At 46.5% G+C, this 576,716-nt stretch overlaps 1 protein-coding gene across 3 annotated transcripts; it reads right to left on the bottom strand.

Moving 5' to 3' along the window:
* Positions 1-2,788: 2,788 nt before the first annotated feature.
* Positions 2,789-291,196, bottom strand: CAPN8 (calpain 8). 3 transcript variants are annotated; one of them, XM_069608633.1, is made up of 21 exons: positions 291,125-291,196; positions 227,668-227,737; positions 199,092-199,210; positions 196,478-196,611; positions 176,160-176,328; positions 166,073-166,156; positions 147,710-147,886; positions 136,867-136,952; positions 134,021-134,095; positions 133,147-133,307; positions 132,519-132,694; positions 101,155-101,366; positions 97,817-97,853; positions 69,638-69,703; positions 46,252-46,309; positions 35,727-35,791; positions 28,792-28,860; positions 20,672-20,750; positions 19,165-19,281; positions 6,816-6,874; positions 2,789-4,098 (listed from the first exon to the last, which is right to left on the bottom strand). In XM_069608633.1, the coding sequence occupies exons 1-21, from the start codon at positions 291,179-291,181 to the stop codon at positions 4,075-4,077; spliced, it is 2,094 nt and encodes a 697-aa protein (XP_069464734.1). In that variant the 5' UTR covers positions 291,182-291,196; the 3' UTR covers positions 2,789-4,074. The 3 variants fall into 3 exon arrangements, with proteins under 3 accessions (XP_069464734.1, XP_069464732.1, XP_069464733.1); XM_069608631.1 differs by lacking the exon at positions 291,125-291,196 and adding an exon at positions 288,810-289,092; XM_069608632.1 differs by lacking the exons at positions 147,710-147,886; positions 291,125-291,196 and adding an exon at positions 288,810-289,091.
* Positions 291,197-576,716: the final 285,520 nt, after the last annotated feature.

Genomic DNA, 576,716 nt, shown 5'->3' on the forward strand with positions numbered 1-576,716 from the left:
ATGCAGCTTGTTGTGAATTATTCAATGGGTTTGGTTTCCCTGACAGTACTATTGCACTTATGAGTGTATTACGAGCACACTGGACCATGTGACCTTAAGTGTTTTGACTGTATCTGTGCTTAAATAAAACGTGGTTCTGTGTGATTTGTGGCTTTCCTGCAGCTTTCCTTTTTTGGGGTGTGTCTGGCATGATCTACAGGGTATTACCAATGTTGCACTGGACAATTTGATAGTACGGCACTATTTTTCATATTGGTTGCGGAGGCAGATGGTGTAATCCGTTTTTCTATCTTCTCCTGAGTAAATGACATGTGGGTGTTCATTGTAAGACAGAGCATTTGGCATTGAACACCGTTACTGTAGCTAGTAGCGCTGGGTTTAGGCCAGTCGAAGATGGCGCCCGCGATTTGGTATTCTACTCACCCTTGCCGGAGTAGTCGTTCCTTGGTGTTGTTTCCTTGGAAGTGTTCACCCCTCATAGAAGGACACGGAGCGTGGCGTGCTTTGTTATCTGTATACCCGCCGGCAGCATGTTGCTTTCCGTGAGCGTTTTTCTGACTTCTGAAGGTAAGATCTGAGCATTTGAAAATGTGGTTTTGTTCCTAACTTAAGGGGCTTTGATTTGTAAAGTTAAGACACATGTAGGAGGTGGTGAACGGTGTCTTGCACACATGGTGGCATGTTTTGTATCTGGCAATGTTTGCATTCCCCAACTGGTGTGGTGTCATAAGGTCTTGTCAAGGTGTACTGGGCACCCAGCATGTTTTTTAGCTCAGCACCTGCACTGGATGGTGCCCATTGTGGTGGAGATGTAAACCGCCTATGGACTAATTGTGCTACTTGGAGTCTATGCTTGGTTGTGTCCCCTTTGTAGGGTTATTTTGGACTTTGAACCTTTGAAGCTAAAAGCAAGACTCTTGGAATAACTTTGATGCTTGCATGGGAATAATATGGATGCTAGGTTTGTTTTTTTCTATTGCAGCTTCAGTGTGGTGGAGAATACATATGTCATGTTGTGCCTATGAATGGTGATCTAAGATAAGATCCCTGTAGTGTAGGTCCTAGTGTGGTGTGTTTCTTTATGTTGCAGTGTTGGTGGTGGGCAGTTTAGGCCATGATATCCATTCAAAAGTTCTACTAAGGAGGACTAGAAATAGATTTTCATCATGTTGGGAGATACCATGCACAGTGAGCAGGTACCCCTTATCAGGTGTGTGTGCTTGTCTTGGAACAAGCATTGACCAGATTTAATGCCATTTGTGGTTTCATCTTGGTTTATTTAGATTTATCAACTTGGTGGTTTTGAAATTGGTGACTTTTTCTTCAGTTTTTTTAGTATTAGGAATAATGCGACTTGGTTTTAGCGCTGTGGAGATCAACATACCCACCTATCAAAAGTCTTGCAAGTGTGCAGTGGATAGCCTCTGATGAATGTCCTGCTATTTGTGTTATATGGACAGAAACATGTTGGGCTGATTATTGGTGTACACAAATTGGGTCATTTACGAATTTACTTTGTTTCCAATTGTGGGTGAATATAAATTTGTAATGTGTTTGCATTTGTGCCATGTATTGTTTATTGTGATTTCTGTGAGTCTTTATTAGATTTTTACATTTTTGTATTGTATTTTAAATTGTAATTAATGTGTAATAAAGTCAAATGCTCATTTTATGAATATGCTTTTACATCACTTTTTTCAGGATTTAGCAGTTTAGAATAATCAGTCACCAACATTTAATTTTGAATCTCTTCTTTATACACACAGCCACATCTAGGGCCACTCTCAATCGTTCACCCATCCACGGGCAACAGAATTCACTAGCGTAGGAGCTCCCTGTGGTCTCAGCTCCCTAACCACAGTGTCCCATGTGATGACCCCCTCACCTTACTTCCCACCTTGTTTTCCTATTTAGCCTTTGGAATGGGACTTCCCCTTTCCTTCAGTTTTCCCTGGTGTGGTTTGGAGCGAGGTGGAATAGGCTTTAGTGATATAAGAGCCATATTATGGAAACTAGGCAATCAAAGCTGTGCAGGTCCTCTACCTGCGATCCCTGCTGTTGGGTTTGGCTAGTTACCCACCCATAGGGCCCGGTGCTGGATCACAGATTCTTATTACATGTACACCCTGGGAGCACCTGGGCTCAACAAACATGCTGATGAAAGGCAAACTCTTTAATGGTCCAGCATTGCTTCTCACCTGAGATCCTATGTGTACTGTTCCACTTGTCAATTTTGTCCCTTAGGAGGTCAACGCTTGCCTTTCTGGTGTTGGTTTTCACACTCTGCCATACCCTGAAATTAGCCCTTTTCCTTTTTATGCCATCCAGGGGTTCAGGAAGAACCCAGTGACACTGCCTCTGCCTTTCAAGAAACCGAACAACAATTGGAGGAACCACAGTAGGTATCCAACAGGCAACACTAACACTGGGAAGTCCACCTTGACTGTGTTCCTCCACACAGACACAAAACACTGAATTGTCAACTCTTGCTTGCCGTTCAAGCCACAGACTCCCTTGCTTGCTCACTGCTATCGATGTGACCCACAGCAGACTTCAGGCATTAATTCTTGCTCTCAGCCCTGTTGCTAGGGGGACAAATCGCACTCATGACACCACCGGCAAACGGCATCATGTGGCATTTATGGAAGACTCACCTTTGAGCTAATCCTGACCTTTACCGTCTACTGAAAAGCACACATCATGTGTTGTACATGTCTGGGATGAATGCAAGAAACTGATGCAAAAATCACGTGACCTCAGACAAAACCAACCAAACAGCCTGCAGGAGTAAATTAATAGGATTCGTTTATTTTTGAAAGATTTTAGCAGTGCAACTGGATGACAGTAGGATAGAAAATGAATTACCATCGGCCTCACTACGAGTGTGCTGGTGCGGAAATAAAGTGCTGGTCATTCCGTTTACCTGCACGTCTCTTCACCAGCACACCGAATGTTTGCGGGTGGGGTTGCCGGAATTACCGGCAGCTCTGAGCTGCCAGTAGTTCCGGTATCCCACCAGCAGGTATTACCGGTAGCAGTAATCCAGGCATTCCCCCCCATGGCGTCCTATGGACACCATGGAATGCGGAATTCCAGAACTTACCGCCACTTGCAATCATCCGGTAATTCCGGCAGACCAAGTGGCGGAAACAGTATTACCCCACTGGATTTACCAGCGGGATACAACCAAACCTGTAATGTCATTGGGCCTCATTACGAGTTTGACACTAACCCGCCAGTGCTACCGGTGTGTTGCTGCTGAACCTGTAACACCATTTCCGCCGCCTGATATCCTAGTGCCACCAGGACATTACAAGCCCCGGTGGTTTAGGGATATCAGGCGGAGGAAAGTCTAAGTCCCCATTCCCATGGAAATGGGGACACAGAAGCACCGGCATCATTTCTAACGGTGCATGTGTCTCAGTGACAACTCTGCCTACCTGGACCGTTGCGCCCGGCAGATCAGACCTGCCAGGCGCAGTGGCCCAGGAAGGCAGAGTTGGAGTGTGGTGGTCAGGAAAGGGTGCCATTACGGTGCGGCCAGCACCCTTATTTCCAGAACGCAACACTCGGAATGAGGCCCATTGTCTCTTAACTAGTGAGCGACTTTCCACCACTGGTAGCCGTTCAAACAAAGTGCAACAAGAAGGTCAGCAAAAAGAGACTTAATGCCTGAATTATAATGCAAATGACAAGTCACTTTTTTGCTTGCAATGACTTATTCATGTCAAGCACCAAATTTGAAGAAGCACCTCATAAATGTCTGCAAAATATAGAAATATGACTTTATGAAAACCGTGAAGACATTATTTATAAGGATCCACGAAACAAAACCCCCTTTTAGCGAAGGAAGTCTTCAGGGCGAATAATTTACCTTTAAATAATTAGATAATTAGATAGATAGCAAAGTACCTGATGCTCTTAAATCTGAACACTTTGAACACAATTCCGCATACAAATCCAGAGAGGAGAGTTCCAAATAAAAACATGAAACATGAGAATGCATTTTACAAATGTGAGCCAAGAATGTGCATGTTTATGCCAGTTCCTTTTGTTGTCGGCCATGGAAACGGTTCAGACCAAAGTGCAGCACATCCACTAGGGGGAGAAAGAGAGGGAAAGTGGTTAGGCGTGTGTTTGTGAAATTAAGGTGTACATTTCCCCCAAATCCCCCTTTTCCATATGTTCATGTCCATTTGCCATGGGGTGTGTTGCGGGGTAAAGCACAGGGTGCATTTCAGATCATTATATTCAATATGTCACTATGGATGTTTATTTTGATATGAGAAAAGTTGTCTTTAAGCTCCAAAACAAAGTATTAATCCTATATTCTTTTTTTTCCTACCAAAACTGCATGCTTCTATCTTATATAATATCAGTTGGTTGATTATAGGTTCATTAATTATACGTTGATAATATGAGGGCCATGGCTACTGCCTTACCCTCTAAGGGTGTGATGTGTATTTGGGGGTGGCCAGGGGCATCAGCCGATACCCTGGCGACTGCCGTGCTACTCTCTGGTGCTGGAGTTGCAACCCATTGGTAAGTGATAGGAGGAACAACACCAAACCACCCTCATGAAGTCAGTACCCCGTAAACACTGCCGTATTCTGGAGGATGAGGGAAAAAGCAGCGCTTCTCAGCAATCTCCTCCAATGCGCAAAGTTATTTTCATATTAATCTCCATACCATTGTCACATGATGCGTTGCGCAAGCCATAGTTCATGGTAACAGCCACAACAGAGGCATCTGCTTTGATCACTCCGGACGTGGTAGGTATGTGCAACCTGTGCTAACTCACAGGTGCTGAGGCTAGCCGGTCCGGTAGCACAGCGAGTAGAGCGCTCGCTTTGACCTCTGTGCAAAGCCTGCTGACGCAGCCAAACTCAGCCTTTCATCCTTCCGAGGTTGATAAATGAGCACCACACACTGTGGGTAATAATAAGCAGCGCTCAGATACCTGAGGGTTTGTAGCGCTATACAAATGCTAAATTATTAGTATGCGCTGCAGCACTGTGTTCTTTCACCACAGTCCGTGGACAAGCTGAACGTGCCAGATCATGTGTGTTATCACACACAAAAAGCAGAAGCCTCTATTCAAAACCTCAACACAGTGGCCTGCAGCTCACTAAATCTCCCTATTGGAAAGTCTAAATATCCCTCATTAGGGTTGCTTATCTATCCCTAGTGGGCGCTGCCTATCTAGGAAAGGGGATAGAAGAAGGGCTGGGCCTAGACTTGCTCACTACTTTCCTATCTTGACTATTAGTTAAAACCCAAACACTCGGGTGAGTGTTGTATACTTTACCCTCGCCCTCTTGAGCGTATGAAATGTATGCAGATACATTGGCCAGCCCTCCTTCTATCCCCTTTCCTAGATAGGCAGCACATTAGCGCCCACTAGGGATAGATAGCCAACCTTAAGAGGGAATAGTGATTTTGGGGGTGGGGGAAAAGTATTAAAACAAATGTGATGGGGGTTGGGGAGAACCGCCCACAAACAACAAAAAATAAATTAGTTTCTTTGGAATTAGTTGTTTTGTATTTGTTATTTGTTCATTAGTTATTATTTCATTAGTTATAATTACATGTAACCCTCTGCATGTGTTCTGCCGGATCGCAATTTACCAAGGTAGAACCACTGATCTTTTTGAGAAATGCAGGTACAGTCTAAACACTTCTAAAGGGCAACGCCCACAGATGCCCAAACCTTGGAATTCCACTGCAACGTCTGCCGAAGGCTTTGCTCACTGACACTGTTCCTGTGCATTCTTTAATAAACGCAACATTCATCTCATTTCTGTTTTGTCTATGGTTAAACTATTCTATAACATGGGCAAAAACAAACACATTCAGCAGGGCGCGTGTCTCTAAAGGTCCTGCTGTGTTCACTCTCTGGACGTCTCTCAGTGGCTCGAGCTTGTCATCCCTAAGTTTGTATAACTCTTAAGTGTTTGTTTAAAGCATCTTGATATCATATTTGCATAACTGGATCACTCTGAAGTCACAGAAGGCAGAAATATCCTCACAAGACTGGTTTTTATTTGCACTTATTATTTTTCTTTGTTTTTTGACCAATTAACGGTGACTTTATGACTACCCGGATTGATTGAGCGACACTCCTAGGTAAGACATTTTACCCCGTTGCCCCCCGTACTGTACTGTGGCCATGAGAAGCATAAAAGCTTTATAATAGTTACTTGTCCATTCCTAATCTTACGTAATGCAATGGGAAAAGGGCTCCTAGTGGAGACCTTCCTAATTGTACCTGGGCATCATACCAGTGGCGGTGCCAGGGAGGGAGTAGGGGTGGCCACCAGCCCCCCTGGATCCTCTGTATTGCCCAGTGCACCCACAGCCTCCAGCTGGTGCTCTATTAGCTGCCCCCCTGCACCAAAAGCTGCCTCCGCTACTGACGTGACACAAAACTACAGCGCGCCCCTGAAAAATGTGGCGAGAATTCCCCAAGGTTGCAGCCACCCACAAACACGCATATGCCTTTTGCCCGCCGATCCACAGGGCCTGCAACTGTCTCTTAAAGCCCTGGGATTCAGACGCCTCGACCCCAGGCAACACCTCCAAAGTGCCACCAGACCAAAAGCATACTCAGATCATTGAAAGAAGGACTCCCCTATTTTCATGCTGACATTAGTCTTTTGGCCCACACCAGCCACCATGCGCAGAGAATCCCCCCAGAGTCACGTGGCTCAATCTTGTGGCACCTGATGACAGTGACATTTTGTGTCATTCAATTGCCCTGTGTCGAAATGAATTGAAGAGTGACTTAATAACTTCTAATCACCAGGCGCATTTACCTCCGGCAAAGAGAGATTGATGACTCCGCTCTTCTCCTTGTCCATCATCTGGAACATTTCTAAAATAAATGAAAGAAATGCAAATAGTAAAAATATATCCATGAAATTGATTTGGCAGGTGATGAGCAAATTACCAATAAAGTTAATACTCCCTACTCAAATAAGTGTATGTATACATTGCTAAGCAATATCGTCCACTAATACTAGACAACTTTCTCATACGAGTTGGGCTGTAATCCGACGGTAAATCCACCGTAATACCACTCAATGGAATTACTGTTACGCCCATTTGGTCTGGCGGAATTACCGCTGGTTTACAAGTAGCTGAGTTAATCCCCATTTTTTGAGAGTCTATTGGGCATTTTTGGCAGAATTGCTGCTGCTGTAATTCTGCCGATTTTGCAGATTTTGAGCGGAATGTGGGAGCATTTACCTCCAGCATGATGCTGGCGATAAATCCCAGACTCCAGGGCCATACTCATAGTATGCGGCGCGGGAAAATTGTGGTAATTCCGTTACTTCCAGTTTTTCCCAGCACCGCCATACTTGGAAGGAGCCCCATGTTTTCATGGCCACAGAACATGTGAATTGGAAGCCTATCGTTATACGGTGGCGAAACCACCATTGAACCGTTGCTGGAAACCCACAGAGCCAGAAGTATGCTGGATTCCCAATGGCGCAGGTAAGCACAGATAGTTTGAGCCAGACTATTACATTTTCACGACCTCAGATTTCCCCAGGTGGGGAGCAGCTGTGCCACATCCGCAATACCCTAAAGTATTAAGTGAGTCTATCTATGGCTCTGGAATTTGTGGGTGTGAGGGCTCCCTGAGTTGGCTGCATGCCGCATGGATGTGTTGAGGCGACAGGAGAGTAAATTCCCCTCTTCACACTCCCTGGGCCCCAAAGAGTTATTCTGGCAGGAAAGCCGGGGCGGAATTGCAGAAACTTAAATAAGGGTTTGTTTTGAACTATGGTCCTTGTGGTAGTGGTGCCTCGGACTGTGCTTCCTGGAGGCATTTGAGGCCTGATAGGAGCTTAATGGGGATGGCGAGAGGGGCTCGATACCTCTGGTGCAGAGTCTGGCTCTTCTAGGTGTTATCTCCATAATTGCGCCTTTTTTACCATTAAATTACCTTATCCTGTTATGAAGACAGCAGGTTTATTTGGGCTCCAACAGGGTGTACAGTTAGTTTACCACTTTACATGCATTTCTGTTTTGGGCACTAAGGCCCTTTTGAGAAATTGAGAGCTGCTTTATGTGTAATATTGATTATTTCGGTGTTTTGTGGAGAACTACATGGCAACTTTCAGCTGTTTCAAAGCACTTGTAGGCCTTGTGGATGGTGTGAAGTTGGCCCGTTCGGGTGATTGCTAAGTCACCCTGGTCCTTTCACCAGCCGATGGCCTAATTCAGCTGTGCTAGAGATGGAGCGACCAAGTGTTTCCCGACCGGGAGAGCCAGATCGGCAGTGGGGTTGAGTCAGTGGACTCTGTTCTTTTCATGAATGTGCTTGTTCTTTATGCTTATGCCATTATAAATGCATAACTACAGGTACTAGATTGCAATGCAAAAGAAAACCTGGACTGCGTGGCTTTCCTCAGATTGGACAACTTGAGCTCTCTGTAGTATTTGTGATCAATGGTGCAGACCAATTTAAAATTGATGGTTTAGGGGAAGCAATTTAATAATCCAAAACAACTAATTAGGCATTGGGTGAGGAGCAAAGAGCACTCTCGCTACAGCTTCCTTCTTTGCATTGCAGTACTTGGAGTTCAGCTGCAGGTGGCAGAATGCATTGAAAGTAGGGCACAGTCACGTGCCATTCTTGAAAATTAACCTTCCTCCCAGTTTTAAGTGACATTCCACACTAGACGGGAACACTCTGCGATTTTACACAAGCCAAAATCAGAAGAAACATTGACTCCTGTGAAACAAGACAATGAAGAACCAGCTAAAAGTCTGACGGACATTCAGAGAAAGGGCAAGCAGTTGTTTTTCGACATAGAGATAAATGAGGGGAAGGACCCAGTGCCAAAGTATGCCTGAATAATGGAAGAAGCTTCATCAGCGAAGGATAATTCAGGAAACTCCCAAAAGATCAGACCATTCCCACATTTAAATTGATTGACAAATGGGAAGTAGGTCTGGAAACCCCAAATTACAAACATGTACTGCCTAGCATGCGAATGCTAAAACATTCCATTCGTGTCAAAAGCATAGGACATCATTTTTGGGTTGTGAGAGATGTCCCTTCTGCCTTTTATTTAGGCAGTGACATTCTCAACCGATTTGCAATCAATTTGGACGAAATTAATAATAAAGCCTCGTCACTACTGGGGGGTAACCCCACGGGTTTTGAAAACACTGAAAAAGCATTCCATTCAGTTTAATTGCTGCCTTATGAGGTTGAAGTTCAAGTGCGAGAAGATGTTTCCATCCCAGGACAAGTACAACAATTCACTACTCCCCTCCGAATTAAGCAAGGACAGAACCTCAAACATAAGGATGCCTATATAAATATGAATTCCCATCTCCAACCGCAAGGTTTGTCTTTAAATCAGACAACTCTAGTAGATCTAGAACACACACCATTTGCATACTGGTGGAAAACAGTGACCCTCAAAGTATAACTAAGGGCGCAGACACCTTTAGTGGAATGGCGGTTGATGCTCAACATTATTCTACTGATTTAGGTAAAGAAATCATTAGACCAATCCCAAATGGCTGTTTCAACATCAGCAACAGTATTTGACCAGAAACAATTATTACCAGGCATGGGGCAATTTTTGGTATACTCTTCCTGCCCTTATGGGGTGGAAGTGGTGACCTGTGGTATCAGGGGGGATGAGGTAGTACTCAGAGTCAAGGACCACTACTTCGAATCCATTGAACCTCCTGTCCAGGTTGACACCATAAAAAGAGATCTCTCGACCCAAATGGAGGATACTGCTGAAATTGCCAAGCCTGAGGTCTTTCCAGGTTTTTGCATGGTCGAAGAACAGATCAATCTTGCTAATGCCTATGAGACCGAGGAGCAGAAACAAGTGCTGAAACAGGTCTTCCTGGAATTCAGTGGACTCATAATTGTGGAGACACAGTCATTCATTCAACCACCATTCCCACGGACCCCAAGATGGCTCCAGTATTTGTTAAACAATACCAGTTACCTCTCGCACCCAGGGAGTCACTCACAGAGAGGATTTAAAACCTAGAATCCTGTGGGATAATTTTTCCAATCCATAGTACCTTTAACAAAGCACTGGGGATACTAAAACCAAATGGCCAATGGAGACTCTGTCGGAGTTGAACAAACGTGTCCACATGTCAAGACGGCCACTTCCCTACATCAATCAAGGGCTGGCACAGATCAAGGGTCAATGTACACCACCATTGATTTGACCAATGGCTGCTGGACAGTACCCATGAGCAGGGAAGACAAATATAAGCTGGCCTTTACCTTCAGGGCAGCAATACACGTGGACCCGAACACCCTTTGGATACATAAACTATGGCAATGAGTTCAACATCTTTCTACATAAGGCCATGCCCGACTTGGGCAAAATGGTAAACCTGGCCTATATAGATGTTGTTCTGATCAAGAGCTCAACTGTGGAGGAACATGTAGCAGAAATCTGCTATGTTCTGACCCAGTTGTAAAAGGTTGGATCAAAACTGACCTTTCAGGAGGCACAATGGTGTAAGACCCAAGTGAACTTCTTTGGGCACGGGATGACCCCTGAGGGTCTGAATCCCCAGGTGAAGAAGGTGGAAGAATTATTTAAATGAAAAGACCCCACTACTCTGCGAGAATTGAGAAGCCTTCCTGGACTCACTAATCATAGTCAAAGTTCATTGAAGGCTATGAGGGGGCACTCGACCCTTGGTCCATTTATTAAAGGACAGAGTCAAGTGGGAGTGCACGACAAAGTCAACAAAGGTATCTAGTATGCGAGCAAAACATTGTTGTCTGTTCAGGAAAAAATCAATGACTGGAAGAAGGCACTCCTGGCAATGGTGTGGGCATTGAAAAACTACTGCCCATTCATCCAGGGGGAGCACATCATTGTCAAGACCCCTCACCAACTCATGCAATATTTACAAAGTGACAGAATCTGTGCGGGGAGCATTAGTTATTCCAGAATTACTTCTTTGATCCCGTCCATTCAAGGCTTTCCTCTGGAGGTCAGATATGGCCAAATCAAGAAGAGTCCCCTAGCGCAAGTGTTGGTGGACTTGCATGATTGTGTTCAAGAAAACTGTCTCGAGGATGAAAGTCTAATGACCAAAAACAACATGGTCGCGTATTTAACTTCCCTGCACAAAGTCTATGAAGAAGACATGTGACTGGGAATACCCACAGTTTATGTCGATAGGTGCTACTACCATGTTGGTAACAACAGAGAAACACATCTAGTGGCTGGCATTGGGAATTCCTGAGTGAATGTATCCCAGAAACCTTTGCTGTTTACAAAATAGGATCCCAAAGTAGTCAGGTGGCAGAGCTGATGGCTGTTAATCAAGTCATCCTCACTGCGGTGCACCGCCAACTCCAAGAACTGGTCCTAATCACTGATTCTGATTATGTCAAGAATGGGTTTGTGGAATGACTGATTAACTGGAAGAACTGAGGCATGCTTTGTGCCAACAAAAAACCATTAAAGCATGGAAAATTGATCCAGTCAATTGATAATCTGGTGACCTCTAATGAGATGCCCATTTATTGGAAGAAGATAAGAGGCCATTCTAAAATAGAGGGGCCAGATAAGACTGCAAATGACCTGGCTGACCAGCTGGCTAAAACCGGAGCTCTCCAGGGGGATTTCATAGAAACAGAATCCATGCTCGGTGAAACCCAAGTTGATGCTGTCACCAGGTCAGAAACAGGTGCCACCAGTGAACTCTAACTGCCCAGTGGAGTAAAGATACCCCAGATGCAGATTTGATCACTGCACAGATAGAGGACCATATCATCGGAAAATTCTATCAACACATTGAAGATCCTATGAGTTTCCCTCTAACAGAATTGGATTATGCCGGTGAAGAGGCTCTCCGGGTGTTGATAACGTTTTTCAAGATGTTCTGGATCCACAACAGTTTCTTGGTATGGAGAGCCTTATCTGGATGTGACCTGTGGGTGGTAGCTACCTCATTCTGAAGCCTGATGTTGAACCATGCCCATGACACGGCCAATGCCGGTTTTAGGGGGTTTCATACAACATTAGAAATCTTGTGCAAGGTTGACTACTGGCCACATGTGGGCCAGGACCTCGATATTTACCTAAAGGGGGGCCTTGTATGTGATCAATTCCAACCCAGTTCACTCACACGCAGAGCTCCACTACAAAAAAGGGGAATGACATTGCCTTGTTCAGATTTGCAAGTCAATTTCATCGGGCCAGTGATTCGCTCCTCTAGAGGAAACAAATACATGTTGACTGTAACATGCTTGTTCACATAGTGGGTAGAATTTCTTCCAGCCCCAAATCGTAAGGCGGAGACATCTGCCACACTAATGATCAATCACATCTTCTTTCGGTTCGGCCTCCCGCAAAGGATTGTGTTGGATTGAGGAAGTCATTTTACCAGTAAGGTGATGACAAAGATGTGGGAGATACTAGGGGTCAATAGAAAACTCCACAATGCCTACCGCCTAGCCTCGAGTGGGGTAGCAGAAAGATACAACAATTGTGAGCATCTTAAAGAGGTTTGTGGCAGACTCTGGACCCATTTGGGACATTTGATTACCACTTGTCCTGATGACCATTAGGTCTACACCATCTTCTGCAAGTAAAATGTCTCCATTGGAGCTCATGACCAGACGAAAAGAACTGTGTTACCTGAGCATCTGCTCTACAGTACTCAGGAGCAGACACTGATCAATAAGTCCACCACTCATGAGTACATTGAAAATATATGGAAGCACTGCAAACTAGCGTTTGCTCATGCTCAGCGCAATTTGGAAAAGTCAGCTGAAGGGATGAAAACATATTATGATCTAAAGACCACAAAGAAGGAGTATGAGGTAGGTAACCAGGTTTATCTGGTTATTTTCAAAGGAATCAGACCGAGGAGTGGAAATTCTGTCTGTCTTGGTGGGGCACCTTTGAAATTGTAGATAAAATATCACTGTTAACTACAAGATCTGCATCCCAAAAGGCGAACAAACAGAAGAAAAATGGGTCCACATCAATCAGTTGAAAAGTTGTCATCCTAGACAAGATTTACCACTGATTGAGGAGTCCAATGAAGGTCAAGATCAGGAACCATCTGAGGAATTAAAGGAAAAGATGAAAACCCTGGATGGAGACTTTTAACAGATGAATAGTTCAATTAATCTCCTTTGGAAATGTTAAGGAAAAGAAATGTGTTAAGTCGATGTTCTGAAGTGTGATATCTCTTTGTAATGTTTTGTTTTCTCGAATGCTATGTCCTATTCTCCGGGGAAATATGTTGTGTAAAAAGTACTGAACCTCTCTTTTCTTCCTATTTCTAGAAGACTAACTTCCATCACTTCCAGCCTAGGGGCAGGAGGGGAGTCCGAGGAGGACCGCAGGGACCCCGGATAGGAGAAGACGGGGGTTCCATTCCACACCCCCAACTAAAATGATGGAAGTGTAGGTCGGAGCAGCCACTCCCTAAGGAAAGAAAATGAGCCGAACAGGCTCCAACAAAACAAAGACTTCGGAGGAAACCCCCATTCTCCCCTGTTCTTTCCCATGACTCCCCAGGCAAAAGAGCCAGGGGTGGGGGACTTGTGGGTTTTAATCACAACCCTAAGAATTATAACTGAAAAGCCCAATGGTGAATGAAAAGCCTGCCTTAAAAACTTCAATACTGCTAAATGTGCCTAGTAAATATAAATACAGGTATTTCTGCAGTTGACACATGGAACATTGAAACGCGGAAGAGACACTGAAATATACATGCCAGCCCAACCCTTAACAGAGTGAAAGGGCCTGATGTATTATGAAAATATGTGTCTTGATGAAAACGACACAAAGAAATATGTAAAGATGGGAAAGGCACATTACAGTGTTGATTGAGAGACAAAAGCAGCATTTTTCATTGAGACTGACACACATCAAAATGTTGTGCACTCTGGAAATGGAGGGTACAAAGTGGGCCTTGCAGGCAAAAGTCAAAGCCATGTGAATATCTTTCCTTTCAGGTGAATAAGACCCACTTTTCAGTACAAGAACGGACATCATGTAAATGCATTTGCGAGTGAACAAAATGAATAGCAGCCTTTTTACTTTCAGTCTACCACATTGATAAAAAAGGACTGCAGGAGAGAAGCAATAAACATATTAGTAAAAATGGCATGGAACCATAATGGAAAGATGCAAACTGCTTAAAAAAGTAAGATGCAGCATTGAGAAAAGACAGACAAAATTGGCTATTTTGTTTCAGATACAATATGTGAATCTCCTTAAACACATACACCACAGACAAATGTACTTCTTGTTGTTGGGCAGATGATTCTTAAGTGCCTGCCTGGCTCCTTATCTGGAAGCGCCCCTGATGTACGCCAAGTTTAGGACAGGGCCAGATCAACACAGACCCAGCCCTGGATGGGTGAAAATGCTTAGAAATACAGAAAATTAGATCAAACAACGTAAGATTGTAGGGACAAAATGGGAGATGCCAGTGGGCCTCCTAATGTCAGAGGCCATCTGGTGCATGCTAAAAATCTCCTCAGCCCATCAACACTCAAGAGAAGAAAGGCTGATGGGTTTATTGCAGGCCGAACCCACAATAAGGCTGCAGAGGCTCTGGACCATGTGTCTTCAGAGAAATTAAACCTACATGTCGAAATGGGGGTTTGGATTTGCATAACATGTTTGAACTTTTCCATTAGTTTAAGTGGACTATCATAATTGTCCATTCATATGTCATTTGAAAGCTGATCCCGAGTCCGTTGCAATGCCAATAATCTCATAAATATGAAAGATTCTGAAAATCTATAGCAATCTAAAATGTGTTTCTAGCTGCCCCAAAAATTTTAACAATCTGAAAGTTGGGGAACGGGCTTGTGAAATTAGTTGGGTAATTATGAAGGGTTCATATTTCCAACTATGTTTGTTTTTGAAGAAATGGTGAAAAACCATAGCACGCTTGTGCTGTAGCATGCCGAAATAAAAATAACTTCTACTGATACTTCATGAGGAGGTGAAGATTAATTTCTATATATCATGGCGGTTATCTGTAAAATGTAAAGTTTTGCCATGTTGGACTTTTTGGAGGGTAAAACTAGACATGAAAATAAATGTGAATCTCAAAGGGGAGTTGCAATATTTATGTTCTGGACTCCTGAACTAATCCTTCGAGAGGGGTTGGACTTTGGAAGTGGAGAGAAATGTAACTGCCCAATCCTGGTTGGGAGATCATAAATTAGCACCTCCTAATATTAGGTTTCCATGGGAGGGACTTGGAGAGTAAAAAGGGCTAACACTATGGGAAGGGGAAATCTGGACAGAACTGGGAAGACCAGGAAAGATAGAGAAGGAGAAAAAGGAGAGCTGCCTAAAACCATCCTGAATGGGGAGGCCTTAACATTGAGAGGCCTTAAACTTTGCCTGGGAGAGAGAAACTGGGGGAACCCAACAGCTGACTAGGACTTGATTCTTAAGGAGAAGCCTGATCAGGGAGGAAAGCTAGTGACAATCTATTACGGAAGTGACCAAACTCTGAGCTGTCCAAAGAGGAGCCTGGCTGTCTACCCCGAGTGTACCAAACCCAGAGAAATCCTATGTAAGTAATTTGCCCAAAACTAAATTAAGTGTGGGGGCTCTGCTTGCCTTAACCTTTTTCCCTAAATAATGCGTGGGGGGCAAAGTGTATTTGCTGACTATTAATTTAACTCCCAAATAGATTGATGTAGGGGGGGCTTGGAAGAATTTGAAACTTTCACCCTCTCTCCTAGCAGGAATAATGTTATAGTCACAAAGTAATTGGGGTGTCCTGGCCACAAAAAAAAAGAAATGTGTAATTGACAAAATTCCCAAACCTTGCCTTTAAAACAAAAAGGTCCATGTCCTTAAACCAAAATTCCCAACTGATACCACTTCCCAAAAACCCTGACTTTCAATGTAAGGTGTCCTAGCCACAAAAATGAAATTGATAATAGTCACTATTCCCAAACATCGCTTTTAAATAAAAGGTGTACTCATCCTAAAACGAAAATCCCAATTGTCACCACTCCTTAAACATTTCATTAAACAAAAGGGATGAAGAACATGCGCTCTTCCCTGAGAGTGTGTAAGTGGCCCTGCTAGCAGAACGATTTTAGTTGGTTGTTGGGAGAAGAGGAACCAGGGTGCGATTTGCCACATGCATTTGTCAAAGTCTGTGTTTCCAAAACTGCAAGCATTTTAAAGTGTGCAGGAAATTAAACAAAGGACTACAGGTACAACGTCTAAAGTGTTTTCATGTCAAAACTGTGCTTTGCGTTTACTTTAAACTTCAGCAAGTACTATCTGCCTGTTTTATGAATAGAGCTTTGTTGTCTGCCACAGAGAAGGTGGCATGTGTAATTAAGTAAAATTATTATTCATGGACCTTATGATTTAAATAAATATATATTATTTCTATACCCCGGCCTGATTCTTGGCTCACTGTTGGTACAGGGGGGAGATTTACATGGCTCTATATGAGTCATCAATAGGTCCAGCGCTAAAAAGACGTATGCATATCATTGTGGGGCTCTTCGATTGGGGAGGGGAGGAACTCCTCAGGTTAAGGGTGGTCTCTCAATATATCGCTACACTCTGACCTTTCCCTCTCCCTTTCTCAATCCATTTAAGAGGGCATGCTTGCCTGGCACAAATGGATGGCCAATCACATTGCTCAGACCGTACAGTGCCAGCAGGCAGTTTACACATTACTTTTCCATTCATCGTTTTCCTGCTCCTAATAACAAACACAACCGGATGCACAACCACAACATTGTATATGGCCATCTGTGTATGGGGTTTCTGCCCCATCAATTCATCTTTCGTCTTGATGGACAGGGCCATTTTACCAAGTAGAAATGCCAATGCATCCTTCATTTTAACCTTATGATCCACACCTGCCAAGCTGGTTTGCAGATGTTTTGGCATATTTACAAATCATTCATACTATTTACACGGACTGGCAACGGGTTGCTTCCAGTCTACCAGGTGGTGGAATATGCCTTTCACACCCAGAGTTGGAGTCTGTCTGCTACCTGCACTAAAGCCACAACTTCCTGTTGAAACTAACTAACTACACTGAAAGTGTTCAACATGTGTTACTTTATTGTATGTTTTTTGACAAATAATGCTCTAGATTAGGTTAGGGGTTGCAACCTGTGGTTCTCCAGATGCTTTGAACTACGACTCCCATGATCGCTCACCATTGACTAAACCAGCTAGGACTGATAGGAGATGTAGTGCAAAACATAAGGAGAGCCAAAGGTTGCAGATCCCTGCCTAGATACTAGACAGAGTGAACAAATCGAAGCATGTTTGGAGAGTGCTAACGCTGGTATGTGATGGAGGGGGTTCTGAGCAAAACAGGGGGCTGAGGGTAATATGGGCCACAACTGTTCACTTACTATATGACATTATCAGCCTTCATTTTTGTTAAGAAAATTGTAATAATATTGTATTTTATTGATGTATCTCCTCTTGTTTTATTATGTGCATAACAGAATATGGATGGCTGTAATTAGTTAATGATAAAAAAGGACATAATATTTTAACAAAAATAACATATGTTGTTCGTTAATATTCATCTTTTACCTTCTGCTGATTTCCTTACCAACACCTCCCTCCATCTTATTTTTAACATTTATATAAGCATTTCTTCTATGTAGGGTGACCTCACTTCAATCCCTGAAATAGGAAGTGACGTCAGTGCAGATGAGTAAATGCACTCTGCAGAACGCGTCAGTTCCTTCAGGTCGTGTAAATGGCAAAAGGTGTGCCTTACAAATTGCAAGTAACATAACATAATATAACATCATAACATTATAGCAGGAAAGAAGCTAGGAAAGGGGGTATGCTTTCCCTTAACACTGAAAATGCTGCACATCTAGTAACCACCTCTTTAGCATTAGTAGCAATACCAATAGTATCAGCGTCAGCAGTGGTACTTTCACTATTAGTACCCGGCGAGGGCGCAATCAGAATGAAAGAGCCATTCTGATTGGCCATCGCCGAGTCGTTACCAGGCCGGGAATCCCTCCATCGGGATTCCACGGCTTTTGTTCCCGGCGAGGGGTGTGGCAGCCCCTCAGCCAATGAGGAGGCTCGAAGCGGTGCCATCCCCGCTCCGAGCCTCCCCAAGGCTGAGAGGCTACCTTCGCCCCCCGCCGGGGACTCGGGTAAGTCTTTTTTTTTTTAATTCCATTCCCTCCCTCCCACCCGCCCCCCAACAACTTACCTTCTTGTTCCTGCATCCCCGGCGGGGGACGAGGGAAGCCCCCAGCCGCGTGGAGACTCGGAGCGGGCCATCCCCGCTCTGCACCTCCACACAGCTGGGGGCTTGCCTCGTCCCCTGCCGGGGACGCAGGTACATTTTTTTTTCTTCCCTCTTCCCCCTATCCACTCCCGCCCTCCCAACCCCACTTACCTTATTTTTGATCCTTTTTCAGGAGCGGACGCCCAGCGCGTCCGGTACTGATGGCCGCCATAGAAAGGCCATCCATGGCGGCCATTTACTTGGTCGTTTCTTTTTTTTTCTGTCCCGAAACGCCGCAGCGTTTCGGGACAGAAAATAATGCTTTTAGTGCCCCGGTCACACACATAATGCGGGCCGGGGTACTAATAGCAATATGACCCTTGCGGCGGGGGCATTACCGACTTAGGTAATGCCCCGGGGCCTTCGGTAAGGCCCTCTCTTAACTCGGGGCCTATACCAATGGGCCCGGGGCATTACCTGAGTCGGTAATGCCCCTGCCGCTCGGGTCATATTGCTTAAGTAATACATCTAGTACTGCCAATAGTAGCATCACCAGTACTACCAGCAGTAGGTGCAGTACTAGTACTGCTAAGAGTAGTAATGCTAGTCATATTAGTTGTAGTGCCAGTAGTAGTAGTACAAGTGTTATTAGTGATACTATTAGGAATAGCAATACCACTACTTCTACTAAAGCTGGTATTTGTATTGGGATTTGTAGTAGTAGCAATATTGCTACTATTAATATTACTACTAGCAATGTTATAACAAGAATGTAGTCTCTAGCAGCAGCTCATTAACTGAATATCTAACAGAGCTGGGATATTACATATCAAATATTCTGTTCCCTTCCACTCTTTAGATTGCTGACAAATACTTTCAGTCAGCTTTGCTTCGAAAGAAAGCAATAAACCAAGCACTTACTGAACAAAGTCTCCAGGCGAAGCATGCAGGCGACAAACCCGTCAAAGTCGATTTGCAAGTCATCGGTGGCGTAGCGCTGCGTGATGATCTGCTGCACTCTGTTGTTGAGCTGGAAACCTGGGGACAGGGGAGTTGAAGCATTGTGAACTAAGGGTATTCTGGCAACTTTGCAAAGGATGGCCATGAAACAAGGGAAATGCGCTGCGTTCAGGAAGGTGTGGCTTGCCGACATGCGCCCTTGCTACAGTGCTGCGCCAGTTGATTTCTGTGCAGCATGATTGTGGCCTGGGTGCGGAGAAGGTAGATTTTCTATAGTGATGGATGTCTTGTCTAAGTATTGAGAATTCAAACGGGAGTGTCGCCATTTTCGCCAATGATCTATTCCCGGCGGGCCACCTCTCCCGAACGGCGGACTGTCGGGAACAACACATTTCTGGATTAGTGCATGATTGTGCAAACCCCACAGGGATGACATAGCGTCTCAATAGGAGTGGTGTGGGGGATGAGGAGATAAGTGGGGTGGTTGGCGGGGTGAGAACAGGAGTGAGAGGAGGGGAGGAGGAATAGAGGCTGGCGGGAGACTGGGGTTTTTAGAGGTATCCCCCACATGAGACAGGACCTTTGGGTCAAGAAGTGGGGCGGGGCACATCCAGAGCTTGCATGGGCGCCCCCGCATGAGAGAGCGTGGCAGGTGAGCAGGGGTGTTGCTAGGTCTGGAAACACTCTGGGCTACGCTGATGTCGGGAGTGTCGGGACTCTGGGCAAGCTAGCCTTTCAGTTGTAGCCCCTGAGCTTCTATCTGGGACTACTACCAAAAGACACAGGACCATAAGCCTCTGCAGCTTCCCCTAGCGATGCCTCAGAAACGGTTTCCCTGTAGTGGGAAAAAGGGCTATGCATAAAATGGCCTGTGTAGAACCTTTGCACCCACGTTTGATATATGATAACAATACTCTAGGTGTTTCTTAAACAGTGCTTCATGCCAGCTTTCTCCCGCTAGCACTGGAATTCTAGCTGCTATCATTACCCAAATAAATGGTGCTCAATGTATCCACCTTGAAAGAAAGAAGGATGGAGTCATGAGGGGTTTGGGCTGGGATTGAAGAGTAGTGGATGGGACTGGCCAAAAGGACTAGCATGGCCATGAAACATCAATGAGTGGGTGAATAACCAAGCAAAACCCACAGGCTGGCTGTCTCCCTCCTTGCATCTCATCTCATCCTTCTCCTGTCTTCACTTCCCATGACAATAGTTTCAGCTTATAGGCAGCCCTTCCAGCGCCTCCTAATGCCAAACTAAAAAAGAAGCAAAGAATCTACACGCAGTGCCTTCGGGAAACCCATGACGCGGTCATGCTTCTCTCCCCCATATGTACCAGATGCTGGGAGTGGAGTAAAATAGGGGTGCAAGTTCGACCGAAGCGTAGCACACTTTGGTTTCTGGAGGAGGGTGAAAGAGCGTAGTAACATGAAAGAAATCCCTTAGATGTTCCAGGGTGTTTACTAACCTGCATCAATGAGCGCCGTCCTCATTTCATGGGCGTCTATCGTTCCTGAACGATCGGTGTCTGCCTTCTTATATATGTGCTGAGGGAAAAAGAGGTTATGTATTAAATTAATTGGCTTAATATAGCGCATACAGGCCACCTTGTGGCCACTTTAGAACACTTCACAACAAACGAAAATGAAGTAGCTGAGAGGAGACAGGGAAGATGGTGCGTTGCATCGAGCAGCGCGCATGTACACGTTAGGGAGCGGGAGGGGCCAATCCCTATGGGTCCACACGTTATGTTATGTGTTTGGTACCGTGCACTGCTACCATTTGCATGGTCTCCAGGCACCCTGGCGGATCTGAAAAGGAAGGGGTTGGGATGGGTTAGTTAGTGGGATTGAGAGTCTTGCACCTACCCTCACTTCATTTCGCACTTCCCTTAAATCCCTCCTTCTCCATTCCCCACCTTGAAGGTCCCCTCCCCCCTACCCTCTCTACTCCAGCCCCCTGTTTCTCCCCTCTTTTAATTCCTCTCTCCCCTCTCCCATTACATTCTTTCTCCCTTCCTTCTACGCTTATTCTATCCTTCTCCTGCCCCCTCAACACTCCTATTCCCACTCCTTTTCCCCCTCTCAGTTAATTGCTCTTTGCTCTGTTTTGTAGAATGATTCACGTTGTAATCTTGCTCACAATGTTAATTGTTATTATTTCTCTGTATTTGTTGTTCCATTGCACAGCGCCTTGGTGTAAGGCGCTCAATAAATAAATCAATCAATCAATTTGGTGTTCTATATCGATAACATTGCTGGAAAGCAACAAGTAATTTGGGGTTAACAGAGGTCGGTGGAAGGAGAGGTTACAGTAGCTTGGATATGCCATAGTACCAGTGTGGTATATTCCTAGGCGTAGCAGGTCCTAAGTGACCCTGGATAATCCTTGCAGAGCAGGGTCTTGAGTTCCATCCTGAACTGCAGGAGTGTTGGAGTGGTCCTGACTGTGTCCAGGACGGTGTCATACTTGATGAGATGTGATAACCATCAGAGTTCAGGAGGCGCAGTGTCAAACTTATGGAAAGCCTTTAAACTGTGCTTGATGTAATGTCCTTCTTCTCTGTTGCTGTCGAGGACCCGGCACAGAATGTGCTTAAAGCTGCCACACGAGGGCAGGAAAGCCATCTTCTTGGGGATATAGACTGTATTTTGCATTTGTGTTCTCTGTGTAAGTGTCTTAGTAGGCATGTTATGGCGCAACTTACCTGGTTTCTTTCTTAACGGTGATCATCACGCGCAGGCCAGCGCTGCCACTTGGGATTTATCCCTTTTATTTTCAGCAACACTGCCAAAGAGGCATGGTATTTTGATCGCTCCCTGATAGATACAGTGGACTACTTACCTCGTTTGGGATTACCCCCACTCCTATTGTTGACAAACTTAATTTGATACCATTTTAGATACAACGTTGTTGTGTGATGTAATGACTGTTCTCGAGACATTAATGTCTTATATACCTTGAGGTGATTCTCTCGTGGCAACATTACCACACAGTGGTGTATGCAGCTTTCAAGGATCTATCCCTTGCATAACTGCCGATCCGCGCTACACGCAGTTTCCAATGGGTATCGATTTCCTTGCTGATGCCTTAACTTCATGGCTCCTATACCCATTATGATACGGTGTGCAATTCCTAATTTTCCTATGACAGCATACCAATGTACGCCTTTGACATGATCTAGTCACGTTTTTGGCCTTGAGAATGACCAGCTTGGTCGAAACACGTGTCGGCTGTACAATCATTGATTAAAAACACATCCAATGTGCACTTTCTATTTTTGACCTGAGGATAATTATTTTGATTGGAGCTACATATGTCTTTGGCACTGCGCCAGGGACATCATTTCACCAAAATGCCAGGGGTAGCGGAAGTGACATAACACGACCTTTGACCTCCAATGACATCACCGGAAGTGATGTCATTTGACCACCACCCTGAAGTGGCATCACGGGTAGCGATGGAACACGACATTTCACTCCTTGAAAAAACAGGAAGTAGCATCACATAGCATTGTTCCTAGGTACATTATGAAAAATATGGTTACGATATCACTATAATGTGATATACATTTCATAAAGGAATGGATCACCATATGTGTTGTTAATATCAGTGTGTATAGGCCCATATTGCCAAATTACTGTCAATGCAAGCAGAAGTCCAAGGCCAAAAGATAATGATGTGTTATTGAAAAGCACTTACGCTTAAGCGCTTTATATAGAAAAAATATATATTCAATATTATCCAACCTGTGTCGGTACTCATTTATCGACCTCAGAAGCATGAAAGGCTGGGTTTAGGTGTTTAAGAACAGACTAAATCAGTGACTCACCCCCTGTAGTGTGCCTGAAATAAACCTTTAATGAGTCTAGCAATTATTGTATATAATTTCAGAAAGACACCTTATTTGTTATTACTATTCTTTCTTGTTTAGGATCACTGCTCAAAGTGTTACATTTGTGGAACCCCCTATATTTTTATATTTTTAAGGGGGCTGAACAAGAAAGCCAGCCACTCCAAAAATAAAGAGCCACAGGGCTCTGGCCACAGCCCAGGAGCTTACATTTAAAAAAAATATATTTTTAGTTTTTCCTTCTTTTTTTTTAGGGGTAGCAAGGCAGCCCTCTGGGGTAGCAGGGTAGAGCCCAGGGGTCTCAATTTTTACCCCTGGGACCCCCAAATGACCTCCATGCACTTTGCGTTTGACAACACTCCCAAATCAAATTTTGCACGTTATGGTATGATCTTATACAGTGCAGACCTAGCTCAGAAGGAGCGGAGTGCGGCACAGAGGGAAGGTGCATGGTAATCAAGGGGAGGGGCTGGAGCGAGGTTGTCCCTGCTAGATGATCATTCCGATGTTGTTTGAAGACCAGGATCTCCACGAGATTCATGGGAAATGTAGTTTGGATTGCTTTCTTATTGCTGCTGCTGATTGGCCATCTTAAAGTGAAACTCCCACCATTCTGTGTCTCTGCAATGTTTATATACACACTTTCCATGAAGTGCCTTTCGAATAGATCTACATTTTTGATACTACATGACAAGATGTCTTTGGCACTGTGGCAAACGGGCACATGCGAGCGCGCTAGTTGGAAGGAATTGCTGTATTCCTATGTGCCATTGTGCACACTTCCTTTGCTGTCGGAGCTGTGCCACTTGGAGACGTTCATGAAGGTGTACAATTGACACAGATACCGCTGGGCTCGTCTTTGAGTCCTTGCTCGTGCGGCTGGGAGCGAGGACCCACTCATCCTTAAATCCTAATAAGGATTTTCAGGACATCCACAATAAATAAATACAAGGAAAATACCATTCAATTTGGATCTCATGCATACTTTTCGGTTACTCCAAACACTTCTACGTCCTGTCCCCTTTCCTCCATACTCGTGTAATGTCGTCCCCAATGCCACAGGAGCAGAGCCTCCTTTCCGCAGCAAACCCTTTATTTAGGAAAGTTAAGCTGGCGTGCATGCATGTCAATGGATATATCCGGCTCTGCCGCTGCCCTTCAGCTTCACACGCCAGTTTCTAGTGGTAACCGGTGGGATCGGATGCTTCCATCACAGCGGGTGGACTTTCACTTGCGTCTAGTCCATTTTTCTCTTTCCGTTTCCAGGATTTGGCCTCCCCTTCTCGCACAGTGTATGGCACATAATGCCTTTCCCCTTCATAGTTCAGATTCCCACCACTTTACATATCACACATTTCAATGGAGATTACATGCATGCGTTCTGGATCACTCGACTGCGATTTAACAGTTTGGCTGAAGTGCTGTGTTTGGGGAGGGCTCACCATAGCTTTACATGTCACTGTCCCCCCTCTCTGTAGTGGCCCAAGAATGCTAAGAAGATGGAATTGAGGAGTCCCCAGTGGCTGAGAAGTAGTGGCCCATGTATTTATTTTGTATTTTGTATTTTTATTGTTTTATATAGCGCCTTAATCCAAGGCACTTTACAGATAACAACCAGTAATACATAAAACATGGAACAGTAGAAGCAAAACAGTAAACATGAATCAAACCATACAATCAGCATTTAGAACAATTTGCAAGTAAGAAGGGAGAGGAGGGGGGTAGGGAAGGATCAAGAGGGAGAGAGTAATAAGTGAAGTGAGCAACAAAACCTTCTGGGTTTCATCTTTGTGTTTCAAGGTGCAACCATTTGGCAGGGACTGGTGGACCACTCGTTTGGTGGTGCATCGACAGCAATGCTCGTGCCACAGCTAAGCTCTTCCACATTTCATGCAATCGGACGTTCCTGACTTCAGATTCATCCTCGCTGTGCCCCTGCAATTCCTCTCCTTTGCCTTCTCCTTCTTATAGAACAGAGGTCCACAACCCCCTTCCCCTAAAGACCCCCAATTTGGCAAGCCACTAAGCAACTGCTCCCACAATGCTCATGCCTTTTCCATGCGAAGCCCCCAGAGAGCCCAGGGTTCTGTCTGTTGACTATAATGTGATTGGTGGGAATAGACAGCCCACATCGCAATAGCAATAGCTAGATCAGGTGCAACACGAAGGGAGGCAACTGGAGAGATGGCACTGAAAAGGTTACCCTGATTTTCAGGATTTAGTTTGTACCGAACTTCCTTATATTTATCTTGGTTCTACTTGCATGGATACTCACTTGAATGGATGTGAGTCTCTGCTTGTAAGGCCCATTACATGTCTGAAAAAGGACATTTCAAGCAAAGTGAAGGAGAGGCGCATATGCCACCTATTGACACATGCTGGTGCCATGTAGTAAACTTAGAGGGGACGTCCTACGCTCTCGAAAACAACTCGATGACATTTGAGAAGCTTTGTTCCAAGTTCCTTGACTTTGGGGATCATCTAAAGCAGTCTGATGATGAAAGGTGCCTGCATTACTGTATCGTCTCACCTTTGCCTTTCCGCGGTCTACGTTCTTTCTCATTGCATCTCTTTTCTGTATCGTTCCCCACAATAGACTCAAAGGGCTATTTGCTTCTCGAGTTTTCCATGTACGTCTTGAATCCTATGTAACAGGCCGGTTTGCTTCCGTCGTATGTTTTAGGTTTGAATAGTATGTTCTGTGTGTGAAAGAAATGGCGGTAAAACCTCTCTAATGGATTTACTGCCACTTTACCACCTGTTTCCTGCACTGCCAAATTCCTCCCTCAGAAGTGAAGTGTAGGGTTCACGTTGCGCTTATAGCTGGATTTAAATCTTCCACTCTACCTCCAAAAATCATCGCCTTTATCATGAGGAATTTCTGATGGCAGAAAATCTTATGAAATCCCCATGGAGTACTATGGACCCCAAACATGGGGGTAAAAAACGCTTTCTACCACTTGCAATGCCACAGTAAATCTGCCTAAGCTAGAGGCAGTGACGGTAAAGGCCCATCGTTTGCCATATGCATTGCTGAGTTTTTATATATCTATTATTTTCTTCAAAAAACTAAAGCATGCTGGTGCCCCTTCTGCATAGATCCCACCCCACGCCAGTTTGATGTCTTTTACTAAAAATAGTCACACGGAAAACCACACAGACATCTGAAAAAGTTGAAGCATTCCATACTGGTTATTTATTATTCAATTTTCTTAAAAGCTCAATTGTGTTTAAAGCACTCTAAAAATAAAACACATTCGGTGATCGTTAATATTTGCTCTGCATGTACTTGAGAAACGCATTCCGTGATCATTAATATTTGCTCTACCTGTACTTGAGAAACACATTCCATGATCGTTAATATTTGCTCTACCTGTACTCGAGAAACACATTATTTGCTCTGCCTGAACTTGAGAAACACATTCCGTGATCATTAATATTTGCACTACCTGTACTTCAGAAACACATTCCGTGATGGTTAATATTTGCTCTTCCTGTACTTGAGAAACACATTCATGACGGTTAATATTTGCTCTACCAGCACTTGAGAAACAGATTCCGTGATGGTTAATATTTACTCTGCATGTACTTGAGAAACACATTCCTTGATCATTAATATTTGCTCTACCTGTACTTGAGAAACACATTCCTTGGTCATTAATATTTGCTCCACCAGTACTTGAGAAACCCATTTGGTGATCATTAATATTTGCTCCACCAGTACTTGAGAAACCCATTTGGTGATGGTTAATATTTGCTCTACCAGCACTTGAGAAACACATTCCGTGATGGTTAATATTTGCTCCACCAGTACTTGAGAAACACATTCCGTGATGGTTAATATTTGCTCCACCAGTGCTTGAGAAATACAATCTGTGATGGTTAATATTTGCTCCACCTGTACTTGAGAAACCCATTCCATGATGGTTAATATTTGCTCTTCCTGTACTTGAGAAACACATTCCTTCGTCATTAATATTTGCTCCACCAGTACTTGAGAAACCCGTTTGGTGATGGTTAATATTTGTCTACCTGTACTTGAGAAACACATTCCTTGATCATTAATATTTGCTCTACCTATACTTGAGAAACACATTCCTTGGTCATTAATATTTGCTCCACCAGTACTTGAGAAACCCATTTGGTGATGGTTAATATTTGCTCTAACAGCACTTGAGAAACACATTTGGTGATGGTTAATATTTGCTCTACCTGTACTTGAGAAACACATTCCGTGATCATTAATATTTGCTCCACCAGTACTTGAGAAACCCATTTGGTGATGGTTAATATTTGCTCTACCAGCACTTGAGAAACACATTCCATGATGGTTAATATTTGCTCCACCAGTACTTGAGAAACACATTCCGTGATGGTTAATATTTGCTCCACCAGTACTTGAGAAACACAATCCGTGATGGTTAATATTTGCTCCACCTGTACTTGAGAAACCCATTCCATGATGGTTAATATTTGCTCTTCCTGTACTTGTGAAACACATTTAGTGATAGTTAATATTTGCTCTACCAGCACTTGAGAAACGCATTTGGTGATGGTTAATATTTTCTCTACCAGCACTTGAGAAACACATTCCGTGATGGTTAATATTTGCTCCACCAGTACTTGAGAAACACATTCCGTGATGGTTAATATTTGCTCCACCTGTACTTGAGAAACCCATTTCATGATGGTTAATGTTTGCTCTTCTTGTACTTGAGAAACACATTTAGTGATGGTTAATATTTGCTCTACCAGCACTTGAGAAACCCATTTGGTGATGGTTAATATTTGCTCTTCCTGTACTTGAGAAACACATTCTCTGACGGTTAATATTTGCTCTACCAGCACTTGAGAAACACATTCGGTGATGGTTAATATTTGCTCCACCTGTACTTGAGAAACCCATTCCATGATGGTTAATGTTTGCTCTTCCTGTACTTGAGAAACACATTTAGTGATGGTTAATATTTGCTCTACCAGCACTTGAGAAACCCATTTGGTGATGGTTAATATTTGCTCTTCCTGTACTTGAGTAGTCACAGTAGCAGTGGCTCACAGTGGACCTCCAGATGTCCTTATTTTTCTCTATCCTGCCCTTTCGTTTTGAAAGTCCAAAGTGCAGTGTTTTTGGCCAGATCTGCAAGTGCATTGCATTGACCCTGATCTTCCTCCCATCGCTCACCCACCTCCAGGTGAGGAAATTCATACATTCAGACCAAAGGACATATCATTATTATACAGCATATAGCCATTTTTTGCTATACAATTTGACCACTTCAGAGCAATGTAAAATATGTAAACATAAGAATGAGCAGATTTGTGATGGTCGTAATGGCCATTGAGATGTAGAGAACCACTGGCGAGGGCCTTATGTAGCCAGAGACACACCTAGCTCCAAACTGAGCCTTGAGAACTGGCAGAGTTATAGAGGGGGTGTCATGATTTCCCCTTCTCTCTAAAGCCAAATGTAGGCCAGCAAGGGGAGTTATGGGAAAGTTCAGTATTTCATAGGGTCGCAGTATGGGGCATTGCCACTCATTATGCGCCTTCCAGATGCTTGGGACTTTAACTCTCATGATCCCGAGCCAGTGTAGTCAATGCTGAAGGGATAAAAAGGACCATCGGAGTTATAGTCCAAAAACATCGGGAGGGCCACATAATGAGTCACTATGGCGGGAGACGCAGGCAGGGGTGTGCTCAGAGGATACAGGAGAAAGGGCAGGGAGGGTACTTACAATGTACTTCTGAATCTTCAACCAGAGGATCTTGAATTCGGCAACATCCAGCGTTCCTGTGCCACGATCCTTTGTTTGGTTCACGTTAAGGTGGAAATAGAGCGAATATTTAAGGCACGTGTTCGAGCAGAGCATCAGTCCTGGATGTATGCTACCCTAATGCCGTTAGCGCCAATAACGGGTTCGCAGCATCATTCAGTTGCCCAGTTAATAACCCATGCGCACCTATACCACGAACATACATGAAACTACACATCAACTGCACAAACACAAGGAAGCATTACCTGCCTATAGTTCTCCACCCATACTCTGCGCGTCCGTCATCGGAAATCCTGGTCCTGAAATCTAGAATTTACGCCGCCAGAGTGATGTGGTGGACTTCACAGTGCCTTTGTGGTGCCCGCCAGGTGCCCCTTGACACCCCCTTCCAGAACCTTGTTGTTAAATTTGTGGACAGAGTATTACTAGCTAAGGCAGTGCCAGGCAACCCGTGGCTCTCTGGATGTTTTGGCCTCCGACTGTCATGATCCTCCACCATTAGGTATATACTGATTAGGACTGAGGGGAGTTACAGACCGAAACATCTGGAGAGCCGCAGGTCGCCTACCCGGTAATGTAGGACCGACTAATTTCAAAGGTTCGGTATCAAGTCCCATGCTACCTACACACAATGTGCTACTAGTAGCTCAATGCATGACTAATATTGTTTGCTATGGACTATCATTACCATAAAGCATTGCTTCACAAGGAATCATGACCACAGGGAAACACCCTGGGAAGTGTGCACATATAATCTGAGCACCATGTTCCAATCAACTCACACAATGGACTGGATTCTGATCTTTCGTTTTCAATTGTTGCTGCAAGGGGCCTTTGATGAGCACGTCCAGGATTAAAATCAAGCCTTGCATGTGCGGCCATGTCCCAGTGTTTATTATCAATACTGCAGATCTGGTGGTTCTATGTGATAATGTCGCCTGGGGAAAAGTCACCAGGTAGGTAATTATTTGTTTTTACTGCACCCCTTAAAGTATTCCCCCCACATATTCTAGTATGTGTATTAGTTACTATTATATACTCCAGTCCTAGAATATTTGGGAAAGTGCTTGATTTTCTTGGGAGTGCACATTTTGTGAAATGTTGCCCTCTGGCGACCTTTTCACAGGTGACTTTATCACTGGATATCGATCTGGTGAATAGCAGCCACAGCACACAACTGGTTACAACAGTTGTGAAAGTGCACTATAGAAGGTTAACATCCAGGAATAGCCTGAGCGTCTGCTTTCTAGTAACTTAGCAGACAGATCCTAGACCCCCCTTTAACATCTGCAAGGAAGGGTGCGGACAGCTACAACTATAGAAATAGAAGTCCCCTCGCGGTTGGGGTACTTGAATATGAGGAAGAGGGATGACTGGAATTCCCACAAATAGGAAGCTCTGACACTCATATTGCGCTCTGAAACACTTGTGTATGAGCGCGATAGAAATAAAATATCATATCATAGGAAAGGAAAAAGCCACATGGCTGCTGATGAGGGGGGCGCATGATGAAGCGATCCAGAAATACGCAGCAGGAAAGGTTACTTCAAATGAGGTTCTTTCCTGCACTGCTGCAGTCTGCTTCCAGTTGAGTGTTCTACGGAGCTAAGCAGCAGCTCTGGCATTTGGGGCAGCAGCTGTGCAGTGGTGGACTGGGTAGCAAAAATTGTCCTGGACAATGTTTTTCAAAGTGGCCCCATAATACACTGTGAAGCAATGGTAACCCCTCTAGTAGGGTTTGGGGGGGAGGGAGTTAAACCGCTAGAATATTTGGAACACATTGGTACAAATAGTGAATTGTGACGCATATTTGTCCCCACGTTGGGATGCTGACGTATAACCTTTGTTAAGAGTGAGGAATAACGTACTGGAAGCTTTATAACCAATGTTTTGCTTTCAAGGGATGTGGGGGAAAAGCAGAGATTTAAGGAAGAGGAAAGGGTGAGAGGAGCAGAAAACAGGGGTAGCCACACACAAGAGGCTGGTGGTGCAGAGGCCCACAGGGGAATCTCCAGAGCTCCCTCCAGATCAGTCCAGCAATGAGCGCCCGCAATAGCCTCTGAAGTTTGGAGCAGGTGGAGTGCCAAAATAAATGGGATGAAGGTGAATGAGGCAGGTTTTTTGAACTGAGGGAACAGAGATGTAAAACCTGATGTCTTGTTAGGGAGCTCCTTAGGTAGATGTTTTTGTATCAAAAGCATTTGATAAGTGGAGAGAGTAAAGATAAGAAGAAGCTGTGCTATGATGTGCTTCTGGCCTTCCAACCCTGTCACAATCCCATGGTGGCATGAGGGTTGGAAGCAGGCATTAACACTTGGACATGAGCAGTGGAGATGTAAACATCTGCTGTGGCAAAGGATCACTGAGAGGGGGGAGGCGGAGAAAGAGAAGGGTACGAGGAGGGGAAGAGCACTAGGAAGTAGTGCAAGGAGCACTGTGAGGAAAGGAGCACTGGGAGCTGGAGGAGCATTGGGAGGTGATGCGTCACGGGGGGAGCATAGAGAACTCGCAGTGTGAGGAGCACTGGGGGGGCACAGGGCCACTGTGGGAAGGAACACTGGGAGGAAAGGAGCACTGGGAGCTGGAGGAGCATTAGGAGGTGATACGTCACAGGGGCGGGGGTTCGAGCACTTGCAGGGGGAGGAACACAATGTGGCATAGGGGGAACAGGACCACTGTGGGTAGGAGCACTGTGAGGAAAGGAACACTAAGGATTATTGGGGGGTGATGCATCACTGGGGGAGGATAGAGCACTGGCAGCATGAGGATCACTGTGCAGTGCAGTGCAGGGGGCACAGGACCACTGTGGGAAGAATCATGTGGGAGAAAGCAGTGAAGGTGAAGGTGCACAGAAGGGAGAAGCAGCACTGGGGAAGGAGCAGTGAGGGTAAAGCGCATTGGCGGGAAGGAGTACTGGGGCGTATGGGTGGAAGGAGCATGCTTGAAGTGCTCACTATTTCCATCAGCAGGTTGGTCCTGGGTGAATGGATTGGGTTCTTGGCACAGGGTCCCAGTTTCTGTTTGGTGCTCATGTTCGAACTGACCATCCTTTGGCTGACAACCAGCTTCCCAAAAGTTCTGACGGGTTAATGCCTGAGAGATGCACGCCCCTGCGCCCCAGGCTGCAGCAGGAGCCAGCCAAAGCAGTGCAGCACCGAGGGGAGGACTGGCAACATTTGGACTGGGGGGCAAGTTTACTTTTCTGGCCCATAGTGCAATGGCCCAAAGCCTGCAGTGCAGCGGCCCCAACTTCCAGAACAAGTAAACTCAACACCAACCACGGTATCAAGTATATATATTGGCATTGTTGACATTACTTTCCTTTTATACAACATATTGTTTCAGTTATGTTTGTGGTTTCTTAGCGATCCGGACCCCTGAAAAGGTTTCCATTTACCAAACATAGTACAATTATTTCACCAGGATAATATAATTGGTGAAATGGGAAATCTGGGTTTTGAGGCCCGTTGGCAATGCGTTACAGTTTGTAATTTGACAGCAGGCTACATCTCCTCTCAACCCATCTCCTCTTTAGTTTTAGAACAATGTAAGGAGGTGGCAAAGCAAGAGAATTTGTTGGTAGAGCAGAGCCATTGCTGAACCAGGGTGTCTGGGTTTACTCTCAGGGTCAGACATGAGCTGCCATGGCAAAGGAACCATACTGGCTTCCTGCCTCCCCAGCCCATAACATAAAGCCCATAAATGGACCCTTTGTATCCACCCCCACAGCATAAGACCCTCACTTGTCATCCTGCCTCCTAACCAGTATGCTTAACATAAATTGTTATCATTATTTATAAAGTAACACTACAGAGTATAAACCCATATGGGTTTGGCTTTCTCTACAGATAGTTGCGGAAAGGCATAGTGATGAAAAGTGATTTGCTCAGGATCACATAATGTATGAAGTTTACAAGGTGGGGATTTCAGCCCTGTCCTTCTAGTTCCAGAGTTTCCAATTCAGAAAGTTGGAGAAACCTCAACTCCTATTCCATCTTGACTATTAGAAATAGAAAATGCTTAGCTTTCATTCAAGGGCTAAACTGGTATACTGTTCAATACATCTGGTTTTCAAAGCACCAATATATCTACAAGGGTGAAGCCTATTAATCTTCTTTATCCTGAAGCAAATACATTTGTGAAAGAGACTTGGATTATAATTATAATGAAAGCTTGCTATAATTATAATCTGTACACTTGTGTATACTTTCACAGCACCAAGTCGCATGATAAAGCAACCTAAAAAAATATAAGAGAAGTAGTAATTGAAACATATGTTCAGAAAGCAAGTATGTATCACTTAGTCAGAAAAATGAAAGATGGTCAAGCTAGCCCCACAATCAGGTACAGTGGCGTGCAGGGCAGACATAGATCTTAGCAACGGTCAACCTGCTGACCTGCCATTCAAGATGTGTACCTCTGTGTCATTTACCCTATTTCCCTATCCATCATCCTCCGGTATCTTTCCCTTGTACCACATTCTCAATTACCCCGTTTCAGACCTCCTTTTTCCCTTTTGCTCCATCCTTTAACTATTAATTATATCCCCTCTCTCTACCTTGCACACACCTCCTGCACTTGCCCACATTGCTCAGTCACCAATTGCTTGCCAGTCACACTCTTTCATTTCCCTTGCACCTCATCATCTTCCATTGCCCTGGCTTACAGTTAGACAACCTTGATTTGCCAGTCAGCCACTGCCAGACATGACAAGAAGCCATGGTCGGGGGTCTTGCTGGTAATTGTGGCTATGGGGCCTGTACCTGGATAATGCAACGTGAAAGGCAGCAAGGGGACATGGCTTTTTTGGGCTCCCAAGTTGCACTTTCTTGGAAAGTCAGATCAATATTTCAACTCATGGGTGCAGAGAGAACTGCAAAGGGAATACGCCTTTGACCTGGTGATGAAGAGGGACCAAGAGCTTCCTATCATATTAATTCGTTTTTTTCAAAAAAGAGTGTGTGTGTGTGTGTTTCAGTTTCTGTGACTCAGGCAATGTGTTTGAGTGTATTTGTGACAGTGTAAAGTATAGGTGGAAGGATGTATCTATATATCTGAATCTGGTGTTGATTTGCATGTGTGTCTATTGTTGGTCACACAAGGGAAGATTGTTCTGGACAATACCATGAAAAACGATCACAGATTTAAGGAGTCTTTCAGGTTTGGGTGGTAACAGTAACATCGTCAATATTTGGCAAATACTGTTGATTTTACCAGCCACCCAATTCAGGGTTTGATCAAATACCATTGGTGGTATTCTATGGGAATACTGGTGGTGTTATTTTAGAAAGACCTTTTCAAGAAAATCCACCTATTTCTACCTCCACCGTTGGAAGGAAGAGGCCAAAGATCCAAACTGGCCCCAAATTATTTCAATCTTACTTTTTACTGTACAGAACGGATGCACAGGTGCTTCCCTTCAATAGTGGGAAAGATGTGTTTACGAATGGCCATGTTGAGGGGGTAAACAGGTGGGCATCTTCGATTGCCTCCTCTCACCACTGTACCTATATAATGCATACAAGGGGAAGAATTGACCCTTTTGTGCATAATGAAAATCAACAGTAGTGATATGAGCCACTTCTGTACATAATCGATTTCTCCCTTCACATTGATGCTGAAAATGGCATAACAAAAAGTTTAAAAAAATGTTTTACATTACCACTATTGGAGGTGGTATTTCTGATATAGCAGTGGAGGTATTCCAAAAATACCACCTCTGTTCATGGTAAACTTTGAGTAGAGCGGATTTCCAGAAATACCACAGACATAGCTGATAACTTTCTCCAGCGGTATTAAACAATCTGCCCAGCTCTGAATGACCCCCATAGTTTGTAGTTTTCTAATAATGAGAACATCTTTCTATGTGTGTTTTTCAACTCTGTCCAAAAGTAAGAACCACAAACAGTCCAAAAGTCATTTCGATAGCCACTATATACGTAACATCCATGGGTGCTATCAGGGTGCCATTGAACTTTTTTTGTACGAGCACGCTGGTGATCAAAAAATTCACCAGAACATAGGGGAAGCATTCATACAGAATCAAATCGAGGAGAAACTCTAAAAACATATGGACCCTTACTTCCTTGGCAAGTAGGGGTCATGATAAACTGCTGTGGATTGTAACCGACCAATGGTACATGGGGAGCAGTGGTTCCAACATTACAATCCATGGTCACAGAATCTGTTATTTAAATGCATACATTGCCACTGAGCGGTATGAACAAGCCTCTGCAGCCTAGACTCTGCTCCCTCTCACTCACTGTGGAGGCCCATGTGTGGTGGACATCCAGGCACATCTGCAACATTGATAAAAAACAAGACAAATGCCTCGCCCAATTTACACGGAATCTGGGCAGGCTTTGCAGCACACGGTTCCTTTGTGGAAAGCTAGATTCTGAAGGTTTTCATCTTTTTCGATTATTCTTTTTACATTTTAGAGCTCTGGCCAACCAGGAAACAGCCCAGTCAGCCTGGGGGGCAATTGCCCCTTTTCTTCCCTTGCCAGTCCACCCCTGGCAGCACCCATAATTAGGGGTTTTGTCCTAGCCTGTGTTTGTTAACCAGCAGGCTCAGGGAACAGGTGGAGACAACAACACTCCAGCACTGCCGACATGCACTCAAACCACATCCCAGCCACTACCATCACATGTCAGAGATGCGCACATGCAGGCCAAGTGTCAGTGTCTCCTGCCAGTCAGAGGACTGAAGACTCACAGGAATAAAACTCAAAAGCAATGTGAGCACACTTGGCTTATCAAATGCACAGACATTTAAAAGATAGTGTTCCTTCCAGTATTTTCAGCTCCCTCACTTCCAGGGCACTCCCTGATCAACATGTTCCCAGTTAACCCCTTCTGGGAGAAAGTCCAAGAAAGCAGAAATATAAAGGATACATCCAACAGGCTGATCATCTCTCTGCAGCAAGCCTTGGTGAATCCCTCTGTTTTTATGTCAGGCCCTAGAAAGAAATATTAAAAAACCAATGCTATCAAATCAAGGCAGCGGGAGCAAGGCAAACAGCATAACATTGGTGAAAGTTCTCCTGTAGAGGGGTACCACTCTAGTTTTAGTCCTTTTTCTGTTTGATGTTTTATAGCGTGACAAAATACAATATACATTGTTTAAAAGCACAGGAAGAGCACAAGGGAAACAAGCACAATTGGAGTAGATTGTATATAGGTGCATTCCTATTTCAGCAGCATCGGTAAAACATAGCAGCAAACTGATACGTTCAAGGGGAAAATGAACAAAATCAGCAAAGAGAGAAGAGAGGGCAAAGTGCTCATGGGAGGGGATGGGTCATTGAAGGAGGGCTGGGGTCCCGGGAGTTCCTGCAGAGGGGTTCTAAGCATCAGTGAACCTCAGTCTGAAAGGGGTCTTTTTCAGTCTCTGTTTGAACTTAATAAAGCTTGCTTCAGTTTTCAGAGGGGTGTGATTACATTCTCAATTTTGCAGCAATGACATCATGCCAGAGGGCTGGCTATATATTGACCAAACAAATAATTTGCAGGGATGTCAGAAAACAGTTCCGGGATGGAATCTCTCCGTGAAAATGACCTCATAGAGTGGTGATGTCCATACAGACGCACTACAGCATGAAAGGAACTCTTCTACTGAATGCACTGAAAGAATGTGGGGAAATCCAGTGGCAAGAAATGATCCATTGAACTCTGATGCCATGAAAAAGCCTTCCGCCAAGGCACAAAAGCAGAGCCCTCTTCAAAGCGGTCAAGCACTGCATCAACCTGCTACCTGACCCTGCCAAACCACACCATCAAAAATCCACTGCCATCAAGACTTTCTTCATCGACAAAATCAGCAAGATTCACCAGCACATAGACACCAGCTCTGCATCCACAGACCCACCTCATGTCCCTCCTCGCGAAATCTCCACACCCTGTACAACATTCAAGACACTCTCTACATAGGAACTGGTAGAAACCCTGGCCACCCTCAAAGCCACATTGTATACAGACAACATCTTCCCACCATTCAACCTCAAGACCCTCCCCGTGCAAGCTCTTCTTCCTTACCCAGAGATCATCAACAGCTCCCGAACTCAAGTCACCTTCCCATCGACACTAAGGACTGGACAAATTCTCCCTCTACTAAAGAAACCTACTCTTTATTCCAACAACCTAGGTAACTATCGCCCCATCACCCATCTTCCCTTCCTAGGTAAGATCATCAAGAAAGTGGTAGCCACACAACTGCAGCAACAAATCGACTCCAACAATCTCCTCGAAACCGACCAATTCGGTTTCAGACCTAGATGCAGCATGGAAATGGCAACCATACAGGTGGTCAACAACACACTGAACATCCTTGACGACAGCCACCCCGGTCTCCTGGTTCTACTCGGCTTCACGGCTGCTTTCGACACATTAGACCACCAAGTGCTCATGGAATCCCTACATTGATGCATGGGGGATCAGCAACCTTGTTCTACACTGGTTCAAGTCCTACCTTGCCAACCGCCAGCAGTTTGTTCAGATGGCCACATCTAGATCGCTAATGCTACCGGTCACCTGTGGAGTCCTGCACAGTTCCATCCTAGCCACACACAACATCCACATCCACCAATACGCCGTTGACCCACAGCTATCCCTCAAGATCGACTCCATCAAGGACATCCAAAGACTCAAACCCTGCCTCTCCCTGATCCAGTCTTGGATGCTCAATGCATACTTGAAGCACAACCCCCCCCCCCACCCCCAAGACCGAATTCCAACTCCTCACCAAAAACCAGACATAGAGACCTGGCTATCAACCTGGCATCAACCAGGAACGACCTCCCACCCTGCTTGAGGGCAGAGAATTCCTACTGGATATTCTGCAAAGCCTTAAAAACTCTGCGTTTCACCTAAACCTGAATTCCCCACCCCAGGCCAGTCAATCATGTTTCTTTATGTTTGTTCGATAAGTGCCATCAGGCTACACCTATCTTACCTGTATCTGTATGTAACTATGCCTGTTCAACTCTAGCCTAAGATTGTATGCTGTAGGAGGACTGCCAGTGGTCATGATTTTGTATGTTTACATTATGACTGCCAGTGGGTCATACCTACCGTACCTTTATCTGTATGTGACAATGCCTGATCCACACTAGCTTGTCTAGTTCTTTGTATCTGCAACAGCGCCTCAATGCCTACGGGTTGTATGTGCGGTTTACAAATTAAATAAATAAATAAATAAACCCTGAGGGCTTCACAGCCGAGCTCAACTCCTTCACCAAGTCCCTCGTGGTCCACTTCGACAAACACCTCTCCTTCAAGACTTGAGGAGAACCATCTTCCGGTTCCGGAAGGACCTCAAGACCTTCCTCTTTGCTTCTGCCTTCACCCATCCTCTCCCCTACTGATCTGCTCTTTCTCGGCACGTGCACCTGGCCTACCCTCTGTCTTCTGTGCCCAGGTACCTGCTCACCCTGCCACCCACCTGCACTGTCCCTGGGCTATCCCTTGCACTGGGGTCTAGATCTGTAACCATACAGCCCTCCCATTTATTTTTCCACGCACTTATCAGACATACCCTCTCTGCTGCCTTAAACCCAACACTTGCCACATGCTGGCTGCACTATCACTGTTTTGTTGCCTTTTATTTATTTATTTTTAATTAGTTATCTGTTTTTTTCTTTGCTCCGCACTCTCCACTTCTCCCTCTCCCATGCACTTGCGCGTTCTCAATGTCACTGGGCCTAGTAAGATCATTGTTTTTGTTCTGCCCTGTTCCCCTCCCTTGCTCTCTGAAAACACTTGTGTACGAGCGCGATATAAATAAAATATCATATCATATAAAGACGCACATAGCTAAGAAAACTCAGACAACTTGGTATCAGTTCTCTCTCCTGTGGAAAGTTATGCCCTTCCTCCCTCCACACAGCTTTAGATCCACCGTTCAAGCACTGGCCCTACCCCACCAGGATGGGGTCAATGCACTCCTCAAAGGCCTCCCGTTGTCCTCCCTTGTGCCTCTGAGAAGAGTCCTACATGCGGCCACACACCTCATCAAGGGTCTACGCAGATATGACTACATCACCTCAGCCTTCACCGACCTTTACTGGCTCCCATTGCATGCACAAATCACCTTCAAGTCTTGCTGCACCATCTATAAGGCAGTCACCCTCAAGGCACCCAGCTACCACGTGGAGAAACTCAGCATCTCTGGCAGACAGCTCACCACCAGAAGCCAGGACTCTTGCAGACTTGAAATCTGCCACTGCAAAAAGGAAAGAACCAGAAAAAGAGCCTTCTCTGCCTACACCCCAAGACTATGGAACCTCCTCCCTGCCAGCATCAGACCCTCCCCCCAGGCACCTACAAGTCAAGACCCACCACTTCAAGAAGCCTCTCCTCCTCAACACCTAGGCCATCACGTTGCCCCCTGTGCCACCTGACTCACTAGACGCCGTCAGCCACTCTCTTCCCCTCCACCGGGTACAGCTGTACCCCTCCTCTGTGCCCTTCGGTATCCTACCCCCCGCAGTATATCTGTTCTGTTACCTCTGAAAAGCGCTCCGTTCTACATCTGTGCTGTTGTATATCTCTGTAAAGCGCTCCGTTGTTTATCTGTATTGTTGTATACCTCTGTAAAGCGCTCCATTGTGTATCTGTATTGTTGTATACCACTGTAAAGTGCTCCTTTGCTTCTCGAAGCTAGGTCCGGACTCAAGAAATACCATAATAATCATTTAACCAGAATCTATGGGTTGTGGAAGGGGCTTCCCTCCCCAATAACATCTTCACAGGAAGTAACATCACACAACATGTGTCTGTACGAGGGGGGCATTGTACTTTATTTTTAAATGGTAATTACTGAAACGTGATGCTGCAGCATTATTGTTATTAGCTGCCTTTATAGAGCGCACTTCCACCCAAGGGAATCTTGGCACTAGGAGGCCCACAGAGAGGCTACCAGGTACCCAGACCTAGACGAGAAATGTTTTCAGTGAACGTGTGAATTCCAAATGATATTGGATGTGCCTAAGGGCCGGAGGTACAGCATTCCATAATTTACCGGCGGCCACCGAAAAAGCACGCTCCCTACCCTGGACAGCCGGAATTCCAGAACTAGACAGGCAGAGCCAGAGCGGATTGAACGACCAGGGAGATACGGAACAAATTTCTCCTGGAGGTAGTGGCTCCCTGTACATGGTAAGCCCGGTGAACCAGACAAAGATTTAAATTTAATTTGCCTGGCCGCCACGAGCCAGTGCAGGGATTGTAAAACGGGGGTAATATGCTCCGTATAGGGAGAGTTAGTAGCCATTCAAGCAATGAGATTTTGCAACAGTTGTAGCCAATAGACTAGGTCCTTGGGTTGGGCCAAGAATAAGGGCGTTACAATAGTCTATTCGGCTTAAAACCAGTAAGGCCACTTCCAAAGGTCATAAGTGGTGTGGCAGAAAGGGTAGGACCTTTCGCAGTATCCTCATGTGGAAGTGTCCAGCTTTACAGACTGTGCTGACCTGGGAAGCCATGGAAAGGGATGAAGAGAGAAACACCCCTAGATGTTTTACCACCATCACTGGTAAGGGAAAGTCACCCAGTGCAGTCAATGAACAGTGACTGACTATTCATTAAAAAATTACAAAAGTACAAAAATCTACCAAAGTAGCATAAGCTAAAGTCAGATCTGAATGTTTAAACATGGATAGCTGATTTGGGTAAATCACGTTGTTTGCAAAAGAGTCCACATGGGCTGTAGATTGCAGCATAGGGGGGGTCTCAATTGAAAATCATGACTAAGTCCAAATGGTTTCCCACAGAGATCAATCAACATTGTGGTCAGAGCACGAGCGTTGAAAAAAGCCACAGGAGACAGTCAGGAATTACGACTTCTTCTTTGTTAGTCCTCTTCCAACTGCCATTTTCTGGGTAGTGTTATGTCCCATCCCAATCCCTTGCTCTTCCCTTGCAATGCCCACTCAGTCCCCTCTGAAATACGGTGTTCTTGCAAGGAGAGAACATCTTCCCCCTCCTGTGTGTCCATGTCTACATTTCTTCTATCCAGTGACAGGGTCTTCTTCTCGCTCCTCCTGATCGGTCTAGGTGTACTTCATCTTCTTGTTCAATGCTTGCAGAGACTTCTCCATCTCCTTTTACATGGGGTTCAAACTCTTCTTCTTGTTTAGGCTGTGTTATGGGCCCTCATCTGCCGATGGCTTCTGGTCCCTTTAAGTATCTGAACTGTGAGGAATCTTTTGTTGTCTCAGTGTGCTCTGATGTAGCTGTCACCGTTGTTTCTTTCTGAGATACTACCCTGAAACGTTCTGACATATATCTTGAATACATCTTCCCTGCTTGTCGCTGCTGTACTATAACCCCCTCTCCAGTCCCAAAGTCTTTGTTCTCTGGTGGCCTCCATTTATCTGAATAATCTTTGGCTGCCACTTCCATTTTGGTATCTCTCTTTCTGATCTCTTCTTCCTTATTATGTTTCACAAGAACTTGACCAGGTAGTCTGGTTATTGACGGCCGTGCCATGAGGCCTTCATCTGGGATCATGTCCGTGGCATCATGTCGCATTGTACAATAGTGGCGCAATACTTTGCACAATGCTTGTTGTAGAGACATGTCGTCAGCTCCTCTCTCTGTAACAGTCTCTTGATCCTGGACAATTATCTTTCTCCCATTCTATTGGCTTGTGGCCATAAAGGCTCTATCTTCTGATGTATGAAACCAAGTAATCAGCCAATCGTTTGAAGGCATGACGATTGAAAGGTGGTCCAATGTCTCATTTCACTATCCTTGGAATGCCCCATTCACTAAAAACCATTGTCAATCATCAGAGCAATAGTTTTGAAATAAGTGGATGACACAATCCGAGTAATGAGGAATCTGGAATGTTCATCTTTCAGGACAAATACATATAACTCTCCTCGTGTCTACATCTACTGTGCGCCATATGGTTTCCGGAGGGTCTGTGATCTTCAAAGGCAGTGAAGGACTGCTTTTGCAGTCATTTGACACTTTCTCACAGTGTTCAATCAATGTTTGTACCATGGCATGGATGTTGGGAAACCATACTTGGTCTTGAAGAAGTCTTTTGGTATTCGCAAGACCTCGTTGGGCCTCATAGGCAATGTCAGCAATAGTTTTCCTTAGCGCTGCAGGTATGATGAGTCGTGTTCCCGATAGGTGTAGCGAGTCAGCAAATACAGTCAGCTCTGCATGCATGGCAGCGGGGCATTTAGTTCTGGAATCTTGATGCAGACATGTCGAGCAACATGTTGTCTGCAATCTTTCCCCTTTCAGTCTTTGCTGAGGCCTATGGCTACTTGTATGGTCAGCCCATTACGCTGTAAAGTGGATATGCCCCACAGGAATAGAGTGGGGGTAACGCATTTTCTGCTATAAAGTCAATGTATGCATCACCTCAGTTGGTCACTGCTATGAAGAAGGGCATGCATGTGCGGAGATTCCCAAACTGTGACAATAGTGCCTGGTTATCAGTGACCAGTGTGAATTGCCAATTAAGAAGTGGGAACCAAAGAGACTGGGAACATTTCTGCTGGTTGAAGGCACAAAGAACCATTTTTACTTTGGGAAGAGATAATCCTTGCACAGTTACTTAAGATTATTAGTGTTAGGGACAGAGGTAGGTTTTGAGACACGACAGTGTCAGACGTTCTAGTTTCGGACGTCCTGGCAATTTCACTAGTTTTCCTTGATGTAGGTAAACCCTTCTTAGCTTTAGGGGGAGAGAGGTATTTTTCCAACCTTTTTCTTAATTAAGGTGTATACCCAAAAACATGCCACCATTGTGTCTGAGCCATACTTCTGCACCCTTACAGAAGCGACTGAGAGGTTAATGGGTGATTGCACAGTCATGGATATATCCTGCACAATATCCAGCCATGCCAAGGAATGATCCACGTTTGGCCCCGTAGGATGGTAGCTGGAGCAAGTAGGATGGTAGCTGGAGCCGGTGGATGATGTGGACTACCAGTGGGTCGGGGTCATGCCATCTTTGGAGGTGATGTGACCCTAAAATCTAAGAAGCCCTTGATTTATTTCACATTTGTCAATGTTGAGTGCTAACCCTACCTCACTTAGGGCCTTGCATACCTGTAGGAGAGTGTGATCATGCTCTGCGTGTGTATGAACAAATATTGAGATGTCATCACTGTCATTGAACGAATGGGTGGAACGGAAGCAACAAGCGCCAAATCGATTAATGGAAAATGTCTGCAACAGATGATACGCCAAAATATGGCCTCTTGTTAGGGAATAGGTCATTATGAGTCACAAGTGTGCTAATGGGTCGCAATGTAGTAGACAAATGGCATGTGACTTCGATGAGGCCAAGGCGTTTTGCGTTTTTGAAACAATAGAGTCATCAGCTGATCATACATGGAAAATGGCAGGCATGGATGAGTGTTGGGAATGTAATGCATAGTAAAACTGGACAATGCAGTGAAGCTTGTCTAAAGTTTTATGCCACATACCCAAACACGCCAAAATGACGGTCTTGAGCACCCGCTGTGCACTACTCAGACAAAAAGATCCAGGACTAGATATTCTCAAACAAACATCAGCAAATCCTTTGTGTGCGCCTATTCTTGGCCATGTGTTTCGGCTCCCTCCCTTTGCCCACTCTCTCCTGTGATATGTCTGACCACCGCAAACCTACCAGAGTAAGATTATGTTTACATAAACCTAACCATGTTGGGAACAAGGATACCCCCACCGCCAGCAATAGACGCTCAGTGCAGCCAATCATGCCGAAAGCTCATTCTTGTTTGAAAGCCAATTGTATGGCTATGCAGGTGAATCTAATATGAGTCTCAAGACTACTCTACCTCTAGTGATCCGTTTTTGTTGTTCACGCCTTGTTTTCATGACGCTCACCTGCAGCGCTCCTTCTGTGGGGTAGATCTCTCTCCTCTGCAGGTTCCGGCCTCTGGAATGGCCTCCTTGCCCCTCTCAAACTTGAGCCGGAACACCTGAAGTTCCGGAAGCAGCTGAAAACGTTCCTCTTGTCCTCTTCTTTCTCTCTCTCTCTCCCTCCCCTGCTGACCTACCTGTCTGATGTACCGACTGATTGCTTGGCTACACTCAGAGTCTCACTGAGTCCAGACTATTTCTTGATCAGTCACCCTTGAACTGCCTCTGGGCCTACGACGCACTTAGGGGCTGGTACTGTAACCCTACAGTCCCTTGTTCTCCTTGCACTACCCCGAGCCACGCTGCCATGGCTGCACTAACTCAGAGCATTGCTACCCTGTTTTCCTCTGCCTTGCACTCCCCCTCCTCCCTTTCTCCTTGCACTTCTCCTTCTCGCGCTTGCACGATCTGAATGACACAATGCCTAGTAAGATTGGTTGTCTTGTTCTCCCTCTGTCTTCCCTCCTTGTCTTGCTGCGCCTAGAAACACTTGTGTACAGGTGCGTTATACATGACATATCAAGTCAGATGCCCCTACCACTATATATGCACCTATAGACTGCTCTCATAAATGCACACAATATTCCTCTTGTTTGTGTCTCCAAAACGGTTTTATTCCTCTGAGTAGAGCAATCAGATCGTTAACTGTATATGTTCAGTTTTTAGACATCCATCAGACATCCATCAGGGATTAGCCCACGCTACTTCACATCTTAAATAAATAAACACCTCCTCGCCATCCAAACTCTGCCCGTCATCCTAGATTAGCCAATCCGCCCTCGCCAAACTAAAACACTAGGCCGCCATCTTCCCAAACCTTTGATGACTGTAATAGTGTGTGTTGGGGCACTAGCCTCTCCCACCCCTCATTAAGCACAGTCATCCCTCATTCTGTCATGCACAGAGGTCCATTCCCGGAGCGCTGTGCAGGGCAACATTACTTCTTCCTGTATGCAGCGACAGAACCGTAAGACACCTTTATTTTCACATGATTTATGTCATTCTGACAACAACAACAAAACGGAGAAATCAAACGCCATGAACAAGGTGTGCTACAATGCTATCATGTAAGGAAGAGGTGCAGTTCCACTAGTGGCCAGCAGAGGAAAGGAAACCCATAGCCAATTAAATATAAAACGGAGAAAATAATAAATAATCTATAAAAGGCAGAAAGTCTGTTAATTTGTTCCTTATTCAATTCTATACCGTTCCACCAATCTGCACCAAATTTTGCATAGTTACCTGTTAGGACCCCCCAGACATTACTGGCTACATGACGTTTGCACACCCCAACCCCTTCCCCAGATTTCACAGTTGCCCAAAATCGGCGAAACATAAATGTGGTCGTAGAAGGACCAGACAGAGCTAATTTTAAGCATCGCGACGCGAGCAACAAAACTCTAAAACCACGTTTCAAGTCCCTAGGATTCACGGTTTCCAAGATATTTGCACCGCAACGCACAGCACCCCGCCAGGGCGAGGTGACAGGTGGCGAGAGCGCACAGTAGGTCCCAGTATGCTGCAGCACACCAACTCTCTCCTCCCAACATATGCTCCAGGGTAGGTCAGCCGGTTCCATGTGATAATACCGCCGCAAAAATATCGCCATACAAAAATTTCGCCATATTTTTGCGGCGATATTACCCCATGGAACCTGCGGGGGACACCCCCGCAATCCCCATATATTTTAAAAGGGAGCAGGGGACACCCCCGCAACCCCCCCATCCATTTACCCCATAAATTATCCCCACCAAAAATATCGCCTATGGCCGTTCCCGACGACCATATGTACGGCGATATTTTTGGTGGGGATAATATTACTTGATACCGGTCAGCCAGTCACACATGCCCATTCTCTGTGCAGTTTACTTCAGGGTGGGATTGGGAAGCCCATGCAGTGATAAGGGACTCGGAACAGCGACCTACCTACAAGATCATTGGTTTCCAAAAATTGAAGAGAGTTCCTATGTCTGTCTACTGAACCCATGCCGAGTACGGGTACTTTTTCCTAGTAACAAACACAATTAGATTAAATGTATTGAAATACAATGAAAAGGGGTAAGAAAATGAGAAAAATACAAAAGTAGCCGCAAAACGTACGTACAAAAAAAAGGGGTATAGTGTAAATTGTATGCGATTTATCATAAGAAAAACAATGAGGCCCAGCGGGAGGTGGTTCCTCAGAGAGGAAAAATAAATACATATATTACGAGGAAAAATTATAGAATTCCAAGGCCCAGTGGGCGTTTCCCCTGTTAGAGGAAACATACATGCATATATTATGACAGATTTTCAATTCGAAATACGTGGAGTGGGATTCCTAAAAAAAACACATAGTCAGAAAGTAATTCTTTGAATACACATAGACTTATCGGTGCAGCGTGCCAGCCATGTACCATGTAAACTAAGGATAGCCACTGGCAGTCATATGCCAAACAAACCCTGTGGAAGTTTCTAGCGAAGGCGCGGGCATACGCTTAATATCCTGCGTCACAGCTTCTCTGCTGTGAGAACTGGACGCACAACTTACGTTTGGATACAATCCTGTTGAGGACAGTTTGAAGCTCAGTTGCTGTCATTTCATTGTCCTGCAAAAGACAAACCGCACAACATTACGTGTTATTCTGTCTGAAAATGAACTGTGCAAAAAGAAAGCGGGCTAGCACTGTGTTACTGTGGGTACATGTCTTCATGAATGACTATTGCAAAGGCAGCGAGTGTGAGATTAACGGCTTTAGGGATTAAACCCTTTAGCTGCGTGAGTGTTTCAGCAGACACACACCTTCACCGGTGCTCTTAACTATATGGAATAAGACTCACTACATCAACCACAAGAAGACGTGCCACATTATCAGATTGCCACTACCTCCAACCTTCACATCTCCTGGCTTTTGAGAAGTGAGCTTCATGTTTTAATTACCCATCAAACCCACTCTAGTCCTGCAGAGTTATAACATTAAAATACATTGTATTTGTATATCTTTTTTTTTTAAAACTTTTATTTATTCAGCTTGGTAACACAGGTACAGGTGAGTAACAATAAGGCATATGGAATCAAAGCAGTTAAATCGGTACAAATACACATAGTTCGTATAAACGAAGCACATAAAGGAAAAAAGAATCAACATATGCACATGGGGGGACACATGGGAAGTCGGAATATAAACAGATGGGGAAAAAAACAAAAAAAAAGGGAGAGAAAAGGGAGAGAAAAAAAAAACAAAAAAAAAAATAAATTTCAAGGACCGGCTAGGGATGAACTAGGTGAGGGGGCTGGGGATACAGGATCCGAGTCGGAGTCAGTGGGAGACATAAATGAGCGAAACTTCAGCCAGATATCTCTAGGTCTGGAATGGGCGGGTTGCTGTATCGCCCAGGACTCTTCTGTGTCGGAGGCCCACGTCACTGCCCTGAGCCACTGTGCATGAGTAGGGGTGGTAGGCCTAAGCCAGCAAAGCAGAATTGTGCGCACAGCAAGTAACATACAGAGGCCAGCAAGTTTTCTGGAGTCACGGTGGAGCTCGGGGAAATCATGAAACAGGCATTTCATCGGGGATAGGGGAATGGGGGATTCAAGGATAGACGACATAGTAGAGCATACTGAGGTCCAGAATTGAGCAAGTCGGGGACAAGACCACATCATGTGGATGTAATCAGCATCGTCATATCCACACCTAGGGCACCTAGGGGAGGAGTCGCCCGAGATGCGATGTAGCCTGGTCGGGGTGTAGTGGTACCTGTGAAGCACCTTAAATTGAATTAATTTGAATCGGGAGTTGAAGGAGACACCCTGGATACGTGAACAAATATGGGCCCAGCGCTCATCGGTCACCTCGAGGTCAAGATCAGTCTCCCAGGAGCGCCGTAGTTTGGGGAATGTAGGGGGCAATCTGGTTTGAAGCAGAGTGTATAGTCTCGAGATTTTGCCCCTCAAGGGGATGGGTGAGGTTAGTTCGGTGATTGCAGGTTCATCGGGAGGCAGTGCTGGGAAGCATGTGTACTTGTGCTTGAGTACTCTACGGAGGGACGAATATTGGAGCCAAACGGAGGGTCTCCGTCTGAGGGAAGCCGGGAGGTCAGGCCACTCAATGAAGTTACCCTGTTCGAATATGTCAAGCAGCAATTCATAACCCGCCTCGGCCCAAGAACGAACTACAGAGGGTGGGACTCGTGGGACTTCCGGGAGGAAATTCCAAATTGGGAGGTTACCGTAGAAGGGATGGGTGGTGCCCAGTATTTGCCAAGATTTGGATAAGGCCAGGGATGTGCATGCCGCTGGGTCCAGTGAGTCTGATATCACTGGCATAGGTGTGATCACGAGAGATCGAATGTCACGGTCACTGACTGATAGTCTCTCTAGCCTGACGTGGGGAGGGGGGTCCAGAGTATTGAACCAGTGTGCAGTATGTTGGAGTTGTGCCGCCAGCCAGTACCTAAGGAATTCTGGTGCCCCAAAGCCGCCAGCTTCCATGGGGGCGGAGAGGGTCTTGAGTTTAAGGCGGACTGCGCCCGAGTGCCAGAGGAAGGTGTTTAGGGTGCGTGTCAGCGCCTGAAAAAAGTCAGCTCCCGGCCATTGCGGAATATTGGCAAATCTATACAGTAGTTGGGGAAGTACCACCATCTTCAGTACCCCTATCCTGCCCGCCAGTGAGATCGGAAGTTTGTTCCAGCCCTGTATTTTTATTGTAAGATTTGCAAGGTATGACTGATAGTTTTCCTCCAGGACCCGTTCGGTGTGCCTGGACACCACTACGCCTAAATAAGTAAATTTAGATTGGGCCCATGCGAATCCCATGGTATCGGGAGGTGGGAGTGTACTGGGAGTGAGCGGAAAGAGGGTTGATTTGGAACAGTTCACCGTGAGACCAGAGATACGTCCAAATAGAGCAATATCTTCCAGTATTGGGGCCAGGTTAACTTCAGGGGAACGAATATAAAGGAGAGCATCGTCAGCATATAGAGAGGCTATATCTGGGGAGCCAGCTGTATGCAGACCCCTATGCGAATGGTTCTGGCGAAGCATGTCAGCAAACGGCTCCATTGCCACCGCGAAGATTAGGGGTGAGAAGGGGCAACCCTGTCTAGTGCCCCTGGCAATGTGAAAAAGGGGGGAACAACGGCCCTCGGTACGGACTCTGGCCACGGGGTTGGAGTACAGTAGCCTGACCCAGGAGACAAAGGTGGGGCCAAATTTGCATTTGTCAAGTACCCGCCAGAGATAGCTCCACAAGACCGAATCAAAGGCCTTTTGCATATCAAGAGTCGCGGCCACCACATGTACACCTGGGCTTACTCTACTTATAATGTTGAAAAGGCGTCTCAAATTCAAGGAGGTGGAGCGGCTCGGGATGAATCCCGACTGGTCCAGATGAATGATATGTGGCATGAAGGGGATAAGCCGTAGAGCGAGTGACTTGGCATAAATCTTGACATCACAGTTGATCAATGAAAGCGGACGGTAAGAGCCGCATTGAGTGGAGGATTTATTAGGTTTTAGCAGGTGTAATGGTGGCTTCGCGGAGTGAGGGGGGGAACCGACCTGCCTCCACCGACTCCTCCCAGAGTACTACGAGACGAGGGAGTAGGAGTGATTTGAAGTGCTTATAAAACTCGATTGGTATACCATCCGAGCCTGGGGATTTGCCCGAAGATAGGGAGTCTATGGCCTCCGAGAACTCCTCAGGGGTGAGTGGGTTCTCAAGGGACCCGATGGTATCGGGAGAGAGGGCCGAGAGGGGGAGTTGTCTGAGTGTGCATATAGGGATTGATAGAAGGAAAGGAATTCGGTATTGACATCACCAGGGGAGGTGGCCAGGGACCCGTCAGGTCTCTCAATTCCGGGAATAGGTGGGGCACCTAACTCACGGCGGAGAAGTCTAGCTAGGAGATGGCTAGGACGTTCACCCTCACCATATCTCCTTGCCCGACCGGGGTTATCAAGAAACCTCAGCTCGCGGTCTGCGAGTGAGCGAAAGGTGTCCAATTCCGTGCCAATTAACGCAAGGATTTCCGGGGTTGGGTCTAGAGCGTACTGGGCCTCCAGCGCAGATAATGTGGCCTCGCTTCCAGCGATTTCCCTACGGATAGTTTTGAGGATACCATTTTCCTTGGAAAGGGCCATGCCTCTGATATATTTGTATATCTTAAAAGACATAGATGTGGTAGGCAGAATTATATGCAGTACCCTTTTGGAACACCACACACTACAAGTGACAGTACAAATTCACCTTTGGTACAAGCCTGTACTACACAGTTAAAGTGGTAGCTGTGGCTGAGCAGCCAGACTTATCTCAAGAGTAAGTGAGCAGTATCAAATAGTTACACAAAGGACAGCAATTACTATGGTTCAGGCAAACACTGACTCAAGGTTTTCAAGTAAAAGAATATATATTTATTTCACTCTTCAGTTATATAACAGTTCACTATTCTAAGCAAGTCAAATAAATCACAATCTTAATACACCACACCACTTCCCTTAAATTCCAGACAAGTTAAGCTCACAAAACGAAGTGGGAGCAAAATGGCACTCCAGCAATGTAAAAAGGAGGGAAAAACAAAGTTAGCAGAAAATGAACCACACCAACAGGTAAGAATTCAGGGCAGTAGAACAAGAGGAACTTTGATGATAGAATCAGGTTAAAAAGGCTTACGGCCAAAGTCACTAGGTCAAACGTCTTTTGCACAAGATCACACAGTTCAGGGGAGTTTGTGGTAAAGTTCGTGCCACGGATGTTGGACGAGGTTGGTTGGTAGAAAAGTTAGTTCAAAGTGAAGAGAAGGACACCCTCGGTTTGGAGAAAGATTTCAAACACTTTCACCGCGGCTGAATGAAACGCACAACCAGATTTGCACAGTACCTTAAAACGGAGAGGGAGCTGTAGCTGCGGCAGACGTTGCTGGTAATTCCTGCAGGCTCACGGTTCCTGAAATGACTGTCTGACTGATCAGAAGTAGGAAGACTGGAGGGTCCTGCGCTACCCAGGGAAGAAACCAGCAGCAGAGCAAAGCAACAAATAAAAGGTGCACTCCTTAAAACCCAAGTAGAGTCCGACCTTCCTAGCTATCCGGCCACTGTAGCTCTGTACAGCGAATTTGACCAGAGAAGGGGTCATGGCCTGAAGTTTGGGTGAACTGGTTGGTCCCACCAGCTCAAGGGAAGATGTTTCCTGGAGGATCTTCTCTGTCGGCGGATTCTGGCGATTCGGTTCTGCAGCAGGGCTTCACCGGGCGGTTCAGTCATGGTAGGGGTCCTCTTCTTCCAGCTCTTCGTTGGTTCTTTCGTTAAAGTGGCGACTCTGCCTTTCCAGTCCCAGAGACCTGCTTTTTATGCAGTTTTCCCCCATTCATACAGCCTGGCTGTCAATCAAACAGCAGGGTGGCTGTCCTGGCAAGGACAATCACCCAGCCAATCAAACAGGAGTGTGACTTGGGTTACCAAGGGAACCCAAGGCAGGGGTCCTAAAACCCCTCCCTCACATCCTGCCTACCCAGACTTTCAGGTGCCTAAAGGAGGGCTTCTGCGTGGAAGCCCACGAAAAGGCGATGAACAAAGGGACCAAACCTGGTTTGGCGCACAGAGCGAAACACGAGAAAGACATTTACAAAACGAAATGGCGAATAAACCCAGCTGGAACCGTAATAAAATATATGTGGTCAAGCGGATTTATGTTCGAGGCTACTACGATAGCCTAAAACAATACCATGGTTAAGATAACTGCGGTATAAAAAATAGGGTAGATACCACTGCCACCAGCCAAGTCTTAGTGTAAAGGGAGCAAAACAAGGCTCCAAGAGACACAGATAAAAAGGGGTAAGAGTTAACCCTTCCCAATACTCCATGTAAGATGGGGTGTACTGGATCTGTGGTAAAAGTGACTAATAATAAAGTTAATGGCAACTTTATCTTTTCTGGGGGACAGTAGTCAGCCCCAGAAAATGGAGTCGGTGGGAAGTCTAAAAGAAAACCCTGTGTCACTGCACTGAAGGTGCTGTGTAACACACATGGAACAAATGGGGTTATGGAGTATGTGAGGCTCCAATGCCCAAGATCACACAAAAAGTAGAAATACACTTAGCAAAAACACATGTAAGAGTGGGAAAAAAGGCTCACACTCTTACCAGGTGAAAAAATAAATCCTAGAAATCCAGCAAAGCTGCTGAGGGACTCAGTAGGTAAGGGAAATTAGCCATTTATGAGAATTCTCCCTAACAAGCTGTCTTCCACCTGGCTTGGCTTCTTGTCTCACAGCATATATATGCAGTAGTTACATATAACAATAAACATATTCACTGACACCGACCAGTTCGCTCGGGTCTGCCTAGCCTCTGGCCGGCGGGCCGTTACCGGCCTGCCAGCTCTGCTCGGGTCTGCCTATGCTCTGGCCAGCAGGCCATTACCGCCCATGTACACCCCCTGCTGGAGCGGGATTGCTACAGTATTAGGCATCGTCATATGATATGACACCAGGAAAATATCATATCCTCTTTCCAGTGAACTTCCTGTTTAACCGGCCGATCCTTCCATTGAAGCCAACACACTGGAAAACGGAAGACTGTCCGAATTTCTAGCCTTGCCATAGTTTTGGCCACACTGTAATCCTCCATCAGCCGGCCCACCATTGTTCACCTACTGTCTACACAGCGCCACACTCCCACGCATTCTCCTTCATAGTCGCGCACCCACCCTGACGCGCACCACCCTACGAGGGATCCCAGCCTCTCACCCCCTTTTGTCTTCGTCTGTCCACGTGGCTCTACCTCAGCCCAAAAAATAAAAATGTGATCACATTGTGTCCACATACATTACTATTGTACTTGGTGTATACACTACTCAAGTAGTTCTTCGGCATGGGCAGCTGGTCTGTGCCATTATGCCCACTTTGCACATACTTTCTAGGGTCCATTAGGCCCCGCACCATGGCTGCTTTTTTGCTTAGACTATAAAGACTGGCCTTAGCTTCACTTTCTGAGACCATTTCCCTTCTTGCTGGAAAGAGCTGCGAGCCATGGGTGCTCTGGTAGTAAGGGGGGTGGGCTGAACTGATGGGTCCAGTGCACCCCAGCCAGCAAGCAGCGAGGTCTGGGGCAGGGAGGGGGCTGAATCGCTAGGCGCAGCGCATCACACTGCATCCGGCCTGCATGCAGCGATGTCTGGCCCGGGAGGGGGTCTTGGGGGCTGAACCGCTAGGTGCAGCACAGCACACTGCAGCCGGCCTGCAAGCAGCGAGGTCTGGGGCGCGGAGGGGGGCTGTACCGCTAGGCACAGCGCAGCACACTGCAGCCGGCCTGCAAGCATTTCCCTTCTTGCTGGAAAGAGCTGCGAGCCATGGGTGATATGGTAGTAAGGGGGTGGGCTGAACTGCTAGGTGCAGCAAACCCCAGCCGGCCTGCAAGCGGTGAGGTCTGGGGCAGGGGGAGCTGAACCGCTAGGTGCGGCGCAGCACACCCCAGCCGGCCTGCAAGCAGCAAGGTCAGGGGTGGGGGGGCTGAACCGCTAGGTGCGGCACAGCACACCCCAGCAAGCCTGCAAGCGGCGTGGTCTGGGGTTGTAGGGGGAGCTGAACCGCTAGGCGCAATGCACAACCGTCGGCCTGCAAGCAGCAAGATCTGAGTGGGGGGCTGAACCACTAGGTGCAGCACAGCACACCCCAGCCGGCCTGCAAGCAGCAAGGTCTAGGGCGGGGGGAGGGGGCCTGAACCTATAGGTGCGGCACAGCGCACCCCAGCCAGCCTGCAAGCAGCAAGGTCAGGGGTGGGGGGAGGGGGGCTGAACCTATAGGTGCGGCACAGCAAACCCCAGCTGGCCTGCAAGCGGTGAGGTCTGGGGCAGGGGGGGCTGCACCGCTAGGTGCGGCGCAGCACACCCCAGCCGGCCTGCAAGCAGCAAGGTCAGGGGTGGGGGGATGAACCGCTAGGTGCGGCACAGCGCACCCCAGCAAGCCTGCAAGCGGCGAGGTCTGGGGTTGTAGGGGGAGCTGAACCGCTAGGCGCAATGCACAACCATCGGCCTGCAAGCAGCAAGATCTGAGTGGGGGGCTGAACCGCTAGGTGCAGCGCAGCACACCTCAGCTGGCCTTTAAGCAGCGAGGTCTGAGTGGGAGGCTGAACCGCTAGGCGCAGCGCACCCCAGCTGGCCTGCAAGCAGCGAGGTCTGGGTGGGAGGCGGCTGAACCGCTAGGTACAGCACAGCACACCTCAGCTGGCCTGCAAGCAGCAAGGTCGGAGTGGGGGGCTGAACTGCTAGGCACAGCACACTCTGAGCCGGATGGGGGGGCTGAACCACTAGGTGCGGCAAAGCGCACCACAGCAGGCCTGCAAGCAGTGAGGTCTGAGTGGGGGGCTGAACCGCTAGGTGCAGTGCAGCACACCCCAGCCGGCCTGCAAGCAGCAAGGTCTGGGTGTGGGGGGGCTGAACCACAAGGTACAGCGCAGCACACCTCAGCTGGCCTGCAAGCAGCAAGGTCGGAGTGAGGGGCTGAACTGATAGGCGCAGCACCCCCCAGCCGGATGGGGGGGGCTGAACCACTAGGTGTGGCACAGCGCACCACAGCCAGCCTGCAAGTAGTGAGGTTTGGGTAGGAGGCTGAACCGTCAGGTGTGGCACAGAACACCACAGCTGGCCTGTAAACAGCGAGGTCTGGGTCGGGGGGGGGCTGAACCGCTAGGTACAGTGCAGCACACCACAGCTGGCCTGCAAGCAGCAAGGTCGGAGTGGGGGGCTGAACTGCTAGGCACAGCACACCCCAGCCGGGTGGGGAGGCTGAACCACTGGGTGCGGCACAGCGCACCACAGCTGGCCTGCAAGCAGCAAGGTCTGAGTGGGGGGGGGGGGTGAACTGCTAGGTACAGCGAAGCACACCTCAGCTGGCCTGCAAGCAGCAAGGTCGCAGTTGGGGACTGAACTGCTAGGCGCAGCACATGCCAGCCGGGTGAGGGAGCTGAATCACTAGGTGCGGCACAGCGCACCACAGCCGCCTGCAAGCAGTGTGGTCTGGGTGTGGGGCTGAACCGCTAGGTGTGGCGTAGAACACCACAGCTGGCCTGCAAGCAGCAAGGTCTGAGTGGGGGGCTGAACCGCTAGGTGCAGCGCAGCAAGCCCCAGCCAGACGGCAAGCAGCGAGGTCTGGGTGGGGGGGGCCTGAACCAATAGGTGCAGCGAAGCACACCCCAGCCGGCCTGCAAGCAGCGAGGTCTGGGTGGGGGAAGCTGAACCGCTAGGCACAGCGCACCCCAGCGGGCCTGCAAGCAGAGAGATCTGAGTGGGGTGTTGAACCACTAGGCGCAGCGCACCCCAGCCGGGTTGGAGGCTAACCCGATAGGTGGGGCGCAGCACACCACAGCCGGCCTGCAAGCAGTGAAGTCTGGGTGGGGGGCTGAACTGATAGGTGCGGCGCAGTGCACCACAGCTGGCCTGCAAGCAGCGATGTCTGGGTGGTGGAGCTGAACCACTAGGTGCAGGGCAGTACACCTCAGCTGGCCTGCAAGCAGCGAGGTCTGGGTGGGGAGGCTTAACTGCTAGGTGCAGCGCACCCCAGCTGGATTTCAAGCAGAGAGGTCTGAGTGGGGGGCTGAATCGCTAGGTGCAGCGCCGCCCAGCCAGGTGGGGGACTGAACCGCTAGGAGCGGCGCAGCGTACCACAGCCGGCATGCAAGCAGTGAGGTCTGGGTGGGGCCACTGATAGCTATGCGACCTTCACACCCGGCACACGCACATCACTCATCGTGTCACATGGCCATGGAGCTGTATCAGTGAACAGATCTGCAATGGTTGGAGTGTCAGTGAATTTACTAAATATGGATGGGTTTTGCACGCGTTCAAATCCAGGATTTGATTGTTGGAAGCATAGGCCCAATTCCAGTTTTTGTGATAGTGCCAAGATAGCAAAGGTGTGTTATTGCACCTGCATTGCTATTTATAGACACATCACAATGAACAAAGAAAAATGCTGCCAAAAGCCCTGGTGAAATATCATTTGAACAAGTGTTAGCACTGGAACAACAACAGCTGCAATGTGGTCATTGCCCTATCCCTAATGCTCACATGTGGTCATTACTCTAGTCCTAATACTCACATGCGGTCATTGCTCCAGCCCTAATGCTCACATTAGGTCATTGCCTCAGCCCTAATGCTCACATGTGGTCATTGTCCCATCCCTAATGCTCACATGTGGTCATTACTCTAGTCCTAATACTCACATGCGGTCATTGCTCCAGCCCTAATGCTCACATTAGGTCATTGCCTCAGCCCTAATGCTCACATGTGGTCATTTCCCCATCCCTAATGCTCACATGTGGTCATTGCCACAGACCTAATGCTCACATGTGGTCATTGCTCCGGCCCTAATGCTCACATGCGGTCATTGCCACAGCCCTAATGCTCACATGTGGTCATTGCCTCAGCCCTAATGCTCACATGTGGTCATTGCCCCAGCCCTCATACTCACATGTGGTCATTGCCACAGACCTAATGCTCACATGTGGTCATTGCTCCGGCCCTAATGCTCACATGCGGTCATTGCTACAGCCCTAATGCTCACATGTGGTCATTGCCTCAGCCCTAATGCTCACATGTGGTCACTGCCCCATCCCTGATACTAACATGTCATGTGGTCATTGCTCCAGCCCTAAGGCTCACATGTGGTCATTGCCCCAGACCTAATGCTCACATGTGGTCATTGCCCGAGCCCTAATGCTCACATGTGGTCATTGCTCCAGCCCTATAGCCCACATGTGATCATTGTGCCAGCCCTACTGCTCACATGTGGTCATTGCTACAGCCCTAAGGCTCACATGTGGTCATTGCTCCAGCCCTAATGCTGACATGTGGTCATTGCTCCAGCCCTATTGCTCACATGTGGTGATTGCTCCAGCCCAAATACTCACATGTCATGTGGTCATTGCTCCAGCCTTAATGCTCACATGTAGTCATTGCTGCAGCCGTCATACTCACATGTCATGTGGTCATTGCTCCAGCCCTAAGGCTCACATGTGGTCATTGCCCCAGACCTAATGCTCACATGTAGTCATTGCTCCAGCCCTATTGCTCACATGTGGTCATTGTGCCAGCCCTATTGCTCACATGTGGTCATTGCTCCAGCCCAAATACTCACATGTGGTCATTGCCCCAACCCTAATGCTCACATGTCGTCATTGCCCCAACCTTAATGCTCAAATGTGGTCATTACCCCAGCCCTAATGGTCACATGTGGTCATTTCCCCAGCCCTAATGCTCACACATGGTCATTGCCCCAGCCCTAATGCTCACATGTGGTCATTGCTCCAGCCTTAATGCTCACATGTGGTCATTGCTCCAGTCCTCCTGCTCACATGTGGTCATTGCCCCAGCCCTATTGTTCACATGTGGTCATTGCGCCAGCCCTACTGCTCACATGTGGTCATTGCTCCAACCCTAATGCTCACATGTGGTCATTGCAGGTGGTCATTGCCCCAGCCCTAATGCTCATATGTGGTCATTGCCCCAACCCTAATGCTCACATGTGGTCATTGCCCCAGCCCTAATACTCACATGTGGTCTTTGCGCCAGCCCTACTGCTCACTTGGGGTCATTGCTCCAGCCCTAATGCTCACATGTGGTCATTGCGCCAGCCCTACTGCTCACATGTGGTCATTGTTCCAACCCTAATGTACACATGTGGTCATTGCCCCAGCCCTAATGCTCACATGTGGTCATTGCCCGAGCCCTAATGCTCACATGTGGTCATTGTCCCAGCCCTAATGCTCACATGTGGTCATTGCGCCAGCCCTAATGCTCACATGTGGTCATTGCGCCAGCCCTACTGCTCACATGTGGTCATTGCTCCAGCCCTATTTCTCACATGTGGTCATTGCGCCAGCCCTACTGCTCACATGTGGTCATTGCTCCAACCCAAATGCTCACATGTGGTCATTGCATGTAGTCATTGACCCAGCCTTAATGCTCACATGTGGTCATTGCTCCAGCCCTAATGCTCACATGGGGTCATTGCGCCAGCCCTAATGCTCACATGTAGTCATTGCTCCAGCTTTAATGCTCACATTTGGTCATTGCTCCAGCCCTAATACTCACATGTGGTCATTGCTCCAGCCCTAATGCTCACATGTGGTCATTGCTCCAGCCCTAATGCTCACATGTGGTCATTGCTCCAGCCCTAATGCTCACATGTGGTTATTGCTCCAGCCCTAATGCTCACATGTGGTCATTGCCCCAGCCCTAATGGTCACGTGTGGTCATTGCTCCAGCCCTATTGCTCACATGTGGTCATTGCATGTGGTCATTGCCCCAGCCCTAATGCTCACATGTGGTCATTGCTCCAGCCCAATTGTTTACATGTGGTCATTGCGCCAGCCCTAATGCTCACATGCGGCCATTGCCCCAGCCCTAATGCTCACATGTGGTCATTGCCCCAGACCTAATGCTCACATGTGGTCATTGCCCCAGCCCTAATGCTCACATGTTGTCATTGCTCCAGTCCTATTGCTCACATGTGGTCATTGCTCCAGCCCTAATGCTCACATGTGGTCATTGCCCCAGCCCTAATGGTCACATGTGGTCATTGCTCCAGCCCTATTGCTCACATGTGGTCATTGCATGTGGTCATTGCCCCAGCCCTAATGCTCACATGTGGTCATTGCCCCATCCCTAATGGTCACACGTGGTCATTGCTCCAGCCCTATTGCTCACATGTGGTCATTGCATGTGGTCATTGCCCCAGCCCTAACACTCACATGTGGTCATTGCGCCAGCCCTATTGCTCACATGTGGTCATTGCCCTAGCCCTAATGGTCACATGTGGTCATTCCTCCAGCCTTAATACTTACATGTGGTCATTGCTCCAGCCCTACTGCTCACATGTGGTCATTGCCCCAGCCCTACTGCTCACATGTGGTCATTGCTCCAGCCCTACTACTCACAGGTGGTCATTGCCACAGCCCTACTGCTCACATGTGGTCATTGGGCCAGCCCTAGTGCTCACATGTGATCATTGCTCCAACCCTAATGCTCACATGTGGTCATTGCCCCAGCCCCAATGCTCACATGTGCTCATTGCCCCAGCCCTAATGGTCACATGTGGTCATTGCCCCAGCCCTAATACTCACATGTGGTCATTGCCCCAGCCCTAATACTCACGTGTGGTTATTGCGCCAGCCCTACTGCTCACTTGGGTCATTGCTCCAGCCATAATGCTCACATGTGGTCATTGGGCCAGCCCTAATGCTCACATGTGGTCATTGCCCCAGCCCTAATGCTCACATGTGGTCATTGACCCAGCCCTAATACTCACATGTGGTCATTGTGCCAGCCCTACTGCTCACATGGGGTCATTGCTCCAGCCCTAATGCTCACATGTGGTCATTGCGTCAGCCTTAATGCTCACATGTTGTCATTGCGCCAGCCCTAATACTCACATGTGGTCATTGCTCCAGCCCTAATGCTCATATGTGGTCATTGCCCCAGCCCTAATGGTCACATGTGGTCATTGCTCCAGCCCTATTGCTCACATGTGGTCATTGCCCCAGCCCCAATGGTCACATGTGGTCATAGCTCCAGCCCTATTGCTCACATGTGGTCATTGCGTGTGGCCATTGCCCCAGCCCTAATGCTCACATGTGGTCATTGCTCCAGCCCTAATGCTCACATGTGGTCATTGCTCCAGCCCTAATGCTCACATGTGGTCATTGCCCCAGCGCTAATGGTCACATGTGGTCATTGCTCCAGCCCTATTGCGCACATGTTGTCATTGCCCCAGCCCTAATGGTCACATGTGGTCATTGCTCCAGCCCTAATGCTCACATGTGGTCATTGCTCCAGCCCTATTGCTCACATGTGGTTATTGCTCCAGCCCTAATGCTCACATGTGGTCATTGCCCCAGCCCTAATGGTCACGTGTGGTCATTGCTCCAGCCCTATTGCTCACATGTGGTCATTGCATGTGGTCATTGCCCCAGCCCTAATGCTCACATGTGGTCATTGCTCCAGCCCAATTGTTCACATGGGGTCATTGCGCCAGCCCTAATGCTCACATGCGGCCATTGCCCCAGCCCTAATGCTCACATGTGGTCATTGCCCCAGACCTAATGCTCACATGTGGTCATTGCCCCAGCCCTAATGCTCACATGTTGTCATTGCTCCAGTCCTATTGCTCACATGTGGTCATTGCTCCAGCCCTAATGCTCACATGTGGTCATTGCCCCAGCCCTAATGGTCACATGTGGTCATTGCTCCAGCCCTATTGCTCACATGTGGTCATTGCATGTGGTCATTGCCCCAGCCCTAATGCTCACATGTGGTCATTGCCCCATCCCTAATGGTCACACGTGGTCATTGCTCCAGCCCTATTGCTCACATGTGGTCATTGCATGTGGTCATTGCCCCAGCCCTAACACTCACATGTGGTCATTGCGCCAGCCCTATTGCTCACATGTGGTCATTGCCCTAGCCCTAATGGTCACATGTGGTCATTCCTCCAGCCTTAATACTTACATGTGGTCATTGCTCCAGCCCTACTGCTCACATGTGGTCATTGCCCCAGCCCTACTGCTCACATGTGGTCATTGCTCCAGCCCTACTACTCACATGTGGTCATTGCCCCAGCCCTACTGCTCACATGTGGTCATTGGGCCAGCCCTAGTGCTCACATGTGATCATTGCTCCAACCCTAATGCTCACATGTGGTCATTGCCCCAGCCCCAATGCTCACATGTGCTCATTGCCCCAGCCCTAATGGTCACATGTGGTCATTGCCCCAGCCCTAATACTCACATGTGCTCATTGCCCCAGCCCTAATACTCACGTGTGGTTATTGCGCCAGCCCTACTGCTCACTTGGGTCATGGCTCCAGCCATAATGCTCACATGTGGTCATTGGGCCAACCCTAATGCTCACATGTGGTCATTGCCCCAGCCCTAATGCTCACATGTGGTCATTGACCCAGCCCTAATACTCACATGTGGTCATTGTGCCAGCCCTACTGCTCACATGGGGTCATTGCTCCAGCCCTAATGCTCACATGTGGTCATTCCGTCAGCCTTAATGCTCACATGTTGTCATTGCGCCAGCCCTAATACTCACATGTGGTCATGGCTCCAGCCCTAATGCTCATATGTGGTCATTGCCCCAGCCCTAATGGTCACATGTGGTCATTGCTCCAGCCCTATGGCTCACATGTGGTCATTGCCCCAGCCCCAATGGTCACATGTGGTCATAGCTCCAGCCCTATTGCTCACATGTGGTCATTGCGTGTGGCCATTGCCCCAGCCCTAATGCTCACATGTGGTCATTGCTCCAGCCCTAATGCTCACATGTGGTCATTGCCCCAGCCCTAATGGTCACATGTGGTCATTGCTCCGGCCCTATTGCTCACATGTGGTCATTGCATGTGGCCATTGCCCCAGCACTAATGCTCACATGTGGTCATTGCATGTGGCCATTGCCCCAGCCCTAATGCTCACATGTGGCCATTGCCCCAGCCCTAATGCTCACATGTGGTCATTGCCCCAGCCCTAATGCTCACATGTGGTCATTGCCCCAGCCCTAATGCTCACATGTTGTCATTGCTCCAGCCCTAATGCTCACATGTGGTCATTGCCCCAGCCCTAATGGTCTCACGTGGTCATTGCTCCAGCCCTATTGCTCACATGTGGTCATTGCATGTGGTCATTGCCCCAGCCCTAACACTCACATGTGGTCATTGCGCCAGCCCTATTGCTCACATGTGGTCATTGCCCTAGCCCTAATGGTCACATGTGGTCATTCCTCCAGCCTTAATACTTACATGTGGTCATTGCTCCAGCCCTACTGCTCACATGTGGTCATTGCCCCAGCCCTACTGCTCACATGTGGTCATTGCTCCAGCCCTACTACTCACAGGTGGTCATTGCCACAGCCCTACTGCTCACATGTGGTCATTGGGCCAGCCCTAGTGCTCACATGTGATCATTGCTCCAACCCTAATGCTCACATGTGGTCATTGCCCCAGCCCCAATGCTCACATGTGCTCATTGCCCCAGCCCTAATGGTCACATGTGGTCATTGCCCCAGCCCTAATACTCACATGTGGTCATTGCCCCAGCCCTAATACTCACGTGTGGTTATTGCGCCAGCCCTACTGCTCACTTGGGTCATTGCTCCAGCCATAATGCTCACATGTGGTCATTGGGCCAGCCCTAATGCTCACATGTGGTCATTGCCCCAGCCCTAATGCTCACATGTGGTCATTGACCCAGCCCTAATACTCACATGTGGTCATTGTGCCAGCCCTACTGCTCACATGGGGTCATTGCTCCAGCCCTAATGCTCACATGTGGTCATTGCGTCAGCCTTAATGCTCACATGTTGTCATTGCGCCAGCCCTAATACTCACATGTGGTCATTGCTCCAGCCCTAATGCTCATATGTGGTCATTGCCCCAGCCCTAATGGTCACATGTGGTCATTGCTCCAGCCCTATTGCTCACATGTGGTCATTGCCCCAGCCCCAATGGTCACATGTGGTCATAGCTCCAGCCCTATTGCTCACATGTGGTCATTGCGTGTGGCCATTGCCCCAGCCCTAATGCTCACATGTGGTCATTGCTCCAGCCCTAATGCTCACATGTGGTCATTGCTCCAGCCCTAATGCTCACATGTGGTCATTGCCCCAGCGCTAATGGTCACATGTGGTCATTGCTCCAGCCCTATTGCGCACATGTTGTCATTGCCCCAGCCCTAATGGTCACATGTGGTCATTGCTCCAGCCCTAATGCTCACATGTGGTCATTGCTCCAGCCCTATTGCTCACATGTGGTTATTGCTCCAGCCCTAATGCTCACATGTGGTCATTGCCCCAGCCCTAATGGTCACGTGTGGTCATTGCTCCAGCCCTATTGCTCACATGTGGTCATTGCATGTGGTCATTGCCCCAGCCCTAATGCTCACATGTGGTCATTGCTCCAGCCCAATTGTTCACATGGGGTCATTGCGCCAGCCCTAATGCTCACATGCGGCCATTGCCCCAGCCCTAATGCTCACATGTGGTCATTGCCCCAGACCTAATGCTCACATGTGGTCATTGCCCCAGCCCTAATGCTCACATGTTGTCATTGCTCCAGTCCTATTGCTCACATGTGGTCATTGCTCCAGCCCTAATGCTCACATGTGGTCATTGCCCCAGCCCTAATGGTCACATGTGGTCATTGCTCCAGCCCTATTGCTCACATGTGGTCATTGCATGTGGTCATTGCCCCAGCCCTAATGCTCACATGTGGTCATTGCCCCATCCCTAATGGTCACACGTGGTCATTGCTCCAGCCCTATTGCTCACATGTGGTCATTGCATGTGGTCATTGCCCCAGCCCTAACACTCACATGTGGTCATTGCGCCAGCCCTATTGCTCACATGTGGTCATTGCCCTAGCCCTAATGGTCACATGTGGTCATTCCTCCAGCCTTAATACTTACATGTGGTCATTGCTCCAGCCCTACTGCTCACATGTGGTCATTGCCCCAGCCCTACTGCTCACATGTGGTCATTGCTCCAGCCCTACTACTCACATGTGGTCATTGCCCCAGCCCTACTGCTCACATGTGGTCATTGGGCCAGCCCTAGTGCTCACATGTGATCATTGCTCCAACCCTAATGCTCACATGTGGTCATTGCCCCAGCCCCAATGCTCACATGTGCTCATTGCCCCAGCCCTAATGGTCACATGTGGTCATTGCCCCAGCCCTAATACTCACATGTGCTCATTGCCCCAGCCCTAATACTCACGTGTGGTTATTGCGCCAGCCCTACTGCTCACTTGGGTCATGGCTCCAGCCATAATGCTCACATGTGGTCATTGGGCCAACCCTAATGCTCACATGTGGTCATTGCCCCAGCCCTAATGCTCACATGCGGTCATTGACCCAGCCCTAATACTCACATGTGGTCATTGTGCCAGCCCTACTGCTCACATGGGGTCATTGCTCCAGCCCTAATGCTCACATGTGGTCATTCCGTCAGCCTTAATGCTCACATGTTGTCATTGCGCCAGCCCTAATACTCACATGTGGTCATGGCTCCAGCCCTAATGCTCATATGTGGTCATTGCCCCAGCCCTAATGGTCACATGTGGTCATTGCTCCAGCCCTATTGCTCACATGTGGTCATTGCCCCAGCCCCAATGGTCACATGTGGTCATAGCTCCAGCCCTATTGCTCACATGTGGTCATTGCGTGTGGCCATTGCCCCAGCCCTAATGCTCACATGTGGTCATTGCTCCAGCCCTAATGCTCACATGTGGTCATTGCCCCAGCCCTAATGGTCACATGTGGTCATTGCTCCGGCCCTATTGCTCACATGTGGTCATTGCATGTGGCCATTGCCCCAGCACTAATGCTCACATGTGGTCATTGCATGTGGCCATTGCCCCAGCCCTAATGCTCACATGTGGCCATTGCCCCAGCCCTAATGCTCACATGTGGTCATTGCCCCAGCCCTAATGCTCACATGTTGTCATTGCTCCAGCCCTAATGCTCACATGTGGTCATTGCCCCAGCCCTAATGCTCACATGTGGTCATTGCCCCAGCCCTAATGCTCACATGTGGTCATTGCCCCAGCCCTAATGCTCACATGTGGTCATTGCCCCTGCCCTAATGCTCACATGTGGTCACTGCTCCAATGCAGGCACCAGAGTAAAGCTGGATGTTGCATTGGTTCTTCATCCTGTAATCCAGGCCCGCCATGAAAGTATCCCCAGGCGCCAATTTATGACAATCCCTTTATACCCACAGCTTGCATATGACATTTTGTGACATTAGACACCATGCCCTAACAGTTCGGGATTTCATGACCTTTCATGGTAAGGTCGGGGCATGTCATGATATCGGGACACACGATATGTCTTGTTGTGCTGTGGCAATTCATGATATATCATGTCACGATGTCATGGTAGATGCCCTGATATATCAAGCCATGATTTGTCATGGCATGATAACTAATGCATGAAACGTCATGCTATATGTCACGACAACTAACCTCATGGTATGTCATAATATTTCATGATATTTTCTGGCATGATATTGATGTCGTATCATACATGCCTGTCATGTTATGACACTCCCAGTAATCTTTGCTTGGCCTGCGTCAGTAAGCTTCTAATGTGTCATTCCCAGTAAGGCCCCAGCTTACACAACTCGTACACTGCATTGAAAGTTTCCAAATCAAGCCCGCAGGCTGTGGCGAGCAGGCGGCCCCCCGCCCCTGAACTCCAGGTTTATGTCTACGCCCCACAGAACACTGGCAGGCAGTGTGACGAGGCTCAGGACCACCACACTGACACCAGGCTATCCAAACACTGCACAAGCCAATCCAATGCACGATCCAATGAGGTGGCCCCAGAGGTCCCTGTTGCCAACGTGTGTACGCATGCGCCTGGCACAACCCTGCACACTGCAGTGGCCCTTTGCAATGTTAATATTCTCACGTCTGAGAAGAGATGGAGAAAGGGATTTTGAATAAGGCAAAGGAGTGTCTCCTGCTGCAGTGTACACTTGACTTCTTGACTCGGGTGACAGCGATCTAGGTGTTCATCTTGCGCTGTGCTGAAACCAGGACTCCATTGGGAGAGCGGCCTCGCACTGCCTTGACAGCAGCCTGGAGCTATCCGAAGTCACTGCGCACTGGTGTGACGTCCAATCGGCGCTGAGTCTGGGCCTGCACTGACTGCGCCCCGACGCTTATTGCAGGACTCAGCACCTTCACAGCAGATTGGACACTGACACCCCTCATTGAGCAGCCGCCCTCGTTAAAAAGGGCAGCTGTCACTGTTCTACGCAAGCAGGCCCTTCAAGTGACAGCAGAGCCGCCCTTGATGTCTGTGCTGTCACGTAAAACGTCTGCATCGCTGATCGCTGCCCATCTACATGCATGTCAGCATGCCCCATTCCAGCTGGGAGATGGTAAGCCAGTCCTGGTTTTACCTTTGCACTCTTGGATGTGTAGTCCCTGGATTGGAATGGGGAAAATCCGGGACTACAAGTTTTAGCATGCAAACCTAAATCTAGGACTGGACTAGCATCTCCCGACGGGAATAGGGCATGCTGGCATGTATGCATCTACACTGATGTACATAGCTCGCTGCGAAGAAGCACGGCAAGAGCTTTGTTTTGAAAAGTTGCCCCTCCCTCGTGAAGACCAGCAGAAAGACCCCCTTGTACGGAAGCCCAAGCAGCTCGTGGCGGCCCCCGCCAGCAGGAAGCCGGGGGAGCCTCTTGCACTGTACACTGAAGGGCGCGAGACTGACAGGCCGTTTGGCCGCTGAGTTTAGGGTGGCCACATATAGAGTTGGCCGTAAATGTATTTATGAAACATGCCAGTGGTCAGGGGGGCTCAGCAGAAGGAAGAGAGGTATGAAAAGTTCCTGTGGCTTGGCAACCTGCGACATATCGTGTCTCCACGGGTTTGTCAGCGATATATTTATTAAACACCACTTCATGTTCATTTTCTACATGTCCATCATTGGGCCAATGCGAAAAATTGTCAGGCAACTTCATTTATTTTTTGTCAAAAGCCCGTCTCGAGAACATACCATTTTTCCACAAGTTTTACCACAGACGCCCTCACATCTATTTCTGTTCCAAGCAGTGCTGAGCCCGGGAACCTATTTTCTAGCACTATCACTTATTTGGCCTGATTTACAAACATGTCTTCAAATGGGAAAGTCCCACTGAAAACATGGCTGTGAATCCGGCCCATGACCTCAGGTCAGGTGCCATGAGCAGATCTGCTTGGTGGTTTTTCTGGTCTAACTGTGCCAAGATTTAGACTCTCTACGATCGGGAGCAGTAGTTGCCCAGTTAAAGCAGCACAGCTTTGGAACTCCCTGCCTCCCCTACTGAGAGTTGACCAAACATACGCCATCTTTAGACAGAATTGCATCAACTGGCTTAAAGTCAATGGGCCTCATTACGAGTATGGTGGAAAGGCAACAACGGCGCCGGTATCGCTACCAGCACCGTTGATACCGTACCACCATACTATGAGTTCTGCTCGCGGGTGCCCTTGTAGCCACCAGGTTTTACCGGGTGGCCGTACCGGCACCCGCGAGCAGAGCTTGATGGTAGCAACGGTACCGTTGACGGTACCGTTGCTACCACCCTCCGCATTCCCATTGAGCCCCATGAGGCCGAATGGGGATGGGGAGTCCCTTATTACCGGCACCCGAGAACGGGCAATTCCTGGGTCTGCCACCCTCGGAATGACCCGGTAATTGCCCATTCGCAGGTGCCAGATTTTTTCGCAAGTTTGGAGGTAGCATACCACAATCTTGAAGTTTACATTACGGATGAAGATTGAAAGATATGAACTGCATAAGGATGGATATGTTTCTGCATATTTTTCTGTATTTGCCAGAAGATTTATGAAATATTGTTAAGGTACTTTCCACAGTACAAGTGCCTTAATTATGGCATCTATAAGATGTGTGCGAGATGTGCATGGACAACCTGATCTAATGCTGCAACAATCACACATCGATCCACGGACGTCACTACATTAGGGGATTAAATGCGGCTTTAGCTCCCTGTATATCTAGCAATAGTACATTTGGATGTAACACTTCATGCTGTATTACCCCTGCTTCTAAGCACTGTCATAATACATTTTACTAGCTGATCCCGACGTAACATACGCCATTCTAACATATCTTAAAGGTCAATATCGGGTGATAATTCATAGGGTCACTTCTGTCTTAAATATCAGAATTACCACTGATCGCTTCCAGGAAGGCGGCGTAGGTGCCTGTGACTTATTAGTGGCCATTCAAAAGGCTAAACGTACACAAACTGTCTTCTTTTGAATTTGAAAGACATATTATTATCAGGTGGAATGAGAGGTATGGTCGGTATAAGAACATTATCTAAATTTAATCCATCGATTACACGGGCCTCTCTGATCTGTCTTTGTAGACATGTAGTGTGAACCTTGTTCCATTGCAGAGTCCCAGTGATGGCATAAGATTTCATAGTAGCATAATTACAGCACATACTTTCAGTTGTAGCTCGTGAGGAGGCATTCATCGTACAGTGTAGTAGCATAATTAAAGCACCTACTTTCAGTTTTAGCTCGTGAGGAGGCATTCATCATACAGTGTAGTAGCATAATTACAGCACCTATTTTCAGTTTTAGCTCGTGAGGAGGCATTCGTCCTACAGTATTTTGCTCTTTAGAGACTGAAAAATGGAGTCGGTAATGAACTGTTCATTGACACTGGAACCGCCATGCCCTGTGTGAAGAAAAGTGGGGTTGGAAAGAAGTAACTTGAAATTATTTGGAATGTTTGGTATAGTGGAAGGTGAAGGTGACTGCGTAGGACCGTGCTCATTCTGTTTGTTGAAATTATAGCTGTTGTTGAAGTGGAAGGGCACACAGCTGTGCACTTTGCCATTTGGACAGCAGAGGGCAACGTAACACTGATACATTACATCATCTGTTTGTTCAAATGATAGCTGTTGTTGAGGTAGAAGGGCACACAGAGGAGCACCTTGCCATTTGGATAGCAGAGGGCAACCTAACACAGATAAATTGCATCAGCCGAGTACGGAAACATAGTTAAGCATTTTATATATAGATAGATTATCCCCCAATGTTATGATACTCGATTTATCCACAGTGGAAGAATGAAGTCCCTGCTGGGATTTGAACCTGTTACTGGGAGTTGCACATATATTTGTGAAGCTAGCGCCTACCTCAATGAGATAGCTCTGCTCTATTGGGATTGAATGACTGGTCAGACGATAGCACTGTACCAGTAATGCAGCTTGCTGCCCGATAAACCCTACCCATTTTGGAATAATGGTTCACAGTGACTATATTAAATTTGGATATTGTCTGGATTAATGGAACTGAATGTTTCCAAAGCCTATGAAAGATTGGACTTCCATTCACGTTCAATTTGGTGGCACCAAGCTGCGGATGTGTCCATGGCTGGAGCCTTAAAACAATCCACTTCATAAATAAAGGAATAGAAGAGCAGGGCAACAGCTGACTGTTTGAGACTTTGCAGAAAAACACACATACTCAGAAACAGTTCTTATTGGAACTGGGACCGACTACTTACTTTTAGTAGCCATGAAGGACCCAGGTTTTATGATTTCAGTGATGTAAATCACAGCCTTTTATAACAGTGTTAGAAGAAGGTGGTTGTTAGTTCATCATCGAAATGCTGTACACTGACATATTTTTAAAGGAATTGTTATGGTGACCATAACGTTTTGCAAACTCATCCAGGCCCAATGGAAATCTATAGTGAAAGTGAAGAGCAATGGGTGGAAGGTTTTGAATATATCTTGACCAATGACATTGCTCTGGGCAACTCTCCAGGCCATCTTTTATCAGCCTGCCATGCCATTGCAGAATAGGAAAGACTATATACAAACTAGGCCAGACCCACGAGAGAAGGGGAAGTCCAGCCCAAAAAGCTAGGTCACATGCCTTCTGCACAAGACCACAAGCAATCTTAGACATATTTCTACATGAACATTAGACTAGGGGTCGATCAGAGCAATGCCAGTGGCTATTATTCATTCAAACCTTGTAGACAAAACTTCAGTTAAAAAAAATATATATCATGACTGAGACTCAAGGTTCATGTCACTGATGACACCAAGAAAGTGAAATTTCCCACCACTACCAATTCCAATGCACCACATGCCTTTCATAACTTGAAGTGTAGAGGCCGTACCAATGTCATATGTCGCATTGTATAAGGCTCAATGACAGCACATATCATAACATATTCCTGGAACATGGGTATGTTTATTACATTGGTCCAATCAAAGATGCCATCACTTGCATGCCATCTAATTTCATGCAGAAAAAATCCTTGTAACTTGTCCACCAATGAAGCTCCTTTTTGCACCACTGTTTTTCTTTGATTGTTTTATCTGTGGAACCTCTTACCTGTCCGGCCAGTTTCTGGAAGAGACTCTTGAACTCCTTGTCATCGATCTGGTCAGATTCATGAGGCTGCAGAGAGAAAAAACAGATGCTAGTATGGCTTAAGAGGGCACTACACCAATGCCAACCAGCAGCATATTCAGATATTAGTCCAACCACCACCAGAATATCTTCATAGTGCAAGTAGAGTCAATCAAACATCCAATCAACAGTCCCTCTAAAGCAACGTCCAGGTAAGAGAATGATGGGCATGAGAGCAGGATTGGTCTAGAGGATCGGTGCCTTGGAGGTGGCCTAAGCCTTCTCGGATCTTTAGGCAGAGACTACCTGCAGATGTTGGGGGAAAAGATAGTGTGGGTTCTAAAGGCAGACCCAGGATCAAATGAAATGAAAGGCAATGTTAGGCCCAACATGTGCAGAAATATCTTCTTGTCATGGGAAGGCACACTGGCAGACTGAAAATCCAGCATCAAAAATGTCAACACTGCTAATGTGCCTTGTGAATTCAAATGTATGTACTTCTGCAGTTGAAGCAAGGAATGTGTGAAAAATGCAACCAGGCTGCAGAAGGGAATTGGAAAGGCACATTGTGAATGCTAAACTGAAAAGGAAGTAGTTCATTTGCATCTGCCACACATCATAATGCTGCTTCAAATAAAGAGAAATCCATGTACTGAATGGGCCTTGCACGTGATTGATAAAGCCAAGAAGAATTAAAGGCTTATTCTACATGGAAAGCATCACATTTTCAAACACAGAATAACCTTCACAAATATAAGTGTCTGTTTCTGAGTCATGACTTTAATTTTCTATTTCCTGAGAAGGGCTAATTTTCTAGTCAGAACACTAAAGTGACCAGGAAAAGTTTTATTGGGGTTCTGAGATCAGCACCAGATCATCTAGTAGCCTTGGGAGAATAAAGGCTGATGACTTTACACCCGGCTAAAATCAACAATGGAGCAGGAGAGACTGGAGCAGGTGCACAGAGGGGAAATGAAACCTCAAATAAGAAATTAAACGCATGGGGCTGTTTTATTGTCAGAATAATATGTATGTAGTTATGTTGCTATAGATTTACAGGGAAAAGCATATTTTGTCAATTTTTTGGGGATCTGTACATCGCAGAAAAACAGTGTAACTATCATTTTGAAGCTTATCCAAAGGTCATTTTCCATCAAATTCCGGTCTTGGGAAATCAAGCTACCCTAAAAATGTATTTCTAGCTCCGCAGAAAATGTCACAAGACCGAACGTTGGGAAGTGGTAGCATCAGGAATCATGTAACTGGGTTTAAAATTTGGTGATACAGACTTTTATTATTTGTGAGCAAAGTGTGAAAAACCATCAGTCGGACCTGCAACCTCCTGCCGTGGCAGGAGTTAGTTCATTACAAGCGCAATGATTAGAGGAACCAAAAAATATATATGTTATGTTTATTTGTAAAATAAATGTTTTTGTCATGTAGTGACTATTTAGGTGAAAAATGAGAAAGTGTAAAATGAAAACTCTAGTGTGTGGAGACCTGGTCTTAAAGCAGAGGTGTGCTGAATGTAACTGAAGGTCTGGATTTCTTGGTGCTGGGTAGAGAAGTGCTTTGCTAAAAGAAGCAAAGTGTAGTTCCTAATTGAAAAATGCACCCTCTCTCCTGAGAGTGAGAAAGTAACCCTGATAGAAGAGAGATTTTGTATTGCTTCAAGGCAAAAAAGGAAGAAGGGTTTGATCAGTCCACGATATTATCAAAAGTCTGTGATTCTTTCAAAACTGCTAGCATTTTAAAATGGGCAGGGGAATTAAACATACAAAGTGATGCATGTGTGAAATTGCTTTTGAAAATAAGAAAAGTTTTGCAATTGGTTTAAATCTAAACGTTATCAAGGAATGCTAATGCGCACGATCTTGCAATGTTCCAAGGTATTGTTTAATTATGACATACAGGGTATCTTGTGGGATAAGAGGGCTGAACTGTTTATTTGGCCTGTGTTCCAGGTACATGAGCCCCAAAAGTTAAATTCCCAAAAGTGAGTTTTGTATAGATGCTTTGTTTTGTGCCACAGAGAAGGTGGCGTGTGTAATCATTTGATGCAAATATTTGTGGCACCGATTATTAAATAAATATATGTTCTTATGTACCCCAGCCTGGTTCTTGGCTCATTGGTGGCACAGGGGGAGGTATGTATGTGGCTCTATATGAGTCGTAGCCAGGGCTAGACTTAATCAGGCAAATTATATATTGTGTGGCGATTTAACTGGGGGGATGAACTCCCCATGTTAAGGGGAGTCTCTAAATATATAGTTACAATAGGTGGGGGATTCTCAGACAGTTGAGAAACCTTGTGATCCTCTGTGGCTCAAAGAGTTTCTTTGGGGTGCAGTTATGGTCTTTGGTCCTGGTGACTGAGTCAAGACGCCTTTGCCTTATCATTTTCACTTTTGGGATTGCTCTGAGGGATCAAGTATTGGCCGATGCAGGAGAGTTAACGTTGTCAAACATGGCCACAATGCAATGGATGAGTTAGTGTGGGGGGTGAAGGGAGTATTGATGGAAGGATTTCATTTGGCTTCCTCAGTTGCACCAAGGTTAATCCCGATGCCTGAGAGTGGGGGATTGATTGCCACCATGTTTGGGGGCACAGGCCACCTTGGTGGGAAAGGGGAATGATTCTCTGGCAGTCTACCTGGCTTCAGGACAAACACATACTCCTTCTTACAATCCTTACACTCTATTCTTAGGATGGGAGCTTTGCTGTTATGCTCCATTGGGCTGCAATGTGTCACCGTTCCCCCATCAGCATGGTGCCTGTGCTTAGTGAGTGCTTTTAAATTTGTTGAGGGATACCAATGGGGAGTGTATGTTTTGAATCTGCCTGGTAAATCTTTATGGGCCTAGCGCAGGGGTTTGCAACCTGCAGCTTTTCAGATGTTTTGGACTATGATTCCCTCACCATTGACTGAGCTGGTATTGGCTGATGGGAGTTGCAGTCCAAAACATCTAGAGAAGCAAAGGTTGCATATCCCTGGCCTAGAGCTTGAGGGTTTCTATTGGGAAAGGGAAGGGGGGCTGTGATGAATCAACTTACGGGGCACCAGTGGTACAGGAATGAATATCAGTTTCTAAACGAATCAACCCCACACCTTTAGTACACCACCTTTTGTACATGGGAAGGGATCCAAACAAATTGGAATAGGAATACAAGTGAATTATAAAGTCTGCCTTGTCCAATTTTGGTAACGTGGACGAAACGGCAGGCTTATCTCTGCAAGGCTGTGGATTGTTGGTTAGTTGCAACACAGCAAAAATACAATTATTACCCAATGATAAAAGGGACTGCCCAGTCAAGGTTGTATAAAGATAGCTGCTTTATTATTATTACAACAGAGAGTTCTAACACACTATAAATACGACCCACCCTGTAAAGGAACACAGAGGACAGATAGTTTCATGAAGGAAAGGGATGCACCCTGGATACTGACAGGAGGGTAGTTGGTAAAGTAATCAGTCTTACTGTTCAAGGTTATTTGTTTTCAGCAACAAGGGGCAAAGGGTCGTAATTGTCTCTAGGGACCCTCAGAGAAGGACCAGGGGGGCAGAACCACAATGTACCGTGCTTAAAAAGTTATTGATGCTCGACAGCATCGAGGTGGTTCCACAGCACTCGGCAGCTCCTAAAACAGAGTTTGTGACGGGAGACAGCTGTGAGTATCAGGCAGCAGGCAGTTCGGCAAACGAGGCTGGACGGGCGGCTTCAGGCTGGAGGGCGCAGTGGCTCAGGCCAAGAATCGTCGTCTCTATGGTGGTTGGCGGAACTGGCGTGCTAGTCGAGGCAGCTCGTATGGCTCTAGTAACTGCGACTTGACAACAGTCTGCTGTGCAGCCGGATGCGGTTCGAGGACTTCACTGTCTCGAATGGATGCTGGTTGATGCTTGTGCGGCACTCCTCCTAGCTTCTTCACAGGGCTTGTGTCGTCCCATCAAGACGGATGACCCAAAGCTCAGGAGAGTGGTTGCAGGCAACGGCCTTGTCCTTTGTCCAAAGACTCTCCAGCACTTCCCACCTAGGAAGCTTTCTGGCAGAACATAGCAGGGCACGCTGTGTGCTGGCTGGGTACCGGTTCTGAAGCTGCTGGACGGGTCCTCTGAGTATGGTATCTCCCTCTGTTCCCTGGGAGATGTTTAGGGGAGGGATCTTGCTTCCCTCTTGGAACTCCTGGCCTACCTTCACTGGCGGAAGATGTAAGGTAGACTGTACCTTCAGCTCAGGTCCAAATGAGTCCTTCTTCTTACTCCATTCAAAGTCGCCAGATGATCTGCTAAGTGAGGGGTTCAGCCCTCTTTTAAAGCTAAATGGGACCCAGTGATTGGTGCTGGCTAAGCCCACCTTAATGAACTAATCCTGGGTTCCCACCAACAATCTTCTGTTATGCATGAGGTCAGGACCAGAGTGCTTTGCAACAGGACAGACAAGGGGTGACAACAGATAACTAAGTCCCTCCCATCTTCCTGTCTGTTGGAGATCAGAGTGTCTCTCTGGTTAACTGAGTGCTCTGTGATCCTTGATTAAAGTGCAAGTTTCCCTTGAAGTATGTGGCGAGAGCAGACTTCTTGTCTCCCCCAAATCACATACTTCTCCCCTTGAAAGGGGTCTGCCCTGCAGGGACACCTGCGGTAACTGCTGGACCCAGACAGGCCATTCACTGCCTTTTATACAGAGAGGTGGGAACTAGCTACAAGTTGACGCATTGCATATCAACGGGCCGTTAGCCCTGTTAGTATGCACTGACACCAGCCGGATAAGACAAAAAGAAAGCAGATCCATGGAGCCTTTGATATTTAAATTAGGCTGCACATGGCTGGGGGAGGTGTGCATTCTCCCTACTTGAGATGCTTTGATGTACCCATGGCTGTCACATTCCAGCTGAATATGACAGGGGACAACAGCGCCTGTAGGCTGTGTCTTCCCCGAGTACATGTGACTGTGCGTTTTGTGTGGGAAGCAGATGAAATGGGTGTGGAAAAGCCGCACACATTTCTCAGAGGCTGATCTCCCATCATTCATTTTCATTATTAAAAAATCAAAAAAGCCCAGGCGAGCGCACGCTCCCTGTGCAGATGGTCGAATTCCAGGGGCCATGTTATTGCTTGGTTCTTTCCTCTTCATACGGTGGACCGTGAACCCAGGCTACTGTCATCTATGAGGTTTGTTAGCTCCGGGAGCAACAGTGAAGAGAAGCATCCACCGAATGGGGAGCCTGATGAGCGTGTGCTTCAAAGAGTTTCAACAACCAGTCCACGTTTTCTGCAAGATTGGCAGGCTAGAAAAGAGCACTTAAGACCATCCCAATGGAAGGTAAGCCCAAACCTTTATTATCACAAGAGTCCCGTTTCTTACATTGTTTATAATAATGTGATTGTTGTCCTGACCAACTCTTAATGTAATATTCATTATTTAATGTATTGCTATTTAATTTTTACAGAGGGTGTGTAAAATGTTATTAATGCTAGTCAGATATATTACAACACATTTTAAAACTCCTATGACCATTAACTTGAGTGCACATAGACACTTACTCTACCTTCCATAAACACTTAAGGGGGACAATTTAGCATGTCATTAGGGTCTCACATTTGTCTTGTTGCTGCTCTGTGAGCCGAGTTCGAGGCAGGAATGAAAGCACATCCAAATCACGAGAGCTGCTGGCAGGGTCGGACTAGGGCATACAATTGTCTCGGGCACCAATAGAAAAGTGGCCCACAGTTGCAAATGACTATTCATTCCTTTTGTGACACTGTTTGATTGGTACCCAATGGGGAGTTTTCTGATAAAATGTGATGCAAATTGTTCATTTTAAAGAATATTTATTCAGCAACACTGGTCAAAACTATCATCCGCACAGTGAAGTAACTCAAACTGGCCCACTTTGGCCAAAAAATTGGCCCACTCTGACCAAACAAACCAGCCCACACCAGCATTTCACGTTTTTGGTTCGGCCATGGGCCTATTGACCTAAAGGCCAGTCTGAGCCTGGCTGCTAGATATTGTCAATCGATCCATTGCAGCTCATCTGTCCCTTTTCTTTTTCAAATAAATTCACCTTTCACTCAGTCTGTTCTTGACTGAGCCACACGTGGAGTCTAGTCTTGGCAGTTCCTTGATTACTTTACAGTGTTTGCCCCATGGGAAATATCTAAAGGTAATCCCAGGTTAAAAAGCCACCATTATTTCATTGGGTTGCTTGAGCACACCTTGAGCCCCCTCACACAGCCAGCTAATACATGTTATTGAATATCTATTGCTCTTTCAAAGTGTCTCACATAGTCTGATGGACTGCAAACATGTAAGAAATATTGGTGTATTGTACGTCACTGATTTAACTGGATGCCCAGTACAAAATGCATCTATCATAGATGCCCTGTATAAATGCTATGCTTGTCCCCTGCGCCCCCAGCGCCTTGCACGCACACATTAATAATAAATGTGATTATATTTGCATTCCTATCAATCATGAAGCAAATATGAACGTGCTATTGCGTGGCTAGACTAGCAATTTTGTACAGCTTGTCTAGGTATTTCTTGCTGTGTCATGACATTTTGTACTCCGCATCCGTGATAAAGCAAGCATGCTAAGTGTTATTATATGGCTAGGCTGGTATTTTGGTGCAGCCAGTCTAGCCATTTCTTATGTGTACCATGACATATTGTAATTCTGTTTAGGTTTAAAGTAGTTTGTTTATTTTTCTCTGTCACTGACTTGGGCTCCTGCACAGCTGTTACACGTTCCAGATCCTAGGCTTGCTATTGTGTATAGTCAACAGATGTCCATGGTTCCAGGTAAGAAGCATCCTGGGTCCTGATTGGAGGTCTTGTAATAATGGACTGTGATAAAGGAGTGAACTATGACTTATGGTCTTCTGGTACCTACAGATCTAACACATGATGATGAGCTGGTTGAGGCTCACGTGGGCGTTGTGGCATGATGCTGACACTCCCGGTGAAGACGGAGGGTGGACGCACATCCCCAATGATTCCACAAACAGGCTGCAACAGCAAGTGAGGTGGCCCAGGAACGGCTGCGACAGCTGCTGCCATGGAGTACCTCATCCAGTGATACTCATTGGGGCAGCGTGGAGTGGTCCCGCTGCACAGAGTGCCCAATGTACTTGGGAGTACGCTCTACTTGGATGCCGTTGAACGTGATGGCTAGAGTAAAATACCTGGCGCTGTCCTCAATGTGCTGATTTTAAAGCAGCAGAGGGCTCCAACAGGAGAGACAGGGGATGATAAAGGACTGCAATCGAGTTGAGGAGCATTTGAAGTGGTCCACAATGTACCGTGGAATGCTAATGTGAGGGACTAGTGTACGTTTGCTACAGAGGTTGCAACAGATACCAAAAAAAGGAAAGAGGGAGAAGAAGTATGAGCAATTTAATATTTACTCATCTGATAAGCAGGGACAGAAAGTTTAAATAAAGAAGGAATGATGAGTACACTGCTCCCACCATTTCTGGCCACCTCAGGAGAGCACGCAGTTAAGTGGGAAACCTGGAAGGAGGATTACCAAGATTACGTCTTGGCATTCCATGGTCCAGGATTCAGCATAGAACATCGGAGAGCCCTACTCATGTATAGTTCAGGGTATGAGGGAAGGCACATTTTGAAAAGTCTGCCTGACCTAGCAGGACCTGACATGGGTGCTGGAGAGGGAGTCAGTGAGAAACTACTGAATGCATATGAAACCATCTTTAAGAAACTGGACAAACATTTGGAAAAATAAATCAATATAATTCTGCAAAGGACTTAATTACTGCACTGAGGAAACTTGCCATGAGTGTGACTTTGATTGGTCATATAATGAGTAAATATTAAAGGTTAGAGAGAACAAAATACGGGAAGAGATTTGGACGAAAGGTGACCCAAGCCTTGACGAAGTACTTGATGTTGCCAAACACATGGAACACATGGTGGAGTGCGTTAAGGAATTAGAAATAAAAGAGGAAAATTAGCCCTCTGGGGGTGTAATTCAGGCTATTGAGGGAAATTACAAATACATGAAGAAAAATGTTGCACCACCCCACAACAAAGTGTCTCCCACAACTATGTTCTTCAATAAGAAGTGCGAAACAGAGGCTAGCGACTACAGATCAATGGAAAAGTGGGAGGGCAAGAAATCAGGGTCAAAAGGTGTTTCCATTGTGGTGGCACTTTTCATTTTGCAAACTCAGGGACATGTCCTGGGCTCGAGGCAGAATGTCTCGAGCAGGGCAGGTCACTTTGCACAATGTAGTGAACATTTCTCCAACAAGGGCATATGGGAGATATCCGGGGAACACAAGTTGGAGGATAGACAAGATGGGCTGATATTTGAGTTTTAGGGAGTCAGCTGGTCAGTGAGCCAGGTGGGATCCTTGACAAGGATGAATGAAAAGCCGCCTCATGCTGTAGTGCTAGTGGATGGAGTAGGTGTGCGCACGCTCATTGACTCAGGTTCGGTCTACCGCATGATAGATCATTAGGTATGGTGTGAGAAATTCAAGGGGATGCAGCGGAAAGCTCCCAATATGAGAGCAAGTGTGTATGGAGGAGTACATATTGACATGGAAGGCAATTTCTAAGCAATTCTGGAATATAAGAGAAAGAAAACAATAAGAAAGATATATGTGTCGAGGAAAAGAGGACTCCTACTAGACTGGTATGAGCAAAGAAACATGGGGATCATAATCGACCCAGGTGTACCTGGCACATTGCAACAGTTTCTAAGGTGGGTGTGAAACCAGAGGACAGTTTCAAGGACTTTTTTAGTGATGTGTTGGGATGCTATATGCTCTCCAAACTAGTTCCCCATGTTTGCTCTCCACTCTAGATGCACCGCGGCCAGAGTAATATCGGCTCTGCACCTTTTGGACAGATTTCCACTTAGGAGCGTGGACCTTTTTCCATTCTTTCTGAGTCCTGCCTACCATGAAACTTGTCCATTTTAGAAGCGACGAAGGCACGAGCCTCACGCAACCATAAACAGCTACAAGCAACCTTTCTCTACAAATATAGGTACTTTGTAACTTACATACATTATGTACGGGACCTATTTAGAATAGGACTCCACAGGTTATTTGTACTTTTACTTCAAGGCATTCTTTATTGATCATGGATGCCAGTTATTAATGGTCTTTCGAAACCACAGTACTTACTGACACCGATTGCACCATGAGCGATCAGTCCAGTACCACGTGTTGAGACTTGGATGTTTTTGAGGTGAGACACCATTCTCCCTGTTGCTTCTCCATGCCGCCTCTTTTTGGAACGAATAATACGGTTACTATAAACATGGGAGTACTTCTCAGGTCATGCAACTTGGAATCCATGTGGATTTGACAGAAGGGGGATCGATAGCTAGTATTTTCCTTCCCGTGGTGATATTTCTTCTCTGTAGTTAGAATACCACTTCCAACAGGAACTAACACATGGTTTTTAGTTGTCTAAGAAATTATGATGCAGATAGATACATATCTTTTTAACTTGAATACTTCTACATTCCATACACGTGCAAGACTTCATCTTATGTAAGTGGTCACCTGTACCCGCTTTCAATATTTTCTTACGACTCCTCCCTCTTTCTCCCTCTTTTCTTCTGTAATCACAGGGTCCTGTTAGCTACTGCCCTGACGAAGGTGGATCTTTTTGTTTGAGAAATTGAATTCATATGTTCACACCGCCGAAACGCATGGTTATGAGAGGGGATTGAAGGTCTTCTACAGACCAAACCGCAAGCTTGGACCACGAGTCACAACAGGTCCAACAACCGAAGGAACTCCCTTCGGGTCTCGGCTGGTTTTCCCCCTTTTTGCGTTGGCAGACCCGATCCCATATTAAGAATTATCTTGACGCTGGAATACCAAGGAGAATTTAATTTTTTCCTTTATCTTAAACCGATCTTTTTGAACTTAAAACAGTGTCTGGGTTTAAGACAGCTTTCTGATTGAAAAGGAAGCGAATAGATTTCACGTGCATATACCAAAGGCTATGTGTATCTTTTGCAAATAGCGGCCAACTGAAGCCGGTGACTTCACTGTGTCTGATGTTAATTATGTTTAAATATCGTGTATGATTATGCTCTTTTTTCAATCAATGACTTTGTTACTCGTTTTATTAATTATTTTCTTGTTCAATGTATACATTTCCATATACATGATCTCTCAAAGCAATGCATATGTTGATGTGCCCTTATGAGTCAGCTTCACCTGTTGTATTTATTTGTTGTTTCTTTGATTGTTACATTGAATTATCTTATATTATATGTTGTCCTAAATAAGATGTTATATATATTATTTAACATTTACGGCTGATATGGTGTCTTTTTTGTGAGGGATGCAAATGTGATCTCTTTGAAAACAGGTTGGACTAGGAAACTGTGTTTGAATTATTTAACCTAGTAACCAATCCTCTACGTAGCAGTCCCCCTCTTTTCTGTTTGGATATATTATAGGATTTTGTCATAAAATAAGGGTAAAGGAAAGGCCAAACCCAATAGCAGTTAAAGGCAGGAGTGTTCCCATTGCATTTAGAGAGGAAGTATCAGAGGAAATTAAAAGATTGGAGAGGGAGGATATTATTGAACATGTGGAATCATCAGAATGGGTATCTCCCATTGTAGTAGTCAGGAAGGGCAATGGTAGTGTGAGGCTCTGTGTTGACCTTTAGAGGCTTAATAAATGTGCTGTTGTGGACAGTTTTCCGCTGCCCAATGTAGGTGACATAGTGAGTATGACAGTGGGTGCTAAGGTGTTTAGAACCCTGGATTTAGCATCAGCATATCACCAGGTAAAACTGCATCCTGAGTGAAAGGACCTTACAACGTTTATCTTATCACTCTTGGTGGCACTTTTAAGTTTAAGTGAATGCCATTCAGCTTAGTGTCTGCATTCTTTCAGCGTGATATGCATACCATCCTGGGGAAACCTTCTAGAGTTCTGTATTTTCAGGATGATGTTTTGGTGACAGGTAGTACAGTAGAGAACTATGGTTGTAGGCTAGGGCAGGTACTTGCTGAGCAAGGTGGGGATCACACTTCAGAGGAAAGAATTGAATTTCTGAGTTGCAGAAATTGACTATTTAGGCAAAAGGATAAGTGAGCAAGGTGTATCACCAAAGAGAGTTTGGACACAGCATTAGTAGGTTTAGAACCACCAAAGGATAGGCAATGGATCATGTCTTTCTTGGGCATAGTAGAAAAGTATGCCAAAAATGTTAGGCATTTTTCTGACCATTGTAGGAACACAAGGAGGCTGTGAAAGAAAGATGTTACCTTTAGTTGGTCAGTTGAGTGCCAAGAAGAATTTGAAGTAATAAAAAAAGAGCTGTATCATATGCCCCGGCATTAGGAGGTTTTGACACTGGGTGTGAGACTTATATTATGTCTGATGCCAGCAATACAGGTTTCGGAGCTGTATTGTTACAAAAATGAAATGAAAAGGAAGGTGTGATAGCATTTGCATCAAGCACGCTTATGTGAGCATAAGTCTGTTACAGGATGCATTGTGCAAGATATGGGCTATAAAGAAGTTTAGCGCATTTCGGGGGGGAAAGGAGTTCAAAGTGTTGAGTGACCATAAACCACTGGTGGGTATTTTTACATCTAAAGGTTTGGACAATGTGTCTTGCAGGATTGTGAGATGGGTCACCTCTCCTCAAGGACATCAAAATAGGTTAACACATGTTCTGGTAAAGAAAATGCGTTGGTTGATTTCCTGTCTAGAGCACAGAGCAATCTTATGAAGGAAGAGTGTTAAAGTGAAGGAAAAAATTATCTGGATGATAGTCAGGTCTTTGAGGTTTGTGAAGGCGCTATCTTGGAACAAGATTGTAAAGATTCTGTATGAGGAGCTGCTGAGTTTGCCAAGGTAAAAAGAAATGGTGCAAAAGCAATGGAGTGGCAAGTCTAGTGAAGATCGATTAGGAGTTTTCCACAGGGTAAAAGATTAATTGAGTGTGGCGGGCAATCAAGCTTACATGTCTGGACATCTAATACTTCCACAAGGAGTAAAGCACAAAGTGTGTGAAGCAGAGAATGAAGGACATGCAGGGATGACTAAAACTAAGGGTCATCTTAGAGTGGATTGTTGGTGGCCCTGGCTGCACAGTGAAGTTGAAGAGCTTGTGAAGAATTGTAGCACCTGCTTTGATTCCGATAAGAATCGGAAACAAACTGTTTAACCAATAAGACCATTAGAGGTGCCATATATGCCTTGGTATTTTGTGGCTCTTGATGTTTTAGGACCTATTGTAGGAAGTAGAGGGTTGAAAAAATATAGACTTGTGCTTGTCAGTTTATACTCCGAGTGGGTTGAAGTAAAGGTTATACAGGAGGCGGACCCTAAGATGTTTGTGGTGTTTCTAGATCAAGTGTATCAAAGGGATGGGTGTCCAAGGAAAGTTCTTATGGATAATGGAGTTCAGTTCACGCAAGTGTTATGAAGGAATTTCTAGCAGGGCTAGGAGGGGTCTATTATAGGTCAGAGGTTTTCCACCTAGAAACTAATGGAACCACAGAACAATTTAATCGCACGCTCATGCAAGGGAACTGCATGGCTAGAAAGGAGGGGAGCAAATGGGAAGAGAGTGTGGAAACAAGGGTGTATGCTTATAGGTTTGCCCCCATACCCTAACAGGGTTTCTCCCTTTTGAGGTTTTGAGGTGAAGGAAGGCATATACTTCATTATGTCCACCGTGGTTAGGAAGGACACAATTTGTGGAATGGAATGAACAAGCCTTGAGAGATCTAGTAAATTTTAAGAATAAAGAAATGAAGAGGTATGGCAGAGTTAAAGGAGCAAGTCTCACAAGAGTGACCGAAGGTGAAGGTATTTGGATGCGCAAGCCAGGATTTGTTCCCCAAAGACAAAGCAAATTTGAAGGTCCACTCATATTAAGATGGATTTTGAGTGATATGGTAGTATTAGAAGATGGTATAGTATGGAGCAAAGGGAGGATTGCTGTAAAAGGGAGTGAGAAGTGAGTGTATTTGTACATGTATTTTGTTGGGTTATGTCAAATGGAGGGAGGTGTGTTATATTGTTTTGGTTTAAAGTTGTTTGTTTATTTCTCTCTGTCAATGACCTGTGCTTCTGCACAGCTGTTTCACGTTCCAGATTCTATCTGATTATTGTCCATAGTCAACAGATGCCCATGGTTCCAGGTTAAAAAAGGTTCCTCCTGGGTTTTATATATATATATATATATATATATATATATATATACACACAGGAGGGAGTTATAAGTGAACGGGGCCTCGTAATAACTGACTGTGAAATAAAGGAGTGAACTATGACTTTTGGTCTTTTGGTATTTACAGATCTAACACATATTTTTACTGAGCATGCATGATAAAGCAAGCATCATAAGTGTTCATATGTGGGAATACTGACATTTTGTAGCAACCAGTCTAGCTATTTCTTACTGTGTTTTGACATTTCTTACTTGGAATCTATGAAAAAGCAAGCATGATAAGTGTTAATACGTGTCTAGACTGGCCTACCATGATACAATGAGTTTGGACATGTTCTCTTATTGTGGCATGGCATTTTTAATGGTAAAGCCAACAGGAGTATGTTCTTACATGGAGGTAATGCAATATTTTGTCAGAGCCTCCTTTGATATGATTTATCATAGCATCATTACTGGTATTATGCACAAAACAAACATGAGTATGTTCTTTTATGGGAATACTGCCATATATTGGTGAAGCCAGCATGGATGTGTATGGGCACAGCCAGTGTGAACATGTTTTTTATACTGGCATATATTCTGGGAAAAGGCATCATGAAAGTGCATTGGGAAATACTCATGCTTCTGTGCGCAACTTGCATTTATTGTATTTTTCATGGGTTACCCTTCAAAACTGATTGCAAACTGTCCGGCTTTTAACAACATTTTCACAGAAAGTGTGCTGTACAACGCACTCTATTAATTCATTAGTCAAAAAACATTCTCAGTGGGAAAACACCGCTAGACACACTGTGGTTGGTTCAGTCTCCATGGCCGGGCTCATATTTGTGGCACATATTTATGCCCCTCCAATTAAAAAGAACACCAGTCGCCAAATGTGGCTGCTTCATTTGGATGCCATGGGCCGTGTAGGCTGGTGAAAGATGTAAGCTTTGATTAAAAAACATACTTGCATCTTTCACTTAGTGCAATGTGCGGCATGCCCCTGCAGCAGCATGATCATCATAGCCATTGCGCAGGCATGGGGCTCCAGACGGGGTCGTAGAGTGACAAGGCCCATGCTATGTTGAGGAGCTTGGCGGAGGGCTTCAGCATGACTTGCAGGGGGGCTCCAAATGTTGTGCTAAGCTGCTGGCTTGAACATACCTTCCTTACTAGAGCTTAACGGATCTACACGCACCAAACATTCCTTTCTCCGTATGTGTCATTCCTTCCCCAAGTCTGTGGCATTCGCAACATCTTTCCCATCTTCTTAGCTACTCATTTCTCCCTTTCCACCACATACCACTCCAGTTTTCAGACAAGTCTAGGCATTCTGAGACCTCTAGGGTGGTGATTTGGCACAGTATAATGTGCTTGTAACATAACATACTGTGTGCATAGAAAGGAAGCCAGGTGTAGCCCTCAGACCTTTAGAACACGCTGAAAGCATGTTCCTGAGCGTGTCTAACCACCCAACAATATATTGGTGCATCTACAGAGATGCTCTATTAGATACATTGGTAAATACACCACAGATACATCTCTGCACAGTCCCTTTCAACAAGTGGAAGGTTGATAGCATTACATGGAATACGTGTTTTCCCAACAATCAGGAAATCATAAACAACCCGCCTGCCTGGTCAAACTATCTTGGAGCTTAAGTATTGGTTTGCAAAAGTGGACTATTTATTTATTTTTTCATTTGTAAAGCGCACTAAGCCTTTTGAGAGAGGTATCTTGGAGCTGTGTCCGACAGGCATTTGTGAGTAATGGCCATAGTTTTGAAGATGATTCTTTCTCGAATGGGTAGCCCATGAGCCTTCTTTCTGGCAGCAGAAATGTGGTCTCTCTTGGGAATGATTAGTGCTGCTCTAAAGGCATTGTTTTGGATGACCTGACGTCTCTTGATGATTAGTGAAGGGGAGCCTGCAAAATGTACAATATAATAATCCATCCTGGAGCATATCAATGCCTTGGCTAGTGTCATAGAGATGTCCGTGGAGAGGAAGGGTCTGCAACCGTTGATCAGCATAGATGTGTGAGCTGCAGAAGAGGCGATGGCATTCACTTGTCTGGAAAGGGATAAGGTGGTGTCTAAATGGGCTCCTGGAGTCTTGACAGATTTGGAGACTTGGATAGTATTGCCTTCGATGTGAAAGGATGGTAGGCTAGGTCAAGTTTGTTATAGCCATGCTGTGTCCTAATGAGGATCTCTGTTTTATCATCATTTGGGCACAGAAGATGCAAGGCCATCCAAGCTTGTATCTTCAGGAAGACAGATTGTAAAGAGCTTAGGCACTTAGAGTAGGTTCCCGTAACAGGGAGAAGGATCTGCGTGCCATCCATATAGTTTGTGTACAGTATACCCGAAGAGTCCAATAGATCAAATAAGGGCTTTGTAAAGATATTATACAGAGTGGGGGAGATGAAAGAGCCTTGGGGAACGCCACAAAGGACTTGGTTGTTGGGTGCTGAGGCAGTGGCTGAGAACACTCATCAATCTGCCCGAGAGGAAGGAGGATATACAAGAGATATCCAGCCTCTCGGGAGAAATGGGTTGCTGAGTCGAGGTGCTGACAGAGAACTTGGTGATCCAGCAGGTCGAAGGTGGCAGAAAGATCAAGAAATAGGAAAAGGGCTACTTTTTCAGAGTCTTTGACTTCTTCCATTTGGTTTGTTAGGTCCAGTAGGGATGTTTCAGTGCCATGGCCTGGCCTAAAGCTTGATTAATGTAGTCCTAGCAAATTATTGGTTTCCAAGAATGACTGGATCTATACATATGCTACACGTTCCAGGATTTTGTACAGAAAGGGGACCGCTGTGATACGCCTATAGTTGGTGAGTGTGTCTGGCTCTACTGAAGGTTTTTTTTTTAGTGGGAGGACCCACACCTCTTTGAGGCTGGGGGGCACTAGTTTGGTGGAGAAGGAGGCATTGATAAGGGATGTGATGAAGGGAATGAGGAGATCAGCATATTCTTTAATGGCTGAGGCTGGACAGATGTCACTGTAACATCAGGAGAGTTTAAGGCTTTTAATCATCTCAAGGACCTACCTCATTTTCAGAGATGGGGTCAAAATAGAAGAGGGGTGAGATTTGGCTTGTTGTGTTTACGCTGGAAGGTGAGGCTGATGGGCTATCAGTGTTCGATGAGTGAAGTTTAACTAGAATCTTCTTTTAGAGCATGTCTATTTTTCCTGATAATGCCTCTTGTATGTGGCTTGTGAGTCTGCATTCTTGTCTATGTTGTTGTGTAAGCCCAGGTTCATGTCCCCTAAGAGAATAATCTTAGAGGAGGGCGGTGAGGATAGGGCCTGGGGCACAGTAGGTGAGATGTAAGGTGATGGTCGATATGTGGGATATGTGGAGCTTGACACTGAATATTTCGCTGTGGTGTCGGAATTGTTAGCGAGGACTCTCCTGGACATACATTCTTTGACTAAAAAAGTGACACCTCTACCTCTAGCAAGAGGCCTGTCCTTGCAGTACATTGCGTACTTTGGGGGATTGCTAGTGAGAGGTTGGGGCCAGAGGTGGATGTAGCCAGGCTTTTGTCACTGCGAGGCGTTCCAGGTCATTGGAGGTTATTAGGTCTGCTATATCCAGGGAGTGAGCGGTGATTGATCAAGCGTTCACTAAGCCTCCTATTAGTGGAGTTTGCGCAGGGTTGTTGACAGTGGGCCTCATTAGGAGTCCGCCGGTAACCCTGCCTGTGCTACCGGCGGGTTGCTGGCAGACTGCGGCCCGGGAAGTCAGGCACCAGCAAAATGTAAGACCCCTTTCCCATAGAGTCCAATAGGACTCTTTGGGGGTGGGGGCACGGAAGCACCGGCACCGTTGCTAACGGTGCCAGCGCTTCCATGAGCAGTCTGCCTACTGTGGCCGCTGCAAACTTATAATGAGGCCCAGTAACTTTGGTTTGCAGCTGTGGAGTGGTTGTGCCTTTTTCTAGAGGATTCTTTCTGTGGTACATCTTCATTGGGTGGTACTATGCGTGGGTGCAAAGGCAAGGCTGTAATTGTACTGTTTGAGGTGGATGGGCAGGTGGTCTTAGGCTTAGTAGAGAATTGTGGTGCATGTAGGACTGTTTGCATGGCAGGGTCAGGAGTCAGGTTGAAGGCAGTAGGCTGTCTGAAGTAGAACGGTGTGTGGTTCTTGGAAAGGCAGGGTGGGGCAAATACGTTTTTCTATACTGCTCAGGGTGGTCATATTGCAGGCAATGGCAGATGGAGGCGGGGTGAGGTGCAGTTTTTGCCCAGACTGCATTGTACAGCAGGTATGGCTGTCTTTGATACCGCTATGAACGGTGTCATGGGGGGCATTGCGTCCATGAGTCGGGGCACTGTTCCCGTTTTTATACAGAGGCAATGTTGAGCCAGTATGGCTTTTATTGTTGCCACTAGGGGACGGCATGACATGACCAATGGTGGATTGGGCGGGAAGCACTGTAGGCGTGAAAGGGACATGGTGCAATTCATGCAGTGGCCCATTCAACCTGATTGCAAATGCAGGGGGGGGGGGCATAGTGCGTACGTTAGTGCATACAGGTAATTGAACATGGACTCGCAATGTCGACAGATGGCAGGCTGCCTCTAAAGGTAATGGTTTTGCAGCTATGATTGCGGTACATAAGGGACGCAGTAGGGTGCCTAGAGGTGTGGTTACCTGCATAGGAAGCTCTGTGAGAGGCGTTAGGTCCTTATTGGTATCCCCATAGACATGGGCCGTTGGCCTGTGCCGTCGGAGTAAGTTCAGGCGTGTTAGTGTATAACGCGACTTACTTTGGGTAAGGTGTTGTATTCTGGGGGATACAGACTTGTTTGAGGGATTGCAGAAGCTAGGTTGGGTAGTATGGGTGCCACGGGTATATTTCTTGATTGGGCCCGTACGGGACGAAAGGCGGGCTAATCTCGTTAAACCCAGACACGTGAATCCATGGGAGATAGCTGTGCCTTGAGTGCCAGCAGACAACTGTCCGGGCAGTACATGAATGGGAGGGTCTGCAATGGGTATAGTACACGGTGGTAGGAACCAGGATGGGGGATCGATTGCTGATGTGGGAGCATATTCTGTGGACATACAAAAAGGGAGATGATGGTGCATAAGGGCCAGGCGTACCTTGGTGCTGGTGAAGTCATCCAGGACCAGACAGGGATCATCACCCTTGGCCTTAGAAGAGAGCCTTGGAAGGGGGTCGGCATCGCCTGCTGGCTCCCAGGGCCTGGGTGATGCATTTCAGGTATCATCCAATCGGGAAGAGCAGGAGGTGGCCAGACCTCCTTAGCAGATGCAATGTAGTCAGAAGGTGAAAGCGTGGCAGCCATTTTAAAACGGCCTGGTTTCTCTTTGTCTGCAATCTCGAACTGGCATTTCTCACCAATAGGCATCTTATCTGGATATGTTTATTTCGAATTCAGTAAAAGCCATATTAATTGGAAGGTACTACTGTGGCTGGCTGGATTTTGTGGGATCCATAGGTTGCAGACCCCTGATCTACAGTGACTGACACAAGGCTTACTACAAAGACATGCCCCCCCTCCTTTAAAGGGAGAGCCTGTACCCTTGTGGATCTTGTGGGGTAACAGTAGAAATGAATTCCTTGTTTATACTTAAGCAATAATAAACCGTTCCATGGGCTGGAACAGGTGGTAATGACCCGGGGCCTGAGTTAATAGTCCCGAACACAGCAAGTATAATGGGATTCGGCATATTCGGTCGTGCTGAATGCACAGTAAATGCGCATTCAGCATTATATTCTCGATCTTTCCGGATAATTCCTTTGGTTTCAATGAGGAAGCCTGACGGCGTCCCGTTCATTGAAACTAAATAAACAGTAAAGATGGCCTCCATGCATCAGGAAGTATGGAGCCCATCTTCCATTTTCATGGCAACTAGCAGCGACAACGGAGCGCAAGTAGTGACGACAGTCGCCGCTGCTGCAGTAATCAGGTAAGTGGGATTGGGGGAACTGAAAATGAGTAGGGAAGGGTGTGGGGAAGATTTTTTTAAAGCGCTCACACAGCCCGCGAGGATCGAGGCGCTGTTACAGGAATTGTTGTTTTTTAGTTGCGGAATTGTTTTTTTGCCTTAATTGCATATTTTTAACGCGCTTAAACACCCAGAGGTTTCTAAGCGCGGACCCGGAAATCGAACCTGTGTTGCTTCGTATCGTCTTGCTTCCAAGGCGCACACGTTACCGCTGAGCTATCCTCCCGGGAAGCCTGGGCGCGTTGGCCACTCTGGAGCACCGACGTGTGAACAGCACAGCGGCACCCCACCCAGTAGCTTGCTGGGGGGGGGCTCTTGCGATGGTCTCATAAGACACAGGCTACTGGGCTAAATCTCAGGGTGGTTAGTAGAGCCGGGTCCCCCTCCACGCTGCTCGTGATTTCTCTATGAACTATGTTCTTGTGCTCTGCCCTAAGTTTTGGGTGGGGCGGGCCTCACTCACAGGGGCGCATTGGAGCTCCGCACTAAATAGTAAATAACAGTGGCATCAATGAACAATCAATAATGAAGTAACCAATTAAGAATATATAAAGTGGTGCAACCAGGATGGATAGAAACAAAAGGAACCACACATTAAACAGCATAAAAACGATCAATGACCAATGTAATGACATCACAGGCCTCTGAAGAGTCTTGCAAATGGTCACCAAGCTGAGCCATTGCCACTATGACAAGAAAGGCCTTCAGTTAACAGCTTGGGTCATAAAGCGCTATGAAGCAGGGGTCCGTTTTTTAGCACCAGGCAACATTTTGACTCTATTTGGTCGAGGAATATCAAAGGTTTGAACACCATTGTTACACGTCCTTTGCACACCTCCGGATATTCGTATTCTGCCAGGTAAGCGTGCTTGGCCCGTTTTAGTGCCGTATATGACCCTGTTCTTAAAAGCTATGAGGCCAGATTTGCAATACTTTTTTTGGGGCATGTCAAGAGACGCGCCAAAACAGACTGCATCTTGCTATCACCTTAGCACAAAGAAAGGGGCATTTCAGCGCCCTTCAATGGGCATCCCGAATTCACAAACAGGATGCGCCTTGAAATGGGCCCAACTGTGACAAATTCCCCAGCGCCTGTTCCTAGCATGTGCAGGGGCACAGGTGCAGGGTCAGAGGTGCAGGGGCATGCGCAATGCATAGCAGGGTATTTTCAGCCCCTGTTATGGATTTTTCTTTAAGTGTGACAGCTGCGGTTTGAACAGCTGCTGTCACGTGTGCATTTCAATGCCTCAAGCAGGTTATTTTATGTTAACATATCACAATGGTCACCAAGTAATGTACAGGTCACCTTTGTGAATAAGATGACCTTTGCATTCCTTAAAGTGGCCTGAATAAAAAACGTGCCTCCCCTTTGCTTGCTTTCCCTTCATTTATGCGACTTTTTGAGAATCTGCCCCAATGTGTTCTTATAATGGACCGATGTCACTACTTGCTGTTTAGTTAAATGGAATATATTTGAAAGGGCGTCTTGCATGCCGTAGTAATCAAGTGAGCCCACTCACGTCCTGAAAAACATTAAGAACTCAACAGCATCATTCCGCTTTACCTTCCCATGCTGTCAGGCCCATCCTCCGGTGAAAGTGGTCCGTCCTTCTTGCCCACAAATCTCATCTCCTAGCCAGGGTGACGTCTCCCAGATAGGACCATATCATTCTGGTGGCTAACGAGCTCACCTGGAAGAGTTGCTTTCTTCCCCTACATCTTTACCCCTCCAATAGACCGCATATCTAATTCAACCGACATGATGGCTCCCAGCTAGGACCAGCAGAGAATAGCGGGTAGGTCTCTCTCCTCCCTTTGGAACAGCCTCCCTGCTCCTCTCAGATTTGAGCCAGACCTCCTCAAGTTCCGGAAATTGCTCAAAACTCTGCTCGTCTCTACCTCTTTCCCTTCCGTGCTAATCACCCCACTGCCGCTGTGATTGGTGGCCTGATCCTCATGAACCTCACAGGATTCCAGGCCCTCGTCCCAGTCGACAGCAGCAGCCCCCACCCCAACTGCTCTGCCCTGCGGGCCCTGCTGGGCAGCTCTGCATCCCACCATTGGGAGTCGCCTGCACAAGCACTTAGCCGAGGTTCTCCCCCTTAGCACTTCCCTCCCAGGCCCTCCACCAACAATTGCCCATTCGTCTGCTCCCCCTCCCTATCTCCTGCACTTCTCCTCACTGCACTTGCACGGCCAGATGCCACATGGGCTAGTAGGACCATGACTGTATTTTACCATTTTTGCTATTGTTATTTTTCCCATTTCGCCTTGTGGCACTTTGAAATACTATTCAGTTGTATAAGCACCTAACGAATGCTCAATAAAATAAATAAAATATCACTCTGGCGCTAGCTAGCTCGAGGGAAAGTACTTTCTCTCCTTCCCCTACACCTTTACTCCTCCAATAGATCACTAATCTATTCTTACAGCCAAAGTGATGGCTCCCAGCTAGGATCGTATTACTCTGGCGGCTAGCTAGCTCACCTGGAAGCATTTGCACTCTTCCCCACAAATTTACTCCTCCAATAGACTGATTATCTAATCTTATAGCCAGCGTGATGGGTCCCAGTTTGGACCATATCACTCTGGTGCTAGCTAGCTCGAGGGAAAGTACTTTCTCTCCTTCCCCTACACCTTTACTCCTCCAATAGATCACTAATCTAATTTTATAGCCAGCGTGATGGCTCCCAGCTAGGCCCATATTACTATGGGGGCTAGCTAGGTCACCTGGAAGTGTTTGCTCTCTTTCCCCACACCTTTACTCCTCAAATAGACTGCTTATCTAATCTTATAGCCAGCACGACGGGTCCCAGCTAGGACCATATCAATCTTGCGGCTTGTTAGCTCACTTGGAAGCGCTTAGTCTCTTCTTCTACACCTTTACTCCTCCAATAGACTGTGTATCTAATCTTATAGCCAGCGTGACGGGTTTTAGCTAGGACCATATCACTCTGGCGACTAGCTAGCTTAACTGGAAGTGTTTGCTCTCTTCCAATGCACCTTTACTCCTCCAATAGACAACTTATCTAATCATATTGCCAAGGTGATGGCTCCCAGCTAGGATTTTATCACTCTAGCAGCTAGCTAGCTCACCTGAAAGAATTTGCTCTCTTCCTCTACACCTTTACCCCTCCAATAGACTGCTTATCTAATCTTATAGCCAGCATGACGGATCCAAGCTAGGATCATATCACTTTGACCACTAGGTAACTCACATGGAAGTGTTTGCTCTCTCCCCCTACACCTTTACCCCTCCAATAGACTGCTTATCTAATCTTATAGACCACGTGACGGCTCTTAGGTAAGACCAAATCACTCTAGTGGCTATCTAGCTCACCTGGAGGTGTTTGCTTTCTTCCCCTACACCTTTGCTCCTCCAATAGACTGCTTATCTAATCTTATAGCCAGTGTGACGGGTCCCAGCAAGGACCATATCACTCTTGCGACTAGCAAGCTTACCTGGAATCGTTTGCTCTCTTCCCCTAAACCTTTACTCCTCCAATAGACTGCTTATCTAATCTTATAGCCAGCATGACGAGTCCCAGCTAAGACCATATCACTCTGGCGACTAGCAAGCTTACGTGGAAGTGTTTGCCCTTTTCCCATACACCTTTACTACTCCAATGGACCGCTTATCTATTCTTACAGCCAGAGTGATGGCTCCCAGCTAAGATCTTATCACTCTGGCGGCTAGCTGGCTCATCTGGAAGCATTTGCACTCTTCCCCACACCATTACTCCTACAATAGACTGCTTATCTAATCTTATAGCCAGCGTGATGGGTCCCAGCTCCGACCATATCACTCTGGTGACTAGCTAGATCACCTGGAAGTGCTTGCTCTCTTCCCATCACTTTTTTTTAATTAAAGTTTTTATTAGTTTTTATAACATACAAACAACAAAACAAGCCTGACAGTGCAGGTTACAATCTTCCAAGCATCTTATACTTTTATGCATTGCCACTGCCCTTTACTAACCCTCCCCCCTTAACTTGAGCATACTCCCCTATCCCTCCAATGTTCATTCCTCCGGGGGCGCTTCTCTGTCCCTGCTTCAGGAGGTATCGTGCTCGCTTGGGTTGACCACAAGTTGTCTCCAGGCTACCAGTGATCCCACTTCATCTTCCTCCCCCCTGTGGCCACTTCATACCATACTGCTGTTTATGCCTCAGCCCATTTTTGAAGATCATGTCACCACACCTCTATCCTGGGTCTGTGGCAGGCTTTCCAGCCCATGGCTATTCTGCGTTTGGCCAGAATGCAGGCCAAATCCTTACGTTTGCTCACATATTTCAGGTTACATGGTCTGGTGAACCCTCCTATCATGCATGCCCATACAGATTCCACATTCAGCTTAATTCCTTTCTCGGTTAAGCAATGATTAATCTCACCCCAGAATTTCCCAACCTTCGGGCATGCCCAGAACATGCGTTCACTTCCCCACATTTTGGGCATGTTTGTGTCCGTGTGCTTTTGAATCGGGTAATCTTTTGGGGGGCGGGGGTCATATACGCCCTATGGGTTACATTCAGCTGGATCTGTTGTAGTCTTGCATTCCTAGATACCTTTTTGTAATATCTCTGTGCTCTTTCCCATTGCCCGTCTTGCATGGGTTCCCCAGTGTCCTCCTCCCACTCCCATCTCAATTGGGTCACTTCCTTTACTACCCAGGCCATTACCAGTTCTTATATCTGGGATATCTCATGCCCCCCTTTCAAGATAGCATACATAGTTTCTATGGCTGTATCCGGTTGATCATCTATTTCTGTTTCAGACCATGTCTCTCTTACCTGCCTTATCAATCTAGTGTAGGTGATGTATTGCCCCGGGTGCACTCCGGTTTCTTCAACTAGCGTTTGAAATTCTATTATTTTCCAATCCAGCCATACATCCCACAGTGTTGCTATACCCACCGGTTCCCAGTGTTTACGTATCGTCCTCCTTAGTTGCTCATCCACTCCTCGCAGCGCCACTAGCGGCACTTGCGGGGAGCCCGGACTCGGGTTCTCCATAGCCCGACATGCCATACGCCACATCTCCCAACTCAGTTCAAGCAGCTTCGATCGCCTTTTTATCTCTGATTTAGGCAGCCATATCAGTTCTTTCAGGAAAAATGGGGCACATTCATCTCTTAGCAGTCTGGATTCCGCTGTCGTGTCTTCTATTAGCCACTTAGCCTCATACTGTAGCTGCCCGGCCAAATGGTTTATCTCGAAGTTAGGCAATCTTATGCCCCCCCCCTCTATCATACGTGTTTTGTAGTTTCCACAGGGCAATCCTATTTCTGGTGTTGTGCTAAATAAAGCCTCTTAATAAGCTCTGTAGTTTACCAAAAAAGCATCTGGGCAGCATATTTGGGATATTCACAAAAAAATGCAGCAGCCTAGGCAATACAACCATCTTCAACAATACCACCCTTCCCACCATGGCTAGGGGGAGTTTGGCCCAAAACCTCATGCTGTTTTCGATGTTTGCTACTGCCTTCTCTGTGTTATGTTTGTGTTCCTCTTCTACTTCATGATATATATCAATCCCCAAGTATCTAAACGTTCTGATCTCCCAGGGTATCTGTAAAACAGGTAGGTGTTCTTGTGGGATTTCTTTATATCTCCCTAGGGGAAATATACACGACTTCTTGGGGTTGACCGCTATGCCAGAGAGTGACGCGAACCGCTTCATTACTTCTAGGATGTAGTGCAGGTTTTCCTTTGGGTACCCTAGGTACAGCAGCACATTGTCTGCATATAATGATATTAGATGCAGTCCTCCCTTGGTGTAGACCCCTACCTCTTCCTACTGTTGTCTTAGATATCGCTCAGGGTTCTAGCACGAGGATGTACAGCATCAGAGACCATGGGCAGCCTTGTCTCGTTCCTCTGCTGAGTTGCCATTTATCCGATATAATCGCCCCCGTCTTAACTCTAGCTACTGGCGAGCTATATAACAGTTTCACCCACCTCAGGTACCCAGGCCCCATTCTATATTCTTTCAAAGTCGCCATCAACCAGGGCCATCTTACGGAGTCAAAGGCTTTCACTGCGTCTAACTAAAAAATTACTATTTCACCTGCATCGCCATTTGCATGTTCTATGACGCGGTGGAGCCTTCTGTGGTTGTTGGTTATATTTCGGCTCGAAACATATCCGGCCTGGTCAGGGTGTATAAGTTTGCTTATGACCAGTTTAAGTCTGTTTGCCAGTACTGCTGTGAGTATTTTGCTATCCTGGTTTAGCATGGATAGCGGTCTATAAGACCCGCAATCCGTGCTTGGCTTGTTGGGTTTGAGAAGCGAGGATAATGATTGCCTCCCTCAGGGATTCTAGTAATTTTCCTATCTTGAATGCCTCATTTAGCATTGCCAGTAGCGGGAGGAGCACCTCCAACCTGTATGTTTTGTAGAACTCATTAGGGAGCCCATCTGCCCCTGGGGTTTTTCTAGTGGGTAAGTGTTTGACCACTGTTTCTAGTTCTTCTAGTGTGATTGGGGCATCCAGGTTCTCTTTCTCCTCTGCACTCAGTTTAGGTAACCCAATATCCTCTAATGTCTCTTTATCTCTTGCACTTCTGCCATCCCAGTGTCTTGGTATAAGTGTTAAGAAATCCCCCGTGTACGCTCCCTTGAGTATCCCATATCTGGCTATTTTCTCCCCTCGTCTCTCTTATCGCTGGTCTGGGCGTCTCGTTTTTGTATAACAATGCCAGCAGTCTCCCCAGTTTATCCCCTCCTGCATGTTGTTGTTCTATGTATGTCTTATAATTTAAGTTACATAACCTCTCCCAGTGCCCATTACATTCTTGTTGTAGTTGGCTCATGGTATCAGCGTCCTCCTGTGAGGAGTCTCCTTTGCACATGATTGCCTCTAGTTTCCCTTCTGCCTCTTGTAGTTCGCGTATTATGCCCCCTTGGAGCCCCTTGGATCTGGATATCGCTGCCCCTCTCACCACCACTTTAAATGCCTTCCACAGTGTACCCTCTGATGCTACGCTGCCAGTGTTATTCTCAAAGTACTCTATTATTTCCTCCCTCAGGTCCTCTCTGAACTCTGCATCTTTTAGTGCTTAGGGTCTGAGCCTCCACGTTGGAATCTTGCCTCTGGGGGGCTGATGCTGCCATGTTAGAACTAAGGGTGAATGGTCCGACTGTACCCTCACTTTGTATTCCGACCTCACTGTCTCCCTGGTGAGTTCTGGATTAACAAACATGTAATCTAGTAGTGTGTACAAGTTTTGTGGAGCTGAGTAGTGGGAGTAGTGTCTATCATTCGGGTGGTGTTGCCTCCATACGTCTTCCAGCTGGAAGTCGCCCAGCAGTGTCTTCGGGGTTCTGGCTGCGGGGGTGGGTTTATCTAGTTTTGTATCCGATCTATCCACCCTGGGGTCCAGCGCACAATTAAAATCTCCTCCAGATATGACCGCGCCTCCCAGGTATGAGCTGGCTTTGCCATATAGGGCCTTGAAATAGGCCACTGTATCTTGATATGGGGCGTATGTGTTAATGATGCATATCTCTCTATTTTCCAGCATTCCTCGTATCACCATCCTCCCATATGGCTCCACTGTAGACTGCAATAACTGAAAGGGTATATGTGGCGCGACCCAAGTAATTACCCCCCTGGCATATGCTGAGTATGTTGCTCCGATAGTAGTCCCCTTCCATTTTCTTCCTATAACCTCCTGTTTTTCTTTCATGCGGTGAGTTTCCTGTAATAAGGCTATGTCTATTTTTTTGCCTCCTCAGGTACAGTATGATCTTGTTCCTCTTCAGGTAGCTATTGAGTCCCCTGATGTTCCAGGTTGCTATCCTAAATTCTCCCATCTTCATCCATATTCCGCCCCGGCTCTGTCCTCCCTTATCCTCTACCTAATGCGCGGCGGCGCTTGGGTGGAGGCTCGTTCACCAATAATTACCACTGCAAACTCCCCAACTCCCCCCAGCCTCCCTCTTCCCATACACCTTTATAACTCCAATGGACCGTTTATCTGTTCTTACAGCCAGAGTGATGGCTCCTAGCTAGGATCTTATCACTCTGGCGGCTAGCTAGCTCACCTGGAAGCATTTACACTCTTCCCCACACATTTACACCTCCAATAGCCCGCTTACCTAATCTCACCCTCCTGATCCTGTGTAATAAATATTGTGGGAGATCCATGATTTAGAACTCTGACCCATTTTGGGGCGTGGCCCCACTATAGAAAAATATAAAATATATAACGGAATAAATTAACTACAGTGAGATCATGACGGACAACTTGAGGCAGATTACACACTTACCCACACATTCGAAACATGCTCATGTTACTTGTGACATTAGAACGTTCTTTATTTCCTATCATGCTTGGATGTGCAGAGTCTAAGTGTGTCTACTTGAGCTGCCCCCTCTCTTAGGCACAGTCTCTGGGCATCAAATTATTTAGCGCTACCAGGGTGGGCCTTAGTGGCGGCAGCGCCTCAGGCTGTATAAAACAAAGTGGCAGCTTCCCCTCCCTGCATGCCCCTGGGCAATGGGGGGGGCGCCAATTTTGAGTCAATCACTGGAATAGGGCGCTCCTGCTAATGCATGAGTGCCCTATTCCAATGAAAACCGCCACGCTCCCGTGTCAGAGCGGGGAGGTAATCATCTGACTAGGGTACTGATCCAAAGCCGCGGGTGCATTTAATAACAAAAGGGCGCCTGCCGCGCCTTCTCTCACTACGCCAGCTCAGGGGAACCCTTGAAAGTCTCCCCTGAGCTGTCGTAGCAGGGGGCTAATGGCGCACCGGGCGGTCGCCCTTCCCGCCCGCCCCTAAGGCCGGGCATGAGCGCTACCAAGGATGGGCAGGTATCGGGGAACTTGCCCACGGCTTTCCAGACTAGAGCGTTGCGCGAAAGGAGGTTCTACTGTCACCAAGGATGAGGGTCAGTGTCAGCTAATGTCCCTATACAGCCAACCCCTCCAGTCAGTGGGTATGTTGTGGGGATCGCATCTAAAGTCAACTGTTTAGGAATGAGGTGCTTACCTCGTAGGGCTTTGCTTTCACGACATCACCAATTTCTCTGAAAGGCAAAAGAAAAGGAAAAGGGCTATTGTCTTCTGTTAGCAAAATACTTCACTCATCGCAACTAAACAAAAAACTCCAGATATATTGCAAAACTTCAACACTCATGCTGCTCCAACCCAGTGACTCTAACAAGTCTCAGATGATCTGCTATCCAGCTCCACAGACCCCTATAATTCCGCTGCTGTATCTTGGATGTGGTCCGGTGCCTGTTGGTGGTGCCAACCCACTCTATATTTTGGCAGCCAGGAAGGCCTGTATAGCCATCCACATCAATGAGCACCTCATCACGCCTAGGTCCACCATTAGCCGAGGGCTCGCCTTGGTGATGATATGATATGGCATTTATAACGCGCCTATACACAAGTGTTTCAAGGCACAGTTTGGCTCCTCTTGGGTGCCAGTGATTGGCCAGTTTAATGGCATTTTCCCACAACTTTACCACTAGCCACAGAGGTGAGAGCAGGACCCCAATATCCTGGCATTTATTCCACTAATTGGGTATATTACTTCCCAATAGTACTACCCCAGTACATCTTACTTTGCCGCCCCTGGTCTCACTGCATGTCATCGTCTACAGATAACATGTGACCCCACTTAGGGAAACAAACTACAACCAAAAGGTGATGGGTGGCTTTGAATTTATCATAACCACTAGCATTGCTCGAATCAGCCCTACATGCCATTGTTTTGAGCCCTTCTGTGTCTTTATAGAAGGGGGAAAAAAAGAAGGTGGATGTTCCCAGCTTGGGGAACTCCCGCCCCCTGCACACTATCCAAGATCTGTATAAACAGAAAAATAATTTGACAATGAGGTGTACTCTCATGAGACAATGTAATGTAACACTGTCATCTAGAGTCACCAAAAGGACTTCATATGTCTTTAGGAAAGTTATAATGTAAATAAGTACAGTAACAAGATTTTCACACAATGGTGAAAATCTTGTTACTGTACTTATTTACATTATGTTTTGATTGAAAATTGTTGTTCAATCTGACCCACAACAAATTAAGAATTTATGAACTTTCCTAAAAACATATGAAGTCCTTTTGGTGACTCTAGATGACAGTGTTACATTACATTGTCTCATGAGAGTACACCTCATTGTCAAATTATTTTTCTGTTTATACAGATCTTGGATAGTGTGCAGGGGACGGGAGTTCCCCAAGCTGGGAACATCCACCTTCTTTTTTTGTTCAGTACCGACCCAGGTGCCAAGGTTGAGATATTCTCCCCTGCACCTCAAGTTTTCTTAAAATCAAATAACTTTAAATACCTAGAATTCTAGTAAGTTACCTTGATACAATTACCATCCTAAATAGAGGTGTGCATAGTGTTGAAAACACAGTTCTTGTCTTTATAGAAGGGGACCAGTCTATGCAAACCAACCTTGGTCTGCCACCACTGGGAGAAGTCCAGTGTGAACTGCGCAACTTGAACCTCAAGGCCGCTCCTTCCCGGGACAGGATTCAATTAGCCCAAGAGGCTTTAGAGCCCTGCTGGGCCTTATCCCTGAGATACAGCTGGGCACCTATCGTGCCCCTTGCAGGGACCCTTCTCTGGTCATATTTCTCTCAGGGGGACAGACTTTTAACAAAAACATCTTGGATGGAAGGTTTCGAATAAATCATAACCACTGGCATTGGTCTGGCAGCCTGCCATACCATTATATTAGGGCTCTTGCATCATTACAGAATAGGACCAGCCATATGTATTTATTTATTTGTCATTTGTATAGCGCACATAGCCCGGAGGCATCTAGGCACTTATGCAAAGAAGCTTTGGTTCCTAAACCAATGGGAGCAGTGATCCCTTCCACAATCACCACTCTATTCTGCTAATGTTGTGGAGTGCTACATGAGCCCCTGCTCTTTACTCCCACAGTTAGAGGGTGACGGCCTGCTATAGCGCACTCGTTGTATGCATTTATCCACTTATGCGTGGTCAGCAGGTGCAGCTTCCCTCCACTAAGATGGAAGACTGGTGCTATGGCCTACGGCACAACAGACAGCACAAAAAGCAATGAACTCAGAATTCATCATTTGGTAATGAAATTGTCTACTCAGATTATGATGTCACCATTACCAGCCTGGCACCTCCCACTCATTAAGGGCCTGCTATGGTCTGTCTGTGCCCCCTCCCTGCAAAAACAAAGAGGTGATGGCTGGAAGGTTTAGAATGAATCTTAACCACTGGCATTGCTCTGGGCAACCCTCCAGACCATCGTTCTTCGCCTGCCAAGCCATTACAGAAGGGGAAAGACCATATGCAAATCAGGCTTGGCCCCACCCCAAAAGGGGCAGTCCAGCCGAAACTGCTAGGTCACATCCCTTCTGCACGAGACCACAAGCATCCCCAAACATGTTTCACCCTTGTTGGGGCTCATCAGTGAGGAGTAGCTTAGGTCTCTAGGCCCAGCAGGCACGGGACCCACGTCTGGGCGTACTCGTCCCACTCGGGGTGACAAAGCAAAAACAAAGAGGTGATGGCTGAAAGATGTTTCTCATTTGGCCATATCAAGGGGGCTAATTGCCCCAGGCATGCCCCATGGTTTTCTATGGCAGCCATCTTGAAGAGGTTATTGTGAGTGGACAGAGGGCTCTCGGTTTCAGGTTTTTCAAACCCAGTGCCTTAGAAACGACCATTAGCACTACGTTTAGGTACCAATAGCATTATTGGCCCCTGAAGCCGGGCCATACCAGCTCCTTAACTGCTCTTAACCCTGGATAACGGACTGCACTTCCCTTGTGACCTCTAAAACCTTCGATGTGGGTTCACGGCAGTTCAGAGCTTGTATTACTTGCGACTGCAGGCAACAAGACTAACATAAAATAATAACCAATGACATTGTCATTCAGAACCAAAACATGTATGTTCGTATTCACACGCCATTTATAACTCCTCCTTCCCACACTGCCACCTACCTGTGTGTCTGACCACCGAAACACAAACTTCACATCATGCCACTAAAGTCCAGTGTACCGTTCTTCTGTATTAGTCATCATTAAAACTCAGCTCGAGCCCCACCCTCCAGGCCCCACCCTCCTGTTCCGGTCCCCTCAAACGCAATATTGAACTCTCCCGCCCAGAAGCTACGTCGAGGTATCCAGCCCCGGTGATGACGTAAACATTAACAAAAATGCATAAGCGCCTTCAAAATGCAAGATGTGACTTCATTGAAATCTAACCAGGCGGGCCGGACACATGAACACGTCCCGTGGTGAGTGATGGGTGACGGAAGGGGCGCGCGCGTCTATGTGCATATCGCCCCGCCCCCCAGCATGGCTGTCAGGCTTACATGGCTTTGGCCTGCTTCTCGGTGAAGACGCGCAGGCAGAAGTCCCCCTCCTTAAAGGGCTCGAAGGTGGACGGCACGATGAGGTACTCCCCGACGGGCAGCTTCAGGCGCCCGGACACCTCTCGCAGGTTGATGAAGGTATCCGAGCGGGCCACCGTCTTATTCCGCAAGAAGAAATCTCGGTTTAGATGGACTTCCGTGTGATTTTCAAGCTATATGTGGAAACAATGAACACGGGTGCACCTGTCATTAGGTAACAAAGTAGGTATTAACACAGAATCAAGGCACAGGAGTTTCTATCAATCGTAAGAACCTTGGTCGCAATGCGATGAGCTGTTTTTCAGCCATATAGTGACTGTCCACACTCCACACGCTCCCTTCTAGTTTAATTATTAGTCCCCCCGATATCTTATCGATCAGAAAGTGTTTGTTGTTAGGCAAATAATGCGGCCATCGTAACATTTGAGTTAATCTGATATTGCAATGCTCTGGCTAGTGCAAGATGTTAGTTACAGCAGGAAACTACTGTGGCTATCTTCCATCCTTAAGTTTAGATCCAATTTCTGAAAGATGGATGTAATATTAATGTCCTCTTGCCTCACTTTAAGTATGGTACATACAACTTTAAAATATACCTACAATATTTCCCAAATATACTAAGCGGCCTGAGAAAAGGTGTCAGCTGCGTTGGGCCTACCCTGATTCACAAAATATTAATTAACGACACACCAGTGTCTGTATTGTACATTTTAAGAAGCAGTGTGCAGTATACTCACCTATTTGGCCATGTACGTGGCCATATGCACGGGAGAGCCCAAGTCAGTGGCTATCGGCTGAGGGAATGTGTGGAAATGAGTCCAAGGCCTTGATATCATAATCCAGCCATGCCTTTGTAGACACAATGTGTACTGTTTCATGTCAATATTCGAGACTCCTACTACAGTCAACAGTGACTTCAATGAAACACGCGTTTGTTATACAGGCTATCGCTTGAGGCACCTGAATCATCAAAATGGCGGCATTCAGAAAGTGTGCGTGTCATGCTGGGCGTCCAGTACATTCACTGCTGCGAAGTGGGTTATGGGTCAATGGGGCGAGGCTGCTCTGTGTGATTGGTTGCTTTATCGCTTAACCATAGAGGGTGTCACCGCGAGCACAAATAAGGAGTGTGAGTCAAGCGGTGTGCCCATTCTGACAAAGTGGTTGTGGGGGCAGGGAGAGGTGCGGCATGCAGGAAGGCAAATAATACCATACCTCTCAACTCACACGCTTTTGGCGGGTGTCACCCGCCTTGTAAAGGGCTGACTCACCCGCCAAGCCTCCTGCACGCCCATTAATTCCAATGGGCGTCTCACCCGCCAAAAACAAAATCGGGTGATTTCACCCGCCTTTGCAACACAAATGGTTGAGAGCTATGATAATACTATCACTCAGATGCTACAGTACCAATTATACTCAATGCTCTAAGACACTCCTCTTTGAAAGAGCTGCTCTTGTCTCTCTCAACATTTCATACATCGCTCTCTGACCCACGCCCTTAATGGCTCAATACTAATGTGTATTGACAGCTGTGTTTAATGATTTCTACAAATTCCGAGTGCATTGGTTAATGACAGCATTATTTAATTGGTGGCCTTTAATACAGCATGCTGGTTGAGGCCAGCCCATAAACGGTGTAATTATTGGTAATGTTACTGCAGGAGTCAGTGAGGTGTTACTAGAACCACATCTCTCCACACTTCACTTAACTCCTAAATTCGTTATTCCAACTTCCGCCGTAAGCCAATATTACTCCCAATTAATATTAATATAGCTTTATAGACCTCGCATGAGGGCCGAAGGTATGCGGGAGGACCTTTAACGAGGTATGAGAGCCCATAACGTTTTACATTATTATATATTTCTTCAGAACTTAAATATTCCAGGTGGAATATTTAAGTTTAGAAAAAACGTGAAAAATAACATGATAGATACGTCATGCTTATTTATAGTAAATTATTCTTTTCATTCATTTTCACTAATAAACGAAAAAGGGACTGTATATGTAAGAAGATGTCATTTTAAACAAGGCCACTAGAGGGAAGTAAATCACTGTAAGTGCTCGACTTTCTGAGCTAAAACAAAAAATAGCAAAGGCCATATTTGCACGCTATATGATAACTCCCGGGCTATAGAAAAACTCTGAGCCCATACCGGCTCGTATAGCCCGCAAATTGACCAATGGGAAAGGGCTATTCACCCGTCCAGGGTTCTAATTACTCAAATAATTATTTCCACTTGCTCGAGGCTCCCTTATTGTCTCATGGTTTTCCATTTCGTTTTGGCTTCTCCCTTTAAATCATGATTCCCAGTGTTAGCTCTGGAATCTTTGCATAGTTCAGTATCAATTGCATTAGCTCAAGACTCCTTGCCCCGTGTTTAATTTTTCCATGACACGACACTATAAAATACAACATAAAGATAGGTGTTTGGGGCATGGAGTGCTGCCCCCATTAAACAGATGTGCATATCACACTGTGTGCCTTACCTGTCTACCGGCACGGCTAAAGCAGCCGTGTCTCGTTTACTTGTACCTTACCTGTGTACTGCAACGAATGGGGGATGTTTTTTGTAAAGTTGCTTGTTGCAAAGTTATTGTACTGCAGTGAAGGCCTCAATATTACCCATTGGTCAGTTCTGTGGACCCCTCTTCCATATTATTATGAGTGCTCCTCAATACACAAGGGTTGATTCTGAAAGCGGTTTGCTGACCGGCATGTGGGATGAGGCACAAAGGTGGATAGGCCAGTGTAAATCCTTTTGCACTAGCAGACCTGTGCCGCCTGCAGGCAGGGGGAGTGGCTGAGGATTGACTCCTGCTGGAAAAGTATCTCTGATGCATGCAGGGGCGTGGCCGTCCATGCGGCGGTTTCCCTTGCACTTGCTCTTAGCCCTAAATAGCAGCACTCATGCTTGTTATTCGAATTTCTATTATTTCACATTTTCACCTCACAAACAGAATTGCAAATGCAAAAATAGCATTTTCCGCGATGGGCCTACTGCACCTGAAACACTGGCATCCAGGACCATACTCACTGGAGGTGACAGAACCCTGTAAGTGCTCTCTACAAAGCTTCCTGATTGGGAAGGGCAGAGGAAAGGATTTACCTAGACCGTCTCCCAGCAAGCAACCCTTGGCTCTGCCTTCACTTCTGAACCACCTTAATGCTGGTTTGGGCACCTTCAATGCCGTCCAAACGGTTGCAAGTGAACTGCAGGAGTCATTTTCGATTTTGAAGCACGACCGCCTCACTCATTTATGTGTTTTGCTCAACGCTGATGGTCGCTACATCCGAGACCCGCAGAGTCTTATAGCATCCCCAATTTAACACCACCTGCCAAGCGGTGTTGGTGCCGAACCCCAGTGACGCGCTGAGCCGGTCTAGCTCTCTCGACGCCAAAGGCAAGTCTCTCCTTCTCTCCACCCAAGCGCACTGATGCTCTGAGCCCCTCTAGCCCCACACTACTTGCCGCTTCCCAGCGTCTTCGATCTGCAAGTCATCACCGCTCCCGAACAGCACTGATTCATTGGAACCCGTGGCCAACGCTGCCCAATTAGACCACAGATCTGCGGCAGAAGAACCAAGGCTCCTGGTTTGATGCTGAAAAGCCTAGCTCAATGCTGTTGATCCAGAAACAAAAGATTGTAAAGGTATTTGATGAAGCGCTGTCACCCTGGTCTGCCTTACAGGGTCCTAGTGACTTTTAAGCACCTTTCTGTAATAACTTTGCCATTTTCGTGCTAGAATATTTACCTGAGTACCTCTGTCTTCAAACGCAGAGTGCCTCTTTACTGTTCATTTTAAAGTCTCCTTTCTCTGTGTTTTCCCTTACAGTGGCGGGTCATCAGTGTTTTTATTATTTGTGTGCGTTTTTGTTGGTATAAGTAAAGATTCTTTTTTTTTATAGAAGCTTGTTTGGACATTCTTTTACGTTGGTAGCAGAGTACTATTGTTGTTTGGATGGCTTCTGTACCAGCTCACACTCCTGAAGAATAAACCATCCCTTGGCCTGCACTACCCTAAATGGCAAAGGAGGGCCATGACTTTTCACCTCTATGATTTGGGTAATTGCTGGTTTATTAAGGGTCAGCGCTAGACGTGTGCAGCTGCACTTGGCCCGCGCCTGCTAGGGCCCCACGCAGAGCGAGCCGTTGGCTCCCTCTTGCAGGCTGCAGCGTGGGCCGTGTGCTCAGAGTCCCTAAGCTTGCTGCAGTCCACTGTGAGCACACAAGTGGCACACGCTGCAGCCTGCATCATGACGGGGAAGCTTGCAGGAATATAAAAGGGGCTGCTGTCCCTCGAGGTTTGGCTCCCGTTTGTTTCTTCTGGGCAGGCAACGTGTCACCTGTCAACCTCCTTCTGTGACTCTGGAGCAACAACCCCCCAACCCCTATCCCAGCAGCCCAATAGGCGCTAAGGACCTCATACGCACTGCTGATCACTTTCTTTCTTAAAGCAGAGCGTTTAAAGTGGGTGCAATTTACTGTAGATGGCCTATTTAAGAGACCATTGTTGTGTTAAGAACTGCAAAGGGGCATTTTTATCTTGAAAGCACATGCAAAGCAGCAGTTAGCCGCCTAAAATCTGTGCCTTCCTCCAGCACAATTAAACATATTGCAAAAAACCGTTTTAGCTATTTGCCTTATTTCCACATGTTTAGAGTTACCAAGCCAAAGAGTGTTTAAGTAGAATGTAACATTTTCCTCACATTATATATGAAGCCTGCAAGTGAGCCATGAATATTTACCCAGGATGTGACAAGAGAGGTTGTCATCCTGGAGACTGGAGGGGATATTTTCTCTGGTTCTGGCCCTGTACTGATTTTCAGGGCACAAGTCGATACGTGTGGGTGGACAGTGTCCGCCCACTTTTTTCAACGGGTAGACGAAACCCTGGTTCTGTGTTTTTTGAGGCCAGCATTAAAAAATGTGCTTGCTCAAGTGTTCAGCTACTAGGATTTCACACCAGGTTGTCATGTTTTCAATGCAGACGCTTGACCACAAGAACACATGAAAGTGACATTAAATCTCACGTCTCTTGTTTGGATTTTGTTTTCTTTGGAATATTTCATTATAAATTGTTGGGCTTAAAAGGTGGGCACCTTTTATACTTTGCTAGTGTAGTTATTGGAAATTCTCCTCTCGGATTATCATTATTTCGCTGCTACCTACATACATAGTGGTGATTATCTTGAGATGCCACTTCCTGTGATGTCACTTCCTGTGAATTTATCACATGCAAATTAATGGGCCCACACTTATTTTGCTGCACTTGGCCGCAGTAAATTCTAGAGCCGGCCCTGGGTTTAGTATTAGTGTCGTGCTGAGTGGGTGCTTTAGCCACTATTCATCCCAGACAGCTGCAGAGCAGTAGTAATTTTTTCACTTTTATATTTTACTCTTTGAAGGCATGGGGTACCTGCTTTGTGCTCAGATATTTTGTAATACTCGGCGTCAATGCCTTTTATACATAGTTATAGCCATTCAGTGTAACGAACATTTTGTGTACATGGCCGGCATTGGACACCCGCGTGCTATGAAATGATCCACATTTCTAGTGAGCTGGGTTAGCACCCTTGGAATTCTGCTCAGCCAATCCCTGAGCAGGGATGGCAGGCTCTTGCTGTCAGTATGCTGCCTTGCGTTCCCTGCTCCCTGACCGCTGCGCGGGCCGCCACTTCTCCACTCATTTTGGGGGCCTCTCTCTACCCCTCCCCAAGCAGGTAGTGTGCCTGTGCATGTCCTCGTCTTGTGCTCTTGTGCCTGCCTTGCCTCCTCTCTCCCGCCGGGTCTCTCTGCCACCACTTTCAAAGAGTTTCGGCAACAGCGTCCGCGCCACACGTTTCTCTGGCTTTCTCTCATACCTTGCTTTCTGCTTTGGCAAACACTTGCTTGCAGTCATGACGCAGACCTGGCTTCTGCCGGGTGTTCATGGACTTAATGGGGGCTGTAGGGGTCTTCACCGGCTGGTAAAAACCCTCGGCCCTTGGTGACATCCCTTGTGTTGCTCTGGCCTACCACTTCAGAGCAACAGGCCAAACACATGGGCCTCATCATGAGTCCAGCGGCAGCCGTGTCGGTAAAAATGGCACGGCTGCCGCCATAGTAATTTTTTTTCTGGCGCCCGGCAATGGAGCCGTACCGGGGCATTACGGTCCTGGCGGTCCCGGTAATTCCTCATTGCCGGGCACTGACATTTTTTCTCCCCATTCCCATTTGAGTCCCATTGGATTCAATGGGAATGGGGAGGACTGATGCACCGGCACCATTCATGAATGCATCCGTCATGGTCTGCTCGTGGGTGCCGTTCCGCGCGCCAAGTGCGACCTGGCAGGCGCAAAGACACCCGCGAGCAGAACTCGTAGTTTGACGGTCCGGAAACAACTGTTGTTTCTGGACCGGCAACCTTTGTCACAAATAGAAAAAAATACAAGTAAAGATTGAGATAATCAAACGCAAGTCTTCCTTAACTTTTCCTTAACTTTGGGTTCACCTTTTAGATTAGATTTCCCTTTCTTATATTAGAATCCTATCATTAGAGCATAATTACACTGTTTGAGTTCTAGCATAGGATTCCTCACTCTGATTAAGAGTCCACACTTTAGTTTGGGGTCCTTCCAGCATAATGGCGCACAGATCTCCCCCTTTAGCGTGGCTCCCCTCCCCCCATGCACCCTTTGCAGGTTAGTTTATGGTTTTCCCCTCAGTACCTGATCCACTCCATGCTGCATTGCTTTCTACCTAGGTTTGCATGTGGTAATCTCTTCGATTAGTACATTTTCTTTGCCCATGTCTTGGATGTGTCACACAGTTGTCTAACTATAGGCTAAGTCCCCCCTCCCCACAGTAGTATAACGCTATTGGATATTGATTCGCCCCCCTCCCGCCCCCGGATTGAGATCTCAGATTATCAGCCCCTCCAGGGGGTCTTCATTTGTGCTGTGACTTGTCACTTAGATTCGTTTCTCGCCCCTTCTTCGTTCTCGGGCTAGGCGCTAGGAAATAGGAGAGAGATCCCAGGCCTCATTTGGGGGTATTCATGTTCCCCCTCCTGTGCATCTGCTCGCAACCATTGTGGAGACCCTTGAAACCCCCATGATTTAACTGGCTGCAGTACTAAGAAAAGTAAATACTCTTTGTGCTGAATCTGCTAGCTGTTTTTTTTGTGTTAAAGGCGCTGTTAAGATTCAGAAGCATTTCGTTTTCAAAACATTTTGTTTAAAAGTTTAAAATTAAATCTTAACGTTGGTTAAACGTGTACCCTTCCCCATCTTTCAGGTGAAAGATCATGTGATATGACTTCCCATTAAATCCTTAATGGGTCACGACTTGTGTGATGACCCTCCATCTACCTCAATCATTTTGGTGAAATGACAACTTGGAAACATGTTTTGGGGGTCAAATGTTAAGCAGTACTTGGTCATCTCTTATAATGCTGAGTTTACAATAGGCGTTGACACCCGCCAAGTCACCTGGCCACCCTTTCCCACGGTGTGCAATTGGGAAGCCGCAAGTGCCAAAGGAAGTTCATTTTGCAACATAAAAAAACAAAAAAGCCCAACACTTGATCAAGATGTCCCCCTTTTCAAGAGTCTTGTGGTTCAGAATTCCCCCACCCTCCGTGTCACGTGATCCACCTTTTGTGTTATGAACTTTGATGGGAAGGGTGTAGCTATTTATCATATGATGTGAGCCCTCTGGTCACATCCGAGACACATGTAACGTAGAGCCGCAGACCACTGTTTGGAAGAATGGACAAGTTGGCTTGGGTCTGGAACATTAAGCTAATACAGGACACGTGGGAGAGGCTGTTGTTTTTTTAAAGCTGTTTTGGTACAGCTCTGTCGAGCACCAAAGACCCTCACGACTCCTCGGCCACTGACTCCTCCGACATCAGCAAGACATACCTCTTTTGGAATCTGTAAGAGAACAGGGGAGAGGGCATGCGGTTAGTCTTGTACAGAGTGTTAGTTGTGTAATACCATTCTGCACTAGTCTGCCATGTTCCACATCTCGCTAACCTGTCTTTTAAATCTACAAACTATTATTTCAATCCTATCAGGAGTACCCAAAACACAAACCTAGAGACCATGGCATACAAAATCTGTCACACAGGTCCTTTTCCGCCTTTAGCTTTTAATAATTGCGACATGGCAATGTATTTCCTTTGCCATCCATTATAATCTCATTGAAAAAGCAGTAACACCTGTTATGAAATTTGTGAAGGCTGTCCAATTAAATCAAGATAATTCAAACCTGCTGTACAGGTTTGCTTTTAGGTCAATTACGAGTTAGATCTAAGAAAACGGTGTTATAGGCAATCATTTGGTGTTTGTTCTCACAATGATCTTTAGACATCTTGTTTGTTTGTAAGGGCTGTTAATTTCCGTTTAAGACAGGGAATAAGAACTTTGATTGTCTGATTTATAAGAAATGAACATATTTTTGGGATATTAAACAATCGATTGAAGGAGCAAAATAGTATTGGAACAGGAGGGCGAAGACTTCACGGTCACATCAAAATCAGAGGCAGATAAATAAAGACACAGTGAAAGAAAGTAAGAAGAAAGAACTACATACATAGAGAATGGAAGCAGGGAAGAAATAACCTTTGCTTATGATGGATTAAGATTGAAAGACATCTTTGAATTAACAGCAGACAGGCAGAGATGCCAAGAGATTGAGGAAAAGAAGGACAGCAGGTCTGTAAGGTGTACATGCATCAACAATTGCAAGATAGACCAAAAGAGGAGACAGGTGCAGGTATGTAAGTGGCATAAACAGAACACTGTCTGTAACCTTGGGTGACATACTAAGGGGTAGAGGTTTCCCTCACTAAAACCTCAATGCAGGATTGGTTGGAAAGCTTAGAGTGAAATGAAGAAAGAACAATGTTGAGTACGCTAAGTCCAGGAAGCCTATTGGGAAAAAATTAAGTGATCAACAGTACGGAAATAGTACACAGACCAAGTGAGACAACATTGAATAAAGTTGTGAGCAATGAGAACTTAATGATATAATTGAGGAAAGGACGGAACAGAAATACTATAACCTGAAATGTGAGTATTTTGAGAAAGGTGAGAAGTGTGATAAATGGTTAGCATATAGGTTGAAGATGAGGGATTCTGAACGGTCAATTGCATCTATTCAAGATAAAGATGGCCGGATCAGATTTCTGCCAGATGAAATTAACTCTTTTTCAGGATTATCACGCGCATTTATATAAGAGTGAAATTGATGAGCCAATAGGGAATGTTGACTTTCTTGAGAGAGCAAATCTTTCTAGAGTTTCTGATTATGACTCGCAGATACTAGAGGAGGATCTGACACTGGATGAGATTAAGAAGGCCATCAGCAAATAAAATTTTGGGAAATCACCTGGTCCGGACGGTTTTCCGGGAGAATTCTACAAGATATTGCCAGATTCGGCCCTGAATCTACTTAAGGATATGTATGTGTCCTGTTTGGCTAATGGCCTACTACTGACTTCGACTAGACACGCTATGATATCTGTCTTTCCGAAGAAGGGAAAGGATGAGACGCTCCCTGGGAGCAATAGACCGATTAGTCCCATTAACACGGACAACAACATTTTGGCTAAGATCTTGGCTGTTAGATTGGAGGATCTTCTGCCGAAGTTGATAAATGAAAATCATTCGGGTTTTGTAAAAGGGAGAAAAACATCCAGTAACATCAGGCGTTTATTCCATACAATTAATAAGGTGACGGACGAGTCAGAAGATGCAGCCATTTTTTAATTGGACGCGGAGAAGGCTTTCAATCGGGTGGAATGGGATTTCTTGTTCTTAGTCCTCGAGAAATTGGGATTTGGAGTGAATTTTAGATCGTGGATTAGGCTCTTATATTCAGAACCGACAGCAGATGTTAACACCAATGGGATTCACTCTGTTCCTTTTAGACTGGAAAGGGGGATGAGACAGGGATGCCCCCTTTCTCCTTTGTTGTTTGTTCTGGCATTTGAACCTTTGGCGGCTGTTATTAGAAATGAACTGGATATAGACAGTGTTTCGTGTTGGGGTTTACAACAGAAAGTATGGTTGTTTGCAGATGACATACTTTTGATCCTGCGGGACTTGCATCAATCTTTACCAACATTAATGGATGTCTTAGCTTCTTTCCAGGAGATTTCTGGTTATAGAGTAAATTGGAGCAAATCAGAAGTGATGCCGCTGGTTCCTGGGTGTAGCAAAAAATATGTCACTGATCTGAGGTTTCATTGGTGTCCGGATAAGATGTTGTATTTGGGGATTTGGATCACTCTGAAGATCTGTGACCTGGTAAGTGTGAACATGAATGTGCTTACTGTGACTTTTAAAAATGATGTGGAACGATGGAGTTTACTGAATCTTTCGCTTTGGGGGAAGGTTAATGCTTTAAAGATGGTGTCCGCCCCTAAATCAACTATATCTTGGGTATGACCTCATTGGAAAGAATTGGACAGGCTTATACAAGGATTCTTATGGAACAGGAAACCGCCAAGATTGTGTTTGTGGAAGCTACAGTGACCATTGGAGCAAGGCGGATTAGGAGTACCAAATTTCAGGGCCTATCATCTAGCCTTTAATTGTGCTTTCATGGTTGATTTCATGGAGACAAATCCTAGTGTGTGGGCTGCGGCCGAGGCGAGTGCTAATGGTCCTTTGTCACCTAGGGCATTGTTAACCACAGCATCGAAAGGTGTGAAAGATATATTGACTACATCATTGAGAAATTAGAATTTGAATGTCTTGTTGGGTGTGAATGCATGCAGAGATCTGAATGCGTCAATTTGGATGAATCCCTCTATCAAACTGAATGGCAAAACATTATTCTGGCCTGAATGGGTTTTAGGTGGTGTCAGCTGGGTTGGTGACCTCTTCACTGAGGGTGAGTGGAAAAGCGCTAGAGATTTACAAAGAGAATATCACATTGAAGGTTTCAAGTCTTCAGACTACAGAAAACTGAAGTTGGCTATTGGTGTGATTGATTTTCAAAATAGTCTGAACCTAGAATTTCTTATGAGGAAATTTTTGGTGAATGAGGGCGGCATAGCCAGCCGGGTATACAGGCAGATTCTGCTTGAATATAAAGGCAATGATTTGCTAAGAATTGAATGAAGTCGGAGAATTGGCACGGACAAGGATGTGTGAGAATGTCAAACTGTGTTCCTTAGGTTTGACTGAACGGACAAGACAAATTATGATCCTGAATAGGGTCTATTGGACCCCGGAAAACTTATGGAGGAGAGGTTTAAAGGATGGTCCGGAATGTTGGGCATGTGTTCAGGTGAATGGTACGATGGAACATATGATGTGGGATTGTGTGAAGGTTCGTGGGTTTTGGAGCGATGTCGGTGAAATTTGTGAAGAAATCCTGAATGTGACAATTGATTTTAATTTTGAGACAATAATTCTGGGGAATGATTCCATCTTGGATGATCTCTCTCAATGCCAAAAAAAAGGTTATTTAGAGGGGCTGCAGTGGGTAAGAAAATTGTCCTTAGAAATTGGAAATCTGCTGCTACATTAGAGAAAGAAACGTGGCTAAGTGAAATGCGGGATTTGGCAGCTATGGAGGAACGTTTATATAGGAAACAGGACAAGATTGGTTTGTTTGCAAAGATATGGGGACATTTTTGGAACTGTATTGAATTTGATTTTGTAGGTAATGAGATGTGAACTGCGGGTTAGGGTGGGTTTTGTTTCTAAAGCTGTTGTTTTTGATGTTTCTGTGAATTTGTATATAATTTTTTTGTAAATATGTTATTGCCTTTTACATTGATGTCTTCTTTTTCTACATTGAAAATAAAGTTTTTAAAAAAAGAGAGAAGCAAGTAGATCAATTGTGTAGGAAAGGAGAGTTGATTCTGTAGACAGAAAGACTTGAAATCAGACTCAAGTCTAGTAGAGGGAAGAAAAGCGAGTGCCTACTCAATGTGGTTGGGGAGAAAAATCAAAGGTTTGATTGGATGAACATACGAAGCAATATATGTATTGCAAAAATGGCATTGCTCTAAAAGAGGGTCATTGACAACATGAGAGCAACGGAGAGAGAATGCTAGAGAGAGAGAGAATGAGAAAAAGAGAGATTGATGAATTGTGGCAGAAGTAAATGATAGTGGGTATAGAGTTCTGAGAATTGGGTAAGAGAGCAGATGGAGATAAGTTTCAGGAATATATAGGAATATAAGGAAGAAGGCAGAAGCGACAGGTGGAAGCAGTTGAAGGCTGAGAAGAAGAATGTTGATTGTGAATTTCTGAAGTAAAATGTTTAGCAAAGTTCAGAGCTCTAAGAGTAGAGTGAGTTGAAGGATCAGCAGGTGAAGCTGATTTCAACTCGAGAGCAGGCGCCGGGTGAAGGGCGGGCCTTAGGATACACCAGTGGATTTGATGGCGTTTGCCCTCCTACGGGGCCTCATCACAAGGGTCATGAAGAGTTGAATGAACATGCAGATCTCAGTTGCACAGAGCTGCATTGCTTTCTATATACATCACCTATATGAAGGGAAAAATGTCATCGTACTTTAAGGAAACAAGTGAAAACCCTCCTGTTTGAGTAGTATATAGTCAGTCAGTCTTTTTGTCTGATGTCTTATTGCTGCCTTTGGGCTTTGGTGCTCTATAAATACATATAACATAACAATATACACATACATCTGTAGTACAATGGGACCTATCCCCTCCTCCCTCTTCTTTGACACCATCCTTACTAATTGAAAGGGTTCCATGTAATAATGTCCCCTCAAAAATATCGCCATGCAAACATTTCACCGAAAAATGGCCCCCAATTTTTTTTTTGGGGTTTTTTTTTGTTGCTGCCCCTGTCCCCATATATATGGTCACCCATATAATATCGCCACAGCCTTTTCCCGGCGATATTATATACAGCGACCATTATATGGGGATAATATTACCTGATACCATTGAAAGGGTGTCTGCATCCTTCCAGAGACACTACATAATATAGCCGCTGAGTACTTCATTTTTTAAACTGCTTTAGAGCCTTTTGGCTCCTACCCTTAACCTCCACTTAGCCATCCAAAAGCAGCCACAAGGCCATACCTGCATGCTAATCTTTTCTACCTTACGGGACAAGCTAGAGTGGCGTCCAGGGCCCGCAGCGTACAACTTTCCCTCACCAGCAGGGCAGCAGGGTTTGCCAGCTCACACTCTGCTAGAACGGTCCCATGACTATTACGGAGCAGAGCTGCTCCACCATGGACTGAGTGCTTCTTCAGGTAACACTCCACACCCCACAAGCAGCGGGTCGTGGCGGGGCTTCTTCCCTTTGCGGTTGCAGTATGTGGGCGAGGAGAATTTAGTAGATTTAGGCCAGTGGGTTAATGTTGTTGTTTGTGAATGCCCAGTCAGCCAAAAATAAAAATACACAATCACTGCAAAAAGGATGGGACAAGATACCATAAGAGCAGGGCTCATAGGTACTTTGGGATTGATGTTTCACAGAAGCACATCCTGGCCAAAGTTGTCAAAAGGCAGAGGAAGTCCAGCAGGAGCCATGCTCCCTCCTCATCTTGATCTTCCTCCATAACTTCATCTAGTTCCTGGGGGAAGAAAGCTAAGAGGCTGAAATGTGGGGGCGCTGTGTCTCAAAGGATATTGTTTTGGATATTATTGCCCATCTCAGGGAAAATCTGGATCCCTCCCCCAGCTGCCCCTTCCTCTTCCCGATTCAGGAATCATTAAAGGAGGTGGAAGCCAGCTTGTCCGTCCCTCAGTAACAATATCAGATGTCATTTAGTGGGAATGGGTGCAAGTGGATAAGGCTTCAATCCCAAAGTCCTTGATGAGAGAGTATGCTTTGGAAGGTGACAACCCTGTCTTGGCCACTGCAGTCCAGCGAGACCTAGGACAAATGCATTGTGTATTGGTCATGGGGTGGATTCTTCTGAAGATGATACTCCCAATTACACAGTTGACCAAAAGGTGGTGACTGCTCTGAAGAAGCCATTTACAGTGTGCATACAGTGAATTTAATCTTCAAAGACTTTGACAGGTGCTGTGTGGGGTGAAGGGGGTGGGGGTTCAAGTCTCATTGTGATGATCCAGAGACAGGTGGAATGAATCTTGGCTCTGATGTTTGACAATGTAAGGGTCACAGCACTTGCTGCAGGAGTTCTTTCCTCAGTCGCAGAAACCTGTGGACAAGGGGCGGGAAGTCATCTCGGAGATTAAGGGGGCCTATGAGGGCTGACAGAGCACTACAACCTTCCTTCCATACAAAACCTAAACCTCCAGCATCCAAGATCTAGTCCTCCTGGAGAAGGTTCAGTCGCCCTTTTCAGCAGGTCAACCAAAGACAGCTAAGCCAAGTTCCTCAACTGCAACCACAACAGCAGTCTCCTCCACATCTCATTCCAGACTATGCATCAGGGCTGGGCGACCCGGTGGGTCGACGTCTTTGTTCCCTTCCCTTATGTGAGTCAGAAATCACAGGTGCATGGGCAGTCTCATTCAACAGAGATGGCTACCATATCGAGTTCACTTTTACAGTGTCATCATCGAGAGATGCCACAACCCAGACCTTCAAAGAAACCTGAGGCCCTGTTGGCTAGACAACAGGCTCTTTTTCATTAATAAGCTGTGGAGGAAGCCACGCCAGCAATAAGGACAGAATGTTTCTTCTCATTCTCCTTTTAGTCCGGGAACACATGGGAGAGTGGTGTCCTGTTCAAACTCAAAGACTGCACAAGTTCATTGAGACCATCTGATTCGAGATCTCTACCTTACAACAGATCATCCCCATGTTAAGCAGAGGGGACTTTTGTCCTTGCTCCATAAATATTTAGGATTAATATCTTCACATTCTGATCTGGACAAAGCATTGCCAAAATCTTCCTGTTTTAAGTCCTTTCCTTTTGGCCTGATATCCACCCTGTAGGTATTTATGCAAGAGGCATTTCCTGTCATCTTTTCCTGGATGACTGGATAGTACGCACACAGACCAGCAAAGAAACATTCAGCAACTTTCAGGAAGTGGTGCCCATAGTACAGAAGTTTGGGAACCGGTTTAACTGGAAAATCCTCCCTCATTCCATCACAGGATCTCAAATGTAAAGGCCAGGTTCTGAGTATAGTTTGCTTACAAGAAGATAGGGTCCATAAGCTCTGCCGACATCTCCTCAAGTTGTTAAGTCACCGCCAAGCAACAGCAAGGACTGACGTTAATGAGCCAATAGGCCTGGCATCTTCCATCTTTCTGGTCCCTTGGCTTGTGACCGACTATCTCAGACCAGTAGGTGAAACCAGAAGGTGTCTTATCCACTAGTCCCAGAGGATCTGTCATCCAGGTGGCCAGGACATCGCTTTTGAATCCAGTTCCTGGGGGGTGGACCAGTGTGGGAGGATCACCTTGGTGAGGGGTCTTCAGGGGGTGGGAGTGGGATGCTGGATGGTTAGAAGCGGTATCCCCTTCCCTGTGGCATCTTTAACCCATCCTACCAGTAAGGATACTTAGGAACTCTACTCCCCACTCCTTTACAACACAACCACTTTCTCACGGACAGCCCGCTATGGGAGAAAGCAGACTGACACCTGACCCATGTATCTGACATGTCCCAATGCATTGGTCAGGCGAGGTCAGGCAATTACTGACAACTATTCACACCTGACTTCCATTAAACTTCCCCACATGGGTAAAAAGCAGAGCACGAGAGCAGACTCTGAGCGAGGCAAAGCAGTTTTGAGACGGCAGCTCAACGAGAGAAAAAAGATTGCAAAACAGGAGGGGATCAAAAGGAGGGACATTTCCTTGACCTTTCCAACCAGGAACCGTTTCTTTCAAGAACCCTCGAAAGTAGAAAGCGTAAGACTAGGAAACCAGGCTGAAGAATCCTGCATTGTGTGTCAGAGATACGCGGGGCCCTCCCGCATCATTAATCAAGGCAGGGAGAAGCAGCAGCCTCCATGGTACCAACCTTGGCTCCAAGAACAAAGCAGCATCAGTGAAATCAACACGGTCGGTGAGTTGGGGAGACCGATACAAGACCGCTCTGTGTTGAAGCCAAGGTTGCAAGCAGCAACATTGCATGGCGAGCACTGGAACGAACATTGTTAAAACGCATGTGATGAAAGACGCAAGTAAAGCTGAACTGCTAATGAGTGTTTGAACTTTGAAAGGAAAAGATACAATACTTTGACAGAGTGGTCCAGCACCACGTAGGTGGTCAGTCGAAGGTACCAAGTTGAGAAGTGGCAAAAGTGAAAGGATTTGTCTTGCGACGGGACAAACAAAATCCTGCGCAAAGTCGAAAGTCTAAGGAAAGTTTGGAAAGCCAAGATGAATTGGTCTGAGCCCAGCAGAGGGAGTCTAAATGAGGGGTTTGTGTTAAAGTGGGTCTGAACCCGGCAGAGGGGAACCCAGGGTGAAAAGTGAATAAGAGAAGTTATGTATAAGAGAATCCTGAGGATAAGCGAACTTTGAATGTTTGTCGCATCAGGCCCTCTGAAGTAAGAGACTTTGAATGGCAAATAGATTTTGGCACAGAAAGCACCGATACTGAGATTTTGAACTGCATCCTCGTGCTTGAAAATCCAGAGTAAGTGTAAGCTCGAGTGTGCCACCTTGTCCCGTGCTGAAAACGTGGGGAAGGTGAGCTAACGGCTTAAATATCTCGACATATCATTTCTTGAACACTTTTCTTTTGTATAACATTGTTTCCCACACCATTTGTAGTTCGAAGTAAGGATTGGCAATAGGGTTATTAGCATAGGCCCTTTTATTTTGACATTTTGATTTAGGATTAGCTAGGCATTTTTCAAACCCAATTTAAGTTCAATAAACACCCTTGAACTGTGATCACTTGTGTCTGTCTTACTGTCTGATACCATGCCTTCCTTACACCAGTCATCACTCACCTTCTTAGGCACTGGACTACCTCGAGAGACCATCTGGAGACATGCTTGCCCTTCTCACCAGTGGCCAAATAAGCTCTACTTTGGTGGTGTCCTACTATGCCTGCCTCAAGCCTAGGTGGTGACAATGAATGCCAGTGTGAAGGGCTGAGGGTAGACCCTGAAAAATCAGATTGCCCAGGGCATGTGGAAGCAATGGGAAACCTGCTGGACTGCAACTTAGAAGGAGTTGGCAGGATCTTTCATGCCCTCCAAACATTCCAGACCTGGTGAAGGTACAAACAGACAGAGTGGCCATGGTGTATATGAACTGGGGTGGGGGGGGATAGCTTCTCTGAGCAGGATGGTAATTAAATTGGGAAAATGGGCCAAAGTCCACCCACTGTCACTAGTCTCAGTACACATATGGTGAGGTAGACAACCAGGAAGTGTGCCACCTGCATAACCTCTTCCCAGCCTCTCACTCCCTGGCCCCTCAAACCTTTCACAATATTTGTCTCCGGTTCGACCAGCCCAACATGGATCTTTTTGCATCCTTCGTCAATGTGAACATTCCTTGGCATTTCTTGAGATACAGAGTCCTCCAGGATGGGCCCCGGATATTGCAGTGGTAGCCAGCCAAGTGCCTCATATGCCTTCCCACCAGTCTCCTTATTCGGGGGGGATTCAAGCCGTTATTGAGGGAGGGACTCAGGTGATTACAGTGGTCCTCTTTTGTGGATGAATGAATTGGTTCCAATAATTAAGGAAACTGGCCCGGGTACCAGGATAGATTTCCCTGCTGGATACCTGCTAATTGGACTTTCCGGCTCTAGACCAGGAGTCTCTCATCAAATGAGCCTCTCGGTGACGCCTCTCGGTGTGCCGGCAGAAAGGGAAGGGCTACAGCAGAAGTGTTTATCAGGAGAACTAGCAGTAGCCATTCAGAATTTCCACTGCCCTTCTACACCGACATAAGTTTCTGGAAACCATTTCACATGTGATGTGAACAGAGTTCTATTTGACTTTTGAAATGTGATCCATTCCCAATCCCGGCATTTCTGCATGAGGAGTTCCTCTTGGGGATATCAGTGTCTACGGGTTCAGTGTGTGGCCATTCATACATTTCGTGAACCATGGGACCTTTTGACTGTCTTCTCCTATATCTCCCGGCTGCTCCACAGTTTTGCACTTTTCAGGCCTCCAGTAAGAACCATTATTCATTCCCAGGGTCTTCTGCTCATTCTGACGGCCCTTCAGGCTGAGCCCTTTGAAATGCTAGAAGAGGTTCCTTTAAATATCCTCTCCTGGAAAGTCACATTCCTGATAGCCATAATTCCGGGGCACTGTCTAAGTGAGCTTAAGTCTCTTTTTTCCTCTCAGTCTTGTCTACAGTTCTTCAAAGACAGATTTGTCCTGTGCACAAACCATCCATTTTGGTCAACCTTCCAGATCAGTCAGGAATTTGTTTTCCCTAGTCCATCACCAGAGGAGAAGGCATGCTTGCAAACACTTGATGGGCACAGGGAGTCACTTCTAATAGCATGTTTGTGGCAGCAGGCCAGGATGCAGGCCCTTTCTCAGGTGTTGTGAGCAAATGGCTGAGACCTATCATAGCAGAAGCAGAAGCTACAGCTCAGGCTACCTTGCCCCCTCTAGTACAGGGAAGATCCACTATGGGCATGGTGGCCTCTTTGGCCAATGCTAGGGGTGCTCCTTTACCTGAGGTTGCAGAGCTGCCACCTGGGCTTCTGCTCATAAGTTTATTTAGCATTATTCAGAAATGATATGAGCGCACTGTGATCCACCCTTTGGGTAAGGGTTGTTGTCAGCAGTGGCAGGAATTGGTAATTTATGCTTTGGATATTCACACCTGCTATTTCTGTCAAAATAAATTGTTGTACTTGTGGCAGCAATTGTTGCATTGGTCTTCGGTTCTTACTGCAATCAGCAGCTCGTTTGGAGTTGCTTGGGTGTACTTTCAATTAGTAAGGAAAGTGACAAGGAAGATGAACAGGGTCATTCGTCAATTACTCCTTCGCCAACTCTTCCTCACCGCCATCATGCCACACCTCCCCCTCGCTGGCGAAGTACCAAATGAGCTTGGGCACTTACAGGCAGGGCTGGGCTCGCAATGACCCTAGGGTACGTGGAGGAGCTAGGTTGCTCTCCAGCAGTTTGTAAAGTATATTAATAAAGTGGGGGGCGTGGCTATGAGGGCCATGTAGGAGGACGTGATCTGGAGGAGCTCCCGAGATCCTGAAATGATCCTGGTGGAATAGTGCACAACGATGTACCTACAACTGCTGAAAACACACATGTCGGTGTGTGAATGGTCTGACCGTGCTTGGTGAACTTTTGGAAGGCGTGGGAGGAACGGCGGTGGAGTTTTGTGCGAAAAAGATAAGGAGCGCCGGAGACGAAAGACGACACAAAATGGCCGACCAACGACCGGAACAAAGGAAGGAGCAGGCCGCACGATGATCGAGCGATAGAGGCGTACTCTGTGCGCATTTGTAACTTGTGCAGAACACAGGTCCTCTGGGTCATGTCTAGCAGAACGGTGAGGCCGAAGGCGAAGCAGCCCACCTTGGACGACTTTGCTAAGACGTCCCCTGGTCCGGAAAATCCCAAGAGTAAGGACAAGACGCTTACAAGCAGCATGACGGCGACGGGTACCAACCAAGAGGTCCTAGCTGCGATTGCGGACTTAAAAGCGGCCTGGGAAGCTAAACTTGAACTGGCCGTAACTGAGCTGAAAAAAGCATTGGACCTTAAGGTCGGTGAGGTCCAGGAAGAAGTGAATCTACTCCGGCAGGACGTCAGGGCCTTGGCGGAGCGCACGGAAACCCTCGAGAGAGAGGTGAGCCCGAACACCGCGGATTGTGCCTCCCATAAAGCCGAATTACATGCTCTGGTACAGAGAATGGGCAACTTGGAGAACAGAGCGGAGGAGGCGGAAGGACGCGCCCGACGAAACAACATTCGCATCATGGGCCTGCCAGAGGGATCGGAGGGCCACAATCCTACGGAGTTCATTGAGTCTATGCTGCTGCAGGAGACACCCGGAGGAGCCTTATATGAAGGTTTTGCGGTGGAACGAGCGCATAGAGCTCTAACAAGGAGGCCGCCGCCAGGAAACCCGCCTAGTCCTGTAATAGCCAAAATCCTTAATTACCGGGACCGGGAGAGGATATTGGAACACTTCCGTAAGGGAGGAACGATTACACGAGGAGCGGCAAACATCACGGCCTACCCGGACTATACCCTGGCTGTGCAGCGTAGCCGCATGAACTTTGGGACGGTAAAGCGAAGATTGAGAGAGGCGGGCCACAAATACATGTTGCTGTATCCAGCAAAATTGAAAGTTTTTCATAAACACAAAACTTTGTTTTTTGAGACTCCAGAGGACGCCATGGGATGGCTCGACGCACAGGGATGTCCCCAGGAGCCTGACGTTCGGACGGGAAGAGGAAATGGAGGAGATAAGTAGTGCACGAGGAGGGTGCCACAAGATGGCGCAGTATAGATCCATGGGACTTGATTATAGTCATTTGCGCAGCCTTCGGGAGAGAAGGTCAGACTGTTGCACAAGATATTATGAGCACTGTTACTATTATTGTATTTAGGGGAGCCTTGCAGAGTGGATCTCTTTACCCCACTTAGTAACTTTAGCTAAGTGGCCATTAGGGCGACATCAGCCTACTGAGCTCTGGGCATTGTTTGGTGCTTGCAGGGCTAGATGTGGGGGTGCCTGAGTTCCGAGGATGGAGCTAGGCAGCAGTTGGGGTGTGTGGTGTTGGGGAAGGGATGGGTAGAGGGTGGGGTTGGAAGCAGGGAATTTGTGGTGTATATAGTTATGGGGAGTTTGAGTTTGCACAAGAAGCTACAAGTGAAAGTTAGAGGACTGCATCTGTATCGCGTGGGCAAGTGGGATTCGCCACACGGAAGGGGGGAGGACACTCATGAGCTATGGGGGACCTTAAGATCGTAACATGGAATGTCAGGGGACTCAATAGTTACTTAAAGAGGAACAAAGTCCTGATGTATTTGAAAAGACAGAAGATTGATATTGCACTGTTGCAAGAAACGCATCTGACCCGGCAAAAGCTGGAACTGGCGGGGAAGAAGTGGAGAGGTACTGTAGTAGGCTCTCCGTACTCTGCCTACGCTAGGGGAGTGTTGGTCTGGGTGGCACCGCACGTTCCGCTCCAACTTACACAAGAGGTGGTGGATACGGAGGTGAGGTTGGTCATATTGAAGGCACTGATGGAGAATAGGGAGGTGTGCATTATAAACACGTATGCCCCAAATCAAAATATGGCGGCATATTTTAGGACTCTGTGTACCAATCTGGGTGCGTGTATGGGGGGAGCGGTTATTTGGGGAGGGGATTTTACCTGCGCGCTCAACCCCCAAAGCAGATAGATCCGATGGTAAGATAGATGGGCCCACCCCAGCGGCCAGGGCATTGCAGACACTGCTCGACGACTTCGGGCTGGCATATGTTTGGAGGCTGAATCATCCTAATGAAGCACAGTACTCGCATTACTCAGCTCTGCAACAACTGCATACGAGACTTGATTATTTCTTTGCCACGCCAGATGTGGTGATAGAGACCACCCAAATAGACTACAAAGTGAGGGTCCTGTCGGACCACTCGCCTCTGGTTCTGGGCTGACAGTACTGCCGCCCCAGAGCGCGAATACCGACCTGGCGCCTCCGGGCTGAGGCGCTCAGGGACCCGTTCTTCAGAGAAGACATCAGGGATGAGATCACACATTATTTTGAAGAAAACACTGGCAGCGTGGATTCAGCGGGCACGCTCTGGGAAGCCTTTAAGGTGGTATTGCGGGGTATTGCTATTGCTAAATCAAAGGGCCTACAGGGTGGGGTCCTAATGGAGTTAGAGGAAGCGGAGGGTGAACTGGAACGGGAAATCAATAGGGCAGGAGGGGATGCAGAACTTGTACTCAAACTGCAGCAGTGGTGTGCAGAGCTTTGGGAAAGGCTCTGCAACCTTAACTATAAGAAGTATGTTGAGAGACAACATGCAGGTGGGGATAAAACCGGCCGTCTTCTGGCGTGGTTATATAAGAGCGAAATCCCTAGGCCCCCGATTAGGACGATAACCAGAGAGGATGGGGAGGTAGCGGACACCCAAGAGGGAGTCAATGAGGCATTCTCAGAATACTACAGGGCATTATATGAGGACAAAGGGAGGAGCAATCGAGAGGAGATAAGAGAAACTTTAAGAGACATGGAATTACCTAAGATTAGTGCCGAAGACAGGGAGGAGCTGGATGCACCGATTACTCTAGAGGAACTGGAGGAGGTGGTGAAGCAGTTGCCCACCTGTAAGACCCCGGGTGCGGACGGACTCCCTAGCGAGTTTTATAAAGCATATAGAGAGGAGGTACTCCCACCCCCCCATGCTAGAAATGCTCAATGAGTCTTTTGAGGTGGGCCGGCTGCCGGAATCGCTTAGAGAAGCGATAATTATACCGCTTCCTAAGCCCAACAAGCCAGGGCACAGCTGCGGCTCCTATAGGCCTTTGTCAATGTTGAACCAGGACGGCAAGATATTGATGGCGGTCCTGGCCAATAGGCTACATAGAGTTATTAGTAAACTGATACACCCGGACCAGACAGGTTATGTCCCCAACAGAAATATAACCCACAACCATAGACGACTCCACCGGGTGATTGAAGAGGGGAACAGAAGCGAGGGTGAAATGGCGGTTGTGTCCTTAGATGCAGTCAAGGCTTTCGATTCAGTGAGGTGGCCATGGTTGCTGGAGGCCCTGAGGGAATACGGGATGGGGCCGGGCTATGTTAGGTGGGCGAAATTGCTGTACAGTGAACCGCTGGCTAGGGTACGCACAGGATCGGTGATATCCGAGAGATGGCAACTTAGCAGAGGCACCAGACAAGGTTGCCCCTGGTCCCCGATGTTATATATTCTGGCTCTGGAGCCCCTAGCAGTGTACCTTAGACAACAGTATGACATGATAGTTATTGAGGTGGGGGGAGAGAAACACCTAATATCCTTATATGCTGACGATTTGCTACCATATCTGAAATATCCGGAGGAAAATCTTCAATTTATTCCAGAGGTAATGGAAAGGTATGCAGAACTGTCCGGCATAGCGGTGAACCCCCACAAATCGAGCATGTTCCCATTGGGTAGCTACAGAGGAACCCCTCTGGAGCGGTTGCCAGTGTTGTCGGTGCCATGGGCGGTTGGCTCCTTCCGCTACCTCGGAATAGATGTGTACCACACGGTAGAGGAGGAACATTTGCATAATACTGAGATGGCTGTAGGAAAAATCCATATAAGTATGAAGTTTTGGGAGAAGTTGCCGTTGGCAATGATGGGACGGGGGGCGATGCTCAAAATGGTGGTCTTGCCCAGGCTCTTACATTTTTTCAGCAATATCCCGTACGTGATGCCCAAAAAGTTTTTTGCCAAGCTAAATGGTATGTGCAGAGACTTCCTATGGCATGGCACTCGGAATAGAGTGGCGCTATGGAAGTTGCAGAACTTCTATGACAGAGGGGATATTAAGCTGCCAAATTTTGAGGCCTATTATGTAGCTGGCCAGTTGCAATATGTGGCCAAGTGGCTCTCTGATGAGGTGACTCCGGAGTTGAGGCTGTTTGGAGAGGACTGCACTCCGTTTTACCTAAAGGAAATTATTTGGTTGCCTAGACTTGTAATGAAGGAGCGCCCGGGTATGATGATGCTTGGGTGGAAGATGTGGCGTAGAGTATGCCGACTGATGGAGAACCCGTACCCGTGTTCCCCGCAGGTACCGCTGGTGGCCTTGGCAGGGGAAGATACACAACTAAGAATTATAATCAGGACCTACTGGGAGTCGGTCGGGCTGGTTACATTGGGAGATGTCTGGCAAGAGGGGGTCATTAAGGATTTTGAAGAATTAGGGGAAGAGGCAGGCTTGCATAGAGGCCAATATGTCACGTAACTGAGGCTTGTGCAGATTATTCGTAAAACCTGGCCTGAGACTGCATTGGCGGAGGAGCCAGACGCCACCATGGGGACAATATATGACATGTCAGAGGGAGGGCATGAGATCTCTAGACTATATGAGATGATGATGACCCGGGTAGGGAAGGATTTGAGGCTGGATTGGGAAGCAGAGGTGGGAGCACAGATGACCGATGGGATGTGGGAGCGTGCTATGGGATACCACAAGAAGGTGTCCAGAAATGCCAGATTACAACAAATACAGTTGTACATAACACACAGAGCCTATATGACCCCGATGAGAATATCTAAGTTTGTAAATGCGGGACGACAAGCGTGCCCAAAATGCGATAAGGAAGATGCTGATATGACACACATGTTTTGGTCTTGCCCAGTGATTGAGAGTTTTTGGGGGGAGGTGGTACAAAAACTAGCTGACAAAGGGATCACGCTCAATATAGATACGGCCTGGGCCTGCCTGTTGGGAGGGTTTCCCAGACCACGGAATACTAAACATGTTGGGAAATGGAAGGACTTTGCATATGTGCTTGCAAAACGAAGGATTGTCATGGGCTGGAAGCAGTGCCATAAGCCACTGGTCGAGGTATGATGGCGGGATCTGCAGAAATGGGCGGAGGCTGAAACGGTGGTATGGCAGAAGGCATGTAGCAAGTGTGGGGAAGAAGAAGTGAGTACCTTGCTAGCATGGAGAGTATTAATAACTGGACTGTTTGGCACAATAACGGATTCTGCAGTCTCAGAAGAAAGTGATACCCTGCCACACGCAGCAGATACGGAATGAGGAAGAACAAGCTCTTAAGGGGGGAGGGATTGGGGGTTCAGTGGCGTTCATTTATTGATGTTCATGTGTATTGTTGCAAATAACGCTGCTAGTTTGGTTTGTATTGTTTGTTTGGTTTAAAAAATAATAAAAACCGTTTAAAAAAAAAGTATATTAATAAAGTATCTGCGGAATACTGGGCAGTCGCTGCGAAAGGATGCCGACATCGATTCAATTATTAACAAGGGCGATGTGGAAGAGTTTGACTCGGAGCAATGAAGATTACTCCCTGTACTCAGAGCATTTTCCATGCATTCTTCACATTTCCAAGCAGACTATGGATGGGGAACACTGACGGAGGAAGCCATTTCTGGCGATTCCATGACTAGGGCAAAATAAACAGATGCCAAGAGAGTCAAAAGTGGATAGTAGCCAATTAGGATCGGACAGTGCAAGACCATCAAGAGCCAGAGGTATTTAAAGATAAAACAAAGAATTCAGGATTTCTAGACCGAAGGGCAAGACAATAGAGATTTACAGGTGGAGGGGAAGGAGCGGTAAGGAGGGAAAAGGAATGTGGAACAGGAAGGAGTATGTGTCAAAGAGCCAAAAAGAGGAGCCACGAAATGCGAGACAGACTCAGGATAGAAAATGAGGCCGAGAGGGGAATTATGGGTGGCAGAGATAATAGCTAAAACAGATGATGGAAGTGCTAAACAGAGAGAATAAAGAGTGGGTGGGTAGTGTGAATATATACCATCGGGCCACAAAGAAGAGCCATCGTTATGTAGACAAAGAAAGAAGAGAAACAAGAGAATCCATTACCAATTATAATTTGTTATTTTGCCGATGTCAATGTCACTTGGCCTAGTAAGATTGTTGTCTCTGTCCTCCCTCTGTTCCCCTCCATTGCCTCGTCACGCCTTGAAACACTTGTGTATTAGCGCGTTATAAATGCCATATCATATAATTTATAACGCACTTAATACTCAGAGGTTTCTAAGCAAAGACCCAGGGATCGTATCTGTGTTGCTCCGCGTCGTCCTGTTTCCAAGACGAGCACGTTGCCACTAAGCTCTCCTCCTGAGAAGCAAGAGTTTTACAAAAAGATCAAAGAAAACCAGGCACAATAGAAGAGTAGAAATTCAATAGGAGAGGTGTCAGAAAAAGGGGTGTCATGAAACCCAAAAAGAGTTTGCCAAAAGAAGAGAAGGAGAGAGAAGAAGGAATCCAAGATGAGTGATTGAGTCAACTAGTGTCACCCCCGGCTGCAACCAAACAAGTGGTGAGAGTTAGACGTCAGAGCAGGCAGGACAGACAGAACGGGAAGGTGGAGTCTAAGTTGCAGTGAAGCAAAGAAGTGGAACATTGAAACGGAGGAAACATCTACAGAGCTTTACTCTGCAGAGAATGTACACACTCAGCAACCCAAATGACACAGCAGGAAGAGTAGAAGACGAGAGAAGGAAGTACAGCAGGAATTCCCGCAAGCAGGAGGGTGCAGACAGGATATAAGCACAGGACACAGCAGAGCAGCTGCGGAGCAGGAGGACGAGCCTGATCCCGTCCTCTGGGCCAGGAGAGCTTCCATTCATGTTGATCTTGAGGCTGTCTGGAGGCACCCAGGTGAAGCGCCCCATTCACAGATCACAGCGCTGCGCATCCCTGCATTGCAACCGGGGTCCAGCATGGGAGAGCGGCCTTGAGACGGTGTTAATGCCTGCGGACGACCACCTTGAGTTGCACCTGGAAGCCCAGGAAGGGTGGGCGCCATCAAAGCAAGAGCAGGGGTTGGGGACTGGAGGGCAGCAGTAGCGATGGTCGGCAAACCACATTTCTTCCCTTTCGGGAAGTGCTTTAGTTTTCATTTTCTGGTTCCACATTGAAGTCCTCCTGAGCCGCTTCCTGGTCTTTCATTCCTAGACTTTCAGGTGTTCCTGCTCCTGTGGTAGTGGCCTGCATACTGTGCTGGGTATATACAGAAACCGTACAAGGGAGCGTGGACCTGATACCTGCCCATCTATAGTGGCCCAATATCTAGCAAAGCTTATCCGGACCTTGGCCCTACTCTGGAACCAATCAGGATGGAAACTCCACAAGTGATTCGGTGGTATTGGCCGGCAATGGGAGCCTATGCAATGGGTTGACGTAACCTGTTACCCTGAGGGTTGTTGAAAAAGTGCGCTTCTGCTGGATGTCTCAGAAGACACTAAAGAGGAAAAGCTTACTTCCGGAGTGGGTTTCCGCGGTGGGGAAAAAAAGGGCAAAAATCTTGCCAAATTTTCCACACATCGATCGACTGCGTCCTGAAAAGTTGACTCTAGCCTCCATCCCGCCGCAGCTGGGCTTCGCTCAATGGAGCGAGTGTGCACTGTGGAGGCCTCTGTGCAGTCTGCAGGTCACACATTGGAATCACGGCTGGAACACAGCAGGCCAAGAGCCGAGTCGCCTCTGCATGGATGCCACCGGTGATGTGCAGACCAGCTGGAACACAGCAGGCCAAGTGCTGAGTCGCCTCTGCATGGATGCCACCGGTGATGTGCAGACCAGCTGGAACACAGCAGGCCATGGGCTGAGTCGCCTCTGCATGGATGCCACCGGTGATGTGCAGACCAGCTGGAACACAGCAGGCCATGGGCTGAGTCGCCTCTGCATGGATGCCACCGGTGATGTGCAGACCAGCTGGAACACAGCAGGCCATGGGCTGAGTCGCCTCTGCATGGATGCCACCGGTGATGTGCAGACCAGCTGGAACACAGCAGGCCAAGAGCCGAGTCGCCTCTGCATGGATGCCACCGGTGATGTGCAGACCAGCTGGAACACAGCAGGCCAAGTGCTGAGTCGCCTCTGCATGGATGCCACCGGTGATGTGCAGACCAGCTGGAACACAGCAGGCCATGGGCTGAGTCGCCTCTGCATGGATGCCACCGGTGATGTGCAGACCAGCTGGAACACAGCAGGCCATGGGCTGAGTCGCCTCTGCATGGATGCCACCGGTGATGTGCAGACCAGCTGGAACACAGCAGGCCATGGGCTGAGTCGCCTCTGCATGGATGCCACCGGTGATGTGCAGACCAGCTGGAACACAGCAGGCCAAGAGCCGAGTCGCCTCTGCATGGATGCCACCGGTGATGTGCAGACCAGCTGGAACACAGCAGGCAAAGTGCTGAGTCGCCTCTGCATGGATGCCACCGGTGATGTGCAGACCAGCTGGAACACAGCAGGCCATGGGCTGAGTCGCCTCTGCATGGATGCCACCGGTGATGTGCAGACCAGCTGGAACACAGCAGGCCATGGGCTGAGTCGCCTCTGCATGGATGCCACCGGTGATGTGCAGACCAGCTGGAACACAGCAGGCCAAGGGCTGAGTCGCCTCTGCATGGATGCCACCGGTGATGTGCAGATCAGCTGGAACACAGCAGGCCATGGACTGACTCGCCTCTGCATGGATGCCAACGGTGATGTGCAGACCAGCTGGAACACAGCAGGCCGAGGGTTGAGTCGCCTCTGCATGGATGCCAACGGTGATGTGCAGACCAGCTGGAACACAGCAGGCCAAGGGCTGAGTCGCCTCTGCATGGATGCCACAGGTGATGTGCAGACCAGCTGGAACACAGCAGGCCAAGGGCTGAGTCGCCACTGCATGGATGCCACCGGTGATGTGCAGACCAGCTGGAACACAGCAGGCCAGTTGCCACTGCATGGATGCCAACGGTGATGTGCAGACCAGCTGGGACACAGCAGGCCAAGGGCTGAGTCGCCTCTGCATGGATGCCAACGGTGATATGCAGACCAGCTGGGACACAGCAGGCCAAGGGCTGAGTCGCCTCTGCATGGATGCAACCGGTGATATGCAGACCAGCTGGGACACAGCAGGCCAAGGGCTGAGTTGCCACTGCATGGATGCAACCAGTGATATGGATGCAACCAGTGATATGCAGACCAGCTGGAACAGAGCAGGCCAAGGGCTGAGTTGCCACTGCATGGATGCAACCAGTGATATGCAGACCAGCTGGAACACAGCAGGCCAAGGGCTGAGTTGCCTCTGCATGGATTCAACCGGTGATGTGCAGACCAGCTGGAACACAGCAGGCCAAGGGCTTAGTCGCCTCTGCATGGATGCCACCGGTGATGTGCAGACCAGCTGGAACAGAGAAGGCCAAGGGCTGAGTTGCCACTGCATGAATGCAACCAGTGATATGCAGACCAGCTGGAACACAGCAGGCCAAGGGCTGAGTTGCCACTGCATGGATGCAACCAGTGATGTGCAGACCAGCTGGAACACAGCAGGCCAAGGGGCATGGATGCCACCGGTGCTGTGCAGACCAGCTGGAACACAGCAGGCCAAGGGCTTAGTTGCCACTGCATGGATGCCACCGGAGATATGCAGACCGGCTGGAACACAGCAGGCCAAGGGCTTAGTCGCCTCTGCATGGATGCCACCGGTGATGTGCAGACCAGCTGGAACACAGCAGGCCAAGTGCTGAGTTGCCTCTGCATGGATGCCACCGGTGATGTGCAGACCAGCTGGAACACAGCAGGCCAAGGGCTGAGTCGCCTCTGCATGGATGCCACACGTGATGTGAAGACCAGCTGGAACACAGAAGGCCAAGTGCTGAGTTGCCTCTGCATGGATGCCACCGGTGATGTGCAGACCAGCTGGAACACAGCAGGCCAAGGGCTGAGTTGCCTCTGCATGGATGCCACCGGTGATATGCAGATTGCTCACAGATCTTTGACGTAGGCGGATTCACCGAAAACCAAGTTGGGAAAAGTTGGTAATGAGTTCCAAATAATATTCAGAATGTTTCACCTGTTGCTCCCAAATTGTAACCTTCTTAAAGAAATGTGAATCATGCATGTTCAGAGCGTGTGCTCAGGCTACTGTGCGAGGCCACATGATATTGGTGAGAAAGGGTTGAATTCTGTGACCTGGTGGATCATCTTGCTACTAGGCCTGCTGCAAATATTCAAGTGTTCCTTTTCTTTCTAAGCATCTGAAACTCTGCTAAGGACCAGTCCCACTCCTGGGGAAGCACACTTCCCAATGTAAATCACACTGTATTCGAAATGGTGCATAAAATTCATCTTTTCCACTCGGAGCAGGGGCATTCCGCCCTCATCTTCTTCCATCTACTGGCCGGCCTCGCTACAAATAAGCACTGCGGATACTGGGCATCTCCCATTAGGCCCATTGTTGTGGTACTGCCAAGGAAAGGTCAGCGTCTGCCACGGTGTACCCGTGCATGGCCTACCCCGTGGGGTTTTTCGACTATTCTGGTCGGGTTGTAAAAATCACATTGGAAGCCGAATCGTCGTGGGTTTCAATGCGTTTTAACACCTTCTCCAGAAACAAAGTGGTATGCCGGATGCCATGCACGTGCATGGTGGCCGGCATTGCTATTGGCCTCATTAGGAGTGTGCAGGTCTGGTAAAAATGGCGGAATAAATGCTGGTAATACCGGCTGTGGCATTTTCTACTGGACCGGCACACACTGAGTTTGCCGGTAGGGGCTCTGATCCGCTGGCAGTAGTTCAGGCCCCTACCGGCAAATCATTGCCACAATCACAGGCCCGGTTAGTACTGGTGCCTGTTATTGCGGAAAACCCATTCCATGGACTCCCTGTAATGGGAACTTACCGCAGTTGCCGGAACCCATACTATCCCAGTAATACCGGGATATCGCGCACCGGAAACAGTAAGGCAGGTTTGCCGGCAATCCGCCAGAATTACCAACAGGTTACTGGCAACCCCTTAATGAGCCTCAATGACTCGTTACTGTCCAATAATGCCATTGCTTTGACCTAACGTTATGACATATCTTATCTCCTTCATATTCTATGTATACACCTGACTTGTATTTATATCCTAACTGTATATTTCGCATTTATCCTGTATAAAAATGTTTACGCTTATGTACATGTGCCATGTAACCATTAATGTACATGTGCCATGTAACCATTACCTTTCACACAAGCGCCCAGTTACCCTTGGGTCAGGTGCGCGTTATAAATAAAATAAACAAACCAACAAACGAGTCCCTATGGATTCCGCCGGCTTTTTACTGACTTAAAGGGAAGGCAGAATCCGTAAGGACTCCTACCCTTTCACCCGCATTATTTTAGCTCTGAATGAATGCTGGTGGAAATGCTGGCGGTTTGCCTGCATGTAGCAGGCAGAACAGGGGTCGAGGCACAGAAAGTAATAAACAGGCAAAGTGATTGTCGCCACCTGTTTATCCAGGTTTGTGTCATTAGCCGCTGCAATGGAAATGAGCTCTTATAAGGTGCCTACCCTTATATACAAGTCTGTATTGCATAGTCTGTAAAAGAAAATATGCTCACACATAATGCATAGTGCAGCACAAGCCATCTTTAAAATAACATAACTCTATTTATAAAAATATACATAATTAGGGTCGTTGCATAAAAGATTCCGACACGACCTGGCTAAGACTGAATACAATTGCAAAGATAAATGCCAAGGCTTATATCGGCCTAAGATGAGCTTTATGGTGCAGTATTAGGAAGGATTGCCCGGCGAGGCGAGCCAGCCCCTGATATTGACAGACATAAAAGAGGGCCCATTAAAGGGCGAGCACTTGGTTGTCTTATGGAGCATCACAAGGGGGTGGGGCTAAAAGTCCAAAGGAGTCAATATAACCTATGGGTATGACTAAAGTGCAAAGAGAAGCAAGTGCTCACCCGGTACAGCGCGTAGCCGATGGTGAGCATGTCTTCACCGATCTTCTTCTGCTTCCGGCGGTTCTTCTGCATCAGGCCCACCAGGACAGTGCAGCACGGCTCATGGCAGCCCCCTTCGTGGTCGTCGTCGGCCTCGACCAGCTTAATCTTAAATTGAGGGTTGGTCCAGTAGGTGGCTGAAAATCACAGAAGATATTCAAGGGAAAACATTAATAAAGCATTGTTACTACCCCCAGCAGGAACTGCACTCCTCGCGGAAAGACCACAGCGTGAGGATGGGTCGGAGAAAGAGGCCTGCACGCCTTGGCTAGTATGGAAAGAGAGATAATGGCGGCCGTACCCTCACTCTTCTTATTGGCCACGGTTCCAGTGTCGTGATCAGACTCTTTGACTGGGGTGGCCCAAGTGGGGCACTGACTTATGCAGGTGTGGCATGAAGTACGAGTGCGCGCGCGCGCACACACACACACACACAACTATAACGGGGTGGCACCTGGGGTGGCCAATCAGATTACAGGAATAGCACATACCACCCCAGGCCACTCCCTGGACATGCCCCTGCACGGTTCTTAGATGTCATTGCATTAAGTTCAGTGTGTTGTGACTTTCTGCACGCCCGGGCCTTTACCTGGATAGTTTTGACAGCCGCCGGCCGTGGTGCCCCGCCTCCAGCTGCCGGTGAATAGGGTGATGCTCCACTTGTGGCGCTCCTCGCTAGTCAGGGTGTCTGGCGTCAGGTTACAGATCTCCAGTCGGCTATACTGCTTCATGAAGTCTGCAAAGGACATCCTAAGAGAAAAAAAGCAGAAAATTAGGCTCTCATCTCAAGAAGGAGCAGTGCTCCAGAGCTCATGCCTCGGAGATGGGCCTTAAAAGTCCTATCTTCATGGCAGAGCACCCATTTGATGCCGTGCCATAGTAGGACAGCTGCCATGGGACCGAACTACTGGGACTCCATTTGGAACATCTTAGTTAATGCACTCTGACTCCCCAAACAGGACCATTTGTGTGTCTTCACTTCATTAAATTCCCTAAAAGTTTGATAAATACAACTTAAAAGGCACTCAATTTGCCATTTATTTTAATCAGCAAAAAGTACCAATCAATGACTATTTTGGAAAAATAAAAACCCCATATTATTATTATTATTTTTCGTGGTTAATTCATTTTTTGTTGTATTTCTCAAATGACTGGGTGGCATTGATATTTTGAAAATCACTATTGGGTCCAATCAAAAAGGGTTCAGAGGTTCCCTCGTCCAATGTGTGATATTGGCATTGGACAGAGCTTCTCCAATCCAATAGCGACCTCCTGACATTTAGCTGAGAGCAGAACTACATAATACAGAACATGTAACACCTTACTAGACATTCATAACAGACAATGGTCCAATGAGAAATCATTATCAAGATGCAGATCAATGATTAAAACAAACTCCATTCAAAGCACTTGCTCATCCCAACCCCACTACCACCAGCAGTGGAAGTGCGAGCCCGCCTCACCAGAACTCGCCATCGTTTGACTGCTGGTCCAGTTCTTGCTTGACTTTTGGATCCACGAAATTCCATTCGGGAGCCCTGGAAGTGAAGGCAAATGTTACTGTTCTTGCTGATTGAAAGACTTGAAAGACTTGAAGAGAAGCCAGAGACCATCTGATTACATGTAGTATTTTCAGGGTACTCGGCGTGTGCAATCCCATGGGGAAGGGGGGACCCTTTGTGTAGCTGAGACCCTACTCTGATCCCAGTCCCCTTTCCCTCCACAGTAGTTTAGTCGTCTGACTTCAATGCTCCTGGATAAACATCTTGCCACACGATCCTTGGTGATTTGCGGGTCATGCAACAAGCCGATCAGACCACGTGAATTTTCCCATGAGATCCAGACGCCCAATTTGAAAACTCTGAAAGCCAAATGAGGTTGCCCAATTTTCACTGGAAATTGGGGGCTCCGAGAAGAATCGGAGTACGCAAAAGTCCTGAGGAGGGTTGGACACGATCAGCAACTAATCTAAAAGCTTGGGTTAAGGACAAGGGTCCATCCCATATTAAAATTCCTGAATCTCTTGTTAGCGATTTGGGGTGAAATGGCGGCTGAAATAAAAAGCACTATTGCATACACTTCCCTTTGTGGGGTTGTTTCGCATCAAGGTGGGTGACGTAAATCAGCCGAAACTTAAGGAGGAGAAGAGAGCAGTTTTTGAGGGAAAACGAACAAGTAATCAGAATGAGGGGAATTTAATATTTGTACTTGTACCTGTAGGGACCATTTTGTTGGTTTGCTTGGTGGATATATAGTTTGAAGGGTCTCCTTAAAGTTTAGATATGTCAATTTCCTTTCTTCAATTGAGGTCCGATTTATGTTTGAGATTATACATCTTCTTTAGATGTTGATGCGGTCTCAAGAGAGCGAGCTGTGAAAATTTGGAGCCTGATTCCACAACATGCTACGGCTTGCAGTTTATATTATTATTGTTTCAGACGTTGACACTTCTTGTAAGCTAACTGTTAAGGAATGGTGGCTAATTTCTTTTGCAAATATATTAGACGTTAACTCCTTTCACGCGACAGATGTTGAAATTCGGAGTCTGACGATGCTTGCTGAGAGTACCTCTAATATATTGTAGTCTTGTAAAAATTGCTAATCCGATTAAATCAAGTAATTAAAACAAAAATATATTTTTCAAATGCCACAGATGATGATGCCCGTTTATGAGACCGCTTCTGGGAACTGGCGTCTGGGCATGCTCCATCACGGAGCCTGTATATGTTACTCTGAATATACCCTCGATGCCAGCATGTTTTCAAGGGGGGTTCCAAAAATGGAGTTTGACCTTCTAATTTCCATTAGAAATGCTCACTAGATGTCACAACTATTTACAAAAGCTAGATCTAAAATATGGTTGTCTCCCAGAAAAGGTTTGTAAATTCAAAAGTAAATGTTCTGGATGCTGACACTTGAGAACATATGTGCTGCCAGCGCACACGGCAAGCTTACATTTTAGATACATAAGCAAATTGATTTTCAGCATTTAAAAAAAAGTGTTGTAAAATTAGTATGAAACTTTATATATAAATCAACAGTGGTTAAACAATATGAAGCAAAGGTAATATGAAGCAAAGGTAGATATATATAAGAATAATATATAATTAATAATAATGTTGAAGTTAGTGATAAATTGTCAATTCTTACTATAAAGGGTAATCCCGGTCAAATCAAAAAGGGTCTGTTTTCAATATAGAGTTTCAGGTAAAGTTTGGTGTCAAGCATAGTGCCTGCAGCAAATAAAATTGTCCAAATTCAGCCAAATTATTGGGCTCCAACTGCTGAAACAGATTGACCTTACACCTGTAAGGGATCGAGACATACAACAAATCCACAGGTGGCTGATGGCCTACATATACTATCAGTCATCTGATTAACACCAGGCCCATGTCTTTCGCACTCCGGAGCTGCATATGCAGTAACATGTTTTAAGATGCATAAAACATAACAACATTACATACCCTCAGAGAAAGGAATATTTCAACTGCAATTTTTTTAAATCAACTGATCCCTCAAGCATATTTTGGAAATCCTTCAGAAATATTGTAAACCTTTATGCAAAGCACTTAAAAAATGAAGTCAGCACCATCAAATAAACATGTTTAATGCACATATGTGTACATAGCTATAGATATGGTGTATAGACAATGGATATCATAATCTCTTTTAGCGATTCGCATCCGCGGTAACAGCCACATTCACTAGTCAAAGATGGCCGCTTATTTAATTGAGCAATGTAGTTATGATGATCTAAGCAGATTATCAAAATAGTCCAGCAAGGAATAATTCAATCAGAGAGAAGGCAGGGGGCAGTAGCAAAGGCAGTTAGCAAGGGGCTTGTATCAAGGAAATCAACATGCGGGTTACAGCCAAGTTCCTTAGTGGCGATGTCAGCTGAAGCTGAAAGCAAATCGTACGTCAAGAGTGATGAGACAGATGTGAAAGAGAGACAGGCATGAAAGAGACGGACACGAAAGACAATCCGAAGTGAAATATACGAAAGAGAGACAAATAATAAATCGAGAGATATTTGAAAGAGGGACAGGTATGGAACAGAGAACAACATCAAAGAGACGCCAAAATGAAAGAGGCAGATATGAATAAGAGAGATATGAACGAGAGACTCATATAAAGCAGAGATGTATGGAAAAGAGTCAGCTATGAAAAGGATACAGATATGAAAGAGAGGGAATATGGAGTAAGAGGAACGCAAGACAGATTGGGAGCGATACGCTACAGGGATAGAAGAAACAAGTGACTGTAATTATCACATTTTCGAGAAAGTGACGTAATGCAAGGAACTTACTCATCGCTCCAGGGTCCAGTCCACTCCACTTCACCCCATGGATTCCGGACGCGGACGATCTGCACCGGCCTGCCTCGGAAATTGACCTGTTAAAAGAACCCAGAGTGTCAGAGCCTGGCTAGGCCGTGATTGCAGAAACACATTTCGATGAACCATCTCTCTGCTGCTACACCGTGGCCTAGTCACCTTATGTATATGTCAGTGATGGTGTACGACATCACCTTTCAAGAACGCACAGGTGCCTATCACTAGTTGTAAGAAGTTGCACGCTTTGATCGAGCCAGCACTACACTGACCAGCAAGATGTAATAGGGGATCAGCAGTTCTCAAAGGGAAGCTCCTTTCCAGTCCCAGTGGTCGGAAATGCGGATCAGAAGACTGCAAGTGAACAGGGAGGCAGCTGGGCAGTGCCATGAAGTGACTGGCAATGCATGAAAATGCATGGTGGATGTTCACAGAGTAACACATTAGGAATTTCCAGGGGAAATATTTTCATAGGAAATCACACATTCTCCATCATCTACCCTAGCGCAGCTGGCTTTTTGACTGCAAGCTCTTAAAATGGAGTAACTTTAATTATCTATGTACAAATGAACTGATCCAATCAACATTTTCTAATTGATTTACATTAGGACAGCCAGGTAGCCAGATTTTATTCATCTGTGAGCTTCATTTAGGTTAGAAAGGTTTGCAAAAGTCCTTGCAGCACCTTCCCTGCGTGTCTGCCTCATCCACCCGGCACGACCAGGGCCACCCTCAGACCCTTGGGCCCCCATACCCACAATGCACCTTTGAGAGGTTGAAGGATGCAAAGCTAGGATGTTATTTCCCAACTCTACTTATGGCATATCAATAATGATATCAAGGATACAACTATATTTGTATATAGCATTTCATGCTGGATTCCTGCACCTTTTCAAGTGATGTCAAATGAGGTATTACTTGTACCCAAGTCAATACCACTCAATTAACTGCACCTGAAGGATGTAGGGCTCACTCAGCCCTGCTAGGAATCCAACCGTTCTCCTGCAGGCTGTGCACAGGTGTCTGGGAAGAGCGCTTAACTCACGGAACTATCAATACGATGGACACAAATCTAAAAAATAGGTTTTTAGGTTATATTCATAAATCGCCTTATGCAAAATGATAAAAAGTCTCTGAAAGGACCAGAGAGCAGTTGGACCATAGCAGTAAAGTATGCTACAGAGGAGCCGTACATCAAAGGCCCATTTGGACAGAGTTGGTGTTTTCGCATACCTAGAGGCGGAGTTATAAGAAAACGGCAACGCTTTCTGTATGGTGCCGGCAAAGCGTCAGTGAGTTTGAGGTCTAGGCATGATTGAAAGGCTTCAGTTGGGATCTCCTTACCTGCCAGGGAGAAATGTTGTGTGCAATCTTCATAATTATTGTGGGGGGTGTGGCGGATCTACAAGGCTTACAATTAGACAACCGGCACTACCTCTAGCCCATAGAAGCACGATTGAAGTCTTTAGGATGCACCGAGAGAGAGAGAGAGTGATCATACTCCCATAGTTATGTCATAATATTATATAGTTGGCTCACATATTAACATCAATGGGTTGTTTCGAAAAATGGCTTCTTTTGAACTTCTTCACAACACTATCAAAAATGTGCATAGAACTTTGCCAGTGGATACCTCAAAATATCAACTCGCTCCGCTCTGGCCTTTAGCTTAGGCCCCGGGCCGATAACACATGATCTGGCACAGCGGATAACACCAGATCCAGCATGACGGATCGGGTGTTAACGCCACATTGGGCTTCATTACGAGTTTGGAAGTAGCTATGCCGTTTTTACCGGCATGGCTACCCCCAAACTTGGGTCCGGGTCCCGCAAAACGGAAATTACCGGGCCATTCCGACCTTTGCGGGCCCGGTAATTCCCATTTGCGGTAGCGGACCCGGTACGTTCCCATTCACATTTGAGCCCCCCTAGGGCTCAATAGGAATAGGGCGGATGGTAACAACGGCCCCGTTAATAACAGGCCGTTGCAACCATCCGGTACTGCTCGCGGGTGCCGCTCTGCACGTCTGGTCTGACCAGGCATGCAGAGCGGCCCCCGCGAGCAGAACTCTTATTGTTCCAGCGAGGTAACAACGGCGCCAGGAGCACCACCGGCGCCCTTGTTGCCTTACCACAACACATATAATGAGGCCCATTGTGCTGCGTGGTAAAAAGGGGATGCTATTGGGTTATGTTGATCTGACCCATTACTGTGGGAAAAGACGCCACATTTATCTACAGGAGAAGGCGAAGAGAAAAACTTCACAAGAAACCAAAAGGAAGGTGCATTGTAAGAAGGGAGTGCACTCTACCTCACCCTTCCCCCATAATAATGGTGAAATTCATCCTGGGTTTATTGTAAATGGGGAAGGCACACCGGTAGGGCATTTATTCCTTGTGGGGGAAGCCCTCGGGGTAAGGAATTCTCGGTTACACTGCGCATGTGATTGCAAATTCCAGCTACTATGGAAGGAGCGTGAGGGAGGATGGCAAGCGGCAACTGCTCGTAAGTGTACACGCCTGTTTCTAAAAGTAACGGTGAGAAAGGCTTACTGATTACATAATATCTGCAGAGCCGCGTGACTTCCTGTTCTCTTTGTACACATGTTATGCTTAGACGACAACGTAATTAAGGAAAAGTAGTGTAACGTAACCGGTTTTATCTAGGCCTGGATCCAAGGTATTGTCTGTATTACAAAATCTAGCAGGGCCAAACCCATTCGATGTACAGATTCTGAAAAAAGGGGGGCAGAGTGTAACCCCCGAGTTATTGTAGAGGCTCAGAATGCTGTCTTCCACCTGGCCAGTACACTAGCCCGCACTCCCCCCCGCCCCGCAACTCCCCCACCGCCTCCCGCCTCCCACTACATGATCCCGCCCGGCTCCCGAAGATAGCAGTGGGACCCGCGGATATGGTGCCTGCGGTATCACAGCCATGAAGTGATGATCCTCTCCCATCCTGGAGCCTCCAGACGATGGAAGCCTGAAGACAGATGTGTTCACTCCATCCAGCTCGTCCCAATACAGGACGGTGCCCCTGGTGATGCCAAGAATAGCTGAGGCTGTTTAGCTGATAAAGCACCTTCAAATGCTGCGCAATGCAGCAGTCCCGCTGATTGCTGCCATAGACCGCCGACACTGAACCCCAGAGGCCCTTGCACATCTACGTTGGTGGTTAATCCCAAAACGTAGAACTTTTAAGGCCCCGTGTGTTACACAAATGGCTTAATGTGACACAGGTCAAGCTCTGTACCTTCTATAGCCCATTACATTGAACAAAACAGAATGGGTGGCTGTGGATTTGCAGTGCACGGTACACAGCGCTTGAATAACTCCTCGGCAGGATAGCTCAGGGGTAACGTGCTCGCCTTGGAAGCAAAACGACACAGGTTCGCGCCCCGGTCCGCGCTTAAAAACCTCTGGGTATTAATCACGTTATAAATACCTCATCATACCATAACTTGGAGAAAAAGATTGGACCAAAATAACGAAAAGATCAATATACATACAACCAGAAGCGCAAGGAGATCTATTGATCGTTTTATTTTCGGTCAGATCTTTTTTTATTGAATTTGGCTGGCTGAATTTCCCCCAACAAACGTTCATGATGAGTGGGGGTTAGGCAATATTGATGGCGGTAGATGAAGGGGTTCCATGTGATTTTACCAAAGTTATTTTTAACAAATCAACTTTTACCGAATAAAAAGAAACATTACTTTTTTATTGTGGAGTGTCACCCAAACTTCCTGTTTCCCTACATTTGTAACCCCACTGAATCCCCATCGCGTTTAACCCCTTACCATATATATATATATATATATATATATATATATATATATATATATATATATATATATATAAAAAATGGTATTTTTTCGGTAAAAGTTAATTCAGTATTTTTTTTCCGGTAACATCACTGGATACCGGTGGAGGGCAATTAGGGGAGTGAAGGGATGGGGACATCGCCCCCCCCACTTTCTATAAAAAAATGGAATAAAAAAATTCCAGGAAGTATAGAGAAGCCACCCAGGAGTTGCTGTGCTTGCTATATACACGACCATTAACTCTACGAAAAAAACTTCAAATACACTTGTTCAACTAACGGTCTATCACCCACTCTTCAACAAACTTGTCCGTAACTCCCTGCCACTCTCTGTGTGTAACAGCTCCTTGATGCCCATGGGCTTTGCAAGCTACTATACATGCTAAATCCCTGAAGGTAAGCTGAAGCCTCACATGCCCAGGTGCAGCCATTGAATGCAAGGTTCACGTGCCCCAGTACTTCCATATTCTTCCAGTCAATAGCTCACATGCCTTGTATTGTCCCTGCATGCCAATGCCTCATATGCCTTGTATTGCCCCTGATATTGATATTAATAGTTTATTTGTATAGTGCCTATACACAACGTGTTTCAAAGCACTTCAAGGCATGGGAGCGAGCAAGGGAAAAATGCAATAACATTCTTACAAGGCCATGAGACATTAAGAATGGGAAATTAACCATCGTACTAGGCCTGAGGACATTTCAGATAGTGCAAGAGCATTGACAATAAGTGAGGGAAGGGAGGAGGAGACAAGGGAGGAAGGAGAGGAACCGACAAGCGACTATTGTACTAGGCCTGATGACATTTCTAATAGTGCAAAGGGGGTGACAGTAGGTAAGGGGGAGGGAGGGGGGGAGAGGAACAGACAAGCGACTACTGTACTAGGCCTGACGACATTTCTAATAGTGCAAGGGGGGTGACAGTAGGTAAGGGGGAGGGAGGGGGGAGAGGAACAGACAAGCGACTATTGTACTAGGTCTGATGACATTTCTAATAGTGCAAGGGGGATGACAGTAGGTAAGGGGGAGGGAGGGGGGAGAGGAACAGACAAGCGACTATTTTACTAGGCCTGATGACATTTCTAATAGTGCAAGGGGGGTGACAGTAGGTAAGGGGGAGGGAGGGGGGGAGAGGAACAGACAAGCGACTATTGTACTAGGCCTGATGACATTTCTAATAGTGCAAAGGGGGTGACGGTAGGTAAGGGGGATGGAGGGGGGAGGGAGAAGCCTGCATGTTAGGCAAAAGCCTCACATATCCAGGTGCTGCCATCACAAGACCCATGTGCATGGTATAGTGACCATATGTATGGGTCAGCCTCATGTAGCTAGCTGAAGATCACAAGTGCCAAATGCCCCAGAAATGCCCTTTATTGACAGCTAAAGCCTAATGTGCCTGGTATTATTGTGTGTAAGGCTAGCCTCATCTTCCCAGGTGCCATCCATCATGCCCGCTGGGCACTCTCTGGCCTCACCTCGCTGCCTCTCTAACATGAAAGGGCTGCAGTTAATTGCCTTCCATATGCTTAATGTACAGGCTACACCAGACCCCAGAGCCAGGGTGGACACCCATTTGTATGATGAGGCCCAGGATTGGCAATCTGGGTGCAGCACTGACTCCGCCTCCTGCCTTTGGCGACATGCAGCTCCTCCCTCTGCCACCCTTTCCTCAACCTCTTTCGGCTGACGTTAGAGTGAGAGGAGGAGGTCCCGCCCCCTTTTCCTTCACTAGCCTATCAAATGCTAATAGGCTGCAAACATGATGTGCACAGGTGCACGGATGCTTGCAGATTTGTCTTACGCCTTTAGGAGCCATACATCTCCTGGGATCGTTGGGGTGTGGGAGAGGCTTCGGCTGTTTTGGGAAGAGTCTTGGAAAGGATAGGTTCCAAGACGGCCAGAAGGAAGGGAAAGGTAGGAGAAAGGAAGGGGCCTGGTGAGCAGAGGCATTGCAAGGAAGGGTTTGGGGAAGGGGGGCCGGATATAGCCCTGGGTCTTTTAGTTGTAGCAAATGGCTATCTAGCCCCGAGTCCCGACAGTCACGACATTGGCATAGCCCCAGTTCTTTTCCAGACCTAGCAACACCCCTGCTGGTGAGGCTTAATGAACGGGTGAGCTTAAAGAAATACTCTTGTCAGGTGTGGATAGTAGCCAGATAAGCCAGCACATTCAACTCTGTAGTAAGATATCTCAGTAGGTTAATGCACCTACTGCAATGATCTGTCTAACCAGCAGGTCAAAACTTTGAAGCTGGGCAAGATTTACTCAGCCTTTTACCTTTGCAAAGTTAAAAAATAAGAATAATTGGAATGGGTAACTATTAGATTACTCAGAAGGCAAGTGTTTGCTTTGTAGGGATTCTTCTGTTTAGCTAAAGGCCTTTAGTTCTTACTGCTTTCTACTTTAAACAAGCAGCTATTTGCAAGCCATTACTTTTACAAAAAGCGAAGAAAGCACGCATGGCTCTTGTATATTAATGTTTGTTTTCTGTAATTGACACCAGGGCGCCAATATCAACAGCAAGGGCACTAACGACGTAGTCAGGGTGACCAGCTGTACTCACTGGTGACGCCTAAAGGATGTCTAGGGAAAGATTGACTTTACAATTATCAAAGATGTATGCTTCTTAGGCCTTTCCGGTTAGTAAAATGTCTAAATAATTAATGAATGATAGGTTTCATGGTTTCTTTCCTCGAAAATTGTTACATGCAGAACATGTCATCAACAGTACCCCTTGCCTGGCATTTTGTAATCTTTTTTTCTGCCCTGTTTTTTCTCTTTTATAAGAACGTGTTTTTCTCACCCATGAAGCTATGGCATACACAATACATTGAAATGAACATTGAAGCACCAATGCCATGGTCTTGACTACTCCTATTCTGGTTCACTGTCATGGGTGAACCAATAAACCTTTGCATTTCCCCGCTTAAGATTTGATATATTACATTAAAGGCGCTCGCCTGATGCTCCCTGCGTATTCAGAATCTTAGCTTAGTCAAATATTCATGCGCCCTCAAGACCTATGAAGATTTACTATCCCCTCAATGTTTCTCTCCTCACCACCAATGGAAACCCCCATGATCCAGGCCCTGTTCCATTTCCTAAATCTCTTAATATCTAACTTTGCAACTTGACCATCAATGCTGCTTTCTGTTCCATTTCACCGTGATTTTCTTTCCCTTTGATTCTTTTATTTCAGGAATATTGGTATATTGCTTCCTTGGCGGTTCGGGTTTATGTTTTTATGATCGCATTCTACCCTTTGAGACCCATGTGTGCTTAAATAAATAATGTATTGGTAACGCAGCACATCATGTAGAAATAAAAGTGAATACATTGACGAAGGGACACTTGGTAGACATGTCCATGATAGGCATGCTAACTACATATAGAGCATTCTAATGTTTTCCAATGGAGCACCCTGCATAGGCGTGGTACAGATTTTGGAGTTCAGGTTGCTAATTTATTTTAACAAAATAAAATGTATGATGCTGTTATAAAATCATAGATTGAACAGAAGGAATTCAACTAGTACAGCCTGTCCTGGCTGCAATTACTACGCATGGAAGTACCAGTATGTGAGCACCTGCTGGTGTAGCAAACCTGGTTGTATTGCTGACAGTCTGAGATTAGGTTAACTGCTATATTTTTCAAGACACCAGTTTCGCAACATAAGCCGAAGAGCACATCAAACAGAGTAGGCATTTCACGGGGTGCAGCTATGGGAAGTGTGCCGGGTTTCAGAACCAAGATTATTGGTGATAGTGCTGTTGAAAGTCCACCCACTCAAAAGAATTGCACCCCTACTTCTTTCCTTTATGGTTGAGGCTGCCGGAATAAATTACCATTTGCAATGGGGTATGGCGGTCTCCAGTACTAAGAGATGGCCCTCAACCTATTGAGTGCAGGAGCAGGAATGTGTACTGGGAGACCCCTGCTGCATTTATTCAAGCCTCCTTGCTGTTATATGGTTTTATGGTCCAACAAAAAATCCTGATCACGCAAGAGTTCTCGGCTTCTAGCAGTCGTTGAGAGTGGAAGGTTATATCAAGGCAACAATAGACAGCAGGGTGGCCCATCCCAGCCTGTATATGGCACGCCAACCTGACTTAAGGGCTCAACTGCACTAGGGCCTTTACCTAGGGTATTGTGGCACTGTTATAGGGTGGGGTGTATCGCCCTGTAGGGTATTATCAAAGTTACCACTTGCAATGAACTGACAGGAGTTTTCCATGGGGTAAAAAGAAAGATTCACCTGCGAGACAAGCAGCATTGCGAGAAGCAGTCCCTTTTCAGTTTCCACTACACATGTTCAGTGGATCCTGAAAAACGACTTATAAAAAGCAGTCCTTCAGCAAAGACTGTAAGACAAAGAAGCACAGATTCAATAAATCACATTAGCAGTACGCTGCTTGACACCACAGCATGGTATTGTATTTTTTAAAAAAATTTCAAACATATCAGAGGAAAGGGGAGCAGGTGAACAGTGAGCTGAGCTGGGCAAGAAATAAAGAGGGAACGGCTGGTGTCCAGCTTGGAGCACAGGTTTGTACTTCACGCCGAGATCCCTGATTGGCTGATGCCACGCCCATGGAGATCATATCTTATGAGAGCGTTAGGTTGGTCACCTCACAGATAACAGTCCTAGTTACAGCCAGCAAAGGAGAAAAGAAGACTCGGCCTTTCGTGAGTGCCTGATGGTCAGGAGCTACTGAAACAACGGAAGGAAAGAAAGTTTAAAGGCAAATGACCTCCAATGCAGGTCAGATAGCACAGCGAGCTACGCGCTCACCCCTGATATCTGTACGCAGCCTGCTGTGGCTGGTTTTAATCCGGCAGGGTCAACTCAGCCTTTCATCCTTCCGAGGTAGATACATTGAGTACCACTCTGTGGGATAATAACGTCTTCTGTTATTTCAGCGCTCTGAGACCCATGGATGTGTAGTGCTATATAAGAAATACATTATTATTAATGGTGAATACATCTCTTCTGCAAAAGGAACATGTGGCAGGTTTTTCCTGTTCGAGCATTTTGATCTCCTAGTGCATACAGCCCATTGGCACCAAGGATTCTTTATGTATGCAATTATGCATTCAACAAACCACTTTCAAGGTTGTTGATGCTTGAACAGGGAGTCATGGCACTTTCTTAGGCTGGGCTGGCAGATTCCCAGGGTTTCATGATTGCCTGCTATGCCGTTTCGAGAGACTCGCGAATAACCTGCCAACGTAGCATGAGCGCGTAAAGGTGGACCAGGTTATGGTGCCTGGTTGGATCACATTCAGAAAAAAGGAAGTTAGTCATTGGATGAATGCAAATGTTGCTTTTGGGCTATGGAGACATTTGAGTGTGTGTGCCGGAAGAGGGGTTGAAGGGGGGGGTTGGAGCCTTTACACTTCTTCTGATGTCTCCCTACACAATTATACAGAAGTCTGTTCACTAATCCTGGCTCTCACAGGGAATCCCTAAAAGGCAAAAGGCATATCGAAATCTTTGAAATTAACTTAAATATGTGTCTGTTTTTCAGAGCCCACAGCTGCAATCAGCTGCACTGGGAGAACTCAATAAAATATGAACTGAGCATGCATGCATCGTTCTTATGCACAGCGCCGTGAGATTGAGTGAATGGGTCATGCTCACCTGGGATTCCTTACCCAAATTAGGCAATGTTCTGCTTGATTCTGTAACGCAATGTGGTCCCAGACTGCCCAGGGGGTTTGAGACCACAGCAGGACCCTTAAAGCACTTTGCTGGTGTCCGTCTTGAAACAGTCTGATGCATTTCACAGGTTTAAATGCAATTCCACCTAACTTGCTGAAGGGTTTGTGAATGGTTTTCAAATCTAGCTACTCCCCAAATCAGAATCCCTCCTGCTACTGACCACATACCTAGTCTGGTGGTCTGCTTTGAAGCACATTCATTTGTGTTTTCAAAGGTTTTCATGCAATTCCGCCTATTTTTTAAGTGTTTATGGAGGATTTCCAGGTAGACCTGCTTCCCTAAGCAGCATTAGTTGATATATTCGTTTTATATATCTCATGAGCTCTACCCTATAGTTCTGATCTCGGCGTGATGCTATTGTCACAGCGATACATGCAACGTTGACTCCAGACAATGAATTGGTTAAAGAGAAGAGTATGTGTCCAACATTGACATTCATCTGGCAGACGCCCACTGCTCTGTACATGCACTGATGATCGATTGTCTCAATTCATTGAGTAGCCCCCACCAGGAGCCCCAATTCCAGCACCCTATGGTTTTTCCAGATATCCCTGAGCATCTCGGGGAGATGCAGCATTTTTGTGTACCAGCACCCTACCAGCAGGCCTCCGGCGGCACAGCAAGGGGTTTCATTTAAGGAGGAAGTGGAGTTTCAACTCTGACCTCTTTTCTGACCTTGTCATTTTTCTACATGCCATTTATCGGTACGACGGTTCATTCATCAACAGGGTTTTTTGTTGTGGTTTTTTTTGTTCCTGATTTTATTTTGCGAAAAAAAATCCCCAAAAAATATAGGGGGTTGTGGGTAATGGTATATAAGGGGTTGGGGTCAGGAATAGTGTTAAATTAAGAGGGGGCTTGGGGAAACCTCCCAAAAATAAAAAAAACATTTGAAGAATTTTTTACGAAATACAATTTCAGCAAAAAACTCATCGGAAAAACACTTATGAACATAGAACCTTTTTATCTGCATCTGTGAGTTTTACAAGTTATACATTTTATGCTGATTGCTAGATCGTTGTATTCCCTTCCTGTGATTTCATTGGTTCTAAAGACTATGTGATGTCTCTTCTTGTGACTTATTAGTGAGCCACATGCCATGTGACGTCACATCCTGTGATGCCATTTTGTGAATTAGAGGGAATAAGACGCCACTTCCGTTATCCACGCTGGTGAATTGCCACTGGTCGATTTGCTTGGTTTATGGCCTACCCAGTAAACCAGGACATGAGCCGTGCCCCCTTCCCATCACAGGAGTTAGAGATCCCGCTTACCACTGAGCGAGGCGCTGTATCCTGGTTCCCTGTCCTGCCTCCAGAAGCCGAGGCCTTGCCGCGTCTAATATCAAGTCCCGGCAAGCAGCAGCATAGGAAGGAGCGGGCGCCTGGCTCAGGCGGGGACTGGGAAGTGAGCGGTTTGCAGGACCAGTTGATAGAGGAAAAGAAGAGTGTCTAGAGAGAGAAGGAAAGACAAAAGGAAGACAAAGAAGAAGAAAGAGCAAGCAAGGGTGTGTTGTCCTGAACTAGCTTCCTTGGATCTGAAGGAAATATTGATAGCACAGGGGAAAGATGTCAAGTTCTGATCTAGGGATTCAGGGCAAGGCAAAGAAGATATTTTCAGAATGCAGGCACAGCTCCCCAATGCATACATGAATGATGAACACTGGTCAACATAGCTGAAGGCCTTTGCAACTCATACTCTAATTTCTTTTAATCCTTTCGGTCATCAATTTAAAAGGACAAAGCACATATATGCGGTTTTCTACATATTTTGCTACATTTAACCACTGGAAAACTAGGGCAAAACAAACCTATGGAGAGCTGCCGGTCTACAATTGAGACTCTCTCCAGATCTAAACTCCAAAGTGGCATTTCAAAGGGAAAATGTTATTGGGGCATGGATTTGCATTTTTGTCTTGATCCACTTTTAAAACTAACAGAAAACCATATGTAGGCAAACAATAGATTTATTAAAAAAAAAAAACTAATAACAAACATTAACAAAATAGTAATATGTGTGAAAAATAAATTTGGAAAACTGCAGACTCTCATCCTGGAGATTATTAGAATTCTGTGACTTGCCATATCAATCAAAACAGATCCACAGATATCAGTGCATAGAGTGGGGTGGCCTGTGTGCTTGAGGGTGCCTGGTGACCATGCAAATGCCAGCAGCGTGTGGTATTCATCCCAGTAACATAACATAATGTAACATTACATACCATCAAGTGTCATCCCACTTTCTGACCCAAGAGCTCTTGGTTCCATATTTGGGCTTGAGCACGGAAACGCTTTCAGAAGCGATTACAATCACAGACTAATGTTTCCACAACTTTGGATCGAGTGTGCAAGTTGGCAAAATGCCTGAAGCTCTAGGATTTGTGTGGGTCGTATGTAATTAAGGGGCCTAGCACTGGGGCACACCATTTGCACTTTAGAGGTACGCGCAACCTGGAAAATGGTGGCTGCTAGCTCTGCTACAGTTGTGTGTAGTAGCACCTGGAGCGCTCCACGTGCCAAATGGGATTATCAAATAAATGATCTCAGGCCCAAATAACCAGACCGACTCAAAGAATATGGCAAAATACTACTTTATCAGTTCAATAAAGCAGGGAAATCTGACGAACAAACAGATTGTAGCTCACACACACTCTCAACGCATTTCCATTACGCAAAAGGCTTTATACCTTGATGTACGTTAGCTATTACATCCTACGTGGCAAACAGTAAAAACCTATTGGGCGCAGGGATGGGTTAAGGGAACATAAATACCTATACTAGTGAAACCGACCGGCGTTGCGCGGGTCTGCAGCTGACATGCACGTGGGGGTTTGCTATAGCCTTTTGTATGTTTTACTGTGTCATAACTTCCTATTTTTGAAAAATCGCGGAATCGTCAATCTCCTGAAATCCCCTATACTGATAGGACAGTGCCTAACCCCGCTCCACCCCGGTGAAGGGTGAATGGGTGGGGTTGGTGAAATGTCACTATCGCTAGTACACCCCAGACTGATATGCCTACCTTGGGTCCTATCTTCCTATCTTCCTATTTTTGGAAAGGTTGCCAAAACCGGTAATCTCCTGAAATTGCCTATACTGATAGCACAGGGCCGGACTGATATGCCGACCTCGGGCCAAAATTTCAGCCCATCAGCTGTTGTGGGGCTGGAGCCAACAATGGCACAATCTGCAATCCCCGGAAATCGCCTATACTGATAGCACAGGGCCGGACACCGCCCTGTGCAGGGAGAATGGGTTGGGTTGGTCAAATTTCACTATCACCAGTACACCCTAGATTGGAATGCCAACCTTGGGCCAAAATGCAGCCCACCAACTGTAATTTGGCTGGAGCCAACCCTGAACATACAAACACACTTTCACAAATATATATATATAGATTTCATATAAGTGTTAGTATCATCATTGGCTGCCCATATCTGGTAGGCACGCCTTGACCAACCTCTAACTACGTAAAATACTGATCATAACATATAAACAGAAGTGGATAAGCTTCTGCAACAATGTATGGTGCACAATTACACAGGCCCTCATGATTGGTTGGCACTCTTCTCCAACCTTGGACATTCGGTTTGTTAGCAGCACGTAAGCAACGAAACCCAGGTGCAGGGGAACTAAGTCAGCTAATTAGCTAATTAGCCTACCATCTCTCATCAGTTAGGCTTCTTCTCTGTAGTTGCCCTTGCTGACTGTTCTCTTCCTCAGAACTGTAAAAGGGAGTGAAGATCCATTGCTATCTTCATCTGGAGCGTTATGAATAGGCCTGGTCTTCTGGTCTTACACCACATATGAGGAGACCATGATTTTGTCCATTCTGTCCTTTTATTTAGTGCTATTTGTTTCAATTATATTAGGTGCTATTCCTCTCCTCGGCCTCAGGAGACTTGGTTGCTTCCTCTTGCATGTGCTTTCTGCATCGTTGATTTTACAATACTTGGCACTCGCAAATGTTCACTCCTTTGCTTAATGTAAGAATAATAGGTCTTAGGCACATGGATTATCCTCTTTGACTCCTTTTGTGCCTTGCAGTTGCTTCTTGCTGCGGCATCCTTGATCCTGAGCCAAACTAATATCCTTTGTTCTTGCACACATTTGTGTTCCAGGGCCTGTCAGCCCTGCAGCCTTGGTCTTTCTCCTTGAGGTCTCTCGCTTACTATTATACAATGCTGACATCCATCTTCTCAACATGGCTGCTTTACTCATGATATATTTCCTACGTTAGCAAGCTTCTACATCATCTTATCTGCCTTGCGTTTCTGCGTACATACATCTGCTGCAACTCTTGCTACTTATCTTCTAAGTATATATGGTTTTCTTCATATTTGCATATGTTACCTTCGTCACATTAGTCACATCTTCATTCTTTCTATACCCAAATCTGTATATCGTTTCAGTGTGTCCACGTGTCTTCTCTTCATGAGGTCACTTTGTATTTGTTAGACTTCACTTATAGTTCTTCTATGTCTAGTGCTGTTTGCAAACTTCCTTCTACCACATCAGTTCGATTATACGGTTGTCTCAGTGATATGATATGGCATTTATAACGCACCTGTACACAAGTGTTTCTAGGCGCGACAAGACAAGGGGGGGAGAGGGAGGACAAAACAACTATCTTACTAGGCTTTGTGTCATTCAGATTGCGCAAGTGCGGGGAAGGGAATGCGGAGAAGTGCCAAAAGGGGGGGGGGGGGGGTGGAGAAGTGTAGGTAATCAAAAGTGCAACCAGATAGTGGCTCAGTGCAGGTGAAGGAAATTGCAGCCAATGGGTGGCTCTTAAGCACAGAGAGAGGGGACTGTTGAGTTACAGATACAGACCACAAGTGCTGGGGGAGCCAAGAGGCAGTGCTAGGTGCAACTGGACATGCAGGGACCTGGGCCCAAGTTCAGAGGGTGGGCAGGTGACCAGTGTGCAGACCAGATGGGTCATCAGCATGGGAGAGGAAGAGAGAAAGTGGAAGCGAAGAGGAAGGTCTTGAGTTGCTTGCAGAACCGGAGGCGGCTCTGCTCTTGTTTGAAAGAGGCAGAGAGGTTGTTCCAGAGGGAGGCCCCAGCCGAAGCAAAAGATCTGCCCCCCACTCTCTGCTTGGAAAAGCGGCTTACCTGAGGGAGTTGGAGGTAGACGAGCGGAGAGCTCGAGAAGGGAGATGCTTAGAAAGAGAGTGTTGGTGGTATTGCGGTCCCAGGCCCCAGAAAGCCCTGTGGACAATGCAGAGGGTCTTGAACTTGATACCTGCTGCCACTGGGAGCCAGTGAAGAGATTTCAGTGCTGCAGAGATACGATTCTTGGGCTTGAGGCCAAGGACAAGTCTTGCAGTCCTGTTCTGGATAGGTTATAGAGGACGGAGAGTAGAAGCAGGCATATTTAGAAAGAGGCTGTTGCAATAGCCCAGCCTAGCGAGGACCAGATCTCTAGATACAGTGAGATTCTGGGGGAAGGTGAGCAAAGGCAGAATACCTCTGAGGAGGTTCAGCTGCTAGTTTGACTTCTTAGAGACATCAGATATGTGAGGAGAGAAGGAGAGGGTGGAGTCGAAGATGACCCCTAGGTTCCTAGCCTCACAGGTAGGAGTAGGAAGAGGGCCCAGAGTGGGCAGCCAGAGAGCGAGAGGAAAGGAGGAGCTGGTGTTCCGATGAGGAGGATCTCACACTTACTGGAATTTAGACAGAGATCATTGGAGGCACAACACTCCTGGATTGCGGACACACAGTCTGGAATGAGAGAGGGATTAGAAGCAGCTGAGGGGAGCCTGAAAGAGAGCATTACATCTCTCATATCTTCGATGAGGTATTTGAATAGTACCAGGTGTCATGCATAGTGCTTTCTTGCTATTCTTCCAATATGCCGGAGGTGAGGGGATGGGCTCCATGAGTGGCATGTACATCTACTCCTCTACAGTTACTATTCTAGTTATAATCGTGCCGGAAAAGGATCCATGGGTGAAGCAGTTTATGGAGAGTACAGGCCCTATAGGCAATGTAACTGATATGATATGGCATTTCATACTGCTCGATAATTTATTGAGTTGGTGGCACGGTATAGCTCCTTGTGGAGCACAACAAGTTAGAGTGAGATCACATGCACTTTAGCATAGCTTGGGTTTTAGAAAGAAACCTACCACTAGGTAAATCCTGTTTGACCTCTAATTTGGCTTGTTTCCCCACTTTCCAAGTGGTATAATGTACCATGTGGTCTGTGAAATACCGTTGACAAAGGATCATAGAATAACATCACGGTATGCACAGAGTTACGCATATCGGGACACACCTGGAGGTGTGCTGCTTTGAGTGGAGAACCTACCCAAGGATGCCTGCGTTGAAGGAGACCCCTCAGAGTTGCATTGATTTTGCTGTTTGGGTTCATGTCTCAAAGGTAGTGTGTGCTATTGGCAGAAACCAATTTGGCTCTGGTGACTCTTGCAACTCCACATTCTAATTGTGTGACTCCCAGATAGGCTTATCCTGTAATGTTCTTGGCTGGACCCATCCATACACCTGCTGGACACCACTAAGTCTCAATCTGCTTAAGCCCATAATCACTTCTAAAATGGAGGCACTGACAACACACCCATGCCACTCTAAACTGTTGTAGCCCTTTCTCATGCAGAAGTCGCAGTTTAAAAACTGAGTGAAACAATTGTGATTAATAGTTAATGAGTCTTGCACTGTTACCACTTGTGTGGCGTTCTGCCTTGGAAGGGGAATAGGGGGGTTTGTTAGTAGTGTTGAGAAAGAAAAGAGAAAGAGAGCTGTTGGAATCTTCAGTTTGTAGAAACTGGTCTCTGAGCGTAGGCGTGTTTTCAGATTGGTAGCCGTCGTGTGGTGTTGAGGTGTGATTGTGCATGGTCTGGTTGGGTGTTGTGAAGTGTGTGTGGTTTGTGGTGCGGTAGATTTATGGTTGTGTTTAGTTCAGAGTTTGAGGCTGAGTATGTAGAATGGAGTGTTTTTAGTATGGTTAGTCAGGAGCAACAAAGTCCCAACCTTCAACAATCCTTCTAAGTGTGATACATTTCCTACACCCATATGGCTAATTTATACAAGCAGACTGAATACATGATATGGCTAACTCAGACAATTAGGCTAAATGTAGGTTGTAGTGTGATATGAGGTTATAAGAGTGGTGGGTTTTACTGGAGTACAGTAATGGCTGTACCGGCCACCCACACCACCCCTACACAATTCTGTGCTTTATGGATCGCAATGCATGATGTGTGAGATTGGCTCGGTTGCACGGGTGTAACGTGTGATTATGGTAGAGTTGGTGAGTCTGCAGGGTTCTTTCCTGTCCAGCAGAAGTATCAAAGTGAGTTTCAGAGGCTATTTTCCTCTTCCGGCTTTGTTCAAGTTCTCCAAGAGGAGAAAGTGAATCATTCCTGCTAGAGGGAATTCACCCCCACACATGAGCAGGAGCAGGAAATGGCTCTTAAAGGGGGAATCCCTTGTGATGCCTTGGCATAGAGTCCCAGGCAATGGAATAGTTAATCCATGTGCTTAGCCTTAGGTTGTATAAATAATCTCTGAATACATTGGGGGTCATTATGAGTACGGCCGTAGGGGGTTAATGGCACCGGTAAGGATGCCGGTGATGTTAACCCCCTATCGCTGCATTGCGAGGTCCCTTAGCGGGTCCCACTAGAGCCGGCTGGTTTTACCAGCCGCCCTTAGCGGGACCCGTTACGGGACCAGGGAGATAATAACGGGGCTGCAATTTGCTGGCCTGTTATTAGCTCCTTCCCCATTCCCATTGAGCCCTATGGGGGCTCGAATGGGAATGGGGAATGGTTTTCGAAAGGGGGACTTACCGGGTCCGCAAGGGTCGGAATGTCCCGGTAAGTCCCCATTCCGACACCACGGACCCGGACACGGGTTTGGGGGCAGCCATGGTGCTACCTCCAAACTCGTAATGACCCCCATTGTCTCATTTTGCCTGAATGCCCTTATATACTAGTGGTGTGCAAAGTGTTAATGCCTCTGCCAGAATTGTGCAAAATTCCCGACTTCACAGGTTTCTGGAGTTACAAAGCTCTTTACATGTCATATATTGTCATTATATTTATTACTTGTATTCTATGGGGGTCATTACGAGTTTGGAGGTCGCCATGGTGATATTAGCGCCATGGCTGCCTCCAAACCCGGGTCCGTGTCCCGTCTGGCTGAATGGGGATTTACCGGGACATTCCAACCTATGCGGACCCGGTAAGTCCCCATTCAGTTTACCATTCCCCATTCCCATTTGAGCCCCCATAGGGCTCAATGACAATGGGGAAGGCGCTAATAACAGACCCGCAAATTGCGGACCCGTTATTAGCTCCAGGGTCCCTTGACGGGACCCGCAGAGAACGGCTGGTCAGACCAGCCGTTCCTGCTGGGACCCGCTAAGGGACCTCGGAATAGGGCGGTAAGGTTTTACCGGCACCGGCATCATTACCGGTGACTGTTAACCCTTACCGCCCAACTCATAATGACCCCCTATGCATTTACTGTAGTTATTTTATACTTATAGTAAAATAATACATGATTATAATACATATAATACATAAAATACAGCTAATTTTCAAGCCCCCTTCAGCCACCTCTTCTCCTTCTCTCATCTCTGACTGTCTGTCTGCCATCCAGGAGTGGTGTGCCGCCAATGATCTCTGCCTTAACGCCAGTAAGACAGAGATTCTCCTCATCGGCACACCTGGTCTCTCCTTTCCTGTTACTTTCTGGCCGGCCTCTCTTGGCCCTCTCCCTACTCCCTCCTGTGAGGCTAAAAACATCAGGGTCATCTTCGACTCCACACTTTCCTTCTCTCCTCACATCTCTGAAGCCTCTAAGAAGTCACACTACCAGCTGCACCTCCTCAGGTGTATTCTTCCTTTCCTCTCCTTCCCCCAGAAGCTCAATGTCTCCAGAGCTCCGGTTCGCTATAGGCTTGACTATTGCAACAGTCTCTTGCTAAATCTGCCTGCTTCTACCCTCCGCTCTGTGCAACTCATCCAGAACAGGACTGCAAGACTTGTCCTTGGCCTCAAGCTCAGGAATCTTATCTCTACGGAACTGAAATCTCTGCACTGGCTCCCAGTGGCTGTGAGGATTAAGTTCAAAACCCTCTGCATTGTCCAAAAGGCCTTCTGGGGTCTGGGGCCTCTATATCTTCAACTCTCTCTGCCTAAATATCTTCCTTCTCGAGCTCTTCGCTCATCCGCCTTCAAATCCCTCAGGGTTAGTCACTTCTCCAAGCAGCGAGCTGGTGGTAGATCTCTTCTGCTGGGTCCTCCCTCTGGAACAGACTCCCGGCCTCTCTGAAACTTGAGGAGAACCATCTCCGGTTCTGGAAGCACCTCAAGACCTTCCTCTTTGCTTCTGCGTTCTCTCCTCCTCTCCCCTGCTGACCTCCTGGCTGAATCTGAAACTGCACTGGTTACCTGGCAACCCTCTGATCCAGGGCCCAGGTCGCCTCCCCGCGAGTTGCACACCTGCACTGCCACCCTGGCAGCCCTTGCACTCGGGGATTGTTTCTGTATCCCTACAGCCCCTGCTAGCACTTGATACCTGATGTCTGCACTTACCCTTGCACTTGCCACCAGTTGGCCGCACTTTTATTTATTGTCTTTATTTATTTTTCTGTTATCCTATGTACTCATTGCCCCCTCCCCTCTGCACTTTCCCCTTGCCCCTTCCCCTGCACTTGCGCAATCTCCATGTCACTTGGCCTAGTAGGATCGTTGTCTCTGTCTTCCCTCTGTTTCCCCTCCCTTGCCTAGTCACACCTTGAAACACTTGTGTATAGGTGCTTTATAAATGCCACAACACATCATATACCATATCATATGATATATATATATATAATAATTAATACAAATTATATTATACGTATTGATACTATATATATTATACTTATTTATTGTATGGATATTTTTAATTTGTGTACGTATCTAAACACATGTATAAGGCATGTAGTATATATGAACATATGTTCATACATCATTATGAAATCTAATGTGCATGCAATGCTGCATTTCTGCAGAACTTTGCAACTTCACACAACTTTGCAGCAAAGTTTTACAGTACACTTCAAGAAGTGTGTGAAGGTGAACCCTGCAGCCTTCTTCAGCGCACAGTTGGCACCAATGTATTAAGCCGGTCAAGTGCGAGTTGAGCGCTCGCTTTGACATCCATGCAGAGCCTGCTAACGCAGGTTCGAATCTCGGTGGGGCCAAACTCAGCCAAACTCAGCCTTCCATCCTTCTGAGATCAATAATTGAGCACCACACACCGTGGGTAATAATAAGCAGCGCTCAGATACCTGAGGGTTCATAGCACTATATAAGTGCCAAATTATTACATGCTGAAATCTCTTGACGAGCCTGCCACTGCACATGACCGGGTCAGGATTGACCATGTCATGCAATGCATAACCCTTGTGCGTCTGGTCCAAACAGGCACGGGGGAATTCCCTTCTTTTCTGTTCATTTTAAAACACACTCCATTTTTAAATGCGCTTTAGAATTCGCAGAAATGCCTGCTGATTTGCACAAACGTGCAAGGGGAATAAAAAGAGAGGAAGAGGGCATTTGACACTCAAATGCCTTTTAAGAATAGGGCATATCTGTTTTTGGTGCAAATGCTGAGATGTGCTAATGTGGCCCTACATTATGCCGACTATTAGAGGGGCGGTGGAGGTAAGATTCATGTTTGTTGCTATTTTATGACTAAGCCCATTTGCCTGATGCAAGGCGATAGCCTTCCAGGTCAGAGAAGGAATTTAAAGATGCAGAATGCATTTATAAATATGGGTTCTTAGGTAGCAGAAGGCAACGGTGTGAGTCTGCAGAGCGACCCCATATCTGTATCAGAAGCAGACCCTGCTATATTAGTGCTCTGCTCTGCTCTTTCTAGGACTCCTCTCTGCTGAAGTTCCCATGCGATTCTGCTGAAGAAGCCCTCCTGTGAGAGGTTTAATGAGGTCTAAATGCATGAAAACCTGGCATGCTAAGCGTCATGCTGCTGTCCTTTGACAGATGCTGCTGATGACTTCGCAGCCTCAGGTTCTACGCGCTTTCATAGCCTTCTTCTTCAAAGCCTGCACTTTGTTCATGCACTTTTGGTCGTCATGAATTGAAACATTATTTTTTTTCATGACGTGTCCCCGTCTGCATTCCCCCATAGCCCAACCCTCAGACCCACCCCACCCTCTAGCTCAATGGCGTTGCAAGCCTGGTACGTGGGGCCCAAACCCTGAAATGTGAGCTTAGGGGCGGGGAACCCGCATATACACTAGGAGTCCACCCTATCTCTTAAACAAGTCAATGCCATCTCCTCCTCAGCAGCGCACACCATTAAACTCCAACGCCTGCAAACTCTTTTTCTCAGATGACTGTCGCCTCACCAACGCCTGTGCCGTCATAGGCTCGAGGTTAGACTACTGTGTTATTCGCTGTTACAACGAGACGCAATATTCACAAACTGCAAGTAATCCAAAACAATGATCTCCGCTCAGCTCTGAACATTCCTGAGAGTGAAGACATCCCTATGAGAAAGGCACCCTGGCTCCCCGTTCAGGAACGGATCATCTTCAAGGCCTTGTCGATCACACACAAATGCCTCTCCAACATGACCCGACCTTACCTCGCTCTGAAATATATGAGGGCATAATCCTGTCTCACTCAGCCAAAAGGTTGACTCAATAGCGCGGGACGGTCCAGTTTTCCAGTCATCTCAGTCATCTCAGTCAAACCTTGGAACACACAGAGCAGAACAATCAAATTGGACCTTACAGAAACAACTGAAAACTTGGATCTTCAAGTAATTCTCTCACAACTGTCTACTGCCATGTCTGTAACCTTGAATGCAAATAGTGCATTGATGCCCCTGGGCTTAATGTGCAATACAAATGTAATAACAAATAAATGAAGCTTGTTGCTTTGTTAGAGAAGGCAGAGAAGCATTTCCTGAAGCTGTCGGCTTTCAACTGTTACTGTTTTTGTGCAGAAAAATGTATTTGCACAAATGCAGAAAATCTTTAAAGCTGCTAGTTTGAAGAAAGGCTTCCTGCCTTACAAAAATGAAAAGCACACATCAGCCACAATATTTTGTGTTCTTTCCCATTCATGGGCAGGTGGCCGATAGGCACACTTGCTTTTTGTTAGGCATAGAGGCGAGGAAGCCTTTTCTGAAACTGGCAGTGTTAAAGGGTGTTGCTTGTTAGCTCATTATGTATGTATGCATGTGTGCAAGGAGTGTGTATGTTATGTATGTGTGAATGAGTGTATGATGTATGGGGGCTGGATACGCATGTGAATGAGCGAGTGTGTGGTGAATGGGATGTTTAAATGAGTGAGTGAATGTGTAATTGTGCGTGGTGTGTGTGTGGGTGTGTGCGCTTATGTGTAATGCTGGACCGAGGAGCTGATTCTAGCGGGTAGAGGGTGGGAGGTTGGAGGTCATGGTGGTTGGTGGGAGAGGGATGGGTGGGGAAAGGGGGATTTCACTAAACATAACATTTTAGTGGACATCTATAATAAAGTAAACATGATGGTTGTTACGTGACTAGAATGCCATTTTTATTAGTGTGGCATGACTACTTTTTTTTACTGGACATCTATAACAAAGTAGGAATGCCATGCTACTATGTGGCTAGACTGGCTTTTTGGTATACCCAGTATAGACATTTCTTCCTGCAGCTTGACATCTTTTACTGGGATGGACATGTTTTGTATTCATATCATTACTGACATTATGGGTAAATCAAACATGAATATGTTAATTATGGAAATATTGGCATATTTTGGTGTAGCCAGAGTGGACATTTATGGGCACAGCCAGCGTGAATATGTTTGTACTGCCATATATGGTTTAATGAAACGAAATGTATGGTTTGCATATTATTTGGAATTTGGATCAGTGACAGACTATTCTCCGCCTGGTCCCATGGTGGTCGATTTTGCTTTAAGGGCTGGGCTTTAGATATACAAATTATCAAAGCTATTAAATGTGTATGTTATTAAATCCAATCACTTTGTCATTCTCACTGGCATATTACGCTTTAAAATGTACCATTTGATACTTGGGCCCCATGCCAGACAACCTTTGAGGTAGAGCAGAGTGGGGGGGGGGACCTCTATGTTTGCCCTGCCAAGTTTCTGAATGGGCCCCTCCCATCCCCAGTTACCCCCCTCCCCCCCAAAATGTAGGTTTCATTGCGTCCCTGCCACATACACATATCCATGTTCATGTGATTGGTCCAAAATGATGAAAACTGCACGAACAAAGGGCAGACTGCAAATTAAGTCTTTTAAAACATGTATTAGGAGCTGCTGCTATACATTGGTATTGGCGAGGGTTCAATAAATCACGCATCGCGAGGGTTCAATAAATCACGCATCTGGTTCACCGTGATCCGCGCCGGCACTGTGTATCCTAGTTCAGGGTGCTGGCCAGGGGTGTTGCTATGTCTGGAAAAGATCTGGGGCTGCACTAATGTCGGCACTGTCAGGGCTCGGGGCTAGCTATAGCCTTTTGGTTGTAGCCCCTGAGTTTCTATCCGGGGCTACAACCCCCCTGAGCCCTCCCCTAGCAACGCCTCTGCTGCTGGCAATACATTGCTTGGACCTCTACCAGGAATGAAGCAGCCCAGATTTCTCTGGCAGCTTTTGCTGCCCTGCCACATTCTTGGACTAATAGAGGAGGATACAGTATCGTGGAACTTTATTATAATGGTAACTTCATTTATCGAGAGCGCAATTTTCCTTCAGCGGGGCGCACAGACGCGATTTTCTCTGCCTAAAGTTTAATCACTCCGTTTAACAAATAATGGAATGAGTTCTGAAAGGTAACATATTTTGTGACCAGGAAACTCTGATAGTCACAACAATCAGTATATATTACAGTCATGTTCGCTATAAGCCACCTTTGGGATGGTCCAAGGGCCATCATTTCGGGATGCACCACAACACAGAAAGGCTACCTTAAAACATGAACTAAATTGAAATCCCAAAACAAACCCAATAGTACTCAGTGCGGGGGGGGCTTGGCATGTGTAGTAGTCACAAAATAAGTCTGAAATCAAAGGCCTCTATTCTTGAATAATGTGCTTTCCCCCCAAATGAAAGCGCACCTTCGCCTAGCAGAATCAATTTGTTAGTAAGAGGATATAGCGCAGGAGTCTTATGTTTCAGACTATTTAGTATTTGCCATGCACCTGCAAGCACAAAACCAGCAAAGCTCGAGATAACCAATAACAAGGAACCTGAGCTTGGCTTGCTCCAAATTGGCGATGTCTCTTTCAATGACCAAATTAGCAAAGCTCAAGATAACCAGTGACAAGGAACCTGAGCTTGGCTTGCTCCAAATTGGCGATGTCTCTTTCAATGACCAAATTAGCAAAGCTCAAGATAACCAGTGATAAGGAACCTGAGCTTGGCTTGCTCCAAATTGGCGATGTCTCTTTCAATGACCAAATTAGCAAAGCTCAAGATAACCAGTGACAAGGAACCAGCGCTTGGCTTGCTCCAAATTGGCGATGTCTCTTTCAATGACCAAATTAGCAAAGCTCAAGATAACCAGTGATAAGGAACCTGAGCTTGGCTTGCTCCAAATTGGCGATGTCTCTTTCAATGACCAAATTAGCAAAGCTCAAGATAACCAGTGACCAGGAACCGGAGTTTAGCTTGCTCCAAATTGGCGATGTCTCTTACAATGACCAAATTAAGCAGAATAATCTAGGAGGTAACATTTCTTTTAACAGTCAAAAAACGATTTCTGTATTGTATCATAGAGCTTACATTTGTAAGATTGTAGATTATAACATATCAGTTATCACAAAGAATTCGGAAATAAATGTGCGATCTTGTTTTGTTGACCACTCTACTCTTACTGACAAGTTCACGTTTCTCTGAAATGCAACCGGCTGTTGGGTGCCCTCGTGACAGTCCTTCATCCCTCAGCGACGTCCCAACCCTAACCACTGAAATGAGTGAATTGGAAATAAGCCCAGCTGCACCCGCTCACTCTCCCACACCATGCCCTCAGAGATGGCAATGCTCCGTCTTAGCTTGAGGATAACAGACCCCATGTACAAGAACACATATTAAGACAAGATTTTTAGCCCGTCATTTCTACAATCCGCTTAATTGATCCTGACTGCAAGACTTGCACCAAAATTATAACCAATGGTACCAACTAAAGCATTTGTGGCGCATCAGTAATCATTATTATCCTTTCGTCACTTACACAACTGCTTGTGAGGCCCAATAACCAAACGTCCTTTTGTTTTTAATGAGAACCATCTAAGCTCAAATCTCAGCAAAATGAAATTTCGTGGCATACACAGAGCTGAGACTCTAGGCATTTTAGTCACAAACAGAGCAACCCTTCCATGGAATAAACAATGAGCTCCCATCTTAGAGGCTGCAAGAAGTCACTATGTCGGGGCTCGAATGCCGCCGTTTCTGGCGGCATTTTCTTTTTTCCTCCAGTACTTTGTGGCAAAGTGGCTACCTGAGGCATTCATTCCTGGTTTCATTCGAAGCCATCATTCTCACATACAACTCCCAGTCACAGCTAAACATTGTTTTACAAGACTTTAGATGGAGGTAAAAGAAGACTCTCACGTTTCATCTAAACATTTGCTGCGAGAACTGGACATGTTGATCTCTCAGCCCTGCCTGGTATCAGCCCACACTGATATCAATTCACTGCACCACATTTGAAATTCTTGGATAGTTTGTTGCGCTGATCCATCTAATTTTCCGCAGAACTCACACATTCGAGAGGAAAGCAGTTGGAATCTTGCCCAAGGTTCTTCCTATCTTTCTGACTTAGGCTCTCTCCTTCCACAGACAACAGAGTTAAGCAAAGACTCTAGGCTGCAATGGTAGCGCATAACCTGAAGAAACCCGGCGCGCAACCCGTGCAATATTGCTAAATACGGGGAATTGTGGTCGCATCTCAATAATCAGAAAATGGGCCTATCTTGCATCATAGGAAAAGATATGACAACCCGTGGTCCAGAAGAAGACACCATGAAATCAAGTCATCCTCATATGGCTGATGTGAGAGGTAATAGTCACATGCAAATAATTATCCAAGGTAAGACGATGACTCAAAAACAGAGGACAACAATGTATTTACACTTACAATTAATGTAAAACGCAAAGATACATAAAAAATAAGTCAAGTAAAACAAATTAACAATTTTAAGCTATGACAGCACATTTTCAAATATGGGAGTGAATGGAGGAGTGTAGAAGCGCGGCTGATATGGAACCATAGAACGGTCAGGCATGGGCTCAATAAAGGGCATGAGATGGGGGGCCTTTTTGTAGACTACGCGATAATCTGCCAGAAGCATGGGGACCATCTGGTTTACGAGTCGACACATTTAAATAGTAGAGTAGTGGACTTTTTTAATGAGTGCATGTTTGATCACCGCAAGGAGCCCAGAACGTGCGAGCAGGTAGGAGTGGATAGTTTCTGCAAATGGGGTACCGTATTTGATCTAAGTTGAGAATGGTGGTTGGAGCGCTTGCATGAGTGTTTCAACCATGTGACAGTTTGGGCTGGTGAACTAAGTAACTGTGGAGAAAGAGAGGATCAGTCTTGGCCCTTTGGGCATGAGGTAGAATTTGCAGGGTCCCTATGCCGGTGCCTTTTGCAAAGTTATGATTAGATACTTTGTGGCTATATTATGAAGAGTGGCATAATTAATCTGGTGGTGTTGGAAATTTCTGTGGGGCTATGGAGGGAAGTAATATATGGTTGATTGTTTGTGTATTTATAGGAATCGGATAGAGCCCAATGTAGTGGGCCGGGTGAGTGAGGGCAAGCGGCACAGGGACTAGTATGAGTGGGAGCAGTGCCCGATAGGTTGAAAAGTCCTTAGTGCAGGGACGTCATGGCGTGTGCGTCATGGTCATCAGGGCAACAATGCGATACTCTGCAGTGATTGGTTTCAGTTCGCACAACGCGAGAACGTCATGACGCGAGCGTCATGTTTGTCATGACAACGTGGGATATTAAGTAGGTTCATTGAGAGGAACGCGGTGCTGGCTAAGTGAGGTAGTTTCGTTTTGTGGATCGTCACAACAGTGACCAAAGGGATCTCGTGATCGCGACCGCGCACGAGTAGAGCTAATGGCATGGGTTTTAATAGCTAATGTTGCGGAGTAACATAGACTGCTATAACCAGAGGTATGATCGTATGATTTGCTTTGTAGAATTGGGATCGCGTTTGAAGAGATAAAAGATTCATTGAGATGAATCGTCTCGGGAGGATAGCTCAGGGGCAACATGCTTGCCTTGGAAGCAAGATGACACGGAGCACCACAGGTTCGATCCCTGGGTCCACGCTTAGAAACCTGTGGGTATTAGTGTGTTATAAATAATATATCGTATCAGTCCCTACTTGGCATGTATGTCGAATGTTACCACGCAAATAATGGTTGCAGTAAGGTAAATGGGCATGATTAAGAATGGTAGCTCTGTGTGGCGAAGGCATATAATGATAATTGGGTACACTGGAATTTTGGAAACATGGCACGTTTGCCATTTTTCTTTTCGTTTTTCTAGCATGAGATGCTAACGTGGCAGCTTGCGTGCTATATATATATATATATATATATATATATATATCAGTTCAGCAACAGTAAGAACCTGTGAACCTGTGCTCTGCGAGCTGTTTTGTTTTTGAGATAGGGCACAACGATGGGCTTGCTAGTGTGGAGGCACAGGGTGGTGAGAGTCTTAGGCAGCACATGCAATATTTGGATTGTCTGTGGATATCAGACCTGCAACTTGGTGGCCTAAGGGAGTTGGAATTCTTTAAGGAGATAACCAACAGTGGGAGTGACGTAAAAGTAAGGTAGGCGATTTGGCCACATGGCCATTGTCATCCGTATTGGGGGTCACGTAAATATGTTAGACTATGGGTACTAAGTTTCCTCCTTGTTTTTGTTTCTCTCCCCCATAACTTGTGGAAATGAAAATGATGATGTCCGTATGTGCGGGTGGCACATGTTTACAAATGTTGGTAACATATTCGTTTGATTTGGTCATTTCTGTGATGGGTTGTGTATTAATATGGGTATCTAAATGCATACCACCTGTAATTGTTGTGTTATATTTGTAACAAATATCTCTGCTGTATAACTATGGGGATTAATGTATACTGATGGCAATTGTTGATATGTAATTGTAACAAAAATGGTTGGGTACGGTAGCCCTGAAGAAGGCCCAGTAGCAGGGTCGAAACACATGTTGGCACACTACTGTTGGATTGCAATTAAAGAATCAAAGAATGACAAATTGACAATTTATGGACCTTTATTTACTATTGTCTATTGAGATATAAGGACATTGTTAATCTATGGACCTCTGTTTGCTATTGCCTTTTGAGGCGATATTTTTGAACATATAGTGTGGGGCTTATGCGCAAGCGGCTAAGGACACCAATGTGCTTCTACATTTTCAAATATAACAGCAACACAAATTTAAAATTAATTCTAGTATATTGTGATTAGATATGATGGGACCCTGACAATGCCCTAGGCCGTGTTGCCTAGCACTCTACTCAATGGGTTAAATATGCTTTAAGATGACATGTCATAACTATTCATATAGGCCCTGCAACTTGAAAGTGCTGAGGTAATGTGCTTCACCTGTTACTGCAGCCGGGCTCCCTTTTTTAAAAATAAATGTTCTTGTTCAGAGGTTTTAGTGTCACATTTGAAGTATAGTGCTTTATAGTAATTATGATGAGCAAATTGCATTCTTTTTGAATAAATGTGTTGCCTCTGTAAAAATGCACCTTTTTAAAATATAATTTCTTCTAGCGTAACAGTTATTTCAGAAAACAATACAGTTACTTCCTTATTTGTAGCTTATTTTTTTTTCGGGGACATTTTTATTGTGAGACTCTTTAAAAAGTAAATCGCCCCCACCAAGAACAAGATGTGCAAAATATAAGATAAGTTGCCCTGATGAATTTAGCAGTAAACAAAAAAAAAATCATATGGACGTGTTCCTTGTAGTGTATTCCCTTTGTGTGCCATGGTAAGGAAGCACTGGGTTTCATCATTAATGCTCACTTAAATTATCAATTAAAATAACAAGACCTCAGCTCTAAAGATTCATTGCTCCATTGTGTCATTTGCTTTCACCACAAGTATTCCCACTGCAGAATCAGATCGAATAGTTGCATGGAACATGTGCGTCGCCTTCCCTGCTCCGCCCCTTCATTCTGATAGCAGGGGAGTTGCTAGGTCTGGAAAAGACCTGGGGCTAAACTGATGTCGGAACTGTTTGGACTGGGGGCTAGCTAGTCTTTTGGCTGTAGCTCCTGAGATTCTATCCGGGGCTACAACCAAAAGATCAGGGGCAATGGCCCCCTAACCCCCCCTAGCAACGCCCCTGTCTGATAGGTTTAGATAACGTTCTTTATCATTTATCCCAGCTCCACGGCCCCAGTGTTGTTGTGGTGTGGTCTTCAGTCAACGGTTTGTTCCAGGGTATTTATAATGTACACTTTCTATGCCTATGTTTTGTCATGTGACATGAAGATATTGCCTGATTGGCTGACTCGACATGTATTGACAGAGACTGGGAAAAGAGTCCATGTTTTGAGGACACTTGCAGACTTACCTCTTCAGCTCCTGTGAGAGAGTACGCGTGCCCCTTCACCAGCTTCTGGCTTGTGACGGCTTCCGTCTCGTAGGCATTTGTTATCTGCGAACAAAGGGCAAATGCAGAAGCACTTTACTGATCACAGCTGTTGACATGAACATGTTAACGTTTAATAGTGATTGAAACAGTTGTAATCACTGGTCTGCAACTTTATGGTCCAGAGAAAGGAGAGGTCTGGGAATTGGAGCAGGCTCCTCAGTCCGCCGAATAGTCTAATTCCGCCACGTTTTCCCAATATCCACGATGACATTTCAATGATCATGTTATGGATTTCATCTGGATTATGATCGTATTTTTTCAGATGGCAATTTTGACTGCATTTTTCACTTGGGTTTGTGGTAACCAAGCACTTTAAGAACACATTTCGAAACATCCTAATTCACACACATGGTTTGGGGTTGAATGACCGAATTAGACATTTTCGAGGGAGAAAAGATTGAAGATTATTTTTTCGAAATAATCTTCGTTCTTTTCTCCCCTGAACATTACTGATGTGCACAAACCCTTACGCACACCCCAAACACACCCCCACCCCCCTACTTACCTCGCATTCCGGCTCGCAGGTTCCGTGATTGGGAGCGGGTGCCGCAGGGTCCTTTCCTTTTATTTCGGGACACCTCTGCAGCCGCCTCAGCCCTAGACCGAAAAGAAATGACCTACCCAACTAAAAGTCGAACTTTGTAGAAGGTAGAGCATTTGCTCGTACCTTATTTAGGACTTTTGGTTCGTACCTTATTTAGGACTTTTGGTTGGTTAGGTCATTTCTATTCGGTCTTTTTGGATGAAACTGACTAACAGAGAAGGTCCTTGACACAGCCCAAATGTTATAAATCCGCTTGCGTGCCTCTTTTTTACATTGGATGTTCCAGTCAGCATACACATTTCAACTGTTTTGCAGCTGCAGCCAATCAGTATTGAAACGACAGTGTCATCACTTAGAAGAAGTGTTTGTTGTAATCAGAAACACATTGTTACATTTGTCTGTGGATCCTATTATTTGTATTGGTTCGGGTAGAGGCTCGGAGCAGTGTTGGACTACAGAGCAGTGGGCTTTGCTCGTGGTAGCTGCTGCGATGACTGCGTAGTAATGCCTTGTTTGTGTCTTTATACCAGTGGTTATTTTGTGTTCCGATGATATCGTTATTGCTAGTTAGTTCCTGAGTATACCACAGGGCAGAGGGTTTAGTGCTGGTGCGACTTTGCTTCATGTGGGCATGCATGTCTAGGAGTTATGTCGTGGTGTGGTGAACTGTTGATAGATAGTAGGGTGTCAGCGTCATTGGTCTAAAGGAGTCCAGTATTGCGAGACTTGTCTGGTATCCCTCGTTTACTGCTAGTGCAAAATACCAAATGCAAAAATGCCTCTTTTTTTTCGGATATCACCACAATTACATGTGGCGGGTGGGTGAGGGTAATAAATTCGGTTTGGGGAGTATGGGGATCTGTGGGGTTCTGCATATAATTACACAAAACAAAAAAAAGAAATTCTGCATTTTTGCCTTTAGTATTTTTTCGCCGCCATATTCACACAGATCCCTTAGTCCCAGAGCTCCATGGGGAAGTTCTTTAAAATGCTGCCTAGGGACATTCTGGGGGGTTACCCTGTCCCTTTTTTTGCAGGAAGAGTGTGGGTCATTTAGTTGGAGATGGCAGCGTGGTCTGTTCAGTCAAGTGGGATACTTTTGAGACATTCAACTAGTGGTTAGGCGGAGAAGGCTAGGAGTGTGTTGCCGCTAACTTGAGTAGGGTTCAATACAGGCTGTTCTATGCCCATTTATTCTGTGAAGTTAAGGAGCAGGTCCCAAGTGCTCTGAGTGGCGTGGGTTCCATCAAGTTAGGAGTTTATGGAGTGTGCGACTGATGCTGATAGGATGAGGTTGGTTATCTTATCAAGGAACTCCCACACTTGGAATGAGGTTGGCTATGTCAGCGACATGAAGGATGGTTGAATGAGCATTAATATGAATCAAGCGGCGAGCGAGGAGTGAAGATGTTATGGGGATGATTGGGATGTGGATGGCGTTATGGGTATTCACGGTGTAGTGGTCTTAGTGCTGTCCAGACAAGTGGTCGACTGTACATTGGTCGAAAGACAAATGGTCGACGTAATTTGGTCGAAAACCAAATTGTCAAATTTTTTATTTATTTATATATGTATTTTTTTGGTTTTCGTTTAGGGAATAAAAGGGTTTTTTTTAGAAAAAAAGGGGGTAGGGGGGACACCCCCAAACATTTTTTAAAAAAGGGGTGAAAATAAAAAATTCGACCATTTGGCTTTCGACCAAATTGGTTCGACCATTTGTCCAGTCAACCACATTTTTTCGACCAAATGTCTGGTAACCGGTCTTAGTGTGAGCTTCGGTCCATGTGCATGTGGACATGGTGGAAATGCCCGTTTTTGACAAACATTTTCCCAGCAGGCCGTCTTTCCCAAACCATGGCCTGTCGAAAAATAGTGTGCGCGTTATTCGCACATGGTTCTAGGAAGGTGGGCGCAGAAGGACTGGTGGTGCGGCGAGAGAGGTGGAGGGGTCTCATTTGATATGCAGAGGGGGTGGTTAGGCATGTCTGTGGAAGGGGGAAGAATCAGGGGAGGGAATCGAGCAGGGCTTTCAGGGAGACTGAGGATTGACTTCTTCTTTCTCTCTGCCAGAGATGGAGGATTGCCTGTGTGTGCCCTTTATGTATCTGCTGAAAGGTGGGTAATCTAGCTGATGGTGGTGGGCGGGGTAGGCAGAAGTCAGGGCTGTTCATATAACCAAGGCGCACACAGCACTACTGAATGCTGGCTATCCTCTAAGTATCTGCTATAAAGCAAACGAGCTGATCATGTGACCAAGGCACTCCCAGTACTGCCGACTGCTGTTGCCCAGAATGGGCACGTTTCAATAAAGGACGTGACAACCGGAGGAACAACCAATACATATTCTTTATTCAACTATCTCTACATAACAGAGGACTTCCCATCCTAACTCCTCCCTTTCCTCCCGCCGGCTTCTCTCCTCCCAAACCCCTCACTGTCTTATCCTTAAAGGGACAGAGACATGTTACATCACCCCCGGACAAATGTTTATACGTCTGGTTTAGCACTCTTCAACCAGGCGAGTGTGCCTTCTGATCAGGCGACAGGATTGTGAATTTCTTTCGCATAGACCTTCCGGGCCAGGTGCCTTGATTGGCACTGGCGCTCACTGGCTTGCCTCCTCTGGAGGGACCCATAGGTCATGTCGCTGTTCCTTTGGTTCCGGGACCAGCTCCGGAGGGGGGTTCGCTATCCTCTCTCTTGACGAGATGTTTAAACTGCAAACTATTCCTTGTGATTTCGCAGTCACCGATCTGGGCGGTCACCATAGTTCCTTTGATAGCGACCACATTCAGAAGTTGCTGTGCGTGGCAGGAGTCTGTCTTCCTTGTCATGGCCTGCTGGGCAAGGACTTCATCTCCCACCTGAAAGTCCTTTGGCACGGCTCGTCGTCTCGTGTCGGTGTCCACCTTGGCCTGGTTTTTCCTCTCGGTGTCTCTCCTTACGATTTCTGCGTCCCTTTCTGTAGGACCACTCGGATGTCTCACGATGCGGGTGTGCACTTCAAATCTTATCATGAGCTCCGCCGGTGATTTGTTGGTGGCTTCATGTGGTGTGTTGCGATAGTCTTGCAGAAGTCTTCACAGCACTTTTGGTGCCTTCTATTCAAGCTCTTTGGATCATCTTCTTGAGTGACGCCATGAAGCGTTCAGCCATTCCGTTTGCCTGTGGCCACCCCGGGTTATCTTCTGGTGGGTGAACCCCATGTGTTTTGCAAAGTTAGCAAGCTCGTGGCTGTTGAATGGGTGACCGTTGTCTGACTTGGTAGACCTTGGGATGCGCCATTCACTGAGAACTTCGTCAAATGTAGCTGCTACTTGGGGATACGCATTACATGGCATCACAGCTGCCTTATTGTGTTGTCGGCCCCTCAATGCCCTTCATGTGCTGTCTTAATGACCTCCGCCCTAAGTGTCACAGGGATGACTAGCTGACACCCTCTCAGTAGAATCACATTGTCTTTGACTGCCAGTTCAGTGTGTATCCTTGCCAACCTCTCCAGTACTTCTTTGCACACCCCCGGGAGTTTAGTACTGTTCGCTGATAGTCATTCTACCTGTTGTTGTTCATCAAGCTAATCGCCAGAGCCATGGACAGGTCGGCCGCGACTGCCTCGAGTGACAGTGCTGGGGGAAGTGCATTTGCAGCCACGTAGTTGATGTGCTATGTGTCGCCTGCTCTGGTGGTTGGCATGCCCACTGGATGGGGGGGACAGGTGGTCAGCCAGATTTTGGTTCCCCCTGGCCTATGGATGATGTCAAAGTCATATTCCTGGATTCGGATGCCCCATCTCTCTATCCTGGGTGGCATCTTCATGCATGTATTTCCAAAAAGGGACAACAGAGCTTGGTGGTCCGTGATCAGTGTGAATTTCGTCCCGATGATGAAGTTGTGGAAGTGTTTTCCTTCTCAGCCTGCGAGTATGTGGATTCCAGGGCCGACAAAGCCCTTCTCGCGTAGGCGACAATGTGCCTGGGATGAGTGCCGGTGCCGATTGTCTGCACCAGGATGGCCCCAAGGCCTACAGGGCTGGCATCAACAAAGATCTCTGTGTGCCAGTTTGGGTCAAAATAGGCCAGGCGGCGTGCCTCTGCTAGGGTTTTTTTGATCGACTCAAAAGCTTCTTGGCATGCAGGGGCCCCGAGAAACGTCGACTCCTTTTGCAGCAGCTTTTGGCTCAGTAATGGATGCAAAGTGGGGGATGTATGCGCACAGTATCCGGCCATGCCCAGGAAGGAACGGACATCCGCTACTTGTAGTGGTGCTTGTAGGAAGGTAATGGTACTGACTTTGTCTGGGCCAGGTGTCATGCCGTCGGCAGAGAAGATGTGACCAAAGAACTTCCGTGTTTTCTTGCTGAAACGACATTTCTCGATGTTGAGCGGCAGGCCGGCATTCTGGCACACCATGCTTGTCTTGTCACTTGCGCTTGCAGCTGAGTGAATCACATCTCCTTCATGGACATGAATGTCTATAAGTACTAGACAAAACACTGTATGGTAGCTGAGGAGGCGCCGGTCTTTCGTCAGGCTCCTGATGACGTGGATGGTGGCGTCCATAGTTAGAACCCTGTGCATGGGTTGGTGTTTTAAATGCCTGATGGCGTGAAGAGTGGCCGTTGCGCCCCATTGAAAGATTCTTGAGTATGTCTTTTCTAGCATCGGCCTCTCAGGCATTTGCAGGAATTCTTGCTCTGCCATGATAGCGACTGTGGCACCAGAATCAGCCAGGAAACAGAACTGTCTGTTCCAAATCTTAACTGATATTCTCGGCGCTTCCCTCGCTTCTCTGTCATCCTGAATGAGGTTGACATATTCATCCTGGTAGGATTGATCATAGTTGACACTCCCCTGATATGGTTTGGGTTCTTGTAGGTCTTCATAGTCCTAGTAGGTGTATGGGGCCTCAGACTCATCCTCCACTCGGGGTGATTGACCATAGTATCAATAGTCCTGTGCATAGTCAGCTGGGTGGTAATGCTCCACCGCTCTGACATAACGTTGTTGTCCTGGGTGATAGAACCTGTTCTGGTACGCCAGGGCTGGCGGTGGCCACCCATACATCCAATTCTGTGGCTGTGGGTTCATTCTTGGAGTGGGGAGCAGTCTTCCTTCGCGACAGACGGATTGGAAGTGGCCCTCTCTTCTGCAGTTCGCCCATCTTTGCGAGAGGGCAGGGCAAGCCCCCGGGTATGGGAAAGCCATACCACATCGGTAGCACTGGGTCCAGGCTGATTTGACACCCTGTTCATCGGGGTCCCTCTGTCTTCTGGACGCTGGGCTGCCAGCTGGATTTTAGAGATGAGTTCGGTGTTGTCCTTCTTTGTGACGGGGGTACCCGTCATGGAGGCTGCTTGCGCATGGACTCTCTCAAAAATCCTCGCCAGCTTGCTCACTTCATCGATCAACAGGGGCTTCTTTAGCAGTTGTTTCTTCAGGGCTGGTGACAGGCAGCCTTCTATCATTCGTAGCCTTATTTCTTCATCCAAGGAGAATGCGTGGAACTGGCAGTGAGTGCCCTTGATCTGCAGACAGGTGATGAATTTGTCAACTGTCTCTTCCACCCTCTGCGGGCATTGATTGAACATATACCTTTCGTAGTTTCGGTTCGGTTCAATTACAAGTTTTCTGTTCAGGGCAGTGATTAGCACGGGGAAATCAGGCTGGTGCCCCTGTGGAATTGTTTTGACTATGGTCTTTATCTCACTGCCAACTAGGTTGCTAAACATATCGTACAAGTTGGCAAATTCACCTCCCCCGCCGCCTTCACAAAATGGTTAATGCCCTCCATCCACTCGACCCACCTCAGGCCTTTGTCCACCTGAGGGGTCATAGGGAATGGGAGCGGCATGCGTAGCAGAACAGTCTTGGACCTGGGCGTAGGAGGCGGAGTCCCCTGGTTGCTCATTGTGGCTGATGTGGCAGTTGAGGTATAGGGCGCTGGTGCGGTAGCAGCTCCACTATATTCAGAGAGGGACTTATGGTGGTGGGTGTTTTGGTGGACATTGCACGTACCAGTCAATTATAGTCAGTGCACGCAAGCATTGACTGCGTTGTGTCCAAATAAGTGGTTCATCAGTGGCTGAGTGCGCCACCTCCACAGAGTTTCCAAACTGCTTTTGTGGTTTCATTAATTGTAATTATTATTATTGATTTCCTTTTTTTTTCTTATTCTGTCTGTGAGCACCCTCTCAGGTAGAGGACATGATCCCCAGTTGGTGTGCTGTCTGTTTGGGCCCGCTGACACGTGGGGCTGGATGAGGAGGAGGAGCGTAGAGAACGCTGTGAGGTCACTGACCTGGAGAGTGCTGTGCCTCGGCACCTGTTTTCCCTCCATGTGGGCCTCCCGTTGGACGAGAGCCGCTGGCGGATTGCCGCACGGATGGCACGAGACTCGTTCGTGCCACCCTCTCCTTGTGGAGCGTCGTCGTAATGGGGAATGTCCTCGCGAATGATTTCACCCGCCCGGGATCGGGCGTGGACTGATGTGTCACAGGACCGCCTGGAGATATGTGGGAAATGATGCGCAGAGTGCGTATCAACTGCAGGATGCCTCAGCGGTTGGATGGCTCGCTGGAAGCAGGAAGGAATGGCGCAGTGGGATCACCCGCCAATGGTGGAGCCTCCGGTCAGCTGGAGACACAGCATCGTCGCCAGTTGTTGCCTGGAATGGGCATATTTCAATAAAGGACACAGTAGCAGGAGGAACAATCAATATGCTTCTTTATTCAACTATCTCTACATAACTGAGGACTTCCTGTCCTAACTCCTCTCTTTCCTCCCACCGACTTCTCTCCTCCCAAACCCCTCACAGTCTCATTCTTAAAGGGACAGAGACATGTAACAGCGGCCATTGTCTCTGAGCTGTAAAGTGGGAGAGGTAGTTGGTGGAGGTGGGCGGGGCTTTCAGAAGTCGGAGCTTGCCATGTGCCAAGGAATTTCTAGCACTAACGAAAGCATTCCGAACTCTGCCGAATGCTGTCTGTGTGTGTTTCCTTACGTTTCTGCTGCAAGGCAGGAAAAACTGTCGTGGGAGGTGGGCAACGCAGACCGGAGAAAGAGCTTGTCATGTGATCAAGGAACTCCCCTCAAAGCTGAGCCATGGCTGCCTGTGTCCCCTACGTTTCTGCTGTAAGGTAGGAAAAGCAGCTGGTGAAATTGGATAAGTTAGATGGGAGGTGGTCAGGTGACACTCCTACTACTGTAGAATCCTGGCTGTTTGTGTCCCCTACTTATGTACTGTACATCGGGCAAATAATTGATTCATGTGGGAGGAGCAGGTGGTCGGGGAGCCGGTCAAGTGGCCAAGGCACTTCCTGTCATTTCAAATCTCAGCAGAGAGAACACCCTCCTCCCCGGTGCTCAGCCAAACGCCTAGTCCCGTTACGAGGCAGTGCAACATCCCTGCGCCAGTACCACATAAAAGGCAACTACCATCCGAGCGGCCCACCTACATTACCAGACAACTCCCAGGCTCAGGTGGCATGCACTCCTTTGCGTATCATACCGTTGCAAAGCCTGAATCAAAAATGCCCCCCAATGAAAGCAAGCATTTTCTGGCTGTGTACCAGAAGGGAATACCATCCTGTTCACATTTAGGGTGGCTCTAGTGCTCGTTAGCCCTGCTCTTCAGGGAGTACCTTGGGTAAAGCTTGGACCCACACCTATTCCTCCCACGAGACAAGAACTCCTGAGCGACAGGATCCCTAGACCGCAGCTGGAACTGGTCCCTTCTGGGGCGGCTGCACTTGGTTGACATCTTCAACCAACACTGCACGGCGCCCCATTGCACCCTAGGTAGGCTGGCGCTTCCTACGCCCAAATACAGCAGAAACAACAACTACCTCCCCCATTGCCATCCCCACCCATCCCATATGTCCCCCAATTTACAGTACATTTAAAGGCACCAGATTGCTGACATATTTCCATTAGCCCAGCTGTGCCTATCCAATTGTTTCCACGTGCCACTATTAAAACATGAAAAGGAACCTGGCAGAGGTAAGTCAGCGAGTGAGCGCTAAGATACATAGAGGGCACGTTGCGGGGATATCGTCTGTATGGGGAGTCCAGATTTCTATCAGAGCAGAGTCAAGCTAGACTTGAAGAGTTTCATGAACCCTGACAAACCGTTAGCATTCTGAATATCCTTTAGGCGGTCTCCCCTGATCTGGTGGCTTGGTAGAAGAAGTTTCTGTGGTTGGTCAAAGAGGAATGGCCTAACAGAGGAGGCCGAATACAACCTTTGATTGAGGGGACTTGGCAAACATTTTTGTGACATGTTCCTTTTTCCACCTGAATCTCAGAGGGTTCTCTTCACTGGCACTGAATGTATCAAAAATGCAGGGGTGCTACCTAGCCTATTCTATAACTCTTCCTTTGGCAATTTTTCCCGAAATGATGGCGCGAGGAACGATGTCCTCTGCGATGGAGCTGCACTTCAACATACATGAAGCGTTAGGGCACGAAAGATGAAATTGTTCTGGCAAAGGTTTTTAGTAATTGTATCCGGAATCTTAAGCCCAGCATTTTCCACAAGCATCATTGTTAATGTAGCAACACAATACCAATCTCAACAAATGATTTGTCTTTAGTCCTACAGCGCCTGGTTTTGCATTAGAATGGAAAGACCACAAGCATTGGCAAAGCCAATAGATTTTGGCTAGTATATGTCAAGTACAACCTCAAATACCTCAATAAACATTATGCCATGACTAAAAGAGAAAAATAAATTTCACACCATTACAATTGATAACAACCACTGCAAACACTGTTCTGTCAAGCCTTGAGCATCCAAGACTTTTTCTATTAAATTGTTAGCAAAATGAGTGAATAATGACACGCCACTTTCGCAGATATGCATTCACACATTTTACAACAGCTGCTATCCATACCAATAACTTTTGTTCAGGAAGATGAGTCAAACTCTTAAAATGTCTTTGAGGGAGGTTTGGGATCTGACTAAGCCCAACTTCGGTTAAGAGTTATTTAAAAAATGGAAAGCAGAAATGATGAATAGTCTTATGCTTTTAAAACATTAAGGGCCTCATTACGACCCAGGCGGTAAGGGGTTTACGGCGCCGTAAACAGCGCCGACCCTTACCGCCTGAGTACGAGGTCCCTTAGCGCCATGGCGAATTTAACACCTGCTTTTAGCAGGTGTTAAAATCCATGGCGCTAAGGGACCATGGAGTTAATTAAGCCACCGTAATTTACGGTGGCGTAATTAACGCCTTCCCCACTCCCATTATGCCCTATGGGGCAAAAATGGGAATGGGGAAGGGTAAATGGGGATTGGGGACTTTCCGCCCCGCCAAGGTCGGAATGGGGCGGTAAGTCCGCCAACCACCATGGCGTAAACGTAGTTTACGCCATGGTGGTAAAGTCACGGCCCAGGCGGTAACTTACCACCTGGGTCGTGATGAGGCCCCTAATGTGAGAATGTATTGATGGTCCAAGTACTTACGTCAATAGAACAGCCAATTAAAGATTCCGCTTTCAGGGCTTTCTGTAGGATCTGAAACAGATTACTCGGAGCCTTCTTCAAATCGTAGAACTCAGAGATTCCGCCTGTCATATCCTCAAACCCTTCAATGGTGGATCCTCCAGTCAGTGCTTCGTAGGATCCATTCAACCTGTGGGAAAGGAGAGATGGAATGAGGGACTGGATGCTCAACGCCCTTTCATGTAGTTTATCACATAGATTTATCATCCAGTAATTCCTTTGCTCGTGAGTATTTCTTCTCTTCTGAGGCATTAATTAACCCCAGTGAAGAACACACTGCTCCTTTCTAACCGCGACTCTCCAAATTCCACGTCCAGTGCAAGATTAGGTCTTGCAGGACGTGATTTTGATGAGAGTGGGTTCAGGACACCCTGCAACAGTTTTATGCATGCTTCTCAGTTGCACCGCCTGATCCACTTTGACAGGAGCAGGCAAATGGTCAGACGGCCCATGCATGGAAAGGTCTTCCCTTCTGGCTAATAACCACCAGTTGCATCTGCCCATAGAGTGTCGATTTATGCATTTGGTGAAATTGAGGTAATCGACGCAAAAACCAGCTGAAGTAAACCATGCGATATCGTGGGCTTTACAAAGGCAAAGCTCAACAGCTTGATTCATACCTCTGAAAACAATTCAGCCAGAGTCAGATCATTCTAACATTAACGTCATATTCCCCAGAGTTTGAGTATATTTACTGGCCTGGTATTGAGAAGAAAAGTTTATTTACACATTTCCATACATGTGTTATAGCGATGATCCTACTTCTGCTATATCCAGACAGACAGTTTAACCAGAAATATTCATAAAAAGAATTTTTACAAATTTAAAATAGTAATGAGGGTAGATAGGTTTTATCATTGGACAGTTTGTAAGCACATGTTTAGCTGTCTCTATTTCTAGCTTATTACAGCAAAGTCTGCAAGTTCTTTCGTGAGCTGGAGTTCAAGACCATGCCCCTTTAACTCCTAGAACATCAAGACGGTTTAAACGTATGTTCATAAACAGCTGCCGCGTTGTCAAGGAAGGGAGGAGTTTTAAATATTCTTGTGGTTCTTTATAACTAAAATGCATCCGAGAGAAGTGACGTAGGGATTTTATGCTAGCAACTTTTTCATGGTTGTTTACCCAATCTAACTTCTCGGCTGCATTTTTCTCGGCGCCCATACACAAGTATTTTCAGGCAATAACAAGACACATTTATGGGGTTTGGGGGAAGGACATAGGTTAAAAATAACTACAAAAAGACCAATCATTAAATGTGAAATGTACTCTTACCACTTGAGCTTCAATTAGAACATAAACATCAAGGTCTTTGTAAAAATCTGGATAATGAATAAACTAATAACATTTTGTGTGCCATGAAGGTTCATGATTTTTAAATAAATGTAGTCACCTTTCATTCTACATGCCCACAATCAATTAGAATACAGTAATTAATGTTGTTAATTTTGTTTGTTATGTGTACAGAAAATATGTTGCTTGGTCAATAACGACAGAGCAATCGTGAGCGGAGAGGATGGGCCTGGGGGTTGAGGGGACGACAGGGGCCAGGAGAGGCACATCTGTTAAGAATGGGTAGACAGCCAAGTGGGTGGGATGAGCAAAATTGCTTTTAATTTTGTTTTTTTCTATTAAAAAAACATATTTAATGTTGGAAGTAATTACTATGAGTGCGTAGGGAGGTTTCGCCCTGCAAATTCAAGAAAAGGCTCTGGGGAGATGACCATTCGAATTTGCACCTCCCCAGTTCAATCCTGATCCAATATTTTATATAGGTGTACAACTGTTCCATACTCTTTAAATTCATAATAATTGACATGTAATGAAAAATACTGGCTCAGAGATCTATAGGTTTTCAAAAAAACTAACTTTAAGGGGAGGAGGGATATTTCAACCTTGAACGTAGCACATTCACTTGTCAAGTCTGCCCCCCTTCCTCTATCCAGGCCCTGGAATTGATATTGGAGAGGCTGATACTGTTTATGAGAACAATAAATACAAAAACCTTTGCGTCAGCAACATTTTAAAGGGCATCAAACATGAATCCCAAGAGGATACATAGGATTAACATGTTGGCCATCCACATTCTCCATGACTTTTAAGTAGATCAGAATATAATTGATTATGTGATGAATAAGTGCTTCTGCGTGTGCAGAGGGTGTCAAACATTAATAGCTGATATGTATGCACAAGGCACAGTAAGTGTCGCACAGCAGACATTGCTGGCCTCATCTCCAAACATGACTTGAACATCATCGACATCACCAAGACCTGGATGACATTCACTTTGTAGAGGAGCAGGTAGACGCTATCCTGCCAGTTACCACCCCCTCACCACCGTCATATTGGAACAGTCGGAAAAGAGCCATAAACAGGACCCCATGCATCGTTCCTATACCCCATTGAGTGTATGAGAGACATTATGCACTCGGAAAGCCATACAGAATGTCCCCTTGCACTGAAAGTGTGGAAGGATGTCGGATGCCAGGGTGTCCGAACGCACTTATAAACATCATGGATGGCCGTTAACGTGAAATCTGACAAGGACAAAGTGATGTCACAAGGAAGATAAATTAACCTTTGCTGAAACTATAAGAAAATACTAAGTAACGATGTAACTAAAGCACTAAGAGTAATATGAACGTAAAGCTAAAGTAATCATGGATGTAAAAAGAAGATGAAGTAACTGACTGTTATATAGTTATGTTGAGCTGTGTACAGATGGAATATAGAATGGCAATGATGTCAGCTGGAGTGATGAACAATCAGCTCAATGGAATGGGAGTATGTGTAGCTTAGAAAAAAAAAAAGAATTCTAACGGTTAGTCATTGCTGCCAGCCTTGCAAGTTGGATGTGCTGGGGGTCTGTTGCAACATTTCTTTTTAATAGAAGCTTTAAGAAGAACGAGTGTCCAGGCTCATTCTTAGACTGACCAATAACTGTAAATACGCAGTAACGCAAGGTAGAAAGACAACGTATAGAAGCTTGCTATCAAGCAGAAGTTTTCAAACCAGGGTGGCGCGGCCGCATCTCAGGGGGGCCGCCAGAGCCAGCATGAAATGTAAAAAAAAATAAAATAAAAAAAAAAACACATTTTATTTTTTTATTTTATAGATTGGAGGAAATGGGAAGGGGCAGCTCACATGGTCAGACCGGACCATAAAACGATCTTGGGCACCAATGAAAAAATGGCCAGCAGTTGCAAATGGATATTCAGTCCTTTAGTCACAGACTGTTTGAATAGTACCCAAGGGGTTGTTTTTTGTTCAAATCATTCAAATGTAAACAAATTGTGATATTTAAAGAATATTTATTCAGCAACAATGGTCAAAACTACTAGCTGCATAATGAAGTAACTCCTCAAACTGGCCCACATTGGCCAAAAAAGGGGCCATTTTGACTGGCCTACACTAGGATTTTGTATTTTTTTTACGGTCATCATCCTATTGCCCTATATGCCAGTCCAAGCCTGCCGGCTCATCCATAATGGGTGAGGGGGCGTCCACCCCTTGGCCACCTCACCCATTATGGAGGAGCCGAGGAGCCAGCCCAGTGTAACACTGAGCACTCCCTCAGCTGCTTTTTCCAGCTGAGGGAGTGCTCCTGGGCTGGCTGAACTGTCAAAGGGAAACACTGTTTTCCTTTGACAGTTCATTTCCCCAGCCGTACATGATCACTGAGCCATGCAACGCTGGGGGTATTTTGCTTTGCATAGCTCATTGGAAATGCTGGCTGGGGCACTGCATGTATGTATGTGCGAGGGGGTGCTCCTGCGCCTCCTCGTACATACGGGCAGAGCAACCTGGAGCGGGGCATTTTAGGAACCACGCGCAGGACCCTGCAGAAGGTACATTTATGACGATTTATTTTTTATTTAAATGTGTATGGATGTGTGTATGCTTGTGTTATGGGACTGAGGTGGGAGCAGGATGGGCGGCAGCACTAGGATAATGGTGGGAGTAGGGTGGGGAGAGCCCAGGGTCTGTACTCGGAGTAGGGTGCGGTGACGGCACGCAAAAGTTAATAGCTATTTCTACATACTGTCCATCTGGCACTTTTAGGGGGGCCTGGCCTGCCCAAACTTTGCTTAGGGGGGGCCCAGGCCAAAAAAGTTTGAAGACCACTGCTAGAGAGGAATACACATCGTGGCAAGGACGGCCATGTTAGGAAAAGGGACGACGGCTCATGTTGAATTTAACTAAGCTACCCCAGAAATAGGCCAAGGCTCTAAGAATCAGGAGATGCAGAAAAACAGCCCTGTGAGCATACCCGACGATGAGTCAAGGTTGGCCCAGATCAAAGATGCTATTTTGAGGGATAAGCGCAAAGCACAAAGGGAGTACATGGATAAGCTCTGAATGGGGGACATTCTTTATAAAAGAAGGAAGATGAAAACATCTGCGAGAGCCAAACTGTTTGTCAATTAAAAGTGTACAACGTTTGTGTGAATGAGAGTGACCAAGTCTCTAGAGGCCAAGAGGAGCAACAGCACCCTGCATATTTTAATCAAATAGCAATAAATGGAACATTGAAATGGACAAATTCATGGTCTTTTCACATGTGACTCAGAAGTCGAAAACAAATTCTATTCATTAGAGCCTCAAGCTAAGATAGTGGTGTTCTCACACTCCCTTGAATGTTCCAGCACAGTGAGCAGCAACAAGGTCAACTACAAATGGAAGATTTTGGCTGATAGCCTACCGATGAGAGATGATGGACTATTTGGGAAAATGGGGAGTAGTCTGGTGGGATTCACACATCTAAGTTTCGTTGCACATATGTGCTGCTAAGGAGCCGAAAGTCCAAGGTTGGTCTAGTATGCCAACCAATCAGTGAGTTTGGAGGGCAACCTAACACACAATGTTGCAGGAGCCAATCTACTGTCGCTTTGTCCACTATAATCAGTAATGTATGCATTTAGAGGTAGTTCAAGGCATGCCCTACAGAAAAGGGAAGCCAATGAAGCACTAATCCTTATATGTTCTATAAGTAGATATGTTCCTGTGGTAATCAGAACAGTAGTCGAGGTTGATTCTGAATGTACTTTATTTAAACACGGGTTAATGTTCTGTGTTTAACCACTAAGGTTGGCTCCAGGTAGTCCCACAGTTACTTCACGGTGGGAAAAAGAACCAGGGTTTGCTCTCCTTGGGTAATGCTTTCTATTCGCTCTGACCCAGATAGGCCCAACAGTTGCCTCCACTCTCCTCTCCTTCTCCCTGCAAAATGCAACAACACTGTCATCAGGCAAGTTCCCTTTATACCCGTGCCTAGGAGGGAAAAAGGACCAATCAGGGCCACTTTGCATCCCCCCTCCTGATTGGTAGAGCTTCAAGGAGCCCTCCCTCTATAAATGGAGCTGCTGCCTCCCCTCCTTCTCCCTTCCCCCTAATGATTGGATCCAGCTCTCCCTCCATGGTTCCAGCCCTCCCCCTGCTGTCCCTGCATATGAGAGGATCTTGCCGTGCTGTTTCCCCATAGGTCCCACCCCCCCACCATGGTGCTTCGCAATCTGCCTGTCCTGTGAGAGGTCCCGCGTCGACTGCCTCTTCACGTAAGGAGGGGGCTCTACTGGAGGTAACCTCGCTCTTCCCCGTGTCATGTTTATGATTTCGTTCGGCATTGAGCGGTCGGTTTGAGCCTGGTACCTTGTACCCTAAGCTCTGCCGTCGCTCAACGCCGAAGGCGTCAGGCCGTGTCCCGCTGAAGGGGCGCATCTCCGTGCTGCTCTGCCGCAGTGCCGGTGTTCCGGGCTTCTGTGAGAGGGGCCGGCACTGCGGCAGTGTAGCATGCGGCCCCTGTCGCGGAACGCCGGTGCGGCCTCCCCATCGTCAGAGGGTTCTCTCCGGCGCTCCCCTCCCACACCGGCCCCGCCTCAATGTTCCGCGGCTGTGCTGGCCGCAGTGGAGCAGGTGTTGCCTGCCCCGCGTTAGGCCCGGTCCGTCTCCCCTGGGGATGGGGTTCCCCCTCCCATCCTCACAGTTCCCTTCACCAATCCCTACCCTTCATAAGTTTTGCATTTTGCCATGTAAAATGACGTCATAGATGACGCACATTGAGGTATAGGAACTCCATGCAATCAGACCTGTGTGTGTGTGTATGCATCAGTCCGATGTTTGTCAGTTCTCCCTGCTTTATTAAATTGACAATAAGGTAGTCCTTGAGTCTGTCCAGTTATTTGGTTTGTGACTTTTATGGTAATTATGGTAATTACATCTAACAGAAAAGACACTTCAATGTGCTACAGCACAATTTCCATCCAAATCCAGGGTGAGACTGTGGCATAACATCCATACAAGCGCCAATGAAAAGGTGGCCCACAATCCCAGATTACAATCCATTGCCACCCAGAATAGACTGTTAGAGTACTTTTCAATGTGGAGTGTTGGTGAAATATGTTGCAAATAACGTATTTGAAAACATATTTGCTCAGCAAATTTGGTTTAAACTAATGTAGCAACTTAGGAAACTGACCCACTCTGGACACAAAAGTGGCCCATTCTGTAAAAGAAATATGGCCTATCCTAGAATCATGTTGTGGAACTTCAGGCATTGCTCTATAGGCCAGCCCAAGCCTTCCCACATCCCAGACATCCTCATCCCCAACAGCTACAACATTCCAAAAAGATACTGTCTGAACAAGATGGGCAAGGCCTCGCCATCATTTGGAAGGCATCATGACCATGGCCCCAATGGGATGCCACCACCATCGGCTCTTTTGAAAACCTCTTCTGCCGCTCTCCCCAATGGACACAGTGACCTAGCACCTCATCTACACAGTACCCAGCCCAACACATTCTTCACAGACTTAGTCACCGCCAAGCCTCTCATGCACGTCAATAACATCTTCCTCCGCAACTTCAGCTTCCCTGGCAGCCCAGTAACCAAATCGATGAAGGAAGATCTCCACTGCCTACTCGACACTCAGAACTTCACACTGCACAAGTATGAACCAATGCACAGGAAAGGTAATATTCTTGGTCTCACCATTGCCGCCCTGCCCACCCTCCATAACAGCTCCCTAATACCACTTGACTGGTCGGACCATGTGGCAATCCCATTTGACAGTAGCCACAACACCCTAATAAAGCACACCCATCGTAAAACCGAAAACAAACCTTAAGCTTATTCAAGAACTTCCCAGTTGAAGCTTTCATGGATGGCCTTACCAACCCCCACCTCACATGCACTGATCTATCACAGACGATTCAAGACTGCAAATTGCTTCTCCAAGAACTCAACACAACCCTTGCAACCAACATCAAACACCATGTCCTGCTGAAACAGACCATCACCTCCCACACCCTGTTACACTCAAGAGCTCTACCTTAACAAAAGACCCATTGGAAAACAACATAAGACTGGGCAGCAATCCTGCAGCGCATCCAACCTCGCCCTGCTAAAAGAACTCTGTGGTACATGCAAAAATGTATCACCATTGCCAAGGCCAACTACTGCAAGAACACCATAGCCAAGGACAACAACAAAAGCAGAGCCCTCTTCAAAGCCATTAAGCATTGCATCAACACTCTTCCTGACCAGCCCATACAGCATTGTATCAAAATCTCCATCACCATCAACTCTCTTCATCAACAAGATCAGCATGATCTGCCTGCACACAGACACCAGCACTACAACTGACAGCATACCACACATCCCATCTTGTAAAACCACCACTACTTGCACAATTGACAAGGCACTTCCCATGGAAAACCTGACTGCCACCGTAGCATCCCTCAAGACCACATTGGATGCAGACAACATCCTTCCTACCTCCGTATTCAAGACCCTTCCGACTGAAGCAGTCATTCCTTACATGGCAATTATAAACAAATGCTTCACTCAAGGCACCTTCCCCTCGATCCTCAAAACCTGGCATATCCTTCAGCCTCTCAAGAAACCAGCACTGGACCTGATGGTCTCAGCAACTACCATGCCATCTAGGTAAGATCCTTGATAAGCAGTAGCCATGCATCTCTTCAAACACATCGATGCTAACAACCACGTTCAGTCCTACCAATCGGGCTTAAGATGCAGTTGCAACACACAACCTGCTATTATCAAGGTGTTTCACAATGCACTTAATTTCCTCAAGGTGGCCGCCCTCGACTTCTGGTTCTTCTCAACCTCTCAGCTGTGTTTTACACAGGAAACCACCAGACACTCATGGACATTCTACATCACCATATGGGGATTAGAGAGGTTGTCCTCAGCTTATTAATCCAAATGGACTCCTCCAGATCACACATTTTACCCATTAACTGTGGAGGCCCGCAAGAATTTCCCTTGATCTTCAACCTTTACATGGAAATGCTCAGAACCTTTCTGGCTCCACACAACATCCACATTCACCAATACCCAGATGAGACGCAGCTCTACCAGAAGATCTCCTTCGAAGTCATCCATAGGCTCAATCCTCCCACACTTTGGTTCATAACTGATGCCCATTGCTTGCCTGAATCTCAACCCCTCCAAGATCGAATTCCTATTGCTGACCAATAACATCAAGCACCCGGACATCCAGACCTGGCCCTCTGCTATTAACCAAAAGGGCTTCACACCTCGGCTGACCACGGAGTCCCTTGGGTTCTACATCGAAACATACTTTTCCTTCAAGAAGCACATAGCAAAGAAGACGGAGACAGCTTGGTATCAAATTTCACTCCTGGGGAAAATCAAAGTATTCCTCCCACCTAAGAACTTCAGATCTGCTGACCACACAGCAGATCTCCCGCCTGGACAGTAGCAATGCCCTTCTGGAAGACTTCCAGCAGCCACCCAGCTCAGCGCTCTATAAATTAATCATAACAATAACAATATTAATAATACAGCAAACGTAACAAGATATTGGATTGTATTGTTTATTTATAAAGTGCTTATACACAAAAGGAGTGCTTCAAAGCGCTCCAAGACAGGAGGGGAACATGGGATATAATCATTCATAAGGCCTTGGAAATTTCAGAATGATATACAGTAATAATAGGCATACTAGGCCTGATGACATTTCTGCTAATTCAAGTGCGTTACCTGGTAGTAGGGGGGGGGCATGGCGGGAGGGAAGGAGACAAACTAACAATGATGAAGTGCATGACCAGCAGTTAGGAAAGGAGGCGATATGAGCAGGTTATTGTACCTTTTTAATTTGCTCCTAGCACAGTGTTTCATGTGCACAATGCAAAGGGGGGGAGGGGACAAGGGTAGACAGGAACAGACAGACAACAAACAAACTGGGTAAGGTGCATTCAGATCGTTTAGGTGCCAGACAGGAAGTGCTGGTGATGGGCGAATGGAGTTGCGTCTGGTCCAGGTGTGCTGGGATAGTGCAGAAGGTAGTCTCTTAGTGAAGTGCGTAGAGCGGGCCCGGAGGCAAGTGCAGGGACTGGTGTGGGTCCTGGGACCTGTAAGGTTCTGAGGTGAGCCAGGTGACCAGTCAGCAAGCCGAGTAGAAGGAGGTGGTGGCAGGTAGAAGGTGGAGGTTAGCAGGGGAGAGGTAGAGAGAAGGCAGAGGAGAAGAGGAAGGTCTTGAGCAGTTTCCGGAATTTAAGGATATCCGGCTCGATTCTCACACAGAAGCTCACTTCATAAGCAGTGCAGAAGAGGTTGGTCTTGAATGCTTTTCACAGATTGATGAAGTTGGTCTCGGCTTTGAGCTGGAAGGATAGATGATGCAGAGAGCCAAGCCTTGAATATACAGCAGTTTGCAGTCAAAAAGTTTGTATCTGACCAGTCAGATGTTGATTTTCCAACCTCACATGTCTACATCGTTGAAGGGTCTGGTACATTCTGTGCTGTGCCCAGGGGGGGGGGCAAGCAGGGATGTATAAACAAGGCACAGCATCTTCTTCAGAGAGATTTCCTTTATCACAATGCAGTCCAAGGAATTTGGAGTAAACTTGATGTGGTCTGGACACCTTTAGCCAGAAGGAAAATGAGGCGCGGTTTTGGACTCTTTGGCTTTGATTGAGACTTTTGTAGGCCTGCTGTTTACATGCTATTACAAGATTATATTCCGGAAAGGACCCCATCAAAGATGATAGCAATTGTGTGGGTGAGATGTTGAAGGGGACCGTTGCTTGGATTCCTTTGAGCAAGCGATGATGGCAGAATCCATTCTGGATGACCCCTAGTGGTGTTGTTCGCAGTGGGTCTGGTTTCTGTCCTTGTACACTGGTATCTCCATGGACTGCACATTAGATAGATTCTGTCACCATGCTCTTGACCCTTCATATTTAAAGCCAAACAACAAACTTAGACACTGGCTTTTAGGGTATATCAGCTCCTGCCGTGCTGCTTGCTCATCCAACATAATGGCTACAGTTCCACACAGAGATATTGATGAATGGGGGAGATCATTAGGTGTGCCATGGAGTCACAGCCTGCTGATCCATTGCCTGCCTGGTGCATAAACCCTGAAGAGAAAACCCTCCCTGAAACATGCATAATCCCTTGAGAGCGCTGCTCCGATGTGTACAACTAGCCTGCAATGCATTTATGAACCTGAAAAACACAAGGCTAAGAATGGCTTGATCCTCCTGAAACCAGCACAGCCATGGAGAACCTGCTTTGCCTGCAAAACATACATTAGCTTTGCAGCCTTCCACCAAATCAATCTTGCACAAGACGTGGGGTGGGGGGCTTACAATTCCTATCTCCTGGCTAATCAGTATTGCTTTCACTTTTCCATCTACCGGTAAGGACCCTGCATTTCATATCTCTTGCATACATCTTGAATGGTTAGCATTGACCATGTCTGCATTGCTACGGGTTGGCTAGTGTGGGCACCGAAGGGCTCCGGTTTCCTATCGCCTGCATTAAAGGAATAGTGTGCTCAAAAATATTATTGTCTTAAAAGATTGTCAATAATCAAAAACATATATTAAACAGCTTTTTAAAGAAAGTTCCTATGTAAACGTTTGAGCAAACGAGGCTCAAAGTCTTTACATGGGGGCATCAATTTTTTGATTTCAAGCAGCCTTCTCTGTGCATGTTAAGGTCTGCTCTTGCAGCACTAATCAAGCAGCAAAAGCCCCCTACTGGGAGCTTTTGCTTATGGCAGCCGGAGCAGAGCTTAACATAAAGAGGAGGCTGCCTTCATTTTCATTTTACGTTTTAACTGCTCCTCAAACCAAGGGAAGCACAGAAAACGTAAAATGAAAGGCAGAGCGATTATGAATACTTTGCCAGCTGCGGGCAGAGTTTTCACAATTGCTGCCACTTTCTTTTCTAGTTTCCTGTGCGCGGGAAACTTGAAAAGAAAGTTGCAGAAATTATGAAAACTCTGCAGGATGCCGGTGAAGTATTCATAATTGCCATGACTTGCCTACAAGCAAAGGTGTGGCAATTATAAATACAACGTTGTTGTATTTATGATTGCAGTGGTTAGAAAACCACGGAAATCATAAATACAACAAAGTTGTATTTATGAGTCAGTGGCTTCAGCTTGGAGTCTCCCGGGCTCCCCCAGGCCGGGAGAGCCTGGGAGACTCAAAGCGAAAGCCGCTGCAGTCATAAATATAAAGCAGCTGTATTTATAATTGCTGTGGTTTTCTCTCTAAGTTTACCGGCCCCCCTGGCTCGGAGGCTCAATGTGTTTACACGGGGGCCAGCAAACGGAGAAGGAGACTCGAAGCAAAAGCTGCTGCAGTCATAAATACAACATGGTTGTATTTATAATTGCTGTGGTTTTCTTTCTAAGTTTTCCGGGCGGGTGAGCCCGGGAAACTTAGAAAACCACGGCAATCATAAATACAACGCGGTTGTATTTATTATTGCTGTGGTGTTGAAAGAAAATAAAAATAAAAGCATTTACCGCCAGCAGCCTTCCTGCCTGCATTCTCTGCTCTCCAGCAATAATGAAGCAAAAGCCACCTACTGGTAGCTTTTGTTTATTACAGCTGCTTGTCTTTTGCTTCATTAGTGCTGAAAGGGCAGAGCTTAACACAAGCACGGGAGGCTCATCCATTTCACAAAATGGATGCCTCCTAGTGCTTGAAATGTTTGACTTTGATCCTCATTTGCTCACAACTTTACATAGGAACTTTCTTTCAAAATATTTTTTATATATATTTTTGATCATGGCCCATCTTTTGAGCCAATAACATTTTTGAATGAAGTATCCCTTTAAGCCCTGATGAGGTATTAGCATTTCCAGCACCTCCCATCAGTCAAGGGGAACGTATGCAATGTGTGTCTTCATGACTCCATGTTTGCATTTACTGGTGCTCTCTTTGGCCAAGCAACCAAATTCTGATTACAGTCCTAGACGGCCCCAGTCGCCGTTCATAGAGTATGACCATGTGACCCATAGCCCGAGATCGAGAATGCCTGGAAACATTGGCGACAACAGTTACAGGGACCTTTGTCGAAACCCCTTTTCCCGAGTTACTTTAAGGCTGTTGAAGAATTCCACTTTTCCACCAATGCCTGGATGCTGCTTCTACAGATATGAACAGTTATACGAAGTCTAAGGAAAGTTGTGTTCTTATCCTGTGGGAAAGGGGCACTGGGAAGCAATTGAGCCAAATTGAATATTTCCCCATTTGTTCTCCTAGATCAGGGTTCTGCAACCTTTTGCTTTCCAGATGTTTCGAACTACAATTCCCATGATATCTGGCTATTGACTATACTGGTTAGTGATGATGGGAGTTGTAGTCTGAAACATCTGGCGAGCCAAAGGTTGGAGACCCTTGTCCTAGATTCTTAGGGTAAACCCTCTGCTTAAAACAACAGTCCCATGAGACAGATTGCTGAGTCTATATTATGTAACCAGGCACAGAGCTCAGTGTAGTTGGCTAAATAAAATGTGTCCCTGATCAGTTTTAGGTCCTGACACACAAGTCCTCCAAGTATTGCGCCACAGCTATAGGCAGGCATAAGGATGTTTGCTGCCTCGGCTATTTTGCCTCGCCTCTCCCTGACCCAGGGCCAGCTTCTCAAAACAATTTGCATCTGCATGGGATGTGCCATCACGCAAAGGTGTGCTTTCCCAATTGTGCATCTCAGTGCGAGGTGTGCATTCACAAAGCTGGGGTCGTGTTTGCGCCATGCCCATCACGCATATGCTGCGGAAGACACATGTGCAGTGTCCCAAGATTAACCCATGTCCCGTGTATTGCCCGCACACGAGCAAATAAAGTGCGCATGCGCACAAATAATGAATACAAAGGGCCTGATTAATGGAATTATTTGCGTGAAAAACGCAGATTTGTGCACCCTTCTGCCCAAAAATCCCTGTTTCAAGTATGGGGATTTTTGGCCAGAAAGGTGTGCAAATCTGCTTTTTTCACGCAAATAATTCCAGAAATTAGGCCCAAAGTATGCATAAAACAAGAAGTGTCAATGAGCAAAGTCCATGAGAAAGTTGCACGGTATTGTAAACAGTGGCAGGGGAAGGCAGGAAAAAGGGTAATATGGAACAGGAGAAGCCCAGGAGGAGGAACTGCAGAGAGAGAGAAGCGGTGTCACTCACGAAGGAGCATAATGAGGAATGCTTCAACCTCAAGGGGAAAAGGATCTCCTCTACAGGGAGGACTGTCCTCTGGCAAGAGGTCGAAGAGCATAAACGCTCTGGGTGGGTTCACGTGAACACCGAAAGAAGATACAAAAAGGTGAGATGGCACAAAACGTGCATTGAGAAAGATTACAGTGGTGCAGGAAGAAGGATTACTTAGGGGAGGCCTAAGAGGAGGCTGGCCCAGTAGTCGAGATGGGTAAAAGCAGTATCAGTGCATGGGTTTGGGTAGGGGTGTAAGCGAGGGGAGGGCAGATGTTCCTCATGTAGAGCAGGTTAATCGTGGGCGCAGTAGAGGTGGTAGTAGTAATAAAGAGGTGCAGTTTGAGATCATTAACAAAAAGAGCCCCAATGTTGTCTGCCTTGAAAAAAGGAGATAGCAAGCCCGGTGGAAAAGAGATGGGTGAAAGGAAAAGTGGATGCCGGAGGCAGGAAAGTAGAATACTTAGGTCTTGGAGGAGTTGAAGTGCCATCCAGTTGCAGAACGCTGAGAGTCGGGCAGATATAGCGCCACAGAGGTCAGGAGCAACAGTAGGGAAAGAAGAGAAAATGTGCATGTCATGCACAACAAGGTGATTGTAGAACCCTAAGAAGAATGGCATTTCACTAAGGAGGCTGGGTTTAGGATGAATAGTAAGGGGGCGCGGACACCTGGGGCGATGCATAACGAGAAGGAGTTTGGGTCAGAGGTATCTGTGTTCCATGGGATGGAGAATTACCTACAAGAACAGTAAGAGGCAACACATTCAACAAAGGTACCCTGCAGTCAAAGGTCAGCAACAGGCTGAATAAGAGAGGAGTGGTCCACTGAATTAAGGGGGTCGAGAGATCCATGTGGATAAGAATATCAGTTAGTTGACAATGGTGTGCAGAGGTTTGAAGGTTGGAGACATGCTGAGGACTGTTTCAGTCGAATGACGGCTGTGGAATCCAGCGTGGAGAAGCCACAGAGGTCATCTGCATCCAGGTAGGTGGAGAGCCTGCGAAAGAGAGCTGTTCACGGATCTTGGAATAATGAGAGAGAAACGAAACAGGTCAATCATTGGTAGGATTATTGGAGTGAGCCGAGGGCTTCTTAAAGATTGGAACGACAGTGGCCACCTGGAAGAAGGTGGGAAAGACACCAAGGGAAAGGGAGAAGTTGGAGAGGGTGGATAGATAGGAGCAGGTGAGATGTTCAAGTTTCTTGACTAGCGGTGGGCCAAACAGGTCGACAGGAACATGGCAGAGGCTGGCAGACCTCAGAACGGATGTCAATTCAGAGGAAAAAGTTGGGAAGAAGAGTGCTGAGTGGTGTCATAGAAAGAAAAAGGGGAGAAGGAAGAGGATGGTGTCAATTTTGTCTTTTTTTAAATCTTAGATGAGAACTAGTTGGCAAATCTGCCAGCAGATGGGGAAGGACCAGCACGGCTGTTAGAGTGGATGGGATTTTATGGGGCGAGAACGAAGAGTAGTAATTAGATTGGTATAGTAAGATGATTTGGTAGAATCAAGGGCCATAGTGTTCAGGAGGAGGGTCTTCCTGCAGGCATAGAGAAGAGGTGCATTACAGTCTTCGCACTTCTTATGAAGGTGGTGTTGCATGTCTGTCTTGAGGAGGCAAATCTGAGGGGTTATCAAGGGTTGGGGGTGAAGGAGAGAAAATTAGAAAGTTAGGTATGAGGGAAGTTGAAGAGAAGAGCTAGGTCAAGGTCAGTGAAGGCCTCTTCTATGGAGAAGCCGCAGGGTCGGAGGGGGCAAGAAATACCTAGTATTGGCCAGGGAGGAGGCAATGGAGTAATGTTTTCATTTCTGCTTGGAGATTAAGATGGGAGCAGGAGAGACTGGGGTGGTGACTAACACTGAAGCGAAGGATACAGTGGTCAGCAGGGGAGGCTTCAATTGAGAGATTAGATGTGGATAGTAAGGCGGGGAGGAAGATAAGGTCAAGAGAGTTCCCCTTGGAGTGAGTAGGAAGATTGAGATAAAAGCTAGGATAGCGGTCAGTGAGGAAGGGGTCAGGTCCTAATTGGTGGGTAGGAGATATTTAGGGAAAGTTCAACCCCCTCATTAGCACTACTCTGGGGCTTTGTTGGAAATGGGGTGAAAGAGGAGGCACATATCTGAGGTGAAGGAGTTGATGGGCCCCGAATGACGATAGTTCAGAAGGATGGTGAAAGGAGTGGGTGGGAGGAGATGGGTGGCAGTAAATTCAGATGCGAGTGCTAGAGAGTCTGACGATGATGGGGAGACAGAGCGTTGTGCCTTTCTGATCATTACCGCTCCACCTCTTTTGGAAAAGCCGGAGTGAACAAAGGTAGTGAAGTCAATATGCAAGGCAGCAGTGGTGGCAGAGGCATGATGGGTGAACTCTGTCTTTTTATAATTTGAAGTGATCAGTGAGCAAGATGTTTTCTTACATATTGATTGGGCATTCCAGAGCCCAAGTATAAGAGCAGTGGGAGAGGGTGGGGGAAGGAGAGAATGCTGGTGTGGAGGCAAGAAGGATAGATGATACCAGGGGAGGTAGGTTGGCTTGGAGGCTTCTTGCAGGGGGGGAGGGACAAAGTGCAGTGACACAATAAGGGGTTGGGGATGAGTGTAGGCCCATGGCGTGTGTGTGTGTATGTGTCTGTGGGCACGCATGTGTGAATGCGCGTGAGGGCTAAAGGAGTATGTGTTGGGGTAGTGGTGTGACTGGGGCATGGAGGATGTGACTGGGGCATGGAGGAGTATTATCTGGGTGCAGAGTGGAGTGGTAACAGTTAGAACGTACTACTCAGGTGGATTTGGCACAGGTTATATAGAGCCATAGGTGACTAAATAAGCTAGTTATCAGGTTAACCAGGGCCATTGGCAACCAAACAGCTGTCCATCAAGCAGGACATTTCTCTGATGCCCCAGGACCTAATTGTCTCTCCGCCTGGCTCCTTTCTCTTGATGCATTAGCACCAAGGATGCCAATAAAGGTTGCAATGCGAGTATCAAACGCCATGATTCATCGGTTTCAATATAACGCTTACTGCCACAGTGTTTGCCATTTTGTAGGGCTGTCAATAACAGGCGTAACAATTGTCCGTTTCAATGGTGCCCAATTGCCTGTGCTGCGTGGTTCTGATATGCTGGCTGAATCCACATGACAGAAGCGAGCACTTACCTCGCAGAGTTGTCTGACTGGTAATGCCACAAGGCCATGCCAAAAGCATCCCTGAGGACGGGGGATAGAAATGCTTCCGAGAGAGACTGTACAGAAAGGTCTCATTCAAAGTGTCTCTCTTTAGAAGAACAACCAACAGATAACCACAAATCCCTGCAGGAGCTTCTAGAACATCACCACAAAACCCTGCAGGAGATGCCAGTATATCACCACAAATCCCTGCAGGAGATGACAGTATATCACCACAAATACTTGCAAGAGATGCCATGACATCACTAGATATCCCTGCAGGATACCAGCATGCCACCACAAATCCCTGCAGGAGATGCCATCACATCACCACAAATCCCTGCAGGAGATGCCATCACATCACCACAAATCCCTGCAGGAGACACCAGTACATCACCACAGATCCCTACAGGAGACACCAGTACATCACCACAAATCGCTGCAGGAGATGCCAGTACATCACCACAAATCCCTGCAGGAGATGACAGTATATCACCACAAATACTTGCAAGAGATGCCATGACATCACTAGATATCCCTGCAGGATACCAGCATGCCACCACAAATCCCTGCAGGAGATGCCATCACATCACCACAAATCCCTGCAGGTGACACCAGTACATCACCACAGATCCCTGCAGGAGATGCCAGTACATCACCACAAATCCCTGCAGGAGATGACAGTATATCACCACAAATCCCTGCAGGAGATGACAGTATATCACCACAAATACTTGCAAGAGATGCCATGACATCACTAGATATCCCTGCAGGATACCAGCATGCCACCACAAATCCCTGCAGGAGATGCCATCACATCACCACAAATCCCTGCAGGTGACACCAGTACATCACCACAGATCCCTGCAGGAGATGCCAGTACATCACCACAAATCGCTGCAGGAGATGCCAGTACATCACCACAAATCCCTGCAGGATGCCAGTACGCCACCACAAATCCCTGCAGGATGCCAACATGCCACCACAAATCCCTGCTTCAGATGGAGATTCCGGTATATCACACAAGTCCCTGCATGATGCCAGTACGCCACCACAAATCCCATCAGCATATGCCATCATATCACCACAAATCTCCCAGGAGATGCCAGAATATCACCACAGGTCTGTGCAGTAGGCTAGTACGCTACCACAAATCCCTGCAGGAGATGCCATCACATCATTACATATTCCAGCAGGAGACAGCAGTATATCACCACACATCTCGGAAGGAGATGCCAGTATATCATCACAAATCCCTGCAGCAGACAGCAGTACATCACCACAAATCCCTGCAGGAGATGCCAGTACATCACCACAGATCCCTGCAGGAGATGCCAGTACATCACCACAAATCACTGCAGGAGACAGCAGTACATCACCACAAATCCCTGCAGGAGATGCCAGTATATCACCACAAATCCCTACAGGAGACAGCAGTACATCACCACAAATCACTGCAGGAGACACCAGTACGCCACCACAAATCCCATCAGCATATGTCATCATATCACCACAAATCCCCCAGGAGATGCCAGAATATCACTGCAAGTCCGTGCAGTAGGCTAGTACACCACCACAAATCCCTGCAGGAGATGCCATCCCATCACTACATATTCCAGCAGGAGACAGCAGTATATCACCACAAATCCCTGCAGGAGATGCCAGTACATCACCACAAATCCCTGCAGGAGATGCCAGTACATCACCACAAATCCCTGCAGGAGACAGCAGTACATCACCACAAATCCCTGCAGGAGATGCCGGCACATCACCACAAATCTCTGCAGGAAACCATCATGCCACCACAAATCCCTGCAGGAGATGCCATCACATCACCACAAATCCCTGCAGCAGACAGCAGTACATCACCACAAATCCCTGCAGGAGATGCCAGTATAACCCACAAATCCCTGCAGGAGAAGCCATTACACTATATAGCAGCAAAACGGTTTGAACTGGCTTCTTAAGATATTGCCCAAAACCTTTAAAAAAACCTGAACCATTTTTTTACATTTTGGTCACTTCTAACCCCTAGCCCACTACCTTCACAGGTGTATGCATCAGTGGCTACAGGCAGCCATTATTGTGTTCAGAGCATGTGTGTGCGGCGGCTGGATACTCAGTGGGCATGGACAGTACTGTGTACTTATGTGCACACCCAGGACATATTCCACTTGGCACATTGCCCTCACCTGTTGCAAGCTGCGCTGCTCCGATGGCAGCGGCTACCGAAGTCTTGCCCTGGGTTTAATAACTGTGGGAACTGTTCAGTGCCTAAAAAGCAGCACAAAACAACTTTCAAAAACCCTTAGATATAATAAAAGGTTCTATGATGGGGACATGTTATAGTCAGTCCCCCGGATCGTAAAAGCACAGTGTAAAGTAAACGTACGTTTTGCTTTTAGTGCCATTTGAAGGAGCAGTGGGGGCATGGGATGGGATATGCATTTTCGTTTCGCTCCCCCTCACCGCCTTCTAATAGCACCATGATTTTCTGCCACTAGAGAACTGAAGGATTCCTGAGGAATCCGCCTGACTTTTGCACCTGGTAAATGCAGGCGGATTCCACAGGAATCCATTGAAAATGCCGCCTGAGAAGCCTAATTTGGCGTTGGCATGTACACTTTTTCCAAAACGGATCAGAAAAGTGAGGGGTAAAGGCTATGTTGCCTGTGTTTTGCACGCCACTTTTACACTCCATTTTGGGAAGTGCCCAAAATTTAACGCAGGCGACCTTTTGCACCCAAGTGCTTTCGGCGCAGTACCGTCAAGTGCAGTTAAGAAGGTCTGTAAAAGGACCCCTGTATTTATTCTGCATATGGTAATAATTGCATTTCAAGAAGAACCCCATTGAAAGCCTAGTGGAAGTGAGGAATCCCCATGGTGCTCTCCGGCGCCTACACTCTCCAAATGATTCCATAGTGGCCGAGGCTGTCGATCAGGTGTCTAAAGAGTCTTCCCTCCATTTAAAGTTCTATGACTCATCCGAATCCTATGCACTGTATTCTCTGAGGGCACCAATGGATTCGAGGTAAGGGATTTCCTGGCTGACCTGGCGTGGGGGACGTCTCAGCACTTTCAAAGGCCCTTGCACCCCCTGCCTGGACAGTTTATACTGAGCGAACATGACAGAGCCAAACCCAGTGGTCGAAGTGATCGGGAACAGTCGGGAGCGGAGTTCCCCTGTTAACAGTTCCACTACTTTTTGCAACCATTTTCACCATTATGTAACTGTTCTTTGTGTAGTTAAAGCACATTTCTCCACTTTACCAGTGATAGCAGCTACAGCGGAAACGAAATCTGTTTCAACTCAATTGGCTGTCAAGCAGCATGGCTGCAACCCTTGAAATATGTATTTCACGTTGCTCATCGCCGGGGTCACGGTTCCACTACTTTTTTTAGTACACTTCTACCACTGGACCTGAATCGATGATGCCGTATTGTATGCCATGCACCTTCCAAGCCATGCTACTGTCCATGTATTGCATTCCAAGCATTACAACTCTGACTTCCAGTAAGTAGATGGGTCTGAGAGAAAATGAACTCTCTGAAATGGATTACAAACTCCTCGGGCATGTTATCGTCATTAATTTGTTTCTTGTACTCATGTTTCATTTACTTACTTGGCGTAGGCTTTCTCCAACAGAGCACTCCAGAACTCGTTTCCTTCTGCCGAGTGAACGAAGAGGAGGTCTCCATTTTTGGTGGGAAGCCGGTCATCGATGACAACGTCGACCCACTCTCCATACTGCCAGAACTGGAAGAGGAAACAAATATCTGATCGTATATGAGGGATCCGTGTACAGGAAAGCATCTAACATATGATATGATATGCTAAGTCATTTATAACGCGCCTGTACAACAAGTGTTTCTAGGGGCGACAAGACAAAGAGGGGGAGACAGAAGCAGGACAAAACACCGATCTTACTAGGCCTTGTGTCATTCTGATCGCGAAAGTGCGGGAAGAGGGAGGGGAGAGGAGGGAGAAGTGCAGGTAACTCAGTAAGTGCTGCCGGAGGGAAGCTCATAAGTGCAGAGAGAAAAGGGATTGTAGGTTTGCAGATACAGACCCTTAAATTCTGGGGGAGCCTGGAGGCAGTGCAAGGGCAACTGGACATTGAGGAGCCTGGGCCCGAGTTCAGTGGGTGGCCAGGGGACCAGTGCGCGGAGCAGTCAGGGACATCAGCAGGGGAGAGGAAGAGAGAAAGCGGAAGCGAAAAGGAAGGTCTTGAGTTGCTTACGGAACCAGAGGCGGTTCGGCTCAAGTTTGAGAGAGGCAGAGAGGCTGTTCCAGAGGGAGGCCTGAGCCGAGGAAAGAGATCTGCCCCCCACTCTCTGCTTGGAGAAGTGTCTGACCCTCAGAGAGTTGGAGGTGGATGAGCTGAGATCACCAAAACATAGATCACCTTTGAATCCTGGAACCTACTCCTGATCCAACAGCGAGTGCCTCAAGGTAGAGGACCTGTTAAAACAGAGTTTTATCTTAAAAGCATCTATTAAAATGTGTTGTACTTAACAAAAGAACCAGTTGTGTTCCAAGCATATGTACCTGCTCAAGAGTTGGCGGCCCTGACCATAGTCACCAACCAATAGTCCCAACTGAGTTGAGCAGCGATTTCATGGAAGAGTAGAGAGAGATTAGAAAGAATATGTCACTTGACTTGGCATGAAATATGTCAAATGTGTGAATGCTCTTGATGTTTACATGATCGTGGTGGTAGGGTGAATAGATTCATAGATTCTGCATATCGATGAGTTTACCAGAAGAACGTAACTGACACCTCTTGCATTAGCAACATGGATGAGATAGAACGTTTTAGCCAATGTGCAATGTGAATGGAAGGGATCGTTTTATCTGCTTCTAAGTAAGACTGGCAGCATTGGCGGGCAGAGAAAACAAACATGTTAGGAGCAGGGGCCTAATCTTGATATCCATGGATGTGCGTCGGTGTAATACGTTTGGAGCACCCCTCCTTCCCCACATGACCCTGTTTTTTTTATTTCCTATTTGACCCACCCCTGACTTCTGGTCCCCCTCTTGCTACACAGACAAGTAGATGGGACGCCTGGGCCCGCTGTGCTGCTCTCATGTAAATAGTAGTAATTGCTGGTTCATGTACCACGGCCATTTAAAGATGTTTGGTTCATGTAGGTGAACTCCATTAACAACTTCAAGAAGGGTCGATGTTGAGCACCGCCTGCGTTTGGATAGATTGTTTTCCAATTAAATATTGTTCAATTTTCTATTTTCCTAATAAAGCTCTGAAAGGAAGAGGATGCTGCCCCCCGCACTTTGGATGGTCCATTAGTCACCAACATCTATAACAATGCCACCTTACCCCCCCCCCCATCTGCTTACATTCCACGCATGTGGGTGGCATGCATGTTCATGGGTCCCTGGATTAGAGTGACAGAGAGGCCATCTCTACAGACACATGAATTGAGGCAAGCCATGCTGACCCTGGTTGACATCGGTGAAGGTAGCATTTTTAAATAAACATTTAATTTCTTTGAGGGCACCCCCCAGCCCCCTCCGGACTTCACGATATATATTGAAGAAGCTGGGAAGTTTAAAATCTATTTGGATTATGAGCTAGTGAATAGGGGGGTGGTCGAAATTACTGCTGGTGAAGCAAAATTGCCGAAATTCACCACCACTTTCATTTCGTAAGAGGAACCGATTTGTTTTCACAATTTACCCCTTTTTGGTGAATTTTGTTTTCAAGCGCCAATTTTTTTTCTTCTAAAATCACATTTTCCTCGAATTTCAGACAATTAACTAGAGAAATATTTCCTGACCTAATTAACAAAAGTACATGTAAAATCGCTCAATAATGAAATTTCGAGCATGAAAATACCCAAAATGGGCAATTTTGTTCCAAGAGAGAAATTGATGAAATGGGTGGATTTTTCCCAGAGTTTGCCAATTTCTCAGCTGAGGGAATTTCAATCCTTTCCTCCACCCCCACTAATAAAACAATTATTCGGACAAGCAAAGTTGATTTCTCATCAAGCCAGGAAGCACTTCAATTTTCCATCGGGATCCCGCTGCCTATTCCAGGGAAGTGGTTGGGATTATGACAGACATTTTCTTCTTAGCCTTGTGACTCTGCACTATGTTTGGGGACGACGTGGCCTTCTGTCAGATGGACCTTTTTGAATTTCAAGTGCCAAGGAGAACAAAGGTGGTGTGCAGGTCTTCCTAAAATGATGACCACTGAAGTGTTTCTCGATTACCTGGAAGTGGAATATCCCGGCATACTTTCTCTGGAAGCTCTGGTCTTCGGGCACAACGCGTGCAAGGATGTCCTGGTCCAAGGTTAGAGAGGCGATGGCTGCCATCAGCCAGCAATCACCTGGGGAGAAGAAGTACATGGAGGGTGAAGACTTGAAGGTTACGAGGAATGTGATATGATATTTTATTTATAGCGTGCCCATACACAAGTGTTTCAAAGCTCAAAGAGGCAGTGGGAACAAGGGGGACAAGACAATGATCTTACTAGGCCCAGTGACATTGAGATCGCGCAAGTGCAGGGGAGAGGAGGGAGGAAAGGTGCCGGGGGAAGGGGAAGTGGAGAAGAGCAGCACATAGGATCATAACACAAGAAACAAGAATTGCGGCCAACAGGTGGTAGTGCAAGTTTAAGTGCAGAGTTCAGGTGGGGGGACAGTAGGGTTACAGATATAGCCCCAAGGGCAGAGTTGCCAGGATGCAGTGCAGGTGTGCAGCTGGGAGGACAGGGACATGGACCCATGGTTCAGAGGGTAGCCAGGTAACCAATGCAGTAACAGATAGGCGATCAGCAGGGAAGAGGAAGAGAGAAGGTAGAACCAAGGAGGAAAGTGAGCTGCTTCTGGAACTGAAGGTGGTTTTGCCCAAGTTTCAGAGAGGTAGGGAGGCGCCTGCAGAAGCGAGAGATCTGCCTCCAGCTTGTTTCTTGGAAAAACACCTGACCCTTAAGCAGTTGGAGGTGGAGGAGCAAAGGGCTCTAGCAGGAAGATACTTCAAGGGAGAAAGCTGGAGATATTTTTGTCCCAGGCCCCAGAAGGCCTTGTGGATGATGTAGAGGGTGGTTCTATTATATCGCACCCATGTGTCAACCTGCAGAGAAGTCAAGAAATAGTTTACTCAAGATGGATAGAACATAAGTCTTAACTTGTTTCCATTATTTCATTTGGCCCTTTAATGCTCATTCAGTGGACGCCAATCCAAACAAGAGAAATGTGCAATTTGTGGCAAATCTAACCACCATTATCAAGCAGAGGGCTTTGATGCACCTGCACCCTCTAGAAGTCCCCACAGAAATGTTGTATGTTTCAACTGAAGATATGACTTCATTACAAAAATGACAATTGTTCATTTATCTATTTATTGTTGATTAGCGTGAAAGGCTGTGTACCCGGGCCAAAGTGCAGGTTTTCATTAACACAGTAGGACCACTATATATCCTAAGGCAACAGCTCCCTCTAGCAGTGACAACAGGCGAAGCTACTGCATCGGACAAACATACATCTGGCCTTTTATTATATTGTTGGATTAGATTTCCAATTTATTTTTCTATTTAGTTTAAAACTGAATAAAGCATAGCCCTAACCTCATAGGTGGCGTGTGCACCCTGCCTCAATTATTAAAAGCAGTGCACAAGATGGCTAGAACAGTCAAGGCACCCAGTGTGGAGTCACAGTGACAAGTGGGCAAACTCCTGTCACCAAATCAAAACCAAATCAAGAGACAAACGTAACAGGAAGATGAGGGGAAAAGCAAAATCATATATCAGTCAAAAGCAAAGTGAGAGAAAAACATATTCAGGTCTTTAGGAAATAAAATTAAATCCACCCACTCTCCTTGCGTTCCCACATCACATACCACCCCCGCCCCCCGACCCACATAGCTGTCACCTTGCCCACTCCCATGCGTGACCCCTCGAGACAGTACCGTTTCTTTCCCACTGCCTGCTGGGATTTGTACATCCATCCTTACGATGGGAAAAACCAAACTACAAGCTCCAGCATGCAACTGAAAAATCAGGACTGGCTCGTGGTGTCACGCATGGAACTGAGAAACTTGGCAGGGGAGCCCCCATGGCTGAAACCTCCCCTGCCACATGTTGCAAACCCCCCCTCCCTACCTCGCATGTTACCCTGAATGACATGCACTTTTACCCTCATATGTTACCATCAATGACATGCACAGAGCACTATCGCTTCCTAGCTTGGTTTGTGCCATATAAACCCCAAATGCAAATAAATCAGGCAGAAGACAAATGTGAGGGAGTGGGAAATTCCACAAATGAGACGTGGCTGTGGAAAAGTGCTGACGGTAAAAAGCCACCCGCTTGAATTTGGGTTTTTTTCAGACTGAAGATATCTCTGCAAACCTCAAATTGCGGTGAGCCAATGATCACACGGACTGCAGTGTGAAGGATTGATTGCATAGTAGAGTGATACTAGGGTCCAGTCTGGAACGCGGGGTAAAATCAGCACGCGATGGATGCACGGCTTTGAATGAATCATTACCACCACCATTGCTCTTTGCAGCCTTCCATGTCATCATTGTTTAGCTCTTCACTCATCATTACAGAAGGGGAGCAGCCATATGCAAACGATGCTTGGGTTTGCTACCACAGAGGTGGAGCCCTGTCTAGACTGCTGGGCCATGCCTTCTATACCTATCAACGCAAGCAACCCCATCTACCCCAGCAGTGTTTCAGCCTTACTGTCCAGCAGTTCAGACCGGGGTGCCCAAATGAATGGCAGGACTAAGACAGACTTGGAGACAATAGAATGCGGAGGGTCAGCAGAGCAATGCTCTGGTTACGATGTAGTCAAAGTCTTACATCTATCACTTTTTGATGTTCGTTTGTCTCCCGGAGAGAGTGCTTGCCCTGACGCTCTTGCCTTGCTTGCCATACCTGTGAGATCAACATAGATAATGTGCAACAGACTGGTGTCACATGAGGACTGATGGACATACCCCAATTTGCAAGCATTACAGCGGGTAAGCCACCAGTTAGATTCCTAACCCACTAACGTGCCCTCTCAAAGATCACGTGTTCGATCAACACATGTGGAGTGAGACATTGGCCACATGCTTTGATCAATTTATGTGGGTTAAATTAGCAAGCCACATACTGCCTTAATCTCTGTTTGATGTAATTTTGCATTTTTTTTCTCATCATTATACCATAGCACTAGCACTTTTTTAGGAGTGATTATTTGTATGAATGAATTCGGGTGAATGATTGAGATGTTATATGTGAACATGTGAGTGGTGTGAATGTTATTGTGATGTTATCAGCAGGCATGCAATTTATATCTATAAATTGTGTTATGAACTTAGTACATACAAAATAAAACAATATTTAATGAGTGGGTTGGAAGTTTGTGTTTTCAGACTCAATGATCTTTGAGAGGGCACATTAGTGGGGTAAGAATGGAACTGGTGGCTTACCCGCTGTGATGCTTGTAAAGTGGGGTATGTCCATCAGTCCTCATGTGACACCAGTCTGTTGTACATCATCTATGTGGAGTTACCCAGGTGTTGGTGAGTAATGGGGTACACTGTCCTTTGCGTTTAGAATACCTATGAATTCAAGCTGCACCTCAAGTATTAGGTTTAACAAGGGCAAAGCATGTCTGTGGTTGTTGTGCTCGCATGCAGCAGGGACATGGCTTAAGGGTCCTAGTTGAACAGCTCCCATTGGTGGCGGGACCAAGAAAGGTTTGCAAACGGTGATCCCTGCCTGTAATGGCACAGGCGGTCTACAATAAATACCTATGCCTGGATGAATGCGAATACTTAGGATTCTTTTGAAACCCTCCATTCATCACTTTAAGTTTTGGCGAAAAGCTGATTGTCATGTAAGGCCTAACGAGTGTGTGTTGCCCTTTTATTTCCTGTGATGTGACTCCCTTTGATGTTGCTTTCCATTACCTGAGTCGAAGGCTGCACCATAGGGCGCATCCCCTCCATGGGAGGTTGGCACCACTGGGTCTGTGTGATAGGAGATGCCACAGTGGCAGACTTTGTGTGAGCTGCTAGCAGTATGAGTGTACTGAGGCTGGGCTCCGAGAGCTGGACGGAAGCGATATCCAAGCCAAAGGTTTGGAGATGGTGCAGCAAAGCACTATCAGTGGAGAGGAGTCATATTAAACTTGTGATAGCTTGAGCGGCATGACCAGAATACCCCTTTCTACTCTAGGCAGCACTATGGGACTTCAGCTGCATACAGCAGCCGGCCAATTGTCATCATATGGAAAGTGTGACACCGGCAAAGGCAGTTCTGCTAACATGAGGAAGGAAGCTAGCCGCTGCTGGGAGCTATTTTGTTAATATCTCATCTGCTGGCTAGACTGCTCAGCGAGTGAGGCACTCATGTCGGTCATACTTGTAACATACGTTTGAAATCTAGCCCGGAAAACGGTCAGTGCTGGAAATTAAATAAAATGACTCTGGGATTCCAACGCTGGAGGTAGCTGGCTGTAGCTTTTGGGGCAGGGCTAGGGATGCTTTCATGGAAGGCAAGTGACAGACTTGTAAAAAGCGTAAAATTCATGGCTAAAATGAGTCTGTTTCATATATTACTTGAAACATGCACAAATCACATAATAAACCCACATGACAGCCTATAAAGCATTATGGTAACATATTGAACAAATACAAAATGATTGTAGCTTAATTTTCCTGATTATTAAATGGAAGCATACATTTATCAGCATACAAAGTAATTAAACTCAACCGTACTATCAACTCTAAAAGACAGTGTATATGATCACCTGCGTGTAGTCATTGTTTCAAACAAGCATCTTTATGCCCATTCTCTTTCTTTTTACCCATCATTCATACCTCTTAAGTGACATGCCACAGACCATAGCCAACCCGCAAACCGTTGGATCTGCAGTAATCGAACATGAATCATGCTTAAATGCAAACCATGCTGAGATAACATGCAGCAGAGATCTTCCATACCCACAAGAGGAGCCAGAGTTCAACGCCCATCCTGATTTAGGAGCTCCTATAGTGCCACCCAGCATCCCTGCTTATAGAACTTGGCTTTTCGAAGCTGTGTGGGTGCTAATGGGTCGGTAGAAGGGAAATACGTCCTGTGTCTCATGCATTGCTTCAACTCCCCCATGCACACACTGGCACCGCGGAAGGCCTCAAGGACTGTCCACCCCTGTGCCAAAGACGTAATCACATCATGCTCTAGTGTTTCGGGGATACCGCATCACAGCGGCTTCTTTCCCTGAGGGCAACCCATCTCTGGCGAAACAGCCCCTCCCGTCTGTGGCAACCGTCAACGCCAAGTTTCATGGACATGGCAGAACCGAACAAAAGACGAACATAAATGAAGAAACCCACACGCTTTCTTGAATAGTCAAGTGTCTGAAGACAACTGTACTCCTATAGCTTCCACTTCCCTGTACAGCAGCATTCTTATATCACACACCCAATGACACAGACACACAATACTGTGCAGTACAATCACTATACTGTGCAGTTGCACTCCTATGACACATTCTCGTATAGCAGGGACCTGTACAACTCCACCTTTGTCTCTTAGGCTTAATACATTATACAATGCATGCATAAATAAATAAATAGGGGGCGGGTTCAGTGTTCCGCATACTGCCACCTTTAGTGCAAGGGGCTAACTACAACACGGTTCGGAGAGGGGTTAACAGAACAAGGGACTCCTCTGGGAACGTGTCAATCAAATCCCATTCTCACTTTAGTACGTGGATCGGCAGACATGGGCCTGCATGTGCACGGCACCCCGCTGGGACTGGTCACGTCCTTCTCCCCCCCCCCCCCCCCCCCGCCTGCCTCGTTCTGAAACAGTCACTTTGGACTTAGATGCATGGACGGCATATGCCTTGGAATTCCCAGGACCGTTCTCTGGTGGGTGGGTGGGGGAAGCTTAAGCACATCCGATTCCGCCGAGCCCCAGGCTGCATTGCGCATATCTCAATTTATCACGCAGGTAATTACACTCCCTCTGAGCACGCATAACTCGTACTTCCGGCTAGATCACCCATGCAACATTATCTGCTTCTCAGGCCTGTGAGGCACATGTTTTCCACTTCCTCGAACTATAGAAACGGAGTCTGCACGCTCTCAAGTCTCAACCACAAACAAACGCACACCCGCCCCACCGCTTCCTCTGACGGTGTGCCGCCACCTGCTCCTGATTTCTCCAGATACCTGTCACCCCACTCCCTCATCCTCCCACCACAGACAAAGGTCTGGACGCTCAGGTGTGAGCGCCACACTCACTATTCGCTCAGACACACCTCAGTGCCTGGAGCCCTCGACGGTGGTAAGAGGCGCAGTTTCAAAGCAGCCATTCATATAGTAGATTACAATACACGGAAAAGGTGAAAACCCCTTATTGACTCTTATGTTATCTGGTATACACTACAGCCCTGGGAACGCCTAACACTGCCCCAAAAACCCTACAAGGACTTGCAACGGGGCCTGCTCCTCAAAAGTCTGTGCTTTGGTAAATCCTTCATTCAGGCTCGACCATTTACTCCGTAAAAAAGTGAGCAGTGACCTGGTCTGCTCCCAAGATCAATGAAGAGCCCTGATTTGCTGATCCCTAAACTAAAGCAGCCCTACTCCCCTAGTGGATATCTTTGAAACCTGCCGAGGCGCTGGACATTTGTAACTGTGCTCCTCCACTCTCTGGAGGTGTTTTGGGCACTCGGGCCAGGAGGATAGCTTAGAGGCAACGCGTTTGTCTGGGAAGCAAGAAAACACACAACAACACTGGTTCGAATCCCGGTCCCGTGTTGGAGACCGGTTCACGGTATTAAGTGAGTTATAAAATATTAATATTGATTCTGCTTTACACCTTCATTCACCGAGGCTTTTACCACCAGCCTGCCTTGTCTGCACGCCTGATGTACCTCCCGTAACATGAGGAGACGCTTGTACCAACCTGTATATCTGTACCTGCCTTGTCCTATGTATAGATGCCTGATGTAGAGCCCCATAACATGAGGAGAGGCTTCACCAGTCTGTATATCCTGCATATGCCTTGCATCAAGCATTTACTGTAACTAGCGCCTAGATACCTCAGTGCCTCAGGGTTTTGTGCACTGTAACTAAATGCAAAAATAAATAAATAAAGATGTCCTTAAAACAAATCAGTGTTATTGTTTTTTGTGGACCTAGTTTTCTGTTAAATTCCGCCTCTGCTGGGAGTGCAGAGGGGTCGAATTTCTCATCCCAACCATAGGAATCAGAGATTAATAATTAGGTAGCTCAAATTAAACATCTCGCGGTTGTGCCCAAGCATGCGTTTATCCGGTCACAGTTTCTTCTGCCGCTCTCACCATCTCAAGATCTTTTTAGGCCCCTTTTCTCTTCTTTTTTGAATGTCTTATCAATATTGTTTCGAAAACTGTGATTGCACTATAAAATAAAATTAAGGGCAGAGTCGTATTACTAAATCTATAAACTCAATTAACAGGGACGGGATGCGCAAGCAAAAGATTAAGGTTTTGTATGGTTGTTTGTTTGGTTCATTGGTTGCCCAACCTAGATAGTGCACTTTCTCCCAAAAGCCGATAAGCACTACAATATGCAACTACCTACCAGAACGGTACCCAGTCATTTTACCGAAAATAAAACAGAGTGGTGCATTTCACCGAAGACCATAATACCGAAAAACACTGAAAATATTAAATAAATATATATAGGGTAGTGGGGTAAGGGGTTAAAATGGGTCGGGATGGGGCAGGGGTGGCGTCATAAGGATAAAATACCAGAGGAGTAGGGGGAGACTGCCCCCCTCACAAAATGTATTTTCTTTTAAAAAAGTCAGTGTTTTTCGGTATTTGGGATGCAATGAAATGTACCACTGAAATTTGTTCGGGAAAATCACATATAAACTACGAGAACTATATATAAAAGAGCAAATGTTGGCCCCAAAAGTTAGGTCTGCTCTCCTGGTGCTATGGAGAGGAGTTCCCATGATCTCTCACCATCCACTACACTGGCTAAGGCTGATGGGAGCTGTAGTCCAAAACATTGAGAGGGTCAAAGGTTGCAGATCACTGGTCCATGCAGATTGATAAATCAATCCCAACGTCTACTTAATCCTGAATTGTGAAAGTTATCCTCTCACAGTTTTTAGACCCTGTGATTGATCATATTGCCACTCAGATGTATATCATTGGAAAGTCACACCCACCATTCCTCAACTTTCACATGCATTAGTCTAGGATTGCATCCACTGGGCGCCTTTCACACCTGTTAAGAAAAGTGAAATTGACACTTAAGTGGTTAGGGTCAATGGGCACTGCGATGCTGAGATCAAACTAGCACTGAGTCAGATGTGATGGTGAAATGGGCCCTACATTATTATGGTGCAAGGACATATTTTTACAGTGGTCTGGTGAAATGAGCGCGTTGTGCAATGTCATGGTTTAAAAGAAAGGCTTTCTGGCCAATCTATGTTTCACGCCTATGACAGCTGTAGCCAAAACTGTCTTGAGCACCAAGGTCTCATTGGTGTCAAAAGCTGTACCGAGCCTGCTGCATCATGGGTCGTGATAAACATCTTTGGTCCATCAGCGTCCTGTAGCCAGGTGTTGATCCACCCCTCAACCCAATGCTAAGGCCAAGGACAAGCTATCTCGTCCTTGGGATTAACTCCCTGTTGCCAAGGACGAGATATCTCGTCCTTGTCACTTAAGGGGTTAATAAAAGAGAATATGTTAGAAGGCATTGTATGGCGATATACCAAAATCACCAAAAAAGGCCTTGGCACTGGGGGGAAAACCCATGCCGGTTAAGTTAAGACAACAAATACAGATATTGACAAACTGACCAGCTAACATCCTATCACTAATCTCCCAATCGAGGATGATGGTTAATTCCAATAGTACTATCAAGGGCAGGATCTCTTATATGGTTGGCAATCGAGGTCCAGGTTGGCAGGGAGGAGACAGGCTGCCTCATGGACATCTGGGAGGAGCTATTGAGAGCCTTAGATGAAGACCAAGGAGCTGCTCTGGCCATACTTGACTCATCAGTGATGATTCTTCCTCAAGCTTTCATGGGCATCATTGAGTTGTCTCCAGTGGACATCATTTCCTTCCTCGAAGGCCACATTGCTCTGATAATCCTTGTGTGTGGAAGAGGGCCCTTCACGCCCCTCATGACACACTGCGTCTATTTAACCATCTCTTGCTCCCCTTAGAAGTTGTCATTGATAATCACAAACGATCCTCGTTTGGATAAGGGACGAGACACATCCTCCTGATCGCTCAACCTGCCTCGCCCAAGTACACCAAGAGATGAGGGCATCTTATGCCTCAGGGGTCTGAGGTCATCCCTTTCCAATGGCCAATGTTGTTGTGCATTCGCTCAGATATACCAATGAAACTTTGGAGCTGCCCTCAACTATACCTACTCATATACCTACTCAGCCAAGTCCATCCAAGTCCATCCTCACTTCTACCACAAGTCTTGCTAGGATCAGGCCTAGACTACTGTGCTGTCATGCACACGGACTTCCTCACCAAGTCAGTTAAGTAACTCCAGCTTCTTCAATAAAGAGTCGTCAAAGACCTGCGCAAGTAACCCTCACCCGTGTAATTCTTGGACTGACTGCCAAGCCATCTTCAAGACTTCATGCAAGACCCACATAGTGTACCACGCTTGCATGCCAAGGTGCCAGACCATATCACCACGAGGAATTGACTTGCAGCCTGAGATCAACAGACAATAGGATCATGACCACACCAATCAACATACACATGTAGGAATCCCTGTGAACACGGGGACCAGAAGCGTACTCCCAGCTATGTGCATCACAAACACAACAACTAGACCGTTACAGGTTTCAGAGGGAACAGAAGACCACCCGCTAGCATCCGACCTTCTCAGCACAGGGAAGAAGATCAACCTGAGATCCTGGCAAGCTCCCGGCCGCCGCAGATTGAGGATCGGGACTTGACATTTCACCCACGGGCGAGAAGTCTGACTTCCCGTCGCTCAGGCCTTGGCGTGATAGACCAGAACTGAAATCTGAGCGACACAGGTGTGACTTCCTATTGTTCAACATATTATTCCTTCCTCTGTGCACTTTTCTTTCTTCCTGTCTGGTGCCTGGAAGCAGCACATTTGCTGCACGTGGCATCTGCAAAATGGCTAATAATATAAACAAATAAATATGGTGGAATGAAGACTGTGCAATGTGCGGGTGATATAGGCAATACAGTAGCATGGTTAAAAGGATAATGCATGCAACGTTATTATAATCACACATCTGGAGGGGGTCGTTCATATAAACAGCACCAGAGTCGGTCCATTGTGCACTGGTGATAAGTACTTATGCACCGACATTTGCACTTACCCACCTTAACAAAACAACATTTGCACCCGTTAGTTTGCGTCAATATCCACGCACTATTGCCCGGCATCAACACCAAATTACCGGGGACAGGTGCCATTTTTGTGCATAATGCTGTGGCCGCATGGAGACTCTTTGCGGTGGAAGGGTGAAGTAAACTCTTCTCTATATCACAGGGAGTGAACCCTCTGACAGTCCTAAGGGAGGCTGCTCCTAGTTAGAACCTGCAGCTCTTTCCAATGCCGTCCCCCCGCTTTAGCCTGCTTCAGAACTTCGTGTCCACAAAATGTCATTCGGACATGGCCTACAATAGTGCATTGAGGTTTAATGAGAAAACCATGACTGATCCATCAGGTGTTTGGGAAGGGTGTCCAATGCTGGGAAGCGATTGGGCCTTCTGTTATGTTATGTTATTTTGCACTTATATAGCGCCTTATATACCATTGGTATAGTCTGAAGGCGCTGGTAGGTTGAACGCCCTTGGGAACCGAAGTTCAGGTCAGTAGAGAGAGTAGGGAGAGTCAACGGCGCGTGTGCGCACCGGGTACGTGTGCAGCTCGTGCAGTATTCGTTAAATAGCTGCTTCTTAGCGGTAGGTGTGGTGGTTGAGATCAGGGGTATGTGTTTGTTCTGGCAGGATTTATCCAGACCGACTGTGGCTGCGTTAGGCCTGAGGAGAACGCCTGGCTGGGGGGTGTGTAACCAGCAGTGTTTACTTAGAGTGATGGGGAGTGAGCAGGAGGTGTTGGTATGAGAACAGTTATACCGAATGGTGTCATAGTATCTCTGTGTTCTAGTTGAGTGGTGGTGTAAAGAAGAGAGTAAGCGTGGGGTGTGATGTGATGGGTTGCATGCTTTTTTATACGTTCTCTGCATTCCAGACCATACTATGTACGTTGCGCAGTTATATGCGCTCCAGTCCGTTCTGTGGACTTTTATTCATTCCATGCGTCTTCATCAGTGCTACACACTCCGGTCTGCTCGACGCACTCATGCATTCCAGTCCGCCCCGCGCGCTCCTGACAACCCCACGCAAGCACCCCTGTCTGCCCCTCGCAAGCACCCTGTCTGCGCATTCACCCAATGTGCGCAGTCACCCGCTCCCCGCATTCACCCACTCCCGGCACTCACCAGCTCCCTGCACTCACCAGCTCCGCACACTCATCCGCTCTATGCACTCATGCATTCCCCGCATTCAACATTAGTATGCACTCAACAGCCCCTTAGAGTCATTCGTTAGTACGCAGTAATCCTGTTCAATAAATTCATTCCCACTCTAACCTCATCCCCCACTCAAACCTCATCCCCCCACTCAAACCTCATCCCCCCACTCTACATGCTCCCCCACTCTACACGCTCCCCCACTCTACACGCTCATACGTTCTGTGCAATCATCAGTTCTACATTCGCTTCTCTGTATTTATGCCCTCGTCCGCCATGTGCGCTCGTCTGATCTACGTACCCAACCAGTCTACATGCTCATCCGACTTATGTTCATCCATTCTATACCTTCATCCGATCTAGATACTCATTTCGATTTACACACTCATTCGATCTATGTAGTCATCTGTTCCACACTCATGCATTCTTCCACTTAGTGCATTCAACTGTTTACACTCAACCACTCGACACACTCGGCCGTTTAACATGTTCATCCATTCTATACACTTATCCGATGTACTTACTCATTCGATTTACACACTTATTCAATCTATATAGTCATCTGTTCTTCCACTCATGCATTCTTTCATTCAGTGCATTCATCTTTTCACACGCTTCATCCATTTTAACTATTTCATCGATGCTATTCACTTCGTTCCCTCCTCATGCACTTCACTGTTTTGATCTACTTTACTCGTTTAATTCTGTTTGTCTTTCTAGTTTATATTTGGGGTTATCAGCTGTCCATTTCTCGCCTCAGGTAGTTTGATGGGTTGGTGTCGTTGAGCTGCTGTTTGTCTGTTTGGGTTAGTTTGGTTCCCAGTTGGTTTTAGGGGAAGAGCCAGGTTTTCAGCAGTTTGCGGAAAGATGTTAAATCCTCAGTTTGGCAGATGTGGGGTGGGAGTGAGTTCCACAGGGTGGGGGCCAAGGCTGAGAAGGATGATCCGCCTAATCTGACTGAGTTTGTCTTAGGTATGACTAGGAGGCCGGCTGAGCTTGATTTTAGGGTGCGAGGGGGTGATAGGGTTTTAGTTTGTTTTGAAGATATTGAAGTCCGGTTTTATGCAGTGCTCGATGGGAGATGCATAAGGTTTTGAAAGTCACCCTTCGGGCTACTGGAAGCCAGTGCAGCATCTTAAGGGCAGGGGAGATGTGGTCTCTTGGGCCTAGCGCAAGCAGCAATTTGGCTGCCGCGTTTTGTGCCCTTTGGAGTTTATTCAGTTGGTACGCGTGGAGTCCGAGGTATATGGGGTTTGCATAGTCCAGTCTTGACATAACAATTGATTGGACCACGGAGAGTCTGTTAGGAAAGGAGAGATATGGAAAGATGCACCTAAGGGTTTTAAGGTGGTAGTGGCAGGATTTTGAGACATTGTTGACTTGGCGCCAGAGTGTTAGGTCAGAGTCAAGGATGCATCCAAGATTTTTCACGATTTGCAGGGGGTCGGTGAGCTGCCCATGGCGGGTGGCCAGGGTAGTGGTTGCGGAAGAAGCTCGGAGTTGCCACATACCATGATTTCAGTTTTGGAGGGGTTTAACAAGAGGTGGCTTTGGGTCATCCAGAGTTCTATGTTGAGGAGGCAGGAGGCCATGTCAGGTCGGGAGTTGGGATTTGAGTTCATTAGTTTTAAAATTAGTTGAGTGTCGTCGGCGTAGTTGTAACACAGGATGTTGTGTGAACGAACTATTGGAAGGAGGGTGATCAAGTAGAGATTGAACATGAGTGCAGATAGGCATGCTCCTTGTGGGACTCCCGTGTCGACTGGTCGGGCTTGGGAGGTATAGGTGGAGAGTATCGTTATTTGGTACCTATCTTTGAGGAATGAAGCTATCCATTTAAGAGCGGTTCCACGAATTCCTTGGGAGTGGAGGCGGTCTAGGAGGGTTGAGTGATTGATTGTGTCAAAGGCGGCGGATAGGTCAAGAAGGATTAGTGCTGTGCATCCCGCGGATTCTGCCGTCATTTTAAGGTCATCCCAGATTGAGGTTAGGGTGGTTTCGGTTCCGTGACGGGCTCTGAAACCTGATTGTGCAGGGTCTAGGAGATTGTTGGCTTCGACAAAGGCATTTAGTTGGGAGTAGGCGGTTCGGTCAATGAGTTTTGCAAGGAATCTGGTGTTTGAGATGGGGTGTTAGTTTTTGGGCTGGAGAGGGTCGAGAGAAGGTTTTTAATTAGTGGTTTGACATGAACCATTTTGAATGCGTCTGGAAAGATACCAGGGGAAAGGGAGGCATTCATTATGGATCTTGCGTGTTTTCCTGCGGAGATGGAAGCGAAAAGTTCTTTGAGGGTTGTGGCCGGGCAAGGGTCCAGCGGGGAGCCAGATGGTTTGCGACAAGATAGAAAATTGAGAAATTGCTCTGGTGATATTGGACTAAAGTATTCAAACGTTGGTTGCGTAGTGGTCGCAGCTGGGGGGGTTGGCCGCTAAGGGGGGGTATTGCCTGGTGGATGCGAGAGAGCCAGTTTGGTGGCTAGAGTATTTGTTCTTTCGAGAGCCGTGGTGTAAAAGTGGAGGGAGAGTGAGTCACACAGTGATTGTGAGGGGGTCGGGACGGTCGTGGTGCAAGCCGGTTTGGTGAACTCAGATGATTTTGTGGAGTTCCTTGCTTGGGTTTTCGCAGTTTATGATTCGGGAGTTGTAGTGGGCTTTTTTTGCTTTCCGGATTTCAGCCTTGTACTGATAGAGGTGTCGGGGCAAGATGGCCCTGTTGTCCTTGGTTTTGTCTTTCTGCCATTTGCGTTCTAGGTATTTATATAGTTGTTTAGTGGTCTTCAACTCAGGAGTGAACCAACTGGGGAAAAGGCCATGGCGGGATGATGGTTTACAAGGGGGTGTGAGCAGCATCAGAGATGCATTGAGCCATGAGTGAAAGGCATCGGGGGTTAGTTGTTTAGTCAGCTGGCAGGTAGGTGGTGGAGATTAGAGGAGTGCGTCGGCTAGGTCAGGGACGATTATTAGTTTTTTCCAGCATTTGCGTAGATTTGGCGGTTCAGATCCGAGTACGGGAGTGGGGTCGGGTGAGTGAATGGCGAAAGAGAGAATGAAGTGATCGGACCAGATGATGGGGGTGGGTTTAAATGAATCAGGGTGTTGGAGCTAAAGATAGCATCAAGAGTGTGTCCTTTATAGTGAGTCGGGCCATTTATGTGGGGTTGGAGGTTAATTGCGTCTAAACCGTCAACCAGAGAGTGTGTCATAGGGTTGGTGGGGATGTCAAGCCAAATGTTGAAGTCTCCAAGAAGGGTGAGGTTGGGATGGTTTAGTTGAAGGGTGGCGATTGAGTCGCAGAGGTTGTTTGCGAATTGTCTATCGTAGCCTGGGGGCCTGTAGATTATTAGGAAGCTGTGCGAGAGCGACGGGGAGAAGGATAGTTTAACGAGGAGTGATTCGCAGGAAGGAATGGAAGGTTGGTTGTCGATGATTGAGGCGTGGAAGAAAGACTTGTAGACGAATGCGACTCCCCCTCCTCTAGAGTGACAGTTCAGTGGGATGAGGGAGTAGTCAGGGGGGAAGGCTTCACTGGCGATTGGTGCGAAGTCGTCAGAGAACTAAGTTTCGGTGATGAAAACCAGGTCTGGATTGTCAGAGGTGAGGAGGTCAAAGATGGAGAATCTGTTTTTTGCTACGGATCGGGCATTAAATAGGATGCAGTTCACATCGGCAGGCGAGGTTGGTCTCGGGGCTGGTGCGGAAGGGGGTAGTGGTGGAGAGAGAGGAAGCTGGAGAGGGAGGGGATGGGTGATGATAGGTGGGAAGAGTGGGCGGGCAGAAGGATTGGCGGGCTTCGGGCGGGATTGGGTGGCTGCGTGTGTTCTGATGAACGGGTTTGGCTCGGGGGATTTGAAAGTGGGGTGTGGGCGGTTAGGAGTTTCCATTACAGTTGATGAGAAGTCGAGGGAGAGGGGTTTCTGGAAAGGCGAAGCTACGGGGGACGGAGGTGATTGGGGGAAAGTGGAGGAGGGTCGGGACAGGGGAGACGAGGAGTGCTGAGAGATTGAGGGGGACCAGGTGTGATTCCTCTTTAGTTTCCTTGTTGCGATTGGAGTGTGAGAGAGGGAAGGGGGGCTAGAGGGGGAGAGGGATGCGGCTTCGGTTCTTGCTAGGGCTAGGCGTGCAGTTTTTAGGGACGGGAAAGGGTGTGTTCAGGGGGGGAAAGGTGGTGGGGGTTTGTGGGCAAGGCGGGAGGTGGATGCTTGCAGAGCAAGGTGTGCCCGCTAAAATAGTGAGGGGAGAGGGCGTGGTTAACGTGGACTGGCCGGTGGTGGAGTTCGGGGGAGGAGTGGTCTTAGGGTGGTTGGCTCGCCATCGTGCCCCTCTGGCTTGGTGTTTGGAGAGTGGAATGGTAGGGAGTGCAAAGGAGGGTGGGGTGATTTGGGAAGGGGGGTATGGGGCAGAAGGCACACCGGGAAGTGAGGGCAGTCCACGGTGGTCATTTCCGACAGACTCTGTTGGAGTGGGTGCACTCATGCTTAGTACGAGCTGTTAGGAGTGGTCTCAATTGAAACTTAAGTTTATTGGGCTTTATATGTTTTTCTATATCACTGGCTGTGAGTAGTCTTGATTTCAGGGTTGTATTAGTTTATAGATATTAGGCCGTTTTGAGCTGTAGCTAGACCCTAGGCTATGCTAGTTAGGCAGTCTATTTAGTTGTAGCTACAGCACAGTAACGCAGTTGGTAGAGTTTCTTTTAGTAGGCTGGCATTCTTCTAATAAACTGGAATATGGGTAAGCTATTCAAGGAGAAGTTGAATGTAGCAACGCTCCAGGTATGGTTTTAGTTGGACTTTTAGGTGGAGTTTAGGAGGGCTTTCTGATTGTAGTTCTAAATTTGGTGGGAGCACGCTATTAGGTACACTTCCATGTTCAATTTGCACAGAGATGATATTAACTATTGGGTGCACTTCTGGCTTCAACTGTCTCCGGAGATGATGTTAGGGTATTAGGTACTATTAAGTACACTTCTAGATTTGACTGCACATCGGAGGTGGTATTAGGTCTACCTCTAGATTAAGTTTAGTATAAAAGGGATTTTAGACTATTAGGCACAGTACTAGATTCTACATTACACAGATGATATTAGACTATTAGGATATTGGGCACACTTCTAAGTGCAATTTTCTCAGAGAGGCTATTGTGCACAACTTCTGAATATAAACGTAGGCTATTGGGTACACTTCTAAAAGCAACTTTCCCAAAGAGGCTATTCGGCCTAACCTCTAAATACACACATAGGCTATTGGGAACACTTCTAAATTCAACTTTTCTCAGAGAGGCTATTGGGCCTAACTGCTAACTACACACATAGGCTGTTGGGCACACTTCTAAATGCAACTTTTCTCAGAGAGGCTATTGGACATAACTTCTAAATACACACATAGGCTATTGGGCACACTTCTAAATTGGACTTTTCTCAGAGAGGCTATTGGGTACGCTTCTAAATGCAACTTTTCTCAGAGAGGCTATTGGGCACAACTTCTAGATGCAATTATTCTCAGAGAGGCTATTGGGCACAACTTCTAAATGCAACTTTTCTCAGAGAGGCTATTGGGCGCAACTTCTAAATACACACACAGGCTATTGGGTACACTTGTAAATGCAACTTTTCTCAGAGAGGCTATTGGGCACAACTTCTAGATGCAATTATTCTCAGAGAGGCTATTGGGCACAACTTCTAAATACACACATAGGCTTTTGGGTACACTTGTAGATGCAACTTTCCTCAGAGAGGCTATTGGGCACACTTCTAGATGCAACTTTCTCAGAGAGGCTACTGGGCGCAACTTCTAAATACACACATAGGCTATTGGGTACACTTCTAAATGCAATTCTTCTCAGAGAGGCTATTGGGCACAACTTCTAGATGCAACTTTCTCAGAGAGGCTATTGGGTGCAACTTCTAAATACACACATAGGCAATTGGGTACACTTCTAAATACACACATAGGCTATTGGGTACACTTGTAGATGCAACTTTCTCAGAGAGGCTATTGGGCACAACTTCTAAGTGCAACTTTTCTCAGAGAGGCTATTGGGCACAACTTCTAAATACACACATAGGCTATTGGGTAAACTTGTAGATGCAACTTTTCTCAGAGAGGCTATTGGGTACAACTTCTAAATGCACACAGAGTCACCAAGAGCTATACCAGACTTAGTTACCAAGGATAAGATTTGGTGCGCAGATATCCAAAATGCGCTAGCAAACAAAATCAATACACTCCAAACCAAAATACAGCAAAAAAAGATATGCTCAATTTACAGCATATCCCCCAATACCTCACCACCAAGTGACTCACTTGAGGCACACACCACATTTCATATTTCCAAAACCTCTCCATTAGAAGTAGAAAAAAATCACTCTTGTTCAAACTGTCCAACTGTAAAGGTGATATCTGCCCAGCACAGTTAATAAAAGATGCCACCAGAGACCTCTCACCATTCATTTGAAAATTAATGAATGCTTCCTTCACATCAGGTACTATCCCAGCTAATTTAAAACACTCTTGGGTCTCCCACTCCTCAAAAAACAGACCTTAGATCCGCTTATACCAACCAACTATCGACCCATTACCACAGTGCCATTCCTCCTCAAAATACTGGACAAAGCCGCCTATATCCAGATACAACAAACCTTGATCTGCACAAACTCCTAGGAGCTAGATAATCTGGCTTCCGCCCATTACACGGAACGGAAACCGCCCTAATCGATTTAAAGACTCAAATTGATGAGCGGAGAGATGGAGGGAGAACAGCACTCCTGCTTTTACTCGATCTTTCAGCTGCATTTGATTTGGTCGACCATAAGGTCCTTTGCAGACACCTGGACTCTGCTGCCCACTTCTCTCCTGAGCCCATCAAATGGTTAGAATCATTCCTCAGTAAGTGAACAATTAGAGTATTTCCCCCTCATCGGCTGCAGCTGACCCTACCCCTATCTTATGTGGCGTTCCTCAGGGCTCTTGTGTCTCGCCAACCTTATACAACATCTTCACCAAACCCGTTTGACGATCTGGACCTTCTGGGTATCACCTACACTAACTATGCAGATGATAAACAGATTCTCTTCCCACTTTCTGGGGATCATAGTAAGGACTCAGAGTTGGTGAACAGAGTATATCTCATCGGTCAGGCATGGATGGCCACTCATGGCTTGTGCTTGAACGACGACAAGACAGAGATGTTAATCTTGGGTTCACACAACCAAAAAACTAGGCCAGGAATTCTCCTCCTTCAACATTGACGGAAATATTAGGGTCTCCAAGGAACTAAAAACCCTTGGCTTCTACCTGGATTCCCCTCTATCATTTGATAAACAGTTAAAAACCCTGGCCTCCACCACCGCCTATACTTGCAAACTGATAAGAGCCGGCAAGTCTTTCCTTTCTAACAGTTGCATGATCCTGGCCATTGCGCTAATTCTCTCCACGATCGATTACTGCAATGCCCTCTACAGTGGTGCTAATAAATCAACCATCCAGAAACTACAAAATAATGCCTTGCGAGCAGCGCTTGGCATAAATAAAAGAGCACACATCCGCCAACAGACGTCAACATAAATGGCTATCCACAGACAACAAAATACAATTAAAAATGATCTCTTTGACACACAAAGCTCTTAACAATGCCGCCCCTAGCTACCTCATGAACAAAATACATAAAAAAACCTCTATTAGACAAACCAGAGTTACCAACACGAACTGCCTAGTAGTACCTAGATTTAAGATAACCACGATTGTTGGTAATAGTTTCCCTGTGAAGGCTGCTAAAACCTGGAACCTACTACCAAACAACCCAAGAGCAGATCAACCCTACCTACTATTGAGAAGGAACGCCATCCAACATTTCATCTCTAATGACCACCAGTAACCCATCTGTACCTGCCCACCCTACTTCTAGGTCTGACACCCGATACTGGTCCCATTTTCCTTGTTGAATTATGATATGTTATCTGTACCATTTTCATGCAATTCACTGCTTTTTATTATTCCTGTATATTATTGTATCTTGTATAATTTGTAACTTTGTAAGCTTTGCATTATCCTACTTGCTGCGCCCTGCTACCCACAGGTCTGGAGCACATTAGAAATTAATAATACAAACAAACCTGTGTAGTACAGACTTCTATCAAAGGTTGGGTTCCTGTTGCCGTAGTCTTCCAAAGGATACTGCACACAATCTTGCCTAACACGGACGCCCTGGCGACCATGGCATGGAACACCCCACCTCGTCTGGAGGAGACCGCTGTGGCCATGTCGTGTGTCCCCTGTGTCTTTGGGGGAGGAGGGCACGTGTGAAGGTTGATGCGGCCGCATAGGGGGGGTTCGCTTCCTCTTTCCCCGAAGGATGTCCAGCGATACATCTTCAGAGTGGTAGGGGAGGTAGGCCCTCCTGGAACATTTGTAGAGACCCCATGTTCTCCTGGTACTGGTCGCCCGAGGAAGAAATAGACGTGCACTGGAGTATGGTTGAGGCCTCCCATGGAACCCCCTTTTTTGCATCCCGTGGTCGGGTTCGGGCTCAGGGATAGCATCCTCTTCTCTGGTGTCCTCTACACCAGCTTGGTTGACCCCTCCCGTCTCGGGGGTAGGGATACTCTGGGTACGCCGGGGCTACGTTTAGTGGGTCAGCCCCCTTGACCTTCAAGAGTGCGGCTGCCACCAACTCAATCGTCGGCAACTACTTCACCTGGGCCTTCTGGGATAGGTTGTCACCTTCTCCTGCTAATTGGTCTTCTCTGGCTTTTCCCGCAGCTTCGCCGGGCTAGCCCATTTCCACTTCGAAGAGGAGCTGGAGCGATGGAGGCAGATGGTGAGGATGAGCGCAGAAAACAGACTTGCAGTGCTTGGCCTCGTCCTGGGCCACCACGGATGGATTGCTATCAAAGGACTTAAAAGCCTGCTCTTCAGAGCGGCTGGTCCAGGGTGAGGCATGCCCCTGCTTGTCACACTGGGCAGAGGCCTTGGCACTGAGCCACACCCCCAGCCTACTGTGACGATCCTTCACGGTCATTTAGAGAAGAGGCAGATTTCACAATCTGCTTCCCGGTGATCTGGATGGAGACAGAGGAACCGAGGGGTTTGTCCTCTACAAAAATTCAGTAATCTGCAGCTGGAGCACAGCTTGAAAAGGAAACTTTCGCTTTCTTCTCCTCCAACATGGTCCGAAGTGCGGAGTAGGCCCAATGGCCTTCTGGAATCTTTGATGAAACTTCAACGATTCTGGCCGTGAACGGCGTAATTCACATACAAATGGATCCCCGCATGTCGGTCAAAGGAGCGAAAGAACACTGGCTCTGTGGTAAAACCAGCCGTTAAGGTCGGGTCCCGCAAAGGGAACTCGTGGTAAGGGTTTACCAGTACCGGTACCGGTAAACCCTTACCGCCTACCAAGTAATGAGGCCCATCCTGAGCAGGCATATTGTCACTTTGGTCCGGTGATGGGGTCAGCACCTGCAATGTTAGGTGGTGCCAGTGAACAATGCCACTTAATTAATAGACATCAGATTGGATAAAGCAAAGCAGGGCTGTTTGTATGGACAAAACACATCAAATTATTGTTTAGTAGGAATGTGACTGTCTGAACTGGACTATTTCCACAGCATATTCTTCCAGAAAGAACGTTACCAGTTGTTAAGCACTACTGCATTGACACACATTCCAAGACAGATGCACAGGTGGGACAATCAGTTCTAAAATTATTTGCTGCTACTCCTTATGACCCTCCACCTTTGAACACTGCTCGCTAATCTATCCATAGCCAGTGATCTAAGCAGATTGCACAAGCCTCAGAAGAGATACATTACTCACCATAATCATATTTCTTATGTTTGCATCCTTTTAGATTCACATGCGCCCACCCTTCCTCCCCCGAGAGAAGGTGCATAGATGTTTTATGAGCTTTCTGACTATATCTGCTTGGATACAACTGTACTCACACTACACTTCATGCAACCTCATGTCCTCCTGTCAGAACAAAACAATCTGAGGGACCTCGACGAATGAAGGACCGTGGGGACAGTGGACGTCACACTAGGGATAGTATTACTGGCATGCCCTGTTGACGTCTGTACGTACAACGGGAACTCATGCAGCCGACTTCATGCTCCCTCTGACTCTGGACATGCCTCAAAGAAACGTTTTGAAATGTTGAATTCGCGAACTGAAGTACATTTCTTTTGGGGATAATTTTCATTCCTCTGCCAATTCCCTTTAACCTTGGAGTCACCCAGCTCTTTTGCTGGACTCTGGGCTTTTTCATGTTTACTCCTGAGTGGAACCTTTTTCTCACTCCTGTGTTTTTCTGACTGACTTTCTATGTTAAAATATAAGGCGCCCACTAAATTACTAATACGTGAAACGAAATCCATGGCTGTTGGGTGGAGAAACATTGCATATAAATGAGTCCCCTGGAGTATCTCACAAAATAAAAAGAGAACACAATATAACAAAAATTGATAATGTTTCAGCCATGTACGTATAAGGACTGTTTGAGAACATTACGTTGCATGGTCAGAGAGGATTTCTATATACTCTCCTTAAAAATGTCTTTTATTAACTCACAGACTGAAACATGTTGAGACATCCTAAATACTTGTGTTGCTCTCCTTTATTATAAAGTTATTCAGTACCCAATTATTGCTAAATAAAAATGAATTTCAGGAACTGAATAACTTCCTAAACCTCATGCTTCTCTCTCTTCGGCTTGCATTGTCAGCTATGCCCTCAGCCTTTACGCCTCACATTCATTTCTGATTAGGTCTTTCATGTCTAAAGTGCTTATATGATTTGATAGCTAGTAGATAGGCAGCAGAGACGTCACTCTCCGGTCTAGGGGTTTACGTTTGCTGAGATAGTAACCACAGTTCAGTTAACCAAATATTGAACCCGTTCCTGGGGAGTGCTTGCTCCCAAAAGGCACATGCAGAGCATTTAGACAAGAGCAATACGGTAGTTCGTGGTAGGTTTCCCTGGAGCTCCCCCTTGTGGTCAGACCAATTCTGCCCGGCATCTGAGTAACCCTGCACGAGTTGTGCGCAATTTGTTACATTTATTTCATTTTGGTAATTTATAAAGTGCTGCAAAATGAATGACAGCAGTTTACACTTTGATGGTCGGTGAACTGATATAAACACAAATTGGATATCAGTTATGTTGCCCTTAAAACTTAAATCCCAGTTGCATGTAATGGGAGGCTGGATGCCTCCATAACTGACTTAAACGTGGCGCCTGGAGACCATGGAAATGGTAGCGGTGTGCGGTATAAATCCACTTCTCATAACGTAAATGTTGCAGAGGTGTGGGAACTTGCCTTAAAGTAGAACGCGTGGGATTATCAGTGCCGCTCCCTAATTCAACAGCAGGTGAATGGCACCTCCTAGCACCGCTGTGTTTGGACAGCGATAGCTTTTGCATGAGGCTCGCAGGCACTCCAGGCCTCGTTCCTATTTCCATAGATTCAAAGGGACTCCAGTCCTCCTCCCCACAGCAGCAGTTTACAAATCACCTGAAAATTGGCAACGCTGAAGCCACCACATTGCGTAACACCCCTCATATCATATAGCATAAGAAGCACCTGACCCGTGCCACCATGTTGCGTATCACCCCTCATATCATATAGCATAAGAACCACCTGGCCCGTGCCACTATGTTGCGTATCACGCCTCATTTCATATAGCATAAGAACCACCTGGCCCGTGCCACCACGTTGCGTATCACGCCTCATATCATATAACATAAGGACCACCTGACCCATAAAGTATTTTCTGCAGTCATCTATCATCACCACCACCAGAAATATAGTGTAATATGGTGAACCTATTGGTGAGTGCAATTTTCTCCTACAAGCAGCTTTAGGTCAAGCTGTATTAAGCAAAATACAAAGTAATGTCAGCAAGAGAGGCCAGACCCACGTCTGGTGTGATATGATATGATATGGCATTTGTAACGCGCCTAAGTCTTTCAAGGCACGACGAGACAAGGGAGGGGGAACAGAGGGCGGACAGAGACAATGATTTTAGTAGGCCAAGTGACTTTGAGATAGTGCAAGTGCAGGGGAGGGGAGAGGGGAAAAATGCCAGGGGAAAAGGGAGGGGGCAGTGCTGTACATGGTATCAAAACAATAACAAGAAGTGCGGCCAGCAGGTGGCTGGTGCAAGGGTATGTGCAGACAGCAGGTGTCCAAAAGCGCAGGTAGGGGGACTGTAGTGTTACAGACCCAGACCCAAATGCAAGGGTTGCCGGGAGACAGTGCGGGTGTACAACTGGGCGGGCAGTGACCTGGGCCCTAAACCAGAGGGTGGCCAGGTGACCAGTGCAGCATCAGACAGGAAATCAGCAGAGGAGAGAAAGGTAGAAGGCAGGAGCATAGAGGAAGGTCTTGAGGTGCTTCCGGAAGCAGAGATGGGTCTCCTTAAGTTTGATACTGGCAGGGAGGCTGTTCCAGAGGGAGGCCCCAGCCGAAGACAGAGATCTACCCCTGGCGTGTTTCTTTAAAAAACAACTGACCCTGAGGGAGTTAGAGGTAGAGGAGCGAAGAGCTCAAGAGGGGAGGTATTTGCAGAGGGATAGTTGAAGGTATTTTGGACCCAGGCCCCAGAAAGCCTTGTAGACATTGCAGAGGGTTTTGAATTTAATCCTTGCATCCACTGGGAGCCAATGGAGGGATTTTAGAGCTGGAGAGATACGATCGCAGGGCTTGAGGCCAAGGACAAGTCTTGCAGTCCTGTTCTGGATTAGTTGCAATGGGCGGAGAGTAGAGGCAGGTAGATTTAGAAAGAGGCTGTTACAATAGTCTAACCTAGAGAGCACCAGAGCTTGGGAGACCATGAGCTTCTGGGGGAAGTAGAGGAAAGGCAGAGAACCTCTGAGGAGGTGCTGTAGGAAGTTTGACTTTTTAGAGACATCAGAGATGTGGGCGGAGAAGAAAAGTGTGGAATCAAAGATGACCCTAAGGTTCTTAGCCTCGCAGGTGGGTGTAGGAGGAGGGCCAAGGGAAGCCGGCCAGAGAGTGAGGGAAAGGAAGGAGAAGGTATGCAGATGAGGAGGCTCTCAGTCTTGCTGGCATTCAGGCAAAGATCATTGGCAGAACACCAATCTTGGATAGCAGTAAGGCAATCAGAGATGAGAGAGGGAGAGGAGGTGGCAGAGGGCAGCCTAAAAATGAGTTGAGTGTCGTCAGCGTAGCACTGGAAATTTGAGCAGAACAGGGCAATGCAGTGGGCAAGATTTGCCAGGTATTGCTTGAAAAGCCAGGGCGAGAGGTTAGACCCCTGGGCAACACCACAGGTAGAGAGGGATATAGATGATAGGAAGGACCCCAGGATGACCTGGGAGAGTCGATCAGAAAGGAAAGAGTTCAGCCAGGCCAGAGTTTGATCTGTGATACCCAGGTTATCATGAAGATGTTTGAGCAGGATGGTATGGTTGACTGTGTCAAAGTCAGAGGAGAGATTGAGTAGGATGAGGACATAGGTAATTTTTAGAGTCAAGGTTGGGGAGCAGATCTTCATGGATTTTTTTTATGGAGAGCAGTTTCCGTGCTTCTGGCAGCTCTGAAGCGAGACTGGTAGTCATGGAGACAGCCAACAGAATCAGAATGAAATAGAAGAGTAGAGAAGGGACAGGCCGCTGTGTCTGGGTGTGAGACAGCCAGAGGAGGAGGGGGGGGGGTGGCAGCGAAAGCCTCAACTGATACATGCTTCATGGGATGGATGCCGGAGAAGGTAGGTGGCAGTGTTGGGGTACGCTTGGCTTGAGGGGAAGAGAGTGAGAGATGAGAGGAGGCAGTGGTCACTCCAAGAGAGTAGAGTAGTCAGAGGGATAGAGAGAGGGAGGCCTGAGGAGATCAAGACAACAAGTGTGTGACCTGCAGAATGAGTCGGACAGAGGGGAGTATAGAGAGAGGGAGGGAATCACATAGGTCATGAAAGAGCAAAGAAGAGGGACAGGGAGAATCGAGGTGGATGTTGGGGTCACCAAGGAAAAGGAGTTGAGTTGTTGAGGCCAGGAGGGAGGAGGAGAGGTCATGCCAGTCACAGAGAAAAGAGGTGATTTGACCAGGTGGCAGATAGAGAGTAGCAACAGTAAGAGAGTGGCTAGGAGAGATAGAGAGCCTGCAGACAAGGCATTCGAAAGAGGAGTAAGTCTGAGTGGGAATGCTAGAGGCAGGAATCCACGGAGGAAAGATCATGGCTACACCACCTCTGGGCCGGGTGGACCTGGGTTCGGAGAGGATCTTGTAACCAACATGGAGGAGAGTGTCAAAGCTTGTGACAGAGCTGGCCATGAACCATGTCTCAGTAAGACCAAGGACATCAAGGTCAAGTTCTTCAAGGAGGTGGCAGATGTCAGAGGAGTGTTTGACAGCAGAGCGAGAGTTGCAAGATGCAGACGGTTGCCAGCCTTAAAGACCTTCTGCGAAAGGGCACAAATCAGAGGTACGCCCTGCAGAGGAGTGGAAGTAGCTTGAAGAGGGGCAGAGGAGGAGGGAGGAGTGGGCAGGGCAAGGTAGCCAAGGAATGAAAGGAAGGGACAGCCGGAAATGAAAGGAAGTTGATGAGGTGACGGAAACGCCTATCGAAGAGGAGGAAATTGGCCTGAGGACCTTGGACCATGACAGTGCCATTAAGATAGACATTGAGGATGACTCTGGAGGAGTCGAAGACATCCATGAGGACTTCCCAGTGAGTGCCACCGTTAATGGGAGAGGAGGAGACAGGACAGAGCACAGAGATCATATGAGGGGTACATAGATCTGGCGAAGGAACGACAAAGAGGATGTCGGTGAGGGTCTGTCTGGAAGAGGCGCTGGAGTAGGTATCTGCGATAGGGAGACCAGGGTTAGAGGCCAAGATATCCTTTTTAAACTTCTACTTTCCAGACTTTAATGAGAAGGGAAGGATAGTTGATAAAGAAGCAGTTGGAGCAGATGGGAGAAACAGAAAGCGCCATGGGTGGGAGGAGAGAGGAGGCAGAGGGAGGAGTATGCAAGTACAGTGGTATGGAAAAAGTCACTAGGCTAGTAGGTTACAATCAATGAGTTAAATGCAGAATCCACCCAATTTTGACTTTCAAGTTAAATGCAAAATACAGCCAAGTTTGACTTTCAAGTTACATGTATGGCCTTGTTATGGAAATGAGGTGGGAGTAAGCAGGTAAGAGTGAGTACTGAAACTGATTAATTTAGTACATTAGAGGGAGAGATGAGAGTACAGGTAGAGGTGAGGGTACAGTGAAGTCATGAGGAAGTAACTAACCAATTCTGGGTGAGATAAAAGAGTCATGGTAGTCCAGTAGTCCAGGGATAGCAACCTCAAGGAAGGTTGGGCTGTGGTAAAAAGTCTCATGTAGCAGCCTGTCAGCGGACAAGGAGCAGACAGGGGCCTTAGAAGTGGGCCTTTGGAGAGTGTGCCGGCTCCCGCCTCCCGGTCAAGTCGATTGGTGGAAGAAGCCAGAAGCAGCTAATGGGCAGGGGCCCAGGACAAGCTGCAGAGGTTGCTGCTCTAGAACATCATACAACCATCTTGGAAGGGATAGAGCCAACCGCAATGGTGGGCAAAAGGCTCATAAAACCAGAAAATTGGTGTAGTCACAGCTGAATGCTGGCCAGAAAAAAAAAAACTCAAAACACAAAACCCATCTCATGGGAAGAAGACAGGACAAGGGACTACTGAAGAAGTGAGAGGCCATACCTCCTAGAGAACTGGTGGAGCCATTTTGTATGCAGGCAGGAATTAATTACCCAGGAGACATATGGTGAACTGTAGACAACTTTTGTTGCGGGGATTGTGAATTGACTGGTCACTCTCACAGCATGCAAATAACAGATGAAACAGTGGGCATGTGCCCCTGAGGGATGTACCCAAGGCCACTGGCGGCGGGCCAGGAAAACAAGGCTTTGAGAGAAAGAAATCTGTGTGGCCACTGATAGGGCAGTGGTAGCAGTAGCATTAATATGCCTGACGACAATTGTTGCAGTGCAAGAGTGACAAGAGGAGGAGCAGGGAGGGTGGGGGAGAGGGAAGGGAGAGGTAACAAAACAATGACTATCTTAAGGGTCAGTGACTGAACCAAGTTAGTGCTGGAAAGGGCGAGGGAGGAGAAAACAAAGGGAAAAACAGGGGGGGACAGACAAGCTATTATCAGAGGTGAGGGACCATGATAAGATTAAGTGCTAAGAATAAGGGAGAGGAGAAGGGGGGCCGGGGAGCTGAGAGGCGGTATTCACAGGCACATGGGGGGCAGGGGAGATGAGGGGGCATTCACAGCACACGGGGGGGAGGTTGGGAGAGTTGAGGGGGGCATTCACAGACACACGGGGGGGCCGGAGAGGTGAGAGGGGACCTAACACCAACCCTGTAAGTAAAATGATGGTTAACTAATAAAAGATGCAGCATATATTCTCAGGAGGAGGTTAGGAGTAGGAGGCCATTAGAGGGCCATTGGCTATAGGGTAGGTCACATGGCCTAATTAGCTGAAAGGTCAATAGGCAAGGAAACAGAACAGATGCAGGGTTTTGATCGTCTTGGAAAGCATAAGCGAAGCAGGAGGCACCCCATCACTTGACCAGCTCTTGGAATTCCATGCCCACCGGTTTTGGGCGGTTCAAGGGTTTATTGTAGCCCTCGCCCTCTGTAAAAGCAGTGCGCAGGGCAGAGCTGAAGGCAGATTAACGAGTGTTTGCTTGAGCAGGGATTGATAACAGCTGTTCCTGACACTCCCCTGTGACACCACGGGGTGGAACGAGCTGCTGCTCAAACAAGCACCTTGGGCACACAGGTCCATGCAGCCCGGCAACGGACAGAGCCTGTATCAATGACCTCTATGCAGTGTAATCTCATATGATTCTCCCACAACATATCACCAGATGTCTGTATTCACTTGGAGTGCCAAGTGTCACTGCTTTAACACATAACATCTGCAAGATATATGCAATAAACATACACAAACAAGCCTGATTTCAGGAGGATAACATTTCACACATAATAACATTATCCATTCCATTCGAGAGCCATTAGTCCAGTCCTGGTCTTAATTCTGCAATCTGGGACTGGTAGTCGAGGGTTTATAATGGTAAATCCAGGACATCAAGTCCCGGAGTGCAAAGTGAAAAGCAGGACTGGACTAGTCTCTCCTGGATGGACATGATAATGTTGGCATGTGTGAGATTCAATTCTCAGCCATGTTAATTGGTGTGACCCTCCGCTGGGGTTTCCTAACAAGTGTCAGCAGGGCCTGCAAGCTGCTCTCAGGGGTGCATGAATAAAGAGGGGTCATACTTACCGAGGGCGCCCTGGCGAATGTCGGTGCGAGTGGCTCCTCCCACAATAAACTGAGGATTGGCACAAATCTCCTGCAAAAACAATTAGAGAAGAAAGAGCATGTAAGGGCTGTACAGAGAGAGGGCGAGATCAAGACACATAACACAGTTCATAGGGCCATGCTTCACATGTAGACGCTACTCATGGCCCGCTGCTGCCATTGGGTGAGTGTAATGCGTCCATGGTGTACACAGGGGAGGTCTGTTTAGACATGTGGATGGTTTACAGTGTGCGGCCCCGTGCTATGTTGGCAGAGCTCGGCCATTTGCAAAGATGCTCATGTCACATCCTAGACACAGCCTTTCTTAGCCTGGGCGATCTCAGAAGCAATCAATGCACCGGCTCTCTAGCTGGCCTTGCGGCAAGGTGGCACATCCGCTCCTGCCCACTTGCCTTGGGGTCCCATTACCCAATGTTTGCACCGGTGCTAAACATTGAGCAAATGCATTTTTGCTGCTTGCATAAGTAGCAGAGGACTGAACCTATCTGGCTTCAGTCCACATCAAGGGAAGATCTTTGCAACGCATGTTCCCATATCTTAGCATTACAGGGAATGGGGCAGGTAGGAGCAAGGACTCTATAACATGTGAACTAATGCAGGAGAGTGGATCTCATCAGCTGATTTATTATTTATTTATGTGTATACAATAAAGAAGACAAATAGGCGCTGTCCCGCCTTCCCCGGCAGAAAGATGGGCCTTTCTCTGAGGCCAAATGGGTTTCTTTTCATGTCATGTCGGAAACAAGGTACAACAATCAGACTGATTCATGTTTATAAATGTCTTTCCCTGAAATATATTAGAGCTTCAGATGTTGGCTGCATTCCCTGTTGCAACAACAGAAACACTGGTGCAAAAATCAATGGTCGCCATTTTGAGTACAAACTCCGGGTTGGGTGATAATTGTATGTTAATATATTCTATATAAAAGCGAATTAGCGAAAGCGTTATATAAATAACACATCGTTGTCATTACACCAGTTTAGAGTTTCTGTGATCTTCTCCCGGTGTCATGCGCTTAACCTGGATGCATAGCAGGCAAGCATTATACAGACTTGGGATCGTTTGACCTTTATGATCCATTGGAAGAATGCCTAGAAGCTCATAGTTTCACTTGTATGGCCATTAAACCAACTGCTTTATGCTGAGCTGGTTTGGCGACATAGAAGCTGTACCTCAGCACAGTTATCCTACTGAAAAGTGTACCTCCCCAGGCGGCCATTGGTATGGTCTCCAGGCGCTCTCGTGGAAATGAAGGAGGTACCCCACGGCGCGGTGGGGTGGGGAGGTTTGGGGTCTGCATTGAGCCCAAGCGATCAGAACCCCAGAAGACACTTCCTCATCACATCCTGTTTAGACTATCCACTGAGTGGAAGCCTAACTTCGGGGAGTAACAGAGCACTGCACATCAGTAGGGCTTACAGGCTAGGTGGCCACAGGGCGAGGATATTACAAACATACCACTTAGGGTAGCAAGCAATGTGTTAACAAATTGGGGACATGTAACAGTGCTAAATGAGGGGGTGAGGGGGGGGACAGGGGCTGGGCTGTAGAGCGGGGTCTGCTGGAGGGAAAAGGGGCTGGGTAGGTTCAGTGTGTATCTTACAGGCTGGGAAGGAAGTGTTCCTAGAAGAGGGCGGTCTTTATTTATTTTCTGAATTGCTCAAGGGTGAGGCAAGACTGAGGTTGAGCGGTACGAGGACCCTACCTTTTAATACTGGAAGCCAATATCTTCCTGGGTTTATTATCATGTAATTTTGGGGATGGGAGAGTACGCCCAGGCAATATTTAATACAGGCCAGACCCTGTTCTACAACTCACCTCTCCCCCCTTTGTTACAAAAAGGAGTTTGTCCAGTGGGGGGTTAGGCACTGTTTTGTAGCAGGCGGTCTTCCAGAAGATGGCTGATCCCTGTCCCATAAACACTGTGTGGGACAAGGCTAGACTGCTGCTGGGAACTACCGCCAGGACGCAAGACTGCTGCTGCTGAACTGCTTAGTCTGACCACTACTGCTGGGGTGGCTGCTTAACTCTGCAGCTGCTATCGCCTGGCCGAGTTCAGGGTCCATCTGGAAACAGAGGATCCCTTGGCGCCATTCCTGAAGGCAAGTGAAATCCCCTTGAAAAAAGGTCTTCTTGTGAAGGTTCTCTGATCTCAGATGCTCCTCTTTAGAACACAGACTCAAATGCTTTTAAACCTCATACTATAACCAGCGTTTGACACACTGATAAAATCCCCTCCACCTATGGTGGATTTGCATGGCCAGAGTCGGTCAGTGTCACGGTCAGTCAGCTGACCCGGACCGTGACACTGCAGTGTGAAGGAAAAGCCTGTGGCATGCAAGAAGGAGGAGTTTGAGGATGATGGAACGCTGGATAATGGCAAGGTCCGTGGCGAAGCAGTTCGATGAGGCTGTGTGTTGGGTTACCGCCAGTGGCGGCTGGTGAATTTTGTAACTGGAGGGGCATAAATATATGTCCCAGATATGCCACAGCGACCGAGCGCAGCGAGGGAGAACACACAAATTAAAGGGGGTCGGGGGCGTTCTCCCCCTTAGAATCCTTTTAAAATAATGGGTTAAAATGGTGCATAAAATATTGGGTAAAAAACCAAACGTTTTGCAGTTGGTTTTTTGGGTAACTAATACAAAATCCAATAGACGCAAGCCACCAACAGTGCACAGGAGCATTTCTCCAACACATTTTTAGGATGCTTTTTTGCACAATATGAACCAGTTTAAAACATTTTCACACTGGCTCTGCCCATACATGTCCATGCTGACTGCACCATTATACCCTAGTATTCACATATAAGAACATATTCATGTTTGCTCTGCGCATAAGGGCAGTAATGATACTATAAGAAAACATGACCATGTTTGTTCTGCCATTATATGGAAGTATCCCCACATAAGAAGATACTCTAGTTAGCTTTTACCATTGTGACAATGCTTCTATGCATATATGTATGTTTATAAAACAATAGAAAGAGAATTTGGAAAAATAAATGCATGCCAAAGTATGAAAACATAATAACACTTATCATGCTTGCTTTATCAAAGATGCCCAACACAAAATGCCATGCCACAGAAAGAATACTACCATGTACATGCAAGGCGCTGGGGGGCTTAGGGGTCAGGCTTGACATTGCATGTGAGGCACTAGGCATGTCCCCAGGGCCCCACAGCGTCAAACACACACACATAATCAACATCATTATGTGTGTATGCAAAGTGCTGGGGTGCCCAGTGGGAAGGCATGGTATTCTTGACTACACATCTATGATAGAATTCCAGTAAACAACTGCCATTCCTGTACACTGGGCCCTCCAGCGCCTAACACACACACACACAATCAAAAAGATTGTGTGTATGCAAGGGCTGGGGGATCCAGAGGGGCAAGTATGGTATGTTGTACTAGACATCTATCATAAATGTGCTGTAATAAAATGCCATGCCTGCCCCCAAAACCCCCACAGCACTGCAGAAGGAGAGCTGATTTTGGACGGTGGGGAGGGAGATTGGGCAAAAAAATGCAGTTTTAAAATGCCATAGTTTTACAAACCTCCTACCCCCACTAGACAAAATCAGATTGGACCAGCACAAACAAACACACACACATGCGCACACACACACACACACACACTTGCACAACATACACACAGCAAGCATTAGCTGTCTCATACACACGAGCACCCATCATGCACTCACTCATAACACATGCATCCATACACATTTAAATAACAAATACATATACAAACACACACATTTACACAGCAAGCACACCCTCATCCACACCAGCATCGATCATCATACATTCATTCACCTAACATCATAAGCATGCACGCATTCATGCACATAATTTACATTATAAAGAAACATGAACAAATGTACGTTCTGCCGCAGGTCTCTTCTCCAGCACTCTGGCCCCTGCTAGCATGAACAGGAATCAGGAAGCTTCCTGGTTTCTGCTCATGCATAGAGGAGCCTGAGCGCGGGTGACAAGAAGCTCCACTCCAGCCTGCTCTGTCTCCATGTGTGAGGAGGAGCAGGAGCGCCCCAGTACACATACAGACATGCAGTTCCCCAGCCAGCCCACTCACCCATTATGGATGAGCCGCCACTGGTTATCGCTGAATGTTTGACACCAAGTTGCTCAGCGGTAGTAGCGAGAGCAGGTCTGGGGCATTTCAGCGATTTGGCGTGGTGGGACTTGCAGGACAGAAGAAAAGCTGGAGGCAATAGAAGACTTTGGCAGGAGTCCTGACAAGGTGACCCAGCATTTAAAATTAAATTGGGCATTTATATTGTGGTTCATACTGGACTCCAGCAGCTAAACGCGGGACTGGTTATGAAACCCCTGCTGCTTGGCATGGTCTTGTTCTCAAGATGACCACATTGCCCCTGAGCTATCCTCCCAGCGCACTTAGAGAACATAGGGAGTTGAGGAGAGAAATAAGGCGGAGGGGATGCCTGGGACTGGGTCCGAAGGAAAGACCAATGAGTGCGTGCCGGAGACAAGAGGGAGGAGACGGAGTGAAGGCCGAGATACCGTGGAGAAGAAAACGAGGCTAAACCCTGAACATACAAGTGATCTTGAGTAGACAAGCTACATGCTGGAACTCTGAGTGTCCATTCCAAGGGTGCAATGAGAAAGTCACAGTCAAATCCCCAATGCATGTGGAAATAGAGTAAATTTCCTAGAGCACTGCTTGCTGGAACCTGGGTGTGAGTTCCTAAATGCATTGAGCAAGCACCATTAAGCACAGCGGACGTAAGAGTGCATACACCCGACACTCATTGAGAAAACCACAGAAAAACACATGCTTCCGGCTAGAACTTAGGTGCGAGTTACGAGCTGCATGGAACAGACACGCTGTATGTTGGAATGGGAGGTTAGACTTTAAATGACTACAATGACTGATAAAACCAGGAATCAAAACTCCTGGGGATTCTTGAGAAAGATGCACTTTAAATGAACATAATGCAAACTGGGTCTTGGAGTTAAAACTCCTTAAACAGAGAATCACATTGGCAATTTTCTATTAAGTGTTGATTAGTCAATCGACAATCCTAGCAATCTTGCAGAAAACTGGTGAAAATAAAGTTTAACTTTTAGATTTCTATCCGACTCTTCACTTCTTGGGTCAGTCACACCACAAAGGCTCAGGTTTAATGGCATTCATGCACCCCAAAGGCTTCTACTGGATGGGCTCCCCTGAAGCCTTGGGCCAATAAGGGGAAAAGGAGTGCAGAGGAGGGTTTCTTGCGTGGAGCAGTTGTGGTCGTTATCCTTTTGCAATGCACATCTCAGCCACACCTCCTGTCAATCACTGTCTTCCCCAGAGAGACAGGCGTGCACACATAGGACAAGGAGGCAGTGTTATCTCCCTCAGAACCCAGCCACAGATTATTAATATTATTATTATGGTATTTATTGAGCGTGGATCTAGCTTCGAGAAGTAACGGAGCGCTTTACAGAGGTATACAACAGTACAGATGTATAACAGAGCGCTTTTCAGAGGTAACAACAGAACGGATATATAGCGGGGGCAGGATACAGCTGGGCACAGAGGAGGGGTGCAGATGTACCAAATAGCGGGGAGGAAATGGGCGGGCGGCATCTAGTGAGTCAGGTGGCGCGAGGGGGATGAACATAGGCACCGGGTAAAAGTAGACGAGTACGTTCCCCAAATCACAGGAAAGCAATGGTAAAACTTAGCTGCTGCCACCTCCGAACCAATGACATGAAGCACTACAATGTGGCAAAAGTAGTGGCAAGAAAGGGAGCTCGGATTGCAACAGGGATGCCCTGCATGGACCACAATGCAGAAAAACAGGGCTGGTGCTCGGGGGCAGCTGGGTTTCCCATAGTGCCTGCGCGGCTGAGCCAGTGATAAACTGAGGCTTAATGCCAGGGGGGAGTGAGGGTTCCGAAGGAGCAACCACGGGACCTGGGCATAGACGGTTTTGATGCATACATGCGGCCCAACCACCTAATTGGTTAAACGTTTTCAGCTCTTTGATCAATGGTATTATGTTATGTTATTTTATCGAGTGCGGACCTAGCTTCGAGAAGCAGCAGAGCGCTTTACAGAGTTATACAACAGAACGGATATACAGCGGGGGTAAGATGCAGAGGGGCACAGAGGAGGGGTACAGCTGTCCCGGGTGGCTGGAAGGAGAGGGGCAAATGGCGTCTAGCGATTCAAGTGCTGTGAGGGTGACGTGATGGCTTACGCCTCTTTTATTCTGTGACTAAACCATCAGAAAAGCCAAATTACCATTAGCTATTTGTTTGGTTAATTATCCCTATATGTTGCCATTTTGTGGGAATGGTCTTAGTGTTTTTAGATGTCCCCTTGTCCCAACAAAACTCTGCAGTTCTGTGATAGTTAAGTCATGGACTACGAGTGCAAAACTCCTTTTTCAATGCCTTACCTGCTGCCCCAAGTCTTGCATTGATATATTTCATCGGCTTTTAGGTTTTTTTGGTTGTATCTTTGATGCCTGCACAATTAAATGTTCGGTTTTTCATAAAATGGTTTGAAGGCAAATTCTTTTCAGAGCTGTTTTCTAAGAAAGGGGGCGCGTGGCTGCCAGGTAACAGTGGCAGAGAAAGCCAGGTGTGCGGGGTAGACTGCTAGACGGAAGCAACTCTTATTGCTACAAGGAGAACACAAGAAAGGCGATGAAGGACAGGGTGGAGAAGTGATTGGATAAAAAGCAGGAAACTGCATGATGGAGAGAAAAAGGATAGGTTCAAGTAGAGCAGTTATGCTCAACATCCATATGGGCCTCATTAGGAGTCTGCCGGTCCGGTAAAAAAGATGGTAAAACGGCCGGTAACACTCAGAGTTTGCCGGTAGGGGCAGTGAACTACCAGCAGGCTGCACCTGTCGGACGTTCAGGCCCCTACCGTTAAAGAATTGCCCCAATCACTGTCACCAGTACTACCAGTGCCTGTCATTTGGGCAATCCTATGGGAACTTATCACCATTGCCAGCACCCGTAATAGCCTGCTAACACCGGGATATCGGGTGCTGGTAACGGTAAGCCGAGTTTGCTGGTAACCCGTCGGCACTAACAGCAGGTTACCAGTAAACTCGTAATGAGGCCCTGAGTTGCTCGCCAGTATGGAGTGTCCTCCTCTCGACCCCCTAGTGAGTCAGCCAAGAACGTGGTGGTGCTACAGGATGATACTGAGTACAAACAGGTGATTGATTGTTGTTATATGGGTTGCTCGTAGGTACCTGTACCTGCTATATTAAGTTTCTTGTGAAGAGTGACTTATGAGAAGAAAAAGGTTTGGACTCATACATTAAGTTGCCACCAGTAGTGGACTGTGGAAACTGACACGTAAAGATATGCAATGCAACAGAAAACCAACCAGCATGTATTGGAGTAAATATCAAACGATTGAATTGTGATAGTTCACCAGCTTGAAATGAAAAGCTCTCGCCATTACTCCCGTCTGCGATTATACTGTTCCCTGATGAAGGTCTGGTGATTATTCACTACATCCCCCAGAACGAAACATGTAGGGCGTGTGTTGACCTTATCAATAGTGTGAGGAGGATGTTTTAATGAAAATCTAAATAACTGTTGGTTTGTAGTACTGTGGAGCACGATTGCACTGTATAGATTTTGCAGATATAAGCACTGTAGGTATGGATGTGTTGTGTGATTGAATTTGCTAGTGGGCACTTTTAGGATGCATTGTCCAATGTTTCAACATGTTGTTTGAGCATGAACGCAGAGTACAGAAGTAAAACATGTTTCTAGGGCAATGCTGAGTTACATATGACGAGCAACTATATGATAAAATTCTACATACAATGTTGCTATTTATTGGATAATAATTACTTCGAGTGGTTTGTTTGTTTTATGGCTGCAAGGATGAGGCAGCAACGGCAGGGTGGCACAAAGGCCAGTTCATCAGCCTGACTTGGCAGGAAGAAGGGAGATTATTTGTGATGAAGCCATGGGCACAGGGGGTTGACGGGCCGAGGTCTCCTGCCGTGCACAGAGCCTGGGAAGCGGTGCCGTGGGAATAGACCGCGCCCGCTTAGGCCATGCTATTGCAGTTGCCACCCAGCCTGGGCCATGTGGGGGCACAACGTGTATAGAGGAAGTGAGGGAGGCGATCCTGAGCAGCAACGAGTGAACCTTAAGTCCTTACTAATTCTGCTATCATTATCACTGACCAGCACTGCCTGGAGTTAACCGCATCCCGCACCACCCTATAACCTGTTACTGACACTGCCAGGATTTGCACTACTAGAGAAAACTGCCTGAAGCAGGTGCTTAAACCGCAGAGTAGGGTGCGGTGCAAAGGGACAAGGCTAGAATTGGTTAAAATGAGGCGTGCCCGTCCAATTGTACATTACAATTGTCAATAATTAAATGTGCTGCCCTTGGCTGTTATAGTGCAAGCTCGCTTTGCATGTGTTCCCACCAATGCAGATTAGATTGCATACTCTCCTTTTGAATAACTCATCATTTTCATCACGGGCGCTCTTGAAATTACTTAATTTAACCAAATAAAAAATGCTTTATTTGTAACAGTTCTCCTGCGTGCTGCTATCCTTCTGCCAATACCTCATTGGTAATATGTTCTATCAAGGGTCAGATTTTCTCACAAATTATTTTGATACACAGATGTTGGATAGTATCATTGAGCTTCCAGGACACTTATTTCCATGTGCCAATCTTGCCAGCTCGGACGATATGTCGGTGCTTTGTTCAAGGTGCTGCTTTTTGTCCAAGCATCGACTCCAAGGGTATTCATCAAAGCAAGGCCAGTCATGGGGGCCCACATGCGTGTGGCCGGTGTGGAGGTGTTACCTTGGCTCAGTAATCTGCAACCTGTGGCTCTCCAGATGTTATGGACTACAACTCCCATGTTCACTCACCATTGACTATAATGGTTATGAGTGATGGAGTTGTAGTCCAAAACATCTGGAGAGCCAACATTTGCAGACCCCTGCCTTAGCGCAATGATTGCTTGGTGAAGTCGTCCAGTGGAAGATGTTTTTTGTCTGGATGTTAACAGACCAGGAAACTGTTGCATGGTTCGTGCTTCTCCTTAACTAGGAGTCAAATTTGCTCCTGACAATGAAATCCTAGCTTTGATCGTCAGTGCTGGGCAATCGATTAAGGCCCTTCTGCCTCCTCAAAGCTTTCATGCCATCAACACTGCTCTGATCAGCTGCAATTATTACGTGGGGCATTAATTGCAGCCTGGCTGCTCTTGGTGATGCTGGGGTTGATGCCCCTCTATCATGCTTGGCTCCTCTTGTGAGGCATCGCACGAGGAGTCTACAGTGGAGTTGTGGCTCAAGCGGCAGCAATTAAATGCGTCGTTTCCACTGAATGCTTCTTTACAGCAGAGGACGTAACCTGGGTAGATAGACACGTGTATGTGATAGGACCTGCTCTGTTCAGAACCTGGGGTGGGGGGAGGGGATTCTCCTGGCCCACTTTGTGGGTTCCCTAAAATGTTTGCTGGCTTCCTTGGATTGCTTACTTTTCTTTTGCACACAGCTGGGTGTTTACTGAGGTCCCCCTGACTGCAATCATATTTACTGAGGTCCTCTGCCTCTGCAACATTTTCTAGCTTTAGCGATTAGGTGGCATTAAAGTGCCACCTACAAGCCAAACCTATTGCATCGGAGTACAGCTACGGGGGAGATGGGATGTGAGCAGGGACACACAGCTTGTAGATGCTGTTTGGCTATCTACCCACCCATTGACTACCCATGACCATGCTGATCACTCTGGTCATCCCCACCCATTACTGACCCTTCCATGCCTTAAACAAATCCTCCTGCGATTTCTCTGAGTTGGCTTTATCAAGCAGTTACATCAAATTCTGGGCTGCCCGAATTCTTTCTAAACAGTTTTCTGAGAGTTCATGGCTTATTTACAGTTCTAAATGTGCAATAAACTTGTCTTACCCAAGTGTGGCTTCAGCCACTTGATTTGTAAGCAGTACGCATGCCCTTGCACTGAAGGGATGTTGAAATCAAGCATTGCCAAAGCCAACAGATTTGGCTTGTGTATAGGTATCAGAGAGGCATTTTCCAGGCACTGCTATAATATGCCCAGATACACTCAACATTTTCCAGCTGTTACCATTTCATGGCTAGGTGGTACCATTATGGCAGTGCCTGGCAAATGTCTGATACCTACATAAAATCCCAAATTGTTGGCTTTGCCATGCTTGTTCTGATGTGCTGTCCAATATAGCCCATATGGCTACCAGAGTTTAGGTGCTTTTTGAGATCCCCATTTTGGGCTAAGGTTATGCTATCACTCTACCCTACAAGTATCTGCCAGTGCTGGTGTTGTATGATATGGTGGCTGGAAAGGGGCAAGGTGTATAGAGCTTAATGCTGTGGGGAACAATGACTCTAAAATGCTGATTGTAAGATGCATTTTCTTTCACTGAGTTTCTTTCAACCTTGATAGCAAAGGTGTTAAACAGTGTTTTGTCGTGGGAAAGAGGCAAGACGCCAGGTCCGGGTGACTTTGTACTGGGGAGAGTAGGTAGGAAGGGTATCTTGGGGATAGGTGTACCTCATGAGGTTGGGGAAAGTGGGTGCAGTTGCACTACTTTCTTGGTACACTTTGATCCCCTGTCCTGAATAATGAGGTCTCACGCGCACCACAGGGGGGGCTCAGGTGTCTTTTCCATCCCTGCGGAAAGGAGATGGGATGGATAATGTGCCATTGTGAACATTCTCAACTACAATCTCCATCACACCTTTTCTTGGCAAACTCCTTGAAAAGATCGCCATCTCACAGCTTAACCTCAACTCCTATTCTTTTGGTTGTCTCCATGATCATCAGTCTGGCTTTAGAGCCACCAGAAGCATGGAAACTGCTCTCCTGAACATTCGTGAAGACTTACTCTCCAGCCTTGACTCTAACATCCCCTCTGTCCTCATCCTACTCAATCTTTCTTCTGCCTTTGATACGGTCATCCATGCCATCCTGCCCAACCATCTTCATGACAACCTGCGTATCATCGATCAGGCTTTGGCCTGGCTGACTTCTTTCCTCTTTGATCGACCCTCCCAGGTCCAACTTGGTTCCTTCCTTTATCTCCCTCTCCACCTGCGGTGTTCCCCAGGGGTCTAACCTCTCCCCCTGGCTTTTCAACCATTACCTGGCAATTCTCGCCCATTGCATTGCCTCTTTCTGCTCCAATTTTCAGTGCTATGCAGGTGACACTCAATTCATATTCAGGCTTCCCTCGGCCACCTCTTCTCCTTCTCTCATCTCTGATTGCCTGTCTGCCATTCAGGAGTGGTCTACCACCAACGATCTCTGCCTTAATGCCAGTAAGATGGAGATGCCCCCATCGGCACACCTTCACCATCCTTTCCTGTCACTCTCTGGCCGGGCTCCCTTGGCCCTCCTCCTACCCCCCACTTGCGAGGCTAAGAACCTCAGGGTCATCTTCGACTCCACACTTTCCTTCTCGGCCCACATCTGTGATGTCTTTAAAAAGTCAAACTTCCTACTGCACCTCCTCTGAGATATTCTGTCTTTCCTCTCCTTCTCCCAGAAGATCACTGTATCTCGAGCCCCGCTTCTCTCTAGGCTGGATTACCGCAACAGTCTCTTTGTAAATCTACCTGCTTCTACTCTCCGCATTTTGCAACTTAACCAGAACAGGACTGCGAGACTTGTCCTGGGCCTCAAGCCCTGGGATCGTATCTCTCCATCCCTGAAATCTCTTCATTGGCTCCATGTGGCTGCAAGGATTACATTCAACACCCTTTGCATTGTCCACAAGGCTTTCTGATGCCTGACTCTAAAATACCTTAAACTCTCCATGCACAAATACATTCCCTCATGAGCACTTCGCTCCTCCGCCTCAAACTCCCTCAAGGTCAGTAGTTTCTCTCAAAGAAACGTGCTGGGGAATATATCAGCCTTTGGCTGGGGCCTCCCTCTGGATCATCCTCCCTGCCTCTCTGACACTTAAGGAGAACCATCTCCGGTTCCGGAAGCACCTCAATACCTTCCTCTTTGCTTATGCCTTCTCTCCTACTGTCCCCTGTTGATCTTTCCTACTTAGGCATTGTGCACCTGGTTACCCTCTGATTTCAGGCTCAGGTACTGGCCCGCCCTGCCCCGCATCCGCACTGCCTCCGGGCAACACTTGTACTTTGGGTTCTGCATCTGTAACCCTACAGTCCCCCCCCCCCCGTTTTCCCTGCACTTATCACACACCCCTGGTTTGTACCTTTTTAACCAAGCACTTGCCATTTGCTGGCTGCACTACCATTTGTTGTTGTTTTTCATTCTTATGCCCAGCACTTTCCACTTCCGCCTTGCCCCCCTGAACTTTCCCCTTTCCCTCTCCCATGCACTTGCACGTTCTCAATGTCACTGGGACTAGTAAGATTGTTTTTTGTTCTCCCTCGTTCCCCTCCTATGCGTCATCGCGCTATGAAACACAAGTGTATGAGCGCGATACAAATAAAATATCAATACTAATATCGCATATGCCTGTTTGTAAGGCACAGGCTGGTATGGCAAGCTAAAAGTAGCACCTTGTGGCTGTTGGTTTCAAGTTAACCAGGCTCTCCTAGACAGGAATCAGGAGCTGCCTAGCTCCCAGCAATTTCAAACCTGGTGTCTGTTGGGGGAGGCTGTGCGCTGACTGGCAGAGTGTAGTGTGCAAATAAATCAGTTTATTGGTAAGGTCAATCTGGTAGGCCTATCATACCTTTTTTTATTGTACTTTTTCAATTGAAGGAACACAAATTGGCTCTACCATCCCATCTAGGACAGCAAAGTCCCAAGCAACAGTGGCACCATCAAAAATCCTGTCATCAGTAGTAGGACTTGCCGAAGGTAAGGATGCCTTTTTATTTTTTTAAAACAATTTGCCGTGGGTGAGCAATGTGGGGCAATTTTAAAGGTATAGTCAGAAGTCACAATCAGGGATTTCAAACCTATTTCTGAGGCTGCTCCTTTCACTGATGCCTATCACCCAAGAGCTGGTTTTAGCTCCTGCTCATCTAATCTTATTTTTGAAGTCTCAGGTAGACCCACGTATCCTTGAGTAACTTATTGTTTTCATCGCAGCAGCATCGCTCCACCTGTGACCCAGCAAGAAAAATACAGTGAAGCACTTGACCCAGTCACGCAGGCAGGGAATGATTTATTTTCCCCATCTACCATTGGTTGAGTAGAAGTGCTGAAGGTTTATATCGGCCCTGTGCAATGTGCATCCAGGTGTGGTTTTTGCCGCCAATCTGTGGCCTAGCCCAGGAGCACACTTCAAAAAGAATTCGAGCTAGGACTTCACAATCTGAACAGGGAGTTTTCTAAGACTTGTATCAATGTGGTGTATTTTTTTTTTAATCCAACCAGTGTCTGACTCATTTTTGCATGGGACTCCCCCCCCCCAACCTTTTCAAATGGTTCCTTTTGAATCTTTGCAGGTGGTGTTTGCCATTTTTTAAATCTCTTGGGGACATTTTTTGTTTTTCAACCCAGAATTTCAGACCCATTTTTGTGTGGGGTGTTTTTCCCCTCAACCTTTTCAAATGGTTAATTTTAAATCTTTACATGCAGTGTTTGCCATTTTAATTATTTTTGGAGACATTTTTTATTTTTTGAAAACTTGAAATGTTTTTTTAAAAACTAACATGAGATACACTAAAGTGAGGGGTTTGCAATGTTTTTACAGATTCGGGCTCCTTTTTGAGATGGATCTTTTCCTACTTCCCAAAGATGGCAGGGATCTCAATCGAAATGCAAAAGGAGAGGTGGAAACAGACAAAAGAAATACAAATCTACGAAAATATGATGACTCTTATTTGGACTTTGGGTTCACATGGATAGCAGTTGCTGGGGAAGTTTAGCCGCAGTGTGTGGTTTGTGGCGTTACATTAGCAAATGACAGCCTGAAGCCAACACAATTAAGGTGCCATTTGGAAACACTTGCCAATTTAGCAAAAAAGACCAGGGATTTCTTTGTAAGGCAGTTGCAAGGCATACAAAAGCAAAAAGACACTGGACCTCATTACAATAGTGCCGGTCCTGTAACAACGGTGCCGGCAGGCTCACCGGCACCATTGTTACCGTACCGGCAGAGTCCAAGTCTGAAAGCCAGATGCCTTTCTGCCTGGCGGACGGGATGGCAACCGCTCGCAGACTTTGACGGAAGCACCGTCACTGGCACAAAGTGACGGTGCTTCCATCCTCCCCATTCCCATTGAGTCCTATGGGGCTCGAATGGTAAGGGGGGGGTTACTTTTACCGGCACCTAGCTTCCCCTGACTGTCAGGGCTGTAATGCCCCAGTAATTCCCCAAAGCCAGGGGCTGGAAAAAAAGGCTGGAAATTATTTTTACATCCGGTGCCAGCTGTGCTGTTTTTTCCAGCACAGCAACTGCTGGGGTCGTAAACTGTTCAAAATGTGGCCTCAGTACCTGCAAATGCTTTGAAAGCTTCCTACCACATTGTGTACTATCTGGGCAAAAACAAAAAGCCTTTTACAGATGATGAGAAAGTGATTCTCCCAACAATTCTCGCTGTCAACCGGGTAATGCTTGGTGACAGTGCAGCAGAGAAATGCAAATGTATCGCTATGGCAGACACCACAATTTGCCCCTGCATCGCCGACCTTTCCTCTGATATCAGTACAGAATTGATATCGCGCTTGAAACTCAGCCAGTTTGCCCTACAGTTGGATGAGGCCACTGAAATTTCAAATGTAGCTCATTTGATTGCCTATGTGAGGTACTGCCATGGAAAAGAAATCTTAGAGGATTTCTTATTTTGTAAACCAATTCAGGGCAGAGCAACTGCACCTGAACTCTTTGAAATTGTTAACAACTTCCTAAGTTCCCACTGCCTAAAGTGGGAACTTAGGGAGGCGTGTGCTGGTATTTGCACGGATGGTGCTCCTTCAATGTATGGTGCTGAGCTGGGCTAAAAGCAAAAGTCTTGGCAGTAGCTACACATTTTTTGTGGACACACTGCATGATACACCGGGATAAAGAGAGCTGACCATCATGCTTTGTTGTTTCACACGGAGGTCAGGTGGCTATCCTGGGGAAAGGTTTTAAAATGCATTTATGAACTCAGGAACTAAGTGAGACACTTTCTCCTGGGTTTAGACAAGATGAAAGCAGAGCCTCTGTGTGATTGACGCTGGCTTTTACTGTTAGATTACCATGGCGACATCTTCGAAAACAAGTGACATTTTCGAAACTTCTCCCTGCAAGGCATAGAAACCACATAATTTGCTAAAATCGCAAACATCAGCATTCAAGAAGAAGCTGGAGCTTTAGAGGAGGAGGGTTGATGTTGGCATTACCGATGCGTTTCCATTATTACCAGATGCTCTTGAGGAGAGTACTTTCCAGAGGACAATTGTAACCTCAATGACTGGGTGGTTCAGCCTTTCCTAGCAGACGTAGGGGCCCATCTCCCAATACAACTGCAGAAGGAACTGATGGAGCTCCAAAGTGACCGAATACTGGAGAGCCAATTCCAGCAATTGTCTTTGGGTGGATTTTAGCAAAATGTGTCTGAAGTGCTTCCAACTTTATCCAAATGTAGACAGTCAATGTACTGTTACCTTTCAGCACCTCGTGTCTTTGTGAGATTGGATGCTCAGGCCTAAAGTCTATATATCGGTCAAAGCTGGAGGTGGAATAAGACTTGCGGTTGGCTATTGCAAAAATTGAACCCAATATTGACTGGCTGGCTGCTGAAAGTCAGGCCCACCCTTCAGACTAGTTCTCCACTGTCCAACTTGCAAGTGACAGCATTGATAGTAATCTCAAAGTTGTTGTACTAAAGAAACAAATTGTTACATCACTTGCATGTCAAAAGTTACTGTAGGACAGCAAAATTGGCTGTTTTCTTTTGCGGGAATTACATATCCAACACTATTTTTAGTCAAGTCCTCTATATTCTAGAAAACAATTCTGAATGCTATGTTCACAAATATGTGTCCTCTAACCTAATTTGAGTTATTGCAAACAATGATTTTGAAAGAATTTAGTGTTTGACACCCACACCTCCATTTGGGGCAACCGATTAACATTTTGGAGTCCATGTGTATCAGGGAGGCCCAAGCTGGGTACATTTTTCTTAGGGGGGGCTTGGTGTCAGAAAGTTTGAAGACCACTGCGTTAGAGGAACATTGCTGCAAAGAGGTTGGTGAAAATATTTGCAATCTAAGACGTTGTATGCTGGCTGCAGGTCGCCCCGTTCACAGAGGCACCCACCGGGCTATTCCAAAAGATCTGCATTCCCTTCACTGTGCAGCTTCTGTCCCCTCCAGGCCCCCTGGCCTAGTGAGGGGACACTGAGGCCAGACACCGGACGCCATCCCTGCCTAGGGCCCTACTGCTTTTTGTGCAATGTCCTCTATAGCGCCCTTTTCCACAGTGCTTCTATTTATTAAATGTCCGCAAAAGAAAAAGACAAAATGTAAATACCAGAAGAAAAATAGTGAGAACTGTCTAATACTGGCTGTGCACATGATTGTAGTTTGTTAAAAAAAAAGCAAGAAATATTCAGGATTTCTTTGGTGATTATATTTTTTAATAGTAGGTGACCCCCTTTTTAGCTATCAAGACCCCATGGGCCTCTTCCTCAGGAAGTGAATGTGTGCTGCAGGTGTTGTGAGAGCCATTTTGATTACCCTTCCCAGTGGCTTCTAAATCCACTGGACACAGAAGGCAGCAGTGTGTGAAATGTGGCCATCACATGAGGCCGCTCTCATTTATTTGTTTATTTCTATATTTATAATGGATTTTGTAATCTGCTGTTTTTCTGCGGTAGTTAAGTCATGGCCTATGAATCTTAGCCCCCTTTTCACTACCTTACCTGCTGCCCTGAGGGTTTCCTGGATGTATTTGATTAATTTATGGTATCTTTGGCACCTGTGCACTTTTGCACAGTAAGTCACGGCCTCTTTTCTCTCTCACTTTCTGTTGTTGTAAACTCGAATGAAGAAATACAAACACGCAGGCTCAGTCGGGCCTATCGGGCAATAGGGCAATGCCCGAACCCAAAACACAAAATGCTGGTGTAAGCCCGTTTCTTGGGGTTAAAGTGGGCCACTTATTTGGCCAATGTGGGCCACTTTGAGTTACTTCACTATGTGGTTAGTAGTTTTGACAAGTGTTGCTGAAGAAATATACTTTAAAATGCACAATTTGCATCACATTTTATCAAAAAAATCCCCCCGGAGTCTGTCACAAAAGGAATGAATTTCCATTTGCAACTGTGCGCCACTTTTGCATTGGTGTCAGAGACAATTGTATGCCCCAGTCCGACCCTGCAAACACGCAAATGGCGGAACTGGAGGCCGGCTCTCTCAGTATGGAGCATCTCACGTGACCTTTCTTCATATATGACAAAGAGCAGGAGAAGAGAGAAGGCATCTTGCCGCCAAAGCATCTAGAACTGGCGGGGTGTGGGCCCCAGTTGACGCTTTAAGATGTAATAAGCGGTGGGAACATACAATTGCGACAATACTGTGGTGTTGCCCTCTTAAGAAGATGTATCGCCCGTTTAAGGATATGTGTCATGACCTCGGCATGACTAGGAGTTAATAAAAGGGGCCTTTGCCACACGTGGAACAGTGCAGGAGTAGCCTCCATGAGCGTTAAGCTGGTGCCTGTGCATTATTGTGGTGGGCCTGCCATGTGATCAAGGCCTCTGTATTTGCCCTGGGCCGTGTGCCCACGGTGCCAGGCACTGTCCCCTGGGTGATCTCAGCCCTGACAATGGCAAGGGTCAGCTCGGTCACCGCAGGTGGCCCCAGCAACTATGGGTCTGACCTGGGTGCCCCGGAGTCACCCACCCATACCTGCCTAACCTCCGGAATTTGTCCTGAGACTCCGGAATTTTAAGCATTTCTCCGGTTCTCTGGAAAAGTCCCTTGAATCTCAGGAATGTTGAGATTCTTTCCGGGTCCCGTCATATTCTCCACCTGTTTGCAATCCAATGACATGGATTGAAAGCACTATTATTTCGGCGGCGCCTTAATTTTGCTTACTATAGCATTGAATTAATTATTTACAATGCTATATTAAGCAAACTGAAGGCTACAACAACTGAGTTTGCCTTTTTGACAGGTGGGCGGGGCGTGTGGGCGTAGCCGTGTGTGGCTGTGGGTGGGGCTTAAATCTCAGGAAATTTGATTTTCAAATGTAGGCAGGTAGGTATGCACCCACCACAAACGCTAGACAGCACAAGGCACAATAGTTTTTTAATTTTTTTTTTTAACACAGTGCTTTAAGTTGGGCGAAGTTTTGAGGGGGGGGGCTCTAGTGAAGGGGTGTGGCCTAACTGTGGGGGGTTTCGAGAGAGAGGCGTGGGGGGGGCATAGTCCGAGCCAAGCAGGAGGGGCGGGGTGTATTGGTGCACTCTCTTTGTTTTGTTAATCACCAGCTCAGACAGAGTTTGAGCCGGTGATTAAGAAAGAAAAACAACAGGGTGTACCCAAAGACTTGCAGTCCCTCTCCTTTTGTTTCTTTGTGAGAGGCTCCAAACCTCTCAGGCAGCCCTTAACTCAACATAGCCATGTGGTTAAAGGGCTACCTTTGAGGTCGGGGCTTCGCTCGTGTGCAAGAGCTTCAGGCTTCAGAAAAAAATGCCTTTCAGCCATAATGGTGGCGCCGCACCTGGGAGGCATCCCTTTAATCAAATGATACCCGTGGGCCAGCGCCACCATTAAGGAGATAACGTGAGGCCGCTGGAAGCAGAGGCCTTGCTTTCTAAATACTGAAGCTCCCGCAGATTTGCGGGAGTTTCAGTCTTTAGGAAAAAGGCCTCAGCTCTCAGAGGCCTCACCCTTTCAGTCTTAATGGTGACGCTGCCCCTTCCCAGCTCGCGAGGGGCAGCGCCACCATTAAGGCTGAATAGGCGAGGCGCTGTCCCCTGCCAGTCAAGCATATAAAAAATAAATACAGAGATCAGCACCCTCTCCCTAATGTGGAGAGGGTGCTGATCTCTACAAAAGGCTGCCTGGCAGGAGTGCCAGTAGCCCATTGAGCCGAGGCTCGTCAAGGGGGCATGGCCTCACGGGCCAGCAGGACCCCCGCTGTTAAGCCACGCCCCCTCGATGAGCCCCGGCTCGATTTGTAGTGCCACTTAAGGCACTGGCAGCTTTCCTTTTCGAGGCAGAAAAGGTACTGCATTCTCTGGGTGGCGTAATTCCGGAAAGTGACTCTGGCAGCGCAAATGTCTTTGAGCTGGCAGATGTGCTGCACTCCCAGAACCTGCAGAGAGCAGCGTGTTGGGGAATAGCATCCGCGCATGAAATGGTATCCCGGATTCACAAAGGAGCGCGCTTTGACGTGCGGCTGTCCGTCCCGGTTACTGCTTTTCCTGCGCCTGATCTCCCCTGTCACTGCCAAGTGCAAGGTAACGTGATCCTGATGACCTGGATCTTTTTGGAATCCTGGTAGCATAGATCTGCACCAGAAGAAAATGCAGTTCATGCAAAGCATGAGTGCTTCTATTCTTTTTTGACATTGCCACGTCTGCAACAAAGGTGGCAATCTCAAAGCTACACTTGAATTGGCGGGCTTTTTAAGGGCGATCAATGGAATCCCTCGCAGTCTGCAGAGTGCACCCGAAAGCCCAGGTCACAAAAGGTTGTGCACAAAAGCGAGCTGTGTTGTACCCCGGGCTACCGGATACGCGCTCTGCAGAGCCCCGAAGAAACCGGGAACTCGGCAGCTGGAGGGCGGAGCTGCGAGGAGTTAAGTGGGGGGGAAGGGAGCAGAGGGAGCCACGTGACAGTTGGAGCCTTGGGGGGTGACAAGGAAGGGGAGAGGGCCGCACTCAAAAGGTTACACCCCACAGGATTGTGCCTTTTTGTGCTGCAATCGCGGGGTGCAACCTTTTGTGCGTGGCCTGTAGACACTGAACCAATGTAACACTGCCTAGATACCTCAGGGTTTTGTGCGCTATATAAATGTCAAATAAATAAATAAGATACCCACATGGCTCATACACTAACTCCTGCATCCAATGCTTAGTCTTGCACAATGGTGCTGAATGTGGGATGCTTGCACTCAGAGGCAGTCCCTCTCCCTGCACACTAGTCTCTAGTCAGGGAATGGTATGCAGGGGACGGGGCTGACAGAAGGCAAAGCTTGCCAAGAGGTCTGTGTCACAGAGGCGTTGTGAATTGGCACCATAGTGATTTTTCAAGAATACCACAACTTTGCTCAAGTGCCAGACTCAAGATTAGAAAGGATGTCTCCAGTTTTAGAGTTCTTCTTGCCACTAGACGGCGTTTCACTTTTGCTAATCACATAGTATTTGCACAAAAAATGGAAATGTATTGTGTTTTATTTAAAATATTTACAGAGGAACCAATCACCCAGTGGAGTGGCGATGTTCTATACAAAAGAATTCTTAACAATTGCAACCACACTCAAACAGTATGGTAAGAACCTTAGCACAAACAAAAATGAATATAAATACAGGTTTAACATAAAGAAAGCAGAAATGGTATTGTGTTGTTACATCGACAGGAGTTTTTGCAATTGATTTTTTTCAGAAACAATTCCATCAAAAAAACCATCAAAATATAAATGGGGTAAAGGGATAAAAGGGTTGGCAGGGTGTTGGGCCAGGTGTACAAATATAGAGAAGTGGGGGAGGGGGTTGAAAGGAACCCCCCCACAAATAAAAATATATATTTCGGTGAATTTCTTTGATGCAATTTCTTTCAGTAAAAAGTCCATCGAAAAAACTCCTGTCACCAAAACGACATAGAACCGCAGAAAGACTCAATTGAAAAACAAAAAGCAAAATCAATGTAATCCAAATAAAGCTAGATTAATCTACCCATTGCAGCAAAACTTGAATGGGAGAAGAAAAAGATGCATTGAAAAGCATTTTCTCATCGTTTTCTTCAAAGAAAGCAAAGCTGGCGCGAGAGGGACAGCCACTGAAAGAGTGCAGGTGAAGGGAGGAGGGGATGCCCCATACAAGGGTTTTGATAGCTGTGAATACATACATTTAGAAATTGGCTGCTTCTAAAATTATTTTTTAAAATGATATTTTTATCCTGTGGAATTTTCCTTGACACGTTGTGTAGTTTTTCATTATTTATATTGGCTGGCGAAAATTGGATTCCTTTGAAATAATAATAATAGAAACGTGATGATAGAGTGATAGATATGTTTTCTAAAACATTGAAATAAAAATATTTTAAAAACTGAAACTATAGTTTGTTTTAATTTTTTTAATAAAAATAATTTGATAGCGTTGGTGATTTTTTGGTCTGGCTAGACAGAACATTAGCTCTTTGACAGGGAGTGTGCAGTAGTAAATATGGGGACCCTGGCATCAACCAGCTGCTCCATGATGCATAACTAGAGCATCATGGTAAATGATACGTCATAGTCACTGAATCTCTGCAATGCAGCAAAGGAGAACATTTTCAATTGCCAATTTGTGTTTTCCAAGATAGTATCATTGTTTCAAGCATTGCTAAAACACTGGAGGAATGACGGGTCGGATAGTTCTGTGTTGTGCAATAAGTATGTTAGAGCAGTTTGCGAGATTTTGTGTAAGTGTATTGTTCTAAACAATCTTTTCCAAAATAGAAGACACTGGCATCTATGTCTGAAATTGTCAAAGTGGGTGTGAGCATGTTCATTCCATCCACTCAACTCTCTCCACTCAAGCATTGGCAATCTGTATTGTATGAACAAACTTCAGAATTTACAGGGGAAACAACATCAGTGTTTAATCCGAACCATGGGACTTTATTGTTAGGCAACCCCTTCCTGAGTGATCTCTGGCCCACGCCTGGTGATAGGTGCTAGTCAGAGAAATTAAAACACAAATAAGACTGATGATCAAATTCACAGCTTGTCAGAAACTGGGCATGCTCTGCAATGGCAAATTCTAAAAAATCATTGGCAAATGTAATAGGGTTGGCTTTTCAATGAAAGGATACGTTGTTTTCTTTTCTCTGGGGCTTTACAAACAAATCGTTACATAGTATTGGCTTTACCAATGTTTGCTTAACCCATCTCTAAATTTGAATCCCGGCTAAGAACTGAAAAGATTTATTTAAAAAAAGAGCTATGCATTTACAACAGTTCTTAGAATTGGTGGGTTAGATTTTCTAAATATATGTAAAATGCTTAAAAAAGGATTCAATGGAGATGTTTGCACACTAGTTACAATGAATGCTGTTTACTGAAGGAGTCGCTGTTGAATTCAGGAGCAGGGCTGCAGCCTGTTGCAATGGGAGCACAGATAGCTGAGGAAAGTAGGGTACACTAGTGGGAATGGATGCTACAGATGTGGGTAAGGGGAGGAAAAAGGGGAGAACGAAAGTATGGATGGGCGGAGATGGATAACGGTGGGAGCAAGACGTTCAGTGGCTCAAAGAGGGGATGAAAGTAGAGTTGAATTAGTGAGTTCCCCAGTTTAAAGATGTTTGGATTTTTTGACATTTCCTTGTGCAATAATTGTTTTGGGTATCAATATTGATAATGATTACATAATTCATTAGCCTTCTCCAATAATGTTTTTTCGTCATAAACCCTTCGTGCCACTTGTAAAATCCCAGCCCATCAAGATGGTGGAGCCAGGATAAGGGCCCAGAAGGTCAGTGGGCATCACTAAAATGGGATATGAAAGTGGACTGGGGGCCAACAAAGGCGAAACAGAAAGGGTCCGATATGCTCAAACCTTCAAGCGCCTCCCGCCGGCGCGCGCTGAGTCAAAAATAGAGGGGTGCCAGGATACCTTTACCACCATGTAAGGCCTGGATCTCACCAGGGCCTGAATGGCAGATCTTACGTCAAGGGGCAAGAGGCAGGGGGGGGGGGGGTCTCATTCTCCTCAGTAATGAGGTGTGTGATATGCAGTGCTTACCATGCCCAGCCTGCAATGCTCTTAGCAGTAGGCTCAACATGTATGAGACTGTTAACTGGGGTCTAGTATTACTTTCCAGAAGCAGATGGAATGAATGCTACGATGGGTACAACGTTCATTTATCGACAGTCATTTTTTGTCGATTTTTTTTTGCCGAATGTATTTTTATTTGAAAAAACAAATGATAGTGAAGTAATGTAAATTCGGAGTCTGATTCAGTGATTCAGTTACAGTGTCTGATTTTCTGCGTATTACAGCTGACCGCCCAGCGGCAGTGGACTCCGCCTCGCCATAGCCTAAGCACCAGTGGGTGTATCTGTATAGGTCAATAGCCCCCTGGGCGTGGCAAGCACTGCACCCAGAGTTCAGATTAATCATGCATGCCTCGCCTGCTGGCTGCTGACTTGCCTCCTACTCTCGCAGATAAGGTATCGCACTTCTTTCTTCCCAGCCCTGACACGTGAGGGAGCCGCCCAGCATGGGCAATGCGTGCCGTGCAAATAGAACAGGTTCCAATGACGAGACACCTCATGGGTTACTTTCTGTATGTGCTGAACGCTTGAATGCAGGAGTTTACCTCCTGGCCAGATTACACCCAAACAGTTCAGATGGGGCTCATCTGCTCAGCAGTGGCATAGAGGGGCTGCCCCCAGTGCCCAATCTGCCACATTGCAAGCAGAGGAGGGAAGTGTGGAGAAGACAGCTGCTGCTGATTGCTCGCGATTTACTGGGATACTGCTCACAGAGCAATGAACACACGGCACAGGGGAAACAACCAGACATGAAACAGCCGATGGTTCAGGAGCTAAAAACAGCCAAAGCCCCATCAGATCCAGGGCTCAGAGAAGAATGAACACAATGTAAAGTGGCAGAAACAATCAGCCATGAAACAGCCGGCGGCACAGGGGGGGAAAACAGCAAAAGCCCCAACAGATACAGGGCTCAGAGAAGAATGAACACAATGCAAAGTGGCAGAAACAATCAGCCATGAAACAGCCGACGGCACAGGGGGGAAAAACAGCAAAAGCCCCAGCAGATCCAGGGCTCAGAGAAGAATGAACACAATGCAAAGTGGCAGAAACAATCAGCCATGAAACAGCCGATGGCACAGGTGGGAAAACAGCAAAAGCCCCAACAGATACAGGGCTCAGAGAAGAATGAAAACAATGCAAAGTGGAAGAAACAATCAGCCATGAAACAGCCGACGGCACAGGGGGGGGAAACAGCAAAAGCCCCAACAGATGCAGGGCTCAAAGAAGAATGAACACAATGCAAAGTGGCAGAAACAATCAGCCATGAAACAGCCGACGGCACAGGGGGGATAAACAGCCAAAGCCCCAGCAGATGCAGGGCTCAGAGAAGAATGAACACAATGCAAAGTGGCAGAAACAATCAGCCATGAAACAGCCGACGGCACAGGGGGGGAAAACAGCAAAAGCCCCAACATATACAGGGCTCAGAGAAGAATGAACACAATGCAAAGTGGCAGAAACAATCAGCCATGAAACATCCGACGACACAGGGGGGAAAACAGCAAAAGCCCCAACAGATGCAGGGCTCAGAGAAGAATGAACACAATGCAAAGTGGCAGAAACAATCAGCCATGAAACAGCCGACGGCACAGGGGGGGGAAGAACAGTCAAAGCCCCATCAGATCCAGGGCTCACGGAACAATGAACACACTGCAAAGGGTAGAAACATTCGGACATGAAACAGCCGACGACATAGGATGGAAACACAGCCAAAGCCGCAACAGATGCAGGGCTCACAGAACAATGAACACACTGAAAAGGGACAGAAACAATCAGACATGAAACATCCAATGGTACAGGAGGGAAAAACAGCCAAAGCCCCATCAGATCCAGGGCTCACAGAACAATGAACACACTGCAAAGGGACAGAAACAATCAGACATGAAACATCCAATGGTACAGGAGGGAAAAACAGCCAAAGCCCCATCAGATCCAGGGCTCACAGAACAATGAACACACTGCAAAGGGTAGAAACATTCGGACAAGAAACGGCAGAAGGTACAGGAGGGGAAAACAGTCAAAGCCCCGTTAGATCAAGGGCACACAGAAGAATTAACACACTGCAAAGGGGTAGGAACAAATCAGACATGAAACAGCAGACAGTACAGGAGGGAAACACAGTCAAAGCCCCATCAGATCCAGGGCTCACAGAACAATGAACACACTGCAAAGGGACAGAATCAATCAGACACAAAACATCTAACGGTACAGGAGGGAAAAACGGCTAAATCCCCATCAGATCCAGGGCTCAGTCTGTAGCTCAATTTCCTTCATTAGATGAAATAAAATAATCTCACCTACTCCTTTGCCTTCTGTAGAAGGAAACAGAGTCGACAATCGGATTAAATACACATCTTGTTGGCCAGTAGTTCCCGTCCCTGTCTGCAGGATGTTAGAAGTGCATTCTATAATGCAGATGGGTGCACAGGAGCTGCACTGCAGTATTAAGAGCTCTTTCAGGCATGCATCACACTGCTGTAAAGGAAAACACTGAGCACTTCTGTAGAAGGACACTGCTGCTAACAAACAAGCACATATAAAGGCCACTACATGAGAACCCCGCAAGAGGAGCCCACCATCTAGGAAACCACACAACACATGCAAGCCTACATTACAACAGCGGGCAGTGCAGAGATCAGAAGATGAAGAGCCCCCAAGCCCTCCACCCCCACAGAACGGTTCAGGAATGGCAGGTACCAGGGGCTACCTCACCCCCCCCCCTCTTCAGCAGCATTTTGATCCATTCTAGAATGCAGCTGCCATCAGTGGCCTGCACCGACCTGCTCCTGATTGGTCACCTCCTGCCACATTGATCCCCCCCCCCCTCCTTGTCACCCTTGGCGTCTCTGCGCCGAGCGTCCCATGGGGCTCCCGGGATAAGGACTGGATCTCTTTGGCCCTGTTAGATCCTTGGGTCTGCACCCTGCTCCATCTTACCCAGTTACTCACTGTGCATAGGTTTCCTCATCCATCTACTACAAAGGACCGCCCTCCCGCCGCCACATTTCTAACCATCACCTGCATAGCACATTGATTTGCTTGCATTTTGGTTGACCATGGCCCTGCCCATCTAGATTGAATTGTAATACCTGCATCTTGTTTGCTAATGGGCCTGCACATCTTGATTGATTGGTCAATTTGATTTATCATCCGTAACAATCAGCAAGGCACCAAGCAGTAAAGCCGATCCTCAAACAACATAGCAAACAGGAGAAATGTGTGCTTTGCATACCATGGCCCCCGAAGGCCATAACACATGTTCCAGTGTTCCAATCCGATGTATAGACCCCCAACAATCATTCAAGACTGAAATACCCCTTTTGTGCAAAGGCTCCGGAGTCCAGTAGAATCTATTTAGAATCTTTATTGGACATGATTGTTTGATCAAGTTAATCAAGCACAAATGAACATTCTTACACATGTTTAACCCTGTTGTGAAGAGATTTCACATTAGAGCCTGTTGCTCCATTCCTCCTTCAATGGTTCATTCATCTCATGCCTTGAAACAATTAGTTTATAGATGCAACTTGCCAACCCTCCTTCCCCTTCTTTGTTACTACTTGCATAAAAATGGAGAAATCGAACTCATTCCCTACATCAGTCATTCCAATAGCTTTTTTTAATAGTCTGTAATCCAATGGGGAAAAAAATGGTCTATTTCCTATCAAATCTTTACTTTATTCATCATAAGCGATTTTCCCCTTTTTTGTAGATCCCCAATCCACTTAATCCCTCCTAGAAACCACTCCGGCCAAAACAATGTTTTCCCGCTTTCTTTAATGCTTGAGTTTGACCAAATGGAAGCATCTGGGCTCTTAAAGGCATCAACACCCAATAAACCTAAAAGTTATTTCCAAGAACAGTGCAAAAACTCGGTGGTAGGATTCACCTTTCTTCTCCGTCTTGATGTGGTCGAAAAAATTGCCCTTGGCATCAAAGGCCCTACAGAGCTAGCCTCGGCTATCGCCCAAACATCCGGTTCCTCCTCTAAGAACGGTATAAAAACGGAGTCATGAATGCCAAACGGTAAGCATAACCCTCTCTGAGATTATCTTCCATCCCTTATTGGTCTCTGCCAATAGGAGGGATTGGAGGGGAAAATGCAAGCAAGAGGCATCTAGATTACCTCAGAGAAACTCGCTCCCACTTGGGTGACATACAGCCCAATGTCAGAGACTGACTGAAATGACTGACCAAGGAGAATGATGCCTGTCTGTTCCCGGTGTGTGTCCTTTACAGCCGTAGTCTTTCCTCCCTACCTGTCCAGTACACAGACTAGCCAAAGACCAAGCACTAGGTTGGACAAAGACCCTACTCAGGTGTTTACTTTGACATGCGGAAGTGTTGGGGAACGCATGAAGGAGCTATTGGGCAACCCTTCGTGTCCTGGGTATGGGAAGAAAGATTCAAGGAAGGGAGCATGGGGGGAGAGCGGAGACGAGTTACATTATGTGTTAGGGCTCAGTTGAGATCGGATTGGGCACCCAGGTCTTCTCTAGATACCCCTTTGCCCTGCCCTTTGCTAGGGAAGCACTATGAATGACCCCAGAACGCCCAGTGCTGTGGATATAGCAATACGAGCTCAGCAAAACCATAGCACTTCACCTGCCCAGGACTGAGGGAATATGACATGGGCCCCCCCAGAATTGCCTAGGGCTCGTGCTATCTGCAGCATATGAAAAACCTACTCTGCGGCCCAAAGAAGGCTCAGAGCAGTGCACGCCACTCAGGCCTGCTCTTGCCCGCTGCAACTAGGAGTTGGCACATGCATGTGCATTCATTGAGCTGCTCTGTCCTTGCAATTGGGGCCTACACGTAGTTGTGGGCATCCCTGGAGCTGTGTGCTTGCTCTGGCACATGCTGGCAGGAGAAAAAGAAAATGTAGCACACGCTTCAGGAACCAGAAAAGAAAAAAAAATCAAGCATTGACAATACCAACTGTTAGGGCTTTTGTGTAAGCATGGCAAAGGCAATTGCCAGGCACTGTCGTACTGGTATCAACTGCCCATTGATGATAGCAAAATGGTGCGAGCACCTGGGCATCTAATAGCAGTGCTGTGCAAATGCAAACCTATACACAATCCTAAACTGTTGGATTTGCCAATGCTTGTTTTTAACAGGAATTCAGTGACGGACAGGCATAGTGCTCATAAATTGAATGGCTGAAAGGCCGAACTGGTTAAGACGTTTGTATTACACCAGTTGCTGGTTTACAGCTCCAATTAAGTCATTAACTCTCAGAAAACTGCTTTGAAAAATCACTAGTGCAAAGTTTGATGGTAAGGCTTGAGTAAAGAGTTCAAAGAATTCCCATGAGGAGGTGCTTTGGGTCGGAAGGGGCAGGAAGTGTGTGGGAATGGCCATAGGGATTAGCGTGGGCAGTCTATGGGTGGTCAAATAACCAAACAATACCTACAGAGTGTGTGTTCCTTCGCAAATGCCATTTCTCCCCATCTGTACTCCAATCCAATAGTGTTGGCTTATAGGTGACGCAAGCGGCACCTAATAGCACAAACTAAAAAGTAGTCCGGGCTGCAGCACGGAATGAGGAGCAAGCTGGCAGTGGAGAGTCTGCACCCGGGCCCCCTGCTACATTATGGACATATGTACACAGTGATTTGTGTGCTGCAAAGGGCCGGACAGCTTTTCATGAAGTCATTTAGAAGTGAGCCAAAGATGACATCCTGCTGAAGCTTCCCAAGTAGCATTTCAGGGTAGTTACCACACGTCAGCTCTTTCATTCCTGAGACTCTCAGCCTCAGAAAAGTTGAGGCCTGAGTCCCTAGTCCACGCTGGGAGCTGATAACCAGGCACCCTGAGGCAGAGGAAATGATGGCACCAGTGTGTCGCTCAGGGGTCAGTGTGTGCTTCCAGCTCTGCACGCAATGTATTCGTATTAATGTGCAGGATTATTGATTCTCTCCCCGGGCTTTAATCCGTGTAAAGTCTGTTTGATGGTATGCCTGGGGATGTCATTGTGGCCAAAGGTCATGTGATGTAGCTTCCTGTGATGTCATTATAGGGATGGGGGGGCAAAGGGAGTGTGTGGGGACATCACATGATCGCGGGAGCGTGTTCTCGCGAGATCTCGCGAGACGGGATCTCGCGAGCCCACGCTCCGCGGGAAAACGTTCCCGCTTCAGAGTTGGCGCCCTGCCAGCTGAAGCGGCCACAGAGGAGCTCTGCTCCTGATTACATGACAAGGAGAAGTGAGTTACAGAACTCACACCACAGCTTCTAGGGCGTAACACCACAGCCACTGGAGGCTTCATGGGGGCCCTAGAAGTTTACAGCGTGCCACCGGTGAGCACAACCTTTCCACAGTGAATCAACTGGGGAAGCACAGGACTTGGTCGCATTGAACTGTGAGTAAGCGCCCCGCGCCACCAGGCCGCCTTAGAGCCTCTCTACCTGTTCTCAGTCAATAAAGACTGTTAGAAACCCTACAGCGTCCTGTCATCTATTTAGGCCACAACATATTATTATTATTATTATTATTATTATTATTATAACTGGCGACGAGGATACCAGAAGTCCCACGGACCCACCATGCAAGGCGCCACACCACCCCCTGCGTTTCTCCCCTTGCCAGGGACACCGGCGATTCCTTGGATGCAATGGGAACCCCTTTTTTCCACCTACTTGGAAGCGGTGGGCGGCACGCGATATGCCCCCATCAGGAAGAGGGCGATGCTGTTGAATGCGCTAGGGGTTGAAGGTCAGCGCATCTTTGCCGGCCTTAAAGAAATACCTGCGGCCGACGATGACGTCGAAGACGACGATGTTTACAAAGAAGCGACTCGTCGCATCATGAAGAGGTTCACCAATAAGGAGAACATTGTACTGCACAGGCTGAGATTCTACACTCGCAAACAGGAAGGGAGCGAACCCGTGGATGACTACATCACCAGGATGAGGGAACTCGCTTCTCTTTGCGCCTTTGGAGAAAATGCAGAACAGGTCATCTGCGACATGCTCGTTGTCCACACCAACTCTAGGAAAGTACAGGACAAACTCATCCAAGAAAAGGAGGTCACCCTCGATAAAGCCATCCAGATTGCCAGGGCGGAGGAAGAAACCTCCAGCAGACGCAAGGAGGCGGGAAGTCACCTGCCCGTGCTCGAAATGGCGGCGCTACAATGGAGAGGTCGCAGAGACAAGCATTCCCGCGACGGCCCCAAAGACAAAAGTCCCAGGAAAAAGGAGGCACCGAAATGCTGCAGATGCGCCAGCCACAAGCACATGGCGAACGACCGCGACTGTCCCGCCAGGAATAAGGAGTGCACCAAGTGCGGACGCATTGGCCACGTGGCTCCAGCATGCATGTGGCGGGAGAAAACTGTGTCCCGTGTTGACGGTGACTGCCCCTCAACTGATGATGATGAACTGCAGGACAGACCCATGGTTGTCATGGTCAATGCCCCCCATGCCAGAAGAGAAAAGTCCCACTGCACCATTAAAGTGGACGGAATGGAAACGCGCGTCATGGCTGATTCGGGATACGACCTCACCGTTCTGCCCATCAACACGTACAAGGAGATGATGGGACAAGAAAAAGTGGAGATTAGATCAACCAGGCAAAAACCCACCATGTTTGGAGGGGCAACGGTCGACCTGTTGGGCTACATCAAGGCCCGGATCAATTTCAAAGGGAGGTCTACCACCACCAAAGTGTATTTTTCACCCAAAGGTCCAGCCGTGCTGGGGTGGGATGACCAACACAAACTCAGCATGAAACTAGATCCCAGCACTCCGGAACAGGTGCTCATGATCTCGTCAGGAGCAGCGCAAAACTACAAGGAGATCTTTCCAAACCTGTTTTCCGAGAAACCGGGAAAAGTGAAAAACTTCGTCCACAAAATTCGGCTGAAACCCAACGCCACCCCAGTCAAGCACAAAGTAAGGGCAGTACCTGCCACCGCAAGACCAGCTTTGGACGCCCACCTGAGGAAGATGGTCGAAGAAGGAACCATTGAAACCGTAGAATCCTCAGAGTGGCTGAGTCCGGTAGTACTAGTAAAGAAAAAGTCCAGCAACAACCTCAGGATCTGCATCGACCTGAGAAGCCTGAACTTGGAGGTGATCACGGATAGCTTCCCACTCCCCAGCATCAATGAGATTGTCCTCATGATGAAGGAGGCGGCCATTTTCTTGAAGCTGGACATGCGTGATGCCTATCACCAGATTCCTGTACACAAGTCCTCCCGCCCCCTGACGGCGTTCATCACTCCTTTTGGCACCTTCCAATACACCCGCATGCCTTTCGGGCTATCGTCCGCAGCATCCGCATTCCAGAGGATGATGAACTCCCTACTGAAAGGCCTCACCAATGTCTCATTCTTCCAAGACGACATTCTGGTATACGCCAAGGACAACGAGACCCATGACAAGGCACTCAAGTCAGTCCTGAGCAGACTTCAGGAGGAAGGCATTCACCTACGCCATGAAAAGTGTGTCTTCGGGGTGAACAAGGTAGAATATCTTGGGTACTGCATCTCGAGTGATGGGGTAAGCCCCAAGAAGAACCTCATGGAGGCCATTACAGAAGCACCGGCGCCGATGTCCAAAGAGGAACTACGCTCATTCTTAGGCCTAGCCGAGTACTATGCCAAATTCGTCCCCAGGTTCTCTGAGACCACGTCTCCCATGAGGGAGCTTCTGAAGAAGGGGGCATCGTACTCTTGGGGCCCAGAACAAGATGAGGCTTTCGGCGAAATCAAGAAAAGGATTCTACATGCGCCGTGTCTTAAACCATACAACCCTGAATGGGACACCTACATCACCACTGACGCCAGCGCATACGGCCTAGGTGCCACCTTGACCCAGAAGAAGGGCGACACTGAGAACATTGTGGAGTTTGCATCCAAGGCATTATCCTCATCCGAGAAGAATTATTCTACGGTAGAGAAAGAGATGTTGGCATGCGCTTGGGCCGTCGACTATTTCAGATCATACGTATGGGGGACAAGATTCAAGTTGTTCACCGATCACAAACCCCTAATTCACATGCTGAGCCTGGGCGGCACCAAGACGGCCACCCCCAGACTGGCCAGGATCGCCGCAAAGCTCCAAGAGTATACCTATGAGATACAACACATTGCGGGCTGGAAAAACGCACAAGCGGACTGCATGTCCAGGCTCCTCAACCAAAGCGCCCCCGGCACCACATTCCTGGAAGACGAATGTGTTGTTGCGTCCATTGGCGACTTGAGGAACGTCGAGTACATGGAAATGAGCGAGCGCCACTGGCAGGAAGAGTTCGAGCAGGACTACGCCCTAAGGCACGTAAGCACCTGGATTCGAAATGGATGGCCCAACGAGAGAGCGATCCCCGAAGGCCTTCGTCCCTACTGGAAGGTGAACGAGGAAATCGCCGCCATGAACGGTCTCATTCTCAGAGGTGATCAAATCATCCCACCCAGCGGAATCTGCAAAGTCATACTGTGCAGAGCACACTCGGGCCATTTAGGGTGCAACATGACCAGACGAAGGATACGCGACGCATACTGGTGGCCAGGTATGGACCAGGACGTTCGGCAGATGGTCGATAGGTGCCACGAATGCTCCAACAGCGACAAGCGCCTAGCCGTGCGGCAAGCCCCCATGCTGCCCACCGAAGTCCCCAAAGGGGTGTGGCGAAAACTGGGGCTGGATTTCATAGGGCCGCTGGACAACATGCCCCCAGAGCACAGGTACGGGATAGTCTTGGTCGACTATTTTTCCAAATGGGTGGAAGCTGACTTCACCCCGGACATTACCACAGGAACAGTCATTGAAACACTCACCGCCATATTCCAGCGGGAGGGCCTGCCCGAAGAACTCGTCACGGACAACGGAGTCCAGCTAGTCTCCAGAGAAATGGAAACATTTATCAAGCTCAACATCAAACCGCGAAAAGCAAGTCTATATCACCCACAGGCAAATGGCCTAGTCAAGCGGGCCAACCGCTTCATCAAAGGGGCGCTACAACTCACGCCTCGGGCCTAGACCCATACAAGACGGTCAAAGAAGCCGTAGCGGCCCACCGTCTCACCCCCAACGCCGTCACAGGTGTTTCACTGTTCCATCTGCTGAGGGGGAGAAGGGCAGCATCCTCACTGGTACCACCATGGCTCCAGCAAGTGAGGGCCGACGAAGACGTTGACATGGATGACGTAACGTGCCGCATGCAGCGCAACAAAGAAGCAATGAAAGCACAGGGGGATTTGCGCCGAGCCGCTCGACACACACAAGTCAACAAAGGGGAACTGGTGAAGATACAACTTCCCCACAAGGACACCTCCACTGGTTCCAGATACAGCAGTCCCCTAGAAGTCATGGAGAGAGGGACAAACCACATCTGCACCAGCGATGGCAGGAGATGGAATCTAGAGAGGGTAGCCATGTACCGCAGGAAAGAAGACACTGTACACTCGCAAGGAGACACTGGAGGAGATCAAGTCTGCCAAGAGTCATACGAGAACCATCACCTCCCAAGTGGAGACACCATAGAGCCGCACCATCACAACGACTTCGCAAGCTCCATTCCCCCAACAACACCCAGGGAATCACAGCAAGGAGCTGGACAAAGAGAACCCGAATCACCAGCACCCTCCCAAGGACACTTCATCGATCCCGCTCCATACCCTGATCCTGGCAGGCCCCAGAGAGAGAGAAGGAAACCCAGGAAATATGCGGACTTCATCATGGAGTGATCACCCATTCTTTTTCCCAGCAAAGGAGGTGTGTGGGGATATCACATGATCGCGGGAGCGTGTTTTTGCGAGACGGGATCTCGCGAGCCCACGCTCCGTGGGAAACGTTCCCGCTTCAGAGTTGGCGCCCTGCCAGCTGAAGCTGTCACAGAGGAGCGCTGCTCCTGATTACATGACAAGGAGAAGTGAGCTACAGAACTCACACCACAGCTTCTAGGGCGTAACACCACAGCCACTGGAGGCTTCATGGGGGCCCTAGAAGTTTACAGCGTGCCACCGGTGAGCACAACCTTTCCACAGTGAATCAACTGGGGAAGCACAGGACTTGGTCGCATTGAACTGTGAGTAAGCGCCCCGCGCCACCAGGCCGCCTTAGAGCCTCTCTACCTGTTGTCACTCAATAAAGACTGTTAGAAACCCTACAGCGTCCTGTCATCTATTTAGGCCACAACAGAGTCTGAAGTCATTTCTTCTTCCCTAATGGTTTTGGCTAAATGCCACCAGGGATTAAGGGAACGTGCCTACTAGAGACACATGCGGGGAAGCTGTGGGAGAGGAAGCTCCTTCATTTCAAAAGTAATAACATGACAGGCATTTTGATAGTCCTCAGCCAAGGATCAAAGGTGTTCAACCGGATTTGAGCAACGACTAAGGCATGGTGTGCAAAGTAGCGTATGCTCTGCAGGGTTAGCAAATGGTAGCAATGCTGCCTTATGCATAACTTGCAGTGATGCAGCCTGCCTGCTGGGGTGTCACACCGTTTACCGGAAGAAGGCAACATAGTCAGGCATAGCATTTCCAACATGCAGCTGAGTTGAGGCACCAAGTTCGGAGCAGTGGCATAGAATGTACCCTTTGTACTAGAGTTTGGGCTTGATTGTATCTGACACAGTGATCGAAGTGAGCTGGAACGGTCGGGAGCAGTGTTCCACGACGTAGATTTTTATCTGTTGACCATTCCTCTCCCTTTTACGAGCATATTCACAATTCCCTATAGATGATGTGTCCATTCATGGCCCTTTGCAAGTGTCAAGTTGTAATAGGGGCCTTAGATACTAGGCACATGCTGCACTATGCTTCCACCTACCCGAGGCCACAGTTCCACTACTTTGTTCGGTACACTCCTACCACTGGATATCTTGCTGCGTGGCTGTTGTACTGTAGGGGTGACTTGTCAGCTTGATCTTGTGATTGCCTCACACACTACAAAGACTTTCTAGGCGCTAGGGAGCGACTCCACCGAGCTTCAGATTTCCTGGATTTGGGACTGCCATGCCTACAAAATGTTGCACATTTGTGACTCAATCATGTACCCTTGCCTGCAGTGAGTTTTCCGAGTTCTGCTACCCCTCTGTTTGACAGATGTGTGACTTTAGTGATATCAAACCGCAGGCACATGTTGCAGAAATATGCAGGTCCTTCACCAGGGAAGGCAGTCATTCCGTGGTGAGACTGTCCCGCATGGCGCAGTGGGGTGCCTTGGGTGGTGTGGTTTTGAGATGATTACCAAATCAATAACACCCACCAGACACCCAGGCTTTCCATTGTCTTTAATGTGGGGGATTGGCTGAATTCATAGAGATCTCTGGTGCGTGGTTGGGAGAGGGGGAGTTTACAGATGTGAGGTGGGCAAAATTCTAATGTGTCTGTGTAGATTACTGCTGACTGCTACCAGGGCCAGTTCCACCCTGTACTAAATGATGATAATGATGTGTTATTTATATAGCGCCTTAATCCAAAGCGCTTTACAGAGCACATACTTACATACAATATCACCCAACTGAAATTGGTACTCATTTATCAACCTCGGAAGGATGAAAGGCTGAGTTGGCCTTGCCAGGATTCGAACCTGCGACCTGCAGGTCACGCTCAGATCGCAGCAGCGAGCGCTCAACCCCTGAGGTATTTTACCGGTAAATGCTGCAGTGTAGTGCTATCATAGAATATAAAGAATTGCCCTTTTCACATCACCCAGCATTGGCAGGCTAACACAAGCATGTTGGCAGCACACCAACACACTGCATGCATTAGAAGCTCACTTTTTATATTTCTTATAGCGGGCCACTCCCCTCAGGCATATATGTGCGCACACAAAAACTAGACGAGACAAAAACAGTTAAAAAGCACCGGTAGCAGGAAAGGATTTCAGCTCTGGGGCACCCAAGAAGAACAAGGAGGTGTCACTAATCGTTTGCGTTGAAGAGGTAGGTCTTTATAGGTTTCTTAAAGGCCCCAACATTCATAGCAACCAGCAGGTTCGTTGGAAGTTGATTCCAAGACTGGGGCACAATAATCAAAACTAGTCCCACCAAAGTTATTTCATTTAATCCGTGCCTGCCGTTGTCTATTTCTTCCATTGGATCTAAGTACTCTAGTGGCCCAAACTTCATGTACACTCCTCTCAAGAGAACCAGGGGCGTTACCTGTAGGCATTTGTGTGTCAAGGACAAGATTTATGTGTCATTCTGTGGCACACCCGAAGCTAGTGGAGCTCTCTCCTGGCCTCGGTAACGAGTGCCGTCCTGTTGAGACCCTTTACAGCTCTGACAGCTCCATTCTGAATGGTCTGCAATGATTTTAAATTAGTTTTGTAGGTACCAGCCAACATGCCAGTACAGTAATCGATGTTGGTGTTAATCAGAGTACCGGCAAGGTAGGCCTAATTGTTAGAAGAGGGATAAGGCCTTATCTGCTGGATTAGCTTGGTCGTATATGCACAAGTAGATCTGAGGTGTGCAATGTGTTTCTTCAGAGAGTGGAGTCCAAAACGACACCCACGTCTTGACAGATGATACCACGGGAATGTTACAGTCTGCGATTACAAACTGGCTATACTTTCCCCCAGTTTCTTCAATATCTGAGCGGAGCCCACCATGAGCAAAGCTGTTTTGCTGTCATTTAAGGCCAAGGAGTTGCCAGCCACCCAGGTCTGTACTAGGTAATAGATACGGCGCTTTGAAACCCTATTCAGTTGTATAAGCGCTTAACAAATGCTCAATACAAATATACATATATATTGTTTGATCTCTAAAGAGTGAGCGTCATAATCACCAGTGTGTTAAAAAAATCAACTGGCTATCGTCCGTGTAGTTGGCGTATTTTACACCTGCCACATCCAGAAGATCAAACAATGGACCGGTATAAATACGGAAAAGCGCAGGGGACAAACATGATCCCTGTGAAACCCCCTGCATAAAATGGAGCCAGGTGGTGCCTTAAAATCCGCAGCCGACACCCAGGAGGATCTTGGCCCAAGAAAGCAGCTACACCATGCTATCGCTGCGTCAGAACAGTTGCCAAGTTCAAGAAGTCTTTTCAGCAATAGTGGGTGGTCAACAAGATTGAAAGCTGCAGCAAGATCAAGTAACATGAGTAAGGACGTACGGCCCCTTTCTCCAATCTCAGTGAGATTTGCCTTGAAGTCAATGAATGTAGTCTCAGTTCCATGAGATTTCCTGAAGCCTGATTGCTGTAATCCAAGGAGGCAGAGGCTTTCCATGGGTTCCTGGAGCTGCAGGCAAGCTGTCCTGTCCATAACATCTAGGAGAAAAGGGAAATTGGTTATGGGATGGGAATTCCCTGCAGCCCCAGGATCAAGCGCTGCCTTCTTATGTGAGGGAGACACCCAGACGTCTTTACGACCCATGGGCACACTAGAAGTAGAAAAAGAGGAGTTGACTATGCAAGGATTAATGGGGCAAGACAACGAGCGGACCCCTTAATAATACTTGCAGGGCACGTGCCACCTTTCCAAGAGGTGGACTTGAGGCTTAATACGAGCTTACAGATATCATCCTCAGTGACCTGACAAAGTTTGAACTGAGGGTTGGCAGTATCCATACAACACGAGCCACTGGTCCCCATATATGCCAACAGCGGATGGGCCAGAAGACAAGCTTGCCGGGTTCTGAAGTTATGAAGATGGGACTCATGAGATCACTGATCTCCATTTGTTTATAACCCTCAAGCTCTCTGAGAATGGACAACAATTCCTTGGGACCGGATTTAGTGCTTGCAATTCTACCATTGAAGTCCTCCTTGGCTAGTGGTATCTCTTTTTTGTAGGCATCAGCTGCCAACTGGTAAGCAAGTTTAATCTCTACACAGGGATCCCTACGCCATGATTGTACACAGGACATTTTTTCTTTCCTGAGCAATACATTATTGCTATTTAACCAGGTTTTGTACTTGAGCTCCGTTTTTACAGTTTTTATTTTTTCTGGGGCAAGGTTGTCAATTATTGTAGATATGACCTTCTGAAGCAGTATCACTAAAGTCTCAGTATCCAAAGAAGGAGACCTGCCCAAAAGTAATGGTATGTCAAGGTTAGCAAAAGCTTCAGGAGTAACCTTACTAAAATTACGCACCTTCTGGGTAGACCTGGGATCGCAACTAACTCGACAAGGTGCAGTGGGCTGCAAAAATGGTACAAGGAAATAAGAAAATGGTCTGTCCAGGAACACGTAGTACACATGGGAGTTGCCATACAGAGTTTGTGACTAAGCACCCAATCCAAAGTGTTGCCATCCCTGTGTGTGGGAACTTCCGTGTGCTGGGTAAGGCCCATGGCAGAGAGAGCTGGCAATACAGCACTAGCTTCGAAGTCAGAATTGTTAAGTGGCCAGTGATTAAAGGCATCAATAAGCAGCATATATGAAGAGGTCTTCAATAGGCCACTATGGGGAGGCTCTGAGTTTTTCGAATGGGAAGATGACAGAGGGAAGTTTAGTTCGGGATGACTGGGCTCTGAGGACAGAAGTGCCTGGTCACTCAGCGCTGGCTGGAGAACCCCTCGTTCTCGCCGTGCATTCCAAGCATCCAAGATTACAGGAGCAGTTTGTTGGCTGAGACTGCTTTTCTGAGGGGAGCAAGGACAAGGTTGTGTGGGAGAGATTCAAACAAATACCTCTAGTAAGCAGACACAGTTTAAGTGAGGTCACTGTGTGCTGTTGGATGAATGACCAATCTAAAAATGTCAACTAGGCAGAGTAGCAAAGGCAATCCCCTGCATTTTAATTCGTCATGTTTATAATGTTAAAAAGTAATTAATATTTTTAGAAAAAGGCTTGTTTGCTCTGTTTCTGTGTTTTGTTTTTTCTTCTTTTGTTACAGATAATGCTGAAATGTACAGGGTAAGCATTGAATTGTGAATTGTACTCTTCTGCAATATACCCAGTATATTAAAACGAATTGTTTAGAGTCTTTTATTGCATTTGGGATTTTATATGTCGACACAGGGGAGATTCATTCTCTTTGGTAATACATTTGTCAATGTGCCCATGCAGATACAATAACAAACAGAATAAGCAGTGATAAAATAGGTGTGTGTGTGTGTGTGTGTGTGTGTGTGTGTGTGTGTGTGTGTGTGTGTGTGTGTGTGTGTGTGTGTGTGTGTGTGTGTGTGTGTGTGTGTGTGTGTGTGTGTGTGTGTGTGTGTGTGTGTGTGTGTGTGTGTGTGTGTGTGTGTGTGTGTGTGTGTGTGTGTGTGTGTGTGTGTGTGTGTGTGTGTGTGTGTGTGTGTGTGTGTGTGTGTGTGTGTGTGTGTGTGTGTGTGTGTGTGTGTGTGTGTGTGTGTGTGTGTGTGTGTGTGTGTGTGTGTGTGTTCCTTGCATGTTGTTGGAGATTACTGGAGGTCTATGAGCCAGTAATGATGCCTACGGGCACATAGATCACTGGTGTAGATAAGCCCGTGATACCGACCACAGACTGTAGGTGGCACTCTATATAAAGGTGTTGGGTTTTCTTGTGTGTATAGGTTCAAGGCTCTCTATAGATAACTAGGAGGTATTCTCATAGAAAGGAAGGTTTTGTTTATGATGGGGTTATAATATAGGGAAGGAAACTATGCTCACCACTAAATAACGCAAACCATATACTACTGCAAAATACAGCAAGTAATACACATTACTAGGTTCTCCAATATAATATAACAAAGTATGGTCACTAGAATGATATGAGGCCAAACCCAATCTAAATGCAAGGGTAAGTTATCACCAACTACCACTCATATTTTGGCAGTAAGAAAAATACCGCCAAACCCCAAATTTACACAAAATATCCTACATACATGGTGCGTTGGCCGGGACAGTGGCTATAGCGCTCCTACTGGGCGTGGCAAGTGTGTCTCACACTACCATACGTGCATTAGAGGGAACCCATTTCATGATAGCAGTTTGACACTAAAAGTGAATTTTAGAATGTCTCAGATGGAGGCTACATTCTCAGAGCTAGTGCAATATCTGAAGGCAAAGCTATATGCACATGGGACATGGTCATTGAATAATGCTACAGAATGGCATGACCGCATCTATGGTGAAGTACAGAAAGAACCATTAGACAACATTTTTGCAGAAGGCAGCATAATTCAGGTCTGCCTTTTGAGACTACTAAATGCAGTTGATAAACATGCAGAGAAATATTTTCTGATACAGCTATGTGCCAAGACATGGTTTATCCTAAATAAATCCCTGCGAATGCAAGAAAATTATACCAAGCTGATTAACGGGTTAAAAGCTGATCTGGATAGAGCAAGTGAAAAAGAGGAAATGTTAAGAGCAGAATTGGAGGTATGTCAAAAGGACATGCAGTCAAAATTTAGAGATCTCGAAACTCAATTGTCTCAAAGCAAGAAGCAGTTTGAGGATAGTGAACAAGAATTGAAACACCTGAAAGCGTTGGTAGACGATATTAGACAAGATGAAGATGAAGTTGTTTTGGAAATGCAGGTTTTGCAAAAAGAACATTTTGAGAAAGAAAGTGATCTCCAAAATGCTGAACAGGTAATGGTTAAAATGTTTCAAGAAAGAGACAAGAGAAACAAGGAATTCAATGAATGCCAAATGCAAATGGGCGATATGCAAGAGGTAATTAATAAGATGGATGATGAGAACAATTATTTGCGTAAGGAGGCAGAGAGGCTCCTTAAAAAGTGCAAGGATTTGGAACAGCAAATATACATTTCCAGGTCCCAGGATAGACGGCAGGGCACCACATTCAATGGAGTTGAGGTGAATCCTATTTCTACACAGAGAGCTAGTGCCACAGTGACTGGGCCGGTGACTGAACTTGGTTGCAGCGCCCTTGGGGGATTTGATACACCCATTGGGGGCCGTAACCAATCCCATACACCTGATAACAGGGTTGAATCACAAAGTAGTGCAATTCCATGCATAGCAACGAGTAGCCCCATAAAAATAATGAAATCAATCAAAGCTCTGATTAAACCATTTAAAAAAGGAGGGGAGCGCTGTATAGAGGACCACTTAGAAGGGGTGTGTGATATAATCAAAGCCTTCCAAATACCTAAGGAACAATACAGGCAATACTTTCACTTGACTCTAGATGCTCCCACAGCCAGTATCATTAGAGGGTTAAATGAACAGCAGAACAGACCTGGGCAAAGTTTGAAAAAGAGATTAGATGTCATTTTTCTCCTTTCCAATCATTGCAAGAGGCAAAAAGGTTGCATACACGATTACGGCTGGGCCTAATATGTCACCTTGCCAATTTTTGCAAGACTTAAGAAGAGATTTTTCTCGCTTTGATGTATCTTTTGACCCCAATTACAATGAGTTTAAAACTGCCTACTTCTATGGGCTACAGAAAGACATCATATCACAGTTAGTCAGTGAATTTGACTGTGACAAGTCCCTTGAATGGATTGTACACCAAAGTACAAAACTATATGAATTACTCTATTGTCCGGGTAGAGAAAATGATAAAATGAAAGACACTAGACCAAAATCTAAGGAACCCTCAGCAACAGTGATGGAGATCAGGTCAGCCAAAATGTCCCTTGAGTCTGCTCAAAGTTCAGGTAAAAATAATGTGGCACCTGAACAAAGGGGTAATCAACAAACGTTGTCACTCCCTGCACCAATGTTTCAATCACACGATCCTAGTAATAGGGAGAGCTACATTAGCCCTAGGTACTTAGGAGACAGGCCCCGGGCAGGATATCGGCCTGATATGTCAGGTATGAATAATAATCAGAGACAAAGTCAGGACCAAACAAATAATGGTCTCTACCAGACATTGGGGACACAAAGCAGATTTGACCCTAACACCATAATATATGGTAATCAGGATAGACCCCGATATGTGGATCGATTTACTGAAAATGGAAATCAGCATAGGGAACAATACTCACAAAATGAGAGACAGGACATGAGGCAGAATATGAATTATGCTCCACGTCAATACAATGAATCACCACCACCAGGGGACTTCAACCAAAGGATGGGTGCACCCCACTCCCCTCCACATATGAATCAAGAGTTCAGAAACAACCCCAATAGAAATCATTCTCCTGAGAGATATCAGAATAGATTCAATCAGGGGGAAAACTACCAATATCGAACTAGGCCACAGAGAGAAGATTCTAGAGATGGAAAGATTCCAGTGTCTCGAGGCCCAAGTGAAAATGTTGGCTGAGAAAATAGGAAAGCTCTGCACAGCACAAAAATAGTCATCAAAGGTGGGGGCAGAAGGCCATAGCAATGACCAGGTGGTTTCCGACAATAAGTGACTAAATGTTAATGATACCTGCAATGCTAAGAAAACAGATTGTCCTGATTTGATTTTGCATAATGATTCTGGGATGCTTAATGATTTAAAAAGGAAAATACCGACACATGAACATGTGACAGAAATTGCAAATACATCTAAAAAAGAAGTTTGATTTAACCTAGAGCTAAATCAAACATTGGAGAATTGCACGAATGAAAATGGAAAGCATGAGATTCCAAAAGAACAAAGGCACAGATTTAAGAAAGACAACTCATGCATAGGTAATACAATTCAACAGGGAGTAGGTGAGGATGCTAGAACCCCTTCCCTGGACAATCAAAACACTAACCAAACACAGGCAGATAGAATAAATACTCCAAAAGCGGGTACAGATCAATCACCTGAAGAGTTCTTTGAGCCACAGATTTTTGAAGAAGTTAAAAAGACTGGTACCATACCAAATAACCACAAATGCACAGAATTAGAAAATGGCAAATTACCAAGTAATGTTTCTACGCATATTCAGTTGGAGGATTGTAGTGTGACCTCTGATGATCCCCGGATGGAAGGGTGAACAGTGGCCACACTCCAAAAGACCTCTGAATATGGGGAAATGAATAAAGTCTCTCACACAGAAATGGACAGAAGGAGGGAAAAATGTATTTCCATTTACCAATGTGCTTAGCCAAAAGTGAAAAAGGTCTGAGAAAAGTGAGTCCTGAAATCAGTAAGAATTTGCACTTTTTGTGTGTATTAGAGGAAGTTGAAGGCAGGTATTATGCTCCCATCACTGTGGAAGAGAAATGCAATACATTTGCGATGATTGACACCGGCGCACAGGCCACAATTATGTCCAAAGAATTGGTAAAAAGTATCAATGAAGGGAGATCCCCATAGAATCAGATCACAGTGAGGCAAAGTGAAGGTCCAGTGCATATTTTTAACGAGGAGCCTATTAAAGGTATTGCCGAAGTAGACATAAAGATGGGAAAACACAGAATGAAACAAGAAGTATTTATCACATCTATTTGTGAAATTCCATTTTTGATGGGGACAGATTGCCTCAAAAGATTGTCTCCTCTCATAGATGGGATGAATGGAGTACTGTGGTCCGTAACCTAAAAACCATTGAGACCTAAGAAAATAAAATCACAAAACAGCAGTATAAATGAATGTCACACAGTTGCCAAAACAAATGATGCAGTGGAGGTATATCTACAGAATAGCTGTGTACCAAGCGTTACTGTCATTTTGATGTGTCAAGATAAAATGCAAAGTGAAAAAGAAAAACAATCTGTGCAGATTTATTTAGATCCTAGGAAAAAATGGCAAACTGAAATAGATGAGCACAAATTGCACTTCTATTTAAAAGAGAAGAAATGCAAACAGAATACTACTCCTGAAACAGACACAGAAAAACACATTGCCACTCTTGCTGAAATACACAAGGAAGATGAGCAACCATGGGTTCACATTGGTATAAATGACCATTCTAAAGTGATAAAAGCTACCTTAGCGCTTGAACAGGAACGGAGCTTTATTAATGAGAAATCACTGCAGAAAATAATGGAGAGGGAGGAGATCCCAAAATTTAGAATTAAAAACCAATATGTCTCTGGTTTGGACAATCCAGACTTTGAAAACCGAATTGCAGGCAGATGCATGATGAAGATTAATATTGGGCAGAAAACAATTTACCATAATGTGTGGAGCACAAAATGATTTTTACATGGGCAATGATATCATGCATAGAATGTGTATGGTGTTAGATTTCCTTAATCAAAAATAGGGTCACGGCTAGGTGGGCCTGCACCTTAATTTGAAGACAAAAAAAGGCTTATCATTGCGCACACTGGTCCCATATGCAATTGAATTACTGGTAAAGAAGGATACTAATATTCCTGCATTAACCAAGCAGGTTGCAATAAGGCTAAAGTGCAAGAATGGACAGCAAATGAAAGATTCAGATGCATTTGTGTGTTTAAATGAGTCCATGAAGCAACAAGGCCTGGATTATGAATACACCCCATTGATAGATATTGGAGAAGGATCTGTCAAAATTATGGTGAATAATAAAGGACATCAGGATATTCATTTAGAGGAAAATTCTTCATTAGGTATGGCCATACAACAATCACATTATACTGCAGATTTCAATAACATGGTAATTGGAAATATCCCTGAAGGTATGTAGTTGCAGGGGGTGTATTGCCAGAATATCTGGATTCTCAACCCAAAGGGATCTTGAAAATTCAATCTGTGTACCCTTATGATTCAAATGAGACAGTGTGCTGTCACCAAGAGGATTGTATAGTATTTGACTTAAATGAAAATGAAACAGAAAATCAGCACATTGAAGTGGAGCCTAATATGCCAAAATATTTAAGAGTGGCAGCTTTACAGAGAGACACAGCCACACAGTTAGAAGAAGGCACTGAGGTTCCTCCACTGGAGGATTTCCCAGAATTTTTAAAAATGGTAGAGGAGCAGATTTTGTTAGCAGATGCATGTGATAGTGATGAGGATAAAAATGAATTGAGGAAAATATTTATGGAATTTAAAGATGTCTTTGCTAAAGATGCATATGATTGCCGTCTAACTAATTTACATGTTGCCACATTGCCAGATGGATGTAGTAGAAATCCAGTATTTGTGCGCCAATATAGATTACCACTGGCATGTTTAGAGTCACTGGCAGAAATAATTAAAAACTTGGAATCTCGGGGGATTATCAGGCCCATTCATAGCACATGCAAAACTCCTATTTTGGGTGTGTTAAAGCCAAATGGTCAATGGCCTCTGAGTGCTGATTTGAGAGAATTAAATAAAAGAGTGCCAGTGTCCAGATGGCCTCTGCCATTCATTGATCAAGGCCTTGCTCAGGTGCATAGCTCAAAGGTGTTTACTACATTAGATCTCACATCTGGATATTGGTGTGTGCCATTGGCAGAGGATATTCAGAATTTGTTTTCATTTTCATTTGATAAAATGCAATACACATGGGTTAGAACACCATTCGGGTACGTCAATAGTGGGAGTGAATTTGGCATATTTTTTAAAAAGGCTATGCCTGATGCAGCGGAAAGAGGAACTATAGTTTATGTGGATGATGTCCTGATAAAAAATTAAAGCGTAAAAAGTCATTTTGATGAAATTAGACATGTTCTTGGTCAATTGCAAAAAGTGGGTGCCAAAGTATCTTTACAGAAAGCACAATGGTGCAAAGAAAAGGTACGTTTTCTAGGCCATGAAGTGACTGAACATGGACTAAACCCACAAAAGAAAAAGGTAGAGGCCATACAGAAATTAAAAGACCCTAGAAATGTGAAAGGTTTAAAACGTTTATTAGGAATGACAGGATATAACCATTGACTAAACTATTGAAGCTGAATACAGCCTGGAAATGGGAAAAGGAGCAATTTGAGGCAGTGGCTAAATTAAAGGAATGTCTTATAAAGGCACCATGTTTAACATAACCCATAAATAACAGGGATTTCTTTATAGAAATAGGTTTCTCTGAACATTGTATGTCAGCAGTGTTCTCTCAAAAACATGATTTGAATCACAAAACCATTGCTTATGCAAGTAAGGCATTTTCTCAAATTGAAATTAAATTCAGTGAATGTGAAAAGGCCCTTTTGACCGCTGTGTGGGCGTTGCAGCATTTCCGCCCCATCGTTCAGGGTGAAAAGGTAATCATTGAGACAAATCATCAACCATTGCAGTTTTTAGAGAGTAAAAGGATTAGGTCAGGCAACCTAGCACAGTCCAGAATCACTTCTTGGACATTGGCATTGCAAGGTTTTCCTGTAGAAGTGAGGTATGGCCAAAATAAGAAGAGCCCAGTTGCTCAAGGATTGGCAGATTTACATGACTGTGCAGCTGACCATGTATCAAATGAAGTAGAGGTGGAATCTAGTTTACAGGAGTTTGAACAATCACCACACAAAGCTTTTGATGAAAAGATATGCAAGGATCTGCCAACTGTATATGTTGACGGTTGTGCCTTTCACATTGAAAATGACAGTAATAAACAATTGGTATCAGGAATAAGAAATGCCTGGTTGAAATGTGGAGACATTCCTAGTATAGGGATGAGAATTGGGGCTAGGAGTAGTCAGGTAGCGGAATTAGCCGCCATTTATAAAGCAATTACTACTGCAGTTGATAATAAATTTAGTGAAATTGTCCTGGTGACTGATTCTGATTATGCACGAAATAGCTTTGTGGAATATGTGCCTGGTTGGAAAGCAAGAGGCATGATTATGTACAATAAAAAGCCCCTCAAACACGGAAAAATGATACAGGCCATAGACAAATTAGTGTCAGAGAATGATTTAACAATATACTGGAGGAAAAATCGTGGACATTTAAAAACTCCAGGAGAAGATAAGGAGGGAAATGATAAAGCAGATCATTTAGCCAAAATTGGGGCTGTGATGGGAGAGTTGCTACCTATTGTACACTTGCTTGGTGAAATACAGATTGGTGCAGTTACACGCTCTAAGGCTCCAAAAGAGGTAGAACATCCAGTAGTGCAATGGAGTTATGATATACCAGATCAAGACCTGATTAAGGCACAAAAAGATGATCCATTTTCGGGAATCTATTATAATCATTTGATAGACCCTGAACAAAATCCTTTAACTGAAAATGATTGTGCAGGAAAAGAAGAGTTGAGGGTGCTATTAAAGAATAAAAAACAAATAAGACTACAGGATGGACTCATGATTAGGGAATCCATAACAGGACAAATACAGTGGGTGGTACCCCTTTCATTCAGAGGGCTAATGCTACACCATGCACATGATGCAATAACTGGAGGACACAGAGGTTCACAAAAAATATTAGAGATACTAAAAGATTATGCTTACTGGCCACATATGTCCCAAGATGTAGAATTATATACTAGGGCGTGTCTAGTACGTGCCCAACTCAAACCCGCTTCACCAATGCATAGGGCCCCACTGATGAAAAGAGGCTTAACCCTTCCATGGCCAGATTTGCAAATAGACTATGTAGGGACTGTACAATGGTCGAGCAGGGGGAACCGTTATATTTTGAGCGTGGTTTGTTTGATGTCAAAATGGATAGAGTGTATTCCTGCAGATTGTAGTGCGCAAACAGCAGCCACATTACTGGTAAATCATATATTTTCAAGATTTGGGTTACCACAAAGAATAGAATCAGCTAGAGGAAGTCATTTTACAAGCGCTTTAATAAGTAAAGTGTGGCAGATACTGGGGGTGAAAAGAAAACTGCACATTGCATACAGACCCGCTTCTTCTGAGGGTATTGAGCGTTGCAACAAGTCTGTTGTGGATAAATTAAAGAAATTTGTAGCAGAGTCAGGTTCCAGTTGGGATTTACGTTTACCTCTGGTTATGATGGCAATCAGATCACCTCCTGCCAAAGCAACAGGTATCAGCCCTCATGAAGTATTGACAGGTAGGAAAATGGTATTACCACAACATTTGTTATACAGGACACATGAACAGACACTTGTAAGCGCATCTACAGTTCACGACTATATGGAAGAACTGAGGAAGCATTTACAACATGCATTTGCTTTTGTGCAGCGGAATTTGGAAAGGGCTGCTGACAGTGCAAAGTCATATTATGATAAAAAGACATCTGTGAAAGAGTATAATGTAGGGGATCAGGTATATAAATTTCATTTTGGAAAAGGTAAACAGAAACATTCTAAATTTCTAGCAGCCTGGCAGGGGCCGTTTCAAATTATAGATAAGGTGTCTCCAGTGGTGTATAAGACATTGAAGAAAGAGGATGAAACAGTAACAGAGCAGTTTGTTGATGTTAATCAAATTAAGCCCTCTCATCCCAAACATGAAGTCAGGAGACTTGAGCAAGTAGAAACAGCTTAAGTATCCCTGAATACATTAAAAAAAACACATGGTTCTATTCATAGTGCACAATACCAGAGAAAAAAATAAATGTGATTCGTAGTGTGAAATAGATGTAAATAAAATACCATAGGTGATAAACACTGACAAAAGGGGCTAAAGCAGATTGATTTGTTATGTTATTTTCCTTCTTGCCAAAATCCCACGTTATGTACCCATTTAATCTGATAAATAAGTTCAGGAGATATATATGGGATGCACAACAAAAACCCAATTTCTAATCTTTCCAAATTCACATATAGGGGCATTGCATTGCCCATCTGAAATGCAATTTTCACTTGGATTTGTTATGATATAGCGTTGAAATGTTTTAATGTATAATGGTGTTTTGTGTATATGTTGTTTTCTCTCTAACATGTGCTTAATTTCAGAAACAAAAAGAAAAAGGATGAAATGTTTTCAACTATATATTTCATTTTTGGTAAAAAGGGTGAAATTGGTATTGTGCTATGTACTTAATATGTCTCTTTTCTAATTGATTTAGAACAATTAACCTATGTTTTGAGGTCGGAGGTCACATGACCGGAGGACATGTGAGATGATGGAGTCTTGGAGTCCACGGGGAGATATTCCGAAAAAGCCCCGGGCGGGGGGGGAAGACCAAGCCTGTAAAACGGATGTCATTGATGATGGCGCCAGCGACGTGGATGACACTATTGATGATTGTAGGGAATCTCAAAACTATGGAAGCACAGCTTATCATTGAGCCCGGACCACCATATATATGTACCCATGAATCCTGATAGTTTGTTGGAAAAACACTTTAACACTGGGATCATGGTTGATCAGACTAAAGAATGGCCACAATTGAGAAAACAGGATGCTAAGCAGACAATAAGAGATATGTTAATGCAATTAGAAAAGACATTTGTGAATTCAGCAAATATAAAGAAAAGGAGGGGAAAAAAAAAAAGAGGAGCAGTAATGCTTGTAGTCTCCTTGGTAATGTCTATTATTGGAACTGTAATAAACAGGAACTACAATGTCAACAGCCAATGCCGTTTCAGTAGGGACACTGAGTACTAAAGCACAACAATTGAACAATGATCTAGAAATGATCCAAAAGAACTTGGATGGAATTAGAGGTGGATTGGATGAACGAGAGAAATTTATTAATGAAACTGTGTTGTTACTAAATGAACAGGCTGAAAATATACAACATAGTACCAAAGTAATAATTAAGCATGACCGAATATTGATTGAAATTATGAATGTGATAAATCCTACTGACAGATTGTTGACATATTACATGAGGGAAGTCCAAACTGCGATTTCCCAATTAATTCAAGGACATATACCATTATATATTGTTTCACAAGATATTGTTCATCAAATGATAGAACGGTTAACCAGAAGGGAGATTGATATGGTACAAGTGAAAATTGCATTTCAGATGGTCAATGCAATGCCCCTATATGTGAATTTGGAAAGATTAGAAATTGGGTTTTTGTTGTGCATCCCATACATATCTCCTGAACTTATTTATCAGACTTAATGGGTACATAACGTGGGATTTTGGCAAGAAGGAAAATATATAAAAATTAAAACTCCAGAGGTGGTGGCATTTCAGTCATGGGAGCCTGAGGTTTACTTGATCCCGAACCTGGAAACATGTATAAAATTTAAAGAACAAAATTACATGTGCCCAGGTAAACCATTTGTTCCTGATGCTACAGATGCTATTTGTGGTTTGAAATCTGATCCAGGTATATCCGGAGGATGTGAAGTAGTCATTAACAATTTGGGTGGTGAGGAATTAGCACAAGCTAAAATGGTCAAAAATAAATGGTTGGTCAGCACCTGTATGAAGAACATAACGATCACGCACTTAAATCATGGAACATTTGTTGTCAAGCAATTGAAATATAATGTATTTTACTTGCAGGGTCCAAAGGATACAGTTGTTTCAATTGGGGGTTTAACGTTGTTCCATATTACAAATGATATTTGGGAAAGCCAAGTGGAAAATATTGAGTTTTTTCAAAGGGATACATTCCCAATAGACCCGGATGTAGAGTTCTTATTGAATCATAAAGAAAAGCACACTATTAAAATGAATCTGAGAAAGAACAATATTACAGTTAGTAGCCTGGGTATAATGGAAGTGGAAATGTTTAATTGGGGAACCTGGGTGGAACGCACTATGGTGGGTTTGGCTATTGTAGTGTTAGTGATGGGAGGATGGTTAATCATTTTGTCCATAATGATGAAGATGTTGCTTATGATATTAGCAACGATAGGGAATTAAAGATATCCCAATGCGCATACATTTTAGAAAAGAGAAGCACAAGTTGGGTTTCGTCCAATTGTGGATTTGAGTACTGCCAAATTGTCCGAAAAGGAGGGGTATGTAGTAATATATAGTGCTTTATAAAAATTTATAGCGCTTCACTAAATGTGATGGCAATATTTTTGTTGCCAGGAATGATGTGACACACACATATAGTTATTTTATGTTGCCAGAATGACATGTGAATATGTTGCTGGTGGCATGCAAGGTATAGAATTCATAATGCAACAAAAGCCCAATGTGAAGCTGCAGAGAGTAAAGTGCACACATTTTTTTTCTCTTGAATACCTCATGCATAGAAGACTACATTATTTATATAACTGACTGACTTAATTAACAATTACTAATCACTAATATGAACTTCTTAACATTATAATGTAGTCCCATGTACAAAATGAGGTAAAAATACATATTTTGGAATTCGATTTTAAACGTGCACTGGAATTTTTTTTCTCTTCTTTTCTCTTGCTGTGTTGAATGCAGAAAGCAGAAAGGAAGGCAGCAGGAAACAGAAAAAGATACAGTTATTATAATCTGAAGCTCCCATTGTTTGGGACATGAGGGTGGTAACAGAATACATTTTCTGCTAATATGATGGGAAGAAAGTGTCTGCAGACGTGTAACGTCACATGTGGGGAGGCTCTGAGTTTTTCTAATGGGAAGATGACAGAGGGAAGTTTAGTTCGGGATGACTGGGATCTGAGGACAGAAGTGCCTGGTCATTGAGCGCTGGCTGGAGAACCCCTCGTTCTCGCCGCGCATTCCAAGCATCCAAAATTACAGGAGCAGTTTGTTGGCTGGGACTGCTTTTCTGAGGGGAGCAAGGACAAGGTCGTGTGGGAGAGATTCAAACAAATACCTCTAGTAAGCAGACACAGTTTAAGTGAGGTCACTGTGTGCTGTTGGATGAATGACCGATCTAAAAATGTAATATAGGCAGAGTAGCAAAGGAAATCCCCTGCATTTTAATTCGTCATGTTTATAATGTTAAAAAGTCATTCATATTTTTAAAGAAAAGGCTTGCTTGCTCTGTTTCTGTTTTTTTTTCTCTTCTTCTTTTGTTAAAGATAATGGTGAAATGTACAGGGTAAGCATTGAATTGTGAATGGTACTTGTCTTCAATATAACCAGTATATAAAAACAAATTGTTTAGAGTCTATTATTGCATTTGGGACTTTATAGGTAGACACAGGGGAGATTCATTCTCTTTGGTAATACATTTGTCAATGTGCCCATGCAGATAGAATAACAAACAGAATAAGCAGTGATAAAATAGGTGTGTGTGTGTGTGTGTGTGTGTGTCCTCCTTGCATGTTGTTTGGAGGGAATCTAAAATAACATATAGATTACTGGAGGTCTATGAGCCAGTAATGATGCCTACGGGCGCATAGATTACTGGTGTAGATAAGCCTGTGATACCGGCCACAGACTGTAGGTGGCACTCTATATAAAAGTGCTGGGTTCTCTTGTGTGTATAGGTCCAAGGCTCCCTATAGATCACTAGGAGGTATTCTCATAGGTTTTGTTTATGATGGGGTTATAATATAGGGAAAGAAACTATGCTCACCACTAAATAACGCAAACCATATACTACTGCAAAATACTGCAAGTAATACATATTACTAGGTTCTCCAATATAATATAACAAAGTATGGTCACTAGAATTATATGAGACCAAACCCAATCTAAATGCAAGGATAAGTTATCACCAACTACGGCTTATATTTTTGATTAATGATTTTTTTGTAGTAGGATTGTTTTCACTGTAAACTACAGTATGACATTGCCTGAAGAATGTTTGGCTGTGTTTTGTTGTTTGCAGTAAGAAAAATACCACCAAACCCCAAATTTATACAAAATATCCTACATTCCTCGACACAGGGTGTGCTTTGCGGTGGTCCATAGAGGACAATGACCGACACGGTGGTATTAGAGCTGACACTGAGCTTAAGATGTAGGCAATCGCAGCTCCCCAGCTCATTTATGATGAATAAATGCCATTTCCATGAATTGCAGGCAATGCCTCCTCCTATAGCACCACTGTGATCAGCTCTAAAGATCTCGAAGCATGGAGGGGTGGCAAATAGACATGCATGCATGGCAGTTTCATGCAGCCATGTCTCAGTCAGAAGATTTCAGGAGCATGTCGCACCAGGGATCTAATATTAAGGAGGGCGCATTTAAGAAAGGACGGCCCGATAACACAAGAATTGGGACCAGAGATTCCCATACTATTCCCAGTCAGAGGGGAAATGACGTGCATGGTCTGTGCTTCCAGAGAATTAGGAGCCAGTACTTTACTCAATGGAGCAATCATTGGGGCAATGTTGAGATTAATACTTACAATATTAGAAGACACATCTTCCAACAAAGCACCCGAGAAGGGAATAAGAATTTCAGAAGTCAAGTTGGTAGATAGCCCAGGAACCACTGGTTATTGCTTTCAGTGAACACAATATTAAGCTTAGGTTGACCTATAGAGGAATTTCCAATTTAACATGAGTAGACTTGCTGGTGCCACAATCCCTAAGGTACCGGGTATGGTAAAGTTCCCGGTGCTTGGCCAAGAAGTCAGCAAATTGGCGATGCTTAGTGTGATCTGTGGCAGTAGCGCAAGTCGTGGCAGAACTATCAACAATAATGATGCCAGTCAGGACTCCAGGGTTAAGAGGGTGCACGGTGACACTAGCAATATAGAGCAAGGATGCAAAAGAACTACAACTAAAGAGCTTACTTGAAACACATATTCAGTGCACAGCAAGAAGAGCTAATGGCGTTCCGACACTCGACGTGGCTAACGTTCCCCCGGCTAGTCCCTGAAGCGCCGGCACTGAAGCGCCTGATGTTAGATAATGAAGCCCAGGAAAGCTGGGAACTGTAGATGTCAGTTATTAAGTGCGTAGAGTGGTGCAATATCAAAAGCAAACAACGCTGCTCAAAATGCTTTTCCCTCTCCAATCTAAAAAGCCCCCCCACAAATCTCCTTTCACAATATAGCAGTGATAACTTTCTTTCAAATCAATGCGCCTCACTAACAAGCAGCAAACAGTGTAATTGGAGATACAAGGGAAAACACATTGGAAATCCACCAGAGGTCAAACATATGCAAAGGAATCCACCAATGATTAGCCCATCCCACTCTCACCTCCACTGATAAACTAATGAAAACTGATATCACATTTAAACTCAAGTATTTAACTAACAACCTAGATCTTTGAAAGCTACTTAGAGAAAACATTAATAAAAGACTATGAAATCCCAGTAATTATCAATAACCACCGAATGGCACTTGACACTACAGCCAGCATAGCTTCCACCAATCAGAGATATTGACAAATGTTTATGGACATCAGAGAAGGCTGCCTATCCACCTTGGAGAAGAGCAGAGCAGCACCATGGCCCAGAAGGACCTGCCAGCAGCCTAGGAGAAGACTGACTCTGTGAGCAGCCAGGAAACATTAAACAAAGCTATGTGTGCAGCAGATCCCTTAGTAACTGACATCGGATTGTTTCTCTTGGCCAGAATCCAGATAGTCCAAACAGGGGAATTACAATCACACCATGTGTGCATGGCTTGTGCAGGACCCCAGGGGTCTGCACAGTTCACATATTCTTCAAAGCTTTCAAATTTCACCCGGCTGTTACTATACTCGTCTATGGTATGACATGTTAATCATATATGGATGACACCAGGTCCCACCTCATTGTAGAAAAATGATGTTTTGGCAACCACTCTACCAAAGACCATTCACAGAATGCTTGCGCAAAGCTTCTGAAAAGAATTAGCTGTGCTTGGTATGAGCCTCTCCATATTGGGGAACTACCCACGCCCCTAATCCGATCCTATGAGTCCCCATTCCTCGGACTGGAACACTCAGTAGCGAAGTCTAAAATCTTCACATTATTTTAATTTGCCCAATCTCTTCCATCCAAAATGAAATATTCACTCTGTGTGTACAATTCCGGCTCATCAATTCAAGGGAAGGCCTCCATTTCATCACACGGTCTTGCATAGAACATAGCTAGACTCCTAGTCCTGAGAAAACTGCAGCATTGTAATCCCACCTATTTGGTTCTTCTGTAAAAAAAATAATAATAATTTAAAAAAGGAAATGCCACTGGGAAAAGGGGCAGTAATTAATCCTGTTTCTGTTAAAATACGTCCCCACAATACTTGCCTTTTAGGCATTACATTGATACCAGCTGGATCAGAGAGTATAGGTGGTACGGGGGTTTGATTGCATCCTCAACTATATCACCAACCTAACCCTCCCTCTTCTCACATCGGATGCGGAACCAGTCAGATGGGTCAAGCCTGGAAAACACTCAGCCCTAACATGTTTGAATTGTAATATGTGTTAAAAAAAACTCATATGCAGGGGCCCTAGAACAAAAGGCATAGTGGTGTAGTTTCATAACAAGTTACTTAATCACAGTAGGTTCTCTCAACCCCTACATGCCAACAAGACCAAACTGATTCCACTGCACGCGTCTAGGTGGTAGGTGTCCTGGAGGTTGTTTCTTCCCACTTTTCTCGTACCTGCATTTCATGCAGCCTGAGGAACTAAGAATAAAGACAGCATTATCTCAGCCACAGCTGAGAGCTTCATTGGCCTTCGCTGAGGAAGAATGTAAGGAAGCCACCGGCGACGCAGACTGAGCCCCGCCCCCATTCGAATCCTTGAAACTGGACCCTTAATGACTATCCTTCCAGTTTGCACATTATTGCATCCGATTACTGCATCGACTTGTTGTGCAGCGCTCCTTTGCTTGAGTACTAGGGTTGCACTGTACATGCATTGGCACTCGGGACAGGGCTCTCAGCCATTCAGGTGATTGGAACACACTATGTACCTCCCGCTGTTTCCAGCCACCCAAGGCCCTTCCCCGGGTGGCCCCATCTTGATCAGGGAGACACCCCCTGTTGCCTCCGCTGATCCCCACTCTCCCTCCCACCCCCAAACAGATATCACACCCTTTTCCCACCCCTATCTCCCTCCCCACTTACCTGCTGGACCGGAGCCCATCTGACATAAAATAAAAAATGTCATTTGCACAACGGATGAACCATGGGGTGCAAATGGCAATCACTCCCTTATTGCGTGGCAGACATGGCCACTAACGGTCCACAGCTCCCACCTGAATAGGCTGGGGACTGCAGGCTATCACCAGCCATATTACCAGCCATGTCCGTCCCTCAATGCCGGGCTGAATGCCATATTGGAAGCCACCATTAGTAATGTATATGCATTGCAAGCCATCAGTAGTGATGTGCATGCATTGGAAGATACCGTACTAAAGTATATACTTTGGAAGCCACCAGTAGTAATCCATATGCATTAGAAGCTCCCAGTAGTAATGTATAGGGTACTGGAAGCTACGAGTAGTTATGCGTATGCATTGGAAGCCACAAGTAGTAATGTATATGTATTGGATGCTACCAGTGGTAATTAATGTACTTTGGAAGCCGCCATCAGTAAATCATGTGCATTGGAAGCCACCAGTAGTAATGTGTATGCAATGGAAGATACCTTTAGTAGTGTGTATGCATTGAAAGCTACCAGTAGTAATGAATGTACTTTGGAAGTAGCCATCAATAAAGTATATGCATTGGAAGTCACTAGAGGTAATGTATATGCATTGAAAGGTACCAGTAGTAAACGTATATACATTGGAAACCTCCACTAGTAAGTTATATTTATTGGAAGCTACCAGTAACAGTGTTTATGCATTGGAAGCCACCAGTAGTTATGCATATGCATTAGAGATCACTGGTTGTAATGTATATGCATTGGAAACTATCGGTAGTAATGTACATGCACTGGAAGCTAGCAGTAATAATGTGTACACATTGGAAGCTACCAGCAGTAAAGTATATGCATTGGGACACACCAGAAGTCATGTATATGCATTGGAAGCCACTAGTGATCATATATATGCATTGGGAGCTACCAGTAGTAATCCACATGCACTGGAAACTACCAGTAGTAATGTGTATGCACCAGAATCTACCAGAAGTCATGTATATGCATTGGAAGCCACTAGTGATAATGTATATGCATTGGAAGCTACCAGCAGTAAAGTATATGCATTGGAAGCTACCAGTAGTAAGGTATATGCATTGGAAGACACCAGAAGTCATGTATATGCATTGGAAGTTACCAGTAATACTGTATATGCATTGGAAGCAACCAGCAGTAAAGTATATGCATTGGGACACACCAGAAGTCATGTATATGCATTGGAAGCCACTAGTGATAATGTATATGCATTGGAAGCTACCAGCAGTAAAGTATATGCATTGGAAGCTACCAGTAGTAAGGTATATGCATTGGAAGACACCAGAAGTCATGTATATGCATTGGAAGTTACCAGTAATACTGTATACGCATTGGAAGCAACCAGCAGTAAAGTATATGCATTGGGACACACCAGAAGTCATGTATATGCATTGGAAGCCACTAGTGAGAATGTATATGCATTGGAAGCTACCAGCAGTAAAGTATATGCATTGGAAGCTACCAGTAGTAAGGTATATGCATTGGAAGACACCAGAAGTCATGTATATGCATTGGAAGTTACCAGTAATACTGTATACGCATTGGAAGCAACCAGCAGTAAAGTATATGCATTGGGACACACCAGAAGTCATGTATATGCATTGGAAGCCACTAGTGAGAATGTATATGCATTGGAAGCTACCAGCAGTACAGTGTATGCACTAGAAACTACCAGAAGTAATGTGCATGCATTGGAAGCCACCAGCAGTAAAGTAAATGCATTGGAAGACACCAGAAGTCATGTATATGCATTGGAAGCCACTAGTGATCATGTATATGCATTGGGAGCTACCAGTAGTAATCCACATGCACTGGAAACTACCAGTAGTAATGTGTATGCAGCAGAATCTACCAGAAGTCATGTATATGCATTGGAAGCTACCAGTGATAATGTATATGCATTGAAAGCTACCAGCAGTAAAGTATATGCACTGGAAGACACCAGAAGTCATATAAATGCATTGGAAGCTACCAGCAGTAAAGTATATGCATTGGAAGACACCAGAAGTCATGTATATGCATTGGAAGCCACCAGCAGTAAGGTATATGTATTGGAAGACACCAGAAGTCATGTATATGCATTGGAAGCCACTAGTGATAATGTATATGCATTGGAAGCTACCAGTAGTAATCCAAATGCATTGGAAGCTACCAGTAGTAATGTATACACATTGGAAGCTACCAGTAGTAAAGTGTATGCATTGGAAGCCACCATTGATTATGTCTATGCATTGGAAGCTATAAGTAGTATTGTAGTAGTAGCCGTCATTTGTATAGCGCATTTATCCTATTAATATGGCCTCAACATGCTTGTGGTGGGAACGCCCTCTGTGGACCGAAGGCTTGAATGAGTGTGCGTATTTTGGCCAGGATAAGGGGTTATGAGGGCTGGCCGGCCTCCAAAGAAGCTAGCCATGAAGTCAGGCACATGGATGGGTGCTGAGTGGTGGGGTATGCGTGATAGCAAGAAAATACTTTAAGTGTCCAGCAAAACTGAATATTATCATAGGGCGTTGCTGCATTTTGATGGAAAATAAGTGTTTTAGGTTGTGTTTAAGCCTGGGGGAGTGTTATGTGACCAGCAAGACCGAATTTATCGTAGTCCACGCTGCATTGTCGCTGCATTCTAATATGGCGGGTGGGAAGCCATGCATGTGGCCGATTGTCACTGAAGAAGTGCATGCATATGTACCTTGGGGCTCGAACAGAGCCTAGTCTTTGAATTAGTTGGGTGGTAAGGTCGACTGTAGCAGGCTATATTATCTTGAGGTGGAGTAGAGCATTCTGGCCTAATATGTCTAAGCATAATAGACAGGCTGACATCCTGGACCTTATAATTCCAATACCAAGTATCTTCTGAGTGCATGTAACATCAGTCCGCATACATCTCTGACAGTAGATGGGCTACTAGCATGGATCCTCTAGGTGTGCAGTGAAGGTGGGGTGCAGCAGATGGGGGACCCCAGAACTTATTTCATGCCTTGGGCAGGTAATCCTATTATATTCTTGAGTAATATACCGCCTACCCTCAAACTGTCCCTCAAACTGTCAGGAGCTATATACAGGATGTGTGCGTGCACCAGGCAAATAGGAGGATAGCTGGGCTGTTGTGTGTTAGTGTACACTAGGTGGTCTGTGGATTGAGTGAGCAGGGCGGGCCACCGCGAAAACAGCCGCATCCCCCTGTAGGTGTGTGTATGTGTTGCGATGTGGTGTGTGGATTGCATTTGCAAGGTGGGCCACTGTGACAACAGCTGGCAACTGCCTGTAGGTGCATACAGACGTGACCTGGTGTTTTGATCTGGGTGAGACAGATGCATGTAATGATGTCGTGGTGATAGATATAGGGGCGGGGGAGGGGTATTTCAGGTTACCATGGGGAATAGCCAAGTTTTGAGGGCCTTTCTGAAGGAGAGATAGTTGTCAATGCAGCCGATACAGAGTGGAAGGGAGTTCCAGATGGAGGGGGCTTGGAAGGAGAAAAATGATCCTCCCAATCTGGTGAAGTCGTAATGGGGGCTAACAAGGAGAAAGGTTAGCTACAGAAAGAGACAGTCTGTAGCCAACAAGTAATTTCTCTAATAGAGTATTCTTAAATGCCGAACATTAACACATACTCCTACCAACTATGCCTGAGAAGATATGCAGTGGAGTGCTTAGGTTGCAGACTGGTCTCAAATCCCTCCTTTACCACTTCATTAAAGCGTGTGATTCTGTGTAAATAATTGTGTCTCAATGTTATGTTCTGTTAAATTGACTTACACTCTACACCGTTGCCATTTTCATGGTCTCCATGTGCTCTGTGCCTAATCCACAGATTTGTATGTGTAAACCCTGCTTTTGCTCTGGACTATGATGATCTAATAATTAAACAGAACACATCTGTTCAGATCTTTTTAATTATTAACAAAACAGCATTATTAACATTTCCCCAGATAGAATTAAATTAAAGAGGCTGATAGTAATTTGAAATTGAGCTGTTCTTTTTTTCTGATACCTATTATCAAATGTTAACTTGGCGTGTGTGCGTGTGTGCGCGCGCGCGCGCGCGCCCAAATGCCCCCTTCTTTTTTTTTATTTAACCTAGGGTGTAGCAAGGCCAGCTTTATTGGCGTTTCAAGGTACCAGGCTAGAGGGATGGGGAGAGCATAGTCATATCTCATCCTGAATGCCCCATCTGTCCTCTGTGGAACCCTGGCTTGCATTGCACGATGCAATGCAAGCCCCACACTACACATCCCCCTTCCTTTTAAGACCATATGAGGGGATCAACACACACCAAACCGGACAGGATCCCATGCACAGCAATACACAACAATCTTTCAGTAGCTTAACCACATTCGTAACCCTCAGAGCGCATAACACAATTGCGAAACATTGCAAACCATCACAGAAACACACACCCATTTAGGGGTGAAGCTGCCACCTTCAAGCACAAACCACACTGTACAACATTCAGAACCATCACTGTGTAAACTCCTCTTTCCACGTCTGCCACATGGGTTCTCATTTGTCTACCACACCCGTGCCCAATCACAAGGCACGCTCGCAACCCACACATAATCACATACCATTACTCGAAAACCGAGACATTTGCAACCTTCTGCAGAAAAACCAAACACACCACCGGATCCTGTCACCAACCAGGTCAAAATCGAATCAGCCACGCCAGACTCTCACCACCAGAATGCTTCTCCAAAGAGAGAATAGGACAGCAAGGTGACAAAACAAAGGTCACAAAGAAACGGATGTATGCTAAAGAAACAGAACACAGAGAGATACACATGCACAGGTTAACTACCATTGTGGAGCCATGTAAGTAAGATGGAATATTTTGCATGCATGCACTTTTTCTTTTACGTGCACAGAAAGCACTTTCAAGTAATCATTCATTCTGCACACTGGCATTTAAAAATACACCTTCTCACCGGGCTCAAAGCATATATCGTAGGCTTAAAACATTCCCTACTACGCAAAGTAATGGCAAAAGAAAATGGATAACAATAGATATCCAATTTAACTGGGGTCACTTTTTATTTTATTTATTTGCATTTTTAAAGGGGAATTAGAGGAATTGTTTGTTTTAGTTGCGTAGTTGTTTTGTCTTAGTTGCGTTTAACGCACTTAAATACCCAGAGGTTTCTAAACGCGGACCCGGGGATCGAACCTGTGTTGCTTCGTGTCGTCTTGTTTCCACTGAGCCATCCTCTCGGGACATTAAGATATACATGTGTGCTGAGACCCGTTAAATGAATACAACCTTCTGCAAGTGGTGGTGATCAGGCACCACACCCAGAAAAGAGACGCTGTGGTGCACTTGGGCATACTTCAAGATGCACAATACTCTAGACAGTTTCCAGCACCACACCACAACCCTGTGCCACACTTCACTTGCATTTCAAATTGTCATACAGTTATACCATCGCCATGTACATATAATACATTGATATTACATCATACTGTGCCATTCCTGTATAACTCTGGCCCCACACTACAAGTTTGGCTCACACAGGAATTGGTGTACTCAAAAGGTGTTTATTCCGTGTTTTACTCCCATTAATATATATATCCCACGCAAGAAAAGCTCAGGGACCCCCTCGGGCGTCCAGGCGCCAGTGTCAGCTGCAGTATAAGGGCCCCCAACATACGCCCAGCGGGAATGTCTAGGCCACCCCAGGAAGGGCCGTCTCTTACCGGTGGCCGCTTCCAGGCGATGCCCTGGGTTTTCGGGGAGCGCAGTCCGAGATCCTGATAGCCCACCGCCGAGGGGCATGCCGGGAATTCTTCATCCTTGAACAGCACTCCGGCCTGCAGGCACTGGTTCCTCAGCGCCTCGAAGTCCTGGTTTAAGTACTTGACGGCGTTCTCGTTGGTGCCCAGGCCCTCGTTCACGGCCCTCTGCTTGGCCACTGCGGCGGCTGCTCCGGCCATGGCTGCCTGTCAGGGGGGAGAGTGCTCTGGGTTGGCCGTGGGAGAGTCGAAGAGGATTTTATATGGCGCCAGGTGGAGCCGGCCCGCCTCCCGAGGTATCACTTTCTAGGATTGCCGGAGGTGGGACCGAATCACGGACGTGTTCAAATATGTACACAAGACAATAGCCCGGCCTCTGACTGGCCCTGGGAACAGGTAGTGGCTTTCAGCGACTTGAATGGTGCTGCGACCGAACTAAGAATCCTGAAGAGTCGAAAAACGAACCGCAGGTTTATCTCAAAGGGAAATCTATTTCTCTATATATATTTCTCTCCCCCAAAACACAGACCCACCCAGAGAGAACATGTTTATCCCCTTACACACACATAGTCTGATATGAGTACAATCTATTACCCAGACACACACAGACACACAGACACACACACTTGCTGGCAGCAGGGGGTGCGTTTCGTTCCACTGAAAGAAGCTTCCAGCCAGAATATACAACCTTCCCTGGAATCCGGGCTGCTCTGCCCCAGCTGCCTTTCTCGCCCTGTGTCTCTGTGTCATGAGATCACACGCTGGGCCAGAGAGACAGACAGACAGTACGGTTTGTATTTCCCGTGCCCTTAGAGTTTACTGAGCACTTGGTAGAGGGAATTAAACCCCAGCACAGGGTGAGCGCACCCGCTAGCTGATGAGTTTTCATTCGTGATTTCGTATGTGTCCATTCCTCTTCAAAATACAAGGCGAGGCATGTCTGTGATTGTTGAACATCTTTGAGCGGTGTTACCTTTATTTTCTTAATGTATTAACAATATTTCTACAGCCCAGCCCTAGCCACCAGTGGCGTAGCACGATATGTAGGTGCCCCCCTGCAAGCAAAGCGTAAACAAAGCGCGGGCCACACCACACTTCGGGCCAGCCTGGACCACCCCGCATGAGCAATGCCTACTGCAGGGGCACGCCGCGCACTGCACTAGGTAAAAAAAACATATGTGTTTTAATCGAAACTTACATTTTTCAACTAGCATAGAAACAGGGCACATCCCCCCCTGGCACCCAAATGTACCAGCCACCTCCCTGCATGGCCAGTAATATTATGTGCAGTAATGATACCATAACTAAACATGCCAATATATGCCAGTAGCCCATGCAAGAACATAATCCAGTCCTCTTTGCCTTTAATACCAGTAAAACATCTAATGCCACAGGGGGAAAACATATTATTACAGGCTCCATAAATGCCCTCACCCACCCATCACCATGTAAGTACTCTCTTCATGTTGACTTTGCCCTTATCTCTAGTGAAAAACGCTGTGCCTCCATAAAAAAAAAACATCTCCTTGCTGGCTGCACAAATATTCCCCCGCCAACATGTAAGAACACTGATCATGTTTACCTTGGCCTTAACGTTAGCAAAAACATACAATGCCACAGTAAGGAAACATTTCCTTGCTGGCTGCCTAAATTCCTCCCCTACCAAGTAAAAATACACATCATGTTGGCTGTGCTCTTAACGCCAGTAAACAGTGCAATGCTACAATAAGGAAACAATTGCTTTCTGACTGCACACATACCCCTCCCCCACCTGTAAGAACGCACATCATATTGGCCTTGCCCATATTGCAAGTAAAAAATGCAATGCCACAGAAAGAAAATGTCCAAGTTGCCTGCCGTCCACCCAAACCCTCCTCCGTATAATAACACACATCAAGTTTGATTTGCCTGTAAATGCCAGTAAAACATAGCACAACTCTGTAAGAAAATGTCCATGCTACAATGCCCTCTACCTTGCCCGAGTCTCGCTGGGACACATTCATACCCATTGACCCACCAGCCAACCATACAGTTTCTCTCTCAATAGTTAACACACACACTCAGAACATTCACTTTGCTTTCTCCTTCACGTGTGTTCTCACACCATTCACACTGAACTCTCATTCATACTCACACATACACCGGCACACCCTTGCTTGCATGCATCCACACACACACACCCACACATGCACACACACACACACACACACACACACACCCACGCATGCGCACACACACACAAACACACACACACACACACACATGCTTTTTTTCCTTACCTGTTGCTGACCAGCTCTGAGGGATACAATGCTCCTTTCCAGGCCTCTGTCTCCCATACTTCACACAAACAGGAACCAGGGAGAGCTTCCTGGCCCCGTCCCACACAGCTGGAGCTGCGTGCCCTTCGCTAAACTAGTGTGGAGGAGCAGCTGAATGCCTCTGCAGGAAGTTCCGCCCCCATTCTGCTTATATATTGGAAACCGGAAATAGCGACGTGCAACGCCAGTGATGGTGCTGATTACACGAAAAGCCTTTGAGACAAAGTATCCACTGAGAAAACCCTATACAATGTATCCCCGAAGAGATGGCGGTCTCCTGAGGGAGATCCTAGAAGAAGAGTGAAGATGTGAAAAGGAGAGGCTGATGACGTCTCAAGAAATAAGTGACGCACTGAGAAGCATGACTGAAAGAAGAGAAGCAAAGACCTTATGGGATCTGATGGCGAAGTAAAGAATCAAGTAAACTTTCATATGCGGAATGAAGAGTGCACGTGTGATGAGCACTGCAGAAAATTTAAGCTGTTTTATAACTGTACAGATGCCGTAATGCAAGTAGACTAAGTAATCGTAAAGGCTGCCTATACGTAGTGAGTAGACTGCAGGTGGTGCCGCCATTATATGTATATATAGAATTGGATATTTGATGTCCAATCTTAGTAAGCTCAACCCGTGGAGAAAGGAGGATTGATAGCTATGTGTGTGTCGCAGCAAAGATATAAGCTAAAGCTCGAAGATGGACCAAAGGAACGCTGTTTGGCCTGGTGTCAAAGGCTAAGGCAGCCAAAACTGGTTATCAGTCCTTGAAAAACATTGAATCTGAGACAACAAGGCATCCCTTGTTAAGTTGCAAAGAGAGAACACCATGAGTGCCAAGTTTCTTTATTCAAGACAATTAATTGTTACAATATGGGCCGATTCACAGTCTCCTGTCACGGGAGTCCAGCCTGGAAATAGAAGTGGGCATACAAGCCTGAACCTTGATAAGAACATGCTCACACTCCCTTATATTCTCAGAGAAGGAAAGCGACTACAAGGCCAAGTTCAAAGACAATCTGAATGGCAGACAGCATGAGCGATGAGAGAGATGGGGCCAATTGGGTGGGAAGGTATGGTCAAGTTCGCCAACCAGCACCTGGGGTACCAATCTATGCACTGCTAGTGAATCAAATGTTCCAGAAGAGTACAAGCATGCCAACCAATTGTAGGAGGCCATATAACTAAGGGCCTTATAGTTTGAGAGCCAATGATGTACCGTGTATCTAGTAACTGATGAGGATAACTTGCACTAGAGGAGGGCATAAGTTGTCCACCTGACTGTAGAGACCCAATCACAATCCAATCCCTTATGGAAAGTATACTTAGATGTTCCCCTTGAACCAACCACAGCCACGTAAGGTTTCTTAGTTTGCCACGTAGTATGACATCACGTAAGATGAATTTTTGCTATATAAGTATGATTTTTTATGAAGTGCTTTGAGACTATGCTGTGCGACGTCCGTTGATGTCAGTACTATGCTGTGCGACGTCCGTTGATGTCAGTTGTAATTCCCTGTTTTAGATAATTGAGAATAAAACAGAGACATTTTGCTAACTTCCTGAGTTGGTCTTATTAATTGGTGTAAGAACGTCCGTTGATGTCAGTTGTAATTCCCTGTGTTAAATAATTGAGAATAAAACAGAGACATTTTGCTAACTTCCTGAGACGGCCTTATTAATTGGTGTAAGAGTTATTCTGAATCCCATCCATTGTACAATATGTTACCTAATTAAAAGGACCAAAAGGGTTCATCAGTACTAGCTACATGACCAGAAAATTGTTTACAATAAAGAGCTGCTAGCGCATTGGAAGAGGAGAGAGGTGTGAGGAATTTGGTTAACAAATGGCGCATATTGGACCTGCACTTAAAAATGTCCATTGTTGGTTGTCCTTAATCTATGTATGTCTATTTATGTACTGGTCCCGGTGACGGCTCCAATTACTCCCCTCCACAACTTGCTCAGAATGTCCCTCAAACTCACACCATTGTAAGAAGCTCACTGCTTCGCGTCAAATCGATTTTTTATCCAGTGTGCGTTCTTTTGTGATCAAAAGAGCATTGTTCCTACTTTAGGGAAGAGGATGTAGGAGAATAGACGGGAATGTAGTCAGAGGATCAGGAGCCTCGTTTATTTTTCTAGTAGATGAATGGACAGCTGTGGATTTTACAACCTTGAAGAATGCCATCAAGGTGCGTACCCTGCACCCTTCTTGGGGGAACACGTTCCACATTACAAGTGAGAAGCAGGGGAAAGTATATTTGACTGGCAACACTGCAAATCATAGGATTTCTGCTTTGAGTCTGGCCTTTTCCTGAATTTTGGAATTCCTGTAGCGGGAGCAACCGTCAGAAGACCCCTTTACTACAAACTTCAGTTCCAACTTGCGCAGTGCCTCCACCGCACCTTGGCACCACCGCACCTTGCAGTGCTGGGAAGTATAGGTGTGCGTGCATTAAGATGCTCTGGGAGGCACGCATGGTTCGGAGACTTGCAGTTTTTCTCAATATGCCTTTCCTATTTCCTTCCTGTAGGAATCTACTGCTTCAATTGCAGTCACTGAGGTCAGTGGTCCTGCCAGGGGTCATATACTTATAGGCCACCCCATCTCATATTTGTCAGGGTATGTTGAAGTCCTATATGGGTGATTGTGTGACCCCTGTTCTGTGCTTCCAGGCAAGGGCATCCTGCCTGTAGGAATGCCATTTGTTAGGTAACATTTCACTTACTGCTATTTTACCTGTATAATTTTGGACCTCCCTCCAACCTTTTTGCTTTTGTTTCAGCCTCCTGTCCTGACTTTCTGCAAAAACGGCATTACTGTGCGACAGTGGCGTCACTGCGGGCGACTTTCCCAACTTTCTTCAAGCGTCCTGAGACCAGCTGCATCAGTGCTTTCTTTGTTCTGCATTCGTGGCAAGACATTCAGCTCCAGTTGTAAACCGGACCCGCAATTGCACCTGCAGTGCCTGTGCACTTTTAAGCTTAACCTAAGAGGGGATTTCGTACTCCAGGCGACCATCCCCAAGCCTGCCAAGTTTAGACCAGGAGTGAGCTAAGGGCGGTGAGTAATCATACCACATACCGGTGACCACTAGTTCATGGAATCTGTTTTTACACACAAAGGATCCCTTGCAGTTCTTGCCTTGGCTTGGGTGGCTCTTGCTACCTAAAGTCGTCCGATAGTTGGGGAAAAGCTTTGTTCTCTGTAGTAGATCCTTCTCCGACTCTTGGAACCGAATTTGCACACTCCAGAATCTCTTACTAACTTTTCCTTCCTATTGAATATTGTCCTTTGTAAGCTTTACGCATCACCAAGCGCTTTTACGCACAGACTTGACACTGAGCACAAGGTTCCAATCTTCATCGGGCTGGACTTTCTAAGTTAGGGAAACTGATCTCTGGAGTTGGCCAATGTATTAAAGTTTGTCTCCTTTCCCTCCCGACATGTTGTGGCGGTAAACTGCACTTTACTGCATTGACCGAAGAGTGACTGTATAAATAGTTACCTAGTGTGTGTTTAAGTAGTGGTATTACTGTGTTTGCCACTATTCACCTGTATTTGTGATATACTACTGTCTAAGGATAATTCTTGTTGTTCTACAGTCTGTGCTCATCCAAGACCTCAGATCACCCCCACTACTCCTGAGACTTAGCCTCACCTGCTCTCAAGGCTACCATGAATTGTCCTGGCTAACTTCGCGGAAGTGTCCCCTGTTTCACTAACAATGGTGGCCTCCTGAACACCTGTTTACCAGAGCAGAGTTTAGAAATCCATTCTAACTCCATGGCAGAGATGATTGGCGTCAGAGAGGTCAGTGGTCCGGGCAAGGGATGTCATACACTTACAGCTATCCACATCGCCTGCCGGGTGTGGTTTGTTGAGGTGCTATGCAAGCATTTGTGTGACTCCAGTTCAGCACGGCCAGGAGGTATTCTCCCTGTAGGAATGCCATGGCGTGTGTCTGTGGGGTCATTGAGGTCAGTGGTCCTGGCAGAGAGGTCATGTACCTATGGGACTCCATATCGCCTACCTGTTGATGCTTGTTGCGGTGCTTTATGATTGGCTCGTGTGGTGCTGCCAGGCAGGAAGATCCTACCTGTAGGACTGCCATGGCATCGGTCGGTGGGGTCAGTGATGTCACTGGTCCGGGCAGGGGGGTTGTGTACTTATAGGCATAGCGGTCTCTTGCTTGTTGGGGTTTTTTGAGGGGCTATGCGAGCATTCTTATGTCTCCTCTTCAGTACAGCCCTGCTGTGGGATCCTGCGTGTAGGACTGCCATGGCATCGGTCGGTGGGGTCAGTGATGTCACTGGTCCGGGCAGGGGGGGTTGTGTACTTATAGGCATAGCGGTCTCTTGCTTGTTGGGGTTTTTTGAGGGGCTATGCGAGCATTCTTATGTCTCCTCTTCAGTACAGCCCTGCTGTGGGATCCTGCGTGTAGGACTGCCATGGCATCGGTCGGTGGGGTCAGTGATGTCACTGGTCCGGGCAGGGGGGTTGTGTACTTATAGGCATAGCGGTCTCTTGCTTGTTGGGGTTTTTTGAGGGGCTATGCGAGCATTCTTATGTCTCCTCTTCAGTACAGCCCTGCTGTGGGATCCTGCGTGTAGGACTGCCATGGCATCGGTCGGTGGGGTCAGTGATGTCACTGGTCCGGGCAGGGGGGTTGTGTACTTATAGGCATAGCGGTCTCTTGCTTGTTGGGGTTTTTTGAGGGGCTATGCGAGCATTCTTGTGTCTCCTCTTCAGTACAGCCCTGCTGTGGGATCCTGCTTGTAGGACTGCCATGGCGTTGGTCTGCGGCATTAATGCGGCGGGCAGTTTGACTCGGTGAAGAGTGATGTTTCTTGGTTGGTTTTTGGCTCTGGAAAGCCATGCACAGTTTAGCCTGCGGACTGCATGCATAATGTTATGTAATAAGTGTTCCTCTCTCGTGGAGCAGGTGCCAGACTCCTTGGAAAATGTACTGTGGCGAGCAGGGGAGTCGGGTTTTATTACCTCTCAAGGGTGGTCACTAGAGCCAGACCCCGCAGCAGCAGGCCGTTAACAGGGCCTGCACGAGAGCTACATCCTGACCGCTCAAAGAAAACTGCAGCAGACGGGCAACTCTCTGACGTAATACAGCCTTATAGACTGAGTGAGGGGCCATTATCGTGGGATAATGACCCACTCCTGCTGTGGCCGGAGGCGAAGCTGAGGGTCATATGATGGGCAATATTATTCCAAGCAATAATTACCATTTCTAACAGCCCATTAGACCATAGTGCTAATAACAATATAGGTTTTGTAGTTGTGGTGTTTAAGTACACATTTGAAGACTAATAGTGAGCTATATATGTAACTAGACAAAATGTCTAGTGAATTAAATTGTGTCTCATTTTGTAGTATTTAAATAAAAAAGTTGTGCTCAGCTGGTGAGCATTTCAACTGTGAACTGGTTTGAAAGGTAAAACGAGCATGTATTTGCTGTAATGTACAAATGACATTTTAGGAAAGTTTAGGACAGTAGAGGAAACGGAAAGCATGTTTCCTCGAAAAGGGGGAGCGTTGAAGCAATTGCGGGCAGGTTTGCATTATGTCTTTGTTGGTTCTGGCTGAGGAGAACATGAATAGACATTCGTTTGGTTATTTCCCTGCCTGCTTCTGATGTCAGAGTACTGGGAATACAGTCACTGCCACTACTCTTGCCGACTGTCCAGCTTGGATGTGAGGAAGGCAATAATGTCCTCCAGGTGGCAATCTCACAACATTCAGGGGAGTTGCAGAAGATGGAAATGTCGGCCTCCCTTCCCCCTCGCCCCTGATGAAATCACAGAAAGAGACTTCACAGCTAAATCCGGGAGTTCTGTGCATAACCTGCAGGTTTGAATCCCAGCATGGCCTACCCAACCTTTTATTCTTTCGAGCTCAATACATTAAGTACAGTTACATTGGCTAACAGTAACATCTATTAGCACATGAAGATGGTTATTGAATTCCGCTCAGCCAGTCAGAATGTTCAGAGTGCAGTCAATAACTGCTAGGTTTTGACTGCATTCTGAACATTCTGAGGCCGATTCATGGAATAATTAGCGCGGCGCAAGTGGGCAAAAACGTGCGAATCGCAGTGGAATAGCGAAAATCGCAGTGAACGTGCGAAAATCGCACGAAAAGCAGCGCACGTCGATTTATGGAAGGCCGTGCGCGAGAAAACCAGCGGATGTGCGAAAAAAAAGTGCGCGGCGCACGTTGGCGCACGTTGGCGCACAGGCCATCTAACAGCGTGCGCCAGGTCACAGCGAAAATCGCACAGGCCACAGCGAAATTCGCACATAGCGCGGCGCACGCAATAAAAGTAGGCGGAACACGGGCGTAACACTCGGAATGGGGAACAACTTGCCAAAACGTGGGCGTCACGGGGGAAGTACAGGGCACAAGTGCGCGGAACGCCCACACGCTCGCCTACAACACGTATTCATGGAATAGAATAGGGGAAAAAAGCGCACGCTCAAACCAGCGCACAGGCACAAACACGACCGCCACAAGAAAGGAGGCGGTAGCGTCTCTGCGGCTGTAAGAAATGTGCGCCAAAAGGTGCGCCAATAAATAGCACCTATATACTGCCATGATGAATGTCCCATACTGTGGCCCTCCAGGAAAAATGACGTGCAAAGGGGTACCCACAAACACGGACACCCGCTGACAAAAAATACGTGTGCATGTATACCGGGGTGCGCGGGAAGTGTCACACGCGATTTGCAGGGTACGTGCATCACAGGGGTTCGCGTGAAGTTATTCACACGATCGGGCCTGGGGGAGCGGGCTACGTGTATTACAGGGGTTCGCGTGAAGTTCCTCACGCGATCGGGCCTGGGGGAGCGGGCTACGTGTATTACAGGGGTTCGCGTGAAGTTCCTCACGCGATCGGGCCTGGGGGAGCGGGCTACGTGTATTACAGGGGTTCGCGTGAAGTTCCTCACGCGATCGGGCCTGGGGGAGCGTGCTACGTGTATTTCAGGGGTTCGCGTGAAGTTTCACACGCGAATAGCCTGGGCGCGTGAATTTGAGGGGTGCGCGGGAAGTTCCACACGCGATCGGGCCTGGGGGAGCGGGCTACGTGTATTACAGGGGTTCGCGTGAAGTTCCTCACGCGATAGGGCCTGGGGGAGCGGGCTACGTGTATTTCAGGGGTTCGCGTGAAGTTACACACGCGAATAGCCTGGGCGCGTGAATTTGAGGGGTACGCGGGAAGTTCCACACGCGATCGGGCCTGGGGGAGCGGGCTACGTGTATTACAGGGGTTCGCGTGAAGTTCCTCACGCGATCGGGCCTGGGGGAGCGTGCTACGTGTATTTCAGGGGTTCGCGTGAAGTTTCACACGCGAATAGCCTGGGCGCGTGAATTTGAGGGGTGCGCGGGAAGTTCCACACGCGATTGGGCCTGGGGGAGCGGGCTACGTGTATTACAGGGGTTCGCGTGAAGTTCCTCACGCGATCGGGCCTGGGGGAGCGGGCTACGTGTATTTCAGGGGTTCGCGTGAAGTTTCACACGCGAATAGCCTGGGCGCGTGAATTTGAGGGGTGCGCGGGAAGTTCCACACGCGATCGGGCCTGGGGGAGCGGGCTACGTGTATTACAGGGGTTCGCGTGAAGTTCCTCACGCGATCGGGCCTGGGGGAGCGGGCTACGTGTATTTCAGGGGTTCGCGTGAAGTTTCACACGCGAATAGCCTGGGCGCGTGAATTTGAGGGGTGCGCGGGAAGTTCCTCACGCGATCGGCCCTGGGGGAGCGGGCTACGTGTATTACAGGGGTTCGCGGGAAGTTCCACACGCGAATAGCCTGGGCGCGTGTATTTCAGGGGTTCGCGGGAAGTTCCACACGCGAATAGCCTGGGCGCGTGTATTTCAGGGGTGCGCGGGAAGTTCCACACGCGAATAGGCTGGGCGCGTGTATTACAGGGGTGCGCAGGAAGTTCCACACGCGAATAGGCTGGGCGCGTGTATTTCAGGGGTTCGCGGGAAGTTCCACACGCGAATAGCCTGGGCGCGTGAATTTGAGGGGTGCGCGGGAAGTTCCACACGCGAATAGCCTGGGCGCGTGTATTTCAGGGGTGCGCGGGGAGTTCCACACGCGAATAGCCTGGGCCCGTGTATTTCAGGGGTGCGCGGGAAGTTCCACACGCGAATAGGCTGGGCGCGTGTATTACAGGGGTGCGCGGGAAGTTCCACACGCGAATAGGCTGGGCGCGTGTATTTCAGGGGTTCGCGGGAAGTTCCACACGCGAATAGCCTGGGCGCGTGAATTTGAGGGGTGCGCGGGAAGTTCCACACGCGAATAGCCTGGGCGCGTGTATTTCAGGGGTGCGCGGGAAGTTTTACACGCGAATAGCCTGGGCGCGTGAATTTGAGGGGTGCGCGGGAAGTTCCTCACGCGATCGGGCCTGGGGGAGCGGGCTACGTGTATTACAGGGGTTCGCGGGAAGTTCCACACGCGAATAGCCTGGGCGCGTGTATTTCAGGGGTTCGCGGGAAGTTCCACACGCGAATAGCCTGGGCGCGTGTATTTCAGGGGTGCGCGGGGAGTTCCACACGCGAATAGCCTGGGCCCGTGTATTTCAGGGGTGCGCGGGAAGTTCCACACGCGAATAGCCTGGGCGCGTGTATTTCAGGGGTGCGCGGGAAGTTTTACACACGAATAGCCTGGGCGCGTGTATTTCAGGGGTGCGCGGGAAGTTTTACACGCGAATAGCCTGGGCGCGTGTATTTCAGGGGTGCGCGGGAAGTTTTACACGCGATTTCTGCACGGTACGTGTATTTCAGGGGTGCCGGGGAGTCCCACATGTGATTTGACAGTGTGGGTCCTCCCAGGTGTACCCTGTACACCCTCCACGGCCCCTGCAGGCAGCCCACACCACAGGGGACTACCCTGCATCCCTGGTCATGTCCCGCAGGCAGCCCACCCAACATGGGCATGCCCCCCAGCAAAGGCACATGTCTCCTTGAACACCAACACATGTCCCCTTGCACCCCCACCCCCCAGCACTGTGGGGCACCTGCCAGTAGGCCCCCACCCATGTCCAACTCATGTCTCCCACCACCCCCACCCCCCAGCACTGTGGGGCACCTGCCAGCAGGCCCCCACCCATGTCCAACTCATGTCTCCCACCACCCCCACCCCCCAGCACTGTGGGGCACCTGCCAGCAGGCCCCCACCCATGTCCAACTCATGTCTCCCACCACCCCCACACCCCAGCACTGTGGGGCACCTGCCAGCAGGCCCCCACCCATGTCCAATTCATGTCTCCCACCACCCCCACCCCCCAGCCACCAGGGTCACCCTCCACCAGGGCCCCACTCATGTCTCCCACCACCCCCACCCCCCAGCAGTGCAGGGTCACCCTCCACCAGGGCCCCACTCATGTCTCCCACCACCCCCACCCCGCAGCACTGTGGGGCACCTGCCAGCAGGCCCCCACCCATGTCCAACTCATGTCTCCCACCACCCCCACCCCCCAGCCACCAGGGTCACCCTCCACCAGGGCCCCACTCATGTCTCCCACCACCCCCACCCCCCAGCACTGTGGGGCACCTGCCAGCAGGCCCCCACCCATGTCCAACTCATGTCTCCCACCACCCCCACCCCCCAGCACTGTGGGGCACCTGCCAGCAGGCCCCCACCCATGTCCAACTCATGTCTCCCACCACCCCCACACCCCAGCACTGTGGGGCACCTGCCAGCAGGCCCCCACCCATGTCCAACTCATGTCTCCCACCACCCCCACCCCCCAGCCACCAGGGTCACCCTCCACCAGGGCCCCACTCATGTCTCCCACCACCCCCACCCCCCAGCAGTGCAGGGTCACCCTCCACCAGGGCCCCACTCATGTCTCCCACCACCCCCACCCCGCAGCACTGTGGGGCACCTGCCAGCAGGCCCCCACCCATGTCCAACTCATGTCTCCCACCACCCCCACCCCCCAGCCACCAGGGTCACCCTCCACCAGGGCCCCACTCATGTCTCCCACCACCCCCACCCCCCAGCACTGTGGGGCACCTGCCAGCAGGCCCCCACCCATGTCCAACTCATGTCTCCCACCACCCCCACCCCCCAGCACTGTGGGGCACCTGCCAGCAGTCCCCCACCCATGTACAACTCATGTCTCCCACCACCCCCACCCCCCAGCCACCAGGGTCACCCTCCACCAGGGCCCCACTCATGTCTCCCACCACCCCCACCCCCCAGCACTGTGGGGCACCTGCCAGCAGGCCCCCACCCATGTCCAACTCATGTCTCCCACCACCCCCACCCCCCAGCACTGTGGGGCACCTGCCAGCAGGCCCCCACCCATGTCCAACTCATGTCTCCCACCACCCCCACCCCCCAGCACTGTGGGGCACCTGCCAGCAGTCCCCCACCCATGTACAACTCATGTCTCCCACCACCCCCACCCCCCAGCACTGTGGGGCACCTGCCAGCAGGCCCCCACCCATGTCCAACTCATGTCTCCCACCACCCCCACACCCCAGCAGTGCAGGGTCACCCTCCACCAGGCCCCCACTCATGTCTACCACCACCCCCACCCCCCAGCCACCAGGGTCACCCTCCACCAGGCCCCCACTCATGTCTCCCACCACCCCCACCCCCCAGCAGTGCAGGCTCAACCTCCACCAGGCCCCCACTCATGTCCCCCTGCACCCCCACCCCCCTGCCACCATGTGCAGCCCCCACCAGGTCCTCACAATCCCCAATCATGTGCGTAATGGTCATCCTCCACAGCCAAAAAGACCTACCAAGTAACCCATTCACACATATTTTCAAATAGAATGGGAAAACACACAACATGACATGCATGAAACCAATGAGATGAAACCACACAGTGAACAATGGAAAAAAAAATGTATTGAAAAAAATACAAATGCCAAAGAAAGAAAACTAACTACAATGTAAATGTGAAAAAAGAAGCTGCATGTCCGCATAAAAACACAAAACTAGAAAATCAAATCCAAAAAATTATGTCCAAAGTGAAATGTAAAAACTCTCCATGCAACAAAGAACTATGTACAAAAATAACAAGGGTCCATCATCACAACTGAACTAAGGAAACCTCCTAAAAAACCTACCTAAATATCAACTATATACAAAAAGTGGAGCAGTGTCCGTCGACTCCAAATAATAATAAGAACGAAAGGAAACCTAAAACTAAAGAACTATATACAAAGGCGGCGGGCAAGTCCAGCGGCTCACTCTGTGGTGTTCCGGGCCAGGGCATCATCGAACTCCTGTTCGATGTCCCGGAGGCGGTCCAGTTCCATGGCCCCGAGGGTCCGCAGGGACGACGCCGTGTCCTCCTCCAACCCCCTGCGGATTGCCTCGAGGCACTCGGCCCGCCTCAGGGCCCTCCGCATGGAGTTCTCCGCCCTGACCATTGTGAGCCGCGCCTCTTCCGCCCGCCGCCGCTCCGCACCTATGGCGTGGCCCAACCGCTGCCACACGGAAGACACTCTCTGTCCTGGGTCCTCCTGCCCTCCGGCCGATGCCTGCCCCTCCGATGTCGAAGGCCCCGAGCCTTCATGGCTCCCACCATCTTGCTGCTGCTGCTGCTCTGCCTCTGCCCGTGCACTGCCTCCTGCTGCCTGCACATCCTCCGCCGGCTGGGGTGCACCTGTTGATGTGGCCACCCCTGCTGGACGTCCGACTCCCGACTGTGGCAGGGATGCCTCCTCCACCAGCCTGGCCGCACTGTCAGAGGCAGCTCCACAGGGCACCCAGGTGACTGATGGGTGGGAAGATGGCACAGAGGACGACTGGCGCGTAGGGGGTCCAGTTGAGGAGGGGGTCGGAGCAAGCCCCATCAGACAGCGGAATCCGGCCTGGGTGACCTGTCCCAGCAGGCTGACCTCGCATGGCCCGTTGACGCAACGCCACGCCAGCCAGGACAGGCTCAACCCGATCCTGGATGGCCACGTCCGCAGGCAGAGGAAGGCCAGTTGACGTCAGCTCATCCCCTGCCTGAAAACGGGTCTGGACGTAGGCATCCCTGCTGGTGCAAGATGATGCAGGGACAGGATCGGGGACAGGATTGCACACAGGCACCTCCGCGGCCGCAATGAGACTCTGACGTGCAGTCTTTCCACGTGTGCTCTGTCATCACGTGCTGTGTGGGAAACACCCGTGCGGGTCACGTCACAGACGCGCTTACGCGCTGAGGGCCTTTGGTCCAATGGAATCGCGTATGCGTGCTGACGCGCTTACGCGCTAAGGGCCTTTCCTCGGTTTTCACGCTGACGTGCAGGATTTTCACGTGCCAATTCACTCCGTACCAAGCTGGCCACGCGTGAGCACACGGGAGACCACGCTCCTGCCCAGAAGGCCGAATTACTGCCCCCCAGAGCCCCGAGCACGCTCCCACCTGCTATCTGCTGCTGCCTGACTGCCTGCTGCCCACGTGCACTGCCATTTGCTGCCTGCACATCAGCCAGGGGTGCTGTTGCTGTGACCACCCCTGCTGGAACAGAAGACTCCCGACTGGAATTCCATCGCTCCACAGCCCAGCCCCAGGACCCAGTTGCCCACCCACTCCTGCCTCTGGGGTTGTCATGTCGGGGCTAACACCATCTGTGACCACTGACAACCCCCGGCCAGAGAGGCAGAGGGGCACCAGCTTCAGTGCCACCGAAGTTGGTGTCCTGGTGGAGCAAGTCCTGGGGCAGTATGATGCCCTCTTTGGAAGTTCCCGCGCCGACAAGGAAGGACGGACTCGGATCTGGACAGACATCGTGACTGCCATCAACGCGGAGGGGGTGGCAGTCCGGGACTTACAACATGTCAGGAAGCGCTGGGAGGACTTCAGGTCCAGGACCCTGAACAAGGCCCGGCGCCTCTTGAAGGCAGCGGATGCCAAGGGGCGCCGGGGCCACTTGTCGGAAGAACAGATGGGGGTCCTGGAACGCATATCCCCAGCGCTCCACGTCCAGGTCCTAGAGAAGCAGAGCCGTCTGGAGTCGAGCGGTGAGTGTACATGCATCCTGGTTGTGAGCAGGGCGTGTGGTGATCATTCCCCATTGTGCCGGTTGCACATCTGTTTGTATGGGGTGGAGTATGGGTGGGGGTGTACAGGGCCGTGGGGCTGACACATGCGAGGGCTGTAATGTGTGAGACATGGATGGTGCTTGTGTGTGTGGGCTTGCATGGAAAATGCAGTTGTGCGTGCACACATGTTTGGATGAATGTGTATGTAAGTAGACATGTCCGTGATGTCAGGCATGTATGTTGTTTTCGGCTGCATGTATGAGCACTGTGTACATGTGCATGTGTGTGTATTTGTCAAAGGTGCAACAGTGATGCTACATGGATGCATGTGACAGCGGTATGTGGAAGCCTGATTGGCAGATGTGACATGGATGCCCGTCTGAACAGTGCGACACTTGGCAGAGGTGTAGACATGCATGCAAGTGTGGTGGTGTGTGTACATGTGTGGTGCACTTCCTGTGTTGCATGTGATGTATGGCTCCCCTTTGGCTGCTGATGCTGTTGTATGTGTAGGGATGGTGGTGGCAGTTGCGATATGGCTGTGGTATGGCTCATGTGTGCCAGTTGCAATGACATGTGTGTTGGGGATTGTGATGACATGTCTGAGGTTTGACAATGCCACTCATGTGCAACTGTCATGCGTGTATGTGTCCATTGTACAGTGCCCTGATGCCTGTGTTTTGTTTCTCCCTGTCTGCAGCGTCAACTGATGAAGAGGGCGGAGAAGGTGCTGTGGAGCACAGCGGCGGGGATCCGACCGCCAGCCGGAGACGCAAGGCCCGGCTCCCCTCCCGTGTTGTCATCTCGTCGGGGAGTGAGGAGTCCGGTGCCGCGTCCCAGGCCGCAGCTGCCGGGGGGAGGTCCAAGAGGCGGAGGTTGCAGTTGGACTCCTCGGCAGCAGAAGGGGCAGCTGGGACCCCACAGGGCCCAACAGGGGAAGATGGCACAGAGTCATCCAGGTTGGTGGGGGGTTTGGTGGAGGAGGGGGCCGCGCAAGCACCAGAGACGGGGTCTGGAGGTGGGGATCCCACTGGTGCTAGTGGTGCAGTCCAGGACCAGGGACAGGAGGCAGCACAGGCGGCCGCGGAGGTGCCTGTGTGCAATCCTGTCCCCGATCCTGTCCCTGCATCATCTTGCACCAGCAGGGATGCCTACGTCCAGACCCGTTTTCAGGCAGGGGATGAGCTGACGTCAACTGGCCTTCCTCTGCCTGCGGACGTGGCTATCCAGGTCCGGGTTGAGCCTGTCCTGGCTGGCGTGGCGTTGCGTCAACGGGCCATGCGAGGTGACCTGCAGTCTTTTCATGGAGAGACTGCACGTCATCTCGAATGGCTCGTTGACCACGTCAGCCTGCTGGGACAGGTCACCCAGACCGGATTCCTCCGTCTGATGGGGCTTGTTCCGACCCCCTCCTCAACTGGACCCCCTACGCGCCAGTCGTCCTCTGTGCCATCTTCCCACCCATCAGTCACCTGGGTGCCCTGTGGAGCTGCCTCTGACAGTGCGGCCAGGCTGGTGGAGGAGGCATCCCTGCCACAGTCGGGAGTCGGACGTCCAGCAGGGGTGGCCACATCAACAACTGCACCCCAGCCGGCGGAGGATGTGCAGGCAGCAGGAGGCAGTGCACGGGCAGAGGCAGAGCAGCAGCAGCAGCAAGATGGTGGGAGCCATGAAGGCTCGGGGCCTTCGACATCGGAGGGGCAGGCATCGGCCGGAGGGCAGGAGGACCCAGGACAGAGAGTGTCTTCCGTGTGGCAGCGGTTGGGCCACGCCATAGGTGCGGAGCGGCGGCGGGCGGAAGAGGCGCGGCTCACAATGGTCAGGGCGGAGAACTCCATGCGGAGGGCCCTGAGGCGGGCCGAGTGCCTCGAGGCAATCCGCAGGGGGTTGGAGGAGGACACGGCGTCGTCCCTGCGGACCCTCGGGGCCATGGAACTGGACCGCCTCCGGGACATCGAACAGGAGTTCGATGATGCCCTGGCCCGGAACACCACAGAGTGAGCCGCTGGACTTGCCCGCCGCCTTTGTATATAGTTCTTTAGTTTTAGGTTTCCTTTCGTTCTTATTATTATTTGGAGTCGACGGACACTGCTCCACTTTTTGTATATAGTTGATATTTAGGTAGGTTTTTTAGGAGGTTTCCTTAGTTCAGTTGTGATGATGGACCCTTGTTATTTTTGTACATAGTTCTTTGTTGCATGGAGAGTTTTTACATTTCACTTTGGACATAATTTTTTGGATTTGATTTTCTAGTTTTGTGTTTTTATGCGGACATGCAGCTTCTTTTTTCACATTTACATTGTAGTTAGTTTTCTTTCTTTGGCATTTGTATTTTTTTCAATACATTTTTTTTTCCATTGTTCACTGTGTGGTTTCATCTCATTGGTTTCATGCATGTCATGTTGTGTGTTTTCCCATTCTATTTGAAAATATGTGTGTGACGGACATGGGTTCATTTGCTTCATGTACATTGGGGGTGTAACATGTGATTTCCATTTCCATGTGGGTGAATGGGTTACTTGGTAGGTCTTTTTGGCTGTGGAGGATGACCATTACGCACATGATTGGGGATTGTGAGGACCTGGTGGGGGCTGCACATGGTGGCAGGGGGGTGGGGGTGCAGGGGGACATGAGTGGGGGCCTGGTGGAGGTTAAGCCTGCACTGCTGGGGGGTGGGGGTGGTGGGAGACATGAGTGGGGGCCTGGTGGAGGGTGCCCCTGCGCTGCTGGGGGGTGGGGGTGGTGGGAGACATGAGTGGGGGCCTGGTGGAGGGTGACCCTGCACTGCTGGGGGGTGGGGGTGGTGGGAGACATGAGTGGGGGCCTGGTGGAGGGTGCCCCTGCACTGCTGGGGGGTGGGGGTGGTGGGAGACATGAGTGGGGGCCTGGTGGAGGGTGCCCCTGGTGGCTGGGGGGTGGGGGTGGTGGGAGACATGAGTGGGGGCCTGGTGGAGGGTGCCCCTGCACTGCTGGGGGGTGGGGGTGGTGGGAGACATGAGTGGGGCCCTGGTGGAGGGTGCCCCTGGTGGCGGGGGGTGGGGGTGATAGGGGACATGAGTGGGGCCCTGGTGGAGGGTGACCCTGGTGGCTGGGGGGTGGGGGTGGTGGGAGACATGAGTGGGGCCCTGGTGGAGGGTGACCCTGGTGGCTGGGGGGTGGGGGTGGTGGGAGACATGAGTTGGACATGGGTGTGGGCCTACTGGCAGGTGCCCCACAGTGCTGGGGGGTGGGGGTGGTAGGGGACATGAGTTGGACATGGGTGGGGGACTGCTGGCAGGTGCCCCACAGTGCTGGGGGGTGGGGGTGGTGGGAGACATGAGTTGGACATGGGTGGGGGCCTGCTGGCAGGTGCCCCACAGTGCTGGGGGGTGGGGGTGGTGGGAGACATGAGTGGGGCCCTGGTGGAGGGTGACCCTGGTGGCTGGGGGGTGGGGGTGGTGGGAGACATGAGTTGGACATGAGTGGGGGCCTGGTGGAGGGTGCCCCTGGTGGCGGGGGGGTGGGGGTGATAGGGGACATGAGTGGGGGCCTGGTGGAGGCTGCCCCTGCACTGCTGGGGGGTGGGGGTGGTGGGAGACATGAGTGGGGGCCTGGTGGAGGCTGCCCCTGCACTGCTGGGGGGTGGGGGTGGTGGGAGACATGAGTGGGGGTCTGGTGGAGGCTGTCCCTACACTGCTGTGGGGTGGGGGTGGTGGGAGACATGAGTGGGGGCCTGGTGGAGGGTGACCCTGGTGGCAGGGGGGTGGGGGTGATAGGGGACATGAGTGGGGGCCTGGTGGAGGCTGCCCCTGCACTGCTGGGGGGTGGGGGTGGTGGGAGACATGAGTGGGGGCCTGGTGGAGGGTGACCCTGGTGGCTGGGGGGTGGGGGTGGTGGGAGACATGAGTGGGGGCCTGGTGGAGGGTGCCCCTGCACCGCTGGGGGTTGGGGGTGCAGGGGGACATGAGCAGGTGTGCAGGGTAGTCCCCTGTTTTGTGGGCTGCCTGCAGGGGCTGTGGAGGGTGTACAGGGAACACCTGTGAGGACCCACCCAGCCTAATTGCGTGTGATAATTCCCGCACACCCCTGTAATACACGTACCAAGCCAAATCGCGTGTGATGATTCCCACGCACCCCTGTAATACACGTACCTGGCCAAATCGCATGTGAAACTTCCCGCGTACCCCTGTAATACACGTACCCTGGCCAATCGCGTGTTAAACTTCCCGCGTACCCCTGTAATACACGTACCCTGGCTAATCGCGTGTATAACTTCACGCGTACCCCTGTAATACACGTACCCTGGCCAATCGCGTGTTAAACTTCCCGCGTACCCCTGTAATACATGTACCCTGGCCAATCGCGTGTTAAACTTCCCGCGTACCCCTGTAATACACGTACCCTGGCTAATCGCGTGTTAAACTTCCCGCGTACCCCTGTAATACACTTACCCTGGCTAATCGCGTGTTAAACTTCCCGCGTACCCCTGTAATACACGTACCCTGGCCAATCGCGTGTTAAACTTCCCGCGTACCCCTGTAATACACTTACCCTGGCTAATCGCGTGTATGACTTCACGTGTACCCCTGTAATACACTTACACTGGCTAATCGCGTGTTGAACTTCCCGCGTACCCCTGTGATACACGTACCCTGGCCAATCGCGTGTTAAACTTCCCGCGTACCCCTGTAATACACGTACCCTGGCCAATCGCGTGTTAAACTTCCCGCGTACCCCTGTAATACACGTACCCTGGCTAATCGCGTGTATGACTTCACGTGTACCCCTGTAATACACTTACACTGGCTAATCGCGTGTTAAACTTCCCGCGTACCCCTGTGATACACGTACCCTGGCCAATCGCGTGTTAAACTTCCCGCGTACCCCTGTAATACACGTACCCTGGCCAATCGCGTGTTAAACTTCCCGCGTACCCCTGTAATACACGTACCCTGGCTAATCGCGTGTATGACTTCACGTGTACCCCTGTAATACACTTACCCTGGCTAATCGCGTGTTAAACTTCCCGCGTACCCCTGTAATACACGTACCCTGGCCAATCGCGTGTTAAACTTCCCGCGTACCCCTGTAATACACATACCCTGGCCAATCGCGTGTTAAACTTCCCGCGTACCCCTGTAATACACGTACCCTGGCTAATCGCGTGTATGACTTCACGTGTACCCCTGTAATACACTTACCCTGGCTAATCGCGTGTATGACTTCACGTGTACCCCTGATATGCACGTTACCCGCTTTGCGTTCCTTGTTTGGCTGCCCTGTAAACTGGTCCAGGGTTAGCGCAGCCCTTTGCGATGATTTAGCGATTTTGCTGGCTTTTCCTTGCGCGAGGGCGTTCTTGGGGGCGTTACTGGCGCTGCTGCAGGGTCGCTGCGATACTCTGCGCCACGGCTGGTTTGGGAGCATGAAATCCATGAATACGCTGTGCGCGGAAATCGGTTTTAGCGCACGTGCCTGGCGCAGTCAATCGCACGCGGACACTCTGCGCCAGCCGCTTGCGACACTTTTCTGCGAAATTCTATGAATTACCCTGTCTGTCTTCAGAAGCAGACAGGGAAACAACAATGCCATTTCCAGGGAAGATGTTTTTCAGCAAGGCACTACCTCTCTGGGAGGACCTTTTTTTCCACAACGTGCTATTTAACTTGCAAAAGAGAACGCTAAAACCCATTTAATTTACTAACATAGCTTTTCAATTTGCTTTACTCACTCTAAAAGTACATGTTTTTACTTTGCCATCAAAACTCCAAAGCATGCATTTCTACTAGCACCATGTACTAATATCCTTCTAGACCTTGCGAGGGTTCATTATCACTTGGGATAATGATCTTCCTCCAACCTTTGGACCTCTGCTTTGCCTCGTGCCATAACTTGGTGGCGGGTCATTATCCCCTAATAATGACCCCTTCCTCTGTCTATAGGCTATATTATAGATCGTCCTATGAACCGGAAAGACCTATCTAAAAAATACAAGTGATCATTGTGTGAAATCATAATAACACTCACCCCGAAACACTCACATAACTTGTATTAAAAATCCTACAATTGTAAAACAAAACGAATTGCAACCCAACACACACAGATGCCAGTTTCCGGACCTATCCTATCCCTCTACCCTCACTAACCAACACTGTCCTCTTTCTTGCAGAGTCACGTGAGCGCCTGGAGGCTGCCCCTCGGTGGTAGCATTGCGTGGTGTAAGTCAACATCACATAACATCAATACCTCAAAGAAAGAAATAAAGAGGCAGGCTATGAGTTCCCTGTATAGCCCTGACATCAGTTATTGTGACACAGATTTGAAGGTCATTCAAGGTTACTGTGAACCCATGGGTCACCTTAAAGGATGCCCAATAACTGGATTGCCTGTTGGAGGGGGTGGGGGGTCAGAGAGAGAGTAAGGATAAATGGAAGCCCCCTGGGGTCACCATCTTGGGCTGCAGGGACAATTCATAATAAACGGCCTAAGGGCACGAGTCCCTTTTTCCAACAAGACCCTTACAGTCCTGCCCATGTGGAGATGAGATGTCGAGTCTGGCCACTCTGGTAAGGCCAGTGCGTGAGACTGCGGAGCGATTACTGTGTTCAAGGCCGCGACGTACCGGCCTGCACCTCCCCTGCCTGGATAATAAAAATAATAATAATATCTAGTTTTATATAGCGCTACAAACCCACAAGTACCCACTCACATGTAGGGCGGGTTAGGGGAAGAAAGAGACAGACAGACCACTAACGCCACGGTCCTCTCAGACATACTATGCATGCCTACTCCGAGGACACCAGCGAACCCAAATATAACATTATATGGAAGAAGGAACAAGTAAACGGGTTTCACACCATCACAGATTAAAAACATGGCGGATTAAATAGTATTGAAAACACATGGGAGACATGTGGTAGGTTGCAATGGGAGTGTAAGAAACCTTCCTGCACATCTCCTGGAAGCGGCGTATCCAAGGAGTGGCCTGTGCTTCCCTGGAATCTAATTGGCCACCCAGGGGCACCCCATTATCCTAAACTATGATCATTATGCACGTGTGTGCGCTCGTACTTCATGCTACCCCTGCACAGAGGCGTTGCTGGGGCGTAGAGGGGGCTACAGCCCCAGGTCTTTTGGTTGTAGCCCCGGATAGAAGCGCAGGGGCTACAACCAAAAGGCTAGCTAGCCCCAAGTCCAGACAGTCCAGTCATTAGCGTCGCCCCGGATCTTTTCCAGACCTAGCAACACCCCTGCCCCTGCATAAATCAGTGCCCCACTTGGATCACCCCATTATAAAGAGTCTGGGCACGCCATTGCTGGGGTGGAGAAACCCACACCCCAAGCTCTGCGTTTTCTGAACTGCCAGCTTTGTTTGCTTTGGAAACAAAAACTGCATGTCTTGTGTCAATATTGTACTGAAGAGGAACCATGTGAGGCAGCAGCAGAATGGGCACAAAAACACGTGTAAGAGTTAACGAATCAGGGTACAGGAGTAGCAAGAAAAGACAACACGAGCAATTCGAACAGAAGCAAAGCAAGCTATACCGGAAGTAAAAATGGATATGGAAATCCTAGCTCAAGAAGGCCGCTGCGCATGCGTGGCCTGTGTGGTTTCTATAAGCAGTGCTGAGAGATGAGGAGCTGAACCATAACACCTCCTTGAGTCTCACCATCCCACCCCCGGACTTCTCTAACCACAAAAACAGAATGTGGCAACCCGAAGGAGCGTGCAGGGATCACAGAGGTGCAGCCGGGATTGTCTAACAAGTAGGGGCGGGGCATGAAGTCGTTGGCCCTACAGCAGTGACATTAACATCTGTAAATGCCCACACAGCGCTGATGAGTGGGCATTTACAGATGTTGGATGGGCCCTGCCCGCTCAGGCCCTACCGTCTGTACGACTCTGGCGGGGAACCACAGTAGGGTCGGCATTTTGTGAGTGCGCCAGGTACGCCAGAATCGTGGGGTTGTGGGGGGAATGGACAACTCGACGCATTGGAGTTATGAGGCAAGGCTCGGGGTATTGGGTACCGACACAGTTTTCTTGGGGCCCTTCACATTTCCTGCTAACAAGGGGTAAATTCGTTCTACATGCAACTAGCCTGCCATGCACTGTTTTCCATCCTCCCAGTTTTCCTGGACATTCCCTTTGTATGTACTAATTCCTCCTCTCTCATCTCTCCATTCCTGTGCCTTACCAGTGCTTTGAAGAGGCCCCAGGGCAACATAAGCGCTATACAACATCTACCAACATCTACCACGGCATAGCCACATGTTCCATTCTGGCTTCTCCCACACACTTTCCTTCCCTCTTTCCTGTTCGCTCCTTCGCACTCATGCACCCACGTGTATGCTCTTTGTTTCCGTGCCTTGAAGCAGTGTAAGGGTGTCAAAAGCACTATACAAGCGACTAACACATTACACAAGAAAGACCAAATAAATGGTTACATTTCTGTGTGCCTACTCTTAGTAGCTATGGCGCTGCTGCTGTATGTTTCACAGGGATTACAGATATATATGTGGATATCACAGTAGTGACACCACAGTTATGTTTATGTGACGCTCTAAAATGTGAACATGTGAACATGTGAAAACGTTATCCTCTTCTGAACTCATGAAAGCTCCATGAAAGAAAAACACTTTTGCAGAAAAGCAGACAGGTAGGTTTAAGTATCAGAAGAGGGTTTATTCTGGTCACCACAACAGCCAAGAATAATGAATAAGGTATTTGCCATGCACCCTAAAGAAACTATCATACACCAGGCTCTACCCACCACTGCTTTACTATCTGAGAGACAAGCCTGGGCTGTTGGTTTGCAGGGTTCCGAAACCCTTGTCAATGGAGTACTACGATGGGCCCTACACGACCAGAAAGCTCCGGGCTTGGACAAGGCAGCATGTGTCTTCCAGCAGATCGGGGCAAGTGAGTCCTTCCAGGACCGACCCGCTTTCACAGGCTGGTGGGTTGGGGGCCAGAGATCCTCTTTGTTGCTTTCTCACCTCCCTGCACTAGGATCCTGGTCTTTTAGGCACTTGCCTACTGATCCTCCAATCTCATATCTCCTGTCACCTCCTAAAGTTTCTACCCTGGGCTGACCTGGCACGCTAAAACCTCCGCCCTCTTTTTCTCTTCTTCTCTCATAAAGGGGTGCCCCTTCTATGCCCACCTCCTCCGCCATGACTCTCCTCCTTCTGATGACACCCTCTCTTGCTCATACTACCCCCACTGCCAGACTGAATAGGCTGTTTTTAAGGCAGGGTCTTCCCTTCTCTTGGGTGGTGCTTAGTGATACAGAGGAAGCCTATGCTGGACTGGACTGTGCTGTTTTGAGATTGAGCAGTGAGTTGGTGGCCTGTGGCTTGGAAGGGGGCTTGCCTGAGTTTACTTGAAGGACTGCCACCATCTTGGATTCCAAAAGGCCCATGGACAGGTGTGGGAGCTCCACCCCTCTCCCTGGAAGTATTCGTCTGAGTCCCTCTCGGCCCTGGAAGCCAAAAGAGGCCCTGGAAATAATTTGAAAGTGGCTCCATATAACTCATTTTCAGCAAACCTAAGAGTTTTCCTGTGGGAAATCACGCAAAAGAGGCACAGGGTGCAGAGGCCTACCCGGAAATCTCCAGAGTCCCCTATAGGCCAGTCCAGCCCTGGTCCCTCCGCTCTAACCTTTGAATTGGGAGTTAGATAATCTTCTGGAAAGCATACGAAACTGTTACCAACAAACATCCTTTGCCACTGGGAATTTGCACGTGTTCTAATCCCCACGAGACTGGGAGAATGAGGTTTGTTGTTTAGTTTGCACGTTCCATGCCAATCACATCCTCATTTTTTTTAGTGTGAATTTGTAACTACTTGGCTCCTGGTAGCTGCACAAGAGTGACTCACAATGTGAAATTTTTCTGCTATCATTAGTGCTTAAAGAAATGTGTTTCCTTGCTCATTGGGGAAATTGAAACGTTGTTCCCTTAAAGGGAGAGGCTTCCTTTCCTATGCTAATGTTTGGGTCTTGTTAGGGTATAGGTAGGGGCGATGGGCTCCTGTTACTACCCCTTTGTGGACCTGCATATTAGCATAAGCAGTGGAGGTCTGAATGCACCTGTGACTACCCCGTTGGGGGTTTTGCATATGGGTAGGGGCTGTGAGGCAGGCATGTCCCAGTGACTATCCCCTTGGGGTTGTGGAATATCTTTAGGGATGTAGGGGGTGAGGATTCCAGTGACTGTCCCCTACCTTAGAGTGGAGACGCAGTGAGGGTGGTCTGGGGATCTCCCTTATGCCTCTCCCAGGCCCAGAATCAGTAGCTCAGGGTGGCACCTGGCCCCATTGACCACCCCACTGTGGGTTCCCAAGGATGTACAGGGGACCTCCTCCCAGTTATTAAACATAACATGGCTGGGAGTAAATGTTTCTGTCATCATTCATTCTTTTACAGACGTACCCCATTAGTAATGGATTATGGGTCAAAACAAATGTGGATCCATGTATATAGTTAGGGCACTTTCAGGTTTAATGTTGCCTGGAGCTGGGTACTTGAAATAAAGAGTTTTGGTTCATAAACCTTGTCAAGTGACTGTGCACGAGTCTTTATATGTACAAAGCAACGAATGAGTAAAGAACATTAATGTGAACTCGAGTGGCAAGTCAAAGACATATCATGACATGGCTTAGCATTCGCTGCACACCTTTGAACTCAGGTATTTATGTGTGCCCCGCTCCTTTTCTACCGCAGGTTAGCGCCTCGAGTCCATCTCCATTAAATATGGTGCCCTATTTTTTTGTTGCCCATGAGATAAAAATAAATTTAAATGAAGAAAACAATTTGGATTTCAAAGGTCTCCAGCAAATACAGTCAAAGGAAAAAAACCTTTCAACTGAACAAGTGCAGCTTATTCCGAATGTATGTTTGCTTTGGCGTTATAGGTGGAGTCAGCCCTACACCTAAGGGGAGTATTGGCCAGTTTGTACTCCCTAGAAATAGGCAAATGCTCCCCAAAAATAGAAATAAGGAATATAAATACTCCTAACAAAAAAAACAGGAAAGACACACACAGGGGTTTGTGCCCTTGCTTTCACCCACACAACTAGCCCATGGATATGTTTGGAGCAGTAGTGCACAGGATACCAGAGGAAGAAACTGCTATTGTTATTGCCTGATCTGAGGACACATTTATTTTTTAATGTGCAGCAACATCTAGGTGTAAAGAAATGTTTAGTGCAAAAACCTCTGTTTTACAATTAAAAAATGTTTACTCGCTTATAAAATACTTCCATAAGGAATGGGCCTTACTTTTTTACTGCCCAAAAAAATCAATTTTCTCCCAACTTTAAAAAATAGGCACTAAAATACTCCCTCTTCAAAATCTTATCTGGAGCACTGGGTGGAGTGACAGGCATGTTCCACCTTCCCCAGATTCGACAAGATTGGAATTGTGAGGAACCAGGAATGGATGCGGACACAGAGGACTCATGGTGAATAGCATCCACTTAAGGATAGCTCAGGGGCAATGCATTTGTCTTAGAAGCAAGAGAATGTTGCGCAACACAGGTTTGAATCCCGATACCGCGCTTAGAAACCGCTCACTGGTATTAAGTGAGTTATACATGAACAATAACATAAATAAAATAAAGGGGTTGGAAAAGGCCCCACTATCCCAAATCTAGGCTGTATTTTCCTACCTCAACCAACACTAAGGGTCTGTCAGGTCTCAAGAAGTCCAAAGCAAAAACGTCATGTGTCCAAAATCCTATCCTAGCCCTCGCATTCTAAAACAAACTCGAAGGTGTGCCAATGTTCAAGTTCAACAAAAGGTATATCTCCGACAAAAGTTCCAAATACATAATGTTCACATTTCTAGGGGAATGACTCCCTTCCCCAGGTTTATCTCCAGCAAAAATAAAAGTTCAAAAGAACAACCAAGTTCTTTATAACACAAGAGGATCACATAGCCTTCCCCTAATGCTGCTGGTACCTTTGCCATATAGTGGGAAACGGGCGAGAAATTCTACATTGCCCTGATCTCTTCCTTTGCAGAGTTCTATCGTGAAGCAATAGGACTGCATGTCTAGGAACCAGCGCATGACGCACGCATTTGTGTCTTTACTAAGATTAATCCATGTTAAAGGAGAATGATCGGTGACTAGCCTAAACCTTCTGGCAGTGAGAGAGTATTTCAAGTAAGAAAATGCCAATTTTATTGCTGGGGCCTCAAGCTCAATTGTGGGATAGTTCTTTTCCCCGGGATATAATTTCCAACTAATATAAAGAATCAGATGTTTGATATCATCACGATCTTGGGAAAGAACAGCCCCTAACCCAATATGTGAAGCACCTGTTTGTAAAATAAATTCTTTCTTAAAATTGGCCACTTTTAACACTCGCTCACTGCACAGAATGTGTTCAAGGCTATGAAAACAGTTTTGGTCTTCCTGGCTCCATTTTATCTTTTGGGGTTTGGTGTTTTTAAGCTTAACACTGAGGCAAGAGGTAATAGAGGAATAATTGGGAATGAACCATCTTTAATATCCACCCAACCCTAAAAAAAGTTTGCAGATCTTATTTCTTTCCTAGGCACTGGGGTTTCTTGCACTGCTTTCACCTTTTCACTTTGGGCTTGAGTACATCCATTCCCCACAATGAAACCGAGGTACTTGACTGCTGACTGTGCCAAGTGACATTATTTTGTGTTTGCAGTAAGGCTGGCTTTCCTTAATGACCTGGTGACTAAATATAGATGGCGCATACGTTCTTTCCATGTCCTACTATGGATAATATCATTGATGTAAGCTCCACAGAAAGAGGAGTATGGCTGAAGGACTTGGTCCATTAGTCTTTGAAATGTAGCTGGTTCCCTGTAATGGCCAAAAGGAAACACCTTGAACTGGAATAGTCTAATCGTGGTGGAGAAGTCCGTTTTCTCCTTGTCCTCTGGATTAACGTGTACTTACCAGGAACTTTGCGTCAGATCAATCATGGAGAGGAAAACAGCGGCACCCAATTGATCAATAAGATCGTCCATCCATCTCATAGGGTAAATGTTCAATTGGGATACAGCGTTTACCTTCTTGAAATCGATACAAACCTCCACAATTGATCTGGATTTGCAACAAGTACTATTGGAGAGGACCAAGGACTCTGGAATGGTTCAATAATATCATAGTTAAACATCTTCTCCACTACTTGTATGACTATTCCTTTTCTTGCTTCGGGGATTCAGTATGGATTTAAATGGACAGCCTTCCTCGGGGATGTGCAGATGTAGTGAAAACCCCTATTTACTTTCCCGGCTCACATCTAAAGACATCTAGAAACCGTACTAGTAAGTCTTGTAAATCCTGTTTTATAGGTCTGTGGCAGGTGGGAAGGAATCAACATATTTTTACCTGACTCTTCTGTTAAGAAACAAGTCAGCACCACTGTTGTGGTTTCTAACGGATCATTTCTCAATTCCTTAAGGAGGTTTATATGATAGGTATGGGTCTTGATTGACTTACCTGGTTGTGAGACTCCATAGTTGTATGACCCTGTTTGTTCAATCACATCAGAAGGTCCATGCCATTTAGACAACATCTTATTCTCAGATGTTGGTAGGAGAGCAAGAACTTTCTGTCTAATAGAAAAGGATCTGACTGGAGCCTTTTTAATTGTGAGAGGTATTATGGTTTTCTTGGGATTTGGCCAGGTGTAGTTAAACTATTTCTCTCACAGTAGCTATATGTTCCTTGCAACGTTGGGCAGTCTGAGAAAGTGGCAACAGAGCTTCCTCCCTCTCTTCCCAGGTCTCTCTTAGCATGCCAAGGACATCTGGTGGCTCCCTACCATGCAGGAGCTTAAATGGTGAAAACCCTATTGAGGATTGTGGTGCTTTTTTCGGACAGCAAAAATGGCCCAGGGTATCATAATGTCCTAATTGTTGCCATCTGCCTCAACTCATTTTTCGAAATACACTTTTTAAGGGTTTTGTTGAAACATTCCAATCTGTTGGTTTGAGGGTGGTAGACAGAGGTTTAAGGGTTTTAATATGTAAGATATATTTTACCTCTGCCATTAACCTACTCATGAAGGTAGTCCCTTGATCCGTTAGGATCTCCTTCGAGAAACCAACTCACAAAGAAAATGGGATTAGATGTTTCAAAATATGTTGTGACATATTATTGCATAACGGGAAGGCCTCTGGGTATCGGGTGGCATACTGTAACGATTGCCCAACCTAGATGGCTCAAGGGGTCTGACTATGTCCATACCTATACGGTGAAATGGTACATCAATGATAGGTATGGGTTGAAGTGGAGCTGGGGGAGGTATTTGAGAGCTAGTATTTTGACACAATACACAGGTGAGTATGATGTTTTTCACATCAGCATAGATTCCAGGCCAATATAGTCTGCTTATCCACTGCTCCTGTGTTCTAGCTGTTCCTACGTGACCACCCGTTAAGTGGGAGTGGGCAATCTCCAGCACCATCCTCTTTTGACTTTTAGGCACCATAATCTGGGATCTAGGAGACCATTGGGGCTAAAATCTCCTCTATGAAGTAGCCCATGCCTTAAAAAGAATAATGGTCTCCCTTTTAATATCCCTTCTTCTTCCGATAACACGTGGAGAAAGGCCGCTGCTAGCAAGGGGTCATTGCATTGAGCAAATGCTAAATCAGGAATGATCTCAGCTTCCTCGCCAATGGGTTTCGGTTTGGCTGCCTCAGATGTAATTGAAGATTCTTTATATGCCTCCCCAACACATTTTCCCCCTCTCTCAGTCTTATCTGCTTCCTTGATTTCCTCTGTTTTGAGAAACAAAGCTCTCTCTAGGATCCCCTGAGCTATTTTCTCTCCCACATGTATTTGATTTGCATGTTAGCCACTGTTTTAAATTAGGATCTTCACATCACTTCTATAGCCGGGGTCTACTATGCCTGCCAGGAGATCTATGATGTATCGCTAAACTAAGCCAGACTTAGCGGCTAACCTAATATAAGTACCTGGACCAGGTCAGTGGGTATTAGAATTCTGTCTCCGGGTTGCACCAATGCTCTCCTGCTACTGCACAGGTCAAATCCAATCGATTTTTATGTAGCTCCTGATGAATGGGTGGCTCGGTTACGACATTTTTCAAATCTGAGTGTTCCCCAGTTTGTATCAACTGAGCCCAATCCCATGTAAGGAACCAGGAATGAGATGTGGACACCGGGGACTCATGGTGATTGGCATACACGGTTATTAAATAATAAAGTGGTTGGAAAATGCCCCACTATCACTAATCTAGGAGGTACCCTACCTCAACCAGAACTAAGGGTCTGTCAGGTGTCAAGAAGTCCAAAGCAAAAACGTCCTGTGTTCAAAAGCCTATCCTAGCCCTCTCATTCTAAAACGTACTCTAAGGTGTTAAGGGTATTGTCTTTGGCTCGAAAAGTGTTCAAATGATCAACTTCAACAAAAGGTATGACTCCAACAAAAGTACCAAATAGATAATGTTCACAGCTCCAGAGGAATTACTCCCTTCCCCAGGTTTCTCGCCAGCACAAAGAAAAGTTCAAAATAATAACCAAGTTCTTTATAACACAAGAGGAGAACTCCCTCCACCTGGTGTTGCAATCCACTCCAGGGGAAATTACTCCCTTCCCCAGGTTTTGCTCCACATTCAATACAATTCAGTTCCTAATGCCATGAGCCTTCCTTGCAATTGTTTTTCCGGATAACACAACTTGAGGGCAGGTCCCAAATTCAGAAAACACCTTGTATACTCCCCAGGTTTCCTTATAGAGTTTCTTTACACAATTTGGATGCAGGCCCCAGACTCGCAAAACACCTGGCATACTCTCCTGCCAGTTTCTCTTGTATAGTTCCTTATTGTTAATAAAAGCGTCACATGGACGCTGCGTACCTGAGCTTCCTGGTGATGGATGCGGAGGGGTAGCCAGTCTGTCTTTAAATGCTGAGGCAAAGAAACGGTAACGCGATGAACAAGCCCAACATCCACCCAAGGAAACTATAGGTCGGGAGTAGACCGGCTCCCAACGTCACAGAACAGTGCTTCCCTGATTAGCGTGACATCAGGACAGTGCAAGCACTGGGAAGGCCAACTGATGTTCAGTAGATGTTGTGAACAGGACTCTGAGGGCAGGGTGCAGGCCTCAGGAGGCGTAGCGTCGAACTCAGTAAGCAGATGCTGGTCTTCTGTGGCAAGGTTCCCATGGCGGAGACTAGTGACTAGGCAATGACAAAGGCCTTTGCGAATCAAGGAACTGAGAACCAGAGCAAGGGAACAAGGAACTGAGAACCAGGAAGGAAAGCCTAGAGAAGCCAAGGAAGGAAACCAGGAACAGGGAAAAAATGGAAAGGAGAAGCCCAGACAGAGAATTCCCCAACCCAAGGGAACCCAAGACAAGGGCCAAGGAGGGGTTCCTAACCCCATGAACAAGGACCGGGCTGGAGGCAAGGGAACCAAAGCTCATGCAGGGACAGGTACTAGAACAAAAGGCTACGAGCAGAGCGTAAAGTGTGCAGCGATCAGGAAACAAACCACATTGCTCCAACGCCAAGCGGCCTGCGCATGCACGGAAGGCAGGACATGGCCACCCGTGCATGTGCAGACCCACAAACGTAGATGCCCCAGGGAGACAGGGACCGTGACTAAACACGTTCGCCACAGGTTCCAATGACGGAAAACCCTCCATGACGGGACCCGCCGGTCCTGGCGACCCTGCCTCCTCACCCAGGTAAGCAGCAGTGGCAGTTTGCCTGGTATACAATCCTTCCATGAATTTTGGAGTCAATCTCTCTTTCTCACCCAGTGCAAGAGGGTCTGGGTCTTCCCCAAGCTACTTCACGACAACTACTATGACTATGAAGGTGAGAGTGATTCCAATGAGGATTACTCTATTCCCCACTTTCGGCGAACAATTCATTCTTTCAGGGTCCCTGTCTCAGTTTCTGTGTCCCCTTTTTCCCACTGGACTCACCGATAACATATATGTTATTTCACTCCACTCGTGCAAATTCGGGTATTCGCCTCAGTATTTGCTGGACTCTAGCGGCTTGCCCCAGTCAGTAGCACAGATCATTGTTACTCCTTGCATCAGAACGAAGCCCGTCCTGGCTTCCAATTCCCACCGCAACTTCCTTATTCTTCGTCTGGCGATTCTGCTGTCAACCGGCACTGCTTCTCTACGTGGCTCATGTAGAAGTTGCTTCTGCACTTCCCTTCTCGCTGTTAGAGCTCTTTGGTCCTGGGTCTCTGCACCCACTGCTCTGTAGTCTGCCCAGCTGTGCTTGGGTCAGCTCCCTTTCTTATGGCCCCTACTCTATGGAGTTCAGGGTTTCCTCCTGGATTGGGATGCTGTCTGTTCCGCACAGCAACCTGTGTCTCCTGTCGGTTTCCACCTGAAGGCTGGAGGCCGGTGGGGCTGGCTGGCTTCCTGGTGGCATTCTGGCTGTGGCTGCGGCAGGGACAGTGAAGGGCTCAGTGAGGCGGGGGGAGGCTGACCTGAAGGCTGCAGGCAGGTGGGGCTGGTGCGGCTTCCTGGTGGCATTCTGGCTGTGGCTGCGGCAGGGACAGTGAAAGGCTCAGTGAGGCCGGGGGAGGCTGAGCTGAAGGCTGGAGGCAGGTGGGGCTGGGCTGCATCCTGGTGCCATTCTGGCTGTGGCTGCGGCAGGGAGAGTGAAGGGCTCAATGAGGCCGGGGGAGGCTGACCTGAAGGCTGGAGGCCGGTGGGGCTGCATGGCTTCCTGGTGGCATTCTGGCTGTGGCTGTGCAGGGACAGTGAAGGGCTCAGCAAGGCAGGGGGAGGCTGACCTGAAGGCTGGAGGCCGGTGGGTCTGTGCAGCTTCTTGCTGGCATTCTGGCTGTGACCGTGGCAGGGACAGTGAAGGGCTCAGTGGGACCGGGAGAGGCTGAGCTGCAACCTTCAATGTTGAACATCTTCAGGCCCGGCGTTAGACGTGTGCAGCATGTGCAGTAGCACTTGACCCCACGCCTGCTAGGGCCCCATGCTGAGGGTGCATTTGAATCCCTCTTTTTGCAGGATGCAGCGTGTGCTCAGAGTAGCTAAACTTTCTTCAGTGCACTCTGTTCCAGAAGCACCTCAAGACCTTCATCTTTGCTTCTGCCTTTGCTCCACCTCTCCCCTGCTGATCTGCTCTCTTTTGGCACTGCACCTGGCCGCCCTCTGTCCCCTGGACCCAGGTACATGCTCACCCTGCCACCCTCCTGTACTGCCTCCTGGCCATCCCTTGCACTGGGGACTGTATCTGTACCCATACAGCCCCAGTCCCACTTTTTCTTCTTTTTCTCCTCTTACCAGCCTTACTCAGTTCTGCTGCTGTAAACAAAGCACTTACCACTTGCTGGTTGCACTACCACTGTTTATTGCCTCCATTTCTATTTATTTGTATTTATTATTATTCATCTGTTCTCCTCTGCTCTGCACTTTCCACTCTCCCCCTTCCATGCACTTTCCCCCTTTTCCTTTTCCCATGCACTTGCGCGTTCTCAATGTCACTGAACCTAGTAAGATCGTTGTTGTGTTCTCCCCTGTTTCCCTCCCTTGCGTTGTCGCGCTCTGAAACACTTGTGTAGGAGCGCCCTACAAATACACTATCATATCATATCATAGCACACTGGCAGCCCACGCTTCAGCATGCATGATGGGGAAGCTTGCCGATGTTGAAATGTGGCTCTTCTACCTCGAGGCTGAGCTCTCTTTGTGCTTATCCTGCGAGGCAACGTGTCACCTCTCAACCTCCTGCTGCGACTCTAGAGAGACAAAAAAAAACTCCAAGCAGCCCAAAAGGCGCTGCCGGTCTTGTAAGCACTGCTGATGACTTTTTCTTAATGCAGAGCATTTAAAGTGGGTGATGGTCTATTTAAGAGACCATTGTTTTGGACTACCCGTTCTTAACGTGTTAAGAAGTGCAAAGGGGCATTTTTATTTTGAAAGCACATGCTGCTGAGAAGCCCAGGGTCAGATGAGCTGGCGTTTCTTCAGGGACTTCATTTCACCAAAATGCCAGGGGTAGCGGAAGTGACATCATATGATCCTTGAACTCTGATGACATCACAGGAAGTGATGTAATTTGACTCCACCCTGAAGTGATATCGCGGTAAGCGATGGAGCACAACCTTTCACCTGTTGACTAAACAGGAAGTGACATCACATAGCAATGTACATTACGAAAAATATGGTTTCGATATCACTATAATGTGATGTACATTTCATACAAGAATGGATCGCCATATGTATCGTTAAGATCAGTGTGTATAGGCCCATATTACCAAATGACTACGAATGCAAGCAGACGTCCATGACTAAATGATAATGATGTGTTATTATATAGCACTTACGCTTAAGCTCTTTACATAGAAGAAATATACACCCAATATTACCCAACCTGTGTTGGTACTCATTTATCGACCTCAGAAGGATGAAAGGCTGAGTTGAGGTGTTTAAGAACAGATTAAATCAGTGACTCACCCCTGAAGTGTGCCTGAAATAAACCTTTAATGAGTCTAGCAATTATTGTATAGAATTCCAGAAGGACACATTATTTGGTATTCCTACTCTTTCTTATTTAGGGTCAGTGCTGGAAGTGTTAGACTTGTGGCACTCCTGTTCTTCTTTTTCTTTTTTTTTAAGGGGCCTTAACAAGAAAGCCAGCCACCCCAGAAGTAAAGAGCCACATGGTGCTGGCCACAGCCCAGGAGCTTGCATTACAAATAAGTTGCGACCTCTGGCGACCCCTAAATGACCTCCCTGAATTTCTTCCATTTCTTTTTTTCTGGGCACCAGTGCGCGTAAAAGAATACAATCCCAGCAGTCCTTTTCTGCAAAACCCCAGAAGAGGATTGACTGCAGACAAATAGAAGACTTTTATTGTTCTTCTTATGTTCCCGTGTCCCTGGAAGGACTACAAGCCTGGACCGGGATTTTGCTTTTCTCTAACGTAGACCTGCATAGCCATTCTGGATTTATTTTAGTCAAATATCTATGCAGCAACGTTGCAGTCAGAACCCGGAAGAACTCTTTCTTTCTATTGGTCCGCTGGCAGGTGCCCCGAAGGTTGCAGGAGGAACTGCACATGAGCTGGCAGAAAACGGGGCACACAAATAAACACACATCTCCTGTTCAGGAGCCCAGAAGAGTACTCGGGAATGAGGCTTACTTTCTTTCCCTGGTTCATGTTATGCACAAAGCACAGATGAAGGCTCAGTACCACCCCACCCCCCATTACCCCAACTTCTTTCCTTGCCCTCTTGCAGACAGTCACCTTATTCATGTAGCACTCTTTTAAAGAAGACATTAAGGACTGGAGCATGTTCCAAGTCCAAACAAGTCCTTATTCGTCTTTATCTATTAGCACCCGGGGTGGGCACACCAACCAATCGGGCTGCTCGGATCACCGGCAGAAGCCCACGGTTCAAGACTGTTCTGTATGAATGCAGAATACATTCTTGTCAGCACTCCGGGTTTCTGGATTGAAAACGCGGGGTGCTAATAGCAACAACACCCGATGCATTTGGGCTGGATCGGGTGGTAATGGCGCCAGGGCTGTAACTTGGACCCCGGGCCATTACCAACCGATCCGGCCCACCATATCTGGTGTTATTACGTAATTATGAGAGCCGGGACTACTCGTGGTGGCCATGCAGGTGCACGGGTGTTAGGTGGAGTAGTTGCCCCTGAATGTAGCTTGCAAGGGAAACACCTAGCACTTGAGCGCCAGGGGACCAGCCCAGTGGTGATAGTGCGTGGTACAAATATCCTTTAACATTAACATTAACATTAACACTGCATAAATAACACACAGGAGTCGTAATGTGTGCTTACTGCCTGATTCCGGTTCTCCCACCGGAGTGCAGGTGTGGGCTCTTTATTTCAATAAGCTTTGAAATGTGTGCGCCGCAGCTCATGCCTGCGTATGTGCATGGAGTAAGACTCCTGCTGGCTCCTATGAGAGCCTACCGGCACCTCACTTGTGTCTGCGACACAACGTCCCTTCATGAGTATTCGACTGCAGGTTACTGTGGATTGTTCTGACATCTGGGCGAATGCATCATGCTTGGTTCTAATGATGGATGGACAGTTGCCCATTCCGACAAAGGTCGTTTCAAGGTTCATCAGCACAAGGGGTGGCACTGGCAACATGATCCACTGGGGCGTGTGGTTCTATAGTTGTCTCTAACTCATCATGGATGTTTTCAGAAAATCCTCATCATGTGAAGTACATACGGTCATGAATGGAGCATGTTTTGCAAGTTGTGTCCTTAGATTTGATTTGATCCATGCTTCTCCACTCCATTTTTTGAAATGCACGTGATGTGGTGTGTGCCCCTTTAATGTGGCTGTGACGTGCTACGTCACGACGTATAGGGGCGGGGCTGTGCCGTGCTCACGAGGGATTCGCGAGCACAGGGCCCTGGTGTGATCAACTGGTCTCTGTGTGTCGTTATTTGCTAGGGAGGCCTCACCAGGACGTGGCCCCCGACATAACATTGGCAACGAGGCTGCTGCCACAGTGGATGTACATCCATGTGGAAGATCCCGCTGCTCCTCTAGCTGCACCGGGAAGCAGCTGAAGTGTCCTGGCATCAGCGAGCGTGGCCCTTGCGAGACCGAGGCACGTGTTGTAAAATAAAACACAGGAGACCTGGAGTGGCTGGTTGGACCTCTTTAATGTGGTTCCAGTGACAGCTTGTCAATGCAGCTTACACAACCGATTGTGAACTCTGGGGCAACAAGCCCTCTGTTATGCTGGCCGTAAATGGTGGCAAAATGTCTATAATGAAGTTTATCTCAGTCAATAAGAGGAGCACCGGGAGCTCAACTTTCTCCGTGCCCTCTGTTCTGGCTTCTGGTGCTTTGCGCACGTTGGAGCCCTTCACTTCCGTGATCGGGCGAGATCTCACGAGACTGGGGTTCTTGCGATATCTCTTCACACCACTCCTTGATAAGTACAATAACAGTTTATTGTATAACATAGTCTTTGTATCTCACTGGTCGTCTGCATTCTCTTCACGGCCTATCCTCTTTCTCGCTGCTGGTGTCCAGTACCTGACCAGTTCCCTGGACGGCTTCCAGTGCATCTCTTTCAACGTCTTCCACCATGAACTCTCTGACACCTGCTTGAAGTTCTTGTTCACGCCCAGTCTCTCTGTCTGGTTCTTCATGGGTGTTGGGTTCCTTCGGTGTGTTGTCTCCTTCCCGACGCTTCTCGAACATGGCTACTCTCTCCATATTCCATGTGCGACCATCTTGGGTGAGGACATGGTTGGTTCCTCTAAGAATCACTCTTATTGGTTGACTGAACTTAGAGCCAGTCGTTTGGTCCTTGGTTGGTAGACGTATTTTAATCCAGTCACCTTCTTTTACTACTCAACCTTCGGTTGTCCTTCTGTCGCTCCACCTTTTGATGCATGCCTCACTGTTCTCTAATCTCCATACTACTTCTGAAAAATATCTACGTCATCGTCTTCTCTTACTCTGGCCAACCAGAGTGGCAATAGTGTGGATGCTGCTCTCCTCCCTCATAACATGCGAAATGGGGATATTTGGGTGATCCCGTTGGGCATTAGCCTGTGAGCTGCTATGGCCTCTTTGACCGTTTTGAGGGGATCCAGGTCACAAGCTTCTCTCTTTCTCACCTGTTTTTCCTTGCTTGTGGTCTTCTTGGATGAAACTTCCTTCTTCCTCACTGCCCGAGACTTGAACAGGTTGGAGCGCGAGTCTTCGGGTTCAAGCGTGGGTAGCCGGCTACCTAAGCCGGATAGCGTTCAGTATCCAGGAATGTTAGCCACAAAACCAGGAAGGAGGAGGAGCAAGTGTCCTATGCTCAGAGGATGTTCGAGACACCTCGGCACGAGCACAAGACGAGGTCCGGGATGTGGGATACAGCTAGCGGGTAAAATAAGAATCTGCAGGGAGGTTCCTGGAAGGGAGAAAAAAGGAAAAGAACTGTAGATAGCACGGTTAACGGACTTGAAACATATGTCTAGCAACTCCAAGCCGTTTCGTTGAGACGCGCAGAGCCGCGGGGAGTGCCTGTTTTCTAGGAAGCAGAGTGTTGTGCGCAAAGGCTAGACCGCAGCGTTTCTGGGCCATCGGCCATCTTGGAGGAGTCACTGAGCTCATGCCATGGTGCATCATGGACCACGAAGTCCAGAAGGGTCGAATTCAGTGGTTCATGACAATCCATCCCTGAAGCGGTCTCCAGTTGGATGGCTCCTTTGATAAACCTATTGGCTCGCTCCACAAGTCCATTTGCTTGGGGATGGTACAAGGCTGCTTTCTTTTGACGAATGTTGTGACGAATGTTGTGTTTCTGCAGAATGACTCCATGTCTCTTGATACCAACTGTACTCCGTTGTCTGTTACTAATTCGCTGGGGAGACCCTCCCTCTGAAAGATAGATGTGAGAACTTCTATCACGGTTGCAGTCGTGATGTTGGGGACAAAATCTGCTTCCACTCACTTCGACAAATAGTCCACCAGTACTACACCGTACCCATGCTCAGGCATCATTGCCTTGAGTGGACCGATAAAGTCCACTCCCACTTTCGACCATACTGATTCAGGGATCTCTGTGAGAACCATGGGGGCCTGCCTGACTTTCAGGCGTTTATCACTGTTGAGACACTTGTGGCATCTCTCAATCATTGTACACATTTCCTGATACATGGGGGGCCACCAGTATGCCTCTCTCACTTTTCGCCGCTTCATGGTGTTCCCCAGATGCCCTGCGTGGGCTCTGCATAGAATGATTTTCCTCATCACCGCTGGTGGTATCACTTGGTAATTTTTCATGATTAGCCCATCTGCCTCTGAAACTTCCTCTGCCACTTTCCAGTACGCCCTCATACCTTCTGGCACTGACCTTTCATCTGGCCATCCATTCCTGATCCATTCCCTGATTCTCACCATGGTGGGATCTTTCCCATCTTCTTCATTCCAATGTCTCTCGCTTAGTTTGAGGTAGTGTGGGGGCCTTGAGGTCTTGGATGGACGCCACTACGCATTCCTCCTGTAGGAAGGTGATGGCTCTGTCTTTGTCCTCGGGTAATCTTGACATGCAATCTGCCTGTGCATTTTTCCATCCCGCTATGTGATTTATCTCGAAGGTGTATTCCTGCAGTTTGGTGGCTATGCCTGGCGACCTGGGTGTCGACACTTTTGTACCTCCTGGACTGAGCATGTGAATGAGGGGCTTATGGTTGGTGACTCGTTTAAATTGTGTGCCCCATAAGTACGTTCTGAAATGTTCAACCGCCCATGCACACGCCAATATTTCTTTTTCAACTGTAGAGTAATTTTGTTCAGCTGTTGATAAGGCCATGGAGGCGAATGCCACTACGTGTTCTGCGTCTCCTTTCCTTTGGGTGAGGACCGTTCCTAACCCACACGCGCTGGCATCTGTGGTGATGACGATGAATGGTTTCAGGCACGGTGCTTTAACTATGTGTTGTTTGATACTTTCTACCGCTTTCTTCTGAGCTTCTTGCCATGTGAATTCTGTCCATTTTTTTTATAGGTCTCGCAGTGGCGCCAAAGTTTCTGAAAACTTGAGATGAATTTTGCATAGTACTCTGCTAGTCCTAGGAATGACCTCACTTCATCGTTGTTTGTCGGCTCGGGAGCTTTGATTGTTGCCCGGAGCAGTTTTTGTTTGGGGCTTATGCCTTGTGATGAAATCTTGTACCCTAGGTATTCAACCTCACTTGCCTCTTGTGTCGCCTGAGCTCTACATGAGTAGCAAATGGCTGGGAGGATAGCTCAGGGGCAACACATTTGTCCTGGAAACAAGATAACGCATAGCATCACAGGCTCAAAACCCTGTGCCGTGTTTTGAGGCTGTTCTCTGGCATCATGCGCGATATAAAAGCTCAATTTAATATTTTATTTTTAATGCAGGGACTGAGCAAGACTTGATTTCTAACTTGAGTTGGTGATATATAGATTTTCAGTCTAATTTGGAGAAAAATATCAAGCCAGTGAGGTTGCTACTATGCTAGCAATTTTAGGAGTGATGTGCTGCTCCCTCTTTACTGCGTTGTTGGGTAGGAGCATGTCTACGCAAATCTGTCCTTGACTTATATGGCTTTTTATGCTTTTACAATTGGTGTGACCCATGGTCTGGGGCCAGAAACGTTCTCGATGATTCCCACAGCTTCTAGTTGTCGTGCTCTTCCTCCACATTTGGGTGTACATGGAACGCTATCCATTGATAGCAGAGCCATGACGGTTGCACTGAGCTATCTCTTAAACAGCCAACATCAGAGAATAGATGTTTAAATTCTTCAAGTAGGTCTTGGTGGTCGGAGGTGTGTGATTGGGATGTGACATGTATGAGATCTAGGGCTTCCGCTGTCTTTCAGCTCATAAGAACGTCGAAGCCTTACTGTTCTCCGAAATGCTGTATGATCCACGTGTGATCGCTGGCGAATTGAGGTTAGGTTGTCATGGGCAAAGATTTGCACATTGGTGTGTTGGATATTGGGCCTGAGTAGTATGTAGCTAAACATTAAGGCAGGGTTCATATTGACTCAAGAACCTGTGGTGACAACTGCAGAGACCCGCAGGGAGTTAATGTGAATTTTGCACCTGCGGGTTTAGTATACTTTCATGTGACTCATGATTGATTGGTATACACGCATTTCACCCCGGTATTTTTCATCGTGTGTTTTTTCATCACCGTTTTTATTTTTAAAAAAAACGTTTTATTTTTATTTTTTTGGGGGGGTTAAAAAATTAAATATATGGTTGTGGGTCTAAGGGAATGTAAGGGAATAAAAAAAAAATAGGGGGGCTTTGGCGGGTAACCCCCCCAACAAAAAAAAAACAAAAAACAAGTTTTTCGAAAAAAAACGGCGATTAAAAAACCCGCGATGAAAAATACAGCAGCGAAATAACGTAGAACCGATTGATTGCATGCTGGTGAGATATTTGTTGATATGTCGCTCTTTACACTAAGGTGAAATACCTGATCTACCTCTCCCTGGTATGCACACCTACACCACTAGTCTGGGACTAGTCATCACAATGAAAAATCAATACACAAAAACAGCTGATATACAGAAATAAAATTGACCTGCCTGTGACATCTCAATAAGAAACTGTGCACACATGCAGTCACACCATTTATCCAGTGAATATGTTTCTAGCATTTCAAATCCTAAAGAATAAAATATCACCTAAAGAGCACTCTTAATTCTACGACAACCTTGCCGCTTATCGGATAGTGGCCCTCATTACAACACCGGCGCTAAACCATGGCGCTATTAGCACCATGGTTGGTGCCGGTGTTGTAACAGGTCCGCCATGGTTCAATGGGGAATTACCACCCCATTCCAAGGTTGGCGGGCGGTAATTCCCCATTGAACCATGGCCCTTCCCCATTCCCATTTTCGCCCCATAGGGCTCTATGGGAATGGGGAAGGCGCTAAGTACGGTACCGCAAATTGTAGACCAGCCGTTAAGGTCGGGTCCCGCAAAGGGACCTCGTAATCAGGTGCTAATGGGTTAACAGTGCTGCAGCTTTTTACGGCGCCGTTAACCCATTAGCGCCAGGGTCGTAATGAGGCCCAGTGTATTAAAACTCCTTTAGTTAACATTTGCATGGCACTAGTTTCTGTTAATAAATAGATGATCCAAACATGTATTTTCTGGCGTGGCAAACGTATTGGTATCAGTGAAAAATTGGATAGAAACTACATTTAAGTAAATGCATTTAAATGAGTCCCATCCCTACCCCTTTGTGTGAATGTGGGGTTGTGGTTCCTTGCATAAAATGGAAATACAATACCAATATGATAAGGTGCATTAGGATGTCCATCTGTTTAGGGAAGCTGTACGGTCCATTTAGAACACACTGCATTGGTTAAGCTACTCTATGTGTCCAGCCCACGTTATGGCTTTCTGAAAGGACAACAACAATATAATGCAATGTAAAGTGGTCTTGTATAGCGCACATAGAAAACATAGTTGACACTCTAGTCTTGACTTTCAGCTGGTGCATAATTGACTCTGCTCTGCTAGAGGGCCCATATGGTGCTGGCCTATAATGGCAGTCTTTGGAAAAGTGAATTACCTAATTGCAATGTTGCCATGTGTATTGGGAGGAGTCAGAAATGCGAGGAGGACAAGCAGATAGATTCCTCACAAATAGCCATTTTATTTAAATAATAAGGGTGATAAAAACGTCTCACTTTCCCTCACCTCCCTGGACTTCCCTACCTATTAAACTAAGACTAAAGGAAAACACCCTAAAAAACGTTTCTGCCCTCACACTTATACGTAAAACAAAAGCATACATGTATTAGATAGCAGATCAAACTCAACAATATAGTAGTTATATGCAAACATAAACTTTATAAACAGGTATCCTTGTAACCTGGGTCGGATCCCCTTTCCACAGGATTAATACAGGATTCTTCAGTCATTAAAAGCTCTTTTCAATATCAAAAGTCTGCTTCAAATGCAACACAACATTCTCTTCACTCGACAAACCTTCCACTTGGTACTTGGATATGTTAAACAAGATTTATCACTCTTCCAATGTGATTGTCCAAGAATTTCACAAGTTTCTGTTCAACAAACCAAAAGATTTTGGGCCTCATCACGAGTAGGGCGGTAGGCCCTAAAAGCGGCGCAAACGGACTTAGCACTGCAAATATCACTCCGCCGGATCATGACCCAGCACAAATGCAAAACAGCCGGTGTAATTACCGCCAAAACAATTACTGCTAGCGCTATTACAGCTGGCGAAATCTGCGCCAATATCATGAAGTACAACCACTGCTGCATTACAAGTCCCCGTATGATGCTATTAGGCCTTGAAAATGGCGCTAATAGTACTGAAAACACAGCACAATTAGCCTCAGCCTACCGATGGAGGTAAATGACCTCAGGTGGCAGAAATTAAGCCACAAGTGAGTCTAATCCACTCCAGAGGGCTATAAAATGCACACACCCACCCCAAACAAAGTTACAAACATCATGCTGCCACTAGCCATTGTGAGATGGGACATGCAACCACTCATGCTTTGCCTGGAACTACAGAGGCAGGACAACCAGGCCAGGGCACAGGGTGTACAGGGGAGGAGGAGGAGGAGAGGCCAAGCAAGTGGTGCACCAATCCCCGGGGTGAGGCCCTCACCCTGGACTCTCCCTGATGGGCAGTTGGTAACCCTGTACTGCCTCAGCAGGCAGACCATAACTAAGCTGCTCAACACAATCCAGGCCAACATAGTGATCACAATCCAGACAGCTGTGCCCCCACTGCTGAAGCTAGTTTCTGTCCTACAATTCCTAGAAATGGGCACCTTCCAGCACTCCGTGGCCATGATGCATGGCATGGCACAGCCTACATTCTGTGCAGTCCTGGTGCAGGTGCCGGCTGCTCTCCTGTGCCATGTGTCATGCCACATCTCACTTCCCATCACCCCAGCACAGGTGCACACCATGAAGGCACAGTTCTATGTCGTTGCCCAAATGCAAATATTACTGCAGCCTTGGACTGTACCCATGCAGCATTGGTGGGCCCCCAGGCCCATGTAGCAGTGTACCGCAACGGTAAGCATTACCACTCCTTCAATGTGCAGGTGACATGTGATACCAACCAGTACATCACCCACTGTTGAGCCCGCTACCTTGGTTCCCCCCATGATGCAATGGTCCTACGGAACAGTACACTGCCTGGATACATGGAGTGGCACGGAGAAGAATGGACGTGGATAGTGGGTGAGTAAAACTGTCAGCACGCAGGCGCTGTGATGCACCTGACCACATTGGGGGGAGGGTCATGTGCAAAACACCACAAAGCATGCCATGACAGGTGAATGTGAAAGTGGGACCTGTCCACCTCCTGCACCAATGTCTTAGTCCACCCCACGGAACATGCACATGTCAGAGATGCACACAAACAGTAGCAACTCCAACCCCACATACAAGTACTACAATGCAACATGCATAATCACAAATCAGTGTAAAACTAAGGGCCTCATTACACGGAAGGCGGTGATCCAGGGTGCTATTAGCACCCTGGACCATGCCGGTAAATTACCGGCACCGCCTTGGCGGTAAGGGGATTTACCGCCCCATCCCAAGGTCGGTGGGGCGGTAAATCCCCCTTCCGCCATTGCCCTTCCCCATTCCCATTTCTGCCCCATAGGGCTCTATGGGAATGGGGAAGGCGCTAATTACGGCACCGCAATTTTGCGGTGCCGTAATTAGCTCCGAGGTCCCTTAGCGGGTTGGTTTTTAACGCCTGCAAAAAGCAGGCGTTAGAGCACCAACCCGCTAAGGGACCTCGTAGTACGGCGGTAAGGGTTAACGGTCACCGTTGCCATTAACGGTGACCGTTAACCCTTACCGCCGTCCGTGTAATGAGGCCCTAAGTGTCACATCACATCACACAACATCAGCCATGCCAGTACCACAGCAAAATACCCAGGTACACCCGGCCCGCAATGCAGACCTGCTGGCCCCAGAAGCCCATGGAGGTCCTATGGGAAACACATAAGGCCACATGCCCCGGAGCAATACACTGACGCTAGACAGCCACCGTGTTGGCTTGACATGTCAGCAACAGACACATACTGTCAAATCTGCTGCAAGGGAACAGGGTGCATGATAAGAAAATACAATGCATGAAGCTAGTGACACAACATGCTCCATCATTGAAAAGACACATTCTACGCAATGAAGTCCCATATGCATGCTCATGAAGTCCATTGCCTTAATGCTGTGTAAGGCCACCCTGACACATTACACTGTGACTAATAGCTCTGCCTTTCCACATGCAGATGACTCTGGATACCCGCAGCGGCCCTGTCTAACAACACATGTGCATGATCCACAAACACTGCAGGATATTGCCTACAGCCATGCTCACAGTAGGATCCGTGTGCATAGAGAGTACCTTTAGCCTCCTAAAGGCCCATTTCCGCTGCCTTGACCGTACTGGGGGAGCCCTGATGTACACACCTGAAAACGTGGGTAAAATTGGGCTTGGATGTGCCAAGCTGCACAATATATGCCTATTGAAAAATTGACCGCTACCCCCTGACGTGGACATGCCACCCCCAGTGGATGAAGATGCAGTGCCTGTGGCAGAGGCGACTACACGCATTGCCAGAGACAACATCAGGGATGGAGGACTGGCTTGCCAGGGACTGAAAGACAATTTGTTTTGATACATTCACATGGTACTTCCCATGCACCTCTGTGTGAAACTCAAATCAATTAATAAACACGACCATGACACAATCAGGAATTTCCACTGTAAGGAACTATTGCCAATCCTTATAACTAAATACAAAAAAGAGTGTGGGATGGGATTCATAAGAATGAAAAAAGTATTCACAAATGATAAGTCATGATGAAGTAGCCGTGGGTCTCCCTTTCCCACGTTTTCAGCATGGGGTAAGGTGGGCTTTCTGAGCACAGCAAACACTCGAGCTTTCTCAGCATGAGACAACAGTTCCAGCTTTGGTTATCAGGCCCTTTGGTGGTTAAGTGTCTTCAACAAAAAGTCTCTTGACTCTGAGGAGCTGATAGCCTCCAAAATAACAAAGAAAGAGTTCCTTTCAAAAGTGTGTTGGGTGATGGCTTTTCACCCTTAGATCTCCCTCTTCCAGGCTTAGACCCACAACCAGGTCATATCCCTATAAGGACCATCAGTGGTTGACTTTCTTGCTTCTGAGGGCCTAAAAGTTCCTTTTAAATTTACACATGAGATGATGATTCTTCACCCCCGGGTCACCCTCTTCAATATCAGCCTCCCTCCCGTCGGGTTTACTCTGGCTTATATTCAAAATGACTTCTCGGTTTGCATTCACGTGTCATTGGAGTGATGGCTTCTCACTTCGGGATCTCCCTCTTCGGGGCTCAGATCCTTTTCAAATATTTGCCTCCCTCCGTCGGCTTCACTCTGGCTTTTGCAAAGATATTTTCTTCTTGGTATTCACAAATCTTAATGTCTTTCTGAATGGTTTCTCGTGGACATCCCTCTGCCGGGTTCACTTTTGTCAACACACTGTTTCTTGGGACTGTAGACTTCGCCCCTCTTTATTGGCATCCCTCCATCGGGTTTACTCTTGCCACTTTACATTTCCTTCTGACTTCTCTTGATGCAGGATTCAGTTCCCTTTCGTTCTCAAAGGTTTGTCGGTCAAAGACCTTTGACTGTACATGGATTTTGCTAGACCACTGTATGACCACTTTGACCTTTCTTGGCGGCTCCACTATGGCCTTCTGGTATCTGTAAATTCCATCAACACACGATCAACCAGATTCTCTCGAGTACCCACGTGGTGCCGATCCCCTCTGCAGCTGGTCTTCCCTTAACAGTTTTACAGTTCTAACAATTTACAGTTCTTTGAACTTTCCTCAATGTTCCTCTTTGCGACTTTCATTTAACACAGTCCGATTTCTTATCGGTTCTCCCCTTGACTCATCAGCTGTGATGAACCGCTTGGCTTCCCTTTTAACTTGAGTCAAGGCCAGTACCATGGTAGCAGGTGTCTCCCTCGGTCCTGCTTATCAGCATAGGCATGCTCTGTGTACCGTTGACATCTGCTGCAACACACTTGAGCTATTGTTCGCAGTCTTACGATTCCTTCCACGCAGGTCTTGCGGGTCTGGATCGGAAAGGGTAAGGTCACTTCTCTCCTTGTCAGCCTTTTGGTTCTCGCCGCCTTTCTCCTCCTCTTGAACTGCTGTGCCTGGATAGCTGTTTCGTTGTGCGGTCTGCCTTGATCATATTGTGCTCTTGTGCTCCACCTTTTATCGCTGTGGGGAAGGAAAGGGCCATCAGGTGTGTAATCCTGGTCAATTGCCTGACTTTGCCTGACCCTTGGGTTGGGACATGTTAGGTAAACAGCTTTGGTGTTTGTCCGTCGTCTTTCGTGATGTACAAAAGTGTTTGTGTTGGAAAAGGGGGAGGAGGGTAGAGTGTTTGAGTATCCTACGTAGTAGATTGGGAAAGAGGTGTTACAAGAAGGTGGATACCGTGTCTCACCCATCAGTGTCCCACTTCCATTCCCCGAGGACCACCCATCCAGGTGATCCTCCATCCAGGTGATCCTCCCTCACTAGTCCACCCCCAGGAACTGGATCCAATAGCAATGGCCATTTCCTGGCCACATGGATGACAGAGCCCCGGGGACTGGTCAGGGAGACGCCTTCAGGTTTTTCAGATACCCTTCACATATGCAAGGTGGATATGCCTGTTCTTTGTCTAGGTCCTATGCCGTTAATACATGGAAGAGAACAGGGACAAGAGATGTCCATGAATTCTCACATATTCCACTGATCGGTTTTGGTTGTTATAGGTAGAGGTGGGGTGGTTGTACTGGTCTCTTAGCAATAACCTATGAATTAGGTATTAGGGTCAAAAGGCGGGTTTTATAGGTTCAGAATTTTCCCAATCCAATATGGGAGAGTTTTGGGAGTAACAGTTTGCTTTCCAAGAACTCTGGGGTAGAATATCCTCATAAGGAGATGGAGTCTCTTGTAAAAGAGAAGAGAATGTGGGGAAGTCTCTTCCTAGAATAATTTCTTCGGGGAGTCCTGGAATGATGGCTGATGGTACTTCACATGATTCACCCCAGATTTCAGTGCATACAGGTATCTTAGGGTACACTTTGTTGTCTATGTGTACACATGTAACTCTGACTAGGGATGCAGTATCTAGGTCTTTTATTGAAACCAAATCGGCACGTATAGCCGTTTTTTTTACTCCCTGAGTCAATTAAGGCCCGTACTTGTCTCCCGTTTATCCAAGCTTTTTCAAAGGAAAAATCGGTAGGAGTCTGACATAGACAGATGTTTATCGTCTCTAGTTCTTCCTCGGGTTCTTCCCACTCTTCACCCCTTAAACACCCTATTTCCGTAGGTTCATCCTTGTAGTGTTGGAGGATGGTAAGAAGTCATCAGGATTCAGGTAAGGCACAGGAGACTTGTATATATAAAAGGAGTAAGTGTATTTCTTAGTTACAGGGCTAGTTAGTTAGAAAGGCAGGGAGCTAAACAGATGTCATCCTTCCATGTAAGGTTCTCCCATCCTGTGTTCCCAACTGTAGTTCTTGGAACCCTCAGGTCCCATCACATTCCATATGACATAGCTGTATTCTACTAGCAGCACTGTGTGCACCCAGTGCAAATAGATAGGTACAATACTACACATCTCCCTCTCTTCAATTGAACACACAAACAAAATATCACAGACCAGACATTTAGAGAGACTTTCCAAATTACACAATCCTTCACATCAGTAAAATCTATACAACATTCACAACCAAGAAAGCGTATCCACATTCTCGTAACTAACAATCAAAACAATCAAGTACACAAATCACCACCTGCCCGGGACTGCCACTCCCGGGACTCACAACTGCCACTTGCGAGCACATACGTTCCTTGCCACACTCTCAACCATCAAAGCGTATCTCCTCCCACTCCACCTGCCACATGGAGACAAGGGTCTGCCACACCCAGCACAACTGCGTACTCACGCAACCATCAGGAACTATCTAACATTCATATGGACCATATATTTTATCCTTATCAACATTTGCCTCACAACCATAACTGCATAACTACATACACCACCATTTCTCTCTGAACACCTGTGGTTTGCGCCATCACATATTCTCATACACACCCTGCCATAAGAAACAATGAAAAGTGGGAAAATGCAGAAAAGAAAACTCACAAAACAAAGATCACATTAAAACAACGCAGCTGGAAAAGAACAGCGCGAGAAGAGAATACACCGCGACAGAGACTGATCAGATCTGAGTCCAAGTGCAAAAGATGTTTGAAAACAAAATTGTTTTGAATGCAGCCAAAAATTGAAAGCATCCAAAGTTTAAAAAAACATGTTAGGCCAAGGAAAATAAACCGGTAATATATTCATATGCATGCCATAAGTAATATGCCCAAAAAATTGTATACGTACCACGCAACATTCGTGTCACATTTAACCATAGGGCTTTCTCATTTAACATGACAATCACTCAATATTTTCACTCATGTATTACATGGCATCAGAGCGATGCTGTGCCACTTGAATTATACCTATTACAATCCACATCATGGATAATATATTATTAATGAACATATTTCCCCTTTGTATTGATAACCCATTTAAAATATCAATATGCATTGCAAATATATATGAAATGCAGCATTCGGAGACCTGAAAATCCTATAATATTGTTAAACACTACACGCAGGAAAAAAACGTTTTTTCTTTGTGTTGCTTGTTGGTTAGGTTGTTGGTGTGATATAGTGTTATGCATAAACCTGTACAACCACTCTTCCTCATAAAGTAAATGCAATCACCTATTACACTCAGTCACCCTTTCAAACATATCTTGTATCAAACAAGCATACAAGCATACAATGCACAGTGTGCCTTCCCAGCCATCCTGTCACAATACGTATATATTCACATGTAATATCACTGCAACATAAATGATTTCATCCTACACTTCAATAAGCAATAGCAGGGTTCACAGAGAAACATAGCAATAATAGCAATAAGTTGCATCACCTATACGGATAAATGGCAGTCCATAAATTACACGTAGATAAACTGCTTATTATAGAAATTGTACACGAAACAGTTTAATGTCCATGAATCACACGTAGAAATATCCAATGAAGAGAATAGATGGAAACAGTACCTTAATTGTTCACATCCAAACAGAACGGGAAACATTGCTGGTGCTCCCTGCTCCGTTGCATTGTTGTTGCATAGTTATTCACAAGACACAAAAAAACAGTATTTGTATTTACTTGCGGCTCCCGGAACAAATCATGCCCGCATATTGGATAAATAGTAAAACTTCCTAGATTAGTATATTCACGACCCAAATAAACATATCATTTCTGGTTGCTCCATTTCCGTGTCGAAATGATCCATAGAATTCCCTTCCACGCGACGTTCCTCTCGCGTATTTGACCGCACACTCATGGACTCCCGGAAGCAGTTCCACGCACGACAAATCCAAAACATTGAACCCTACCGCGTACGTCACAATGTCGGCCACGTTAAAAGTGCCATTCCTCTAATGTTTTCATCATTCACAACTCGAGGGAAAGAAAATGATGCACTGCCGCAATACGAAGTCGAACTGTGAAAACTCCAACGTTCGATGCTCCGCCAATACGTCCAGCCACTCATGGACGTCATCATTTTATCTGCAATCACGGAGCCTCACGGAGCCTCGCAGAGCTCCGTGACGCGACCGCATAACGGTCAACGGCGGAACACCATGTTAACATGGAAAGGACATAATAACACCTGCATTGCAGCAGCGCTCCTCGCCAGAAAATCGATGTCACACAACATCTTCCGCATGACAGTTGCATGGCAGCACACATCCAAGCTCGCTTCATAAGCATATATTTGGATTCAGATATCGAGGCAATAGTATCTGGTTCGTGTGCAGCACAGATTAAACAGCACCCATCAGTGCCTTAATAATTGGAAATAGGAACATTCCTCTGCAGACTGCCTTAAAAAAAATCACAATCCTTCCACAGCCCTGTAACTCAGCAGTAACAATGAATACAATAGCCGCAATTTTAAACGCCGCTACAACGCCCTAGCCACGCTGCACAGTACGTTGATAGATAGCCAAACAGGATACTTCTCAGCAGATATTTGCGTGCTGGCTGCGATATACAATGGCAGAACTCATACCTTGAATTAGTATGGTGAAATCCTCTCATAGGAAATCGGCGCTGGGCCTCATCACAGCTGGGCTCATCATGGACCTCTCCCAAAAAGCATTTTCATGATGCCAGGAGTCAGAAGATTTCCTTCAGTGGGTCCTTTTATCTTGGGATCAACAGGCAAACATATATCAGTCCAACTGGAACCAGCAACACCTGTTAATCCCATCCTCGTCGCTATTTGTAGTGTTGGAGGATGGTAAGAAGTCATCAGGATTCAGGTAAGGCACAGGAGACCTCTCCCATCCTGTGTTCCCAACTGTAGTTCTTGGAACCCTCAGGTCCCATCACATTCCATATGACATAGCTGTATTCTACTAGCAGCACTGTGTGCACCCAGTGCAAATAGATAGGTACAATACTACAATCCTTTATATTCTTTGAGCAGTTTCTAGCTAAGTGTCCTGTTTCTCTACAGGAGAAACAGACTGGAAGAGGTGGTTTGCCTCCTTTTTACATCCTCTCTTCTACCTTCCTCATTGGTCTTCAAGTCGGTCTTCCTGATCACCACTCTCTTTCTTGTCAAGCTGTCCTTACTTCAGAACGACCCCACTGGTTTATCTGTCCCCTGAGGTGGAAGTCGGTAGACAGCTTTATGATCTTTCCATTGCTCCCAACGATGGACGGAGTGGAAATGATTTGCTGCATCTGAATGGTTTTGTGCAGTTTCTATAGCTATGGCTAGGGAAAGTCGATTTAGTTGCAGAACAACCTTCTGTAAAATAAACGTGGTAAGGAGTTAGTGAATTGTTCCAAAGTGATAATTTCAGTCAGTTTTCTAATGATTTATCACTAATCCAGTGCGGCACTGTGTTTTTGACATGTTCACCCATTTCTAAGGGGGTTTCCCCTGTGTTCACTCTAATGGCACTCAATTTCTGCCGATGAAAATTGCAGGTTTGCCCCACTCTTTTAAGCATCAAAAGGTGGCTCCTTCGTCAAGATTAAGGAGCTGATAGGAGGTTTGTAATTCGCTCTCTAGGAGAGGGGCTAAATAGCATCTTTTAAGGTTCTCTTCCTATCCTAGTTGTTCAGCTTGGCGTTCGAAGTTTAGAAAAACATTTCCTTAATCCTCGCCTTCAGGATATGGTTGGAGCACCCCCTGTGGAAGTAAGGGCTTTGCTATAAGTTCAATCATCTTAACAAAATGTTCTTGAAGTTTAATCTCGGCCTGTATCTGATGGGCCACTACCTGGACGATAACATTGGCTAAATCGGCCATTTCTTCCGGTGGTGTAAGGGTTCCTTCTGTGGGTGGTTCTGAATCAGAAAGGGAGCAACTTTCAATTCCGTCAGATAAGGTCTCGAAATCGTCGACTCTTCTGACTCTGAGTCTGTTGAAATAATGGGTTGCAGTGTATTTATCCCTAAACCTGATGGTCCTGCAAGGAATTATGATTGAGTACCAACAAAAAAAGTTTGGAATAAGGTGGATTCAGGGCACCAGATTGGATGAAGGAGAAAACCATTAACCCTTAGAATTATCCGGTCCCACAGTTGTATTGTCAAACTAGAAATTATATTGTGCCTCCTATTGCTATGAATATATGTATATTGGCCTACGCCAAGCTGCTAACAAGCTGCTTATGAACTACATGTGAATAAACTCGCATTGCAAGGTCCTGACCTTAGAAACCATGTAAACTGTCATTTTGGGTGAAGCCGCCATTTTAGGTTTTCTTGCTCTATAAAGTCACCATGTGAGCTAAAATGGTAGCCTATGTTATTCAGAACAGAACTCGATTGTCATGACCTCTGTACAGCTAATGTATAACTTGCCTGCAGGCCACTTGTTAGGGTCATGAGCAGAGACCTTGTCCTTCTGCTGACCTGTGTGCAATGGATTACCTGTATCACCGAAACTGATCTATAATTGAATGAGAACACCTGCTTAACTATATTGTATAAATTAAGTCCCGCATTGTAATGTTAGGCCTAGATCATACACTAATATACATATAGATGAGCAGATGAACTAGATTTGACCTGGCAAGGGACCCTAGAGCAGTAACTTATTTATGGAATGGTTAACCCAAAGGAGGGCTGAACAGCAGGCTTGAAATGTATAAAAGCCTGACTGTTTCAATGAATATTTGCACTCACAGAGCACACCGAACCACGCCGGAGTTCGCTGTGTTGTTGTCATGCCGCCGGCGTCTAGTCGCCGGTGGAAGCTATGGAACGCCTGGCGTTGGCGGCGCCATTAGGTCATCCATTGCTTTTCCCTGTTCCTTTCCCAGGTTGCCGCTCTAGTCTCTCCTTTTCATTTTCCCGGCTTCACTATTTAAGCACCGCCCACTTCCGGGTTCGGTGCGTTGCAACTTTGTTTCTTTCCGAGTTGCTTGCTCCGTTGTGTTTTTCCTCGTTCCAGCTTTGCTACCCTTTGATCTCCAGTCGGCGTCACCTCGCCGTTCGCCTTCTTGGTTTCTTTCCCTTCCCTGGCGCCTCGCCTCTTTCTGGTTTTCTCTGTGCCCCTTGTCCTCCTTTTCTCCATCATTTTTCACTACTGGATTCTTCCAAGGACCTGCTTCGCTTTCCATCGCCTGCTCAAGACCCTCGATCCAGCCATTCTTGAATTGCTGCACTTCGCTCACTAAATTCTACAGGATCGTGACTTTGTTCTCCGAGGGTTTTTTTAAGCATCCGCTTTTTTCCCTCGTTACCCGGTCCCTGCGGGAAGGAAGCCTCTTGCTTCCCTGCTTGGCAGGGAATCAGGGTGGCTTCCCACCGCGGACGACCATACCTCTTCTCTAAAAAGAAGAAGACTGGAAAAAAGGTATTCCGCCACGACACTTCGCCAGAAGACTCAGGTGAGGAGGAAGCCAAGGAGGTGGTTAACATCATTGATAAAGCTACCGAGGTCCCAGAGGTTGACAGTTTGCAACGCCCACAGTTAAGAACCATGGCCTCACCTGAGCAGGTGCAAGAGCTGCTAACTGCTGTACATAATCTCACTCAAGAGTTACAGGCAGTAAAGACGGAGAACACTACCCTTAGACAGAGGTTAGACCGCTTTGAGCAGTCACGCAGTGATCTCCCTCCTATGCCACTATCCTGTGGCAAATACGACGGAACACCTAACAAATTTAAAGAATTCATGGAGGCTTGCGTGATCTATTTCACATTTAGACCTCAGTCTTACGCCTCAGACCAAGCCCGCATAGGGTTCCTCATTTCCAATTTGACCGGGAATGCCCTGGCTTGGGCAGCCCCTATAGTAACCAGTGCCAGTCCTCTTCTTCAGGATTATGCTGGATTTACCGCCCGGTTCAAACTTGCGTTTGAACAACAAGAGACTACCATATTAGCCAGTGAACAGCTACTGGATATCCGTCAGGGAAGCATGGACCTTTTGTCTTATATTTCCCGATTTAAAAGGGTGGCGGCTGATGCGGGTTGGCAAGAGAACGCCCAATACACAATCTTTCGTCGAGGCCTCAGAGAAGACCTTAAAGATGAACTTGCTAGGGTTAGCCGCCCTTCTACGCTCACGGAGCTTTGGGCCACGGTACTCCAGCTGGACTTTCGGTTATCGGAAAGACGGTCTGAGCGGCGGAGACAACGTGGTTCTTCCGTTACCTCCAACCCGGCTACGTCCTTTTCCGTTCCCTCGGGTCCGGTAAGAGACGAACCCATGCAGATCGGAACTACCAGGGGACCGCTTGCCCCCAAAGAACGGAAGCGGCGCAGAGACCTCAATCTATGCATGTACTGCGGTTCCAACACCCACGTTCTGAGGGACTGTTCGGACGTACCCCCCCGCAGGTCGGGAAACGCCATACCTCGGAACTAGTAGGGACCAGTTACCGAGGGGGCTATCCTGGTCCCTATGTCTCTTTGTCCATAACACCTACCATCAACTCCTCCGAAGACAATCGGCTCATGGTCATTGCAGTCCAGTTGAACCACCTACATCAGACATTCGAGGTCCTGGCTCTATTAGACTGCGGAGCAGCTGGATGTTTCATGGATGTCGTCTGGGCCGACAAGACCGGTATCAGTCGTCTGGAGAAGGAGGAAGATCAAAAGGTTGAGGGCGTTGATGGTACACCGCTAAGCTCCGGTCTTATCACTCATGCCACCGCACCTATGAACATGAAGATTCTCCATCATACTGAGACCATCCAATTCGACTTGATTCGAGCTGCTCACTTCCCTGTCATCCTGGGAGTTTCCTGGCTCCGGAAACATAACCCTACGATTGATTGGACCAAGAACCAACTGTCTTTTTCTTCTAACTTTTGCAAGAAGTCTTGCTCAATACAATCCGTGGCTGCAACTATCCATGCTCTTCCAGACCCGCTTACCCTGACTGATATTCGATCCGTGAACAATATTCCTAAGGAGTGTCTTCATTATCCGGAGGTCTTTGAGGGAGAAGGTCCTCAAGAACTACCCCCACATCGACCCGAAGATTGCCATATCACCTTGGTCCCCAATGCAGTGGTTCCGTTTGGCCGCATGTTTTCTCTTTCACTCAAGGAGAAGAGAGTTCTCAAGGACTATCTGGACTCAAATTTACAACACGGTCTCATTCAACATTCCCATTCGCCTGCGGGGGCATCTTTGTTTTTTGTTCCGAAAAAAGGTACAGATGAATTAAGACCATGTATTGATTACCGGGGCCTAAATCAAGTTACAGTAAGAGACCGTTATCCCATGCCTCTCATGAAGGATATCCTAGAGGCGGTGCAGGGAGCACGGATCTTCACTAAAATCGACCTTCGAAGAGCCTACCATCTTTTACGCATCCATCCTGGGGACGAATGGAAGACAGCGTTCCGGACTCCGTTCGGTCATTACGAGTATCGAGTAATGCCGTTCGGTTTGGTTAATGCTCCGTCTATCTTTCAGCGTTTTATGGACAGAACATTCTCTGATCTTCTTTTTCACAGTGTCATAATCTACCTTGATGACATCTTGATATTCTCAAAGACCGCACAGATCCATAACACTCATCTCATTCAGGTTCTTAAAAGGCTACAGGACCACCATCTCAAGGCCAATATAGAGAAGTGTGTCTTTGGAGTTTCTCAGGTGATCTACCTTGGGTTTATTCTTTCTGCGGAAGGCATCCGCATGGATCCAACTAAGACCGAAGCTATTTTGCATTGGCCTACTACGGAATCTGTTAAGGACATCCAAAGATTCCTTGGGCTTGCGAATTTCTATCGCAAATTCATACAGGGATTCTCGGAGACGGTTCTCCCTATTACTAGTCTACTCAAGAAGACGTCCAAACACTTTTCCTGGACTCAAGACGCTGATCAAGCCTTCTTATTGTTAAAGGACAAATTCTGTTCTGCACCCATCCTTCGGCAACCCGACCAAGGATTAAGATTCATTGTTGAGACCGATGCCTCGTCAGCTGCCTTGAGTGCAGTCCTCTTACAGGAACATGCTGGTCTTGAATACCAAATAGCCTATCTTTCCAAAACTTTGAATGAAAGTCAATCACATTACTCTGTTATTGAGAAGGAACTTTTGGCCATGAAGACGGCTTGCGAAGAATGGCGTCATCTACTACAGGGAGGAACACACCCTTTTGAAATAAGGACGGATCACAAGAACCTCAAAGTCCTACAAAGTATGGAGTGCGTCAATTCACGTCAGGCCCGTTGGGCCCATTTCTTCTCCCAGTACGACTTTCTATTGACCTATCTCCCGGGATCTAAGAATATTCTAGCAGATGCACTCTCTCGGAGGCCAGGTTCCGGTGTAACGAACAGGGAACTTCCCAGTCTACTGCTACCTGACGTAAGATTCGTATATACCGTAGATGCCTTTTTGGAGAAGGTACGTAAAGGCACACAATCAGAGGGAATTTCTCATACCGTTCTTCACTCAGATGACATCTCCATACAGGATGGCCTGGGATTCAAGAAACATTGTCTCTACCTACCTGATTCCCAGACACGACGCACCGCACTAAGATGGTGTCACGATGATCTTGTAGCTGGTCACCGAGGGGCGAAGAACACTCTGGAACTTCTTCGGCGGAGTTTTTGGTGGCCAGGCATGTTGAAAGAGGTGGACTTGTATGTCCGCTCTTGCCCTGTATGCTGTAGATCCAAGCATTCTACCCAACGACCCATTGGTTAGCTACAGCAGAGTGAGGTACCGAAGAGACCCTGGAGTATTATCTCCACAGATTTTATCGTAGAACTGCCCGCTTCAGAAGGATGTTCCTGTATCATGGTCACGGTCGATTGTTTCTCTAAAATGGCCCACTTTACACCCTTGGCTGGGTTACCCACGGCAGCAGAGATGGCAACCGTGTTTGCAAGAGAGATCTTCCGTTTACATGGAATCCCCAGTAAGATCATCTCAGACAGAGGATCCCAATACACGTCACACTTCTGGAGAGAACTTTGTAAGAGACTGGGGATTGAGCGTGCACTATCGTCTGGTTTCCATCCCCAGACCAATGGACAAACAGAAAGGACAAACGCTACTCTCGAGCAATATCTACGTTGCTTCACCAACAACCAGCAGGACAATTGGGTTAGTTTACTCTCGACTGCAGAGTTTGCCTACAATAACGCTGTTCACAGTGCCACTGGTCTTAGCCCTTTCTACTGTTCTTATGGGTATCATCCCAGTTTCACTCCTTCCTTTTCTCTTGTCCCTTCTACGGTCCCTTCTGTAGACTCCCTTCTCCTTTCTTTGCAAGAAGCCCATATGACTGCCATCAATAGTCTTCGGGCAAGTAGTCAGCGCTATTGTAACCAGACTAACCCCAAGCGCTTGCCTTCCCCCACTTGGCAGAAGGGAACCAAGGTGTGGTTATCCACTAAATACCTCCCACGTTGGCTTCACCCCTCTAAGTTGTCTCCCAGATTCCTGGGCCCGTTTCCCATCCTACGTAGGATCAACCCAGTTGCCTATCGGCTTTCTTTGCCCAAACACATGAACCGCTTACACCCTGTTTTTCATTCCTCTCTCTTGAGGGAGTTTAAGCCAGATCCCTATCACCGCTCCATTCCGGCTGTTCCGTCTCCGGTTACTCTACCCCCGGAAGAGTACGAGGTGGCCTCCATATTGGACTCCCGCTTTCGGGGTGGGCGCCTGGAATACCTCATCCATTGGAAAGGTTACCCCCATTCTGAGGATTCCTGGGAACCTGTCTCCCATGTCCATGCCCCGTCTTTGGTTCAGAGGTTTCACCGTCTCTTCCCAGGCAAGCCGGGGAGACATCCCATTGGAAGGGGGCATACTGTCATGCCGCCGGCGTCTAGTCGCCGGTGGAAGCTATGGAACGCCTGGCGTTGGCGGCGCCATTAGGTCATCCATTGCTTTTCCCTGTTCCTTTCCCAGGTTGCCGCTCTAGTCTCTCCTTTTCATTTTCCCGGCTTCACTATTTAAGCACCGCCCACTTCCGGGTTCGGTGCGTTGCAACTTTGTTTCTTTCCGAGTTGCTTGCTCCGTTGTGTTTTTCCTCGTTCCAGCTTTGCTACCCTTTGATCTCCAGTCGGCGTCACCTCGCCGTTCGCCTTCTTGGTTTCTTTCCCTTCCCTGGCGCCTCGCCTCTTTCTGGTTTTCTCTGTGCCCCTTGTCCTCCTTTTCTCCATCATTTTTCACTACTGGATTCTTCCAAGGACCTGCTTTGCTTTCCATCGCCTGCTCAAGACCCTCGATCCAGCCATTCTTGAATTGCTGCACTTCGCTCACTAAATTCTACAGGATCGTGACTTTGTTCTCCGAGGGTTTTTTTAAGCATCCGCTTTTTTCCCTCGTTACCCGGTCCCTGCGGGAAGGAAGCCTCTTGCTTCCCTGCTTGGCAGGGAATCAGGGTGGCTTCCCACCGCGGACGACCATACCTCTTCTCTAAAAAGAAGAAGACTGGAAAAAAGGTATTCCGCCACGACACTTCGCCAGAAGACTCAGGTGAGGAGGAAGCCAAGGAGGTGGTTAACATCATTGATAAAGCTACCGAGGTTCCAGAGGTTGACAGTTGTACTGAGGGTCGATAGCTATCTGAATTTTGTTCTGTTCTTTTGTAACTGGATTCAGTATAAAATAAAGTACTTTGTTTGTTCCTTTGTAACCTGTGTTTGGTGTGTTTTACTTTTTGGTTACCCTGCCTCATATTATTTCCTTGTTTTCACAGTATGTGGCAATGAGAGGGAAGGAGGGTATCTAGCAACAATTGGGTCTTAAAGAATAGATCATTTTGACCAGGTTGGGTCCCAAATGATAGAACAGCACCTCTTTTAGTGTGGATACACTGTCAGAATCAAGGAGAACAACTATCTTATTTTTACCTACTGGTGGTACTGCAATTATTAGCAAGGGTTTACATTTTTATCAGTTGAATCACATCCCACTTCTGACACCATATGTAAGGAAGGCATGGTATCAAGAATAGACAGACACAAGTGATCACAGTTCAAGGGTGTTTATTAAACTGTATAGATAGGGTGGACAAATGCCTGATCTAAACTTAAATCTAAGATGGAAGCAAGCTATGACCATCAAATCAAAATAAGCCACTCTTAGTGGCGTCTTGTCAAAACAAAAGGGCCTATAGTAAAAGAAAAGTATTGCCAATACTTATAACTAAATACCAAAAAGAGCATGGGATAGGATTCACAAGAAAGAAAGAAGTGTTCACAAATGATATGTCAGGATGAGGAAGCTGGGGGTCTCCCTTCCCTGCGTTTTCAGCATGGGGCAAGGTGGGCTTTGTGAGCACAGCACATGCTCGAGCTTTCTCAGCACGAGACAACAGTTCCAGCTTAGGTTATCAGGACCTTGGGTGGTTAAGTGTCTTTTCAACAAAATGTTTCTTGCCTCTGAGGAGCTGATAGCCTCCAAAATAACAAACAAAGAGTTCCTTTCAAAAGTATGTTGGGTGATGGCTTTTTAGGGGGTTAGATCCCCCTCTTCCGGGCTTAGACCAACAACCAGTTCATATCACTATCAGAACCTTCAGTGGTTGACTTTCCTGCTTCTGAGGGCCTGATAGGTTCAATTATAACAAAAAGTTCCTTCCTAATGTACCCATGAGATGATAATTCTTCACCCCTGGGTCCCCCTTCTCTGTGTAAAGACCTGTCCTGAATATCAGCCTCCTTCCCGTCGGGTTCACTCTGGCTTATATTTAAAATTACTTCTCGGTTTGCATTCACATGTCGTTGGGGTGATGGCTTCTGACCTCGGGATCTCCCTCTTCTGGGCTCAGATCCTTTTAAAACGCTTGCCTCCCTCCGTCAGGTTCATTCGGGCTTTTGCAAAGATGTTTTCTTCTTCGCATTCACAAATCGTAATGTCTTTTCAAACAGTTTCTTGTCGACATCCCTCTGCCGGGTTCACTTTTGTCAACACACTGTTTCTTGGGACTGTAGTCTTCACTCCTCTTTATTGGCATCCCTCTGTCGGTTTTAGTCTTGCCACTTTTAATTTCCTTCTGCTTTCTCTTGTTGCAGGATTCAGTTACCTTGCGTTCTCAAAGGTTTCTCGGTCAAAGACTTTCGACTGTACAAGTATTTTGCTAGACCCCTGTATGACCACTTTGACATTTCTTGGAGACTCTCCTATGGCCTTCTAGTATGTGTAGGTTACATCAACAAGGATCAACCAGAGTCTCTTTAGTGATCACCCACGTGGTGCCGATTCCCTCTACAGCTGGTCTTCCCTTAACAATTTTACAGTTCAAACAATGTACAGTTATTTGAAATGTCCTCAATGTGCCACTTTGCGACTTTCATTCAACACAGTCCGGTTTCTTATCGGTTCTCCCCTTGACTCACTGGCTGTGATGAACCGCTTGGATTTCCTTGTATCTGAAGGACGGTACCACGGTAGCAGGTGTATCCCTCGGTCCTGCTTATCAGCATAAGCACGCTCCGTGTACTGTTGACAACTGCTGCAACACACTTGAGCTATTGTTCACGGTCTGACAATTCCTTCCACGCAGGTCTTGCATGTCTGGGTCAGAAAGAGAAAGGTTGCATCTCTCCTTATCAGGCTTTCGGTTCTCACCGTCTTTCTTCTCCTCTTGAACTGCCTTGTCTGGATAGCTGTCTTGTTGTGCGGTCTGCCTTGCTTGTATTGTGCTCTCGTGCGCCACCTTTTATCCCTGTAGGGAAGGGAAAGATGTAATCCTGGTCAATTACCTGACTTTGGCCTGACCCCTGGGTTGGGACATGTTAGGTAAACAGCTTTTGTGTTTGTCCATCATCTTTCGTGATGTGCGAAAGTGTTTGTGCCAGAAAGAAGGATACCCTCGGTGCCCCACTTCCATTCCCTGAGGACCGCCCATCAAGGTGATCCTCCCTCACTAGTTCACCCCCAGGAACTGGAAACAATAGTGATGGCCGTGTCCTGGCCACCTGGATGACAGACCCCTGGGGACTGGTCAAGGAGACACCTTCAGGTTTCTCACACAATGCATTGATGAAGTTCAGCTATTTTAATTAAATCATGTGCACTAACTTTCCCCCTCCCCCAACACCACAAACACTATCCCCTCTCCCACCACCAACACCCCACACACTATCCTCCCTCACTTCTCCCTCCAATAACACCCCAAACACTATCCTCCTCCTCCTCCCACCATCAACACCCCACACACTATCTACCCTACCCTACCACCACCAACACCCCAGCATGCCCACTCTGGCCGAAATGTGTGTCAATGTCACTTCCGTGACCGCTTCCCGCCATGCCTGACCCTAGTGTAAAAGAGCGGCAGGGGCTCTCTAGTAGTCACCCCAATTACCAGCAGAGAGACACTCAGGCCCATCAAAAACAGCACGCCGCAAGAACAGAAGTCACAGCCATTAGGCAAAGTTTACTGTCTTTATTATCCAACAAACGCAGGGAAAAACAGAAAAACATAGGTTCTCCAGAGCTCTTGTCTTCTGATCGTGTGTCACCCGGTTTTAACCGAGAGTGACGTCATAAAACCGAGTTCCATCCCCAAAACCTATTGGATGTGCAGAATGTTCAGTTTAGGCAAATAATATACACATTCTATACAGGTTAATTCTACTATTGGATAGCCATATCTGGTGGCTCCTCCAGAGACCACCCCTACAGATAACGATTACAAAGTTGCAAGGTCGTGGGGTAAACTATTGGCTCCTGCAACATTTTATGTCTTCACGTGAGAGACGACTCTGAATTGGGCAGAGTGTGTCCTCCCAGCACTGGGACCCTGGGTGATTGTCAGGCTGGATGTAACATCTCAAGACAATGGGAATGGACATGAAGGTGCTGTGTGTTCCCTAATGTTGCCATCTCTGATCACCTAAGCCTGGGAGAGTGCATTCAGTTGTTAATTTGTGACTGACACTTTGTATCTTCCCACCTCGATTTTCGATGGGAACAGCTTCTCACTATCTACCTTGATTGAATGGGCATTGTTTTGTTCTGCTAGGTCACATATGCTGAGACAATGAAATGCAGTTCTCCTGCTTTTAATTATGAGGAGTTTAACCTGAATTCCATGCAGGTGGTGTATTGTCTTAGTAAACAGGAGCTTTTCATCACCATTCATTCTTGGCTGGGGTGCATCGTGTCTGCCTGTCTCTGGCTGCAGCGATCTTGTCTGCCCTTCCATGTATTTGAAGCCTGTCTCCCCTTACTCATTCACTTCAATGTGCCTATAGCTTCCATATTCATCCTTATGGCTTTCCATGTTAGTGGCAATCAAGCATGTGCAAGGTAGGTATATGTATACTTGGCATCTTGCAGTTTCAGCTTTGGCGAAGGACCTAAATATATAGCAATATGTATGTGTATGACAGTCTGCCTGCGTGAGTCATGAGCATGTGTTTCGTGTCCATATGCAATAAACTAATGCGTGTGTGAAGCTTCATGAGTGGATGTCTGTGTACTTCATGTCTAAGTGCACCTACGTCATGATGTCAGTGATGACATCATTGATTTCTTGATTTATGGTCAGTCGACTTGTTCGATTGATGACATCTCCATCTACTCCATGTCATCGATTGGGTACGATGGCTGTCTGAGAGAGTAACACTTTTCACATCTGCGATACATCGACGATGGTGATGAACGGCCTAAAACTGATGTGCTAGTGTAATTTCTATGTCTTCCGGCTGAGAGTCATGTGAGGGTCATAAGGGCCATACTTGGACCTCCGTCTTCACTAGTGATCTGGGCCCCAAGTGGCACTCAGACCGATGCCTGGGTGTGCAGGGTTGTGACCCCTCAGTGGGTGTTGTCGAACTTGAGGGTATTGACCCTGACCCCCAGATGTGCTGAAGAGTCAGTTGGATGCTTTGCTGGATAGACTCTGAAAATGACGAAATACCTTCTGTTAGCTCCCTGACTTTCTACTCATACAGCATCATGGTGGCAGTACTGGCAGCAGCCTGTGCCCTGCTCCTATCCATTTCCCTCACAATCCTGTGGGTGTTCCCTTGCATGCAGTCGCGGATGGCCTACAGGTGCAGGGAATGTGTCTGGCCAATGGCCTCCATCTACCGCTGCTTCCTCTCCATTTCATCCAGCCTCCGGAGGATGGATTGGCTCAGTAGTGTGTGCTGAATGAGAGAGGGGCTATGCACAGGGTCAGGGCTGTAGGCTGGTGTAACATACAAATGCAAGTCCACATCATGCTCAGGTGTCTGGGTATGCTGCCAGTGGGGAAGGCTCTCTGGAGTGCGTGAGCCTTCATCGAGCTGTGACACTGGGCTTGTATCCCCCTGGGTCTCAACGGTGGCCCTGCCAGAAGGTGTGGCCTCAGTGTCTGCCACTGCATCTGTGGGAGTGGGTGCAGTGGGCTTGTAGGTGGACCTGGTGGCATGTGGTGTTGGCATAGGGCCTGCGCTGCCACCTGCAGGGTTGACCTTGCCGGGTACAGGTGTTGCATGGCGGTTCTTGTGCATTGATGAGGCTTGTCTGTGCCCTTGAGGGGTTGTGGTGGCAGACCTTGAGGGCCAGCAGGTGCCACTTCCCGACGTGCCTACACCTTCATCCTCCTCAGATGCTTTCAGAGATGTGCGAGTGCCTGTAGGGGACATATGAAACATTGTCAGGTATGGTTCTTTCACATGTGCTGGCATACAAGTCACATTAGCTATCGTACAGAGTGTCACCCCACCCATTTGGGGAGATGGGTATGGGTGTTCCGGGGACATTGCATGTGGGCACAGCATTGTGGGAATGGTTGCAACCATATGTGTGTGACACACGGCGAGGCAGCCTGTGACCTGTGTGTGGGTAAAGCAGGATATCCATGCTGGGGCAGCAGACATGCTTGTGGTCCCTCTAGCCCCCACATCCCCTCCCCAGGTGTCACACACCTTGTGGGAGTGGGTTTGGCGGCTTCCTCTATGCCACTGCCATGGCTTTATGGGGCGCTGTTGTGCAGCCAGCAGTGTTGTGTAGAGAAGGAGCTAAGTACCCCCACCTCAACCATCTCACCCATTTTGCCTATATGTTAGGAACCAGAGTGTGAGACACGTGCAGTACCACTGAAAATACCAATACCGAGGAGAATCCTGGAAGGAAGGTTTCCATTGAGAAAGCCATACCTGCATACCCGACAGTATGATGGTCATTTGAATGAAATCCCAAAAGTGTTAAGAAAGGAAGAAGGCAATGAATATGACAAGGGAAATGTGCACGGAATCGCACAGTGAACAACTTTGAATCTAACAACGTGCATACAATACCCAAGACTCGTGTATACTAAAACCCAGGAGTGCAAATAGAGTGAACCAATAATACCAATATATGAAAAGGGATGTAGGGTAAGCACTTAGAACCTCCTTATGACTGGAAGGAAAGTCGGCAAACTCCTTACCCACTATGCTATTACAGATACTGACAGCGCTAAGCCCACGTAGAGGGCAAGCAAGGACAGGATCTGTGAGCTGACACTCTGGATGATACTGAATAAGGAACTTAGAAACAGTACTCACGAGGACCGGAAAGACCACTTGAATGTCAGTAAACCCACGAACCCAGTTGATCAAACAGGGACCCAGAAGGCTATAACAGCAATGGGCGGAGGATAACTAAATACATAAGACCCAAGTCAAGGGGCAAGTAGGAATTGTGATTATAGAATAGTGAGGAAAACAAAAGGCATTCACACAGGAGCTAGTTACAACAGCACCCCACACCTAATAATCAATGGGAAATAAATGCAGAAGTGCAATGGAAAACATGGAATGGATCCCAATAGAAAGTAAGGATCAGGAGCAAGGAAAATGATATCACAAAAGGAAACCTTTCCCACCCATCCAAGGAAAAAAGGCAGGAAGCTAAATCTATAAAGGGAAAGGCTAATGCATCAAGTTTTTCAGTAGCAAAGGACAAAATCAAAGAAACAGAGAACACAGGCAAATTGGGCTGCATCAAAGGGTAAAGCACTGAGAAAGACTGCCTGCAGACAGAGGAAGACAGAAAGGGAAATCCAGAAAGCAGAAATCAATTAAGCACATAAATTCGAAATCCAGGGCAGAGGAACAAGAAACAGGAACTAGGAACTAGGCACAAAAGCTAGGAACCAGGAACAAGGGACCAGTCACAACAGGAACACTGCAACAATGACCAGTGCTGGACTGAAGCAAACTGAGGCTTTTAAAGCTGCTTAACGAGCACACCCCTCAGGTGTGCCGCCTGCTGCACCTGCAGCCACAGGTGTTGCCTATCCTCCACCCAACCTTGTCCTGCAAGGGAGGAGGTGAAGCAGTGAGCCAGGCATTCTGGGAAGCATAGTCATTAGATTAAAGTAGCATGCTGGCTGCCAAAAACCTGGAATGGATCCGGAAGGGAAGTAACTTGGAAAATAAGGTTTTAGCGCTCCCAATTCATCACAGCACTGTAGCATAAGGTTCGGAGGAAATGTCCAGTAGGGAATAAACCCCAAAACATGCCCCCAAGTGGCGGGAACGGGAGCGAAGGGAGCGAGCCGTGACAAGAAGAAGCAGGACCAATGAATGAAAGAGCAGATTGGTGACGTCACATGAAGTAATGCTGATGTACATAGAAGAGATGCAGAGACAAAAGAATGAAGATATTCTATAAGGCATCAAGAAAGTATCAAATATAAGTGACATCTTGGGTTCAAGATGAAGAGGCTTATACTGCAGAAACGATGAAGATATTAAATCATTTTACATGTGTACATATGCAAAGAAACGCAAGTAGACGAAGTATTCTTAAGGCTAGTTATGTAGTGAATAGATTGTGGCATGCGCCAATGTATACATATATAGGAACAAGTAAAGAATGAATGACTCCACTACGTCTTATAGCAGTGCTAGACCAGAGAAAGAAGGCCTTTCCAGTGTGTTGCATTTGAAAAAGCAATTGATGTACAGAAGGGGATCTCAGAAATGCGAGCCTGGATGAGCCCCAAGAAGCCAATGTCTTATCGGACTGGGATGAACAGACACTTACAAATCGTGTGAAAGAACGAAGCTCCTGTTCAGAAGGCATGATGGACAAAAACAAGGAAGACGTCAGAGGTGTATTAAAAAATATTATAAGAAACGCACCAGAGGTCAAATTTGAGGTCTTCAGTCACGTGGAAGGATGAAGTTGGACAAACATGACGAACCACACCTACGCATGAATGCCGAGCGTGCCTTCACTCCCCTCAATTCTCCAGAGCAAAGAACATTTCCAAGGACAAGTTCAAAGCCTTAATTGACAGCAGACCACTGATGTGATGATAGATGATATGCTAATTGGTGGGAAACTATGGTTATGAGCAGCTCACCAGCACCTGGAAGTCTAGCCTGCATGCTGATAACGTAGGTGGAAAAGTGCCAACCAATTGTAGGGGGGCGCATAATTAAGGGCCCTATCATTTGTGTAACCAATGGGACGTTGTGTATTTATTGACGTTCATGGTGACCTGTTTGAGAGGAGGGCTTAGTTGCCCCACCTGATGTTAAGGAGCCTATCACTTTCTTACACTAGTATGGAACGCATACTTAGATGTTCTTAGATGTACTTAGATGTTCCCTTAGAACCAATCTCTCTCTTCAATAGGTTTCTGTAGTTTGCCACGTAGGATGACATTAGTAAATACGTAGGTTCATGTCATTATGACAAGTTTTTACTATAAGTGTAAATGTTTTTTGCAAATTGAGAGACCATGCGGTGAGACGTCCGTTGATGTCTGTTATACTCCTGGTTTTAGATAATTGATATTAAAACAGTTAACCTTTTTGCCAACTACCTGAGTTGTTTTGATTATTGATGTTTGAGTAACTTCTGCATCCCCATTCCTCTCACAGTATTGCTACCTCGTCTTAAAGGGCTGGGTCGACTACCCCAGTTCAGTTGCGCTGTGGTAATGTGTTTTTGACTTGCTGCACCCATGTTGGTGTAGGGGGACATGTACTCCCATGAGGTGTGTTTACCATGCCAACATGGGGCAGGCCAAATGGTCCTGCAACCCGTTGGTGTGACTGCTGCACGGTGTCATGGTTGCTCACACACCACAATCCTGCTGGTGCAGGGTGCACCAGCAGGGGGGTGGTGTGTATTGCACTTGGATTGGTCATTTGCCACCCCTTCATAATGCAGTATCGCTCAAGGTACACTTGCTGCCTTGCCCCCGGTCTGCTGTGGGGGTTGGCTGATGTGGTACCCTGTCACTTCACCCTGATTGGGCAGCCCAGCTGCGGGGTCTGCTGGCATGTGTCCCTGTCCACTATGGCGTCTTGTGCTGGACTGACATTTATGCATGGACACTTGCTGTGTGGTGGGGTCTAGCGGGGGTTGACTCACCTCCTGCCTCCTGGCTGCTGGCACCCACCTCCGCCCCTCCGACTCCCTAGTGCCCTCCATATTAAGGATAGTGCATTTCTCCTCCATGCCATCAGGACTAGTGGCTTATTGGTTCCCCCTCCAGTTGCCATGGACTCCTGGCGGTGTTGGGAGAGGAGTCCCTGCACCCTGACCCTGAGGTCATTCCACCTATTATGGCAGTTCTCGGCATCATGGGGGACGCTGCCCACCGCAGTCACCTTCTGGCTGATGGCAAGCCAGATGGCAGTCTTACGCTGGCCGGTTGTCTTTCTTTGCCTGCTGCCATGGAGTGCATCGTAGTAGGCAACTACCTCATCAGTGAGGACCACCAGTTCTCCCACAATGAATGTGGGTTTCCTTAGCCGTTCTCAGGCACCTTGCCTTGGGTCCACTCCTGAGATATGTTTGCACGGTCCTTTAGGTACAGATGTCTGCAGGAAGAGGGTGATTCTGGTTGGATTGAGATTTTAAAGATGGCTGCTTCCATGCTTCCCATTCCGGCAATGATGCTCTTTCTGCTAGCGCTAATTGCATGGGCGCTAATAGCACCAGTGCTAATAGCGTTGGGTAGGCCGGCGGAAGCGCTATTAGCGCTGATATTCAGCGGTGTGCCTTGTTTCAGCGCAGTTTACTCCAGGTGGTATTAACGCTACCGCAAGAGTGGGGTATGTGTTCAAGCCAGGTTGTGATTCGGGTGTTAATACCGCTGCACGTCCCGGCAGTAACTCTAATTCCACTCAGCAGTAATTGCGCTGACATTCCACCCAAATTTTGATGAGGCCCTTTATCTTCACACTTGTAGTCAGATTTCAATATAACTTTCCTTCTTTATAAACAATAAGGTTTGGTCAGGATTGATTTTTACCACTGTTCAAATCATCACACGTCAGTGGAATTGCCACTTTCTTTCCACCACAACCTTCACCCACAATGCAGTACTTCAATGTCTTCTTGCTGGTCCACTAACCTTCCAGGACTAACCACTAACAGTCCCTTCCCTGTTATACTCATCTGCCAGGATAAAACTCCTACTACTACTACAAGTACTTTGTGGTGAGGTCTGCTTCAAACTTTATAAAAAATCTTTCACTTTCAACACATTAAGATTCATAACTTCTTTCACAAGGGCATAATACACATTGATGCTGTTTGTTCCACTGATTTGTTTGCCACATGCAATGCCGGTTAATTCCCTCTCCCCCTTGATAATTGCTATAAGGATGGCTTCTTTCCTCCCACCTTTAAGTTTCTTTTACTCCAACAGTTAACTGCTGATAATGTTTCTTGTTTAGGTTTCTCTCTCAAGGAAAGCGTGTTTCCTTCTTATTTATTATTGTTGTTCTTTGGCTTAGACAATGCTGGTTCTCCTGATCAAGTAATGCCCCCTCTTTACTTTGGCAATGGTAGTTACAGTCTTTTTCAAACCTTGCCCCCTCTCTTTGGCTTAGGCAATGCTGGTTCTCCTGATCAAGTATTATCCCCTCTTTACTTTGGCAATAATGAGTATAATCTTTCGTCATTCGGTCTCTCTTAATGTAAGGTTTATTCCAAAAGTACTTTAATTCATTAGTTCGGTATTCAAAATGTTTATTTCCAGTCAGTGGTTGGTCATGAGGCGCCCCAGGTTCACCTATCAAAGGCCAACTCACCGGTCTTTCCCTGCTCCTCTGTCTGACCCACTGCTGTTTCAGCTTCTTCTTCACGCATCTGGATTTGGATGTCTGACAGCTCCAGTGTTCGTGCTTTCTGTGCACAGAGTCTGCTTCACTCCTCACATACTCCGGTGCTCCCCAGCCACCAGATGCACAGAATTAGGAGAGCTTTTCTCTCCCGCAGGACAGCCACATCCACACCTCTTCCTTCTGCACGATCTCTGCACTTCCAAGCCACACCTCTAATGATGCTCTCAGTGCCGCAACTCTCTGGAAAAACAGTGACAGTGCTGGCATCTTCTTTCTGCTTCTGCTTCTCACACTGCTGATGAGTTCTATTGGCCTGCACATGAAGGGGCCTTAAATATTCAAAGGTCTTGCTCAGGTGTGGGTCATTAGAGCTACTAGACTGCTTATCAAAGTTCTGCACCTCTGAGCTCCTTTTCCTCATCGCAGTACTTAAAGCATTATGGCACTTGAAGTCCCTAATGTTTTGAGTTATTTTACCCTTATTCAATTCGCTCTGCTTAAAGGTTTTATCAAATGTATCTTTCGAAACTAATTTAAAGAAATGACTGGTGGTTCTTGGTTCTGTAGCTCACACCCAAGTGGGAGTCATAACCATCAGAAATTATGGCATTGATTCTTTGATTTTTATACACATCACTCTCATGTTCACCATAGGGTTTTTCAACACTGACACCTTGGATGATTTTAGGAAGGGACGTCTTACTATGTCAACAGGTCATTAGGTATTCCAGTATTTGGGAAAGCTCATCCTCTGAAGAAGATGAATATCCGTCTCTCTTTACCGAGTCCCCCTATCCCCCCTGTGGTGTTCTCCTCCCAGGTGATCCACTCGACTAATACCACTCTCAGCGTTAGGAACAGATAGCGGCTGCCTTCCCCTGGCTACGTAGGAGGAGACATTAGGGAGGGATTCTGTGAGGACTTCAGAGGCGTCCTCACAGTATCTTGTGCGGGTTCGTTTTCCATGACATGAACATTGTCTCCACAGTGGGTGTTTGTCGGTCTAGACCCATGGCAATCATATCTCAGTACTGATCGTGGATTAAAGTTCAAATAGAGGATATGGTAAGGTTTGGAGGGAGAAGAGAGGTTTGAGCAATTCACTGAACATGCTTTTTCAATGGTCTGTGCTCTTGTAAGCTTCTTCCATCAAACACCTTGTCCATAGTCGCTGCACAGGAGTCTGCCGGGTCATGTTTCCAGTCCATCTGAACAATGTTTTGTATGTATGCACGTTTTTGGAAGATATTGGGGTGCAGTTTGATGTATGCAAATACTTGCACTAAATGTGCTTCTCCTCTTTTCCTTTCAGACTTGCCATTCCTCAGAAAACCAATTTGTGCAGAGCCCCCTGGTGTGTGGTCCCGCTCTCACAAATGTTAACCCAGGCAGTTCCCAATCTTCCTCACTCTTTATGTTGCTGACAGTTTTGATCTCTCGGTGGCGTTTTTGGATACCTATGCTGAGCCTCATTACTCCAATTTCTCTGGTTGAAAGTGTAGTCACGGTTTGGGTTGCATCTTGATCTGTGTTATGTTGCCACAGTATAGTTGGTTTCACAGGGTCAGCGCTATGATAAATTTACGGCAGGCTAATCTATTTGTATTCATCCAGGGGTTGAACCATTTAATTATTTACTGTTCTTAGATCGGTGACAGGTTACAATTATAGTTCCATCCTGCTTGAACACATACCATCAACCACCATTTGGTGAAGTGGCCAATCAGATAAGTATAGCACTTTTCAAAATGGAGTGTTTATATTTTTCCACTGTTTCAATGTGTAGCAAAGCGAACAAGTAATGTATCACATTTAGATCAAATGTTGGCACGTTTACAGTAAACCACTAGCGCACAATTACATGAAACACTTTCCATGTACATTTCGATTTTTTCTATACATACATTTTTCAAAATAAAAAAGTTGTACAATTACTGGAAGAGTCCCAGCTCAGTTGAAATCCTCATGCATCAGACCAATACTTAAAAAGCCCAGAGCTTACCCATATGACCCAGCCAGCTATCTCCCCATCCCAAACACCCGTTTCATCAGAAAACATCTGGAAAAATGTATATATCGTCAACTCCAGGATATCTTCGAAAACACACCAAATCCTGAATGGGGCACAGCACGGATATAGTCCTTCTAGGAGTACAGAATTGGCTCTTTGCTCCATCTGGGATACACTTAAAAACAATGCAGATGAAAACTCAGAGTGCACTCATCCTGCTGGACATCTCAGCCGCTTATGACACCATCAGTCACGAGATCCTCATAAAAAGACTAGAAGAAATCTGCATTAAAGGAACAGCTCTACACTGGATCACCTCCTTCCACACGGGTAGAACAGAAACCACTATCTTGGGCCCCTACAATTCTCAGCCTCTCCCACTTACCTGTGGAGTACCCCAAGGATCCACACTCTGACATCCACTTTTCAACATCTACATGCCACCCTAACTAAACATAGTTAATTAATCTGTTATCTCCTACTACAACTATGTGGATGACATGCAAATAATCCACAAATTTGTCTATTACCCATCACCAAACGCCCCAGAAAAGAGGTCCTTGCACAGTTGGACGCACAGATGACAGCAAACAGACTAAAACACAATCCCAGCATAACAGAAATGATATTGTCCAATGATACAGGTTCTAACTCCACCACAATCCCTTAGCCTGACGAAATGAGCCCTTGTCCAAATCTATCAACTATACTAAGGCATTTTGGAACGACAATGGACAAAGCCCTCACTCTTGAGCCAGACGTCAGAGCCATCGTCAGAAGCTGTTTCTCCCAGCAGTGCATGCTCACCCATCTTACCTTCCTTAATGTTCACACACAGGGCCATTGCCATCATCTCTCTAATATTCTCCAAACTAGATTATGCAAACAGCCTCTATGTCAGACTCCCAGATTATCTAATGAGTAAACTTCAAAGAGTTCAAACTGCATTGGCAAGACTACTTCTCAGAATGAAGCGTTTTGAAAATATCATGCCTGCATTACATACTCTCCACTGGCAACCCATAATAAAAGGGTTAATTTCAAAACCTTGCGCATCACCCATCGTTCATACCACATAGGAGGCCCTTCCACTTTCAAAACTGCGTTACAACGCTATACTCCTTCCAGAACACTTAGCTCCAGCAATACGGCACTAGTACTAGTCCACAACTTCAACAAGAAACGGCAAGGAGGATCCTCTTTTTCAGTTCTGGCCACAAATGTGCAACACCTTACCCAAACATCTCTGCCTGGAAGGGAATCTGTTGACTTTCAGGAAACAACTTAAGACTATCAACCAACCTCTTTGAAATAAATGAAAAATAATTTCAAACAACTAAAAACAGTGTACCAGAAACTTGGCCTAATTTTACAAAAAGCAATTTCTGAAATCTTGGAACTACCATCTGTGGGAAACCAATTTGATTCATGGATCCTCTGCTGCGTGGCACTGGTCCACACCTTAATCTCAGTGAAATCTGCAACTGAGATCCAGGAAGCGACAACATTCTCACTCCACTCCCCCTCTTCACCTCCCTCATCTCTCGACTAACTCCACATTACACAAGACCTGCATCCTCAAACATCCCACACTACTTCAGATGACCTCCATGTCCAGTGCACTCAACAGATTCAGGGCCTATCCATCTTCTATCAACAACCATGCTGACAATATTTGAACTCCACCATCCTGGGGCTGACCTTATGACTAACCAGCTTGGTTGGCACACAGGTAATGGGTACCTCCGACCTTCATCCATCAACAACAATGGTTTCTGCATTTGGCTTCCTGTTATCCGACTAATAAACCCTGCCCTCCTTTCTTACAGAGCCATGCGCAGCGACGCCATTATTAGCAGAAGGGCACTTTATAAGACCATTTTACATTACCCTCGTGTCTGCGTGTTTAATATACATAAAGGCAAAATAGTGCTAATGTTTTATTTATTTCACCTGCTGTGTAGCCACAGTGCCCTCTAAATTGTATGTGGGGTTAGAAAATAATACCAGAATGCAAGATTATGTGAGAAAGAAAACACATACCACACTAGCTGAACCCCAGACACCAACACCTGGAAACTTAAAATCTCTGGTGTCTGTAGATGCACACACGAGAGAGGCGGAGTGCAAACTAGCCTTGAGTGCAATGCACTCCAAGCTCTGTGCACCTGTGCCTTACCTCTGCTGTTGAGCACTGGGCTCCACATGGTGGGCTGTTGCCTAACACACAGAGATTGTTGCAGGACTTGAAATCAGCAGTGATGCTTGTAGGCTTTGGCAGCTGTACTGGGAGTAGCAAGCACTGGCCTGGGCCTGGTCAATGGCAATTTCTGGAGGAGGGTGGCAGTGGGGTGGCAATAGTTTTAACGACTGCCTTGCTTTGGATGCTTCACGCAACCTTCTTATGCTTTTGGTGCGATAAATCCTGGATCCTCTGCTAAACTGACAGGGTAACCTGGCCCTAGATGATCTGCTGTCCGAAGATCTGCTGTGGGATGGGAACTTGTCTTGGGAGGATATCTCAGGGGCAACATGCTCGCCTTGGAAGCAAGACGATGCAGAGAAACACAGGTTTGATCCCCAGGTCCTTGCTTATAAATAACCAATTACAATTACCAACCAGCCTCAGGTACTTGTGTGTCCGGGTAATGTAACGGCCTGCTCTTTCCTCCAACGGTGGCTGTGGGGAATCTGACTGTGGCTTTCAGATTCATCTCACTTGGCATTCCAGAAACATCGCTGCTGGCCCTCCAACCCTCACTTTGCAGAAGGGGGCTCCTTACGGCCTTTGGGTGATGTTGGTGGGACTTCTCCATTATTCAAACCATGGAGGTGCACCTGGGTGTTTCTCCATTTTTCTCCTCTTATTGGTTTTCCTTGCACTTTGTGAGCAGGCTTCCTCTTATGGATTCCTCCCAAAGCCAAGAGGACTTTCCAGGGATGCACAAATGCTCTGTGCTCTGAGACCCCCAACCGGTCCATAGAGTCGGGTTTGCCCAAAGGCACTTTAAGACAAGATAGCAGCACCCGTTAGATGGATGAGGGTGCAGATTAAATACTCTTACACTAATCAATAATGACAACTCAACGGTTTGGCAAAGGGAGTCCGTTTAATGACAAGTACAAAAATCAGGGAGTCTCCTGAACATCAGCGGATGCGTGATCTTCTCTCTGGCTTCACAACTCCAACGAACTTCACAAAAATTATAACATTTATACTGAAAACTCGTCATCATTGGCGTGTAACGCTTAAAAGTTGGCATACAATTCTATTGGTTTGGGAAAGGTAACTTTACTAAAGGTACTATATCTGTATATTGTAACAGAGTAAGAGGATTGGGTAAAACTGTCAGGTGGGGTATCTAAGCCCTACCTTCAAACTAGCTACTGTAGAGGTCACTAAAAGTACGACGTCTCATTGTTTCTACTAACTATAGCACCCTAGATTACTTGGTCCACTATGATTGGGTTGGCACCAACCCCACCTATACTTTTCCACTTCGCTTAGCAGCATGCAGAATAATGAGGCCAGGTGCAGGGAGTAAGTCTGTACCCCAGCTTTCCTCCAATTTATGTCACAGCCATCCATCACTTTAGTGGCCATGTGTCATTTACTGCCTTGTAGTTTGGCCTCAAGTCTGCCTCTTGGTCTGAGAAAGTTAAGGAGGATGGGTATGATAAGGCTCCATGCGTAGGTGTGAAAGGCTTACTTCTGCTCGCTCGGCTGGTCATGTGGTTCAGACACCGTGATTTTGCATCTTCTTATTTTTGTTTCACCCACCACCTGCCTTTGGTTTCTTATCTTGACCCCTCAAAGCAGTATATTCTGTTCTTTGCTTCAATTAATTGTAGGCATTGTTTGTCCAACTTGACAGATACGACCTTGGTTCTCCAGGCACGGGTTGCCTCTGCTGAGTTTCGTTTCTGCTGTTCTATCCTTGGTTTTGCTACATATGAAACTCTTCTCATGTGGGCTTTTGGCCAAGTGTAACCTCTTGGTTGATTCTGCTTCTTGTGCAAAGTGAAAATATATTTTTATAACGTACTTCTTTGAGGTAGATTATATATAGTGGCGTTTGCCACACTACCTTTCTACTAAGCATAGCAAGCCGCACAATTTTCTTAGCTTTCTTGCATTTCCAAGCATATGTACACGTGTAAACTGGTTGTATATCTTCATTTTGCTCATGGCTTAAGCTTCGTACATTTGACATCGTCCTTTCACTTCAGGTTCACAATATCCTTTATTCATGGCATTTTGTCTCTTTTTATCATTCTCAGGTTGTTACTTCTTATATATGTGGGTCAGTCTAGGTTCTTGTGACGTCACCATTCGTCTTCCATTAAGACCTTTTTGGTTTCTTCAGGGACTGTATTTAAACTATCTTCTTTTCGTTTCATTTGTTTATATGGTTTTCTCAATGGGTACCTCACTGTCCATGTTTTCTTTCGTGGTAGTACTTCAGTAGGTACTGTTCTTCTGATAGGTACTGGACAGAGCCCCACTGAAGCTCTCTACTGGTTTATTTGCTCATCATAAGTCACATATCTCGGTGTGAACGTTCCTGGTACTTCAAAATGGACGGTTGGAGTGCGGGCTACACTTGAGACCCCCTCTACAGCTCTTTAAAATATTCAAATCCCTCAAATCAGAGGTGACTCGTAGAAGGCAAAGCTGCTCTTTCCCAACCCTTTTATCCACAGCTGAGCCAAGTCGCCACTTCCGTAAATTGCCACCTGTCAGATCTGGGACGAATTCCATGAAAATGTGTAATTTCTGTCCATGGGTAGCACTGCAAGCCAGTTAAAGCGAAAGCATTAATTGCCATTAATTGCGTATTCCTAAGAACAGGAAACCAGAGCTTTTCTCTCAATTTCTCCACTTATCTCATGCCTTTTGCCCAAGCAGCTCTCTTTTCTCTCATCAGCGATTTTGCCACCCTATTCTCTGGCACGGATTACCCGAGGCACATCTGATTTTGCTCCATCCCCTCAACTGCAAGAGTGCCCTCATCCCACGTATACCAATGTCACCCGTCTACTATCCTCAACCCAAAACATGTTTGGGCTCCTTCCTCTACCACTGCTTGCATGTGCCCCTACTCTGGCACATGTTTTATTGTCTTTTTTCCTCACTAGTAGCTCCTCCTACTCCATCCGCTACAGTGTACTTGATTTTCCTCCTCCCTACAACATGTAATCATGCCTCCTCTTCCCAGCATATATGTTCAATCTCCCATCCCCCTTTTAGGCCCCTCGCAACACTTTGCCTATTTGTACAAGACAGCGTTTTGACTGAAAGGTTGTTTTTGAAGGTGAGACTGCTTATGCCTCAACAGAGAAAAAACAGAGGTAATCATTTTCGGGTACTCATCATGCAATAGACTCTCTTTCACACTTTGGCCTACTTTCTTGTTCAACAAATCAGGCGAACATTCTACCAGTCGTTTCTTTTGACTTGTCCCTTTCTTTCTTACCTCAGAGCAATCTGTTGCATCTTGTGTTCCCTGCCTTGGACCTGCATGAATGCTTGCTATAGAGAATGCCTGAGGAATGTTGTGGTGTGAGTGACCCTGTGAGCTCCATGAATGTCAGTTGGAGTGAAGCAGCCTGTGTAGGTGGAGGCCAGTGGATGTTTTCTGTGTACCTTCCTACTTACCCTTGGACTTACCTGATATATATACCTTGTCACTGGAACTTGGTAAAGAAGTTCACTTCCCATACTTGCAGTATTAGACTTTTCATTTCACCCCGCTACATATCCAGTATCAAAAAAAGATCAACGTTTATCGCCGCCTCATAAGGAAGACCCTGCCCTTCTTGGAAGTATGATAAGACTACGTCTAGTCAGAGCTTGGGTCCTCGCCACTCTTGACCACTCTAGCAGCCTGCCCACTGGATCTCCTAAGGAAGTAACCAGTTACAGCTCAGCAAGAGCTGTAGAGCTAGACTGATCCCGTGCATGCAAAAATCAGGCGTCACCTTCAAGGTCCATTGCATCACAAACAGGGTAGTTTAGACAGGATTGGTCCAAGGTTATGTTGTCAGGTATTCATAATGCGCCCATCACCACTGTAGTGACCTTACGGTTCCTGATCTTGTACGAGAGATGGCATATTGCGAACCTGCCGAGATGTCGGTGGGTAGGAAAACCTGAGTTGGACGGTGGGATGAAAGGAAATGTGGATTAGACACTGGACACGATAATTTCGTAGGAGGGAAAGCACTTGGGCTGAGGGGAAGGGACAGTGTTTGTTGAAGCATGGATGCATGTTTTTAACTGGGATTAGTTATCAGTCACCATGAGAGAAAATGTCCATGATATACAGCTCGGTTTACAGCAGGGCTTCATTCTGGAGACAATATCTAGACCAGACGTGGCGTGGTACTCGATGTGGTTGATTACATGTGGGCTCCAGCAAGGAATCACAGATCAGCAATGAGATGGCAGATCAGCAGTAGCAAAGGCAAAATATAGCACATTGGTTAAAGCAGGCTAGCCCTCAAAGGTCCGAAGCTGTGGGGCGAGCTCTGTGTGAACTTAGTAGCCCAAAAACACCTCCTGCAGTTCAGCAAGCCCGGAGGGCTCTGTTCTTTGCCGGAGCCTTTCAGAACTCAGTGATGTGACTGACCACACTACTACAACACTTAAGAGATGTACGACAAACGGTTCTATGTCATTTTATCTACGGTGCAATTTCGATGGGTTTTTTACGAGTATGTTTTACCGAAAAACCCTCCACAAACACCCATCAACTATTGTTTTTTTTTACCTATTCCCGACCCCCCCCCATCACTTATATATACTTTTCCAACCCTCCCTATATATTTCGATGTGTTTTTTTGGTAAAATGTACTCGTAAAAAAACCCATCGAAATTGCACCCTGTATCCATGTAGGTGGTCCTTGGTTGGGTTGAAACCGGATCATCCGGCTCCTCCAACCCTTCGCCAGATAGCTTGTCACGCTCTCAAGCCAGTGGTCGAAGTGTATGAAAAGAAGTCATGGAACTATGTTCCCTGCTGGCCCTCCCCAGATCCCCAAAAACCCCATTGCCGCTCCCCCTCCCACGCGCCAATTAAACCCCCAAACAAACACACCAGTTGTTCAAGGGAATGTTCAGTGCACTGCACTGAAGGGTCAGGTTCAACTTCTTCCTACACTTTTATTTGAAAACTAAGTAATTCTAGAACGGTTTCTTTAAAAAAAGAAAAAAGTATAGGAACGCTAAAACTTAAATAAAGTATAGGAGCACCACTCCCACCCACTTCCACCACTGTCTAAAGTGCTAAAAGTCGACAGTCAGCTTCTTACTTTTTGTATTGTTGGATTCTAAAGGACGAAATTCAGAAATGAATGCTTTTGGAAGTGGACCCCTTTTTAATGTTATGAATGTTGTTTATTTAATTAGTACCCGGCGAGAGTCAAGCAGAATGCAACATGCATTCTGATTGGCTCTCACCGGGTTGTTACCCAGCCAAGAATCCTATGATTGTCGGCTGGGATTCCAGTCCAGCTGCCTTGTCCTCTGCGTGAGGCGTGGCAGCCCCTCAGCCAATGAGGAGGCTCGAAGCGGGGCCATCCCCGCTCCGACCCTCCCCACAGTTGAGACGCTGCCTTCGCCCCCCACTGGGGACTCGGGTAAGGCTTTTTTTTAAAAAGGTTCCCCTTTCCTCCCTCCTCCCTGCCCTCCCCACCCCACCTACCTTCTTGCTCCTTCGTCCCCATAGGGGGACGATGGCAGCCTCCAGCCGTGTGGAGACTGGGATGGCCCCGCTCCGTGCCTTCACACGGTTGGAGGCTTCCATCGTCCGTCCCCCCCGTGGATGCAGGTACGTATTTTTTTTTCCCTCCCTCCCAACCCCACTTACCTTCTGCTCCTTTCTTTTTTTCGGGAACAGACGCGCTGGGAACACTTCTGTTCACAGCGCTTCCGCTGCCGATGGCAGCCATGGAAAGGGAAAACCACTCCGTTTTCCCTTTCCCGGCTGCCATTTTCCTGGTCGTTTCTTTTTTTTTTCTGTCCTGAAACGCTGCAGCATTTCGGGACAAAATAAAATACTTTTAGTGCCCCGGTCGTGCAGATATTGCAGGCCGGAGAACTAATAGCAATATTCCCCTTGCGTCGGGTGTCTTACCTGAGTCCCAATAGCCTTTCACCTTTTTCCTAACTTTCCTTTTTCCTCACCTACCCCCATTGACACTGTGTTTTTTCTGTATGTTCTTTTCCCAAATGTTCCCATTTCCGTTTCCCCTTATACTTCTCTCATTTCTTTTTTGTAGACTTTTTCATCAAAAAACATTCTGCCAGATCGACCTAATGCAGCCTTGCTTTTGGCTTTTCACTTTTGACCTGCTACCTGTAAAGGTTAACCATCCCAGCCACCCTAAAAGGCAAGCCTGCAGTGCATGCTATGCTGCAAGGATTATTCCCCCTGCAACCATCTAATGCATGGCTGCAGCCCCTACCAAAGTACATCACTCAGTTGCATTCCGGAGCTAGGGTAGCATTGATATGATATGATATGATAAGGCATTTGTAACGCGCCTATACACAAGTGTTTCAAGGCGCGACGAGGCAGGGGGGGGAACAAGGGGAGACAGACAACGATCTTACTAGGCCAGGTGTCATTCAGATCGCGCAAGTGCAAGGGTAGAGGGGAAGGGAAAAGTGCATGGGGGAAAGGGAGAGGGGAAAGTGCAGAGCAGGGTTATTAGCATACAGCATACAGGATAAATAACAAGGGCCAGCTGGTGGCAAGTGCGAGGTAAGTGCAGACAAGTGCTGGGAAGGGGGGCTGTATGGATACAGACACAGTCCCGTAGTGCAGGGGTTGCCGTGGAGGCAGTGCAGGAGAGAGTGGCTGGGCCGAGAACGGTGAATGGCCCATTTGCAGATTCAGTGCAGTTTCAGTAATATTAGCAGGGGAGAGGGGGAGAGAAAGCGGAGGCAAAGAGGAAGGTTTTGAGGTGCATTAAATAAATAACCCAAAAAAGGACTACAAATAAGACTAACCAACAGAGAGCTTATCCCCAGTTTCACTTTACCCATGCAGTGCCCAACAGGTTTAATGGACCTGTGTATTCTGTTGTTCATGTTTTGGTGCTTGTGTAGGTGCTTCATGCCCCATGTCTGGTGCTTCATGGCACGAGACGTCAATTACATCGGGGCTTTTTTAAGGATGAGCAGAGATTGCATTGCATTCTTCCAACATTTTAGGACATCTCTGATATAATTAGCAAATACTGCCCTTGCTCCACAATAACAGCAGACCGAGAAAGCTCTGTTTGCGCTCTGCAGCCCTCCCACGCAGTCTCACCACAAGCCTCATCAGGCGATTGCTGTTGAGGCTCCGCCAGGTATACTGGCTAGTCACCTTCCCCAGTCTTGCCACAAAGAGTGGACCAGCTTTTCTTTGCAAGCCCTGCGGAGACGCACGTCAGAGGTGTGGTCTGCAAACACGCACTTGTGATTGCAAGTGCCTGAGTCACCCTGAGCCGAAGGAGTCGGTCTAGACTAGAGGAAGGGTCACAAGCACACGACAAAACACTGCCAGACTAGCTAATACATCTATGGGAGTGAGTGCTGACAATCAGACACCCGCACACTTCACAGTGGTAGTCCCAAGAATATTCAGTCAGCATCCTCAGTTCCATCTTCTTGCATACTAAACATGCTCTAAACATCTTAGTAATTCAATTTATTTTCATGTTATTGGTGGTTTGTATAGCGCTTCATTGCCGCTAGCTGTTTCAAACGCTTGCGAATGATGTGAGATGCCACAAGGGGACAGGGGATGGACGATGAGCAGGTGCAGGTGGTTTTCAAGGATATCATACAGCAATATATTCACATAATACAGTTAATTGTACCTCCTAGGGATAAAAGCAATGGGTAGGTCCCGTAGGGCCCCTCCCATGGGTTGTGTGTCTCAGCTGTTCCCCCGCCCCTCACGGCCTATTATTAGTCTGACACCTGCTTCAATGTTTGGGCAAGAAGGTGAGATTTTAGGAGTGTTCTAAACCTCCTGTGATGCCGTTGGAGTTTTAGGCATTCAGGAAGGCTGTTGTGTAGGTTTGGTTGGATCTATAAAGCATAAGTTTCTTTCGACCTCTGCATCCTTTAACACATCTCTAGTTGTAGAATAAGTGTCCCTTTATGGATCTGAGCTTCTTGTGTGGAGTCATAGAGTATTTTGTGTGACAAAGTCCCCTGTCTAATTTTGAGGACTGACAATTGGGGGAGGGGATAGGGGGCTGGTCAAACGGGCCGCAGCCGCCCCAAGCTACTGGATGCTGGACAGGGAGGAGGTATACAAGGAATCCCCAGAACACCCTAAATGGGCTCCCACACTAAGGCATGGAGCATACCCACCCCATAAACATTGTTGACCACCTGGTAGGGGGATCAAGTACACATTCTTGTAGGGATGCTGTGAGAAACCTGAAGGTGTCTCACCCGCTAGTCCCCAGGGATCTGTCATCCAGGTGGCCAGGACACAGCCATCGCTTTTGGATCCCGTTCCTGGGGGTGGACCAGTGGGGGAGGCACACCTGGATGAGGGGCCCAAGGGGAGTGGAAGTGGGATACCAGAGGGTGAGATGCGGTATCCCCTTCCCAATAACACCTTTCCCTCATCCTACCAGGTAGGATACCTAGGAATTCACCCCCCTCCCTTTTCTGACTAAAGCTCTGTCTCATGGACAGTTCACTTTGAGCGTCAATGGACTAATACCAGAGCCGTATACCTGACATGTCCCAACACCATGGACAGGCATGGTCAGGCAATTGCAGATTATTACACACACCTGACTTCCATCACACTTCCTCACATAAATCCCCACATAAATAAAAGGCGGAGCATGAAAGCACACTCTGAGCGAGGCAACCCACATGAGGAAAGAGCAGTTCCAAGATGGCAGTTTATTACAAGTGGACGGACGGCAAGATAATAGAGAGTCGCAAGGAAAGAAGTACCCATGTCCTCTAAAGACCGTTACTTTTCCGAGCCTTGGAAAGTAAGAAACCGAAGGCCAGGAATTAAGGCTGATCAAACCTGCACAGTTTGGTGGAGGTAGCAGGGGCTCTCCCACACCGATAACCAAAGCAGGGAGGAGCAATTGCCACTGTGGTACTGTCCTTGGCTCCTAAAACAAAGCGGCATCATAAAAGACAGCACAGCCAGTGAGTCAGAGAGACTGATACCAAACCAGCTTGTGTTTTGAACCAAGGTTGCAAAGAGAACAGTGTGTGTGGTGTTTGCAAAGAGGGACGCAGATATGAGTGAAAACCGAAGGGAGTAATTGAACGTTATAATTGATCTTTGGAGACCAGGAAAATACCATACACAGAGTGGTCCGGCGCCACGTGGGTGTGCATCCGAAAGTCTCTGTTAGGTATCCAACTGATGCCGAGTCTGAGTAAAGGAATATTGAGATCAAAGTGGTCATGCAACGGGTCAAGCTAAACCCTGTGCACATTCGAAAGTCTTCAATAGTTTAAAGTACATCATCATTGGTCCGAGCCTGGCTGAGGGAGACTAATCGAGTGAAAGAGAGGGATCTGAGCCCGACTGAGAAGGGTCCAATTTTGAACTTTTGTTTTGGAACTTTTGTTTTGGAAAGGGATCTTAGCCCGGCTGAGGGGGATCCAGTGTGAACACCCAAACCGAATACTGGAAAAGGAAAAAAACGTTTAAATGTTGTTTTTTGTGTACTAGACCCTCTAAGTCAAGAGACTTGAACACAGAAGGTCTTGAACTGTAAAGATGGAACTGTATCCTCATGCCGCATAAGCCAGAGTGTGCGCTTTGCTCGAGTGAACCACCTTGTCCCGTGCTGAAAACGCAGGGAAGGGAGGCCAATGGCCCAATCATCCTGACTTATCATTTTGTGAATACTTATTTCTTTTTTTATGAACAGTACCCCACATTATTTGTAAATCAGTAGTAAGGATTGGCAATAGGTTTTTTAGTATAGGCCCTTTTTATTTGACAAGACTCCTCTAGGAGTGCATTATTATTATTTGATGGTCTTAGCTTGCTCCCATCTGTAGATTTAGGTTTAGATAGGCATTTATCTCATCTTGGGAAGGTTCAATAAACACTTTTAAATTGTGGTCACTTGTGTGTGTCTTACTGTTGATACCATGCCTTCCATACAATAACAATAATCACAAGTGTTTATAAACCCATACAGTCATTCCGCCTCCTTAGCCAGACCCAAACTCGCAGTGTAGATATTAAAGTTGCAACATTCTGAATTCACTCATGTGTGAAGAAACACATTTCCTTCTTCAATACCATTTCCAAGGGAACCCTTTCAAAGTATCAGTCAGGCTAATACAGACCACAAGAGTCCCATCGATACAAAGTTGTGGTTGACACTTGAGCGCCTGGAGACTGCCCCCAGGTGGTAGCAGTGTATGGCATAAATCAACATAAGATAACATAACATAACTTGAAAAGAAAGCAAGGAAAGTACATGCATTGTATGCATGAGGAACAAAACAAACAAGCACTGTTCTTCCACTTCTGCTACCATCAAATGGATTACAAAGTTACCATTTCTGACCTGGAAAAAGAGTTTCCTTTTCACCAAACAACTTGCCTTGCTCACCAAAAGCTTATCTGACTTTTTATGTCCATGCAGAGAAAACAGAGGCTCCCACTTTAAAGTAAGCAATGTCAGCCGGACTTCAAAGGGGACAAAAGATAACCTCACACATGTCCAAGATGATGGCAGGCCTTGATATAAACATAGGCCATCCCCTGGCAGACCACATTACCACAGGCACATGGCCCAATCCGAAGCCAGCCCAGATGTGATGAATTTCGAGATGTCGGCACTTCTCCCCAGTGGGGAGCCCTGTGCCATAAGGCCTAGGTGTGGAGCAACTACCCGTTAGACCCTCTAGGCGTGGTACTCAAAGGGAGGATCTCATAGGAGGAAACCTTCCCTTTGGGGACAAGGGAGAACATCTCAGGCATACACAGTATATACACCCTCCACCCATTCCCTACACACTCATTAGACCCTTTGGTAACACACACTCCCATGATCAGGATAGGTCCATCTACTTTTGTAATATATCTGAAGTTGAAGGTACTGGGATGAAGAAGATCCTTAAGAGCCCTAGGGATTTGCCTGGCCCTAGTATTGGAATGAAGTGGCCCATTGGAGGAGTAAGGATTGACTTGACAGTTCTCACTGCAGGTGTGGACATTGAGCCAGGTTGGAGCATCCGTGATGAAAAGAAAACAGAAGAAGGTTTTGGTGTCTTCTCCTGTGGCCCACGGTGTATCGCAGGGTTTCAAAACATGTGCAAGAAAGAAGAACCAGGCGAAGCGGTGGACAGAGGCAAGCAGCTGTGGAGGGCCCGAGGAGGTTATGGAAGAGGCAACCTCCATTCCAGTCCTGGGGCATTGTGTAGTAGTACGGCCAGAGGAAACTGTAAGCAGAGTAGAGAACTGCAGACCCGAGCAGCCGTCAAGAAGGAACGCTGGTGCTGCTGCCAGGACGCCCGATTCTGGGAAGGACCGGAGAGCTACACGACCCTAGTAACAGGTACAGAGGTGATCAATATTGACACAGGGCAAGTGACAAGAATGCTCTGCTGCAGAGGAGCACTTCCTCGGCCCAGTGGTGTAAAAAAAAAAACACTGACCACCAGAGAGGGGTCTGGGACCCAAAATGAGAAGCAAGGCTTCTCCCTCGCATCAGTAGTTGATGCGTAGTGAGTCAAGAGTACTGAACCAGGGAGTGAGAGAAGCAGGGGTCTGGGGCCCAAACCAGGAGGAGAGGTGTATTCCTGGTAGTCCCACTTGGCAGGAGAGTGAATCAAGTGGGCCAAATCGAGCAGTAAGAGAAGCCAGGGTTGGGGACCTGAAATCCACATACAGCACTCGTCATCTTCCTCGTCGCAGTACTTGGTAAAGAGAAGATACCAAGTGCATCCAATAAAAGAAGAAAAGTTAAGAACTGTGTATTTGAAACTAATATGAGATAGAGAGACTAGGGGAAGGTAGTCATTCCCCCTGGTGATCTGAACTGTGCTGACAATTGAAAAGATACCAGGAGAAGGCAGTCATTCTCCTAGTAAACAAGGTGGTACAAATTCTAGAGTCAAGATACAGGTAATCAAGACCAGGGGAAGGGAGTCATTCCCACTGGTTGTGTGGAACTTTGCCTTTTGTGTTGTAACCTGGGAAAGGATACCATTCCCTTTATCTGACAAGAAGCAGGTTTTTGACACACAATGGTGGACTATTAATTTGCACAGACATAATGACAGAGCCAATTGTCTTTTTGGTTGAATCCGTGAAACCTCTCTTAGAGTTAGGGAAAGCTACGTTGTCTCTTTATTGTCTGGTATAACAAAAATGTATTCCAACAGCTGTGCCACCTGTGTGTCAGTCTCCTCCTTCTGCACCGATACACAGTCCACACGACACATGTGTAATTTATGTGCCCAAGCATCACTCACAGGGAGGAGAGACAAAAGTATAAAAGGTAGCTGGCTCAGTCACACAATATGTGAGAAAGAGTTAGAGGGAGGGGTGTGATGTAGAGGTCTATTCAGATGAGATCTGGGAGGTGAGAACTGGAGGTTGGAGGGAAAAGTCATAAAGGAGGATGGAGAAGAAATGGTACGATCTGGTGAGAGAACCATTGAGGAGGTCGAGGGAGAGGATTGAGGAGGTTGGAAATAGGATTGTTATCGTCAAGAGAGAGAGCGAGATTTGTAAAAGAAGTCGGAGGAGAAGAGGTCCCATGGAGAGATAGTCATTGAGGAGGTTGGAGGGGAGGGCTGAGGAGGTTGGAAGAGGTTGGTGGACTGAGGATGCTTGAAGAGGAGAGACACACTATCATCAGAGGATGAGGGCAGAGAAAGGGTACAGGAGGGGATAAAGTTTCAAGATGTGTAGCAGTGGGTGGAGAGCAGGTGACCCTATTGGCTATACGGACCAGGGAGGTTCAAGTGGACCAGATTGGTCAAGGGTAGGCTTTAGTGGTGGTAGGCTGTGCAGGCCGGTGCAATCTCAGAGAGGGGCAGGGAGACTATGACAACTATACCCAGGAGAGGAGTGACCCAAAGACAAGGACCCTCAAACAGGGTGGTAATCAGGCAACAGCAAACTCCCCACGCCAAACCTGAGACCCAGGGAGAGGAGACATTTTTTAGAAAGCTTCACCTCTGTCTTTGTCTTCGGAGAAAGAACATAAGACTGTATACATCCTAAGAGGTATTTGGCTCGGAGGGCCTGTACCACAGACTCTGCAAAAGAGGGTTTAGGAAACCTGCAAACCCGCAACCAGAAGGCAAAGACAATGATTTATTTATTTATTTTTGTATTTGTTGCAGGGCACTGAACTCTTAGTTATCTTGGCGCTAGTTATATTGGGTGAGGAGACAGGTAAAGTACAGTGAGGAGGGAAAAAAGGGGGATCAGGTATCAGACATTGCCAATAGACATGGATACAAATAAAGGTGTGGGTTTGTCTATTTGGGAGAGTTTGCAGGAGCTAAGTGTTTTAGAGCAGGTGAAAAGTCAGGTTTTCAGACTTTTCCTGAAGGGTCAGTAAGAAGGTTCTTTTCTCAGGGCGATGGGGAGATTGTTCCAGAGTTTAGCGGCAATGTCAGGAAAGCTTGACCCATCCTTTAGTCTTTCAGGTGAAGTTAGATACTCTGAAGAAGTGGAAGGTCGTGGATCTTAGTAGGCATGGGGGGAGGGGTGTTAGGAAATATTTAATCAATGTATAATTTCCCCTCCATTTGTGGACCACCCAAACTTTTTGCTATTGTTTGACAATCCTATCCTGACTTTTGCCAGTGGAGCCCAGCCTTCAGCTGGGCTCCCCAGGGCTTTTGCTCACTTGTTATGTGGAAAGTGACACGTCCTTCAGACTGTCAGTACTGGGAAACTATGTTTCCCTTAGTCTTCAACTATGTTGCGATGTCTTGGCAACTTTCTAACAGTGCACAAAGTACCTTCCAGTTCAGTGTGCTGGGGTCCTTTTTGTTTTATGGCCCTAGACACCCTTGTAGAGGAGGTCCCAAATAAAGCCTGCACTCCAGTCGCCCATTTTGAAGTACCAGGAACATTCACACCAAAATACGTGACGTATGAGGTGAAAATAAACCAGCAGAGAGCCGCAGTGGGGCTCTGCCCAGTACCTATCAGAAGAACAATACCTATTAAAGTACCAATAACCAGACAACCATGGGCAGTAAGGTACCCATTGAGAAAACCCTACCAGAAAGTGAAACAAAAGGAAGATTGCTTAAGTACTGTCCAGAAAGAAACCAAAAAGTCCTTAATAGAAGGCGAATGGTGACGTCACAAGGGCCTGGACTAACGCAACCATAGAAGATATGACGAACCAAGGACGACACAAAGAGACGAAATGCCATAAATAAAGATATTGTGAAACTAAAAGAAGAGAACGTTGATGAAAGACAAAGGAGCTTAAACTGTAAGCAGGATGAAGATATTCAACCAGCTAACGCCTGTACATATGCTTGTAACTGCAAGAAAGCTAAAAAAACAGTGCGGCTTGCTATGCTAAGTAGAAGAATAAAGCAGCAAGCGCTATTATACACAATCTACCTCAAAACGAAGCATGTTATATAAGAGCAAGTCCACTTTACACAAAAGCAGAATTAACTCAGGTTACTGAAGGTCAAACAGGACAGGATTTGTATTCCAGCTAAAACGAGAAGAGATGGCTGAATCGAAACTCAGCAGAGGCAACGTGAGCCAGGAAGAGCCAAGGTCAGACCAATAGAAGGAGCGAACAGTAGCTTTGCAGAATCAAAACTTAAGAACAGAATAGCCTCAAGAAGGCCGAGATAAGGAGGCGTAGGGAGGTGGCAAGCCGAACAAGAATTAAAATGCCCAAATTGAAGGAAACTAGGCAGATTCACGGTGTGAGCAGCACGTGACCATCCGAGCAAGAAGAAGCACAGGTTCACACCTACGCCTGGCTGTCGCCCAGACAGAGATATCATAAATTTTCCTGACAAGAAGATATAGTTTTGAGGATGACCACAGCCAACTAATTGACACATAGCCACTAAAGTAATGATGGATTGAGGGAAGGTAGGGTGAATCTTAGGGCACCCTGCACCTGGCTGACCATTCTGCGTGCTGCTAAGTAAAGTAGAGATTTATGCATGGGGTTGAAGCCAACCCAATCACAATGGACCAAATAATCTAGGGTCCTATAGATAGTAGAACCAATGGGACATCGTACTCATAGTGACGTCTACTAGAGTAATCTTAGAAGGAAGGGCCTAGACGCCCACCTGATAGTGTTTATCCAATCCTCTTACTCCGTTACCATATACAGATATAGTACCTATAGTAAAGTTACCTTTTCCTAACCAATAGAATTACATGTTAACTTTTCAGTGTTACACGTCAATGATGATGAGTTTTGGGTATAAATGTTACTGTTTGTATGAAGTTCGAGGGAGTTGAAGTGAGACGGCCTATCGCATCACTGTTGATTTACATGTTTCCCCGTTTTTTGTACTTGTCATTAAACAGACTCCTCTTTGCCAAACCATTGAGTTGTCCTTATTGATTGGCGTTGGAGTAAGAAAACCTGCACCCCCATCCATCTCAAGGTGCAGCTATCTTGTCTTAAAGTACTCTGGAGCAAACCCCGACTCTATGGGCCGGCTGGGGGTCTCCGCTACTGGGGAGACCTCCGGCCGGCCCATTTTGGTGTGAATGTTCCTGGTACTTCAAAACGGGCAACTAGAGTGCAGGATTTATTTGGGACCTCCTCTACACCCTCAAAGGATTTTTTGGTGTTTGTACAAGTGTGCCTAGGATGAACTGGTCGAAGCAGTTACATTTTACTTCTTTTTACAGGATCACATTGTGTTTACCAAGTTTGGTTCAAGACTGTGGCCAGGTCCGAAAATGGCCAAGCCACAGAGTCTTTTGCTCTGTCCCATGGCCATTTTGTCCCTTGCCTTCTCCCAGTTCGAGTGACACGGTTTCCTTATTTGGGCATGCAACCTCCAGCGAAAACTGATCTCTTTTGCAGGCTTTCCCATGCCCTCTCCCACCAAATTTCATAGGCATAGCTCCTCTGGGTCGCAAATTAGGAGAGTGCGTAACACCATTCACATCTGTGATTCCTGCGTCACTACCTGTTGGTTACGGTCTCTGTAGGTGCCTTAATGACCTGCTCTCCTGTACCCTGATGCCTGCTGCATGAGAATTTTCTTTGTATCTCCTTTCGGAAGCTGAGAAAAGGCAACTGTCCCATCAAGGACGATTGTTCTATCCTGATGCCATTGAGAGCCGGAGCGCTGCAAAACTGCAGGAATCGAACCTGCTGATGACCTCGACTGAACTGGCAAAGTTTGGTCCAGATTGTGCCGAGGGTCGGTGAGTACTTGCATCACTTACCAGTGGTGCCCTGGAACAACCAATCTCTTTTACGGACTGAACTCAGAGACCTGAGTCCTTTAAGATGAGGCAGAAATATTTAGAGTTGGACGGGGATACAGAAATTACTCAAACATCAATAATCAAAATGACTCAGGAAGTTGGCGAAGTTTGGTTCTGTTTTAATATCAATTATCTCAACACAATTTAGAAAAAAACGTAACTTTTATAGCAAAAAATCATCATCAGGGATCCACCAGGGGGCGCCGAGATGTTCTGAAGCATCTCCGCTCGTCTCCCCAACTGGGCGCTAATCGAGCGACCTGAGCCCCCCCCAACACCCCCGGAGCGAGACATACACCCCCCCCCCCAGTACGAAGGTGCAGTGCATCCCTGGCTCAAGCCCGAGCCTCGGGGGTGCAAAGGAGCCGGAGTTACAGCCCCGGGAGTCCAGAGGGCGCAAAGTCCCTCCCCCCTGCGGCTCTAGAGGCTCCGCGGCACGCAGCGCCGAGCCCGGGCCCAGGGAAGGCCCACAGAGACCCAGGCGACCGAGGCCACAGACATTCACCTCGGCCCGACGGTTGTCGGCGGCGGAGCAACGGCCCGAGAGGGGGTCCCGGAAGCCCGAGAAGAGGACGCGGCGGCAGGCCGCGAAGCACTCCCAACGGGGAGGCGTGATCGTGCACCCCAGAAGCGCGCGGAGCCCTCCGATCGGCGCAGGAGAGACCCCCTGAGGTAAGGAGGCCCAACCCGGAACTGGGCACCCGCCGGGGGTAACAAGGCCCGTCGGGGGGGGAAGGAGAAGAACCCTGTGTAGCCCACACAAGCACCCGGAGACGGCTTGGGGCGTCGGGCCCACCTGGGAGCATCTACCCCCCGCAAGTGCTACATAAAGTCGCCCCGAGGGGTCCGGGGCTCCCCTCCCCGCCCCCTCCTAGCTCCACCACCCCAGGCCAAGGCCCCAACAGCGGTGAACTACAAGGTGAAGACCCGAGAGGGGGAGGCCCCCACCCACTACGGTCTCCCGGTGGTGGACCCCGTGGAGCAAGTGGGCCCGAAGTAGGCCTATGTCCTGGAGGGAATCGCTACAGAGATTCCGGCGTCCGCTCCCAGAACCCTCCAGAACCCCTGGAATGGCGGCCCAAACGCAGCAAGAAGCAACAGAGGCAAACGTGGTCTCCAGGGGAATGGCGGCCCTTCTCGAGGAAATTAGAGGATTCCGCGCAGATATTACCCATAGGCTGGACTCCCTAGACAAAAAGGTGGACAATCTAGACGACAGGGTGCAGGCATTGGAAAATAACACTACCTCGAATGGCATCTTCGAGACGCAATTTGACATGCGCCTACCGGAACTGGAGAGGAGAGAGGAGAAATGTTCTCTAAAAATGGACGACTTGGAAAATAGGGAACGGCGCTGCAACCTACGCTTCTTAGGTTTCCCGGAGCAAGATGGCGAAACCCAGGCGGACATCGTCAAGGCCGTAAACGCGGTGGTGCGAGTGCTCTTTGATGGGGCCAATACCAACGAGCCCACTATTGACAGAGCCCACAGAGCGGGGGCAGCCTCCAGAGGCCCCAGGTCCGTCTTAGTCCGCTTCCACTATTTCTCAGAGAAAAGCAGGATCCTCGAGCTCGCTCGCAAGAAAGGCCCGGTGGACTGGGAGGGGGCCCAGATCTCGGTTTATCAAGACTTATCGGCCTTCACTCTGGCGAGACGCCGCCTTTGTTCCCCTCTGACAAAAATGCTCCAGGCCAAGGGGGTCCATTACAGGTGGGGGTATCCTTTTTCTCTTTCTTTTGAGTTCGAGGGTTATAAATATGCCCTGGTCACCGAGGACGACATCCATAGGGTGACGGGGGAGCTCCTAGACGGCTCGGGTTTGGAACCAGGCGACCACGATCGGGAGCGAGCCCCAAAGGGCCCAAAAGGGAACAATGCTCCGAAGGAAAGGCGCAGAGTACGAGGCCAAAGGAAATTCAGGAGAGTGGCCCCAACGTCTCCGGACATTCAGAATGGCTGAAACGAACCATTGTAGTCCGACGATCAATTCTTTCAAGAACGTTTCAAGGGGGGTGGTTGATATGATTTTTCGATGTGTATTGTCCCCGAAGAACGGGGGGGGGGCTCATAAGGGAGCTTATGAAGAGGTAATGAGCCCGGAGGAGGGAGACATGGTTGGCCGGTTGTGTGACTTTGGGACGATGCCTCAACACAACCAGACGATCTGGGGGGAGGTGGTGGGGGGAGAGAGGGGGGGAAGTTGGGTTGTTGGGGAAATAGTTATATTACGCCAAGGCTCGGAGACTTGACCACACAATTTGAGATCTACGACACTTGCATCCTCGAAATTGGAGCTACGAGCATCAAACTGCGCCCCAATGGATGACTCGCTCCAATCCTTGTCAGTGGGGACTTTAAATGTACGTGGGCTCAACTCACCCACCAAGAGGTCGCTCCTTTTGCGTGAATTTAAGAGGATGAATCTACAATTCCTCTTTGTGCAGGAGACCCACTGGGTCCGGGGGAAGGAGCCCAAACTCAAGGCCAAAAGCATAGAACGGGTGCTCTTTGCCTCTGCCCAGACTAAGAAGAGGGGAGTGGCTTTACTGGTTTCTCCCGGGGCTCACTTTGGGTTCAAAGCGTCTAAAGCTGACCCTGAAGGCCGGTACCTCATGGTAAAGGGGGATGTACGGGGACGTCTGTTCACCTTGGTCTGCATATATGCCCCCAACGAGTCACAGGACACTTTCTGGGAAAACATGAAGGCGACAATAGTCGCATTTACGGAAGGCACCCTCCTGGTGGGTGGGGACTTTAATATGGTGCTGTGCCCCGAGAGGGATAGGAAATCCGTGAACCCTTGCCCTAACTTCAGTCTTCACAAAAAAATGGCATCAACCTTTCAGAAAGTGAATGAGGAATTGGGGCTGTGCGACTCGAGTACACCCAAGGAAGGCCTAAACCCCGGCTTCACTTTTTACTCAAAACCCCACGATGTTTTCTCACGAATAGACTACATTCTAGTGGACTCGCCCATGCAGAGGGAGGTCGCCGGCGCAGGGGTGGAAACCGTCCCCTGGGCGGACCATGACATGGTTAAGATTAGGATTGGCCTCCCCCCTGCCCCGGCGGTCTGTTCCCGCTGGAGTTGTAACAACCTCCTTCTGCATGACAAGGAGACACGCCAAACCCTCCTGAAGGCCATAGAAGACTACTTCTCCCTCAATGACAACGGAGAGGTGGGCACCATGGGAGTGTGGGAGGCGTTTAAAGCAACTATCAGAGGTACCCTGATTGGCATTGGGGTGGGAAAGAAAAGGGAGAGGGAACGGGAAGAGAAAGATCTGAAATCCAAAATAGAGACCATACAACCGGGTGGAAAACTGAAAACACAGATGTTTCCGGGGCAGTGGGAGGAGCTGCAGAGGCTGCGCGCTAGGCTAGCCGACCTGCAAATAGGGCAAATGGAAAGGAAGCTCTCATTTTTGAAACAAAAATACATGGAAAAAGGGGAACAAGCCGATAAGATTCTGGCCTGGAGACTCCGCGAACTTAGGAATAGCAGGAGAGTGAACTCAGTCCGCACCGCGGACGGCACTTCTACTGCAAGGGACTCCAAGATAGCGGAACAATTTAGGCTTTATTATGAAAAACTATACTGTTCAGAATACAAGGGAAAGGGGGTGGACATTGACAGGTTTCTGGATTCCCTCCCTGTCCCGGGCCTGCTACCCGACACAGCCGACACCCTGGAAGCCCCCATCTCCCCAGAAGAAGTAATCGATACAATCACCTCTCTAAAGAGCGGCACTGCCCCGGGGGACGACGGCTTCTCAGTCAAATTTTATAAGACCTATAGATCCACGCTAGCCCCCTTTCTGGCCAAGATGTTTAACGTTGCACTTAGCCACGGTTCCCTCCCGCCCACGATGATGTCGGCCCTCATAGTGGTCTTACCTAAAGAAGGCAAGGACCTCGCTTTATGCCAATCATATCGCCCCATTTCGCTCCTAAACACCGATGTCAAAATTCTGGCCAAGCTTCTGGCGAATAGATTGGCCAAACTCCTCCCTGCCCTGGTACATGGGGATCAAGTGGGCTTCATCCCGGGGCGCCAAGGGTCAGACAACATAAGAAAAACCCTCGACCTTATGTATCAGGCGTCCGAGCAGGGAGTGGAGGGATACCTCCTCTCACTCGACTCAGAAAAGGCCTTCGACCGCGTCGAATGGCCTTACATGATCAAGGTTCTCCGTAAGATGGGATTGGGAGTTAATTTTTGCGGGTGGGTCGCAGCACTGTACAACTCGCCCTCGGCGAGAGTACTGGTTAATGGGGGTACATCTGAGCCTTTTTCCCTCTCTAGGGGCACCCGGCAAGGATGTCCCTTATCGCCCCTCCTATATGCCCTAGCCATGGAGCCCCTCGCCATAGCAGTCAGGAACGACCCGGTAATCATGGGAATACGGTGTGATGAGTGTGAATTTAAGCTCTCCCTATTCGCAGACGACATACTAGGTTACCTGACCAACATTCAACAGTCCCTCCCGAGACTGTTCGATCTCATACACTCTTTTGGCTCCTTTTCGGGGCTTAGAATAAATACATCCAAATCAAGCATCATGCCCATGGGCCCGGGGGAACAAAATATCGGGAACAATTCCGACATTCTGGGGGTTAGAATCGAGCGAGAATCCACAAGATACTTGGGCACCACCATCCCCAGAGACCTGTCAAAACTATACCAGTGTAATTTCCCTGGAATTCTCGCCCAGGTCAGCAGCGATCTTAAAAGATGGGCTCCCCTCACTCTCTCCTGGCTCGGACGCATGGTAACGGTTAAAATGAATATTCTACCTCGCCTCCTTTATCTCTTTTCTGCCCTCCCCACTGTGGTTCCCGAGGCCTTTTTCGAGGTGCTCCAGTCCCGTATTTCCCACTTCATCTGGAATGGCAAAAGACCCAGGATCAAAACATCCACCCTTACTCTCCCAAAATCCCATGGAGGCTTTGGACTCCCCGATTTCAGGCTTTACTATAAAGCAGCCCAGCTTAGGGTATTACTGGAGCACATGCGGGACGACAGGCGTACGTATTGGGCGTATATCGAAGATACCCACGCTCACCCAAAAAAAGTCAGAGACTACCTCTGGGCCTCCCCCAGGTCCCTCCCCCCACAGCTCAGGACACATCCCACCTTAGCTGCTCTCTGGGCGCTGTGGAGACCCAATAGGGCCAACAAAACGCTTACCACATGGCCTTCTCCGCTGTCATCGCTCTGGGGCCCGCCCATCAACTTAGACATGAGGGGCTTCCCGGATACCCAGGCCTGGTCTGACATGGGCCTGGAAAGAGTCTCCCAGCTTTTACGAGAAGAGGGCTTCATTGAACACGCCGACATGGCAAAGGCTCTGGTGGATAGGCCCCCCACGGTCTTCGAATTCCTGCGATTGAAAGGGATACTGACTCAACCAAGGTGGTCCGAGCAGCTCAGCCGCCCCCTCACCCCATTCGAACTCATTTTGGCCAAAAGTACATCACGAAAAGGCTCGCTGTCTAGGTTCTATAAAGTACTGGTTACATCGGACCTGGAGGGCAGACAACCCTTCAAACACATATGGGAAGAGAGGACGGGAATGTCACTGGATGATCACACTTGGAGGGCGGTCTTTAAGTGCATCTTCTCGGGCTCCTTATACACAGCAGCTATGGAACATAACTTTAAAATCCTTCACTCATGGCATCGCCCCCCGGCCTTGTTGTCCAAAATGTTCCGGGACGTCTCCCCTTTCTGCCCTAGAGGGTGCCACCAACGGGGGACTTGGTTTCACATGTGGTGGAACTGCCCGCTCATACAAGTTTATTGGGCGGAACTACTTAGCTGGATCAAAGATATAGAGGGTTACGCTCCAGCGCTGCACCCGTTGGAAATTCTATTGGGCTCCCCCTTGCCCGAGTCCGAGGTGAATGCCTTCCCCAAGGTCATTGGCGCCATGTTGCGGGCAGGGAGGGTGGCGCTCGCGCAAAAATGGAAGAGTGCCCTGGCTCCCTCTAAAGAGGAATGGCTCTGCAAACTCAGGGTGATTTTCAACTACGATAAACTCACCGCAATAGCAAACGATACTATGTCAGACTTCATCCAAGAATGGACAGCAGTGCTGCTGCACGACGATTGTATCTCAATGCGATTATAACGGGGCAACGGTACAAAGGTTTGCATGGCATAGGTCCACTCATTCCTCAGAGGTTTGGTCCTACCTCGGCCCAACCGCTTCGGGGTTTATCCCCACTGTTTCAAGGATCACTCATTACTAATGTATGCTAAGCAAGTGTACTCCGTTAAGCTCAAAGTATTAGCATTTTCTCCGAACTTGGCAGGTTAATTGTTGGGGGGGAGGGGTCGGGAGGGAGTAAGAGGGGTTGGGAGTGTGGGCATCGGGGGGGGGGAAACCAATCGGAAAATGTTACTGACAATATGATCTTCTTCTTGTTTAACTTCTTTTTTGCTACTTGGACAGGCCGCACGGCCCTCCCTGTTATGTATGTTGTCAATAAACAAATATTTTTTAAAAAAAAATCATCATCACTGAAGTCATGTTACGTGGCAAACTACAAAAACCTACGAATAATGGTGGTTGGCTTTCAGGGAGAATCTAAGTATATGTTCTTTATAGCCGGAGGTTATGATTGGGTGTCTAAGTCAGGTGGGCAACTAAGCCCATACCAAGTGAAGGGTCATCTTCATCATCACTAAATACATGATGATCAATTGGTTACATAAACTATAGGGGTCCTCACTACTTGGCCCTCTACAATTCGTTTGGCACACTTGTACCCTTCTGGAATATTCCACATGCTAGCAGAACGCAAGCTACCATCCCAGGTGCATGGAGGGTTGGCATGGTCTTGGCTCCCCACCAATTAGCCTAACATCTATGATCACTCCTACAGTCTGCCAGTCAATTAAGGCTTTGAACTCAGCCTTGTTTCAGTGTAGCTTGACCCAAGCTATTGCGATCTCGACCATGTGACTTGGAGACCAATTTTTTGCTGCATTAAATTCTATTAAATGCTGAACATTTGACGCCTTCAGTGTTTTTTCATCTGCTTCAAACAGAGTTTGTTCTTTTCTCACATTCGTTTTAGCCTTTTGACAGGCACCCAATTTCACTGTGGCCTTGTCTTCTTGGTGCTGGGCCAGCCAAGCCGTTCTCAAAATTCTCCTTCGCCATCAGTGATAAATCCAACTGTGCCACACTGACATCTTCTCCAATTATGAGTTTTCCAAGCTTTATGGTTACTTTTCCCTACTTGCGTTGCCACATCTGTACAGGTGTAAAATGGCTTTGCATTTTATTCAATAATTCTTTGCACGAGCATCATCAATGCTGCTTAACTTCTGTATTTCATCTTTAGTTTCTATAGAATATCTGTGTTCTTTCTTCATTGACATCTCTTCTGAACACGGCAGTTCTTACTTTGCATGACGTCACCAGTCTCCTTTCTTGCTTAAATGCACCCTTTTCCGGGACCCCAGACAGAAGACACGATTTCTCTGTGCATTTATATAGGGTTTTCTCAATGGATACCTTGTCTCGAAGGTTCTTCGTGGTACAGGCATCCTCACTCGCATTGCTCGTGTAGCCATTTCCGGTTCCCAGAATATAGGCAACATGGGGGCGCAGCTTTTGATGGGGGCACTTGGCTCCACCTATACACTTCCCCCTCTGGGCGATTCATCAACCACTCTTCACTCACTCTGTTATCACTCTTCACATCCAGACATCCTCATTTGAAAAAATGCTTCTTTTGGATCCATATCTTCACGACCCCTTCAGGCAGCCAGCTGATTTCACATGCTCATCAACACTCCAGGTCATAAGCATGCATTGTCCATTTGGGCTGCAATAAATCCATCTTCCCACATACTTCTTGTGGCGTCTTGGAAACAGGAACTTTGTTCCCTCAGGTGAGTGAATGTTGGCCTTCACGTTATCTCTGATTTCTTCATCTGTCAGCTCTTTGGGCTCAACTTCTGACTTGACGTCGATCACAATCTTCATTCCCATTGCTTTCTTTGGAGTCTTCTTGCATTGTGTGATTATTATCCAGATCACACACAATCTAACCATGACCATCACTATCAGGGCTCCAAGAAACTTGAAAATGTCTGCCATCCATTGTGAAATCCATGAAAAGCTCGATCCAAACCAACTGTCATCAGCAATATCTTCCACTTCATCTACCATCTTGACATGCATGCTTGTCAACATAGTTATGGCCTCCATCAAGGTGCCATTCTCGTTGTTGTGAGAAGGTATGAATGTGCAACTTAATTCTATGATTTTGGCACAAACACCTCCATCCATAACTGTGATCATATCAAGGACATATCTATTCTGGAGAATCATTAGTCGTATGGCTCTCAGCTCTTCATGATAGCATTGAATCCCTTTATGGTAGTGTTGATCATCTGCAGGAGCTCACATCTGGTTATCTGGTTATTTGGTGTTTGCTTCCATTTGGATCCTGGGCATGACGTGAATATTGATGAAGTCTTACTAATCAATCTGTGTTCATATGAGATAGAATCAAAAGCTTCTACTGACTTTGCTGAGAAATAGTTCTCCCTCTTAAATCGATTCAAGAGCTCAGCCGATTTCTTCTTTCTCAGGTGAGCATCTGCTTTTGAGAACTCACCAATGTTCACGTCACATTTTGGAATCACCAATGCTGGAACATGGACAATCACTATAGAACCTAGTCCCCCACAATCTTTGGGCAGCTTTATGTAAGCTCTGGATCCACAAGCCCAGAAGTGATCCATTATCACTGCTGTCCCAAACTCATTCCTGGCACATCAAAGATTCAACCACAATTTTGATTCTCTCCAACTTTTGTCATGCCATTGTTTCTAAAACACAGCTTTGCATTGTCCAAAGGCACTATCTGTAGAGGGCCAGCTTTGTCTTCGACCCATGTCAGTAATTTTGCAAGTCTTGGCCATAAAGGTTTGCATCCATTCTCTACTAGGTCGACAGTTGGCTTGCAATAACCTATTATCACACGCATATGACCAGACCTTCCTCCCAACCGTCTGGAGAATGTGCTGATCCCCAGATCTGCATCTGACCTCTTTCCTTCCATCTTTGAATTTCTTCTGCAGTCTTTCCTGGGCTTTCAAGTCTTCTATTTACTTCCCATCTGACCCCAGCTCCTTTCACTCCAGGCTGGCCATATGTTATCACATGGTTTCTGGTGAATGTTCTTGCTCTTGTCTCTAGGGCTTGGACATAATCCTCTTCTTCTGGAACTGACAATTCTGTTGCCCATACCAAAGATGCGGTTTGAATTATGAACTGCCCTCTTGCCCGGCAGAGTGCTATGTGAGATAGGCAATGTGCTGTTTGGACATCTATTTCAATAGCTATGAAAACCTTAGACTTCCCCTTAGTATAAGGCAGGAGTACATAGCATTCCTCCTTAGAAGTTTGTTTGCCCACCTCTTTCATATGTTGATACCACACATTGTTTCCTAAATGTGCTGTACTATCTAAATATTATTTAACTCATAATCATCCTGTATTGCACTTCTCTTGGGTCTTTTCCTTGCATAATAAGTAGGTAACCAAAGATCATGAAACATTTCTAAAGCTGATCTTTTCCAGAGGAAAGCTCAGACCCATTTGTCATAGAGCTATGTGCTTTGTCATGCACCACTGGTGTAGGAATAATTACATAGGGATTAGGCTGCTTTACAATGTCTAGCTCTGCATTGGTTGCTGGAGTGGGAAGAATCAAAGGTACCCTCCTCTTTCTTGGGCCAATCACATACAGTGCATAAACCAGCAAAATCATAACAGCAATGATAAACATTTAGGAAACACATACTATGCACCAGTATTTTATGCTCCACCAATATGGTATCTCCATGTGTCACCATTCTAGTTCACTAGGTGGAATAGCTAGGTGGTTTATTGACCACATGATTTTCCTGTAATTACTTTTAAGGAAAGCAAAACTCTTATTATTCAGGCAATCTCATAAAATACTCTGGAAGCTGTTGAATCTGCTCCACAAGTTCCACAAGTAGCTGGCTGATTGCCAGACAATTAATAGGATTTGTAATTAACACAAAAGTGTTATCTTTGAACCAAGATGAGCATGAGCTTCAATCAAGTAGTAAAAGATTAAGGCCAGTAAATTGTGAATGTCATCACTCAACAGAACCATTAGTATCCTTGAAAAGGTGCACAGGTAACTGTCTAATCTGGTCTAGAATTGCTGCCAGAAGACATCTAACTGCTGGGCCATTCTTAGGATCGTGGACAAAAGTGCGTATATCAACGCGACGGCCAACAAGAGCAGGGTAAGATCTGAGTATAAAAATGAAGAAAGCAAGAAGTAGTCTGTGTACATCAAAATCGGTGAGCACCATCTAGCTCACCAAAGAGAAACTCGGTTTGAAATGAATCCGAGAACTGCTCCCTCTTCCAGTAGTCAAACAGAAAGTCCAAATCTGGCATTCTTAGTTTTCCTTTTGCACTCCAAACTCTAGTGTCAACACCCCCTGTGGCTTGAGGACAGTAACACTTTCACTCCTTTCTGTAGCAATTTACAAAGAGTGTTTTCAGGGAAGTCACAGTCCAATGTCAACAAGTTCCTGTGGCTCAAGAACAATTGCTGCTTGCACTCCCACAAAGTAGCTGTAAGAGTGCCTATGAAGGAGCCACAGTCCAAAGTACTCTTTGTTTATCTATTGGATGGTCTCTGCATCCTTCTTCCTCATCATCGATCTAGTCTGCACGTGCTGAACTTCTTCTTCTTGACTTGCTTCCGAAAGGGTTGGGGGTTTGTCGTTCGCTCCATCATAGGCTTTCACATCACCTTGGTAAATCCAGGCTCATCTTCCCAGGACTTTAACTGCTGATGGAATGACATCCTCCACGATGAAAGGGCAGTTGAATCGAGGCTCGTGCCACCTCCTTGTAAGGTTCCTTATTAGGATCTGATCACCTGGAAAGAGTCTGGGTAAAGGTAATTTCTGAATGTCAGTTGCTGTATGGTCTTCATCTGTATTCTGAGATAGACACCCTGTCCGCTTGACTTGATCTGAAATGACAGACATAATAGCCATCATACATGTTAAGTAATCACGTAACTCAGCACCTAACAATTCTGCAGTTGTCTGAGCATCACTCCTAGTCCTCGATGGAGGAGTTAGAGGCATTCTCATTCGCCTTCCTGTGACTAGCTGGTGGGGTGTGAGGTGGTGGTCTGAGCCAGGCTGATTTCAAAATGCATATAATGCAAGGGGCAGGCAATGCAGTCACCCCTTCTTCAGGGTTAGTTTCAATTTGGCTATTCTCTCTTTGAGCAGACCATTGAGCCTCTCGCATAATCCGTTCGCTTGCAGGTGATAAGCAGAGGAAAACTTGTGTATTATACTGAGCAATAAACTGATTTGCTCAACTACCTCATTTACAAAGTAGAGGCCATTATCTGATCCCAGCACGTCACAAACTCCCCACCTAGGAAATACTTCTTGAACTAATAACTTCGCAGCGCAAGTGGCATCTGGGTGTGCGCATGGACCAGCCTCTATCCACCTTGAGAAGGGGCACACTACCTTTATCATATACCTGTATCTATTACAAATCTGCAGCATGTCAACATAGTCAATATGTAAATGCTGAAATGGACCATTCAGTCGAGGTATAACTCCTCTGACTGTTCGTAGCGTGGGCCCAGCAGTAAACTTTTGACATACGGTGCAATTTACTACATAAAAGGCAACATGTTCTAACAGGTTCAGCATGAACCAGTCCTCTTCAATGGTTGCTGTGAGGCTTATCCTAGTGACATGTGCAGGGTAGCGTAGCTGCTCTAACACCACCCTTAATAAGGCTGCAGGCATCGCCGGTTTACCAGTTCTGTCTTGTCACCACAGTGCTTCGGTGGGGGATAAAAAACACCCCCCCTGTGTCCACAAGTCTTTCTCTTCCTCTGGAGCTTCACTTTGAATTTCCATTAGCTGAGTCTTTGGCAAATGATTAAAACCTTCTTTCATTACTACAGCCATGATTTCTCCCTTGCTTACATAAGGAGTATCAAAACTCAAAATGTCTGAAGAAGTTGAAACTCTTTTGACGTATTCATCTGTGGCTTGCTTGCCGCGTGAAGGAAAGTCAATTCTCTTAGTATGTGCTGCGCATTTAACTATTGCTATGGCTGCTGAGAGCTGTAATGCTTTCATGAGTCTATCCAATAACGCGGTGTGTTGCACTGGAGTGCAATCCGCTCTGAGGTAGCCCCTCCTTTTCCAGCATGCTAATCCTGCGTTCACGGTTGATGTCACATAGGCGGAGTCACTGTACACCATCACTTACTCTCCTTCTTATTTCTCGAGCATGATAATAAGCGCTACCAATTCTGCAGCCGTGCTGAAGAATGAGATGGCAGCCTTATGCTTGCCACAATGTCAAACTCCCCATTCTCTCTGTACTTCACTACAGCTGAGCCAGTCAGTTGTTCCCCATTACTTTGATACATTTTCAGAAAACCATCAATAAAGAGGGTCTCTCCTTCAGGTAACACGTTTTCTTTTACGCGCAGTACGTCTTCATGTGAGTCTTCATAACTCGCACAGTCATGCACATGTTCACCTTCTGCCACGGGTTCAGCTACAAATGTGTCAGGGTTCACTATTCTACACCTGACTATTTTAATTGCAGGATTCGAAATAACCACCTCATATGCAGTGGCTCTTTGAGATGTCAGCATACCCTTAGGTTTCTCCAAAAGAGCAAACAAAGCATGCTCAACAAATAAAGACATGGAACATCCCATCACTATACTTGGAAATGTATCAATCACGAACGTGGCTCCAGCCAAAGATTGTTTGCAAGGGAAGTGACCCCTAATTACTGGTTCTAAAATCACACTACAACATGCCAAGGGCTTCTACCCCAGTGTAGTTCGCTGTGTGAGTGCTGCTGTCATAACTTTTATCTTTGTGTGTGAGGATAAAAAGAACTCCTCAGAACAATTGGGAATTCCTAAAACTGGAGCTGTACAAATAGCTTTTCAACTCATCAAACCCCCTCCTCCATCTCCTTAGTTCATTCTTTTCCTTATTCCCCTGTGCCTTCTTTAGGGCTTGCAACAAGGGTCTTGTATATGAACTATAATCGAATACCCATGCTCTTACATAATTACACAATCCCAAAAACTGTTGCATTTGCTTAATCGTGTGTGGTTTTGATGTTTTCAAAATTGCCTCAGCTCTTTCAGGTCTAACCTTCTTTCCTCCATGCAAGATTAACTGCCCTATGTGTAACACTTCTTCCTGACAGTACTGTAATTTATCCTTGTCCACCTTATTTCCCTTGTCTGCTAGGATAATCATTAACTGAACAGAGTCTCGTCTGCACTCTTCCTCTGTCGTGCTGCAAACTAAAATGTCATCTACGTACTGCAACACAACATTCTGCGAATCAATATTGCTTAGGTCCATCTGCAGGACCGTGTTAATAAGCGATGGAGACTCACATTACTTCTGAGGTAAACATGTGCTTTTCAGCTTCGTCTGACAAAACGTAAATGATGTAAGATCCTGATAGTCTACATGCAATAGGATTGAGAAAAACGCATTTTTCAAGTCAATCACCGTGAAATATCGTGCTTCTGGGGGAATACTGCACAGACGCGTCGCTGGGTTTGGAGATTGAGGAAACTCAGCCTCTACAATGTGATTAATCGGGCTCATGTCCTGAATTAAATGCCACAACCCCCCCCTTTGATTTTTTGATACCAGTATTGCATGGTGACTCTGACGTCACTAAGATGCCTTTTTCCATCATGGCTGATAGTCTTAAAAATCCTCTCGTCTGCCTCTCAAGACATGGGATTCTGTCCTGCTCGAGGTAAAATTGCTCCTGGCTTCAGCTTAATCTGACTTCTCCCACACCTTTTACCAGGCCTATATCATAGGTCCCGTAGTCCATAAGGAGATTGGTACTTTATCCATGACCTCGTCAAAAAACGTGGGACACTGCCATACTATCTCCATTCTCTGTGGGACCTCTCACTTCTCTGGCCTGATCCAATAAGTGATGCTCATTTCAAGCACTACTTCATCATCTGACGGATCATCTCTAAACATATCCTTGTCAGTGACATCAGTCAATCTTTATCCTTCCCCAATAGCAATCACCGTTCTCCATGGCCTGCCCTTATCCCATCCTTCAAGCATGGCCAATTCCCCTCGCACTATGGCTGCCTGTAATTCTAGAGGGAAAACCTGTTCCCCCCTCTTCGTCCATAGGTATCTGTGGTCTGAACAGAAATTCATCAGGTATTCTCATAACCTTGCCCACTAAACCGGTTAGCCATGTTAACAAAATGCATATTCCATAGTTGAAAACCTCAGGCTCAAGTGGCTTTCCTCACAAAGCTATTTGCCCTGTGAATACCATGATGAATTCACTTACATTCAAATAAAGTATTCCTGGTGTTGAACACACCATGCCATCATCAGTAAAAGAAATCGTCATATTTAACTTTGTCATTAAATCTCTACCCAGTATGTTAACTGGAGTCTGTTTCGAATACCACAATGGACCAGACATGTCACATTCTCCTATAGAGCCTGGCCATTTTTCAATAAATGGAACTCTACTTGTAGCTCCTGAGAATCCTTGAGCATTCATGGCATTACCCGACAATAACATTTTTCTCTCTCGTATACATAAGCGAGTTGCCCCAGTGTCTACTAAAAAAGAAAAGGATTTGCCTCCTATCGTGACGTCACCCCTTGGTTGCTCTTGAGGATTGGGCATCACTGACAGTACTGAACACATGAAGTCACCCAGTGAGCTGTCCTATTGTGGGTACATACTTATTCCCGTACCTTTAAAAGGATTCCCACCCTCGATGGTGACACCTCCTATTCTCGGGGTTAATAACTGTCCCGTGTTTGCATACTGCTGTATCTGCATGGTTGAGTGCTGTGATTGCCCTTGTGGTGTATTCAGTGGTGCTTGCTGTGATTGCAAAGCCTTCTGTGTTCGCAGTGCTTATGTCTGATACATTGTCTGATCTTGGGCGAATCCATCCCTGCTTTGTGGGCTATATGCTGGAGAATGGGCGGTGCCCCTCTTGAGAATTGCCCATTCTGGACATATCCTTGGCTACCACATGTCCGGGCTATATGTCCTGTCATTCCACATGTCCAACATACAGGAGGGAATCTTCTAACCTGCCAACCCTGCATGCTTTGGTTATCATTCTGTACATTTTGAAAACCACCTTGGTTATTCTGGAAGCCTCCCTGATTATTTCCCTAAACCCTGTTCCTCTGCCTCGCAGCAGAAACCCATTTCCTCCTTGATCTGACTGCTTTTGGTTATTCATCTGCATTATTAGTTAAAGAGGAATCCCGGTAGGTAGTTATCCACTTGGGCGTGGAATTAAAAAACGACTCTGTCTATACCCGGGAGGGGAAAACGTCAATAAATAATAGGAGATAGAGTTCAATAAGAGGTAGTACACCACCATCAGGTTTCTAAAATACTTAATAAATCTTTAATACATAAAAAAATTCTAAATCACATCACTAATATCAGAGCATAATTTCCTATACATAAATTCTATTAAGAGCAACATCTAAAAAAGAAAGGATTTCGTCAATTTCCAACAAATGGTAAAGTGACACATAGATATATAATACATTCATCAAATGAATAGCTATGTAGTACAGTTTCTGATTATTATTTGATAACATCAGTTGGTCTAATCCTGTAAACATCCAGGACGTTGTCTCAACATGTTTCTGTTCTTGGTAGGTTTACTCAGAGAACTTCCATCAGGAGAGTTAATAAAAATCATGAAAATCCAAATTAAAATCATAAACTGTTATGTCAGTGGAACAGTATAGAGTACACGTGCAACCTGTAGATAAAAAAAGAAGGAGAAGGACAGATAAGGAGCTTGGAAGTAGCTAGGGAGTATCTGTCAAGTTTCCCTTAGGGGGAAACAAGAGTATCAGACGATGGGTTATAATTACCTTTCGTGGTGCTCGTGGGGGCTCACAACATAAGTAAATCAGGTTGTAGTCAGCTAAAAAATAGCTGAAAATCTGTAATAAATACACGAAAAACCTAAATCAGTGTTTCTGGAATTAGCAAAAAAACAGGGTTTGAGAAATTCCATAGTTACTGTCAAAAGAAGTTGTTTAAAGTAGAGCTCACCTGACAATAAATCAGAAAAGTGAGCTGTGCGATGATTCGTGGCAGAAGGAGGAGGGAGGAGCTCTTCAACTGCTCTACTCGAGGAAAACTGTGGCCATTACTGGTAACTAAATAAATCTGTAGGGTGTGGTCAATGGCGTATCTACAGCGGGAAAACAGAGGCACAATCCTAAATGAAGTGTGATCTCTAGACACTCAGTATAACTCTTTTATTAGTGAGGCTACGTGCCACCATAGATAGAGACATGTGGGTAGTCAGCATATATGACTCGATATATCAGTGACATTATTGCAAAAGGACAGTAGCGTGTGGGGAGCACTGTGTCCCTGTAAGCACCTAAAAGGTGTGAACAGGGGCGTGAACAGTTAAGTGCAAACCAGAAGAGACCTGGAGCCCGTGGGTTGAGCGGTGGGCTAGCCCAGGATTCAAATTCTTTTGTGTATTAAACGTTATTCATCTGCGGCATACCTGCTGTCTGTTGTGATCCTGACCCTTCTCCACTGGTCAGCACTGCCCCTTCTAGAGCATACTTGGATAATTTCTTCTGTACTAATTTAGCTTCCTCGATCTTCCTAATGTCTTCTTTCTTCAGATTTTTCTTGTACAAAAATTGGCAATGATGCACGATGGACAGCTGTATTTCTGGCCATGGCTTCGCTTCCATACCCACCGACCTCTTGAGCTGCCTCTGTACCTGTTCTGGCAATCCTTAACATAATAAATGATAAAATACTGGTATAGATTCACCCCACGGCTTTCGAGTTTCCAAGGACCACTGTTCTTGAACATTTTGAATGTAAAGAAGTGTATCCTCGCTGTCCTGCATTTTGCGTGCTATTATAGCTCCCATACCTGATGTGTCAGAATACTGTACTCTAAGCGCTTTCCAGACAGCCGCTCTACAATTATGAAAACAGTACGCCATCATGCGCTGTATTTTGTGCAGTGACACCTGCATATCCTGCTCTGTTCCAAATGTCATCAGCCCTCTCGCCAAGGATAGCTGCTAGCAGATCCTTAATGTCCCCTATGGCCATAGTACTCCCTTCAGTCATTTTTTCTAATTCATATATCCATTTTCCCGCACCTGACGTTAAGCTGGGTAACTTACAACTCAAATTGTCTTTATCCATCTGAGGCCATGGTATATATTACTGTCTGGCCACTCCTTTCTCTAATAAAGGGAATTGTGAAATCCCAAAATCACAATCGGCTCCCATCGTTTGCTTATCCATAGTAGGGACAATGGTTCCTGATCGCCTTCTTCCTGGCAATGACTGTAATCTGCTCACGTATGGTGGTGATTCCCTGACTTCGCCCATTAGATTGTTTTGTGCACACCACAGGCTCTGGCTTTATTTCTTTAGGTAGGTCCAAATCCGACCACCTAACTTCCTTGTCTGTCTGAAAACACGCCTCAGAGCCCCATGCACCAGCTACCTCCTCCCCACGGAAGGTTTCCCTTTCTTCGTCCTACATATCCTGCCCCCAACTCGTATGGCTGTCCTCTTTCTCGTCTGTATTTAGAGTCAGCCTGTTCAAAGACAAAGCTCTGTGCCCTATGCTAAGCAGACTTCCCTTCTTTCCTTATGACTGGGAAATCTCAAATTGATCCTCTTTCCCTTTGTTTTTTAATTCACTGTTTGTTCTCATCACGTTATATGCTTTTGCCACTCTGTCTCCTATAATTCCAACCTCAAATTTCTCCTCTAAGTTTACACTAGAGGGCCCTGGAATCGTCTCTTGCGGTGGGAAGAACTCCTATATGTCCTCCCATGCTACCACTGGATTCGGTTCCAGTAACTCTTTTTCAATGTGATCAATGGTGCATGCTCTCTGCCTTCTCTTTCTTTCCATTTCCTCATCAAATGTCCTTTGATTTTTGGCTTCTTCTCTAATCCTCACTTCATCCTGTCTCTTCGCTTCCCTCCACTCATTTGCCCTACGCACCTCTTCGTCTTTGTCTCTTTGCATTCTTTTCTCTCTTAATTTCTGTTCTTCCTCTTCTTCTTTCTTCTTTTCTAGCCTGTCTCGTTCTTCAATCTCTCTCTGCCTATTATCATATTTTCTTTGCTCTTCTGCCCTTTCTTCCTTTCTTAAATGCTCTTCCTGATACATTTGTTTTCAATTTTGTCAACTCTTTCATTTAGCCTCATCTTCTTTCAATCGTTTCTCTCGTTCCCTGACTTTTTTTATCTTGCTTGTCCTGATCTTCCCTTTGCCGTGTTTCCTTGATGCTCTTTCCATCAGGTTTGAGCAATATCTAGCCGCCCATCAGCTCGTTCAGTATGAGCGCCATCTCGTCAGTTTTATCTTTCTCTCCTTTCCATATTTTGCTTTCTCTTTCTATATCTAGGGTCACATTTGGTTGTTCACTATTCTCTTTGTCCCATGGGACTTCAGAGATTACATCTTTTTCTGGAGCTCTCTCTGTTCTCTTGTCACTGTATAAGCAGGTGGTTCATACGTTGGATTACTATATCCTACGGCTGCTTTAAGCTCCCTTAACGGATACACAACTTCACCTTTTGTACTATCACCGTTTACTTCAGGCGCACTGGTTAATAATCCAGTCCTCAGGAGGCAGGTCTTCCCTGTCCTCCTGGTACATCTTCCAGAGCTCTAAACTAGCTAACCTCTTTTCCAATTGCTTCCCTCTGTACGCAGCGTGCAAGAATGTGGTCACATGCTGCAATACCGCTTTTGACAGGGATCCCCCTTGTGGCCATGGCATGAACATTTTATCTGCTGTGCCCTTAACCCATTCTGCACTGTACTGCTTAAGCTTGGGTGTGTGTTTTGGCAACTGTTCGCATAAATGTATGAGCGGAGTAACATCCTCCATCATGACAAGTCTCAATCAACTGTCAATACTTACTGTTTTTTTACACAGAAATATGCTTTTCAGAAAAATAATACAAAATGAGCGTGCCCCAATTGTCGCAGCTCCAAACCTATATATCTTACTTTACTACAATCTACCTACTCAGTCAATACTCTCAATGACTAAATTAATACATAAATAATGTTTTATCTCGTCTCTTAAAACACAATCTGCTCATTCATCACTCTTCAACATTTCACTTTTTGCTTTACACATACACATACAAATACATAACATACAATACACATGGACGAAATGGCCGGGCCACATATATCTCTGCCAACGCTCCTCATGGCCCCTAACGGGACTCCTGATGGGGAGTGTAGATTGTTCTCATGAACAAAATCTATTTTGTTTGTCGCCTAAGTCTCCACTTCAGATTCTAGAACAATCTCTTCTAAACGTCTCTTGACATAGGATCTCTGGGCTATCTTATGGATTGCTCGTCATCCATATACTTTCACTACACACTTTCTATCATTATCTTAACCCCCAACCAATCCTCTGTTACTCTTTCCCATTATCATTTTCTCCATACACTGTACATTTGCCACTTTTCTCAATCTACTCACCATTCGTTTTTCAGCTCCTGACCCTCGGGATCGTCTCCTCCTTAGCCGTCCACTGTAGCCTTCGGGCGGCTCAGCTGCCTGTAGAAACAGGGAGGGGGTTCTGTGAAAGAGTGACCCGTCCCATCTATTTTCAGTGATTTGCAAGTTTCTTACTAGTGGCCGCTATCCACAGGGAGATTTGCGGTCCTCCAGCTAAAGGGTGGAGGACTTCTGATGGTCTGGGATCCTAAAGTTTACTAGGTCCTATGGGTCTTTTAAACCATCCTACCTCTGCTACCACGTGAATTCAGAAACCTGAGTCCTTTAAGACGAGCAAACAATACTTAGAGGTGGCCGGGGATGCAGAAATGACTCAAACATAAATAATCAAAACGATTTAGGAAGTTGGCAAATTTTGGTTCTGTTTTAATATCAATTATCTAAAACAGGGAGTTACAACAGACATCATCCGACATCGCAAAGCACGATCTCAACACATTTTAGAAAAAACACAACTTTTATAGTAGAAAATCATCATCACTGACGTCATGTTACTTGGCTACAGAAACCTATGAATAACGGTGGTTGGATTTCAGGGAACATCTAAGTATACGTTCTATATAGCCAGAGGTTATGATTGGGTGTCTAAGTCAGGTGGGCAACTAAGCCCATCCCAAGGGAAGGGTCATCGTCATCATCACTAAATACATGAGGATCAATTGGTTACATAAACTATAGGGCTCCTAACTACTTGGCCCTCTGCAATTTGTTTGTCACACTTGTACCCTTCTGGAATATTCCACACACTAGCAGCATGCAGGCTACCATCCCAGGTGCTTGGAGAGTTGGCATAGTCTTGCCTACCCGCCAATTAGCCCAACATCTATCATCACTCCTACAGTCTGCCAGACAATTAAGGCTTTGAACTCAGCCTTGCAGAAGCTGTCTGTGCCTGAGTACTAAAGGGAGTGTGGCATCATTCTGTCTCCTGGTTTCGGTGTAGCTTGACCCAAGCTATTTCGATCTTGACCATGTGACTTGGAGATCATTCTTTTGAGCCTTTTGCTGCATTTAAGTCTATTAAACGATGAACTTTTGACACCTTCAGTGTTTTTTTATCTGCTTCAAACAAAGTTTATTCTTTTCTCATGTTCCTTGGAGCCTTTTGACAGGTGCCCAATTTCACTGTGGCCTCATCTTCTTGGTGCTGGGCCAGGCATTCTCCTTCGCCATCAGTTTTAAATCCAACTGCGTGACAGTGAAATCTTCTCCAATTAGGAGTTTTTCAAGCCTTGCTAAAGTGCATCGTGGAATATCCTGGTTCTGTACATTCCTATATGTATACATTGGCGCATCGCTGCATCTAATTCACTACATAATCAGCCTTCATGGTTACTTTTCCCTACTTACATTGCTGCATCTGTACATGTGTAAAATGGCTTGCATTTTATTAAATATGTCTTTGCACGAGCATCTTCATTTAGATCCCAAAATGCTGCTTAACATCTATACTTCATCTTAATTTTCTATAGAACATCTGTGTTCTTTCTTCATTGACATCTTTTCTGGACACGTCAGTTCTTACTTTGCATGACGTCACCAGTCTCCTTTCCTGCTTAAATGCACCTTTCTTCTGGCACACCAGCCAGAAAGGCACCATTTCTTCATGCAATTTTTATACGGTTTTCTCAATGGATGCCTTGTCTCGAAGGTTCTTTGTGGTATACGCATCATCACTGGCATTGCTCGTGTAGCCATTTCCGGTTCCCATGAAATGGGGGCGCAGCTTTGATGGGGGCACTTGGCTCCACCTCTACACCACAGATATCCTTGAAAAGGTATTCACATTCGGCTGGGCTAGCCTGCGCTCCCTAGCTATTCCCACATTTGGAAAACTGCTCTGCCGCCAAGGGCAGATCCTACTCGAATAGCAGGAACCAATTCTTCACCAGCTCAAGCCCCTTCCTGACGTGCTACAGATCCCTCAAGAAAACCTGCTTTTTGTTCTAACTGTGTGATCGTGCGTTTTTACGTACTACTGTACTGTTGAACACAAGGCTCCCCACCTCTTATGGCTGGAGTGCGAAAGTTAGGGAATGACTCAGAAGAATTGTCTAATGCACCTAGTGTGTTAACTCACCCTTTTCCCTCCAGGTTGTGGCTGAGTTTTACTCCTTTGTCGCATTAGTATTTGAATTGTGTGGTAACTGTTTTTATATAACCGAAGTTTACTTGTGTCAATTGGTCCGGCTGACGATAAATATATAGTTATTTTTTTATATACACTTGTCTAAGAGTAATTTCTGGTTTGTCAATGTGTGCTCATTGTCGGCTTCCGATTACCCTCACACATCCCGAGACTTAGCCTTGACCGCCTGCCAAGCTACCTAGGTTGGTCTGGCTTGTCCACAAGGTACCCCTGTTCCACTAAACTAGAGTGGCCTTCTTAACCTCTGCCCACCAGGTCAGTATTTAGAAATCCATTTTCACAAATTGGTGTACAGTGGTGGGATAAGATCGGAGGTACCCAGTGTTGCGCATTGGTAAAATACCCAGGTTATACTTACACGGGAGACACAGGCCCTCATTACGAGTTCGGCGGTAACCATGCCGCTATTGGCAGCATGGCTGACGCTGAAATCGCGTTGGGGTCCGCGTCCTCGGAATGAGGACTTACCGGTCCATTCCGAGTTCGGAAGGCCCGATAATTCCTCCCTCCAAGGACCCGGACACGGTCCTTCCCCGTTCAGCCCCCATAGGGCTGAATGGGATTGGGAGAGGGAGCAAACAACGGGCCATTACGAGATGGCCCATTGTTTGCTCCCTCTTCCCCTCGAGGGACTCGGTAAGCATGCCTGGTTTTCCCAGGCGTGCTTACCGTGTCCCGCGAGGGGAACTCGTAATGCGGCGGTACAGAGTGAACGGCGCCGGCACCTTTTACAACGCTGTTCACTCCGTACCGCCAGGGTCGTAATGAGGCCCACAGTGTCCTTAGGTTATAGTTGACCGTAAGACACCGGCCTTTACTTACAGTATGGAAGCAATTACAGACATTGCTTTGAGTGTCTCAAAATCTGAGACACTAAGAATGATTTGTACTGAAAGGGGCCTGTCGGCCACTGGTACCACATCCAAAATGCTCCAGAGGATCATAGATTGGCAGGAAATGAGGATTCAGGCTATGCCCTCCTATGGTAGCGCAGAACGTACTAGGGCAATCCCAAGTACCAGTAATGTAGTGACAAGTGCTAGTATTGAAAGGGACGATGATGATGTGTCCCATACTTTGATGACCGGCTCTAAGGCTGAGGCCATTCTGGATTGCGAGAAGCAAGAGCTGCTGTTTAGGCAGAAGGAGCTTGAATTCTGCATGGTTAAGCTAAAACTGGAGAGCTCTTAGAACCAGAAGGATAGGGATCACCAACAGCGGCGGCTGCTATTATAGGGCGGCCGGGCGCCGCCCCCCCCCAAAAAAGAAGGAGAAAGAAAAAGGAATCTAAAAGAGATTCAATCTGAGAACTTCTCTGGTTGAATCTGTTTTAGCTTGCATTTGCCTTTGCCAACAGCGCGGGGGCGCTGTGGCAAGGCAACAATAACAAAGGGCCGGGCCCGCTGCTTTCACAGCGGGGCGTGTCCCATTTTACGTTTCCTTAATCAATAGTAGAGTGCGTGGAGCTCGTAGCTCGTAGCTCCACGCACTCTACGTAAGCCCCTTTAATTTAGAAGGCTGGCGGGGCGCTTCAGGGGTGGCCCCGCCAGTCTAAAAAATGTGCGTAAACAGCGCAGGTCTCATCACTGAAATTCCCCTCCCCAGCCCCCTCCTGCATGGAGTCCATGGATGGACACAGTAATGTCATTGGCTGTTTGCCAGCCAATGACAACCCTTGCATTGGCTGCCAAACAGCCAATGACATTACTGTATCTATGCAGATCTCTGGTGCTGTTGCAGGGTGTGTGGGTGCACCTGCGCCACCTTCACACTCTTTCCCTGAGTCCCTGGGCCTTCATTTTTTCAGGACGACGATGACGGCAGGAGGAGTCACGACTGACCACCACCAGCCCAGCAGAGACGGCCTGGACCCTGGTCCACCACCATGACGAGTTGCCGGTGCCGCGGATAAGTAACTGGTCCCAGGCCCAGCCAGCAGATGTTTGTGTTTTGGGCCTGGGCGGGCCCCGGGGACGTCGTCCTCGGACCACAGACAGTCCACAGCCCCAGTCAGCAGCAACACTGAAAGACGTGTAGGTCCAAGGCCTACGTATTTCAGTGTTGCTGACTGATGTGCCGTACTAGTTACTCGAACTTAATGGGGGGGGCCCGCCTGGCCTGTGTCTCACGAATCGCTCGACTCGTGACACGAGTCGTACTAGTCTCCGACGGCGACCGGCGGGCCTTGGTGGTAGCGGGCCCGGGCCTGCCTACCACCAAGGCGGGGGCCGCCTGGCCTGGGCCTTTACCCCCGGTCCGTGGTGGGCCAAGGCTCACGCGGACAGCAAGGCCCAGGCAGGCATGCGTGCTGCTGATGCTGCCCAGTGCGGGCCTTGAAGTCCATGATCCAAAATGTGCTGTTTTATATTTTTGGCATTTTTCCACAGGAAATGCCAAAAATATAAAACTGCACAAGTCACAACTAGTGCCACTGAGCCAGAGCCCTGGCAGTGTGAGGGAGAGGCCTGGCCACCCGGCACAGTGGCACTGGCACCATCCACCATGCTGGTGCGGTGCCTGGTGGCCAGGCCTAGCACAGGTCCTCAAGCCCCAAGGCAGGCATGCGGTGCTGCTGCTGCCGAGTGCAGGCTGCCCACGTAGAAGACGTACATCCAAAATGTGCCGTTTTATATTTTCGGCATTTTTTGACAAAAAATGCCGAAAATATAAAACGGCACAAGTAAGTCAGTCACCACTAGTGCCACTGAGAGCCAGGGAGTATGCTGACTCCAAGGTCAGCAACACGGCCACTCCACGTTCCTACATAAACATTTTTCGGTACAGCAGTCTGAGTCTGGCCTACAGGGCAATGACTGAGGGCTGGCACAACATTCTACTCTGGCCCAGTTTTATGGGGCCAAAGTGGTCCATTTTGATTGGTTATTGCACTGTGCAGATGGTAGATTTGCCCCGTGCCACTGACCAAATATGCTTTAAAATACACTATTTGCAAATAAATTAACAAAAAGGCACCCTTACATATTTCTCAAACAGTTTGCTTTGAAAAGTAACACATTGTCATTTTTGAGAGTCTTCCCTTGTGTTTTGTATGGCGCTGTGCCTGTTTCATGTGCCAAAGTCAAACCCTGATTCTCCATGGCGTTTATGAACGAAATCACGTTGATATCCCCCAGGTGTGATGTAGTGAGATGTTATACATGACAGATCAAATGGACACAGTGCATAGCACGCAAGCCTGTGTTTTTATTTTTGTGTTGTCCTTTAAATGCAAACTAATCACAGTGTTTATCGCACAGAGTTTAAGCAACCCTTCTTGTATGATGTGGAAAAATCCTCCGACGGCCTGACCAGATTTCAGATAGGGCCAAGTAAATTCTTCATCTATGATTGGTCGAACAGACTGTTCAGTCAGAACTGAAGATCAACAAATCTGTAATTAGTGTCTCTACGAATCAGAGATTCTGATTTGCAAATTAGATAATGTCATTCGCAAATTGATTTGTTTTCGCCAATTATTGATTTGCATTTTCACAATTGTATTTGTAGCCATCTATCTATCTTTACACCTACACCCTACCTTCTACCCATGACCCCCCTGTTAACTTGCAGCCTGCTTCCTGATAATACAACATCTACATTACTCAAATATTTCTTCCCTCCTTCTTCACTCCCTTAGTTCTTACTACCTCCTCCTGCCTTCTCTCACCCTCCGGCATTGCCACTTTCTCGTTAATCGTCTCAACTCCCACCACCTTTTCTGTTCACCCCCTCTCTGAATTCTCCACCTGCTCCTTAAACGTCTCAACTCCCATCACCTCCTTGTTAACCCTCTTAGCTTCCCCACTTAATCCTGCTCTCTACTGCCAACACCTCCACCCACTCCCGCGTCTCCCCAGCCTCTGCTTCTTCCACCACTCTGCACTCTCCAGCCTTCTCCAAATGTAAGCCGCCTGCATGTCACACGGTCTGACTGGAGCTAGGTGCTTTTATAGTGTGTTCCTTCCTCCCCCTGGGTGGGTCTTTCAGTGCGGGTCTGCAGCCGCCTGGCACAGTGGCACCACGCCACCACCACCACGGTTGGTGCGGCGCCAGCAACACAGGTTTGACCCCCGGGGTCCGCGCTTAGAAACCTCTAGGTATTACAGGCATTATAAATAACTAATTAGGAGGATAAGAGCAGAGATAATTGTTTAAGCTAAGTGGGGAGCCCGGTGTAGGCAGATTTTACTAATCTTTAGGAATGCTAGTCTGGCTGAGTTGGCAGTGGCTGTCGATGAACTGAATGAGTTTCATGTAGCTGTGAAAGAGAACCCCAAAGTGGTGTACCATGGGTAGAGGGCAGAGGTCATGGGGTGTCACTCTCAGTCAGGAAGCCTGGGGTCAACCTCTAAGAGGGGAGCAGGACAACATTCCCTGAATTATTCGTGGTCCCAGACTTCCATACCCATTACCCAGTAGCCTCTCTGGAGAGATCCTTAGGATGCACACAGATCCAGCATGCAGGGAGAATTTCACCGGTCATGAGCCGCGGAGCTGCAGAGGGTACTACAGCACAGTCAGAATTATGGTTATGAAACCATAGGGCGCAATCCTGTTCCTCCTGAGGGGCTATCACCTGGTGTGGCAGGAGTTGGGCAGGAATCAACCAATCCCTGTAGCATAAACTAAAGGATACTTTGTCTGTTGTAAGTCACAGGTCTACAGTAGCCTCAACGTGGTTCCTTCTTTATGTGGACCAGGCTTCTTTATGTGGACCAGGCCTGGAATTGGGAAGGGCTGCTTGGGATCGATGGAGTAAGGCGCTATATAAATAACACATCATTATTTGTAAATGACGTATACCTGGTGTTGAAGGTGTAAGAACATGATCATATACGAGTGGCAGGGACTGGACATTCTATTTTTCAATATTGACATCCTGACGACAGTATTTACATATACAATAAATGCCATAGTGCAGTAGTCCTCAGGGTAGAATGTAGGGGAGGTGGGTTGGGCAGTTAGTTTGGATAGGAGTGAGGGGTGGTTTCAAGGGCTCCTTCCATTGCTAGCATTTAGAGTTTGCGGCCCGTTACCTCCAAGGCGGGGGCCGCCTGGGCCTATTTTGTTTAGCCCTGGTCTGTGCCGTGGCCCATGGGCCTTGCCTTGGGCCATGCCGGACCGGTACGCGGCAAGGCCCAGGAAAGGATTGTGCTGCTACTTGGGCAGCAGCAGCGCACGCCTGTCTCCCAGTGCCCTGGCTCAGGGGACTGGCAGGCAGGCGTGAGTCCAAGTAGTAGCATAATCCCACTTAACTACCCCTAGCACTGAGAAGGCACGAAGCATGCAAAAATAGACGTGCACAATTTGTGTACAAACTTTCAAAATGATTGACCAGTGAATGTTCTGTTACAAACAAGCTATTTGCAGTTATTTTGTGGGTTACCTTGAGTTCTTTGTTTCAATGGCCTTATGTATGTTAGGATTTTGTGTAAGGTTGCAGTGATCTATTTGACAGAACAGTGAGAAATGTGAAGTATGTTTTGATGTTATGGTTGTTGGTTGATAATAAAGAACTTAGTAAACTATTTCTGTTGCATTTTTCTCCATGCAATATGTATGTGCTATTTCTGAGACCTGTGCATTCCACGTGTTGCAAGTTTGAGAAACTGAAGCAATGGCAACTCAGCGAGGCAGACAGCCATTAGAGGTAGGACAAATGTCGCATTAATTAAGTGGTTAAAAACTAAAGTAATATTTTAGCTTACTTTCCCCCTTTCAGAAAATGCCTAAAATCCCACCTTCGTAAGAGGATGAGCGCATGTGAATGCCAGTAACAGCATGACAAACATGTTTCCATCATTACTGACTATATAATGAATTTCTTTATGCATACACCATAGTACTAGCTATTCTCAATACAAGCTGCTGAAAAATACACCATCACACTTGCACACGTATGAATAGTGTACCACCATTAATATGTAAAACCGAATGCTTTTTTCATATTTCGGTGGGTTTTTTGGACAGTAAATTGCACATTTTGTAGGCCATTTCTCCAAAATTTTCGCGGGGGGGGGGGGCTTGCGCACTGTGCGCGCTCGCTACTAAATTCGCCCTGGAAAATGTACGCCCCACCAACTTTCAAGCTCACCAGCCGCCACTGATCACCAATAGGAGCTTGCTAGACTGCAACGCACCAATGGCTCCTCCAGAGGGTCTGGCAATGGGACTGGCCCATCCTCTCATCCAAGATTTCCGAAAGATCTGCTCAGTGTATATGATGACAAGAATGACATTATGGTCTGGTTGACCGCATTTGAGTATGCATATGAGATACAAGAAGTAGTGGATGCTGATAAGATTGCATGGTTGCTCAGTCAACTACCCCATTCTGGCTGCAGTGTTATTATGGATATCTCAAAGGCTGTCAGAAAAGACTCTGCAAAATTGAAGCAAACTCTGGTCTTAAAGTTTGAAGAAATTAGCCATTGCAGCAGATGTATGGGTGTCACACAGAGGGCCTCATTACGAGGTAAGGGATTACCGGCACCGGTAAGGGTGCCAGTGCCGGTAATCCCTTACTTCCATATTCCGAGGTCCCGCTATGGGTGCCTGGTTTTACCAGGCGCCCTTAGCGGGAGCCGCTAAGGGACCAGGGAGCTAATAACGGGCCTGCTATTAGCTCAATCCCCATTCCCATTGAGCCCTATGGGGGCTGGAATGGGAATGGGGAATGGTTCTCAGAATGGGGACTTACCGGGTCCTCCAAGGTTGGGATGACCCGGTAAGTCACTATTTCGAGAACCCGGACCCGGAATGCGGTAAGGGGGTAGGCATGGTGCTAATAGCACCATGGCTACCTCCTACCTCGTAATGAGACCCAGAGTGTTCCATAAGGACAAGCCTGCTTCTGGTAAGCAGGAGGAGGGGAAAAAGTCCAAAGATAGGGAGGCTGGGGGATCTGAAAAATCTTCCTCTCAGAAGGGCCACAAAATGTTTAACAAGGGTAAGTTCCATGAGAATAGTCAGAGTAGTGGGAGTAATCCTCCCATGCATAGCTCTGGTTACAATAAACCTCCCTATGCACACAACCCAGTGGATCTTGTGTAGCTAGTGGAGCAATTGAGCATATGAGCATAAGAAGGGGGGACCACTCTGTGATACTGACCTTCCACTCCTATGAGGAGGAAGAAATTATCACAGGGCCATCCTTCTCTTCAGATTCCTTCCCCAGTGGGATAGAATCTGAAGTAGTCTTAGTTTACATTGGTTTCTGGGAGCCAAGAGTCTCAGAAGCTTTTGCTAGGAAACCTGACAATAGCAATCATTACTTTAAAGACAGTGTGCTGATCAATGGAGTAGATACTCCTGCTCTGAGGGATAGTGGAGCCAGAAGAACTGTGGTGGATGCAACAAAGGTCAACCAGGAGGAGCTTGCCAGAGCTCTCTGATGCCTACCAAGCTGATGGCCCCCCTCTCACGTTTCCACAAATGCCTGTAAATCTAACTATCAATGGTACAGTCGTGGGGATTCCTGTGAGCATACAGAGGCAAGTCCCTGGAAAGGTCCTGCTGGGAAATGACCTCAGAGACTTAGGTCTTGTGGGGGATACAGCAGAGAGGCCATGCTCAAGGTCACAAATAAGAGCTGTCTTGACCAAGTCCAAGGCTGCGCCAAAGCCAAAGGGGAAACCCAAGGCTAAGGGAGTCAGAAAACCAAAAGGTGGGAGAGAGAGCATTCCCCCTAACTCACCTACCACTGAGATGGAGGCAGTTTGCCAAGCACCTGGACCTGACGAGGAAGAGGTGCTGCCTGAAACACTCAACCCACATGACCATCCTGAACTCCAAAGCTTTTAGGTTTGAATGTGGTCCTGATAGGGAAGAGTTCAGTAAGGGCCAACATGAGCGCCCATCTTTAGAAGGCCTAATGAGACAGGCCTGCTCCCAGCTTCTGGTTGAACCTCCTGGGAAGCATGGGATTTATTGGGAAGGTGGGTTCCTGTACAGTGAGCCCATAGAGTCTACTGAAGGTGACCATAGGAGGTTGGTGGTACCCTTTCAAGGCAGACCCTTCGTCCTACAACTGGTGCATGAAGTCCCCCTTGCTGGTCACCTTGGGATCAAGAGAACCAAACAAAGGTTATCCATGCATTTCTACTAACCCACGATGGGGGTCCAGGTAGAAGGCCATTGTAGGAGTTGTGCCACTTGCCAAATCTCTGGTAAAAGGGGTTCAACAATCCAGGCTACATTGGTGCCACCCCTTGTGGAGGGGGTGCCCTTTGAGAGAGAGGGTAGTGATTAACATTGTTGCCCCCTTGACCCTCAGACATCCTCTGGCAATAGGTTTATCTTGTTGCTGGTTGACCATGCCACCAGATATCCTCAAGCCATCCCATTGAAGACAGTGACTGCCAAGTCAGTCGCTAAAGCTTTACTTGGCATATTTACTAGGGCTTGCTTCCCTAAAGAAGTTGTGTCTGACAGAGGCAGCAACTTTATGTCTAAGTATATGCAAATCATGTGGAAGGAGTGTGGGGTCACTTATACATTTTCATCTGCTTCTCATCGATAAACAAATGACTTAGTTGAGAGATTTAATAGAACTCTCAAGAGCATGATTGGGGCTCTGGAAGAACCTCAAAGGACAGATATGGAAGAAGAGGAATCAGAACCTCTCCCTGACTTATTCCAGAATGGTCCTTCAGGTTGCTCCATTGCGGGGGAAGTAATAACTTTGCTGAGGCAGTTCTCCCGCTTGTTCTCACTAACTCTTGTTTTGACACCTTGGTGTAAACATGATATAGACACTGGGGATAGTGTACCTAATAAAAGTAGGGGCTACAGTATGTCAGACAAGGTGAGATCCTACATCAAAACAAAGGTCAACAAGATGTTGGAACTTGGAGTGAATGAGCCTTCCAGTAGTCCATGATCCAGTCCTGTGTTTCTGGTGGTTCTGGAGCCTAATGTAGGTACTTTTGAACTCAGGTTCTGTGTGGGTTACAGGGCTCTGAATGCTGTCACTAGGACAGATACTCACCCCTACCTAGAACCGATGAGCTGGTGGATACCTTGGGTGCCTCCAAGTACCTCAGCACATTTGGCCTCACTGCAGGGTATTGGCAAATAGCCCTAGCAGAGTATGTCAAAGAGAAGACAGTATTTTCAACTCCAGGCGGCCTTTACCAGTTCAGGGTAATGCCCTTTGGATTGAAAAGTGCACTTGCCACTTTTCGGAGGCTCGTAAATCATGTTCTAAATGGGATGGATGAATTCTGCTTAGCACTCTTCAGTGCCACCTGGAATGAACATGTGGAAATCTCAGAATTGTGTTACAGACTGTTTGAAGGCTCACTTAACCATAAAGGCCAGCAAGTGCCAGATTGGTGAAGAATCTGTGGTCTACCTTGGACATGAAGTAGGTGGAGGCAGGATTCAGCCTCTACCCAGTGAAGTACAAGCAGTACAAGACCGGCCTGCCCCCACTACCCAAACCCAAGTGAGAGCCTTCTTAGGTCTCACTGGGTACTATCAAAATTGTATGGCAGACTATGGCACCATAGCTGCCCCTCTGACTGCTCTCACAACTCCAAAGAAGCCCAAGAAGGTCTCTTGGTCTGAGGAGTGTGAGAAGGCCTTCAATGGCTTAAAAGACTCCCTGTGCCAGGCCCCTGTCCTCAGGGACCCTGTTTACAAACATGCTTTTATTGTGCTGACAGATGCCACTGACACTGGGATAGGTGCTGTACAATCACAGATAAATGAGAAAGTCAAGGAACACCCGATTGGCTTCATTAGTCGCGAGCTTATGGACAGAGAGCTCAGGCGGTCCACTGTGGGGAACAAATGTTTCTATGTCGTGTGGGCCCTAAGAAACCGGAGGCCCTGCCTCTATGGGATTCACTTCACTGTGCAAACTGACCTTAAATCCTTAAAGTGGCTAATGAACATGAAGGGAGAGAATCCAAAATTGACCAGGTGGTCCATAAGCCTGCAAGGGTTTGACTTCACCATTGAGCACAGGCCAGATGTCCAACATAGCAATGCTCATGGGTTGTCCAGAATGTTTAACTGACCTAAACATGAAGCCATTCCAGGGGTGTATTAGTTCCCACTGTCCTTGATCTGGGAGGGGCGAGTGTTAGGAAAGATTTCATCAATGTGTAATTTTCCCTCATTTGTGAACCCCCCATCCTTTTTGCTTTTGTTTGACTATCCTATCCTGACTTTTGCCAGTGGAGCCCAGCCTTCAGGTGCGCTCCCCTGGGCGCTTGCTAACTTGTTATGAGGAAACTGACATGTCCTTCAGACTATCAGTACTGGGAAACTATGTTTCCCTTAGTCTTCGACTATGTTGCCAATTCTTGGCAACTTTTTTATAGTGCACAATGTACCTTCCAGTACCGTGCGCTGGGGTTATTTTTGTTTTATGGCTCTGGACACCATCAAAGGATTTTCTGGTGATTGTACAAGTGTGCCTGGGATGAACCGTTGGCAGCAGTTATTTTTTATAAGTATTTTATTGCTTTTTACAGAATTACATTGTGTTTACCACGTTTGGTTCAAGACTTTGGCCAGGTCCGTAAATGACAAAGCCACAAAGTCTTTCATTCTGTCCCATGGCCATTTTGTCCCTTGCCTTCCCCCAGGTCAAGTGACCTGGGTTTTCCTTATTTGGGCATGCAGCCTCCCGCAAAAAACAATCTCTTTCGTGGGCTTCTGCATGTCACATCTGTGTGCCCCAGAAGTGGGTTGGGACTGTCTGGTCCCAATCCACACTACTATTAATCGGTCTCATATCTTGTATAAATCTCCATGACCCTCCCTTTGATTTCTTGATTGGATACACTGTGGTATTACACAATGATTCTGATGGTACCAGAATTCCTTGTATCATCAGTGCTGAGATAGTCTTAAAGATACCCTCATCTGCCTCTTGAGACACTGGGCACTGTTTTGCTTGAGGAAAAATTGCTCCTGGTTTCAGATTTATTTTAACCTCCCCTATTCCCTTCAGTAGGCCTACATCATAGGGGTCTGTAATCCATAAAGTGCTTGGCACTTTCTCCAAGTCTTCATCGAAAATTCAGGACGCTGTCACATTATCCCTATACACAGTGGAATTTCCCTTTTCTCTATTCTGATCCAATATGTAATGCTCATAAAGAACACTATTTCGTCATCTGTTGGGTAATCTCTAAACATGTCTTCGTCAGTGATGTCAGTCAATCTATATCCTTCCCCAATGGCAATTACTATTCCCCATGGTCTACCCTCGTCATCTGTTCCTTCGAGCATCACCATCTCCCCTTATACTATAGCTGGATCTAATTCTAGAGGGATTTTCTGTCCACCCTCTTCATCCATCGGTATCTGTGTCCTGAACAAAAACTCATCAGGTATTCTCATCGGTGTTCCTACTAAGCCAGGTCGCCATGTTAACAGAATGCTCACCCCATAAATAAAAACCTCAGGTTCTAATGGGACACCTTGCAGAGCCATTTACACTGTAAATGCAGTATACATTTACCTACAATCAAATAATGTATGCCAGGAGTAGAACACACTATCCCTTTGTCAGTAAAAGAAATCGTCATATTGAGTTTTGTCATTAAGTCTCTTCACAAAATTTTAACTGGCGTCTGCCGAGAATACAATAATGGAACAGACATGTCACATTCTCCTATAGAAACTGGTAATCCATCAGTAAAAGGAACTCGACTTGTAGCTCCAGAGAACCCTTGAGAATTCATGGCAATTCCTGACATTGGATATTTTCCCTCTCGTATACATGAACGAGTAGCTCCAGTGTCAATTAAAAACTAAAAAGATTTGCCTCCTATTGTCACGTCGACCCTTGGTTCGTCTTGGGGGTTTGGTGTTACAGATAGTACTGAACACATCAAGTCACCCTGTGAGCTGTTCTATTGTGGAAACATTCATACCAAGGATTCCCTCCCACAGCAGTGACACCCCCTATTCTTGGTGTCAATATCTGTCCTGTGTTTGTGTTCTGCTGTATCTGCATGGGGGTGTGCTGCGACTGCCCTTGTAGTGGATTTAATGGTACTTGCTGTAGCTGCTGCGTCTGTTGCCTTGCTTGATCTTGGGCATACCCTTCCCTAGCCTGTGAGCTATACGATGGAGGATAAACTGTCCCCTCTCTTGAGAACTGACCATTTTGTACATACCCTTGACTCCTGCATGTGCGTGCAATGTGTCCTATCTTTTCACAAGTCCAACATATAGGAGGAGTCTGTCTAACTAATCCTCCTTGGTTAAATCCTCCTTGCACATTCTGATTCTCATTCTATGCATTCTGAAACCCACCTTGATTGTTTTGAAATCCACCTCTGCCTTTATAGCCCATGCCTCTACCTTGTGGTATAAACCCATTGTCTCCTTGGTCCATCGGGCACTGATTATTTGCCTGTGATATACCCACTATTTGTTGCATTCCCAATCCTTCTCCGCTTGTCAATACCACCCCCTCAAGTTTTCTAGTCTCGTCTTTCTTCTTGTTTTTCTCCTGCAACAGTCAACAGTGATGCACTATAGTCAACTGTATTTCAGCCCATGATTTTTCTTCCATTCCCACTAACTTCTTGAGTTGCCTCTGTACCTTCTCGGGCAACCCTTGACATAAAATGTGGTAAAATACTGCCACTGTCTTTCCCCAAGACTTACGCATTTCAATAGTCCAACGCTCTTGAATGTAAGCAAGAGGATCATCATCCTCTCGCATTTTACATGTCATAATTGCACCCACATCTGATGTATCAGGTTACTGTACTCTGAGAGCCCTCCAAACATCTGCTCTGCAATTATTGAACAGCGCTCTATTCTGTGCTGTGTTCTGTGCCGTCATGTTTGAATAGCCGCTCTCTTCCAAATGTCATCAGCTCTCTCCCCAGGAATGGCTGCTAGGAGACCCTTAATGTCCCATATTGCCAGTATATTTCCTCCTGTCATTTGTTTAGTTCGTAAATCATTTTCCTGCACCCGCCAATTAACTCAGGAGTTTACATCTTAAGTTGTCCTTGTCCATCTGTGGCCATGGAATATATTGTGGTCTCGCTCCCCCTTTTTCCAATAAGGGAAACTGCGTAAACCCTAAGCCGCAATCGGCTCCCATCGTTTCCCTATCCATAGTGGGGACAATAGTCCCTGACCATCTCCTTCCCGGTAGTGACCTTAACCTGCTCACATATGGCGGTGACTCTCCCTTCTCACTATACGATCGTCCTTTGGGATGCTCTGGATATGCTATAGGGTCTGGCGTCCTATCCTTAGAAGGTTCTAGGTCAGACCATCTTTCTTCCTTGTCTGCTTGCAAGCTTCCCTCTGGGGCACAAGCACCTCCCCCTCTTCTCCACGGAAGGATTCTCTCTCTTCGTCTGACATGTCTAGTCCCCAACTAGTGTGAAATACCGTCTCCTTCACCCTTGCCTATGGTCAGTCTGCTTAAAGACAGGGCTCTATGCTTGATACATGTGTGCATGTACCTTTAAGAGATCCTCTGGCCTTCGTAGCCCAAGAAGTGAGTCAATAGTGGCACCTTCTGGTCAACTGCAAACCCAATTCCACATGCCTCCCTTAGGTAATACAAAAACCCCTTCTTCCACTGGGACCATTTGACTTTCGTTGGCCCTGGAGATCCCTTGAATATGGGCGGGCCCGAATTACTGTGCTTAGCCATGGTCCTCACACGGTGCATGGCATTACACCTTAGGCAACTCCCCCTCTATTTTAGGTCAAGAAAACAGCATGTCACATATGCAACTTCCCTTCAATAATTCCACAGCATCTCTCCTACGAGGTGCCGACCCACACAAACACACGGCACACACAGCAATGCGGCGGTGCGGCAGCACCCCTTGCAATGCTGGACCGAGTGTCTGCCCAATAGGCATTACCTTGGCTCCAGTTTGTGTCCTCTGTTCCCTTGTCGTCACCCTGGCAATCAGAACGAGGGTTAGAGGAGAGCACCTCTGCGTGTCATCCCCGATGCGTGCTATCAAGGGGGCACCCATGACAAACAATATTGACATTTCCATTATCGACCAGTCTATGGCTCAATGCCTGGGCCCATGGCAATGCTTGCCCATTGGGCGCAGCTACACACAACCCGGTCCACGGTCGGAGGTTGCTACTGCACTGATTCTCCTCCGACTCCAGTGAACCGCAGCAAGCCACTAGCCCATCTGCCAAAATGCCATCTAAACTAAGCTGGTGGCTGTCACCTCCCATCCAGATCATCTCCAATGAAGTGAGGTGACATGACACAGCAGTGAAGTAATCAAATGGGATTTGTTTTTTTTAAATATAAACTGAGTTCGTACAAACCCTAGCTAGTCAGCATCCTTCGCCTTCTCAGCCTAACCATTTTCTCCTAAAACCCAACAGACCACGCTCTACCACACATTCCGCATTATCCATTACACATTCCTCCCCCTCCTACCACAACCACGATATACATTTTCTTAGGGTCAATCCCCTCTAAAATTTGAAATCTCATCTGTGCCACCTGATGTTGTCTCTCCTGGGAATGTCTGGCAACAGGGGAATTAAAATGATCAGTCCCAACATTAGACGGATATTTTTTCCACGGTACCTTTTCTTTCCTGCCAGTTTGTACGACATAATATAGCCCACAAGAACATTTAATAGCATAAATTACATGATTGCTATCACAGGTGGCAAAATCTCTCAATAGTAACTTCTCTCCTGTCAATGGATAGAATACCGTATTTACTTTAATGATATTATTACAATTAGAGCAATGTTCTGACAAATGTAAGGACAATTATTGCATTGACAAGAATAAGTTCTTTTCTTTTTTGGTTCATTGCTCAATTGTTTTTTATTCCTAGTATCCACTAGTAAATCTCTCAAATAATTACTCCTTTTATAGGAAAATACTCAAAGTACTTGTATTATATCCCTCAGACCTGTGCCTAACTGTAACATTTTACAGTGTTTGTTTATCACTCTCTTTATTTTGTGACTTTGTACACTGACGTACTAACAACACAAGTTCTGGTTGTCGTTGCTTAGTCAATGTCTCTAAAAGTCTCCCAATAGTCACATTCTTAACCCTACTGCTAGACTCAACCACTTCAGTCACTGTAGAACCTCTTTCTGTAAATGTCATCAACATCTCAGTCAACTCATTCTTGTTAAGTTCTTCACTATTAATATGTTTGATGCGCAGCATCTAGCCATTGTTTAATGTACTTTGTGGGTGAAAACTCAATCTGTTTAATAGGTTTTTCCTTTCAGTAGGTTTATGGTATATGGTAGTTTGAATTTGTGATATAAAAAGAATTGCTCTGACATCTAAGAAGTTTATACATGGTCACCAATGCTGAATGTACACAAACTGTGTCCTTATATTAATAGCATTCAAATATCCAAAGAAGTCTTGTAAAGGTTTTAGAGGACCTCACCATACTCCGAAAAAGTCATTGATATACCTCTGCAGTACTTGAGATAATTCCTCCATACCATGTGATTAATTATGTGATCTTCTTCAAACTTGTACATGTAGCTATTGCAAAAGACAGTGCCATAGCCGTTCCTTACGTTTGCAAGAAATATTTATCCTTAAATCTGCAATAGGCATTTTGGCAAATAAAGTCCAACAATGTCATAATATAATATGATATGATATGGCATTTGTAACGCGCCTATACACAAGTGTTTCAAGGTGCGAATAACCTCTTTGTGTGCACCAAGGTCCCCTGCATCCATTCATCTGCTTCCTGACCTTCATTATGTGGTATGGATGTGTACAGACTAACAACATCTACAGAGAAATGAATATCATCTTGTGTTAAATCAATTGAATATAAGATCTGAAGAAAATGTGTTGTGTCCTTTATATATGTATTGGTGTTATGTACTAACGGATTAAGAAAGTAATCTACATATACTTCTAGGGGTTGGAGCAGTCCATCTGCTGCAGCAACTATTGATGTCCCTGGCGGTCTAGTCGGATGCTTATGGATTTTAGGTAAAAGATCAAAATAATGTACTTTGGGATATAATATTCCTAGAAATCTTTGTTTTATCACTTATCCATCCCATGTTCTCTGCATAATCTAATATGCTCTTTAAACAGGATTGTATAGCATTAGTGAGGTTAGTCTTCAGCCACCCCAGCCAGGGCAGGCACCCCACTGCATGCTCCACAGCTGCAGGAGCAGCTATACCAACATAGCAGCATCCGAGCTGCAGGGGCAGTGATACTCATGCTACCCCTCACCACACAGCAACGTCCAGAGACCCCTGCTTTGTCTGCCGCCTTTATCCCAGTGAAAACACTGCTTTTTTGGGCATATTATCTGGTTGCTGAGCCTATTGCAATGCCTAATCCCCACATGGAGCTTGCACTCTGTGGGCCCATATTGTAAAATGGCCCCTGCCTGCTGATTGTGTTTATGATTACATTGGTTGCCTAGCAACTAGTGTTCGTGAGGTTACATAGCCCATCATGGTTGATCAGAGGCAGAAGCCGGCCCCCCGCGACTAAGGCCCAACTGTCCGTGCCTTTCGGTGCCGGGAGGGGTCTGTGAGGATATTGTTATGGTTATAATTTATACATCGTATAGAGTTTCTGGTGTTATTGGGAACGCACAATGTAACTATGACAACATCTTCGTATATGGTTCCAGAATGTTGATGGAGCCATACATGAAGATGTTGCTGTAAGAAGCTGGTCCCTAGGGGCTTCTCCTATTAAACTGAAGACATACTTATTCTAATTTATAAGTACGACGTGTGTTTATTCAATAGTAAACACAACAATTGGCGACGAGGAGTCAGCTGTCTGGAGGAAGCCCACGGGCGAGAATCTGTAAATGTAAACGATGCCTACATCCGACGAAGAGTGAGTCATCGAAATGAGACGCGTCACCAGAGATACAAAAGCGCTGCTGGAAAAAGGTGAGCGGCGAAATAAGCGGTAGATTTCATTATAAAAAGGAAAAAGACTTTAATTCGTCTTATTTAATCGGCATCATATGAATGCTGCGCGAGAGCGGTGAACCGCCAGTAGCACTAGAGGAAAGGACCCTCGTGCGTGCCGTGCGTGCCGCCATATTGGCAAATTCACAGGAACGGGGAACAATACGCGTCTAGATAGCAGCAACACGGACGTAACAACGCTCAATGAAGGAGAGAGAAAGTGAACATAAGAGCTTAAATAAATGCGCATGAGGAGTGCGTTACAGAGGCAATGCGACAAATTAACAGAGGCAATGGGGAGAATTAACATCCATATATATGTATAAAAAAATAAAAAAAATTGTAACAAATACAGAATTGGACATTGGAAGCACATAAATATACTCACGTACCAAGACTAATTATTAAACAGTATACGATTATAGAAAGGAGTGGAAGTGGAGTAGTGTCAAGCAGGAAGCCAAAATGTACCAAACAGGATACAGTTTTTTTTTGTGCTACAAACAGTGGTCATGCAGAACATAGCTGCCCCAATAACGTATTTGCCACTACCAGAAAATCCAACATGCCCCTGGGAACAATGGCAAGATCATTTTCAAGTGTATCTAAGGGTAATAGGGGGCTCAAAGTTCAATGATGACCAAAAAGAGGCTACACTTCTCAATTGTATTGGTGCAGAGGCACTAAGGATTTTTAGGACATTGCCTGATTTGGAACATGATGAGGAGAGCTGGGGAGAATCTTCGAGTGGTGCCAGGAAATGTGACACAGCTATCTCCAAACGTAATAAACATTTCAGAAATAAAACTAATATTGTATTGGAAAGGTATAGATTCTTTACAAGGAAACAAGGTAAAGGGGAAAGCATAGACTCCTACTTGGCTGCACTGAGAGGATTGATGGCCACATGTGCCTTCACAGGAGTGGCAGACGAATATTTAAGAGATCAGATGGTTCTACACGTGGCAGATCCACGCATTCAACAGCGTTTGTGGCAAGCGAAGAAACCTACGCTGGAAAAGACAATTGAAATTGCCAGATCAATTGAACTGGGTGGAAAATGTATGAAGGAGGTTCAAAACAAACTAGAGAATGCAGAAATTAATTCAGTTCAAGAGATGTATGATGGACAGCATAGCACTCAAGAAGAAGAATTGATTGCCATGGTTAAAAGGCTGGTCAGGTCAGGCACAAATGGTGGAACCAGACAAGAAAGAGGAGGCACATTTAGAAAAAATAACAGATGTTTAAATTGTGGATGGTATAAGCATGCCAATACAGAAAGAGATTGCCCAGCTGTGTCAGCGGAATGTTACAGATGTGGACATTTGGGACATTTTGGAAAAATGTGTCGCAACAGTAGAGGAAGAGGCAGATTCAACATCCGTTATGGGAGAAATCCTGGTCGATACAATAGGGGCAGAGGTGCAGCAATGACGAGTATAAAGGCATTGCAGGAAATTGGTGGTCCAAGCAGTTTGTTGGCAGTCGCAGATCCATTTGAAGATAGAGTTCAAATACTTGCCATCACACCAGGTGAAAAGGGTGTGGGACCATGGGTTCCCATGGAGATACATGGCATAATGTTACCAGCGATGGTGGACACTGTTTCTCCGTATACGATGGTTGATGTAGAGACATACGTGAATGTATTGAATAAGAAAATGGAAGAGCTACAGATGACAAAGATCAATGCAACAGGTTATGGAAAAACACCCATCAATATTATAGGTTTTGTTTGGGTACATCTCAACTTTGAAGGGAGAAAGACATACTGCAGACTGTATGTGGCTGAGAATGGATTTTCGATAGTAGGATGGTGGGAGCAGGCATCCTTGAAAATCAGAATCCATCCAGGCGAAAATGTGCCCATTTTATGCATTACTGAGAACAGTTGTGACACTGCAGAAAATTTGGCAGAGGCTTTTCCCAAAGTATTCAATGAAAAAATTGGAGTACTCAAAGGATTTGAACATCGTATTATACTCAGAAGAGGTGCAAAGCCAGTGGTACACAAAGTGAGGAACATACCTTTTGGTACCAGAGAGGCATTGAAGATTGAATTAGAAAAGTTATGCATACAGGACATCATCTAACCAATCGAAAGTTCAGAGTGGTTATCCCTGATTGTAATTGTGAAGAAACCAGATGGATCCATCAGAATGTGCGTGGATTTAAGAGACTTGAATGCCAATATTTGGATAGATCGACATCCTTTGCCGAACATTGGGGAAATGTTGACCACCATGAAGCCAGCAAAGTATTTTACGACGTTAGATCTATCTTCAGCATATTACCAAGTTGTGCTAGAGGAAAAGTCTAGGTACTTAACCTCTTTTGTAACACCGTTTGGAGCTTTTAGATACAAGAGAATGCCTTTTGGGTTGGCTTCAGCAGCTGCAGTGTTCCAAAGATTAATGCATCACTTATTTGAAGGTTTACAAGGAGTACATTATTTCCAAGATGACATCTTAGTGTCAGGGAAGTCTCAAGAGGAACATGATGCAAAGTTATTAGATGTGCTACAGGTTCTACAACAGAAAGGTATGACACTCAAAATTGAAAAGTGCAAGATCAAGAAACGTGAAGTAACATACCGGGGACACCGAATAAATGCTGATGGAATTATGCCAAAAGAATCATTGGTAGACACCATTCTTAAAATGTCTGATCCAAAGAACAAGGATCAACTCAGGAGTTTCATGGGACTGAAAGAATACTACTCGAAATTCATTGATCATTATTCTGATAGAACTGAGAAAATGAGAAGTTTAATGTGCAAAGGAGTAAAGTATAATTGGTCGGAAGAATGCAAAAGAGAATTTGAGCAAATCAAAACATTGATCAATAAAGCACCAACGTTAAAGATGTTTGATTCAAATGCCAAGACAAGAATATCTGTTGATGCAAGCAATATAGGTCTAGGAGGTGTACTGGAACAAATACAAGCAGGTGAAGTTGTTCCAATTGTTTTTGCCTCAAGGACACTAAGAGGTGCTGAAATAAACTATTCGACGATAGAGAAGGAAGCTCTTGGTGTCAAGTGGATATTAGAACATTTCAAAAGTCTCATTTGGGGCATTCCAGTGGATATTAAAACAGATCATAAACCACTTGTTCATGTTTTAAACTCAAAAAATCCTCACATGACATCTCCATGTATAAGAAGATGGACGCTGATCATCATGCAATTTAATGTGACCATAAAATACACTCCAGGGAGAAACAATGTGGTAGCAGACTGTTTTTCTCGCCTACCGTGTGAAGGGGTCATAGGCGATAATGAGGACAAAGAAGAAATTGAAGAAGAACAAACCATGGACTGTATCATAGCTCATGTGCATCCAAGTTTTTCAAAGGAGGAATGGATGAAGGCCGGAGATTGTGACCCTGAACAAGACATTTTGAGAAGAGCCATTGAGAGTGGTTGGGAAGATTCTGATGACAATCTAAAGTCCTGGGAAAGATTCAGAAACAAGTTGTTTAGTGATGAAATATGTGTCTATAGACGAGCTTGAGGAAGAGAATTATGGACATTGCCCATGAAGGCCACGTGGGTAGAATGTTAACTAAAAGAAGAGTAAGGGAAGTTTATTGGTGGCCTAACATGTGGGGTGAAATGGAATCTATGGTCAGAGACTGTACTGCATGTGCAGTGAGTGACAAGAGCAAATCGACACATGCACCTCCATTGCAGCCAGTGAATATTCCCAGTCCGGTGTGGACAAAATTAGCTATTGATATAGCTGGGCCGTATGAAACATTGGGATCACAAAAAGTTTACTTCATAGTGTTGGTGGATTACACGTCCAAGTGGGTGGAGTGTGGTGTTGTTGAGGACTCTGTATCAGCTGTCAAAATAATGAAGTTTTTGGAAGAAATCTTTAACAGAGAAGGAGAACCACAAGAACTTGTGTCAGATAATGGAGCCCAATTCATGTCTGTAGAAATTCAAAAGTTTCTGAAAGATAGAGCAATTAAACACAGCACTACGGCCTTATACCATCCAATGGGGAACGGTTTAGTGGAGAGGATGAATCGCTTCATAAAAGGCATTATTCAATTGGCCATTGTGAATGGTTTATCATGGAAAGAGACACTCAAGGAAGCTCTCAATACATACAAAGTTACACCACATTCGGTGACTGAGGAGGTTCCATTCACATTGATGAGAGGGAGAATATCTACAAATAGGCTTAGTCCTGCTTGGATGATGAACAAAAGTAACAAAGAGATAAACTTGGGAGACATTGTCAACAAAGTAAAAAGAAAACAAGAAGAGTATAAAAGATACTATGACAAGCAAAAACATGTTCAAGAGAGTCAAATTGCAAAAGGTGATTGGGTGAGGGTGAGAGAACCAAAACAAGTAAGGAAGGGAGAGTCAAGATTTCGTCCTCCCCAAAGAGTGATAGAATGTTCGAAGAAATCTGTGATTTTAGAGGATGGCAAGAAGTGGTCATGTGATAATGTAGTCTTGGCAAAGGAGGAGGAGGTAATGAGAAATAAAAGAGGACAAGGCTGGTATGGAGAGACATTCAAAGACAAGACCTTCAAGGATAAACTTGATGAACCAAGTATGATGTGTGAAGAAAGGACACAGGAAAAGGAAACACAAGAGAATCCACATGAAGAAAGGAATGACAGGTGTCAGCCAATACCAAGACATAGAAGAAGAAAATGGAATCATAAACAAGACTATGTGTATTATTGAGGTTTTGAGAGCTGGAGCCAGGTTCATGTTACACATTCTTGTAACAAGATGATTCATTGTATCCTTTATATTATATAGAAATGTTAAGTTAAGGATTTATATACATTACAGTATTGCAATTTAACTTTTATTCATTATATATGTAATATCATTTAGAAGGGGAGATGTGAGGATATTGTTATGGTTATAATTTATACATCGTATAGAGTTTCTGGTGTTATTGGGAACGCACAATGTAACTATGACAACATCTTCGTATATGGTTCCAGAATGTTGATGGAGCCATACACGAAGATGTTGCTGTAGGAAGCTGGTCTCCTGGGGGCTTCTCCTATTAAACTGAAGACATACTTATTCTAACTTATAAGTACGACGTGTGTTTATTCAATAGTAAACACAACAGGGTCAAGGGCCCAGCCACTAATGTTATTGCTGTAAACAGGGTAAGAAGCACCATGTTTCACCTGTTTGCGCCATCAGCACTGAATCTTTCATTCAACTACAGACTATACCCTGCAGCACAACATTTGCTTTGTATTTTGCAATAATCCTATCCTTCATCAGATGCTGGCGACCTGTTCTGTTCTAACATATCGTAACCTGTATAGCACTGCATGCCCGATTCGCGGCACAGCTTAACCCATTACGGAAGCGTATTACTTAAGCCCTCATGCTCACTTAATTGCCTTTACCTGTTGCCCCGTGCATTGCTGCAAATTACTCCCAAACCTGACACATGTCTGAGGAGCACACCTATAGCATTATATTCCCATTTAAAAGGCAGTGTAAGACTCCACATTGCCGATGGAGAATCGTAAATCGTAGACCTTGGCGCAGTCCTACGAACCTACGACATGCTTCCTAAACTACACATGCCAGACTTCTAGTAGAGCCGCTGAGGCACACCCATTATTGCCACGGACATCTACATAATTGCCACGTGAGCTCATTGCTGACTTGATCTGCTTTACACTGCACTCAATGCACGACAGGCCTTAGCTCAACACCCTAATTGATCTAACTAGAATTGTCCCATAGCATTTTAGTGCCCTACCTAATCCAAGATGATTTGCCCTATCGCATCTGGTGTGCCCTATCTAATCTAAGATGATTTGCTCCATTGCATTTTGTGTGAATCATCTATTCTAAGCTGATTTGCTCCATTGCATTTGGTGTGCCCCATCTATTCTAAAATTATTTGCTCCATTGCATTTGGTGTGCCCCATCTATTCTAAAATGATTTGCTCCATTGCATTTTGTGTGCCCCACCTAATCTAAGCTGATTTGCTCCAGTGCATTTTGTGCGCCCTTTGCATTTTGTGTGCCCCATCTGATTTTAAGATAATTTGCCCATTTGCATTTTGTGCACCCCATCTGATCTGCACCATCGCATTTTGTGTGCCCCTTTTTGTCTAAGTTGATTTGTTTGCTCGATTACCAAGACCCTACCTCACTATGTACATACCCTACTTAATACGCTAAATACTACTGCTACTCTGCAACTCACTAACACCTGCCTTGACATTTCCCAACATTAGCACGGATATACCAACTCATCCCACCATGATATTGAATAATAGGTTCAATATGCCTGGCACAACACTCACCACCAGTTCTAGACTCCCACCTTCAGAGAGCATTCCTCCATCCACCTTCCTGCCCGCCTGCTCACAACACATCGCCACCACCACTACCACTACTAATGCGTTACCTCCCAACCCTTATTTGAACTGTCCAGCCTTATGGTTGATACACTTTGCTGCAAAAACCTCCACACCTAATCAACCTTGTGCTTTGCATCTCAGTAACCTTGGACTAGGCTCCAGATTCCCACCTGCAGCCCCACAATTACACAATCCCGACACTGCCTCCAAATACTTAAATACTTCGATTAAACTCACACACACACCTAAGATAATACCTACCAAGAACACCCCTCTTAAAGCTTCCTCTATGATCAACGATATCAATCAAACCACTGACAAAGCTACCCTATTAAGGGTGCTGTTATTGACGCAAGGTCACTCCTGGCACATGCTTTGGATATTGCAGACTACATCACAGTCCAAGACCTAGATTTCCTAGCCATTACTGAGACTTGGTTACACTCAGCAGCAGGACCATCACTCTCAGTCGCCATCCCTAACGGTTACCCCATCACAAGATGCAACATAGATTCTAACCAATCCAAAGGCAGAGGCATCACCTTCATTTCCAGAAGCTAGGCCTTAGACACATTCCTAACAAGCATAGGCCATTCGCTGAACTACTGTCCCTCAAGCTGCCTGTCTCACCCACCCAAACCATCACCAGGCACCTCATCCATAGGCCACCTGGACCAATCCCCATCTTTGCAGATGACATTACCACCTGTTACGCTCCCTGGTCTCTGCGGAGGCGTTGGGGCACGGTTGCAACCCTCCCTGGACTTGAATCACCCCCTTCAGGCCTCTCCCTCAGTAGAACAGCTGTGAGCGGTGGTACGTGGTGATACTGCTCCTGTGTGGAGATAAGAGTGTGTGAGTGAGCCAATCTGTGATTTTTGTACCTCTCAAACTCTTCACCCGAAAGTAGGGTTTCTGTGAGCATACGCCGGCCCATAAAGCTCACATGTGAATTATGGAAGATAAGCTCTCCGTCCTGCTACTTCTGGCAGGGGCGCGGCGAATGGGATCTAGTTCCTTCACTGATCCCTGATAAGGATTAGTCCAGTACAGCTGCGACTATGCTTCTCCTTATGATTGGTAAGTCTTTCTTGAGCTGTTGTGATGCTGTTTGTTCTGTTTAATGTCTTTATATGTTGCTCCTATTTATGCCTGCAATAATGTCTCTCTTCTGTTTTCTTTCCTTAGATGGAAATGCGGCCTCAATGCAGCTGTGAGACGCGAGACACGGCCGGATGGAAGATGGATGCTACCGCAATGTTCAACAGCAGGTAAGTGATGGTTTAAGGAAAGTGCGAAGTATGGCGAAGCGCAACCTAAAACGGACAGTTCTTTTCGATGTCTAACCTTGTCTTCTGTTTTTCCTTGCAGAAGCTGCTTTCGACGATGGAGTGTGTCGTGCTGCGGTGCAAAGAAAAAGATTTCACCTTCCAGAAAGTGTAAAGATGAATACTTGGTTCGCCGAAGAGATGTACAGGTAAGAACAGCTTCCTCCAGTTGGTAAGTATGCTGGCAGGAAGCAGGATGTCCAGGAAGCATGATCTTCAAAGGTAAGTCTGACCTCAGGCGACGGTGAGCGTTATGCTGCTTGCAAGTGCAGAATAACGCGAAGCATCTGTCTTGAGGATCAGGGCAGCTTATATAGCTGAGATCGTGGGCACGCCCATTAGGGCCGGCTTACCAGCCACACTCTGCCACTCCTAGAGAGTGAGCAAGTGCAAAGGCAATCCATTAGCAGCCACACCCAAGAAAACACTTGGGGCTGCTTAATAGATGGAATTGTAGAGGAGGTCCAAAATAAAGCCTGCACTCCAATAATCCATTTTGAAGTACCAGGAACGTTCACACCAAGATATGTGATGTACGCAGAGCAATTAAACTAGCAGAGAGCCGCAGTAAGAAAACCATGGACAGTAAGGTATCCATTGAGGAAACCCTACCAGCGAGTGAGACGAAATGAAGATTGCCTAAGTACAGTCCCGGAAGAAAACAAAAAGGTCTTAATGGAAGGCGAATCGTGACATCACAAGAACCTGGACTGACTCACAGATAGAAGAAATGACGACTAGAGAAAGACACAAAGAGACGGAACGCCATGAAAAAGGTATTGTGAACCTAAAGTGAAAGGACGATGTTGAAATGCAAAGAAGTTTAAGCTGTAAGCAAGAGGAAGATAGTGACCAGTTTACATCTGTAAATATGCTTGGAATCGCAAGAAAGCTAAGAAAACAGTGTGGTTTGCTATGCTTAGTAGAAGAATAGTGCGGCAAACGCCATTATACATAATCCACCTCAAAATAAAGCACAGTATTGTAAGTGTATTTCTACTTTGTAAACAAAGCAGAATCAACCCAGGCTACTAAAGGCCTAATGAGCAGAGATTCATATTTAGCAAAACGAGAAGAGACAGGTGAATCGAAACTCGGCAGAAGCAACTCGTGCCAGGGAAGCCAAGGTCATACCAATAGACGAGGCGAACAGTAGCTACATCTAATTGAAACTAAGAACAGAATATCCTGCCTCTGAAAGGTCGAGATAAGAAGACGCAGGCAGTGGCGGGCTAAATAAGAATCAAATATACAAATTGAGAGAAAAGAGACAAATTCACAGTGGGGGAATCACGTGACCGGCCAAGCAAGAAGAAGCGAGGGTTCACACCTTCGCTTTGCATCAGACCAGGAGGAGATATCAGAACTTTTCCAGACAGAAGATGCAGTCTCAAGGCCAACCACAGCGAGCTAATTGACACATGAACACTAAAGTGATGATTGATTGTAACCTTAATCGGAGGAAGGCTGGGTAACTAAGAGGCACCCCGCACCTGGCCGACCATTCTGCAGGCTGCTAAGTAAAGTGGAAAAGCATGCATGGGGTTGGTGCCAACCCAATCACAGTGGACCAAATAATCTAGGGTCCTATAGTTAGTAGAACCAATGAGACGACGTACTTTTAGATACGTCTACAGTAGTCATTTTTGAAGGAAGGGCTTAGATGCCCACCTGACATAGTTTATCCAATCTCCTTTCTCCGTTACCATATACAGATATAGTACCTATAGTAAAGTTACCTTTTCCTAACCAATAGAATTGCATGTTAACTTTTGAGTGTTACACGTCAGTGATGACGGGTTTTGAGTATAAATGTTACAACTTGCATGAAGTTCGTTGGAGTTGAAGCAAGAAGGACAATCGCATCACTGCTAATATCCATGGCTGCCCGTTTTTTGTACTTGTCATTAAATGGACCAAACCATTGAGTTGTCCTTATTGATTGGTGTTGGAGTAATGAATCTGCACCCCCATCCATCTGAAGGGTGCAGCTACCTTGTCTTAAAGTACTTCTGAGTAAATCACGGTTCTATGGGCTGGCCAGGAGTCTCGGAGTGCAGAATGTTAAAGGTTAATGCATCCTGCTTAACGGATGGAATGTTCAAGGTTAATGCTTCTGAAGTGCTATGTCCATAATAAAAGCTTTTTGGTGTTAAATGGATGTTCTTGTTTACTTTTGTTCATGAGCCTGGTGTTAAAGGTGCCAGGACAGTGTCCACCCAGGTCTCCTGTGCATGCAACCCCTGCATGCCTGTGCCCCTGACTTCATTACCATGACAGCACTCCCCCTCAAGGCCCCTCTCAAGGGTGGTTCTCCTCCCGGTCCTGGTTTGGTGGGATTATTGCAATGGAACTGTCTGATTAAACGCGGAGCATGACATTTTCACTGGGTTCCCAAGTTCGGTCTTGAGGTCTGTAACCTTTTCAGTCAATTAGGTAATACAATTTTGATCGAACCATCTTGGAGTCCAGGATGGATTTGACTTCATATTCTGGTTCTCCATCTATTAATTCGGGCTTTGGCGAAGAACTAAGCCATGCATTGGACTTCATTGGTTTGAGGAGAGAGACATGAAATACGGGGTGAATTTTCATGTGAGATGTTAACTTTAACGCTCACTTGATTCCCACGGAGGCGCCGATCTGTTCTGGACTGCTATGACCTCTTCTAAGGTGATGCGCAGGACTCAGAAGACGGACTGGACCGGACCTCCAAACCTCGCCTGTCTGGCCCGTAGAAGAATCCTTCTGTAGATGGAAAAGGGGATTAACTGTCTGCTGGATAATGTGTCGGATTCCTCCCTTCCCCCTCTCACACTCCTCGAACCCCCTCTGCGATTCCCCGTAGAGTCTCACCTTAGAGTCTGAAAGGACGAGCTCTCCATCCTGCTTCCGATGCAGGGGCGCGTTGATTTCCAGTTACTTCACTGGATCTCGGGTTTGGTGAGTATTCAACTCTGCTTGACTTTTCCGATATGAGCCCGTAAGTATTCAGTTGCAAAAGTTCAAGCCTTAATTGTCCATTGTCCTTTTCTCTATTTCAGATGCAGGATGAAGAATCCGCGTTGAGGAATGGATTCGCCGAAGGTAAACTCTGGTGAGTCTTTTTGATGGATGGTTCCCTTAGTGATCTTGCTTTCACCCACTAATGCGTGTGTTGTTTTCCCCTTAGGGGCCGGGGTATGGAAGTGCCAAAGAAGCGGCGCCGACCCGAGGTGAGGAAAGATTGTCCCAACAATAATCAGGTAAGTCTTAAGGTGGAAGAATCGGGCCTTCTTCAATCTATTCCTTCGCTCACCTTTGTTTTGTCTCTTTTTCTCCTTAGGCACTGAAAGGCGACGGATGGTGCCAACGGTCGCTGAAGAGCCCGAGGGCGCCTCGTGAAGGTGAGTGGAACGCGGCGCTGCAGCGAGCGATGTGATGCGCTTCTAAAAATAATGTCTTTTCTCAGGATCGTCGGAGTGATGGTTCCGGACTCCGGATGGAGGTAGGTAAAGTTCAATTATTCACCTTTCTCTCCTTTCCTTCCTTTTCAGGTGTTCCAGGTTGCAGGTGGGCGTGGCTGGAGCCAGGATGCAGGAGCAGACACGGTGAGCGTCCAGCTGCTAGATGCAGAACAACGTGAAGCGTGAGCTGCTGTCTGGGCGTGGTTTAAATAGCCCCCAAAGTAGTTCCAGGTAAGTATTCTTCCTCAGCCACGCCTGAGTGGTAAAATAGTCCCATAGTTAAAATAGTCCCTTTCAGACCTCACGGAGGTCTGGATCCGGCAGCATTGTCTGCATCAGGTAAGTCCATCCAAGCACTCCCATAATGAGCCTGGCGCCTATGGTGCCAGGACTGATGCCTTCTATGAGCCTGGCGCCAAAAGCGCCAGGACAATGTCCAAAGAGCCCCTATAAGGGGTTGCTGGGTCCCTCCCAGGGGACATGATGTCTGCTTTCGGGGACGCTGGTCCTGAACTGGCTTCCCGGGGGTAGACATCATGACAGCACTCTCCCCCAAGGCCCCTCCCAAGATTGTTCCCTCCGTAGGTTTTAGTATGTTTGGGAAGATCCGGTGGAATTTCTTAATTAATCGAGGTGCATGTACATGGTCACTGGGTTCCCACGACCTCTCCTGAGGCCCGTATCCCTTCCAATCGATTAGATCTGCAAAGGGATAGAAAAGTTTTGACCTTAACATCTTTGAATCTAAAATGTTCTTCACCTCGAATTCAGGTTCTCCATCTATTTGAATGGGTTCTGGAGGCTTGATTAGTCTGGTTCCAGGTTGCACTGGTTTCAAAAGTGACACATGAAAAACAGGGTGAATTCGCATTTTAGCTGGTAAATCAAGTTTAACGGCTGCTGGATTGATTATGGCCGTAATGGGGTAAGGACCCAGATATTTTGGATTCAAAGTTTCGAGGTCCCTTGAGCGATAAGTGCCTGGTAGCCAGCCATACTTGGTCCCCAATCTGGTACTGAGGTGCATCACTCCGATGCAGGTCAGCATTCTTCTTGTATTTTCTCTTGGCTTGTTGTAAATGTGTAGTTGCTTCTTTGAAGGCTTGGGTATTTGTAGAATGCAGATGGTCCACTGCGGGCATTCCGAGGCCTTGAGGCGAGTCGAAGTCTGAGGTTCGAGGGTGATGCCCATATAAAGTATAAAAAGGACTTTGCCCAGTTCCAGAGTGTACCGAATTATTATATGCATATTCGGCTATCCAAAGAATGTCTTTCCAGTTACTTTCAGATTGCTGCAACATACACCGTAAATATTGCTCAAGGGTCTGATTCGTCCTTTCTGTTTGACCATCAGTCTGAGGGTGGTGACTAGTCGATAATCTTACATCGATTTGTGCCAATTGACAACATCTACGCCAAAAGTGGGAAATGAATTGGCTTCCCCGGTCTGAAATTAGTACAGACGGGAATCCATGTAAACGAACAATATTTTCAAGGAATTCTTTGGCTAGAACTGAAGCTGAAAGTGAACCTTTCAATGGAATGAAGTGGGCCATTTTGGAAAATAAATCCACAATAACAAGAATAGTGTTATGTCCTGAACAAGGAGGTAAGTCCGTAATAAAATCCAATGACAGGGTGTGCCAAGGTGCTGGCGGAATGTCTAAAGGTTGAAGGAGACCGGCTGGTCTTTTCCTTTGGCCTTTATTTTGGGCGCAAACACCACAGGACATCACAAATGATTTAACATCTTTTCGCCAAGAAGGCCACCAGAATTGTTGTTTCACCTTTTCTTCCGTCTTGGCAATACCGGGGTGCCCCTCAATTAGTGTATCATGATAACGAGAAATAACGAGCTCTTGTAATTCCTTGTGTGGCAGAAATAAGCGTCCTTGGAAATAAGGTAAATCATTATTTATAGTAAAGTCAGATCCCTTTTGTACCCAATCCTGTAAGTCTGTAGGGTCCAGGAGTTGTTTACTCTAGCTTGAATGTCTTCAAGCGTTTGTAAAGAAGTCATGCCCAAAATTCTCTGTTCGGGAATTATCGGTACAGGTTCTGAGTTAGTATCAGTTTCTCCCATTCCTATTCGGGATAGAGCGTCCGCTTTGCCATTCTTACAGCCAGGACGGTAGGTGATTACAAAATTGAATTCCGCAAAAAACAAAGCCCAACGGAGCTGTCGAGATGACTGAGCCTTGGCGGTCTTTAAATACTGTAAGTTCCGGTGGTCGGTGATCACTGTGATGGTATGCCTAGCGCCAAGTAGGTAATGCTGCCAGGCTTTAAAGGTGGATTTAATGGCTAACAGTTCTTTGTCAGTGATTGCGTAGTTAACCTCGGGTGCCGAGAATTTTCTGGACCAAAATGCAACGGGATGCAGTTGGTTAGTTTCGGGATCTCTTTGAGACAGGACAGCTCCCATGGCTAGGCTGGATGCGTCAGTTTCGACGACATAAGGGAGATCTGGGCGCGGGTGCTTCAATACAGGTGCAGAGGTAAATTTAGCTTTTAGTTCCGGAAAGGGCTGCTCGGCTTCTTCAGACCATTCGAAACGTTTATTTTTCCTTAAGAGCGCAGTGATGGGTTGAACCACACAAGAAAATTCCGGGATAAACCTGCGATAAAAATTGGCAAAGCCAAGCATGCTTTGAACACCTTTCACGGAGCTAGGCGATGGCCATTTGAGGATAGCATCCACTTTTCGTGAGTCCATGCGGACTCCTTTAGGTGTCAGGATGAAACCAAGAAACTCGACTTCTGTGGCATGGAAAACACATTTATCAAGTTTAGCAAATAGTTTGTGTTGGCGCAATTTCTCGAGAACTGCCCTGACATGTTTTCTATGATCAGATTCCGAAGAGGAGTACACAAGAATGTCATCGATATATACGACAACACAAACGTCGATGAGTTCCCGAAAGACATCGTTCATGAAGTATTGGAAGGCAGCCAGTGCATTGCACAATCCGAAAGGCATCACCTGGTACTCGAATAGCCCATATTTGGTGCGGAAGGCAGTTTTCCATTCATCACCTTCCCTTATTCGCACCAGATGGTAGGTCCCCCGGAGATCTAACGGTGTATATGCAGGCATCCTTCACCTGGTCAAGGAGTTCAGGGATCAGAGGCAAAGGGTATCAGTTTTTAACAGTTATCTGGTTCAATGCGCGGTAGTCAATACAAGTTCTGAGGTCGCCTTCTTTTTTAGGCACAAAGAATAAAGCCGAGGATGCAGGAGACTTAGACGGGCGAATAAAACCATTGGCTAGGTACTGATCTAGATCAGAAGATTCTCGGGTTCGGTAAGGGCATAGATCCTGCTGCAAGGGGGTTGTGCACCGGGCAATAGATTGATCTGGCAATCGTACGACCTGTGAGGCGGTAGAGTGTTGGCCTGTTCCTTTTGGAAGATGTCTTGAAATTCTTGGTATTCTGGCGGTATTTGCAAAATGACAGGGGTTACTGTAGCTAAGCCAATATTTGGATTTCTTGGATAACAGGTTTGTGCACAATCTGGAAAGGCTATCCTCTTTGCTCGCCAGTCAATTCGAGGATTATGTGTTTACAACCAAGGGATTCCTAGAATTACTTGAAATTGCGGAGCCTTGATTACATCAAACACAATTGCCTCCCGATGTCCGTCTTGACCCAACAATGTCACTTCAGTAGTGGAGTGTGTTACCGGCCCAGAAGCGATTTTGGTTCCATCCACTGTGGTGATGACATCCTTACTGGTTTTAGGGCAAAGAGGGAGGTTGATCCTGGAAGCCAATTCACGATCCACATAGTTTCCTATAGCCCCACTATTGATGTATGCCTTAATGGCATGTAACCAGGCTGCTTTGGATTTATGAGGACCATTGGCATGATGAAATGCGAGGTCAGAGAGTTAGTTTTTAAGCTCGGCAAGCGGACCCCTACGCTTGTCGGGCGTGGTCGTTTCCCGACTCAGATTCCATCAGGTACTTATCAGCGACTCCTACCGCCTTCTTAGACGGTTTTATAGGGCAATCTCGTAAAAAGTGTCCAGAAGCCCCACAATAAAGGCATAATTGCATTTGCCGTCTCCGTTCACGCTCTTTTTGAGTTAAAGGTCCTTTAACCCCTCCAATTTGCATAGGTTCAGTAACATCGGCACCCTTGAGGTTAACATGGGTTTTGACCAAAACCCGGGTCTCAAACTTGGACCGATCTGCCTTTCTGTTTTGAAGTCTGTGATCTAATTGGACCACCAAGTCTATATATTCAGAGCAGTCTTGGGGTGGATTTACGACCTGGGCCAGGACATCCTTAAGTTCTCCACGTAGACCTCGATGGAATAAAGTGATTCTTTTATCCTCCGGCCATCCAGTCTCCACAATTAACCTATTGAAGGTCGCGATATAGGCTAAGAGGTCCAGGTTACCCTGTCGTAGGGATAGAAGCTCGTTGTCCAGGGCCTGTCCCTGAGAATGCTGCGCAAAAAGTCTTTCCATGCTTGTCTGGAAGGCTTGAAAGTTCCGAAGAATAGGGTCATCTTGAGTAACCAGTGGAACTGACCAATCCGCAGCACTGCCGCTGAGATATGATAGTACAAAAGCGACCTTGGTTTGGTCGTTAGGGAAGGTCCCAGGTCTGCAGAGGAAGTGCAATCGGCATTGATTCATGAATACGGCAAACCTTTTGGGGTCCCCGGCAAAAAGTTCCGGTGGGGCCAGTGGCATATTTCCAGGTAGATTAATTTGCACGGGGTTATTTGAAACCACTGGGGCGGAATTACCCCCAGAACCTGGTAAAGGAGTTTGACCACCCTGACCTTGTAATAGCTGTCTGGCAAGATCATCAGTTCGTTCTTTAGATACAATTAACTCTCTCCTGAGGGCATTCGTCTCCTGGCGAGCGGAATTAACTTCAGCCCGTAATTCCCCCAATAGCTGGGCCAGCTGGTCTGTCTCGGAAGTCTCCATAGCGCCCGGGTGGGAAATTGTAGGTAGGCTTCGCGTTCTGTAACGCTCACCTGATTCCCACGGAGGCGCCGACCTGTTCTGGACTGCTATGACCTCTTCTAAGGTGATGCGCAGGACTCGGAAGACGGACTGGACCGGACCCCCAAACCTCGCCTGTCTGGCCCGTAGAAGAATCCTTCTGTAGATAGAAAAGGGGATTAACTGTCTGCTGGATAATGTGTCGGATTCCCCCCTTCCCCCTCTCACACTCCTCGAACCCCCTCCGCGATTCCCCGACGAGCTCTCCATCCTGCTTCCGATGCAGGGGCGCGTTGATTTCCAGTTACTTCACTGGATCTCGGGTTTGGTGAGTATTCAACTCTGCTTGACTTTTCCGATATGAGGCCGTAAGTATTCAGTTGCAAAAGTTCAAGCCTTAATTGTCCGTTGTCCTTTTCTCTATTTCAGATGCAGGATGAAGAATCCGCGTTGAGTAATGGATTCGCCAAAGGTAAACTCTGGTGAGTCTTTTTGATGGATGGTTCCCTTAGTGATCTTGCTTTCACCCACTAATGCGTGTGTCTTTTTCCCCTTAGGGGCCGGGGTACGGAAGTGCCAAAGAAGCGGCGCCGACCCGAGGTGAGGAAAGATTGTCTCAACAATAATCAGGTAAGTCTTAAGGTGGAAGAATCAGGCCTTCTTCAATCTGTTCCTTCGCTCACCTTTGTTTTGTCTCTTTTTCTCCTTAGGCGCTGAAAGGCGACGGATGGTGCCAATGGTCGCTGAAGAGCCCGAGGGCGCCTCATGAAGGTGAGAGGAACGCGGCGCTGCAGCGAGTGATGTGATGCGCTTCTAAAAATAATGTCTTTTCTCAGGATCGTCGAAGTGATGGTTCCGGACTCCGGATAGAGGTAGGTAAAGTTCAATTATTCACCTTTCTCTCCTTTCCTTCCTTTTCAGGTGTTCCAGGTTGTAGGCGGGCGTGGCTGGAGCCAGGATGCAGGAGCAGACACGGTGAGCATCCAGCTGCTAGATGCAGAACAACGCGAAGCGTGAGCTGCTGTCTGGGCGTGGTTTAAATAGCCCCCAAAGTAGTTCCAGGTAAGTATTCTTCCTCAGCCATGCCCGAGTGGTAAAATAGTCCCATAGGTAAAATAGTCCCTTTCAGACCTCAAGGAGGTCTGGATCCGGCAGCATGGTCTGCATCAGGTAAGTCCATCCAAGCACTCCCATAATGAGCCTGGCGCGAATGGTGCCAGGACTGATGCCTTCTATGAGCCTGGCGCCAAAGGCGCCAGGACAATGTCCAAAGAGCCCCTATAAGGGGTTGCTGGGTCCCTCCCAGGGGACATGATGTCTGCTTTTGGGGGGGACGCTGGTCCTGAACTGGCTTCCCAGGAGTAGGCATCATGACAGTAACTCCAATTTCATGGCAACAGGATTGATTATGGACTTTATAGAATAGGGGCCTAGGTATCTTGGGAGGAAAGTTCTTGGCCCCTTCAGGGGAATATATTGGGATGCTAACCACAACTTTTCTCCAATCTGGTAGGCGGGAGCTTCCTTCCGATGTCGATCAGCAGACAGTTTTTGTCTTTCCTTAGCCTTGGTCTGATGCTCTGTCGCCTCCTTAAGAACCTGAGTGATGGTTTTCTGCAGGTTTTTTATGGCTGGCATTTCCAGGGTATCGGGATGGAGCAAATACTGAGGTCCTCGGATGTCTTCCGTGCACAGTATAGAATGGAGTTTGCCCTGTGCTTGTGTGAACTGAGTTGTTGTATGCATATTCAGCTATCCAGGGTATATTTTTCGAAGAATCCTCAGACTTTTGCAACATATACCTGAGATGTTGCTCTAAAGTTTGGTCGGTTCATTCAGTTGGCCCATCAGTTTGAGGGTGATGGCTTGTGGACAACCGGAGATTGATTTTGGCAATCGTACAACACTTTCTCCAAAAGGCAGAAGCAAATTGCTTTGCGCGATCAGATACTAATATTGATAGAAATTCATGCAATCGAACAATTTGCTCTAGGAACACAGAAGCGAGAGTTGACGCAGTTGGAGTCCATTCAGAGGGATGAAACGGGCCATTTTGGAGAATAAATCCATAACGACTAATGTGGTGTTGTATGCATTGCAGGGTGGAAGATCCGTGATTAAGTTGATCGACAGGGTATGCCAAGGTGCTGGTGGTACTGTTAGGAGATGTAGTAAGCCAGCAGGGTTCTGTTTCTGAGATTTGTGTTGTGCACAGACACTGCAGGTTTCAATAAATTGGGCGATGTCTTTTCGCCAGGTTGGCCACCAGTAGTTTTGTTTTACCTAAGCCTGAGTTTTGGCTATTCCTGGGTGTCCTTCCACTAATGAATCGTGGTAATTTGTGATTATTTGCTTTTGCCGTTCTTGGACATATAATCGTCCTTGGAAATGCGGTAGATTGTCTTCGATGGTGTACTGGTCACCTTTTAACAGCCATTCCTGTTGTGTTGATTGATCCATCAGGGATTGCAAACTGGTTCTTTGGTCATCCACACAGGTGGTGGCAGCTATTCTGCTTTGAATCCTTTCCTCAGGAATTATGGCCACGGGGTCGGATGCTGTAAATGCCTCTTTTTCTTCACTCATGCCTGATAGAGCATCTGCTTTCCCATTGCGTACTCCAGGTCTATAAGTGATAATAAAATTGTATTCCGCAAAAAAGAGAGCCCAACAAAGTTGACGCGAGGATTGTGCTCTAGCGGTTTCCAAGTATTGCAAGTTACGGTGGTCCGTGATGACAGTGACCGTATGTCTCGCCCCAAGAAGGTAATGTCCCCAGGCCTTGAATGCTGCTTTAATCGTCAGTAATTCCTTATCTGTGATTGCGTAGTTCAACTCTGGGGCTGAAAATTTGCAGCACCAGAATGCAACAGGGTGTAGCTGTCCTGTTTCAGGGTCTCGTTGTGACAATACTGCTCCCATGGCTATTTTTGAAGCATCTGTCTCAACTATGTAAGGTAAGTCTGGTTGTGAGCGTCAAAGGACTGGTGCTGTAGTGAATGCTAGTTTCAACTTCTGGAAGGCTTCTTCAGCTCATGTCGACCAATGGAACCTTTGATTTTTCTTTAACAAGGAGGTAATTGGATGTACAATTTGTGAAAACCCAGGTATAAACCGACGGTAAAAGTTGGCGAATCTGAGCACGCTTTGCTATCCTTTCGTGGATGTTGGTGAGGGCCATTGGAGGATTACATCCACCTTTTGTGTATCCATATGTATGCTTGCGGTGTGAGCATGAAACCGAGAAACTCAACCTCGGTTACATGGAAAAAAAAAAATTCTAACTTGGCATACAATTGGTGTTGTCGAAGCTTCTCTAAGACTGCCCTGACATGGCCTACATGTTCATGCATGGAATTTGAGTAGATAAGAATGTCGTCAATGTAAACAAGACCGCAAACCTCCAGTAGTTCACGGAGTACATCATTCATAAAGAATTGGAACGCCACGGGGGCATTGCATAGCCTGAAGGACATGGCCTGGTATTCAAAGAGGCCGTGCTTCATGCGGAAGGCCGTTTTCCACTCGTCTCCCTCTTTTACTCTTACAAGATAGTATGCTCCTCTTAAATCCAGTTTTGTGTGGATTTCAGCATGTTTCACTTGGTCCAGGAGCTCTGGTATAAGTGGTAAAGGATATCGATTTTTTACTGTGATCTGATTGATGGCTCTATAGTCGATGCAAGTTCTTAAGTCCCCTTCCTTTTTAAGCACAAAGAATAAAGGCGAGGAGGCAGGTGACTTGGACGGGTGAATGAAACTGTTCACCATGTACTGATCCAGGTAAGTTCTAAGATGCTGATTTTCTTGTTCTGTTAGAGTGTAAATTCGGCTGCAAGGGATCTGGGCTCCGGTTACAAGATCTATTTGACAATCGAAGGGACTGTGCGGGGGGCAGAACGTTGGCTTGCTCTTTTTTGAAGACATCCTGGTAATCTTGGTATTCAAGCGGTAAGGAGCTGATGAGGCCCAACACGATTCCTTTCTTCGGTTTCAGATTGGTGTCATCTTTTTTGTAACATGTGTTGGCACAATCATGAGGAAATGTCAGAACTCGTTTTCGCTAGTCGATCCTAGGATTGTGGATCTCCAGCCAGGGCATTCCCAATATCATCTGGAACTGAGGAGCACCAATGAGATCGAAAGTAATGTCATCTTGATGCCCGTCCTAACACAGAAGCTTGACTTTCTCGGTGTGTTGTATCACCGGGCTGGATGATATCTGAGAACCATCCACAGCAGTGACGTTTACCGATTTCTGCTTCTGTCAGAGAGGAAGGTCTATTCGGAGAACCAAATCTTGGTCAATGTAGTTACCCACAGCTCCACAATCAATATATGCCTCCAAGGCATGTATTTTTGATGGTTGCTTGTGATTCACCAAAAGCACTGGAAGGACTAGATGTGAGGTCTGTACGGATTCCTTTTTCATGCTCAACAAGCGAACCCCTACACTTGCCGGGCATTGGCGTTTCCAGAGTTCTGTTCTTCTTCTTCATCAGTTGTGTCTGTTGCACCAACTGTTTTCTTGGGTGGTTTTACCAGGCAGTCACGGAAAACAAAATAAAGCTGTTGTTGTCTTCTTTTTTCCCTTTCTGCTTTGGTAAGGGGACTTCGTAATCCACCAATTTGCATTGGCTCAGACTGTTCATGTGGTTTAGTCTGATTCTCATGAGGTCGTACGTAAACTGACCATCCCTCTGATATAGCTCGATCCATTTTCCGATTCTGCAACCTATGATCGAGTTGCACCATCAGGTCTATGTAGTCCACACACCTCTCAGGGGGATTCACCAGTTGCGCCAACACATCCTTAAGTTCACCATGTAACCTTCGGGAAAAGAGTGTAGTCCTCTTCTCTTCTGGCCAGTTGGTCTGGGCTTGAGACGATTCAAGATTGTAATATAGGTTAATAGATCTTGACTCCCTTGTCTGAGTGACAACAACTCGTTGTCCAGAGCTTGTCCTTGAGTATGACGGGCAAACAATTTCTCCATCTCATGTTGCAAACTCCCAAAGTTGCGGAGTAAAGGGTCATCTTGATTTACCAAAGGTATAGACTAGTCCGCCGCACTACCTCCTAAATACGAGAGTACAAACGTCACTTTGGCTTGGTCATTAGGAAAGGCTCCTGGTCTGCACAAGAAATTAAGGTGACACTGGTTCATAAATACAGCAAACTTGTTTGGGTCGCCGATGAAGTGTTTGGGAGGGGCTAGAGGCAATGCTCCTGTAAGAACCACCTGAACCGGTGTTGATTGTTGTGGTGTGGTAGAATGAGAAGAATGGGTCACTTCAGGCAGTGGAACCTGTTCTGGTTGTGCTTGTAGCATTTGACTTGCCAATTCGTCAGTTCTTTCTCGAGTTACAATAAGATCTTTCAGTAATGCATTGGTTTCCTGTCTTGAAGCATGTACTTCAGCCCGTAATTCCCCTAGTAAGAGGGCTAACTGATCTATTTCTGAAGTTTCCATAACACCCAGACAGAGAGTATTAGAGGCTTTGCGTTCTGTTACGCTCACTTGGTCTCTGCAGAGGCGTTGGGGCACTGTTTCAGCGCTCCCTGAACTTGAATCACCCCCTTCTGGCCTCTCCCTAAGTAGAAAAGCTGTGAGCGGTGGTATATGGTGATACTGCTCCTGCGTGCATGGAGATAAGAGTGTGTCAGTGCACCAATCTGTGATAGTTGTCCCTCTTGAACCCTTCACCCCAAAATACGGTTTCTGTGAGCATACGCCGGCCCATAAAGCTCACCTGTGAATTATGGAACATAAGCTCTCCGTCCTGCTGCTTCTGGCAGGGGCAGGTCGAATGGGATCTAGATCCTTCACTGATCCCTGATAAGGATTAGTCCAGTCCAGCTGCGACTATGCCTCTCCTCATGATTGGTGAGTCTTTCTTGAGCTCTTGTGATGCTAGTCATTCTGTTCAATGTCTTTATATGTTGCTCCTATTTATGCCTGCAATAATGTCTCTCTTCTGTTTTCTTCCCTTAGATGGAAATGCGGCCTCAATGGAGCTTTGAGGCGCGAGACGCAGCCGGATGGCAGATGGATGCCACGCAATGTTCGACAGCAGGTAAGTGATGGTTTAAGGAAAGTGCGAAGTATGGCGAAAGTCTAAAGATGAATACTTGCTTCGTCGAAGAGATGTACAGGTAAGAACAGCTTCCCCCAGTTGGTAAGTATGCTGGCAGGAAGCAGGATGTCCAGGAAGCAGGATCTTCAAAGGTAAGTCTGACCTCAGGTGACGGTGAGCGTTACGCTGCTTGCAAGTGCAGAATAACGTGAAGCGTCTGTCTAGAGGATCAGGGCAGCTTATATAGCTGAGATCGTGGGCACGCCCATTAGGACCGGCTTACCAGCCACACCCTGCCACTCCTAGAGAGTGAGCATGTGCAAAGGCAATCCATTAGCAGCCACACCCAAGAATACACTTGGGGCTGCCTAATGGATGGAATGTTCAAGGTTAATGCATCCTGCTTAATGGATGTAATGTACAAGGTTAATGCATCTGAAGTGCTATGTCCATAATAAATGCTTTTTTGTGTAAAATGGATGTTCTTGTTTACTTTTGTTCCTGAGCCTGGTGCCAAAGGTGCCAGGACAGTGTCCACCCAGGCCTCCTGTGCATGCGACCCCTGCATGCCTGTGCCCCTGACTTCATGACCATGACACCACCCTCCTTTCAGCTAACACTAAGCCCAACTCACAAATCATGTTACTAGGTGACCTTAATCTCGGCTTCCAAGATGCCACGGACCATAAAGCCATAGACATTGCCAGTACTCTAACTGAACAGGGCTTCTCCCATCGCATCCAGGAACCTACACACATCAAAGCGAGAACCCTTGACTGGTTGGCTGATCTTAATTGCAACATCCATATAGTGTCCAATACAACCTGCGCCTGGTCAGATCACTATATGATAACCTTTAACATCAAAGTGAATAACCAATGTAATAAACAGAACATCGCACCACCCATCAGCACGAGAAACAAAAGGGATATAACGAGCGAGAAACTGCTCCCACTAATACGAACCATACTAAACAATGCCTCTCAGTCATGCGTGGACCCACGGTCCTAGTTGACACCTCTAATCAAGCCATACTCAAAGCAATTCATACCATTGCTCCACTGAAACTACAGAAACTCAAACCACGTGCACACCACAACTCTTGGTTCACGCCGCACCTCAGAACACTACGGAAGGAAAAAAGAAATGCAGAAGCCCGTTGGAAAAGCCTTCCTTCAGTTGCTAATAAGGACAGCCTTATACTAGCATCCCTCAATTACAAAGAGGCAATCTTCCAAGCCAAAAAATACACTTATAACAAACGGATCTCGCAAGTCAAGTCAAGCACTAAAGAGCTCTTTAAGATACTTAAAGAATTAGAATCGCCTTCAGCTCCACCTGATACCTTTGAATATACAAAAAGCTCTCTTAGATAAAATCACCATGCTACAAACTAAAATCCATGCCAAAAAGGTAGCTTATCGACTGACTCACAGTATAGCACTCCCACTAGAACGTTTGACCTCCCTCAACACATCCACAAACTTCTCAACTTTTCACCACTCTTTATCAAAGAGGTAGAAAATATCATCCTCTAACTTAAACCCTCTAATTGCCAAGGTGACACATGCCCAGCCCCCATCATCAAGGAGGCAACTAATGAAGTAGCACCATTCATCAGCGCCCTTATAAACGCCTCTTTCAACACAGGCACTGTGCCAGACAACCTCAAGGATGCATGGGCCCTCACCCTACTCAAAAAACTGTCATTAGACCCGAGCACCCTGACCAATTACAGGCCCATCACCACCGTCCCCTTCTTACTCAAACTCCTGGACAGAGCTGCTTACCTGAAGATCCAGGAATATTTAGAATCCAATAACCTCCTTGGCCTCAGACAATCTGGCTTCTGACCTAGGCATGGAACCGAAACAGGCCTAATCGATTTAAAAACTAAAATCGAAGACCTTAAAGATAACGGCGAGCTGGCCCTCCTACTATTGCTCGATTTATCGGCGGCTTTTGATCTGGTTAACCATCAAATACTTTGCCAACATCTCAAATCTGCAGCCCACTTTTCTGACAAAGCCACCATATGGATCAGATCCTTCTTGGAGAATAAATCTATGAGGGTCTTCTCCCCACTGGCCTCTGTCGAACCGTCTCCATTTCTGTATGGGCTCCCCCCCAAGAATCATGCCTATCACCAACACTCTATAATGTGTTCTCAAAGCCCCTCTTTGATATTCTTGACTATTTGGGTGTCACCTACACTAATTATGCAGATGACACCCAAATACTCATCCCCATCACTGGAGACCACATAGTTGACTCCAAAGCACTAAACAACGTCTATCTGGTGAACCAGGCCTGGATGGCACAACACAGGCTCTGCCTTAATGACAATAAGACAGAGCTAGTCCTCCTTGAACCCAACCTAGACTCAACAGATTAGATCCTGCCTTCAAATCCTTCATCATCGACGGCAACAACACAAAGGTCTCTAACGACACAAAAACCCTAGGCATATATCTTGATTCTACACTATCCTTAATAAGACAAACCAGCGCCGTAATATCCTCAACAGCCTACACCTGTAAACTTATCATGGCATGTGGGCCATTCCTCACCGCCGCTAATTGCACCACCCTTTCTAGAACCCTCATCATGTCGAAACTCGACTATTGCAATGCGCTCTATCTAGCGACCAGTCAACAGAACTTAAATAAGTTACAGGTAACACAATACAATGCCATCAGGGCAACACTAAATATCCTGAGAAATCATCATATCTCTGACACTAGACATAGTTTACACTGGCTATTGGTCATCCTATGAGTCACTGTCAAATCTCTCTCACTCACGTATAAATGCCTTGCCAATCAGGCACCGAAATACCTGGCTAAACGATTCCTCCAAACACCCACACAGAGCAGCATAAGCACACTGCCTACCATTACCGAGGTTCAAGCTGCAGAAAGCAGGGGGTGGCAGCTTCCCGGTGATAGCCACAAAGCTGTGGAACTCGCTACCTAACCCACTCAGATCAGAATCCTCATTCCATTCCTTCAGAAGCAAGGCTAAAATGTTGCTGTAGCGCTGTACTGCTAAAGCTAACACCTGACATATTAACCAATGCTGCTTTCTGCTGCTTTATTAATCCGTCCTGTTGAATACCACTGTAAATATTGCTGTCTGTAAATGGATATAATGCTATTTATATATATGCATCCTCTGTACATTTCTGTTAAGGTAAGCTCAAAGAAATGCACCCAGATGCCTTTGGGCCAGGCACGCTATAAACAAAATACAAATACTGTCCAGGATACTATATGTATCTGTGTCGTTAACCTGTCACCAACACTCGTTGTCATAGTCTTTCCTATTCAAAATGACAACAGCCCCACCTTTATCAAAACCGCAAATAGTAACCTCTGTGTTGTTATATAGTGCCTTAAAAAGAGACATCTCTTTCTTACTGAGATTCCCATATTTTGGTTGCCTATACAAAATCTGTTTTAAATCTTTTACTATTGCTTCTTTAAATACGACTATGATGGGATATGTGCCTGCTGGTATAAATGTACTTTTGGGCATGCATTCAACAAATTCATGTTCATCATTGTCCATCATCGCTTCCAAAGTCATAGCCCTCTCTGGAAAAGAATTAATTAAATTTAAGTTTGCGTATGAAACAAAATAATTCAACTTGTGTGTCAAATAATTTAGTGCTATAAATTGGAACAAAGTTCAAGCCCTCCTGTAGAATCGGAAGCTCTTTATCACTCAACATTCTGTCTGACAAGTTCACTACTAAGCTTCCCTTTTCTGTAATCGTGTTTGTGCTCTTGTATCTTTTATTCTCCCTCCTCTCCCACCTTGTTCTTGTCTTCATCCGTCTCTCTAAAAAAGACAAATAACGTGTTGCAGGATTTTCTTGTCTACTCATTGTGGCTTTGATTGCTCCACTGGTGCTCCCTTCTGTCTCTGCTAGATCTGTTATTTCTCTATCTGGGTTCTCTTGTGGTATATCTGAATCAGAACTAGTGAAATTACTAGAGCCAACCTGTTTTTTTTAAATGTGTCCATTGTTTTGTATTTATCCATCCATGTATATACATTATCATGTAGATAATCATAAATGTCCCTTTTAAATTTCTTAATTTTCTTCGACTGCACTTCGTTTTGATATCCTGCTAGTTTGTTCTGTATGTCTTCTAGTATAATATCAAATTCCTCCTTACCCATTTGTGGTGTCAGCTCTACCTGAATTTCTGAAATCTTTTTTGTAAGATGAACTAGTTGTGCAGAAAGTTCTTGTATGGTTAACAGTAAGAGATCAATTGAACATTTCAGTATTTTTCCCATGTTTTAACAAATTCCATATTCTCCTTACATAGTGTTGTCTTAGTGGTATTCGTAAACCACGAGGTATTCTCTGTGCCTTGCGATAACATCCCAAGGTAGTAGCGTGTAATCCCCTATTCATTTATTTTCTTATTAAATATTCAAGTTGTTTTATCTTCTTAGATGGATCACCCTCTTGTCCTGGTACATTGGTTATTTCTCTGACAAAACTGAGTATGGCGTCTGCCTCATCAGCTGAGAATCCAAGTGTCTCAGCCATTTTGTCAGCAATATCCTCCATGTCCTCAAATGACATTGTGGTGTGCCTCCACCAAATAGTGCAAAAAGAGGGAAAGCCAAAATGAAAGAACAGTAGGCACCGCCCTGTACTAGTTAACGTATACTGTTAATTAAACCATCTATTTTTATCTTTGAATGTTTTAAAATATTTCATCAACTTATTTGGGCGCATCCTAGATACACCTTAGACTTAGGAGGATAAACAACATAAAAAGAGATATCTTGGGAGCCTCGCAAAACAAAAGGGGTGATGGCTTGAAGGTTTAGAATAAATCCTAACCTCCGGCATTTCTCTGGGCAACCCTCCAGACCATGGTTCTTTGCCTGCCAAGCCATTACAAAAGGGGAAAGACCATATGCAAATCAGGCTTGGTAGCTCCTCAAAAGGGGCAGTGCAGCCCAAACTTCTTGGTCACATCCCTTCTGCACGAGACCACAAGCATCCCCAAACATGTTTTGGACTTGTTGGGCTTCATCAGTGAGTAGTAGCTCAGGTCTCTAGGCCCAGCAGGCACGAGACCCACGGCTGGTCATACCCGTCCCACTTGGGTTGACTTACGCAAATCAAAAGAGGTGATGGCTGGAAAGTTTAGAATTAATCCCAACCTCTGGCCTTTCTCTGGGCAACCCTCCAGGCCATCGTTTTTGCCTGCCAAGCCATTACAAAAGGGGAAAGACCATATGCAAATCAGGCTTGGCCCCAACTAAAAATGGGCAGTCCAACCCGAACTGCTTGGTCACATCCCTTCTGCACGAGACCACAAGAATCCCCAAACATGTTTCAGCCTTGTTGGGCTTCAGCAGTGAGGAGTATAATAATAATTTAGCATTTATACAGCGCTACGAACCCTCAGGTATCTGAGCGCTGCTTATTATTACCCACAGTGTATGGTGCTCATTTATCGACCTCGGAAGGATGAAAGGCTGAGTTTGGCCCTGCCGGGAATCGAACCTGCGTCGGCAGGCTCTGTATGGATGTCAAAGTGAGCGTTCTACTCGCTGTGCTATCTGACCCAAGTAGCTCAGGTCTCTAGGCCCAGCAGGCACGGGACCCACGTCTGGGCATACCCAACCCACTGGCTGTCTGGCCACTGCCATCTCAGCCAGACTCAACCCCCTAATTATTAGAGAAATCCAAACCTCACAAACCACTCAACTAAAACCCTTATGTCTACTCTTGTGCTCAACAAACTGGACTACTGCATGAGCCTATTTCTCAGTCTATCCCTCTACTCTTTTTCTCCCCTCAATAAAGTCCTCAAATTTGCGGCACATACTCATTTAATCCTACACAGATCCTCTCCCACCTCTACCTACCCTCGCCAAACTGGATGGCTCTCCATGCAAAATCATTCTCTCCTTAAATTACTGCTACTCATCTATGAATCCATTAGTGGTCTTGCCCCTTATTATCGTGATGAGTGCATCTCACCGTACTCTCCCTCTCAAATGCTATGCTCCTCATCTCTTCACAACCTAATCATCCCTAAACCCTGTGCCTTTTCCCACTTTCGCTCCTTTTCCTTACTTGTCCCACTCCACTGGAATGCTTTCCCTCTGACCATCAAAGCCATCTCTACAGTAGAAATCTTCAAAACAAGGCTCATACTCAACCAGCTAGCTAGGGCTTGGATCTAGGAAGTTTCAATTGCATGGGCCAGGTTTGTGATAAGGAAGGACAAATCTACATTGGGAGTGGGAGTACCCTAAACACATTGAGCCAGACTTCCCAGGTCCGTGATAAAGCAAAAAATCTTTTCCCAGATCTGGAAATAAATGCATTTGCACTCATCAACTGGTTTAGTCTGACCGCTTTAAAAGGTGCTTAAGCCTCGATTCAAACCCAGGTTGTTAGGACCAGTGGCGAGACACTTACCCCTAAGACTACTTGAATGTCTGATCAGGATGCTTGTTAGGATTGCACTCAGTATCATGTTTAATGCAAAGGGTACATTAAACATGGCCAAGATTGACAGAGGGCCCTGCGTAGGCTGGTCATGGGGTTGGAACTTAGGGTGGTAGTAGTTAATGGCTGTTACAAGTGGGACAAATGTTCCATGTTTAAGTGTTTTTCCTGGCAAAGTGATTTACCCAGGATCACTCAATATGTTCAAGTGGTAAATCTGCTCTCCCCTCCATCTGCTCATCCCTTCCATAATCATATGCTCTCCAGTGCCCTTTCCAACGTCTTCTGCTCCCCTCTTCCATCTGCTCCTTCCATAAACTCCCACAGTACTTTTACCTTCCATTCCGTACTCACTTCAGCTTCCACCCCCTTCCCCTATTGCCAAAGCATGAAGAATAAAAACTGCATAGTGCAGACCCCTGAACAAGGGGCTGGGAGGTAAATCCCGATTAATCATGCCCTAAGAACAAAGGTTGTGTATCATTTTTCAACATAATGTTATACATGAACTATAAAAACAGTACAGAGAGGAAGAGAAGCAAGCAAAATCATGTGGCAACATCATTTTACCTATCTTCCCTTACCTTCCCATCTGCTCTCCCCTTTCTACTTTATTCACTGCTCTCTCACCGTTCACCCCCAATCACCTTCCACCAGCTCCCCCTACCCACCATTCCCAACTACCACCACTCCCACTTATCCCCACCATGCCTTCTTGTCCTGGCTGGGGAGAACTGCAGAAAATGCCTTCTCCTCTGTGAGGGCTGAGCAACGAGGCTCCAGTACTCCACTACCACCACCTCACTCTTCCTTGTCACAGTCCCCAACTACCCCACCTCACTCTTCCACTTCACAGTACTTCACTACCACCACCTCAGTCTTCCTCGTCACAGTGCCCAACTACGTCACCTCACTCTTCCTCATTACAATCCCCCACTAACCCCACATCACTCTTCTTCATCACAGTCCCCAGCTCAACCACCTCATTATTTCTCGTCACATTCCTCCACTAACTCTATCTCAATCTTCTTCATCACAGTACCCCCACTACCACCTCTTCACTCTTCCTCATCACAGTGCCCAACTACCCCATCTCAATCTTCCTCATCACAGTACTCCACTACCACCACCTCACTGTTCTTTGTCACAGTTCCCACCTACCCCACCTCATTCTTCCTCATTGCAGTCCCCTCTATACTCCACCTCACTTCTTTGTCACATTCCCCAACTACACAACTTCAGTCTTCCTCGTCACAGTCCTCCACTAACCCCACCTCACTCTTCCTCATCACAGAACACCATTACGAATCCCTGCTTATCTATTGGACACAATAAAAGATGAAATACTTGATAAACCCAATGTTGCATAGCTCAAGAACAGATAGTGATAGCAAATGATAAGGCATTAGTTATGTTATCAGAAAAAAAGACAGAAGTACAGGTGGTGGGGGTTATAGCATAACAAAAACCTTGGTTTTCAGTGACAAAACTTTAGTTAAGGTGATGTTGCTGTGCCAATTTATTACAACAAAATCCCAGAAACTCGGCAGGTGCTGGAAGCTACGCCACCTTAACTATGAGGCCCTCATTGCACAGCCCGTAAACACCCTGATGACATCACTGATGATATCACATTTGACATCACTTATGGCATCATAATTGACATCCCGGTACAGCAGATCACATGTGTAAGAAAGGGACATGCAACATTTATAAAGTGTGTGTCTGCATATGACGGTGGATTCAGGTGCACATCTTGGCTGGAGTTCATATGCACATTGCATAGCTACCCAGCCATGGTCAATGTTTAGGAAGCTAAGAGTGCATCAGACTCGAATCAGTTTCAAGCTTTCATATTTGCAAGATTGGAAAGAAGAATTGGTTAAAAATGCATTAATTACATTGCAGTGTGTATTACATCATGCATGAAGGCCAATTTTGGCGAAAATATATGTGGCCAAAAAGAACTGCATTCAAATTGCATTCTGTAGATTGTCTAATTAGCACTGCATTTATCTTACTTCTGCGGGCAATGGGGAGGGAAGATGTAGCAAGTGGTCTTTTTTTTTTTTTTTTTTTTTTTTTTTTATTCATAGTTGTTTTGGTCTTGATCGCAATCTAGACCTTTCAACTTACAAGACAATAAATATTAAGATTAAAAACCTTATATACAATTTTAAAACTCATGTACGCTTTTAACAAATATTCTAAGTATTCAAACTAAATAACAAGGCAAAATTAATTAGATCTTTTGTAGATAAGACAGATTAATACAATGCTCTTCCTGGTGTTTCATTAAAACATTTTACATATAAACTCGCTTGACACTCAATTTCTTAACCGTGCATACATCGGAATTTTGAGCTGCTGTAAATAGTTGACTATGGCATATCTCACTACTTTCCTATTAGTATGAAATAATGTGGTCCATAGTTTCTCTGAGGTCAAAATCTCTTGGTCCACAAACAGAGGTTCGAAATGGGTGCTGCGGACTGGCAATAGGCTAATGCATTCAGTACATAGATGTCGAAGAGTTTCTGGCTGTTGGTTACAGAAGCGGCAGGGCAATTGGCTATCACCATTGCTCCGCTGATTTGCCACCGCATTGGTCACCCACAGATTTAATCTAAACCTCATAAATCCAATCCGATGGAGTGGGTTAGGGGATCTCACCATATAGTCAGCCACCTTATTATAGCATTTGTATTCAAATGGACAAGCTTCAAAATGTTTATAGTTCGAACAAGCCAAACGTGTTCGGATCCAGTCATCTTCCCAGATTTTTGACCTAGCTTTGTCTGGATTTACTAACAGTAAAGTTGGATGTATCTGGGCTTTCTCTATAATTGACTGGATTTTTTGTCGCCAGGTTTTTGGGAAGGCATCCATAGAGTTTAATAGATACTGGGATATGGTGTTGGTTATTCCTGTTGTTGCTTGATTTAGAAGACATTTGCGATATAAGGTGCATAGGTGCCATTTATATATTGCATAGAGGGAGATTAGCCCCAGCTCATGTCTTACAAGTGGTAAGGGCTGCGAAGTTGGCAACTGTAAGATTTGCCGCCAAAATCGACCTTCTTTGGTAGCCCAATAAGTATATGACATAATATGTTGGGTCTCAGCGCCATATAGGATAACAGGTACTAACTTTTGTTTGTAATACATAATGATAGGTAGAAGTGAGAATTTACAAAATCTCGCTTTGATAATTTTCGCTTGTGAGATGCATGTTTGAAGTTTGCGAAGCCCTCGTTTGGTGTACTGATCATGGGCACACAGGTTAGAAATGAGGAGGCCTAAATATACATAGGTATTGGTGACAATAATTCTGCTTGTCTGCAGAGGCCATTGATGTTGAGCTAGGCTCTGTTTCCTTGTGCCAAATTGTACGACATTTGTCTTAGTAATGTTGATTGTTATGCCGTTTGATTTTGTATAAGTATCGAGGGCACTAAGTAACAAGCGTAATCCTTTGGGAGTGTGTGACATCAAGACCATGTCATCAGCATATAATAGACACTGAATCTGCCTTCCCATCAGTCTTGGAGAATCAGAAATCAATTTACCAAAGCTATGCTGAATGTCCGCAATAAAAAAATTAAATAGGGCTGAAGCTAGTAAGCAACCTTGCTTCAGCCCTCTGGCAGTTGGAATGGGCGGGGTTAGTAGGCCATCATTGGTAAGTCTTATTTGGATTGTAGTATTAGTGTATAATTGTATAATCCATTTTAGAATGTGCCACGGACAGTCAGCATCTACCAGTTTCTTATACAACAGCTCTCGTGGGACCGCATCAAATGCCAACTGAAAATCGATGAAGGCAAGGTATAGGGGTTGTATATTTTGGTATGCACAGTAAATCAGACTTGTCAGAGTGATGATATTTATGCCAGTACCCACGCCTTGCAAAAAGCCCGTTTGATGTGGATCTCGCAGATGACTCTTCTGCAGCCATAGGTTGAATTCTTTCAAAAGAAGTCTGGCGAATAACTTGCCAGGGCAATCCAGTAATGCTATGGGCCTGTATGACCTGGGGTTTTCATGATTACCTTTCTTGAATATCGGCAGAATGATGGATTTTTTCCAGGATTCAGGAATGGTGCCAGATGTCAAGACTTGATTGAAAATACGATGCAGAATGCCTGTCCATTCGTCAACATGCGTTTTTAACATGGCATTGTGCAACCCATCAGGGCCCACTGCCCGAGATGAGCTCAGTTTCAAGATACATGACCTAATATCATCACTGTCAAATATAAGATCCTTTGAAACTATTAATGAATTAAATTTAATATGCATGTTAGGATAAGGGGAAAGATATAGCTTCTGATAATACAACTGCCATATTTCAGATGTGATCGAGTTAATTTGGGCTACGTGTTGTGGAATATCAGCTGTACGATTAAGGAGTGCCCAAATGCCAGCTGTAGATTTTGTGACTAGTTGTTTGAGCATAGCTGTCCCCTCCGCTTCATATTTGTTTGCTCTTTTGACTCTAAGCCATTTTTTATAATTTTGCTTAGCTGCTCTGATTTTTCTAGCCATATCATGGCTTTGAGCTAATCTGATACATCGAATTTCATATCTTAGATCAGATTTGCGATGTGTAATTTCTGAGTCATGGGTATGCTTATGCCGCTGTTTAATATGCCCTGTGTTAAAACTGACTCGAGAAAACATCTTTATGGCAGTTGTATAGTCTTCGGCCACATTACTAGATCGGAACATCATTTCAAGATTATGATCTAATACCCTCAGTTTTCCTTTGTTCCATGACAATCTGTTTCTCCCGTTATTCACAACAAAGCCAGTTATATTCATATTATGCCATTGCACCATTTGAGTATTCCTAATCCGCAATGACAATTTAAGTTTACAGTGATCACTTAGGTCAGTGTTGATCACTCGGAGCTCCTGAATTGAGTTAAAATTTCTACCATCAATATAGATGTAATCGATTATTGCATGCTGGACACCTCTCCGCCAAGTGGGCTGAGCCGGGCAATCACCTCTTACGTTGCCATTTAGCATGACAAAATTACGGTCCTCCATAATTGAGGACCATTTGGTTTCAAAATCTGCTAGAGGAGTTATCTCCTTGGATAAAAGGTGTAAATTAAGGTCACCTAATATCAAGGTGTGCGTCAAGGTGGAATCAATGGTAAGAGTATTTAGTATTTCTTCAAGCTGTTTGAAGAATTCTTCTGGGCCTATTGAGCTGCGACTCCAGTAGATGTTAACTATCGCTATTTTTTGCTGAGAGTCAGCTAGCTTTACCACTTGAAAGGAGCGAGAGGAAAACTTATACTCAGATGTCGTCAGCCCACTGGTCTTTTTCACTGCTAGAATCAAACCACCTTTGGGTCTGCCTTGCACACCTTTTTCTGCAGGAGTGCATATTATGGTGTGCGAGTCCCAAACTGGGGGTGAAACTAGCCATGATTCTTGGAGTGCAACAATGTCAGTATCGGCCAAAATTGCATTTCTCGGAGAGTTAAGATGGCTATGGCCTCGTGTGTTCCAAGAAATTATGCTTAGGATCTTACTGTCCATGCATAGTTATGCTTGCCTAGACTGATCTGTCAAATTTTGATGAGAAAAATTGTTTGAAGTTGATGTGAATATACGTGACATGTGGCCCTGCAGTGTTGAGGTTTTGGGCATTGATTCATGAGAGAGGACAAAACCCAGGTCATATAAGGCCATTCTAGCCTGCCATAAGCTGTCAGCTACCAGAGAAGATCGAATGTATAGGCGAGCAACAGACAGGTCAGAATGATCTACAAACTCAATTTGATTAATATCCATAGATGAAATGGCCGACAAAGTGGGAATTTCTGCACAAAGGTTAAGAATGCTAGATCGATTCAAATCATAAGATTTGAATGGTGATTCTCTGCATTTTATTATAAAGCGATGATGAGCTGATTCTTGTTTAGCTTTAACTTGCAGAGGTCGATCTCTTATCACTATTGGGGGCTTATCCACCAAGTGGGATCGATTATCTTGATGATTAGGAGTAGCTGTTAGGGGCCCCTGTATTAGGGGTTTGAGCACGGGAAACTCTTCCCCTGTTATCTTGTCTAAGTGACGCTCGTTTGATTGCTTGAAAAAAGCTTCTATGGTGGATTTGATCTCTTCACGTAAATCTTGTCGAGAGACTGCAGCCTGATTAGAGGCACAAGGGAGGGAATGTACAGGATTCAAGAATGGGGGTAATGTATTTGCTTCGGAGTTAAAATTGGCAGTACGTGTAAAATAAGCCTCCACAGAGGTTTTAATTTGATCCTCCACTTCTTTTGAAGAACAGGGATCTTTTGATGGTACTAACTGAATCTCTGGGTTCTTGATTAGATGGCTATCCGACTGCAAATTTTGTCTCGTTTCCGAATGTGCAGAGTGAGTTTTAATTTGGTCGCCCAAAGGAATTAGGGGCACTATATTAAGGTGTTCTTGCCTCGGTGCCTGTGAAGAGTTATTTGGTAACAATTTCAGAAAAGGTTCGATGGATTTCTGTATCTGAGTCTGGATGGCCAATAATATAGGGGCATTCTGGACTCCGTCTAAACAAATAGAGGACTCTGCTGCTGCTGTTGTACCAGTAACTGATAAAATAAGGGGTATTTCTTTGTAAGTTTGTGGCTGAATTTTTTGTTGTTTATCGTTACATTCAACCATCAGAATTAGATCATCTAGGGGCTTATGTGGAACAATGGATGCAGTCAAATCAGCTGACTCGGATCTCTGCGGAAAGGCAACGGCTTTTGCTACAAGTGTCTGGTCTTCTGGTGAGTCTACGGAATTTTTCCGTTTCTTCCCCACCATTGATTTGCTGACAGAATTTTTAAGATTAGCAGGTTGAAGTTTTCTTCGTTTCGCAGGCTTTGATGTTATAGATTTGGTGGAGGCTAAATTGAAAACTTCAAACATATTCTTTGAAATTGAGGGATTGGGGGATTGACTTATTTGTAAGTTGATAGTAGGTGCAAGGGCGGATGTCTTGCCATTTGAATGTTCTATAGTGGCAGGCGCAAGGGCAAAGACTTCGTTAGACTTAGTTGATTCTAGTGCAGCGGGGCTAACCGGCGCCTTGTTAGGGTTATCAGGAGGATTGCCTCCAATTGTACTGGAGGGTTGACCAAGGGGTAATTGAATGGACCGATTAGGTTGAATTGGTCCAGTTTCTGTATGAAGGGGGCAATTACTTTCTAACGTCTGGGTGGAAACTGTATGTGTGGTTTCTGGCCTTCTCGGTTCGCGGTTCTGGTCAAAATGATTAGATTGTAATAATCTTTTAGAGTGGAAGGAAAGCAGATGTTCAAGACTAATGTACTGTTTTGAGATTTTTGCATCCAATCCTTCATATAATTTTGCCACAGCTAGGAGAGCTGTATTCATCGCAGCCAGGGTATTATTTAGGGCAGCGGCCTCTGGAAATGAGTGTCTCTCCCTGTGGCTTGGATTAAGGAAAAAATCAGAAACACGCGTGCCCTGCCCAAAACATGACTGTCTCGGGGTGGGGGCTATGAAGGAGTCAGCTTCTTCACTTGGTTAAATGGTAGGGACCGGATGTATGATGGGAGAGGCCATTTGTTCCACTACTGTTGTATTATTTAGGGGTAATACTGGTGATAATGTTTCACTAATCGTACCAAAAAGGTTGTCGGGATCTTGTTCTAGTTGGATTAGATCACCGGTATTGGAACACACGTATAACACCTCCTCTGAATGTTCCTCAGTACGATTTGAGAGGTTCATGTATTCAAGATCTTCTTCTTCTATTTCTCCAATCATTGTTAGATGAGTATGAGCTTGTCTCAATCTATGTTGTGCTAAGACTGAACATTGGACTGGTTGTGGTACGGTGTCTCCCGGAAGCATAGTTGTTACAGGTCGTAAATCACCTGCAATACAAGCTGCAATTAGTGTAGTGTCCGTGGGAGCACCAAGTGTAGTAGGTTCTTCTGTTGTTGTTTCACAGGGCCAAGTAGTGCTGGAGATAGAAGCTATCGAGCCAGACTGTCGGATTAAATCGGTCTGACACAATTGAATGTCATCGGGAAGTGATTGAGTGCGCTGTGTTGTGGTGCGCTCTACAGCTGGTAAGAGTGCGGTTAACCGGGGCCTATCCTCACGGCTTGCCTCCTTCAGCTTCATGTGGGTCTCTAAAATGGGAGGCATGCTGGTGGTCAGTGTGTAGGGAATCATATGGAGTACCTCTAAAGTACCTCTAAACTGCGAATAAGTTAAGCTAGATACACAAGATGAAACAGTATAAAATTTGAACTAACCAACAAATGTTTAGGGCCTGGGAGCTGGACCGCGCGACCCGCGAACAGCCAACAGTACTTGTGGTACTTGTCGAGTGCGCGCGCGGGTGCGCTATGACGTTGGTATTTGTAGGGGTGGGCCGAGCAGGCAGACCTGTGAAAGGGGCGTGATCAAAGTCCGGTGTCTCCTTTAAAAACACAAAACAAAACCACGCCAGAAATTAAAAAGAGAAAAAGAAAAAATAAATAAATAAAATAAATACTATCAATATCCTGTACGGTAAGCAGTCATACAATAACACAATAATATAAGGTGCTCAACTTAATTGTCAGTGATAATGTACACACCACCAGCTCAACGTTGTTACTGGTTTAAGGTGCACCTCCGGCATGCGCAGTTGAGTTACTAATTAGGTGTGCATAAGTCACGTATGCGCTGTATATAGTCACCTTTGTTGGTTTCTACTAGACCAGGCAGTCCAGGTGTGACAAGAAAAGACGTCCTCCTGGTGGAAATACGATGGTCGTGCAGCAGCAGATTGCTGTGAAATCCAGAAAGCGAACGGCAAAAAACAGTCCGAGAGCAAGTCCTGGAAAGCGCAGAGAGTCCAACCAGCCAAAGTGGTCACTTTGCCTTGGGACAGCTTGAAGAGCACCCCTCCTCCCCAACTGACCTGTAGTCGCCACCGGCCAATATTCCATTCCGCCGGGCATAACCCTCGCCACCGACCCACAGGGGCCACTTCCCATTTCAAAATGGCAGCTTCCTATGGGCAGTTCACCTTACCCATAACTTCAGGTACTACCCGCCCACCCTGTAATAATATTTATCAGTGGGAAAAGGAACATATTTCCAAAAGTGAGTTAAGTGCATATTTACAGTGAGTGCTGTGAAGCAGTGCTGTAGTGTCAGTGGATGTGAAATGCGTAGTCTGATGAATAGTAAACACATCTTTTGTAAAGATCTAGACTGTTTCAAACAAACCTATACAGCGATCTGGGGTTGAAATGAAGTAAAGTAAATAATGTGGGAGTGAAACAAGTCAGGTGCTGATCGCCACCAATAACCTGATAAAAAGAGTGTTTCACACAAAGTCTCAGAAAAAGAGAAGTTTTGTTGGTTTGGGGCTCGGTATATTTGCAAAGGGAGTGGATATATTCTTAGTTTTGTTAGCATTGCTGGTACCCACTAAGCACATACTTGTTTATTCCCACAGAAGACTCTGCTTGCCTGCCTCCCCCCCCCCACATCTTCACAGCTGCTTGCTCAAAGCCTTAGGCTGTATTTGTCATTTTGGAGCATTCAATCGAGGCAGGGAATGTTTCTGCACCAACAGATTGGAAAACTTTGCTTTTGAGATGGAAACAGGTTCCCTCCACTTTGAAATCACAGACATGTTTTGACTTAAAATGTACTAAAAAAAAGGACGAGTCCTGTATGCTGCAGTGAGATTTCATTATAACATTGGAGTGTTGGCTGGGCATTGCAAAAAACAATGCCCCCGCCCCCCAACCCCCAGGGCTGGAACCTGCTGCTTCTCTCCCCACATTCCGCATCGATGCTCATGGTTTTCCTGCGCCACCATTCCACCTGCACACTTCTCACCCCAGTGCTCCAGGCACATTCACCAACGATGTTATTTGGTGGCATTCTAACCTCGTGACAGACCCAGAGGAGAGGAGCTCTAACAGGCAATAAGACCCTACGCCCTTGTAATGCACCCATAGCCTCACCTCAGGCCCATAACACGAGGCTAACACCTCTTACAATCCTACTCCCCTGGGTTGCAATTGCACATTAATCACAGACATTGCGTTTTTTTGTTTTGATATAACAGAAAAACTCCCTGAAACACTAGTTTTATTATTTTATTGGGGGAATGCATACAGATAGCTTTATATGGGACAGAGATTATGTCCAGAGAACTGGCAGTGGCAAATCCATTTTGGGAAGTGTTGTGTGGTGGTCTAGTGTTTGTTCGGACGTGAGCGTCGCAACTGCGTCTTGACGCTCATTTAATAAGAGGGGCTCTGCTGGCGCTGCGAGAGCAGAGCAGCAGAGAAGCAGAGCCCCAGGAAGTGGCAACTCGTGTCTGTGTCTTTGTGTCTTGGGGTGATTGCCACATGGCCGTGGCCTTGTGTGCAGCGCGGCCCGAGTGCCCTCGGAGCCGCGGTTGCTGACAACCGGGGGTGAAACCCCCACACTACTAACATGGCGCCCGGTGATCCGGACGCCGTAGGATGTACCCCTACATTAGAGTCGCCAGTTGCCCATCGGCGAGTCTACCTAGTCGGATGATCCCGACTGCATCTGTGGGCTGCCCCGGAGACCGGGGACCCAGCTCTGACCCTTGATCAAATATAAGAGGTTGGCCGGGCCCAGGAACTGGCGGAGGTGCGGGCCTCGGTCATGGACTCCTCTAGACACCACCTCAAGATGGAGGTCCCCATGCAGCGTGTGAAGGTTGAGGAGGTGGCTGCTGTCAGCAGGTGGCCGGGAGGAAGAGTGATGAGGAGGGGAGATTGGCCGAGGAGAGACCCCAATGCCACAATATGCCATCAGTGTGGGTGGGATCTCCCACACCCTCAGGACTGCCCGGTGATAGGACAGATCTGTGGAAGGTGCGGGAAAGGAGATCACTTTGCACGGGTGTGCCTCGCCCCAGCCAGCATGGTAGGGACATCGGGGGGGAACATAGAAAAGGGGAGAAGGACCCCCAAGGTCACAGCGGTCCAGGTGGCAGAGGGGCCCTGAGAAGCACCGTATGATATGGGGGAGGAAGAATATGAAGAGAATACATTTCATCTTGTCCTGCGGCGGCGCGGGTGGCCTGTTTGATCCCGGGATCTTCTGAGTTGGAGGAGCCCGCCGTCGGGCCCCGTGGTGTGCGGATTGGAACACACCTGTTTTGTTTTGCAGTGTTAAAAGGTTTGAGTTTCAGTAGATTTTAGGTGGTGCGCGGACTGGAATGCATCCAATGTTTGCGGTGGATTTTGATTCTGTTTGTTTATAATAAAGGAGGGATGTTGTGTGGTGGTCTAGTGTATGTTCGACGTGAGCGTCGTGACTGCGTCATGATGCTCACTTAATAAAAGGGGCTCTGCTGGCGCTGCAAGAGCAGAGCAGCAGAGCCCCAGAAAGTGGCAACTCATGTCTGTGTCTTTGTGTCCTGGGGTGATTGCCACGTGGTCGTCACCTTGTGTGCAGCGCGGCCCGAGTGCCCTCAGAGCCGCGGCTGCTGACAACCGGGGGTGAAACCCCCACACTGCTAACACCGCGCCCGGTGATCTGGGCGCCGTAGGGTGTACCCCTACATTCGAGTCGCCGGTTGCCCACCGGCGAGTCTACCTGGTCGGGTGCCCCAGAGACCGGCGGCAGCCCACAACAGGAAGTATGCATATTTCAGCATATTCAATGTGTACAATGCAAACATTTGTCATGGGGTCAGGGAGGAGAGGAATTGGGCATGGGGGTTTCAAGGGAACTGGGACTTGGTGGATAAGGAGAGCAGTTTACACTCCTCAGGAGTGGAAGTAAGACTTGCCTGAGATGAGGAGACTATCACATGTTAGCTGTGCAGAGGTTGACTGATGCATGAGGAAGGATAACTCAGGGGCAGCGCGCTCGTCTTGGAAGCAAGACAGTGCTTTGTAACACAGATTCGAATCTCGATCCTGGCTTAGAAACCACTTGCTGGTATTAAGCGCCTTATAAATTAACAATAAAAATAACCAATCAATTACACAGGAGGCTGTTTAAGGGCTGGGTGGTGCCAGCCCCTGGCTAGGGAGGGCTGAAGGCCTCTCACTTTGAGGCAGAGGGCATCTTTCTGATGTGACGCCTAACCCGACGCTCAAATATCAACAGAAAGAGCATTGTATTTGCTTATGTTTAGAGAATCATTAACCTGAGGCAGCAGCATCAAACCCGCAGACAAAGAAAGCCTGCCCTCCAATGATTGTGGCATTGTGAAAGCAAAGAGCCTCTGAATCGCAGTGAGAGATGCAGCTGGAAGGCAAACCCCATGGCTATTCAACCTCATGGGCTGAGAGGAAGTGGGGGCAGGGCCAGCTGCAGATGTGGCAGGGCTGATGGGGGTCTATTTCTGTATGCTGTTTGATGGTCCCCCCACCCTTGCCTTATAGTTTGAAAAAATAGGCACAGGCATTGTGGAGTGTTTGAATGAATAATGAAGCCAAAAGAATGCAGCAAGATGGTTTATAGCTGCAGATTAACAGAATGTTTCTATGTCATAAGACTTGCAACATGGGGGTCGAGGCTCGGAGGCCAATTTCAACTGAAAAGGTGAAGCGTCTAGTGGCCGTCCCTCAGTGAGGAGGCCGACAGCGCAGTGGGTTTATTTGCCCCACTCATTATCAGCTTTCAAAGCTGGCATCCAGCCCCCTCAAACCTGTGAGGTGGGCTCCACACCTGCTGGAGAGGGGGAAGCTATGGATAAAACCAGTGGTGTAACACAAGATCTGGGGGCCCCCCTGCGAGCCATGCTGAGGGCCCCCCCACCCATGCTGAGCGCCCCCCCACCCCCAACTCGGCAACAAATCACAAATACTCTGGGCCGGCCTAGATTACCACGCTTGCGCAATACGCACAAACGTGTTGCTGAAGGGGTATGCCACACACTGCACTAGGAGAAATATATAAATATGTGTTTTAATGCAATATAGAACACACTTTCTGAGAAAAATTGGCTAAAAAGACACAGTGTTTGCTATTGTTGTGTAGGGTAAGACCACTCCAATACATGCAAGTCACCAACAGTGCACATGAGCGTTCAACGGTCTCTTGGCAGTGCTTGTTCAGGCTCACCCGGACCTTACAGTGGAGATGAGGAAACTGAAGGCCGAGAAATCGACATAAGGCTGTAGAACAGAAACCGAAGACCGAGAAATTGCATGCCATCACCCTATGTTTGATAACGTAGGCAGTCGGGAACTGTCCACCTCCACCCCTAGGGTCGAACCTATTCCTAATCCCACTGTACTTTATTTTCTTTGAATAACTGGGGCCAGACCAGCTCTTCCTATTGAGGCAAAACATGGCTGCAGCTTATTATTCCATATTTACAACCATGATCACATATTGATTTTTTAATAACCCAGACGATCAGCAGCACCTTTTAGTTTAGTCTTCTCCATCATCATCAGCACCCCCTGTTTTCCAGCCAATGGCTGCCCCTGTTCCAGGACCATGAGGAAATGTTGGGAGGAGCAGAATATGGAAAGTAAGTCATGCTGCAGAATGCATTGTGGGTGGAAAGCCAAAGGGTAGTCCACCCACTAAAAGAGGGCAAGAGTAGGTACAGAGGCTGTTCAGATAGCAAAGCAAATACAGCGCTTGTTCGGACATCTGTGCGCAGTCTGCTGATGGAGGATCCAATCCTGGCAGGTCCAATCCAGCTTTTCATCCTTCTGAGGTGCAGGTTTGAATCCTGGCATGGCCAACTCAGCCTTTCATCCTTCCGAGGTCGATAAATTGAGTACCATGCAGTGGGATAATAATGTCAACTGTTATTTCAGTGCTTAGATACCTGCGGGTTTGTAGCGCTATTTAAAACTAGAAGGGCCTCATTACGAGTTCGTCAGTAACCCGCCAGTGCTGGCGGCGAGTTGCTGCTGAACTCGTAACACTGTTCCACCGCCTGATATCCCGGTGCCACGTGGGACATTCCAAGTCCCGGCGGCCTGAGATGTCAGGCGCGGGAAAGTGTTAGCTCCCATTGCCATTAAGTCCCATAGGACGCCACGGGAATGGGAGCACAGAAGCACTGGCACAGTTGCTAACAGTGCCGGTACTTCCGTGAAAACCATGTCTGCACGGGCCGGTGCCCCCAGCATTGTCAGACCTACCGGGAACAGCGGCCCCTGCAGCCATACTTCTAGTCTGGCAGTCCGGAAAGGGTGCTGGTGTGTTGCTACCGGCACCCTTATTCCGGACCGCCAGACTTAGAATGAGACCTGATGTTATCATTATGTACAAAAAGGTGAACATCAAGCCTAAGGTGTTTTGGAAGGGTGTGACGTTCATTTACTGACAGTCATTTTTTCGATGGGTTTTTCGCTAATTTTCTTTCTTCTAAAAAACTAATTTAAAAACATAGGGGGGCGTGAGGAAGGGTATATAAGGGGTCAGGGCATAGTGTTACATTAATAGGGGGCAGGGGATTGGGGGAACCCCCAAAAAGGAAAAAAGTATAGGCGATTTTTCAAGAAAAAAACACCCATCGAAAAAATGGCCATCGATAAATGAACATAGAACCTTTTGGAAGCAATCCTAAGAACCTACTTGCCTATAAAGGCTGTATTGCTGTATTATTGAGGTCAAAGGGCACACAGTGCGAGTTAAAGTATGCAAGCACAGCCTAGCTGCCTTAGGATGACAAGAGCAAAGAAAGCGAGCCCAAGGTGCTACACAGAGGTGGCATAGAATTATAGGAGGTTGAAGAGGTTGAGGAGAGTTTGGGTGGCAAAGTCCAGTCGTTTTTCAGGGGTTACAGAATAAAGGGGAGTCTCATAATGTGGCTAGGCAGTAATCCAGTCGACTGAACACAACACAAGATCGCCGATCTGTGTTTTAATAATGGAATAGGGAGTTGGGGGTGGATTTTATGGAATCTTTAGGGAAGTTGAGTCTGGTAGCCCTAACAGTGGAGGTTATAAATTGCTGGAGTTTAAGGGCGGTGAACCTTGGGGTTGAGGAATTCAAGGGAAGAGATATAGGAGAGGGGAGAGAGAATGGCATTAGTGGCTGGCATTAGGAGTACTTAGGCAATGCAGAGTCATCCAGTGATGGATGACCAAGAAACAGTTGTTGATGCAAGAGGGTAGCTGAGGAGTGAAGGAGGGTAAGGATAAGAAGATATGAATGTCATTGGCAAAGATGGAAGCCAAACGAGGTGGATAGCTTTCCAAGGGAAAAGGTGTATACCAAAGAGAAGACGACACAGGACTGAGGTTTGGGGGACCCTGAAAGTAGAGGAAGTGCTGGTGTTCCAGGAGATGGAGAAGACATGGTCAGCCAGGCAAGAGGCACGCCAAGCAAGGACAGTGCCTTCAAAGCCAAGGTGAAGTAGAGTCACTAGAATACATGACCGGTCAACATTGCTAAAGGAAGTAGAAAGTGCCCAGATGATAAGAAGAGAGAGGATGGTGAGTTGTTGTGCGCAGTTGGAAATATGCATAAGCACTGTTTCTGTTGAATGACTTCTGTGTATCCCTAATTGGAGGGGGTTGCAGAGTTTATTAGCCTGTAGGTTGGTATGCAATGGTTGCAAACTACCCTTTCCATCAGCGTGGACTAGTAGGGGAGCACAGGGACAGGTTGGTAGTTGGCTAGATTGCTGGGGTTAGTTGTTTGTTTCTTTTAGATCGGTACAACGGTGACCACCTTGAAGCAAGCTAACAACATCTCAGAGTAGATTGATAGGTTGAAGAGAGAAGAAAGCTAGGGGCAGGTTATTCGTGTGTAGTGACCCCATACAGCATGCAGACATGACACCTGGATTCCTTCATATAAATTCAGGTCAGTCAATTGTACAGTTTCAATAGGTCACACAGGTTACAATTGGTAAGTAAGATAGGCGCAACTACTGGTCCATCAACACCATAGCCAGCTCACTCTCCAACCGCCATTCATGGAACACTTACCCCGCGTCCATCCAACATTCTAACCATAAAATCCCCTGCATGCCTCAAAAGCAATCCAGATTAAGCATTCATTGGCAGATAGGCAGACTACAGCACTTTTCCATCCATACACCGGCCAAAGAACCGAATAACACAGCAAAATACAGGGAAAACACAAAACCACTACAACACCGCTGCACAACCAAGACTATACAGGACCAAAACAAAACAGCCATGAATACACATGTACATCCATAACCACTACAGAGACCCAGAACAGTTTGAAGGAGGTACATCCACCGCGGAAACCAAAAAACTGCCAACTACCAACTCACAAGAGACACACACCCGCTGCACCTTCCTGGAAAACTAGCTCGGCCAAAAGCAAGCCGACAAAAAAGGTAGCATAAAGTGTGTAGTGGGAAGAACAATAGACAAAACTGGAACCAAGAGCAGTCCAACCAAACTGTGGACTGGCATGCATCCCTCCAAGAGGGTACATTTACAGGTCACAGGCTGAAACCTGTGACCAACTAAATAATAGCAAGAAACATAACCTACACACAGACATGGCTCTATGCACTAATATGGCACCGGTAAACATGTATACTTTGCCATGTTCAACCATGTGCACACCACAAGAGGATCCATGTGGCCCTAAGAAAATGTCATCCATACTACACCAGCAGCATATAGCGTGCTGCATAACCATTCTTGCGCATGCAAACCCCGAAACCGGTCCCATCAAAACTACACAAACTGATCCATGCAGCAAGTCGATCTCCTGTATCCAGAATAATAGGGATTCAAGGACTTATGGGGCCAGAAACACCAGAAACCCGCATGACCATTCTGCAAGTCAGGCCATACCAGACAAAACGGTACAACAAAGGCATCCCCGCATTAGTCCACTTGCCCCACGTGTCCATTATCATAAAGTTCCAGAAAATGCTGAGAGCCAGCCTGCAACACTCTTCACCCACGAGTTCAGTATGCCCTCCGCTGACCACCCTAACCCCCTAACCTGACATGTGAGGCCACCACATTAGCGACGACTGATAAATGATAGGAGAAGCCTCGGGACTGCTAACTCAATCGACAGCTGATGCTCTTAGAAGGACTGCAGCTCCTTTAGGAGCATCAGCAATTCAGTGTCAAGTGATTCTAGAACAGCATGGGGGCTCTGCAGTCTCATCTGTGGCAAATTGACCATTGGAATGACCAAATGTACAGTCTGATTGGACACAGCCACAAGACGCGTAGTAGGACGACACCATACTCGCCTGGTGTGTACTTGGGACACTTAGGGATGAACATCTTGGGAGTACAGAGACTCAGTGCTACGCCAGATGCATGAGGAGGTGGTCATGTACAGCCCGTAACTATAATCCACAGCCCCTAGCCTGTGTGAACGGCCTGTTGTGGCACCAAAATCACCCCAACCACCGCTGAGCGGCTAGCAAAGGCCCTGTGCTGACCACGGTAACTCCACTCGTATCTCGATATGAAGCTCATCCTGTCTGAGTCCGTCTAGGGCTGCAAAGAGGACACGATTTTGCAGCCCCAGACTTTTAAGTGTTCCCCTGGGCCCAGGGCCGGTTTTGGCTTCTGCCTCCCTAAAGAGAGGTGAGACATTGTATACCCCTGGAGGGCAGAGAGCGGCCCGCTATGCAGGCTGTACCTCTAGCGTACACTCCAGGGGCTGGCCATCCCCTTACTATGGAGAGCTCCAAGTCACACCACCCAGAGCGATCCATCCACAATGAGGAAACATTTAATTTGAGCAACTGGGGAGCACTACAATGACTGCCACTTTACACAGCATGCTTCCAACAGTGGGTGTAGTCCCGTAGAGTGCTGGCCCTTAACTCCAAGGGCCCAAAATACCCGATAGTCTGATAGATTTGTATATAAACCACGTCTCTCACTAGTCAAGGGATCTGTAAACTTGACCAGCAAACAATTTCTCGGGGAGTAGTACCCAGGTGCACTGCCACTACCACGCCACGCCTCCTTATTTGCGGGTGTGGATGGGTTCCTGGGGTAATGATTGTCCAGTTGTTCACTGCTCCCTCACCACAACATTTCACCTCTGTTCATCTCCACAGCAAATGACTACCTCATCGCCAGTGAAGTGATCCTTACAGCACGTGGACAGCACAGTATATTTTCAGGTAAGTTTCTTGTACAGTTGCAGTAGATCTCACAGGGTACAAGAGGTAAGTTAGATAGGAGCAACTGCAGGTCCATCCACACCTTAGGCAGCTAACTGTCCAACTTTCATCCATGGAACACTCATCCAGCCTCCATCCGACACTGAAGTTCCATGCATGACTCACAAGCAAACCATGCAGCAGCTTTCATGAGTCTCAATAATGGTCTATGGTGCAAGAGAGTCAGCTGAGGTACAGGATGGATTAGCAGACTGAAGGCTGGGCACCAGTTCAGCTATTGTGGTGGATGAGAAGGTTGGACAAGGGGTGAAAGAGTGGCTTTGGGTGGTTGAAGTAAGTAGGGAGAGAAGGAATAGACAGGATGGTAGTCTGTGTGCCTCATCGTGTAGATATTGGAAGATAATTATAAGGAAAAGTCGTCAGCATAAAGAAAGGAGGCAAGCAAACATAGGAGAGGGGAGGAAGCATAGATTGGAGAGTCATTGGCGGCTTGAAAGGGTGTGACCACATAGAGGAGTTTAGCTTGGTGCAGTTGGTACCTGAAGCCGGCTCCTGTCTCTTAGTATCAAGGGCAGTGACCTGTCATATCTGGGCAGCGGTTTACAGTAGTCATCCCAGCAGTGGGAACCCATTCAGAAGGTACAAGTATTTTATTTTGGCAGCGACCGAAAGTCGGGTCTCGCCGCAGCTTCAAGGGAGAGCTGCCGCTTTAACCAGGAACCACAGGAAGCTCAATTAACCAGAGAGGCCCTGTGATCCATAACAGACAGGAATGTGGGTGTGACTTAGTATTACCCCTTTACCTTTTCTGTTGCAAAGCACTCTGGTTATGACCTCATGCATACAGGAGATTGTTGGTGTAGACCCAGGATTGGTTCATTAAGGTAGGATTAGCCTACACCAATCACTGGGGCCCATTTGGCTTTAAAAGAGGGTGAAGACCCTCTAATGGGGAGATCATCTGAAGACTTTGCAAGGAGTAACAAGAAGAACTCAGCATTTGGACCCTTCTGAAGGGGCAGTCTGCCGTACAGCTTCCGCCAGTGAAGGAAGGCCAGGATTTCCAAAGAGGGAAGCAAGATCCCTCCCCTTAACATCTCCCAGGGACCAGAGGGAGATACTGAATACAGAGGACCCCCCCAGCAGCTCCAGGACTGGTACCCAGCCAGCACACAGCATGCCCTGCTGGGCTCTGCAGCAAGCTTCCTCTGTGAGAAGTGCCAGATAGTCTCTCAACCAAACTAAGGGCATGGCAGTTGCCTGCAACACTCTCCTCAGCTTTGGGCTGTCCACCTTAAAAGACGACACAAGCCCAGCGAAGAACCTAGGAGTGCATCAGCAAGCAACCTCCAGAGTATGCCTTAAAGGACATTTTCGAACCAGTCGAGCCCATCGAGCTTCAACCGACTTCATCACAGACTGTTGTCATGCCGCAGTCACTGACGTCATCCAAGACTCCTCGACCAGTGCTTCAGACCCGCTAACCGGCACTGAGGCAATGATTTCTGACCCCAAGATCCCATGTAGACCAGCCTGGAGCCATCCATCCAGCCTCGCTCACCAAACTGCCTGCCGCCTGATACCCGCAGCTGTCTCCCATCTTGAACCCTGGTGCAGAAGCTGCAAAGCAACCTGAAACTGACTCTCCCCGGTCGAGCACCTAGGACCTATACAAGCAGAAGGTGCATTGTGGTTCTGTCCCCCTGGTCCTTCTCCAAAGACCCCTAGTGACATTTTACGACCCATTGCTCCCTTTGTGCTGAAACCAAGTATCCTTGAACTATTGCGATTAATTACTTTACTGACTACCCTCCTGTCAGAATCCAGAGTGCATCTATTTTCCTTCTTGAAATTCTGTCCTCTGCATTCCTTTACAGTGTGGGTTGTATTTTGTAGTATGCTAGAACTGTCTGTTGAATAATAATAAAGTAGATATTTGTATGCAACCCTTACTGGACAGTCCCTTTTATCACAATAATTGTATTTTTGCTGTGTTGCAACTAACCCACGATCCACAACCTTGTGGAGAGAAGCCTGCCTTTCTGTCCACGTTACAAAAAGTGGACAAGGAGGTTTATCATTTGCTTGTGTTTCCAATCTATTCAGGTCCCTTCTGGTGTACTAGAGGTGTGGGGCTGATTGATAGTTTAGAGACTGATATATTTATCCCTGGACCGCTGGTGCCCTGGAAGTTGATTTGTCACAGACAGGTCTGGAAGGGAAGACCTAAATTGAGTGGGATAGGGGCCCACAAAGTCAGGTTTGAATTTGCATTTGGTGATGGGAGGCCTAGGAAGGAGGAAAAATTGAGTGGTGGCCAAAGATAGTGAAGTGGAGAATGGAGTGGTCAGAGTGGAAAGGATCGATAAAGGGAGCAAAGAAATTAAGAGATAAAGACAAGGTCAAATAAGTTCTCCTAACAGTAGGTTGGCGGGGTTGAGTAGGACAACCACATAGTTGGCGGAGGGCTGCCAAGTAGAAGTTGCTGATACTTAGTTACATTTGGGAAATTGTAATATGGCTTGGTGAGTCTGATTGAAGTAGTCGGTAAAAATAATGATATGTTTGGCAGACGTCTGACGGGGGATGCAGGCAGATAAAATGATCAATGTTCTCATTGCTTTCTTTATACATCCTGTGCTGCCAGAACAGGGCTCCTACCTCCAGTATGCATACGCTTCCTTCAAATGATTTAAAGATGGCGCCAGTTGACAATAACACAGTGGTGCAAAGGGAAAAGGCCATTCACTCTTAGAAAGGAGCCAACACAACTGGTAGAAGTGTGTGTGTGTGCAGATGGGATCACTTCCTGTGTAAAGCCAAGGTTAAGGGACTGTTCTTCTGTGTTTTGTGTGTCAGGATTGGAACAGCTACTAACCCACAGACTGAAAGTCATGCAGACGATGTTGTGATGACCCTGGACCCTTGCAGGAGTTATGAAACCCAAAAGCCAAATGGTTCCTACTCCCCCCACTGGAAGCCAGTGTCAATCATTCGGTGAGACTACTTAATTTATCATATTACATATGCGGTTCCGCAACACGTCCAATGCCGCTCCACCTGCTGCTGGGGTGTGGCTTTTCTAGCCTTTCTATCTGCCAATGGTGGTCCTGGCATTCACATGGTAGCGATCCACTCCACCCTACACCTTCCCCCCAGCTGACAGGAAATCTAGGGTTTACCATCCCCCACCACCATTGCCTAACACCATCAGAACGCAATTCACCTCAGCAGTGTGGCGTAGCTGAGAGTACCTGAATGCATCACAGTGTAGAGGAGGAGCCAAGTACCCCCACTCCACCTGCCCAGCCTACAGAACCTGAGAAGTATGAACCAAATTATGTGACATATACTACACCAATCAGGAAGAAGAGCAACAACTCTTTGTAGTACACACAGAACCTTACCTACATCCCGGACAATATGATGGCCATTTGAACGTGATTCCTGATGAAATAAAGAAACTGAATGACCAAGAGGAATGGTGACGTCATACAAAATTGAATCGACCCCATATAGAAGATAACCAGACCAGAGAGGCAGACGATTTATAAAGAATAAAGAAGTACCAAGGATAAGTGACATCTTGGGAACAAGATAAAGAGATTTATGCCATAAGCTTGATGAAAATACTTAGTTTAAATGTGTACAGATGCAATGAAACGCAAGCAGCAAAGCAATCATGAAGCTAGCCAAATTCTTATAGTAAATAGATCGCAACAAGTGCCAACATATACATATATACCTCAGATACATATGGATTGAATAAAGAGTGAATGTTCCACTACGTATATAGCAGTCTTGAATAACGAGTAAGGCCTCAAATTCAGTGTCGCAGTTACAAAAGCAGTTGAATTAAACAGAATATATTTCAGCTAAGGAGTTGGATGAGCCAAGAGAGCCAAGGTCTTATCAGAACTAGAATTGGCTGACATTGGATACAATTAATGTGAAAGAACAGAAGCTCCTGTTCAAGAAGGTCAAGTGAAAAAAAAGACATCAGAGGACTGTTGGGGGAAAAAAATCAAATACAAGACAAAACTCAAACCATGGTGTCCAGTCACATGATGGAAGAAAGTGGGACGCGTGAGATCACACCTACGCACGGAAGCCAGCCAGTACCCATACTCCTTAAAAAATCCCAGAGAACAGCACAGACTCAAGGCCAACTTTAAACACTAATTGACACTGAACCATTGAGGTGATGCTGGAGTGTACTTTTAATTGGTGGGAAGCGGGTATCAAGAAAAGTTCACCCGCACCTGGTTGTTCAGTCGGCATGTTGCTCATGTAGGTGGAAAGTTATTGACGGAGGTTAGTAGCCAACCAATTATAGAGGATCACGTAGTTGGGGTCCTATAGTTTGTGTAGCCAATGGGACGTTGTATATTTAGTGACGTTCCTAGTGGCCATTTTGAGGGGAGGGCTTAGTTGCCCCAGCTGTTGTTGAACATCCCATTATTTTTCTCTGTTACTCTATACCGATATTACACCTATACTTAGTAGTTCACTTAGAGGCAATCCCGCTTCCAGATAGGTTTTAGAAATTTGCCATGCAGGATGACGTTTGTAATGACGCAGGTCAACACGTCAGCTATGACCAATTTAGGGTTTAAGAACCCAGCTTTTTTATGAAATGATTGAGAGTTGAGTATCGAGCGATTTCTGATGTTCATTGTACTCCCTGTTTTACTTACTTACATTAAAACAGACAAACTTTTTGCCTAGCTATTTGTGTCATCTGAATTATTGATGTTTGATTAAAATCTGCATGCCCATCCATCTCCAGGGTATTGCTACTCATCTTAAAGTGCTGGAGGTCTCCAGTTCAACGTAAATTAGAGTTTGCACTACATAACAAAGCGTGCCAAGAGGCCGCCACACTCAAAGGAGCTGTTGGGCTTCAGTGCGCTTTCAGACCGAGTCAAACATACATTTATAAATCGATTGTTTTATACCTAATCTGTCTATTGCTGTACCGAACACACATAAAACCTGATTAAGAGTTTCACGAATCCCGGCTGTTTTAATATTCCGGAAAAGTCCAAGTTTCAAACCTGAAATACATATTTTATTCCTGCTTTTGTGTGATACTAATTACTGCAACCCATGCATTTGTGGCACACATTGCTTACAAAACTTTGTAACATTGATTAACAGTGGGTGAGAGGATGCAGATAGAGGACCAGGTGATGCAGGGCAGGTAGAAACATGAACCAGGGACAAGGACTTGTCCTTACACGTAGTAATTACCACATGCAATAATTACTGATCCCCATGGAGTCCTATGGGAGACCCCAAAATGAGGAAAAACAAAAGGATCTGCATGACATTAAATCATGCAGACCCTTAAACTGACCGCAGGCTTACCGCAAACAGCAACAGTATTACCGTTTGGAGGAATTGTCAGAGGAAATACTGCCAAATATGTAATCACTCCCGCATGTTTTTACTTTTACCACCATATGCATAAAGAGGCACTTAAACTAATAAGGAACTAAAGCAGTGTAGATCAAACTGCATTATCCACGTGCTGCAGGTCTACTTACTTAAGACCACAGCCCAGCTTTCGCAGGAGTGTGACCGTCTATCGTTGCATAAGTGCCCCATTACTTCCCTATGTAGATTTGTTGAACTACTGCATATTTTATTTCATTGTATTTTATTGTTTCAAGTGCGGACCTAGCTCGAGAGCAGTGGAGTGCAGTACAGGGCGCGGGTAGCTGGCATCTGAACAGCTCATGCTTCAGGTGGAAGTAATGCCTATCCGCATATATGGGTTCGAGCTGCGGCTTCTTCTAGGGTAGTTTCCTTCTGCTCTGATTGGTAAGGAATATTGTCTGCTGTAACTTGTATCGACCACCCATATCTGGTAAAAACGTAGGTTTGCAGCCAGTGCCCGCATATATTGCAATTTGTTATTTATAACGCGCTTAATACCCAGAGGTTCCTAAGCGCAGACCCGGGGATCGAACCCGTGTTACTCCGCGTTGTCTTGCTTCCAAGGCAAAGACATAAGAAACTCAAGTTCTTTCTTTCCAGCCATTGTGCAATGGCCATGCAGAGGATTCGACCATCTCACACAGTTTTTTTTTAATCATGAAAAAGACAGATAATGTACTGATCGTTAGTGAATCCATTTCCATAATGCTTCATACCAGGGGTTAAGCTGAAAATCTATCCTTTCATTAACTCTGGGGGAGAAAGCATGGCTTTTCAAAGATAATAGCCTCTATGTGCAGCTGCCACTGAGCCCTGGAACACACCGGCACCATTTCCCTGACCGTCAGTTTAGGCATATTTTCATGTGTGTTCTAAGAGATACTCTGCTCCTCATTACGACTTTAGTGGTAATTCAACTGTAAATCTGCTGAATTACCGCCAAACTCAATTATGGTTACTGCCACGTGGTCCTGCGGATTTACTGCAGGATTGCAAGTTGTGGTAGAGTGGTGTTAATCCCCCTTTTCTGAATCATGGGGATTTCGCCAGAATTACTGCAGGCGGTAATTGTACTATTTGGCCGATTTTTGGTGGTAAGGTGAAGACTTGCTGCAGGTAAATCCGCCACCTTAACACCAAACTTGTAGCACGGCAGTGAAGTAATTTGGCGGTAATGCAGCAGTAATGGAATCACTGGAGCATTACGGACCTTTTTACCAAGCATACTTCTAATGGAGACCATGTATAAGGTAGAGGGACACATATATTAAGACACATATCTGTGATATGGTTGACATCCCAAATATCGATCGTAAAGGGCAGCAACATTTTGTTGACTTTTGAAATGCTTTATTTTTAACTTGGTTTGGTAGACCACAGAAGAATCCATCCCTTGACACTATGGACGCTTCCTCTTCCCCCACGGTGGGGCCTCCTGTTCCCTCCCTAACATGTATGATGGCAAACACTTGAAGAGGAAGTGCCAAGTATCGCCTCCACTCCAGTTGCCCCCCTTGTAGTGCCCGGTACTTTCACACCAAAATATGTGACGTAGGATGAACAGATAAACCAGCAGAGAGCAGCACATGGGCTCTGCCCAGTACCTATCAGAACAGCACCTATTGAAGTACCGACACCTAAGAAAACATGGACACTAAGTTAGACATTGAGAAAGCCATATTTACAGTCAAGACAAAATGACAGTTGTCAGAATGGAGTATCCGAAGAAACCAAGAAGATAATGAAGGAAGATGAATGGTGATGTCATAAGATATCGTACTGACGCACATAAAGAAGATATAAGGACCTGAGAATGCTGACAAGAGACGAGAGTCCACGGATGAATGACATTTTTGAGCCCACGATGAAGAAATTGATATTAAAATAAAGAAAGTCATTCCACATACATGATGAAAATATTCAGTCAGTTTAAACGTGTACAGATGCAAATAACCGCAAGAAGCAAAGAAATTGTGAAGCTTGCTTATCCTTAATAATGAATAGATTGCGGCAGGCGCCAACATGTACAAGTATATACCTCAAAAGCACTTTATGGATAAATATAATTCCACTACGCACATGAACAGAATTGAACAAAAGGTTGCTAAAGGCCTCAAAAAACAGTAGATCCTGTTCAGAAAGGTCAAGATAAGCCACAGATGGCAGAGGACTGGTAAAATTAAATTAAATATACAAAAGACACAGAGAAAAAGCCAATTTCACAGTGTCCAGTCACGTGACAAGGCAGGCTGGAAGAGTGAGACGTTCACACCTACGCATGGATCTCCGTCATGCCCATACTCCTTGAAAGTTCTCAAGAACACAGAGCAGACTCAAGGCCAAAATACAAAGCAGTAATTGACACATGGCTACTGAAGTGATGATTGATTGTAACATAATTGGTCGGGAGCTGCGGTGCAGACAAGCTCCTCTGCAACTGGATTTTCTTTATGCGTGCTGCTAGACATAGATGGAAAAGTATGAGTGGGGTTGATGCCAACCCAATCATGGTGGACCATGTAATCTACGGTCCTATAGTGAGTAGAGCCAAAACGTCACTTTTAGTGACGTTCATAGTGGCCATTTTGAAGGGAGGGCTTAGTTGCCCACATGACATTAATTATCCAATCCCCTCTCCCCGTTACCACATACAGATATAGTACCTGTTAAAGTTACCTTCCTATAACCAATCACGTTGGCACGTAGAATGATATCAGCAATGACAAATTATTGATATAAATGCTGTGTTTTTTTCTAAACTGAAGAGAGCGAGAAGTTCGAGCGGTTGCTAATGTTCGTTGTACTCCCCGTTTTATGAACTTGTCATTAAACAGATTCCCTTTGCCAAACTATTGAGTTGTCATAGTTATTTGATGCATGAGTATGAATCTGCATCCCCATCTATCTCAAGGGTACTGCTACTCATCTTAAAGGGCTGTTTGGAAACCATCCAGTTCACTTAGTAGCAGAGATTGATGGTTTCGATTAGATAAGATACCCATCGGCCGTCGACATAAGCAACTTCGGGTCCTCAGCAATATCACAAGTCCTTTGCCATCCGGCTGATAGTACGAGATAGTATGAGAAGCTCCCCGTAGATAGTGGTTAGATGCAGGTTAGGTGAGACAGAACCTTTGCTTTCTCCAAAAAACTCCTCCGACATCTATGAGTAGCAGATCGGGCGAGCAGCATGGAGAGGTGGTAACGAAGGCGGTGATCCCGAGTGTCCGTAGATGAAAAACATGCGAACGGTGAGTAAATAAGACTAAATGTTTTGCCAAAGCTTGCATGCCTTAAAAAACGAGTAGAGGGAAGGTAACTGAGGGAGGTGGGACAAAATATAACGACATAGTAAGACTGTACCGTAATATATATAAGGGAAAAATATTGAATCGAGTGTGGCCGAGCAATATAAAGAGCTATCGTGAGTGTGGCGGCGATAAGAGTATACGCCCAGTGCCTAGGTTTTAAAGAGCACTAGCAGAAGTCTTCATCTAAGGTCCTGTAAACGGGATGATGTAGGAGACCGGAATCGATTAAAGACGATCCGAAAGAGATGGGCTTAAATTCCAATTTGGAATAAATATAGGGGCAAGATGTGTCTGAGGAAGCAGACTGCTTAAGATTTGTGTGGCCGGCCAGAGTCTGTCTGTTTTATGTATTTAAGTCAACTCGTGATGTCACAATTGAAAACTCTTTTTGTGGAAAAAAGAGCATGAAAATTGCACGATTGTAAAGGGAAAATGTTGCATGACATAGATTGATGGTTGTTTTTTAGTAAGATTAAAATTAAAATATTTTTTAAATAACGGGATTGGAGCTTGCGACAATTGGTGCTTGCTCATACTGTAGATTTATTGAAACACAAATATAATAAAGGGATATATAAAGAGGGGGTAAACAGGTTAAACATGGAAGACATTACTTCGCTGATACACTTGTGCAAACAGCTGCCGAAACATGAACCAAAGCTTAAACAGTACAGTGTGTAACGGGTTAAAGGGACCGCAGACAAAATGTACCATGGCCCCAAGGAGGATCGCTATCTAAAATGGTCCTGCAGCACATGACGACATATTTACGTCAAGGAAAGAAATATTACCTACAAAGTCCCGAGGGACAAGGAAAGACGCGAAAAGGAAAAAGGTGATCAAACGCAAGCAAGTACATCTCTAGGTACAGGAAGAGAGGTAAAGAAATGGAAAGGAGATGAGGATAGAACTGATGAGATGCCATTCACACAGAACAAATGGATGGGAGGTCAGATTTTATTGAAACTCAATGGTAAAAGTATTGAGGACATGAGACAAAGGAGAGAACAAGACGAATTAGAAGGAAAAGATAAGGAAAAAGAAAGACGATTAAGAGATGAAGGGGCAAGGAAAAAAGATAGGCAGAAACGAGAACAGTTATATCATGACGAGCAGGTCAGAAAACAGGAAAAGGCGGAAGAACAAAGAAAACGCAATAATAAGCAGAAACAGCTGATGATCAGGATAGATTAGAACAAAGGAGAATAGAAGACAAAGAACAAGAGATGCGAGAGAAGAGAATAAAAAGACAGAGAAATGAGGAAATAGGGCAAATGAACAAAGAGATGCAGGGAACCAAGAGGAAGATAGGATTAGAGAGGAAGCGAGGAAGCATAGAGAATTTGATGACGGCATAGAAAGTAAGCGAAGACAGAGAGCACAGGACCGCGAATATCTGGAAAGAGAGGTTAAAAACACGATCCAGTAGTAGAATGGGAAGATATAGAAGAATTCTTTCCTGAGTACATTTCAGTACCAGGCACGTCTAGAGTAAATATAGAAGATTACTTCGACACCAGAAGTCTCAGAGAGACAATCGATAGAATATACGATGAGATGGGACTAGAAAAGACACCCCAAGGGAAACGAGAGGATGAGCGTCTTGAAAACACTCAGTTGTACGATACTGAGGGCGATTCCCGAAGCAACATGTATAGAGAGCTGTCCTTATATAATCTGACTCTGAATAGAAATGAGGAGGATGAGAGAAGCTGCACGAGTTGGGCACAGACCATATCAGACGCAGAGAGAGAAGAAGTGAAGAAAGAGAAGAAGAGACAAGTCGCGAGAGACGCTTCTCTAGGGAAAAGGGAATAAGATTGTCTGATTCTGCTGGGTCCGCACCTAAAGCACCAGAGTCATTAATACATTCAGATCGGCATGAAGGATTGTCACACGGTCAGAGGGGGGTGTCTTCACCGCCATATATAAGCAGGTTAAGGACATTGCCAGGTATGTGGGAATATTACCCCTGTGGTAGACAGAAAAATGATGAGAGAAAGAAAGAGTTTAGTGTGTCGGAGTTCCCCTTATTAGAGAAAGGAGGAACAAGGCGACAATATATACCTTGGCCACAGATGGATAGAAAAAATCTAAAAAACAAGCTCCCAATGTTGACTTCTGGAGCCGGAAAATGGATAAACGAGTTAGAAAAAATGACGGGAGGAAACACGTTGGCTATAGGGGATATTAAGGGTCTTTTGATCGGCATACTTGGTGATAGAGCTGACGATGTTTGGGCACATGCAGGTTACCCTAGTGTGACTACAGTTAATACTGCACATGACGGAGCGCCATTTAACAATTACAGAACCACGGTATGGAAAGCGCTTTGAGTACTATACCCAGAAACTTATGATATGGGAGCTATAATGACACGCAAGATGAAGGAGGGAGATGATCCGTTGCTTTACATTCAGAATTTCCAAGACGCATGGGTGCTGGAAATGCGTGAACCTTGGGGGAAATGTATACCAGTGTTTTACCATATATTATGTAAAAGGCTTCTAGAGCAGGTGCAGAAACAGCTCAAGAAACTGGCAGGAATAGAAGCCAAACCATGGTCAGAAATGCAACTGACCATTGCGCATTATTGCAGGCTGCTGCAAGAGAAAAATCGCAAAAAGGATGCTGTAAGGAAGGGCGAGGAGGCTAAATTAGTACAGAAAAAATTATCAAAGTATGCCCTTGAGGGGCGAATGATAACTAGCACAGACAAGTCAAATACACAGCAGGTCAATAATCAAAGGCAGTTTGATCAAAGCAATAATGGGTTTAACCCGAGAGGCAGAGACTTCTGAGGAAGGGGATGGCAAAATAATCAGGAAGCTTTGAAAATATGCAAGCGTAAATCAGGATATGCAAAATGGGCAAGTAATCAGACCACCGCCAACGTGTTGGACATGTGGGATGACAGGACATCTAGCACGTATGTGCAGAAGTCAAGGGATGGTACAGAACAACCAATTCGCAAGAGGGGGGATGACAAATCCACCTGCGTTCTCGCAGCAGGGTGGCAATGGAGTTGCGCAGAATCACACTGTGCAGCAGCATGCACCAAGAGTGCAGCAAAGCTTGCAGCTGCAGGAGAATGTGACCAATTTTCTTCAAGGACAGTCTCAACAGTCTCAATGCAACATCTACAAACGACAGGCACAGGACAGGTACTGAATTCAGGAATAGGAAATACAACTGGTGATGGAGGAAATTCATTCACAAATTGTGGGACAAGATTATATATGGACTAGGAAACCTTATGTTTTCCATACTATCAGTGACACCAAACCCTCGTGAGGAACCAACAGTAGATGTCTCTATAGGGGGTAAAGAATATTCGTTCTTAGTCGACACGGGTGCGACACGCCAGTGTATACGTGAAGGCAAGTTTTCTTTGTCCGGCGACGCTATGAATGCTCAGGGCTTTACAGGAGCAACAAGCCGTGTTTGTTTCACAAAAGAACTTCCAGTTTCTATAGGAGAGTGTGACATGAAAGTGCCACTGCTGTATTCGAGACAGACTCCTGTAAATATATTGGGAGGAGAATTGATGAAAAAGTCAAATATGACGATCTCGTTCACGGAAAGGGCATAATATGTTCAACTCCAGGAATGCATTATTTAAACATGTGCGAAATGATTAGCGGATTACGCAGGATATATGGCAATGAGAGCTATTCCATTGGAACCTGAGATATTTGCATATGGAGTGCGCATATTAATATCAGGTTTACCAGGCCTTGCAGACAGAGCAATGAGAACCCCAAATGAGTTTCTGTTCAGACCAAGAATACCTATGCATGAGGAAAAGGGACGAGTATTTCCCTTAAGCAGTCATGGTGCGAGGTGAAATAACCTTGCTTGACGGATGTGATGATGAAGGCAGACAATGGTGTGCAATTATTGCCATTTGGGAAGGCCACAGATTGACTGACGTCACTGATGACAATCTATTTGAAGAACAAATAGGTGAGGATGTTATGTTATGTTATTTTGCATTTGTATAGCGCCTTATGTATCATTGGTATGATCTCAAAGCGCTGGTAGGTTGAACGCCCTCGGGAACCGTAGTTCAAGTCAGTTGAGAGAGTTGTAAGTGCGTGGGCGCGCCAGATATGTGTGCAGCTGGTGTGGTTGTTGCATGATAGCTGCGTCTTAACGGTAGGTGTGGTGCTGAGGAGATCAGTTGGATGTGTTCAGTCTGGAGGGTGGACATCCAGACTGAGTTCTGGCTGCGCTAGGCCTGAGGAGACGCCTAAGCTAGCCGATATGTGCTAGCTAGCTGTGTTTTATTAGGATGATGGGCGGTTTGATGATTCATGTTAGTATGAGAACAGCTTTACTAAATGTGTCATTGTACTGCTGTGTTCTAGTAGAATGGTGGTGTATAGGAGAGAGTAAGGGTAGTAGTATGATATTGTGGTAATCAGTAAAGTGTATGCGACCCAGCACACTCAATGATGTTGGGAATACCTTCTAAATTCAATTTTTAAGACAGTGATGCTAATTAGGGCACATTTAATGATGTTGGGGATACCATCTTAATTCGACTCTAGTACAGTGACGCTATTGGTCATATTTCTAAGTTCAACTTCAACACAGTGAAATTATTGGAGATACTCAATGATATTGGGACTATAGCACGCTTTCTAATGGATGTGATGACATTTGAGGTAAAACTCATTTATTGGGTGGAAATGATTAAAAGAGAGGTGCCTCAGAGAATGATGTTGGCACAAAAACGTCCTGAATATTTTGATGATGACATGGCAAAGGTGCCTGTCTCAGTATGGACTACAGGCCTCTATGATGTAGGCTTACTGAAAGGAGTCAGAGAAGTGAAGATCAAATTGAAACCAGGAGCAATTTTACCAAAAGCACAACAGTATCCCATGTCTAGGGAGGCAGATGAAGGGATTTTTAAGACAATTTCTGCCATGATGGATCAGGACATTTTAGTAACGTCAGGGTCACCATGTAATATGTCAGTGTACCCTATCAAAAAAAACAAAGGGAGGGTCTTGGCGTTTAATACAAGATTTAGGCCAATAAACCAGATAGCAGAGGCCGAGTTCCCTCTAGTCCCTAACGCCCCTACAATTCTATGTAACATACCTGTTGAGGCACGGTATTTCACAGTGATTGATTTGAAAAATGCATTTTTCTCAATCCCATTGCACAAAGATTCACAGGATTTGACATAATTTACGTTCAGACAAGTTCATCTGAAAAGTACAAGACTGCCTCAAGGGCATTGTGAGCCCCCTTCAATTTTCAATAGGGTCCTGCAGATGGACTTGAGCAACATTGCATTACAGAGCGTTGTCTTGCAATTTGTGGATGACATTCTGATTTGCAGCACAACAGAGGAAGAGTGCAGACGCGATTCCATTCAGCTATTGATGACACTTGCTGAGAAAGGATATGAAGTTGACAAGGAGGATTTACAGTATTGGCAACAAGAAGTGTTGTAGATAGGCCAGTTAATTTCACATGAAGGAAAAAAAGGTCCCCCCTGAAAGAGCTGAAGCTATTTCGAAAACAGCTAAGCCACACACAATAAAACAAATGCAGAGTTTTCTAGGATTATGTAATTATGTCAGGGCATGAGTCTTTGACTACAGCTCTTATACCAGGCCCTTATTACAAGCCTTAAAGAAAGCATATGCAACAAAAGAGAAAATTGTGTGGACTAAGGCCATGGAGGAAGGGTTTGATGAAATAAGAAAGGCCATTTGCACGCCACCAGTCTTAGGGATTCCCAATTATGCAGAGGAATTCAACCTGTTTTCACACACAAATGGAATTGTTATGACAGCAGTCCTCACACAAAAAACTATGTTAGGGTACAAGCCCTTGGCATACTACAGTGGGATTTTAGACCCAGTGATGAGAAGTAATTTCCTGTGCGAAAAATGTTTGGCTCCCGCCTTGTTCTCCATAGAGAAAGCTACAACCATTGCAATGTGGTGCTCAATGACGTTATTCGTCGAGCACACATTATTTGCTATTTTAGAGAAGCTGAAAGGCACATTGACATCACAAAGAGCTTCTGCATATGAGGTGGTCATATCAAACGCAACGATTCAAATAGTTTGATGCAGGATAGTGAACCCAGCTATGTTTATAGCAGAGCCAATCACTGAAGGAGAGCCAATACACGACTGCGCGAACTATGAAGAATTCTATGATGAGATCCCCAGAGCAAAGGAAAATGCATTGGCAGAAGGAGAAATCGTCTTCATTGACGGTTCCTCTAGGATCAATCAAAATGATGAACAAAGATACACAGGTGCCGCTGTAATGAAACACACTGCAAATGGGGAAATTCAAGTACTTATCAGTGCACGTATACCCTCTCATTATTCAGCACAGGCTACATAATTATTGACGCTGATACTCGCGCTCGAGAATCACGCAGACCAGGAAGTAACAGTGTACAGTGACTCTGTCTGTGTGACGTCGACAGTACACGCAAGCTTAGTGTGCTGGAAAAGGAGGGGCTACCTCTGAGCGGACGGCACACCAGTGCAGCACGCCACCTCATTGCACAGGCTCATTAAGGCACTAGACCTCCCATTGGGCATAGCAGTCGTGAAGTGCGCAGCCCACACGAAAGGGAGGGATTTTATCTCACGTCGAAATCAGGTAGCTGAAACTGAGGCCAAGTGTGTAGCAACTGAAGACGAAGTAATGATGGATGTAAAAGTGCCTGTTGTGTGTGAGAAAATTATTGTTGTATGGAGTGAGCCGGAAGGCTATTGCAATATGTCAAACATTCAATTAATGGAGCTCCAAGGAGAGGCACCGCAGGAAAAAAAGAACCTTTGGAAATAAAGAGGGTGTTCTTTAAACCCCTCTGAGGCTTTGTGGTGACAAGACAGCACTGGCAAACCAGTGATGCCTATAGCCTTATTGAAGATAGCACTGGAACAGTTACACTATCCAGCGCACATAACAAGAGAGAATCTAGCAGCAACAATTGCTAAAGACTGGTTTATACCGAACTTGGCAGAACATGTTGCATTTTTCATGATAAATTGCATAATCTGTCAGAAGTTCCTGGCTGGGCATACACTACATGTAATTAGGGGAGTCATCCCAAGGCCTAATGGGCCTTTTCAGCACTTGCATATTGATTATGTCGATATGACTCAAGTATGTAACGGGTACAGGTACTTAATTTTTGTGGTGTGTCCATTCTCTAGATGGATAGAATCAGGTCCATGTACACACCCAGACTCTACCTGTGCAGCCAAATTCCTGGTGAGGGAGGTGTTTGGGGAGTGTGTGAAGTGATGAGGTCAGATAACGCTCCTCATTTTGTTACTGCAGTATTTGAATAAATCAGCTTGCTGCTTGGTATAAAACACAAGTTTTCTTTGGCGTATCATCCACAAGGGAATGGGATATGCGAGAAGCTCAACGGCTTGTTAAAGGAAAGGATAGCCAAGTTAAAGCTTACTCTGAAGAAGGGATGGTTGCACTGTCTTCCACTGGCATTGTATGCACTCAGAAACCAGCCTGGTTCTGATCACCATTTTACGCCGCACTTTAAATCGTGACAGGCAGAAGAATGTGGATGCCTCTAACACCTCAAACTAGAGCTGGATGTGATGCTCAGCCAACAGGAGAAGTGTTATGATTGGAAATACAAAACTATCTGAACTGTATGACTTCCAGTTTTTCTGTAATTCCCGGACAGCTGCAGCGACGACAAGAAGGGTGTAGCGCAGTACAGAACACAGAAGGAGATGCTACAACAGATAAGGTTCCAGAATTACATGTACCTCAACTATTCCCTGTGGACGCTGTCCTAGTTTGGAATCACACATGGAAAAAGCAAAACGAACCAAGGTTCCACAGCCCGTTTATAGTGGAGGATATCACCCTATATGCAGTCAAGTTACAGCGAAGAAGAGCGTGGATCTTCCTGGGAGATATCAAGCCATATATCAGAGAGACCCTCTGCCTGCACCCCACCGCGAAGAGACTACAGACAACGGCGAAGAATCACAGCACGTGCAGACGAGATCTATGACGAGGAAGAAGGACGCATGACCAGCCAAGTAGAAAGGAAGGAACCCTTGTGTTAGGTTGTGGCTTAGTTCTGGACATTTCCTTTGAGCAAAATAAGGGAAAAGGGACTCAAATATTAACACTCTGTGCATCAAAGTTGCAGGGTGAAATAAAGAGAACTACGTGTTTAAGCCACAAATAGCTGTTGACTTTGGACTGAGGCACACTGAAGCCTTGATAAAGCAAGCTATGCCAAATTTTTATCGAGGATATATAAACTGGAAAAGAATACAGTATCCTGAGTCCTTCGACACAGAATCTTTGTTTGGACTTACTTATGGTGTCGCACAATAGTGATCTCACAAAAGACATACTGATCTATTTCGAATTGGTATTGAGGTCCTACCCATCGTTGGTGGGAAAGCTCAGAAGCATAATAGAGTTTATTCAGGATCCTGAGACCGAAAAAACAATAAAAAGGCTGCTCACAGTGATTACAGAACAGTTTCTTTTACTTCCGGAGTACAGCGAGGACAAGACAAATGTCCCTATCACAAGAGAATCATAGACTAGCATATGCGGTGTTCTTTCACTTAATCGAAGACTTTCCAGAGCTTGTGGGAATGTTGACGTCCTCACTTTCATCCGAGACCCAGCTAACACTACACATCTTAGTATGCTTTTGCACAGTATCGTGATACAAGTTGCACTTTCTGATCACCAGCAAAATCACAGAAGAGTGTAGAAACTTTCCTTCGAGGGACAGATCATGAAGGTGTTGTCAAAGACTTCACTTTTGTTCGTGCTGACAAAGAAGCTGCAGGCAGATGGCGAGCAGGTGCAAGTGGATCTAGGTCACCTGGCCAAAGCCCCACCCACCTTGTGCCTTCCTGCCTGCTGCTCTTTTTCAGCACATAGCAGGCCCCGCCCACCTGGTGCCTTCCTGCTTCCCGCTCTTTTTCACCACTTAGCAAGCCCCGCCCACCTGGTGCCTTCCTGCCTGCCGCTCTTTTTCACCTTTTAGCAAGCCCCGCCCACCTGGTGCCTTCCTGCTTGCCGCTCTTTTTCACCACTTAGCAAGCCCCGCCCACCTGGTGCCTTCCTGCTTCCCGCTCTTTTTCACCACTTAGCAAGCCCCGCCCACCTGGTACCTTCCTGCTTCCCAGTCTTTTTCACCACTTAGCAAGCCACGCCCACCTGGTGCCTTCCTGCTTGCTGCTCTGCTTGCTGCTCTGTTTCCCTACGTAAGGAGCCCTTCAGCTTCTTTTCCTTTGCAGATGGGGAGCAGGTGCAAGTGGATCTAGGTCACCTGGCCTAAGCCCCGCCCACCTGGTACCTTCCTGCCTGCTACTCTTTTTCACCACTTAGCAAGCCCCGCCCACCTGGTGCCTTCCTTTACCATCACTGTCTTGTGACCAATGCTGGAGTTGACTTTTGTGGACCTCAATCATTCACGGTGCGTCACTCTTTCTCAACTCTCATGCTGGACTTCCTTTGCATCTTGTACTCATGGTGGCCCTGAATCATGCTGTTCCCATCTTCATCTTGTATCCTGGCTTGCAACATTATGTGTTACTACTGACTTCTGCAATTGTATTCGCTCTCCACTTTTGCTTCTCCACTCTTTTTGACTGCTTACTCTCTTTTCTCTCCTCCTGTCCCTTCTCCCTTTTCCTATCTCCTCCCCTTACTTTCTTCTATGCACTTACTCTATCAGAATTGTCCCTGGACCTAATATGATAGCAACCTCATCTGTTTCCTCGACCCTCCCATTACAGTTTTTTTCCTCCCCACCACCCCTCCAGCACTATCTGAAATGTCGTCAGGCCTAGTATGATAATCGCTTGTTTTGTTCCTCCCCTCCCTTTCTGCATCCCTCTCCCTCACCTTTTGTTTTTCTCCGGCTCTACCAGAAATGTCGTCAGGCCTAGTATGGTAGTTGCCTGTCTGTTTCCATTTCCTTCCCACTCTCCCCCTCCCTTCCTTATCTATGTTTTAGCTCTTGCACTATCTGAAATGTCACATCCTTACTGTTCATGGCCTGTAAGAATGTGGTTGTATTTTCCCTTGTTCCATCCCTTGCCTTAAAGCACTTTGAAACACATTGTGTATAGGCGCTTGTTAGGAAAGATTTCATATTGTAGGTAATTTTCCTTCCATGTGGCAACCCCCAAACGTTTCGCTGTTGTTTTACACCCTGATCTAGACTTTGCCAGAGAAGCGCAGCCTTCCGCCGCACTCCTCTGGGCTTTCGCTCCATACTTACAGGAAACTGACATGCCCTTAAGACAGTCAGTACCGTAGTTCTTTTCTCATGTTGCAGCTTTCGCGCAACATGGCACAAGAGTGCACCGTAACTTACATTACCGTGCTCTTGGGTCTCTAGTCATTCTACAGGCCCTAGTAACTCTTGATGGATTTATAATGAACTGTGCAAGTATGTCACGGACGGGACTGGTGGCAGAGATTGTTTTTTTGTGTTTTGAACTCCCTTTTGCCCTGTTAACTGCGCTTCTCACGTTTGGCCAAAATGGCCTGGCTTCCAAAATGGACATGCCATGGCACGAGGTTCTTTGTCCTGCCCGTTGACCGTCTTGCCCCTTCACCTTCCCCAGGTCGAGCCGACCCGGGGCCATCCTTATTTGGGCATGTACTTTCTCGCGACACACAGATGCTTTCATGGGCTTCTACAGACCTTGTGTGTGCCTCCAGGATGTGGGCTGGGATGTCTGGTCCCAATACACATCCTGGGTGCCAGAGAGTCTAGTGTGTCTTGAATGCCTGGGGGATGTATACGAATTGTTTGAACTACAATTGTTCGAATCACAATTGACCTTTGCATAATTCACCGAATTATGAAGGTCAATTGTTACATATCTGCGGGGGGAAACCCCCCGCAACCCCCATTATATATATATATATATGCGGTCAATTGTGCAAAGGTCAATTCGGACCCTTGACTTTCGATCAATTGGGTCATTCGAACAATTGTGTTCGAACAATTTGGGTAATACCTGCCTGGGACCACTGTGGTCCGTGATAGGTCCACGTATGGTGTGAGTGTTTTGTGAGCAGATCTCCTATTGGGTCCTCTCCGTTTTGGCGCGAAGGGAACTCTGGATAAGAGGAGGCTGGAAACACCACTACCATGTCGATCTCCTGAGTTCTCACGAACGACGGATACAGGAGCCAAGTATCCTGCAACTAAGAGGCGGAACCGAGGAATCGCTGGTGACCCACTGAAGGACTGCTCCTCTGCACTGCTGTCGCCCTGTGAGACCATTCTGCCTCTGATCGGACGAGAAGGCCTGTACTGGTACTTCGACCCTTTGGAATAGTGGGAACAACTATTCTCGGCATCTTCATCATCTCCTGCACGTAAGCCTTCAGAAGCGTCGCTGGGCCTTCCAGTGGACTGACCAGCTTACCCAGGAGTCTTGCTCTGTCACCGCCATTAGGTTGCTGCTGTATTCCGAGTCCTTGACACTCTCACATGATTCGTACACTTGGCATTCCCAGGTCTGAAGTGAGAAGTGTACATTGGGCTGAAATACACACAGCCGCTTCGTTGCCCTGCTGTGGTAACAATCTGTGCTGGTTCACTGCGTTTGGGACATCCTCAACTCTAACTTCTGCTGCCGCGGAATCTACACGATGCCGAGACGTCCCCTGCTCATATCTGAATCTGCCAGCACTGAAACTGATGCAGAGAAGCCTGGGTCTGCCTGCATCAGGGACTGGTGAGTAGCAACGCTAGGAACCGGTCGCCCTCCTGCAGTAGCCCGTAGCTTTTCCTCGCTGTGTTAAACAGCACGCCTTTTTCGCACTCGCGCTCTGCTTCTGCCCATAAGTGGAGGCCGCGCTTGAGTAGGGGAGATCTGTTTGCCCTCCTTTGTTCACCACTCTAAACTGCCTGATTTCCTTGAAGAGACTCCCCTTGGCCCGTTGGCACCAGCGTGTGCAGGTACTTTTGAGCACATGGCTCCACTCTTCGTAGGGCTCGGACTTCCTTCTAGTTAGGAGGCCTCTGAAGGCGAACTGGGTCTAACAATTCCTTGCACTGCCTGTTTTCCTCCCCATCTAGGTGGTCTGCATATTTCATGCTTTGAACTCTTTAGACCCTTCGGTAATTGTATATATATTGTATTTGATTGTGATGTGTTGGTTTACTTGAGTTTTACCGTGATTCTTTACTATGGTCAATGTTACAAAGGCCTTGTAATAAATGTGTCTATATTTTTAATATAACACCTGCTTGGAGTAATTTGTAAGCGTCCTTGCTTTGTGTGCTCATTGCGGGCTTTCAGTCACCCTCACCCCTCTTGAGACCTAGTCTTGACCGCCGCCCTCGCTACCCTGATTGGTCTGGCTTGTCCAGAGGTTACCCTGTTCCAAGAAACTAGGCTGGCCTTCTGAACCTCTGCCCCTCCAGGACAGAGTTCAGAAATCCATCTTAAAAGCGCTATATAAATAAACGATCATATCATATCATATCATCTGGAGTGAAGCAGATTTGAAGCAGTGACTGGGAATTAGTCTACATGGAGTATGCAGTATAAGACTTACTGAACCTTTGTTTTTTTGGAACTTTCGTTTGTGGAAAAAGAACTGTTTCCAGAAACAAGAGACAGACTATTATTCAGATCAAGAGGACAATCGGTCCAGCACTATTGATCTACAAGCAGAAACAGTATAGTCTAGAAGAAATGATTATGATAAAAATGTATTAAAGAACCAATTTTTGCTTCCTTAGATGATCGAGATGGGAAACCAGAACAGCAGCATCATTCTCCCCCATGAGGAGAGACATTCTAATTGCCCCAGGAACAAATGCTGTAAACTCACTTACAGATGTATGATTTATACCTGCATTATATTCATTATCATAATGTTGTCATTAGTGATTAGACCTGCATTCTTTATAGGTTCACAAAGTGTTCAGACCCCCGTACATCCACATAAAGATATGAGCAGACCTTACATAGTCATTCCTGCTCCCAGAAAGAGTGATAGAGTGACTGAGCTTGAGATGGATGTGGTAAGCAATCGCACACACAACACTTGGTTTAGCAAATGAGTTGAAACACCGGAGGCAGGGTCGGCAAGGTAAACAGGACAAGAGATCAATGAGAGTTACACCTACACAGATAATTACTACAATCACACATGGTCTAGTGTCAATAAATTCAGAATCACATTCCAGAGAATGGGACAAGCCTGGACAGAAAACAATGAGAAGCTTCACACCAAGAGAAGTTGAGAGACAAATGGAGAACGCTGAACTTTTAGGGAGACAAAAGGCTTTAGAGAATAAGCAAATAGAGACAATATTTGCAAGCACACCTGATCCAATGGAAAAAAAGTCCATGTGCAAGTCCCACAAGACAATCATGTGCAGAGATAATAGCAGATTAAATATGGCCATTTATAAACAAAACCAGAAAGAATCAGAGGGATAAAGAAAGACTTACTGATCTTTCTCCTACTCAAATAATACAGACGAAAATGCCAAGATCAGTGACGGAGATGCCTGAGAATCCTCCAGCAAGAAGAAGCTATGCAGAAGTTTACATGATATGCTAGTGAAAGCTCAAATGAAAAGGATAAGAGCCAGAAGGAGCACACAAGAAGACGATAACGAACTGAATGATTACCTGGATAGCACAGCACATTTGGGAAATAACATATGGTACCAACATATGAAGGAAGTTGGATGGCGAACTTCAGATGAAGAATGTTTCGTTTGTGCACTCCTACCGTACAGCATGGGGAAGTCAAAAATCTTTGTAGCAGTTGAAATGGATGTTAAGACAGCACACTGTCTGTCACATATAGTAATGTGCATAACCAGAGGTCAGTGTATGGGAAGTGATGCTTCACTCAAATGGGCAACGGAAGCAACTGATCCAAATGAAGATGATTATGTCCAAGACATAAAAACGAGAAATAATGGCAAAACCAAGAATACTTGTGTTCAGATATGAGAAACCTGGAGTAAAAGGAACAGAGATCAGAAGAGAAGCAAACAAAAACTGGACGTCAAAGGGAAAACTACAGGAGATGCTCGCAGATGGAAGAACAGAGGACAAATGCAAATCTGGGGAACAGTATTGTCGCCAGACGGTTGGGAGAAAGGAGTGGTCATCTGCAAAGCATGGATGATCATTGGATACCACAAAGAGACAATCGAAAATGCACAAATGATATGCAGGCCATTAAGGCCGAAGCTTGCAAGACTACTAACATGGGTCGAAGACAGAGGAGGACCCTTGCAGATAGTGCCATTGGATACTTCCAAGCTATGCTTCAGAAACAATGGTACACGAAAAATGGGAGAAAATCAGAACTGTGGATGAATATTTAATGCAACAGGAATGATGCATGGAACTGCAGTGATCATGGATCACTATTGGGCATGTGGAGCCAAAGCATATATCAGATTGCCAAAGAAGAGGAGAGGTATATGTACATTGGTGAACATCCATGTACCAGCAATGGTGATTCCAAAGAGTGATCTGAATATTGACAACTTCCCGAAAGCAGATGTTCACCTGAGAAAGAAGAGATCTGTGGAACCGATAAGCCGAATAAAGAGAGAAAATTACTTCTCTGCCAAATCGATAGAAGCCTTTGATGCAATCCCATATGAGCATAGGTTGTTCAGCCTGACCTTGTCAGTGTTCACGACAATCCTGATGCCAAGAATTCAGGTTGGAGCAAATACCAAATGGTTGCAGATAACCAGATGGGAGTTACTGCAGACCATCAACACGACCATAAAAGGATTCAATGCAATCAGAGAAGAGTTGAGAGCAATCCGACTGATGACACTCCAGAAAAGATATGTCTTAGACATGATCGCAGCTATGGATGGAGGCGTTTGTGGAAAATCGGAGAATCATGTTGCACATTTATACGTTCACATGATGATGAAAATGGAACTTTAACAGAAGCCATAGGCATGCTGACAACACTACAGAATCAGATGATAGATGAAGTTGACGAAGTTGACGATGACAGACTGTTTTCATGTGTTCCACAATGGATGGCAAATGCATTCAAGTTTTTGGAAGCCCTGTTAGTAATGATATTGCTTGGATTCTGTGTGATCAAACTAATAATCTCACAATGCCAGAAGACGGCAAATAAAGCCATATGGATGAAGATATGATTGATGTTGAGTCAGGATGGAAGTCCAAGGACCTGACTGATGAAGAAATAAGAGACTTTGTGAAGGCCAGCATGTACGCACCAGAAGGAACAAAGTTCCTGTATCCCAGAAATCATAGAAAATATGTGGGAAGATAGATCTATTCCAGTCCAAGTGGAGAATGGCAACTGATGACATGGAACAAAGATGAGCATGTAAGAACAGCAGGATGCTTGAATGGAGTCATAAAGATATGGACCCCCAAAGAAGCATTTCTTCAGACCAAAATGCCTGGATCTAGAGGATGAAGTAAAAGTATATACAAATAAAGAAACGACAGTGGTCGATAAATCGCCCAGAGGGGGGAGTGAAGAGGAAGTGTCAAGTATCATCCCCACTCCAGTTGCCCCCCTCGTAGTGCCCGGTACTTTCACACCAAAATATGTGACGTAAGATGAACAGATAAACCAGCAGAGAGCAGCACATGGCCTCTGCCCAGTACCTATCAGAATAACAGCACCTATTGAAGTACTGACACCTAAGAAAACATGGACAGTAAGGTATCCATTAAGAAAGCCATATTTACAGTCAAGACAAAATGACTGTTGTCAAAATGGAGTAGCCGAAGAAACCAAGAAGATAATGAAGGAAGATGAATGGTGACCTGATAAGATATCGTACTGATGCACATAAAGATATAAGGACCTGAGAATGCTGACAAGAGATGAGAAACCATCGATGAATGACATTTTTGAGCCTGCAATGAAGAAATTGATGTTAAAATAAAGAAAGTCATGCCACATACATGATGAAAATATTCACTCAGTTTAAACGTGTACATATGCAAATAACCACAAGAAACAAAGAAATTGTGAAGCTTGCTTATGCTTAATAATGAATAGATTGTGGCAAGCGCCAACATGTACAAGTATATCCGTCAAAACCACTTTATGTATAAACATAATTCCACTACGCACATGAACAGAATTGAACAAAAGGTTACTAAAGGCCTCAAAAAGAGTGTGTCGCAGTACGAAAATCAAGAATCAAGTCAGCACGAACCCCAGCTGAGGATTATCATACCAAGAAGCTGAGGTTTTATCTGGCTGGAAAAGGCCAACATTGGATACAATTAAGGAGAAAAGAACAGTAGATCCTGTTCAGAAAGGTCAAGATAAGCCACAGATGGCGGAGGACTCGTACAATTAAATTAAATATACAAAAGACACAGAGATAAAGCCAATTTCACTGTGTCCAGTCACGTGACAAGGCAGGCTGCAAGAGTGAGACTTTCACACCAAGGCAAGCTCCTCTGCACCTGGATGTTCTTTCTGCGTCCTGCTAGATGTAGATGGAAAAGTATGAGTGGGGTTGATGCCAACCTAATCACAGTGGACCATGTCATCTAGGGTCCTATAGTGAGTAGAGCCAATAGGACGTTGTACTTTTAGTGATGTTCATAGTGGCCATTTTGAAGGGAGGTCTTAGTTGCCCCACCTGACATTGATTATCCAATCCCCTCTTCCCGTTACCACATACAGATATAGTACCTATGTTAAAGTTATCTTCCTATAACCAATCACGTTGCATGTTAGGTTTTTACAAGTTGCCACGAAGAATGATGTCAGCAATGACGAATTATTGCTATAAATACTGTGTTTTTTCTAAAGTGAAGAGAGCGAGAAGATTGAGCGGTTTCTGATGTTCGTTGTACTCCCTGTTTTATGAACTTGTCATTAAACAGATTCCCTTTGCCAAACTATTGAGTTGTCATAGTTATTTGATGCATGAGTATGAATCTGCATCCTCATCTATCTCGTGGGTACTGCCACTCATCTTAAAGGGCTGTTTGGAAACCATCCAGTTCACACTCTCCTCGCAGACATCCCAGCAACCACCCTGCCCCTGCTGAAAACTATTTAGCATGCCTCAGCTTCTGCCTCTTTAAAGGCAGAAGAAAATTGAACCACATCAGCTTTACCTTCAAGGTATTCGATCTGCTACCTGTCAAGCCCACATCACCTTCCACTTCAAAGAGCTTCACTTGCTACCCATCAAGTCCACATCACTGTCATCTTCAAGGAGCTCCACCTGCTACCGTTCAACCCCAAATCACTGGCCTCTTCAAGAGCTTTATTTCCTACCCATCAAGCCTGCATCACATTCCTCTTCAGTGATCACCACTTGCTACCAGCAAGACCGCTCTAACTTCCTTTTCAAGGAGCTCCACTTGCTACCCATCAAGTCCACATCACCTTCATCTTCAAGATGGTCCGCCTGCTACCCGTCAAGCCCATATCACCGTCCTCTTCATAGAGCTCCACTTGCTACCAGCAAGACCACTCTACCTTCCTCTTCAAGGAGCTCCACTTGCTACCCATCAACTCCACATCCCTTCATCTTCAAGATGTTCCACCTGCTACCTATCAAGCCCATGTCACCGTCCTCTTCATAGAGCTCCACTTGCTGCCCATCAAGCCTACATCACCTTCATCTTCAAGGTGCACCACCTTCTACCGTTCAAGCCCACATCACCGTCCTCTTCAAAGAGCTCGACTTGCTACCCATCAAGCCTACATCACCTTCCTCTTCAAGGAGCTCCACTTGCTATCCATCAAGCCCACTTCATCTTTCTCTTCAAGGTGCTACACTTGTTACCATCAAGCCCACACCGCCTTCCTCTTAAAGGAGCTAAACTTGCTATCCATCAAGCCCACCTCACCTTTCTCTTCAATGAGCTCCACTTGCTTCCATCAAGCCCACACCATCTTCCGCTTCGGGGAGCACCACTTGCTACCATCAAGACTGCATCACCTTCATCTTCAAGGTGGTCGGCCTGCTACTCATTAAGCCCACATCACCTTCCACTTCAAAGAGTTCCACTTGCTACCCATCAAGCCCAAATCAGCTTCCTCTTCAAGGAGCTCTACTTCCTACCCATCAAGCGCACCTCACCTTTGTCTTCAAGGAGCACCACTTGCTACCATCAAACCTGCACCACTCTCCTCTTTAAGAAGCACTGCTTGCTACCATCAATACCGCACAATCTTCCCCTTAAAGGAAAGCCCACACCACCATCATCTTCAAGGTGGTCATCCTGCTACTCATGAAGCCCTCATCTTCAAGGTGCTCCATCTGTTACCCATCAAGCCCACATCAGTTTCCTCTTCAAGGAGCTCTGCTTCCTACCCATCAAGCCCACATCACATTCCTCTTCAAGGAGCTCAGCTTTCTACCATCAAGCCTGCACCACCTTCCTCTTCAAGAAGCACCACTCGCTACCATCAAGACTGTGGCACCTTTCTCTTCACGGAGATACACTTGCTACCCATCAAGTCCACACCACCATCATATTCAAGGTGGTCATCCTGCTACTCATCAAGCCCACATCACTTTCATCTTCAAGGTGCTCCACCTTTTACCCATCAAGCCAACATCAGTTTCCTCTTCAAGGACCTCCAATTCCTACCCATCAAGCCCACATCACCTTCCTCTTCAAGGTGCTCTGCTTTCTACCATCAAGCCCGCACCAACCTCCTCTTCAAGGAGGACTGCTTGCTACCATCAATACAGCACTGCCTTCCTCTTCAAGGAACTCCACTTGCTACCATGAAGCCCACACCACCATCATCTTCAAGGTGGTCATCTTGCTACTCATCAAGGCCAAATCACCTTCATCTTCAAGGTTTTCCACCTGTTACCCATTAAGCCCACATCAGTTTCCTCTTCAAGGAGCTCCACTTCCTACCCATCAAGCCCACATCACCTTCCTCTTCAAGGAGCTCTGCTTTCTACCATGAAGCCTGCACCACGTTCCTCTTCAAGAAGGACCACTTGCTACCATCAAAGCCATAGCATCTTTCCCTTCAAGGAGCTCCACTTGCTACCCATCAAGCCCTCCTCACCTTTCTCTTCAAGTAGCTCTGCTTTCTACCATCAAGCCTGCAGAACATTCCCCTTCAAGGAGCACTACTTGCTACCATCAAGACCGCACCACCTTCCTCTTCAAGGAGCTTCACTTGCTACCCAACAACATCTTTCAATTCAAGGAGCTCCACTTTCCACCATCAAGACCGCACCACCTTCCTCTTCAAGGAGCACTACTTGCTACCCATCAAGCTGACATCTTTCTCTTCAAGAACTCCACTTTCCACCATCAAGCCTGCACCACCTTCCTCTTCAAGGACCTCCACTTTCTACCATCAAGCCTGCTCCACCTTCATCTTCAAGGAGCACCTACCCCTTAAGCCTGCATCACCTACAAGACAGAGACATATGGCCGTCCTACTACCTGGCTAAAAGCTACAAGATCTCTGAAGGCAACATAACAAATCAGGACATTGCTGGAAAACAAGCCTTTACACGCACTGTACCACAACTTAATGTCACATATCGGGACAGCTCCTTCCGTCAGGCACTTCAGGAAGTAAGTGAGAACTCTACTCTTCAAAAAACATGTTACCAGCCGCTGATGAGTGGGTGCTGGTAGGAGGGCCGGCCTTAGCTCCTCCAGTATCTTGGTCAAGCACAGAAAAATGTGGTGTGCTGCCCCCCCGGGTCAGGGCGGGGAGGGGTACCCTAGCAGCAGCACTCTATTTAAGTGCTTAACTCCCTGCTCCTGTGCTGGAGCAGGGAGGTAATCCCTTCAATAGGGCACTGATGCTGGTTTAGCATCAGCTCCCTATTGAAAGGAAATGCGCCCCGCTCTCGCGCTGGCGAAAGCGTGCCCATTTCCTTTCAATAGGGTTCCTTTACCCAGCATGCCAACTTGGGGAGCCCATGAAAGACTCCCCCAAACTGGTGTGGTGGGGGGCTAATATTGCACCCCGGGCGATCGCTGAGGTCACCCAGTTCGCCCGGGCCTAAAGCCGGCCCTGTCTGGTAAAAATTTCCCCCTCCACCCTTTCCCAGCCAGCTCTACACTATATCCACCGACTCCAGCACTCCCCAGCTAGGTGTGTGCTTTAGGAAAGTCTATACTGGCATGCCCATGCTTAATTCCCTTTCTTCTGTTCAGCATCAATTTGCTTTTAGCTCTACGTTTCATACGCTTGTGCTTGTTCCCTTGGCACACCCCTCTTTCGGTTAAAGTGGAGCTAACTCAGGTATGGTTTGGCAGCAGAAGAGAGAAATTACATTTTACTTGCTGAACCTTTCATGCTAATCTGCATTGACAGCAAAAAATGTCAGCTCGCCTTTTTCGAGTCTGATTTTTTTTGTATCATTATTTTCAAGCAAACAACACACACCAAACACAGGAATAAAGACAGGAAGGTGTTTTCAGATGCAAGTTGCCGAATCGCTCCTACCACAATAAATAAAAAATGTATACTTTTTATTGAGGAATGGGATTTACTGGTTGCAAACGGAAATGTCTATGGAGATTTTGTGTATGGAGATTTGGTGCAGATGCCAACCTGGAAAAGAGGAGATCAGGCATCTAATATTGATTACGTTATTTTATCTCGATCATTGATTAAATTATGTAATTGATTTGAGATCAAAGCAGCAAACTTGAGTGTTCACAAGCTACTTATGGCAACGTTTGAATTGTACACTAAACGGATAGACTGTGACCGATTTCAGAAATTGGTCATGAGTAATAAGGGAAATCGTATTAAAAGGTTCAGTTGGGGTGAAATTAATTTAACGAGGACATTAGAAAATTACATTAATAAGGCTCCCGAAGTTGAAATATTTACAGGTTGTTAGGGATCATGTTTTCAGGAATTCATAAGGGACAGGGAAAGGCCCAGAGCACCACAGAGTAAGAAATCTACAAAAGCACATTGATTTGTTTGCTTAGTATGGGATCGAAAGAAAAAACATAGGGCTATTCCTAAACAATTGCGTCTGAATCATTATGAATCAGACATATATTATCAAAAGATAAGAGCACATACAAATTGGCTAATGAATCACAGATTCTTGTTGGTAAAGCAAGATAGTGAACAGATGCTGCAGTCCTTGATCCAAACTAGCACGCAAAATGTATGGAGTATCCTAAATGAATCAAGTTGTGGTCAAATTGAATCACAAGGTAATGGGGTTAATAAAACTGATTGGCAGATACATTGGGCTGATATGTATCAGAAAGCTTCTTACAATGAGAAATTGAAATTTGACTTGTCTTCATGGGATGTGGACTTTGTACAAGATGATATTAGGCGTCTTATTATGAAAGCATCTGGATCTGATGCTGCTGGGCCGAATGGCCTCACTAACTTGCCGTCCAAACAAAATAATGAACTGTGGTCATTAATACTTACTTTACTTTTTACAGATATTTTTACCAACTCCAATATTTCTGAGTCGTGGAAAGAATCAATTATTATCACAATGTTTAAAAAGGGAAATCGCTCTGATCCGAACAACTATTTGCCCATCCCCCTTTTATATTCTGATAGTAAAACCTTTGCAGCACTAATTTTGGAAGAGTTGGAAGTGTGGGTATCATAAATAAATATATTACCACAATTTCAATGTGTTTTTAGAAAGGGACTATCAACAACATTGAATGGATTCATCCTGTCAGTTTGAAAAGATGGAACTAGGCCCTGGGAGAATTCTTTATCAACGTCAGTGTATGTTGTTTGATAGATTTCTCCAAGGCATTAGATATGGTCAATCGCCTGATCTGGGGAAAATTGAGAAAGTGGGGGATACCATTGTCCCTGTTTTGTATTCTTGAATATACACATGAGGGTTCATCTGTGCAAGTTAGATTGAATATGAAGGGATCGTTCACTGACAATTTCCCCCATCCAAAGGGTTGCATCAGGGTTGCATACTTGCACCTTGTTTATTTAATTTATATTTAGCTGATCTAGATGAAGCATTGGAGAGCGCTGCACTAATCAGTCCTAAAATTGGGGGACAAGGAATCAGCTGGTTATCTTATGCAGATGACGTGGCCCTCTTGGATGGTTGACCGATAGGACTACAGAGGATTCTTACAGCGTTGAGTAATTTCTCAAAAATGAACAATCTAATCATGAATCAAAAGAAATGTCATATAATCACGTTCACCAATTGTTGGAAGGAAACCTGTAAAGTGAAATGGTTTATCGATGATATTTGTATTGAACCCAGGAGGGAGGTTATCTATTTGGGATTTAATCTGACCAAACAGTATAACATGGTTGTGAGGATTCAAAACATCGAGAACAAAATAGATCAACTGGCTTTTCAAATGAAGCACTTTGTTGCCAGGTTCTGTAAATTCTCAATCAAGCCTCTAATAAAATGTTATGTAGGCAAGGTAATCCCGAAGATCTTGTATGAAACTGAAATAGGACCAATGGCTATGACATTTCATGGGATTGACTGGAGGGCAGACTCTGGAAGAAAGTCCTTGGTCTGCCACCCTCTCTTCCCATGGCATCATTACGATTTGAACTCAGTATTCTGTCATTACGCTTCTGGTTTGACTGGCCTGTAATAACTATTGTTAGCAAAAATCTTTTTTCCTAAATCCAATTCCTTGTTTACGAATCTTCATGGTATTACGACTAATAAAGCATCCCCTTTCATGAAAGTAATGGAGAACTTTACTAATACAGTGCTCATTCTATTGGCTGAAGAGTGTTGTGATCTGCATGAAAATCCACTTAGTTTAAAAAAAAAACATTAAAGGAAATGGATTGGCTTCCTACAATAAGTCAAACTAGAGGCTATAAAGTTCATGCCACATACAATTGTGGATAAAGGCTTGGGGTACCTGCCAAAATATTTGATCCAATATCCATGTTCAATTAGTAGGTATCAATTACTACGATTTCGATTAAATCTCCTCCCCAAAAGGGAAATTCAGTATGTCCATGCCAGAAATGCTGATGAATCGAATAATGTTTCTTCCCATTGTCGCAACCTACGGAAACCAGAAACTATGAAATGTGTATTGGCAGAATGCCACAAAGTGGCCACTCCTGGAACAAAGCATTTGGGTTGTTTTTTAAAAATCAGAATAAGGATGCATATCCAGATGATCTTTGGAACCGAATGTGTCCAGGAAGTGAAATATTTTTAACATTTGGAATTGTAAAAATGTTGGATTAATTGGGTCTATTAAATTCTGATAAAGATTATTAAATGTATTGTATTTTAAAATAGGTTTTATTCAAAATCCTTTTTTGTGATAGGATGTAGGGAAATTAATATGTTCATTTAAGTGTTTTCTTTTTCTTTCTTTTCTGTTGTTCTTTTTAATTGTATAAGGACTGTATATAAATTGTATATAAATTGTATTTTATGATTTATGAAAGATCAAATGTTTGATCAAAACACAATAAAAAAGATTTTTGTTTAAATCGCTCCTCCTTCCATGTATGCTTAACCAACCCATGAAGTAACATTGTCAATGATAAAATATAAAGTTTTAATGACTTCTAAACCTTGGGGTCATCTTCGACTTCACACTCTCCTTCTCTCCTCACATCTCTGATGCCTCTAAGAAGTCACACTACCAACTGCACCTCCTCAGAGGTATTCTTCCTTTCCTCTCCTTCCCCCAGAAGCTCACTGTCTCCAGAGCTCTGGTTCTCTCTAGCCTGGACTACTGCAACAGCCTCTTTCTAAATCTGCCTGCCTCTATTCTCCGCCCTCTGAAACTTATTCAGAACAGGACTGCAAGACTTGTTCTTGGCCTCAAGCCCAGGGATCATATCTCTCCAGGACTGAAATCCCTGCACTGGCTCCCAGTGACTGCGAGGATTTAGTTCAAAACCCTCTGCATTGTCCACAAGGCCTTCTGGGTCCTGGGGCCTCAATACCTTCAACTCTCTCTTCCTAAATATCTTCCTTCTCGAGCCCTTCGCTCGTCCACCTCCAAATTCCTCAGGGTCATTCGCTTCTCCAAGCAACGAGTTGGTGGTAGATCTCTCTCTTCAGCTGGAGCCGCCCTCTGGAACAGCCTCCCTGCCTCACGGAAACTTGAGGAGAACCATCTCCGGTTCCGGAAGCACCTCAAAACCTTTCTCTTTGCTTCTGCTTTCTCTCCTCCTCTCCCCTGTTGTACCCATGGCTGAAACTGCACTGGTTACCTGGCCACCCTCCGATCTCGGGCCCATGTCCCCTCCACTGCCAGTCACACACCTGCACTGCCTTCCAGGCAACCCCTGCACTCTGGACTGCCGCTGTATCCCCACATTCCCCCCACCAGCACTTGTGAGATCTGCATGACACCTGGCCTAGTAGGATCGCTGTTTGTCTTCCCTCTTTTCCCCCTCCTTTACAGCGTCGCGCCTTGAAACACTTGTGTATAGGCGCGTTATAAATGCCATATCATATCATAACATATCATTTGTTAATGGAGAAATCCGATTCATTAAAGTATTCACATTCACAAAAATAAATTTGCTCTTGTTTGATAAGAATGTACTTGCAATATCTGTGCATTCATGTACAATGCGCATTTATGCCCTTGTAACATATGTCAGTTCAGTGCCAATTTCATTTCTGATGGTAATTACCACAATTGTAAGCATTATTTTCATCTGTAAAATGGATTACAGATAGCAATAACATTGCCACCCATTATCAATCATTTACCACTGGCGGTAATACTAACATTGGTGGTGATTTTAGCACCGGAGATAATCTCCTCTTGTAGTAGGCAGAAAGATACCTTGCCAAATACCGTTTATCACCATCGATAACGATACTGCTCTTCTGGTAGCAGGGCCCGCGTTCTCATAATTCGAGATTAACTCTAAGAAATGATGCACATTTTAAATGTCAAAGGTTAGGCCAGACTAGACACGGATACATTCATGCCGTCAGAGAGCCCCTGACAGCTACAGCAGGGCAGTAAAGAAGGCATTTTGCCTTTCATGTTTCTGACTCCAGGCTCTTAATATAGCCTGGAAGGTAATGCAGGTTGTAAAATCGCAGCTCGCCCTTACTAATGCAGGACTCCTAATCGGTGGCTCAGGTTGCAGGCCTCCGCCCACACAACCTTCTTTGCTGACTATTTGCGTCAAGATACTGTCAAATACACGAATGTGCAATCGTTTATCCATATGCTCTATTTCACCTATGCCATAAAACCTTTCGGTCCATGTGTTTTGCTGCAGACTTTTTTAATTGGAGTGAGCATAAATATTTCCTGCAAATATGCCAGAGCGACCGGGCGTAGCGAGGGAACCCAAACCAATCAAGGGGGTTCCGGGGAACTCTGGCCAGATAATTTGTTTTGGAGAGTTTGCAATTGGTTTTGTAGGGTAACTCAAAAACAAAAATACAATGTCACCAGCAGTGCACAGGAGCATGTCCCAATACATTTTCACGATGCCTTTGCACAAAATATATGCCAGTATAAAAACATGTTCACACTGTCTTGCCCATACATTTCCATGCTGGGTGCTCAAACATATGCCAGTATGCCTGCTGGAGAACATACTGATAATCGCAGTAATGATACTATAAGAAAACATGTCCACGGTGGCCCAGCCAATATATGGCAGTATCCCCATGTAAGAACATATTGGTTTTGCCTTTAAAAATATCATACCACAATAAGAAAACATGTCCAAACTGGCTGCATAATGTAGGCCAGTCTAGACACATAATTATACTCATTATGTTTCCTTTACCCTTTATGCCTGGTAAAAAAAATGACATGCTGCATTAAAGACTGGCTGCACCAAAATACCAATCTAGCCACGTAATGGCATTCAACATACTTACTTTATCATTGATGCCCAGAATAAAATGTCATGCCAAGAAATGGTTAGTAGACTGAGCCCCCAAAATGTCACTCTAGGCACATAAAAGCAGTTAGCATGCTTCCTTTATCACTGATGCCCAGTAAAAGAAATGTCATGCCACAGTAAGAAATGGCAAGACTGTCTGCCACCAAAATGCCAGTCTAGTAACAGTAAATATCATCTCTTTTTTATCATCAGCATTTTTTACTGGCCATCTAAAATAGATGCTTTTGCTGTGTCCCCATCTTCCAAATTCAGCTCCCTGGCCCAGCACAAACACACATGCACTTTCTCCTTCACACACAGTATACACTCAATTATTCAAATGTACATCCATACATCCTACACTCACGCACACACATTACATAATCATAATTCATTTAAATAAATCGTACCTGCACGCAGACCCTGCCCTACCTTCAGAAAGCCCCCAGGTTTCAGTGCAGCAGGAACAGGAAGCAGGAGGCACTTCCTGCACATGCATGTAGTAACCCGAGCGCTTCTGACACACTGCCCTATTCTGTTTGTATGTGCAGGGAAGCACAGAAGCACCCCCTTGCATAATTAAAACGTGCAGTTCCCTAGTCTACATTCCCAATGGGCCATGCAAGTCCTTGGAAGCAAAATGCCTGAGCCTTGCATGGTCCACTGTACATGCATACTGGGGAACTCTTTTTCAAACCATGTTTCCCTTTGACAGTTTAAGCCAGCCCAGGAGCCCTCCCTCAGCTACAACAAGCAGCAGCTGTGGGAGCACTCAGTGTTTTCACTGGCCTGGCGCAGCTCCTCCATGATGGGCGAGGGTTCTGGTGGGTTGGCGCACCATCACCCATTATGGATGGGATGCCCCTGTTCTGTGGAATACACATTGCATATTGCACTGCAGAGTTCTAACAAATTCTCCACGCTATCCTCTTACAACCTTGGAGACGGCAACACAAAGCCCAAGAGGTGTCGCTTTCTAGACCAGGCACTTGGATTTGGAGTCAAGAATCCAGTACTTTAAAGATGAGAAGTTTTGTGAGCAGGAGCTTGTACCATGTTAATGTGTGTCTAGTCCCCAAAAGATCTGGATACCGCAGCCAGTCTAGAACGAATGACTGCATGCGGTTAATGTGCTTGATCATTAATGGTTGCTGAGGCAGTAGATTACTAGATTCTCCATTAAGCTGGCCAATGAGAACAGAGCCAGGTGATTAGCATAAAGGAATGTAGAAGCATGGAATGTTCAACATTTTCCCAAAATTGTCTTCATGAGATAGTCATGATGGGAACTCCTCTGTTCCAGGTTTCCTGGACCTTACCTTTGCCAAAAATCAGCGGGGAGCCTTTGGGCTCAGGTGATGAAAGCGTTCAGGCCAGGATACGTGGAGGGTGGGCGTGGCTGTAGTGTTATGCTTAGGGTGCATTTAGGCTCAGTAAAGCTTGGGAAGTTGGGTAATCCTAGAACATATTCAGCCTGCAATGCAAGGTCAATGGATGGACGATGCACCCAGCCCCGAGAGGAAGCGACTCGGGCGCTCAGGGCTAAGTTCAGAATGGGAGTTTACCACAAGACACAATCCTATTAACACACAATAAGAGAGGCTGTGGGATGGCTCCCAAATGTACCGGTGGGGATGATATGGAAGCAGGGACGTCTAATTCTAAGCACTTCCTTATACTTAAAAGCAGAGCTTTACTCTAATTGGTAAGTAGCAAACCACTCCTGGGAGCCTAGAAGTGGGCACTCAACCTGCTTGATTATAGTTGAATAAAGTGTAGTCTTCAAGCCCCGCAAAGATCCAGAGTGGAACCCCCAACATGGACCACACTATTGACACAGGGGAGGGTGGACCTAAGATATTTGGCCAGAAAAGCCAACAAAATCAGAACACAGAAGGGAACATGAGATCATTTTAATGGTGTCTCCACGCTAGGCTGCACAAATAACCCAGCAGGACAAAGCAACTGAGCTCCAGTTGAGCAGTAACATTCTCCTGCAACGACTTGACACCCAGAACACGGATGCCGGGCCATTCCAAGTGATGCCAGCAGATCAGTAAATCCATCTCAGCATCCCCCCTTGCAATATCCCAAAAGAGCCACGGACCAGAGAGGCAATGAGGAAGAGACCCGGGATGGGGTTAGAAGATCAGTAATAATGGAAGTCCTGTCTCTGATTAGGGTTGCACACACTGTGTCCCTCATATGCAGGCGCTGCCTCGATGTGGGTAGAGTTACCATTGGACAATTTGTTAGGAAACTCAAAGTTGAAACTTTCCAAGGGTACATCTCCAGATTCTCTTCCGCAGGTCTTAGATGTCACCAGTATATATTTACTATGAAAATATATGACCAGTGGTGACAGCTCTCTAGGGCTGCACTGCTCTTGGCCACTGTTTTTGACCTGGGGTCAGGGGCCTGAACCTTGGAAAGCCCATGAGCGCAATGCCCAGGTTCTCTTTGTGACAGAATGGCTACTTCTCTGCAGCAGTACAGGGATGAGTAGTGAATACAATACTACTCTGCCCGACACTATACTAAAACAGCAGTGATCCCAATCATAAGAGTGATACAGGCGCCGCCCAAAAGGTATACCTCCTACACCTCTTAGGGTAGCAGATTACTGGTGTCCAGTGTTCTCAGCTGCGATAGGCCCAGGGCAGCCAGCTGGTTATCCCTAATATTCCCGTGGGAGGTGGGGGAGGGGGGGTTTGGGAGAAGAGCTTGTTGCCTCTTCCTTGGCAGAGGAATTTGGAACAGACTGCACTCCCAGCCAGGTTCCAGATGAATCCTTCTTCTTCAAGTGTCCAAAGAGGAATCAAGTAAGCGGTGGCTCTCCCCCCGCCTTCTAGAGACAATCTTCAGAAGCATAATAGTTCCCGTCTAAACGGCCTGGAAGGGGTGCAATCAAGGCTGCTGTTTCACAATGTTCTACCTAGTGATGTCCTACCAAGAGTGCTTTGCCTGCAGGAGGTGGGGCAGGGGTACATGAAGCTTGGGAGACCTATCAATCCATAGTATGGTGGAACCCTTCCCTTACTGGAATACTCTCTCCAGCACTACCCTCCTCTGCCTCCGTCCCTTGTCAAAGGATCTCTGGTAATTATCACCCTGGTGTGAGCTCCTTTAGCTTGCCAGAGCCTAGCCTTTGAAAGATGGAATTTCTCCAGCTCCCCTGGGACAGTTCCGGTCTTTCTTGAAGGCAACAACATTTTCCAGGGGAAGACAAACTGATGCTTGGGACAAGCCCACATTGTTTGTTTTGTGTGAAACTCGGTCCCAGACAATGGACACACTAGGACAAGTCACTAGGAACCAGGCTGATGATAAAGTGACAGGCTGAGAAACAATGGTCTGGAAAGAGGCCCAAAGCAATGCTAGAGGTCATGATGACTTCCAAACCTTGCAGCCATCACCTTTCTCTTTTGCTCCAATCCTTCATGAGCATGAATGGCTCTACTCCTGTACAGGGATGTCATTTGGGGGTCGGGCCTGCGACACCCGAGGTCTCCCTTGCTACCCCTAAAAATAAAAGAAAAAGAAAATCTTTTAATTTTTTTTAAATGGAAGCTCCTGGCCTTTTGCCAGCACCATCTGGCTCTTTGTTTCCGGACTGGCTGGCTTTCTTGTTGGTTGGGTGATATTGTATGTATATTTGTGGTATATAATAACATATCAGTATGATTTGGTCTTGTACGTCTGCTTGCAGTCACAGTAATTTGGTAATAAGGGCCTATACGCACTGATACTAACGATACATATGGCAATCCATTCTTGTATGAAATGTATATCACATTACAGTGATATTGTAACCATATTTTTCGTAGTCTAATGCTATGTGATGCCACTTCCTGTTTTGTCAAGGAGTGTAAGGTTGTGTTCCATTGCTTCCTGTGATGTCACTACAGGGTGGGGGTCAAATGACATCACATCTGGTGATGTCATCAGAGGTCAAGGGTTGTGTGATGTCACTTCCGCCACCCCTGGCATTTTGGTGAAATGACATCCCTGCTCCTGTACTGGACTGCAGAATGAGTCTAAAGGTGCACAACATCTCCATGAGCAAGAGACCCTCTTCATGCCCTCAATTACTCAATTAGCAGACAGAAGATATAACACTATATGCCTGTACAAAATATTGTGCTACCCTTTGAAAAGCACTGCCTTTCATTCAAGCAAAATGTAGTAGTCTGACATTCTCTCTTCTGGAATTCCCCCACAGTCAAAAATGGCCGAGAATAACTTTTTTGGAGCTGACACTCCTGTTTCAACTCCCCTCCTCACCATTTTCGATGTATGAAATATCAGCCATATACTGAAGATCTTCCTTATCTCCAGAGTCTCAAAAGAACCTAGTGTGTCCTTCGTCAGTTTCGACTAAACCTTTTACAGAATGGAGTGACTGGAATGTAGTTGTCTTGGCCTGTCAGACCACAAGGCCTCCAATCTCTCACAGACTCCTCAAAATCAGCATTCACTCCAGGCTACCAGCAATATACTCTTATTTCTCAGGTGTCTCTCATGGGCCGTAATTTGTTTGTGCAGCTACACCAGGGGAAGTAACCTTTCCCCTGCCTTATTCCCCACTGACTTTCCATAAGTTCTCGAAATATTTGCTTGAATTTGGGGATGTCTCCCTTTCACTGACTCACAAAGGTCTCTGATTCCCTTGCATGGGAGTTTGGCATCGCTATCCTTTTTGCTACTAGCCACTGTCAGGTCTAAGGCAGGGATAAAAGGATAAATCAATCTCAGTAGCTTAAACCTTAAGTATTTTATTTGGGAATTTGGAGTGGGCAAACTAATAAATGGGGTACGCATAGTGCAATCCACTGGTGGTTTCAGGATAACCCACGTGTCTTTACTTAAGTAGAAGTGCAGGTTATTTATAGTTCAAATTGTTATCTCTCCAGCCTCACCAGGTTATAGGGTGCCCTTCCTGAGCCATCAGGGATTAAAGTGCAGCAAAGTCTGTTAACAAACAAACGTTTCTGATTTTCCATAGCTGGGGCTCCCCTTCTGTGGAGTACTTTTGGAACGTCCTGAGCAGCACTGGCTTCACAGGGACGTCTTCCCTTTGCTTCTCCTTTTCTGGCTGGGCTTGGTCTTGGTGGTTGCTGCTTCATCCTCTGCTTTTGTGATCTCCATTTCTTGCAGCTTGAGGCGCTCTACTTTTAGGGGAGCTTCGAGATCCTGTGTTCGAGGAATGAGAGGCTGTGATTGCTGCTGTGGTAAATCCCACACAATGGTGTGTATACCAGGGGAGCATTGTAGGATGAGAGGGTGGCAACTACTCTGCTCCTTTCTCATTGGCCTGCTCTTCCAAGTCGTTTTCCCAGTAAGCGGGTCTCCCTCCTGCAGTCCGTAGCATTCCTTTACCACTCTAGTGTCCACACCACCTCCATAGCATCCCTTTGCCGCTCTAGTGTCCACACCACCTCCGCTGTTTCACTAAAGAAGCATGATCTTAATACTTCTTCTGCCGGTCCACCTGCTCTGCAGTCTTCTATCTCTTTCATCCATGATGGCACCAGCTCCTCGTGTTACTTTTCACTCTGTATCCATCACTCGTCTCAGTACTTCCTGGTGGGGCTCGTTCCCTGTGCACCTTCTTCCATCCCTGTGGGAAGTGGTTGCCTCTCAGCCTTCAAAATCTTCTACTTCTTCTATTTGTTCTGCAACCTTCCTGTCTTTCCTTTTTAACACTTTCTCCTTCTACAACGACCTCTGATATTCCACACCATCACCAATCTGGGCACCGTCCTCCTTTGCGCCACTCTCGCACTCTACTTCTTCACCTCTCTTGGCACCATCTTTGCTCTTTAGAGGGCCCCCTTCTTCTGTACCACTTTGGAGCATTTTATAAGTTGCCCGGTACACAGTAAAAGTCTTGGTAATAACATTTACCTTCACTTTTACTGGACTGTCCAACTACAACTTTGCCGGTTGGGATGGAGGATTTACTTCCAGCTAAGAGCTGGAATTAAACCTAACCCCTGCTGGCAAAAATGTGCCTGTATTACCGGTACGGTAATACCGTTTCCGATAATACCAGCCAAATCCCCCCATGAAGTGCTTTGGGACTCCATGGAAGGGGTATTTACTGTTTAAACCGGCACTTGTAATCTGCCGGTAACTGTATCAGCCTTTGCCGGTATCCCGCCAGAATTACCAGCGGTATACCGGCAAACTTGCCATTAGGCCCTTTGTCTCCTGAAAGCTTTGGGCATTACTGGGACTATCCACTCCTGGTTCACCCCGTTGGGCACTGTTGTTATATCCCAAATATGTTCACCCCTTTGGACAGTGCTAGTACTGACCCCTCCTTCTTCACCAGTTTGGACTCTGTTATCACTATTCCCACTTTCCCTCCTCTTACTTGTGTGTCCTATTTGGCCACCACTTTCTCACTCTTTACCAGCAGCCTCGTTGTGCGTGGCTCTTCAGTTTTGTTTCCTCAAAGGCTCCAATGTGGCATGGCCTTCTGACCTCTCCTACAGACCCCTGGACTCTGCTCCAAATCCAGGTCCTCCTCCTTTTTCTTCCACCCTTCTCCAAAACAGCTCCTGTCTCCAGTCTTCTTCTCCCATTATAAACATCCACATTAACATACTGGGGCAGTGTGCTTTTAAAGGGCCGTGTTCCCACCTGCTGGAAGGGGATTCAGGCATTTTAGCTGGGATGGGGATTGGCTGACAGGCTTCATTTTGGGGTGACTTACAGTACTTATGTGGATTTGGGACAGGCTCATTCTCCCCTTAGCTGGTTACCTCTCACTGTCCCACAGCTTGGTCTTCCCCATCAGCCTTTCCCTGGGGTAAGGGAACTCGGGTGTATCTCATCAGGCAGCCGGTGTAAGAATTGTCTTGTGGGCCACACACCAGAGGATAGCTTCCATTTCTGATGTGGGACATGGGGCTGGTTAGTCCACCTCTTGGGCAGTCATCTCTCTAATTGTCGCAGCCTACTCCAGGTATGGACTTCCTTAGCCTGTCTGTACTCGACTGCATGAGAGTGTAGTACTTGTGTGATTGATGGCAGGTTGGCATTTGAATTCCGATCCCTATTTTATGTCCCTCCCTTTTCCTCTGTAGCGTTAGATTAATAGATTTAGATGGATTCTTGCACCCATGTGAGGGGAGTGGGCACTGCTGAATTTCCGGGATCTCGGTTGTTTGCTTCCCTTAAATGTGCAGTAGCTAAATTATCCTCAATTTCAGTGTAAGCAAAAGCACTGTGGTTTGGAGAGAGCATGATTTCCCTGACACCATATGGCCTTTGCTTCTCCTATGTAAGGGAGGTGACACTTAAAGAGCTCCCTGTCCCTATTTTGTGCCATTTGACCTTCCCCTGCACTGCGACAGGGACTAACCGAGGGTGCTGGGCCAAACACCTGCTTAGATTGGCACCTAATATAAAGACCCTTCTACAAATTACTGACCTATGAAAATGTGTCCTTTTCAAAAGTAGAAATGTTATCTGAAAATCAAAGTGAAACCTTGTCCTTTTCCTTAGAAGAAGTGGTTTGAATGTTAAATGTAATTAAATCTATTAGCACAACAGGAAGCACTAGAACAATTTGAGTATCTTGTCTAAAAAGAAATCAAAACCTTACACCTTGCACAATATTAGCATTAAACTGGACAACTACAAGAAATAATTAGAGGCAAGGAAAATGCAGAGGTGTAGATGAGACTCACTGTACTATACATTTTCCATTGCATACACCTGTCAAGAACACTATAGAAAGAGTCCCACTAAGAATGCTAATGTAGCCCAGTCTGATACTTCTACATCTGACATTTCAAGTGGAGAATTGGAGGAATGTTCTCGTGCAGGAGAGTCTATAGATGATTGTACTGTACATAATTCAAAGGCACCCATAGGTGAGCAATCAGCTTCTTCTACCTCCACAAACAAACAGGTTCCCTTTTTAGGCGAACATAAAAGAGGAAGATAACAATCAAATACGGAAACCAGCTCAGGGACAGAAACAATTTTAGTAATACATCTGTCTGATCTTTCTTTGACCCAAATTCAAAAACAGACCCTTCAGAAGGGGTTATCGTGTTGACCTTCTTATCATTCTACTTGTTTGAGTGAACAAATAGATTTTTACATCTAATGAGAAAAATTCAATTGAATGTCCTCTTTGCTACCTTAGAATGTACATATATTACAAACATTAATTTGGTAGAATGCAAAGAATCTCATCCATTGCGTTTATTTAAACCACCAATTCAAAAAGCTACACTTGAGCTATTTAAAAGTTTAGTTCTACGTGACCTTAAAAAAGTCAACTATGTGCAACAAATATGTCGAACCTTTCAAAGAGATCAAAGTAGATAATGAAATGACACATAATAAAGACTTAACCATGAAACTTGCAGATAAAGGCAGTGCAATATGCTTTTTTGATTATGAATGTGAATGTCTTAGAGAAATTGCTGACATGACCACTTACTTTTAAATTAACTTTGATCCAAAAACAGCTATGGCTACATTATTTGAAGAAACGCTACGAGATGCAGAGACACTTAAGTAGATTCATTCAACTACAAAACAGATTCCTCATGAACACTCACTTACCTTATTGTACCAGTATGTTACATCTTACCTAAGATACATACATCTTTAGTTGACCCTCCAGGGCAACATTATTGCATCAACAGGGGGTTTACTAGAACCACTGGCTCGATATATTGACACTATATTACAATGTTCGATGCAGTTCACATCCACCAATATGAAAGATAAAGGATATTTCTTAGGTATATTAATCACAGTGATTCTGATATAATTTTATGATGAATGTAACAAGTCTGTACACTTTGATTCCACATCAAGAAGGTATAGAAGTCATGGAATGGTTCCTATCACTAAGACAAAGAGAATACCACAAAGACAGCTACCCGCCTACACACGTTCCAGGTGTGGTATATTGAGATATTAAGTGGTATATTATTCAAACAGTTCCATCACACCCTCGTGGAGGAGACCGCAATCGAAAGCTGAGGCAGCTTGAACAGAAGTGGATTTACAATCTAAACACTGTTCAGGCTGGCCTTAACATCGGAATTGAATGGGGTTTGTTTTTACACAAGTAACTCTTTTGCGCAAGTGACATTCATCTAGCACACGTAAAGCATTCATCAGTGCATGCTGAGCCATCAAATGTGCATGTTTATAACACAGCTTTTTAATGCCCTCTCCTTGAAGAGTGCAAAATATTGAGTGAAAATGTCACAATATGTAATGACCATTTTTCCAGTTTTTTTTTTAAAATAACAAATAGAGTATTACCAAAGCATAATAAAGCAATTATATTTAATGCTTGCAATTATGATGCTTTATTCTAATGCAGCATACTTTTTCTCAGTTCACTGGGACATTGCAGCCTGTTTCACTTTTGTAATCCGGCCGCGTCTGCCATTTTTCCTTCCAAGATGGCGGCCACGATTAGATGAATTTATAAATACAGCGAGTCTAGCCTTTTTCAAACGTGAGTGAAAGCGAACCCGGCAGTAACGACCCGCGTTCGTTTCGAGTGGAAGCAACAATGCTTGTGATCAAGCAAGTTCCCTGAAAAGCAGCAAATGTAAGTACCCAGATCACGCCTTTGTGATAGGTAAACAGCACTATTTTGTTAGCTACATACGGACTGTTATATCTCCGTATTTCCTTTAACAAACTAGGTAAACTTCAATTTACAATACGAAAAACACCACATACATGATATGTGTGTCCACGAATGAAGCTATATCGTAGCACATCTTCGCTTGGATCAAGAGGTATGTTCCTCCCCTTTTAAAAAAACCTGTAGTATTTTATTAAAGAATGCTCAAAACAAAATTGCAACATAATTGATTTGAAGACAGTTTGTATCAATTTAGATGCGAACTTAACTCGGCTCATTTGGTTGGCTTCGCTACTATTTCATTTTGAACTCCCGCTTTCTAACAAATGTAATATAAAAAACAAACACTCAAAGGCAGTCTGTACCGCTTCAGATACAAACTCGATTTGGCTCATTTAGGTGGCTCTGTTGCCAGTCATTTTTGAACCTCCGCCTTCTAATGAATGTAGCACAAAAGAGAAAACAAACTTTTCACAAAATCATTTTTGTTTGTTGCAGTTTTCAAATCTTTGAGAAGAAATCACAGTTGGGACCAGTGAATCCTGTACGCTTTTGTTCTAAAATCAAGGCCACACACGCCAAATAAACTATGAAAAGGTTAGTTGAATTAGTTGCATGTGCACACACATAGAGACATTACGCTTTGTTTTTATCTTGTTACCAATACGTTTTTTTCGTTTGGTTTTTAAGAAATTAACCAATGAACTATTTCTGAAATTCTAATTTGGGAGATCTATATAAATCAAGTCCTGAAGACGGGTCCGACGCATGCCTGATAGCATTAAATAACTAGCTACTGAGCCTGTTTAACCATCTTTCGCCAGGACCCAAAAAAACACTCTTTGGTGTCGACAAAGTCAAGGACAGAAAAACTGACAAAGTCAAGGATAGTGAATTGTATTAAGGTTTCATTTAATAATAGGATGTCACCTTATATGTTTACTAACCTCACTATATCACCAGTATCTGACAAGTTCAAACCAACTGGTCTAGATAATTGATTTTCAGTATAGGTTCTTTTATGGAATGTTATGTGTAAACAAAATGCATTTGTGTCCCTCTTGTTTTAATATAAATTTTTCTAAGTGTTTTGTATCCATGAATTAAAATATGTATATCTCTGTTTTCTGTCGCAAATAATTGACCGACATGAAAGGTAGCACGTTGTGCAACTAGACACACCTGGCACGTGTGTAGGCGGGTAGCTGTCTTTGTGGTATTCTCTTTGTCTTATAGATTTATAGTAGTCCTTTGCCACACAGCCCCCTAAAAAAGAGGACTTTGCAGCTCTAACTGCTTCATTTCACATGGTTCCTATCACCACACAAGGAAATTGGGGAAAATAAGCTTTTTATCATCACTCTTCTCAAACATATATTGAACAACCATTTCATCTGTTATAAGAAGCAATTTTATCGACAGATCAAAGGAGCCAGCATGGCCCCTATTTATGCATACATATTTATATTTTATTTGGAAACAAAATTTTAACGTAACAATCTGGAATGAAAAGACCATCTGAAGCTTTATAAATGCCATTTTAACATCATTCTTTCGGCATCTGGAAAGGAGCGCAATAAGAACTATTTCTAGTACTTTCGTACATGAACAATGTGCATGACTTTATAAAGATCACTTGGAATTTCAACAGGGACCTAGTACAGTTATTGGATTTCAAATGACATTATGACTACATTGTTCAAAAAACCTCCTGACTGCAATAATCTTTTTCATGCCAGTTGTTTTATTCTAATTAGTATTTTAAGGAACTCCAATATAGCCAATGATTGTGAGTTAAAGGAATAGCATCCAATCCAAAAATAATTCTAAATCCATACAGGTAATTTATGGAATGTGGGTGCAAATCAACATTACTAGAAACTGCAGTACAGAATGCTAACACAATTCGATGCAAAGACTTGCTCCAACTCAAATAGCCCATATTATCTCCAGGTTTAGTCAATGCTACTTTATTCTCTCATCAAAGTTGTCAGGTTCAAAGTAAAATTCTTAAGTTCTAGCCGAAAATGAGTGACACGTCAACTTTTTCCAAATATTCCAACATTCGCTTACAGAAAGCTCCATTCTTCCCAAGACATTTTGGTACAAGCAGGACGTCCATTATCACAACAGATCTCTCTGAAACCTAAAAGAGGGTCTTTACCATGCTTATGTCAACACTGCAAAACCTGAATTAAAGAAGAAGGTATTCATCACCCATAGACAGGCAAACCTATCGCACTCAGAAATCATCCTGCATGTGACTCGACAAATGTGATTTATGGATTAAGATGCCCTGGTGGGATCTACTAGGCAGGTCTCACAACTTGAAAAGCTAAATAAACACTGATGCACAGAGCATACGTCTAATATTAGTCCATGCAATTTAAAATCACTAGTGACAGTGTATTCTTTTATGCAATGCCATAACACTATTGCATAGTGAGAATGGGTAATTTTAGAGACTGGGAAAATCCAGAGAAGAGGAGACAGTATTTTAAAACTATTTTAAAACTGTTTTATCAGAGAGAATGTTTTTAGTTGACAAACTGTCAACTTTGACTATGAAAGCAATGAATAATGAATATGGCATTGCCTGTTTTTTTATGAAGCATTGATTAAATGCCATGGTTGATACTGAAATCTATATAAGAATGAGAAACACAATGACTTAAATGCTTTCATATAGAGGTTTTATCATTATAATTGTGTGAATATATCATCCTAAAATGTCTGTCTGTAATTACAAGCCTCTTATAGGAAACTGCAATCCATGTGACCTTTTGGTTTTCATCCTTAATAAAGTGTATTTGCTCAAATGTAGGTGGAGCGGCAACGGTATGTTATTTTAGATCTCAATATTTACATTTAAAAAAGAAACATACCAACTTTGTAGTGTTTTAGGCTTTCTACTGAGGGATCATAGTGGAGCTGGCAGCCCTGATCAACAAAGTGATCCGCCGGATCCACAAGAGCATCAAGACCTAGACAAACTAAAGCAACACTCTGGTAGAAGTTGTGGATTCCAGACCTGGAGGATAGAGTGGAAAGATCACAAAAGGCTGCGTATAGTGCCCGGCGACGGAAGTTCCAAATCGTCGTCCTCCCACACTGGAACGCCACACTCTGGACCAGTGTCAGGAAGACTTTTGTACCATTCTGATCAATATTTATTGGTAGTAGTGAATGAGTGGTCCAGATAACGGTAATCCCAGGCATGGAAATTATCTTTGCTCCTATGGATTACCCGAGGAGGTGCCAATGCACAACAGGCCCCCCTTTCAGAGGCACAAATAGTGAAAGTTCACTGACTCTCTGAGAATCAAACAGAATAATTATGCTAACATGGACCAGGGCAAACAGTGATGCGGAATATTTTGAATTCTCCAAAGCCAAAGAACATGTTTGTACAAAAGGCTTCTTCAGTTTCTAAGAGAATAGCCACCACAGGCACAAGTTCAGTCTTCCCTATGGACCTACGGCCCGGACTGTTGGAAAGTGAACGGGTTGATGGTGACAATTCAAAAAGGGGCACAAAAGCTGTCAAGAAACTGCATCTTCTTTAGGACGTTTTCACGGAATACGGAATGCCATGAGAGAAGTCGACAGGCATCAGTGAGGAGTGAACCTGAGAGTGACAAAGACATCACCTGCAAGACACTGGGTCACCCCTAGAAATAAGGGTGAACAGGTAGAGTGCAGACATACTGCAACAGTCATCAGCAGTTCAATAGCAGGGGGCACATGATGTGCCAACGCAATATCCACTAGCTTCACATCCAGATGCACCCAGACACTCAGAGAGAGTTGAGAAATCCAGGCCTCAACTCAGAGACTATATCATTTAAAATTGTCAAGCTAAACCATGTTTTTGGTTGGTGTATAATTTGTGAATTGTTGGCAAGCAAGCAAGATGCAACCATTTCTGTATGTGGTGGCCCACCCTTACCCAATATAAAATGGGGTATATGGGGACAGAGGGGACAGAGGCAGGGTCGTTTCTATGGGCGGGCAAACCAGGCAATGCACTGGGTCACAGATATGTGTAGGGACGCAGCAGGGTCGGCCTGTTAAATCTCCCACCCAGGAGAGAAGCAAGCCTTTCAATAACGTGCAACATCACTACATGGACATAGGTGGGGACAATAGCCTGCCCTGCCCAGATCCATCTACCCCTCATTCTGCAATCAATGGCTTATTTTTTTTGCTCATGTTCATTTTAAGAAGGCTCCCACCACCCAAATTAGCATTGCTTTGTGAAACTAAACATCATTAAACTGCTCCACAACCTGAGACAGTGCTATGTGTGCTCCATAGCACTGGCACATGTGACAAATCTGGTCAATTCGTCCCTTCTCCCCAGAATTGAGCCACCCTCTATGAGGCTTCAGAGGTGAGCCCACTCCACAAGACCCTTCCTAGGCATCTGGGTAAGTGGGAACTCACTGGGAGTGACTCCTCTCTCGGGGCAAGGACACCCAATCCACTAAGGACCTCCCAGACCGGAATACATTGGCTGGATACATGGGGCTAGTACAATCAAATTTTATTCCTGTTTTGGCTACACTAACCTGTGTCAGCCCTTCATTTCTGTTGGCTTCAGGCAGTGCTGGATTTCATCTGAGCGCCAAAGACACAGAAGAAGGGCACACCTTTGTTGTTCGTGATGACGTAATTAAACAAGACAGGAGAAAAACTGTGAATGGAGAGTAGGAAATTCCTATGTAGGGTTGTGTGCAATCCCTATGCAAAGGCGAGCCCTCAGGAGGAGACACCCGGAAGGGTCAGAGCCATGCTGGGCTGTTGATGCCACGCTGGGCCACCAAGCAATGTTGGGCCGCAGAGTCTGCTGGAACATGGAGAGCGAGGCCAATGCTAGCCGGATGCCGAAAGTATGATGTTTTCTCTGACTGTGCAGTCCAGGTCTGGAGAAGAGGCAGAGACGGAAAGGTACCCAACTCCTCTGGTGGTGCAACCACGGACAGGCCGTGGTGGGCTCAGAGCCCAGTAATCAGTGCCAAGACCAGCTCACTGGTGAGAGGCTGGATCCCTGAGCTCTCCGCTCGAATGACGTCTGCTGTGGAGACAAGCAGCAACTGGGAACCGAACGCCCCACAGAGATACTACTGCTAAGAAGTACGGAATCTTCAAATCTGGGTTGGGAGAGCAGACCAGGTTTATGGGAGCCTTAGAAACCCAAGCAGGCATGCACCCAATGTGAATTCGAAAGAAATGAAGTGCAAATGCTTCCATACCAAGCTTGGCGGGCCGACAAGGTTACGGGAGCCTTAGAAACCCGAGCTGGCAAGTGCCCTATGTGAACCAGAGTGAAAGATGTACAAAACTTTGTGTCAAGGTTGGTAAAACCAACGAGGTTGCGGGATCCATAGAAATATTGAGTGGGCAAACGTCTTCTGTGAATTACGTGAATTGAGAAGACAAGTCTTTTAGAACTCCATAGACCTTTAGGGAGTCCTGGAGGCATGAAAACAGTTATAAAGAAATCCTTTAGTTTTGAGGAACTTTTTGTGCAGATATCATATGTTTGTACCTTCGCGACCAGTTTTTTCAATTGCTCCTTATAGTTTTCAATTTATTATTATTGTATTTCTTTATTATTTACTGTTTGTCGCATGAGTGTAGGCTAATACGGAGACAATGGGCCTCATTACGAGTCCGGCGTTAACCGAGGCGGTAAAACCGCCTGGTTAACGCCGGACTCGTATTACCATTCCGCCTCCATGATTCCCGGAATTACCGGGGCATTACAACCCCGGTTTTCCGGGAATGACGGAGGCGGAATGGTGTAAATCCTCATTCCCATTGAATCTTATGGGACTCAATGGAAATGGGGATCATGGAAACACCGGCAGCATCTCGTAATGCTGCCGGTGTTTCCTCGTCCGCCTGCATGCGGGAGGTGTTAAACCCACCATGTCAGACCTGGCGGGAACATCACCTCCCGCCTGCAGGGGTCAGACTCAGGCGGTCCGGAAACAATGGTGGCGGTGGGTTTACCGCCACCGTTATTTCTGGACCGCCTGGGTAGTAATGAGGCCCAATGAGTTCCCCTACTCCGTTTATAATCCTTGGAAGAAAGCACACTTGCGCCTGCACTACTTTGCGCCAACGTTGGTGAAAGAACGATTCTCATTCAAGATTGTTGGTTTTATCCGTTTTTATTTTGTTTGGAAGTTCTAGCCCTTTTTGGATTTTTAGAGGTGTGAGGTGGTATCCTACCCAGCACGTCCATTGTGAGGTTTGTCTTTATACCCTTCAGTTTGCTTGTCTGGTTGGCTGGTGCCCTCACCTAGGGGTGAGGTAGCATCTTATTGTAAGTCCACCCGTAGATACCTTCCTGAAGTATACCCCTGACACTCTTCATTTTGTATTGACTGTACGGGTGGTGTCCTCACCTCAATTTTCCAAGTTAGCCAAAGTAGTGAAGGGTATCTTCCTGTAGGGAGGAAAAGACGGTATTGTAGTAGAGAAGACGGTACTAGTGATGAAGAGAGTGAGAGCAGCAGTGTTGTAGTAGAAAACATTACGCTCCTTCTATGCTCGAATGAAGGAGATATCTCAGAGATATTGGCCGACATGTGTTTTTTGGATAAGATTCTGAATTAGAATTAGAGCAAGCAGCTGAGCGAGGTGATTGTGTTGAAAGTGAGTAAGGTGAGTGATTGCGGGGGATAACTGAGATGCCAGGAAGGGGTAAAAAGGGAATTCTTTGGGTGGAAATGTTGTGCCTGTAGGTTTGGCTTTGGTGTTATTTTTTTCAAAATTATTTTGGGTAAATTGGGTTGGAGTATGGAGACTCTGTAAATTATTTGTCTCAGGTACTCCCTGGTTACAAGGTTAATATTCTAAAATTCCATTGGGAATGGCTGCGTGAAACTAAGGGTAAAATGCTTACTTCTTGGCCTACTGAGGAGATTTACAATAAGCGGACATTGGAGAAACTGCATACTTTTTTAACTGCATAGTACAACGGCTCAAAGTAAGAGAAACGGTTAAACATCTAGGAGTTATGGAGAATAAAAAACAGGAAGGCCCATAGTGTTAAAATCTCAGAAAAGGGGCCAAAGAAGGAGGGTGCTGGAATTCCTGCTGTATACAGACCCTGAGTTCGAACCTCCATTTTCCCCAGTGGCTGCTTCAATGGTTGTGAGATGGACACGGGTAATGCCTCCATCGGCTACAATTCCTAGAAAATGGTATATTGAGGAAAGTGGAAGGGTAACTCCTTCAATGGTTAGAGCTGAAGAAAGGTTGAGAATGAAGAGTGGAAAGGGGATAACTACCCCGACTGCTAGGTAAGCAGAGAGTTTAAGGGTGGAAGAACGAGATAGAGTGAGACTGGTAGTTAAAAGAGCAGATGAAGGGTTGAGAATGAGTGCAGAAGAGGAGTCTAGGCCTTTTGCCTCTGGGCTCGAGGATAGGTTGTGAAGGGCAGTAGAGACACAGGAGAGGGAACAGTTGGACGAAGCGCTGCGACTAGCCTAGGAAGATAAAGTGCTGTTATGATGGCAGAGAAATGAAGCGTGGGAAGAGGTGAATAGACAGGCACAGGATGTAGAGGAAGGAAAGTGGGGGCATGGACAAGTTCTTTTTAGGTTGATTAATTGATTATCAAAGAGGTCAATGTAACTTGGAGAACTGAAATACAGCCATGAGTACAGGGTTCGAGCAGGGAGGACGGGAAATGGCACCCTATAGTAGCGCTGAATATGCTTCCGTGGCTGTAGAAGGGTCTGGGGAAGTAATAACAGGAGTAGGAGATGAAGGGGAATGGGAATCAGATGTCGAGCAGAGAGAACAGAGCGTAGCCGCCTGACCTCCGGCTCCAGGAATAACAGCAGAGAGTACACCATGGAGTCTTAGGATGCACCAGGGTACTCACAGGGGAGGGATGGGGAAGCCCCAGTAAAAGCGGTTGCTCCAGAAAGGTCTGGGAAAGGCGTATTATATCTCGTGGTCACACAAGGAACAGAATCATTTGATGAAGACACTCCCTTCGCTCACTCATGTTGGTAATAGTGGACAATAAGCTTGACGGCTCTGATGGGGGAGTGGTCAGACAAGCTTTGGAGGAGAGTGGGGTATCCGGGAGTTCAGTTGGATGCAAATGGATGCAAATGCAATGGTCACGATTGACCCGTTTTTAATGATTGCAGGGCGCAAGGATGGGGGGCCCTGTGGATTATGTATCCCGAGATGCCTGATATAATTCTAGCCAAAACAATGCAGTTGGACCATGATCCTGCCGCACACGTCCAGTTAATTCAGGAGATGTGGAGGGCAGAAACAGGAGAAGCGTAGGACAAGAATGTGGTGATTTATTTACCAAATGCTAAAGAAGGGACTCCACAAGGACGTTCAGCATGATTTGGATAAGGTGGTAGGGATAGATGCCAAGAGTTGGCAGGAAATTCAGACACACAAAAGGAGGCAAGAAAAGGAAAAGGAGTGTATAGGTCAGGCGCAGAAGATAGAGGCCAAGTTTGTTCAGAAATAATTACCAAAGATTTGTTTGGAAGGGGCAGTGATTACTAGCTCCATGGAGGGACAGCAGTGGCAATTGGGACAACAGGGACAGGGTGAATCGGGTATGACAGAAAGGTGGATGGGAGGCTATGCTCCCAGTCCAAGGCCAACGAGAGGGTTTCTGAGGAGTAGGGGAAGATTTCCATGAGGAAGTGTGTCATTTGGCCGGTTCGGATGAATGGTGTAGAGATATGCTGGGAACGTGCTCAGAACGCTGTCAGTGTCTCTGCCCCGCGAGCCCTGTCTCCTTTTGAGTGCGGGGTCGCGAGGCAGAGACAACGGACAGCGAAGTGAAGAAAGTGCTGTTGGGCTCCGGGCGGGCCTGCATTAATAAAGCCTGATCATAACCTTACCCATCGCCTCTGTGAGTTTCTTCAATGGCGACGAGGATGGGATAAGGGCAAGGCTTGCAGGCCCCCGGCGGAGTAGAGCAGTGAACGGGACAGACATCTGGGAGCCGGCGCTGAGCAGAGCAGCTCTACGAGGGCTTTCCCTGCAGGGGGCAGGGAAGGCAGGCCGCACAGCGAGTAGCTGCCTATCATTGTCTTCGTGGCAGAAGCCCCGGAAAAAAAACACTACGTCTGGTGCGGTCAGCTGCAGCCCCCCCAGTTGATCTCCAGCAACAAGATAAAGGTGAGGAGATGGGGGAAGACGCAACGCCATTAATTCATGCTAACTTACCTCATCATCAGCTCCAGGCAGAGGGGAAGGGCATCTCAGTAAGGCACCAGGTGATGGGACAAGAGAGCTAACTAGCAATTGGAGGCTAGATTAGAGAAAGGAAGAAGCTCAGCAAAAGGACATGTAAACTCGCAACATAAGGAAAGCACACAGTAAAAAGGGACATTTAAATCCCTAGGAATTGTCAATTAATCAGGCAAGCGAGCAGGCACAGTTCAAGACTGCAGGAACTTGCATAACAGAAGGTGAATTTATGCACATTTATGAGAGGCAGAGTATAAGATATGACAGCAGACCAGTGAATAAAGTGGTAGCAACAAGATTTTGCTGCAATCCAAATTAAACTGTCATTGGTGTCTGAACCACAAACTTGCTTTGCACATAGGCAAGGAGCTGCAGAGACATAGCAATAATGGCTGCAGCAAGCATGGCACCGCCCCCACCCTTCTTACCTGAGCCGGGCACACCAGTTATCAGGTGGGATCGGTGGAAGAAACTGTTTGATACGTATCTGGTGGCCATTGGTGGTGAGAAATTTGCACCTGCCAGAAAAGAGGCGATCCTGCTGCACAATCTAGGAGCTGAAGGCCATAGTGTGTACAATGGTCTGCCAGATGCTTCTCAGGAGGGTCAAGGTGACATGGATCAATGTAGCGCGGCCAAAAGGAAGCTCTCAGTGATTTTCGAACCAAAGAAAAATACCACATTTGAGAGACACAAGTTCTTCCAGAGGGTTCAAGAACCATAAGAACCGGTGGAGAATTTCATCGCAGCCCTAAGACCACTGAGTCACACCTGCGATTTTGGACAACTCACTGACTCACTAATACGTGACCAACTGGTCAGGTGCACAAACAGTCCCAAAATACAAGAGAGATTGCTTTCCAAGGATCTTCCATTAGAATTGGCTGTGGAAGTGGCAAGGAGTATGGAGCAGACGTGTAAATACATGTCAACCATGAGAGGAGACAAACATGGGGGTGAGGTTGCGGCAATAAAAGGCACGAGAAGACCAGGCACGAATAGAGAAGTCAAGTGTTTTAAGTGTGGTAGCAATCGGCACATCTCTACAAGTATGTTTTGTCCTGCCAGAAATATGAATTGTCTGAAGTGTAAAAAGAGAGGACATTTCGCCAGAGTGTGCCGAGTATCTGGACTAGTAGAGAATGTGGAAATTGGGGGGTGCTGCCTGAGCAAGAGGCAAACTTGGTAGTTCCGCAGAACTATCAAGGGAAGCACGTGCTGGATGTGTCTTCTAAAGGAAACGGGCCAACGGATGTATTTTTGTTTGAAGGGAGAGTAGTCATGATGAAAGTTGATAGCTGTTTGCCGTGGACACTTATATCAAGAAAGATATTTGAGGGGTGCGTGCAAGGGAAAATGGAGCAGCTGAGTGAGCACAAGATTGAGCCATATGCTTATGGAAATGTGAAAATAGAGGTTCTGGGAAAGTTTCAAGCCTCCATAAAGTATAAAGGTCGAAGCTATGAAGCAGATGTTTATATCACTCAGGAGGGGTCATCGCTTTTAGGCTGGGGTGAGCAATGGAAATTAGGCATAAGGATACAAGCTAGTGCTGAATAACCCATGACGGTCGCTGAAGTGAAGGACAAATGGGAATAACAATTTCCAAAGGTATTTAGAGAAGAATTGGGGATGTTGAAGGGGTTTGAGCATCATATCATGCTCAGAAATGGCGCAAACCCTAGAGTACACAAAGTGAGACCAGTAACGCATAATCTAAGTGGCAAAGTGAAACAGGAGATGGAAAGCCTATTACAAAGAGGGATATTCGAAAGAATAGAGGGTTCTGAATGGTTGTCTCCAGTGGTGGTGGTGGCTAAATCGAATGGAGGGATAAGACTATGTGTGGACCTGCGGGATTTGAACAGAAATATTTTAGTTGACAGACATACTCTGCCCATCATCGGAGAAAACTTGTCAACCTTGAATGGTGCTAACATTCTTTCTGTAATAGACTTATCTCGGGTCTGCCACCAAGTGCCACTAACTAGGGATAGTCAACATTTGACAGCATTTGTGACCATGTTGGGAACTTTCAAATATTTCAGGATGCCGTTTCGGCCTGGCGTCAGCGGCAGACGTTTTCCCAAGAGTGATGGAAACAATAATGGAAGGAGTGTGCAACATTGTAATATTTCAGGATGACATGTTGATTTATGCTAATTCGGAGAAGGAGCATGATGAGATCCTTAGACAAGTGTTGAGCAGGTTGAGTGATGCTGGTTTGGCTGTGCGTAGGAGCAAGTGCAAAGTTAGAGTTGAGAGTGTGGAATATTTGGGACGCGTGATAGATAGTGAAGGTGTGAAACCGAAAGAAAGTTTGGTGGAGGCTTTCAAGAGTGCACCGCAGCCAACAGATAAAGACCAAGTGAGATAATTTCTTGGGTTGGCGGAATACTATTAAAAGTTTGTTAAGGATTTTGCAGTAATATCCACGCCTCTCAGATACTTACTTAAAAAAGGGGTTACATTTTTATGGAGTGTAGAGTGCAAAGAAGCGTTTGGAAAGATTAAGGAGGAAATAATTCAAGCACCCTCGATTGGCAAGTTTGACCAGGTTGACAGATGTTTATTGGCGGTAGATGCTAGTGTATTGGGTTTGGGTGCGACCTTAATGCAATATGACAAGAATAACTTGGAGAGGGTAATAGCTTTTGCTTCGCGCTCTCTGAGGGGTAAGGAGAGTAACTACTCAGTGATTGAACATGAAACTTTGGCAATGTTTTGGGCAGTAAACCACTTTAAATATTTCTTGTGGGAGAGGAGATTTGTCATGAGGTCAGATCATAAACCAATGGAACAACTTTTTGAGAGTGGTAGATGGGTATTGGGATCGCCGAGGATCAGAAGATGGGGTTTGGGACTTCAAGTGTATAATTTTGATGTAAGTTACTTGCCAGGAAAAAAAAATGTGGTAGCGGATTGTTTGTCGAGACTGCCCGTGTTAATAGATGAAGGATTGAGTACAGAAGAGTTGGAAGAAAGTGTGGTGGCTGAAGTAGAGAGTGCTGTGGGTCGGGAGAGGTGGTTACAGGAAGAACTAAGGGAGGAAGATTTAAAACTGATCAAGCAGTGGACTGTGGAAGGTTGGCCAGGAAAAAAGAGTTAGAGAAGAGATTTCAGGTCTGTGGGAGATTAAGGAAGATCTGAGTTTGATTGAGGGGAAGTTAAGGAGAGGGCAATTTTGTATCCCACCAGAGAATCTTAGGAATGTTTTGGTAGAATTGGCACATCAAGGGCATTCGGGTGAGGGGGCAATGAAATGGAAGTTGAGACAAAGCTATTGGTGGCCAGGAATGGATAAGATGGCTGAAGGTTGTGTAAAGAATTGTAGGTCATGTCAGTCAAGTGACAAGTGCAAGGTAGTACGAGAAATACCCATGATTCATAATACTGTTCCTAATCAGCCCTGGGTTAAGTTGGCCGTAGATATTATGGGTCCCATTTCTGGCTTGGGGGATGGGTTTAGATTTTTGTTTGTGTTGGTGGATTTTCACTCCAAGTGGTTGGAATGGGAAGCGGTCAGAGAAATGATTGCCAAAGATTTGATTTTGTTTTTTGAGAAAATTTTCCTCAAAGAAGGCGTTCCTACTGAGTTAGTATCTGATAAAGGAGTGCAATTTGTTTCGGAGGTAATGAGGACATTTCTGGTTAACTATGGCATAGTACACACTAGGACGGCATTGTATCACCCAAGAGCCAATGGGTTGATAGAAAGAGTGAATTGGTATTTAAAAGGGGGAATCCAAATGGCAATGAGAATGAGGCAACCACGGAGAGAGGTGTTTAAGCATGTGACCTTGAGTTATGTGACTACGCCTCACTCTGTAATGGGAGTTTCACCTTTCGTTTCTCTCAAAGGAAGAGAACCTTGGACAAAACTTTGCCCAGGATGGTTAGGCATGGCAAAATCAGTTGAGGTGGACAGAAAGGAGATTATGAGACTGATTGGACAAGGACAAGGAAGAAATAAAGAACAGTTCGATAGAAGGGTTAGGAGTGAAAGAGTGAGAGCGGAGTGTGGGGGAATTTGTGTATATAAAGAATCCCAGATATGCGAACAAGTGCATTGAAAGCAAGTTTATTGGTCCCAAGAAGATTGTTGCTGTAAGGGATGGTGTTGTGATCCTTGAGGGTGGCTAAGTATGGTCTAAAGGCAGGTTACGCAGATTTAACAAGGGGAGTCCAGGGAGTCTCTCTGCCAGACATTAGTCCTGGTTACGAGAGACTTACCCAGAGTCTTTAGCTCACTATCTTTTCACAGAGAAGAAATATCCCAAACATATCAGTCTTTGTCCTGCCCTGGGGCAGTCCAGCACCGAAATGCGAGGCAATTCTCCTCTGAACAAGAGTACCAACAGAAACCCCAGACACGTGTTTCGGTCTGGTTGGACCTCATCAGTAGGGTGGATCTGTGCCTCTCTAAGAATAGTGAGCAAGGGGTCCACGTCTGGATTACCCTAGTAACTTAGGGTGAGACCCAAAGTTACTTAAATATGCAGATTTAACAAGGGGAGTCCTGGGAGTCTCTCTGCCAGACATTAGTCCTGGTTACGAGAGACTTACCCAGAGTCTTTAGCTCACTATCTTTTCACAGAGAAGAAATATCCCAAACATATCAGTCTTTGTCCTGCCCTGGGGCAGTCCAGCACCGAAATGCGAGGCAATTCTCCTCTGAACAAGAGTACCAACAGAAACCCCAGACACGTGTTTCGGTCTGGTTGGACCTCATCAGTAGGGTGGATCTGTGCCTCTCTAAGAATAGTGAGCAAGGGGTCCACGTCTGGATTACCCTAGTAACTTAGGGTGAGACCCAAAGTTACTTAAATATGCAGATTTAACAAGGGGAGTCCTGGGAGTCTCTCTGCCAGACATTAGTCCTGGTTACGAGAGACTTACCCAGAGTCTTTAGCTCACTATCTTTTCACAGAGAAGAAATATCCCAAACATATCAGTCTTTGTCCTGCCCTGGGGCAGTCCAGCACCGAAATGCGAGGCAATTCTCCTCTGAACAAGAGTACCAACAGAAACCCCAGACACGTGTTTCGGTCTGGTTGGACCTCATCAGTAGGGTGGATCTGTGCCTCTCTAAGAATAGTGAGCAAGGGGTCCTATGCCATAGTACACACTAGGACGGCATTGTATCACCCAAGAGCCAATGGGTTGATAGAAAGAGTGAATTGGTATTTAAAAGGGGGAATCCAAATGGCAATGAGAATGAGGCAACCACGGAGAGAGGTGTTTAAGCATGTGACCTTGAGTTATGTGACTACGCCTCACTCTGTAATGGGAGTTTCACCTTTCGTTTCTCTCAAAGGAAGAGAACCTTGGACAAAACTTTGCCCAGGATGGTTAGGCATGGCAAAATCAGTTGAGGTGGACAGAAAGGAGATTATGAGACTGATTGGACAAGGACAAGGAAGAAATAAAGAACAGTTCGATAGAAGGGTTAGGAGTGAAAGAGTGAGAGCGGAGTGTGGGGGCATTTGTGTATATAAAGAATCCCAGATATGCGAACAAGTGCATTGAAAGCAAGTTTATTGGTCCCAAGAAGATTGTTGCTGTAAGGGATGGTGTTGTGATCCTTGAGGGTGGCTAAGTATGGTCTAAAGGCAGGTTAACCAGGGCCACTGAATTGCAGAGGTTGGAGGAGGATAACCAACAAGAGAGAGAGAGAAAGAGAGATGTGGAGAGGAATGGGGAGGAAGAGTCTGTCACGAAGGACAATGTGGTTTCTCAGAGAAGGTTAGTTACTAGAGAACCCGCATGGTTAGAGGATTATATACGTTAATTATTTCTAGATTGTAATTGTTAGTTATATTGATGAGTAATTCACATTCATATTTTCTGCTAAGGTGAAATTTTCTTTATAGTATATTATAGTTTTTTTTCACGGAATGTGTTCTTGTTTTCCTTTACGGAGGAGATATGTAGAGATGTGCTGAGAACGTGCTCAGAACGCTGTCGGTGTCTCTGTGCCACGAGCCCTGTTTCCTTTTGAGTGTGGGGTCGCGAGGCAGAGACAACGGACAGCGAAGTGAAGAAAGTGCTGTTGGGCTCCGGGCGGGCCTGCGTTAATAAAGCCTAATCATACCCTTACCCATCGCCTCCGTGAGTTTCTTCAAATGGGTCCCCGGTTTAATGGGCCAATAGGAAATAACTATAGAGGGTTTAATGGGATTCAGTGTTGATCGTGCGGAAGGATGGGACACGTGTCACAAGATTGTCAAGACGGGTCACAGTATTTTAATATCGGTGCTCAGCAGATGCAATCCCCGACCCTGCCATATGCCCCAGGTTCTGTGCAATCGCAGCATGCACAGGATAAACAGAACCCAGAGACTGGGGCTGCACAGACCTGTAGGATCCCATTGACCACGTCAGCACAAGAATTGGTACAGAATTGGGAGAAAAATCCTTTACCCCAAGGAACTCTATAGACTGGAGAAAGTGTTTTTGGAGTCCTTTTTCACTCTCCGGTGCTAATATGTACTAGGAGATGGACAGCTCAAAGGGGTCTCTGGTGTGTCCAGTCTTGTCCGTTACCACTGATCCAGAAAGAGGAACCCCAGAAAGGTGTGCAGGTAGATGACCAAACATTTTCATTCATGGTCGATGAAGGGGCTACAAAATCTTGCATCAAGTAAGGTGAATTTCCCTTGATAGGCAAAACTATGGACATCCTGTTGGTTCCTTATACTGAAGATTTACGTATTAGGTAGGTACACAAAATGTATCTGCTCCTTTGTTGTATTGTACAGATTCCCCAGCACATTTCCTGGGTAAAGACCTCTTGAGTAACCTTTGAATGTTGATTGCTTTCACAGAGGAAGGTATACTCTAGGTTTGTACCCAGTAAGAGAGGCAGCGCATTTGCATGCATACTGTAGTGACAGCACGATAAGGGCGGTAACTGTACATTCAACTTTGTTTCTTTATGGGGTAATGGTTTTGTTGAGTTGGGTTCCGGGGATCCAAAATCAGAAATGGCGGGTACCAAATAAGTTTTTGTTTCACCCTACTGTGCCGTAGCAGATAACACCAGGCACTATTGTTATGATTCTCTTAGAGGCAGTAGTGATCAAGAAGAGCAGGGTGGTTCTCTCAGGCACAGATGAGTAAGCCCGAAAATGGCACACAGTGCTGTGCATCGATACAACCTTTTCGCTGAGGATGTGTCCAACAAGCAATTGTTCGAAGACACTGAAGAGATGGATTTGCCTTGACAGATAGCGATAGAGCAAAGGGAAGTACCACGACCATGCTCATCGTTAGAAATACATCGCCACATTGGAAGGAGGTGTTACGCTCACCTGGTCTCTGCGGAGGCGTTGGGGCACAGTTGGAGCCCTCCCTGGAATTAGATCACCCTCTTTAGGTTTCATCCCCTGCGAATCAGCTGTGGGCGGCGACAATCGGTGGCACTGCTCCAGTGTGGATATGGGGAAATGTGAGTGCACTGATAGGTGACTATGGTATCTCCCAAACCCTTCAACCCAAGGTGCGATTTCAGTGGGCACATACCGGCCCGTAAGGCTCACCTGATAAATGTGAATGATGAGCTCTCCATCCTGCTGCTTCTGGCAGAGGCGCTTGTTAATGGAATCAAGTTCCTTCACTGATTCCTGAGTATTAGTTCAGTCCTGCTGTGACTAAGCTCCTCTTTCTGCTTTCTTGCACTGTCTCTTGTCTTTTCCTCTTTTTCTGCTTTCTTGCAATATCTCTTGTCTTTTCCCCTTTTTCTGCTTTCTCTCAATGTCTCTTGATATTTTTTGCTCTTAACAATGTTGTTTCCCCTGAATAACGTTCCTCTCTGTTTTCTCCCAATAGATGGAAATGCGGCCTTACTGCGGTGGTGGAGGCGCGGAACTTGGCTGAGCGGAAGATGGATGCGACCGCAATATCCAGCAGCAGGTGAGTGATGACTTTTGTAAGGCGCAACGTTAAATGGCAGCGCACCTTTAACGAATGTCTGTTATGTGTCTAACCTTGTCTTTTGCCTTTGTGTTGCAGATGCTGAGAGTTTGGATGATGCGTGTCATGCCGCGGTGCCCAGATGATGCTGTCTGCATTCCGATATGTTTACAGGGGAGCCGCGGTGCCAGGAAGAAGATGACTATGCTCCAATATGTTTGCAGGTGAGCCGCGGTGCCAGGAAGAAGATGATTGCGCTCCAAGATGTTTGCAGGTGAGCCATGGTGCCAGGAAGAAGATGACTGCGCTCCAAGATGTTTGCAGGTGAGCCGCAGTGCCAGAAGGAAGCGTTCAGGTGAGTGCAGAATCCGCCGGATGGTGAGTATGATTGTGGATGGCAGGATCTCTTCAGGTAAGTTCAATCCCAGGCGATGGTGAGCGTTACGCTGCACGGAGGTGCAGAATAACGCAAACCATCTGTCTTGAGGATCGGGGCAGCTTATATAGCTGAGATCGTGGGCACGCCCATCAGGGCCGGCTTACCAGCCACACCCTGCCACTCCTAGAGAGTGAGCATGTGCAAAGGCAATCCTTTAGGAGCCACACCCAAAAATACAGTGGGGGCTACTTAATGGATGGAATGTTCAAGGTTAATGCATCCTGCTTAATGGATGGAATGTTCAAGGTTAATGCATCCTGCTTAACGGTTGGAATGTTCAAGGTTAATGCATCCTGCTTAATGGATGGAATGTTCAAGGTTAATGCATCCTGCTTAATGGATGGAATGTTCAAGGTTAATGCATCTGAAGTTCTATAATAAAATCTTCTTGGTGTTAAATGGGTGTTCTTGTTTACTTTTGTTCATGGTCCTGGTGCCAAGGGTGCCAGGACAGTGCCCACCCGGTTCTCCTGTGCATGCGACCTCTTCATGCCTGTGCCCCTGACCTCATGACCATGACAGGAGGATTTGGAATAAGTGCCAGACCATTTATGGACCAGCAATCCTCATAGTGTGGGGTTGCTTAAGAGTAGCGCGAATAACATTGAAACCTGTTGCAATATTACCACGGGTTAAGCTGTACCCTATCTCTAGAGAGGCAGACGAGGGAATGTATGAGACCATTGTGGCGTTGTTGAAGCAAGGCATAAGAAACTCTTCTATGTCCCCATGTAACACGGCCATCTACCCTGTGAAGAAAGTAAAGGGGTCCACAGTTGGAGGATGGCCCAGGGTTTGTGCTCCCTCAATAATATTGTTGAGGCAGAATTTCTGGTGCAACTAAATCCTGCCACCATTCTCTGCAATATCCCTAGTGGGTCGAGCCACTTCACAGTAAATGATTTAAAAAATGTGTTTTCTCTGTCCCTTTACACCCTGATTCTGAGTACCTTACAGCGTTTGCCTAGCGTAGTCAGAGATTCAAGCACACGAGGTCACCCCAGGGTTACTGTGGATCTCAGAGTGTTTTCAACAGGGTGGTTGAAATGGTATTGGGGCATTTACATGTGTCCAGTGCAGTATTTCGGTAAGTGGGTGATTTGCTACTTTGTAGCACTTCAGAGGAGCAATGTCGAGGAAATTCAATAACGCTCCTCGCCCTGCTTACAGTGAAGGGGTACAAGGTGGACCAAGAAAAACTGCAGTACTGAAAGACAGAGGAAGTATATTTGGGGCAAGTGATATCATGGGCAGGAAGGAAGGTAATGGCAGAGAGAGTCACCGTCGTTCAGAATACGCCACAGCCAGTCATGGTGAAAAAAATGCAGCAGTTTTTGGGGCTCAGTAGCTTTTGTAGATTGTGGTTCTTTGACTACTCTGGTTAGGTGAGGCCCTTACTGCAGGGACGCAAGGAAGCGCAGAAGGTTAAGGGTCTGATAGAATGGTCTGAAGAAATGGTGACTTGCTTCCGGGAACTCAAGTCTGATCAGCAATGCTCCAGTCTTGGCGACTCCCAATTATAAGAAACCATTTTAGTTATTTTCTCACAGAAACGGGCAGGTAATGACAGCGGTCATGACCCAGCAAACATTGATAGGCTCTAATCGTTCAGCATGTTATAGCGGAATCCTAGACACAGTGATACAGGGACAGTTCCCCTGTGAGCAAGCTTTAGCGGCAGAGGATTTTGCAATTCAGAAGTCTTCAACCATTACCATGGGTTGCCTGGTGACACTGTACGTGGAGCATGTGGTCTTTGCGATCTTGGAAAAAACCAAGTCGACTTTGACAACCTAAAGAGTTTTGGGGTACAAGGTTATTTTATCAAATGCATTGATAGATCCTGTACAGTGTTACCTAGTCAATGTTGCAACATTTGTAGCCGAGCCAGGTAAACCTGATGACATTGTCCATGATTGTGCAACATATGAAGGGGGAAGAGGAAGTTAGGACAAGTGTTAAGGAAGATGCTTTGGAGGAAGGTGACATAATTTATGTTCATGGGTCCTTGACAATAAGGACACTGGTGAGAGGCATACGGATGTAGCCATTGTGAGCCTTGTGGATGAGGAATACCAGGTCAGACTAAAGAGACGGTTGCCTTTGCATTACTCTGCACAAGCAGCAGAACTAGTGGCACTTACAGAGGTGCTAGAAATGAGTAAGGGGAAGGCAGTCACTATTCTGACTCTGGGTGTGTAACCTCCACTGTGAATTCAGGATTATCAAGGTGGCACAGAAAGTGGTTTAGGAAATCCGACGTGGCCCCTGTCCAGCCTGCTGCGCTGCTATCCCAACTAATCAAAGCATTAACCCTGTCCACAGAAGTTGGTATTGTATACGCCTATAGGCAGTTGTCTCCAGCCTGGTGAGGTGTGTGCGGTTTCACAATTCTCCATGTGACAGTTCTTGTCATTCCTGAAGAACATTTTGGTCCTCACCTGCCCAAAGCCTAAAGTCACATCTGTGCCCCCTTTGTCCCCTGTGCCCCTTGTGCCCCTTGCGTCCCCTTCATCATTGTATATGAACATAGAAAATGACTCTATCCAACCACAGAAAAGAAGGACTATTGCAATGGACCTAGTGGCCCAATTACATTTCAGCTGCATCATCAAAAGCTTTTATGGCCGTTCCTGAACAATACTGGCCACACGGAGGCCTTCTTTGCATCCCTTCTGTCATCTGGCATCCAAGCCGCATACAAACCATAGCAAATGCCAAGTGGCTCTAGGTGACTTATCAATTCATCTGAATAAGCATTCAGTGCCGTTAAGGAACAGCTGCAGACCCTGAAGCTTATTACCTCACAAAATAGGTATATCCACAACCTCCTAACAGCTATGGAGTGAGGGGTCTGTCAGAATATAGGGAGCTCATGCTTAACATTTGTGCCTCCCTTCTATGGTTCTCCTGACAATCATTCCCTAATAAACACCACTCTGGTACTGGGATGAGGAACAGGGATGCTGAGTACCAAGATCATTATGTAATGAATGAACATTGCCTACACCTGAAACCAAGGGATGGTATAAATGGCCTGCTCAGGTGAGACTGGGATAATCATTTGTGGAATGCTTCCCAGAGAAGTTGGAGGTGAAGCCAGAGAGATGCATGCCTGAAGTGCCTATGAGCTGCTGAGTCATTGCAGCAGAAGCTGATCGTGGCAGAGGAGCATTTGAGAGGTCACTGGTAGCAAAGCTGGTCTGCATACCTCCTGGAGTCAGAGAGACTCACATTCAGTGCAGAAAAGTCAGCCGAGACCCAGGAGGAGAGGCCCGCTGAGCCGGGAGAAGCGACAGCCACAGCAAGCCTGCTGTCGTGGCGAAGAGCACCTGGAGACAATGTACCCAGTGAGTCAGAGAAGCCTGGGTAACTCCGGGACGCTGCAGTGTAGACTGCGTGGTTGCTGCAGGTCGGGTCGCTCATGAGTGAGCGAGAGACTGTTTGGGCGATATGAATGCCGGTCAAGTTTGAACTCAGTCAAATTGCTGAATACATTTGATAATAATGATGACATAAAACTACTAAGAAAACCGAGTGAAAGGTTTTGTGAATATTGAACTGCAACAGAGATGAAAGGAAGGCTACATGAAAATGTGAGTTTAAGCAAGCTTTATGAAAGTGCCAAGAGGAGGTTGTAAGCATTGCCAAGAGTAAGAGTAAGAAAGCAAGAAAATAAGCACTTTTTAAATACCAATTTGAGTGAAAACTGGTACTGTTGAAAATTGATCTGAATTATAGCAGTTCTGTGAATTCCTACATTAAAAAGAAAACTGTGTCAATTGAGAGAACAAGCATCGGCAAGAGCCATAGAAAGATATTGAAGTGTAACAAGTGGATAGTGGCAAAACAAGCAAATGATAAAGCATCATGAAGATGTGAAATGGGAAGAACCCAAGTACCACTTTAGAGCTGAAACAGTGGCAATGCCTATACAAGGAAGAAGAGGCAAGTCAGGTGTCTCGGTTCACGTGACCTGTAATGGTCTGACAACTGCACCTAGACTGAGGACACGACTCATGTGAAAGCCACTTAAAATACCCACAAAGAAGCTTAAAATTGAATATAAAGGAAATTTGGTAAACTGAAGTTAAGGAACTGTACTTTGTGAAATTGGTGAAAGGAAACCAACCCAGAAGAGCTGGAAAGTATCACAAAGAACTGTGTTTTGGAAAAGCTGAAAATCTTGAAAGCATGGGCAAGGGCACCCCTTTGCACCGTGAACTATATTGAACCTTGGGAAAGGGAAAGCCCTCTCCAAAATTACGAGGTGGAAGAAGCTCTGAACTTGTATTTGAACAAATCTTGTTTTGACACTGACATCCCTGCAGATTGTATACAAATAGTTGTGAGGGCAAGCTTAGGGTTTTGGACACAGACATATTTTTACTTTGGACTTCCTGACGCAGCCTATCCTTAGTTTGTTTAGGTAAGGAAATCCCACCTTATCAAAGGGCAAGTTAGGCCTTTTTCCAACCTGTTTTCTGTTGAACAAACATCTATAGCCCAAACCCCGAATTCAGTTGTCTGTGTTTACTTCATGATGTCTTCATACTATTCAGATTGAAGCTGTCTTTTGTTCACCACCAAGTTGGCATGATTGTGTGGAGCAGCAGAGGAGTATGCCCGTTTTGGGACCAGTATGAGAGATCAGTGTAGGGTTTGTTCCTGAGAAGATGATTTTGAAGAATTAATAGTTAAATTATTAACTAAAGGTGGAAATGTTGAGGTGGTCGAGAAAAGTCCCAAAGATAAAGCAGGGTTCATGTTGCTCATGCCATATTGTTAACTGGGGATGCAGCAAAGTTAGTGTGAGGTTGCAATTTTGTATATGTATCTAGTGAAGTTCATACACATCAAATTTGCACACACATAGAAAGACAAATGCCAAAACCACAAAATGAAATATAAAACTCGATCCAGATATAATGTGCAATGAAGTGGCTAGATGTTGGGCAGTGAGGAGTTTTATAATGTGCATGCGAGTAAGAGGACCGGTCATAGAGAATCCACTTTGAAGAAACATGACAGTTATTAAACATGCATGCACACTGATATTCATACACAGGGAACTATGAATCTGCATGCTGTGGGCTCTTTTAACTTGTTTTGCAGAGTTTCAGAGACCAGAGGAAGGGTGAATGAGTAGCAACGACCTTCGCAGATGCTCAGCTCAGCAAAGTAAACCAGTCAAGGTCTTCTTGGCCTAGTAGTTCTGCAAGAGGCAGATGTAATCCCTTTTAAGTGCAAGGGAGTTTTGCAGAGGGACCGGCCATTTGTTTTGACCAGCAATAAATATGGAGTGAAGTGACACTCGTGGCTAGAGTGACCGATACCCAGGGGTTTCGATTGTATTCTCGGGATGTGCCATGCTTGCTGAAATGGTAGTCATTTAAATTAGAGTATTCGGACGCCAGTAAAGTTGGGGCGGATGAGAATGTTATGACCAGTTAAAAGGGAACCTGTTTATTCTGCTTTCTTCATGTCATTTGAGGTATCCATGTGGACTATGTGCAATTACATTTAGGGTCAAGAGGTTTCAGGCCAGTTGTGACCTGCAATGAATTATGTCTGTACATGAATGTGTAACCATGTGCTGATGTCATGACCTACCATGGACGAATCCCGAAGAGGGGTGTGATATGAATATGATCTGAAGATGGTAGTCAAGATAATTACAACCAATGAGAATGGAAGAACTTGAGAAAGATGGGATGTTGTCGAATTACATGTGGCGGTGGATTATAATAAAATATATGGGAGTGTTTTAACTGTTGCAAAATGTATATAATGTGTCGACTTATGTGGTATCGGGAGACTTGGGCTAGTCTGAATTTGCAGTGCCATCTATCTCCTCCCCGGATGATTATACAATCAACTTGCTTTATGTACAAACATGCACTCGCTTCTTAAGTGGTGGGTCTACTTTCGGTTAAGGTGATTACCTTAACACATCCGCACACTGAGAACATGTTTTATTTTGTTTGATATTAATGAACTTGGAACTATCGACAGAGCACCCAAGTGGTTGGACCAAGCAGAAACCAAAAAAAGCGGTAATTTCTGCGGCTCATTTTTTAGTTCAGTTTTCAGATTAGTTTAGGATTTTGGACCAAGGACTGTTTTCTTTGACAAGCACAATTGGTTTTAGTTTTTAGGTAGCAAACTTCCCTCATAAAAATAGGGCATGTTAAGAGTTCTCTTTTACTTTAAAATAAATATTCTTCAGAACATGTCAGTCGGTGGCCCAAGTCCTTCTTCTGGTTCGCCACACATGCACGAATGAAGGGTTTGGGGCTTAAAGTGGAATTAAAGGACTTTTTATGCTTGATGGCTTCATCAAATCAGCTGGAAAGTGTCTGCAAGCATTGGAGGTTCTGGGTGTAGGGGTATGGGTGGAATACCCAACTAAATGGCCATAGGGAGGCTTAATATATGAGGAAAAGAGGATTTGGCATTCATTTAAGGTCTTGGAGCATGCAACTGGGCTCATTTTCGGTGTCCAGTCATAGTTTCGAGAAAAACGGATCAAATGCCCTTTTTTTCGAAACCAAAAGGACTGAAAATAAAATGTCGAATGCTTTTTTATTTATTCATTTATATATTTTTTTTGTTTAGTTGTTTGTGGGATATTTTAGGCTGATGAAATGAGTGACTCCATGTCATCTGAACATCACTGGGCTTTCTTTTGGAAATCTTTATTTTCTGTTATGTTAAGCAGTTGAGTCCAAAAAGACTAAAACTCCCAAAGACATTGACAGATTACATCGTAGACCAGATCTGGAGCAAATGCGTTCAGAGGTAATGGCCCAAAATGTCACCCTCAGAATTCCGACTCACAAAATTCAGATTTTTTTTTCAACCCCCCCTTACACCATATATATATATGTGGGGGGGATGGGATATAATAGTAGTATGGGGGAGTCTCCCGCCACATATGTATATGGTGTAAAGGGGGTTTAAACAAAAGAAAGTCAGCATTATCGGCCGTCTGAATTCTGGGGATCATAGTGATCACATAGATCACATTCAGATAACATGGAGTCATCTCGCAAACTATTTTGTTTAATGGGGGGCAAAAACAAATAGTTTTAGTAAGTAGTGGGAAGAAGCAATATTGTTACCCATTATGTTTGTTGATGTACTTTTTTTTAACAAAAACGCCAGGAGTTGGAAAAATTTAACTTTTGACGGCTTAGGGGAATACGCTTAGGAGGGGTTTGCTTCCTTTGGTGTTGTATTTGTCCAGGAGCAATTTTGTGCATCTGTGTGTTATTTACTGTGAAAACATTGTCTGTGCAATGGCAGAAAATATGACTTAACGAAAACAGCAATTCTGGCTTGGGTATGGTGAAAATGTATTGAGATCCCGTTCCCATGTACCCTCACGATTTGCCTAGTGTTGCAATCGAATGTCCAGGATATGTTAACAATCACCTGCACTTTAAATTGAGAGCTACATTTTGGGGTAAAATAGATCACTGAGCAGCAACAGATTATTTTGCAAAAACAAAGAGGTGATGGCTGGAAGGTTTAGAATGAATCTTAACCTCTAGCATTGCTCTGGGCAACCCTCCAGACCATCGTTCTTCGCATGTCAAGCCATTAAGGAAGGGGAAAGACCATATGCAAATCAGGCTTGGTCCCACCCCAAAAGGGACAGTCCAGTCCAATCTTCTACGTCACATCCCTTCTGCAGGAGACCACAAGCATCCCCAGACATGTTAAGGCCTTGTTGGAACTCATCAGTGAGGAGTAGCTTGGGTCTCTAAGTCCAGCAGGCATGGGACCCATGTCTGGGCATACCCGTCCCAGTCGGGGTGACAAAGCAAGAATAAGGAGCTGATGGCTTGAAGGTTTTAGACACCTTGTGGCTAGGGACTTTTATGAGTCTACCAGTAGTAGTACTGTTTTAAAAAAAAATCAATATGAGTGCTACATTAGTGGGTATTCCGCAGTACGTGATGAAGCTGTTTGTGTCATCACGTTGTTTGATTTGCATTGCTGGCTCACGCACTCATGAGCAGACCTGAACAGAACTGGTTAGGCAACTGTTCTATACTTGCTGGTAGTAGTAGGGGCGCATTTACCATTGTAAGCCTAAACCTTGAAGCGCTGAGTCTGCAAAGTGCTGTTGACACTGACATGGGGCCGAGAACTAGCAGCTATTAGATGCAACACATCTGTTACTCTGGTTCTACTTCTTCGCTTATGGTGCGCTTCAAAGATGTTTAATACAATAAGCTTCAAACGGCCTCATCACGAGTTGGGCAGTAACGCCGGCGCTATTACTGCCGGTGCTATTAGCCCTACTGCCAAACCTCCCGGCACTATTAGCGCCGGATCACGGGTTTGGCGGAACAGTTAGTGCCCATTCCCCATTGGGCCCATTCAGGAATTCCTCATTCCCCATTGGGCCAATAGGCTCAATGGGGAAAATTTGCGCTATTACCGCAGGCGGATTTCCCACCAGCGGTAATAGCACCAAAAATCGGCAAATTTGCCCCGGATTTCCCCCCAGCTCTGAGCTGGGGGGAAATCTGCCAAGGCCATGATCTGGCAGACCCTTAAATGCAGTGGTAATAGTGCTAGCGCAGCATTTAAGGGTTACCGCCAGACTCGTGATGGAGCCCAAAGTCTTATTAAAGAAAATAGCGAAAACGCAGTTAGCTAAATCATATGCAATAAGGTATTGTGGCAATAATACATTACCTCCACGTCCACTCTTCCTCGTCCCAGAACTCAAGAATGAGGTGGCCCACCTCCTACAGGAACCCCTTTTCTATTTCTATTTCCCTTAGACACGCCCCCTCTTCCACCCACCTCTGGGCATAACAGCCTGCCTACCCTGAGCCACAACAGTTCTTCTGTTCCTGTCTCCGACAGGACTCCTGTTTGTTTTTGTCCCCCTCCTGTGGCATAGCCTGGGGGGGGGACCGTTCCTGACGCTTGTGCCTCGACCGGCCCCTGCTGGGCTGTGGACCGCTCGATCATGGGGACATTTACTCGGGCGGTCCCTGCTGGACAGGGTCCCTCTGATGAGGTGGGTGGGGGTCCCGGATCCTCCCACCGTCGCCGGCATAGTCGCCGGGGGGAGTGGTTGAGGAGGGCCACAGCTGTTCCCAACCAGGGTCCTGATCGGGTTGCTGAAGCTGTTGGCCCGGGATGTTCGCGCCCCGGGTGGAGGTAAGGAGTGGGGAGCTTGGGTTTTGCGGTTCCTTTTTTTTGCCCTGACTTCTGGAACCTTTGTATTTGTGGGCTGGCTGGGCGGTGTTGACCACTGGTTGCATAGCAATGCTGTTTTCCCACGTTTTGGCACCATATGTGTCTTGGTTGGCTGGAAGTGCCTCTGTCTGCGTTTTCAGTGTTGGGCAGGTCATGGGGAAGCGCTTTGCAAAGCTGAGACAAGTGTAGCCGCACTCCCCTTCTCCATCCTCCTCTTCTTCCTCTCACCCTCCCAAGAGGAGAAGGGGAGCAGGATAACCGAGGACAAGCTTCTAAAAAATGTCAGAAAGGCACTGCAGGAGGAGGGTATCCAGGGTCACCACAGTAGGGGGGTATCCCTTCTTCTTCCTCTTCTGATACCTCCTCTTCCAGCTTGGGCAGCTCTCCTTCCTCCAGGTCTGCACAGATTAAGGGCAAATACTTGGATAAGGAGGCAACGGCTGATGTTTATCTGCAAGTGTCCCACTACATGGAGTCCCTGTACTCTGAGCCCCTGCTGTCTGTGTCGGTGGCTACTAGGCTCCCTCTGCCCCAGTGCAAGCGCACGCTTAAGAGAGGCCTTCCCCTCCTGGCTGAGATTAAGGCTGAAGTCCAACTGGAGTGGACTGAACCAGATAAGACTGCGGTCCCCTACTTTTTTTTAACAAACTCAATCCCTTGCAGAGGGAGGAGACTGCCATTGCACAGGTCGTCCAGATCAATGACATCATCCCTATCCTGGTGGGGAGGTCTTCTATGTCTGCCGAGGATGCCATCAGGGACCCCAATGATAAGAAGGTGGACTCCGCCTTGATGAAGGCTTGTGGGTGCCCATCTGGCCTTGCGTTCTGCCACATACTCCTCATACACAGTGGAGGCTGAGCTCGGGGGCTTGAAGTCCGCCATGAAGACTGCAGACGATGGCTCTGACCCAACTCCACTTCTACAGGCGATTAAGTCTCAGGTGGAATTTTTGTCGGTCCTTGCGTATGATGGTGTGGTATTTTCATGGGTTCTTTCATCCCGTGTCGCAGGCACCTTCATTCCAGGGATTGGAAGACGGACTCTTAGCAGAAGTCTATGGTGAGGAAGATTCCCTTTGAAGGCTGCATGTTGTTCGGGGATAACCTTGAAGACAAGGTGCAGAGGGTTTGTAAAGCTGACAAACATGCGGGCCAGTTGCAGAGGAAGTTGACTTCTGTTTCCATAGGTCTTGTTCCTGCTGAGCAGCCACAGCATTCTAAGGGTCCCTCTAGTGTGTGGGGTCATCCTGTGATGGGATGCAAATGGCGCTTCAGTTGGGGCTCCCCTCAAAACCAGCAGAACTCTTGACGCCATGCCAGTTGAGGGGTCATCTGAGGTTTTTCTGGACCCTTTGAACCAGCCTTTCTGGAGATGCCTGGGTTAATTGGCTAGTAGGCTGGCGGTACAAGCTGGAGTTTGTGTCCCCCCTCTTCCATCTTGCACGATTTGGACATCCCTGCCCAGGCACCCCATCAAGAAGTTGGCCATGCATAGGGCCCTGCTGGACCTACTCTCCAAGAGGGTCATTTGACAAGTTCCACAGAGCAAGCAGGGTCTGGGCGTATATTCTGTGGTGTTCCTGGTGCCAAAGCCCTCGGGTCAACTGTCTCATCATAGCCCTCAAGTCCTTGAACCGTCACATTCTGACTCAACGTTTCAAGATGGAATGTCTTCAACGTGTTATTCCGCTTGGGAGAGACTTGGATTTCCTGGCATCTTTGGATCTGCAGGATGCTTACTTTTACGTTCCCATCTGGTCCTCAGAGGTTTCTCAGACTTGCCATGGGCAGGGATCATTTCCAGTTCGGAGCCTTGCCTCTCGGCTTGAAATCTGCACCCTGCATCTTCACCAAGGTTCTAGGGCCAGTCGTGGCTGCTCTTCACCTCCAGGGGATTTGGGTTTTTCCGTATCTCGATGACTGGCTCCTGAATACCCAGTCGGAGTTGCTTCTGCTTCGTTGTGTGGAAACTACCTGTGCCCTCCGGTACTCCTTGGGCACCCTCATCAACTCGACCAAGTCTCACCTACAGCTATTTCAAGACCTTCAGTATATTGGGGCCAGGTTCTGGACGGCGAAGGGTCATGTGCTGCTTCCACCCATAAGGGCTCAGCGGTTGAGGGACTGCTTGGTTCTTCTTCTTTCTCAGGCAGTGGCTTCAGCCAGGGATTTCCTTCAGGCTTTGGGATTCATGGTGCCTTGTGCGTTCCTTGTCTCTTGGGCCGGGCTTCATCTTCGTCCCTTGCTGCTCCATGTCCCCTGGTTCTGGAAGGAATCCTCTCTGGACTTCAATGCCCCGATTCCTGTGGTTCCCTCCCTCAAAGACGCGCTCCATTGGTGGCTATGTCTGCCCAATCGGTTCAGGGGGTTTCCTCTCTGCTGTCCTCTGTGATCATCGTTACCACAGATGCCAGCCTGTTGTGGTGGGTTGTGGTTTATTTGAGACCGACTCACCAGGAACTGTGGTCCAACAGGGAGGTGTCCCGGTCTTCCAACTGCAGGGAGTTGGCGGCAGCCTTAGGGCTCTATGCGACTTTGCCCGGTACTGCAGGGGGAGGCGGTCCTCTTGCGGCCTGACAATTCTGAAACAGTTGCATGTGTCAACTGTCAGGGCAGATCCCACTCTCGATCCATGGGGTCTTTGGCTCTATGTGTGTTCCTGGGCGGAGTCTCGCCTTCTGTCCTTATCAGCATGTCATGTCAGGAGTCAGGACAAAATGGTGGATGGACAGCCTGTCATGACCCATGCCCCTGGCCCTAAAAGGCAAGCCATTTGGGCTGCGCCACGAACTTCCACCATGGCCTTAAAGGCCCCACCATCTCGCACAATGCTCTCTTGGAGCCAATCCTGGCGCCTTTGGTGCCAGGCTCATGTGTGAAGCAAAGGAACTTGAGAACTGGGCTTGGCAAAAGCCTTTGGCACAACATGGATGCCCCCGCATAGCTCAGTCCTAGCACCGAGCTATGCGATCTAGTCTTTTAGGTGTGGTCAGACCCAGGGGGGTACTGGGATACCTGGGGGCTATTTAAGCCACGCCCAGCCTGAGAAACATGCTTCGCGTTAATCTGCACTTGGCAGTGTGATGCTCACCATGTTCAGCTCGGATCTTCACCAGCAATCTGGAGCCGGTTACCTGCAAGAACAAGAACACTGTTAGTCTGCACTTACCTGTGAGTGAATCCTGCTCCTGTCCACCACTCCTGGGTCATGAGAATCTTCCATCTCAGCGACGTTCCCTCGATCTTGAAGAAGCTGTAACCTGGGAAGAAAAGAGAACGAAAAGAAAGCATTGTTAAGTATTTAAGGTCTGGACTTAGAGGGCTAGCAACAGTGAAGTAACTAGGTTGCGACGCGCCCATCCAACAACGCACCCCTGCAAAGAGAAGCAGGACGGAGAGCGCACTATACAATAAAGCAAGGTGAGGAGAGCACTGGGGGGTGGGGTTTGGGTCCACAAGGGAGGTGGGCTCCAGGCAGGAAAAGACAATAAGATAATCCCAAATTCCTGTGTTTTCAGACCCGGCCCTCGGCCGAACAAGAGTCCAAGAGAGAGGGCTAGAGGTCGGAAGTGGTCCAACCAGACTGAGTGGCTTCCCCGTGGATATCAGGTGAGCGTTACACCGCCTCAGCAGGGTGTTCCCTTTGGAGGAATGGGTGCTACGGATGTGACCGTTCAGAGGGTGTGCAGGGTGCTGGGGTCTCCGATTCTGGATCTGCTTGCCTCTCCCCTGTCTGCCAAGGATCCCCGGTTCTTCTCCATGTTCCCTTCCCTGGGGATGCGGGGGGTGGATGCCATGACCTCCCCATGGCCAGCAGGGCTTCTGTATGCATTCCCCCCCTTCCCCTCTTCCGCTCCGGGATTCTCAGTCGAAGGTCATCTTGGTTGCTCTTCTTTGGCCTCGTAGGTGTTGGTTCCCCCTCTTGCCGGACCTGACCAGTTCCCTCATGCTTCCTCTCTCTGGGGGTCTGTATCCGGTGCTCTGCCCAATGGGGATTGGTGGGACCTCAGAACCTGGTCTAGGGGGGTTTGGAAACTGAGAGGGCTCCCTAGTTTCTGTGGGTCTCTCTGCAGAGGTGGTGTCCTTCATTCAACTGGACCAGTGTCCTTCCACCTCAAAGGCCTATGAGCATCACTGGGGGCACTTCATGTCCTGGTGCCTGGCTCAGGGCTGTTACTCTGCCTTGAGTTCTGGGGCTGTCATCCTACAGTTTCTCCAGGACGGCTTCAACATGGGTTCCTCTGTCTCCACCCTGCATGCGCAGTGGGCTGCCATCCGCTCCTTTGAGGGTCCTGATGTGGGTGGTCACTCTTTGTGGGGAGGCTTCGCAAAAAGTATCACTTTGGCCAGGCCTATCTCTGCTTCAGGGTTGCCCCCTGGGATCTACCCTTGGTTCTGCAGGCTCTGCAGTCCTCTCCTTTTGAACCATTCTAGCTGGTGAGTCTTAAGATTCTGACCCTTAAGAGTATCTTCCTGGTGACTGTCACCTCGGTGTGGAGGGTGTGTGAGATTGTCAGGAGGATTGTTCTGCTTCATTTGGAACGCAGTACGGTCTTTCATTCCTCCTCCAGCCTGTTTGTCACGTTTGGTGGCACTGACCCTGGGAAGAGGGAGTCTGTTCGCACGATCAGTAGGTGGCTGCGGGATGCCATCTCCCTAGCTTATGCTTCTGTGGGTTCTCCCCTCCTGTCTGGGGTGCAGGGTAGGCCCACATGGGGGATGGTACAGGCACATGGAAATTATATTCAGGACATGTGTCGTGCTGCCACCTGCTCTGACCCTGACACATTTATTCATCACTACCATTTGAACCTCCACCGTAAGGAAGCAGAGGCATTCGGGCTGTGGTCTTGAGTGTGGCGCTTCTGTGATTTGCTTTGTTGTTACTGTCTTGGACAGCATGCTGCATTAAATTGGTTGGGTTGCATATTGGTTGGGTGTTGGTTGGGTTGCATATCCCAGTTTTGGTCTGTGGTGTTTGTGATCTCGGCCTATTCTCTCTGGAGTTGACATATCTCATTCTTGAGTTTTGGGACGACGAAGAGTGGACCTGGAGGTAATGCCTGGATTACTTACCGGTAATCTTCATTATTCCTAGTCATACTCTTCCTCGTTCCAGTATGGGTTTCCCCGGTTCGCCCTACCCTGTTGTCGAATGGGCCTTTCGGGCAGTGTAATGTATTGTTGTGGCTTGGGAGAGATGGACTGTTATCACCAGAGGTGGGTGGAGGAGGGGGCATGGCTAAGGGAAATAGAAATAGAGAAGGGGTTCCAGTAGGAGGTGGGCTATCTCATTCGTGGGTACTGGGACGAGGAAGAGTACGACTAGGAGTAATGAAGACTATTGATCAGTAATCCAGGCCTTATAACCTACAATCAAGCACGTAACAAACAACCTTCTAATATGTGTTTTGACATGCGGAGGCCTTGGTTAGATAGCAAGATAGAGCCGTTAACACTCACTGGTTTTGCAACTGGCAGAAGCACGAACATGACATAACGTAATGCCACTGATGAGGTGTCACCATGTGTGTGAAGCAGGCCTTCTCAAAGCGTCATGAGCTATTTAGGCATTCACGTGTAGACGTCAGTAGTCTTCATGTAGGTGGGCAGGCACACTTGTTTTACAGTTTTGTTGCCGTGCCCTGGTGATTATTATTTCAGCAACCACGTGTTGTTCCTTTGTACTATGCTAGCTTTGAAAGTCGCGGCAAATACTGTCTGCGAACCTATGCCGGAGAGGGGCGGGTCCTTAAACTTTGAAGCTATTGCAGAACGTTAACGAATACGCTTTGGTTGTTTAGTGCGTTCTTCTACAAAGCTGGGAGAGCCAGGGAATTCAAGGGTATGGGAAAGCCAAGGTGTCTGGCCTTGTTCTTGTAGTATCTGTGTAAGGAAAACAGTGTTGGGAACTGGCTTCAACTCCCAGGATCACCATTTAAGCAAAATGTGTCATCCTGGGCAAATCAGTTTCTATTAAGTCAATGACGGTGCTCCGCCTTTAATTTTGTGCCATCGACTTAATAGAAACCCCTTGTAAGATTTGCTACAGACTGAATAGGCTACACTCAGATTGGAATTCTGATTGGAAATTATGTATGCATGACAAAGAAGGATTAATTGATCTAGAAAAATCAATCAATGACTAAAATTGTGGGTGAATTTTACATTGAGCGCAGCTGTAATGCACTTTTGAAGCACATGTATATAAATTGGCAACAACTGATATGCACTGTATCTGACTAAGGGACAATTTACAGGTGTAAATTAACATGTGTGTATGAGTAAAATGTCTATGTGCCTTGTAAAAGCCCAAGAAGGGGTGAAACAATAGCATGTGCTCCCAAGAGGAAGCAATGTTGGAACAACTCTACTTATCCTGATTCGAAAACAAATAAATGTCTTACAAAAGCGTATACAAGACTGTAAATAACTAAGCCTAACATAGGCAGATCTTTCAACTAAACACCAGGCGCGTTTGGCTTGGTGCAACCCCATTTTCAAAGTGTTGTTGATGTGGGATATACCAGCCATAGAGAAGTATATGATCCTGACTCCGAGCTACACAAACGTTTCTAAAACACCCCAGAGGTCACAGACATGAACTGCTGGCTCCATTCCTCTGGGGTACTTTCCTCCTCCAAGAAGAGCAAAGGTTTTGCTTCAGGCGTGAACTAAACAGGTATGTGTTTTCCTCACCTACATGCCCAATTCTCTGTTCCAATTGTAATAGGCAACGTATGACAATCTCGTCCTTGATAGTTGTATTCTGGTAACAACACCATTTGGGGGCTAGTGTCATGAACCATCGGACGCGTCCTTTCTGGACTTCCTGGTCCCTGACCCATAGGGGCTTGCACTCAACAGTACTCCCAACATGGCCGCTGAACGCGGAATACTGTTTGCCAGTTACTTTCTATAAAGCGGACTCGCCCACGCGGCCCTGCGCGGTTAAACGCTACCACTTGCCGTGGCTAGACGTGTGCTGCCCTAGTTCGCTTGTGTTTTTCATTTGATTCCTGGTTCCCGGTTCCCCTAAATTCCTCCTCCTTCATTCCCCCTCCTTTTGTCCTCCTTGCATCCTGGATCTCCGTGCACTCGTCTTCCGTGTGCACTCTTTGCTGTTTTCCTGGATTTCCTCGGACTTCCCGGACATCTGAACGTTCTCAGGACTCGGGACGCTGAACGCACGCTGGAACCCGAGGACCTGCACTCAGGGTTATACAAGACCCGAACTCTAAGAAAGAAAACTCCATCGAAGAACTCCCACAAACAACAAAGTTGAGAAGGGGGGAAACCTGTGACAGATTGAGACGCCGACAAACTGATACGGACATGGAGGCTGCAGTTCAATACCTCATGCGCGGCATGCAAAAGTTAACCACAGAAGTTCAGCATCTCAGGGCTGAGAATGCCGCATTAAAACAACTAGTCCTGTCACGTGATTCCGCGACCAAGGAAAGTGTATTGCTGGGCGGAGTAGTGGATAAATATGATGGCTCCTCAAAGAACTTTCGTGGCTTCCTTGATTCGTGTTTAGTGCACTTTACCTTTAAGCCCTACTACTTTTCCACCCCCAGGGCAAAGGTGGGCTTTATGATTTCGCACCTCTCCGGGAATGCATTAACCTGGGCTACGCCCTTAGTTAATTCTGGAGATGCCCTCCTGAATGATTATGATGGATTCGTACGGGCTCTAAAGACCATGTTTGCCTGCCCAGAACAGGTTTACAGTGCCCAAGAACGTCTATTGGATTTCCAACAAGGGTCCCAGGATATGCTTACCTATGTAACACGCTTTAAGCAACTGGCCAAGGAAGCAGATTGGTCCCCGGAGGCCTGTTTCACCCTATTCCGGAGAGGACTAAACGAAGAAATAAAAGACGAGCTAGCCAGGGTAGCTCGCCTAGGTTCCTTCCAGGCCCTTATGGACCTCTCTTTACAAATAGACTTTCGAATCCAGGAAAGGAAGGCGGAAAAGAAGAAAACAAAGATGCCTTACCAAAAGACCTCTATAGAATCTCCCTCTAAACCCGAGCCCACTCCTGCCCCGACCACAGACCCTGAACCCATGCAACTGGGGGCCTTCCGCGGACCCATATCCCCGCAAGAAAGATTGCGACGGATTCACACTGGGCTGTGTATGTACTGTGCCTCAGATAAACATCTTGTGAGAGAACGTCCTTTGGCCCCTCCACGGCGTTCGGGAACCACCAGCTCCCGATCCTAGATGGAGCACAGCTTCGGGATAGAGATGTTTGCTCCACATCTATTCCATCCTTGAACTCTCCTGGACAAAACAACCTTGTGATCTTTGCAGGCCTTTTTATCGCCGTCCAAGAAAGAAACTTACCCCATTCTGGCATTAGTGGATTGTGGAGCCATGGGGATTTGTATACATCAGGATTGGGTCTGTACCCAGCACATTCCATATGAAACTCGAGACATCATGCAACCTGTAGAGGCCATCGATGGACAACCTCTCTCTTCAGGACCAATCACCCTGCAAACCAAAGAGATCCAGCTCTCGATAAACCATCACCAAGAGATGATCAAGTTTGACATTTTAAAGTCTGCCCATTATCCCATGGTACTGAGTATGCCCTGGTTACCGAAGGACAACCCATACATCAACTGGGCAGTATGATCCTTGTTTCTTGGCTCCGAACATTGCATGTCTCACTGCCTATCCCTGGATTCCTCGTCAAGATCCTCTGAAGGTACGCTGACAGACCAGCAAGGCCCACTCACGGTCTCAAATATTATCCAGGTCCCCAGAGCCTATCAGGACTACACTGATGTGTTTTCAACTGCCATAGTTCAAGCCCTACCCCCTCACAGACCTGAAGACTGCGCTATCGATACTGAACCCTCGGCAGTGATTCCCTTTGGAAGGATGTTCATCCTATCAGAACCAGAGAAAAGGGCCCTCCGAGAATCCTTAGATACTAACCTAGAAAATGGCACCATACGGATCCAAAGCCCCAGCGGAAGCTTCGTTGGTTTTCGTCCCCAAGAAATAAACTAAGGAGTTTAGGCCTTGTCTTGATTATCGTGGTCTTAATCAATGCACCCTCAAGGTCCGCTACCCATTGCCCTTAATCTCAGATATCCTGGAAGCGGTGAGAGGAGCCGTAATCTTTACGAAATTGGATCGCAGAGGTGCCTACCATCTGATCCACATAAAGGAAGGTGACAAATGGAAAACAGCCTTTAGAACACCCTTTGGTCACTTTGAATACCTGGTCATGCCTTTCGGACTCGCCAATGCCCCAGCGGTCTTCCAACATTTTATGAACCGGGTGTTCTCCGATATTCTGTTCCTCTTCGTCATAATTTACCTGGACGACATACTGATATACTCCAAGGACCATCTCAAGGATGAAGAACATGTCAAGTTACTCTTACAACGGCTACGTGAACATAAACTCCTGGCTAAACCCGAGAAATGCCTTTTTCATGTCTCTACTGTTCACTATCTCGGATTTGTCCTTAGTCCAGAAGGAATTGGAATGGACCACTCAAAAGTAAATTCCGTACTATCCTGGCCTGTTCCAATTACCGTGAAACAGATTCAATCCTTCCTGGGGCTTGCCAACTTCTACCGGAAATGTATACCTTCCTTTTCAAAGAAGTTCAACCGATCATTACATTGTTGAAGAAGGATACTCCCTTCATCTGGACCGCAGCCCAAGACGAAGCGTTCCAACATTTGAAGTCCATATTTTCACAAGCCCCCATCTTGGCTCAACCTTACATTGATCGACCTTTCCTAGTGGAGACAGATGCCTCTAACTACGCCATCAGAGCAGTCTTAAAGCAGGAATTCGAGGACAAGTTGCAACACCCCATCGCTTATCTCTCGCAAACCCTAACTCCTAGCGAGACCCATTATTCTGTTCTGGAAAAGGAATTGTTGGCCATCCGTCAAGCCTTCACAGAATGGCGTCATCGACTCCTGGGAGCTAAACATCCTGTTCAGGTCCATACGGATCATCAGAATCTCCAAGTCCTACAATCCATGGAATGTAGGAATAGTCATCAAGCCCGTTGGGCCTTCTTCTTTGCCCAGTACCAGTTCCAGATCCATCATGTACCTGGAACACACAACATAATTGCTGACGCCTTATCCCGACGTCCCGACTACGAAACTCTGGAAGATCGATCCTTCCCAAAGATGTTTCCCCATACAATTTTCGTTGCTCAAGCATTCACTCTCCTGGAAGACATTCGGATTCAAACCCAGTCCTTTGAGATCTGGAAGGAATTTACTGGGAAGAATCGATGGAATCTTAAAATCAAGGACGGGTATTTGTTCAAGGACAATGGCCTGGTCATTCCCACACAGAGAATGTGACAAAGGATTACAAGCCTCTGTCATGATACCCTTCATTCAGGACAACGTGGCATTACCAACACTCTCTGTTTAATACAAAGACAGTTTTGGTGGCCAAAAATGAAAGTTGACGTCCAGCAGTACATCCAAGCCTGTGCAGTCTGCAATAAAAACAAGCATGATAACAAGAGGCCGGCAGGCTTCTGCTCCAACCAACGCCACCAACAAGGCCGTGGGAATTTATTGCTACAGACTTTATTGTTGAACTACCACCTTCCAGGGGATACACAACTATCATTGTTACCATTGATTTATTCACTCACATGGCTCATTTTACACCCTTGTATAAATTACCATCTTCCTCAGAACTCGCTGGAATCTTCCTGGAACACATATTCCGACTTCATGGACTCCCTTCCAAGATCATATCAGACAGAGGTCCTCAATAAATATCTCAATTCTGGAAACACTTATGCCGTATGCTAGGAATCTAACATGACCTCTCCTCAGGTTATCATCCACAGACCAACTGAGCTACAGAACGTGTGAACCAAACCCTGGAGCAGTATCTTCGTTGTTTCACCACCAAGGTTCAGGACGATTGGTCTCTTTTAATACCTGTGGTTGAATTTGCCTACAACAATTCGGATCACTCGGCTGTCAAGACAAGCCCCTTCTTCTGCAGCCAAGGATTCCACCCTTCGGTTCTACCATCCCTTCTCCCACATCCTACACCAGCTCCTACAGTCGACTCCTGGATTGAAACCCTCATCAATGTACAGAAGGAAGCCAAAGAACACCCTGAAAGGGCCCGAGCTAACACCAAGCACCATGCGGACTCCAAAATAAGATCAGGACCTTCCTATGCAGTGGGTGATAAGGTCTGGCTATCCTCGAAACTACTGCCTAGACACTTACGACCTAATAGGTTGGCTCCTCGGTACTATGGCCCTTTTTCCATAAAGGAAATCATTAACCCAGTGACCTTACGACTCAAATTACCAGACTCCTGGAAGAGGATCAACCCAGTGTTTCACACATCTCTAATGAAACTATACGTTCAGACCTCCCGTTTTTTTCTCCAGAATCTACCCCTGTGGTGGTCGACGAAAAGCTAGAATACGAAGTGTCCCGAATATGTGACTCCAGGTACAGACGTGGTCAGCTACAGTATCTGGTGGAGTGGAAAGGATATCCACCCAGTGAACGCACCTGGGAACCGGTCTCAAACCTAAACGCCCCCAGGCTACTTCAAAGGTACCACCTTATACACCCGGGCAAACCTGGAGGAACAGGCCTTCGGAGGAGGCTGTCATGAACTATCGGACGTGTCCTTTCTGGACTTCCAGGTCCCTGAACCATAGGGGTTTGCACTCAGCAGTACTCCCAACATGGCCGCCGAACGCAGAATAGTGTTTGACAGTTTCCGCGCCGTACGCATTACGTTCTATAAAGCAGACACGCCCCCGCAGCCCTGTGCGTCTCAACACTACCGCTTGCCGTGGCTAGACGTGTGCTGCCGTAGTTCGCTTGTGTTTTTCATTTGATTCCTGGTTCCCGGTTCCCCTAAATTCCTCCTCCTTCATTCCTCCTCCTTTTGTCCTCCTTGCATCCTGGATCTCCGTGCACTCGTCTTCCGTGTGCACTCTTTGCTGTTTTCCTGGATTTCCTAAGACTTCCCGGACATCTGAACGTTCCCAAGACTCGGGACGCTGAACGGATGCTGGAACCCGAGGACCTGCACTCAGCGTTATACAAGACCCGAACTCTACAAAAGAAAACTCCATCAAAGAACTCCCACAAACAACAAAGACAGGTGAGAAGGGGGGAAACCTGTGACAGCTAGGGTCATACCCAATCGTAGAGTTGTCTCTGGGTTTCCCCTGGCTTAGACAATATGTCTCCTCACAAAAACCTGATCAATTCCATGATGGCTTCCATCAGGTTTTCATCTGGTGTGTCCAATGTCAGACTGATTGCTTGATAAGACGGCTGCATCTTACTCAATAATAAGTGGGAACTACTCCACCATTCTTCTAGCCAGTAAGCATTTTTCAAGCCACAAATTCTAAATTTGTGTAGAAAATATGACATGAAACAGAGGCAATTCTGGAGGAAAAAAGCGGGAATGTTAGGATTGACTTTTGGGGAGGCTATCACATTCCATGTTTGTAGCAAGGACTCTTGATGTTTCTGCTCTGCACAGTTGTTGAGTTCCTTGCGCTTGTAGGTCCTGCAGATTGGTCTTCTGAGAGGCTTGCCACTCATCTATCACCGGTTAAGCCGGCCAGTGGATCATTTGCTGCAGCTGTTGCCAATCCCACAGGACTGTAAAAAGGTTCTCTGTGGTCTCTCTTTGATCAACCACTGATGCAGGTTGATAGGAGTGTGGAATCTCTCCAAAGATCACACAGGTACTCAAAGCAAAGACTATATACCTGCTCATCTTTTTTCTCCAATTTCAAATGGAATACTCTTTCCTTTTCAATTGTAGGGTCATGTTTCCATGATAAGATGAGTCAGGGACTTCTGGCAAGTCCTAGTACCCATCTGATACCAAGTGTGGCTGGGTGGCATCATTAAAGTACTATCAACCGTAATTCAAGTCAACGGGCCTCATTACAATGTAGGGGGCCGCGGAATGAACAGTGCCGGTAAGGGACCGGCACCGTTCCTTCCGGGCCGCCTCATTACGAGGACTGCAGCGGGTCCCGCTCTGGACGCCTGGCCAGACCAGACATGCAGAGCGGGACCCGCTAGCAGTCCAGGATGCTAACAACGGGCCCGTCATTAACTGGCCCGTTGTTAGCATCCTCCCCATTCCCAATTGGGAATGGGGATGTACCGGGTCCGGGTCCCACGGAAGGGAATTACTGGGTCCTCCAATGTTGGAATGGCCCGGTAATTCCCTATTTTTGGGACCCGGTACCCGATTTGGGGGTAGCCATGCCGATAAGAAAGGTATGGCTACCTCCATACTCGCAATGAGGCCCAACATCTTTATATATTTCTCTGACAATAAAGGGGCTCTCTCAATCTCATACGAAATTCTTCCCAACATACAAATGGTAATTGTTCTTTTATAACGGCACAAGTGATTTCTAAGCGTGGGATCGGGATTCAAACCTGTGTTGCTGCTGTTGTATTGCTTCCAAGACAAACGCGTTTCCCGAGTTATCCTTCCTCCCACAAATAATTTGTCATAATCTATAAACAAATATGGAGATAGTTATTAAACAAGCTGATATGGGTGGTAATATCGTAACCATGAACAGACAAGACTACTACCCTAGTATGGTTGACCAACATCTGTCGACTCTAAAATGCTATGACATAGCCTTGACACCCAAGATATCGCAAAAGAATATCGGGGGTGTCATTAGTAAACAAATGGCACCAACGCAACTGCTTAAATGATGATGAAAGGAAACCTGCAATTTATTTCCTGCCAATATTTCACAAGACATTCTAAACATGAACACAAGTATGGCCTATTGTCACTGGCAATGTATCTTTAACTGGACCTATGTCTGAATCCATACATTATTTTCTGCACATGGTGAAGAAATTGGAATTGTATATCAGCGATTCCATTCAGGTGATCGAGAAATCACAAAATATAGGTTGGCAAAATCATTATTGTCTGTGTACAATAGATGTGAATGCAGTGTACACTTCATTTGACAACACATTAGTGATGCTGGCAATTGCATATTTATTTGCTATACAGATAAACCTCAAACTTTGAACAATGGAACATGTTTTGGCATCAAGTTCTTTTTGGTCTGCAGTCGTCTCTTACAACAAAAATCTAAGGAAGTAAGTATGGGATCAAAGGTGTGATCCCCAGCCAATCTTTTTAAAGGCTACTTTGAGATCCATCATGAATTGGCTACAAATAATTCACACATCTAACATAGTTTCATGGTTCAAATATAATAAATGACATTTTGATTATATGGCAAGGAGCAGGGGCATTGCTAGGTTTGTAATAGATCCGGGGCTAGAGCCCATTGCAAGTTTGGACCTCACATAACTACATGATCTGAACATACGCGCCATTTTGCGATTTCAAGCGTTAATATTGCAAACTATACTGCTCATTTGGAAGATTTTCCATCCAAAACCTGAACATTCATCCAGTAGTGCTGTGTAATAGCGTTTCAACTGCCCCACTCCTACATATCCGGTAGCTATTAACATGACTGACGAAGGGAACATAACATGCAGACAGCACGAAATAAAGCATGTATCTGAATAGGATGATTGTATGCCATCCATTTTCTACAAGGCTGTCCAGAAATTTGAGGCCCTGAGCTGCATAACCTGTGCAGACCCATTGAAGGCATATGCATTCTACATCCTCAGAAGTGACATCACAGAAATAACACCACAAGGACTTCATCTGCCTTGCCTACCATAGCGCACTATTGTGACATTCAAACAAGGTTTCATGTGTAAACAGCCAAATAACTTTGTGGTGGGCAATAAATGACAGGTCATTATTATTATACAGGTATGCTCTGAGCTACTCTCTCGCCGTGCGCTGTCATTTTCTCTCACTTTGTGCTGTCACTCTCTCCCTTTGCACTGTCGCCCTCACTGTACTCTCTGTTATGTTATGTTATGTTACTTTGCATTTATATAGCGCCTCATATACCATTGGTATGGTCTGAAGGCGCTGGCAGGTTGAACGCCCTTGGGAACCGAAGTTCAGGTCAGTAGAGAGAGTAGAGAGAGTCAAAGGTACGTGTGAGCACCGGGTATGTGTGCATTTGGTGCGGTATTCATGTAATAGCTTCTTCTTAGCGGTAGGTGTGGTGGTTGAGAGGTCAAGAGTATGTGTTCGTTCTGGCAGGATTTATCCAGACCGATTGTGGCTGCGTTAGGCCTGAGGAGAACGCCTGGCTGGGGGGTGAGTAACCAGCAGTGTTTAGTTAGAGGGATGGGGAGTATGAGGCAGATGTTGTTATGAGAACAGTTATACCGAATGGTGTCATAGTATCTCTGTGTTCTAGTTGAGTGGTGGTGTAAAGAAGAGAGTAAGCGTGGTGATGTGAGATGGTGGGTTATATGCTCATCGAACGTTCCATGCATTCCAAACCATTCCATGTCAGTCGCGCAATTCTATGCACTCCAGTTCGCTCCATGGTCTCCAGTCCGCTCCAAGCACTCCAGTCCTCTCCACGCACTCCAGACCTTTCCACTCCCTCCAGTCCTTTCCACACCCTCCAGTCCTTTCCACGCACTCCAGTCCTTTCCACACAGTCCAGTCCTTTCCACGCAGTCCAGTCCTTTCCAGGCACACCAGTCCGTTTCATGCCCTCGGCTCTGTTCATGTGTTTCGATCATTTCCGTGAATTATGTGTTGTTTTATGCACCCCGTCCACATTTTCATCTGTACCTTCCACATATTTCACCCATATCTTTCACATGTTACATCATTATCTTCCACTTACTTCATCTGTTCAATCCACACACATCTCAATTCCATTCACCTACGCCCCCATTCCACCCACGTACGTCCCTGTTCCATCCACGTACGTCACCCATTCCATCTACATACGTCACCCGTTCCATCTGCATACGTTACCCGTTCTATCCACATACGTCACCCGTTCTAGCCACATACGTCACCCGTTCTAGCCACATACGTCACCCGTTCTGTCCGTTCTACACAACTCATCCGTTCTACGCAACCCATCCGCTCTACGCAACTCATCCGCTCTATGCAACTCATCCGCTCTAGGCAACTCATTCGCTCTACTTAACTCATTCGCTCTAGGCACTCATCTGCTTTATGCGTTCGCCCGCTCTACTCATTCACCAGCTCTACGCACTCACCCGCTCTACGCCCTCACCCACTCTACGCACTCACCCACTCTACGCACTCACCCGTTCTATGCACTCACTCGCTCAACGGACTCACTCGCTCTTACGCACCCCTCCTCTCTTACACACTCATTCGCTCATCACACACTTATTCGCTCTTACGCACTCATTCGCTCTTACGCACTCATTTGCTCTTACGCACTCGTCTGCTCTATACAATCGTCTGCTCTGCCCACTAGTCTGTTCTACGCACTCCTCCGCTCTGCGCACTCCTCCTCTCTGTGCACTCCTCCACTCTGCGCACCCATCACGCTTAGCGTACCCATCACGTTCTGCGCACCCCACCGCTCTGCGCACCCATCCGCTCGACGCACTCATCCGCTCGACGCACTCATCCGCTCTATGCAGTCGTACTTTCCACGCACTCATCTGCTACATGCGCTCATCAGTTCTGCAAAGTCGTTTGCTCATACGCACTCATCCGCTCCATACACTCTTCCACTCTATACACTCATCCACTCTATACACTCATCCGGTTAGCACATTCATCTGCTCCTGCGTTCTACTCGCTCCTCCGCACTTCTGTATTCATCCGTTCTACGGCCACGTCCGCTCTACACATTCATCTGCTCTATACTCATCCGCTCTACACATTCATCTGCTCTATGCACTCCTGTGTTCTACACACTCCTCTGTACTTACGCACTCATCCGCTCTACTCAATCGTCGGCTCTACACGCTCATCTGTCCACACGCTTATTCGCTCTAAATACTCATCCGCTAAGCACACTCATCCACTCAGCACACGCCTCCGCTCTGCATACTCATCTGTTCTGCCCCCTCATCCGTTCTATACACTCATCCGTTCTGTACACTCATCCGTTCTGTACACTCATCCATTCTATACACTCATCTGATCTACGCACTCATCTGGTCAATGAGATCGTCCGCTCAGCGCACTCATCCGATCCACGAACTTCATCCATTCTAGCGATTTCATCTGCTCCATTCGCTTCGTTCGTTCATCATGGGTTATCGATTCAGGCCATGTCACTTGTTATACGCATTGGATCTGTTCTGTGCTCTCTATCTATTTCATGCACTGCTCTCATCTCATGTATTTGAATCTTCTATTCTGTACTTTCCATTTATGCCATGCACTCATACAGTCAGAATCATCAGCCTGTGCACTCATCAGTCTGTTGTATTCATCTTTGTATCCTCTTCACTTTATTCATTTCGCCAGTTTTTGTTCATTTTGTCCATTGCACTTATTACATCAATTTCATTAATTTAAACTTTGTTACTGTTTCCGTACAATGTATTCTTTTTATCCACTTAACTGCTTTGGTCTGTTTTATTCGTTCTATTCTGATTGTCTTTTTAGTTTACATGAGCGGTTATTAGTTGTCGATTTCTCACATGGATCTTGATGTTGTATTGTTATTTGTGTTATTGTTGTTCAGGAACTAGTAGTTTGTTGGATTGGTGTTATTGAGCTCCTGTTATTCTGTTTTGGGTAGATTGCGTACGGGTTAGTTTCAGGGGAAGAGCCAAGTTTTCAGTAGTTTGCGGAAGGACATTAGATCATTTGTTAGGCGGATGTGGGGTGGGAGTGCGTTCCACAGCGTGGGGGCCAAGGCTGAGAATGATGATCCACCTAACTTGACTGAGTTTGTTTTAGGTATGACTAGGAGGCCGGCTGAGCTTGATCTTAGAGGACGAGGAGGGTGATAGGGTTTTAGCTTGTCTTGGAGATATTGAGGTCCTGTTTTATGGAATGCTCGACGAGAATTGCATAAGGTTTTGAAAGTTACCCTTCGGGCCACTGTAAGCCAGCATAGAGTCTTAAGGGCTGGGGAGATGTGGTCTCTCGGGCCAAGCGCGAGTAGCAGTTTGGCTGCGGCGTTTTGGGCCCTTTGAATTTATTCAGTTGATAAGCGTGGACTCCGAGGTAGAGGGGGTTTGCATAGTCCAGTCTTGATATAACAATTGATTGGACCGCAGAGAGTCTGTTTGGAAAGGAGAGATATTGGCAGGACTTTGAGACATTGTTGACTTGGCATGAGAGTGTTAGGTCAGAGTCGAGGGTGCATCCAAGGTTTTTTACAGAGTTAGAGGGAGTCGGTGAGTTGCCCATGGCAGATGGCCAGGGTAGCAGGTGTGGAAGAAGTTCGGAGTTGCCACATACCATGATTTCGGTTTTGGAGGGGTTTAGCAAGAGGTGGCTTTGGGTAATCCAGAGCTCTATGTCAAGGAGGCAGGAGGCGAGGTCAGGTCGGCAGTTGGGTTTTGAGTTCAGGAGTTTTAGAATTAGTTGAGTGTCATCAGCGTAGTTGTAACACAGGATGTTGTGTGAACGAATTAATGGTAGCATGGTGGTCACGTAGAGATTGAACAGGAGGGCAGATAGGCATGCTCCCTGTGGGACTCCCGTGTCGACTGGTCAGGCTTGGGAGGAATAGGCAGAGAGTATCGTTATTTGGTGCCTATCTTTGAGGAATGAAGCTATCCATTTGAGAGCGGTTCCACAAATTCCTAGGGAGTGGAGGCGGTCAAGGAGGATTGAGTGATTGATTGTGTCAAAGGTGGCGGATAGGTCCAGAAGGATTAATGCGGCGCATCCCGCGGAGTCTGCCGTGATTTTTAGGTCATCCCAGATTGAAGTTAGGGTGGTTTCAGTTCCATGACGGGCTCTGTAACCTGATTGTGCGCGGTCTAGGAGATTGTTGGCTTCAACAAAGGCATTTAGTTGGGAGAAGGCGGTTCGGTCAATGAGTTTGGCAAGGAATCTGGTGTTTGAGATGGGGCGGTAGTTTTTTGGTTCGAGAGGGTCGAGGGAAGGTTTTTGAATGCGTTGGGAAAAATACCAGAGGAAAGGGAGTCATTTATGATGGATCTTGCGTGTTCTCCTGCGCAGGTAGAAGCGAAAATTTCTTTGAGGGTTGTGGCCGGGCAAGGGTCTAGCAGAGAGCCGGATGGTTTGCGGGCAGAGAGAAGTTTGAGAAATTGATCGGGTGATATTGGACTAAAGGAGTCAAATGTTGATTGTGTATTGGTCGCGGGCGGGGGGTTGGCCGGTATGGGAGGATGGTTGGCTGTTGGATGTAAGAGAGCCAGTTTGGTGGTTAGTGCATTTGTTCTTTCGAGAGCCGTGGTGTAAAAGTGGAGAGAGAGTGAGTCGCACAGTGATAGTGAGAGGGTCGGGACGGAGGTAGTGCATGCAGGTTTGGTGAATTCGGAGATGATTTTGTGAAGTTCTTTGCTGGGGTTTTTGCAGTTTAGGATTCGGGAGTTGTAGTGGGTTTTTTTTGCTTTCCGGATTTCGGCCTTGTATTGATGAAGGTGTCGGGCTAAGGTGGCTCTGCTCTCTTGGGTTTTGTCTTTCTGCCATTTGCGTTCTAGGTATTTATATAGTTGTTAAGTGGTCTTCAAGTCAGGTGTGAACCATCTAGGGAACAGGCCACGGTGGGCCGATGGTTTGCAAGAGGGCGTGAGTCGCATTATTGGGGTGTTAAGCCATGAGTCAAAGGCGTTGGGGGTTAGTTGTTTATTGGGTTGGCAGGTAGGTGGAGGGGACTGGAGGAGTGTGTCGGCTAGTTCAGGAACGATTATTAGTTTTTTCCAGCATTTGTTTAGGTTCAATGGTTCATATTCAAGTACGGGAAGCGGGTTGGGTGAGCAAATGGTGAAAGAAACAATGAAGTGATCGGACCAGATGATAGGGGTGGGGGGTTTAGATGTATCTGGTTGTGGGAGCTAAAAATGGCACCAAGAGTGTGTCCTTTATAGTGAGTCGGGCTGTTTATGTGGGGTTGGAGGTAATCGCGTCTAGACCGTCAACCAGAGAGTGTGTCATAGGGTTGGTGGGGATGTCGAGCCCTATGTTGAAATCTCCACGAAGGGTGAGGATGGTATGGTTTAGTTGAAGGGTAGCAATGGAGTCGCAGAGGTGGTTTGAGAATTGTCTATCGTAGCCAGGTGGTCTGTAGATTATTAGGAAGCTGTGAGAGGACGACGGGGAGAGGGATAGTTTAACGAGGAGTGATTCGCAGAAAAGAATGGATGGTTGATTGTCGATGATTGAGGCTTGGAAGTGAGACTTGAAGACGAATGCTATTCCCCCACCTCTAGAGGGATGGTTCAGTGGGATGAGGGAGTAGTCGGGGGGGAAGGCTTCATAGGCGATTGGGGCGAAGTCATCAGAGAACCAAGTTTCGGTGATGAAAACCAGGTCTGGTTTGTCAGATGCGAGGAGGTCAAAGAAGCTGTGTCTGTTTCTTGCTATGGATCGGGCATTAAATAGGATGCAATTCATATCGGTAGGTGAGGTTGGTGTCGGCGCTCACTCACTCTGTGCCCTGTCTCTCACTCTGCACTGTCTTGCCCAGGCGCGCTGTCACACACCCTTTCTCTGCATGCTTTCACACTTTGCATCATTTACTCTCATCCTCCCCTAACACTGTTGAAGATATCACATCTTGCACACCCATTCCATCTTCTCCAATTCTCACAGCCTTTACCTTTCAAATCCTTCCTAACATACCAGATGTATTTGTAATTTGAATGTGAAAGGATGAAGGGGGCGGAGTGGGCCTGCTGGGATTTGAACCTGTGACCACGAGGTCAAACACAGGCCCCTGTAGTCCACTGAGCGACAGACTCATCTCGCTCATATTTATTCATGCTTACCAATGGCACCCTCTGTTAATAGTTTCCTCCCTTTCTCTATCCCCTTCTCACTCTCTTGCACACTTGCATCCCTTCTAATATCCTACCTTGAAACTTTGCACTCTCGCCTTTGCACCCTGGTACCTATAAATGCAAATGCAAACAGCAGTAAACGCAAAAACTATTGGCTTTGCCAATGCTCGTTTTTCATTGTCTCCATTTTGTGTTTAAATGTAATCATGGTTAGGTTCAGAACCAACTACATCAGAAAATGGCACTGCTTCTGCTTCACCCGGGAGCATCTTTTAAGATCATGTGTCTCACTTACACATATGTGAAGGGTGATGTGACTGCCTGCAGCAAAGTCAAACAAATCCATGATCTCTGCAATCACAGACTGGACGCCTTTCATGCCAAGCACATGGCAGCTTCTAGAAGGATCTGCAAAGGCTGCAGGCTGGACTGTCCCACTGCATTGCAACCCGCCTCTGACAGGACCTTCCCATGCAGTGTTGGAATGTTACAACCCCCCCCCCCCCAAACGTCTTTCATTTCTGTGCAAAGCTCAAACTGGTCTCATTCTGCAGATGGAAGTAGAGAACCAGATCCCGGGGTTGCACTGTTGTCATCTCATAGATGTCTGATTTCTTTACTGGTTTTTCAGACTTAACAGTAGTCGAGTTTGAAATATCAGGAAGATGTGAATTCTTTGGAGAGTGGGGATAGGTGCCTGGCTACAACTGTAAGGCCAGTGGTTGCCCATGTCCTGTTTCCACCGCTGGCAAAGACCCTATGAATCAGTGTAGTGTCAATCAATCCCTCAATATAAACTTCATAGATATGATAGGCTATTTATAAAGCGCTTAATGCCAAATAGTTTCTAAAGCCCGACCCCAGGAATCGAACCTGTGTTGCTGCGTGTCTTCTTGTTTCCAAGGCCAGCACGGCCTGAGCTATTCTCCCGAGGCATTCCATTGGTGGTAAAATACAGCCATAAAAGTATAATATCTAATAAACAGTCCTGAGTCCAAAATATACATATATACAATGCGTAATAGATATACACCACATCCGATTGCCCTTGGATGCTACTTGACTGTGTATTATTGATGTTAAACCATTATCTGGACCTTGAAATGCGGGAAACAGGCAACAGAGCCACTGCCTGCCTGCCCACTGACTCCTTCCTTCTGGGCGCCAAGAGTATTTCAACTGATTGCTTTTGGCAAGGGACCACATCTTACTTGCCTTTGATGAATGATTTAGCCTTCAACACATTAATAGTGGACACTAAAAAAGGGCCCCATGTGATCTCAGCGAAAAGAGTTTTAAGGAATAAAATGTTAACGAAAAAAGGAAATATCGAAATTTCTCTTTTTTTTTAAAAATGGTGAGGTTCCCCTCAAACCCCCCGTTTCCCCCCACTTCCAGCCCCACCCGAACCACCCCCCAGACCTTATGACATGTACACCCATCCCTCTATATATTTAGGTTTTGGTATTTTTTAAACATTCATTCGTTGCCTTCTTTTCTGCAGCATCACTGGATACCCAGATAAATGTATTCCTAATAAGAAATGTAATTTCCTTTATCCTGTGTTTCTCGAAAGTGCTTCGTGCTGACACTTTGTTAACATCACTGTGCACATTGAGACAGTTTCTTACACACAATTAACCCGGACCTGCAGGTGCATTTCCACTTGAACACAAAGCTTTCAGTAGCACTTAGCTTAGCAATGCATATTCATTTCCTAAAGTTTAAACATAAAGGATAGGCGCTATACTGCACCAATGCACTCTTCCAAGAAGTCAAGGCCCAGTGCCATGTGGGTGGCACAGCTCTGTGCTGATTGGAGTAATCCTAGCACTTGGTGTACACTGAATGATGTGGCCAATAGCTGCAATGGCAAACCACTGCCAGCAGCGTGAATTGCTAACATTAAGGTTAACGAGTGCACGTTCATGTTTTATGCTAGGGGAAATATGCCCCTATGGCTGCGTTCTAGTAGAAAGTTTGATGTATTGACCAATATGACAGGTTATGTGTAGAATGCAGTCCCATATGGTCAAAATTATACACATAAGTCATAGCTGACTCACCGTTGCTCATATATTCTCCAATTTAGAAAAAGAACACTACTGCGTATGTGTTGGCGTTGATTTTAAATCCCTGCGTGTTCCTTTATGCTGTGCTGATGCATGGGGTTGTGCCGCTATCAGCCGGAGAAGCCTCCCAGCTGTTTGCTCTGTGCAAGTCGGAGGGAGAGCTTCGGAGGTGCACGGCCTGGCCTATCGATTTTCACTTCTCTACCGAAAGCGCCGCCCTATAGACAGTTTGCAACTTTGCACAATGATAAATCGATTGGCCGCCGAAGGAAAAAAACACATCCCGCGCATTGCTTAACGATAACAGGGTGATTGAAGCCCTTCAGACAAGTTCGGAACAGCTGCACTGCCACTGATCCATGCGTTTGCAGCACCACTTCTAATTATTTATATTCAGACTGAATGAAGCATAAGCAATCATAGTCATGTCGTAGGCTGTGGCCCGCGGCCTACGACATGACGGTGGTCCAATACCGACACAGTGACACCTACCTTAGCGCCTGGCGCCGGTGCACATGCCGCCGCCAGCATGAGACTTGGAGTCGGCTGGCAGTCCACTGAAGCTTCACAGGGGTGGGGGGTGGCTATGTGACGTGGCTGGGGTGGTCAAACAGGAGTAGATGGCGACTGGCGTCGTCAGACTCGTGAGCTCGTGTTCCTCGCGGCAGGGACTCGGAGCATGCACCAGTGTCTGCAGGCATGGGGCTGGGCGTGAGCTGCAACTGGCTGGTTCTGCGCAAGTGCGCATGCAGGGAAAGACCCAGGGCATGTGCGTTTGTGCCTGGGCAGTGGCTCGGGTCCCTGCTGCGTAAGTGCAGACTGTCATGAGGTAGCAGCACGAGTACCAGCCCAGGCAGGGCCAGGAGGCAGCTATGTTCGTGTCACTCACAATTTTGATATAAATCACGAACGTTGTGCCTCCTGGCTGTGGTGGGCGAGCCCATGCCTCGGGCCGCCCTGTACTAACACACACGCACACTCAATCACTGAGACAGGACACATACGTCTGTGCTTTGCGGGGTCCCGGCGGCAACTGACGCACGAACGTTCTTTATTTAAAACGCGCATGCGTGACCCAAAACGAGGCTCGCGCATGCGTCATTTACACTTACGATGCCACATCCCTTTTTTTCTTTAATCAGAACAAACTTGCATTAACACAATGGTGAAAACATGTAAACAACAACTGGACCCAACATGGGTCGCTGACCTGATTCAGATATCGGCTCAGTCCCCTGAGTCCAGGACATAGTCCTTGAGACGAGCCGGCGTTCTGCGATCATGTCGCACAGGATATCGGCTGCTGCTCTGGGGAAGCACACCGGGGCTCTCGGCACGCGGCAACACATTCAGCAGGGGATCCGCTGCAGGGCTCTCAGTCCCCGTTTCCGACGAGGTTCCGTCGTCGGGGTCGGCGCCCTCACAGGGAATGTCCACTTTTTTGAAAAACGATCGGTTGCGGGTGACAGTCCCTTGTTCATTTGCCGCAGTGACCATAGTCCCCTTCACATGTGTAACAGTCCACAGCTGGGGCTCGTAAGGCAATGACAGTTTCCCTTCAGGTCTGCGATTCCTCACCAACACTGAATCACCTACGGCCAACTCCTTGTTTTGCAGGCCCCTCCTCGCACTCTCCTTCACGTTGCGTGCCGCTCGCTCCTCCCGGACCTTCTCATTGTCGATGACCCCGGGCCCCGGCCTTCAATCTCGGGTATCACACCCCTCGGACAGCATCCAAATAAAGCTTCTGCTGGGGCGACCCCCGTCGACTGGTGGGGCGTGGTTCTGTATTCCCTTAGGAACTCGACCAATTTCTGCTGTAGGTCATCTCCTCCACTTGCCGATATTCGGAACACTTTGTTCAGGGTCCGCATGAGTCTTTCAGCCTCCCCATTGGCCCGAGGACAGAGGGGCGAGACCTTCCGATGTTGGATGCCCCGTTCTTTCAAATACTGATCAAACTGGCTACCCGTGGTTGGGGGTCCATTGTCCGAACATAAAATCTCGGGAAAGCCATGCAAACATCCTGTCTAGCGCCTGGGTGGTGTGGTCGGTTGCTGTTGACTCCACCACCTCCACCCCCGGGTACCTCGACCATTGGTCGACCACTGTCAAAAAGTTAATGCCCCTGCCTGTCGATCCAAAGTCGGCATGGACGGTGCCCCCCGGCTTCTCACTCCTTTCCATGGAGCAGATGGGCGGAGCCCTCTCTACAGGACTCACCGCTTGGCACGGTAGGCACCTCTTCACGTACACTTCCACCATGCTTTCCAGATCCGGGAACCATACTTGGGCCTGAGCCTCGCCTTTGTCTTGGCGACTCCCTGATGCCCTGTATGGGCCAATTCCAGGATGCGGTTCCTCAGGGCATGTGGAATGACGATCTGCCTTCCCCGCAGTAGTAGACCGTCATCCGATATCGACAGTTCATCACTCACCCTCCAGAGCACCTGAAGGTCCTTCTGAGCCCTTGCTTCCCGCCTGGAATTGTTCTGGAGCACCTCTTTCCAGTCACCACTTCTCACAGCCGCCTTGATGATTTGAAATACTTCATCCGTAGACGACTCCTCAGCCACAGTGACCCAGGACAGAGCAACAGGCATCGCGCTCACTACGATGTGACACACCAACGCCTGGCAATCCAATACCTCACTGGGAGCTTTTGCCCTCTCGTAGTTCGGGTGGCGAGAGAGGTAATCTGCAGGATTATTCGTCCCTGGTCTGTACACCAGCTTGACCCCGTACTCGATAAGCACCACCATCCAGCGCTCTATCCTTGGGGGAGGTTTTGACGACACCCCCGCTAGGATGGGCAGGAGCGGCTTGCTCAAAATGTACAGACGAAAATGACGGCAACCCCACAGAATGGCCAACGCCTCCCTCTCTATTTGCTAGTTGCTTGTTTCCGTGTCCGTGAGGGTCTTACTCGCGCATGCGATGGGGCGCATGTCGCCTCTATTGTCAGCATGCATAAGAACAGCCCCCAGTCCCACTGGGCTGGCATCAACGACAATCTCTGATTCTGCGGTGGGGTCAAAATACGCCATTGTGTCTCAATCAGATAGGGCTCTTTTGATTTCCTGAAACGCCTCCTGCTCTCTCCTGTCCCACACCGAGGTGGCCTCATTTTTGGTCAGTGCTCTGAGGGGCTCCGACATGGACGCCAGCCCCCTGATAAATCGCCCGCAGTAGTTAACCATCCCCAGGAAACTACGTACCTCCGTGGGGGACTGGGGTGCCACTGCCTCGCGGATGTCCTTGACTTTTTCAGGATCGGGCGAGATGACGCTGGCATGAAAGATGAAGCCGAAAAAGCCAATTCTGTCCTTGAAAAACTCGCACTTTTCGCGGTACAAAGTGAGCCCCAATTCGCTCAATCGCCCCAGAGTGTGTTCCAGTCTTTTCATGTGTTCAGCCTTGGATTCAGCAAAAACCAAAATGTCATCATTCATATTTAGTACGCCTTTCAAATCTGCCAGCGCTCCCCTAATGGCATTTTGAAAGACCTCTGCCACAGATAAAATGCCAAAACTCAGGCGTTTAAATTGGTAGATGCCCTCGTGCGTGGTAAATGTTGTAATATATCTGGAATCTGGGTGGAGCTCTAGCTGGTGATAGCCCGACCTCAGATCCAATTTCGAGAATACTCTGGCCCCTTGTAGTTCTCCCACAATGTCATCAAGGGTCGGTGTTATATGTCTCTCCCGTTTAATGGCAGCATTCGGGAGGCGCATATCCACGCAGATGCGTACCGCCCCCGGCTGCTTTGGCTTAGGGCGTCGGCCCTTCCACCCTCTCAGTGATGTCCATTTCTACTAACAGTTGAAGCTCCTTCTCGACTTGCTCCCTAAGATGGAATGGGATTCGTCGATGCTTGAGGGCCGTGGGCCCGATGGTGTCATCAATGTGCAACCGCACTGCGGGAGCCTTCAGCTTGCCCACTCCCTGAAAGATGCCAGAGAACTTGGCCAACAGTTGATCTATGTCCACCTGGTAAACTTCAAGAACAAAGTGTACAATGTCCAACGCCTCCGACGCCGCGCAGCTGAGCAGTGAGTGCGGGCTGACGTCGGTGACGAAAAATCGGGCTTTGATGGTCTTGGTCCCCTTGGTAACGGGTGCCACAAACACCCCTTGAATTGGAAGTGGGGTATCGCCTCCAAACATGAAAATCTTCGCCGTTGACACATCCAATGGTGGTGGTCCCGGGATTGCCTTGTAGTGGTCGGTGGCAAGCACGCAAACAGAGGCTCCTGTGTCTATCAGTACTTGTGGAGGAACACCTTGAATGTCTATGACACACTTTGGCTGCCTCTTTTTCCATGCACCTGTCGCGAGATTGGAAATAAAGAACACCTCTTCTTCCTCCTCTTCTTCTTCCGCAATGTTGAGTCGTTGGGCGTCTTGCTCCAGAGTCGCAATGCTACGTTGCCTCCTAAAACTACCGCCACTCGGCCTTGCCGGTCCTCTTTGCGTAGCAACCGGTGCAGGGGCTCGACACATCCTGGCATAGTGTCCAGGACCATTGCACCTGCCACAGACTCTCAATTTGGTGGGACAGTCCTCGGAGTGGGGCAGGTCGTACCCGCAGTACTGGCAAATGGATGCCGACCCATGCGCTGGAGCAGCATCTGGATCCATCGAGTCTTCGACGATGCTTGCCTCCCCACCGCAAACGTCTCTTTGGACTTGCCAGGGCGTACCGCTGCGTCCATCTTTGCCCCTCTCGACTCAGCCAGCTCATATACTCTCCCACTGCCTAAAATTTGGACCAGATTCAAACCTGGCTCCTGCAGTACCTGTCTGCGCAGCTTGCCCGAGCTGCACCCTTGGATGACTTGATTCCGGACCATGATTTCTTCATTTTCCCACCTGCAGGTAGTAGCCATCTGCTGCAGGCGTGTGCACTACTGGTCAAGTGATTCCTCCTCCCGCTGTTTTTCGCCGCAGAAGAGAAATCTGTCGAAGTCCACATTAGATAAAGGAATGAAATAGTTCTTGAGGGCCGTTTTAACAGCATCGTATGTCACCACTTGCAAGTTCAAAGACTTATAAATGCGGAGGACGTCCATCCCTGCCGAGTAGAGCAGTTTCGCCCTGTTGGCGTCATTATTGGTCTCTCCATTCGCAGTGAAATACATATCTAACTTTTTTATCCACAGCAACCATTTAGGGCCCAATTTTGAAGGGGGAAAATTATTGGGGTATAGAGGTGCAACCTGTTGGCAATCTCAAAGCGAGCTCATAAGTGGAAGCCTGTTTGTATGGTGGAGTAACTGTGGCTGCATGGTAATACTGCATAGAGGTTGCCCAGTGCTGAAAGATAAGAGACAATATTGATATGTATATATGTATGAATGTATATGAATGTATATCTGACTTGTGGTACTTAAATTTGTATGAGTCCATTTGTGTAGGTCCTTAGATGTCCTTATTGGGTTTTCATTCTCATGAGTCCATATATGTAGGTCTTGATGTCCTTGTTGGATTTTTGATTGCAATTCAGATATATTGTTGATTTCACAATAGATAACTGATTGTAGTACTCTTATAAATCAAGGTCTTTTTGGTTTCCTCATTACAGTTTGGTCCTTTAGGTGTCTTGAAAATCAATTGTAATTTTACTTCAGTGTGTTTCCTCTGATCGTTGTTATCCCTCTTTTGTATATTGCCTTTGATTTGTTGTTTTGCCTCAACAAATCAAAGGCAATATAAAAAAGAGGGATAACAACAATAAAAAGACCTTATTCTAAGGACCTACACAAATGGACTCATAAAATTTTAAATACCACAAGTCAGATATACATTGTGAAGCCAACAATATATCTGAACGTGTAGGCAACAACTACATCTGAATAAACAAGAATTCCTAACCCTATTGTGTCTCTGCCTTATTTCAATACCACTTCTTGATAACTGTAGGCGCAACTTCAAGGTAATACATTCAATATTGTCTCTCACTTTTGAAGGGGGACCCGAAGTGTCGAATTCTTGCATCGGTAGTAATGAACCCAGTTGTCTGCGCACCACCGTCTGCACTGCTGTTACTTCTCCGTCACTGTCCGTCATCTTCACAGGCCGCAGAGGCACCTCAAAGTAAGGTTAGAGGCCGCAAACCTGACTTGGACAGATTATTGACATACCTGGTTGACTGAGCAGTGGTGGTACCGTGTTGTGCCGATGCTCCGGTGCCTGGCTGCGCTCTGTGCTTAGGTGGCCACCCTGTCACCAAGAATCCTATGGTTACAGGTTGTGCTGCAGTCCTCTTGAGTGGGAGAACTGCAGGAGTTCCAAAAATTGGGTGTTCTGCTAGCCCTTAGCACGTGGGCAGCGCACAAGCACCCACTCGGGCCGCTACTGCCTCACGCACTAAAGATAACGTGATCGCCATCGCTCGCGTCGGATTCGGGAAGCACAAAGAAGAAAACTGCCAATGATTGACACATTGGTACGTGTCAACGTTCCCTCCATTGGATCCCATCCTCGTCGCCAATGTGGTGGGCGAGCCCGTGCCTTTGGCCGCCCTGTACTAACACACACGCACACTCAAACACTGAGACATTGCAGGGTCCCGGCGGCAACTGCCACACGGACGTTCTTTATTTAAAACGTGCATGTGCGACCCAAAACGAGGCTCGCGCATGCGTCGTTTACACTTACGACACCACATTGGCCTGCCTGCTGCGTGCGTCTACCAGTGTGCCGGCCACCCGCCTTTCCAGCACTGCAGGCCAGGTAGGAGGCGGCAGCAAAAATAATGTTCGGATGTTCAGGCCTAGGGCTAGCCTTTCATCCGGGGCTACAATCAAAGGATCTGGGGCTATAGCCACTCCAGCACCGCCCCCCCCCAGCGACGCCCTTTGCAAGGAGACCAGGGAAGAGGAACCCACGATGTTGACTTCTTGAATACCTGTGAATTCAGTTAAACCCTAACATGTCACAGTAGTCAAACTAGGATTGCATTTTTGGATTTAGAGATCTTTGTCAAAACATGCAGCTGAAAACCAAGCTGTAAGGAAACTTACTGAAGAAAATGCAATACTTAATGAAAAAGCTGTCATCATAAAACTTTGATAAACAACATTCCTGCAAGGAAATGTATCAAAGAGTTTAAATTATTGGTTATGACCCAATAGAATACCATTCAGTTAAGATATACATTCTCAAAAGATTCCAAGCTAAGGATATAATGAGGAAGACGTTCATTTGTCAATGCTTAACGTTAAAAACAAAGATCGAGACCAATTAATCAATCCAGAGTCTATGTCAACTACAAGATTGAGGGAAGAGGTCAGACTTATAACACAACATTAGTCAGACAGTCATGTCACCCAAAACATTCTAAAGAAACACTGCTAACTGCTTATAGCTCAGTGGCAACGCGCCAGCTGAGCAACACTGGTTCGAATCCCAGATCTGGACTTGAGTGCATACTATCCGAATGTACAAGGTTTAGTAGGATGGATCCCCCGCCCCTACCCCTTGCATTGTTGAGCCTTGAGACACACACGTGTATAGGTGCATTATAAATGAACAATAACAAAAATAAAAACTACGCAATGCAAAGACAAGAACTCCAAGAAATCTCTGCTAGTCAACAAGTAAAATAAGTCCTAGCCATATTGTGTTCCTACAGCAAAAGTCAATACACGCTGGATCAAGATATGGCAGGATTTTTCAAGTGTGGCAAATGTACATTTTGTAGCTTTGTGAAACATAAAACAGTCAACCAGTATAGAATGAAAGTAAATCAGTTTATCAACTCTGAAAGCTGCTTTGTGATTCATGTGTCTATATGGCAAAGACTATTAACAGCACAAAAAGGGAACTGAGGTCAGGAATTGGAGGATGCCTACGGGAAGTCAGAAATTCGGACAAAAATATACACTCACGACCGACCGACACAAGAAACATCCAGTAGCCAAACTGGAAGATATTCTCTTCGTAGAATTAGAGAGGAAGGAGGAACATAGAACTTCATCTGAGACATAAGGAAGGCGAACTAATTTTCTATACAGACAACATCATGAATGGACTTAGTGTTGATCATGAGCTTAATGAGTTTTTGGGAAATATGACACATTTCATGATTTCATTTTTACAATTTCCACAAAATGCTTTCTCCACTATATCTATTCAACTTTGAACAATCATTAAGTTGTTCAGTAATTTGATTCTTCCTAGGTAGTATCGTTTCACGGATCATTTACTGTGTTGCTAGGTTGCAATTAATTTACAAATGCCTGTAATAATATGCTGTAGATATCTAATCTTGACTGGCGTATTCAGACCTGTTAAACCTTTTGAACGCATTGTCATTAAAGGAATGGATATATGTACATAATTTGCAATCAATAATGATTATGCCAACATGGCCAATTTCATATCATAAAGGAATAGGTTCCACGGAAATGAATCAATTTAGTCCCTCTAAAATGGCATTCGGAAACCATTTTCTTTCTTTCCGCACTCATGTGCTGCGTGAGGACGTCATCATGCGGCACATCAATAGCACGCACCGTGAGATTCGTGCAGTCCCAAAGATACCGAACCGCTCTGGAATCAAGACAGGGGGTTACACATTTTTTCTTGGGTAAGGTATTTTTCCAAATAGGAAAAATCATTAACATTCCAACACGGTTTTTAGACAGAAGTTATTACAAATATTAGAAACAATACTGAGGAATTTTGCAACGAACCTCAAGCTGGCAAGCCTGTGCTACAATATCAAATAAAAGAGGTAATGGGGCATGCCATTATTAATGCGTACGACAATATTGGCGTTCACTACATTTTCTAATGAATAAACAGGTACATTTGTCTATATCTGACTTACGTTTTTAGTGATAACAGAGTGCTAACACCATGTAAAATTACTTGCCATGGTGCAAAGGTTTTCTAAAATGGAATGTTTTTTGCATTAACACCCATGCAAAATGGTACCCAGTCATTTTACCGAAAAAAAATCGGAGTGGTACGTTTTACCGAAACCCAAAATACCGAATAAAAATATATTTAAATTATATATATATAATTTATATATATATATGTATGGTAGTGGGATAAGGGGATAAAATGGGTGGGCATGGGGTTGGGGTGGGGTTAAAAGGATAGAAAAACAGGGGCTCAGGGGAACCCCCAAATAAAAGAAAAAAACAATTCAGTATTTTTGGGGTATTTTGACTTTGGTGAAATTTGCAAAAAGGGTTGTCAATATTAATTTACATTTCAGGGAGGTATTTTATATCGTGTTGAGTTCCGGTGCTCTGGATGCCACCCTCTCTGGGTCGCCTCGCCCCGTTTTTTGGCATAACGGCATGGCGCCCACGTAAGGCGATGGCGACGTTGCAAAAGAGAGATTAGGAAGGTGCCGTTGAGGTCAAACTGGGTCTGAAGCGGGAAAGTGGGGAAGCAGTTCGGTCCCAAACAAAGTAAAAAAAACTACCAGGAGCAAAAGGAGTGTGTGAGTGATTTACTCATGGAGCTCTTCTGCACTTTGCAAAGCTCCACAGTCTGTTGTCAGCACTGACTGTCGCTTCATCACCAGTGGAGGAGTGTAAATGGTGGGTCTTAAAAAAGCATCACTTCCAAAATGATGCAATGCATTTGTGGACAACCTATTTGGACGGCCCTCGCCCTGTGCTGAGTCAGGAGGTGAGTGGCTCACCGCTGTCTGTGTTTTCACTGCAGACAGGAGGATTTAGTGCAATTATCAGCTTTGCCTGGGATTGAGGACTTGGTTTTCCGGCTTGTGGAGAAGAACACTCCTCATCAAACTGCTCGAATGCCCACATTTTAGGCATAGAAATCATTTGCACATATGGCCTAAGTGCAGTTTAGCGTGTCCCTGAACACTGCCCATTTACAAACACTTGTTCCAAACTGTGAATTGAATTTCAATGGGCAAGTTGAACAACACATGTGTATTCTACATTCCCTTATTCACGCAGGGCCTGAGCCAGAGCCCAATTAAGCAATATTACCCTAGCAGGGATGGCATTACCAGGCCAGGTAATGCCCAGGCCAGTTTGAAGCCAAAAAATAATATCCCCCAGCGCCCTGCGAGGCAGCACTGTTCCCGGCGCCGGTGGGGGACAGCAGTGCAAGGTAAGTGGGGCGAAAGCGGGAAGGAGGGCTAACGATGTGGAAAAGGAGTTGGGGGGTGGGGACGCTGCAGCGCAGCGGAGCACCTCCCCGATTACCCGGCAGGGAAAGATGGTGGCCTCCAGATCTGAGGAGGCTCGGAGTGGGGCCTTTACCATTAGGTAAAGCCCCCGTCCTGACCCTCCTCATTGGCTGGGAGGCCGAAACCCTGCCCCCGCTGGGTACTAATATGTGATATTTGCAGGCAAATTATTTTGCACGCACTTAGGGCCCGGGTAATTGGCACAATCAAGGGCAGCACAAGGATGGGGAGGGGTTGGGCGACCCCAACCCATATATATGCTCATTCACATCCTTTGGTCACGGAGGAATGTGATTAAATGTGCTCGCCCACTGGCCCACCCTGTTGTTATGTTTAGTAGGACCAAGAGCAGGAAAAGGCACACATCTGACGGGGGGCATTTCTGTACAGCAACCGAACAGAGCACGATTCGTTTCCATCTTTTTCTTGGGGTAGTAATGGAAACTCATCATCAGACAGAATGGGCCTTTAATGGCCTCTGCTTTGCAATATGCCTGAAAAGAGCACGGTGGCAGGACTGTCAGTTCACCAAAAGGCCAGGATAGCAGAAATGACCTAGCCCTGCTACTGGCTTGACCTGTGCCCCCGATTACTTCACAAAAGGTGACACACAGATATGAACATTTAAAAAACAATAACCAATACCTACAAAAGCAGACAAAGCGGCTATTTTATTTTTCACAACCATATTTTACCTAAGGGGCTGCCTTGATGTATCATAGATAAGGGCATGAAACGATATAATGCCAACAATATGCCTGGACATCAAGAACTGGTGCCACGTACCTGTACAGCCACACATGTCCAGGTACCGCCATTATATGCTAGTCATAGCCTAACCTGCCAGAAGCCGTCAGAATATGAAAGGTACAGTATTATCTATTCAAATATTGGCATCATATGTCAAGTGTAGCCTCAGATGCCCCTGCTCTGCCATGTTATGGCAGTCAGTGCCTTGTATAACCGGCCAAGTCACCACATATAAGACACCGCCTCACATGCCTTGGTGCTGCCATTGTAGGACACGTGCATTCTCCAGAGCCTTATTTATGCCATTGAATGCCAAATGCCTGTTGGATCATGGGCGTCGAGGCAGGGCCTCTCCCAGCATGCACAGGCTATCACTTATTCTGTGCCATGCACAGCGATCCAGGCCAGGAGTTCTCTGTGAGACTTGGAATACAAGCCATGTAGTGTCTGCCGAGACATAGGGGTTCATTATGGTTTTGCCGGTAACCCACCAGTGATTCCGGTAGGTTACTGGTAATCCTGCCTCACCGTTACCACCGACCGATATCCTGGTATTACCAGGATATTATGGGTGCCGTGATATTACGGGTGCCGGCAACAGCGGTAAAATCCCATTCTATGGAGTCCCAAATGACTCTGTGGAATGGGTTTACTGCAATCACCGGCACCGGTAATACCAGTGCCGGTGACTGCAGCAATTATTTGCCGGTAGGGGCCTGAACTGCCAGCAGGTATTACTGGCATTTTTTACAGCATTTGTACTGGACCGGCACCCCCGTAATGAACCCCATAGGCACTGTAAACCCTCACTTGGGGTACTCCAGATGGAAGACTGCAGGGTCTCTGTCCCTGCAGGCACTAGGTAGCGCTCAGGCGCACTGGCCCACAGGAAGGTATGAGTGTGCTATTAACATGGTCTCATAGTTTCCTTTGGGCCTGGTGAATGTGAGACTCCAGGACGGAAGTTTCCATTTATTAAGAACTTCGGTCCCTGCTTCCTGTGTGTAGACTCAGAGTGCAGAGAAGAGAATATGCACGTAGGTGTGTGTTAGAGAGAGAGAGAGAGACAGACAGAATAATTCAAATGTGGGACTCTATATGCGAATTTGAGTTTTCACGTGTGCCTGTAATTCAGTGCCGGTCCTGTGCAGAGCCTGCTGATGCAGGTTCGAATCCCGGCAAGGACAAACCCAGCCTTTCATCCTTCCGAGGTCGATAAATAAGCACTACACCCCATGGCTAATAATAAGCAGCGCTCAGATGCCTGAGGGTTCGTAGCGCTATATAAATGCCAAATTATTATTATTATTATTATTATTATTATTATGAGCATGTATGTAGTGGCTGGGAAGGCGGTTGGGGGCGGAACATAGCAAAAGGTTGACAGTAAAAATGTGTTTTACAATGGCAAGTCTGGCATATATTGCACACTGGCTACAAGACATGTTCCATGGCAACTCTGGCATATATTGCGCACAATCTCCATAACGTGTTTACCAGGACAATGCTGGCATAATGGGTACACAGCAAGCATGAAAACATTTTTGCAGTGATAATATTACATTTCCTATATAACATACACTTTCAAATCCCATTGGACTCCAAGGGGACATTTTATTACCACAGTAATTTCAGCCACACAAAAGAAGGCAGAGAAGAAACGTGAAACTCCTGGTTTGGCGGAGTGATAAAATAACTAATATTAAACAACAACAGATATGTTACCACGGCCACCAAACTTACAATAAAGGCCATAGTCTAATCTCTTTAAAGAGCTGTCGATACGGACAATGCAGCCGCACATCTCAATTATAACTTAGCTTGAGAACAGGACTTGAGGGTTGAAATATCACAGTAAACGGGGAAGGCAATCTGGTGCAGAGCCTACGCTGGCTGGGCTGTTGCCACATGGGCCAGAGATCCAAAAGGTAAATAAATTACAGAAAAAGACAAACTCCTTCAGAATCTAGCCTGCCACAAAGGGACCGAGTGCCGCAAAGTCTGCTCAGGTTCTGTGTAAAGGGGGGAGGCCTTGGTCTTGCTTTCAGCAGTGTTGCACACATGGTCCTCCACAGTAAGCGAGAGGGGGAAGAGTCTAGCTTGCAGGGGCATCTTCATATCACAATAACAAGATTCTGTGCCTCTAATGTGTGCACCGCTGCCCCCCTCCTCCCATAACCCGTTTGCCTGTTACAAGCCACAGCAGCTTATCATGGTGCCTACTTGCAAAGGAAGCAAGAGTCCATGGCCCTCATTACGACCCTGGCGGAAAGTAACTGACATGACCGTCATAGTGTAAATAGCGTTTCCGCCATTGCACGATGGAGCAAAGTGCGGCCAATTCCGACCCATCGGGCACGAGCACCACGCCATGGCGGAAGTGCAAAGTCCGCGATTTCGGAAATGACCCCAAAACGGCCCATACCGCCGTCGTACGGCGCCCTAGGTGCAATTCCGCCACCCATCTTAGCGGTCACCGTAATGAGTGGTCAGCGCAAATTACGGTCACCGTAAATATACGGAAACGGAAGTAAAAACATGGGGCCGGAACGGGAAACAGGACGCCGTACACCTATAAAATCAGAATCCCAACACAACCATTAAAAACCGACCCTGAGACACATCCCAACCCGTTAGCCACCCCATAATAAAAAAGAAAAATGGGAAAAGTTGCTAAAAAAGCGTGCGATCGCAAGCGGCAGGTCCACTTCTCCCATGAGGAACTCACCGTGCTCACAGAGACCCTCCAGGAGAACGCTGCCGTCGTCTTCTCGACGCAAATGACCAGGACGGCACTTGCGAACAAGAAGGACATATGGGCCCTGGTGGCACAGCGGGTAAGTGCGGTGGGGACCGCACCCCGCAACCCACAGCAATGCAGGAAGCGATGGGACGACTTGCGGATACGCGTCCGGAGCATACTTTCAGCCAACCGCAACATTGCCACAGCTACCGGGGGAGGATCTGATTCACCCATCAAGTTGACCCCCTGGGAAGAAATCTGTGCCTCCACCATTGGAATGGAGAGCATAGAGGGAGTCGGAGGGATGGAGAAAGGAGTGCAGACATCCGAAGAATCAGGTAGGTGGGCCAAATTAAACAACGCTAAATCCACAAAGTCCAATCATGTGAAGCACCATGTGTCCCCATAGTGCAATAGAAACACATGTCCAGGAGAACGTCCACATACATTGCCATGATAGCGCCCTGTAAAAGTCAGATTAAATACATAAATAAGTAAAAATCCTAAAAACACCCTCTGCATGTGCAACATGCACACCCTAACTGCAGGCTGCAAAATAACTGCACCCTCAATCCACACGAAAATGAGACCTCCCCCAAGGCCCTGTCCCAAATCACCCTCAGGTACCACCCCAATGCATGTGATACATTGCCATTCCAATTACAACAGACCCATAAATAACGCTTGCCCTCCTTTACTCCACCACAGGGTCCGAATCAAACGACGAGCTTCAGGACACCCCTACCAGCACACCTGCAAAGAGGGCCAAGACCAACGGCCAAAGACCCTCCACCTCAGCTGCACGGATCAAGACACGTCAGCAGCACGAATCGAGTGGCAGCACACTGGAGGGAACATCAACAGGCACCCCAGCAGCCAGCATGTCCACAACAGCAGCACCACAGGTCCCCCCAATGGATGCCACAGAAGGCACTGCTTCTGGTGGCAGCAGCACCATAGGTGACACTGCTTTCATGCCAGCATGCTCCGACACAGAAAACGGTGCTGTAGATGTAGGATCCATCCATGACCTGTCCCAATCCCCCTGTATGTTTCATCCCGTACACCATGAGGAAACCACGCAGGGGCACCCACAAGACGACGACTGGCCAACCCCCACAAGGCCTGTGGCAAGGCAACATGAGGTGATCAGCCCCTCTGTGACACCACCGGAAATGGGCATGGCCCAGCAGAGGCAACAGTCCCTCGAGCAGATGATAGTGCAACAGCAGCAACTGGCCAGGCTCCTCAAGGAGCATGCTGATGAATGTGGGGGTTCTAAGGCAGCCATTGAAACATCTACTGAGACACTTAAGGCAGAAATGGAGCGAAGTACAGAGACACTAAGGGCACAAATTGAGGGAAGCACCGAGAGCCTGAGGGGACAAATGGAGAGAAGCACCGAGAGCCTGAGGGGAGAACTGCATGCGACGTCCAAAGATGTATGTGGTGAACTTGCCGCTGTGCGCCGTGTGCTCACTGAGCTCTCACAAACCCTTAGGGACATGCATGGACGTGAGCAGGCAGAGACATCATCCGTTGCAAGTTCCGTCCAGGGCAGCCCCCAACGCAGATCTGGGAGGAACCTGCGCTCCACAGGCAGGGGTGCCCCTGATACCCGGAGAGGGGGCTTGCAATAGCGTCTGACCAATGACAATGAGCATCTCTGGACACTGGTGTTCTGGGGGGAGGTAGGAGGGTGGAGGGGGTGTGTAGGGTTCTTCCGGGTGGCGGGTCGATTGGGTGTGTAATACCATTTCACATTTGCAATACATATATACACATTAATCCAATGAGATGTGTGGACATTGATCTTTGTGTACGAGGCCTTTCTTGGCGTACAGGCCACATTGTGCATGTTCCCGACACACACAGTGCTACAAGTCCCGTGTCCATGTAACAGCCACCAGGCGTGAGTACTAGAAGCATGCATCTATGATATTCTGACGAATCCCACGGGCCTCCTGTGCCTCGCGGACTCCTTGAGGTGCTGCCACATCCCCACCCTCATCATGACCATCTTCAGGTGCTTGGAGTTCTGCGTCAGGGGGCATGGCCACATTTCTACGTACGCACATGTTGTGTAGCATTACACATGGCATGACCATCTTTGCAACCTTCTCATGGCGGTACAGGAGTGCCCCGCCAGACCTGCTGAGGCAGCGGAAACGAGCCTTCAGTAGGCCGAATGCCTGTTCTATGACTACACGGGTACGTGAGTGGGCATGGTTGTAGTCCTCCTCATGCCGGTTCTGTGGGTTCCGGATTGGTGTAAGGAGCCATCTCTTCAGTGGATACCCGGCATCACCTGTATGTGGACAAAGAAGGATGTTTGTGGAATAACATTGCTACGTACGCATCCCCCCCCTTCCTGCCACGTCATTGACGCATCACCTACCCCACATTCACATGCATTAAATGAGACTCACCGAGTAGCCAGGATCGGTGCCCTGCATGTCTCTCCATGTAGCGTGGTACTGTAGAGTTCCTCAAGACCATAGAGTCATGGGTTGATCCTGGAAATCGGGCACAACAATGTGTAAAGATCCTGTTGGAGTCACACACCATTTGTACATTGATAGAATGATATTGTGTCCGGTTGCGGTACTGGACCTCCATGGCATGTGGGACAACCAATTCCACATGGGTGCAGTCGATGGCACCAATGCAACCCGGTATGCCGCCAAGTGCATGGAATCCCACTTTTGCGTTTGTGAGCTCCTGCTCCGAGCGTGGTAAACAGATGTAGTCGTCTGCGTGCTTCAGGAGGGCATCAAGCACTTGGAATAGTGTCCGTGACAATAGTGGCTGTGAAATGCCATGCAACTGTCCGACTGTGTGCTGGTAGGTGCCTGTGGCCAGGAAGTGGAGTACAGACACCACCTTCAGTAGGGGTGGGATGGCGGTTGGGCTATCTATCATGCTGACAAGGTCAGCGTGTGTCATGTCGACAATGGCGGTTATGGTGTCCCGGTCCAAACGGTAGAGGGTGTGGATCTGCTCAGCAGTGAGATTGAACGGATTGGCACGGAGGCGTGGGATTGCGGGCTGCCTGCGTGGTGATAGTGGCTGTGCTGGTGGGCCTTGCTGCCCCTGCCTTGCCCTCCTCCTCCTCCTCCTCCTGCGTCTCCTCTGTGCGGCCGGTTGTTGCAGTCGTTGTTGTTCGTCTTCTTCTTGAAGTTGGAGTACTTGCAGTGCTATCAGGTCCCCCAGGCCCAACATCGCTAGTCCTGTCGGTAGCATTTGGGAGTGGGTGTGGTTGTGGGAGGGGTTTGGGTGTGCAATTTATGTGTTTTCAGGCTGTATAGCCTCCACCTGTGGTGATTCATTTCACCTGTGCCAGCTGCAATTACTTTTGGGCGAGCACGTCCCGCACACAACGCTGCTATTTGACGCATGGCATCTTGCAATTACAATCATGTATATGATCCCGATGGCAGTGAAATATTGGTTAATATGTTGATTCTGCTATGGTCCCATTGTTTCACATACTATTTTTGCAGTCGCGGACAAACTTGTGAAGGGTCAGTGGAATGTAGTACTCGATCAACGGTGGACCCTCATGCAGCACTGTACCGACGTTCACCGACGGGTGGGGAGTCCCATTAGTGATTGAAGCCAGTTGCCATTTTCACACACAGCCGCACTACATAGATGTATTTGTGCATCCAAGCGTTCACAGATGCCTTTTCGACGTGATGTTGCAAATGAGGAATTCGAAGGACAGCGCTTTTGCTTTTCAACTAGCGGCGAGGAGACGCCCACAGGTCTGACTGGAAATGTAACGTTCTATTGTTGAATGTCCTTGGGACAGGGCCCATGACGAGAATGCAATGATTGATGTGAATTGAATGGGATGCGCAATAGCGTAGTGGACGATGAGGCAGGACGTCCCCAAATCCATGTTACTTCACTACACTAGTGAACCGGGCAGGAGCACAGTGGATTTTGCAGACTGCATTACGCACAGACTCAATGGAAATTTCTAATGTAATGTGAGTAAATATTCAGGCGTTTCTATTCCGGGATGAGGGAATGATGAATGGATGCATGGACAGATGATTTAATTGAGAGTTTGTCATGTGCATGGCTTTTTGATATCTAACCCCTTCCCCTGCGCCATGTCATGCAAAGCTGCCATAGTGGGTCCATCATCTGTCTGCCCTTGTTGAACCCTCCCTGTCTCGACGCGCCTTCAAACACTTGTGTCTGTGCACGTTACTAATCACAACTAATGGATTCTGTTTTGACAGACGCATGCACACATACACTCGTTAGTAATAGTGTATTGAGCTCGATTTATGTCGTTATGATTCGCAAGTGATTTTTGGGTGACTCATATGAAGTTCGGATGCCCATGCTATTATTTTTTTCTTTTGGGTGACAGGTATCTCCTCCCCTTTTGCCGCTGCCATCTGTACGCCACTCCTGCAGATGGGTTTTACACTCGACACCTGCAGCTTCGAGTTAATCAGTGGAGCACCATTACGATCTTATGGGACGATCGCCAATGGGCCACAGTACTAGTGGCTAGGAGCAACATATGTCCCTTTCAGCTGGACTAGTGCCTACTTCATGGGACTGCCCTGCGGTTCTAGGCGCTTCCGTGTTGCCTTTTTGGTCGTAAATGTAGGCCCTGTGTACCATGAAGGAACAGGGCGTCACACAAGTAGAAGCTGGTCATTCATTGCGGAT

Source organism: Ambystoma mexicanum, chromosome 4q (genome assembly GCF_040938575.1).
Source record: "Ambystoma mexicanum isolate Mex_15411 chromosome 4q, UKY_AmexF1_1, whole genome shotgun sequence".
NCBI lineage: Eukaryota > Metazoa > Chordata > Amphibia > Caudata > Ambystomatidae > Ambystoma > Ambystoma mexicanum.

Bases quoted from the DNA above. Each gene is read 5' to 3' on its own strand.
- CAPN8 (XM_069608631.1), bottom strand. From the start codon at position 289,046: ATGGCCGGAGCAGCCGCCGCAGTGGCCAAGCAGAGGGCCGTGAACGAG. The intron at 133,308-134,020 runs GTGAGGCGGGCT...TTTTTCTCTTAG, and splicing joins TCAAACGATGGCGAGTTCTG to GATGTCCTTTGCAGACTTCA. The intron at 46,310-69,637 runs GTAAGAGGTTCC...TGTCTTTTGCAG, and splicing joins TCCAGAAACTGGCCGGACAG to GACAATGAAATGACAGCAAC.